Consider the following 563,202-nt stretch of genomic DNA (forward strand, 5'->3'; position numbering starts at 1 on the left):
CCTTAACCCCTCTGCATTTGAACTTACAACTCTCTACTGTAATATGTAATGCTTAAATTGTGCTTAAAAATCTAATTGAACATCTCATTTTAATTAGCAGGAGAGTTATTTGAACCCACAAGTACAATTTTCCATTGCATCTTAAGTTTTGTCTACTGTATCTTAAGTCCTTTGCATTAACCCCTCGGCCATCCTTTGTTGGTGAAGACTTTTCGCTACTGCAACAGATCCTAACATTTGAAGTTACTGCTCTACACTGTAATTCCAAATATTTAAATTGTGTTATTAGAAAAATAATAATTTAAATGAGGTAATTAAAATGAGGTTCAAATAACTTCGACTACTGAGTCTTAAGTCCAACGCCTTACCCTGTTTGGAACAAGACTTTTTTTTTTTACTGCGACAGTAAAAAAAGGGAAAGCCTAATTTTAATTATCAGGAGAGTTATTTGAAACCACAAGGACAATTTTCCGTTGGATCTTAAGTTTTGTCTACTGGATCTTAAGTCCAGTTGCAGGAGAGTGATTTGGAACCACAAGGATAATTTTCCATTGGATATTAAATTTCAACTAATGGATCTTAAAGGGTTAGTTCACCCAAAAATGAAAATTCTGTCATTAATTACTCACCCTCATGTCGTTGGACACCCGTAAGACCTCCGTTCATATTCGGAACACAAATGAAGATATTTTAGTTGAAAGCTGATGGCTGAGAAAGGCTTCACACAGGCCTCCATTGGCATTCAGTACATTGACACTTCCAAGATCCATGAAAGGCACTTAAAACGTCGTTACAAAGTCTATCTCACCACAGTGGCTCTACAATAATCATACAATGCGACGACAATAGTTTTTGTGCGCAAAAAAAAATCAAAAGAACACCTTTATCCAGCTTGTTATTGCCTTCCGCGTGTGTCTCCACGACGCATGCGCGAGAATATGACGTAGCGCCGGGGCTCGGGATTCCATGAACTGCACACTCTAACCCCATTTTGAGCACTACGCCGAGACCTAAAGCACGATCAATGTAGAATCCAACAGCTTAGACACGCGCGTCTTCCTCTGCTCGTAAACAAATCGCTTCTGGGTCATATGTCCGAACGCCGGATCTGCGTCATATTCTCGCGCATGCGTCGTGGAGGCATACACGGAAGTCGAGAACAAGTTGGATAAAGGTGTTATTTTAATTTTTTTTTGCGCACAAAAACTATTGTCGTCGCATTGTATGATTATTGTAGAGCCACTGTGGTGAGATAGACTTTGTAACGACGTTTTAAGTGCCTTTCATGGATCTTGGAAGTGTCAATGTACTGAATGCCAATGGAGGCCTGTGTGAAGCCTTTCTCAGCCATCAGCTTTCAACTAAAATATCTTCATTTGTGTTCCGAATATGAACGGAGGTCTTACGGGTGTCCAACGACATGAGGGTGAGTAATTAATGACAGAATTTTCATTTTTGGGTGAACTAACCCTTTAAGTCCATTGCCTTAACCTATCGGCCATACTTTGTGGGTGAAGACTTTTCGCTACTGCAACAGATCCTAACAATTGAAGTTACTGCTCTACACTGTAATTCCAAATATTTAATTTGTGCTTAAAAACCTCATTTTAATTACCAGGAGTGGGGTTTGAACCCACGAGGACATTTGTCCATTGGACCTTAAGTCCAACGCCTTATCCACTCGGCCATCCTGGTTGCGTCAGCACTTTTTGTTACCGCAACAGACCTTCACGTTTGAACTTACCACTCTCTACTGTAGTTTGTAATGCTTAATTTGTGCCTAAAAATCTAACTGAACATCCCATTTTAATTAGCAGGAGAGTTATTTGAACCCACAAGGACAATTTTCCATTGGATCTAAAATTTCGACTACTGGATTTTAATCCATTGCCTTAACCCCTCTGCATTTGAACTTACAACTCTCTACTGTAATATGTAATGCTTAAATTGTGCTTAAAAATCTAATTGAACATCTCATTTTAATTAGCAGGAGAGTTATTTGAACCCACAAGGACAATTTTCCATTGGATCTTAACTTTCGTTTACTGGATCTTAAGTCCAGTTGCAGGAGAGTGATTTGGAACCACAAGGATAATTTTCCATTGGATCTTAACTTTCGTCTACTGGATCTTAAGTCCAGTTGCAGGAGAGTGATTTGGAACCACAAGGATAATTTTCCATTGGATCTAAAATTCCGACTACTGGATTTTAAGTCCATTGCCTTAACCCCTCTGCCATGCTTTGTGGGTGAAGACTTTTCGCTACTGCAACAGATCCTAACGTTTGAAGTTACTGCTCTACACTGTAATTCCAAATATTTAAATTGTGCTTAAAAACCTCATTTTAATTACCAGGAGTGGGTTTTGAACCCACGAGGACATTTGTCCATTGGATCTTAAGTCCAACGCCTTAACCACTCGGCCATCCTGGTTGCATAAACATTTTTTGTCAATGCAACAGGCCTTCACATTTGAACTTACCACTCTCTACTGTAATATGTAATGCTTAATTTGTGCTTAAAAATCTAATTGAACATCTCATTTTAATTACCAGGAGAGTTATTTGGACCCAAAAGGACAATTTTGCATTGGATCTTAACTTCCGTCTACTGGATCTTAAGTCCAGGTACAGCAGAGTGATTTGGAACCACAAGGATAATTTTCCATTGGTTCTTAAATTTCGACTACTGAGTCTTAAGTCCAACTTCTTACCCTGTTTGGAACAAGACTTTTTTTTTTTTACTGCGACAGTAAAAAAAAAGGGAAAGCCTAATTTTAATTATCAGGAGAGTCATTTGAACCCACAAGGACAATTTTCCTTTGGATCTTAAGTTTTGTCTGCTGGATCTTAAGTCCAGTTGCAGGAGAGGGATTTGGAACCACAAGGATAATTTTCCATTGGATCTTAAATTTCAACTAATGGATCTTAAGTCCATTGCCTTAACCTATCGGCCATACTTTGTGGGTGAAGACTTCTCGCTACTACAACAGATGCTCACAATTGAAGTTACTGCTCTACACTGTAATTCGAAATATTTAATTTGAGCTTAAAAACATCATTTTAATTACCAGGAGTGGGGTTTGAACCCACGAGGACATTTTTCCATTGGATCTTAAGTCCAACGCCTTAACCACTCGGCCATCCTGGTTGCTTCAGCACTTTTCGTTACTGCAACAGACCTTCACATTTGAACTTACCACTCTCTACTGTAGTTTGTAATGCTTAATTTGTGCCTAAAAATCTAATTGAACATCCCATTTTAATTAGCAGAAGAGTTATTTGAATCCACAAGGACAATTTTCCATTGGATCTTAAGTTTCGTCTACTGGATCTTAAGTCCAGTTGCAGGAGAGTGATTTGGAACCACAAGGATAATTTTCCATTGGATCTAAAATTCCGACTACTGGATTTTAAGTCCATTGCCTTAACCCCTCTGCCATGCTTTGTGGGTGAAGACTTTTCGCTACTGCAACAGATCCTAACGTTTGAAGTTACTGCTCTACACTGTAATTCCAAATATTTAAATTGTGCTTAAAAACCTCATTTTAATTACCAGGAGTGGGGTTTGAACCCACGAGGACATTTGTCCATTGGATCTTAAGTCCAACGCCTTAACCACTCGGCCATCCTGGTTGCGTAAACATTTTTTGTCAATGCAACAGGCCTTCACATTTGAACTTACCACTCTCTACTGTAATATGTAATGCTTAATTTGTGCTTAAAAATCTAATTGAACATCTCATTTTAATTACCAGGAGAGTTATTTGGACCCAAAAGGACAATTTTGCATTGGATCTTAACTTCCGTCCACTGGATCTTAAGTCCAGGTACAGCAGAGTGATTTGGAACCACAAGGATAATTTTCCATTGGTTCTTAAATTTCGACTACTGAGTCTTAAGTCCAACGCCTTACCCTGTTTGTAACAAGACTTTTTTTTTTTTTTACTGCGACAGTAAAAAAAAAGGGAAAGCCTAATTTTAATTATCAGGAGAGTTATTTGAACCCACAAGGACAATTTTTCGTTGGATCTTAAGTTTTGTCTGCTGGATCTTAAGTCCAGTTGCAGGAGAGGGATTTGGAACCACAAGGATAATTTTCCATTGGATCTTAAATTTCAACTAATGGATCTTAAGTCCATTGCCTTAACCTATCGGCCATACTTTGTGGGTGAAGACTTCTCGCTACTACAACAGATGCTCACAATTGAAGTTACTGCTCTACACTGTAATTCGAAATATTTAATTTGAGCTTAAAAACGTCATTTTAATTACCAGGAGTGGGGTTTGAACCCACGAGGACATTTTTCCATTGGATCTTAAGTCCAACGCCTTAACCACTCGGCCATCCTGGTTGCTTCAGCACTTTTCGTTACTGCAACAGACCTTCACATTTGAACTTACCACTCTCTACTGTAGTTTGTAATGCTTAATTTGTGCCTAAAAATCTAATTGAACATCCCATTTTAATTAGCAGAAGAGTTATTTGAATCCACAAGGACAATTTTCCATTGGATCTTAAGTTTCGTCTACTGGATCTTAAGTCCAGTTGCAGGAGAGTGATTTGGAACCACAAGGATAATTTTCCATTGGATCTTAACTTTCGTCTACTGGATCTTAAGTCCATTGCCTTAACCCCTCTGCCATCCTTTGTGGGTGAAGACTTTTCGCTACTGCAACAGATCCTAACATTTGAAGTTACTGCTCTACACTGTAATTCCAAATATTTAAATTGTGTTATTTGAAAAATAATAATTTAAATGAGGTAATTAAAATGAGGTTCAAATAACTTCGACTACTGAGTCTTAAGTCCAACGCCTTACCCTGTTTGGAACAAGACTTTTTTTTTTTACTGCGACAGTAAAAAAAAGGGAAAGCCTAATTTTAATTATCAGGAGAGTTATTTGAAACTACAAGGACAATTTTCCGTTGGATCTTAAGTTTTGTCTACTGGATCTTAAGTCCAGTTGCAGGAGAGTGATTTGGAACCATAAGGATAATTTTCCATTGGATCTTAAATTTCAACTAATGGATCTTAAGTCCATTGCCTTAACCTATCGGCCATACTTTGTGGGTGAAGACTTCTCGCTACTACAACAGATGTTAACAATTGAAGTTACTGCTCTACACTGTAATTCGAAATATTTAATTTGAGCTTAAAAACCTCATTTTAATTACCAGGAGTGGGGTTTGAACCCACGAGGACATTTGTCCATTGGATCTTAAGTCCAACGCCTTAACCACTCGGCCATCCTGGTTGCTTCAGCACTTTGCGTTACTGCAACAGACCTTCACATTTGAACTTACCACTCTCTACTGTAGTTTGTAATGCTTAATTTGTGCCTAAAAATCTAATTGAACATCCCATTTTAATTAGCAGAAGAGTTATTTGAATCCACAAGGACAATTTTCCTATTGGATCTTAAGTTTCGTCTACTGGATCTTAAGTCCAGTTGTAGGAGAGTGATTTGGAACCACAAGGATAATTTTCCATTGGATCTTAACTTTCGTCTACTGGATTTTAAGTCCATTGCCTTAACCCCTCTGCATTTGAACTTACAACTCTCTACTGTAATATGTAATGCTTAAATTGTGCTTAAAAATCTAATTGAACATCTCATTTTAATTAGCAGGAGAGTTATTTGAACCCACAAGGACAGTTTTCCATTGCATCTTAAGTTTTGTCTACTGTATCTTAAGTCCATTGCCTTAACCCCTCGGCCATCCTTTGTTGGTGAAGACTTTTCGCTACTGCAACAGATCCTAACATTTGAAGTTACTGCTCTACACTGTAATTCCAAATATTTAAATTGTGCTTAAAAACCTAATTTTAATTACCAGGAGTGGGGTTTGAACTCACGAGGACATTTGTCCATTGGATCACTCGGCCATCCTGGTTGTTTCAGCACTTTTTGTTACCGCAACAGACCTTCACGTTTGAACTTACCACTCTCTACTGTAGTTTGTAATGCTTAATTTGTGCCTAAAAATCTAATTGAACATCCCATTTTAATTAGCAGGAGAGTTATTTGAACCCACAAGGACAATTTTCCATTGGATCTTAACTTTCGTCTACTGGATCTTAAGTCCAGTTGCAGGAGAGTGATTTGGAACCACAAGGATAATTTTCCATTGGATCTTAACTTTCGTCTACTGGATCTTAAGTCCAGTTGCAGGAGAGTGATTTGGAACCACAAGGATAATTTTCCATTGGATCTAAAATTCCGACTACTGGATTTTAAGTCCATTGCCTTAACCCCTCTGCCATGCTTTGTGGGTGAAGACTTTTCGCTACTGCAACAGATCCTAACGTTTGAAGTTACTGCTCTACACTGTAATTCCAAATATTTAAATTGTGCTTAAAAACCTCATTTTAATTACCAGGAGTGGGGTTTGAACCCACGAGGACATTTGTCCATTGGATCTTAAGTCCAACGCCTTAACCACTCGGCCATCCTGGTTGCGTAAACATTTTTTGTCAATGCAACAGGCCTTCACATTTGAACTTACCACTCTCTACTGTAATATGTAATGCTTAATTTGTGCTTAAAAATCTAATTGAACATCTCATTTTAATTACCAGGAGAGTTATTTGGACCCAAAAGGACAATTTTGCATTGGATCTTAACTTCCGTCTACTGGATCTTAAGTCCAGGTACAGCAGAGTGATTTGGAACCACAAGGATAATTTTCCATTGGTTCTTAAATTTCGACTACTGAGTCTTAAGTCCAACTTCTTACCCTGTTTGGAACAAGACTTTTTTTTTTTTACTGCGACAGTAAAAAAAAAGGGAAAGCCTAATTTTAATTATCAGGAGAGTTATTTGAACCCACAAGGACAATTTTCCTTTGGATCTTAAGTTTTGTCTGCTGGATCTTAAGTCCAGTTGCAGGAGAGGGATTTGGAACCACAAGGATAATTTTCCATTGGATCTTAAATTTCAACTAATGGATCTTAAGTCCATTGCCTTAACCTATCGGCCATACTTTGTGGGTGAAGACTTCTCGCTACTACAACAGATGTTAACAATTGAAGTTACTGCTCTACACTGTAATTCGAAATATTTAATTTGAGCTTAAAAACCTCATTTTAATTACCAGGAGTGGGGTTTGAACCCACGAGGACATTTGTCCATTGGATCTTAAGTCCAACGCCTTAACCACTCGGCCATCCTGGTTGCTTCAGCACTTTGCGTTACTGCAACAGACCTTCACATTTGAACTTACCACTCTCTACTGTAGTTTGTAATGCTTAATTTGTGTCTAAAAATCTAATTGAACATCCCATTTTAATTAGCAGAAGAGTTATTTGAATCCACAAGGACAATTTTCCATTGGATCTTAAGTTTCGTCTACTGGATCTTAAGTCCAGTTGTAGGAGAGTGATTTGGAACCACAAGGATAATTTTCCATTGGATCTTAACTTTCGTCTACTGGATTTTAAGTCCATTGCCTTAACCCCTCTGCATTTGAACTTACAACTCTCTACTGTAATATGTAATGCTTAAATTGTGCTTAAAAATCTAATTGAACATCTCATTTTAATTAGCAGAAGAGTTATTTGAATCCACAAGGACAATTTTCCATTGGATCTTAAGTTTCGTCTACTGGATCTTAAGTCCAGTTGCAGGAGAGTGATTTGGAACCACAAGGATAATTTTCCATTGGATCTAAAATTCCGACTACTGGATTTTAAGTCCATTGCCTTAACCCCTCTGCCATGCTTTGTGGGTGAAGACTTTTCGCTACTGCAACAGATCCTAACGTTTGAAGTTACTGCTCTACACTGTAATTCGAAATATTTAATTTGAGCTTAAAAACCTCATTTTAATTACCAGGAGTGGGGTTTGAACCCACGAAGACATTTGTCCATTGGATCTTAAGTCCAACGCCTTAACCACTCGGCCATCCTGGTTGCTTCAGCACTCTTCGTTACTGTACCAGACCTTCACATTTGAACTTACCACTCTCTACTGTAGTTTGTAATGCTTAATTTGTGCCTAAAAATCTAATTGAACATCCCATTTTAATTAGCAGAAGAGTTCTTTGAACCCACAAGGACAATTTTCCATTGCATCTTAAGTTTTGTCTACTGTATCTTAAGTCCATTGCCTTAACCCCTCGGCCATCCTTTGTTGGTGAAGACTTTTCGCTACTGCAACAGATCCTAACATTTGAAGTTACTGCTCTACACTGTAATTCCAAATATTTAAATTGTGCTTAAAAACCTCATTTTAATTACCAGTAGTGGGGTTTGAACTCACGAGGACATTTGTCCATTGGATCACTCGGCCATCCTGGTTGTTTCAGCACTTTTTGTTACCGCAACAGACCTTCACGTTTGAACTTACCACTCTCTACTGTAGTTTGTAATGCTTAATTTGTGCCTAAAAATCTAATTGAACATCCCATTTTAATTAGCAGGAGAGTTATTTGAACCCACAAGGACAATTTTCCATTGGATCTTAACTTTCGTCTACTGGATCTTAAGTCCAGTTGCAGGAGAGTGATTTGGAACCACAAGGATAAATTTCCATTGGATCTTAACTTTCGTCTACTGGATCTTAAGTCCAGTTGCAGGAGAGTGATTTGGAACCACAAGGATAATTTTCCATTGGATCTAAAATTCCGACTACTGGATTTTAAGTCCATTGCCTTAACCCCTCTGCCATGCTTTGTGGGTGAAGACTTTTCGCTACTGCAACAGATCCTAACGTTTGAAGTTACTGCTCTACACTGTAATTCCAAATATTTAAATTGTGCTTAAAAACCTCATTTTAATTACCAGGAGTGGGGTTTGAACCCACGAGGACATTTGTCCATTGGATCTTAAGTCCAACGCCTTAACCACTCGGCCATCCTGGTTGCGTAAACATTTTTTGTCAATGCAACAGGCCTTCACATTTGAACTTACCACTCTCTACTGTAATATGTAATGCTTAATTTGTGCTTAAAAATCTAATTGAACATCTCATTTTAATTACCAGGAGAGTTATTTGGACCCAAAAGGACAATTTTGCATTGGATCTTAACTTCTGTCCACTGGATCTTAAGTCCAGGTACAGCAGAGTGATTTGGAACCACAAGAATAATTTTCCATTGGTTCTTAAATTTCGACTACTGAGTCTTAAGTCCAACGCCTTACCCTGTTTGGAACAATACTTGGGGTTTGAACCAACGCTTTGCTTTGGAGTGAGATTTGGAACCACAAGGATAATTTTCCATTGGATCTTAACTTTCGTCCACTGGATCTTAAGTCCATTGCCTTAACCCCTCTGCCATCCTTTGTGGGTGAAGACTTTTCGCTACTGCAACAGATCCTAACATTTGAAGTTACTGCTCTACACTGTAATTCCAAATATTTAAATTGTGTTATTTGAAAAATAATAATTTAAATGAGGTAATTAAAATGAGGTTCAAATAACTTCGACTACTGAGTCTTAAGTCCAACGCCTTACCCTGTTTGGAACAAGACTTTTTTTTTTACTGCGACAGTAAAAAAAAGGGAAAGCCTAATTTTAATTATCAGGAGAGTTATTTGAAACCACAAGGACAATTTTCCGTTGGATCTTAAGTTTTGTCTACTGGATCTTAAGTCCAGTTGCAGGAGAGTGATTTGGAACCACAAGGATAATTTTCCATTGGATATTAAATTTCAACTAATGGATCTTAAGTCCATTGCCTTAACCTATCGGCCATACTTTGTGGGTGAAGACTTTTCGCTACTGCAACAGATCCTAACAATTGAAGTTACTGCTCTACACTGTAATTCCAAATATTTAATTTGTGCTTAAAAACCTCATTTTAATTACCAGGAGTGGGGTTTGAACCCACGAGGACATTTGTCCATTGGATCTTAAGTCCAACGCCTTAACCACTCGGCCATCCTGGTTGCGTCAGCACTTTTTGTTACCGCAACAGACCTTCACGTTTGAACTTACCACTCTCTACTGTAGTTTGTAATGCTTAATTTGTGCCTAAAAATCTAACTGAACATCCCATTTTAATTAGCAGGAGAGTTATTTGAACCCACAAGGACAATTTTCCATTGGATCTAAAATTTCGACTACTGGATTTTAAGTCCATTGCCTTAACCCCTCTGCATTTGAACTTACAACTCTCTACTGTAATATGTAATGCTTAAATTGTGCTTAAAAATCTAATTGAACATCTCATTTTAATTAGCAGGAGAGTTATTTGAACCCACAAGTACAATTTTCCATTGCATCTTAAGTTTTGTCTACTGTATCTTAAGTCCATTGCCTTAACCCCTCGGCCATCCTTTGTTGGTGAAGACTTTTCGCTACTGCAACAGATCCTAACATTTGAAGTTACTGCTCTACACTGTAATTCCAAATATTTAAATTGTGCTTAAAAACCTCATTTTAATTACCAGGAGTGGGGTTTGAACCCACAAGGACATTTGTCCATTGGATCACTCAGCCATCCTGGTTGTTTCAGCACTTTTTGTTACCGCAACAGACCTTCACGTTTGAACTTACCACTCTCTACTGTAGTTTGTAATGCTTAATTTGTGCCTAAAAATCTAATTGAACATCCCATTTTAATTAGCAGGAGAGTTATTTGAACCCACAAGGACAATTTTCCATTGGATCTTAACTTTCGTCTACTGGATCTTAAGTCCAGTTGCAGGAGAGTGATTTGGAACCACAAGGATAATTTTCCATTGGATCTTAACTTTCGTCTACTGGATCTTAAGTCCAGTTGCAGGAGAGTGATTTGGAACCACAAGGATAATTTTCCATTGGATCTAAAATTCCGACTACTGGATTTTAAGTCCATTGCCTTAACCCCTCTGCCATGCTTTGTGGGTGAAGACTTTTCGCTATTGCAACAGATCCTAACGTTTGAAGTTACTGCTCTACACTGTAATTCCAAATATTTAAATTGTGCTTAAAAACCTCATTTTAATTACCAGGAGTGGGGTTTGAACCCACGAGGACATTTGTCCATTGGATCTTAAGTCCAACGCCTTAACCACTCGGCCATCCTGGTTGCGTAAACATTTTTTGTCAATGCAACAGGCCTTCACATTTGAACTTACCACTCTCTACTGTAATATGTAATGCTTAATTTGTGCTTAAAAATCTAATTGAACATCGCATTTTAATTTCCAGGAGAGTTATTTGGACCCAAAAGGACAATTTTGCATTGGATCTTAACTTCCGTCTACTGGATCTTAAGTCCAGTTGCAGCAGAGTGATTTGGAACCACAAGGATAATTTTCCATTGGTTCTTAAATTTCGACTACTGGGTCTTAAGTCCAACGCCTTACCCTGTTTGGAACAAGACTTTTTTTTTTTTACTGCGACAGTAAAAAAAAAGGGAAAGCCTAATTTTAATTATCAGGAGAGTTATTTGAACCCACAAGGACAATTTTCCGTTGGATCTTAAATTTTGTCTGCTGGATCTTAAGTCCAGTTGCAGGAGAGTGATTTGGAACCACAAGGATAATTTTCCATTGGATCTTAAATTTCAACTAATGGATCTTAAGTCCATTGCCTTAACCTATCGGCCATACTTTGTGGGTGAAGACTTCTCGCTACTGCAACAGATCCTAACAATTGAAGTTACTGCTCTACACTGTAATTCGAAATATTTAATTTGAGCTTAAAAACATCATTTTAATTACCAGGAGTGGGGTTTGAACCCACGAAGACATTTGTCCATTGGATCTTAAGTCCAACGCCTTAACCACTCGGCCATCCTGGTTGCTTCAGCACTCTTCGTTACTGCAACAGACCTTCACATTTGAACTTACCACTCTCTACTGTAGTTTGTAATGCTTAATTTGTGCCTAAAAATCTAATTGAACATCCCATTTTAATTAGCAGAAGAGTTCTTTGAACCCACAAGGACAATTTTCCATTGCATCTTAAGTTTTGTCTACTGTATCTTAAGTCCATTGCCTTAACCCCTCGGCCATCCTTTGTTGGTGAAGACTTTTCGCTACTGCAACAGATCCTAACATTTGAAGTTACTGCTCTACACTGTAATTCCAAATATTTAAATTGTGCTTAAAAACCTCATTTTAATTACCAGTAGTGGGGTTTGAACTCACGAGGACATTTGTCCATTGGATCACTCGGCCATCCTGGTTGTTTCAGCACTTTTTGTTACCGCAACAGACCTTCACGTTTGAACTTACCACTCTCTACTGTAGTTTGTAATGCTTAATTTGTGCCTAAAAATCTAATTGAACATCCCATTTTAATTAGCAGGAGAGTTATTTGAACCCACAAGGACAATTTTCCATTGGATCTTAACTTTCGTCTACTGGATCTTAAGTCCAGTTGCAGGAGAGTGATTTGGAACCACAAGGATAAATTTCCATTGGATCTTAACTTTCGTCTACTGGATCTTAAGTCCAGTTGCAGGAGAGTGATTTGGAACCACAAGGATAATTTTCCATTGGATCTAAAATTCCGACTACTGGATTTTAAGTCCATTGCCTTAACCCCTCTGCCATGCTTTGTGGGTGAAGACTTTTCGCTACTGCAACAGATCCTAACGTTTGAAGTTACTGCTCTACACTGTAATTCCAAATATTTAAATTGTGCTTAAAAACCTCATTTTAATTACCAGGAGTGGGGTTTGAACCCACGAGGACATTTGTCCATTGGATCTTAAGTCCAACGCCTTAACCACTCGGCCATCCTGGTTGCGTAAACATTTTTTGTCAATGCAACAGGCCTTCACATTTGAACTTACCACTCTCTACTGTAATATGTAATGCTTAATTTGTGCTTAAAAATCTAATTGAACATCTCATTTTAATTACCAGGAGAGTTATTTGGACCCAAAAGGACAATTTTGCATTGGATCTTAACTTCTGTCCACTGGATCTTAAGTCCAGGTACAGCAGAGTGATTTGGAACCACAAGAATAATTTTCCATTGGTTCTTAAATTTCGACTACTGAGTCTTAAGTCCAACGCCTTACCCTGTTTGGAACAATACTTTTTTTTTTTTTACTGCGACAGTAAAAAAAAAGGGAAAGCCTAATTTTAATTATCAGGAGAGTTATTTGAACCCACAAGGACAATTTTCCTTTGGATCTTAAGTTTTGTCTGCTGGATCTTAAGTCCAGTTGCAGGAGAGTGATTTGGAACCACAAGGATAATTTTCCATTGGATCTAAAATTCCGACTACTGGATTTTAAGTCCATTGCCTTAACCCCTCTGCCATGCTTTGTGGGTGAAGACTTTTCGCTACTGCAACAGATCCTAACGTTTGAAGTTACTGCTCTACACTGTAATTCGAAATATTTAATTTGAGCTTAAAAACCTCATTTTAATTACCAGGAGTGGGGTTTGAACCCACGAGGACATTTGTCCATTGGATCTTAAGTCCAACGCCTTAACCACTCTGCCATCCTGGTTGCTTCAGCACTTTTCGTTACTGCAACAGACCTTCACATTTGAACTTACCACTCTCTACTGTAGTTTGTAATGCTTAATTTGTGCCTAAAAATCTAATTGAACATCCCATTTTAATTAGCAGAAGAGTTATTTGAATCCACAAGGACAATTTTCCATTGGATCTTTAGTTTCGTCTACTGGATCTTAAGTCCAGTTGCAGGAGAGTGATTTGGAACCACAAGGATAATTTTCCATTGGATCTTAACTTTCGTCCACTGGATCTTAAGTCCATTGCCTTAACCCCTCTGCCATCCTTTGTGGGTGAAGACTTTTCGCTACTGCAACAGATCCTAACATTTGAAGTTACTGCTCTACACTGTAATTCCAAATATTTAAATTGTGTTATTTGAAAAATAATAATTTAAATGAGGTAATTAAAATGAGGTTCAAATAACTTCGACTACTGAGTCTTAAGTCCAACGCCTTACCCTGTTTGGAACAAGACTTTTTTTTTTACTGCGACAGTAAAAAAAAGGGAAAGCCTAATTTTAATTATCAGGAGAGTTATTTGAAACCACAAGGACAATTTTCCGTTGGATCTTAAGTTTTGTCTACTGGATCTTAAGTCCAGTTGCAGGAGAGTGATTTGGAACCACAAGGATAATTTTCCATTGGATATTAAATTTCAACTAATGGATCTTAAGTCCATTGCCTTAACCTATCGGCCATACTTTGTGGGTGAAGACTTTTCGCTACTGCAACAGATCCTAACAATTGAAGTTACTGCTCTACACTGTAATTCCAAATATTTAATTTGTGCTTAAAAACCTCATTTTAATTACCAGGAGTGGGGTTTGAACCCACGAGGACATTTGTCCATTGGATCTTAAGTCCAACGCCTTAACCACTCGGCCATCCTGGTTGCGTCAGCACTTTTTGTTACCGCAACAGACCTTCACGTTTGAACTTACCACTCTCTACTGTAGTTTGTAATGCTTAATTTGTGCCTAAAAATCTAACTGAACATCCCATTTTAATTAGCAGGAGAGTTATTTGAACCCACAAGGACAATTTTCCATTGGATCTAAAATTTCGACTACTGGATTTTAAGTCCATTGCCTTAACCCCTCTGCATTTGAACTTACAACTCTCTACTGTAATATGTAATGCTTAAATTGTGCTTAAAAATCTAATTGAACATCTCATTTTAATTAGCAGGAGAGTTATTTGAACCCACAAGTACAATTTTCCATTGCATCTTAAGTTTTGTCTACTGTATCTTAAGTCCATTGCCTTAACCCCTCGGCCATCCTTTGTTGGTGAAGACTTTTCGCTACTGCAACAGATCCTAACATTTGAAGTTACTGCTCTACACTGTAATTCCAAATATTTAAATTGTGCTTAAAAACCTCATTTTAATTACCAGGAGTGGGGTTTGAACCCACAAGGACATTTGTCCATTGGATCACTCAGCCATCCTGGTTGTTTCAGCACTTTTTGTTACCGCAACAGACCTTCACGTTTGAACTTACCACTCTCTACTGTAGTTTGTAATGCTTAATTTGTGCCTAAAAATCTAATTGAACATCCCATTTTAATTAGCAGGAGAGTTATTTGAACCCACAAGGACAATTTTCCATTGGATCTTAACTTTCGTCTACTGGATCTTAAGTCCAGTTGCAGGAGAGTGATTTGGAACCACAAGGATAATTTTCCATTGGATCTTAACTTTCGTCTACTGGATCTTAAGTCCAGTTGCAGGAGAGTGATTTGGAACCACAAGGATAATTTTCCATTGGATCTAAAATTCCGACTACTGGATTTTAAGTCCATTGCCTTAACCCCTCTGCCATGCTTTGTGGGTGAAGACTTTTCGCTACTGCAACAGATCCTAACGTTTGAAGTTACTGCTCTACACTGTAATTCCAAATATTTAAATTGTGCTTAAAAACCTAATTTTAATTACCAGGAGTGGGGTTTGAACCCACGAGGACATTTGTCCATTGGATCTTAAGTCCAACGCCTTAACCACTCGGCCATCCTGGTTGCGTAAACATTTTTTGTCAATGCAACAGGCCTTCACATTTGAACTTACCACTCTCTACTGTAATATGTAATGCTTAATTTGTGCTTAAAAATCTAATTGAACATCGCATTTTAATTTCCAGGAGAGTTATTTGGACCCAAAAGGACAATTTTGCATTGGATCTTAACTTCCGTCTACTGGATCTTAAGTCCAGTTGCAGCAGAGTGATTTGGAACCACAAGGATAATTTTCCATTGGTTCTTAAATTTCGACTACTGGGTCTTAAGTCCAACGCCTTACCCTGTTTGGAACAAGACTTTTTTTTTTTTACTGCGACAGTAAAAAAAAAAGGGAAAGCCTAATTTTAATTATCAGGAGAGTTATTTGAATCCACAAGGACAATTTTCCGTTGGATCTTAAATTTTGTCTGCTGGATCTTAAGTCCAGTTGCAGGAGAGTGATTTGGAACCACAAGGATAATTTTCCATTGGATCTTAAATTTCAACTAATGGATCTTAAGTCCATTGCCTTAACCTATCGGCCATACTTTGTGGGTGAAGACTTCTCGCTACTGCAACAGATCCTAACAATTGAAGTTACTGCTCTACACTGTAATTCGAAATATTTAATTTGAGCTTAAAAACCTCGTTTTAAATACCAGGAGTGGGGTTTGAACCCACTAGGACATTTGTCCATTGGATCTTAAGTCCAACGCCTTAACCACTCGGCCATCCTGGTTGCTTCAGCACTTTTCGTTACTGCAACAGACCTTCACATTTGAACTTACCACTCTCTACTGTAGTTTGTAATGCTTAATTTGTGCCTAAAAATCTAATTGAACATCCCATTTTAATTAGCAGAAGAGTTATTTGAACCCACAAGGACAATTTTCCATTGGATCTTAAGTTTCGTCTACTGGATCTTAAGTCCAGTTGCAGGAGAGTGATTTGGAACCACAAGGATAATTTTCCATTGGATCTTAACTTTCGTCTACTAGATCTTAAGTCCATTGCCTTAACCCCTCTGCCATCCTTTGTGGGTGAAGACTTTTCGCTACTGCAACAGATCCTAACATTTGAAGTTACTGCTCTACACTGTAATTCCAAATATTTAAATTGTGTTATTTGAAAAATAATAATTTAAATGAGGTAATTAAAATGAGGTTCAAATAACTTCGACTACTGAGTCTTAAGTCCAACGCCTTACCCTGTTTGGAACAAGACTTTTTTTTATTACTGCGACAGTAAAAAAAAGGGAAAGCCTAATTTTAATTATCAGGAGAGTTATTTGAACCCACAAGGACAATTTTCTGTTGGATCTTAAGTTTTGTCTACTGGATCTTAAGTCCAGTTGCAGGAGAGTGATTTGGAACCACAAGGATAATTTTCCATTGGATCTTAAATTTCAACTAATGGATCTTAAGTCCATTGCCTTAACCTATCGGCCATACTTTGTGGGTGAAGACTTTTCGCTACTGCAACAGATCCTAACAATTGAAGTTACTGCTCTACACTGTAATTCCAAATATTTAATTTGTGCTTAAAAACCTCATTTTAATTACCAGGAGTGGGGTTTGAACCCACGAGGACATTTGTCCATTGGATCTTAAGTCCAACGCCTTAACCACTCGGCCATCCTGGTTGCATCAACACTTTTTGTTACCGCAACAGACCTTCACGTTTGAACTTACCACTCTCTACTGTAGTTTGTAATGCTTAATTTGTGCTTAAAAATCTAATTGAACATCCCATTTTAATTAGCAGGAGAGTTATTTGAACCCACAAGGACAATTTTCCACTGGATCTAAAATTTCGACTACTGGATTTTAAGTCCATTGCCTTAACCCTTCTGCATTTGAACTTACAACTCTCTACTGTAAAATGTAATGCTTAAATTGTGCTTAAAAATCTAACTGAACATCTCATTTTAATTAGCAGGAGAGTTATTTGAACCCACAAGTACAATTTTCCATTGCATCTTAAGTTTTGTCTACTGTATCTTAAGTCCATTGCCTTAACCCCTCGGCCATCCTTTGTGGGTGAAGACTTTTCGCTACTGCAACAGATCCTAACATTTGAAGTTACTGCTCTACACTGTAATTCCAAATATTTAAACTGTGCTTAAAAACCTCATTTTAATTACCAGGAGTGGGGTTTGAACCCACGAGGACATTTGTCCATTGGATCACTCGGCCATCCTGGTTGTTTCAGCACTTTTTGTTACCGCAACAGACCTTCACGTTTGAACTTACCACTCTCTACTGTAGTTTGTAATGCTTAATTTGTGCCTAAAAATCTAATTGAACATCCCATTTTAATTAGCAGGAGAGTTATTTGAACCCACAAGGACAATTTTCCATTGGATCTTAACTTTCGTCTACTGGATCTTAAGTCCAGTTGCAGGAGAGGGATTTGGAACCACAAGGATAATTTTCCATTGGATATTAACTTTCGTCTACTGGATCTTAAGTCCAGTTGCAGGAGAGTGATTTGGAACCACAAAGATAATTTTCCATTAGATCTAAAATTTCGACTACTGGATTTTAAGTCCATTGCCTTAACCCCTCTGCCATGCTTTGTGGGGGAAGACTTTGCTACTGCAACAGATCCTAACGTTTGAAGTTACTGCTCTACACTGTAATTCCAAATATTTACAGTTTTTTACAATCACTTAGTTACTATTTTCAGAACCTTGATGCCATTTTTCACAACTCTAGACACAAAACGGTTATCACTTGTAACACAGGCTATCTAATGTTCAAAACATTACATTGTGCATTCACATCTTTAAAGAAATCTTGCACTTGCACAATCATTGGTTCAAAAAACAAATTTACTGTGAAATACCATTGAAACATAACTATAGATCACCCACACAGAAGCAACTGATAGTTTCACTGTGTTATTGTTCGTACAATCATTAAATATTGTAGAACAAAATAAGTGATACAGGTTTCATTATGGTACTACATGTACAGTAAATCTCTGTAAAAGTACTGCAGTAGTAGAGAGAATACTACAGACACAGTGGAATCATTGAACAAAGTTTTTAATATATTGATGCAAAACTACAGTACAATCACAACATAGGTTTATTTATAAAACTAATCATCAAAAATAATTATCTATGAAATAGAAAAGAAAAGACCGTACTGTAAAACATCAAATGTAGTGTTCTTGCTTGCTTGTACTAGAAACAAAACATGAGTGATTACTGTACTTCTGTATTGTCATCAACTCTGTGTTGTGGATTTGGCCACAGGTTCTCATCTACATCACAATGGATGTTTTCATTAGCCAAACATCTTGGGATAAACCTTCGGGCATGGCGAATCCAGGCCTGACACTGGTCTGCTGTAATGTCATTGCAGGCTTCATCCATGGCCTGGAGAAAAGTGACTTGTTCATGAGGGTGCCTATCATGAACCTTCCATCTCCATGCGGAGAAAAATTCCTCAATCGGGTTAAGGAAGGGAGAGTATGGGGGTAAATACAGGGTGGTAAATTGTGCATGGGCCTGAAACCATGCTTGCACCACATGAGCATGATGGAACCTGACATTGTCCCACACAATGACATAGGTCACACCTTCAGCTCTACAAACCTGATCGAGCTCATCAAGAAAGGTGACAAGGAGAGCTGCATTATATGGTCCAATATGAGGTCTGCGTCCCACCACACCATCTTCTGATATAGCCGCACACATGGTGATGTTGGCCCCACGTTGTCCAGGTACTTGGATGGTTGCCCGCTGGCCAATGAAATTCCGACCTCTCCTCCTTGTCTTGGCCAGATTAAAACCTGCCTCATCCAAATATATGAATTTGTGATGGTCGTCATCAGCATCCAGCTCCATCACCCTCTAAAAATACATTTTGGAAAGAGATTTCGAGATACTGTACAATGTAGAATTTTGGGGAATGTTTTTACAACAGCCATCTTGAAACTGAACTCACCTGAACATACTCAGTCCTCATTTGCTTCACTCTGTCTGCATTTCTTTCGAAAGGCACATGATATAGTTGTTTTATAGATACCTGGTGCCTTTTCAGTATGCATGCAATAGTCGGCAAACTAATGGATCCCACATTGTTGAACATGTCTTCATTGTCCAAGATATGCTGGCGAATTTCTGTAAGGCGAATATCATTTCTGGCCCGAACCAAATCGACCACAGCCTGCTCCTGTTGGTCAGTTAGAATTTTGCCTCTGCCTCCACTATTTGGCCTGGTCTCAATTCTACAGGGAAAATTAGAGTAAGAAGACACTTGGTCACATCACCTATTCTGTGATACACGTTGGTATGCAGTCATTTGACAATTGAGAGTAGCATAATGTTTAGTGCATGCTGATAACTTACCGGTTCTCATTGCGGAATGTTCTGATTATTGAGGCCACGGTTGACCTTCTGAAGTTTGGTTGAATCATTGCAGCCGCCTCAGTCATTGTCATGCCATGATTTATGACATGGTCTACAACTATTGCCCGAATTTCATTGGACACTCTATGCTGTTGCTGCCGCTGTCTTGGTCCGTGGTCTTGTCCTCTACCACGTTCCCCCACACCTCTCAAACGAGGCCCACGACCACCTCTCAAAAGGGGTGCCTGTCCTCTACCACGTTCCCCCACACCTCTCAAACGAGGCCCACGACCACCTCTCAAAAGGGGTGCCTGTCCTCTACCACGTTCCCCCACACCTCTCAAACGAGGCCCACGACCACCTCTCAGAAGGGGTGCCTGTCCCCTGCCATTCCTTTGACCAACACGTCTTCCTCGTCTTCCTCCCACCACTGCTTGACCTCCATTGTGACCTGGATCACCTGCTGGCTCCATGTTACATATCACTACGCTCTTGCAATTGGATCCCAATCAACTCTTTATATACTCATTCCACGAAGTGCACTCAATCATTAGTAACGAGTTGGCAGAATTGGACAAGCAATTACAAGGGCCTGAATACAGTGCAGTGCTGTCAATACTGTAAACAGTCTGAAAAGGTGTAAGAGTATTTGGGACCATAGACACAGTGTCTGATGAAGCATTATGATACAGTAAAATATTACTGTAGGCTACATCCATGGGTATTGTAGTCTAATTGGTTCATGCTTCACACTTATTAGTGACAAGGAATCTCGTTATCTTGAAACTTTCATGATTGAACAAACATTGAACAAACTGTTCATGATTTACTGTAAACATGGAAGATTGTTTGTCTGTTTCCATACAACTATGCATTAAGAGTAATGCAACAGTTACTTATCATTTTGAGCAGTTGTATCAATTGATAGTTAGATCATTGTAAGGAAATTAATAGACTCTCATTTGAAATGTAATGTGTGAATTGCCTTTTGAAATAGTAGTAATTTGATGTTAAGTTGTGTCATATTGAACAGGTGATTTTTGTTGAATGAACAAATGATCTAAGTTTTATGTGTATTGTATCCAAGCAATTGAGAAAAGGGTTAGAGTTTTGAAAAATGTGCATTTTGATCATTGGTTGTGAGTTTTGTGTCTAGAGTTGTGAAAAATGGCATCAAGGTTCTGAAAATAGTAACTAAGTGAATGTAAAAAACTGTAAATTGTGCTTAAAAACCTCATTTTAATTACCAGGAGTGGGGTTTGAACCCACGAGGACATTTGTCCATTGGATCTTAAGTCCAACGCCTTAACCACTCGGCCATCCTGGTTGCATAATCATTTTTTGTCAATGCAACAGGCCTTCACATTTGAACTTACCACTCTCTACTGTAATATGTAATGCTTAATTTGTGCTTAAAAATCTAATTGAACATCGCATTTTAATTACCAGGAGAGTTATTTGGACCCAAAAGGACAATTTTGCATTGGATCTTAACTTCCGTCTACTGGATCTTAAGTCCAGTTGCAGCAGAGTGATTTGGAACCACAAGGATAATTTTCCATTGGTTCTTAAATTTCGACTACTGAGTCTTAAGTCCAACGCCTTACCCTGTTTGGAAGACTTTTTTTTTTTTTACTGCGACAGTAAAAAAAAAGGGAAAGCCTAATTTTAATTATCAGGAGAGTTATTTGAACCCACAAGGACAATTTTCCGTTGGATCTTAAGTTTTGTCTGCTGGATCTTAAGTCCAGTTGCAGGAGAGTGATTTGGAACCACAAGGATAATTTTCCATTGGATCTTAAGTCCAACGCCTTAACCACTCGGCCATCCTGTTTGCTTCAGCACTTTTCGTTACTGCAACAGACCTTCACATTTGAACTTACCACTCTCTACTGTAGTTTGTAATGCTTAATTTGTGCCTAAAAATCTAATTGAACATCCCATTTTAATTAGCAGAAGAGTTATTTGAACCCACAAGGACAATTTTCCATTGGATCTTAACTTTTGTCTACTGGATCTTAAGTCCAGTTGCAGGAGAGTGATTTGGAACCACAAGGATAATTTTCCATTGGATCTTAACTTTTGACTACTGGATCTTAAATCTATTGCCTTAACCCCTCGGCCATCCTTTGTTGGTGAAGACTTTTCGCTACTGCAACAGATCCTAACATTTGAAGTTACTGCTCTACACTGTAATTCCAAATATTTAATATGTGCTTAAAAAACTCATTTTTATTACCAGGAGTGGGGTTTGAACCCACGAGGACATTTGTCCATTGGATCTTAAGCCCAACGCCTTAACCACTCAGCCATCCTGGTTGCTTAAACACATTTTGTTACTGCAACTGCATCTCGCCCACAGCGGAGGCGGCATACACAGCGCAAGATTAAGCAGAAGGGGGGTAAGCACGGGTGTCCGGGCTAGGCTAGCCAGATATCCCCACAATAAACTGGTTTACATTTGATTACTGCGCTATTGTGTATTTGTTTGCGCTGTGTACTCAATGCGCGTCACTGACGCTTTTCATATGATAGGAAAATATCTAAAAATAATGCTATAATCAACACTTACTCATAACTTGTTCATCTCGACAGCTGTAATGGTACATTACATCTGTTACAAAGTTGGTAGAATTAGGAGGAAGACGGTCTCGGCGTGACTGGGACTCGTGTTTATTCAGATACAAACAAAGTAAACTCGTGCTGACAGCGCTCTCACAACTCAGTACAATATCACTTTGTTAGCAATCGCTCCGTCTCTGGTCCATAGATGTCCGGTTCGCGAACGAATTGTTCTTTTGAACCGGTTCTTTTTAGTGAACCGGTCGAACCAGTTCACCAAATCGGACTGAATCGTTCTAAACGGTTTGCATCTCAAGTCAGCGCTGATCCATAATTTACTAAAGTTACTAACTTTCTGACATGAGTGACAGTCCCTCCGACTGAATAAGACTAAATAAACTAATAACCTGAAGTATATGCTAGTAACTACAACAGTTCACTGAACTGAGACATGCTGAGAGAAAGGATGAGAAGTGAACTCAGGTCCATCCGTCTCTCTGGCAGTCTCGCGCCCCCTCCACTACAAGATCTGATACTCATTTCAAATGCAAAGATGTCAGCCAATCACAACAGTGGGCGTTTTTACTGAAGTCTCACAGCAGACACGCCCCTTGAAACAGGGCATTCAGCCAGAGGGCAAACATCAGTATAGAAAAAATGCCTTTTATTTCTAAATTATGACATTCTATGATGTAAAAATCATACTAACAATATAAGTACACCTCAGAATACATTATAAAATAAAATAAAATATCCATGCCATGGGACTTTTAAGTCCATCGCCTTAAACCCTTGGCCATTTTTTGTGGGTGAAGACTTTTCTTTACTGCAACAGATCCCTTACATTTGAAGTTATTGCTCTACAATGTAATTTCAAATGCTTATTTTGTGCTTAAAAATCTAATTGAACATCTCATTTTAATTACCAGGAGAGTGATTTGGACCCACAAGGACAATTTTCCATTGGATCTTAAGTTTCCTCAACTGGATCTTAAGTCCAGTAGCAGGAGAGTGATTTGGAACCACAAGGACAATTTTCCATTGGAAATTAAGTTTCGTCAATTGGATCTTAAGTCCAGTAGCAGGAGAGGGATTTGGAACCCCAAGGACATTTTTCCATCGGATCTTACGTTTTTTGAAGTTACTGCTTTGTGTTTGTTTATGCACAAATGTTTAATTTGTGCTTAATAACCAGGGGTGGGGTTTGAACCCACAAGGACATTTGTCCAATGGATCTTAAGTCCAACACCTTAACCACTTGGCCATCCTGGTTGGATGAGGAATTTGTGTTACTGCAACAGACATTCACATTTGAACTTACTGCTCTCTACTGTAATTTCTGATGCTTCATTTGTGCTTAAAAATCTAATTGAACATCTCATTTTAATTCCCAGGAGAGTGATTTGAACCCACAAGGACATTTTTCCATTGGATCTTAAGTCCAACGCCTTACCCTGGTTTTTTACTGTGACACTAAAAAAAATGGAAAGCCTAATTTTAATTACCAGAAAAGTGATTTGGACCCACAAGGACATTTTTTCATTGGATCGGAAGTTTTGTCTACTGGATCGTAAGTCCAACGCCTTGACCACTTGGCCACCCTGGTTGGATAAAGGCTTTTTGTTACTGCAACAGACCTAATTTCTAATGCTTCATTTGTGCTTAAAAATCGAATTGAAAACCTAATTTTAATTTCCAGGAGAGTGGGGCTTGAACCCACAAGAACATTTGTCCATTGGATCTTAAAGGGTTAGTTCACCCAAAAATGAAAATTCTGGCAGTAATTACTCACCCTCATGTTGTTCCAACCATGTAAGACCTTCGTTCATCTTCGGAACATAATTTAGTATATTTTTGATGAAATCTGAGAGCTGTCTCACTCCTCCATAGGCTTTCAGAGGGAATGAAACTTGATGGCCCAGAATAGTAAGTAAAAACGTCATTTAAAGGGTTAGTTCACCCAAAAATGAAAACTCTGTCAGTAATTACTCACCCTCATGTTGTTCCAACCATGTAAGACCTTCGTTCATCTTCGGAACATAATTTAGTATATTTTTGATGAAATCTGAGAGCTGTCTCACTCCTCCATAGGCTTTTAGAGGGACTGAAACTTGATGGCCCAGAATAGTAAGTAAAAACGTCATTTAAGGAGTCCAAATGACTACAGTGGCTCTGTATTAAGTCTATCATGCGACGAAAATACTTTTTGAGCGGAAAAACAACAAAAATAACGACTTTATCACACTATTATTGTTGTCCAATTTGAGCCTCTGACGAGAGTTCGCGGGAGTGCCATGACGCATGCGCGAGAACTGAGATTACGGCGTTCTTCTTCTACTACTACTTGACTGGCTGCTCACTCTTTCGGAGTAGGGTTAATCTCAGTTAGCCATGTTACATCTGAATTGCACTACTTCTGAGTTCTGAGTAGTTTATTTTACCATCTGTGTGTTGTAAAATGTATCGATGGGGGTGTTGTGTCTTAAGACGTATTGTTTGAGTGTTCTATGTGCTTTGTGGTGTTCTTTTGTTTTTATTGTTTCCCCATGTCTGCTGCTACCATGCCCATGGAGGTGATTGGGATCACCTGTTGCTGATTTGCTGCCCATTAGACAGACGCTAACCTGCCACATGGACTTCTTTTCACTTGCTCCAGATAGCTTAATTCTGGGCTGTTGTTGACACCTGCTAACCATTGGTGTGATTGTAGTTTAAGACTAATTGTTTTGTTTATAATTTTATATTTAATATAAAGCAGGAGAGTGATTTAGAACAAGCAAGACATTTTTCCATTGGATCTTAACCCTCTCGATTCGGCAGTCACGCCGGCGTGATCGGCTCTCTTTTTTTCTTATCAGTGCCGAAGAGACTCAAATAACTAGTTGTTGTTTTTTTATAATTCAGGCAAGTGTTATACATTATAATCTGTTCAGTTTCTATTTTTTGTTTTGTTTTGTGTGTTCAGTCACAATAAAAACAAAATGTTTTGCTTTTTGCAAAATAAAGAAAACAAACATGATGCGCGATCTGCAGCCTTTCTCTCAAAGACATTCATTCAGGCTTCAGAAAAGGAACTCTAGCTGAAAACTGGGTAAACACAGGATCGCTGATACATTTAGGCTTGGCCTTAGCGGATACACAACAGCTTCACATCACTATACAGGTATTTGCAGCAAGTTTTGGTAAACAGTACAGCATAGTTTGCATTGATTATTACATCAACCACATTTACAGTATAGTTTTATTATGGAGAGTGATGATAGATGCAACATTGTTGCATGGAGAGAATTTTCAAAGGGTGCCATGACTGAAAAAAGGTTGGGAAACACTAGTATAGGGCACATAAATGAAAGTTCATAAATGGTAAAACATGTAGGAGTATTCATTCGAACCATCAAAAATATGTAGCCAAAGAGGTTACCTTCGTTGAATTAACTTATTTCTAGAATAATTAGTGGAGGCCTGTAATACATATTTATTATGTGAATATTTAGGCTACTAGGGGTCTAACTGTTCAAATGACTCATGGTTCAGTCTGTATGTGCTATATTCAGGGAAAAATGAACTACTGTCAAATAAAAATATAGAAAATAAAAACAAATAATCTAACTATGCAAAAGCACAAATAAATACAATCAGAGCAAAGATACTTGTAAAATAAACAGTGTTTTTCAGGTTTTTCTGGTAGGTCTAACATTAGATCTCAGGTACATAAATTGAATATCAGTAATCAAATGTAAAATAGCATTGCATATTTGACTGTATAAATTAAATATTGTTATTAAAGTTACAAAAGCTAGAGAGTGATTTTCTTGTCTTTTGTTGTTTGATTAAAAACACAGACAGCAGGAATATTAGTTTGCTAGAATACTCAAGACGGTCATGTTGACATTTTTTGTGTTAATTTGTCTGTTTAAGCGCAAAACTCGAAAGAGAACTCAGGAGTCTTCTGGCTCCTGAATTGGCTTAGTTTTAGTTTATTTTTGTACGCAAATAATTTTTTATAAGCTTTAAAGCAGAGAAACCAACCGCACTTCGCCTTCCTTTTGCGCCCACCATTTACTCCGATAACAACACGTCATGGTACAGTGGTTCCTCCCCAGTCCGGAGGCGCTCCACAACCACAACAACAGCAGGGGGATGAGTGCAGTGGCCACTTGCATGCATAACATTAAATAAAAATAAATCAATGCACTGTAAAATATTAGTTTTAGTTAAGAAAACCGCTAGAACTACTAGTAAAGAATTAATACTGACAAGTCCAACAACATATTACCTTCCGACTCTGATGGGTGGGGGGGGCACTTGGGGTGGCCAATTACATTTTGGGGGTGGCCCGTGCCACCCCAGGCCCCCCCTCTGGCCCCGCCCCAGCTCCTAAGCATACAGAATGAGATCAAGCTTTCAAGAGGAGCGACAGCTGTGTATGTGCCCTATGAGTCCTCAAATGCTTTACTGACCTGTGGTCAAACCTGGAAGTAAGCAAACCACCCATGTGTCCATGACTCAGTGACGAGACAAACCGCTCTTGTTCCTCAGAGGACACTGAGGGCCAGTCAAACCCATGATCTTTACAGCTCTATGAGTTCACTACAAGACAAAGTGAGGAAACACAAAGTGACGTGTGAGACATCTGTCTTGACAAACAAAGACATAGACATGAATGCACACAGACCAATACTTGCGTGCACAGACCCACACTGGCCACAGATGGCTACTATCGTACCAGATGTGGGAGGTTGCCAAGACAGATGGACAGCAATTTGCAGTGAAGAGCATACTGGGACACAAAGGAGCCAGTCTTTTCTCATTTTTATAAAGCGGGGATAAGGGATTGTCTGCATACGGAGATCTCAGTCTGACGTGCTGTCTTTCCACCATCAGGTTGACTGATCTCAGGGGCTTAGCTCTATCTTGTAGCAGAGCTAAATATCAAGCACCGTTTGACGGAGCTGCTCTCCTCGACATCTCCACACAAGGAAACATAATTGATTCAGGCTCTTTTGCGACAGCAATTTTCATCTGGTTGTTAAGTTCATGAAAATTAAAGGCAGACTTTAATTTCAGTGCCTTTATACCATCGTGTACTCATCTGCTGAAGAAGAAAGCTTCATATAATGCTTTGATTAAACAGCTGATAAGCTGTCATTGGTTAACATTTGATATCCGCTATGGACTCCAGCTCGCTACTGTTTTTGGAACCAGGGTGAGAAAATTAGAATAGTTTAACATCTACTTAAACTTGTTGGATGTTCAAGTTAGAAGTTAGCAGACACTATAGCAATTTGGCCCAGATTATCTAAAATAAATTATTTGTTAAAAACACATCTTAGAAGAACTAAAAATGTAAAACTAGATTAAAAAAAAAGTTTGTCAAGACAAATTTTGATGTTAGCTTGATAAAGCCTGACCAGAAAGTTTGAAGTTTTAAAACCTGTATGTTTTGAAGGTTTTGTAGGCGATAGGGGAGTGCAGGGCACAACCTAACGCGGGGTTAGTTCTAACTCACATGGTTTAACACTTTCCACACATGCCAGGATGCCGAAACTATAGATAAAAAATTACGTCAAAATTCTAAAGTCTTTGGAAGATATCAATGAACATTTTTTTAACCATAGCAAGAGTAAATTTCTTACTTAAGCCATTTATTCATCTCTGTTCTTTGTGTTTATTTAAAATAAGGCAAATCTGATATTATTTTAATCTTATATCTGTTATTTAACTGTTGATATAGTTCTTTAATGCTGACCAGCAGAAGACACAAGCCGGGTTTAAATCCCAGTTGCGCAGGTGGGTCATGTATAACACTGCGTTACAATGTGCCCCCATTAGAACTATGATATTATATTCTATACTTTTATAAATTCTATTGAGAAACCATGAGAAAAAGGTGAATAAAGACCAAAGACTTAATGTTCAGAAATGATGAATTACTATGTTTAACTATGCTGTATAACTGTGTTTTGCGATGCGTTTGTTGCAAACTCAAAAATGTGTTTATTTTTAATGATAAAAAAATGCCATTATTTTATTTGAAAAAGTGAATAATTGTATTTTATTGACAAAATATTTTCGTTTGTCTTGGATATTTTTTTGATTATATCAAATAACATTTTAAGCTGTCATTTGGTCATGTTACATTGAGCCCCTCACATGTTACAGTGTACACCATGGGGCATGTATGCACTGTATTAATGAAACAAACCACATAATTGAACTAGACATGTGCGCAAATAATGTGGGAAAATATAAATACTATGAACCACAAGTGAATTTACACAAACTTAGAAAGTCAAAAAGCGTTAGGTTGTGCCCGCTCTCCCCTACTATAAAAAATAAATGTTGCTAGAATTAATTACCATGTTTTAACACATTGCTTGCATGTTTTAGCATGTTGATAGCATAAATTAGCACATTGCTAGGATGATTTAACATGTTGCTAACATGTTTTGGCACATTGCAAGCATGTTTTATCACATTGATAGCATGAATTAGCATGTTTCTAGCATGTTTTAACACATTACTAACATGAATTAGCATTTTTGATTGCGTATTGTAACAAATTAAAGCACTGAAGTGCTTTGAAATGTGCAGCATTATGCAATTTGTTTCCCCTGAAACGGCTCCAGCTGTTAGCAGCTCCACCCCTTTTTTGAAACAGCCAATAGCATTTTGTTAATACCACAGTTTGACTAGAGCCTTTCTGTTTGGTAAAGCCAGTTTCCTCCTAATCTCTAACCGTTTATCATCATATTCTCTTCCATATCGCTTTGAAATACATCATTCTATGCATTTAAATGGGTCCGATATGTTTTGTTGTCTGCGCTGACTCGCGCATATGATCCGTGCTGCGTTCTCGAGTATCTAACGTTAGTCTAACTTTAGACCAGAGCCGTTGGTGTGTGTATGTGTGCGGTGCGCGTGAAACTAACGTGAAACCAGACTTAATTTGCCTCAACTGAAAGCATTACATGTCTGAATCGTTTCCTATCGCATGTATAGTGCGCTATGTGCCATTCACCATGTAGAAATTAGTAAATGTGTGAACAACTGACCGATTTCAGATGCAGCTTCAGCATCTATTTATAAAGTAGGGGGCGGGACGCTTCAGATTCTAGAGAGCATTTGATTGGACAGAAGATGTGATGAGAAGATGAAGTCTGCGATGATGTCATCTAAATCTGTGATTCATTTTAACGGAAGTGAGAGACTGTAAGTTTTGAATGCTTATATCTCCTAAATGCGAATTGTGTCATTGTTTTGGAACACACCAGCTTATTCCTAACCTCAAGGCTAACATAGTCATACTAAAAGCAAAAAAAAAATCCGTTTCTGGTTGCGAAACCGCAGAGATATAAATTCCCGAATAAATGGGATAACCTTTCACAGGTGAGAATGTGTCGGTTTTAGGCCTGGCGCGATTGGTCGATACAATCGACTGCGTTGACGCTGATAATTAGTCGACGGGTTAAGTTGGGTACGATATGAAATTGTATTAGTACCGGTACTTTAAAAATGACAGCGCTCTAATAAGAGCAGTATTTCTTAATTTGCGTTGATGTGTGACAGCAGGAGCAGGGCCGGCGTTTGCTATAGGCGAGCAAGGCGGTTGCCTAGGGCGACAAATGTGTTGGGGGCGCGCGCAGGCGCCCTCTAGTGGCGCCCTTTAACTTACTTCCCATTAAGCATTGAATTAAAACAAGCGAAATAAAACATACTGTTTATTAAACATGATCATCCTTGGGCGCCCCCTCAGCCGCACGTTTAATTACTTAACCTGATTATTAGATTGAATTGATAGTGAGTATTGTCGAGCACAGGCGTTCAGGCGTTAGGTCAGGCAAGTGCTCGTTCTTCAAAAATGTGGTCTAAACCCTCGAGTGCACAGGGACGGAAAAAGAGAAAGGCACACAATCAAAAGAAAGCCCAGTATAGAGGTAAGTCTTCTCATCTCAGCCATAAAGCTGTCAAACTAAATAAATTTACTTCGTATTATCGATATTATCAACTAATATTGGACGGCATTGGACGTTTTATTGCTGTCACTAAGCTATCACTAGCTAGCTAGTTATCTACATATTACTACGCATTTCACTGACAATAAGGAAATCCAGACGAGCCAAATTTTAATGCTGCGTCAATTTTGAAGGTGAATAGAAATGCCAGAAACAACTGTTCATCTTTTATTATTTAAGAAAGGGATAGAGCTACAAGAACTTATATATTTTAATTTTTTTAGTGGTAAGTACAGTGTATCCATAATAGCACTTTTGTTTGTGGAGGGTATAGTTAATCCAGTTTATGGGTCATAATTTGTGTATCATTTAAGTCATAATTAGCTTTTTAAGTCTTGGAGTAACTATAGGAGCATTTTTGTTTATATAGTTTTTATAAATACTTAACCCATTTGTGCCCAATTTTTTTCTGAATGGCATGTTCTGCGTTTATTTTCCCCAGGTTTTTGTATTTTTTTTTTGAAAATCGTATTTGAATCTGTGGCAACTATAGTTGCTGGTGGGCAAATATGTTGTATGCACTCCTTCAATGTCAAATATGTATAAGAGGAGAACATTTAGCATCTAACTCAAAATAACTGCTTTCAACAGATCAATCTTTATTCATAATCAAATTTATTATGTTTGACTAAGTATACTAAAAACTATAGATCTGTTGTAAGATTTGTTTTGTTTGGATGATTCTAGAGACCTTCATGATTACGTTGATATATATATGTCAACTAAAAATACTTATTAGGAACATGAAAATATCCTTTCTTTGGGAGGGTTTGCCTTCGTTGTGCTCCCTGGAAGTAGGAGTAGGAAGTTGGCTGTCTCATGTGACAGGAAGTTAATACTTTTTTTTTTCTTGAATCCTTTATTTGGTTGTATGCTTGTGTGTCATTAAGATATAAAACATGGATAATATCTAGAAAAATACTTACAGAAGGAAAATGACACCTATACACTGGCAACTATTTGCCGGTGGGTTTTAACAATTAAGGGGGGGGGGGGGGGCGCAAAACTCAATCTTGCCTAGGGCAACCAAAGAGCTAGAGCTGGCCCTGAGCAGGAGTGAGGACATGTGTGTGAGCTCTGCTTCCACCGTTCACTAATCAATGGAAGCATAACAGTCAAATATATACGCGCAGCTCAGGAAAAAGTGAGGTGCGGCCGGGACCTTCTTCGCTGCTGGACTCTGAAGCGCGCGCAGCCGTGCACACGCCTTTCACTCAGACAGATCGCAATGTCAGTTTCGTGGATTATTGGGTTTGAATGGTCAGAAACATGTAAAAATGCACATCCTGGCGAGTATTCAGGTAAACATCGTTGGATATGTCTTTAGTGAACGTGTACAGAGTTGAGTGAGAAATCGGATGTTACAATGAATTTGGTCTGTGCAGGTCTTAAAGGGCCGGACCTAATATTCTGCGTGATTAATGTTAAGCAAACAACAAAGAAAATAGAAAATCACCCCATGCTGAATAACTTTAATATATTTATTAAGAATCAGTTTATAGTTAATTTAGAGAGTGACTATGCAGACTATGCAGTTTTGTTTTTACATTTGATTATTTAATTTCTTTATTTAATGCTAAGCACTGTTTTTGTCATATTGTTTGTAATTTACATTTTGGCTAATAAAAAAAACCGGATAAAATTTAATTAAATATCTATATTGTAATTATAAAATTACATGTAAAAAATATTAAATTCCTCGAATCATGAAATAAGATTTCGGTCATCCCAACCTGTTGGGATACAGAATAGTGGTTAGTGTTAACATGATTGATAATAATGTGATTGTTGCAAACATCTCGAAGTCATAATTTTTGTATCATGACAACACTATTCTATATAAAAAGTATTTGCTGATATTCTCTTTTTTTGTTATGTTGGTTTACAAATATGTACCTTTTTACATTTTTACTCTTTTAGTTTTACATTTTGTCAAGGTCTTGTTTTTTTTATAGTACACTACTGAATGCCAAAGTTGCAAGTTAAATTAAATGTTTTTAAGTAAAATTGTTGAAAATTATTGTGATAAATTAGTCGATATATTAATCGATTAATCAATAAATTAGTCTATAGATTAATCGATGTAAAAATAGTCGTTAGTGGCAGCCCTAGTTGGTTTGTGTTTTTATATATGTATTAACTCAATTTTATAGGTTTTTACTATTACTATAGTCACTTTTTAATGTTGTGTTAGCTGATGTCTTTGTCTTGTTGTATTGTGTTAGTTTAGCAAAATAATTTGCTGCTGATGTTCAAGTTTGTTAATTAATATAAATATTCATACATGCGTATAACAATAGTTGCAGACGCTCAGTCAACTTGCTCTCAAATGTTCATGGACCGGCTTTGACCGCTCCAATATGGGAGGACGGCTTACGTACAGCAGCCCATAGACAAATAAGCCCATATGTGTTCAGTTGAATTTGTGCACAAGAGATTTGGATGTTCAGTTGAATTTGTGCACATGGGCTTTGGATGCTCTTATCTTTCAAAGGCAATTGCTTTTGATGATTTCCATCATTATTGAAAGGGCCAGAAGTTATCAGCTGAAACCTTTCCTTTCATTTTAATAACATTTTTGACATAAATATAATAATCGGTGACAATCTATTCTGCCAGACACCAACATGACTGAAAATAAAAACAAATATGGATGTATTGAGTGACATATGGATTGTGCTGAAATAAAAACAAGACTGAAGTGTCATTGTCAATGAGTGTCAAGAGGAGCAGACAGGGTATAATATATATATATATTAAGGTTTATGATAGAAATCCTGTTGAATTCCGTTGACTGTGGTTGAATAACCACAGTGTAGCCTTATTCTGTCTTAAAAAGTATGCCTTGTTTTCTATCCTTTTATCAAGATAAACTTACATGAAAAGCAAAACTGCATACAATATTAAAGGAAAAGTTCACCCAAAAATAAAATCTCATCACTATTTACTAATCTTGATGTTTCAAACCTGAATGCTGTTTGTTCCGTGGAAAACAATGGGCAAATCTTCATCTGTGGCGTAGTATACGGCCGTTGGGGGGGCTCCGCAATAAAAGCCAATCTTTCCCCTACACAACTTTTTCCATCCATATTTTATGGTTGTCCATATTTATTTATTTTTCTCTGGTGATGTCCGATTTTGGAAAATAGGCTTCTTTGCACTTTATTCAAACTTTTTACTAAATATTTTTTAAATATTTTGTATGCGAGTTGTAAAGTTGTGCCTGTAATGTAAAACTAATATATCAATATGTATCATTTGACATACCAAAACTGAAACATACAAGGGCTGCAACTAATATTATTAACGATTATTTTTTCAATCGATTAATCTATCAATTATTTACTTTTTTTTGTTTTGTTTTTTTATTAATCTAACAATAATTTTCCCCCAGTTAATCTCTTGTTTATTTTCTGAATGGTCGATTAAACCTTTGGTTCATTTACCAATAAATAATAACCATTTTACCAATAAATAATTACTGTAATTAATCTATGAATTAACTTTTACCTGATGATATTATTTATCACAAAAGATAAGGTTTATGCAGGGTGGGCCTAATGGACTACTTGTACTGAGCTGTTTTTGAAATAGTACAACTAGTTTATTTCCGGTTATGTATATTTTCAATGTCCCGGGGTCACCTAGTTGACTAAATGCAACCTAAAATGAGTGTTCACAAGAATATTTAAAAATATGGACACTTTCAGAGACAGTGGAAGAGATATTCTGATGATTACTGTGTAACGAATTTTCCAAACTCATTGGTCATGAAGTTTTAATCCAACTCAAGCCGATATGAGAAAGCAAACACTCGCAATGATTTCACTACAGGGTGTCAGTGCACTCGTCTAAACTAGTGACCACGATGCTGAAGTGTGTGAGACCTAATGAATAAGATCAGTACGCACATTTATTTATTTGTATTAAATATTTTAATCATTATTCTGTGTAATTTCTCACTGTCAGTCATTTCACTGTATGTAATTTTCGACAACACTTTATTTTAGGGTTAAATTCTCACTATTAACTAGTTGCTTATTAGCTATGGAATGCCAAGTCTGCCATATATATATATGCAGCAATAATTTTTTTAATGTCTTCATTTAATAAGTAATCTTTATTCACTGAGCATAAGGATTATATAGTTTATTTGGTGCTAATTAATTGAATGCAGACCCATGTGTGAGATGACAATAAAATAAATAATAAATATATTTGAATTGAATTAACATTTAAACATTACCTTGTTATAATTTTTTATTCTAATTCTTTAGAATTATTATATAATATTGAATATGGGTTTGACTACTGGAATTTTGGTATTGTTACATCCCTACCCGGGAGCCAGCATCATTGGGGAATATAAATAGTGTGACTGATCGACACGTTTCACACAAATCGACATAATAATCAAGGTAATCAATTACATCGACACATCGTTCCAGCCCAAAAACATACCAAATTGTCAGGATCAGGATGTGACGAGACTTTCAGTTTCAACCAGCATAACAAAAAAAAGGTCTGGAACAAATCATCTACCATGTCTTTAATCACATTTAGTGTATTCTTCTTCCCAATATAATATATTCTTCATATCACACGTTTTTTTTAAATGACCCTACAAGTTTGCTTAAACCATCAAAATATGAGGACAATATTTTTATTCTTATATATTTAGAATATGAGGGAATAACAAAACACTAGACTTAGTGAAGGTACTTATCTGACAAATTTATTTGGCAAAAAAGGCAAACTACAGCTACATGTTTTAGAAAAACAAAAAAACTCACAGGAAAAAAATCATACATTGACTGCAACATAATATTTCATTGGTCCTCTCTTGTTTTTGCATGTGTTTACAATTTCTTTGTATGACAGCCTGGAAAATTATGTCCATACAATTTGGCCTCTTCCATTGTGCTATCACAAATAAAACAATTGACTCCAATCACAACTACGTAATTTGCTTACAAAATCCTTTATAATTAAATTTTTAATGATATTTGAATAAAGTATGAAGATGTAAATTTTCCTAGGCCGGGCATCACTTTTGACCACTATTGTATGGCAGTTCATTGACTTCCCAACTAACATTCAATCTTGTGTTCATGTCATTGCTCCAATGAGGAGACATACATCAATAGAAAAGGATCCCACAGCATCAATACTAATTAATGATAATTTTGCACAATGCAAAGCAATTTTTTTAAATAAAATTAAATATTAAAGTTTCAATGTCTTAATTCAATAATTTTATTATAAATACATTAAATGACTGGCGTCATGCTGCTGTGACTTCACCCTTGCAGCCACGCTTTTGGCTGATTCAGTGGTTCAGGACGGAAATAGACGTTAGTTTGCAACACTCAAGTGCCAGCTCCTCAGTCAGCACTTAAGAATCAGTCTTAGACTTTACTGAAAGTGGCTTTTAGCTTCTTTATAAAAGTCTCCTACTCTTTGAAAAGTCCTACTTTTTACTAAGAATTTTTTTGACACTTAGGTCAAAGCTTACGACTATTCTTAAGAGCATTTCTGAGAAGTTAATTGTTTTGTTATTTAAAGGGCGTGTTAGTAACATGTGCCTATAGGGTGGTCCACAACGCACGTATACGCTGCTTATTACACACACAGGGACAGGCAGCAGCAGACAAACATTTTTAAATATGAAAAATGTAAGGATTAAAGAGTAAAATATTATTAAAGCTACACTGTGTGATATTTTCCCCCATCTAGTGGTGAAAAGGTATATGACCATCCAGTGAATTTTAGTTTCTGTTCCTCTCAATTCCGATTTCGTTTCAACTCCTACGGTGGCCGATTTAGTCCAAGATTAACATGGCTTCCAGTTCGACCTCGTCCACATTCGACACGGTGCCTGTGGGATATTCTGTGCGCAGTGGGATGGTTGGAACTCAACTGGCCTAATTATTCGGCTAGAAAGAACTGCAGCTAATCCAGAGTGAACTTTGATGATAGTAATGTTTATTCAGTCATCCAATTGCAAGGCATAAACAGGTTTGCGTGGATATGTACATAAATGTGGTTTCTGTGAGAGAACAAATAAGGATGGTAAATATACATACACAGTTAAGAACTGTATATCTATACTTATAAGTTACATTTGTATAATGTAACCGTAAACCAGAGCTTATTGTACCATATATAGGCGCTAAATGCAGCTGCATTAAAAGGAGCGGAGCTGCCGCTGCTAACAATCAGTGTCCGGTTACAAAAGTGTGTGCGCCGCTTTAACGTTAGCACTGCAGTGCGCTCTGTATAACAATTGTTAATATGCCGATCAGACCTGATACATATTTCCATCAACATACATTACAAGCAAATATTTTCTATAAACGAATAAACATTGTTGATAACAAAATAACTGAATGATTATTCAAATAGGTGAGCATTACGCTATTGTATGTTGACAAAAAAATACTTCTGAGGTGACATCAACTGAATTACGCGATGACACACTCTGAAACACATCTACAATGACAATAACTATTATTACTTACGGAGTTATTAACGCACAGAAATACCACACAAGGAAAAACAGACTTTTGAGGAATAAACAAGCCAGGAAAACTCTGTATAACTCTGTTACTGGAGCTGCTGAGATGAAAACTCTCTGCACATGCACCAGACAAGTCTGAACAAGTTGACGCGCACATGCGCGGGGCAGAGAATTTTGTACAGTGCCATCGAGTATTAAAACCGGTTAAAACGCGAAAGGCGAAGCTTGAATTTACGGGTATGTCCCTCTTTGGCTAATGTACTTTCAAGATGGAGGGGCAACATGGCGACCACCGTTAGATCCCATTACCTTATGTATTTTCAATGGTATATTATAAACTTACGAGAATACTTTATTACTTGAAATAAGTAAATATACATTAATGAGCACATATCTTTTTGAAAGAACTAAGTGTTTTTAGCTAAGAATAGACTAAAAAAGTTACACAGTGTAGCTTTAATATTATGTACATAAATATAAAAATGCCGACATGTCAGAATGGATAGTCATTGCATGTATCAGAATTAACCTACCTATTTGCAGTAATGATATGGAAGCAGGTGTCATTGGTTGAGCAGATCCATTTCCTCCCAGGAGAAGCGTTCAGTTTTTCCACTTGCAAATCCCGCCCTGTTGCGAGCACAACTGGCTTTTATAGGGAATGGGAACTGAGACTCTGATTGGTTTATTGCATGTTACGCCTAAAACATGACTCAAGAGAATAGGGACAACCCTTTTAGACCCTGTGCCCAGGGGGGTCGTTAAACTAGAAAAAGTGGATTCGGACACGCCCTAAGTGCACTTGCGTTGTGCGCTTTAGACCATGCACTTAGATCGTTAAAATAGGGCCCGAAGTGTGCAAATACCACCTCCAGACATCCCTTTTGGCCACTACTGTATATATTCGACTGCGTTCTCTCTCCTCTCTGCCCTACATGAGTGTGTGCAAACAATTACTAAGGTACTCTCCACAGTACCAAATGCTAATAATCAGTCTCCTATGGAAGTCTCGCCTGTCATTCTAGTTGACTTTCCATGCTGCAATGGCGGAATTTCCTGCATCAAGTGCGCTAACCTGGAAAGTAGGAAGAGCATGTGGGTTTAATCGTCGTCTTCGGAGAACCGCTGGGTCAAAATGAATTGCAGAAAGTTGGTGAGACTGCAGTGGGTAATTATATCAAATGAATCTTTTCACTTGGTTAACAATCAGACACTTGTGGGAACTGCAGAAGCCGCCTGCTGCTCCCCAAGCATGACTGAAGTAAATAGGTTTCTACACTTTAAAAAATTGAAGTAGATTGAAATCTACTTGGTGCATCTGAAAAATATTAGTATGCTCCCGTCAACCTTGAAAGATATCCCCACCAGAAATGTTGGAGCGGAGTTAGTGTTTCTCGCCAGAAGATCTCTGTCATCAGAGATCGCCAAGAGGTTGGCTGGAGCTTCTGAGCCAGTCACCGGAGTCAAAGACTTCAGGTCTGGAATACTAATCTAAATGGGATTAGTGACCTTGAACTGGCCGCGGCTCAGCCGTAATGTCGCACACAGTGTCTTACCTATAAAACCACAGAGCAGGAGTGACACAGATAGTGGCTCCTTGTCAAGCATTAACACCCAGAAGCATCCACGAGGCCCACTTAGCATAGTCACAGGTGGCTGTCTAAAATCAGAACTCATGAGATTCCAGGCACGGACGTCTGGGGTTGCCAGAGCTACAGCTCTTTTTCTAAGCACTTAGCTGCCCAGACATCTGTGTCACAATTTAGCAGGTGAGCTACTCGGGGGAGGAAATTGGGCTGTTCCCAACACACCACTTCAGCATTTTACACCTGCTCAAAGTGATCATATTCAGGTTCTGTTGTTCTTATTAATTTTTTTCAAATTTCAAATCCTTTCAAAACAATTTACATTGACAACTTTGCACCCAATTTGTTTTTCAAATCTGTTTTTTTTTTTTTTTAAATGACTGGTCACACACTCTCACTGTTTTTGAATGTGTTTGTTTAGACAGTCAACATTAAATTTATTTACATTCATTAAGAAGGTGCTTTTATCCAACGCAACTAAATAAAATGCTATACATTTCATTGCTTCATATATTTCCTGGCAATCAAACCCATTATCTTGGTGGTGCTTGCGGCGTGCACTACTGTTTAAGCTACAGGAAATTACACTGGTTGCCACTGCAATGATGTAAGTGCCAAGCCAATTATATAAAGGTAGGTGCACTATAGGGCATACGCAGTGGTTAAAGTGGGATTTGGCAGGTGGGGGAACCCTCAAATTTTGTGTAGGTGCAACATGGAAAAATGACTCACCGTGGGACAACATATTGAGTATCGTGGTATAGCAATACTTTTTGGGACAAGAGTGTCACTGTGGCTCCAAGTATCACAAAACTTATTTACTTTATATTTCAATGGTTTTATTTTGGTCCATCTACATCTACACTGATATGATGATGATACTATGTTAAAATAATATGCAACACAACCTTGTTTTTCACAATGTCAATTCAAACATAAAAATGGGAAATATAAAAATTATTAAATCCCGAATTAAAGGGGTGGTAAACCATGATTTCCCTATTCTAACTTTAGCTAGCGTGTAATGTTGCTGCTTGAGCATAAAAAACATCTGCAAAGTTACAACGTTCAAAGTTTAAAGCAAATGGAGATATTTGTTTTTAAAGAAATCAATTTCTAAGGACTACAGCAAACGGCCGGTAGGGACTACAGACATTCCTCCAGGGTTGGTGACATCATCAGCCCCAATATTTATATAAACCCCTCCTCCGAGAATATTAAATAAGGGGGGGTGAGGCCATTTTGTATCGCTGCGTTGTTGTGGTATAGTTAGGCTGGAGTGGTGTTGCTGCAATGCCGACGAAACGCTGTTATTTTCATCCGGATTGCAGGTCTGGGTTACTTGCTTTGTTCAGCCTTCCTAGGGATGGGGGTGCGTTACAGAGCGTTTAACATACAGCATGTTATATGCATGTGTGTATGAGACAGAGGGGAACAGGTCGCATTTGCAGCAGATATATGCTGCCCATCATAAATCACGAGACAGACAGGGGTCGGAGGAGAAGACTGGAAAATGTGACATAATGGACAATATTCGTCTGTATTTGCAATTCATGAGCCGCGGTTCAGCTGCGCGAGACAAACACTGCCAGTGTGAATCATGCACGACGTGCGCGCAGCACATTTCACGGAGGAAAGCTACCACAATCTTCGCGAGTTCAATGCAGGATTTGCACAACGTCAGCTGCACGAGACAAACACTGCCAGTGTGTGGATGCACGACGCGCGCGCTGCACATTTCACGGAGGAAAACTTCTACAATCTTTGCGAGTTCAATGCAGGATTTGCACAACGGCTTGTCCTGAAAGATGGATTTACAAACAGAAGCTGTTTACGGGCCACAACCTGTAAGTCTGATTTATTTTTCATCGATGTGGTTTCCTGTAATAGGTTAATTGTACGTTGTAGCAAGGAAGTAAACAGATGACAACGCTGTTCTGCAAACCAATCTGTTAAATGCTCATTTATACTTAACGTTATCCGACGAACTACTAAAGTGACAAACAACTAACGTAAAAATCTCAACAGCGAACTTGGCATTAGTGTAAATTATTCTTTGATTAGAGCTTTTATGTATTGTTTATCTACAGGCATGCTAAACATGGTTCTGTGTGTGATTTGGCTACTAGTAAAGCCAATGTTTAGTGTTCGTTTTGGGTTAATAGTTCTTGCGACAGATATTTGGCTAAAATCGTTCTAAAAATACAAAAGTAACAGTGCCATTCAGTAGCGGTCACTATAGATCCGCAGTCTTTACTCTTGAGGACTGAACAGATTCTGCTCGATTTCACAAAAATTGTCTGGGTCTGATTCGGGCTCAAATTGGTATGGTTTTATTGACGCCATTGTTACTAATACTGACCAAAGCACAGCCTCCGGTAAAGGTAAGGGGCGGGACGTTTCCGGACGTTAGCGAATCACAACACACTGGGCCAGCTAACCAATCTGAGCCCACTGCGTATTTTTGAGGGACTGGCTTCATACAACCCGGAAACCATCAGACCGTTTTACAAGGAGGGAGAGAGCAGTGTAGAATAAAGGTCAAATATATGAAAAATAATGCAATTTTTTTTTTAAACGAAGCATGAACACATGTTACAGTGCACCCCACAAACACAATCAAGCCTTCAAAAGAATGTGTTTTACCACCCCTTTAAGAACACGTAAGGCCCTGGAGCTATAACAAACCCTTGTTTAGCCAAACCCACCAAATCTTGGTGCCACAACGTTTTCTACCACAGAAATAATTCAATTTTTTTTTTTATAAAAACAAAATCTTCAAAGCACAGAGATACAATGAGTATATACTCTCTGAATATTCCATTTTAATATTACGTAGGCCTATATATAAATATTCCAGGCTGCAACACATTAACAGTAGAAACGCATTAACTCCAGATACGAGGTTGAAGCAAACAGGTTTCCAGAAACAGAAACAACTTTTGAGTATACAACTGCCTTAAGGAGTTTTACAACCAGTGAGGTCCCAAATTTTAGCTATTTTGGGGGCTTGGTCCCCCAAGATTTTTTTTTTTTCTGATCTAACTATTTGCATTTTAAGATGTTTGAAGGCAAAAAAATTATAATAAATAGCTTTCAAAACACACCATGTTAGTGGTTTGTCATCTTGTCATAACTACTCTCTCCTCATTTCATCCCTCTCTCATTTCCATCTTTCCTCTTTATTTTTCTCTCAGTCTCCTTCTCTTGCCCTGTCTCTTCCCCTCCTAAAGCTGAACTCTGGCTATAGTCTTTTCATTTTTGTCTGTGTCAGTGAAGAAAGGGTTAACTGAAGTTAATTCACTGAAGGCTACGAACGCTATAAAGTTTAATAAATTAATTCACAATATGTACACACACACATTCATTCTATATACACACTCTGTTATTTTATGCCTGAAATTATTTTACAACATTTATTATAGATACACCTCGGTCAAATACAGAGGTCCGGATTCTCGGTGACCTCATAGCTGACTACGGCCACTATTACAGTCGTGTAGGCAGCCTATAGTTTACCTCAACACTTCACTTTACATGGTCGGAGCGGAGCTCTTCAATCTGGTTCAGCTAGTTTCGCCACAGAGCCTTTACTGTACACTTGATGTTGCGCTTTGTAAATGGATAAAGCGACTGCCTGACGCTTGTTATCACTTCAATAGAGCGGCGAAAGCGCCGAACAAGATTGTCAATGCTGTGCTTCAGACGATCCAGCTGCTCTCGCGCTGCGACTCCTGGATATATTTAGAGGGCCGGAGGGTGTCAGGTTTGGGGACCACACGGTTTCGTCTCTGCTCTTTGCGGATGACGTTGTCGTGTTGGCCCCTTCTAACCAGGACCTTCAGCATGCATTGGGACGGTTTGCAGCCGAGTGTGAAGCGGCTGGGATGGGGATCAGCACCTCCAAATCCGAGGCCATGGTCCTCAGTCGGAAAAGGGTGGCTTGCCCACTCCAGGTTGGTGGAGAGTTCCTGCCCCAAGTGAAGGAGTTTAAGTATCTAGGGGTCTTGTTCACGAGTGAGGGGAGGATGGAACGGGAGATTGACAGACGGATCGGTGCAGCTTCTGCAGTAATGCGGTCGATGTACCGGTCTGTCGTGGTGAAGAAAGAGCTAAGCCGTAAGGCGAAGCTCTCGATTTACCGGTCAATCTACGTTCCTACTCTCACCTATGGTCATGAGCTTTGGGTCATGACCGAAAGGACAAGATCCCGGATACAGGCGGCCGAACCCGAACCTGCCCAGGGACCACTGCCGTCCAGACCACCCCACTGAACTTCAGGGGAAGGTAACCGGACTGCAGTCTGTATGCCCCTTCCTACAGTCGCAGGCCCCAAGCTGATATATTCGGAGGCATAACCATGCGCCGAGATAATCTGCTAAGGGAACCAGCCTCTCGAGGCCGGTCTCGGATGTCAACCGAGCCTCCTCCCCGACCCCCTGAAGCGGCTAACCGGCAGGGCGAAATCGAGGAAGATTTTCGGTGTGCGTACGCGTTTGCTGGACCACCGCAAGTCTTGCTAGAGGCGGCTGATGCACCACGCGTGCGCGTGAAAACGATGTGGCCCGAAGCGTACTAGACGGCGGGAACACAGCATCGACTCCCGAAAAACTCCACAGGGGAGACGACCTCGATCGCTCCTACCCGGGAGAGGGGGCTGGCCAGCAGGGGCCTCATCTAAGGGAGCAGCTCAACAGGGCCACAACACTAGAGCGGACACTGCGATTAGCAATTGCCTGAAACTGATGTGTCCCGCAGGCCACAAGGCGGCGAGAACGACATCAACTTCAGGAGGGCTCCATCTTAGATGAATATCCAGTTCACAAGTTAAACACGCTTGGGTGACAGAATTAAAGTATCCAACTTATCAAAGTCGGATAACATGACACTCAATTCCTCGGAATTAAATGCCATCATAATCACCAAACCCGTGCAACCTGATCTGAATAATAGGCTGAATAAAAAATATATCTAACTCGGTCAGATAATATTTTAATTTAATTCCTCAGAATTAAATGCAGCCACAATTAAGGTGAAACATAGTCTGAATGATAGGCTAAATATCTAACTCCTCAAAGTCAGATTATATTTTATTTAATTCCTTAGAATTAAATGTAGCCGTAATTAATCAGACAACACTGTTTTATTTGTATTATACGGACTCATTGACCCCGCGTTGCCTCAGCAACGTGGTTCAAGCCGTCATAATACAATTGGTTTTCATCCCTCGAGAAAAAAGCCAAACAGTGTCACACAATACGGTGAAACATGGTCTGAATGACTGAATATCTAACTCCTCAGAGTCAGATCATATCTCATTTAAATCCTCAGACTTAAATTCCGCCATATCAGACAATACTGATTTAACGTACTATACGGACTTGCCGTTTAAGCCAACCAGTATCTCATGCACACCGATCGCGTGTGTTCACTTTAAATGCAGACCTATAACCTGCGCGCTGCCTTTTTTTCTGCAATCGCGAGATGGAATCTTGCATATTTAAGAAGTGCTTATAACTTTGATTGCCTCGATGCTGAGCACGTCTTATTCCTCAGAATCAGACCACTCACACATCGGGTCCTCCGCCCCGGGGGAAGAAGCCGCAGCGCAGGCTTCCACACGGGGAAGGAGAACATCTGAACTGTCAGATAAAGACTGGGAAGATGCCTCAGCAGTCCCAGTCCCGCTGACAGTCCATCCGTGAGCCCCATGACCAGCCTCGCCGCACCGCCTCGGCGGATGCGGGACCGATCCACGGAGCTCACGAGGCTGGCCGGCCTCATCGAGCACGGCCAGCCGAGAGCGGAGCACCCTGAGCGTCAGCTTCTTGTAATGCTTACATGCTGAACGCCCAGGTAATGCACACAAAGCAGGTGTGTATCCGAGCCCGACATGTAGCGAGGGCAAGGATGCACACACTGCTTAAACTCTCTCACACTCTCACATTTTCCATTTTTCAGTCACACACACTTTCACTGACAATACAACAGTAAATAGACAGACAGTTTGACAGATAGCGCTTGCTGAAGAGCAATAACTACCGCCATTACGTTCCAGCTCCCCTTTTATACTTCCGGGTATGCCGTCACGATGACGTCATCACGCACGCCAATCGGATTGGCCTAGTTGGCATTCTGGTTTCAGATTCGCTGATGCTAAGGGAGCATCCCCAAAGCGTCGTTCCGATGCAGTGCGAGTTCCCTCGAAAGGGAACTCTGAGTATGTTAACCCTGAAATGAGGGAAACTCTGGGTTTTCTGTTTCAGAATAGAAGGTCTGTTAAACCCGTGAAAGCAGGGCATGTCAAGCCTGTTTCCGAAAGAGAGGTAACTTATACTTAGAGTCAATTACCATGGCAACTTACTCTGTGAACCTAACCTGGTCTGGAGCAGGTTTTCTTTGGTAAACCCAGAATTTCTTTCGGTCTCCTTCCCATTTTATATCTGCTTAACTCAGAGTCAGTTAACTCAGATTCAGTCTACTCAGAGTTGATTGAACTACCTCAATTCAGCTGTTCTGAAACACAAAACTCAGAGTTTCCCATCTCAGGGCAAGTCAACTCCGAGTTCAAGTTTAAAGTTGAACCTCCTTTCTGAAACGGGCCCCAGAACTGCATATTGATGAAAATATTTATTTCTCTCCACATTTCATGCATCTCATGCATTTTCAAAGGTTTGTTTTTTATATCTGCTGAGGTTGGGCTGAACTCTCTGTCCAGCCTCTCTCAATGTCAACCCTTGGATACTCAGTACTCATGGTCAACCAAGGTTGCCCGAATCGCATCTGTTACAGTTTTTTTCCAACTACTTACACACGTTTTCAAAATAATCCTCATTTTCCTTTTTCTCCTCAGTCTCCTTTTTTCAAAACTCTATACACAATTCCCAAAACTGCACACACAAAATGCCTGACATCTCCTTCAACATGCAACACCGCATTCAAAATGCCATAAACGCATGTCAGAATGAAGCATTTGCATCAAATGGCAAACACTTGTGTAATGTGTACAGTGTTACAGTTTTTTACAATCGCTATGACAATTTTTTCAACACTTTTAACAAATTTCCTAAACTCTTAACGCACCACCACACCTACCACACACAATTGGCAAAACGGTTAATTTCATGTTCAAAATCACACATTGTAAACTAAACTCTAACACTTATTTTCTAAATAAAATAACACACTACAACAATACACTAACACATGTTCTCTTCCAACAGAAACATTTAGTCAATCATAGCACAATGTTATAAAAACACTAACACTAGATGGAATTACAGAAACTGCATTATTTTTTGTGTCAGGTCTGCCCTTATACAATAGACTGTATATTTTATTGATCATAGATTGTGTGTCGTTTGAAGACTCTCCACATTTGTGTTTTGTTGGGTTTAGTAAATGCATGCATTTGGTTCTTTTGCTGCAGAAATTCAATACAAAAAATGAATAAACCATCAGGGTAGTTTTATAGAATGCCCTTCAGTTTTATTTAATTATCAGCAATCACCATGTTGACAATAGCAAGCTCCTGTTCTTCATTTAGGAGCTTTCCTCTGCCCCCTGATGGAGGTAGATGTTGAATCCTTAGAGGGACAAAATACAGTTACATATTAGAGACCAGAGGCATACAGTCACTGAAATACATGGTAAAAGTATTTACACTTTGCAGAAGGTGAAGCCCTTATACAATATCATACCTGTTAGTTTCTGGAAAAAAATCTGGATAATGGATGCCACTGTGTCCCGGCTGAGATTTGGCTGTACTCGTTCACCAGCCCCTCTGATAGCCTGTGGTTTATGACATGGTATATGATAGTAGGTCTTATTTCATCAGTTACCCTAATTCTGGCCCTTCTTTGAATGTCACCATGCATTCACCCTCCTCAATCTCTACCTTGCTCTTGTCCAGGCATTCCTCTCCCTTGCTCTTGTCCCATTCATCTCCCTTGTCCTGGTACTCATCTTCCTCTCCCTCATAAAGGCATTTTCTTACTTTCTTTGTGTTGCTCTATATTCCTTTTCCACACAAGATCAGCCCAAAGATGTCCTCTTTTACTGTATACCATATGGTCATGAGATTGAAAGAACATCAACACCTGAACAATTCCTAGATGGGAATCAGCTGGGATTTATATATTTGCATAACTTCACTCAGCTGTTTCTCAGTAACTATGGAATAAAATACAGGGGATATATTTGTGTTTCAATTCTCAATATAAACAGCTGTTCACTTTTTTAGTCTATAAGGTTAGGGTTTAGAACATACAGTAGTGTTATTTGTTCTGACATACAGTGTTAAAGCATTGGTAAATTTGTCAGTGAAAATCCATTGTTTTGGTATTGGTTGAGCTTGTGTGTATAAGAAGTTCAAGCATTTTAAATTTGTGTTAACTGTATGCATTTTGTGTAAAAGCAACAATAAATGTGTTAATTGTATAGCCTACACAGACAGATGTTGTGCTAACTGTGTTAAGAGTTTAGGAAATGTGTTAAAAGTATTGAAAAAATAGTCATAGCGATTGTAAAAAACTGTAATAGTACATTTTTGGATATACCATGTAAACACTGTTGTTCTAAAGCTCTTTGGTCTTTCACAGGCTTATATCTCAATTTCAATACAATGTTCTACAGTGAAAGTAATCTGCTAAGAGGGGTAGTAACAAGTACACTCTAACACCAATGCAATGTAGAAACAGAAAATATTTATTAGGTCAAACATTACTGTTGTATTGCATACAACAAAACCATAAACATATGTAAACATGTGAGAAGTGTGTATGTGATCTGGGGCACGTTCAAAGCTCAAACCGGTGCGCAACGTTTTGCTACGGTTTCCGGCTGAACGTCATGTTTCCTGGAAACGGTGTGCAACGGTGTTCAACGGGTTTGAGATGCGTTTTCTCTCGTTTGGTGGGTGTGTCAAATATGTCAGGCCAATCAGCAGCAACAAGTATATAAACCACGCAGTATTAAAGAGACAGCTCACACAATGGGTCCAAGTAAAGTTGTTTACAAATGTGTCTGCTGCAGCTTGGTATACGCAACAATTGAAGATATTAGAAGACGTGATTGTCGCAAGAGTTTTATAGTACAAATATAGCATATCAACATGATGATGTAGTTGTTTATATTTTTAGCTTCATTGCAAGACAAGTTTATTTATTTAACAAATTTCATACACAATGGTAATTTAAGTGCTTTTCATAAAAATGAGAAAGAAAATACATCCATCCATCCATCCATCTTCTTCCGCTTATCCGGGGCCGGGTCGCGGGGGCAGCAGTCTAAGCAGAGATGCCCAGACTTCCCTCTCCCTAGACACTTCCTCTAGCTCTTCCGGGGGGACACCGAGGCGTTCCAAGGCCAGCCGGGAGACATAGTCCCTCCAGCGTGTCCTTGGTCTTCCCCGGGGCCTCCTCCCGGTTGGACATGCCCGAAACACCTTCCCGGGAAGGCGTTCAGGAGGCATCCGGAACAGATGCCCGAGCCACCTCAGCTGTCCCCTCTCGATGTGGAGGAGCAGCGGCTCTACTCCGAGTTCCTCCCGAGTGACTGAGCTTCTCACCCTATCTCTAAGGGAGCGCCCAGCCACCCTGCGGAGAAAGCTCATTTCGGCCGCCTGTATCCGGGATCTTGTCCTTTCGGTCATGACCCAAAGCTCATGACCATAGGTGAGAGTAGGAACGTAGATTGACCGGTAAATCGAGAGCTTCGCCTTACGGCTTAGCTCTTTCTTCACCACGACAGACCGGTACATCGACCGCATTACTGCAGAAGCTGCACCGATCCGTCTGTCAATCTCCCGTTCCATCCTCCCCTCACTCGTGAACAAGACCCCTAGATACTTAAACTCCTCCACTTGGGGCAGGAACTCTCCACCAACCTGGAGTGGGCAAGCCACCCTTTTCCGACTGAGGACCATGGCCTCGGATTTGGAGGTGCTGATCCCCATCCCAGCCGCTTCACACTCGGCTGCAAACCGCCCCAATGCATGCTGAAGGTCCTGGTTAGAAGGGGCCAACACGACAACGTCATCCGCAAAGAGCAGAGACGAAACCGTGTGGTCCCCAAACCTGACACCCTCCGGCCCTTGGCTGCGCCTAGAAATTCTGTCCATAAAAATTATGAACAGAACCGGCGACAAAGGGCAGCCCTGCCGGAGTCCAACATGCACCGGGAACAAGTCTGACTTACTGCCGGCAATGCGGACCAAACTCCTGCTTCGGTCATACAGGGACCGGACAGCCCTCAGTAAAGGACCCCGGACCCCATATTCCCCCAGCACCCTCCACAGGACGCCGCGAGGGACACAGTCGAATGCCTTCTCCAAATCCACAAAACAAATGTGGACTGGTTGGGCAAACTCCCATGAACCCTCCAGCACCCTGTAGAGGGTATAGAGCTGGTCCAGTGTTCCGCGACCAGGACGAAAACCACACTGTTCCTCCTGAATCCGAGGTTCCACTATCGGCCGGATTCTCCTCTCCAGTACCCTGGCATAGACTTTCCCGGGGAGGCTGAGAAGTGTGATCCCCCTATAGTTGGAACACACCCTCCGGTCCCCCTTCTTAAAAAGAGGGACCACCACCCCGGTCTGCCATCCCAGAGGCACTGTCCCCGACCGCCACGCGATGCTGCAGAGGCGTGTCAGCCAAGACAGCCCCACAACATCCAGAGACTTGAGGTACTCAGGGCGGATCTCATCCACCCCCGGTGCCTTGCCACCGAGGAGTTTCTTGACCACCTCGGTGACTTCAGCCCGGGTGATGGACGAGTCCTCCTCTGAGCCCCCAGCCTCTGCTTCCTCAATGGAAGACGTGATGGCGGGATTGAGGAGATCCTCGAAGTATTCCTTCCACCGTCCGACAACATCCCCAGTCGAGGTCAACAGCCGCCCATCGCCACTGTAAACAGCGTTGGTAGGGCACTGCTTCCCCCTCCTGAGGCGCCGGACGGTTTGCCAGAATCTCTTCGAGGCCAGCCGATAGTCTTTTTCCATGGCCTCACCGAACTCCTCCCAGGCCCGAGTTTTTGCCTCCACGACCACCCGGGCTGCAGTCCGTTTAGCCTGTCGGTACCTGTCAGCTGCCTCAGGAGTCCCACAAGCCAGCCAGGCCCGATAGGACTCCTTCTTCAGCTTGACGGCATCCCTTACTTCCGGTGTCCACCACCGGGTTCGGGGATTGCCGCCTCGACAGGCACCGGAGACCTTGCGTCCACAGCTCCGAGCAGCCGCTTTGACAATGGAGGTGGAGAACATGGTCCACTCGGACTCAATATCTCCAGCCTCCCTCGGGATCCGGTCGAAGCTCTGCCGGAGGCAGGAGTTGAAGATCTCTCTGACAGGAGACTCGGCCAAACGTTCCCAGCAGACCCTCACAGTACGTTTGGGTCTACCGAGTCTATCCAGCTTCCTCCCCCGCCATCGGATCCAACTCACCACCAGGTGGTGATCAGTTGACAGCTCCGCCCCTCTCTTCACCCGAGTGTCCAAGACATACGGCCGCAGATCAGATGAAACGACCACAAAGTCGATCATTGACCTACGACCTAGGGTGTCCTGGTGCCATGTGCACTGATGGACACCCTTATGCTTGAACATGGTGTTCGTTATGGACAAACTGTAACTAGCACAGAAGTCCAATAACTGAACACCACTCGGGTTCAGATCAGGGGGGCCGTTCCTCCCAATCACGCCCCTCCAGGTTTCACTGTCATTGCCCACGTGGGCGTTGAAGTCCCCCAGTAGAACGACGGAGTCCCCAGTCGGAGCACTCTCCAGCACCCCTCCCAGAGACCCCAAGAAGGTCGGGTACTCTGCACTGCCGTTCGGCCCGTAGGCACACACAACAGTGAGAGACCTATCCCCGAGCCGAAGCCGCAGGGAAACGACCCTCTCGTTCACCGGGGTAAACTCCAACACATGGCAGCAGAGCTGGGGGGCTATAAGCAAACCCACACCAGCCCTCCGCCTCTCACCATGGGCAACTCCAGAGTGGTAAAGAGTCCATCCCCTCTCGAGGAGTGTGGTTCCAGAGCCCAAGCCATGCGTGGAGGTGATTCCGACTATCTCTAGTCGGAACCTCTCAACCTCACGCACAAGCTCAGGCTCTTTCCCCGCCAGCGAGGTGACATTCCATGTCCCAAGAGCCAGTTTCCGTGTCCAGGGATCGGGTCGTCTAGGCCCCCGCCTTCGACTGCTGCCCGATTCGCTTTGCACCGGCCCCTTACGGTCCCTCCCGTGAGTGGTGGGCCCACGGGAAGGTGTCCCCACGTCGCTCCTTCGGGCTGAGCCCGGCCGGACCCCGTGGGGGAAGGCCCGGCCACCAGGCGCTCGCATACGAGCCCCAACCCCAGGCCTGGCTCCAGGGTGGGGCCCCGGCTGCGCCATACCGGGCGACGTCACGGTCCTCCGTCTTTTTGTCATCATGAGGGGTTTTTGAACTAAGACTAAGAGCAGTTCAAAAACCCCTCATGATGAAAATACAAGGTATTAAAAAAGTAAGAACTAGAAATAAAATGATTTAAATTAGAAGGAGATCAAGTTAATTAAATGGGATGGGGATGTTCTCTTTTATTCTGGACGGCAAGGGCAGTGACTGCATGTATTTTGCAGTAGCTATTAAACACGTATTTATGTCGATTTCATCAGGCTCCGAAAATTCTTCAAAAAAAACACAAAGATAGGCTCGTTTGAGATGAGCAAAATCTGCACAGAACCGATCACCAGAGATCACCGCGAGATGCATGCCGGTTAGAAATGTGTCCGAACGTGGTCCGACTTGCTCTGATGTCATGCTGACATGTGTCAAAAAACTCTTGCGATGGCAAAGCGGACGAGTCGGATTCTGAAAAAAAATGTTTGATTTTAAAACTCTGATATCATGTTTTTATGTGTGAATATTCCCAAACTCTCAGACAGTGCGATCTCTCTGTGGGTTATGTGATTGTTGTCATATTTATAAAAAAAATTAAAAAACATGTATGTAATTAAAGTAAAAATGATTGATAAACACGTCTTTCGAATGGAAATAAATAACAAAAACTTTGGGTGTCTTGTTCATAATGTTTATTTTCATATAAAAGTAACAGAACTGAAATTACATCCAGTTTACCAGCAACAAAGCACACAAGTGTGAATTCCACGATATCCGTCTTTGACATCGCAGGTGTCTGATCCACTACGAGAAGAGAGGACTGTTCGTCTTGCCTGCAGTTTTTTCACTCCTCCCCTCACTGCAGCCGCCTAGTCTAGGCTGAATTTCAGACGAGGCGAGGCGAGGCGAGGCGCATCTCAAACAGATTGGCCTTCTCAGCTGCCATAGTTGCAACTCTTGCGTCATCAGAACAGGGTGTTCAACACAGCACTGTTTCCGTTTAAAAACGTTTTGTCGGGGCTGAACGCAGCCCTGTCTGCAAAGTGCATCCTTCTACACTGACAGCCACTCAAAATTAGTAATTTACTGTGACTAAATAAATTCCTTTGCAAGGGACATAAATATTCTAACATTTGATTATATTATAGTGCATGTTTTACCAGTGCCAAATTTTGTTTTGAAAAGCTAGCTTTTAAACGCATTAAATGGATTTTTCCCTAAATTTTCAAGCTGTGTGTATCACAACATTTATTGCTCAGGTAATTAGCTCAAAAAGTTCTCATGCATATTTCAAAATTACATACTTCTGGGGACTCCTGCCATTGAGATGAATGGGAATGCTAACATATGCTAACAGATAACGTTCTCCAGGTATTATAGACCACCTTGGATCAGATTACAAAGTACTAAATGGATTCAAGTTGGATACACCTGCTAACAAACACTATATAACCTTTATCTAAACACTTATAGTACAAAGTCCATAGAGGCTCAATTACAGTGTTTTTAGCCTTGGGTCAGAAATGATTTTCTGTTGGGCAAGCACCTCTGCCAATAAATAGTCATAGTAAATTCTGAAAGATATAAAGGCTGGAAGGGCTAATTAACACAAATTGCACAGGCAGACCATCTCTGGCATGTTGCGTTTTCAATCAAGAGGATTAACTACTCAAAAATGCTCTTTAACAGAGGCAAAGTAGTGAAAGAGCAGCATACTAGCCGCCCTAATGAAGCTAGCACCCCTCCTCCTGCTCTATGGATTTTGATCTCATTCACAGAGTTTTGGGAAAATGCTAATATATTTTCTTATTAGTTTTCTTTGATGTTCATATTGCATATTTTCAGACCCTCATTTTGCTATTCTTTCGGATATGTTCTTGTAAATTGGTTTGGGAATTAAGGGCTAGGTATACCTTTGTAATAAGCCTTGTCTCATTGCTCATTCATACCTTTGTGTATAACATTTCTTCCATGGAAATTCCTAAGGAATTTGGAAGGTTCAGTCTGTGCAGCAAAGGTATGTTACCAATCAAAAACATATCATGGCTACAGTACATTATCTACAATGAGGCAGCCAAGTCTCATCTCATCCCTAAAAATAACATTTAAAGGTATAGTTCGCCCAAAAATGCTAATTTATTAGTTATTTATATCATTTGGATCTTTCCCATTAAATTTCAGTTCATAGTGACCATGTCGGTTTAAACTACAAAAAAGCACACACACAAAAAAAGTAGTCCATAGGACAAAGGGTAAGATTTTCAGTGAATACTTACATTATCTGTTTCTCACTCAAAGCTATCATGTAACTTCAAAGGACTTAAATTGAGACTTACACCCCTGGTTTCACAGACAAGGCTTAGTCCTAGACTAAAATGCATGTTTGAGCTATTTTAACTGTTTTAGCAGCTTGCACTGACATATCTTAAAACTTAAAAATGTCACTGCCATTGTTTTGTCTCAAGATTCACATCAGGAATATTTAATTAAAGCTACTTAAATGTCCTAACTGAACTAGGCCTAATCCTGGCTTAACTAAGCCTTGTCTGTGTAACCAGGCCTAAGTGTTCTGAGGCCTTTTGGGGAAAGTCTTCTCTTTATATATATATATATATATATATATATTGAAAAAAGCTGTGTAAAGATTGTGAAATTTCTCCTTATCAGAAAAAACGCATACAGATTTAGAGCCACATGAGGTTGAGTTATTAATGACAATGAGTTATTCTTTTTGGCTACTTCACTGTTTATTTAAACATGATGCAACATCAAAACGTATTATTCTTTGAAAAATAACTGGCAATAGCCAATGTTAGGTAGGCTAATGGATACATTGTTATTAGTTAAAGAGGGAAAAGTGAAAAAAAAAGAAAGGTTGAAAATTCATAATGTTTTCTCTGAAGAAATTAAAATTTATTTTTATTATTCAAGGATGCATTAAATTGGCAGTAAAGACATTTACAAAAGCTATTTCAAATCAATATTGTTCTTTTAAACTTTTCTATTCATAAAAAAATCCTGAAAAAGTATTAAGCAGTTTTCAACATTCTTAATAATAAGAAATGTTTTTTAATCAACAAACCAGCATGATTTCTGAAGGATCGTGTGTTTCTGAAGAGTAATGATGCTGAAAATTCAGCTTTGACATTACAGTAATAAATTATTTATTTTAAAATATGTTCATATAGGAAACAGTTAATATAATTTGTAATAATATTTCATAAACTGTTATACTGCACAAACCAGCCATACCAGTAGAACTATACAGTTTGTTATAGCACATGTCCCTGTGAGTTAAAACGGTTCGGGTTTCTTGACTGTAACCCTGTTCCCTATTAAAGCGGAACGAGATGCTGCGCTAGCTTTAGTCGAGAAAGGAACCTTAGGCAGGTAGTCAGGATGAGGATGCAAAATCACTTTCAGCAAACCTGGGGCAAAGTCTAAGCAGGATGGCGATATTGACAGAGCCTGCATATCCCCAATTCTTTTTAAGGAAGTTATAGCCATGAGAAAAACCATCTTTAGGGTCAGAAGTTTGTCAGACGCTGACTCTAGAGGTTCAAAGGCTCAACCAGACCCTCGAGGACTATAGCTAAGTCCCATGAAGGGATCTTGGTTCTTACAGGGGCCCACGAATGAAGTGAGCGAGCAGAGGATGTCTCCCGATTGGCACCCCATCAATCAAGGCGTGGCAAGTTATGTGCGGCCACCTAAACACTGAGAGTGGCGGGGCATGTGCCTGCTGACAACTTTTCCTGCAGAAAATCCAGAACTGAAGAAACCTGTCAATTGACTGGGTCTGCATTATGTGTCGTACACCACCTTTCATAGACACCCCATTTATTGGCATAAATGTTCCTAGTGGAGGGATCCCTATCACTTAGAATAGTCTCAATAACATCAGGCGAAAGCCCAGTGTCCCTCACTTGATGCCCATCAGGGGCCAAACATGAAGGTTCCACAGGTCGGGCCTGGGATGAAATATCGTACCCTTCCGTCTGAGACAGAAGGTCCCTCCTCTCTGGAATCGCCCAAGGCGAGCCGTTGAGGAGAGACACTATCTCCGAGAACCAAACTCTGTTTGGCCAACGCAGTGCTATCAATAAGAGGCAATACCCTTGTTGGCGAACCCTGGCTAGAATTTCTGGGAGCAGAGCAACTGGAGTGAAGGCATACAGGCGCATCTTGGGCCATGTATGAGCCATCGCATCCAGACCCAGCGGGGCTGGGTGACTGAGAGAGAAGTATAGGGGACATTGCGCTGTCTGATAAGAGGCGAAGAGGTCCACTTCCGCTCTGTAAAATCTGGTCCAGATCTGATTGACTACTTCTGGGTGGAGTTTCCATTCCCCCATCTGTAATTTCTGTCTGGACAGTAAATCTGCTCCCACATTCGACTGCCCCGGAATGTACACTGTCCTGAGTGACAGGAACTTGTCCTGGCCCAGAGAAAAATCTGCCTCGCTATTCTGTTCAGATTGTATGAGCGGAGACCTCCCTGGTGATTTATGTAAGAAACGTCTCTGGTTACGTATGTAACCTATGTTCCCTGAGAACAGGGAACGAGACGCTGCGTCAGCTGACGCTACGGGGGGAACGCCTCCAGCGTGACAGGTGCCTGAAATCACAAAACGTCAATCCTATTGACGTGCGACAGCCTATGACGTCATCAAGGTGCGACCAGGAAGTATATAAGGGCGCCTTGTCAACATGACAGTATCTAAACGTCTGAAGGGACTGTTTGGCAGGCAAGCCCTGAGGCATGGCAAAGCGACGCAGCGTCTCGTTCCCTGTTTTCAGGGAACATAGGTTACATACGTAACCAGAGACGTTCCCTTTCAAAAGGGAACTCGCGCTGCGTCAGCTGGCGCTACGGGGAACGATATACCAACGCCGCCATGCCGAAAGGAGTGCATGCCCACCGGCAGTGACAACTGTCAGGACAAGCAAATTCAACTGAAATGCCTGAACCACTCCCCCTCTGGTCACATTAGGCTGTCAGTGACAGCGCTCCCTATGGTCAAAGCCCAAGCTATAAACCTGAGAAGGAACCTTCGCATACCAAATTAAGTCCTACCCTGGCCGCTCGAAGGCCTGGAACCAGCCCATTCGACAGAAGGGGTTCCTTTAAGGGAACGTGGCAAGGGGACCCGAGGGAACCCGCTCCAGTCACTATTCGGGAAGAATTCACTGACTGCCACCAGGGAGGCCTGACCTAGCGACCTCTATGTGGGACACGTCAGTTCGGCCAATCCCTGTCTGTTTAAGTACATAGCCTCTGGTACTTGCCTCTGGAGAGACATCCTGCTAGGGTACTGCAAAAAGGCAGTGTCCTCCACCAGCCGGACCTCAGAGACGGGTTATCCTGGAGAGCAGCGCTCAGCGAAGTGCTTTCTAACCCTTGCTAGCGAGGGGAGTTTTAGCCGCTCGATCCTAGGATCTACCAAGCACTTATTTTAAAACGTGCTCAGGTGGCCGAACAGGCCTACAGGCTGATCCTAGCTGGGAGGCCTCGAGGGGCCTACAACCGACAGATCAGTGCCAAGCGGCTACAAGCTCACAGAAGACTCTCACTTGAAAGGAGCCTTCGTGGGGAGGCTTCGTGGGGAGGTAGGTCTCTTTAATGAATATGCAGGCCCAGGAGAGAGATAGCTTGTGAGGGTCTCTTCCACCTGGGGCACCTTCGCATACCCACGTGATCTCGCACCCATTTGAGTCAAAAATGTGACAGACTGATGTTGTGGTCCCTCCCCCCTGCCACGTGTGGATCTGGTGAACGAACAAGCAAAAGGGACGGACCCGTCTCTTGCTCGTCAACCAAATCCAAACGGGAGCCCTGCAACCCGGGTGTGGACTGAAAGTAACCAAGACGAGCACAAAACATTTTAACTGTAAAGAGCTCACAATGCTCGCACTCGCCTGACTCAATGCAGCGACCGCATGCTAGCTCTCCCCAAACACACAAAGCAGTAATCGTGTGTATCCAGTTCTGGCATTTGGAAGAGAACATTGAGGGACACTCTGCTGACTCATTTTCAACTGATTAGATTTCTTTCAACCTGAATTCTTTTCACTAATATTTGTAACAGAGATGAGAAAGAGAGAAATCTGCACACTGCCAGTTGAAAACGAACTCCTAACAAAGATGACATGGGTGCCTGTGTACGGTAGGCTGAAAGACATCAACATTGCTCCATTCCAAATTTGTACTCTGTCATCAGGACCCTTGGGGGTGATAATGAGAGAGAGAGAGAGAGAGAGAGAGAGAGAGAGAGAGAGAGAGAGAGAGAGAGAGAGAGAGAGAGAGAGTGTGAGAGAGAACAATAGCTCCATGCTGTCAGATGCAGAAGGTAAATAAGTGTTTAAGTGTGTGTGTGTGTGTGTGTGTGTGTGTGTGTGTGTGTGTGTGTGTGTGTGTGTGTGTGTGTGTGTGTGTGTGTGTGTGTGTGTGTGTGTGTGTGTGTGTGAGCATGCTCAGGGTGAGGGCCTATGCATTGATGGATGGTGCCGGTCCTTACAGAAAATACACCGCCTACGGTTCTTCTCTCTGTGTTTTCACCCCTTTTACTGGCACCTTTGCAAAGGATCATTGCACAGCCCACCTCTTACCATGATCTCAACAATTTTCGCTCAGCTCCTGTACCATAAGTCTCCTTGTGTTTGTCTCTTTGTCTCTGAGGAGGATGGTTCTGAATCTAATTACGAGGTTGTTTTGTAATTAATTTGCAGTAAACACCTCACTCAATTAGGCAGGGAGTCTAATTCTCCTCTCACACAGGAGGCGCCGCACTCTCACCGGCAGAGCCGCTCTATTTTCAGTGCTGTGCAAACGGTGCCAGATCACTCCCCTTGCCAGAGTGCTGTCGCTGTCTGGCTTTCTGAGCCCTCGAAACTTAATGCGCTGTGATTAAAAAAAGTGTTTTGCCCTGTTTAAATAAATGTTCACCAACCACTACAGAGCATTAGTCCACTTTACTGCAGTGCTGCTAATCTAGCCATTATAATTGTGTGATATAATAAAAATAATTCTTCTTATTTTTCTTATTCACCCAAAAAAAAATCACTAATATAATATAAACATATGAACATATAAAATAATATAAATTATACGGAAAATTCCTTCATATTAACACCATGAAAAAAGCAGTGCGCTAGTCTCCTTAGTCTCCTAATTGTTTTTGAGGCCACTGCAATTATAATACTTATTTGCAGCTGTATCATACAAATAAATAGTTAAAAAATCATACATTGGGATTTCTGGATTTTTCTGTCTCTCACAGTGGACATGCACCTACGATGACAATTTCAGACCCCTCCATGATTTCTAAGTGGGAGAACTTTCAAAATAGCAGGGTGTTGTTCAAATACTTATTTTCCTCACTGTATATATATATATATATACATATGGGCCATTCTACAGAATTGGTGCAAACTGCTGTCCCACATCCAAAAAACACATCTGAATAGCATTTAATTATTCTAATTTTAGATGTTTACTAAGATCATTCAATTATCTACTGAAACCCAGAATAATATTTAAAATATCAGTAAGCTTTATATTTATAAAATCATAATTTATTGGGTACTTTCAATTGGGAGGTGGCTGTCCCGAACCCTAACCCCTAAATTTCAACTTGTGAAAATGATATTGAAATATTTTTAGCAATTTTTTCCATTTTTGTTTTTAAATAAATATTTTTGATTTTTAAGAAAAGAAATTGTTTAAAAAAAAATGTATTTTATATTTTATTTTTAAATCATGAAACTTTAAGTAAAAAAAAATGTGTCCCGCATTTTCATGTCACTACCGAAACTACTGAATGTTTTAGTTCACTGGCTGAGACCAAAATATTCCTGTGTCCCTCTCTACCATATGCTATTTGATGAGTAGATTGATCCCATCATTTTGAGGTAAATGTGTTCTAAAGCCTGAAAATCTGTGTGTAACTTTAAGGAATGTTACGACCAAACTAATTTTTTCTGCGATTAAGAAAACTTTCTGTTCCATCAAATGTAGTTTTTATATGTGTACAACTGTTCTGACCAGTGATTGCTAACCATGTGCTGATTAGCATCTTTGAGCTATAGGCTCAAAATTACCTAAATTGTCACTACCAAAACAGTCACGACCGAAACATGTCTTGAAGTTTCGGTTGTGACATCATTGTTTTGGTAGTGACAAAAGGGAACAAATAATCCTTTATTTGGAGGAATAAACTACATTTTAGTACAGTTATGCAAATCATTAGTATTGTACTATGTTTGTTTTAGTATGCAAGTTACAATTCTGACCTCATCACATTACAATTACTTAAAGGTGCAGTCCATGACTAGCGAAGGGTTGTTAGGTTGTTTTCAGTAACTTCTATGATAAACTTGACAGGGAGAATGACATTAAACACCAACAAAGAAAAAAAAATAGAATAACTACAGCAGAGAGACTACAAACAAAGGTTCAGGGAAGAACCAAGGAAAAACTATTCTTAAATTAATGTTTTATGTACTTACTCACTCACTGCTAATCCAAACTTTATAATGGCAGTGAATTGTTGGGTCGTTTTTTAAGTCCCTAAAAGTGCATCCATCCATAATAAAAGTGCATCTATCCATCATAAAAGTGCATCTATCCATCATAAAAGTGCATCTATCCATCAATCTATCCATTATAAAAGTGCATCTATCCATCATAAAAGTGCATCTATTCATCATTGTAGACCAAATTTTACTAGTCAATGTTACTTTTCATTAATATTCATAATTAGTTACTGTTTTGTATCTGTATAATTATTATGATTATAATCATTTATAATCGTTGTATGTTATTACATGTATGTGAGAGAGCATGGGAGAGTTAACTTTGGACTGTGGGGTTCCATGTGTGCACACGGTGAAACAGCATGAATGTATGTGTGTAAGTTTCAATGCATATGTGTACATTCAGTTAATGGAAGCCAGATGTTTTGGGGGTGCATAAAAGCATAAGCTTTTGTCCAGGAGGGCAGAGAGAGAACTTTCGATGGACGACAGTGAAGCTGCGTTATAACATCTATCCAGAACTGTCTCTCTCACCCATGTCATCTGGTCCCGTGAATTAAACTACGGGGGAAAGAGGCAAATTCCAAGTCTACAATCATATAACTGCTCCACATGGCTCCGTGGGCTTTTTAATAAAGGCCTTCTGAAGCGAAGTGGCATGTATGTTTAATATATCCATATTTAAAACTTTATAGACTAAAAGAACTAACTTCCAGCAGAAAGCTGTACGCAATTCGACTTACGGCAAAAGAGTAACCCCTGACGTGATGTACAGGAGCATCGCATGCTTTGACCTGTCCCGTGGATAGGGCTGGACAACAAACTCAAGCCCCTCTTCTCTTATATCGAAATCCTCCGCTATTTCTCTTTAAAAATTCTCATCTTAGACTCTAATTGATGACCGGTGTTTTGTTTTGCTCTATCCTCTGCGCTCGTCAATACGCATGCGTCAAGGGTTCAAGTTTTACGCTTTTGCCGTACATCGATGCGTACGGCAGTTAGTTATTTTAGTTTATAAAGTTTTAAATATGGATATCATTCTTACACAAACACGCCACTTCACTTTATAAGGTCTTTATTAACCCCCCAGAGCCGTGTGGAAAAGTTATATGATGGATAGATGCACTTTTATGATGGAGGGATGCACTTTTATGGACTTCATAAACGAGACAAAAATTCACTACCATTATAATGCTTGTATTAGCTAGGATTTTTTTATTATAACTGATTGTATTGGTCTGAAAGAAGAATGTCATATACACCTAGGATGACTTGAGGGTGAGTAAATCATGGGCTAATTTACATTTTTGGGTGAACTATCCCTTTAAGTGAGACCATTTTGTACACTAAAATAATTTTGTTAATTTCTATTGCAATGGACATTTTGTGAAAATAAAATAAAGTGGTTCTGAAACAATCTACATTGTAAGATACTTTAGGTAGAAATATCTATGTGCATACCTCTTCTCACTTGCACCCCAAGACCCAAAGTATAAAATAGCTAGGTGTTCTTATCAGATACTTACTGTCAGATGTGTGTCTGCTATATGTGCTGACTGCATATGTGCAACATAGTTAGTTATTTGTATTAACATAAAATATTGATTCAGCCAGGGCAAACTAAGTATTGTGGGCACTACCAAAACATCATTGTCACTACCGAAAATGTGCAGTCACTACAGAAACATGGGATGTTTTGTCAAAAATAAAGTATATTGAATTATCAACTACGATGTGATGATAGTGTTTGGTTCAATGCATATTCAAACTAATGAATCCTCAACTTTGAAATCAGTATGATACACTTTATGCCTTTTACAAAGAAAAATTTGATTAAAAATACAACAAATCTCATAAATAACACTTAAATATTATTAAAATAGTAATTGTTATTGATTTAACCTGTAAAACATTATAGGCCTTCATAATATATATAATAATATATAAATTATATATTATTGGTTTTGGTAGTGACAAATTTGGGAAGAAGGAAAATATTCCAGCATTTTCTGAAAATACAACATGAGAATTAGTTTTTTACGATTGTTTACACACTAAAATTAAAATTTCCACACAATTAGCAAAACTTTACTCCAATGAGCAAAACACCTCCACAGATTTGCACAACATTACACACAATGTCTGCTTCACCCTTTTTGCAAAACATTACACACAGTGATTTGTAAAACTCTACACACATTTTCACACCTTAGACACAGATAAGGATTGTGAGGTTACTTCCTTGTAATTACAAAGCACCGGATTGTCAATTACCACACTAATGAACGAATTGGATAAACACATCTACCAGGTGTGGAAGCACACATGTGCTAATTTGAAAACGCAGCACTCGTGCTATAAAAGGCAGCAGGTGAGTTCACCTGTCTTCAACAAAAATGGAAGGAGTTAGAAGAAGAAGAAGAGTGAGAATGAGAGGGGGAGCTCAAAGAGGAGATGAAGGAGGTAGAGGTAGAGGTAGAGGTAGAGGAAGAGGAAGAGGAAGAGGAGAAGGAGTTAGAGGAAGAGGCATAGGTAGAGGAGAAGAAGGTAGAGGAAGAGGAAGAGGAGAAGGAGGTAGAGGAGGACACCTAGGTAGAGGAAGAGGTAGAGAAGGACTTGAAGAGGTGATAGAACCTGAACAAAGAAGACGAGGACCAAATTTGACTCGAGAAATCCGTGCAACACTTATTGACCATGTTATCAACCATGGACTGACACTGATGGAAGCTGGACAAAGAGTTCAACCAAATCTCAGCAGAAATACTGTTGCGTCAGTAATTCGGACATTTCATCGAGAAAACAGGTAAGCTAACCACACAGTATACATTGATACTGAAGCTTGTATAATCAATATTGTTTACTGTGACATTTGACAGTATATTTGATTATATATCTATATATATATATATATATATATATATATCTTTTTTTTTTTTTTACATAGGATTGAGGGTCGAGGACACCAAGGTGGAAGGGGCCCTATGTTTAGTCGTGCACAAGAGGCCGCCATTGTGAACATGGTTTTGGCCAATAATTGTATCAGGCTACGAGAAATCCAAGCCAATATCATCAATGATGGCAATATTTTCAATAACATCCAATGAGTCTCTCTGTCAACATTAGATCGAATCCTAAAGAAAAATCAAATAAACATGAAGCAACTGTATCGGGTACCATTTGACAGAAATTCAGAGAGAGTGAAACATCTGCGCAATGAGTGTGTGGAGGTATGCATTGTTCATCTGACTATGGTGTGGTATCATGCACTGCTCATAATGTTCTGTCACAAAAAAAATACTGTGCTATAGATATTGAATAGCATCCTATTTTCTTTAATGTGTTTCAGAGAGTCTTGCAAATGGATGCTGCTGAAATTCAACATGAATTTATATATGTGGATGAGGCTGGATTTAACCTTGCAAAAACAAGAAGAAGAGGGAGAAATGTAATTGGGCACAGGGCAATCACCAATGTGCCAGGGCAGCGAGGGGGTAACATCACCCTTTGCGCTGCTATCACACAAAATGGGGTCCTCCACCACCATGCAAATCTGGGACCCTATAATGCAAATCTGATACTTGCATTTCTTGACCGATTGCATGAGATTGTCACAGCATTACACCAAGTGGACCAGATGCGGTACATTGTTGTTTGGGATAATGTCTCATTTCATAGGGCTGCTCTGGTCCAGAACTGGTTCCATGATCACCCTGATTTTGAAGTTTTATACCTTTCCCCCATACTCCCCCTTCCTGAATCCTATAGAAGAATTTTTTTCAGCGTGGCGGTGGAAGGTATATGACCTGTGGCCTTCTGACCGTTTGCCCCTCATTCAGGCCATGGAACAGGCATGTGATCTTATTGAAGCAGCTTCAGTGCAGGGGTGGATTCGTCACACAAGGCGATTCTTCCAACGGTGCCTTGCCAATGAAGACATAGCCTGTGATGTTGATGAAATCTTATGGCCTGATCCAGCCAGACGGAGAGATGGATAGTTACAGTATTCTTGTTGCTTTGAGTTTTCTTTCATTTCTGTTTACTTTTACTTTACTTTTCTTCAGAGTCAAAGTGTATGTACTGTAATTCATGCAGTAATTTTTATTTGTCTATAGATTTTATTTGTTTACAGTAATTGATATCATTGTTGGTTGATTACTGTAACTTACAATACTGTAAGTATTGAAATAAACACTTGAAATATTCAGTCTGCAGCATCAAGTGTTGTGCAGTGCAGTAAGGTTATAGTAGGCCTACAGTATTTGTCTATATTTGTCTACATTCTCCTATCTCAAAACAAATCATGAATAATGTTGTGAGTTTCTCACTATTTTTTGTCACCTAAATTATCTCTTACATACAGTAAGAATGTCTGGCCAAAAATCTATTTTTTTTTTTTTTACAAATGTATTTTTATTTATCACAGCAGTGTGAAACTGGCTGCAATAGTGTATGATCATTGATGACTGTGTTGGTTAAATGAAAACAAATAGCATTTTCACAAATATGTGTATATGTTTTGACTGAAGTGTGTATGTTTTGACTGAAATGTGTCATTTTGCAAACAATCTAGGAATTTTGCTAATTGAGTGTGGTGTTTGGATAATTGTGATTATATTTTGACAAAAAGAACTCTGTTTTCAAAATTGCGTGTAAACAATTGAAAAAAAATGTAACTGCACAATTACTAGAAATGTGCACCTTGGATATTATACAATTTGCATACATGCAAAAATTGTGAAAAAAAGAAAAGAAAAAAGAGTTCAAGATGTTTCCACCTCTGACTTTGCACCAATTGTGTGTGTGTGTGTGTGTGTGTGTGTGTGTGTGTGTGTGTGTGTGTGTGTGTGTGTGTGTGTGTGTGTGTGTGTGTGTGTGTGTGTGTGTGTGTGTGTGTGTGTGTGTGTGTGTGTGTGTGTGTGTGTGTGTGTGTGTGTGTGTGTGTGTGTGTGTGTGTGTGTGTGTGTGTGTGTGTGTGTGTGTGTGTGTGTGTGTGTGTGTGTGTGTGTGTGTGTGTGTGTGTGTGTGTGTGTGTGTGTGTGTGTGTGTGTGTGTGTGTGTGTGTGTGTGTGTGTGTGTGTGTGTGTGTGTGTGTGTGTGTGTGTGTGTGTGTGTGTGTGTGTGTGTGTGTGTGTGTGTGTGTGTGTGTGTGTGTGTGTGTGTGTGTGTGTGTGTGTGTGTGTGTGTGTGTGTGTGTGTGTGTGTGTGTGTGTGTGTGTGTGTGTGTGTGTGTGTGTGTGTGTGTGTGTGTGTGTGTGTGTGTGTGTGTGTGTGTGTGTGTGTGTGTGTGTGTGTGTGTGTGTGTGTGTGTGTGTGTGTGTGTGTGTGTGTGTGTGTGTGTGTGTGTGTGTGTGTGTGTGTGTGTGTGTGTGTGTGTGTGTGTGTGTGTTCATTCACATTCATCAAGTCTACCCAAATTAGTTCAAAGATTCAGTTGTTGACTGACTACAGCATGTCTATTTGCATATAACAAAACTTCTTAGAACACAGCAAATGCAATGCGCTAGTCTCCTTATACTCCAAATTGTTTTTGATGCCACTGTACAATATGTATGTCAATATTCACATTCATCAAGTCAAGCCAATTTAGTTCCAAGATTCAGTTGTTGACTGACTACAGTCTATTTGCATATAACAAAACTTATTAGAACACAGCAAACGCAAAACAGAGAGTCTTCAGCTGTACCTCTCAAACTAAGCTTCCAGACACTGTTAAAAGAACAAAGCGTGCTCCTCCAAGTTTGGTTAACGCCATTTTTGCTTATGGATATTTTACTTGCTTTGGTGTTCTGTCTCCGAAAGCCGTTTTGGAAAGAGGGGCCCCACTGGGATAAATTATAGTTGAAGTAAATGAGGGTGTTTTCATTAGAAAGCAGTGCTGTCAGCAGTACACCAGACTATGTGCAATGAAACAAAAACACACAAGGGTGAAAGAAACTTTGACAGACCCAAGACTCAAATGATTCTTTACTGTGCCTATATCTCTTTGGCAAGGAAATAAAACTCCTTCACAGCATCCAAAATGCGATGTAATGCAAGAATGTATTGCACAATTCTCTTTCAATTGAGGCTTCTTAAATGTGTGAAGCTTCTAAAACCCTGCAATGGTTGTTTAAGTGCTTTCTGGCTCATTTGAGTTTTTGTTGTAAATATATAATGAACTACACCAAATTAACATGTTAAATTGACAGCCCAAATCATTAGCATTAGGATAAGGGACTGGACGCAGAGGGAATACAGAGGGTGAGCAAAAAGAGACCGGTGATGAGAGAGACTGTCACAGGCCTAAATGCATTAATCACAATGATAAATCTCTCGCTTCTCTGCATATGGCCCCTTCCATATTAAACAAAGGAGAAAAATCAGTTGACACATTCACCTGGAGGCCTTTTCATCAATCTGAAGAGCACAAGTGGATTTAGATGTGCTTCCAGCGCAGGGCTGTGAGGGTCAAGGCAGATTCTTCATCAAACATCCTGCCGGACAAAAGCTTTGTGGTTCAGTGGTTTTCACTGCTTATCGCTCTATTTGTGGAGCTTATGGATGTAGACTTTTGTTTACCGATTAAGAGTGATCCAGGCTGTTTGTGTGGCCCTGGTGGGAGTTAACGAACATTCTACAGCTATAAAAGCAGATAGACGCTCTTTACAGCATTTACTGTCATGCGAAATTAAACTCACTCAAACTTGGATTCTCATTTAGACAGTAAAGGATACCATTAGGATTTTTTTTCCAGTTTTGGAATGACATTCGGCACAATGCGATGTCAGGCAAAAAAGTGTTTTTGCTAGTTTCAGCCCGACGCATTTTCATTCTCATGTCCAGCGCCACATTGTTTAAATAGCAAATGCACTCACGCCCATCTGTTCGCCCACAGGCGTGCTGGTCTGAAAACGAGGTGTATTCAGGCGCATTGTTGGTGAGTCGCTATTTTGAGGCAACTGAAAACAACTGTGCCATTGACCAACAAATACCTGGGGTCCGTTCTTCATACCTCGCTTAATACATCTGAGATGATTTGACAGATCCCAGATCTTTTAATCGTGATAACTGATGTCTGGCTAATTTGGTTCTTCAAACGAATTTGCGGATTGGATTAAAATATCTGGATTACTGATAAATGAATCAAGACAGCAAGGAAATGACATTATATCATTAAAAAGCCACCTGGCAAAAAACTTGACAAATTGCACACAAAAAAACACCCATGAATTTCTGGACCTTTATAAGGAAACAGCTAAACGACCAAACCAAAATAAAAGTTATAATAGTTAAATTATAATTTATTTTTTAACATGATTACCAACTATTTATATTCACGATTTAATACAGTATTTGTACATCCTTTACATTTTTATTTCAATGTTGTAGTTAAATTTTTAATTCATTTTGAAGCAGATTTGTAACGTGACAGTATTAAAGTTTCTTAAAGGGGTGGTAAACCACGATTTCACTATTCTAACTTTAGCTAGCGTGTAATGTTGCTGCTTGAGTATAAACAACATCTGCAAAGTTACAACGTTCAAAGTTTAAAGCAAAGGGAGATATTTGCTTTTAAAGAAATCAGTTTCTAAGAACTACAGCAAACGGCCAGTAGGCGACTACAGACATTCCTCCAGGGTTGGTGACATCAACAGGCTCAATATTTACATAAACCCCTCCTCCGAGAATATTAAATAAGGGAGGGTGAGGCCATTTTGTATCGCGGCGCTGTTGTGGTATAAGTTAGTTAGGCTGGAGTGTTGTTGCCGCGATGCCGAGGAAACGCTGTTATTTTCATCCGGATTGCAGGTCTGGGGTACTTGCTCTGTTCAGCCTTCCTTGGGACGGGGGTGCGTTGCAGAGCGTTTAACATACAGCATGTTATATGCACGTGTGTTTGAGTCAGCGGGGAACAGGCGCGCGCAGGGCTTCCTGCAGCACATCTCACGGAGGAAAACATCCACCGTCTTCGCGATTTCAATGCCGGATTTGCACAACGTCAGCTGCGTGAAAAAAACACTGCCAGTGCGTGGATGCACGACGCGCGTGCTGCACATTTCACGGAGGACAACACAAACTTCCACAAACTTCGTGAGTTCAATACAGGATATGCACAACGGCTTGTCCTGAAAGCTGGATTTACAAACAGAAGCTGTTTACGGGCCACAACCTGTAAGTCTGATTTATATTTCATCGATGTGTTTTCCTGTAATATGTTGTAGCAAGGAAGTAAACAGATGACAGCGCTGTTCTGCAAACCAGTCTGTTAAATGCTCATTCACACTTAACGTTATCCGACGAACACCTAACATTACAAACACTAACGTTAAAATCTCAACAGCGAACCTGGCATTAGTGTAAATGATTCTTTGATTAGAGCTTTTATGTATTGTTTATCTAGAGGCATGCTAAACATGGTTCTGTGTGTGATTTGGCTAACTTACTAGTTAAAGCCAGTGCTTAGTGTTCGTTTTGGGTTAGTTCTTGCGACAGATATTTGGCTATAATCGTTCTAAAAATACAAAAGTTAAAGTGCCATTCAGTAGCGATCACTATAGACCTGCAGTCTTTACTCTTGAGGACTGAACAGTTTCTGCTCGATCATCTTCACTCAAATGATCTGGGTCTGACTCGGGCTCATATGGTTTTATTGACGCCGATCAAAGCACAGCCTCCAGGTAAGGGGCGTGACGTTTCCGACAACCGTGCACTGCGGTTAGCGAATCAGAACACACTAGGCCAGCTAACCAATCAGAGCCCACTGCGTATTTTTGAGGGACTGGCTTCATAAAACCCGGAAAGCATCAGACCGTTTTACAAGGAGGGACAGAGCAGTGTAGAATAAAGGTCAAATATATGAAAAATAAGGCAATTTTTTTTTTAAACGAAGCATGAACACATGTTACAGTGCACCCCACAAACACAGTCAAGCCTTCAAAAGAATGTGTTTTACCACCCCTTTAAGGGTCAAGATCAAATTATCTGCATCAAGCCACTCCCATAATATCCGTTATCACTTAAATTAATGCACGGCTCAGAGTAACTGTACAACATGTTTGTAAACTAAAATTATAAAGTAATTATTCCATCACAAATATATCGCTCAATCAAGTGGCTGTGTCTATAGTATTATACACAACATTATAATATTATATACATTCTCATATACATATACAATATAACATTTTTATATTATTATAACTTAAAATTATTATTATTGCCCCTGGTTCAGAAATGAACTCTTGTAATAAAGTAGCAGTGGCTGGGACAGATTTTAAGTATCACCTCAAGATGCAATCTAATCCTGTTTACATGAAATAAACCTGCTCCCGAGCAGAAACAATTTTTCCATAAATTGAACAGGGAAGGCGGTCGGTCGAATGTTTACTTGATAGAGTTTTAAATATGGATATTTTTCTTACACAAACGCATCGATTCGCTTCAGAAGGCCTTTATTAACACCCCAGAGCCGCGTGGAGCAGTTATTTGATGGGCAGATGCACTTTTTATGGACTTCAAAAACAGAGCAACTATGAATCCAATTCTAATGCTTGGATTAGCCTGGACTTTTGTAATATAACTCAGATTTTATTTGTCTGAAAGAAGAATGTCATATACACCTAGGATGACTTGAGGGTGGGTAAATTATGGGCTAATTTTCATTTTTGGGTGAAAACGCAGGGTTGCCAACTCTCACGCATTTGGCGTGATACTCACGCTTTTAGGCTCTGTCTCACGCTGCCCAACTTAATCTCACGCCAAATTGCCAAACCTGCTTTTGATATTAAACAAAGTCCAAGCTTTTAAATTTTTTTAAGTTTTAATGCGAAATTCAAACAATAAATAGCATTTTGGAGCTAATATGGCATAACAGTTAAAGCCAGAGTGTTGAAAAAAGGAGTTGCGATATGCTCTCTCATCTCCCGGTGGCGCGCGCGGTCACGTCACGTGCTTCACTGAGCTCTCAATACTTCTAGTGCTGTGTCAATACATTTGAATGGCTTGATACTCAACAGCTCCACTTTACAGGTGTTTGCAACAAGTTTTGGTAAACAGTACAGCATAGTGTGCATTGATTATTATGTCAACCATACAGGATCATTTTATAATGGAGAGTAGTGGAGATGCAACATTGTTAACATTAATGTTAATGTTTTTTATTGTATTTAGCCCTCAGGTATTCCTTACTAATTGGTCACACGCATACTCATTGATGGTCAAAAGTGACCATACACTTTAACTATTTTTCAATTGAATAAATGTTCTATATTTTAGTTCAATAATATTTATTGAATATTTTGAGATATTTTGGTACTAAATACTCTTTGTGCAATAATTATGGTCCATTAATGACCACTTAAAATATTTTTCTTCTAATATTTTTCTTATTTATATTACAATTAGTATAGTAATTAAGGTTAAATTAGAGAATTCTTATTCAAAGAGGCAAATTAGAGTAATTTTGACTCGAAAAATAATAATTTCCATTTGTAATGCCATTACCCACTGGTGCCTTTATGGCTCTTTAATTAATATACATGTATCTAGTTGCTCAAAAAAGTATTGCAGTTTTGCAATTTAATAAATATTTAGATATGATCAAACAGATTTCTTAAATGTGACATTTTTAAATGTTAATAACTTACATATCCTTATTTCCTTATATGTACAGTAGGCTATGAATTGATACTGAAATCGAAATCGATATACCGTCGTATACCGTCAGCCCCTCAACTGTATAATATATATAATAATAATAATGCTGTTCTGTGTTCCTGGTTGTGTGGCAATAAAATTCTAGATGCTACTCGAAAAACTTATGTCTTGAACTCTGGAAGATGTAAAATGCTACCTTAATTGGCAAAGACAGCTCTTAAGCTTCCCAAACAGGATAAAGATAGGTTTAAAGTTAATATGCTGACATATTGAACTTTCAACGAGGCATAATGCATAAAATATGGAGCCTATCCTCCATGTTGTTCTTTTATAGTGCACAACATTACATCTTTCTTTCTCATTTAACCATTAACTAAATCACCTTGAGCGGTCTTTAAAGTGAAGATTTTCTGTCTTCACTCTCATTTATCCCGTAGAGTGTTTGTTTGTCCTGCATGTTAACCAGTGTTCTTAGGGATACAATGAGAGGACAACTTCACCCAAGAGGATCTTGTGCCTTGGCATTTGCTAGCTCTTTTGTCTGCTAGTTTTTATTTACCCAAGTACCGTTCTAGCCCTGTGACAATACTCTAAACCAACACTGACCAACAATGTTCATATATTCTTATTAGCTACACAGCAGGAAGTGTGTTATCTTACCTGGCCAGACACACCATAAAATAATGCTGGGGGAAAATGCACAAATTGAGTTTAGGGCTGAATAAAAGTGCTTTTTCGGTTGGCTGCCAGGTCATTTTCTCATGCACACAAAATGTACTTGGTTTGTTTAAGTTTCTGTGTTTGATGAGCTGTTTCTTGGTGCAACTTCTCTAATAAAAACAGGCATGAAAAAAAAAAAACAGAGATAACAACAGGAAAAAGTATACAGTCTGTACAGTCAACAAATATTACTTTTAATATTTATGTTTTCTGATTGTTTTATTTCAACAATAGCTTAGATTAGATACATTTAAAAAAGTTTAATTAGTCAATCACGCCAACTAGTGGACTGATATTTAGTTACCTACTGTTATAACTTTTTGACTATTTTTCAAATAAAATATTTCCTGTATCACAAATCAATTAACTTTTGCTATAAAAAAAACGATGAAAACACCCCAATTCCTTCCCAAAAAAGGTCAAGGTAAAGTACCATGCTTTACCATGCCTAATAGCGATCTAGCTTACTGCAGTGTGAAACAAGTGTCCCATAATAGTCGCCGAGCAAAGTAGAATTATAGCATAACTTTCAACACACTCAAATGTATCGAATATGATAAAAACAGCGCTGCGTTACCCCACATACGCATGAGCGGAAGAAGTGGAAGGGAAGCTGTCACATGCGGCATTATAAAAGCTCCGCTAAATCAAGGCATCGTCAAGCTACCTCTTTTTTTTTAATAAGCAACCTCTAGAGGAAAAAAAATACATTGTGGCTTTAACAAACATTACTACTTAAAAATAACTCTTCCTAAAACTTCCTGGAATGGTTTAGAACTTTCTGGAAATTTCTAGGACTGTTGAGAACTTTCTGGAAGTTTTTCTAGAAATCCAAATATGGTATACATATATAATGTGGAGAGATGGAGCTTTATTAGCAAACAACTCAACTTGATACTGTTTGATATTTGTTTCAGTAGCAATATATAGTCACACAAGATAACTGATATACCTTACAGAAGAACAAGGCTATCTGGATCAATAATCTAGTGACATTTCAGCAATCACATTGAAGAAGAGGACGTGTGCCTTTAGAAGAAACTTCACTAGAAGAAAAGTGCAGAATGCCAATCCAAATGCTAACTATTGGACGGTACCAGTTTCTTGGAACAGAAATTAAAGGAAGAAAGGAGCAAATAGTGAACATTTCACAAAATTATGGAAGAATAAACTGAAGTGGAAATCTTGTGTCTCAGTTATCAAGTGTTATAAAAAAAAACGACCTTCACATTTACTTTCTATATCGCAGTGTTCGTCTTCATACTGTTCTGATTGTATTGTACATTACTGGACAAAATCTTTAAGATAATACTGGTGAGACGAACTCAAATCAATATTTCACGTCCATTTTTTTATTTAATTATTTATTTTAGTGAGAAGCTCCTCCGCCTTATCAATTATTTTATTAAAATTATTTTATTTAACCATATTTTTGACAAAAAATGGCAGATAAAATTCTTTGCAATATCACAATTCATTCAAGCCTGTGTAAAAATAATATCCAATAAACAGTTACAACTTTATGAGTACATTTTACTAAACATTGCACTGTTCATGGAAGTGACCAGTTTGGTAATCTTATAAGAGTTTGCAACAGTAACAATGGGAGGCGGAGCTTAGTGAAGTTAGTCAATTAGTACATTTTTTATTTTTAAATTTAACCTGCGCTCTCCATGACAACGGATGATGACGACGAGGAACTTTCAGCAAATGATAAATTAATTTACAGCATCGAAAAGCAGAACGCTCGTTATCTAAACTGGTGCTTGTCAAGAACAGGTCGATGTCAGAGCGATGTTAAACACTGTCAATCCGATGCCCATTGTTACCTGTAAATTTGATTGACAATGCTCAACACAATTGGTTCAGAGCCCTGTCAATGCTTTGGCAATGTAAAGACTTTTTACCAGTGTCAATCACTGATTGATTTGCTGAATTTTTCAAACAGGAGGAGAGACCACAGACCAGATCTCGCACTGACACTTAGAACAGGCACTTCAGTGTTGCTGACTATGGGAAGCGAGCACACGAGAAGCAACCGGTTCCACACGGAGGCTATAAAATCTAGCGAACGTGTTAGGTGTCGCCCAGCCCGCAGCTCTACAAATGTCTGTCAGCGAGGTGCCACGAGCCAGTGCCCAGGAAGAAGCTACACCCCTGGTGGAGTGAGCTCTAACCCCGAGCAGGCAGGGCACGTCTTGGGATTCATACGCCAAGACGATGGCATCCACTATCCAGTGGGCCATCCTCTGCTTGGAGACAGCCTTTCCCTTCTGCTGGCCTCATGACAGACGAAGAGCTGCTCTGAGGTCCTAAAGCTTTGCGTTCTGTCTACATAGATGTGCAGGGCACGAACTGGACAGAGAAAAGCCAGGGCTGGGTCTGCCTCCTCCGAGGGCAGCACTTGCAGGCTCACCACTTGGTCCCTAAAGGGAGTAATGGGAACCTTGGGCACATATCCGGGCCGGGGTCTCAGGGTTACCTGAGAGTTGCCTGGCCCGAATTCCGGCATGCAATCAGGAGTATCGTCTTTCGAGGCAGGATTTTCAGCTCAGCTGACTGCAAAGGCTCAAAGGGCGCTCTCTGCAGTGCGGGTCAGCACCAGAGTTAAGTCCCAAGAGGGTATAGAGGGAGGGCGAGGCGGATTTAGTCTCCTCGCCCCCCTCAGGAACCTGACGATCAGATCGTGCTTACCTAAGGATTCTCCATTAACCATATCGTGATTTGTGGCAATAGCCGCAACATACACCTTGAGGGTGGAGGGAGACAGCCTTCGCTCCAACCCATCTTGAAGGAAAGAGAGCACAGATCTGACCGAACACTTTCGGGGGTCTTCTCGGCGAGAAGAGCACCAATCTACGAATAGGTTCCACTTCAGCGCATACAGCCGTCTCGTAGAGGGGGCTCTGGCGGAAGTGATGGTGTCTACCACAGCCTGTGGCAAGTCACCTAGACCTCCATGTCCCATCCAGGGACCAGACATGGAGTTTCCAGAGGTCCGGACGCGGATGCCATAGGGTGCCCCGTTTCTGAGTCAGGAGATCCTTCCTCAGAGGAATGGGCCAAGGAGGTGCTGTTGCGAGGAGCACTAGTTCCGGGAACCAAGTCCTGTTGGGCCAATACGGAGCGACCAAGAGGAGCTGCTCCTCGTCCTCCCTGACCTTGCACAGTGTTGCACAGAAAGCACATATTTGCGTAGGCCCCGGGGCCAGCTGTGTGCCAGGGCATCCGTGCCGAGGGTCCCCTCGGTCAGGGAAAAAAACAACTGGCAGTGGGTCGTGTCCGGGGTGGCAAACAAATCGATCTGTGCGGCCCCAAAGTGACTCCAGATCAGCTAGACCAACTGGGGGTGGAGTCTCCACTCTCCGGGGAGCACCAGCAACTGTGACAGCTCGTCGGTCGCACGATTGAGCGGGCCCGGAATGTGAATGGCACGAAGGGACCTCAGATGCTTCTGACTCCACAGGAGGAGATGGCGGGCGAGTTGGGACATGAGGCGGGAGCGTAGACCACCCTGTTTGTTGATGTACGCAACGCCCGCAGTACTGTCTGTCCGGACCAGAACGTGCTTGTCTTTGAGCGGTGTTTTGAAGTGGCTGAGAGCCAGACGAACTGCCAGCAACTCCAGGCAATTGATGTGCCATTGCAGTTGGGGCCCCGTCCACAGACCCGAAACTGCAAGCCAGTTGTACGTGGCACCCCAGCCGGTGGATGAGGCATCCGTGGAGACAACAGAATGCCTGGACACTTGTTCTAGAGGCACTCCTGCCCGTATGAAGGGTCCGACCACGGGCTGAAGATTTGGCGACATCTCGGCGTCACTTGGACACGGAGGGACCCGCTTTGCCACGCCCATCTCGGGACTCGGTCGTGTAGCCAGCGTTGAAGTGGTCTCATATGAAGCAACCCTAGCGCCGTTACTGTGGCTGCGAATGCCATATGCCCCAGGAGCCTCTGAAAATATTTCAGTGGTACCGCTGTGTTGCATTTGAACGAATTCAAGCAGTTCAACACTGACTGGACACGCTCCTCTGTGAGGCGCGCTGTCATGGGGACCGAGTCGATCTCCATCCCGAGAAAAGAGATCCTCTGTGTGGGACAGAGTTTGCTCTTCTCCCAGTTGACCCGAAGACCCAACTGGCTGAGGTGCCGAAGCACCATGTCCCTGTGTTCGCACAACTGATCCCGTGACTGAGCAAGGATCAGCCAGTCATCAAGATAGTTGAGAAGGCGAACACCACGCTCTCTCATGGAAGCAATGGCCACCTCCGCGCCTTTCGTGAAGACACGGGGCGACAGGGACAGCCCGAAGGGCAGGACTTTGTACTGATATGCTCGTCCGTCTAATGCAAAGCGTAGAAACGGTCTGTGTTTCGAGACGGGCTGGGGAGCGCTAGCCAGGCTCCCAGAGACCATGCAAGCGGGACCAATGGCACCACAGACGTACCCGCAGCGGGGCAGCGCAGCGGAACACAGGGACCCGGAAGGGACGACATGGAAGTGGTCCGAGGAGGGGTCTGGGTGTGTGACACACAAACCTGCATCCGCTGAGGGGCGGGCGAGTGCAAGGAGGCACATTGTGTGCGTCCCGACAGCCAGCGCCCCCTGCTGGCGTAGGGAGAGGCGTCCGAGGGGGACGAGGCATGGTAGCATCGCATACCGCCAGACGCGCTCTCTTGGCACCCAGAGATGTCGGAAACTGCTATTTTATTGATAATTTGGGTACCGCTGGCAGCGGTGGAACAGAAATCAAAGAACAAAGGATTTTCCCCCGGCCCTCCTCCGGGGGAAGGAGTGGTGCTGCAGCCATCTCCTGAAGAGCAGTCTCCTCCATCTCTGGGTGGCCCGTCTCAGGGTTTCTTACGACGGCGCTTGCCACCTGGCTTGGCAGCGGCCTGAGCGGGCTGGACGTCCTTCCCGCGGCCAGCTCCACGCCTACGCCCGGGTGGAGGCTGCTGCTGGGCTGGGGCGGGAGCAGGGGTTGCGGCAGGTGGACGTCCTCGGTGACGGGCAGACGGAGGTGCTGCGGCCGGCGGTGGGGTGGAGGCAGCAGCGGACCACCGGGGCAGGATGTGTTTGATAGCCTCAGTCTGCTTCTGGGCGGCCGAGAACTGCTGGGCAAAGTTCTCGACCGCGTCGCCGAACAACCCGGCCGAGTAAACTGTGGAGTCCAGGAACCGGTTCTTATCGGTCTCCCTCTTGTCGCCAGGTTGAGCCAGAGATGCCGTTCCTGGACCACTAAGGTGGACATCGCCTGACCAACGGAACTTTCGTCGCCCGGAGGGCAAGGTCCTTCGCCGTCCGGAGCTCCTGGAGGAGCTCTGGGTCAGGCCTACCCTCGTGCATGTCCATGAGTGCCTGGGCCTGGTGCACCTGAAGCAACGCCATGGAATGCAAGGCAGACGCGGCCTGTCCGCAGGACCTGTAGGCCTTCACAGTCAGACTGGAAGAAAACCTACAGGCCTTGGACGGGAGACGAGGGTCACCGCGCCAGATAGAGGCGGTCGCCGGACACAGTTGCATCGCGACGGCCCGCTCAACTGGTGGGATCCCCTCGTAACCCTTGGCCTGTCCGCCGTCAAGGGTAGTGAGGAGGGAGGAGCCACCAGGTCTGTTTCTGGCACTGAAAGGTGTCGTCCACGACTTGGTAAGCTCCTTATGCACCTCCGGGAAGAATGGTACTGGGGCGGGACAGCGCGACCAATCATCCAACCTAGAAGGTTCGGGACGTGGTGGAGGGTTCCACACAAGCCCGACCTTTTTGGCGGCCCGGGAAAGCATAGCCGTCAACTCAGGGTCCGACTCGACCGTTGCCACTCTCCCAGAGGGAGGCAGTACAGCCAAATCTTCATCCTCTGAGGACTGGAACTCCCCCTCCGATGCAGCGATCGACATCTGTTCGTCCGCGGGTGCCCCGAAGGTCAAGCACCACCTCCGGAAGCACCACCGGCTGCGGTGCTTGTGAGGGATCATGGGTCCACGGAGGTACGCTCGGCGGTTTGCCCTGAACGTGATCCTCAGGTCACCCCGGCCATCCGTCGTAGGTCTATCTTGGGAGAAAACTCTAGATCGAAGTATGGGGAGGGGGACTCCACCTTCCCGGAGGTAGGCGAGTCTCGACCTAATCGCAGAGATAGTCATGTTCCCGCAGTGAGAACATGAGCTATCCACAAAAGCTGCCTCAGCGTGCTGAACGCCCAGGCACGTGAGACAGCGATTGTGACCGTCATCGGGCGACAGGGAAAGACCGCATCCAGAAACGCACGGGTGGAATGACATCTTGAAAAAGACGCAGTGTCACACTCGTGTTGCTCTTTTTGTGAGGAAACGCTCTTTTCAGAAGTGCTGAAGCACCCAGGGAAGAATGCGGCAACACACAGGAAATAGTGCAGCCTGTGTTTGCACTCAATAGGAAACGCCCACCGAACCAACAGATTTGCTGTGAGAACAGCAGTTGTTTCACAATGCAGCTGAGTCTCGCGGTCGCGCTGGATAAAGCCGTCACACCAGCACAGCGTCCCTCTCGTTCTCCGGTCTTTTCTCTCTCGAAATGAGTTGCTGAAATCAGGCAGTCTGTTCTTCATCAACGCTGTTCGGCTCCGAAGTGAATGACGTCAGTGCGTTGCTCTCGCTTCCTGTTTATACCCGCGGCGCGGGGCGGAGCGCGAGATGCAAATCTCGCATACCAATGGCCCATTGGCCCGTTCTCTATATCTCGAAGCTGATAGGGGCTCTCTGAAGTGATCCCGATTCGTCGGTACAACCGACGTACGTCGTACGTGACCGACTGAAAGGGAACAACAGACATGTAACAGATTTTATTGTTTAATATTATTTTCAGTATTATTATTCTTTATTAATATTCATAACCATTTGTATTAGTATAATTCAGTCAGAGTGTGCCTGAACACAGAAGTGTGAGGGTTACATGGAGAGACACGAAGAGGAGATCCTTTTGAAAACAGGAATATGTAGCATAAGTTTTCCAATTATGCACATGTGACTAAAGTTCTCTGTAAGGAAGAATTGTGTTGCATGAAGTTGTTTTCCTGCTAATGCATATGACACAAGTCACAAGTTCTCTATAAGACATCTATTTTGAACAATGAACACTTTTTTCTATGTTTTCCATTGATGCATATGTCCAAGGGTATATTGTGCTGTGTGCAAGCACGTGGTATAGCGTAAACAACCAGTTTCTCTGGTAATGTAATTAATTTCTCTGGTCAAGCAGCCTATAAAACCCAACTTTGTGTCCAGAGAGACAGAGAAAGCTGGAATAAAGACTTGCTGACATATAAAATAAATAAGAGATCTCTTGGCAAAAAAAACTGGTGTCTGGCCCTGTAAATTATACAACGATAGGGAAAACGCTTAATTTTTAAGTCTACAACCTTGGTATTACATTCACAGATGATAAACCATTTCATTATTAATTATTTAGAGGTAAATATTAGTACCGTAAAATAGAGCTGTAATTGGGCCTTAAAAGTTAGGCCCGACAAGGCTCGAGCCCAACAAGTACATTTTGATTGACAGCTTTTTAAAAGCCTGAACCCGCCCGACATTATTCAAATGTGCGCATGCATACAGCTCTTTTGCCTTTTGTCAAGAATGAGTCATTTATGATTTTTTTTTACATAATTTATTCATGACTAACGTAGGCTATAAACCACTTGGAAGTTGGAACAAAGAAATAAAATAAGTCCTCTGTAACATCGTAACATCTCAGCACTCTAAATAGGCCTAGGCATACACTTAACCTATAAATAGGCATATGGGCCTGTAAAAATGTGTCTTTTTTTCACAAATTAAATTAAGATAAATTCTAAATTAAGATGGGTATTTGGCAATAACGAAATTACGATAAAAGCTCCGCGGGATTTGCTTCGCCACTTCTCTCCACAATCTGGCCTCAACGGGACGGTGAACAGCAGCTGAAATTTAATAAAAGAATAATGCCAACATCAGCCTATATACTCTGTCTACATTATGCATTTAAGACTCATTCATATTTAGATATAATTTGAAAAACCTCTACTCACCAAGATTAGGCTACATGTTTTTGTGGAGGAAAATGATTGAATCCAATGTAGATGGCTTCAACGCGGTCCTGTGCACGGTGCGTCCAGCAGCACTGAACACCCTTTCACTGTTGCTGCTACTGGCCGGGATGCATAGTATTGATCTGGCTAATTTTGCACGTTTTGGGTAGGATGGTTTGTTTGTTTTCCACCAGCCAAGAACATCCCTTTCATTTTCCATGACAGTCATTTCAAAGTAGCGAGTGACCCCGTCATCTTCCCAGTCAGCTTTCCTTGCATTTTCCCGGAGGAGTGGGTTTGACTCCGGAGAGCTCTGGGTCTCGAATCTCCACATCTGGTGCACCTGCAGCCATGGAATGTATGATCATGTACGGCATTCATTCAGAGGAATGTTGCGATCTTGTGGAGGTCCTGGAGGATTATCACTTTACGTGCAAGCCAGTCTTCGTGCCGTTTACGCACAACAGCTTACCGAGGGGAGTCCAGGGCATTGGGCTGAAAGCGGTGTTTCAGTTTCTCACACCAGAGACATACACTATTAAGTGTTGGATACTTGTCTCCCTCAAGTTCCCGCTGTGCTTCATAGAATGGCTTCAGAAAGTCAATCAAAAAGCCAAGTGTGTCCAGTGCTACTTTTTCAATGCGCACGCTCTCCCCTCGTGCCTCCAGCTTTTCATGGAGCTCATGATAAATGGCCTGTATAGAAGTCAGTGTGAGGTACACCGTACTGAAATGAGTGTCTCCCATTTGCAGCAATGTTGTTGACAGTTGCGCAGCAAACCCCGACTCTTTAACATACCTCACTAATGATTAAGTAGCAGAAATGGTATCTCCTATGTCCGAGCACCGTCGGCTTTGGATAACTCGGCAATGTCGAGTCCATGGAGCAGTACCATATTAATTACATGGTCAATGCAGTCCAATCTCTGGTATGTCCACAGAGCTAATTTAATGTTTGCCCCCTCATCGGTCATCCATACAATTTTGCTGAGAGAGGAAGTGTCAAGGCCAAACTTTGTCACCAGTAGTTTTAGTATCTCCCGTCTGATATTTTCTCCCGTCTTTGCCTCTTCCAAAGGAAACATTGTAGTTGTCAGGGTTTTATTCACCAGTTCCATATCCTCACTTATGAAATGGCCTGTGATTGTCAAATAACTAATTTTCCGATAATCCTCTTTCCACATGTCTGTGGTCATTGTGACTGTGCCATCTTTCAACAAAGTCTTACGTTTCTGTACTAAAGCTTCCCTCTTTTCTTCTGCCATGTCAGTGCACCTCTTTGCAATTGTCACATGGCGGGGAATAACAAAGTTTATGGGAACCCTTGCATATGCAGCCCCGACATTAAAGGGTAACTTCCGTGATTTAGCATTAGACATTGTATCAGTATAAACCCCGTAGTATATTCAAATTATGGTATTTTCCCCCCATATATCCCCCTGAGACGAGAGAATTATGCATTTTATTTCTGGAAAAAATCCTCCAATGATGCAAATATCGTCATTTTGCGTCATCGGAGGATTTTTTTGGCCAGAGGGTAAAGACTACAGCCACTAGATGGAGCTGTTCCGCATGTTATCAACCCGCCCATAGGGGAGAGATCTCACGCACAGAATGTAAGACACAGACGGCCGCACAGACATTCATAACGGATCGATGCAGAGCAAAGTGAGTGTTTAAACTTTTCAATGAATTCTTGTGATAGTTTAGCTTCCATATGCGATCTGAAAACGTGCCAGACTGGCGCTTAACGTTACCTCAGCTCTGCTCAGCTCTTCGTGATGAATGAAATCTGACACTGCTGCGTGTGTGACGTGATTTTCGGCTCACTCATACTTTAGTGAAAAGACAAGTTCAGTTTTTAATTGTAGTGTTTATTAACTGAACGAAATGATTGTATTACTATGAAGATCAAAACGACGGTGTACGGAGTGGCTTAGTAGGGCAGCGAAGCAAGCGCATTCTGGGAGTTGTTGTCTTTCATCCACATGAGACAAAAATACATTTTCTGTCTTTTCTCAGTCTAGAAGGCACCAAATTCAAAAATAATTTCACATTTCTACTACATAAATGACCCAGTTTAAATACAAAGCTTAATGCTAAATCACTGAAGTAACCCTTTAATTAGTTCTTGCACCAGCTCTTCAAACCCCTCGCCATTTACAATATTAAAAGGCCTAATGTCTTTACAGAAAAAGCTGACACACTTCCCCGCCACCGTTTGTTTCACCTTTGCAAGGATGGGTTTTGATGCTGTAACAAACGTCGGTCCCATTGTTTGGCCAAAGATCTTCAGCTCTACCGTATAATCCCCTTGTATAGTTAGTCCTTATTTCTGTTTTCCTCTATTAAAAAACAGAAATTGAATCACCTTACTCAAATAGTCATTATCCTATTAGTGATATTTATAATATTTATGATGATTATTAGTGATACAACATACGAGTTATGCGCATGTGTTTGTATTGGGTGTGCATTAGCAGACACCCCACCCTGCAAAACACATTTCCGGGATACACAATACCCATCCTAATAAAATAAATGTTTATTATAGGCCACTATATGCATTTGTGTAAGCAACGACAGGTTTGTTCATTCAATAGCATTTGTGCGCTGAAAGTGATGTAGTTGAGTGTGACGAAAAAGTGTCTCCACAAAATCTGAACGCAAGTGGTGAAAGGCGTGATAATAATACCAGGTGTAACGGTAATGCGTCTTGGCTGACCAGTTAACAGGTGGAAACAGGCTCTCTCTTCACTCCATTTCCGGGATATTGTATATAATTTGGGGGGTGGGGGCCTCTACAAATCCCTCAGCCTAGGGGCCTGTGTAGACCTTAATCCGCCCCTGGGTACAAGTTGTCTGTCTCAGAAAAATATGAGTTACACATTGTTCTACAAACACGTGAAAGATTTTCACAGTTCAGAATCGTTACGGTAATTACAACATGGTGTGAATGCAGCAGTCACCCAGACAAATGAAAAATCACATGAATGTAATCCCCTGTCATGTTCGCATACGAGTTTGAGCATAACAACATTGACACATTCTGGAAAAACATAGTCAAAATGTATCTCTTCTACAAGGGAAGCAGTGCTAGACAAATGTGTAAATAAAGACAACAATGTCATGCTGCTGCAAGCTCCTTCCAGGGAAATGAAAAGTTGTCAGGGTTCAATGATAAGCTACAGGCCTGATCCCTGGAGAAGTGTTGCATTAAAGATATTAAAGAAGATGTTTTTTTCTGTCTCTCTTGCCTCCTGGCCAACAACATCTCTGCCAACAAACACTTTTAGTGCAAATTGCAGTGCAAGGCTGGCGCGAAGTAATTCGCACTTACAGATAAAACAAAAATAATTTAGCTATATCTTTAAAGTGGCACAAGAAACAAGAAGGATGTTTAAATGCCTTAATTTTCTCCAAATGCATCTGTAAGAATATACTGTCAAAGGATAAATGGATTACTTCCATATATGACTCTTATGAACACTATGAATCATTTTAAAGCTGAGACATCGTGCATCATACTGTATATGGATTGCTTATGGTAACTCTCATGCAATTATGTCATTACTGACAGCAGGAAATTGCTGAGGAAATGGCATACACCTGCATCAAATGCCCTCTCTGTATATGTCTGCAGCATACTTTCCAAAAGAAGCCTTTCTAAACAAAACAATGTTGATTTTAAATAACTGACATGATGAGCAGCAGGTGTTTGTGTAGTCTCTCAAATCAAGATAAATTTGAGATTAAATTTGAGATTAAGGTTATCTATTAGAGGATTGTTATAAAATGGATAGTGCTGGTCATGCATGCTGATTGGGGACACATGTTGTACAATTAACCTGTTAAATGTTCGGCCCCTTTTTTGAGCATGTATTTGGAATTAAATGGTTCCAATTCATGAATGCTTTGGAAAACAGACCTAAGGTTGCCTGCAAAATACTGCAGAACAAAAATTAAAGTATGAAGACGTTATAGAAGTTTAACTGTAAAGCAAATGTACACTCATGTCCCGGGCAAAAAAAAAGAAGAAAAAAAAAGGTAAAAAATGGCAAAATATTTAGTTGCCTATCATGGTGCGTTCACACCAGATGCCAATGAATCGTTCCGCGCTATTGATTTACATGTATGTTAAGTCAATGTAAAGACGCGAATAGACATTCTGCGGCGTGATTCGCGTGTTTGAGGTGGCGCGGCGAGAATTGAGCGTTTGACGCGTGATTTGCGCAAGTTGAAAAATCGGAACTTTGGCGGATATTTGCGCCGCGTTAACCAATCAGGAGCTTGCTCTAGTAGTAACAAAAATGAGGACAAGATCATATGTGGATACCCGGAGCTGTACATACTTTATAGAAACAGGAATAAAAAGGATCTTGCTTGGAAGAAAGTGAGTGAGGAGGTCGGACAATCTGGTTAATTGTAAAAAACGCTCTTTACTCAATTTGAGCTATACATAGGGTGATTTCAGGGTGATTGAGACACTTTTTGCCATTGAGATGACTTGGAAAAAGGGTCCCAATCACCCTGAATTCACCCTATTGAGACTAGAAGCTAGTTAAAGCCGGCAAATTGAGCTTATTCGCCGTATTTTAAAACAATCCATGTCAGCCATTTCGCAACGAGACGAGCCGGCTGGCAGAAGCCCCTGACATGACGCGAATTGGCGTCTGTTGTGTAGTGAATGTCACAGCGAATTAAGCGAATTTCACGTGTGAATGAAGCGAGTAAACTCAAAATGTTCAACCGTCCAACTACGTGAGGATAGCGCGATTTATTTGCTTCATTCGCGTCTGGTGTGAACGGGTCTGGTTCCATCACTGGAAATTGGCAAGAATTGCACAAATACTGTAAATAAAGTAACTTCACGCTGAATAGACTTCCCTTTGTTTTCTTTAAAGGGGACCTATTATGCCCATTTTTACAAGATGTAATATAAGTTTCAGGTGTCCCCATAATGTGTCTGTGAAGCTTCAGCTCAAAATATCTCACAGTTCATTTATTATACCATGTTGTAAATGTCTATTTTTGAGTGGAAGGAAAAAAATGCTGTTTTTGTGCATGTATCTTTAAATGCAAATGAGCTGCTGTCTTAACGGGATCTATGCTAATATGGCGGAGTCTGGAGCAGCAGTCGTGGGCGGGGCTTGTGCAATATGACGTCACAAAAGCTACTATCTGCAAACGGCTTGTTCTGAGACACTGCTTATGATTTATGGGGATTAAAAAAAGAAGGTGGATTCTTTTGTGTACACACACTGCCAACACACATTTATGTTCAGACACCATGTAAACGTGAATTTTGCATAATAGGTCCCCTTTAAATGTTTAAGCGTGTGGGTATACTTGCAGACAGCTTTTTACAGGAAGACGAATTAGTGTTGTTCCACTCAATGTTGATGGCTTCAAACTGTTCATGAGTAATTGAAAAATGTCTCCCAGTTCGTTTGAGTTTAATTTGAGACCAAATATTCACTATAGGGTTTTAAATCTGAACTTGATGAGCCTGATGGACTTATTCTCAAGCCACTTCTTGGCTGTCTTTGTAATTTGGGCAGGAGCACTGACTTATTGAAAAATAGCATCTGATCATTCCTCCTTAGATAACCACATTTTTTATTTGTGGGAAGCAAGTCATTCTGCAATATTCTCCTCTACTCTGAAGCATTAAATTACTTTTCACAGTGAAGTAGCTCACCAATACCTGCAGCTAAAAAGGCTTCCCACACAATGACAGCTCTTCCTCCATGCTTCCCTGAGGTAGAGATGCATTTATTATTATTTTAGCATATTTTTAAAGACACCGCTCTGGAGCATCACCATGCAACTCGTTTTTCATTGCGATTCATCACTCCACACACAACTTCCCATATTCTGCCAAAACCTAAGTTCTGTCTTTGAGGTTTTTTCTGAGACAGCAATGGATTTTTAAGTAGTGCATTTTTCTGACCAATAGTTTGTGGTTAAAACAAAAGCTTAGTGTTTAACCATGTTGGGCTTGGCCCAATGTTTTTGCACAGGATTGTACTGAACTAAACAGTTTTTATTTTATCCAAAATATCTATTTTACAAAATTATTTGGAGTCTAAAATTGCTAGAAAATCAAAGCCATATGTCTAACCAAGTTCTGTTCAAAATTTGATATCACAAAAATTAAGCCTGCTAAAAGTTTTTCAAATTACTTTTTCCAAAGTAAAGCCATTTCGATTATACCTAAATTATGATGCTTACTAAAATACAGGCAGTGTCCCAAGTGTCCTGCTACCGGGAAACTGAGATTTAACATGCTATACCCCATTAATCCATTAAACTATCACCATTGTGCCCTTGAGCACTTCCTTCAGGTAGACTGTCTTTGGACAAAACTTTGGATAAAAGTGCAAGTGAGTTTTCTGCTGTTAACTCTCTGTGTGGGTGCTGTTTGTTATGCTGCATGTGCAGTTCATACTGAGACCAGTGGGGGATAAAACACTTTTAAGAAATCCTTTTTTGGGGCAGTAAACAAAACAGTCCTGTATTAAATCAACTTAACATGAACTCTAAAAAGTGAAGTACAATAACACACTTATTTCCCAGCAGACTGGCTACATTAGTAAGCACTTACTGCCACATTTATATTGTAAGAAGAACAGGTGTTGTACCCACTTACTTTGTTTACATCACTTGCAAGGTCAAAGAATACAAGCAAGAAAAAGGAAATAAAAGAAAAACGTCTGAGGCTGAATTGTATCTACTTCTACCACCTTGGACTACCTTTTTAGAACTTTTGATTTGCATCCTTCAAAGCAATGTCGTGTAGTAATTACGCACTTGTCTTGTAATGTGACATGACTTGGTACAAGATAAATGGTGACAAACATCCATGTGCCCCCATCAACATGCACCTTAAAGGTGAGGTATGTAATTTCTGTCGCCAGTACCAAATAATGATTATGTTCAAACATGTTTCCATATATATATATATATATATATATATATATATATATATATATATATATATATATATATATATATATATATATATATATATATATATATATATATATATATGTGTGTGTGTGTGTGTGTGTGTGTGTGTGTGTAATTTTTCTTTCATACTTTACATTTAGGGGTGGGCGATTTGATGACCAAAATCTTATTTCATGATATGAGATTTTATTTCACGATAAAGATATCACAATATAGTTATTTTTGCCATCTTATTTTATTTTTGTTATTAAAAAATAAGAACAAAAAAAAAGCAAATGACAAACAATAGGACAAGTACAATAAAAAAAAAAAACATGAATTAAATACATTTTGATCATTTAAGGCGAGACACTACAGGTGAATAGGGATTTTTTTTTAATTACAACATATCACTGTGAAACTTCTCCAGTTTATTACTGGCATTAACATAAGAAAAAAATGTATTACAAGTTATGTGTAAATTAATGTTTTAATATGCAAATGAGGCCTTATATACTTAAATATATGCTCATTTGCATACTTTTCCAAAAACAAAATCTGGAAATTGGAAAGGACCATGTTTAAAATTCTTGGTTCTATTTGTTGACATGTTAGATGAGAGGGCTTTTACAGAGGGGATTCTGGATATCTTATTTTGTGCTTTAGTAAATTAGAGAATACTGACAATAGCCTTAAAAAATCAATTTTCGCCATGTTTTTTGGAGTTAAAGGACCTATAACTCAGGATAGGAATGATATATCAACAAATCCCTCTGTAAAAGCCTTCAGAATATAGTTCAATATAAGACTGCAAAAGTTGGTGCTCGTAGGTGCTACTGAAGTGGATATATCTGACTCTGAGTGTGAGAAAAAACTAATTTTGAGAAAACGGCCTTTAACGTTTTTTACTGTATAACTGCATACATTTCTATAAAACCCCCAACCTACAAACAAAATATATATTCAGTTAATTAATATCAGTAATGTATCATATTTAAAAGGTGGAAATTGATAAATGAATAAATTATTAATAGAAATAGCTATTAGAGAACTACCTTAAGAGAACTACCTTAACAAAGAACGTCTCGGTTACGGATGTAACCCTCGTTCCCTGAGGAGGGAACGGAGACGTAACGTTAGTGACTAACGAATGGGGGTTTCGCTTAGAAGCCTATCAACTTCGAGTTTTGAGAAAACGCCCAATGGCGTGCCAATGCCATGGGGCATGCGGAATTTGCATACGTAGCTCCGCCTCACTGCGTGAGTATATAAGGAAGTACGAGGCAATATCGCATTATGTTACCTGCTTGAGGAGCCAAGACTGAACTCCTGCGTTCCAGGCAACACAGCTGATGTGGCAAGGGGACGTTACGTCTCCGTTCCCTCCTCAGGGAACGAGGGTTACATCCGTAACCGAGACGTTCCCTTTCGTTCAGTCACTACGACGTAACGTTAGTGACTAACGAATGGGGGTCCCAATATAATCCCGCCACTCAGCCGTCTTCAAGCGCCCTGCGTAAGTGTGAGTTCCCTGTCGTAAGACTAGTACGGACGAAGGACTCCCACTTAACACAGGATTACCAAGGTACACTGGGAAGCATATCCCAGTGAGGGAATGCCAAGATGCCTACCCGTGGGGAGGACTTAAGAGACACATATGACCCGGAGAGGGTTGCATATGGAAGATCTCTAGGGTACCAGCCGAAGGTGGATTTTTAACCCTAGGGGTGGCGGGGACACGCCAAGGGAAGAAACCCGCTCACTGCGGAGACTTACGGTGAAATACACATGTGGGGGTCGCCAGAGGGAACCATGCACATGGGGCACCTGGCCGGACATGAGGGTCTGGGCTCGAGAGGGCAGACTGAACTGATGTCGGCGTCGACAGTGCTGGAGGAGCTCAGGGCTCTCGGGGAACTCACCTGAGGAAATATCGCACGTATCCAGTCCGTGGAGTGGAGTGGCGAGCAAGCGAAGACACCTGAACCTGGTCCTTACCGGCCCCTCGGGGGAGCGAGTACATAGTCGGACACTGGCTCCACTCGGAGATTATAGAATCTGGCGAATGTGTTGGGTGTCGCCCAGCCTGCAGCTCTGCAGATGTCTGCTAGCGAGGCGCCATGCGCTAGAGCCCAAGAGGAAGCCACACTCCGGGTGGAGTGTGCCCTCACACCAAGGGGACATGGTCGGCCTTGCTGCTGGTAAGCCAAAGCAATGGTGTCCACTATCCAGTGAGACAGCCTTTGCTTTGAGAGAGCACTTCCCTTCCGCTCTCCACCATAACAGACAAAGAGCTGGTCTGAGGTCCTGAAACACTGCGTCATGTCTACGTAGGCGCGGAGAGCGCGTACTGGACAGAGCAATGCCAAGGCTGGGTCTGCCTCCTCCAAAGGCAGCGCTTGCAGGTTCACCACCTGGTCCTTGAACGGAGTGGTGGGAACCTTGGGCACATATCCAGGCCGGGGTCTCAGGATCACGTGAGAGTTAGCCGGCCCGAACTCCAGGCACGCTTCGTCAACCGAAAATGCCTGCAGGTCCCCGACCCTCTTGACTGAGGCCAATGCGGTCAGCAGAGCCGTCTTCATAGACAGAAACTTAATATCGACCGACCGCAAAGGCTCAAAGGGAGGTCTCTGCAGAGCAGTTAACACTACTGCGAGGTCCCAAGAGGGTACGAGAGGAGAGCGAGGAGGATTCAGTCTCCTAGCTCCCCTCAGGAACCTGATGACCAGGTCGTGCTGACTTACCTTTTTGTTCTCCAAGAGATCGTGGTGGGCAGATATTGCGGCCACATATACCTTGAGGGTGGAGGGAGACAGCCTTCGCTCCAGCCCCTCTTGGAGAAACTGAAGCACGGACCCGATCGGACATTTCCAGGGGTCTTCTTGGCGGGAAGAGCACCAGGTGACGAAGAGGTTCCACTTCAACGCATAGGCATGCCGAGTGGACTCTGCCCTAGCGGAAGTGACGGTGGCGACCACCGTAGGTGGTAGGCCACTCAAACCTGCCGGGTCCCGTCTAGGAGCCACACGTGGAGGTTCCAAAGGTCGGGACGCGGGTGCCAATGGGTGCCCCGTCTCTGAGTAAGGAGGTCCGGTCTCAGAGGAATAGGCCAGGGAGGGGCTGTCGCAAGGAGAATGAGTTCGGGGAACCAGGTCCGGCCGTGCCAGTACGGGGCGACCAAAAGGACCTGCTCCTTGTCCTCCCTGATTTTGCACAGAAGCTGTGCGAGTAGGCTCACTGGGGGAAACGCATATTTGCGTAGGCCCCGCGGCCAGCTGTGCGCCAGTGCATCCTTGCCGAGCGTGCCCTCGGTCAGGGAATAATACAGGCTGCAGTGGGAAGAGTCGTGGGAGGCAAACAGGTCTACCTGTGCGTCGCCGAACTGTTCCCAAATCAGCTGAACCGTCCGGGGATGGAGTCTCCAATCTCCCGGGAGAGGCTGAAACCGCGAGAGCTCGTCGGCTGCGTGGTTCAGGACTCCCGGAATATGGACAGCACGAAGGGACCTCAGGCGCTTCTGACTCCATAAGACGAGATGGCGGGCGAGTTGAGACATGCGGCGGGAGCGTAGACCGCCCTGGTGGTTGATGTACGCTACTACGGCCGTGTTGTCTGTCCGGACAAGCACATGTTGACCCTTCAGCAACGCTCGGAAGCGGTGCAGGGCGAACCGTACTGCCAGCAACTCGAGGCAATTGACATGCAGGAGACGCTGGGGTCCTGTCCAGGAGCCCGCGGCTGCTTGTCCATTGCACATGGCACCCCAGCCCGTGGCAGAGGCATCCGTCGATACGACAACATGCCTGGAAACTCGTTCTAAGGGCACACCGGCCCGTAGAAAGCTGAGGTTCGACCACGGGGTGAGTGTCTGTAAGCAGGCCCGAGTCACTTGGACCCGGAGCGTGCCAGACTGCCATGCCCATCTCGGGACTCGATCGCGAAGCCAGTGCTGAAGCGGTCTCATATGAAGCAACCCGAGCGGCGTTACCGCGGCTGCAGATGCCATATGCCCCAGGAGCCTCTGAAAAAGTTTCAGTGGAACCGCATTCTTGCTCTCGATTTGTCGGAGGCAAGTCAGCAGAGACTGCGCGCGCTCGCTCGAAAGCTGCGCGTACATGGCGACCGAGTCGATCTCCATACCGAGAAAAGAGATCCTCTGCACGGGGCAAAGTTTGCTCTTCTCCCAGTTGACCCGAAGGCCCAGACGGGTTAAGTGGTGGAGAACCAGATCTCTGTGTCCGCAAACCTGCTCTCGAGAGTGGCCTAGTATGAGCCAGTCGTCGAGGTAGTTCAGGATGCGGACCCCGTGCTGCCAAAGGGGCGCAAGGGCTGCCTCGGCGATCTTCGTGAAGATGCGAGGGGACAGAGATAACCCGAATGGGAGAACTGCGTACTGGTATGCCCGCCCCTCGAAAGCAAACCGTAGGAACGGTCTGTGTCGAGGAAGGATGGAGACATGGAAGTAGGCGTCCTTCAGGTCAATCGCTGCAAACCAATCGTACGGACGAACGCATTCGAAAAGGCGTTTCGCAGTCAACATCTCGAACGGAAGCCGGTGAAGGGATCGGTTCAAGATGCGAAGGTCCAGGATTGGCCGTAACCCACCGGTTTTCTTGGGTACAATGAAGTAGGGGCTGTAGAACCCCGACCTCATTTCGGCTGGAGGGACAGGCTCGATCGCACCCTTCGCCAGTAGAGTGGCAATCTCCGCACGCATGACGGGGGCATGGGCCCCGGTCATGGTATAGCGGACTCCCCTGTAACGGGGAGGAGCCTGCGCGAACTGAATCGCGTAGCCGAGCCTGATGGTCCGGGCAGCCCAGCGGGACAGCCCCGGAAGCTGAAGCCAGGCTTCCAGAGACTGCACCAACGGGGTCATCCGGACGACAGACGTACCCTGGGTGGGGCAGCGAGGCAGCGTTACCGGCGTGCGGACAGGGGAGGCTGTTGGGCGTCCCCGGGTCGGAGCACGGTTAACGGCTGCGCCCTGACAGAGGAGACCAGGGAAGGACTCGCGTTCCACTGGGGTCTGCTCTGCCAGGGGGCTGGCGACAGAGAGGGATGCGAGTGGCGAGACCCGAGGGTGGCGCGCACTGTCATCACCGGTCTCTGGGTGCTCAGAGACAGGAACATGAGTTCTTCCCAAGCGCTGCTAGCCCGGGGGCCAGCAGCGGAAGGATTTTCCCCCGGCCCTCCACCGGGGGAAGGAGAGGCCCTGCTACCATCCCCTGGGAAGAACTGGAACCCATCTCTGAGTTGTCCACCTCCATCCTGGCGTTTAACCAGTCTGGGGAGCGGACTGGGCGACATCCTCAACCACCTCCACGGCGCGGCCCAGGTGAAGGCTGCTGCTGGGGCCGGGCGGGAAGAGGGAGGGCGCCCTCGGCGGCGAGCGGACTGAGGCGACTGGGCCGGCGGCTGGTGCAGCAGCTGGCCGCCGGGGCAGTACGTGTTGCAGCCTCAGTCTGCTCTGGGGCGGCCGAGAACTGTTGGGCGCAGTTCTCAGCCGCGCCGCCGAAGAGGCCAGCCTGGGATATGGGTGAGTCGAGGAGGCGGGCCCGCTCAACGTCCTCCACATCACCAGGTAAGGCCTGGTGTTCTCCCGGACCACAGCTGTGGACATCGCCCGACCCAGGGAGCGTGTGGCCACCTTCACCGCCCGGGGGCGGGGTCAGTTGCGGCACGCAGCTCAATGAAGAGCCCTGGGTCGGCTCCACCCTTGTGCATGTGCAAAGGGGCGGCGGCCTGCCCGTAGCACTGCGGGACCACGCCACCGAAGTAGACGAGCCCACAGGCTTTGGGGGGGGTGCTTAGGACAGCCACACCACGCCACGTCAAAGCCCTCTGTGGACACCGTAGTGCGCAACAGAGAGTTCAACAGTGGGGGGGGAGGGGGCCCCAGTGTACCCTAGGCCGCGGCCCCATCAAGGGCAGAGAAGGCGGAGGAGGCCACCAAACGGTCGCGAGAAGCACGGGGACTTCCGGGACCGCGTGATCTCCTCATGCACCCCGGGAGCGAAAGGCATTGGGGGCGGGGCCCAACAGCTGTCGGGTGCCGCCCCCAAAAACCAATCGCGCAACCACGAGCACCCGCGACTGGGCGGAGTTCCACACCAGCGCGAGACTCGCGGCTGCCCGAGATAACATGGCTGTCAACTTTAGGTCAGATCAGGCAGTGCTGACACACCCGGAGGCGGAGCACAACCTAATCGTCATCCCCAAAGGACTCCAGCCCACCTTGGGATGCGGCGATCGACATCTCACTGCTATCCGGAGCGTGAACTGAACGAACGGGGCGTCAGAGACGGGCCGTAGATTCAATCCAACACTCGCGGAAGCGATGTATGAGAGGGGGGTGTGGCCCGAGGAATGAACGTCGGGGTTCTTAATACCACAGCACCGCCCTCAGGTCACCCTGGCCACCAGCCAAAGTACCATCTCACTCGGGGACGGTAGATTGGGGTGTGGCAGAGGGGACTCTCTCTCCTCACGGAGATCATTGAGTCTCGACCGTGACATCGCGATGGTCACGCCCCCGCAATGGAAACGTGACACATCCGCAAACACTGCCCGTGCGCGCTGAAGCCCAAACACGCTCGAGCAGTGAATGCGTCCTCAGACAGCAGCGGAAAATCGATCGCACCCGGAAGTGCACGGGCGAGCCGTCTTGAAAAAGACGTGCCACGCGCAAGCTCTTTTTGTGAGAGGAAAACCTTGCAGTCGATGCCGAAGCGCCCAGGGAAACACACACCAGCTGTCAGGCGGACCACTGCACAGATCAGCAGGCAGGAAGTATGCGATCACTGGAACGCGCCATCACACCAACACCGACTGGAAAGCTGCTCGTCTCGAAGAAGCTGACAGAGTCTCAGAAGGCTGTAGGAGTGAAGAGGTAGGTACTCTTGGCTCCGAAAGCAGAAACATAATGCGATATTGCCTCGTACTTCCTTATATACTCACGCAGTGAGGCGGAGCTACGTATGCAAATTCCGCATGCCCCATGGCATTGGCACGCCATTGGGCGTTTTCTCAAAACTCGAAGTTGATAGGCTTCTAAGCGAAACCCCCATTCGTTAGTCACTAACGTTACGTCGTAGTGACTGAACGAAAGGGAACACCAGTTACAAAAACTGCAGATGAACTGTCCCTGTTTGTTGTATTGGTCCATCTATAACTATTTGAATCTAATTCTGACGGGGTTTCGTCGTCTAATCTGTTGTTGTTTACTTTCTTTTTACTAGCTCTTGCTACTTGGTCTTTTCTGTGAACGTTTATGAGCCGATTTCGGCGTTGTCTGCACTTTCTCTCAGGCGGAGAATACACAAGCAATCGGCAGCGCGTAGTGAGAATTCACATTGACCAATCAGATGTGGTTTTCGGCTGCAAACTTTCGCGGTTGGTTAGTTCTACAAAGGAAATGTCCATATTTGGATTGGACAGCGCTGTGTGTGAGACTGGAGTTTCTATGAATGGAGACGGCACGAGAGATCGCGCTAGAATACCTTTTGATGATTTCGGGTAGAAATGTAAAGGCGCACGGTGACAAAATATAATTAAAAAACCACCTTAATGTGTAATGTTGACATTTTTTTATTTTGACATGAAAGCTTACATGTTAAGGGAGCAAACTGGCCCAAAATCTCAAAATTGACCACTGCATGAAAAAACAATGTTTTCACCTGCCGTGTCTCGCCGTAATTTAGATTAATTTAATTTAGAAATGGAAGCCTACTGAAATTGGATAATCGAATGTAAAACTAAAATACTGCATAGTCCTTATTTTCTCTTTGTCTTTCGTTGATTAATATTAATGAAAGAGAGCTGCTGTTCCTTTAAGACTGAATGCACAGATCCATTATACCGATAAACACATGTCCAGTTTACACCTAAATGTTTACTATGATTTGAGCTCACTGTATTTAATCCTTAAACGCATACCTCAGATCTTTAGTGACCTGGGACGTCATTCACTACCCTCCTCCTCATTCACTTTTTATAGTTAATCTACATCAATCTTCTCAGTATTCCTTAATCAATTCATTCTAAACTATATAACAAGAAAAAAAATACAATTATAAAATAATGCCTGTTTTCCCATTAATTTTTTTTATTTTATAGGGTCACTAACGACCCAAGGTGTGTAACAGTGTGAGTATATATTTTTTTCTGCACAACAATTTAATCTTTGATGAATGAATAAGTGCAGTTCACCTTTATTCCACAAGGTGGCAATGTCTGATACACAATGATGAAGTGACGTTTCACTCATAGTTATCGCAGGCAGAAAACAAAAGAATAGGAAGACTCATCAGCAAAACTTGAAATTACTGCACAGCAAGTACTGAAAACAATAAAATATTAGTGTCACTGTCACTTGATGGTGGATCTGGTGAAGATCCTGTTAGCGATTAAAATATTGATTTTGAAGATGTTGAAAAGTATAATTTTGAGAATATGTTTGAGATGGCAAATATGAGCCAGATGCTGAATGTACTGGAAAATGAGCTCTGACGAAGACAGTGATGATGGTATAAAAAATCTTCCCAAACTGAACCCTTCCAAGCTCCAAACTTTAACAAAATATTCTTTATTTTATTCTTCTGTAGATGTTACTCTGAGAGTTTTATATTATCACGACAGGTAGAGATCCATCCGTGTTAGATATAGATGTGGGTCCAGAATATGTAATAATGATTGGTGAAACATTCATGCATTTAAGGGTTAAAGGAAATACTCGACACGGTGGGCATTTTTACATAATTGTGTGCGCATCCAACCATTCAAGTGCAAAAAGATGTGAAAGATGATTGCATTAGCAATCGCATGCTGAGAGAAGTGGCTTTATGTGTGCAGACTTCCGGTGTGTGTCGGTAAAAAAAGGTGTTTCAGTCAGCGAGAGCACCGCGTTGAGTTCTTTGTCACAGCTTATTGCACTTATTGCGCTCTTTTAAACATCAAGCACCCAAAATATGCAATTGCTGGCAGCTTTCCGTGCGCACACTTTGGCAGTCTACCAGACTTATCAAGCACGTCCCGCTCTTTTTGTCTTATTAATATGTTTCATCACTCTAAAATGTCAATAGTGCTACTATATATTTACATTTCGTGATATACACGATTAGCAACATCTCTAATGATAGACATTTTATACCGTCACCTTGATATATAGGCCTACCGTCAAACCGCACAGCCATTGTCGTGATACCATACATCCACTTGTAGTATTTAATTTTTTTTATTTAAAATAGAAACAGAATTTTAAATATCAGTGCATCTATAGCTGAGCCAGAAATTGACATCAGACATCTCAAACAGAGATCACAAAGCAACAGACTTTTCAACTTTTTTTTAAATTTTTTTAATCTCTTTATTGGAGGATCAAAGATGTAACATTTTACAGGAAATAATACAGTTCTCCAGTTTCATTTTATCTTAACAACATTAACAACTACAACACCCCCGAAAAAAATAATATAAAAAAATAAAATAAAATAAATAAAAAAATTAAATTAAATTCATCAATTAATTATAATTATATTTAACCACATTCTGGGAGAACAACTTTGTTACTCAGTTCTTCAAAAGAGTCAAGGATTTACACATAAAAAAAAACAAGCACAGACCTGCATACCCACATTTCGAAAGCAGTTGGTTAGCCAAGCTTTAAACTTACATTTTCACAGTTGTTGATCAGGCTACTCAGAAAAATAGAATATAAAATAAAAAGGTTTCTCATACTTCAGGCAATACTTTAAGATTCTCAAAATATGTCACAAAGGGCTGCCATTTTAGATAAAATTTCTGGACTGACCCTTTCAAAGTGAATTTAACTTTTTCTAGTTTAAGAAAAAATAAAACATCCCTTAACCATTCGGCCACTGCTGGTGGAGTAGCAGATGTCCAAACTAATAAGATTCTACGACGGGCAAGAAGTGATGTAAAAGCAATGATGTCTGATTGGTCCTGGGTTAAAGTTAAGCTCTCATTTGGAATACCAAATATTGCAATCCATAGACTTTTCAACTTTTAACATATTGAACCGAGATAAGAGATAGTATTTAAAAAAAACATACTTCAGCTTAACATACAAACAGCACTTAGAAAAAGACAGAAAACAAGTGACCTCTAACAAACCCCCAAAGCCAAAGCTTTCTATTCACCGTCTGTGGTTGTCTGACTAGTCTGCCCTCATTTTACACTTTTTCTGCCCAGCAGCACATTGCAACTGACCTTAACTACAAAATCATAAGAACTACTCATCTTTAACTCCCCATAGAGGCAGCATGGAGCCCGGCCATGGGTTGCAATGACACCATCACACCTGCTTCTACAGCGGGTAGCTGGCAGTTCAGTGACTCATAGTCAGATCACCAACAGTTACGATGAAAAAAAATACTAATCTACGCCAAAACGCAGATACAGGGGCACAAGAGCATCTCTGTGACGGTAAAGAGTGAATTATTTGATATTTTGTAGTAGAGATTGTAACTGTCAGGCTTTTAGGTTCTGCTGCAGTCATTTTGCGCTAATTTGAAGAGATTTCACACATCATATAGTAAGAAGTTTATGTGTACAAGAAGAGCTTGAGCGATGAGAAACATTACAATTTTCATGCCACAATAACTAGTAGATATCCACAAGTCTGATGTATAGTAATATCCACTTCAATGTGTCAGATGCTTTGAAAACCTTTCTTCTTTTATACTGCCAGATATACCCACCCGTACACTTCAGATGTCTCAAACTAAACCTCTTTCATGGAGTGAAGAGAGCATTTGTTGCAGTTCCAGTCTGAAAGGGAGGGATAAATTGTCAATACGATGTCTGAGGTATTTTCCTGCTGAAAGAGTTTAATGGGAGAGCTCGTGGGGAAGCTGATGGCTGTCCTCTATCTCTGATGCACAGCCATTTCCAAAATGATCAGCCTACATGTGTTCTAAAGTGCAGAAAAGACAGACCGTTACACAGATTGCTAAATGATCCCTCGGATAATCTCACGAGACTCCAAACGAGTGTATTTTTCTACAGTGTAACTCAAGCTTATAATTTCAAACGGATGTAGCGCAAATTACAGCATGACGGTGTCATTCTCGATTTTACGCAATTCAGCTTCCTTTGCACACAAGAGAACTGAAGGAACAGCTGGAGTTTGGGGCTCTGCCATTATTGGTGAAATGTGTTAGGAACAATTAAAAATATAATTATTACAATATACAAATGTTTTAAGAAAAGTGGTTTTAAGAAAAGACAGTATCTTCAAACATTGTCAGCAAAGGCTTGAAAACTCCCTGTCTTGTGACACATTGTTTGCGTGAATGCTTTCAAACCCTGAAACTGACTTGCTAATCTAACTAACTTGAAAAAGACACAACAGATTTGTCAATTGAAAACAGGAAAATGCAGATACAAATGTATTATTATCGGCATTTATCATGTATGCTTTATTTGACTGAAGTTCCGAGAAGTCTAAAGTAACCTGTCCTACTCAACCCGCTCCGAACAGGATTCAAACTGGGGTCTCCAGCATGGGAGGTGGGTGCACTAACAAGGACACAGCCCACGCCGGAGTCTCTGGTTTGAAATCTCGCAGGTCGAGTAGGGCCAGTTACATTTGGTGCTGTTGGCCCGGATGGGAGTGAGGTTTAGGGGGTGAGTGTAATTGACATAGGCCAGTAAGAGCTGTGTGTGTGTAAACTTCTCTCCCCTGGCCTTGAGAGACGCCCTAGCGACTGATGCTACAGGCTGCGGTCTTTAGCATCCTTGTTAGCATGCCCACCTCCCAAGCCAGAGACCGTCACCTGCTCAGAGTGGGTCGAGTAGGACCAGTTACCCTAACACAATACGAAATTAAATGCTAAATTTTGGAAAATTAATTGAAAAAAATTAATGTTCGCAACCATACCTTGTTAAAGTGAGAAATAATAAAATGCTCAAATAAATAGTCCTAAATGAACACTAGAACCGCCACGGGGTAAAATTTACCCATGGCTGTTTTTCAAATGTACATAACAGATTTCCAATAAAATATCCAAGTCTCCCAGTCACTGACTTTTACTAAAACTGTGTTATTTACAATCCCCTGTTGTTAAAAAATGTTTAGATAAAACCAGATTTAAAAACGGGGCATTTATACCTATAAGCGCCAGCGGGTCAAATGTACCCCTATATAATTCCTCTATTTTCGCGCTGTTTGAGCAACGCGTCGGCTTACTGTAAACAGTCACACAACGCACGGTCAAATGAAGATGTTTTAGCCTATTTATAAATGTTCAAACTTTACGGTGTTGCTATTTATTCAAGTCTGCCCGTTTCCTGAAAAAAAATAAAAAAATCCGATATGATGGAATGAATAAAACAATTTTCATGATTATCCCAAGTTTATTGGTGTTGTTCTCTTATTCAAATTATAAATGATATAACTATACAAATGAATAATTAATTAGGTCAAACTGTGCGCTTGAATTCGTATGTTATCCTTATCGTAAGTTGTCATACATCTTATGCAGTGCTGTGAATTATCATTGCTCTTCATTGTCTATTTATGGTATTTTAGTCATTTAAATAACATGGGTTATCTTAATATGGGATTAATATGGGATTTTATAATAATATTACACCACCCAAATATGTATTTATTTCCATCTAATTGTCGTCGTCATTGCAGGCTGGTTTAGCCTATAGTCACCAAAAAGTGATTAGTGTAGCTGCTTAAAATAGCATAAAACAAAAGGACAAAAACATAGTTGATGACTAAAAATAATCATTTCATGACTCTATACATTACTTTGTGAAGACAGTGGAACAATACAGTGACATATTACGTTTTTAAGCCATATCAATACAGTAATAATCTGCATGGGTAAATTTTACCCGCTGGCGGTATTAGGTATACAGTGACCCCTGGCGGTTCTAGTGTTAACTATAAATGATCATTATCAGATTATTTTGATTACTAAGGACTATGTTTTTGGTCATATTTACACCAGTTAGGCAATTATGACCATTATGTACTAATATTGTGTTGGCCCCCTTTTTTCTATCAAAAACAGCCCTGACCCGTCGAGGCATGGACTCCACTAGACCCCTGAAGGTTTGCTGTGGTATCTGGCACCAAGTTGTTAGCAGCAGATCCTTTAAGTCCTGTAAGTTGCAAGGTGGGGCCTCCATAGATCGGACTTGTTTGTTCAGCACATCCCACGGATACTCGATTGGATTGAGATCTGGGGAATTTGGAGGCCAAGTCAACACCTCAAACTCGTTGTTCTGCTCCTCAAACCATTCATGAAGCAGTTTTGCTTTGTGGCAGGCACATTATCCCGCTGAAAGAGGCCACAGCCACCAGGGAATACAGTTTCTTGAAAGGGTGTACATGGTCTGCAACAATGCTTAGGTAGGTGGTATGTGTCAAAGAAACATCCACATGGATGGCAGGACCCAAGGTTTCCCAGCAGGGTTTCTCAGCACAACATTGGCCAAAGCATCCCACTGCCTCCACCGGCCTGCCTTCTTCCCATAGTGCATCCTGGTGCCATGTGTTCCCAGGTAAGCGACGAACACACACCCGACCATCCACGTGATGTAAAAGAAAACATGATTTATCAGACCGGGCCTTCTTCCAATCCTCTGTGGTCCAGTTCTGATGCTCACATGCCCACTGTAGGCGCTTTTGGCTGTGGACAGCTGTGGACAGGGGTGACTGGTCAGACACCCTGACTGGTCTGCGGCTATGCAGCCCCTACGCAACAAAACTGTGACGCACTGTATATTCTGACACTTTTCTATCAGAACCAGCATTAACTTGTTGAGAAATTTGAGCTACAATAGCTCGTCTGTTTGATCGGACCACACAGGCCAGTCTTCAATCCCCATGTGCATCAATGAGCCTTGGCTGCCCCTGTCGCCAGTTCACCACTGTTCCTTCCTTGGTCCACTTTTGATTGATACTGACCACTGAAGACCGGGAACACCCCACAAGAGCTGCATTTTTTTTAGATGCTCTGACCCAGTCATTTAGCCATCACAATTTGGTCCTTGTCAAACTCGCTCAAATCCTTACGCTTGCCCATTTTTCCTGCTTCTAACACATCAACTTTGAGGACAAAATGTTCACTTGCTGCCTAATATATCCCACTAACGTGCCGTGATGAAGAGATAATCAGTGTTATTCACTTAACCTGTAAGAGGTCATAATGTTATGCCTGATCGTAATGTTATGGCTTTCGTTATTTATGAATTTTCTTGAAATTGCTTTCTTAATTTCACAGCCATTCAACACTTCAATTGTTCAAGTTGGGCAAGTGAATCAACAAGTGACAGATATATTAGACTGATTCACTGATTCTCACAAATGTGATAGTTTTGTAAATGCATTTATGCAGTCTTTAGGAATAATGCATATGTTGTTTCAATAAATGAATCCAGACTTGAAACCAACTTCTGGAGTAAATGCAAACAGAGTAAGACAAGCTAAAAGCTAATGTTTTTTTCCGAGGTAACCCAAAACTCCCAGAAAGTCCTGTGTTTGAGAGACACAGACTGTGATAAAAATCGTGACAGATAAAATCAGTGTGGCAAAATGTCATCTTTTTGTTTTAGATGCTTGTGTTGCCGCAGGGGTTACAGAATCAGATAAAGACACATCCTCTTATTAAAGATTCATCAGCCTCTGTCACCGAAAGAAACTTGCCGCAATGATTCATGTGGGGAAGAATGAAAAGAAAGAAAAAGTATTGTTATCTCAACCCAGGACTGACAAACTTGCCAGTTTTAACTCTGAACTCCCTCGAGGAAACAAACTCTCCCTCAAGATTGTATTTGCTGATTCTCAGTTCTCCTTGTTATTGAGAAAGAAAGGCAGGACAGGTCGGTGTGCAGCTACTGGAGTCTTTACTGTTAGCGTAGCCTTTGTGCCTTTTCTATATCTATTAAAAAACCTGGATTGTGTAAAACAGCTTTCATTAAAATTACAAAATTACTTTCTTTCTATAGTACTTTTGAAATGCATCTAATTGTCTGTCTTGGCTGAGAGTCAAATGCTTCATGCTCCTGAACACTAGATCAGCATGAGGAAAAACAGCATGAAGAGCAACAGTGACCCCTGGAGTTTGAAAGGATGCAGATGGGAATTCATCTATGTGCCATTACAATGAGAGCAGATTTCAATATACCAATGTACTGTTTTTTCAATGTACTGGTTAGCATCAGCGGTTAACTCCTGCTGGTAGGTGTATTATAGCCAAAAAGCATCTTTCTGCCTTGATGGCTATTCAAAAGTAGCCATGTATTTCAAATTAATGGCAAAAATTCATGTTTTATCATACATTTACCAACAGATGAGATATTCATAGCTTGTTCTTTACACAAAACCTGTGGCTCAGTGTGTGCAAAGGATGATTTGTTTACAGAGCCACGGTATAGCATTATACATGAGAGAATGCTAGTATGCAATCTAGGTCATAACTGAAATTTTGCTGATCTCAAAAGCTTGCTACGGACCTGTGTGGCATTACTATAATGCAGAATGCTACAAAACAATTGTTAAATGTATGACATCAAATATTAATGGTTGCCTTTAGCATTTATAAGCTCCAATTCACAGACTGCCTCTGACTCTCTAATTCACCATGAAACTAGATGCAAATTCATTCGTAGGTGTCTATAGCTGTATTCAGTAATTGATTTACATGGGGAAAGCGTTGTAATTTCAGCATTTAAAGGAGTAGTTCACTTCATACTTAAACTTTCCTGATAATTTACTCACCCCTCACGTCATCCAAGATGTTCATGTCTTTCTTTCTTCAGTTGGAAAGAATTTAAGGTTTTTGAGGAAAACATTGCAGGATTTTTCTCCATACAGTGGACTTCAATGGGGTACAACTAACCTGACAAGCCAGACCCACATCAAGATGTTGGGTCTGGGAACACACCATTGGCAGGGCTCAATCCGAGGGGCGGGATAAACGATTGTCTTTAAAATTCCCTCTGCACGCAATAGGATAGCGCTACAACCAACCAGAGCAACGAAAAAGGATTAAACTTTTGCCGTATCTGGTCGGCAAAACTCAGAACACATCTTCCTTTGACTTCAGTGCCGTTCTTTGTTCTTTTCTCAAAGAAAAGCTTCGTCTTCCAGAGTCGTGGCCAAAGCCGATTCAAAAGACCGCTGTTCGCCAGCTTCTTTTTTTACAAATAGCACACAGAACCGCCACAACTCTGCCGTCATTATGTTAAGCCCGCCCAACGACTCTATACACGATGTGATTGGCCTGATTAGAGTTTGTTTTTTCCAGTTCGCAAGCCAACGGAGAGTTGCTAGACGCCCTGGCTGCAAATTATATTTGCTGCCGCTAGGGTGCGTCTAGATTTCTATGCAAGGGTACAACAGTTTTACGGTCCAAATTCCAGTTTCAATGCAGCTTCAAAGGGCTCAACACGATCCCAGCCGAGGAATACAGGTCTTATCTAGTTAAATGATTGGTAAATTTCTAAAAAATATATTTTTTTAAATATACTTTTATATATGTTTGTCTTGCACTGCTCTGTGATGCGCCATGTATTACGTAATCACGTTGGAAAGGTCGCGCGCGATATAGGCGGAAGTACCACCTTTTTGTGAAGGCCGTTTGACTTAAGGCCTGTACACACCGGGACGAATATCGCGCACGCTTATCGGCCGCGTTTTTCGTGGCGTTTTACGGCGCGTCTTGAGTGTTCACACCCAAGCGATTTTCACTGGCGATGCGCCAAGTGAACGTGCACATTCAGTAGATGCACTCCCGATACACAAGGTGGTGCTGCGGCACTTTACGCTTCTGAGACTCGCTTGTCACAGAAGAAGAAGAGAGACAGTATTTACGTGCTTGCCAAAACCATAGACATATTATGTCTATGGCCAAAACTATTCACACACTTTTTACTAAATGGCAAGCAACATTAGCAGCTCATCTTCTTCTTTGTCTACTTACTACTACTTCTTCGTCATATCAATGTGTGCTCGGCAAGAGCGTTTTGTGCTTGAGCGCCACCAAGTCGTGTTTTAACGTCACTTCAGCAGCTCCAGGCACGTGAACAAAAGCGCCGATCTCATTGGTCGGCCAGTTTTTAACGTGCCGCGTCAAAATAAAAAAACGAACCCGAGGTGTTTTTTTTTTATTCCGCTTTTACGCCTGCTGTTTTGCACCTCAGTGTGCACACTCACATTGGCGCCCTTTGTGTAGTCACAAGGCGTTAAACGTCGGCGATAAACGCACGCGAAAATCATCCCGGTGTGAAAAGGCCTTTAGTCTTTGCACGTTTTCTTTGTAAACACTTGATCTGTACTTTCACATACGTCACATCGTGTGACTTTTCCAACGTGATGACATAATGAGCGGCGCATTGCAGAGCAGCACAAGACAAACATGTGTGGTTAAAAAGTATATACATTTTTATTTTTTAGAAAATGACCAATTGTTTCACTAGATAAGACTCTTGTTCCTCAGCTGAGATTGTGTCGAGCCCTTTGAAGCTGCATTGAAAGGAATTTGGACCTTCAACTCATTGTACCCCATTGAAGTCCACTGTATGGAGAAAAATCCTGGAATGTTTAAACAAGCTATAGGTGATTTTAGGGCTGCCCGAATTTGAATCTGTTCTTTCTTGCACTACCCACTACCCCAAAATTAAATTACCTTAAATTATTTTTAACAATAACAACAAATTCATGACAAATGATATAACCCTGTTGAAAAAAAGAAGGAAAAAAAACCCATCTTAAACCAGCCTAAACTGGTTTGCTGGTCTCCCATCTTAAACCAGCTAAGACCAACAAACCAACTGGTTTAAGCTGTTTTCTTTTCAACAGGGTGACAACTGGATAAACTTGGGTGGCAACTGTTCAACCCTTTGAAGATCAAAGTAATATGATTATCAAAAATACCCATTACAGATGTTTTGATTATGTTGTTTAAGCTACATGATTTTCAATATCATGCTCTCTCTGGACTGCAATGGAGGCAGGGTGTACTTGTCCAACAGTATATGAATACGAATAAAAAATTACAATGCAGCTCCATTGTTCTTGTAAATTAATTGCCATACGAGTGCAGTTTTATCACAGAGGAGCCATGCAAATTTTCTTTTATTGACAACACCCTGACAAACAATTACCATCTGAATGTGCTTGTGTCATAATTCTCATTCCCAGAGCCATTTTCAGTTCAGTCTGTGGGAAAAATTGTTGGGTGACATATATTTATATTGGCTATGTCAGCATAAACCACAAGACAGAAAAAAATGGCAGTTACAGACAGAGTGAGGGCACTACGCCTGACCTTTACATCCTGAAAAATCATATCAATGTACACCTGTCTAGATTTAATTTTATTGCTTGTTATATGAACTAAATACAATGAAATAGGTTAAAACAAAGCATAAAAGCCTGTTAGTATTCACATCAAGATAGACTCCACACAGCACATGGAGGAATAATTCTCATTATTTACAATAAAGAGAGCAATCTATACACTACCATTTGAAAAGTTTGGGGTTGTTAAGATTTTTTATGTATTTGATGCTCACCATGGTTGCAATTATTTGATCAAAAATACAGTAAAAACAGTAATATTGTGAAATCCATTATAATTTACCATTTGTTTTCTTTTTTTAAATGTAATTTATTTCTGTGATGGCAAAGCTGAATTACCAGCATCATTACTCATTACTCAGTCTTCAGTGTCACATGACCCTTCTGATATGCTGATTTGATACTCAACAAATATTTTATTATTATCAATGTTGAAAACAGGATGATTTTCAGGATTCTAAGATGAATAGAAAGTTCAAAAGAACAGAATTTATTTGAAACAGAAATATTCTGTAACATTATAAATGCCGTTACTGTCACTTGCTGAAAAAAGTATTCACTTCTATCTCACTGACTCCAAACTTTTAAACAATATATGATGCACATACATAAATCAGAACTCATGATGCCGCTTTTTTCCCAAAATTGCCCTGAAGAAACTTTCTATACATTTAAACTCTTAGAAGTCGACAAGACAGAAAAACAAGGCTATGTTTGGTAATAAAATATGCAAAAACAAAGTAAAATAGCTAAAATTCAGACTATACAAAATTTCTAGACGTTCCCATAACACATGCCGAAGATTAGCTAAACTGTTTTACCGCCATTCCAAGCTATATTTACATTTATGCTTTTTGCAGACACTTTTAACCAAAGTGATTTACAGTGCACTTATATCAGGGACAATCTCCCTGGAGCAACATGGATTGCCTTGCTCAAGGACACGCTGGTGGTTGTGACTGTTGGGATCGAACCAGCAACCTCCTCCATATCAGTTTAGTGGTTTAACCCACTAGACCACCATCTCCTATCTGTCAATGATGGAGTCATTTCAGATCTGAAACTGATTATTATAGCCTGCCCAGATGGATATTGCCTTTGATTGTTTTAAAGCCAGGAAAGGTTACACGCAATTCCCCCAGCCGGCCCCTTTATTCCCCTCTCTCTGGCACCCTTTGCTCCAGAGCTAGCGATAACCAGTGGAGGAGACCTTGACACATCTTTTCTAATATCCATCCCCCTGAGAGCTGTCCCCATTCGGAGTTCAGCCACACTGGGAATGAGAGATGATAGGCCTTATTGAAATCGTTACTGCTCTCTCCTCCGCAATATTTTCACTCGGCAGCCTTGACTGAGAGATTCTTATTGCCCGGCCCCTGGATGAGGGTGAAAAATAGCACTGATAGAAAAAAAAAACAATAACCCAAAATGAAAACAAGGTGAGCTATTCGTATATGGCTGCCAACACAAGTCTTTCTTTCTAGTTTGCTTCCAAATATAAAGACTAAAAACAAGGACCTACATAAATCTATAGGAGGATTTGATTTTACTTTTCTCCGAGACTCAACATAAGGTTTTACAACGCACAACAGAGGCTGCCATTCATATTTCGTACCCATTCTGCACCGTGAAGCTTTAGGAGGATGGGACAAGACAAAGGAACATCAGAGGAAGGGCTGGACTAGTGAACTCCCTCATTACAGCCACATCAGAGGACAGAAACCTGAATCTATCTCCCGCTGTTAGCTTAATTACCCCTCCTAATGAATGTACCCTTGTTTCGAAAGACATCTGTGGGAGTGACATTCTCCAGCCGCAGCTATTCTTGCAGCAAGACAATGAAATTAACTTTTTGTGTCAAGTGTGAAATAACAAGGGGTGACTATATGGTCATAAGTTCTGTCTTTATCTGCATAGTTCAACAAATCTGAGTTTCCCAAAAACATAGCATCGCAAAGTTGTGTGGTTGGAATGACAGCTCTCAACCTGCATAGTTTCTTTATGACTTGATATAATCCTTACAACTTAATAAATCCTTATCTTGAGCAAAATAAGCAAGCTGACATTCAGTACAATCTATATCTTTTATTTCGAATATATACAAATGTCGGTAACACTGGTCCATCATTAATATAGGTAACTATGCAGGAGGTAATGCAGGACTAATGAGTAGTACTACATTAACACTTCAGCTACTATTAACTAATATAGAAACAAGCTTAACTAATCAGTAAGTAATATCAAATTTAGGACTAAGATAGGTCCTTATTAGGTAATCAATAATTACTGAATGGGATTGGCATCACTAAGAACTAACTAAATTATAAAGAATTACTAATTAATTACTAATCACAACATTACGTGTCTGAGATGTGAGAAATTGTCTTTTTTTTACTCTCAATGTGGTCATAAAATGTATCACTAATTACTCAAGTGTTACCTATGCAGGAACTACTAGTGACCTGGACCATTATTTTAAAGCGAAAAAGTTTTTCACTTTAAAATAATGGTTCAGATCACTAGTAGTTCTTGAAGACTGTCCTTCTTTACTCTGAATAAAGTCATAAAATGCATCAATAAATACTCAATTACCTAGTCCAGATCACTAGCAGTTCCTGCATAGTGACTAGGTAACCCTTGAGTAATTAGCGATGCATTTTATGAATTTATTCAGAGTAAAAAAATATGACTGATTACGTCTCAGACACACAATACTGTTCTTTATAATTTGTCAGCTAGTTAATAGTTATTAATGAGGCTAAACTCATTCAGTAAGTATTGATTACTTAACAATGTACTATCTCCTAAATTTGATATTACTTACTGATTAGTTAAGCTTTTTTCTATATTAGTTAGTAGTAGTAGCTGAAGTGTTAATGTAGTACTACTCATTAGTCCTGCATTACTTTTTGCATAGTTACCTATTAATGATGGACCATTATCCTAAAGTGCAACCCAAATGTCATTTACGTCTTTTAGTTGGTCAAGAGATTTTAAACACCATTTTGAAAAGTGTGCATGTGCGTATGTGCTGTAAGAACACGCTTATGATTGAATCTGGATATATAGCAAAATAACTGAGAAAAAATTACAATTAGTCCTCAGATGCCATGTCCATTATTCAAAGCAAAAAAAAATCTGGCATTAAAAGAAGTTAGTACTCCATAAGCAACGTGGTTGAACAACAAATTTACGATAATATGGTTTCGGTATCTAAACTTTGTGACTAGCTAGATTTGTTCAACAATGCATCATAGTATGGTAGTTAAGTAACAAGTTGCGTTGTTGTATGGGAAACGCACACCTGATAATGGTCACTAATTTGTAGTTGTTCCTACATTGGTTCACCAAAGTGGAATGTAAGTAAAATCTCTAAATGTGCGTTGCAAGTTGGGGAATCTTTAACAAAACTGAAACAAGATACATAAGGAAAGTTATTAAAAGCATTGTGATCCACCCAGAATATAAGAGGCTTAGGAGGCTCAGATTCATACGCGTAAAATTTTTCTCAGATTGCTTAAATTCCTTTACGCTATATAGAAAGAATCAAATTAAACAATTGTTGACATACAGAACGAATATGGATAGCATTGGCATTGGAACAATCTGATAATAAATATTTTTCATTCACATTGAAATCATTTACTTTTTCACTAAGCACAGTTCTCAAGAAAGAGAAAAGAAGTAACGAAGAAGAAGAGACTGCGCGTCGCCATCCCCCCCACCAGTCACCATACAGGAATTACGCTTAGGGCACCAAGATGGCCAGCAACGGGACTGTGTTCAATACCCTTCATTTTAAGACAAAACAACATTATATGTATTACAGCAATTTTGTGACCTTGTGCTCTTGGAAACATATTCACCTGTGTGTGCTACACAGGAATCAAGCATTAGACAAATCAATGAATTGTCATTGGCTGCCGTGGTGCTTGCTCAGAAATGCTGCTCCTTCAGGACCTTTAACCTTAAAGATTCCTTTACTGAAACAACAGACAAACACCTACATGGGGAAAAAAACACCATATATGAACAGGCACATAACATATTATGGATTAAACCTCTGTAATTCTGATAGTAGAAGCAAGTTTGCACATACGGATTGTGAGCAGATTCAAATTCAAAGATAAAAAGTAAAGGACAAACGTTGCTCAGGTCACAATCTATTTGATCATCTCAAAACATCTTTTTAATAATGCACTCAAAAAATATAATTGACTCACCCTCATGTTGTTCCAGACCTGCATCACTTTTATTCATCATTTGAACATAAAATAAATAAGCTTTTTGAGCTTAAAGGGCCCTTAAAACAAAGTAAACTTTTTTTAAACAATTTATGAATTTACCCACACCTCCTTTATACTTGACATGACCAGTCCACTGAGAAGCAAAGCTGGCAAGGGGAGACATTTATAATAGATTATATCGCAATGAGATATTTTGGAGCTCTGAAAGCTGCTGTGGTAATTTGCCCATCACTCTGGACTTTATGCAAAACTTGGCATTTAAAAAGATGAAATGAGGAGGATGTGCGCATGGGATAGAGCCTGCGAGACGGCATTTGGACACTAAATCAAAGGTTGAACGGCCTCATGGACGCGCAACAAGGCCTGAAATCTAGGACACAAATGAGTCTCACTGCAAAGGGTTTGTCCACAGAAAGTTCATTAGAGATTGAGTTGTACAGACACTGTTTTAGCTTCTTCCATTAAATCTTTCCTTTTCAAATTACACAGCTGCTCAAATGTTTGCGGTCAGTAATTTTTTTTATATTTATATTCAGCAAGAATGCATTAAATCGAGTCACAGTAAAGACATTGTTACAAAGTATTTCTATAAAAAAAAAATACTGTTTATTTAAACTTTTTATTCATAAAAGAAAAAATATTAAGCAGCACATCAGTTTTTAACATTGAAAATAAGAAGAAATATTTCTTGAGCAGCATATTAGAATGATTTTTGAAGGATCATGTGACACTGAAGTATACACACACAGTAACGATGCTGAAAATTCAGCTTTACCATTACAGGAATGTATTGTATTTAAATATCTATTAAAATAGAAAACGGTTATTTTAAATAATTTGTAATAATATTTCACAATACTGTTTTTATTGTATCAATTAAATGCAGCCTTAGGGTACGTTTACACAACAACAATATAGTAAAAACAAACGTTTTCTTTAGCATTTTTTTATGTACAGATGACGCCATTTTCATAATGATCCCTAGCTGTTTACACGGATCTGCAATAACTGCTAAAAACACTGTATTCTGCATGCCAGGCCAGTAGATGGTGTAGAACACTACACGGCTATAGACTGAACACGTATCATGCATGTGCATGACGTCACCTTTTTCACAAATTCGCTTTTTTTTTTTTTTTTACACCGAGATGATAACGGTATCATTTTCAAAATAAAAAGTTTTCCATTTTTAGTTGAAAACAGTTTTGTGAGTGCGAAAGTGCGCAAAATACACTTTTTTCAAAACATCTCACCGACCCCAAACAGTTGAAAGAGAATGTGTTCTGGTTTTGTGTTTCTTGTGTTCTTCTTGTTCGGTTTAATGGTGGTTGACAATCCAACTTATTGTGTATTACCGCCGCCAACTGGACTGGAGTGTGAAGCATCAACAGGAAGGAAAAACAAAACAAGTGGTTCTTTTATTTTTGTTATGTGGTCTTTTAGTTTGCATTTTGCCCTGGTTCTGTTCCTGTTTCCTGAGTGCCATTTTTGTAGTTTTCTGGTTCGATTAGTTCCCTTACTGTCCCCAGGGGTGTCTTGTTAGTCTATTACTCTGTGTGTATATAAGCCCTTGTGTTCCTGTGTTTGTTGTCTGGCCTTTTCCGTTGGTGGATGTTGTAATGTTGGTCTCAGTCCTGCTCCCTGGTCTTCCTGATTTTCTTGTGTTTGGTTTATTTTGTTTGTGTGTTATCATTCTAATACATTTCTCTGCATTTGGATCCTGCCTTCACTCTTCTTGGAGAGCTTGGTGTATAATTGAATTGTCATTGTAAGATGCAACAAAATTCAAATTAGATGTCAAACAAAGTAGCAGGTAGAGCGGAACACTGACGATTTATTGATAAACTCAGAATGTCACAGAAAGGCTAATGCTCCATATAATCCGCAAGTGGGCGACATGACAAACCTCGAACGTTCCTGTTATAATAAAATCTGTATATGGCAAGTGCTAGACACCTCCATTGATTATGACAAGTTCTAGCTTTGACAAAACAAAAAGAGCTGAAACAGACATAAAGAGTGAACTGGTTTGCTGATATATTGTCCCGATTACTGAAAACAGTTCATCAGGTATAAGAACTAAGCACAAGATCTTTTAACTAATTAGCTCTGTTAAACTAGACTAGTTGTCTCTGCATGTTAAAGGGATGGTTTGCTCAAAATTGAACATCATTTACTCACCCTGATGTTGTTCCAAACACTTCCCAGCAAACATTGGTCCGAAGGTGTCCCTGGCCAAAAATAGTCGCGATAGGAAGGCATAAATTGGTAAAAAATGTCCTAAAAATGCATTCAGATACGTCCGTTCAACTTTCATTTTGGAACTATTTTTCAACCATGACGGGGATGTGTCGGAAGGACGTCTTTACAAAGGTCATTAAAAGTTCAAATGTTTGCTGGGTTGTGACTTTATTTCTTCTGCGGAAGATAAAATATATTTTAACAATAGGCCTATGTTTTTTATATGCAATTATACAATGAAAATCAATGGCATCCAGGGAGGTTTGGACTACAGCATTCTTCAAAATACCTTTTTTTTGTGTGTTCTGCAAAAGACAGAAAGTCACACAGGTTTAAAATGACATGATGCTTAAGACAGAATTTTCATTTTGGGGTCAAACTAGGAAAGGAGAAGTATTTTAACTTTGTTTTGCACATACAGCAAACTACAGAGAAAATGCTGATCTATTCAACTGGCACCTACAACTTTCAGGCAGCACCTGAAAACCTCAGGCCAGTTGGACTTAAATATCAGGCTTTTTGATCTGCCACAAATGGCAAGGTTTCAAACCATCAGCCACAAAGCCAGCCTTGGCAGATCTGCAGATGTCTGCCACCAGGTGCCTGAACAGCCTGAAACCGATGAGGATTATGGAGCAGACTCTTAAACAGAGACCCGATGCGTTTTCCCTCTCGGCTGGCGGAAAACTTTTGTTTGAACACGTGGATTCCCCTGCCATATCCCACATCTGCCGTCACGAATGAGATTGGCTTTGTTACGAGTGCTCCGTTAAACTCTTGGCAGCACTTTGTTTGTTTGCGAGGAGAAAATGAGTGGAATTTATCAATGGGTTCATCTGTGGTTTTAACTCTCTGACAAAAACTGTTTGTGTTGTGGATGTTCAAATGTGTCCAAACGCAGATAAAAACTGTGTTTCAGATTTAAATTTAGATTAGTTTTTTTTGGCTCCAACCTCTAAGAGTCTTCAGGGCTGTAAGATAAGATCAACTGATCAAAGGAATGTTTACATCTTTATAAAGGCGGAAGTTGGAGGACTGAGGAGGAGAGCGCTGGTTCAAGTGCTCTTAGAGTGTCTTATTTGAAGCTGTAGAATCTTGTCTGGGAGATGAAACTTGTTTCTGGATTGGCTGGTGCAGATCACATGACCTCTGGCCACCAAGATTAATAGAGCAGCAGAAATGGGGTCGATCAATACCCTGCTGCCTGAAGAAAAATAGCATGGTTTCAATCCACCATTAAATTTGCCCTTGTTGAACTGCTGTTGATCAGAGGGAACACAAACCGCTCTTCAGACTCCATACATGATTGTTAAAGCTTCATTCAGTGCACAGTTCTTCATTCTAGAGTAACTTAATCACGCTCCATGGAGAGATAGATAGATAGTCTGAGAGGTTTATATAGCCTCTCATCTCATGACTGGCATGTAATTTAGCATATGGAATCAAACTGAGTTGCATGTTGCCAGATCATCAGTTTTTCTTCAAGGCAGAAAAAGATATTTACAAGAAAAAGAGGTGAATGATTCTCCTCAGGCTTAAAGTCCCACTGGAGCATAACAGTCTGGATGCTTGGTATAGACGATGCTGGTGATAATACACAGACTTGTTACATATATTTCATCATTGGTATGTGAAAGCTACTACATCTATATGTATACTTACGAAACAAAAAACAAAGGAAACAACATGGATATCTAATTCACCCAAAAATGTACTCAACCTCAAGTGTTTCAAAATCTGTGTGAACTTTTGTGAAACTCAAAATGGAATATGCACAATATCCAAGCTGTTGTTTGCAAGAAAATGAAAGTGGAACGTGATTTGTACAGCTAAGCTCCGAAAAAGGAAAAGGTTACGACAAAATTATTTAAAAGTAGTTAACTAAAAAAAATAAAAAATCAGTAGTTATGTGTTTTGGTAAGTCATCCAGAGCAGCTCATGTTCCAGGGTTAGTTTTCTTAAGAGGTATTCAGATGTGTGTTATAATTAATATAGCTATATTAATATATAACCAAATGTGTTATATAGTTACAGTTATATAATATAGAATATTATAAATTAATTCTAAAGCACTATTAGGTTGAAATGTTTAATGTGTTAAAATATGTTTAAATGTTAATTCAATTCAAATATATTTATTATTTATTATATTGTCATCTCACACATGGATCTACATTCAATTAATTAGCATCAAACAAACAATATAATCCTTATTCTCAGTGAATAAAGATTACTTATTAAACGAAGAGATTGAAAAAATGATTGCACAACCAGTAAATAGAAGGCGATGTGCACTAAGTAGGTTATCTAAATCGCCATTCAACAAAAGAAGAAGGAGGAAGAAGAATGGCACACTCTTTCTTAGCATGCATGATCAATTAAATATACAATATCTACGATATATATTTGCAAAAACGACTGATGAATGTAAAAAAAAATTTGCCAATAATCAATATGGTCCTCATATATATATAATTTATAATTCAATACAATAGCTTTGTGTAAGGAACTGACTGAAATGTAACTCAATATTGGCTGTAAAACTGAAAAAAAAAGAAGGAAAACAGCACCTCCTTCCCTCTCCCTTTTGTGTTCCACAAATGAAAAAAGTCATACAGGTTTGGAGTGACATGAGGGTGAGTAAACTAACACAATTTTCATTTTTGGGAGAAAGTTAATTGACATGATGTTTAAAATGAATTGAGGAACTGGGTGATTGATCACCTGAAGATCTGAACGGTAAAAAAGAACGAAAAAAGAGGAAAAGGTGACGTACCCGAATTGACAGTAAGAATGAGAACAACGTTTCTCTTTAATCATCTTTCACCACTTACAGAGGAAGTAGTTTTGCACCTCATTATATAAAGCACACCAGGCCTTACTTTATATATTCCTGTCTCATGTGCCTGAACATGTGCTGATCCTTTACTCCAGAGAGAGTCAAAATTTGAGGAAGTCTCTTGTTTTACATTTTTTTACACTGATAGGCACCAGGGAACCATCAGAGCATGCAGTTCCCTTTTCCCTTAATAAGTTGTCATTTTTAAAGTTAATTGGATGAAACGTATGGGAAAGGAGAAAATTCATATTTGCGCAAGCGCACACATACACCCACATATACTCTGTTTCACTGTTTTTTTGGGAACCCTCCATAGGCGTAATGGTTAAAAAATGGTTTTTAAACTGCTTTTTTATCTCCTTACCCTGCCCCAACCTCTAAACACAACATTCACAGAAAACGTTCTGCATTTTTACAACAAAACATATGATCATGTTTTAATGATAATTTATGAGATTTTTTTCTCATGTTGGCCATTTTGTCCCCACAACTGTGGTTAATATTCAGAGTTTCCTCCAATTCTGAAATTTTTAATTTGCTAAGCATTTTAGAGATGGAAAAGAAAGAAGAAGATTATACATATATAGAAGAGAAAAAGGTCCTTCTATACTGCAGAACACAAATAAAAACTGCTGGTGGATGATTTCCAATCTCCCAAACATCTGTTTGCTGTATAGGCATGAGGAAGTCTGCCATATGGGCTTAAAGTCAACATAAAATCTAAACTATACAATCCTAAAACATGTCCCAAGTCTTATTCATTTTTCAGTGCCATTACAAATGTTTGTAGACTTTTATCAAATGTTTACTGAATCTGAAACAAGTTTCTTATTTATTTCATAATCAAGTATGTAACAGTGCAAAAATATACAGATTTTTGCTTTTTTTTTAGGTGAATTAATTAGCGTATATAAAAAAACAAGTTTTTTTCAATCTGCCCATTTAGATTAAGAATACTTAACTTAAAAAAAAATTAGTTGAAAATTGTTCTCTTTATTTTATTTACATGGGTTTTCATTGTCCAATAGAGCTCCGGAGGTTGACGTCACGCAATCTAAACTAAAGGCAATCAGGGGAGCGCCAGAGCGGCTGTAGCATTGATATCTAGTGAATAATTGAAAATCATACTGTTTAAACCTTACTATTTTAACATGGTGGACAGCTGCTGTGCGCCAGGATGCCAGAACAGGCGGAGGAAAGCAAATGGGAAATAATTTTATCGTAGCAAGTTGTTGAAATGCAGTAAATTTCAGTTTATTCTTCATTCGTAACCACTTTTGCCTCACGTAACTAATGATAAAAATAAGTTCCCATTAAATATGATACTTAATCATAAATAACATAATTGCTTTTATACAGTAGCCTATATAAATAACATTCATAAAACTGTAGGCTATTTGAAACGACAATAAGGATCAATAAATAAATGCTGAAACAAAAAAATAATAAATGACATTTATAGATTATGACTATAAATGTTTTATATGACATGCGCGCACACAACACGGACCAATGGGACAGATGCACACAGATGCACACAGCGGCGCGAGAAATGGGAGTGACGTATTCGGCGGCAAACGTTTCATCACCGCCAGCGGGACGCACCTATAGCCGTCAGCTTAGGGCCGGCGGCAAAAAGAAGCCGTGCCGATATTTTTTGCTATCTGGGATGTTACCTGCTAACATAGTAATCTATTCATATAATATTTTCTCTCTTAAAATGTAAGCCAGTGTATATGTCAGCATTAAAGTATTGAGGTTTGTCATGTAAAACAAGCTTATTGGTGCAATTCAGTCTGCCTGCTATTTTATTGTATCTGTTGTATTGTAGGTGTCCTGACAGGAAAGCTATCCGTTCCTTTATCGATACACGTTAAAAGCACCCCGGGGGAATTAAAGGGATCTGTTATGTTTCATCTATTAAGTTTTGTTATGTACAGGTCTATGTCTTTTGAATTAAAGTGTGCAGTAAACTCTGTTGCCTTGAAACTCATGCTGGCGTCATTCATTTAATTTTCGCTCCCTGTTCTTGCCTGCCAATATGGCGTTGTAAACAGAATGGGTCTCGTGACATCCGGAGATCTATACGTGCTTCTGCTCACGCTCACTACGACAAACATCTTGAAAAGCAACACGCTTGCTGTCTCAAACTATTAACTACATCACAAGAAACTTACAAGACTGATGAAATACCTTGAAACACAACAGAGACCTCAAGACTTAAAGCAAACTCTGATCCTTTTGAGTAGTGAAACAAACTCATCCCGACATCACAAGACAACGAGTTACTAAATATGACAACAACAACAATAGAAATAAATGTATCAAAAAGTCAAGTCAATTATTAAATATTCATGCCACAGTGCATGCTGCGAAGATGTTTTTTTTTTACTTACCTGCTATGTTTCTTTGATCAATATTATCTGTTTTTTTTTTGTATGCAAACATGCACTAGACAGCACTTATACTTGTGTCTCATTTGTTTTGCAGTGCTCACACATGACAGCATTCTAAAAATTCGGTGCTCAAGTAGTTCTTTAAAAAAAAAAGAAATCATTTAAAAAAGGCATCTTAGCTAGCCTGGGAAAACCCAGACAACTTCCGGCAAATTTAGATTTGCTCTGAAAGTAGTCTGGCAAAGACCCCATTCAAGCCCATTTCTAAACCCTAGAAATCGCGGCACCAATTAGAAACGTTGGGGCGGGCTTTACACGATGACGACAGCGCAGCGACGTTAGCAGATTTGCCGCTGTGGAGCATCACTCGTTCGAATCAGCTATCGTGTCTGTTTTAAGCGATTTAAACTTTTCCTTTTCGTTAAAACCCGAGCAAAGAACAACACTCGAAGCCTTCATATCTAAAAAAGATGTTATCGCTGTCTTACCGACTGGATTCGGCAAAAGTCTGATACCAGCTTGGCCCTTTGGTGGCTAAATGAATGGGTCTTAGCGAGAGCCCTCTGGTAGTGTTAATGTTTTACTAAATATAGTTTTATGTCCTTTTCAGGCGTGAATGTAGTTGTTTAAAGCTCAAATCTGAGGTTTATTTATAAAGAGAGCGCCTTTTTTAAAATTAGATCTGCCGTTTTCGGAGTTGTGAGCTCCAGTGGTTCAGCGGCGCTCAATCGATCATTGAGCCCGCCGAGAGGCGCCTTTCCTCGGCCAGTCCTTCTGCCGTCTGCCGCTGGCTCTGATGTCTCTGTAGTGGTTAAACCATCTCTCTTTTGTAGATCTAACGGCTGATCTTGTATCCAATTGCGCCGAGAGGCATTTGAGCGACGCCCGTTGGTGACGCCCCTTTGGAAATGATTTGTCTATGAAGCTTTGCCAGACCATAACTCAGTTACTACTGAGAATGGTCTGGTTTTAACCAGGCTACATCTTAGCAAAAAAAAAATTTAATTCACTGCCCTGCCCTGCGTCTTGCATGTTGCCTGTAAAAACGTGTTCTGTGTGAATGACCCTTAAGTTAATCTTTGGAATAATAATAATAATAATAAAATTATAATAATAATCAAGCGTTGGTTATTTAACATTCTTTTTTAAGCAATATATTATTATATAATTGTCACGAGTGCACCGGCCCTCCCTTAGCCTACAGCTGCACTCCCTGGGTGAATTCCAAACTGCGTTTTTGCACCCTTGAAGAGCACTTTGCTAAGGGGACGCCATTTGCATAGGTGTTCCAAATGAAAGTGAACAACTGAATCCCACCATGAAGGGCTCTTTCACAAGTCCGTTAGCAAAGGGAACAATGGTCACTTCAAGGAGGTAATTTAAAAATGTATGGTCATGTGACTGTATAAACAGAATAATTCAAGTTGTTTTGTTTTGTTGTGATATATATAGACACATTTTCGTCATGTATTTCATATTTAGTTATAAAAAGTTTCATAGGTAAGAAATGTGTTAAATGCTTTATGTGTAATGCTTGAAGTTAAAAGCAGATCAGGAACACACACATAAAGCATATTTCATAACTTCATTATAAATGTACATTTATTTGTATCATATTAACAGCAGTAATAAGATATTCCTGTTGTCACTGCCTAGCTTTGTCGTGGTAATGTTCCACATGAAGCTAATGAGGAAATGATGTGGTGTTTCCTTGCTTCCTTTGCCAAGTGTGTTCTAAGCGCCTTCATTATTATACACAAGTGCCCTGCCCTGCTACCTCTAAAGTCTCCACTTCGAGGGCTCTGCCCTACGGATTGAGTAAGGCATAGAGATGCTCACTTCCCATTTGAATTTGCCCCCTCACTAACGAGTGCTAATGAGAGACACCTGCTATTAATTAACTTGAACTTCCATATATAAGCACAGCACAACCAGTCAGTCTTTGGCTGCATCCGAAAACCTAGGCAGCTGACTCGTTGCCTCGCTTCCTTATCATACAATGGCTTGTAAGGCAGCGTTTGTGCATGAAGGTACCTCACAAAACTAATTTCAGAATGACTTCTTAGTGTAACTGTTTAATGATCTACAGCAGGGGTTTTCAAACTGGGGTCCTCCAGAAGGTCCTAAGGGGTCCCCAGAAAAAGCAAAAATGGATAAAGTCTACTCTAACTGTTTCATTTCTAAATGTTTCTCTCCTTTCTTGCCATATACACTGTCCTGAATTGTATATGTTTGCTTTGTATCTTTCGAGTGAGTTTTTCTCACTATAGTCCCCTTTATCTCTCTCACTGAGGTGGTAAGGCAGTATTCTTAACGCAGTATGTGAGCTGCTTGCTTGCATACATTTATTGTGAAAGTTGCTTATACAAATAATTTTAAATTGAAAATGTTCTTCTTCAGGTTGATACATCCAACATTAGGCTAAGTATAGCCAAATTAAGTTAGGTAACAATATGTTGTATTTATAATGTCACACTTCCTATTTATCTGACAGTTTAAACGTTTTTTTCATACATAAAAATAGATGGATTTTAGGAAGGGGGTCCCTCATAAAGGTTCATCATATTTGGGGGTCCTTGGCATCATAAAGTTTCAAAACCCCTGATCTACAGCAAAATAGAGAGAGCTTTGGGGAGAACTAAACAAATATTGAATTACTACATTAGTAATTTCTTGTCAGAAATGAAAGTGGAAAATGTTGGTTAAAAAAAACGTACATTTACACACAAACTTGACCAGCAAACGCAACTTTTTGACGCCATCTTTTCTCCCCAGCTCAACTGTTACAGAATGGAAAGCACAGGATTGTGGGATATCAAAGGCAGCGAAGGATACATAAATGCTGCCTTCGAAAATCGATCAGATGAAGGTACAGGAGACAGGAAGTGAAGCTAACATTAGACTCGGACGTGCCTTGATGCCTTCCTGCCTTGAAATGTGTCCTCCGAAGGCAGCATTTTCCAGGTTTCGGATGCAGCCCTTGTCTGATCTTAATGTATGCTATTATGTTCGTTTTTTGCGTTGATGCTTACCAGTCTTGTTCTTGTGTGCTCTGGGACCCTTTTGCTGGACAATTATATGGATCTTTACCTGTGGATTTAAGTTATATGGACGGATGTGAAATGGACATCAGTTTGGTTGCAAGTTCAGTTACTTCCCTCAGTTATCTTCTGTTTGAGACTGTTTATACCTTTTGATAAGCTGCCCATGTGGAAGAAAATCCTGTGTTTTAGTTTATTTCCCTGGAGATCTGTGTATCTGTTGTTGAGATACTCGACTGTTTTTATCCTACATCCAGTCTTCCAGACACTTGCCTGTGATACTCGACTGTTTTTATCCTACATCCAGTCTGTCAGATACTTACCCGTGTTACTCATCTGCTGTCATCCAGCCTACTCCGCTCCTGTATACTGTATACGCCCCTGAATATTTACCTGTCTGGTATCATTGCTGTTAATAAACTCCTGCACTTAGGCCCTAATATTATCTTCCCGTTTGGTGTGTTCATTACTGTAATAGAGGTCACACTTTAGTTTAGGGTCCAATTCTCACTATTAACTAAATATTAATTGACTTTTCCCTCAATAAACTCCTTACTGGACCAAAAACCTGTACACAGAATCTCTTAGCACTTAGAAGGATGTACTGTTCATCCACTACAGTTAAAGACCTGGGTGTTATATTAGACAGCAACTTGTCTTTCGAAAATCATATTTCAAATGTTACAAAAATGTCCACCGCAGAAACATTGCTAAGCTACAGAACATGTTATCTGTCTCTAATGCAGAAAAGTTAGTTCATGGATTCATGACCTCTAGACTAGATTACTGTTATGCATTACTAGCTGGCTGTCCTGCATCCTCAATAAACAATCTACAACCTTCCTAGGTCAAGAAAATATGATCATATAATACTGATTTTATCATCACATGATGCATCTCATAACCTTGTACTCCAGTTATATCAGTGCATACATGATTGTCTTTGCTTAAAGCTTTGAACAGCAGCAACGCTAATTATTTTCCTGTTCTGTTCTATCTCGGGACACCCATCCCGAGGTAACTAGAGAGTCCGTTAGCGCCAGTGTGGATCCAGCCTCTCATAAAGACTGCAGATGACCAACACCTGTGAAGAGACGACTCAACTCCTGCGAGGACTTCAGATGGCGCAGCTCTGCATCAACACGCACCCTTGCTCATTTTCTATATACCCTAATCAATGTTACAACATGTATTCCTATTTCACTTATTTCTGTGCCTTAATGTATTTTTTATATTGATTAATAATACATTGTTAGCTAATCTGTGTGTTTTGTATAGGCTATGTACATTTCTGAAATACAAATCGTGGACAAATCACTTTAAATTGTAATGTAGACGCATGCATTTTCTGTGAAGCTCCTTTGAAACGAAATGTATTGTGTAACGCGCTATACAAATAAATATGAATTTAATTAATTACTGCTTATTAATAGTTAGTAAGGTAGTAAGTTAAATTTAACTTACTTTAAGATAGTTTAAGATTAAGGGATGTAGAATAAGGTCATGCAGAATAAACCATTAATATGTGCTTTATAAGTACTAATAAACAGCCAATATCCTATACTCTAAAAAAAAAAAAGGTTCTATATGGCAACAAAAATGGTTCTTGGCTCGTAATCATAGGGGAACCTTTTTAAGTGCTATATAGCACCAATTTTGGTGCTTCAGTGGTTCTTCACCGGTTCTTTGACTAAGGTGCTATATAGCACCACTAACTAAGGTGCTATATAGCACTGCTACCATATACAGAACATGTTAAGATATGGTGCTAAATAGCACCAAAAGTGGTTCCTCTATGATTACGACGAAGAACCATTTTTGGTGCCATATAGAACCTTTTTTTTTTAGAGTGTAGTAATATGCATGCTAATAAGAAACTATAGTGAGAATTGGATCCTACCTAAACTAAAGTGTTACCATTTATAATATAATGAATATTGTTTTTCAATTTAGTTTTCTCATTGTATGTTTAGTTTTTCTACTTGGTTGGAACAACAAGCCACACCAGAACGTTTTGTGACTAAACCAGACATTCAATTTCAGCTCATTTAACAAAACTGCACTTAACACGCAGGGTCAGTTGGCAACTGCTTTGAGCACTATGGTCACATTACATATTCATTCCCCCAAATTGTACGGAAGAGTGAGCATCTTTGTCCCATATGAGGCAAATTCTTCTGCATATTGCAACTTTGTTCCCAAAATAAATATTTTGATTTACTAATTTACCTGAGACTTAGTTTAGTACCTAGTTTTATTTATTTTTTAAAAGGTAAACAACAGCAGAATTAAGGGTAACACTTTATTTTGATGGCTATAAGTAACTTTGCAACTACATGTCTACTAACCCTCATTATAGTATTTGTAGACTGTCTGCTTAATATCTGCTAACTGTTTATTGTGATAAACAGTCCCTCAACAGACATTCTACTGACTAGAAGTAATTTTGCAACTACGTCAACTTATTCTAACCTGTCTACTAATACTCTACTAACACTCTGAGAGTTAGTAGACATGTAGGTGCAACGTTACTTGTGGCTCGTTTCCAACGAGCGGTGTGGTACGGTTCAGTATAGTACAGTACGATTCGGGACCGCAAACCCTAATCCGGCTTGTGTTTCCACCGCCAACTGTGCGCTTATGATAGAAGTGGTATAACGATCACCGTCATTCTCACGCAAAGAAGAAAGCGACACAGTCAACAACAATAGAGGACATGCAGCAGATCTTGTTCTTGTTTCTCGGCATGTGGCTTTAGTCACAAGACGACACGCTTTGTTTGAGTCAAGGCTAGAGGCAGCAAGGAAAGACACAGCCAAAAAAGCACGCGCAAGTGACGATTCTCTGTCAACCAATCAACGTTCTGCAGTGAGTCTAGCTCCACCCTATGGTACTGGAATATTGTGCTTGGTACTCAACAGAAGGGTGCCATAAAAGTGGTACGGTTCAGAATTAGAGTACCGTTCACAACTTCCGACAATGGAAGCGGCAAAAATTGCGTACCGTACTGAACTGTACCGCTCGGTGGAAACAAGCCATTATAGTCAATAGAATGTGTTAAAGGGACCATTAAAATAAAGTAAAAAAAAACGAATTAAGCACTTAATTCGCAATAAAGAATGTGTGCAATAGCCTATGCACTTCCTCTTAAGCTCAGGGACCATTTTTGTGATTTCCACCTGGATTTGGCCTACCCAAATTGAAAAGCTTCTGTGTGCTCTAGCACCCTGCAGTAGCCTTAAATTATTTTATTACTGGCAAAGATCGTTTACACTCATCTTTTTCTTGTAACGTTACTTAATCCAGCGTGCGTGCAGACAGGGTTGCCAAGTGTTTTTGCAATGTCGCGCACAATTGCTACTCAAAACTATAGCCCAAAACAATAACTTTCCGGGGGGTTCTCCGGAAAAAAATGGCGTTTGGTTGGCAAAATATGTTATTTTGGCAAGGTTGCCTGCTAAAATTTGCATTCCTGGGTTTATATAATCACATAATTGGGGTCGCTTCAACCCGCGGACATGGAGAAAAACACGGACTTGGCAACACAGTGCAGTTGAGTTCTGTTGACATTTGACAACTAACGTTACGCGTCGCTCCGTTGCTCTGATTGGTTGTGGGTCTATCCAATTGAGGTCTTTCCTGGCTCGGTTGAAACACGCCCCATAATCAAAGCTCAATGGAGCTGTACCAGACTCATATTCTGACTAGAATTGAGTATGGCCACGCCAGGCTAACCCTGCAGAACGTTTTGGCTGTTTCCAGCATATGTCAGCAAACACTGGAAAAAAGAATGGGTATGGGAAGCTTTTCAATATGGGTAGGCCAAATCCAGACGGAAATGGTACCAGAGTAATTTAGTGTAAATAAGTTTCTTGGTGTAAAACGAATGGCAAAGGGATGCATATCTCCAGAAAGTAGAGACTCTAAGCTTTCGAATGGTACCACATCTGAGGTCATTTAAAATTGAAAGTATATACATGATGATGTCATTCCGGACCCTGTACCGGGTCCGCAGAGTTTAAGTGGTTAAGTTACAAAACATCAGGGACACTTGGTTTTTGACAGCAACACGAAAGAACCGAGAGTGACCGCACTCTGGTTGGAAACATGCAATGCACCAGTTAAAAGAAAACTGCCTCAACCACAAAGCACAGTGGCCACAGTGTGAGACAATCTCTCTTTTATGGAGAGAAGGGGAAGCATACTATACCCACTGATACAGCATTACGTCTCCAGTCCTACTGCCTACATCCAATGTGTAGATTTTTCACCTAGTGACAGGCAAGCAATTAAAGCCAACAGCCTTAGCCAGTGTCGGCCCCCTGGCAGTATCGGTAATGACAGCCCAGGAACAGCGGTGGCAAAGAATGGGAAGAGTAATGTGATTAGAGGACAGAATTGCAATCTTGTCACATAGAGCAAGCCCTGTGTCTTCGTCTCTCTCTGCGGCGAAGGAGAACCTGATTTATTGGGCCAGGAAACCTATGAACCAAGTGCAAACAGAAACCCAAAGCTAGTTTTGTTGAGTTATAACCACAGAAAACTGCAAACAAGCAAACATTTTTCTCCATGCAGGACCACAAAAGACTGCATGGAGCAGTTTAGAAAGTTTGTTTCGTAGTCACTATACCCAAAACATAGGTCTGCTGGGAGAGGCGTCATGAAGATAGCGCTTTTGTGAACCTGCACTCCACAAAGATACAAGTGTGAGTGTGTATACACGTGTCTGTGATTTATAACCTGAGTGGAGAGCGGGTTTCCATAGCAACTGGCGTTATCTCTTTGATAGGAGTTGGCTGACTGGAACCTCGTTGTGCAGGAATAAACCTCACCTGAGGCTCTGAGGCGTTTAAAAATAGAAACCATCGAATTAGCGTCCGTATGTGAAACCTGTCACAGCGCAGAAAACAAGAGCTGCAGAATCAGATCTTTAACGTGGGTGATGTTTCTGGATGAAAAATTGTGATTTCTGAGTTTGTTGTTAAGAATAATTGTCAGCGTGCGAATCTATCTTGAGGAAAGTCAAAAACTAAATGTCTGCTTAACTAATTAAGCTCTGGGACCATTTTTGGGATTTCCGCCTGGATTTGGCCTCCCCAAATTGAAAAGCTTCCCATGCCCACATACAGTGGTCTAAATACACAATTTTGGTGTCGTATTACAGGAAATCCTTTGAAATTTCATAAACCACTGCGTGATAAAAGTGATAAACATGTAAGTATATGTTGTCTGAGCTGTAATAGTTCGGTTTTTAAAGTGTGTAACAGGCCCTGTGGGCTCTAGCACTCTGCAGACTGTTTTGGCTGTTTCCACTAGATTCCAGAAAATACTGGAAAAGATAATTTTGTCTGTATCATCTTGTATGCCAGATTTATTCAAATGGGTCTGAAGGGAGGACCCCCCTTACCCCACTCCCCAATACCAATATACAGTGGTATAAATGCAATTTCCCAGTGTCATTTAATTATTTGTTCCAGTGTTTGCTGACATATGCTGGAAACAGCCAAAATGTACATTTTGGGTACATTTTAAAAGTCATTTAATTTTCCTAGTTAAATAAACATTAAAGAAAAAGAGAAAACAAATACAATTCCATTAATATAAATTTTCATTAAAACCAAGTATAAATTTAATCAAGTTAGTCAAGTTATTCAAGTTTTTTTTATAATTTTTTTTACACATTTTACATTTATTCCAAAATAATAACTAAAGGCAGTAACAATTTAAAAATATATATATTATACATAATCATGCCGCCAGTCGACCAATCAGTCTTGAATGTTGTGTGTATGGATGTAGGCCTATGTATGTATGCATAAATAAATAATAATAATAAAATAATATTAAAAACTTTAATGCAGTAGCTTCGGTGCAGTTCTCTTACGAGAGGTTCTCTCGTATTGCGTAAGTTCCTTACGCTACGGGAAAGTATTCTTTCTTCGAGATTTCTGAAAAACCCAAAATTATCCTTAATTTTGTAAAATTGTCAACGCAGTGCGGCAGCCTGGCAGACCATAGCAGGCTATTCCAGCGTGCTATTGGCTGCTCTGCTGGCAACTGCAGCAGCCTATCGGTGAGCCCGCGTGACGTGGCGACCAATGAGGGCGCTTCGCGCCCACCTGGCTTCATTTGCCTACAGGTGGGGCGTGGCCACGTGTATATAAGCGGGGCTCACGGGCTGCATATTTGATTTTCTTTTCTTCAGCGAAGCCCTTCGCATCGCTGGATCTGGAACCCGCCGCCGTTGAACGTGCAGACGAGCAAGCAGAGGACAGCGCCTGAAGAAGCCGGCAGCATCGCGCCACCTTCAGCCATCCGTGCCTGCTCTGCTATCCGGCAGCATTATATCCTTTCATTGCACGTGTTCTCGCCGTTGCGTCACACGTTTCATAAAAGAGCACGAGCGTTTTTATCAAAACGCCTCGTTCCACCTGCGGCTCGTGCCACGTGCAGCTCAGCACCAGAGACCGCCATGTGTCTGCGCTCTCTGTCTGGGCCGTGACCACGCCGCCGCCGCACTCCTCGCGGGCGATTGCCCCGAGTGCGAGGAACTCTCTATGTCGACCCTGCGGGCTCGACTCGAGCAGTTTTATGATGACATCACTCCGCTGTTCCCCCCCTCTGTTCAAGCCGCGCCACCGCGCCGCTTATAAGGGATGGTTGAAATGAACGGTCTCGGAGCGAGCCTCCTCCCCCTCTGTTCAAGCCGCGCCACCGCGCCGCTTGCGAGGGATGGTAGAAATGAACGGTCTCGGAGCGAGCCTCCTCCCCCTCTGTTCAAGCCGCGCCACCGCGCCGCTTGCAAGGGATGGTAGAAATGAACGGTCTCGGAGCGAGCCTCTTCCCCCTCTGTTCAAGCCGCGCCACCGCGCCGCTTGCAAGGGATGGTAGAAATGAACGGTCTCGGAGCGAGCCTCCTCCCCCCTCTGTTCATGCCGCGCTAATGCGCCGCTTACATACAAGGGATGGCAGAAACGGACGGTCCTGCAGCTCTCTTTACGTTACAAGAGAGCTGTTCCACCCTCGCGCACATTTCTCAGTCCCCTCATGAGTTCAGGCGACTGGAATTGTTCATATTGCTGTACACGAGCCTGTTAAGACACGCACGCCAGCGAACAAACGCCGTCATGAGACATAACGCTGACATATGCTCTCCAACGAACCCGCACTCCCCCCTGTTGGACCGCGCAGATTGCGCCGTTCGCAAGGAATGAGAGTGCGCACGGTCACGAGCATGTTCAGCGCGCGTGTGCGCGCCGCACTCACCGGAAAATTAACAGAGGGTGTTTTCGTCCCGCTGTGGCCGGACGAACCGCCTTTCTCTAGCATTTCTCAGCCCCCTCTCCAGTTCAGGCGGCTGGAAATATTACTATTGCAGTAACGAGCCTGTCTTTTATGCACGCACGACTGCCAATAAGCACGAGGACGTACTGCCGTATGCTCGCGCTAACTGAACGCTATTGTGTCCCTCCCGGTAGCACAGCGGCAAAATCAGCGGCTGAAACGCCGGAGACCCGAGTTCGAGCCCAGCTCTCGCGGCAGATAAAAATGTTTACTGTCCGCTTCCCCGGGCTCGCGGCCAGCTTTTCTTACATACAGAAAGCTAACTTGCACCACGTGGCGCTCGAGTATTTTTGGGCGTCTATACATAAGGAGAGAATAGACGGTTAAGTCCCGCTGCGGCCGGACCACCGTTAAAACTCTGTTTTCCTGTCAGTCCCCACTCCTGTGGCTACTGCAGATGTTTTCCACACAGCCTACGAGCCGGCGGACTCGCCCTCTCGCCTGTTTCCAACTGAAGCCCCTCCAAAGTCCTCCTAGCAGAAGGGGGAAGTGACGGTTAAGTCCCGCCGTGGCCGGACCACCGTCAAAACTCTTCTTCCTGTCAGCCCCCACTCCTGTGGCTGCTGCAGATGGCTCTCACGCAGCCAACGAGCCGGCAAAACTGCCCTCTCGCCTGTCTACAACCGCCGTTTTACGACGAACCAGAGAAATCACGAAGTTGCTTTTATTTCTGGTTGCACGGCTCACGCCGTATGTGTTTTCAAATGCAGTAAACGTGCCCACTTTTGTGTTCACCCCTGCACCCAAGCACCACAAATCCCGTGTCTCTCACTCACATAAAGCGGCCACCGGCCGCTCGAGTGCTAGAGTTAGGTCACGTGTCCGCTTATTTGCGCCCACGCCTAATCACCACACGCGCTGTCACACAGCCACTCTTAACCGGTCATGTTCCACGCGTAAGAGTTGTGCCCGCTCAAACGCGCTCACACATTTTCGCGAACATTCTACCCCCGGCGCCATGCGCCGCGCCACACACCATTTGTTCTCCGCCCAAGGTGGCCGGAACGACGAGTGTAGGGCCACACACAAGCCACTCCCCGCTCGAAGCGGCAGAGATACAGTGTGTAAGGCGGCCAGCCATCGAGAGCGATCGGCTGGCCCACAGCACAGAGAGCGCGCGCACTGCGCCCGCCCCTCCTATACAGGCCGTCAAACCCGCGAAGCGCGGCGTTTTGAGCCCGGAGGCCGTTCTATCCCGTGTGGCACACGCGAGAGCGTGGGAAGCCATTCCAGGTGTATCAGAATGGGTGCTGAAAACAGTGAAGCACGGCTACACTCTGCAGTTCGCTCGCCACCCTCCACGCTTCTGTGCGCGTACAGAGACGAGAGTGAGCGAGGAAGTAGCACATCTACTTCGAGCAGAAATAGCCACGCTGCTGTGCAAAGGGGCTATAGAACCGGTTCCCCATTCTATGAGCGAGTCAGGCTTTTACAGCCAGTATTTTCTCGTCCCAAAAAGGGATGGGTCGCTCAGACCGATTCTGGATCTGAGGCGTCTGAACAAAGCTCTTATGAGAAGATCGTTCAAGATGCTCACGACCAAGCAGATCCTCGCGCATACTCGCCCGAGAGACTGGCTAATTTCCCTAGATTTGAAAGATGCATATTTTCAAATCAAGATAACGCCACGTCACAGGCCATTCTTACGATTCGCCTTCGACGGCCAGGCTTATCAATACACCGTCCTTCCGTTCGGCCTGTCACTAGCACCCCGTACATTTACGAAGTGCATGGACGCGGCCCTCGCTCCTCTGAGAAAAAGAGGGATGCGAGTGTTGAACTATCTGGACGATTGGCTCATCCTGGTGCAGTCAGAGGCCGAGCTCCTCGCCCACAGGGCAATGCTGCTCAGCCATCTGGACAGCCTGGGACTCACGGTCAATTGGACCAAGAGCTCATTAGTGCCCACGCAATCAACCTCATTTCTGGGTTTGAATCTGGACACTGTGGCAATGTCAGCCCGCCTGTCACCCCAACGCGCGCGCCAAGTTCAGCGCATGGCTGAGTACTTCCGGCCGGGCAAAATCGCACCTCTCAAGCTCTTTCAGAGGATGCTGGAACGTGTGGCCTCAGCTGCAGCTGTGCTCCAGCTGGGCTTAATGCGCATGCGCCCGCTGCAATGCTGGTTAAACGCCCGAGTGCCTCACAGAGCCTGGGCGTCCGGAGGCTTCAGGATCAGAGTGACTCAGAGCTGTGTTTCAGCCTAGAGCCCTGGTTAGTAGCCGACTGGTACCAGAGGGGAGTGACGATGGGAGCCATCTCACACCGCAAGGTCATCTCGACGGACGCCTCCACCACGGGTTGGGGCGCCGTTTTCGAGGGCAGATCAGCCTCGGGCCTCTGGTCGAGCGAGGAAAAACTCCTACACATAAACTGTTTGGAGATGATAGCGGTAGAGAACGCGCTCAAGCAGTTTCTCCCGCTTATACGAGGACACCACGTGTTGGTCCGGTCGGACAATACCACAGTGGTGTCCTACGTGAACCGGCAGGGCGGTGTCAGGTCCAGGTGTCTGGGCAATCTGACAGAACGCCTGCTCGTGTGGGCAGACAGCTCGCTGCGCTCGCTGAGAGCTGCGCACATACCGGGCCACCTCAATGTGGGCCCGGACAAGCTGTCCAGGGGCCTCATTCTCTCAGGAGAATGGTCCCTACACCCCCAGACAGTCCAGCTGGTATGGCGCCTATTCGGCAGAGCGGAGCTCGACCTCTTTGCAACAAAAGAGAACGCCCGCTGCCCGACGTTTCTGTCCAAAAGCGAGGATGCGCTGTCCCAACCTTGGCCCAGCCTCCCGCTGTATGCTTTCCCGCCGATTTCCCTATTGCCCCAGGTCATAGCGAAAATCAGGGAGACGCGCCGCCCGGTGCTCCTTATAGCGCCGCGCTGGGAGAACCAGATTTGGTACCCAGAGCTGGTGAAGCTGTCGCACTCACCCCCCTGGCCAGTTCCGCTGAGAGCAGACCTCCTCTCTCAAGCAGGAGGGTCAGTTTGGCATCCCCATCCAGAGCGATGGTCTCTGCATGTATGGGTGACCAACGGATACCCGTTGACCTGCCCGAAGGGGTTATGAACACGATTTCACACTCTAGAGCCCCCTCGACGAGGCGGTTATATAGTTCTAAGTGGTCGGTGTTCACTGAGTGGTGTGTTTCCAAGGGATTGGACCCACAGCAATGTGGGGTCCAGCGGGTGCTCTCCTTCCTCCAAGAGCTTTTGGAACTGGGCAGGTCCCCTTCCACGCTCAAAGTGTATGTGGCGGCTATAGCAGCGTTCGCTCAGACGACGCTAGGTAGCACGCTAGGAAGGAACGAGCTCATCATCCGTTTCCTCAGAGGAGCCAGACGGATGAATCCCCCGCGGCCCCCTTTGGTTCCTATATGGGATCTGGCCTTGGTCCTAGAGGCCCTGAAGGCTCATCCCTTTGAACCGCTCGAGACTGTGGAACCAAGGTTCCTTTCGCTAAAAACCGCGTTCCTGATAGCTCTGGTTTCAGTGAAACGCGTGGGGGATCTACACGCGCTCTCAGTGAGCCCGACGTGTATGGAGTTCGGTCCTAATGACTCTAAGGTCATTCTCAGACCGAGGCATGGTTATGTCCCCAAAGCGATCGGCACTCCCTTCAGGGCGCAGATTATCTCCCTCTCGGCTCTGCCAGCATCCGACGAGGGGGACGGTGGCAATATCCTCTGCCCTGTCAGGGCATTGAGGGTTTATGTCACACGCTCCGCCGCCTTCAGGCGTTCTGAGCAGCTATTTGTTTCGTTTGGAGGGCGCGCTAAAGGTCTCGCCTCCTCGAAACAGACCCTATCCAGGTGGATAGTGGACGCGATTGCAACTGCATACGCTTCCAAACACCTGCAGTGCCCGCTAGGTGTCAGAGCACACTCCACCAGAGGCATAGCCTCTTCGTGGGCTTGGGCCAGAGGGATTTCCATCCACGATATCTGTATGGCGGCAGACTGGGCCTCCCCGTCTACGTTCGTGAGATTTTACAATCTGGAAGTTCCTGCCTTACAGGCGAAAGTGTTATCAGTTCAATAGGGCTGTTGGTTCTGCCCAGTGATTCTGCGCAGACATAGCTCACATACTGGTAGTAAGTTCGGTACTAGGCTCATGTGAATTTGAAGGAGACCGGCGGTGCCGTTCCCTCATTTACGAGACGAGCTGTTGTGAGTTTGAAGGTGACCGGCGGTGCCGTTACCTCACTCATATAACAAGATATTGTGAATTTGAAGGCGACTGGCGTTGCCGTTCCCTCATTCATGAGACAAGGTGTGGTGAATTTGAAGGAGACCGGCAGGTGCCGTTCCCTCATTCATGGGACAGGGTGTTGTAACCACCTGTTGTAACCACCCGTCAGTTCAAATGAAGTGTCCGTATATGTGGTGGCCCGTTTCCTTTACCGGCCACCCTGCCCGAGCAGTGTTTTTTCCCCGGTTCTCTGGGATACATATGCTGTATGCGAGGTGCGCACGGCGTTGACAATATGTTCCCGTAGCGTAAGGAACTTACGCAATACGAGAGAACCTCTCGTAAGAGAACGATACTCGGTTACTTAACGTAACCTCGGTTCTCTCTAGAAGAGGGAACGAGTATTGCGTTCCTTGCCGTGCGCCCCGCGGGCTTTTACGCTTCAGAACTACGAAAACCGAATAAGCAGCCCGTGAGCCCCGCTTATATACACGTGGCCACGCCCCACCTGTAGGCAAATGAAGCCAGGTGGGCGCGAAGCGCCCTCATTGGTCGCCACGTCACGCGGGCTCACCGATAGGCTGCTGCAGTTGCCAGCAGAGCAGCCAATAGCACGCTGGAATAGCCTGCTATGGTCTGCCAGGCTGCCGCACTGCGTTGACAATGTTACAAAATTAAGGATAATTTTGGGTTTTTCAGAAATCTCGAAGAAAGAATACTTTCCCGTAGCGTAAGGAACTTACGCAATACTCGTTCCCTCTTCTAGAGAGAACCGAGGTTACGTTAAGTAACCGAGTATCGTTTTTAACATACAGCAAACTGATTATTTATATATGGTTATACTTATATTATGATTACACTATATACTTTAAGTGAATGAAATTGCATGCATTCACAAAGAAATCAGCTGCCATATCTGTTAATAAAAAAGCTTAAAAATCACATTGCAAGGGGAAAGTATTGAAATCTGACTGTCCAGGTAGATAAAACTATTTTCAGTCCGTCACTGTCAGAGTGCTTCAATTGAAAAGCAGAGTGCTTTTCCTCCACCCAAAAAGATAAGCAGTACACTTGGAGTTTGCTCCCAGACTGAACAACTGCAAAACAATTGCTCCGGCCCTTCACAGAGATTACTGTACTTTAGAACAAATGATGGACTTGTCTGCTTTGCGGCTCAAGGGAATATGGAGGGTGGTAGGAGCAAGATCGGAGTGAAAGAAATGGCCTTTCAGTAGTCTCCTACGGGATGAGTGTCAGCGCACATGGTTCTGGAGACCCAACAACGACTGCGGCTACTTGAGCCAGTGGCTTTAGAGTTAAATCCAGAATCTAAGCCTTAGGCCAGCACGGAGAGGAGGCCAAAGCTTTGTAGTAGGATTTGTCAGAAGAACAATATAAGCATGAATTTGTCCTTTGCTCTACGGGCCCATGTGGGAGAGAACTAGAGTTTCAGGCCCACTTCAGGCTAAAAAGACTGTTATATTTAGGTCTCAATGTGTTGGATGTGCGTTCGCAGATATTATTCTCTTATTTTCTGTGTGGGAATTTGTGGACATCATGTGGGTGTGCACGGCTCTTGAGGTATATGTATATAAATAAATGGAATCACTTGTTTAGTATATACTCTGCTAGAATTATTTTCTAAATGTGAAAGTACTGCAAATCTTTTTAAACACAGTATTTAAAGTTTAAGCTGCATTTCATTTCATGCCCTTCTTGATGGCATTACAAATGCATTTTTGGAAAAGCGGGCACAAGGTAAAACCTCATTCAGAGGTTGTCATGCTCATGGTAGATAAAGTCTTAAATAATTTCCCTCACAGCTTTTGAAGTAAGGTCACCTAAAAAAAAAACGCAGGAAGTAATGAGAAACGACATTTGGTATTTTTGAAATTATGTGTATTTGCTCGGCTAAGTGCAACTTGCACTGCAGATTTGCTGTTGCCATGGCACTTCACATGACGTCTAAATCTGTGTACTGCCTTCCAAACTGGCTCAAGGATCTGGACTCGATAGTGGTGCAGGAACTCAACCAAGCCAGACAAAAAACTAAAAGAAATGTAAAGCATCAAAGGGAGCCCATCAGAACAGAAGTTAGGAGGAAATGTTTAATTTACAATTTAGGGTTGTCTATGAGGAAAACACACTGGATCTTTTGAGATCAGAAACCGCAAAGCTCTGCGGTGGTTCACACATGGTGTAGATTTCTGCTCTGTGCCTTAGGGCTTTCCACACTACATCAAAATGAAAGATTGAATGCCGTCTCCCACTGGAACACAGCAGCCGCAGCGCCACATTCAACACTCAAATGATTGCAAATACTAAGATCAACAATGTATCTCACATAAAAATGTCACTTGCACTAAATACCATGTGTTCTGGTCTCATTTAATGAATTTAGACTTGCATAATAGCATTTTCTCTTACCGTTTCTGCCATATCTTGGCATATCATTTATGGAAGACCTCAACTTCATGGAAATGAGCTACAACACAATGCAGCAACTATTGCAAGTACAGAAAGTTCTCCACCACCTAATAAAGTGTGGAGCACCCACTAGAAGAAACTGTTCAGTGAACTCCAGCAGTTCAACCACAGCCAGTGTGAATAGGTCTTTATTTCTAACCAGTTTCAATTTAAAACCTCAGAACTTTATTACCAGGAGTAGGGTTTGAACTGATGAGGACATTTGTCTACTGGTTCTTAAAGTGCCTAATTTAATTTTGGAATTTCCCAATTTAGTTTTGGAGGTCTCCAACAACAGGTTTACATGCATCAAAGGTCAAAAAAGGTTTCATTTTCTCATAATATACATTACACGTCACCACAATGTTCAATGATTCTCAAACGACTCGATTGATGAATCAGTCTCTAAAACCCTTCTTTCCATGAGCCTACTCTGCTCTGATTGGTCAGATGGCCCAGTCTGTGAATGACAGACAATGGTAATAGTGGCACACAGCTGATTAACAGCACTGTAAAAAATGGTTGTAAAATTACAACCAATTTCCAACAGTAAAATGCTGTTTTTTTTCTTTCAATAAACAGTTAAATGATGTAAATTTACAGCTAATGGTCCGTAAATTAAGCACTTGCAGTAAATTTACAGCATGTAACGGTAAACCTGTTTTGTCCCTGAGAAAAACGGCCTTGCGCTGTAAAAATTTAAAAAAAAAACAGCGCACGGGGCGGGTATACTTCTCACATGAGCATGCCAACATTCTTGCATTACACAGATTTTGTCTTTATACACAGCTTTTATACACCTAGTTTTGCTACATAAGGCAGTTGTGCACATCTGGGATAGCATCAGAGTAAATTAATGAACATTTATGTTTGAACAAATTCTTTAAAGAATTGGTGTTGGTTAAAGGAAGTGCTATTTTCATTTTCCTTAACTTACTGCTTGTTTTTATTAAGAGATTCAGTTTGGGTCAGTTTCAGCCAATTTGTCGATATCTTTTTTTTGCCAGTGTTTTAATAAATAGCAAATGATGTACCATAATCTAATTCTTCTTTATTTATTTTCTCTCCATCTAGTGAAAAATAGTTTGACATGTTTGTATACATTATATACTACTTATACTAAAATTTGTATGTATTATGTAATGTAGTCATTTTTTATATTGTAGAACTATAGCTGTAACCTTTGCTGTAAGTACAATGTAAAACATTGTATTGAAATGGTAGAATTACAGTAAATGGCTGGAACCACAGCTGCCAGTATTTTACTGTGAAATTACAGCTCAGCTGTAAATGGAAAAACAGTGTTGAAACCGTAAAATTATGGTAAATGGCTGGAACCATGGCTGACAGTATTTCACCGTAAAACGGAAAAACGGTGTTGAACCCATAAAATTACGGTAAATGGCTGGAACCAAAGCTGCCAGTATTTTACTGTATATTTACGGTGAAATTTCTTTACAGTAGTATTTCAGTAAGACAGTAATAATGAGAGTTAACTGGTTAGCCAGATACCTACACAATATGAAACACAAATATAAACACATTGTAGAGTATACAGCAACTTCTTGACATGATGCTATCCAGTATCCGCTGCAGTGTTCAAGTTTTTCCTGATGTCTGTGTGCGCAATAAGTGGACGGGTCAGGGAATATGCTAATGTTTTGTCGTGACGTCACAACGAAACTGCTTAAAAACTATTTGTTTTATTGATTCAGAGTCGACTCATACAATAACTTTATATATGCTTTTATTATATATTCTTTACAGATATGAGTTGTGTCGAGGAAATTTGAACTCTTTAGTGGTGAGATTGTAACCAAACCCAATTGTCTTTTATTCTTGCAAGACAGTTTCTGCAGAGGACAGCCTCACCTAGTGTGGGCTCCCTTATATACATCTTACCCCTCACCCTGCTGTGTTCCTGTTATGCAAAAGGAATTGATGATATGTACCATATAAGGAGGCAAAAACATCTCTCATCTCTAGGCGCCGAATAGAGGAGCCACTTCTAAGAAACAGCAGGATGTGATTTAGACTTTTAACACCTCTTGTAGCAAACACAATTTTAGTTCGTCTTGTTTGACACCTGAGATAGCACACAAGTAATTTTCCACTAAGATCAGTTGTCTGTTGTTATGCAAACACATACATAATATAAAGTAAATACATTCTGCATATAGCAAAATTAATTTCCACTACACTTGTTTCAATGATTCATGCAGTTAAAAATTGTATCCTGCGTTTGTTTTTACAGACATAAACCCAGGAGTGGGGTTTGAACCCACAAGGACACTGGATTTTAAGACCAATGCCTTAACCACTCACATTACTTACCACTCTATGCTGTAATTTTACAAAGTTTTCCTGTTCAAATTGAAAAGCCAAAGTTTTTATGACCAGCAGTGGGGTTTGAACCCAAGAGGACATTTGTTCATTAAATCTTCAGTCTAACACCTTAACCCTCTGGTGCTCTTCGGTCATTTATGACCGAAAATTTTCAGTTTTGAAATGCTGAAAATCACAGCTTCTTCGAAATATGAAACTTGGTGACTTTTCTAGCATTAGGTATGTAAACACACAAAAAAATTGGGGTCATGATTCGAGCATGCTAATTGGTCGTAAAAAGAAAAGTAGCGTTCATTGTCTTCGGTCATAAATGACCGACCATAGGAAATGAATGGTGTGGCTAGCAGCGAGGCTGAGGGACCGTGAGAACGGGCGAGGCCGCGGTCATTATGATGATGAGCGCCAGCTGCATGCCGCATTGGCCTCGTGTCTCACGGAGGAGTGACGGGAGTATAAAGGAGGAGCGACGACAGTGAAGGACGAGAGAGGACCAGGCCTGGACTATGATTTGTGTTTTGTTTACGTTTTGTTTATGTATGTGCGCGGCAGTCGTCCGTGAGGGGCTGCCGCTTTTACTTTAACTTTGTTTGTTTATTCGATTAAAGTTTATTGTTTATTGTTCGCCGGTTCCCGCCTCCTTCTTCCCCGAACCTACATACCTCGTTACAAATGGGAAATCGGCAAAAACACAAAAATTGACAGAATATTTGTGTGTACAATCTACAAATCGGCCACAATGCTGAAAAAAATAAATAAATACACAGCAGTAAAAGGGTGACAATCTAAAACATCAAGAGTGTGATATTGACACATCCACTCACACAAACACACACGCACACATGCACACTTATACACACACACACCTATGAAAAACTGAGCCTATGAACCACATTTTGAATTTTTTAAAATCACAACTTCATCTGAAAAATATGAAACTTGGTGACTTTTCTAGCATTAGGTATGTTAACTCAAAAAAAATTGAGGGCATGATTCGAGCATGCTAAGTGGTCATAAAAAAAAATACTCCCATAGGAAATTAATGGGAAATCTGCAAAAACACAAATTCACAGAAAAAAATCTATATTTCTAACAAAACAAAAATCTTAAACTTTATAATAAATAGTATTTGAGATTTTTTAAATATTTATTCAAATCCATCAAAAAAAATCATTAAATGTGTTCAAAACAGAACTAGGGAATTCTCAAGCCTCTCCATAGAGACCTCTAGTGATTACACCCATGGTTGCATGATTTCTTAAATAATTCCAAAAGAGGCCGCTTCAATATTTTGAAGGCCTAGTCTTTATTTTAACCTGAAATACTGCAATAACAATTTTTTTTTAATCATTTTCAATGGCAAAAATAGACCATAATTATTGCATAAATATAAAAAAATACCATCAACTCATCTCAAAATACAAAATTAAAAAGAGAAAATATTTTTGAAGAAAAATAAATTGCATTGGTTTTACTGCGGTGGAGGAAGTTTAATTTTTAGGTGTCCGGTCACTTATGACCGGGAAGACAACCAATGCAACCCCTAAACGAAGAGCACCAGAGGGTTAACCATTCAGCCATCATGACTGCGTTCAGTAGTTTGAGCCCTCAAATCGTATTCTGCTATTATTTTTGACAGCCATAAACTGATTTTAATCACTCGTGCAGTCAGAAATTATATTTTGCATTTATACAAAAATATGCAAAATCCAATAGGCATTTGTCCATTGGATCTTAGATCCACTCAGTAACACATGCACAATGTTTCTGTATTTATTTGTAACAGATAAAAAGCAGTTCTATGGCTTCTGCAGTCAGAAATAGCATTTTGAATTTATAAAATACTATTTTGCTAAGAGGACATTCGTCCATTAGATTTTAAGTCCAACACCTTAACCACTAAGCCACTAGTTGGTGTCAATGATTTGAGCAGTCAGAAATTATATTTCCATTTATGAATAAAAACAAATAACAATGGACATTTATCCATCGGATCTTAAGTCCAATGCCTTAACTACTCGGCCATCCTGGTAAACTCTCTGCAGTCAGTTTAATGTCTCATATATTACTACTTCATTGTTCAAAATGTGTCAGTTGGTTTGTTTTAAGAAGGACAGAAAACAGAGAGAACAGTATCCCCCGGTTTTACAGACAAGGCTTAAGCCTTGTCCCAGACTAAAAATGCATGTTTGAGCTGTTTAGCTGAAAGCAACTTGCACTGACATATCTTAAAAACTGTCAGTGCCATTGTTTTGTCTCAAGATGCACATCAGTAATGTTTTTTTTCCTATAGGGCACATTTATAAAAGCTACTTAAATGCCCTTATTAAACTAAGGCCCAATCCTGGTATAACCTAGCCCTGTCTGAAACAAGGCCTATATGATTTAAAGTGGATTCAAACTTATTTCCCCTACAAATAAGAAAAATTAAAAAGTATTTTTAGACTTTTTAAGAATGTAGAATTGATTTCAAATTTCTGGATGTTAACATGATTAGTGAAAAGCAGCCTTGATCAATGGAGCAGCAGACGTCTAGTTGAAACTCCCCAGTTGACTGAGCTCACCAAAGAAAACTTAACACCGATCAGGTCCGTTTAATTTCTCCATTACAAGGAGAGTCATGAACAGATGCACTCTTGAGACTAGAGTCTGTTCCGATCCCCTGCGAGCCACAGCTTTCGAAAGAACAAACTGTTAAACTAGCCTAAGTGACACACACTATAGTGTCAGTGAACAAGTCAGTTAAGCCATTTATAAGGGACTCCCATGCCCGCTTATTAAAAGACCCTGGTTTCATTGAGCTGTGCTCAATCATTCTGCCTTTGAAGCTTGGGGGAATGAATCTTGCTATTGATCTAAAAATCAAACTGTTCTCACATGACCGCTGAGAAAAAACACTGACCACTAACAGAACGCTAGCACTGCATGATCACCCACAAAGTGTGGAAGAAAATCATTCATTCATGTCCTAAGAGTAGCTACTATTCAACTACAATGACACTTTTAGTGAATAAAAACTGCATTACCCGCACAGCAGTTCACAATCCCATATTAAAGAGGTAACTAACCATTATATTATGTTGAATGAGAACATTTATTCTTTTATTAATGTGTTCTCATCGCTACTCTTGGCAGTAGTCCAACATCTGGTGCTATTATGATGCATTTCTTAAAAATAAAGGTTCAACAATTCAAACGTTTCAATAGTTCTGCAAAGATTCCTTTTCTTATAAGGAACCATTTTTTCTGTATAGGGTTTTTCACTTGACTATATGATTGTTTAAAACGTCTCGAACTTCATTAAAACTGGGGTCAGGGGACTCCTCTCGGCCATCCTTTTTTAACCGTCAGAAATTGTATTCTGCATTTATTTTTAACAGATATAAAGCAGTGTCGAAGAAAAGGGACACTAATATTTTACATATTAAAATATACACCTAACTTCATATTATTGGATGGGAAATCATAGCTAGAGATCAAGTTTAAAGCCCAACATAGATGCCCAAACATATTTTTTAAAAACGTTCTGCGGGGAACAAGTCATTGGGTTTCACACACCTTTGATTGCAATGACCTTTCATCACCTTTCCCAGTTGCTCGTGATAATTGGATGAAGACTTTTTTTTTTTTTTTAATGTTTAAAGATTACACTCGTAGTGAAATATCAGCTGATTTAAAGGATTAGTTCACTTTAAAATGATCCCATGATTTACTCACCCTCAAGCCATTCTAGGAGTATATGACTTTCTTCTTTCTGATGAACACAATCGGAGTTATATTAATAAATATCCTGATGTTTCCAAGCTTTATAAAGGCCAGACCGTATGACGTCGGACGTACTGTAAGCGTTTTTGAACTGCAAGAGGCGTTACACTTTCTGCGTAAATTGAATAGGCTGTCTGGCGGAAGCTAGATATTTTATGTTATAAAGCTTTTAATATATATATATTATTTATTACACAAATATTTATATGAAGTCCCCCAATGAAAATGTTTTGATTTACATGACTTAGGCCTGAAAGACATTTCCAAATATTTCCAGATTATCCGTGAGCGTGGAAACTCTGTAAAAACAGTTCACCATCAGACTATAGAGCCCTTTTTAAATATCAAATTGTGTACTTTGTACTTTCAAATTTAACCAAAAATATCTTTTGATTCTGTTGTCCTATAAACTGTAAAGGAAACAAGGATAATTGTTATTGCCGTCTCTTAGACATTTCACAGAAAACGACTGTACCACTTTCTAAAAACATGTAGCCTAGGTTAAAATGAGATGTAGACAGCATGATAAAGTTTTTGCTCTCTAACCTGCGTCACCTCTGCGAGCTTCGAGCCCACGCCGGTCCCCTCTGAGCTGTAACTCTGTCCTGTTTACCCAGCACTTTTTCCTCTGAGACGGATCAATAGAAAGGCTTCATCATCCCGCTCATCAGAGACAGACAGCCCTAACGAGGCTCAGAAAAGCTGACTGCTCACTTTTACACTGAGCGGAAAGGACCGTAGGGGGCACGGAGGGTTACATTGGAAAGAGGAACAGAGATCCAGTAAGTAATGAACACTCGCAACCCATTTTACATTCGTGAACTTGTGTATAGGCCTATATATTCATAAATGTATAACATTATCCAACTACCCCTTAAGGCCACAAATGTGCATTAATAAAGTAAATATGGTCAGTTTTGATTCCATGATGTCTTTTTAAGATGGAGACAGAATATTTAATACATTTCTACACACTTTAATTACATATCTTTAATACTTTATTTCTATCCTCCATGCCACCATTTTTGTGATGTGCAGTTCTCAGATGTAAATGCACATTTGTTTAATGGTTATACGAACATGTAATATATATATATATATATATATATATATATTATTTTATTTATTTTTTCAAATATGAAGAGTTTGGAAAATGAAACGTATATTATTAATCTTGTGATTATATACATTTATTATTCATCCGTGTAAATTTAGAAATCAGAAACAGGTTTTTATCTATGGTATTCAAAGAATTAGAAAATATGGTTTCCATTAAGGACAGTACAAACAAAAAAAACTGTTAAAACCATTCATGTATTGTAGGGATGCACGATATCAACGACACAACATCAGAATCGGGTGATAAACGCTGAAAATAGAAAAATCGTCCGATATGAAAAATTCTGCTGATATGATAACATGTTGATATGAGCTTGCAATAACTCACGTGTGCAAGGACTGCTATTGCGATAAGTTCATGTCAGCCGTGTGGTCATTCTTGAAGTGAAAACAAGCAAATACATTGCATGTATGGTGATTATATTGACAAGTTTTTAAACGCTGCCTTGAATTTGTGAATCAACGCAGGATTGCCAGGTTTTCCCAACAAAACTAGCCCAAAAAAAAACACAATCGCGTCCACTCTCTAGTTGAAAAACATCGGCATATCGGCAGAAATCCAATATCATGCATCCCTAATGTATTGAATACATTAAAGATTTTGTGAAATATCAAAGCCTTTTATCTATTATTTTGTTTTGTTTTTAATCTTATAAAAAGAATAAAAATATATTCTCTTATATTTTTGTATCCATAACCCTGGCATTTTTGTTTGTTTTTATTTGTTCCTGTTCTGTAATTGTTGTTCAAGCAATACAATTTTTTTTTTAAATATTCTTTTAATGGTGAGTAAGAGATTGTAATTTGAGAGTTAATTCTGAAAGGCCAAAGAAAGTATTCTTGCAAATGGCAGGCGAGAGTACATATTTATATATCCACTACAATATGGCCAAGTTTGAGGAGAGGGAATTTTATGCACAGTTGCATTGATGTGTGTAACTATGTGGAAACAACCAGATACTCATTCAGACGACAAAAACATGGCAGAAGACCTGGGGAAATACAGCATGTTCTTCTCATTGTACTTTGTAAAGCACTACTGCCACCATGAGGTGGGGAAAACAACATTACTATTGTATATTTCATTATGGCTGCATTTTACAATTTCACACCAGTAACTGTTTACCATGTCTTCTTGCCCAAAGAGATTTGTGTCTGCAAATATTAAACCAAGAATAAATGTGCATTTCCATTTAATTTAACCGTTTCAATTGAACGCAACAATACTTTTATATACCGGGGCTTTCTCTGTTAGGCTAAAGTTGTTAATTCCAAAAATCTTAATTCCAAGTATCACTGCTTATATATAATTGTGTATGATGCTATATAAACTATTAAGCTACTTATAAATAAACCATTTAAGAAAAAGCAAGAACAGAATCATGAAGAGAAACCGTCTTTAATGTTCTTCCCCCCATGTTAATAGTGATTCATACAAAAAATTAAAGACAATTGCTCCAACAAGAAAAAGAACCTCATCACTGTAAGACACCGTCAGAATGGATGCTTGATATTCACTGAATGTTAAAAATCCCATTAGTATGGCATCACATAACTGAAAACATCAGTGGCTACTGTTTAACAGAAACTGGCAAAACCGTGGTGGATCAGCACGAGAATCACATTTCAAGCAATACTTCTGTCAGATATTGTGGAAGGTCTGAAAGCATGAAACCAATAGATTTAGAGTGATGGCTCTTAAAAGCAGAGTTTATAAATCTTAAAAATCCCGAGATGCACTGAAATAACCAGTTGCCAGAAAAAACTAGAAGAAAAAAATTTGGGAGATGGAGACTTCACATGTAAAACAGACTCAAGAAAAACAGTAAGGCAACTGCACCTCAAAAAACTAGAGTAACCACACGTTGGCCTTGAAGAAATTATGCAAGACTGGAAGCATCTTCTCAACGTCGATCCTTTCGATCAGACTTACGATCTCTATCACTTCTGGAGGACCTTTTCCCTGACCTGCTTCCTTCTGAATTCGTCCTCTTCCTGTCAGGTTTGGAGCTTTTGTCTTTGGACCCCTTGCTTTCCCGTCCGCTGCCTTTGGAGGACTTGTGTCCCCTCTCGCTGCCACTCTTCCGACGCTCCCTGTCTGACGGTCTCCGGCGGCGTTTGTGGTCTCGGCCGTCTCTATCCCTCCCACGGCTGCGGGAGCGTGAACTGGAAGACGACGAGGAGGAGCCAGAGGAACTGCTGCTGGAGCCACTAGAAGAGGAGCTGGATCCACTGGAGGAGGAGCTTGAAGAGGAACTGGAAGAGGAGCTGCTGCTACTTCGGCTCTTGCTCTTCTTTTCCCGGACTTTGGCTCGTCCGCGAGCGTCATCAGCCTCCTCGCCAGCCTCCTTTGTGTCCGCTGTGGCTCCTTGCGGTTGGACTGATGGTTCCTGGCTCGGCTCTTGAGTAGGACCTTTGGGGTCAGGTTCAAGCTGTGGCTGTTGGGTCTCAGGCGCAGCGTCTTCTTGTGTGGCGTCATGTTCTGTCACATCAGGGGTTGGGACATCCAGAGGCTCTTTACACTCCTCAGGCTGTGTTTCCATGAGGCTTTCAGGGGTTTTCTGAGAGTCCATTACGACGTCCTGCTGAGTCTCATTCTCTTTCTCCTGCTCTTCCTCCCTTTTCACATTACCTACCTCTTCAACTATGGCTTCTGGACTCTCAACCTGCAGCTTACTCTGTGTCTGAGCCTCCCTCACAACTTCAGTGACTTCCATCTGCTCTTCCTCGTCTTCCTTAACCTCAACCGTTCCCACATCCTCCTCCTCGTCCTCCTCCTCATCTTCCTCCTCTGCCTTCCTCTCACTCTCCTCATGTTTATCCTTCTCCTCAGCCTGCTGCTGCTCCCCCTCCCTCTCCCTCTCTCTAATCTCTGAGCTCTCCTCTCCTTCCTCCTCCACCACTACTACTACATCTTCCTCCTCATCCTCAATCTCAACATCATGCCTGTTACCTGTCCGCCCTACTCCAGCCTTACCCTCCTCTGGATCTTCTTTCTTCGTCTCTTCAGCCCGACGGCTATCCTCCATTTCTCTGTCACCTGTCCTTTGGGACTGACGCCTTGGCCGAGCCTCCATTTTGTTGAGTTGCTCTGCAAAAGCTTCACGTCGCTCATCAAACACACCTGGAAAGTTGACAAAAATACATATGTGTATAAGCCTTGAAAGTTTAGGTAATGTTGCCAGTCTATATGGAGTCAGAAAGCTCTCAGATTTCATCAAAAATGGGCTTAATTTGTGTTCCGAAGATGAACAACGGCCTTACGGGTTTGGAACATCATAAGGATGAGTAATTAATGACAGAATTCATTTTTAGGTGAACTAACATTTTAAAGCTATGAGCAATGAACATTAGATAAAATGTATATACTAGGTGTAAACAGGGTCTAAATTATAACTTTAAAGCAAATAACAAGAAACACTTACCATTTAATTTTTTCTGAGACTCCTCCAGGAGCTTTTGAGTAGCGGAGCACATTCGCCCAGGCAGGTAGAAGATCGGGGGCTTGGTCTTAGTGCGAATGAACTTGATGAGCTTAGTATTGTGTGCATTCCACTCTTCTTGCTGAAAATACATGAGAACAGCACAACGCATGTATGGAAAAGTCAGACCAAGGACAGTCTATCCAACAAAAAAAAAGAATTACTGCAAGCATACAATAAAAAGCCCTGCAGCCGAGACATACCAGTTGAGCGAGCTCCACTTTGTGCTCCAGCAGACGCAGCTCCGTTTGTTTGGCACGTCTTTCTTCAAAGAGCTCTCTCCTTTCACTCTCCACTTTTTTACGCTCCTGTTCTGCCTGCACTTCCAATTTCTGCTCAATTTCTTGTCGTCGTTTTAACTGGAGGGGGGGGGGAGAGACACATGAAGTTTTAAAATTAGACCAGCACGTTTCAGATATATTCTGACTTGGTGTTGTGCGCAATTTAAGTATCAAGATGAACTGAATGCAAAAAATGGGTTGGAAATAATTAGGGATGAAACGGTATGGAAATTTAACATCACGATTATATTGACCCAAATTATCACGGTTATCAATATTATCACGGTTTTGTTCAAACGAGATGAAAGTATTAAAAAAGAACAGATGCACACACTTCAAATATAAAACTTGTTGAAATGTTTTAAAATCAACAAACAACAAATAAATTAAGCAGCTCTATGCACTTTTTTAAGCTAGATTCTGTGGGATTTCCTTCCTTAATGGCTGTCGTCAATAGCAACGCATAACGCATAAATAATAATAATTTGTCGTAAATACAATCTAATATTATCTCTGATGAGAATATTGCTTGAGAATATATTTACTGTGTTCAGCAATTCAGCAATGATGCATTTAAATCTAGCATGTTTTGTGTTAGAGCCCAAACAGTATCCTAGTGAAATGAAGCATATCCATATTTCCATATGATTTGACAGTTTATTTTATTAAATATCAAAATGTGTGCATCATACCTGACACCTAAATGATCACTTTACAGTCAGTTCTATGACTGTCATTCTCTTCAAATGCTATTGAAGTTTGAAACATGTATAATGTTACCAATGTTGTATGTAACTTTAGAGATGGTCCCTAAATTCATTTCAGATGCGCTGTGGTTCTGCTGTGTTTTTTTTTTACTATTTTCGCTGCTGAAATAGAACAAAAACAGTCAACCACGGTATGATGAGTGAATCTCCTGCGTACATCGCACGTTTAAATCTGCTCTGAGTGTAGATTACAGCAAGAGAGAGAGCGGTGCGCGCTCTGAACATAACTCCAGCTAATCTGAGAGCCTCTGATTATGAGACATTGCATTCAGAAACTCAATATAAACACGTGTGAGTGGTTATAATGCGCAACGCGATTATAACAGACAGCTTTTGAGAAGACTATAATAAGTTCAACAGCCATGTGACTAGTGTGCAGCCGAAATAACGTTACACCCGCAAATGGCGGTTGTTAATGTCAAGCCCTGATTATTATCCCTTAAATGTCACCCTAGTCTTGTCTGAATTTGTTCGTTCACTTCACATTATAATTTGCCAGACGTAGTTTTGGTATTGAGGTCAAAGTCCACTTGCCTTGCGTTCGTAGTTTTGAAGTGTTCCCCCTATTACAGTGACTTTCTTCTGGCATGTTCTGAAGACAGGGTGACCACATCTTCGATTAAGTTTCCCTCAGGACTTTTGTAAAAGCCAAAATATGACCACACCTCAGATTTGGTCCTTTTAGAGGCTGAACAATCCCCGAGTGCTGTCACTGCCTTTTTTCATTTCTTCTCATTCAAAAACAGCGCTGCGCCAGATTGACGCTGACTGGACAAGATTTACCGCAAGTTTTCACAATCGTGATAATCACACGCAGTTTTAATGATAATTACATTTTATATGATATTACTAACCGTCACTAAATTTTATCGTGGTTTATCGTGAAACCGGTAATCGTTTCATCCCTAGAAATAATTCAGCTTTGGAGGACCCGTTGAAAAAATTATTTAGTCTAGACTAGGGATGGGCAAATTTTGTCCTGGAGGGCCACTGTCCTGCAGAGTTCAGCTCCAATTAGGATTGGGGCCAATAGACGATGCCATCATCGATGGCTGACAGACATTGCGATGTTGAGCCGGCTTTGTGATATTGTTTCCATGGCGACGCGTCATGCTTGTCTCATGACTCACTTCAGCCAAAAAAAAGAGCTTTATGACAGATGTATCGCTTTTATTTCCTTTTTTGTTGTCAAAATTTACAAACTTGCTTAAAGGAACACGCCGACTTTTGGGGACTTTAGCTTCTTCACCGTATCCCCCAGAGTTAGATAAGTCCATACATACCATTCTCATGTCCGTGTGTGCCATAACTCTGTCTTAGCACAAAGACTGGAGGTAAACGGCTCCAGCTAGCCTACTGCTCAATAAGTGACAAAATAATGCCAACATTTTCCTATTTACATGTTGTTATGTGTAGTTACATCGTGTACTAAGACCGACGGAAAATGAAAAGTTGCGATTTTCTAGGCCGATATGGTTAGGAACTATACTCTCATTCCTGCGTAATAATCAAGGAACTTTGAGTCGTCCCAAGGGTGCAGCAGTGCAATGATACTATGCAGCAACTAAAATAGGCTAACTTCCGTCAACATAACCAACGTGACAACCTGCTTGCACAGAGCGTGCTGGGGAATATTTTCAGGCGCTGCGTGATATCATTGCTGCAGCAAAGTTCCTTGACCATTACGCAGGCACGAGAGAATAGTTCCTAACCATATCAGTCTAGAAAATCGCAACTTTTCATTTTTTAGTTACACAATGTAACTATACACATCAAAACATGTAAATAGGAAAATGTTGGTGTTATTTTGTCACTTATTGAGCAGTAGACTAGCTGGAGCCATTTACCTCCAGTCTTTGTGCTAAGCTAGGCTAGCGGTGCAGGGTTTTTCCTGGGCCAAAAATGGTCTTCGGTGGTGGCTGACAGACAAGGTCATCCATACACACACACAGTAAAAAAGTACCCTACCCACACGATCTGCAAGCGCAACACTGACAATAAATTTTAAATAAATTCGAAGAAAGTTTGTCATTTTTGCTTAGCTTATTTTGATACCTTGATGTTTGTTTTTGTTCCTCATTTTTTACACTATTTATAGATAATAGTTTTGGTATATAATCATATCAATATTAAAAAAAAAGCCAAATTTTCTGCCATATACAATTTCATAAAATGATCAGCTAGCTAAAAACAACTTTGTTCTGGGTTCACCTCACTCCAGTCTAAACAATGATTTTAGGCTCTTTATTTTACTACACATTGAGAACATATATAAGCTGAAAGACTGTGGATAATTAAAACTTATTCTTACTAGCCACTCTAGCTAAATTGGGTAAACACACTTGTGTTCCCATTTCTGATTCGAGTAACTGATTTGTGCGTTTCAGTCAATGTTGGACAGATCAGTTGTTCTAACCAGTCGTTAAAATGATTCGGTTCATAGGAGTCATTAGGTTGCGAATGGGACATTAGCAGACGCATTGTGTGCGAAACCCATCTGTTAGAACATCGCAAAAGATTTGTCAACAAGCAGGCAAGCAGCATTAGCAGCTCAACTTCTTTGTCTACTTACTACTTCTTCGTCGTATCAATGTGTGCTCGGCAAGACCGTTTTTTGCTTGAGCGCCACCAAGTCAGGTTTTACTGTCACTTCAGCAGCTCCAGACACGTGAACAAAAGCGCCGATCTCATTGGTCAGCCAGTTTTTAAAGAGCACCTATCATGGCATTTAAAATGTTCCAAATATTGTTTTAGAAGTCCCCAACAACAGTTTTGCATGCATGCAATGACAAAAAAGACTTTAGTTTTCTTATAATATGCATTTATTTTTACCTGTTTTGACAGCGATTCTCAAATGATTCCTTTAGTGATTCACTTTTCAAAACCCCGCCTTTACGTGACGCTAATCTGCGGTGATTGGTCCGATGACCCAGTCAGTTGTGATTCGTATAGTCTGTGCAGATATTCTCGGAAACGGAACGCCCATCAAAGTCTTCTAATGACAGTAATTTGTTAATATGTGTCAGGAGTTATGAATATGAAAACCGCGTCGGTACTGTTTGATTGTAATATGAGCCTCAGCTGATCTCATTCATAAAAAAACTCCTCACGAAGACTCGCGACAAATCAACATCCCTCAGGGCTTTTAGCTCAAAAGTGTGCAGATGAGGAGACATATTGATAGATTCTCATATGTCTGTGTCAAATTTCTAAACAGAGGAGTATTTTTTATTCAATACTTCCTCAAAATGGGCAGAAATAGCCTAATCATGAGCGATTGAGTCTCTTGTGTTGTTTTCAATTCATACTGGCAGCCGGAGGGCGCTCTGTGCACATGTAATCCATATATGGTACAGACAGACGAAGAAGATACCATGTGCCATAATAAAAGTCCATAATAAAAGCTTCCTGAGATCGCGAAACATACATTTGACGACTAATAATAAACACTCAATCGCGACGATGTATGGTTTGTCTTCAAGCCACTTAGTCTTCAAATGCTCATCCTTGGGCAGATGAAAAAAGTTTGCTTTTGAGTCGCACTTCAGAACACAGCGTCTCGTGGCCATGATGTTTTCTAGTTTTCACTGGCGTCTTGGAGCGCAATAAGTGGGCGTATCGTATTCAAATAACTTGACAAGTTGACGTCATCTAGTCAGAGAAAAAGCTTCGGTCTTCTAACGATTCTTAAAAATGACTCCGAGTCGACTCTTACTTTTGAAAGAAAATAACTATATATACGGTGCACTGTCATATTTCAAGCTATCACAGGATGTTTTTGTTCACTTAGATCTATGTTACACACTACATGAAAGGTAAATTTCAAAATTCCATGATAGGTGCTCTTTAACGTGCCGCGTCAAAATAAAACAAAAAACGAACCAGAGGCGTTTTTTTTTTTTAAATTGACGCTTTTACGCCTGGCGTTTTGCGCGTCGGTGCACACTCACATTGGCGCCCTTTGTTTAGTCACGAGGCATTAAACGTCAGCGATAAACGCACGCGAAAATCGTCCCGGTGTGAACAGGCCTTAAGACTGCTTATTTTGAAGAGTGCGAGTGGGGGAGGAGCTCTCTGATCGTTCGCTCTGTCACTCAGTTAACACCCCATCACAAGCACAGCAGTCATCTACTTCAATCATAAAATCACAATAACTGATCAAATAGGCTTTGGTGGGACAAATTTGTTTTGGTGGCCGGCAAAAAAATTCAATGTAGTAAAAACCCTGCGGTGGGTGCGTCAGACATACGCCACGCACAGATGAGAATGGTATGTATGGACTAGGGCTGTAACGATTTGACAAAATAAAAATCTCGATTAATTGAACATTTTACCTCGATTACGATTATTTTGCTCAGTTTTTTTTTTGCTTACCTTTTTTGCCCTCATAGTTCACTGATAAGGTTTGTACTGCAAGTATTTTCTACTATTAAAGGTGGGATATTTTTTTATATGAAAAAGTGCATTTCTTTGTGATTTAAAACACGGTTCACTTTCAGCAGTTATTGTCTGTGGGGCATATTTCTGTTTGTTGTACATCAGATACAGATAAATTAACATTACATTACATTTATTTGAATGCATTAATGAGAGCGATTGTGTGTGAATTAATCATACCGTCTCTATTAATTATGAAGCTGTGGTTTGTACTTACTTCAAAGGTATTAAAATCTATGCTATAATGGTTGAGTTTCTAAGCTACTTTAGTGATAAATCACAGGACAGCGTTGACAATAGCGGTGTCTCATTTCATTTAATTTTGAAGGCTGCATCCTCTGGAGGACACATCCTGTGAAGGATGGGGTATACGGAGTGTCCTTAATCAGAATTGAACGAGACGTCCTCCGTAGGACACACAGGCACAAAGAATCACGTTGCTATGCCAACATGTTCACAGTGGAGTTGCGCTCACACCAGTTATATGAATGAAAATTATTTATAACTTGAAAATGACTATGAAATGTTTCTTGCCTTGACAGCAAAGTACTGTTCTGAATGTTTAAAAATCACTAAACAGTTGTAATCCTGTTTACCACAACTATCTATTTGAGGTAATACAGCTTAAAAACAAAAACAAGCTTGAAACTACTTAAGTTTAAACACCACATCTTCGCTTGCATGTATATCTGCCAGCGGCGCCATTTTTTTCTAATAATATTTAAAAAACATGACGGTCGTTAATGGCGACACAAAGAATTGTGGGTTATCTGCAGCAGCGAAGGATACACCTCATGCACACTCCGAATTCCTGAAAAGGGAGCATTTGAAGGTCGCATTCGGAGTGCCCTACTTACTTTTCTGAAATGAGACAGCCTTGATGACGCATGCAGCCTTCAAATGCGACCTCTGGAGGACGCAACCTTGCAAAATGAGACACAGCTAATGAGTTTCTGCGCTCCTCTCTGCGCGCGATCTTCACGCGATGTGCGAGCTACTGTCTGTGAGTGTTCGTGTGTCACAATATATCAGGCATTAGTTCAACATAATACACATCTGATGGTCTCAAATCGCTTCAATGTTCAAACTGGCAGGCCTTAAAACACATACAAATGACAAAGCTTTGTGATGACGCAAGTGAAAGGGATCTGGCGCATGTTGTCAGAGGCACGACACGGCTCTCTGTGTCACAGAAAAAAAAGTTCATGAGCACTGAACGTTTTCCATAACGTTGTTCTTGAATAGTGCACAATCGCTTTAATGTTCAAACTGGCAAGCCTTTAAACGCATTTAATTGACAAACTTCATGAGGACGCAAGTGAAAGTGATCTGGCTTCGGGGCTTGTAATAGTAATTCTGAGCATCTATAAACACAGATAACTGCTCCTGCATCTTTGCGTGTGCCTGCAAACTGCACTTGATGTGACTGACAGGGCGGCGTCACGTGAAAACCGAAATAACCGACATGGGAAAATAACGTTGGTTAGAGGTTCTAAATTTCGGTTTCGATTAGTTTTCGGTTAATCATCCAGCCCTAGAATGGACTTATCTAACTCTGGGGGATACGATGAATAAGCTAAAGTCCCAAAAAGTTGGTGTGTTCCTTTAACATGTCTTATATTCCGATTCTCAAATATGTGCAAGGGAGTGCGTTTTGTCATTTAAAAACCTTTCTAAATTATCTTGATCTATAACGTGAGATGGGCGCCACCACGTTAGTTGGCGCAGCAGTTCAGAAAGTCCTGTCAGTTGGATTTACAACACATGTTGTGAATACATCAGTTTCTCCCAAAATACATGCAAGTCAGTCAAGTGGCCAGTAAACTGGGAGAAGAATAGAGTAAACTTTATAGTTACTTACATTACGTGTATCTGATATGAATAAAGAACGCAAGCAAATTATATTTGAATGGACTGTTATTGCTGCTTCCATTGACACGAGTGTGTATTTTAAAAACTATAAACATAATGTTTTGTTAGTACTTATGTGTATTTCAATGTCCGAAACCTAAAATAAACATTATGAGGTTGAAAACACTGAACTGATTTTAACTTGAGCGCTGCGTTTTTAGAACGCCCTGTCATGCGCAAGATGGTGCATGACGGGGAATCATGCCCACCTACCCCCAACCCCGATGTCATCGCCCATCATGATGTTTCACAGTAGACTCCGGCCAATGTCAATTTAGTAGGCATCGCCCAATCCTAGCGCTAACCCTAATCAAACACACCTGAACCAGTTAAGCAATGTCTTCAAGATTACTAGAAGGCTACAGGCAGGTGAGTTAAATCAGGGTTGGAGCTAAACTCAGTGGCCCTCTGGGACTGAGTTTGCACATCCCTGTTCTAGATGAATTTATCAGAAAATTCACTCAAAAAGGAACCAAAAAAAAAGGCAACATTAAAAAAAAAGGCAACATTAAAAACAAAAAAAAAACCTAGTACAAAACTCATAGCATATTTATACCCGATCTGTGGACACAGTAGACTCCTGTTTAAACTTCTGCAATGTTCCCATCAATAGGCCAAACATGCGCCGGTTTCTGAATGAGGAAACAAATTAATCATTTTTTTATTAATTCAAGAAAACAAGGAAATAAATGATTAAAAGCTTTGCAGACATTGCCCAAAACAAAAGAAGTACCTCTGTTTTCCTCTCTCGTCCATGGTCTGATCTTGAATAAGATCTCGGCGCGTACGTTCTTTGGAGGTAGCAACCACAGATGACTGCAACGCTGGCTATAGATAGAAAACAAAAGCAAGATTCAAACAATTAGGGGACAAATCTACATGGAGGGAGGAGGGGGGCAAATCTAGTTTGCATACTTTTTTGACGTCATCATCATCCTCAGCGTCGCTGTCATGGCGTGAATCTCTCCTGGCTCGCTGATCCCCGGCAAGCCTAGTTTGACAAGGTAAGTAGTAAATACATTTGAAAAAATGCAAACAAATATTATTTCTTAACATATCCAGAAATCAGGTACTTGGTGAGATATGCCTCACCTCAAGAGTGCCCCTTCGATGTCTCTCTGTTTGGCTGGGGGTCCTACACCGCTATCTGAGAGTCCACGCCTGAGAGGGGTTGAAAGAAATTAAGGAAAAATCCAACATGTACTTATTAGAAGCATTTACCTAGAAAAGAACAGATTGTTACCTCAGCAAATTGATTCCACGCCCCCTACCTCCACCTGGGCCTGTGATGGTCAGTCTCCTATTTTGACCCGGTCTGGAAAAGGCAAGTTACAAGATGCACCATTAATAAGCACAGATTTAAATAAAAGTACAGCAAATTTAACCAACTATAACCGTACAACTTCTTGCTCAGCAACATACATAAGCTTCACAATCACAATCTAGGTCAGTGAATGTTAACTGACAAGCAACGGACATAGACAACAATAAAAGCAATTATAAAATACTGATAGGAGGGATTATCAACATTTAAAAATGGAAGAGAAACCGCTTTGCTGCATTCTCTCATATTTTATAATACTTTGGCAAAAAATAATCTCATTCAGCACAGAATCCAAAAAAAAAAAAAATCAAACCACCCACAAAACATGAGCTAAAGTATTCAAGAATAAAAACAAAAACATAAAATAATTAAAATTAAGCCAACCACAATGCATTTTGCACATTTTAATTATCCTTATTTTAATTCAAGCCCGTTCATTTTCATCATAGGGAAAATGATTCAGTAAAATAACTTGTTAATCTTTAAACTAAAGACAGACCTACTGTGGTCTACTCAAATGAAGCACTGTGGATAATGTTGACTCAGTATCCCTACACACAAACCGTGTAAGCACTTTATTCAATTTCTGTAGATGTCCAACCTGTTGGATCAAATATTTAAAATATACAGTCTTTAGGTTGTTTCTACATTAATTTGGAGATTAAATGTAAAATTAAAATATACACATATATTAAAAACCTTAATGCTGGGTGCGGTTAATTACAGAAAATGTAGGATTAATTAGGTTTTTTTTTTAACGATTGACAGCAGCAAAAAAAAAAAAAAAAGACAAGCCCTACATTGTCCCGTCCAAACACAGTTTCAATAAAAAAAAATAAACATACGCCTCTAAAGTGTATCTAGAGACCATTTTTGTTTACTTTTATAGGACAACAAATTACATCTCCAAAGCTTTGAATGAAAAACCAGCATCACTTCCCATTCAGACAAATACAAAGCAGGAAGTTCCTGCAGGACTAATGTATAACCTTTACTATTTGGATGTAGATAAACCATAAAGACCAATCTTCAAAGAGAACCTTGTTTTTAATCAAATTAACATGTTACGGAGGCTAGATTTAAAACCAGTCTTCATTTTACCGAATGTATTTTATAATGCGTATGTGCTTTCAAACAGAGATAGGCTGCTAGCTCTCCAGTTTAGAAATGTATGGGTCCTAGGTGAATTAGATAGCTGTGAGATAGCTACATGAATAGCTATATTTAACACAGCATAAACATAAAGATTAATCAGTGTAATATGTCGATGATTTCATCGCTAAAATTAAACACATGTGATACTTTAGCTTGTGCGCTAGCTGCAGTCTTAGCTTGCTAACAGGCCCTGCTTTATTTTCCACCAAATAAAGGTTACTGATTCAAACGCTTTCGGCAAGTAATACCTCAATTCAGTCGGATCTCTGCCGGTTAGTTTTCGAATATTTTCGTCCACGCTCTTTAAGCTTTCCTTGGCTTTTTCCAGCTGGTCTTGCAAACTTCGCACGGCCACCGCCATCTTGCTCTTCGTTTTCCAGCAGTGCGTGCAACGTCGTGCGCGCGCTCGACTCAAGGCGAGTAGCACTGATCACATGGGCGGTCCTGCATATCTAAACCCACACACAGGTGGCGCGCAAGGACCGCCCATGTGATTGACAGGATCACCGTCAATAGTTACAGATGGTTATGAGAAGAAAAAACGATATATTTGTTATCTATCTCTCTTAACTGCATCTCTTTTTTTCTTCTGTATCTGTAATGCGTTGTTCTTAATAATAATAAAAGAAAAACTAATTAATATCAGTGTCAGACTTCACCGGCGGAAGCAAATATGTTTCCGTCACAAATGGATCTTTTACCCTTCATTGCAACATAATCTCAGATCTTCAAATATGGCTGATAACAGAGACTAACGTCCCTAGATTTTTCAATCATGAAAAATATTCCAAATACAAGAAACCCCATAAATGGATTAACTATATATTTTTTGGTGTTTTTTTTAATTATTCATTTTGAGCAAGCAGTTTTGTTGAAAAAATCTTTATCATGCATACCACTTCTATTTTGGTCTCATACACCACATTTAGTTATCGTTTTATTAATCGTCACTCCTTTTAAATAAATGCTAATAATTATGTGAGAAATTCAAAGCATCAACATTTTGCAAGTCAATAGTAACATCCAAAAATAATTTAAATTACACAACCATTCTTTATGTGTCTTGCACTTTTTGAAAGACAGATCCATTTTTATAAGATTTTAATTAGTTATTTAGCAATTTTGGCTTAAACTGCAATATTAAAAGTATATACAAATATAGACGGAAGCTTTCATTTTCCTTACATTTTCAATAAAAATGGGACGATTTTAAGTTCGTTTTTTAATAAATCTTTCATGGTTTTGGACAACACAATGACAATGAAATACCAAGAAGCCAAAGATGCATATGCGTTTTATGTCAAAAACTAACTTTTATTTGACAATACCAATGATTCAAAATGACAGTCATTTGTAGTTGTAACAGGTCTACTTTAATATTACATGGAACTCAAAGAAATTTGGCAAAATATTGTAGTCTATATTCTACAAAATCTCCTGAGTATCTCTCATAGTTCCTCCAACACACATGAACTTCCTCACAAAGGCTCTTCCATCTGTGTCTCAGTCTTTGTCAGCCAAGTCATTTTGCTCAAAATACCTTTAACAGAGAGAATTGTGATTATACGTCATAACAACACCAGTACATATTTCAGGGAACACTAAATCTGGTTAGAACAGCCGTTATAATGTCAGTTACCTGGCAACAATACAAATCATCAAGTTAAGAGCTGACAAACGATCATCATCTTTGCTCTCCTGGAAGAGAAAAATATCCAGTCTATTTTAGACAACCTATTTTAAGCTGCCAGCAAACAAGCCTTCACTTGCGCAACTGCAACGGAAGCAAGGGAGAAAATTGTGATAACCTAGCTTTTAATTCAGAGCAAACCAAAAGGTGTTTACCAGATTGGCACGCACTGTTGAGCAGCGTCTCGCCAACTCTCTGATAAGGGAATGTGCTTCAGGAAGCAGCGGCTTCTCAAGGCACGCTAGTAATGCATATAGCCATCTGCCCTGTGAAGATAAATGTTATAGTGTATGAAATGTACAGATACACTGAGCAATTACAGATTAATAATACCTTTACATTTTAAAGCCACAATATGTAATTTCTCACCACTAGAGGTTGCTTATTCAAAACTATACTAATATATTAAAGCATCTTTGGTGTTTCCATGGTTTCTACAAACTGATGTCATTGATAGGCAGCGCACGTACATGGTCTGTGTCCTGGTTACAATTGCTTATTTCTCTGGATTTAAACATTCTTGGAAACATTTGGGATAATGTAAGTACACAAGTCTACATAATTTGTGCACATCTTTATTATTTTTAAATTCATGTGCACTTATGATCTTTAATTAAAATAACTTCCCCTCCCTCTTGCAGCAGCATCTCTTCTCTGATGACGTGTTTACCGGTGCGAGGGCGGGGCAACCTGTCACTGACATGTGATCGACCAATAGAAAACCACAACTATCCAATCAATTTCTGATGGACAAAATCAAGTCCCGCTCTACATTTTTTCTTGTTAGAGAAGCCGTTTCACTCAGATATATGCAGTGGTGGATGAAGTACACAAATCAAGTACAGATACTTAAGTACTAATTAAGTACTCCTTTCCAATTTTACTTGAGTTTTTGATTTTTAATGTACTTAAAGTAAAAAGTACTGATCAATTAATGTTTATTTTGTAATTTTATGTACCTTTACATTAATTTTATATAATATATTTTATTTAATCCTTCTGCTCAAAATACCCAGAGGAGGAAGAATTGCTGGATGGAACATCAATATTAATTATTATATCAGTAGCCAGCACTAGTCAGTAAGGAAGATTAGTGGATGCAGATACATAATGGCCCGGTTTCACAGACAGGTCTTAGACTGAGCCAGGATTAGGCCTTAGTTTAATTAGGACATTTAAGTAGCTTTTATAAACATCCCTTAGAAAAAAAACATTACTGGTGTGCATATTGAGACAAAATGGCAGTGACATATTTTAAGATATGTTAGACCAAGCTGCTTTTAGTTAAAACAGCTCAAACATGCATTTTAGTCTTTTAGACTAGGGGAATTTACATTATTTTAATGTTATGTTGTTGTTTTTTAAATCTAAATCTTTGAGATTGTGATATGGACATGCCCACATTCAAGCATTACAGCTCACCCCTTTACAGCAGATTTAGTCCACAAACAATTAAAAGTGGTTACCTAAATATGATTTTCATTTACAATAATCAGGCTCTGAACAGATCATCAAGTTGCTGACTCGAGAACAGTACAAATTCGCAAATTAATCGTTTGGTACGATTTGCGAACCGTTTGAACAGGTTCACTGAAAAGAATCAGCTCGTTCACAAATCAGATACTGCTATTGCATCTCAGAGCATGTATGCCGATTTCTTCAGTTCAAAATAACGAGTAACAATGTGTTTTTATGAAATGTAGTGGAGTAAATACACTATTATGCTGTGGAATGTAGTGAAGTAAAAGTTTATCAAAATAAAAATACTCCAGTAAAGTACAGATACTTGAAAAATGTACTTAAGTACTAGACTGGGTAAACCCAGCCCGATCTGCCAGCAATTTGATTTTGCCCTGCAACTCAGGCTGGAAACCTGTACATATTTTTATCCTGCTTCAGTTACAAATTTGCAGGGACAAATCACAAACTGGCTTATCCATTATCCATTTCGTACAGAGTCATTTGGATCACACCTTTTGTGCAGTAGAAAATACAGAGAAGATTCCCCAGAATGTCCAATCTTGAAAAAATTGAGCTTGGTTTGGTGATAGCCCGACAACTTAAGTACAGTAACAAAGTAAAAATGCTTAGTTACTGAATAGGAAAGAAAAGACTAATCGCAACGTCTGTTTAAAGGTCCCATGGCATGAAATTTTCATTTTATGAGGTTTTTCAACATTAATATGAGTTCCCCTAGCCTGAATATTGTCCCCAAGTGGATAGAAATGTTGATCGGTGTAAAACCGAGTTGTGGCTGTCTTTCTCTGCCTTTGAGAAAATGACAGGCCAGACTAGCCAATCCTGAAGTCTCCTGCTTTGACGTCCAAGCAGGCACGGTTTCCTCCCTTTCCTCCGCCCAGAGAATCTGGCACGCCCATGCAAACGCTCGTCGAGAGATCATTGCATCATTGCTTGTGAACGAGTGAACGCTGGCAGTTTCTCAGTGTTTGGATGTACAAATGAAAACAGAAGTCTTTTTTCAGTTCCTTCTGATCTGTGATCAGTGATTTCTGATGTGTAGCTAATTATTTATTATTCGTGCACACAATGCGGCTTCTCTCTCTCCAGACAGAACGGTGTTTTCGTGTTTTATATCTTGTGAGTCAGTGTTTTTGTACGTCCTCGTCGCGTCTATCGGTTCTAAAATGTGCATACAGTCATGAGTTTCTGCTCAACATCAGCAGAGATAAACCTCACACACGCCGAAGCTCGGCCTTCAACATCCCCGACCCACAGTACTGCATCTGGCCCACAGCGGAGGCACCAAACGCGGCGTGAGATTAAGCAGAAGGGGGGTAAGCTTGAGCATATCCGGGCTAGCCAGCCTAGCCCCACAATAAACTGGATTACATCCGATTACTGCTGTTGTGTCTTTGTTTGCGCTGTGTACTCAACGCGCGTCACTGACGCTTTTATTTTATTTTAAAAATAATGCTATTATCAACACTTACTTTTAACTCGTTCATCTCGACAGCTGTAATGGTACTTTGCATGTGTTACAAAGTTGGTAGAATAATGATGAAGAGACGGACTCGGTGTGACTGTTTATTCAGAACTCTCAGATACAAACACAATAAACTCGCGCTGACTGACAGCGCTCTCATAACTCAGTAGTTACTATAAATAACTTTGTTAGCAATCGCTGAGCTCAGTCTCTGATACATTAGTGATGTCCGGTTCGCGAACGATCTTTCTTTTGAACCAGTTCTTTTTAGTGAACCGAATCAGTTCACCAAATTGGACTGAATCGTTCTAAACGGTTCGCGTCTCCAGTCAGCGCTGATCCATAATTTACTAAAGTTACTAACTTTCTGACATGAGTGACAGTCCCTCCGACTAGAAATAGACTAATAACCTAAAGTATATGCTGTAACTAAAACAGTTCAGACATGCTGAGAACTGATGTGAAGTGAACTCAGGTCCATCCGTCTCCCTGGCAGACTCGTGCCTGCTCGTGCCTCGATAAACCACGCCCCCTCCGCTCATATAAAATGCAAAGATGTCAGCCAATCACAACAGTGGGTGTTTTTACTGAAGTCTCACAGCAGACACGCCTCTTGAAGCAGGGCATTCAGCCACAGGGCAAACAGCAGTATAGAAAAAATGCCTTTTATTTCTAAATTATGACATTTTATGATGTAAAAGTCATACTAACAATATAAGTACAGCTCAGGAAACATTATAAAATAATAGAAAAATGCCATGCCATGGGACCTTTAATGGTGCCTTTAAAGACAAAAAAACTTTAAACTTATTAAACATATCTTAAAAGAATAATATCAAAGTCAGGTCCTGATGCATGGATATGGCAAAATGGAGCAATTGAACTCACCAACTGTGGTACAAAGTCTCTCTCCTCAAACCAATTGATTAAATACTCAAGCACCGCAGAGATGGTTGACTGAAGAGAGAATGCAATGAAAAGACAATTAAATATACAATTTGTATGTGATTTATATGTTAATAATCAAGTGACAGTTACCTGGTTTAGTTTGCTGACAATGCTCAGGAAAGGCGGGAAACCAGTCTGATAAAGAAATTCAAGAACATCAAACCATGACCGAATTCTCAGGGTGTGATAATAAATCTACTTGATGTAATCGATTCATGCTGACAACTACTACCACAATGCATGATAAAGGCGGAATTAGTACCTTGACATAATCAAGACCCGGGTTAACGTTGTCTTCTTTCAGCTGAATGTCAAGACAAACATTCTCACCCAAGCAGAACCTCCTCCATCCATCCTCATCCTCAGTTTTAGGCTAAAGGGGGAGAAGTATTTGCTTTTAAAACACCTTTTTTAATGTTGAAACTTCTGTCCACATATTAATTTTCTTACCATGACAACATTATCATCCAAAAACTGAGCATTCCAATGCTGACGATGCTTGTTAACACTCTGAAACAAGAAAGAGATATATTGACGATACTAAACAGACAAATGCTAGATGCTTGATTTTGTGATTGTAGAAGTAAACGTAACCAGTGCAGTTAAAATTGAACACCTGTCTGATTTCTGAGAATTTGCTGACTTGTTGTTGCTGCCATTTCAAGCTAGGAGAGAAACCCTGAGGGGCGGCCATACAACCTGTGATCTGTGAAACAAAATATGCAAAATTATTACACATATAACAAGATTTACAACTTACTAGTCAGTGTTCACTTGTCTCACTCACAGACACATTCACGGATTGTTTCTTCTTCAGCTTCTTTGGATCAATTTGTGCCACAACAACATCAGGGCATAGAGAAGCTTCCTTCCTGTAAAACATAATGCTCACTGTAAAAAAAAAAAAGAAAGAAATACAGCTGTATCTGACAAATAATAAGACAATAAGTATTTTATTACAAATATATAGCTACTTTTGCAATATTATTAAATATGAATGTGCCTAAATATACACAATTTAGATCATTAAACTTATATCAGAGACTTCTGTGTTTATTTGGTTTTGCATATTATTTTATTCTATTATTTTCTATTCTAATTATTATTTTTCTTATGTTATCATTGAGTGCATAGAGTACTTGATATGTATGTGCGTATGTAAAGCACTTTGTAAAACCTGGTGCTTATATAAGTAAAGTTCTACTTGCGACTACTTTGAAAAGACAATATATTGAAGACTGATGATGTAGAATGACTTACTGGACCTGTCTGAGATATTCTTGAGGGTTTCTGGGCGGTTCGTTAGAAATCTTTTCATCAGCGTCGCATGACTCCACGGGCAGAAGTCTGGGCATCAACTCCTCCACGTCTGACTTCATGTCTTTGCGTTATTTTCTATGCGCGATAATCAAAATAAATCAGCATTCATGAGTCGCTGTTGCACGTTCTCTGTGTGCTTGTCAACCTCTCCATTTTGAAAACACTGTGGGCACGATGACGCCCAATGGACGCGACGGTTACCGTGGTGACTCTTAATCACTCGCTATGATACAGATGGAAAGATGTGTAGTGACATCTGTTGTTTGGGAGAAATATGAAGGCGAAGGGACTATGAACATAAAATGGATAAGCATTCAGAATATAGAAGTAGAATATGAAGATTTTTCAATGCTTTGCATACTTTTTAAGTGGCAACATTTGCCCCTGGAAGTGAATTTCAGGGGCATTTTGATAACTTCATATGAGGGGATTTTTAATAAACCACATGAAAAGCCACAGTTTCACATGCAATATTATGTGAAATACTTAAATTGAATCCATTAAATGAAATTAGGCATGAAAATAATATCCTCTAGACTGATAAATGAAATAAGGTTTTGTTTTTCTGGCAGAACTTCAGACTCTGCAGACCTTTGCTCAGTCAGTCACTCCTATCAGTAATAGTTCCTCTAACAACACCGTAACTGAGTTGGCTGACATTTTACCCAGATGCACTATGAATAAGTTATTATTGTACTGGAAAGAGCACTCTCATCTATTATATTAAAAAAATATAATGAAAAGATTATGACCTGTATCTTTTAATCACTTCTATGGGTTGCTAATGAAAAGCATGTAGGCTAACCTTCCTCTCTGAATATTTTCTGTATTCATAATGTCTTTATTAATTCTAGACAACCTTACTTTTAGTCACACAGATCTTAAATGATTGAACTGATAATTAAATGAGGTTAGTAATATTTACTGTGCATGCTTTAAAGGGTTAGTTCACCCAAAAATGAAAATTCTGTCATTAATTACTCACCCTCATGTCGTTGGACACCCGTAAGACCTCCGTTCATATTCGGAACACAAATGAAGATATTTTAGTTGAAAGCTGATGGCTGAGAAAGGCTTCACACAGGCCTCCATTGGCATTCAGTACATTGACACTTCCAAGATCCATGAAAGGCACTTAAAACGTCGTTACAAAGTCTATCTCACCACAGTGGCTCTACAATAATCATACAATGCGACGACAATAGTTTTTGTGCGCAAAAAAAAATCAAAATAACACCTTTATCCAACTTGTTCTTGTCTTCCGTGTGCGCCTCCACAACGCATGCGCGAGAATATGACGTAGCGCCGGTGTTCGGGAATCGATGAAATACACACTTAAGCTCCATTTTGAGCACTACGCCGAGACCTAAAGCACGATCAATGTAGAATCCAACAGCTTAGACACGCGCGTCTTCCTCTGCTCGTAAACAAATCGCTTCTGGGTCATATGTCCGAACGCCGGATCTGCGTCATATTCTCGCGCATGCGTCGTGGAGGCATACACGGAAGTCGAGAACAAGTTGGATAAAGGTGTTATTTTGATTTTTTTTTGCGCACAAAAACTATTGTCGTCGCATTGTATGATTATTGTAGAGCCACTGTGGTGAGATAGACTTTGTAACGACGTTTTAAGTGCCTTTCATGGATCTTGGAAGTGTCAATGTACTGAATGCCAATGGAGGCCTGTGTGAAGCCTTTCTCAGCCATCAGCTTTCAACTAAAATATCTTCATTTGTGTTCCGAATATGAACGGAGGTCTTACGGGTGTCCAACGACATGAGGGTGAGTAATTAATGACAGAATTTTCATTTTTGGGTGAACTAACCCTTTAAGGCCTTAAAGGGGTAGTTCACCCAAAAATTTTAATTCTGTCATAATTTACTCACTCTCAAGTTGTTCCAAACCTGTATTAATTTCTTTGTTCTGCTGAACACAAAGGAATATATTTGGAAGAATGTTTGTAACCAAGCTGACCTAAGCAACCATTGACTAGTATTTTTTCCCCAACTATGGTAGTCGATGGTTGCTTGTATCTGCTTGGTTACAAACATTCTTCAGAATATCTTCTTTTGTGTTCAGCAGAACAAAGAAACTCAACTTGTTTGGAACAACTTGAGGGTGATTAAATGATGACAGAATTTTCATTTTTGTGTGAACTATCGCTTTAAGGCCTGTTCACATCAAAGATAACGATAACTACATTAGCATCTACACCAAAACACAATGGCTGAATCCGAAATCGCCCCTATACAGTCATTTGTAGTGGTGTCCGAAACCATAGTGGATGTTATTGAGTGCACTCATTCAATCCCACATTGCACCACAATAACGAGTGTACAGCCTATTGCAGGGGTTTTCAAACTTTATTATGCCAACGACCCCCAAATATAATGAACCTTTATGAGGGACCCCCTTCCTAAAATCCATCTATTTTTATGTACGAAAAAACATTTAAAATGTTAGATAAATAGTAAGTGTGACATTATAAATACAACATATTGTTTCCCAACTTAAATTGGCTTATTAATGTTGGATGTATAAACCCGAAGAAGAACATTTTCAATTAAAAAATATTTGTATAAGCAACTTTCACAATAAATGTATGCAAGCAACTTACGTCCTGCATTAAGAATACTGCCTTACAACCCCACTGAGTGAGATAAAGTGGACTATAGTGAGAAAAACTCACGAGAAAGATACAAAGCAAACATACATTTCTGGAATGTATATGGCAAGAAAGGAGAGAAACATTTAGAAATGAAACCGTTAGAATATTCGGTAGACTTTATCCATTTTTGCTTTGTCTTTTTATACTCTGAAATTTTCTCAGGACCCCTTAGAACCTTCTGGAGGACCCCTGGCCCTGGGGGTCCCCAGACCCCAGTTTGAAAACCCCTGGCCTATTGTACACTCAACGGCTGTCCGAATTCACTCACTCGTTTTCATTCACTCCTTCAAGTGAACTATATTAGTGGACTAACGTAGGGAATAGTGAATGATGGTTTAAGGGGCAATGTCGGATTCAGACAATATTTTATATCTGCAGTTTCTGATTGGCTGTTAATGTTTTTATCATTCATCAGCTGGAATTTTTTTTAAAGTGATCTCTGTGTTGTTATTTTTATAGTTGTGGACTATTATTTTAAATCTTGATCCTGTATACAGGCTGTGTACAGGCATTTAATCACTATAATATCTCAAGTAAAATCCAAACAAAGTGGTCTATGTAGTCTAACTAACATTGTGAAACCTTATCAGTTTGAATGTGGCTTTGGTCCAATGCGAGTTTGTGATGTGGCGTGTGGTGATGTTAATGATTTACTGGCAGTAACCTATAGGCTAATCCAATCTCTGCTTGTCAGAATGTGATCTCCATAGATTGGCTCATTCTCTGACAAGACAGAGGGAATGACATTTATCTGGGATTTAGCTTGGCTTTCCCTCTGACTATTGGATTTGGAAATGTACATGATCTACTGAGATGAAGGGAATAGCTGGATGAATCCAAACATGGCAGCACTACGTTCATTCATTTTGTTTCATATTGTCTTTGGCTTTTTACACCACGGTTTGGGTTTGATTTCAGACTACAAATTATGTGGAGACCCCGAATGTGAAAGTAAGTAGTTCATCATTTATATTCAGATACTGTAAAAGCAAAGATTGTGTGTTTACCTGTTCATCTTATAATTGTATGGCTTTGTGCAAAAGTTTTTAATTATGTGCATGTTATTGTCATACTTTCTTATCTTTGAGTTTTTGTCCGTTTCTTATTACTTCAGGCATGATAAGTCGTGTGCAGGCACAGAGAGACCATAGTGCTAAAGACTGCCGCTTTCTAAACTTCAAAAAAGGGGAAATGATCACTGTTTACTACAAACTCACTGGAAAAAGAAATGATCTCTGGGCAGGAAGTGTGAGTCTACTCTTTTCTGGTTCTGTTCTTGATTAATTCAATTATTGATGAATTAAAAATATGCATGCATGGGTTTAATGTTCTTAAGTTTACTGATAAATAAAATCATTATATTCATAATATTTTACATTTTGCAGATAGAAAAGCTGTCCGGACTGTTCCCAAAGGATGCCATCAAAGTTGATCAACTGTTTATTGATGAGAAAAAGGAAATCCAAGTGCCGGCCCAGGTAATGTACATAAAAAATAAAAATAAAAACGTTTTATGAGTAACCTAAAAAAAATATGCTTCATGTGATACATCTACATTAAGTGGTTTTAGGCTGAAAATATTATTTCATATAATCAAATCTACTTATACAATATATCAGTTACAGCAACAAAAACAATTCATGACATCATGAAATGGAAAGTCGCCCTGTTTTCTAAATGCATATTTAATGAATCATCCGTGCATATTACTTTTTACTTTTTTTTTTGACTTTCAAAATGCCATAACCATAAGTCTTCAGGTGAAATGAAATTAAATGAAAAAAAAGACATTTCTCCAATCATTTTGTCTGCATAAACCCTGCCCCTTCCGAATTATCTGATAGAATTAATTATTCTATGTATGCTGATTTGGTTAAAAAAAAAGAGTCTAACAAGAACATAAATATTAATCATAAATTCTCTCCTCAGGAATATGACTTCATCTGCTTTGATGAAAATGGCTTAGTCATTGAGCGCAGCACTGAAATTGATGATCTGGAAGATTTGACACAAGAAACACAAGAAACCGATATCAATGAAGTCCATGATAAACCTGCTGATAGAGAAGAAAGTGAACCCAGCAAGATTTCTGTTCAAGATGTTTCTGATCAAAACAGCCCCAAGACAACAGAAAAAGGTGGGTCTTCGTGGATAGGCTCTGCTGTTAGTGGATGGTTTGGCAGGAATGAACAAAGCAATGATGAACCACAGGATGAGAGCAGTGAAGAATCCTTCAAAAGCAGAAAAATAGTGATGGATATTGAGGAGAACCACTTGGAGGAGAAGACAAACTCTGGAACGTTTGGTTGGATCAGGGGTGAATTGACCAATGCTTTTGGATTTGGAAACAAGGATCTAAAGACTGATACTCAGGACAATATTGAGAACCCAACAAATGATAAAGACACCTCATCTCAGCAGTCTAGCTCCTGGATAAGTATGGGTAAAGATGTCTTGGGCTTTAGTGAAGACGATACTCCAGCTCCAACTAAACCTGAAACTGAGCTGGAAGATGAAAACACACACATGGAGGACCAAAGCATTCTTAACCCCAGTGAGAACATAGATGTGGATGACAAAATACAGAGAGATGAAAACAACCCAGATGACAGTGTGGAGAATAAGGATGGTCCTATGGAGAACATGAGATCAGACAATGAAAAAGTAGAAGAACCGACGGGGTGGTACGGCAACATGTACAACAGAATTACAAACCTTTACAAAGAAGAGGAAACTAAACAAGATGAGGATGATGGAGGCAAAGAAGGTTTGTCTGAGGAAAGAAGCCCTGGATTCGCTACAAATACTGAGAACATTGAAACCAAAGAGTTAGAATCAAGCTCACAGTCCATATTTTCAGACAGCGGCCTGCCATCAGTGCTTAAACTTCCATTTCAGACAGACACGGACGTAAAGAGAGATGAGGAAAACACAGCAAAGGAAGAAGATCCAGGTAAGGAAGACTTTGACGAGGAACAAAAAAATAGCGAGGATCAAGATGAAGAAGAAATGTTGACTGATATTGATGAGCAGGACTCAAACCCAATAGACAATGATGTACTTAGTGAAACTCAGTTGCTCTCTGATAAAGCAAAAGATAGCATTGCATTTGATATGACAGAAGACAGCACAGATTCACAAACCATTGAAAACAAGTCTGCAGATCATTTAAATGAAGAAGTTAAAACTGCAAACAATGCTGATGTTTTAGAGGGAGAGGTGGAGCAAGATATGAGAGATATGCGAAGTGATGAGGAAAAGTCAGCAAAGGAGGTAGATTCAGGTAAGGAGGACTTTCTTGAACAACAAAAGTTAAAAAAGGAAAAAATGTCTGATGTTGATGAACAAGAATCAACCCCAAAGGATGCTGATTTAATTAGTAAAACTCCGGCACTATCTGAGAAAACAATGGCTTTAAAAGACATTGTTGCATCTGATGACATTAGAGAAATAGATGGCTTTTCTCAAGAATCTAACATCCAAAATGACGGTGATGATAAGTCAGCAAATCATTTGATTGATGAAGTTATTCAGAGCAAAATCAACTTAACTAATTCATCTGATGACATTTCAGAGGACAAGCTGACACAAAGGCTGTCTGATCAAGGCAATTTAGACACCATCAAGCAGCAAGAAAGTGATTATGATAAAACTGTAACTGGTGCTGATACATCTGAACTGCCAGAGACAGATATTCATAATGAGTTACATTTTCAAAAAACACAAGAATCAAATGTTTCAGATTTGTACATAGACTCTCATATTGAAACTGTCACAGTTAGTCAAAGTGTAAATGCGGATGTGAATCTGGAACTGACTGTGGATGCATTATCAGAATATATTCATGAAAAAAAAATAGCTGAAGATGACCGAGGTACATCGAAAGAACAAGATGGTGAGTTTGTTATGGACAGAAATGACAAGTTAGTTATGGACAGAAATGACGAGTTAGTTAAGGACAGAAATGACGAGTTAGTTAAGGACAGAAATGACGAGTTAGTTATGGACAGAAATGACGAGTTAGTTATGGATAGAAATGACAAGCTAGTTATGGACAAAAATGACGAGTTAGTTACGGACAGAAATGACGAGTTAGTTAAGGACAGAAATGACGAGTTAGTTAAGGACAGAAATGACGAGTTAGTTACGGACAGAAATGACGAGTTAGTTATGGATAGAAATGACAAGCTAGTTATGGATAAAAATGACAAGCTAGTTATGGACAAAAATGACGAGTTAGTTAAGGACAGAAATGACGAGTTAGTTATGGACAGAAATGACGAGTTAGTTATGGATAGAAATGACAAGCTAGTTAAGGACAAAAATGACGAGTTAGTTACGGACAGAAATGACGAGTTAGTTAAGGACAGAAATGACGAGTTAGTTAAGGACAGAAATGACGAGTTAGTTACGGACAGAAATGACGAGTTAGTTACGGACAGAAATGACGAGTTAGTTATGGATAGAAATGACAAGCTAGTTATGGATAAAAATGACAAGCTAGTTATGGACAAAAATTACGAGTTAGTTAAGGACAGAAATGACGAGTTAGTTAAGGACAGAAATGACAAGTTAGTTAAGGACAGAAATGACAAGCTAGTTATGGACAAAAATGACGAGTTAGTTACGGACAGAAATGACGAGTTAGTTACGGACAGAAATGACAAGTTAGTTATGGACAAAAATGACGAGTTAGTTACGGACAGAAAAGACGAGTTAGTTATGGACAAAAATGACAAGTTAGTTATGGACAAAAATGACAAGTTAGTTATGGACAAAAATGACAAGTTAGTTACGGACAGAAAAGACGAGTTAGTTACGGACAGAAATGACGAGTTAGTTATGGACAAAAATGACAAGTTAGTTATGGACAAAAATGACGAGTTAGTTACGGACAGAAAAGACGAGTTAGTTATGGACAGAAAAGACGAGTTAGTTATGGACAAAAATGACGAGTTAGTTACGAACAGAAAAGACGAGTTAGTTATGGACAAAAATGACAAGTTAGTTATGGACAAAAATGACAAGTTAGTTATGGACAAAAATGACGAGTTAGTTACGGACAGAAAAGACGAGTTAGTTATGGACAGAAAAGACGAGTTAGTCATGGACAGAAAAGACGAGTTAGTTATGGACAAAAATGACGAGTTAGTTACGGACAGAAAAGACGAGTTAGTTATGGACAAAAATGACAAGTTAGTTATGGACAAAAATGACAAGTTAGTTATGGACAAAAATGACAAGTTAGTTATGGACAAAAATGAAGTATTATCAAAAGACATCACATTTCATGAGGAAAAGTTATCAGATTTAGAAGCTTTTGCAACGGAAATGAGCAATAAACATAAATTGGACACTTGTCCTCTTGATGAAGGAACTATTGATATTCCCACTCTTAGAACAGATGAATTAGCTGTTATTAGTGAAGAAAATCTACAAACAGACTATGAGTCAAATCCAGCCTTAAACACCACAGATGATGAGATGGATAATACCAGCGACTCGCGTGATGCCTTACTGGAGATACAAAAGTCAGGTATAAGTATTGTTAAGGATACTGATTCAGAAGGTGAATATGCAGATGAGGTTGTAGTGAATGGAGAGCAAAAGGAATTAGGTAGCATTTCTGAACCTACACAGAATTATTTTGAAACAAAAGAGCTAAAGGGTGACACACAAATCACAAATGAGATTCTGATAGAGGAAACCCATACAAAATGCCCATCACTAATCACGTCTGATGGATCTGCTGATTCAAAAGATGGTGGTCATGATCTCAGTTTACCAGAAAATACTGAAGCTCTTAGTACTGAAGACCCAGGTGACTATACCACTTCCAAAGAAACAAAATTAACAGATGATTTCTTGGAGAATGACCCAGTTCAGGATGGCAATATTAATAATATGCTTGATCAAAATCAGAGTGTTGAACACAAAGAGGAGACTGACACTGCAAATATGGAAGATCAAACCAATTCAGAAAGTGTCACGAAAATGGAGGAAAGTGACACAGGTGCCACTTGGGATCAAAGTGATGACAGTGACAAGGCGGTGCAGTCAGAAGATAAAGAGGAACCGGGTGATGAAGAACGGCCTGGAAAACCTGAAATTCAAGAAAAAAAGACCTTTAATCAATCCACAGAAACTTCTCAAGAATATACAAACTTGTATCCTCATCTGAGCGAACAGAATATTCAAGATCTTTTAGATTTATTCGGAGACTACAAGTTATCTTGGCTGGATTCGAAAATAGGAAACACTGATGCAGGTCAAGATAATAAAGATCTTGAAGAACTCCGTGCCTTTGAACAGCTGTTGGAATACCATATGAAGATGGACACAAAATTGGGACATATTCAACAAGATACCGGTTTTCCTGGCAAGAATAATATTAAAGAATATCCAGCACTTCAAACACTGTTTACCCTCTTATCTACTCTAAGAGAGAAATATCCATCAGTGATAACAGAAGTCAGTGTAGAAAGCCCAGGTACTGATGATTTGAAACTGATAATTTAAAAAAAAAAATCTTCTTAAAAGCATGGCAGATAAAAGATTACATAATTTTGGTGAATATTGCATGGAACAAAACAATGCATATATGTGATTGATGGGAAATCTAGGTTTTGTGATCTTACTTGAGTTATTTCTAATCTAAAAGCTGTCATGTTCTATAATGTTCCCTCTCTTTCATCACAGGGATCAGCGAAGATGGCTGTGTTCATGAAGAATGTCTAGATGTGAATAAGAATACACTAATCTCCTCAACAGAGCTTAAAAATAATCAAGTTACAGAAGACAGATCTGATAAAAATGACTTGAGCGATCCTCAAAATGAGCCAGTCACTGAGGAGAAGTACCTTTCTGCGAATATAGCTAATGTGGAGGGTGTTCAGACTGATGAGCAGGAAATAAGAAAGCCTGAGGATTGGTTATCTTCTGAAATCAAGAAAACTACTTCCCCAAACCATGACCTAATCTCTGAGGAGCATATTGAACCACAGAACGGTAACCCCTTTTGTATTTCATCCTAAAATGAAAATAATTAATTTTTTCTCATAATTTTATTCATCCTCCTGTTTATGAATAAACTAATTTCACCGTATTGAATAGAAAATGGTAAACACTTATGTTTTTGTTCTTTTGACAGGTGAATGGCAATTTGATCAAATGGCAGTTTTTGTTGAAGTCACAATTAATGAAATTGCATCTATTGTGGACAAGGTAGGCCTTCATGTGAAATACGTGTAGGAAAAGTATCCTGCTGGTACATTTTGGTGTTTTTTTTTTTTTAACATATTAACAAAATTAATTTATTGTTATTTTGTTGTGAGACAAAATTAGTCTTATGTGAAAGATATAGCTAGTGTTTTTAAGTGTTTAAAAAATATTTAACACATAAAATGTCTGTATTTGCCTTTTAAAATAATAATTTTGGCCAGTAAAGTCCCTTTTCTACTGTATAATTAAAAAATAAATGTAATTTAAATGATTAACTTTTTAATTATCATTGTTTATTGTTAGAAAATTACAGAATCACCTAAATCAAATCACCTCCTAAAGTGTTTTTAACTAGCCTATATAGCCTACAGTAAATGTACAGTACATATAATATGTATCTCCTAATTGTCCCATATAATATTAAAAGCAATAATCTGAAGCCACTATTTGTTCAAAACATATTTCTAAAGCGTTTCAAGCCATATTTTGTTCCTCGTGGAAACTGCCGACGTCTACAGTCTATTTTCTGTCTTGACATGTCGCCAAACAGTGTCATATTTTGCACTCAAGCCAAGTTAATGATATTTAACGGTACTTATTACTTTTGTATTATCAAATAACCCATAAAACCTGTGTAATAGAAATTAATGCAGACACAAAAGGTAAATTAAGTAGTAATTTTGAGATGAGCCGAATTCAGACAGACTTGAGCTGCTCAACCGGTCTGTGGTTTAGTGACTTTGTTTATCGAGGTACAGTATATTTAACTGACACACCCACTAGTGAAACATACTTACCCACATTTGAAACTATTGACGTTTCATAACCAGCCCATGACAAATATTTTTCGTGAATGCTTACTGACTAATTCCTCAGTGTCGGTCACTTTAAAACTCGAACTGGACGTTGTGGCATTCAGCAATTGGTGACGTGTGGAAGAAACCATGAACCTTATAGGGGTGTTCGTTTTTTTGTGGAATTTAATTTTGTCGCATAAAAGCAAAATACTGTTTATATAAACAAAATAAGTATTTTGTCTTTTAAAAACGATGAAACAAATACCTCTGGTGTCCTCTTTAAATTTTGGTGTCACAAACATTTATGCGTTAAGAACCCCGCCCCTAAAAAGGAAGAGTGCGCTCTTCCTCTATGCGCACTAGCAGTCAGAGTAGAGCAGCATCCGGCGGCACCATGGCGTAACAACAGATACATTAACAGATTACAAGATACAGAATAACTCAGTTTGAATATAATCATGGCAGACGAATTTAAGGCCGAGTCGGTCGTCACAGAAGCGACTGACATGAAAGGAGCAGCGACGATTTACTACACACTCGCGGTGGAGAAAATCAAAGATGTATGTGTGTCAGTGTGTGAATGATGAAACAGCGTTAGTGTGTATGTGTGGCAGCTGTCAGCAGGTGTCATATATATTTATTTCAAGTCAACTATCATAGTACACATTATTTACTCGAGTGCAGTGTTTACTAGATGTACACTGGCTTTTAAATGTGTAAACTGCTTTATATTCAGGCATATAACTTAGCTGGTTAGCATTGAAGCATCTGGTTCGTTTCTCATTTCAGTTTATATTATTATCATTGATTTATTAAACGTATTTATTTAACGATCAACAACAGCTGTCTTTATATACCAGTTTATAATGGTTTAAATTGTGTACTGTATATTGTTCTTTTTCATCTTACAGTGGCATTGGTTTTGGTCAGTTACTGCTGGTCAATGACAAATGAGGATGTCTGAGATTATAAACAATAGAAATATTTTAGTTTAAACGTGGTCGGTTGTTAGAGTCGGTCATATAATTTTTATTTTTATTTAATAATTTTGATTTAATGGCAGGTGGTATAACAGTAAAGTAAAAAGTGCTCAAATTTCTTTGTAAATAGGTCAATATGTGTGTGTTGTAAATTATTATATAAAAAACTTATAATATGAAACTACTAAACAAATGTCTCATCATGTAAAATTGGTTTTAGGTTATCTATAGGACATCCTGTTTAAAGCTTTTTCGTGTGTGTGTGTTTTGAGACTGATGGTGTGAAAGCTTGTACAATTTTATATTTTATACTTTCCTTTTTTGAGACTCAATATAACTGTTTAACCTCTGTTTAGGTTGTGTCTTCACTTCCTGATGATATCCGGCCTGGCCCTGACTTATATGGACTTCCATGGGAAGCTGTGGTTTTCACTGGATTGTTAGGTTTATGCACACTGCTTCTGTTCAGCTGCAGGTTTATTCATTCTGTAAGTCATGCGTTTCTGCTCAAGAACCACAAAAAAATGCGCACACTTTATGAATGTCATCATTCATTTCACCAAGTAATCACAAGCTTTTTCTGTTTTTTTCTGCAGATGAAAAGTCGACTATATGCAAGTGAGTGTTTTACCATCTCTTGATCTTATCGGCTCTCTGCTTTAAACCTGTCCTTATTATCTGTTTAAAGGGTTAGTTCACCCAAAAATGAAAATTCTGTCATTAAATACTCAGCCTTATGTAGTTCCAAAACTGTAAGACCTTCGTTCATCTTTGGAACACAAATGAAGATATGTTTGATGAAATCCGAGCTCTCTGACCCCTCCATAGACAGCAATGTAAATTTACACTTTCAAGGCCCAGAAAGTTACTAAAAACATTTTTAAACTCTGATTAAACCTTCATTTTATGAAGCGACGAGAATACTTTTTGTGCGCAAAAACAAACAAAAATAACGACTTTATTCAACAATTTTGTCTCGTCTGTGTCAGTCTCCTACGCAGTTTACACAACAGTGCAGCACTTTCGTGCTATGACAGCCGATGCTGTTCACGTAAGCACCGCGACACATGCGTGAGATGGTGATGCAGGAGTTGCACTGTATTCACAATGTGAGATGATGATGCAGGAGTTGCACTGTATTTACAATGTAAACTGCGTAGTCAGACGTGAAGAAATTGTTGAATAAAGTCGTTATTTTTGTTTGTTTTTGCGCACAAAAAGTATTCTCGTCGCTTCATAACATTAAAGTTGAACCACTGGAGTCACATGGACGATTTTAACAACCTTAACCTTTCTGGGCCTTGAAAATGTTAATTACGTTGCTGTCTATGGATGGAGGGGTCAAAGAGCTCTTGGATTTCATCAAAATATCTTAATTTTGTTACGAAGATGAACGAAGGTCTTGGTTTGGAATGACATGAGGGTGAGTAAATTATGACAGAATTTAAATTTTTGGGTGAACTAACCCTTTAACTCATCCTTACTGTCAGCTTTCAATTGATCCTGGATGTTGGCTTTTTTGCAGGTAAAGAGAAGCAAATGGCACATAAAGTGGCTGAACTGCTTGATGAAAAGTGCAAAGTGCTGGAGACATTCAGTGAGGTTAAACAGAAGGTGAGAACTGTCATGTTATACACTTAATACACATAGATACTTTCGTAAATGCACTCTTCTCCTGAATCAGTCTCTCTAAACCAGAGGTTTTCAAACTGGCATCCGAAGACCCCCAACAGGTCGCAGGGGAATGCTAGGGGGTTTGTGGAAACCTTTAGAGGAAAAACTTATAAAAAATAAAACAAATAAAAAATCGAATGATTAAATAATACGTTTAATAGTACAGTACGAGTAGGAAAAAAGTAATAATTTGACTTGAAAATGAAAATGTTGTCTTCATTTACTCACCCTCATGTTGTTCCAAACCTGTATGAATTTCTTTCTTCTGTTGAACACAAAAGAAGATATTTTAAAAAATGTTGGTAACCAAACAGTTGATGGTAGCCATTAACTTCCATAGTATTTTTTCTCTACTATGGAAGTAAATGGGTGCCGTCAACTGTCTGGTTACCAACATTCTTCATTTGTGTTCAACAGAAGTACAGATTTGGAAACAAATGAAAACTCATACAAGATTGAAACTCACGAGGGAGTTCTATCCCTTTAATAGTGACCTAACTAAATATTTTTTAGAATAATATTTTATACATAATGTTTTTTCTCAATATACATTGGGTTTTTGTACAAGAAACTATATGAGAATGATCATATTTGGGGGTCTGTAGCATCTAAAAGACTGAAAACTCCTAAACAATGCTGTTTGTCTGTCTCAACAGTTTGACAAACTAGAGTCCACACTGCAGAACAATGGCGTGTCTGCTCAAGCTGCAGAAAAAGACAGTTTAGAGGTAAAGATGATCATTATGTTTCTTTTTTTCCCCCTTCAAATGTTGGTTTCTCAATAAAGTTTGTCCTTTAGGAATTGTTACTTACTTTTGTACATTTTAATTGTGCTCATTGTAACTAATTAAGTCTTTGAATGTTTTTTTTTGTTTTAATAACCTGATAGTATTACACATATTTGCAACTCAAATCTTTTTGTAAAAAAGCATGCAGTTACTTAGCCACTAAAGTTTAAAGTGCTATTTTAAAGGGTTCTTTCACCCAAAAATGACTCGCCCTCAACCCGTAAGTCCTTTGTTCATCTTCGTATGAAATGAAGATATTTTTGATGAAATCTGAGAGCTCTCTGACCCCTCCATAGACAGCAACGTAATTCAAACTTTCAAGGCCCAGAAAGGTAGTAAAGACATTGCTAAAATCATCCATGTGACTCCAGTGGTTCAACTTTAATGTTATGAAGCGACGAGAATACTTTTTGTGCGCAAAAACAAACAAAAATAACGACTTTATTCAACAATTTCTTCTAGCCTGTGTCAGACTCTTACGTTGTTGACGCAGTGTAAACAGTGCAGCGCTCCCTAGTTCTCCGGCAGAAAGACTTGTGCGCATGTCGTTGTGCTCACCTGAACAGCGTCGGCCGACGCTGCACCATTTACACTACGCCAACAGCGTAAGAGTCTAGAAGAAATTGTTGAATTTTGTTTGTTTATTCCGCACAAAAAGTATTCTCGTCGCTTCATAAAATTAAGGTTGAACCACTGGAGTCACATGGACTATTTTAACAATGCCTTTACTACCTTTTTGGGCCTTTAAAAAGTCTTAATTATATTGCTGTCTATATGCAGAGGTCAGAGAGCTCCCGGATTTAATCAAAAAAGCCTTAATTTGTGTTCCGAAGATGAACGAAGGTCTTACGGGTTTGGAACGACATGAGGGTGAGTAATTAATGACGGAATTTTCATTTTTGGGTGAACTAACCCTTTAAAGGTTCTCTTACTAAATGTTTACATGCATCCAAGGTCAAAAAAACACTTTCATTTTCTCATAATACACATTGCGGCATCACCACTTTTCTCAGTGTCTAAAATGGCTTGATCAAGGATCCGCTCTCTCTAAACCCCTCCTTTCTGAGAGTCTACTCTGTTCTGATTGGTCAGTCTGTTGTGATTGGTCTACTGCTTACAGTGCGTTTCAAAAAGGAAATGTACATTACTGAATGACTTCCTCAGCACTTGTATACATATTAATACAAACAGTAACGATGGCGTCTTTTTTACTGTATCAGTTTGAGCCCGAGTCCTCATCAGTTGGAAGTTCATGCAAGTGGATTTGCTTTGCAGCGCAGAAAACAGTCTCGACATGTCGAGAACACGAATCAAACTTCTAGGCCTCAGCTACAACTACAGTGTTTGAGGGCGAGTCGAAGTAGACGTTGTTCGTGGGCAGCCAATGAAGACCAAATAGGCTGGCATTATGCAAGTTTGTTGAAACCTGGAGTTGGAGGTCCAGTGGGTTAAACCATTGAACTGCTGGTTTGATCCCAGCGGTTACCACCAGTGTGTCCTTGAGCAAGGCACTTTACTCCATGTTGCTCCAGGGGGATTGTCCCTATAATAAGGCCACTGTAAGTCGCTTCGCATAAAAGCGTCTGCCAAATGCATAAATGTAAAATGTAACCTATGTAGGTTCTTCAGAAAGAAAGACTGGAATTGCTGACGACTCATTTCGGCAGTTCAGAATGTATTCTTTTTTTAGGAGACAATAACTTTATTAGTCACGCACCTTTAAAACTTTGCAGACCTTTTACATTCACAAACAGCTTTATTACACACTACATAAAAGGTAATATTCGAAAAAGCATAATAGGGGCTCTTTAAAAAATGTGTCTTCCTGATCACTTTACTTCTTACCTGACCCTTGTCCAATTATATTGCCCTTAGGTTGCGTCAAAGAAGCTTGAACAATCAAATGCTCAGATGAAAAATGAAATTAAGAGGCTACAAGAAGAGCTGTCCCAACAAAACAAAGCAAGGAAACAGCAAGAGGATCAGGTAACGTTGTCATACACACAGTCCAACCCACACATAAACTCACTTTACAAATCCATACTACAATAGTCACCCTAAATAGACAAATTTTCATGCTTGATGCACATTATTTTGCCTGAATCTGTCTTAACAGCTTTTTATATCTGTTTTACAGCTTGCTGAACTTGAGCAGATTTTAAGTAATTTAGAAGAAGAAGCTAAAGATCGAAAGTCACAGTTAGAACAGGTATTGGCTATGTTTGAGATGCATATTTCAGTCATATTCCTCATTAATTGTCATTTGCTATTCTATACTGTTACCTGTGTTTTCATGTGCAGGACAACACAACACTGAAGATTCATGAGATCAACACAGAAAGACTAAAGAAAAACCTGCTGACGGCCAAAGAAGAGCATGCAATGCTGCTCGAGAGTAAAGCACAGGTGAGATTTGTGTTTGCATGTTTAGTTTGGAGAGGAAAAATGTATATATTTTCAAGCTTTAACATAACTGTAGTAAAATCACTGTAATGCATTGCTCACATTTACCATGAGTGCATATATGCCCATCACCACTACAGCTGGTGCAAGAAGCAGAGGGCTGGGGTGAACGTCTCGGTGAGCTGGAGGAGGAGATGAAAATGTGTGAAAGATCTCATTCTGGCATGCTGGAGGACTGCACTAATAAAGATGAACGCATCAAGGTAAAAACACATTGACTCCAGACTAGTAGTTGACTATTATGTGTAGTGCATGTGCCAGTGCCAGTGTATACACTACTGTTTAAAAGTTTGGAGTTGGTAAGATTTTTTGTGTTTTTGAAAGAAATCAGTTTGAAAGAAATACGCCCCAAGGCTGCTTATTTGACCAAAAATACAGTAAAATAGCAATATTGCGAAATATATTGTAAATATAAATATTTAAAGAACTGTTTTGTATTTTAATATATTTTACAATGTATTTTCTTCCTGTGATGGCAAAGCTACATTTTCAGTATCGTTACTCCAGTCTTCAGTGTCATGTGATCCTTCAGAAATCATTCTAATATGATGATTTGCTGCTGAAGATATATTTCTTATTAGGAATGCACCTAAATGAAAATTCTGGACCGAAACCGAAAATTCAGGATGCACTTGGCTGAAAACCAAAACTGAAAATAAATAATCAATTTTATTTGATCAAACTTATTTAATAATCAACACTCAAATAGCTAAAACTTAGTTGTACAAAGATTTAATTTGCACATACGGCAGTTTTTATATCAACTTTTTAATGAGTGAATTGTTTCTACCCCAGTTTGTTGGTGACATAAATATTTAAATGGCAATAAACTGTAATAACTTGTTTTCATGACATATTTATTCAATCATACATTAAATAATGAAAATATCACTAACAGGTTTAGTATAAATATAATTAATATTATTTAATACAGTGCATATATTAAGTAAAATGCTCTTTTCTAGAGTAATTTTTTCTAGTTAACTAATGAGTTGACATTGAATAGCTTTCTTAAAGATAATTAAAATTATCCAAAATAAATTTGAGCAAGTACACAACAAGCCAGTATTCAAACTATCTCCTTACCTTAAGCCCCATACACAACGGTAAGCTTGTAATAATGTGTTATAATTAGAGTGGTATGGTGGATTTCTGCGGGAAATTCTTTAGTCTTTATGTCATTACGTCACGTCTGTATACATAAAGAAAGAGTCCGGCTAGTAGTAGTCAGAGCCAACTCTGGTAGTAGTAACGCACATGAGGAGCATGTTCTTCAGGGGGTCATTTATAGCCTTTTCTCACAGCAGCTGGAGTAATTAAATTTTGTAAAATCATTTTGATGGCGGATTGTAAGCAAGAAAGGCCCAAATGACAATCATCAGTGACAACTGGAGATTCACCTGTAGTCAAAAGCAAAAGATTAGACTGTACGGAAAATGAAATCTACATGTAACGCTAATAAACACTAACACTCCAAGGCGTAGAATCTGTGATTCTGAAGTACAGAATTGACACAGGTGCGGTGAATGAATGACCGCCTCACAAACTCCTCAAAACATTAGATTCATCCACTCTGAGGAGCCGCGGCGACGCACAACTCGCGTACATAATAAATTGCAATTAGAGTTTCAAACAGAGATGCCGACACAGAGGTAAAACTTACGGACGGCAGCTTTAAGGTTAACATTAAATTACATTCTATAAGCTATTTTATTGACATCTTTCCCCAGTTGAAACACTAATTGTGTGATTACATGAAATCGGATTAATTTCAGTAACATACCTTCTGGTGTACACCCATGTTTATTTCGTGCTAACTAGTAGTAAAGAGGAAATTAGATGATCGGTTCACATGTGCTTGATCCGTGTTTCCGCTTGAAATGTGGAAGCTACAGGGATCTGTCAGGCCGTATTAAAGAGCGCCAAAACGACATTTTATTGTTTGAATTTCATATAAAAATCAAAGAATTTTAAAGTTGAGACTTCATAATAAAAGTAACAAAAGGCAAAGCTTTTTTGTTTTTTGTTCCTAAATGACAATGATACGCTGTTTCTATTAAACCTTTGACAAGTACGATCACAGTGAATCTTTGTTGGCGCTGCTGCTGTTCCAGAGCGAGCAGTGGTCATGTATAGGTATGAACATATCACAAACCGTTTTTTCAGCCACATAGTATCATATATATCAGTCTGTCCACCGATATATCAGTCTGTCCACACAGTCTTGTGCCCAAAACTGCATTTCAGTAACACTGCATTTCTAAAAATCTGTTTTTCTTTTCTTATATCAGTCACTGACAGAGTGCCTTTTGAAGATGCGAGATTGGGATTCTGAGGACGAGAGCAGCGTTGATGGCAGCACTAATACAGCTGGAACTGAGAATGGAGACAGTTCAGGTGAAACTCGTGTGGTTCACTTGGGAATATTGTTAGTCTGTTTTTAAGTCGGGTCTTGAAGGATCGTCTCATGAATTCTGTTCTTCTTGCAGAGTTTCATAAGAAGCAAAAAGTTCAGAAACTGATTGAAGCAGCCAAGGTATTTCTACTTGCATCCTGATTGTCTCAAACCTTGTGAACTAGATGGCACATACGACTGCCAAACATGGTGTCTATGATGGCAGCTCATTAGGTTTTGAAACACAGCCCTTATGTGTCAGATTAAATGAATAATGCCTGTCTACATCCAGAATACTAATAGTCCTTCTCTTTGACACAGATGAGTGCAGACTTAAAGTCTATGGAGGAGGACAAAAACAGGGTGTTCGCCAAACTCGCAGATGAAATGAAAGCCAAAGAAGATCTCCAAGGTAAACCATTTGGGTCCAAAACAGTTAAAATGGGTTTTAAGATGCATGAAACTTTTAATTTGATACATTATTTTGTTGATTTAAAAGAGTTTTGATTGTAAAAAGACAATGTGACACTTCAATACAGGGTAAGATTCTTTAGGCACCTTATGAATTTGTATTCTTATCTTGCATCAAAATGTATTTGCTTTCAAATTAAAATGTATTTATAAAGCACATTTAAGAAAACAGCTGGCGTTTTCCAAAATGCTGTACAACACAGGGTCACAATAAAACAAGTGAAACACATAAAACACAACATTTAACAGCTCTCAAAATAGGTTTTAAGTCTAGATTTTAAAAACAGACCATGTTTGGCCATGCCTAACATATAGAGGCAAATAATTCCAGTTTTGGTGTAGCAACCGCAAAAGCACGGCCTCCCCTGCTTTTCAGTCTTGCTCTCAGAACGACCAAAAGCAAATGGTCGGCAGACTTTTCTTTCAAGTTTTTCTATGAGTAATACAAGTGGAGCGGATTTGCTTTGGCCTGATTTTATCAAACACTAAACTCATTTAGACTCTAAATGAACATTAGACTTGTTTTCTTGTTTCTCGCTATTCTTAGATGGGATCAGACAACTTGAAGAGCAGAAGGAGGTGTTGGAGTCAGAGAGTGCCAACTATTCTAGTGAAAGCCAGAAACTCCAGCAGAAACTCCAGATCATGACGGAGATGTACCAGGAGAATGAACTCAAACTACACAGGTTTGGACCGCAGCACAGAAGCTACATCTCATAAAACACAAACTTCACCTTCCACTCATTGTCTTGGCACTTTGCAGTGTCATTTTTCATTGGAAATTAAAATACTAATTCCTATAATTGAATTATTCCCTAAACTCTGGTCAGGTTGTTGACGGTGGAGGAGAAGGAACGCTCACAGAAGGAGGAGAAGCTCAACAAGGCAGGCAAAAAGATCAGTCTCGCTGCAGAGGAGCTCATCACTTATAGGTGGGAGCAACTTGTTTAGCACATGTGGAAGTCGAGTTAAAAATGTTTGAGTATGTGATTAAAATCAAAGGAAATGTGCTCGGAGAAAGGCAGGAAACATGATGCAAGATGGACGTTCACCAAAAGAGGAAGTTTACATTATAGTCTCTTTCACTATGTTTACATAGACAACGAGCCAAAGACCTAGAGGAGGAACTGGACCGGACTTCACAGGCTTATAAGAATCAGGTGACACACGTGAAATGCCTTACAGAGTTACAGCCTCTCTACATGATTTATAGTGGTAAAAGTTCTTCAGTCGCCTGTGCTGATAATACCCATGGTCATACCCATGATAAAATGTGTATTATATATATATATATATATATATATCTCTTTACACAATATTTATTCAAAATACAGGTCTTTGGAACTTACATTAGGGGGAGACAACATCCTCATATTGATGTCATTATGATATAATGCTGGATGGATTGATGGATACATTTTCATGCCTTAAAATTGCTTGAATATAACGCTACACCCTTGGTTCATTTAGTATACGTGGAACTATGAATATGCAAAATAGCCCCGCCTCCACTCACTCGAGACAGAGCGCATTTAGGCCACGCCCACAACGGGGCTCCAACGCTCTCCATTGACTTTGTATTGCGTGAAGCGACCTCCTTGTCATTTTTGACTTCTAACAAAAAACAGAACAATGTCTAAAAGCTGCTGTGTGACAAGGTGTACAGCAAACACAGAACTAAGTTTTTATAAGCTACCGACCCAAAAAAACAAGCGTTTAAGTAGACAAAAGTGGATACAGGCAATAAGATGTGAAGCATCAGCAGGAAAAATGAGTCAATTTTGGGATCCTGACACTCAGTATGCCTACGTGTGCAGTAAACATTTTGTCACTGATAAGTCAAATATCCAAATGTCAGTTTTATATATTATATTTCCTGTCGCTGATTACGTTCCCCTCCAGTGGGTGTAGTTCTCAGTGTAATATAGCATGTCGCGCTCTGTCTCAATTTCCTGTATCCACTTTTGTGTCCTTAAACGCTTGTTTTTGGGTCAACAGCTTATAAAAACTTCTGTTTTCGGTTCTGTGTTTTTTAGCTTGTTTGCTGCTTTACCCCTTGTCACATATCAGCTTTTAGATATTGTTCTGTTTTTTGTTATAAATCAGAAAGGACAAAGAGGCATGTGTACAAGTCAATGTATCAGAATGGTAATGCATTTTATGTATTGCTCTCTACAACGTCGGACACAAAACGGTACTTAATATGATTAGCCTTTTGCTACGTTATCAAACAGCTAATAATGTGTTGCTAATGTTACACAAACCATGTTCCGGTTTACTATCTCAGCTGCCTTCTAACAATCAGCATCCTTAGAAACGCTTAGAACTTCAGTGGAGAAAGGCAAATAGTTCATCATAACATCGTAATATTCATCATATACATAATTCACCCGCTATATTACTAAATGTACCCGATTGTTCATATCAACTTAAAAATATACCGGGATAACCTGCTCTCTTGAGACTCCCCTGCTTCAGAGCATAGTTAATGATATGCTAAAGCCCGCCCACACGTTGACGTGATTGGTTACAAGGTACTTTGTGATGTAAGAAACACCAGCGATTTTAAACCCCGCTTTTATTCACTGCAGTTTATACAATACTCAGCAATGGTGTTGACTGATGAATTTGCACATGGTTTGTCTTAAAGCATATTAAAAACACCACATAGACATATAAACCACATTTAAAAACTTGATTTTCACCACAGGGGGTCTTTAAAGTGTTCAAAAACCTTAATATTTATTATATGCATTTCTCTTTTTTTCTACCAGATTACTTCTCATGAGAAAAAGGCTCATGATAACTGGGTGAGTTCTTTTCAGACCACTTAACATTGATCCATATCAGTTGTCAGTAGCTTACACAGGGTTCCTACGGGGTTTGGAAAAGTATGGAAAAGTATGGAATTTGATTTGAGTAATTTCCAGGTCTGGAAAAGTATGTAAAAAATAAATCAGAGTATGGAAAAATATTTTTATTTCCAGACTATTGTCCCTATTTCATATTCTAAATATAAAATTAATAATTTCTAAATATATATAATAAATATATACACAATCGTTTTTTTCAATGAATGAAAAACTTGTAGCCTAGCTATGGCAGTAAAGGTCAGACCTGTGTGTTCCTTCCTTTTCACAGTTCAACAGTGGTTAACACAGCACTTTGTAGTTTGAGAAAGCAAGTTGGGTTTGAGGATAAAACAAAGTCGATGGTGGAGTCCTTAAAGGAATAGTACACCCAAAATGAAAATGTGTCATTTATTCACCCCCATGTCTTTCAAAACCATTATATTTTAAATCTGAGAGATTTTAGTCCCTTTATTAAAGGACTAGTTCACCCCAAAATGAAAATGTCCTAATCATTTACTCACCTCAATGCCATCCAAGATATCCATGACTTACTTTCTTCGGTGAAAGATAAATTAAGTTTTTGAGCAACCAACTGAGTTGGTGGCCATTTTGGATGGCATTGGGGTGAGTAAATTATTAGGACATTTTCATTTTAAGGTGAACTAATCCTTTAAATATCTTCATGTGTCCAAGATTTCCAAGATTAACAAAAGTCTTATTAGTTTAGAATGACATGAGGGTTAGTAAATTATGATAGAAATTTCATTTTTGGGTAAATTAATAATCCTTTAAAAAAATTGTGACTGATTTAGCATTTTGATCGTTAAGGTCACAAAAGGCAATATTTTAATATAGGATTTCTAAATATTAGATAGCCTACATAGAGGTTTTGACTCCGAGTGTAACAGACTTGTCTGTGCCGAAAGCATTGTGGGTAAGTGCGTCGCCATGTAGTGCTGTTGTGCTTCGGGAGACCCGAGTTCGAGTCCTGCCTCATGGACTTTTCCCAATCCCGCCCCCCTCTCTCTCCCACCTTACTTCCTGTCTAGCTACTTTCCTATCCTAATAAAAGGCAAAAACGCCAATACTAAATCTTTATAATGTAACACTTGTTAGCAGTTGAATTTGAAAACAATTTATCAGAACAAGTTAAATATGGTCGGAAAAAGTCTGGAAATTCGAGTCTGGAAAAGTATGGAATTTTGAAATGAAAATTGTGTAGGAACCCTGCTTACAGATGTATTTTGTGTCTGATACTCTTTTTATCCTGAATTGTCTGCATTATAGCTAGCCGCAAGGGCAGCAGATCGAGACCTGGCTGATGTCAAGAGAGAAAACGCTCATCTCCGCCAAAGGTGAGATTGGCTAGAGAGTAATTTACTTTAGTATTTTCTGTACAAGAGAAGCAGCATTTATTCATACATCTGAATGTGTTTACAATTGCAGGCTGACTGATTCCCAATTTAAGGTCGATATTCTTGATAAGGATATACGAGAGGGCAGACCTTTATTTAGAGGTCAGATTCTCTGCATTTCCCTTGCATAGTACATGTCTCTCTATGTTTAAAATGGTATTAAACATGATATGCATTTTCCTGTCTCAAAGGTGAAAGATCTCCATATGGACCCTCTCCTCTTAGTCGACCATCCTCAGAAACACGGCCCTTCCTGTCCCCTCCTACACTAATGGACGGCCCCCCTCGACTCTCACCCCAGTTTGTTATGGGTCCAGGCAGAGGTGATAGACACAAATCCATTCCTTTTAAATTCTGGGAAAGTCTCTTAGCTAGCATGAAGAATATTTATTCTGTTATTATGCATTCTCAGTCTTTGGTTTAAGCATGGTTATCTAGCTATATTTTGTGTGTGTGTTTGTGTTTGTATCACCTGCATGTATCCTGTTCAGTTCCCATAAGATATAGTTGACATGTTTGACAGGTCTGATTTCCCACGGTTTGCTTGGTAAATACTTGGTACGTGGTTATTAAGGACTAAGTGCGATATTTTAACATTTACCTATACACTACAGTTGCATGAAACCTCTTAAGTGGTTGTATCCCTAAGGGGGGAAAATCCCTGAGGCAAGGGATTTCTTTAAGAGCGTTGCAACAAACGTCTTAACCGTCACCCTTACCTGTGTGTTTATACTTAGCTTTTCGCAATAGTTAATCTGGCAAAACACAGCAATGGAGAAGCGGTTGCTATAGTTACGAAACCCCACGCAATAAACAGAACCTAACGGACCACTGACTTTTAAACAAGTTTGACATTTACTGAACTATACAGAGTTAGTAATTGTGATATTTGAGTTATGGAGAATATTAAAGGCGGATGACACAGAACGTCCTCGAGCACATTGTTTTTATGAGTCCAGCTACGACACCTGACTGGAGGATGTTCAAAATCCTGCCACTCGCATCGTTTCCCATTAAATGACATTATATATGTCCAATTCGTTGTTATTGTATTGTACTCACGCATCAATGCCACTTTTTTCACAACGTCAGTTTGGTGATTATCCACTGAATAACATGTTCTGTGTCCTAGACACAACGTGTGCTAACCGGCTTTACAGTAATGAAAACAAAAAAATCTAAAACAAACTGGACCAAGGGCAAACAGCATTTTTTTTTTAAAAATAGGGGAAAAACACCCAAGCCTGCCACTATAATAAGTCACTCTTGCGCACAAGATGAAAACCTGCCATGAAATAATTAATTCAAGTGCGCAGTGGAAGTAATGAAAAAAATATGAAAACTTTGAATGTTTATTTAATCAATATACACCGTGTCACATCATACTTTCAACAGGCTTATTTTAATTGATTGGTAAAAATGCACATTGGTAATTCTTTCTCAATTAACATGAAATCATCCATCGCGTTTGAGTTCAGCAGATGACTTAAGGGACCCATTTTGATCCCTTAATTTTTTAAGGGCTAAATGGTTACTAAGGACTTTGTTGCAACGCATAACAGAACTTAAGGGAAAACTTAAGCATTTAAGGGAAATACTTAGTGACAGCCTTAAGATTCCTTAAGTGGACCCTTAGGGTTTTTTCTTGCAACCCATGTTTCATAAGGGTACCCTTATCCTTATAACTAAGGGCTTTCTTAACTTAAGGGCTTTCATGCAACCGGGCCCAGAACTTTGAGGTCAGTTTTTGTTTTTTTTAAGAAATTAATACTTTTATTCACGCATTAAATTGATCACAAGTGACAAAGACTATTTTATTGTTACAAAAGATTGCGGTTCTTTTCTATCATCCAAAAAAATCTGAAAATATTTATCATGGTTTCCATAAAAAGATGAATTAATTAAAATTTCAACTGATGATGATAATAAAAAATGTTTCTTGAGAACCAAATCAGCATATTACATGATTTCTGATGGCTTCTGTAAATTCAGCTTCATCATCAGCACCATCACAGGAATATGATAGATATATAATTATATACATTTTAATCAAATAAATGCATCCTCGATGAGCATAAGAGACTTCTTTCAAAAACAAATCTTACTGACCCCAAACTTTTGAACAGTTGTATAAAACACACCAGAGATTTTACAACTGCTCAAGTGAAAATTAGTATCAATGAGGTTTTGTATACTCTTTAGGTTGTTTATTGCTTATCACTAATGATTAAACACTTGAGATATACCCGTGTCATCTTTGCGGAACAAAATGCACTCTAAACCGTGGGCATCAAACCCTTCCTCAACTTTGAATATAGAAAAGTCCCTTTCTTTTGAATTACCTCGTTAATATTTTGTTGGTTGTCTCCCTTTCCTCCCTTTTCCATTCTTAACTTCCTCAAATATTTGTATGTGCTGTCTCTTTCCACTCCATTCATCTTCCTGCACTCTCACTGTCACATAATCAGCATCCCGAGGCGTGGTAGAGCCCCCTAGTGGTGGGCCAGACTTTGAACGGAGTGGCCCTCACTCTGATAGTGGCTCACTGTCTCCCTCCTGGGACAGGGAACGCAGGGGCCCTCCCGTCCATCCAGGTACAGTGATGTTCCCACTGCTGTGGCTGTCCTGTAGCAGGAAGAAATACTTCTCTAGCTCTCAAAAGTCAAGAATTATTGACGGAAGAACCATGTGCACGTTAACACAAGTGCCCATTTTTACATATTCAGCATTCAGTAGCTTTCTCCGCGCTGAAGCTAGCCAATCGTAACAGGTCATTTACATCGTCTTAAAGGCACAGGATAGCAAAAACTGTTTATTTATGACAGTCAGAGAGAGGAAGGAAATGGTTGTGTGAAACTAGATTATAATGCAATACATTTTTTAATGTTTAATTGTCAATTTGCCATTTATTTATGAATGAATACCATTACCAATCATCAGTTTGGTCTTGTGCCTGTAATTTAGCAAACTGTGCGAAGTGAGAGGCTCATATAAAGGTGTTTCTGTTACTGAAGCTCAAACTCTGTTATTCAGAGGTCGCTGAGAAGCGCTGACTCAGCCACACAGCTCATTGAAGAGTCGCAGAACTGGGCCTTCTTTGTTCTAGACATTTCTGCGTTTTTGGCCTGTGCATCAGGCTTTGTCCCTCTGCCCCCTGCTGCTCCTCACTGCTGGGCCTAATACTGTCGGTTCAGAGGCTGTCGACTAAATATTCAGCCCAGTGATTAGTTATTTCCTACTGCAGGCCTGAATAGCACAGGACATCACTGTATTTTTGAATGTCATTATCATCATGACCATACCAACAGTGGTTGTTTTATATTGTGTGTAGTGCATCATTACCATTGCATCCCTCTGTTCATCAGCCAGTTATTTGTAGACGTGTAATAACTTAAGTTTACTTTATTTTAGTTTCCTTGTTACACGTGTATTGTTATTATTACACAATAGTAATTTAATAAATGACATATACATAAATACATTAATTTGTAATGTTTATTATGTTTAGGTCACTCTCTCCCAGATCCAGGTTTGCCATATAGGAGGCCTCCTCCAGGTCCGTATCCTATGGGTCCTTTGCCTCCTAGACCTCCACTTCCTCCTGAGCCATACTTTGGTGACAAATCAGGTGAGCCTTTCCATGTGACCTCCTCTACAATGTTTGACTTCTCCTCTGCTTCTCTTAAAGGTCAACTGTAACCGTGGAATTATAAATAGCCCATACGACTCATTTATACAAGCCTAGTAATAAATAATAGGGAAAAACTGAGCTCCATATTCCCGTGGTAAATCAGAGTGCCATTATTAGTAGAAACTCCCTGCTGACTTGTTTTTATGTAGCTCATGTAATTGCATTATCAAAGCATGAATGAGCACTTTTTTTCAACAATCCTCAAGAATTACATTAAAATGAAAATGTAAGATTGGGACTTTGGGACTCACAGATCCTTAAAAGTATTAATTCTCTCTGCTTTTTTCAGATCCATCATTTCTAAGAAACAGCTCATCTATCAGTGACAATGAGAGCCGAGAAGTGAGTAAACCTCTCTGTTTTATATCACTTGATGTAGTTATTGTGCATAGCCATAACTCAAGTGTGTCTTCTCACAGGGTCACTCGATGCCTGGTGACATGAGATTGCCCCCTGATCCAGACTCAAGAATGGGACCTCCTCCTGGTCCCCCATTAATGGGAATACCCCGACCAATGGACCCTAGGGACCCACATTTCCCACACAGGGGCCCTTATGGACCTCCAGAGTTCTTTCCCTCTCGTGGGCCTGGAGGTCCCCCCATAGGCAGTAAGTTCACTGTTTCCCCTTGTGTAGGTTGGAATGTAGAAATGACAACATGAAAGTGCATTTTTGAATTTCTGAAATGTGCCTTTTTTTGCAATTAAAAAGCATATTTATTGGGAAATGATTTATATAAATGCTATTTGTAAATTGATTACATTTTATAAATTGATAAATGAGAAATAAATTGGAAAAATAACTGTTTTGATTGATAAAGTTGATCATTATTATTTATAATATAATTAAGTTATTTTTACACAATTTTTGCCATGTGTCATCTTCGGTCTGGTTATTTGACACTGTCCTAGTACAAATTGATATATATTAATATTCTAATATATTTATTTATTTATCTATCTATCAATTTGCACTAGGACACTAAATACACTTCAGAGTTTTGATTCGGTGTCCTAGGACTAATTGGATAATTATTATTAGACTTTAATTTTACCAATTGATTTATTACAAAATAAGACTCAGCTACTTAGATTTTTATATTTATAAATGTATTTCTTCATTAATTAATTAATAGATATTTGAATGGAAGTTTGAATTTGAAGTAGAATCATTTCAGAGTTTTGAGTCTATTTATTTGATACTGTGTCCCAGTACAAATTGATTTATTATTAATTATTATTATACTTTTCCATTAGATTTATTACATGATAGGACTCAGCTACTTGGATTGTTTTTACACATTTATTTAATTATTTAATCTATATACATAAATGGGAATTCGAGTTTTCAATCTGATTATTTGGCACTATTTTTATTACACTTAAATTTTTTTCCACTTGTTTTATTACAAGTTAGGATGCAGCTACTTTTATTATTTTTATTTTATTTTATTTTGACTTTGATTTTTATTTCATTTATATGACCGTGTCATTACAAACTGATAACCTTTAGTACCGTTTCCTCTAGTGCGAGGGCCACTTCCCCCCGGAATGTTTCCCAGAGCTCCAATGCCACTCCCGCAACATATGGGTTATCTGCCACCAAGACCTCTGTCTGACAATTTCCCCCCTGGTCAGCCTCCCAGACCCTCCCCACCAGGCAGCGAGCAGCCGCCAAACCAGTCGCCCTCTCCTCACGATGTCATCTGATCTTCCCATCTCACTCTCTCTTCCTCTCCTGCAGACTGTTTTCGACTTCCTGTTGTTGTGCTCAGGGGGGTGTTTCCTTTGGTATGTAACCGCAAGAGCCTTGTGGTTATCTCTTGTCTTAGTTGAAACTTGTTTGAAAGAGCAAGCATGGCAAAGGATGCAGCACATGCCACTGATTATTTTACGAAAAGGAAGTTGATGTCTGTATTTCAAGTACAGTGTAAGTGTGCAGCCTTTGTGAACCTGTAGGTAAAAAGTCAACAAGACTGCCTTATAGGATTATAGGTGCTCAGGATTGTAATGTTATGATGCTTTTTTTTAAATTGAAGGTAGTGGATGAAAGGTCCTCATATTTGTCAGACTGTATATATAGAACGTGTACTAAGTATATATTGTGAATAGGATGTTGTTGAAACAAGACTTTGGTAACCAACTTGACAAATCCAATAACTCAATCCAGAGAACCGTCCATGTAGCGTATATATATTTATAGTTTCCTCAAATAACAATTCATGCCTTAAAAATACATGGTCTGATGAAATCATGTACGTTAATAATAAAGACATCACTGAAAAATGCTGGATTAGTTTCAGTTTTGCGTGCTAAGACATAAAGCTTATGGTTCTCAATCGTAAAAAAACATGGAAATATCCAGGACATTTTAAAGTGTCATTTCCAGAAATATTAAAGTGCTGGTCAATACTGATAATAGTTTTTCGATTTCAAAATTGTATACTCTGCTAAAGATATTTAACAGTGTAAAGATTAATTACAAATGTGCAAAGGTAATATAAATGTAAATGGAAAATGAGCGTCTGCCATTGAACATCTAAATATGTAAATATTGTTTCATGCTTTCACTTTTACACGATTAACCCATAATTAAGAAATCATAAATGTTCATTATGAATAAACTAATGTGGTGCTTTGGGAAATACCTAACAAATACAAGTTTTTAATTTTGTTACAGCCACTCAGGAAGTACAATGTGATCAGAACATGTTTTACACATTAAGATGAATAAAAATATGAAACTGATAAATTCACATCTGGTAACCAATATCTGAATATACGGTTATCAATTGCTGTTACTTTAAAAATCTTTAACATTTCATTCAGTCTCCCATTGTGAAGAAAATTCAAATGCATTGTATCAGAACTGTATGAACACACCGAGACAAGATTGATTTTTTGTATGCTTTTATTTTACCGATTAAAAGAAAATGCATTCGTTCAACATTAATTCAAATCAACATTCGGCTGGTTTACCCAATATCTGTCAGTTAAGTTTTTCAAAGGTTTTCCTTCTTTATCGTGGAACCTCAAGATCACTTTCTCATTAAAATCTTCCCACCTGGCATGTTCACACCTGTGCCAGAGTACTTCCTGTTTGCAGATGTACATATAAAATCCAATGCTATGTGCTCACCGGAGACAAAAAAGTAGACAGAACACACCTGCCCAAATATTAAACATTTAAGATGGTAAAACCATTTTTGCAAAACAACGCTTATAAACTTTTTTTTTTTCAATGTTCATAAATAGAACCCGGACATGTGTTGCATAAAAGTATATACGTTGGTATATATACGCATATGCAGGTTTATGTTATCTTATTTAGCTCCCCGTTAAGTTTATAAGGTAGCAGTGTGGTCTTAGCACTGCTGGTGCCCCATGATGGCCACTTCTTTATTGCAAACTGTCCTGATTTTAAACAAATGCACAACATTCGTACCACTTATAACTGGGGCCTTCTGGCCAGTCTCATAGAGACCATGTCTGTAACCCACGGTCGCCTCTGAAACTGAGTTGGCTTCCGAAGAATCAAGATCTTAAAACAATAATAATAACAATAATAAGGCCAAGTATCATTGCAAGTTAGGTTATTTCCATTTGAGTGACAGAAGGAAGAAAAGAAAAGAAAAAAAAGCATAAAAGAAAAACAAGTTAAGAGCCATTGGATCGTATGCATTCCGTTTGCATAGTTTTTGACTTCGCCTTTAACGCAAGCCAACCAGAGAGAGAAAGAAAGAGAGGCCCGCGTCGATCTCGAGATCGGACCTGCAGTGGAAACATGGTAACGGTTTGTTTTTACCAAAGGCTGGCGTGAGGTTTATAATCGGCAAGGTAGCTATCGGAAAAAGCTGTAAAACACTGACCGTCTCAGATGGGGTCATAGCAGCCCTCTTTCTCCTTACTACGAGATTGTGAAATGCATAAAACGTTTCTGAAAATAAAAACGCGAAACCAAAAAAAAAAACGAAAAACACTGGGATCCAACTGAGTTGTAACAACCGACTGGTCCAAATCGATCAAGAATAAAAACCTACGTGCGCTCTCAAATGGCTCAAGAATGTCATCGTAGGACCAGTCGAACGCTGATTCTAGGATCCCGCCCCTGCCCAAACCAAAACAGAAAATAATAAAAAAATCATCATTTCATGCAGACATTTGGCCATTTTAGTTTGTTTTTAATCTTAACACGTCTCATAGCAGCTTATAGGTCTGATAGAACCAACCTTGATTTTCAATAGTTAAATTACATTCACTCTTCACAGTGAAACAGGTGCATTGAAAGAGAGATCTAACGTATGTTGACCAAAGCCACAGCACAGCTGTGGATCACCGCCCAAGTCCAACCACCCCTCCCTCCGTTAGTACATTTATCTAATAGTAGTTGTCGTAATACGATAGTAGTAGTACATCTCGGCCCATCAGCCATTGGCCCTGCCCTCTGCCAGCATGCGGGCACTTGGAAAGAAAAAAAAAAAGAAAAAAGTCGTATCACCGTTATCTTTGGCAGCTGACGCAGATGATGCGCTGACAGAAGTTAAATCCAGTGACTTTGTTGAGAATATTCTTCATTAAATGGAAACTTTCATGGTGAGAGGCCTGAGCTATTGGACTCTTGTTTGTTTCCTCCACACGTCTAACAGTAACCCTGAGAATGGCTGTTTCCTGTTCACTGCTGAGGAAGTGGTACGTTTTGTACTGAACACACACCTCCTTCTCTGATGTATGCACTTTTTGAACGTCTACACGACACATTTTCACTCGCACGCACACACACGCAAACAGAGAGAGATTGCAAAACGAGACGCAAACAAGAAAACACTGACGGTTTTAAATATGCCATGTCTTTGAAAAGTTTCGGAGACTTGGTTGACCAGGGACGCACGAATGACGGGTTTGAAATGAAAGCTATTCTGGGTTTTAGGCACGGTATGAATGCTTTAGCAGTTTGTAGCGCGTCACACGCCATCGTTCTCCGCCAACTCTAGTCCTGCGAAATCGATGTACAACAAACAAGCTCACACTTATTGAAATAGTTTTTTTTTTGGTGCTGTACTAAGTAAAAAAAAAAAAAACCTTGAATCCCACTACGAGCACACGTTTAAGAGCATTCCAACATAATCATTACAGAATGTTTGGCACCTATGTCAACGCACCTGAAAACAACATTTTTAATCCGTGGTTTATTCAAAAAGGGAGCGAATTCAACAGACTGTAATCCACAAATGACTTCTCACACAACCCTTTTTGCGTTCTGTGCCACCAACCACGGTAAGCTGCCGTTTTCACCAATGTTGACATGGGTACCACAAAAGGTTGTAAACTTGTCAACAATTAGTCAAGCTGGATCTCTTTACATCAACCCTACGAACAGGCCTTCATATGCCAAGAGTTGTTCGACCTCATTGGTTAATTGCTTCAAATCTTTTTTTTTGGACCACATATAATAAATCCTGACACGATATAAGTCACCCCTCACTTGATAAGCTTGCATATGAAGATCGTTTTCACGCTGCGAAGGTTTGCTTTGGCTGTTCGTTTCTTTTTGTAATAATAAGCGCGGATCTTCCAGGAAGATTGGGGCGATGGCTTCCATTTCAAACCTGGTTTGGCTTCGGGTAGTTGCTACAGCCAAATAACAAGAAGTTCTGAGGCCTGACAGAGTAACAGTTAGCGAGGCAACTTAACGGTTTTAAAACGCTCCACCCTTCGACAATTCGCTTCGTTGTTAGAGCATGAGAAAATAAAGATATGCTCAGGAAAGAGGGGGATTCTGCAGAGCAAAAACGCTACCGCTTTCAAGAAGGCTTTAGTTTGACATTCACTTATTTCAGCTATGCAAGCAACCATGACCTCCCTCGACTGACTTAAAAAAAACAAAAGCAAATAGACAATATATATGTAAAAGCAAAAAACACAGACCTTCAAATGCTAAACTAGGGAAATTAAACGGGTAGAAAAAATAAAAACCAGCAACTTATAAAGAGCATTCTTTCGGGAGAGCTCTCTTTCCTCCAAAAAACACTACAAAGTCTTGCCCATCGAGCACACCAACCATTTGAACGAAGCTTCAACAAAAGCTTTCTGGAAAAGTACCGCAAGTGCAGGAATCCTGAGATATGGAACAAGCAAACGTCTGTTTCCCGCCATTTAATGTTTTACAGATGAAATACCACGGCCTGGATTCAATCCGGTGTTCGCCCTCAATTACGATCCAATGAGGATTGCGCACTTCGGTTGGGAATTGCGGCGACGCTGAACAGACCGAGTCCGAAAACACATTGATTATGATGAAGAAGAAAGGGGGAGTTCAAGGCAACTGTGACTCGAGAAGAACAATTATCAACTGATTGTTATCACTCTTACCAAAATATCATTACCATCATCATCTTCATCTTCCTTGTCATATAATTTTTGCCTACCTGAGACAGACGGGAAGGACTTCTTACAACAAAAACACACATAAGAAAACAAACAAAAAGAGAACAAAACACCTATGGCTGGGCCCAGATATTGTGCTGCAGGGCGGTCAGCATGCAGGTGTCATACACCAGACTGAGAACCTCTACGATTGGTTTCACCAGCAGAGGCGCGTCTACTTCCAGGTTGAGAAAAACCAGCGGGATCTGCGTCCCGAACACGTCGTTTCCATCAATCCTCATTTCTAAATAACAATTACATACTGATGAACAAAGAGGAAGGTTCGTAATTGTGGATCAGCCCGGTCCCTTGGCTGGAAGACTAATCTCCCTATAAAAAGGTCAACGCGAACGTGGGATTTCATCATTGCAGAAGCCAAGAAGGATCAAACTGATAGTTTGAGGTAACTCCACACTTTCTAGGGGGAAACCAACAAACAAACAAAGCGAGAGAATGAACAACTCACTGTACAACTTTTAAGCTAGCTGTATAAAAGCCCCTCTCTACCATTCACTCAATTAGCTACTAAACCAATACCCAACTATACTTTCCTAGTAATAAGCAGGATATATAGATATAGATATAAATATAGAGCTAATACTGATTAAACACAGCACATATAAAGGATTAAATTCACACTACAAGAAGAAAAAAAACAAACAAATCAAAAAGCAATGAAAGAAATAAAACAATATGTAAAATGAGAAGGGCCCATTTAGTGAAAGATCACCAAGCACAGGGTTAGAGAGGGCGATTGGTAACGGGCCCCGGTGCGTCTACATGCCCACGCTGAAACTCTGCATCTCGCGGTGGAAGTGCTGAGTGGGCTCGTTCAGGACCACGCTGTTGTCCATGGAAGGATGCCAGACGCGGCCCAAGCCCAGGGACACCTCCTTGACTAGATTGTGGACGGGATCTCCCTCGATGTACACTGACTGGTCCGGGTCAAAATCGATGCTCTCTTCGGACACCTCCAGGACTTTCAGGTTGGACCCACGCAGGCGAGAGATGGCCACAAGGTTGTGGGACCACACGGTGTAGCCTGTGAACCATGAACAATGACTTAACCCAGAGGACACGCACAGTTAAACGGATACACTTTAAAAATGAGGCAAAAATTACAGGATTCAAAAGCGACATACCAAGGAGTTATTGGATTAATCTCTAAATTTTCTTAACATGGTTAAAAACTGTCACACTGAAATGAAATGGCTTTTTAAGGCAAGTGCTTACACAATTTATTAGTCTTCGTTTTAAACATACATTTTAGTTTAGCTACTTCAGTTCAAATATATTGAATAGATATATTCAACTATATCTATATCCAATATATTCAACTTAGTTTTTGATTTTGAGTGAATGGAAAAGACCTGTTTATATTTGACATTTAGTTATGTTGTACAATTAAACAAAAGTTACTTGTTACTGCACTGGCATTAGCAAAGCTTTTGCTCATTGAACGCAGCATCATGCATAATAGCTTTTGTACATGCAGCCATCTACATCCTAACCATAAGATCTCGCTCTGATCCAGCCATATGCAAAGCATGCTGGGAACTAAAACATTTTCCACCTAGTTTCAGTTAATGCACCAAAAAAACATTAATGTAATCCCAACACAAATTACTCAAGTAAACTTCAATTTTAAATATATTTAAGTTGACTGAACACAATGAAATTAAGTTAGGACAAAATGTATAGCAATGGTGTTGATTTAGCCCAATCAAGTCATTTGCATAAGCAGCAAAAAAAAAGAAAAGAAAATAAATTATTTTTAGCTGCATCTACTGAACCGTAACCACATTCAGACATAGTCGATAGCTTACAGTGTTGACAAAATAAATCCAGGAGCCATTTTGTTTTACTGCTGTTTGGCTACTAAGGTCACCCATTTAAGGATAAATAGGATAAATGAGCATAAATATATTTGGTGTAATTTTCTTGATATTGATATTCATTTGTAAATGCGTCTATGCATCTTAAATTCTATTTATTGTTTTTCTCTATTATTTTACTATTATTATGATTATAATGATGCTTTTATACTATGATTTTATTATTATATTTTACTTATTTAATTTGGTGTAAAGAGTTCATTTTGGGAAAATGTATAATATTGCAATTGTATTAGGCTTTTTGTTAAAACTTTGGATATGCTTTAAAAATAATACTTATATATTAAAATAATAAATGAAAGGCACAAGATAAACAACAACTTCCCATATATATTAGGGGTGTCAAAAGATTAATCGCGATGAATCGCATCCAAAATAAAAGTTTGGTGTTTACATAATATATGTGCGTGTACTCTGTTAATTATTATTTATTTATTTATATATATATATATATATATATATATATATATATATATATATATATATATATATATATATATATATATATATATATATATATATATATATATATATACACACACTCACAAGCATGTATATATTTAAGAAAAAAATATTTTTATATATAAACATTTATATTTATATATATTATAGATTATATAAATGTATATACAGAAAATACATGAAAATATTTCTTAAATATATACATGAATGTGTGTGCATTTATATATAAATAATAATTAACAGAGTACACACACATATATTATGTAAACACAAACTTTTATTTTGGATGCGATTAATCTTTTGACAGCCCTAATATTATATATATATATATATATAAATGAAAAGGTATTATGGGAAGTTGTCCCATATCAAGAATCAGTGGATTGTCAAAGGCAAGTGGATTTTGTTTTTTTAAATGTCCACTTACCATGGATGATTAAGACAGCGAGGTGCACACAGCGCCAGGCGAGGAGCACCAGCGGGTCCTCGTTGCGGTTGACGCTGAGGTCTGGGAATCCAGCATCATCTCTCATCAAGATGAAGTGGGTGAGGGTTTTGTGGTACTGCTGCGAGATGAGCTCTATGACACCATCCGTCACCAGAGTGCTGTAGCTGTCCAGGTGGATCCGCTCCAGGGGCACGCTGGGCTTCAGCACACGCAGAAGGTCCTGGCTGCACACATCCATCGCCATGATGTAGACGCGCAGGTTCGTGCTGCGACGGACCAGGGCTTTCCAATCGTCCTCGGCAGCAGTACCATCCAAAGGCTTGACATCCAAAGCAGCGCCGTTGAACAAGAGAGAGAGGCGGTGGAGGGGTGCTCGGTCGCCGCAGGCGAGGAGGCGGCACATGTCCGAGGTGAAGTCGCAGAAGTCAAGCGACAGAGACTGCAGGTGAGCGAGCCTTTCCAGTTCGACTGTGGAAATCAGGCTGGGCAGCTGGTTGTCGATCAGACTGAGGTGCTCGAGGGAGCTGGTGCTGGCGTTGGAGAGGGAGGCCAGAGAGCAGGGAGTCACCACACCGAGCATGAACGCGGATGACAGCCACTTCATCTGCCTGCTGTTGGACAGGATCTCTTCAAAGAGCTGCTGGATCCTAGAACAACAGGATGAAGACGTACACGCTATAAAATAGTTATAAATCATCATTTTAAAAGATAAATGCAAATGCAGCACAATTTGACAAAAACATTGACTACCATTCAGAAGTTTGAGAAAGGTCTGATTATTATAATTTTTTTAAAGAAATTAATATTTTCATTCAGCAATGATGCGTTAAATAGATCAGAAATGACTGATGATCAATAAATACATAAAAACATTTAAAATAAATGCGGTTCTTTTGAACCTTTTATTCAGCATAAAATATAGAGCCAAAAATATACAAGCAGCACAACTGTTTTCAACACTGATTATAATAAGAAATGTTTCTTGAGCATCATTAGAATGATTTCTGAAGAATCAAGATGAAGTGGGTGAAGGTTTTGTGGTACTGCTGCGAGATGAGCTCTATGACACCATCCGTCACCAGGTGGATCCGCTCCAGGGGCACGCTGGGCTTCAGCACACGCAGAAGGTCCTGGCTGTTAGTGGTCCTGGCACTATTTTTCTCAGTGGTAGTCAAATTAAAGGAGGAGAAGTTTACAATTTCTATACCACTAGTGTCAGAAACACTAAACCCTCTCTGAGACCCTTATCACACTTCAGTGCAGCAGTGTATCGCTACTTTCGGTACTAATCGCAACGCAATCAAAACTAATGTCTGAATCCTCTCACAGGTGGTACTGCAGCGATCCAGCTGCTTGAATTCTAAACAACGTCACCCTTACTTCAGTTTTCACGATTTCCCGACCCCAAAATAATTGAGGAAAGCGTGGGTGAGACTGATATGGCTGATATGATGAAGGTCCAACTTTTGAAATAATACGTGGGTAGTAGACCTAGGCATTTCAAAACAGAGGATGTTTACATCTCATATCTTCAGCCTGCTGAAATGTTCCCTTCCAACTAACCTGAAGCAGTCCAATGCTAGTCTTCTCATTAAGTGTTTTTCTCTTATAATATATTTCATACCTGTTGAATTTGTTCTGTTTGACTTTACGTAAATTAGCCATTTAAAAACATATTGCTTGAAAAATGCCGATATAACAAACCAATGGTTTATTAATGAACTGCGTGAAGGCACTGAGCTGTATAATCCAAGCTTATAATGTAATATTCCTGCTGCGCTGCTGTCTGCGTTTTAATGTTAATCAAACAACAAAACACCAAAAAAAAAAAAAACTTTTGTAGGCTAACTTTCATAAGGATTTATTTCCGCGATGCCAGTCATAAAAACGGAATTTACTGCATAGTGGAATGCCAAAAAATTTATTTTGATGAATAAATAAAATGTAGGTCAGTACACTTAAATCGAATACATCTCCATCTTCACGTGCTCTCAGAATTATTGTAATTGCGAGTTTCCTAGGAGAAAACTGCACATGAACGCCCTCCCATTTCGATGAGCTCGTAATCCCGACTTCAGAAGTGGGAATTATCAAATTTCCGATAGCACGTGAAATAAAGTTCCGATAGGCAGCAATAAACACACACAGGAACTCAAAGGTCTTCACGGCAACCCGTCAAAATAAAAATACAGTCTAACAAAGTAATTGTGACAGGATTAATGTTGTACAGTAGAATTTAGCTACGTCTCAATGCAATAATAATATATGTATTTAATGTATACAGTGAAGAATATGCAGTGTTATTTAACATTACTTAAAAATCTTGTGCATCGTATCTTCTGTTGTATATATGCATTTATGCTGGCCTGCTGAATGTTAAATGGATCCAGTCGATGTTCATTAGAAATTATTTGATAATGCAGCAATAAACTAGCTAGTAGGCTATAAGTTAATGTATGTTTTTTTTTTATTTTGTTGATTTAAAACATGATCAAAACACTATTTTAGTGACAAAATTTCAAATAAAAGGGCAAGTGACAAATATCGGTATCGGTCAATAATTGTTAATTAAAATCGGTATCAGCACCGAAAAATCCTATCGGTGCATCCCTAGTAGTAACCATGTTTTTTTTGTGGATTGATTACCATTTGTATTACCACAGTTACTACAAATACCATGGTTGAACTACAACTTGGTTTTATTTGTAGTAAAACTATAGTTCATTTTCGTGAGAGCAGTTTTAAAATAGAAGAATGAATGTAAGGTAACTGCCTTAAAGAAAATGAATGATGTTAAACATTTAATTGATCTTAAACCATGGGTCTCAAACTCGCGGCCTGTGTTGTTCTGAAAGCACCTTTTTGCGGAGTCATTGCGTCTGCCGCACTGTCTGTGTGTGTGTGTGTGTGTGTGTGTGTGTGTGTGTGTGTGTGTGTGTGTGTGTGTGTGTGTGTGTGTGTGTGTGTGTGTGTGTGTGTGTGTGTTGGCTCGCCCCTCCCTCATGCATTATAATTTGTTGACACCGCATGATTGACAGGAACAGAATGTGAGGCTGATCAAGCATTCGAAACGAATGTGGTCTAACAGCGCTCGTCAATGTCAAAATGATTGAGCTGGCCAATCAAATCAAAGTAGGCTGGGTTTACGTTCTCTTTTGGCTCGTGCACACTGCACAGTCTTCACACACAGACGAGCGCGTCAATGTATCGCTTAATGCCGTTGCGGAGAAAGACTATTCTTTCCAGTGAAATCACAAACCAAAATGCACAAACGTGTCCATGCTCTTAATATACAATCATTGATAAACATCTTTGATTTACTGTAAAATATGTTAATAATCTGTAAATGTTTATTCTGACTAAACGTAACTGACCTAATATTTTTTTAATGCTATTTTCATATTTTTATTCTTAGAATTTGTATTACTATTTTCTTGTTGTGTTTGTATTGTATATGTGCACTGGAAGCTTCAGCACCAAGAACAATTCCTTGTGTGTGCAAGTACACTTGGCAATAAAGCTCTTTTTGATTCTGATAAAAAAAAATAAAAACTATATGATGGGGGATTAGAACCCGGAACCTTTGACACGGTTTACAAAAATTCTCCCATCAGACCACTAGGGAATTCTAAAGTCAACAGCAGATCTATGTATTTATTCACTCATGCGAAGAATCTCGGGACTAATAATATATTTGATGCAAATTAATGCAAATATTGTTTGCAAATAGTCCCAAAATGATTATTTCCCAACTAGAATTAGACCTAGAATTTTGTTCACTGTTCTGTTTGACCTGGTTATGGCCTTGCTGTGAATTAGTCTCAACCTGGCTATGGTTCCTCCTTGTTTGACCTGCTGCTGCAGTGCAAGCTTGCACCTGGCTGTTGCTGCCACATTTTGCCTAACCCTGGTCGATACGTAGACCCAGATATGTTGTAATTTTAGACCACCCACAACTGCATTCTCTTAGGATCCTCTGCTCATTCGTAATTGTCGTGCCTATCGATAACGTGTTATCCGTCCTATTTGGTCCATCTTCCATACCGCCTCTTGATGGACCCCCGTGTTGTTTCCTCTTTGTTCAGCTTGTAGTTACTTTAGGGAGTCATTGAAGCTTGTTGCTCCACAGACATGTGGGTAGGGCAACTAGCCCCGCCACCCCTGGTGCAGTCTTTCCTGCTGCCAGCCAGTCTTCACCAGACTTTCCTGGTAGTCAACTGCACGGTTCACAGTAGTCACTGGTAATCCAGCCTAACTAGTTGTAAGCACAGGTAGGAATACCTGCAAGGCATTTCTGCCTGACACACCTCCGACGGTGCCATTTGGGCTGGCTGCAGAGTCATCAGCCGGGAGCCACCCTTCGTTGAGGTTTCGCTCCTTTAATCCCGGAACATCTCCGGGTGGCGGGGGCGTCTCCCTACCGCCCAGCCTTAGGATCCTTCTCTCCCCCACACCTTGCTCTACCATCTCTGCTAGCTCTTTTAGTGTCTTTGACAACCTGGCACCTCTGACACCTAGAGACTTCAGGAGCCGTTGCATGGAGGATCCAGTGAAGCCTCGACAGCCGACTTCCACTGGGTACGTGACAGCATGCCACCCTGCCTCTGCGCACGCAGCTGATAGGTCTGCGTACTTCTCCTTTTTCCCCATCTCAAAAGCAGACCATATTTAAAAAAAATTGAGTAGGCAAGAGAAGCCTATGTTCTAAAGAACCCGTTCATGTTCAGAAAGGAATGTTCAAATTTAAAGGAACAGTTCATGTTCAGAAGAAACATTCATGTTGAAGAACTGTTAATAATAAAGATTGAGATTTTTAATACTTGAAACACTTTTTTTGTTGAATACTTGATGCGGCCCAGCCTGGCCCAGAGAATAACCAGTGTCATTTTGAAATCATCCTCTGGACGTTTACAGCACATTGAAAATATACATAACCAGAAGAATCGATACATGGCTTCAACGCAAACTTCCGGTTTTCAATTCCGCTGTGATAAAGGTCTAACTAGAGTTATTTTAAACATTTGTTTCCATTCATACCATTTTAAAGGGGTCATGAATTGAGAAATCACATTTTCCTTGATCTTTTGACATACAAGAGGTCATTGTACTATAAAAATATCCTGAAATATCCTTTGAGTTTCAAAACTCAAAACTTCCTCATTAGTCCAAAAACAGCTTTTATTGGAACTAAGCTGCCCAAACAACTCGCTTTGGATTTTGTCACATTATTAAGCAACAGTGCGACGAAAGACCACCTCTGCAGAAGATGATGTAGCCTACTTCAACATCTCCCACTGATTCACGCATATCATGTACAAGTCAAAATGAGAGTGACGCAAACACAGGATTACTCCAGCAACAAAACCATAGAGAAGCCTCTGAGGATTACAAGACGTTTCGAAGTGCCAAGATGTGGAAAAACAAGTCTTTGCTGGCTTTCGGCACAGGCTTTTCAGAGAATGAAAATAAAAGATGATGCAGTGACGACTATATACCGGATCCGACAGTAATCTCGCAAACACACAAGTGTGAGTAACTGTTTTTATCATGCGTCAACTATTGCTTTGTCTATTATTCCAGATAGATTGCAGAGCTACAGTATAAATACTCAGTACATATCAGTCAAACTGTAATAGTTGTGGTTTGCTGTTCCTTTGCTGTGCCATTTATGGGGTTAATGCGTTGGATTATCGGATACGGAAGAAAGTATGTAGAGAACGCTGCTATCGTTATAGTTTTGATTTAAGACATTCGCTGTAATCCTGAATAAAAGCTTCAGTGAGCGACATCTGTTTTGTCATCAGGAAGACATTACAACACGACTCACTGCAAATGACAATGTATACGGTCTTCCGTTTATCGAAAAGGATGATCGATGAATAGCATTTAAGGAAGACAGTGCGACAAACTATGGTACATTTATTCATAATTAAATTTACTCAAATCACTGAGTTATCCTGCATTTTTCAACATTGGAAGTTTTCAACAACAAAAAAAATCCCAAACGTGGGACATTAATAATTATTTTAAAATGCAATACTGTTACCCAATCATAGTAGTGGGCGTTTAGTTCCAAGTCTTGAATGCAACACGCCCATCACAACTGAGTGTTTGAAAGAGAGGGTCAAAAACAGGTGAGAAAATAGCTTATTAATTCTAAATTAGGATGTTTTTGATGTAAAAATTGACCCTAGAGATTTTTTTTTTTTAAATGCAGTTCATGCCCCCTTTAAATAGCAGGCAGTATAAAGTATATACACTGTGCAGTATGCTAGTATTCAATTAGAAACACAGCCTAAGACTGACTACAATTAACCTACAAGTACCTACAGTTAACAAGATGGTCGGAATATTTGCAAGGCCAGCTTGCTATCAGTTTACATGAGTGAAAGGAAGCTATAAAACATACTCTTTCATTTTCTTGCCCCCTTGGTCAACCTGGCTGAGGTAAGAGCTGTCCAGAATCCCGTCATCCTGAAGAATGCATGTGTCACCATAGAGGCTCAGCTTCTGGAGGTTTCTAGAGGGTGAAAAAGAGGAATTTGTAGTTGTCTTGGCAATGTAAACTTGATGCAATGTATGAACATCATTCAAGTCACATATAACAGTGTATATGTAAAATTGACCACAAAAAATAAATCAATAAAAATAATCAACCAATTCATTTTGTATATAAATTGTCAAACTAATATTCAAACTCTCGCTACACCAAACCACCAATATTCAGCTCTTTTTCCCTGTTCTTTACACATTTCAAACTAAAGCCTATTGTTTACAAGATGGCAGGTGCTGGGCTACCCTTCTAGTGCTTTTCTATTGTACATAAACAGAATTGTAGGTTACGATCAGCATCAGGAAACATCTATGAAGAGCATGCAAAACAAAGCCAGTCTTGTTAAAACATTGTTTTGGAAGATTGTAAAGATTCTGTTAGAATGTTAACAATGCAGTAAAGGCTTGTGGGAGTTCGGCCAGCACTTTTACTCCTTAGAACCAGTATTTATTTTATGTTACCAGTGCTTAAGACAGTATAGATCGAATTAGAATGTTTTCAGGTACTTCTATTAGTTATATTATGGTTTTACTAATAACTATTCATTAAGTACTAATACTTACTAATATTATAGTTTACCAGCTTGGCAAGTGAACGGACATTAGTATCTATCTATCTATCTATCTATCTATCTATCTATCTATCTATCTATCTATCTATCTATCATTACTAGTAACATTTTAATCTAATTCGTTTTTAATCTTATTAGATGATGTATTTAACTATAAATTAGTCATTTTAACTAATTACATGTGAAAATGTAAGCAATTATAGCCAGTTAAAAAGACACTAGCAACAGGTGGAATAGATATTAATGTCTAAAAAATAGGTACAACTAAGATTATACATTATAAGAAGTTAAACAGTAATAGGTAACAGCAACCATGTGAATAACTGGTTGAAAGAGAAAATTTGACATCTGAAACCGAGATCCCCAAAGAACTCAATGGCAAAGAAAAAAAACCGCTATTTGTTACCAGTAACATTGGAATAGTCTACTAGCATCCAATGAATAGGTTCTAGTGACACCGAGGAAGATACGAGTCACTATTGGATTGCCTGCTTGTAAATAGTGTTATTAGTAATATAAATGTCTAGCAACAAAAATAGATAGTAGTCAGTAGGGCTTGTCATAAGAAGTGATCGCAGTTTGGTTGTGCACAAAGCAGGCAGCCATGCGATGCTTCAGCCATGAGCGTTACGTAATGCGCAGGGTTTGTTTATGGCTGCTGGTGCTGATCAAATGTAAGCAAAGCAGCCAGAAAGGATTTGTAATGCCAACGCATGAAAATCATGCCCAGATCCATATAACGTTACCTGTTATTTCGCAGGCTGCCGAGCACACACAACACCTGATCCAAATATGTCACCATCGCATCTTTCGCGAACTGCGGGTCACTCTCGACGGCTTCCATTCCGTGCTGCAGCGGGCGTAAGTAGCCGTCCACCGGGGAAAACTCCAGCTGCAGCTCCCGCACGAACGAGCCGAACTTGCGCATGAGGAACTCTAATCGCGGGGTTTGTTCTGACCCAGAGCCGCCGCCGTTGGTTCCGCCGCCGACGCGCAGCTTGAGCTCCGTCCACAGCGCAGGGTAGAAGAGACACTCCCTCCAGCGAGAGCATACGGCCGAGGCCCGGAGCTTGTCTCGGTCTGACAGGAAGGAAAATATGTGAACAATAAGCTCACTGGGTAGCGCCAAGGCTCCGACGGTACTGCACAGAGCCATGGCAGGAGGCTGGAAAGATGCAATGAAGATTAAAAACGTTGAAACCGTTACACAACTCCGTGCCTCTCTTCTCCGCTATGTTACTGCGCTGAGCGAAAACAAACAACTGCGCGATGATGAGCTTTGCTTTCAATACTAGTGGATCAGTCCACTTTCATTTTCCGAATAGGGCGGTTGTCTGAAGATAATGTGTGCGTACTGAGCGAAAATGAGATGGAAATATATCTTATTAAAGCACACATACTATTAGACAAAATATCTGTGCCTGCTAATACTAATTGACGGTGTATTTCGTGTATTTAACTTTTAGTCAATTAGGTGGATGCAGTGGTTTCTTCCGAGAATGCCTTATTTTTGCCATACAACGCGTGGCCGAAAGAGGGCGCAAGAATTGTGCTTTTACCACCCACTGATTTCTAATCCCTTTCATAGCCATGTGCACATGGTAATATGAGGAAATAACTTCTGGAGACCTGGAAAGGATCAAATTAAAAATGTTTTAATTAATGGAGACTTAAACAAAATACATGATATAATAAATGGGGTTAGTTATTTTAGGATTCCAGAAATAGCATTAAAAAAATCGATCTTTTTGATGCCAGGTATCCATAAATATGACAATCCTCTGCAAATTAAACCCTTCATAATAATAAAAAGACCTTTATTTCCATGTACAAAGACCTATTTACACTATGTGAATTAAAAAAAATGTTTTATATAAAGACAAAATGTTTGCGCATTTATAATGTCATTGTGTTAAAGTCAAAAGAAATTATAAAAATATTCTGATTCTAAAATAATCCATATTATTTCATATATTTTACAGACTAAAATATTGTATTAAATGTACTCTATAATGAAGGCAGAAATAAATATGAAGAAGGCCTGAGTTAGGTGGAGCTGGCTCTCAATTATTATAATAATTTAAAAAATGCCAATGACAAGTTTTACTGGGAGTGTATACAACAGAAAGCCATTCTTTTCCCTTTGAACTTGATCCGGGCGAGGAAAGGGAAATTAATCTTGATAATTATTTTGTGCAAAATTACAATCTTAGTCAAAGATTAATCACACTGAAGAAAATGTGTCTCATATTTTCACAATTAATCTGACTTTTAATTAGTTATCAATTCGGTTATCATTTATGTGTTGTTATTAGTAACACATTAATGATTGAAAGAAGAAAAGATTAAAGAAAATATTTATATTAAAGGGTGAAAGACGAAAAGAAGCAGTGGCATGTGATGATGCCTACAACTGAACATGAAATTACTATAGTGTGCTTGTGTAGTTGAAGTTTTGATGTAGCCTAAATACTTAAGTATACATTTTTATATGTTTATATAGAGCTAGATAAAGAATATTTTTTCATAATTATTGTACTACTAAAAGTTATGAAACCCATTTTGAAACAAAAATTCAAACAAATCTCTGAATCAAGATAGCTGGAGGTAGGGAATAAAACATATGTTAACGTAAATTTGTAACATGTTCATTAGTTTTTTTGTTTTTTATAACGTCTTTTGTAAACTTGCAAACGTATTTAAAAAAAAGTATATTCTGATCATCTAAAATAGATAGAAACTGTTTACATCTGACGTCACTTCCTGGTTGACGCTGCTGAGAAGGAAGAGCTCGAAGAAAGCAACAGAAAGAAAAGGCTGAAGAAGACATGGCTGAACTGTCACTGTACCTCGCAAACGTTAACGTGTCTCTGGGACAAACGATGGACACAGAGAAGGTAACGTCGGTTTTAAATATAATAAGTAGTTGCCTTACATACTTTATTTTGCTATAGACTACGGTCGACATATGTCATTCTATTTCCTTGTTCGTTACATCTTTGTCTAGGGAGGAAACTTGATATGTTGATAAACGTCATGGAAGCTATAATAATATATACTAATTTTATTTATATTATAACGATAATAACGATACATTTTATAATAATGTAATTTTCTAGTGAAGAGTACCCCGTAGGACTCAATGACCAAAATAAGCAATTTGTTAATGTAGTAACTGTTAATAGTTTACTGGCATCCAATGTACTAACTTAGTGACACTGAGAAAGATACGAGTCACTATGGGAATGCCTACTAGTAAATATAAAGTATTAGCAATAAAAATAGATACTAGGTAGTTGGGCTTGTCATAAGAAGTGAATAGTGTAATGTTCTTTGTCTGCTGGTTTAGAGTTCAACTGTGGTGAAAGAGTTTGAAAATGTGGAACTTGGAGATTTGGGCAAAAAGCAGCCAAAGATTCCTCGCAGAACAATCTACTTTGCAAGTGGTGAAACCATGGAGGAGTACAGTACCGATGAAGAGGAGGAAGAAGAAACGGAAAAAAAGAACACTTTAAGGACCGTGGATCCGGTGAGTTGCATCAAATCATTATGAATGTAGTTTCAGTGGTCATCTTAAACTTATAATCGCTTTGCGTCTCTGATTATAGTCAAAGTTGACCTGGGGTCCATACGTCTGGTTCCAAATGTGGAGAGTGGCTACCTCAACCATTTCAGGTATTGAAACTCTTTCCAGTCTGTGACATTTGATTCTACAAAAACGGTTCAAATGTAACATTTGAACCCAAATATTTCAGTTTGTGACTATCTTGGAGAGAGAATGGCCTCATTGCTGGGAATCACATCACCAAAATATCAGTATGCAATTGATGAGTACTACAGGATGAAGAAGGAGGTATTATTATCCTTCAGCCTTCACTAAAGGGATTTGAACAGCTCTCGCCTTGTGAGACCCTAATAATGTGTAATCCACAGGAGGAAGAAGAAGAGGAGGAGAACCATCTTTCTGAGGAGGCAGAACGGCGTTTTGATGAGCAGCACAATCAGGAGGGCCAGCAGGCAAAGACTGAGCAACCAGAAGCAACTGCTTCTTTTGTGAACGTGACCTTTGAACTGGAGCAGGAATCACATGCTACATCTGATGCAAATAAAGTGCCTGCACCCATTCCCTCCTAAAATATTGTTCAGTGGATTGAGAATATTAGATGGTTTCACCATATTTACCATAGGTGTGCTGTTTCCTTTTTGGGGGGAGTAAAGTTTATCATACGTGAAGGAGAACATGAAGGAAACATTGTTTTTGCATAGCTGACAATGGTTCTGCTTTGAACGCAGAACTATTATAATAATCATTTTATAAAGCCATACATAAAACCTCTTTTAGTCACTACAATTCATTGTACATTTTAACAATTGTAAACACCTAATACACCTGCTTTAAAAACTGCATGGATCACGAATCTCTTAAGATGCTGAGACTTTAGTTGTAATATTAGACATTTCTATGTTACTGATGAGTTGTTGAATGTAGTGTAAATTGTCAGATTTCACATGTCAAAGCTGACAATATTCGAGCTGAGAGAACAGTTATTTTTCTAACCAAATATTCTTTTTATGTGAAGTTTGTAAACACGTTTTTCTGTGTATGTAAATCTGTGCTTTACTCATGAGATTTGAGTTCAAATTCTCTACCCCCTTACACAAACAAATGCATTTCATTTTGAAGAGTGTATAATTTATTCGTGTACAATAATTTTGTATTATGTAGGTGAAAATACACCTACCTTTCTATAACGTAGGTGAAAAAAAATACAGTTTGTTTTGTACATAATATTACTTAATAAACAATTCCATATACAACTGAGCTATTCTGTGTATTCCTCTTGGCTGAAGGTTTTATCCTCCTTCTGAGTATAACACTTGGTCCCATAGCACAACTTGACTTGGCTATACAAAGGGACGTCATGTGTCGTCTAAATCAGCTGTATTGCTGTCAGTGTCGTTAGCCACGAGCACCTCTCTGTTCTCGTAAGTCCAGAAGCCATTGAGGTCGATGAGGATACTAGAGACGGTATCACCCTGACTGCTGTTCACCAGGTCTTGTAGTGTGATCTTATACAGATCTTTGGGCTTCACCATATCAAAGATTTCATCCTGTAGACAACAGACAAAAAAAGTCATTTAGAATACATTATTGTCGAATAGCAACATGATATTACTATTTCTCTACTTGGTAAAAAAATGGACTTTAAAGGGGACATATTATGCCCCTTTTCACAAGATGTAATATAAATCTCTGGTGTCTCCAGAATGTGTCTGAAGTTTCAGCTCAAAATACCCCCCCAAAATATAGCTTGTCAAATATGCCCCTATTTGGGTGTGAGCCAAAACGCGCCATTTTTGTGTGTGTCCCTTTAAATGCAAATGAGCTGCGGCTCCTTTACAGGCTTTGAATACAACGTCAACAATAAAACAAATCTCACTCAGCCAAAATGTCAGAAATAACCAGTTGTGGAGTGCAGCATTACATGTTTGTAGGGTTTCACTATAAGAGATAGATAATTACTAAAGGGGTACTTCACTGCTGGAAAGATGAATGTGTATTTAAATTAGGTCATTTATGTAGTAGAAATGTGAAATTATTTAAGAAGTTGGTGCCTGAGAAAAGCCAGAAAATATATTTTTGGCTCATATGGATGAAAGACAACAACTCCCAGAATGCACTTGCATCACTGCCCTACGAGGCCACTCCCAAGGCACGCCTACCGGTTACATCTCTTGCCCACCGCGGCACCACCCCACCGTCGTTTTGATTTTTTTATAGTAATAAAATAATTTAGTTCAGTTAGAGAACAGACAATGCAATTAAAAGCTCAATACAGCACAAGCCGAACGAGAGTCGCAGCCCAAACGCAGCAGGAGTCAGATCTCATTCATTTACATTTATGCATTTGGCAGACGCTTTTATCCAAAGCGACTTTTATCCAACTTTGGACTTTTATCCAAAGCGAAGTGGCCTTATTACAGGGACAATCCCCCTGGAGCAACATGGAGTAAAGTGCCTTGCTCAAGGACACACTGGTGGTGACCGCTGGGATCTAACCAGCAACCTTCTGCGTATCAGTTCCATGGTTTAACCCACTGGACCACCATCCTCACAGAGATCACTCATCAGAGAATGAGGAGATGACAGACCAGATGATCGTGGAAGATTTGGTTTCAAAGGGAAATGCGTCTATTTAAGCGAGTTTGTCATTGTACCGTTTTGTTGTTGTGTTTTCATGAACCCACAATTCATGCAACCCGCCCCCGAATTGGTGCTAATTTTAAACCAAAACTAAAATGAGCACAGCCGACCGGCATTCATTCACGGCCTCACAGTCATTCACGGTGGGTTCAGTTCATGCCTATGGAAGCTTAACTTTCATAGGAACTCATTGAGAACGCTCGCTTTGCTCCGCACCGCCCTGTTATGAATGTCCGTGCGGCCGTCTGTGTGTCTTACATTCTGTGAGTGAGATCCCACCCCTGTGGGCGGGTTGAAAACATGCGGAACTAGCTCGTACTACTGGCTGTAGTCTTTATACTCTGGCCAAAAAAGCCTCTGATGACGCAAAATGACGATATTTGCGTCATCGGAGGCACGATCATTCGAATATACTACCGGGTTTCTACTGATACAAAGCTTAATGCTAATCGCTGAAGTAACTCTTTAATGGGGATTATAAAAAAAAGTATTGGGTGGATTTTGACCATTATAGGCTGGTTATTTACACACACTGTGGACACATATCTGTCTTCAAACACCTTATAAAAGTGAATTTTGCATAATGTGTCCCCTTTAACTCTTATATAAAGAAGAGCTAAAGGCAGTTTACCTTAACATCTTGGAAGGAAACTGGCTCCTGCCCATGGATTTTCATTTGTTCCTGAATGGCCTGATATCACAGATGAATGGGTTAGTTTCTACTTCTTTAAAAATGATCAAAGAAGCTTACAAATGCATCTACTTACCCTGAAGAAGTAGTTGAGGGCAAATACGTTGAGATAGCCTTTGCTTTCCATGTCTAGCAGTTTGAAAATATACTGGAGGGCTGCAGGCTCTTTCCTGTTCTCTAGAGCCAGCACAAAGTCTAGATAGGTCTTATAGTCCTAAATTAAAACAACAGAAATGCGTGTTTATATTTTCAGATACTTTAAATGTTGATGTTGAATTGCATGCATATAGTAAAAATGTGCCTATTTTCTGGGCTTATTCCAGAGTAACAGTTCAAAAGTTTGGGGTCAGTAATTTTTAATTATCACAGTTTCCACAACAACAGCAGCACAACATTTTCAATTGTGATAATAATAATAAATGTTTGTTAACAACAAATCAGCATATTAGAATGATTTCTGAAGGATCATGTGACTCTGAAGACAGGAGTAATTATGCTGAAAATTCAGCTTATTTTTAATTGTAATATTCCACAATATTACTTTTTGTACTGTTTTTACATGCAGCCTTGGTGTACATAATTAAGAGACTTTTTTTTTTCAAAAACATTACAAAAAAAAGTGTACCAGTCTCCGAGTCCCAAAGGACTACTGTGCCACAAGCTATGACTGACAGCAGACATTTGTTTTTCTCCCATCTAACTCTTATTGTGATTCATATGATTAATTAAGTCAAAAGGTTATACCATTTCACCATCGTAGGTTAAGCATTCCTGGTAGACACGGTCTAGGAAAACACTAGTTAGAGTTCCTGTGCCATAGCGAGACAGCTCTTCCTTACTGAGCATCCCATTATGGTCCTTATCCAGATTTAGGTACTGTCCTGTAAACAGGAAATATGATGATTAACATATGAGATTTAACTTATAACTTGCATTATTATAACACTGATTAAGTGCATTTGGCAGGCATACCATAAACACGAAGAGCGGAAGGTGCAGAGAACCAGTTGGACTCCTGACTCTCCTTTGACAGCTCCTCGTCTCGAAGCTATACATTAATAAACCTGTTTAGTTTACTATTGCAAGTCACCTGCACAGGAATACTAGCTAACTAGATGATGGATGGATGGACATAGATACAGTTGTGGTCAGAATTATTGGCACCCCTGGTAAATATGATCAAAGATGGCTATAAAAATAAATCTGCATTGTTTATCCTTTTGATCTTTCATTAAAAAAAACTAAATTCTTCACTGATGTAAAAGAATTGAAAGTCGGGAGCAAATCACATTATGAAATAAATATTTTTCTGGAAAACACGTTGCCCAGAATTATTGTCACCCTTTTATTAAATACTTTTTGCAACCTCATTTTGCCAAGATAACAGCTCTGAGTCTTCTCCTATAATGCCTGATGAGTTTGGAGAACACTTAACAAGAGATCAGAGACCATTCCTCCATACAGAATCGCACCAGATCCTTCAGATTCCCAGATCCATGTTTGTGCTTCTTCTTTTCAGTTTACCCCACTCATTTTCTGTAGGGTTCAGGTCAGGGGACTGGGATGGTCATGGCAGAAGCTTCATTTTGTGTTCAGTGACACATTTGTGTGTTGATTTTGATGTTTGTTTTTGGATCGTTGTCCTGATGGAAGATCCAACCACGGCCCATTATAAGATTTCTAGCAGAAACCATGAGGTTTTGATTCTTTATCTGTTGTTATTTGTTAGAATCCATGATGCCATGAATCTGAACAAGATGTCCAGGACCTCCAGCTAAAAAATAGGCCCACAGCATTAAAGATATAGCGGTATATTTAACTGTGGGCATGGGGTACTTTTTATCCCTGTGTGCACCAAACCCATCTGGTGTTTTTTTTCTCGTTTCATCTGACCACAGAACCAGGTCCCTTTTGAAGTTCCAGCCGTGCCTGACAACTGAATATGCTGGAGTTTGTTTTTGGATGAGCGGGGAGGATTTTTCTTGAAACCCTCCCAAACAACATGTGGTGATGTAGGGGTTGTTTGATTTTTTTTTTTTTTAGGCTTTCTGAACCCAAGACTCTAATCTAACTAATCTCTGCAATTCTCCATCTGTGATCTTTGGAGAGTCCTTGGAGATCCTTGGCCATTCAGCCCCTCACCATGCATTAGGACAATATAGACACACATCCTCTTCCACGCAGATGTGTAACATCTTTATTTGATTGAAACTTCTTAATTATTTCTATTTTGTGAAGCTCAACAATCTTTTGCTGCACATCAGAACTATATTCTTTGGTTTTACTCATTGTGATGAATGATTAAGGGAATTTAGCCTTTGTGTTTCCTCATATTTAAACACCTGTGTAACAGGAAGTCATGGCTGGACAATTTCATGCTCCTAGTCACCCTGGTGTGCTACAAAAACATAACTATTAATGGGAATACACGTCAGAGATATTATACTCATAATAAATTCTAGGGGCGCCAATAATTGTGGCCAACATGCATTGGAGAAAAGCATTTATTTCATAATGTGATGTCAATGAAAGGTTAGATCTGTGCAAATTTTTGAATGAGCGATCAAAAGGATAAAAAAAATTAAGATTTATTTTTACAGCCATCTTTAATCATATTTACCAGGGGTGCCAAAAATTGTGACCAGAACTGTAGATAGAAATCAGCAAATCAGCTTGTTAGAATGATTTCTAAAGGATCATGTGACACTGAAGAAAAAATATAAATGTAATACTTTTATGATAATATTACTGTTTTTACTGTATTTACCAATATAGTATTATCCAACCCCGAACTTGTGAATACTTGAATGTAATAGATATTTGTATGTTGCTATATATTATAAGTTAACTTGAGCGAGAATCTGCACGCTACCTCAAGTAGGTCATCCAAGAAACTGCAAGCCAGGATGTCCTGAATTTTAATCTTCCCTGCAGAGCAAATACAAAACATTAGAATGATTTGTTTCATTCCAGTTTTTTTTCACAGGGTAAAATCTGAATGATGCCTGCAGGTGCTTTAAATCCAATTTAAAGGCAAATTTAGAACTGAACAAAAAAAACCCAGCACGGCCACAGGAGAATTACCAGTGTGTAGAGGATCAAGGAAGAAGAAGAACTTGCGAACGGCAGTGCAAACATAAAACGAGTAGAAGGATTTCTCCAGGCCATCTAGTTGGGGGAGTGTGGGAATTAACTCTAGGATGTAGTTCTCCAAATCCTGCAGAAAGAAACAGTCACACACTGAAGGCTTTTCTTTAAAGCTGCAGTCCGTAAGTTTTGCCTCTTTGTCGCCATCTCTGTTTGAAACCTGCAATTGCAGTTATTTGCAGAATTATCATCTTTACGTGGGCTGTGCATCGGCGCGGATGAATCTAATGTTTTGAGGAGTTTGTGTGGCTTGCTGTCAGTCATCGCACCGGTGTGGATACTGTACTTCGGAATCACAGATTCTACGTCTTGGAAGTACGACCAAAATTAAAAATGTCATCTGAACAAATAGGTAACATGTCTGCCACTTTTGTTCTGAGCAACTAAGAAAAAAAGCAATACAATAAATCGCACTACCAACGGTGATTGAATTTAACGATCTCTTAGCTCATATCACACCAAACCATGAAAATTATTATTTTTATACTTTGTTCTCAAATTGTTAATGTTAAAGGGATCCACTGGTGTTAAGACTTGTATGGCTTAATATAACATAAATTATGTCTCTTACTGAAATATGTAGTAGAAAACCCATGAAAGATGTACGTTATTTTAAAAATCCATTATATATTTGGACAATGGGCGGTGCCATTTTGTTTGCGTTCCAGGTCGATGACCAGGCCGGTTGCACTCGGCAATCAACTGGCGCTACCCCTAGCTATTTTTACCACAACACAACTCGAAAAATGTTTCAGAGTTAAACAAAACCAATCAATTGCTTTGTAATTGCATTTAAAACACACTCAAGCACACGTGCACACAAATTCACACACCAACAGATCGGCGCGCACACACACACAATCCACGCACTGTGCACACATACACACACACATCCACGCACTGTGCGTGCACACACACGCTCAATCAGCTGTAATGTTATGAGGGTTGACTTGCCTAATTTGTCACCTGGTTCCGATTCGGCAGGCCAGCACTCTCCCTGGCTGAATCCGAAAAAGCCCCCTAAACCCTCATTCACTATTCCTTACTTTAGTAAGACAGTTCACTTGAAGGAGGGGATGAAAACGAGTGCGTGAAGAAGTCGGACAGCCATTGTGTGTTCATCCCGGCTGTACACTCGTTATTGCGGTGCAATGTGGGATAGAATGAATGCACTCGAACTCGAACGAATGTCCACTATGGTTTCGGACACCACTACAAATGGCTGTCCCCTTAAATAGTGCCCTATTTAAGGGTATGGGGCCGATTTCGGATTCAGCCCCTGTCGTGGAGACTGACGAGGGCAGCCCATAACACATCTCGATTGAGACAGAGCAGTCTGTCAGATGTGTGTGCGCCGATCTGTTTGTGTGTGTGAGTTTGTGTGCACACGTGTGTTTTAAATGCAATTACAAAGCAATTGATTGGTTTTGTTTAAAGGTCCCATGGCATGGCATTTTTCTATTATTTTATAATGTTTCCTGAGCTGTACTTATATTGTTAGTATGACTTTTACATCATAAAATGTCATAATTTAGAAATAAAAGGCATTTTTTCTATACTGCTGTTTGCCCTGTGGCTGAATGCCCTGCTTCAAGAGGCGTGTCTGCTGTGAGACTTCAGTAAAAACACCCACTGTTGTGATTGGCTGACATCTTTGCATTTTATATGAGCGGAGGGGGCGTGGTTTATCGAGGCACGAGCAGGCACGAGTCTGCCAGGGAGACGGATGGACCTGAGTTCACTTCACATCAGTTCTCAGCATGTCTGAACTGTTTTAGTTACAGCATATACTTTAGGTTATTAGTCTATTTCTAGTCGGAGGGACTGTCACTCATGTCAGAAAGTTAGTAACTTTAGTAAATTATGGATCAGCGCTGACTGGAGACGCGAACCGTTTAGAACGATTCAGTCCGATTTGGTGAACTGATTCGGTTCACTAAAAAGAACTGGTTCAAAAGAAAGATCGTTCGCGAACCGGACATCACTAATGTATCAGAGACTGAGCTCAGCGATTGCTAACAAAGTTATTTATAGTAACTACTGAGTTATGAGAGCGCTGTCAGTCAGCGCGAGTTTATTGTGTTTGTATCTGAGAGTTCTGAATAAACAGTCACACCGAGTCCGTCTCTTCATCATTATTCTACCAACTTTGTAACACACACTGTTAAACCTTACCAGGTTTTTTATAAGTAAAATACTGGCAACACTGTTGCCAGCTAGTTACTGTAAAGAATCTGTTACAGTGACTAACTGGCAACAGTGTTGCCAGTATAATACTGTGTCTATACCAATACAGTGACTAACTGGCAACAGTGTTGCCAGTATAATACTGTGTCTATACCAATACAGTGACTAACTGGCAACAGTGTTGCCAGTATAATACTGTGTCTATACCAATACAGTGACTAACTGGCAACAGTGTTGCCAGTATAGTACTGTGTATATACCAATACAGTGACTAACCGGCAACACTGTTGCCAGTTTTATACCGTAAATCAGGCATTACAGTTGATAACTGGCAGCAGTGGTTTCAGTTATTTACTGTACAGTAACATACATATACATTTAAATAATTTATAATGCAGTACTCATTGTGGTACTCTTAAACTTACGAAGCATTCTTTCATGTTACTTCATTTAAAAAATAAAATAGAAAGAACTTTTAAATCTTTACACAAATTCACTTTATTACTTAGGTGTTTATCCCAACATAACAGAATTACAAAAACAGAAAGAAACAACCTGTTTGTTTTTGATACAACACCCAAAAATCTCTCTGTCACCAATGACCCTCATGTTATTTAAGTTAACATAAATTAAATGACCTTCTCATATTCTTACAAGTAAAACGTTAACAAAAATATTTTCACTTAGTTGCCTGTTTTCCACTCAAATTCGGTGAGCCTCTGCAAAAATGTATGTACATGTGGATTTATGTTTTGAATCTTTCTTTTAACAGATGACCCAGTTTTACGGCTGGTTCCAGCTTTGGAAGCACACTTTGTCCCCTCAGGATTAATCCTCACTAAAAACCTGTTGAGTAAATCAGACAACAACTATTTTAGAAATGGAGTAACAAATTAAACAGTTCAGAAAAACATCATACTAAAAAAAAAAAAAAAAAAAAATTATATAATATTATATATATATATATAAAAATAAAATGCACAACTGTGGCAAACTCATGTTACATTATTGAACAATTTTTTAACATGTACCTTTGAATGAGTTCTAATGTGGCACTGGCTGACTCTTGGTATTCAATGTTAAAAACATAGAACACGCTGAAAAACACAGAGAGTGCCGCAGAGAAATCTAACTGCTCATCAATGCAATGTGTCACTTTTCCCTCAATGCTGACCATCCACTTAGATGAAGTTAGAAGGCTGTCTCCTGAAACAGCCATAAAACTCACCATAAAAAAACTGCCAAACACATTTACTATTTCTCATTTATTTCATACTTACCAAGCATGATGAGCCTTGGTGTGACTGGAAGACGGAGCTCATTTTCCACTGACATTTGGGTTGAAGTTTTCTTAGAAAAAAAAAATTGCCAAACATTACAAAGCTGTTCAAATTCTTTTACAGCTAAGGTTGATTCTGATTTGTGAGCACACCCTTTAGAGTGAAATGTCCATAGAAGCACTTATGCTCTGTGTAGCATCATACAGGCCCATACTACAAAAATAATTGTCAAACAGACAAGGCCTAACAGACTGTACTATGTAGCACAGACAGACATCATACATCCAACTTTTTTTTTTTTCAAATCTTTGCCCATGTTTATACAGGTATGTCACATATGATCTGTGAAACCAAGCCTACAATTATTATTTCAAGGTATTTCTTTACTAGTCATGTAATGTTTTAATTACTTACGTCTACTAAAATGAAGAGAGAGTTTTCTTTCTCTTTGAAGTGTTTCATTGTCAGTAGGATGGCTGATATGGCAGTCTTATCAGTGCTTGCTGGTGTGGCTTCAATTTCTCTGAGGAGAGCCTGGACCTCGGCATTCCATTTTAACGTCTGTTTTTGAAAGTAGTTCACAATCCGTATGCATTTTCCGTTCTGGCATTCACTCAAGCAACTGCTTATATCAACACCTGTAAGTGTTTCAAAATGATTGCATAGGCCTCTTTTACTGAAAAGATATGGCCATTCCAGTGCTATGTCACTAATGGCAGGAGGGGGGCATGAATTAATCATTTTGCGCTGAGCAATATAAGTCTCTTTCATTAGCTTGTCCACATCAGACAATTCACAAGACCTTGGGCCTCCAGACTGAAACATTTCTAATAAAGTCTGTCTCTTAATTTCAAGAGATTCAGATGTCTCTCCATCTGGCATGGAGGTAGGTTGCCAATTAATGCATCCATAACTGTCAACTTTACATCGAACTTTTTTGACTATGTTGTCCTGTTCTTCATCAGCTTTGTTGGTTCTTTTTGGTTGACGAATCCGGTGTGCTACATTGTCTCTGTTGACATGTTCTACTCTGGTTCTCAGCTGTCTTTGAAGTGAACTATAGCCTTTCCCCAGTTGTTCCCCTTCCTCCGTAAAGTCTCCAAATGTTAAGGGAAATTTGGAAAAAATGTTTCTTGCCACTTCCCCACAGTCTGCCAAGCTTGGGTTTGGGCAAAATTCTCTTATGGCTGCTACAACAGCTCTTATAAACTCTCTTCTTGGTCCAAGAGGAGCCTTCTCCTTATTAGACGCTGCATGAAGAAGGGCTGCAGGCATGTGGTTCCAAGGAATCTGAAACATACTTAGCCAGTATGAATTTGAAGGAGTGTAAGAAGTGGATGGCTGTTCTAAGTCTGGTGATGGTAACGAGGTGAATGTTATTTCTAATGACGTCTCATCCACTTGGTCTCTCAATGCTTTGAAAAATACATACAGAAAAAGAAAGTGAGACATATAATGTACATAATATGCATATTATACAAGTATATATGTCTACATATATGGAATATGATGTTGAAAATAATGATCATAGACATGTAATCAGAATTGATTTGGCTTACCTATTTGTTTAAAAGCCATCATTAGTTTTCGACATTGTATTGGAAGTAAGATGTCTTGAAGGTCTGTCAGCTCTACTAGCGCAAGGTCCTGTGTCCTCTCAACGCCCACCACAAAACAGAGATGATTGACTACTACATTAAGTTTTGGAATATCCAATTCTGGAAGAATTTTTGTGATTTCTTGTTGAATCAGCTCAGTATCTAAAGTTAAAAAGAACATATGGAGTGATGTAATGACACCACAGAAAGGCCTGCCACTTCATACACCGGGAGGGGATAGTAATTCAAGAGATTGTCAGCATTAACACACACATACTTGAGATCAGTGTTGTGCAGAGAGTGAAGTCCAAGGTCAGATAATAGCACAGAGTCATACAGTTTGACAACAAAGTAGACATTGGTTGGAATAATAAGTATCAGTGATATTTTCCCAAAGACAAACCCACAGCTGCTCTGGGCTACAACAACTACAAGGCCATTGGTATATTTGGTTCCTTTATAAACAACCCCTGACACCTCTGAAGTACTCTGACTGACACAGTTAGCTGTCCTTATTGCATGTTGTATTTCTGTATTGTATAACTGGTCATTGTGTTCACGTGCTTCACTGACAGACTGAATTTTAGGAGGGAATAAATTGCCACAAGCTAGATAGGACTGAAGCAACTGGTGCCTTTCCGCCAAAGTTTTACAAAGATGAACAAAATTATGCAGTTTCCTTGCACAGTTTTTAAAATATGAATGTTTACTCTCAAACCTGAGCGTCCACGAGCGAATCAATGGGCCAAAATGTAGTATAAGATCTGCATAGTGCAACAAGTAATGATGTTTTGCTTTCAGATTTTTACCAGGAAACAAGGTACTTCTTAAAGAAACATATTCTTGTGTTAAAAACTTGAGGTAGCCTATCTCATTATGACTAATTTTGGGCGCACAAATCACCTCAACCATTTCCTTTAGTTTAAGGCACAACTGCCAAACCTCACTGTCCATTGCGTTTTGCATTTTATGTCCTATATAAATTGGTAAGAGCCTCAAGAGACACCAGTTCTGTGCAGCAGAACCACCAAGTCGTCTTGCATCAGCTTTAATCACACATGGGGCATTGTTACAATCACTTCCTAAATGTCTGAATTGTGCAATGGCTCTATTCAACTCATTGTAGGTAAAGTGCTTTTCAACTGAAACCAAATGTTTAATGTAAAGTGCCAAGTCATCAGCCACAATACCTTCAAATAAATCATGCCCTAAGCATGGAGGCAATCCACCACAGACGTGAAAATAAGTAAGGGAATTGAAAACTGAATTGAATTTGATGCCCTCTATTATACACTGATCAGTAGTTGTGAGCTGTTCAACACTATGTTCATAATTTTGGTTTGTTCTTTTTAGGCCAATATGTAAAGGCTGCTGATTAAATGTGTCTCTGTCAATTAAACAGTAGCGACAGAAATGCTTGTTGGTACTGAAATTCTCAGAAAAGCCCCCAATACAATGAGACCCAAGATTATCTCCACAAATGGCAATAAGCCCTCCTCTAAGAGTAGTGCCGTCAGTAGACTCAAATCCAGACTCCTCTAAGTCTTTCAGATCAGCAACAAGACAGGCAAAGACCTTCTGCTGACCAAACTGTTTAAAGTCTTCCTCTCTACACAGCAAGACAAGTTGCATTGGGTCAACTAAGGAGCGGTTGTGTGGCAAAATTTCACCTAGTGTCATGTACACTGCCAAGATTTTATGTTTCTTTCTACCCGAGCCAAGTGGATTTACAACTTCAAATGCATCCTGGTATAAGATAATTGATAATGATGAAGGATGCTCTTGAAAGATGGAATTTTTCGTAATGCATGTGCCATCCTTTATATCCTCTAGTACTTTGTTAACAGAACCAAGCATTTTTGTCTGTTTGTACTGTTCTCTAATTGATGTCTGCCTAAACAGAGATGCCAGCGTTTCTTTAAGTGGCACATATTGACAAAAGCGTTCTTTACCAGCTGTGTCAGTGCCTAGATAGATCTGTTTTGGCTCAACAAAGTTAAACTTCTGTTTGAAGAAGTTCTTTCTGGTTCGGTCAGACCTCAACTGACCTTCATTGTACAAAGTTAACAAATCTTGTGACACTAGTTCATCGAGAAGTTTGTCTACATCACTTGAAGGTATGTCTGTTGATGACAACAACTTTTCCTTTAGTCTAACAAGCATGTCCTGCATTCTATCAACATGAAGTGCTTGAAATTCCTCAATAATACATTGAATAGAACTAGCAGGCAACAACATTTTGGCCTGCATCTTCAAGTAAAACAGAGACAAGTTATGTAAAAAAGGCTCTTCATCTATGGCATTTCTTTGACTTTCAATTGATGTTGATGGTACATCACTAAGACACTGATCTGTAGCAGTTAGGTCATTCTCAAGACACAAATCTGTTGTTGGTGCAGTCTCACACTGTCTGTGGAAGGCTGTGCTGGACAGCTGTGCTGAACCAGACTGCTTATGCTTCCGTGACAAATGAGTGGTGAAAGATGTTCTCACTCTAAAATAACTAAAGCAGCCATCAACTGGACAGCAAATTTTTCTGCCATCTCTAATGTGAATACGCAGGTGGACACACAGCTCTGAAAAAGTATTAGCCACAAATACACATCCAGGAACCTGACAGTGAAGGTTCACCTGTGGATGCCTATGTGTATTCTGTGTTTGTGGCTGCCTGTGATTTCGGTGCATATGTGATCGTAATGATGAAAATTTTTTAAAAGTACAATGGCACTGCTGCATTCCACACACAAACTGAAAATTTGCTCTATGTTGGTGTTGTTTTATATGTGTATAAAAAGCAGTTAGTTGGCGAAAAGGCAAATTGCAAAATTTGCATCTGTACATTGTGGCAAATCCAGACTAACCAAGAAAACTGAAAGCAATGATAAAACAAGCTGAGATATTACTTAGTGAGGAGTTGAAAACTTGCTAATCAGGAAGCTACTTCAAACCATGCATATAAACTATCTAACTTAACATTTTAAATAAAACATTTAAAAAAAAATATATATATATATATTTGAATCGTTTACTTACTTGTAGTTGTGCTATTCATGTTTAGACTGAAAACATACAAATCTGCTATAGGAGTTCTCAACACAGCATGCACAGTAGCAAACAAACTCCAAGATAATCAAGGCAAAGGAGTGACACCTGCTCGTTAAGGCTCAAACGTTCCGCCTGTGTGAATGTATTTGTGTGCTCACATGCATGCTTGCATGCGTATGTGTGTGTTAATGCATTAATCTTTGTTTTCTGACTGAAGATGTAAACAGTTTGAAAGAAACAGTGCCGTAATGCATCATGGTAATGTAGACCAGTAATTTACCAGTTAATATTACAGTTATTTGCCTTCATGGGCACTGAAAGTAATGTACTGTAGTTTATAATTAGTGCAGCATAACCTCACCTCATATTACAGTAAAATACCTTCCAATGATGTTAAAGCTAAATACTGGCGATTTTACAGTTATTTACCCAGAAATCTACAGCAAGGTTTAACAGTGCATGCAAAGTACCATTACAGCTGTCGAGATGAACGAGTTAAAAGTAAGTGTTGATAATAGCATTATTTTTAAAATAAAATAAAAGCGTCAGTGACGCGCGTTGAGTACACAGCGCAAACAAAGACACAACAGCAGTAATCGGATGTAATCCAGTTTATTGTGGGGCTAGGCTGGCTAGCCCGGATATGCTCAAGCTTACCCCCCTTCTGCTTAATCTCACGCCGCGTTTGGTGCCTCCGCTGTGGGCCAGATGCAGTACTGTGGGTCGGGGATGTTGAAGGCCGAGCTTCGGCGTGTGTGAGGTTTATCTCTGCTGATGTTGAGCAGAAACTCATGACTGTATGCACATTTTAGAACCGATAGACGCGACGAGGACGTACAAAAACACTGACTCACAAGATATAAAACACGAAAACACCGTTCTGTCTGGAGAGAGAGAAGCCGCATTGTGTGCACGAATAATAAATAATTAGCTACACATCAGAAATCACTGATCACAGAAGGAACTGAAAAAAGACTTCTGTTTTCATTTGTACATCCAAACACTGAGAAACTGCCAGCGTTCACTCGTTCACAAGCAATGATGCAATGATCTCTCGACGAGCGTTTGCATGGGCGTGCCAGATTCTCTGGGCGGAGGAAAGGGAGGAAACCGTGCCTGCTTGGACGTCAAACCAGGAGACTTCAGGATTGGCTAGTCTGGCCTGTCATTTTCTCAAAGGCAGAGAAAGACAGCCACAACTCGGTTTTACACCGATCAACATTTCTATCCACTTGGGGACAATATTCAGGCTAGGGGAACTCATATTAATGTTGAAAAACCTCATAAAATGAAAATTTCATGCCATGGGACCTTTAACTCTGAAACATTTTTCGAGTTGTGTTGTGGTAAAAATAGCTAGGGGTAGCGCCAGTTGATTGCCGAGTGCAACCATTCTACGTCATCAACTCAAACAAAACGGCGCCGCCCATTGTCCAAATTTATTATGGATTTTTTAAATAACGTAGATCTTTCATGGGTTTTCTACTACATATTTCAGTAAGAGACATCATTTATGTTATATTAAGCAATACAAGTCTTAACACCAGAGGATCCCTTTAACAACATCAGCATTGTGTGACTATGTGTATTTGGTGTGTATTAGTCTGATCTTTTGCTTCTGCTTTCATTTTTTAACCAAAAAAAGTTACGGACTGCAACTTTAAGCAATACAGCTTTACTCAGATATTGTGAGTACTGTGATTTTACTGTGTTTCAGAGGTTAAAATGGGTTTACTTACAGACTCACGGAGATAACCCTGACCTGCTACATCATAGAGACTCAAACCAATCCTGGTTTGGTGCAGCCACACTGCCAGAGAAGAAATGCAGATCAAACCGTGATACATCTACACATCTGTATTACAGACTCATAATTAATTGCCTTCATAAGATGGGAATGCAATGAGAGCACACATCACAACATTTAAAACTACCTTTTCTCATGACATAGTTGAAGAACTGCATAATTGATATCCTCCCATACGGATCATTATGAAGCAGCTTGGCGTAGACTCTAGCAGTGAAGAAAAGCCTGATGGGGTGTAATGATTGTGAAACAAACATCTCAGTGAGTCATAAGCATTGTCCACCTATGAATTATATTGACTTAGAATACAGTTATCAGCCCATCACACTCATGGTTTCGAGTGATACTTTTCAATGATGCACTTACTTGCATTTGGCGCCTGCTTGTTCTCCAACCTTTAGGAAACTCTCATAACTGATCATGGCCTCATCACCGGTCGTGGGCGGTACTTGATGCTTATCGAGAAGAAACCAAAGGTTCTGTAGGAAAGAAAGACATAGTACATATAGAAGAGGAAATAGAAAACACATTTAATATCTAAACTAAAGCTAGTAAAGAACGTTTGGGACACAGACCCAATACAATGCTCTCTTACTTGTAACTCTTCATTGTCCAATAGTTCCCGACTTTTCCTCTGGAGAAACACTGCCCTCGATTCTTCTCTGAGTTTCTGCAGCAAGACTTCATCTTCTGCAGGAAGCTGAGAAGAAATATTGTGAAGATTGTTTTAAAGAAATTGATACTTATGCATTAAATTGATCAAAAGTGACAGTAAAGACATTCAAAATGTTTCAAAAGATTTCTATTTCAAATATATGCTGTTCTTTTGATCTTTCTATTCATCAAAGAATCCCTTCCACAAACATATATCAAGCAGCACAACTCTTTCAAGACTGATAATAACACTAATAAATATTTCTTGAGCAGCAAATCAACATCTCGGAATGATTTCTGAAGGATCATGTGAAGACTGGAGTAATGATGCTGGAAAGTCAGGTTTGCCATCACAGGAATAAATTACATTTTAAAATATATTCAAATAAAAACATTGTAATAATATTTCTGTTTTTATTGTATTATTGATTAAATACATGCAGCTTTGGTGAGCATAAGAGACTTCTTTCAAAAACATTTAAAAATCTTTACCGACCCAAACTTTTGAACGGTAGTATAAGCTGATGAACAACATGAAAAAGTGGAGCACTTTATTCCAGCTTCAGTCAGTGGTGGCTCTCAAATGAATATCTTCAAGACTAGATATTTATCATTGTTATGATAGGTCAGACTATGATAAATGGATTTAACTAACATTTTAATATGATAAAATATACCACAACCACTGACAACACTGTATTACAGAACAACTCACCCTGTAGTAGAAGCGTGGGATGTGTTTCAATGAGTCATCTTCTCCTTTCTCGCCTCCTTTCCATTCAGTGTAATACTTGGTGAACAGTTCAGTTTCCTCTGCTTTATTCACCTCCTCTGTTTTGTCATCTGTTCAATACAATTAACCCATGCATTAAAATTATTTACACTGTACAAACCTCATCCGTATTTAGTTAGATATTAAGCATAAATATTTCTGTCCTTCTTAGTTTCATAGTAAAACCATAGTAACCATGAGCAAAATCACGGATGGCTCCTCATTACCAGTGTTGGGTGTAATTCATTAATACGTAATCTAATTACTTTTTCCTTGAAAAAGTAAAGTAAGGGATTACTCTTATTTTTCTGTAATTTCTGTAAGTTACTTCTGATGTAGTTGCATTAAATACTGTAGAGACTACAACAATTCTATATAAACAATAGTGGACTTAACATAAAAAAAAATTATGTTAAAATGTATGTTTCTCCCTTTACGCACTTTGGTCAGTTCAAGAATAATTTATGCCATTTGTATACTGTTTAGTTTATTACTGTCGTGTCTATCCTTGTATTGTCCAACTTGTTGAGGTTGATACGGAATTTATGAAATAATTAGCAATAAGTAATCCAATACTTTTTAGAGAGAGTAATTAATACAGTAATCTAATTACACTGTTAAATATGAAATTAGTAGCAAAAATAACTTACCCAACACTGCTCATTACCAGGGTGATTGATTCCTACTTTGCAATACATTTTAATGTCAACATAATTCATGTTTTAATATATTGGATGAAATACTACACTTTTGAGTAACACAAAGGCTTTTACAACATTTTTATTACATATGGAAATCATAGTAACGAATTGGGTCACTATGGTTTCTATACAACAAACTATAGTACTTGTTTTAACTAATGGCCGAGTACATTAAGTCAGTCCCCTAAAATAATATTTAGTACAGTCTAAATCTACAAAAATGTCATCAAAAATAATGATTTTACCACAGTTAGCGTTATTAAAGTACCACGGTAAGTTACATTTTCGCAAGCGACTATTAATCCTTGCAGATGGTTATACCCATTAATTGGGAGATTTCTATATAAATATTATATTATTTATATACATTGTCTCTCTTTGAACTCACTATAAATCTCTATAATTAGTTATTGATTATAAAGTCATCATCTCACCTTGTTTCGCAGAGGCGAGTCTTTTTCGCAGTAAATCTTTCCAGTGTGCGGTTTTGTCGTTTGCCATTCGTAACTTTATTCTGTCATAATATGTTTTAACTAACAAGCTTAAAACTGATTATTAATCAAACTGTAATATATCCGAGTAGCCTGGGCGGTTGATCAACTGTTTACATCTCTGACCAAAAGGCGCACGAGTGACGTAATTGAAGTGCGACTACACGGGAGAGTGAATGGCTGCGCGCACTGGCGTGTACTTGCTTTCTGGTTAGACTTCAATAACCTTTGACTAGATTCTGTAAGTTAGATGTTCTTGTTTACCGATTTGCTCGGCCAAAATTGCGTTTAAAAGAAAATAATATGATATCTTATGTGTGTATCGATCTGAGGATCTCAATATTGTATGCTTTAAGTACAGAAGGACATTTCTTTAGCAGATAAGTTTCTGAATATTATATCTATTACGTTTAGGTATATATATTATTAAGTATAACTTTATAAAGTGAATGCTTTTTGTATGTGTTGATCAGTAAAACTGAATTCACAAAGCAATGAGATTTGGGACATTTACATAAGTCACCCTTAAAGTAGTGCATAGTCTGAAAAATATAGTAGACTTGTAACGAAATGTCAAATTCAAGGACTTGCATGAAGCACCTGTGCACATGGGTTGCCAACCCTCTGTATTTCAGGCCTTCATTGGCAGGTTTACCACAACATAACATTATGCTTGCTGTCAGGTTTATCATAAATCCACACACACAATTTTACAGCACAAAAGGAGACAAACAAGCGCAATTATACAGCCGAGTTACCAAAGAAAAAGGATTCACTCCTAGAACAAGGCCTGAATTCCCAAAGTCAGTATTCGCAGCTGGAACGGCCAAAAAAACTGCTGAATATATGAAAAAGCGAGCTGGGATGGATACAGAAGAGCTGTCAAATAATACACCTGCGAGAGGCAGAGGATCTCTAAAAGTTGCCCTTCCTGATCATCCGCTGACCACATCAGAATGGGAAAAATTCAAAGAGGGTTCCTCCAAACCTGAGCGCTTCGAGATGCAAACGATGGAAGGACTGTTGGCGACTAACGCAGATGTCAACATCGCCAAATCTCTCTTGGCGTATGTGGTTCAAGACAAAGGCACCCTTTCTTACGAACTCCTTTTGAGGTACCTCACACTGTGTGTCACAGCTGGACAACACTCTGAGGTATTTGACACTTACGACATCATGAGAGCTTGCTTTAAGACCCTTGACACTGGAGCCTCGTCCCTGTTTATTAAAGGTTTCAGTCAAACTGAACGCTGGAGAGAGGCTCTTGTCGTGTTGGAAGGCATGAAAAAAGCCCTCCTGCCATCTCCTCGTAACTATGGTGATGCCATCGCTGGGGCGGTACTTCACGGTGACACTGAGACGAGCTGGAAGCTGTACGAGGAGCTCCTAGAACAGGGTCTCATACCTAATCAGGACACCTGGCAGTGCCTGTTTCAGAGCGGCATAACTCAGTGTGGACAGGAGGACAAACTCTTTTCTGTCCTTTCATATATGAGAGATAATCAGATATACCCAGAGGAACCGCTGATTAAAACTACCAAAGCTTGGTTTGAGAGGTAACTGTTTTATATATATATAATATATACCCAGCCAAAAAAAAGTAGCTGTTTGGATTTAAATCGGCAAATGCTTACGAGTCTACAGGGAGTGCAGAATTATTAGGCACGTTGATTTTTTGATCAAATTTTTTTTCCAGGCACATTTGACCAATTCCAAACCACAGTAATCCTAATAACTACTATTGATTTAGTATTTAATAATGTATAAGTGATATATAATTGTTCATGAAGGCTGGAAATGAAAATCACCTTATATTCAGGTGTGCAGAATTATTAGGCATGTTTTCTTTTACAGATAAATTGAGCCAAAAAAGAGATTTAACTCAGACTGAAAAGTCAAAAAGTATTAAATGCCCATGAGAAGGATGCAATACTAGACATTGCAGTTAAGGCGTGACCATTGGACAGTGAAATGCTCGTTGGGTCAGCAGGATCTGACAAAAACATGTGGCGGAGAAAAGACACCTATTAACCGCAAAAGAATTAAGAATTAAGGTGAAGAATTAAGGGTGAAACCATCAGGAACCCTTTAGTCTCCAGCGCCACCATTTTCCAAAGCTGCAACCTACCTGGAGTCTCCAGAAGTGCAAGGTGTCAGGATCTCAGAGACTTCAGTTAGGTAAAGAATCCTAAAAAATGACCCCCACTAGATAAGAATCACAAGCTGAAGTGTTGTAAAATACATGAAGAAGGTTTTTTTATAGGCTTTATGGACAGATAGGTTGAGAGTGACTCTTGAAGGACCAGCACCACATCCTCTAGTACCACTGTTTGAAGAATTCATCTTCCAGAATCTGGCAATACGTTTTGGGAGTTCATTTTTAGTCCATCTCTGCAAAACGGACTTCAGGATGGACTAAAATGAACTCCCAAAACGTACTGCCAGATTCTGGAAGATGAATTCTTCAAACAGTGGTACTAGAGGATGTGGTGCTGGTCCTTCAAGAGTCATTCTCAACCTATAAAACCTATAAAGCCTATAAAAAAACCTTCATGTATTTTACAACACTTCAGCTTATGATTCTTATTTAGTGGGGGTCATTTTTTAGGATTCTTTACCTAACTGAAGTCTCTGAGATCCTGACACCTTGCACTTCTGGAGACTCCAGGTAGGTTGCAGCTTTGGAAAATGGTGGCGCTGGAGACTAAAGGGTTCCTGATGGTTTCACCCTTAATTCTTCACCTTAATTCTTAATTCTTTTGCGGTTAATAGGTGTCTTTTCTCCGCCACATGTTTTTGTCTGACCCTGCTGACCCAACGAGCATTTCACTGTCCAATGGTCATGCCTTAACTGCAATGTCTAGTATTGCATTAGTATTGCATCCTTCTCATGGGCATTTAATCATTTTTGACTTTTCAGTCTGAGTTAAATCTCTTTTTTGGCTCAATTTATCTGTAAAAGAAAACATGCCTAATAATTCTGCACACCTGAATATAAGGTGATTTTAATTTCCAGCCTTCATGAACAATTATATATCACTTATACATTATTAAATACTAAATTAATAGTAGTTATTAGGATTACTGTGGTTTGGAATTGGTCAAATGTGCCTGGAAAAAAAATATGATCAGAAAATCAACGTGCCTAATAATTCTGCACTCCCTGTATGACTGGATCATTATTGCAGCAGTTATTAAGTTCCTAGCATGTTATATGTTTGGCAACCGTTCTTCTAACCCTCATTGATGGAGTGTGTAGCTTTTCATTTCTTAAACAACCATGTTGGAAGACACATCATGATCATATTCCAGTATTACAATGTCAAGATTTATCAGGCTCAAATTCTGATAGAATGGTTGGGAGGGAGCATGAAGAATCATTTTCACCTCTGCGTCCAGACCTTAAATTCATTTAAAGTCTTTGGGATGTGCTGGAGGAGACTTTACAGAGTGCTAGACTCTTGCATTGTCAGTACATGATCTTGACCAAAAATGAATGCTTGATGGAAATAAATGTTGTGATGATATTTCCATCAAGAGGTGCATACATTTTTGGTCAAGATCTTGTATTGACAAATAACATGCTAGAAACATAATAATCACTGCATTAATGATCCAATCACAGATTCTTAAGCATTTGCCTATTTTATTTTTCAGTGTTATCATTTATATATAATAAAAAGTCGGTAATACTTTAAAATAAGGTTCATTAGTTAACATGAACTAATAATGAACATTAGTTAAAGGGTTAGTTCACCCAAAAATGAAAATAATGTAATTTATTACTCACCCTCATGCCATTCCACACCCATAAGACCTCCGTTCATCTTCGGAACATAAATTAAGATATTTTTGTTGAAATCTGAAGGCTCAGTGAGGCCTCCATAGGGAGCAAAGCAATTTACACTCTCAAGATCCATTAATGTACTAAAAACATATTTAAATCTGTCCATGTGAGTACAGTGTTTCAATATTAATTTTATAAAGCGACAATAATAATTTTGGTGGGCCAAAAAAAAACGAATAACGACTTCTATAGTGATAACCGATTTCAAAACACTGATTCATGAAGATTCGAACCGTTATGAATGAGCGAGTCGAATCATGACTCGGATAGTGTCTAACTCTGGTCAAACTGCTGAAATCACATGACTTTGGTGCTCCGAACCGCTGATTCGATACACTCCGAAGCAGTGCTTTGAAATCGGTTATCACTATATAAGTCGTTATTTAGGGTTTTTTTTGGCGCACCAAAATTATTATCGTCGCTTTATAATATTGATATTGAACCACTGTACTCACATGGACTGATTTAAATATGTTTTTAGTACATTAATGGATCTTGAGAGTGTACATTGCTTTACTCCCTATTGAGGGCTCACTGAGCCTTCAGATTTCAACAAAAATATCTTAATTTATGTTCCGAAGATGAATGGGGGTCTTACGCGTGTGGAACGGCATGAGGGTGAGTAATTAATGACATTATTTTAATTTTTGGGTGAACTAACCCTTTAACATTAGTTAACTATATTAGTTTACATGAACTAATAATGAACTTCACTTATAAAGCATTTATTTATCTTTGTTAATGTTAAAGCTGCAGTCCGTAACTTTTTGCGCTCTAGCGGTTAATAAACAGAACTGCATGCGTCTTGCGGAAGAACATTGCAGCCGGAGCTACTTCTCTCTGTTTATGTCTACGGCGAGTCACGCAGGGACTGTGTTCCTCCGCAGTGGCTCCTACCAGAAATAGTCCCAATATAAACACTTATTATAAGTGTACCATAATGATTCAGGGTAAGACAAAAACACAGTTTGGAAAATAGATTTATGTTGTACATTCTCAGTATATAAGTTTTGTAAATCTTGAACACAAAAAAAGTTTCGGACAGCAGCTTTAATTTCAACATTTACTAATGCATTATAAAAATCTTGTTAAAATTAGTGCACCGTGGCGTTTACCAACACAAACAAACCATGAGCAAATGTATTTTTATTAACTAACGTTAACAAAGATTAACAAATACAGTAACAAATGTACTGCTCATGGTTAGTTCATGTTAGTTAATATATTAACTGTTAACTAATGAGACCTTATTGTAACGTGTTACCAAAAAGTCAATATGCATTTGTTTTTTTCTTTCCATTATTGTAATTCTTTTTTCTATCTGCACAGTTTACCAGATCAGAAATGGAGTGGGAAGTTTTCATTCGTCGCCCCCAGGTACTAATTAAAAAAAAATCTGTTTTAATTAAATACAATGTTCACAAAGACTATTTTTAATAGATTATTGGTGTGAATATAAACTTGTGTTTTAGTGGAGAGTGCAAAAATTGCAAGGCATCACTGGAATCCATTCAACTGACCGAGGAAGAGTATGCTCAGCTGAAAGATGAAGTGATGAAAAAAGTGATAGAGGGAAGTGACATCTTCAACAAAACCACCCCAGAGGTCTGTGTCCTATTTTATATCCTTCTTTTACTTGAGCTAATTAATCAATGTCAATTTAATCTAGATATATAGATAAAATTGATAGATAAAATCAATATTTAAGCCAGTGTTGTCATTGATCATTAAAACTAAACTAAAACTATTACAAATAATTTCCTAGAATATTAAATGAAAAATAAAATTGAAAAACTTAAACAAAATTTAAAAATGTTGTTTTGGCAATTAGCTGAAATAAAAATTAAAGCTACATAAAAGTATTTAAAAAATAATACAATTAAATATTTTGGTGGGGGTTTTTTTACCTTTGTAAAAGCAAAAATTCGAAATATTAATAAATACCGTTGTTGTGCATAAATAATACAAATACAACACTGAATTAACCCCCCTTCCCATGCAAAGGTTTCATTCTCATAAATACTGCAAAAAAACTCAGTTTCAATTTAAATTATGAAATATGTGTCAATATATATTTTAATAAATATTCCTATAGCAGAATTTATTAGTTTATTAAAAAATATTTCGTCAGAACTTTGAGGGGAAATGTGCTTAATTCATTACAATCATGCCACGAATAATTTTAATAGCCTTAAAACTAGTTTAATTTTTTTATAAGTGGTTTTGTTTCTTTTTTGCTTTTGATTTTGCAGTGAAATGTGACCTTTGTTTTTATGAAATTCCCCTTATGTAAAGGAAGTGTGGTTTGAAGTTCTTATTTGGTGCTGTTTGACTCCACTAGATGGCGATAGCGTCCTTTATATCTTGTATTCAGTTTTCCACATGACTGATTAAACATGTAATACATGTTACATGTTAAACATCAGCTGATTTTGAATGCTAATTAGATAGTTTTCCCCTTGGAAATGATCAAATAATAATAAAAAAAACACATACACCAAAAACTAAAGAAGCCTTTTTGTGTGGCACTAAATAGGCTGCAACTACGTGATAGACAAATTGGGTAGTCGTCCAGAATTAGAAGATGTTCCATGCAGTTTTGAGCTCCGTCTTAAATGAAGTCTGCCCCCTGAATTAGATGATGTTGTTGTCCGGACGGCTGCTTTTTTCAGGCAGTGGGGTCTATAGATGTCAAAAGCATGTGATCCTGTCTAGTTCCACATTTAGACATGATGTAGGGGCTTTCCAACACATGTTCCTTCATGTGTCTGTCGGGTCCCCAGTTTAGCAAGCTCGTGAAAACAGTCCAACTGAAGACACAAGGTCACAAGGCAAGCGACTCCTCTGAAATTCCATTTGCCGGAGAGAACAGTCACGTTTGTTTGCAAACGCCGTTCTCACGCATAGGAAAAGCTTTACATTTCCAAGCACCGTCTCAGAAAGGGACATTTTTATACAGGACATCTTGGAAAAACAAAGTACTCAGTATAGCCATAAACAATCTCTAATTTGGTTGTGCACGTGATTGATGCTGAGGAATGGGTATTGCTTGTGTGCTTTTTGCTCTCATAAAGGGCAACACAATGGGCTTTCACATTTCAGCCCTCAAAAGCCTCTCACATGAGTGACCCTGGAAAGTCCCTGCCCGCCTGTCTGCAGCGCTGCATGGACTCCAGCCCCCCGCCATCACTGCAGCAGCGCTTTATGAAGTGAAACCAGTGCAAGGCAGTTAAAACACCCCCAGTCAAAACTCTCCAGAAGCATTTAACAACCCCCAAACAATAATTTTGCCTTTAAAGGACAAAAATTGTGCTATTGGGTGGTTGATGAGACATGACAATCGTGTCCTGCTGTGACATGCAATACTTTTAAATGTTTTAAACAACAGCTTTTAAATATCACTTTGTTATTATTGTGACCTTATTTTAAATGTGAGATTACAAGGAATATTTGTAAATATATATATTTTTTTTTTCTCCACACCATATACATGCGTTCAAAAGTTTGGGATGGGTATGAACGTTTTTGGAGAAGTCTCTTATTCTCACCAAGGCTGCATTTATTTGATCAAAAATACAGTAAAACCATTAAAAATGACTGTTTTTTTTTATTTAATATAATGATGTTTAGTCCTGTGATGACTAAGCATAATTTTCAGCAGCCATTACTTTAGTCTTCAGTGTCACATGATCCTTCAGAAATCAATTCGCACTTTTTACAGTATATCACTTCTCACCAGTTCAGCATGTTCAAGCTCGGACAGACGGTAACACTTTAGACTGAGGATTCATTTGTTAACATTAGATAATGTATTAACTAAGCATTGTCACGGAAAAAACCTACTTTAATAAATGGGGAGGCTGGAATTGACAGAAACAAACAAAGTGTCTTGGAAAGTTTTTATTCTTGTCGATAAGGTCAATTCGGGTTGCAGGTTGTGCAGTCAGAAATGACAAAAACCAAAGCCCCTCACTCGTTCTTTTATATTCTCACTTCAGTGAGTGAGGGCCAAGAACACAATAATACAAAAACACAATAACGAACTGCCTAGTTGGTGTTATCTGCAGCTGTCGCACCTTGAAGTTTCCGAGAACTTGTTCAAGGCTACAGAAAACGAACACACTGTTCTATTAAGAAAAGTGTCAAAGGTTATCAACCAAAAATTTTTACTTCAGAAAACTAGAATTCCCCTTAGTTAACCAAAACATATTATAAAAGCTTGATATAATAAAAAACGCTTTAAATGGTTTGATATAGTTTGTGTTCAAAATTTCCATTACACTATGAGCTATACATTTGCTACTGTATTTTGTTCATCTTTGTTAACGTTAGTTAATAATAACCCAGCTGTTCATTATTTGTTCATGTTAGTTCACAGTGCATTAACTTATGTTAACAAATACAACTTTTGATTTTAATATGTATGTTATAAATATTGTAATATGAATGCAACAAATATTAATAAATGCTGTAGAAGTGCAGTTCATTATTAGTTCATGTAAACTAATGTAGTTAAAGGGATAGTTGACCCAAAAATGAAAATTAGCCTATGATTTACTCACCCTCAAGTCATCCGAGGTGTATATGACATTCTTCTTTCAGACGAATAAAATCTGAGTTATATTAAAAATGTTCTGGCTAATCCAAGCATTATAATATCAGTAATAGTTGCTCTGTTTTTGAAGTCCATAAAAAATACATCTGTCCGTCAAATAACGTGCTCCACGCGGCTCCGGGGTGTTAATAAAGGCCTTCTGAAGCGAATCGATGCGTTTGTGTAAGAAAAATATCCATATTCAAAAATGTATTTCATTTTTTTCTAGGCCTCTGCATCAGCCGTCCCCGCGCCATCACTTCCGGCGAATAAGGTCAAAATACATGCAAAATACCGGCGTGATCATAGATATACATAGATTCCTCATTAGTGCCTGTGCGGATGGGTCAAATAAGGCATCTACGTGTATATATATCTTTGATCACGGCAGTTTTTGACCTTATTCACCGGAAGTTATGCCGCTGGGAATACTAGATGACATTCGTCTGATAAGAGGTAAAAAAATAACATAAATACTGTTCGGTTTCTTGCAGAAATTGATCGTTTCGTGTCTTAAGACATCAATGTATTGCCACAAGCCGCATGGTTTAATATGGTTTCTTATGTCTATGTGTTTTTACTCTCATTGCTCTCATATTCTAAAATATCCTAAAATAATGCAACTGTCAGTCAGCGACATTCTGTTCTTGCATGGATTTAAAAAAAGATTTCAGTAGCTATAGCTAGTCAGCCGACAGTTTTCACTGTGTCGACAGTATCATGATAAGACAAAACTAACAAATAAAATGATTGTATAGCCAACATTTTCTATTTGTTATCCCAGTCACTCTTTCGTTAGGGGAAATTTAAATCTGGAAACGAGGTCTAAATTTTGCGGGATCAGTCAGGTCGGGAGGAAAATCATTTTAAGCGGTAAGAGGGTGAACACAGAGTGAATTTTAAGCAGGACGAAAAAAACTGTCCCGTGCAGACCTCTACCGCAGACTCTTCTCTGTTCAGTTTTTTTTTGGCATTCCCTGGAGATTCGATATTTATGTCATGTCAACCTTTCTCGTTCATTGTGACAACTATAACCTATGCCACTCCCACACCAGTACACACATCAAAGTAGGTTTTAATATGTATTATCCTATATTTCAACCTATATTAACCTTAGTATTTTTTTTAAATGTAATTGTCAGGGATTGTCAAGTGTTAACACATAAAAAAAAATCCAAGTGAAATATTCAGATTAGCATATCAACCATTTTTATTGTTGATTGTTAAAAAGCCCCTTTTTAGTTTCCTTACATTCAGTGGCCTGCAGCTTTCAGGTCACGCGTGAGCTTTGTGGAGCCTGTTTTTCCCGTTTCAAAAAAAGCAAGCCTGTAATAAAGAAAAGTACAGGACTTGCAGATGCCTTTTCATTAATGTCTGCTGTGGGGCACGGTGAAGTTTCCACATACTTGAATTTCTTTGTTCTCTTTCTATTTTTGTGTGGCTGCCTTTTCATTTTATTGGAAATTCATGCATGCTCGGAACAAAACAGAGGAGATACTTTAGAGAATTAAAGAAATGATAAAAGTTTGCAATTGTACATTGTGTGTTAATCACTCCAAGACTGAATGAGGGTGCTTAGATTGTCATGGGCTATTGTGTATATTCCAAGTAGAAAAAAGCAGTCTGATCACTATCAAATCTGGATTAAAGTTATGAACGTGCGAAAACCAAACACACCCATTACAAAAGTACAAAAAGTTCTGCACAGCAAGCTGGTACCACATACACGTGACCTCTCGACAGCATTGGGGAATCCCCAGTGTTCCTGTTCCCATTCAACCTAACCTCTCCAAGACCACTAAAGGATGCGGAGCGAAACAAAAGCACAATAAAGTCACTTACGATGCAGGGCCTTCATCATCAAAATCTTATTGAATGTGCATAGTTAAAACCAGGTGAAATTCCATGTTTGGATTTCGTCCCATGCTGAGGGTCCTAACCCTACTCAATGCTGCAAGAGTTTTAGAGAGTTGAACAACTGATCACCAACCACTAACCCCCACCAAAACCAAAGAGGAATTCCCCAAATATCCAGCACCCCTTCCCCCCTCTTGCTGACTCTCAACCCTCCCCCTCCCCCTCTCACCCGCTAGCACAGACGCTGCTACTTAATACTCTCTTAACAAGATTTTTAGCTTGCAAAGTAGCTGCACTTATTTTTGCTTTGATGTCTCACTTTTAAATGTGGGTCACAATATTCAGTTTTTGCATATAGGTGCTTTGGAGGGGTGGGAATTGGAATTTTTGAAGGAAAAATTCTCACGCTCCAGGCAGAACTGAAAGTGCTGGTTTCCAGCCACCTGACGGTCCAGGAATACTTGTGGTTTTGACAAACATGGCTCTGTGTGCATTAGACAGAGGCTTGTGTATTAAGCTGTTGGACTTAACTTTACCACATTGTTGTTTCCTCAAGAAAGAACGTGCAGGGTTTGCAGTTCCCTCAAAGCAATGAGCTCCGATGCAAGGATTTTCACTCAATAACTAAACTTCAGTTCGTTGTTCAAAATATCTGTTCTTGTATTTTAGTTTTGGGATGCATAACTTTCTTTTTACTCCACTGCATTTCAGATAAAAAAACATACTATACATTATTTTAAGGTCTTTATATTAACTGGCTTTCTATTAAAGGGATAGTTCACCCAAAAATGAAAATTAGCCCATGATTTACTCACCCTCAAGTCATCCGTGTATATGACATTCTTCTTTCAGACGAATAAAATCTGAGTTATATTAAAAATGTTCTGGCTAATCCAAGCATTATAAAAGCAGTAATAGTTGCTCTGTTTTTGCTGACCATAAAAAATGTATCTGTCCGTCAAATAACGTGCTCCACGCGGCTCCGGGGTGTTAATAAAGGCCTTCTGAAGCGAATCGATGCGTTTGTGTAAGAAAAATATCCATATTTAAAAATGTATTTCAATTTTTTCTATGGCTTTGCATCAGCCGTCCCCGCGCCATCACTTCCGGCGAATAAGGTCAAAATACATGCAAAATACCGGCGTGATCATAGATATATACATAGTTCCTCATTAGTGCCTGCACGGATCGGTCGAATGAGGCATCTACGTGTATATATCTTTGATCGCGTTTTTGACCTTATTCGGTGGAAGGTATGGCGTTGGGAATACTAGATGACATTCGTCTGATAAGAGGTAAAAAAAAAACATAAAAACTGTTTGGTTTCTCGCAGAAACCGATCGTTTTGTGTCTTAAGACATCAATATGTCGCCACGAGCCGCATGGTTTAATAAGGATTTGTATGTCTATGTGTTTTTACTCTCATTGCTCTCATATTCTAAAATATCCCCATTGACATGCATTATACGACTATCACACTGCAACGGTTGGAGTTAAAAATCTTACCCCGTTTAGGTGGTTGGTCGAAAGTTTACTTGATAAAGTTTTAAATATGGATATTTTTCTTACACAAACGCATCGATTAGCTTCAGAAGGCCTTTATTAACACCCCAGAGCCACGTGGAGCAGTTATTTGATGGGCAGATGCACTTTTTATGGACTTCAAAAACAGAGCAACTATGAATCCAATTCTAATGCTCGGATTAGCCTGGACTTTTGTAATATAACTCAGATTTTATTCGTCTAAAAAAAGAATGTCATACACCTAGGATGACTTGAGGGTGAGTAAATTATGGGCTAATTTTCATTTTTGGGTGAACTATCCCTTTAAAATGCCGTTTTAAAACAAAAACGCACTAGTGTAAACAGGGCCTCAGACAAGCTCAGTGCCGAATTGTATTCCGTCAGTTCTTTTTCATAACATGGAATGTGTGCAAAGGATTGTGGGTGATTGAAGGATGCTAAGGATACACTTGATGCGTCCTTCGAAATAAGCTGAATGAAGAACGCAAAACGAAGGCTGCCATCCAAGGATCCTTCAGATTGAGACGGCCTTCGATGGCTCTTGATGAGATGGTAGCTAGGGGTGTCGAAATTAATCGTTTCTACGATGCATCGCAATTGCAGACGAGGATGATTCAGTATCGGTTCAGTAATAGATCATAACTGATTATAATGTACTGTCTGATGACAGCACTGGTAAGATCATTCAGTTTCTTTACTTTTAATGAATATGATTGTATGTTGAGCACCTACAACTTTACTTTAGTTTGTGCGCTGGCTTGATGAAGAGATACACAGCTGTCATAAATGGCTATGTCAGATAGCCCATAACACGTTCACATGTTCATTTTTTTAGCATTGTTGCGAGGAGTAAAATTTACACATGTGGTTTAAAATGCAACAACCAGATGCATTTAGACTATAGCTTTCAATGTAATGTGGCCCAGACCACCTCCTGAAGTGGCTTTTAGTATTTTGTGTATTTGTTCTAAATGCTCCTGTTGTCTTCTGTGCCCAGACTTGAGTTTTGTTTCATAACTTCAAGAAGTGTGTTTTCTTTGAGCAGGTCAAATTAAAGGTTCCGTTCGTATAACTGACTGACAAAATTGTATACATGAGGATGCAGTGCATCGTCAGTGCATTGTGATGCATCGTGATATCGAATTGAACCGAATCGATGGCATGATATTCGTAATCGAACCGAACCGTGAGACCAGTGAAGGTTCACACCCTTAATGGTAGCCGAGATGTGCAGCCTGACCTTCCGTTTGAGAAGCGCCTGTGTTATTTTATTATCATTTATATACTATTATAGTATTTATTGATATTTTGATTTATCTGTATATTAGTATACATTTTAGTTTGAGTTTTAGCAATTTTGTTTGTGCCATATTTATTAGTCTTATTTGATTTGAAATATTTGCCTTATTTTTATTTTAGTTTTAGTACTTTTACTACTTGAACTTAAAAAAATGTCAACAAGAATGTTGAAATGTTGCCTTGGCAACTAACTGAAAAAATATTGAAGTTAAATGCATCATCTAATATTTATATTTTGTTGTATGTCAGCTTTATTAAAATTAACAAAATACATTTTAAAAGTTTTAGTTTTATTTAGCAATACAACAATGATCTGATTTCTACAGTTCTTGAGCTAAAACATTTTACAGCTTGAGCTGATACTGAAAGTTTAGTATTTTAATTAATATTATTGATTTGTTTGCCTAATTGTTGATCATACATATATATATATATAAAGGGATAGTAATTTTAATTCTATCATAATTTACTCAAGTTGTTCCAAACCGGTATGAATTTCTTCTGTTGAACACAAAAGAAGATATTTTGAAGAATATTTGTAACCAAACAGTGGATGACCTATTGACTTCTTTTCCCCATAAGTCAATGGGACACGTCAACTGCCTGGTTACTGACATTCTTCAAAATATCTTCTTTTGTGTTCACGCTTTGGAACAGCTTGAGGGTGAGAAAATTATGACAGAATTTTCATTTTAGAGTTCCTAAAAACTATCCCTTCTTATTTATATTGACTAATGCTAGCTAGTTGATGTCTCACTAGTACTACTTTTAGTTGTGTAATATTTCATCAAGGTATTTGTATTTTAACTCCGCATTTGTGTACTTTGACCACCACTGATGAGCTAGGTGTAAGCACACAGTACATGGCTGTGCAAATGTTAGGCAAATCAAAAGCCCATCTGCAGTTCTGAGTACAGGTGAGGGAGTGACTTGGCCCTAATCCAGCTGGAAATTCCCTCAGATGTTTACATGTTGTGTCAAGGACAATTGTGGAGGTATTTCAGGCTCTGCAACAACAACAAAGGAGAAGGAAGTCCCCCCCCCCCCCTCCCCCCAAGGGGCCCTTATGCTCTTCGGTTATTCAACTAAACACAACCTGATCACGCTTTTGAAGGTGAGGCAGGTGTGGTCAAATTCTGTTTGAAATTCTATTGTTTGACTGTAACAAATGCTTAGATATCCCATAGGAAAAGTCACGCATTCTTTAACGTTCCTGGGATGAAATGGATTAATGGAATTCACAATAGAGTTGTTTGTTGTTTTTTATGTTTTTTTTATTTTGCAATGCTCTGACAGAAATAACTTGCTATGTTCAGTTCGTGCCAGACTATCTGTAAACACACTCCTTTATCTCATGGTTCCATTCTTCGCTCTTATACTTCCTGTACATTCATGAATGCACATATCTCAGTTCCTCACTTAATCTGATAATATATGTTTCATGAGTTTCAGGCAGGATCACTTACAATTATATGTCTGTCTGCAATAAATGTCACCCGCCTGGCCTCGTGATTTTTCCAGAAACAATCTTTAGTTGAAAAGTGAAACGTGTAATATCCGTACCACTAGCATCACAAAACAGAATGTTTCTCAAGCAAAAGCTTTCTCAGCTTTTATAGAAGGCCAACATCTTCATTTGGTTTATTGTAGTCCTTTTCTTGGGTTAATAGCTTTATTTTTAGTGTTGTTTATATAATATGTATAGTAATTGTTTTCATTAGCATTTATTTATTTATTTATTTTATTTAATTTTAGTTTAAGTTTGTCATTTTTATTCATTTTTTATATTTCTAATTTAGTTTTTTTTTTTATTTCATTTAGATTGCCTTATTTTACTATTATTTATGTACTATTGTCACATTTATTTGCATTAAGGATCTTTTATTTTTATAGTTGTATTTTAATTTAATTAGTTTGAATTAGTTAATTTTAGGTATTTTGTTGTTTTTTTATTACCGGTATTTTTATTATTTTTTATATTTCTATTTAGATTTCATTTAGTCATTTTAACTTCTTTCATTTCAGTTATCAAGTTCAATTCTGTTTTATATATATATATATATATATATATATATATATATATATATATATTCTATATATCCTTCGGATGAGACCACAAACCGAGGTCCTGTCTCTCTGTGGTCATTAAAAATTCAGGATGTCCTTCGGAAAAAGAGTAGGGGTCTAACCCCGGAATCCTAGCCAAATTTCCCCATTGGCCTCTGTTCATCATAGCCTCCTTACCACCCCAATAAACTGGCTTCATCCCTCTGTCTCCTCTCCACCTATCAGCTGGTGTGTGGTGGGTGTTCTGGCCCAATATGGCTGCCGTCGCATCATCCTGGTGGATGCTGCACATTGGTGGTGGTTGACTCTTAGGAGATTCCCTAGACTGGATAAACCCAGCCTGATCTGCCAGCGATTTGATTTCACCCTGCAGCTCAGTCTGGAAACCTATACATTCATTTCTACTGCTTCTGTCACACTTTTGTGGGAACCAATCACAGACTGGCTTATCCACTTGGCACGCTATTGACGGGTTTAACACGATGATGGATAGAGAAGGGATGGGTCGATGTCCGTTGATCACGCCTCTTGTGGTCTGATTGGTTGAAGGACCATCCAATTGCGTACAGAGTCATTTGAATGATGCTCGTTTATCATGCCTCGTGTGCAGTAGAAAATACATAGCAGACTCCACAGATCAATGTTCAATCTTAAATTGAGCTTGGTCTAGTGATAGCCAGACAAGAGATCCCCCCCTTCTAAATGTAAAGCGCTTTGTGTACCCAGAAAAGAGCTATATAAATGTAACAAATTATTATATAAATAAAATAAAATAAATTTCAATTAGCAAATAAAATGTTTAATAGCTATAGTTAACAATAACAACACTGGCTTGAAAGCTGTAATGTAATTCAGCATAAAGGTTTGTAGCTGTCCTCCTTGTCTTGTGCAACACCGGTTGCATTTCTCTTGTGCAATGCGCTGCACAACACCAAAGTGAGGTAATATACATATAGGCCCATAAGATTTTGTCTTTCAAAGTGTGGCTAGATTTAGCATCAGAATAAACAACATGGAAATATTGCAATGTATGACGCATCAACAGATATTATCTAAACTGCAAAATTGTGACTTTTTCAGAACTATGCGTATTGTCTGCACCAATCTATACAATATATTTGACAGTAGCATATATTCACTGTATATGGTCATGATTCTGAGAATAACCACTTGTTTGTGTTCTGTGCAGGAGCTTAAAAGCTTCAAGAGTTTCGTGAAGCAGAAGCCTCCCTTTGATATTGTCATTGACGGTCTTAATGTGGCTAACACTACACCCAAGGCCACCCACTCCGAGACGGTGAGTTGGGTCACTTTAACAGTTTGGATGTTCCAATACAGGGCTGGTTTTTCTGTGAGTTATAGGTGACCTTTTAAATCACTTATCTGGCTAGACAGTCTACCTACTCTGATTTAAAGCACTTGAGGTTGAAAAAATAGCTGGCAGTTTACCTTTATGTTTGAGTATTCAACTGATCAGTCTGCATTCTAAAGTCAAGAAAACAGAGAAGAGTGCTAGAGGATGCACCAGGGCGGACAATGCTGAGCACGTCTTACTTTTAATGCAATAGAACAGCCCCAATTTCTCATAGTTTCCAACCAGAAAGACCCTAAACCCACAAAACCCACCACAGTTACTCAAACGAAAAATAGGGAAATTTCAATGTCCATGTAAAGTCACGCAGAAGGTGTTACACATCAGCCCTCCTACGAAGTGGTATCAGTCCCATTAGTGGCTTTACATTTGGTTATGCTCCTTTATAATAGTACCTAAAAGATTTTTTTGCCTACAAACAGGCTATAATTTTTTTTTAGATAAGTACCCTCACCCACCCATCACATCCTAAAATACTTCACTGAAAACCAATGACTTGATAAGACATTTATTTAGAAGGTTGATACAATGCTGATTGATGCAGTAGAGTCGTGTGTGTGTGTGTGTGTGTGTGTGTGTGTGTGTGTGTGTGGGTGTTGCATAAAACTATTACATGTACTTTGTTTGTTTTAGATTAAACTTTGCAACTTTTATTGGGCTTTAAATTAGAAAAACGCAAATGTTTAATATGTGTGTGTATATACTGTAAATATAAAAAATCTAATATATCCTAAATATATACATTCATGTGTGTGCATATGTATATACATAATAATTATATACAGTACACACATATATATATATATTAGTGATGTCAAATCCATTAAATCGCAATCAAAATAAAAGTTTGTGTTTACATAATATATGTGTGTGTACTGTGTATAATTATTATGTATATATTATTAAATCAATATATATTTACACGGCACAGTCATGGTTTCAGAAAAGATACTTCCCGTTGATAAATGAAAGTACATTGTATTAGAAGCTTTGTGAAATGTTATGTTTAAATATGCAATCTATCTATCTAATTAAATGTGCATATACTAAATAAAATGTAAATTACAAATTAGATATATGAACAATCCCCTCCAGTAAAAACATTCAGATTATACATTTGGTGTGCAACTGCTATTGGACCAGAGATATCTGGCTCAGTGCAGGAGAAAAAAACTAATTCTGATTTAGATATGTATTTTAATTGATATCTGCAGTTGCAAATAGATTGAGTGAAATGAAATAAGACATGTTATGGAAGCATAATAGCCCAAAATCAAAAACATTGACCAGTGCATGAAAAACAATGGTCTTTCAAATTTCAATGCAACGCAAACTTCCTTGACCTTTCTGTATCCTTTTGCTTTCTGGACACTCATCCATGGCTTCCAGCTGCACTTTTTGTTTTTTATTCACTGCAGACGTGCGTCACACAGTCACACATTATTAACACAGATATACCCCATAGCCATTTTAACACGAAGGCAGGGGATTTTACACTCATTTTGATATGACTAACCCTGTATTTTAAGTCAGACATGTGCCTTTTGTGGTCAAGTTTATTTTTGGTGGTAACATTTACCCCACTTCCTTGCTAACTGGCACATTCAATGATATGCTTGTATTAACCGGTTTTCTCTGCACACAGTCTGAGCAGGGCCTGCTTGGGGTGTGAAAATGAGGGCTTCAGTTAACTTGTGGCCAAAGTAGAGATATATATATATATATGTTTTTGTTTACAATCTAAGTAACCGGACTGTATGCATAGGGAAATGGAGTGCAAATTTGCACGACTAACATGCTGGAAGGATGAGCGTCTCTTTATCTTAGGCAAAGGTGATTACAGGCAAAGTTGGTTAAAGTTGGATTGTGAAACAGGGCACTATCATGCATAAGGTGCTTTCCAGAGTAACCCAGCCCATCTGTGGCTCACTGTCCACTTCCTTATCATGAATTAGCAGAAAATGATCACACCTGCAATTCCCAAATCAGCACTTCCTCATGACTAAAATAACAAAACAAGGGATACAAGACAGACTGGAATTCATCGGAACTTACTTTGCATGTTCAAACTGTAGATGATATTACTGTAATCTAAATTTAAGTATTAAATATATTTAGATGGTTAATGCAATGCAACTTGTTGATGCATGAGTCATGTATTAATGGGTCATTGACAAATAAAGCTTCAAAGCTTTTTTAAATCTTTTCAAAACTGATGTAATGCATATTTTGCTAATGCAAACTAAGTTTCAGTTGTTAAATAACATTTCGAAGTGTTTAAATTCATTTTTGATTTTTGGCCTGCAAACCTTCTCACTCTGCCACAATGAACAGTTGGGCTCCTCTGGATGACGCATTATCATGTTTACTGTTCCTTGTTAGTTCATAAAAGAGCCATTTTTGCAGTTGACATTTGAGAATATACAAATTGCTGGATAAAAGTTTCTCAATGATCTTTAAAACTAGCTTTAAATAGTTTTATAGTCTGTTCATTTGTCCGGACAGTTGTACCACCTGACATTTTGGAGGTTTAAGATAATAAAATATAAAATAATATGTATTATTTAAACGTACTAAAAATGAATTCAAACAAATTAAGTTTTATAGAATAAAGTGATAAATGTCACACATTTATAAAATTATTTTAAATGGAAATAATGTACTTGGACACAAAAATATGCATGTCATGTCATTGACCTGTGTGTGTGTGTGTGTGTGTGTGTGTGTGTGTGTGTGTGTGTGTGTGTGTGTGTGTGTGTGTGTGTGTGTGTGTGTGTGTGTGTGTGTGTGTGTGTGTGTGTGTGTGTGTGTGTGTGTGTGTGTGTGTGTGTGTGTGTGTGTGTGTGTGTGTGTGTGTGTGTGTGTGTGTGTGTGTGTGTGTGTGTGTGTGTGTGTGTGTGTGTGTGTGTGTGTGTGTGTGTGTGTGTGTGTGTGTGTGTGTGTGTGTGTGTGTGTGTTTCAATTTGAAACACACATACTGTATATATAAAATGCATAGGCCTACATGTATATAATGTATGTATGCATTTTTAATATTAATTTTTATGCTAGATTTTTTCAAAGCTAACTCTTCTTAATTGCATTGTCTTTTAACCAACTGGTTCCAAGGTGAATGTTAATCAATGTATGGAGTATTTTAGTATTAAAGTATTTTAATTATTAATTTTATTTTTTGTGAATCATTTTGTTTGAAAATGTATCACAATTTCCCCATTAAGTAATGTTTGTTTAAAAAAAAACAATAATATATTAGTTTTTATTTAATTTCATATTTATAATTCACTTCTGTTCTAGTGTTCTAATCTTGTGTACTAATTTAGTTCCTACTTGGTATTGTGTACTAATTGTGGTGTGTGCGTGTGTTTGTGTGTGTGTGTATATACATGTATATATATACATATACATATATACTGTATATAGCACATTTATGGTTTCAGAAAGTTCCATATAAAACAAATCTGAATTAGTCACTTCCTGCATAAAATATCATATAGTATAGATTCATATATCAAAAGTAATGATAAAATAATCTCATGAATAGGGGTCTTAAATCTGAACCGCTACATACAAACCGTGGATATTTTTAGCACGCAGTTATAACCTTTACTGACCGCACTCTTTGTAAGGGGGTATTGGACAAACAACTTCCTGTGTAATCAGGAAACTCCCCCCTCATGGTGTGTGCATGAGTGGGTGGCACTAAAGTAGGCTAAAACAATGTGAGCAAGAATAATTTTCCCACAGATGACCTGCTAAAGGTCCCAAATTCATCTGTAATGCAAGGGAAATTCCTCCAAAAAAGTAAGCTCACTTCATAGAGAAAGTGATGAATGAACTGAGGTCTCTCATTCATCAAAAAAAAATCATGAATGACGTTTATATATTAACATCTGAATGGAAATGGTAAAAGGTCACAGAGTGTGAATTATCTCCGCAGTTGCTGACAGTCGTTTCGGAGCTGGAACAGCAGGGTCTGAACATCCTGGTCCTCGGCAGGAAGCACATGCTACAACCTTCCCGGAACTGGGACAGACAAAACATGAACAAGATCAAGCAGAAAGCCCACTGCTTCTTCACTGAGAACATGTTAGTATGACCTCCATTTCCTCAATCTCACTGTACATCCGAAACCTAGTGAGCTGCCCACGTAAGCAGCAATTTAAAGGGTTAGTTCATCCTAAAGTGAAAATTATCCCATGATTTACTCACCCTCAAGCCATCCTAGGTGTATATGACTTTCTTCTTTCAGCAAAACACAATCGGATATATATATAAAAAAAAATCCTTGCTCTTTATAATGGGAGTAAATGGGACCTGAGATTTTGAAGTCCAAAAAAGAGGATCCATCTATCATAAAAGTAATCCATACGGCTTCAGGGGGTTAATAAAGGCCTTCTGAAGCGAAGCGATGCGATGTGTTTTTGTAAGTAAAACATCCATATTTATTTGTGGCTGAAAGAAGAAAGTAATATGATGAACCCAAAAATTTGAATTCTGTCATTAATTACTTACCATCATGTCGTTCGACACCCGTCAGACCTCCGTTCATCTTCGGAACACAAATGAAGATATTTTAGTTGAAATCCGATGGCTCAGAAAGGCCTCCATTGGCACAATGCACTGTACACTCTCAAGACCCTTAAAAGGTACTAAAGACGTCGTTACAAAGTCCATCTCACTACAGTGGTTCTACAATAATTTTATGAAGCGACAAGAAGTTTTTGTCAGCAAAAAAAAATATACGACAAAATAACGACTTTATTCAACAAGTTCCGTCTTCCGCCTAGGCCTTTGACGTGAACTCGCGAAGCACCACGACGCATGCGCAAGAATATGCCAGTAGCTTGTGGCTGTGTTGCAGCCGCTTCCATCTCTTGTAGTTCACTTTCTGTATATTCAGGTTCGAATAAGTATGGTTGGGCAAAAAAATGCAAGTCTTCGTCGAAATCTGCTGACATATTTTCGAATGATGTTTGATGTACAGAACGATCAATGTAGAATTCAACAGCTTGGATACGCGACGTGTCTTCCTCTGCTTGTAAACAAAGCTCCTCGCTTCCAGGTCATGTGTCGGAACGCCGGCTCTACGTCATATTCTCGCGCATGTCGTGGTACTTCGTGAGTTCACGAGTTCAGACGGAATAAAGTCGTTATTTAGATTTTTTTTGCACACAAAACTATTCTTGTCGCTTCATAAAATTATTGTAGAACCACTGTAGTGAGATGGACTTTGTAACGACGTCTTTAGTAGCTTTTATGGGTCTTGTGAGTGTAAATTTCGTTGCTGCCAATGGAGGCCTTTCTGAGCCATCTTTTCAACTAAAATATCTTCATTTGTGTTCCGAAGATGAACAAAGGTCTTACAGGTGTCGAACGACATGAGGGTAAGTAATTAATGACAGAATTTTCATTTTTGGGTGAACTAACCCTTTAAGGGATCACAGGCACGTCAGTAAGAAATTAATACTTTTATTCAGCAAGGAAGCATTAAATTGATCAAAAGTGACAGTAAAGACATTTATAATGTTGTAAAGATTTGCATCTCAAATAAATGCTGTTCTTTGATAAGTTCCATCTAAAAAATATATTTTTTGGAGACTGCATTGTGAAAAGCTCAATTCCTCCAAGGCGCTATTGATGTAAATAGTTCTGGAATATACACCGACGAGCCCAAACATTATGACATTATATGTGAAGCAAATTTCTTCTGAATATCTCCTAATAAGGCCATGTGTCAATGCCTGGGTAAATTAGATACAAGCGAACAATAATTTCTTGTAAAACAAACAAAACAAAAAAAACATGTTGGATGCTTGAGAAGTAGGCAGGAGTAAACACCTGAGCAACTTAGACAAGGGCCAAATATTTATGGTCAGACGACGGGGTCATAGCATCTCTGAAACCGCATAGCTTGTGGGTTGCTCTGCTATATATGAGAATACACATACTGTATATATGACGTACTGACAATGCTGCCTATATAGAACACTCAAAATCCTTCACCTAGGTTCTGTTCAGTTATGCTATCTAGAAGACCTCACTATGTTTTGTAACAGTTTCAGTCAAATGTGTTGCACGTGTACCGATCACTTCCCTTCTCTGCGTAAGTCACTATAAACGCACAATGATTTCATTCTCTAAGCATGAAAGGTATTTTTGATACAGTTTTTTTGGATGACTGCCACAGGTCTGAAGACGACCCGTTTCTGCTGTATGCTGCTTTGCACTCTGGCGTTCACTGTAACTTTCTTAGTCGTGATCTGATGAGGGATCACAAAGCCTGCTTGCCAGACAGAGCAACCAGACGCCTCTTCTTCAAGTGGCAACGTGGACATCAGTTGGTAATCAGTCATTATGCCCCAGGAAAAAGGGTTCGATTTCAGGTAGGTTTGTTTAGATGGAGAGAACCTTACATAATTACCAGTATTTAAAGCACTAAAATCCTCATTAGGATGACTTGACTGTGTTTTTCAGAGGATCTCTGCTTATGACACAATCGTTCAGACCTCCGGCAGCTCCTGGCACATTCCGTATGATGAGAATGGAAGAGATAGAGCCACATATGAAGTTCCTCAGAAATGGCTCTGCCTTACTCAAGAACTTTGAGGCTTGAGTCATTGCTAGTGTTGATTTCAAAAATTGAAATTAAAATCAATTAAAAAAATACTTTGCAAAATGTCCAGTTGTGTTTCTTCTACTGCTTATCTACTTCTATTTTATATACATACATAAACTCAAAATTGTTCAACCCCACATAGACAACTTACAAATGTAAGCTTTTCTAAATACATATACATTCCACTAATTCATGATATGGAAGTGGACGGTGAGCCACAGATAGGCTGGATTACTCTGGAAATGTCGATATATAATATAATATTTTGGGATTTCATCATTGCTTTGTTTAAATCACGTACTAGTATGGTAGGTGCAAAATTTTTAAAACACAATTAAGCCTTTGGGACCTCAATAAAAACACTTAATTAGATTTAGATTTGACTCGTTTACATTTAGCCCACGCTGAAGTTGAGTAAATGTGGCCAAGACAAAAGAGCTCTCACAAAAGCTTAGAGATGAAAGCTGTGGCTACTAGAACATTTCCTAGACACTAAAAGTTCTCTCAGTTGGTAGTATTGTTTGTAAGTTTAAAACGTATGGTACCATAACAAACCTTCCAGGGCTTGGAAGAAAAAGCACAATTTCATCAAGGGGAATAAGAAAATCCCTAGATTTACTGCCAAAGACTTGCTAGATGACCCGATGAACAGAGGAAACTAAATAGAACACCAAACAAGCATTGACTTTTAAGCCCGGACACCTTGACAAACGCCACCCTTGACAAAGAGAACATAAAAGGCTAAAGGATTTTGGAAAGGCCTGCAGAACTTTTTGGACCTATGGATATGTCTGCCACAAAAAAACTCATGGCTTATATGACTAAGAACACTATCCCTAGGGTTGCATGTGGACGTGGGCCAGTCTTGTTATGGGGTGCTTTTCTGCTGCAGAAAGCAAGTTTGGGTGTCAGCATGTTGGAAAACTGCCTGTTAGGGTGTGGGGTAGGGTAATTTGTTTCTGTGGTAGCATTGTGTACCTTTCAGCACGCCCTACCTTACCTTTGTGTGTGTTCATGTTTTTCTATCCTGGTGGGGACTTTAACCTGAATGCACACTGACTTATTAAGATAGCATACAGTTTGTACAGTATAAAAACCATTACGTCTATGGAGAGTACCCACAAATATTGTGAACCAGACGTGTATGTGTGTGTGTTTAATTGCATAAATGCTTAATTTCAATATATCATATGGTTATCCATGTAGCTTTCTAGTTACATCAGGCTATAGCAAGGTTCAGCTATATTAAGGTAAATTTTAGTACAAGGGTGTGTTTTTTTATATATATAACTGTCAGGTGGTGATAAATTCTAAACACATAGTAGCCTAAACATATATTCTCAATGTGATTAATTAGATTGAGAATGTATTAATTAAATCAAATAGGCCTATCTGTGTTAAAATGGATGAAAACGTTTTACAATTTCTTAAAACCCCATTTAAATGACCCTGGTTGTACTAAAGTAACACCGACTATATTAAATATGGCAGTTGATGTTTCTAAATGTGTGGCTTCTGATTATCAGAACAAATACCATAGTTGGTTTTATTTAAACTAACGTGATATTGACCATGTTTATCTGGTGATTAACCCATTTAATCCCAAATTTTTCCCAGACACAAAAATATCCAAATCATGTGTCATTAGTATCCCTTTGAAACAATCAATCATCATTTTTTGAAATTTTCATGGAAAAGTATGTGAAAAAGTGTGTTTTATGATCGGTCACAATTGTGACCGGTGGGATACTGTGTTGTATCAACCATTGTATTGATTTAATATAGGACTATTTGACCTGTGCAGTGTGTTTGTGTGTGTATGTTTTTTTTTTGTTTTTTTGTTTTTGTGTGTCTGTGTGTGTGTGGGTGGGTGTGTGTGTGGAGATCAGACATCAGAGGAGACGTGACCGTGTGTGTGTGTGTGTGTGTGTGTGTGTGTGTGTGTGTGTGTGTGTGTGTGTGTGTGTGTGTGTGTGTGTGTGTGTGTGTGTGTGTGTGTGTGTGTGTGTGTGTGTGTGTGTGTGTGTGTGTGTGTGTGTGTGTGTGTGTGTGTGTGTATTTGTGTATGTGTGTTTGTATGTGTTTCTGTGTGTGGAGATCAGACATAAGAGAAGACGTGACCGTGTGTGTGTGTGTGTGTGTGTGTGTGTGTGTGTGTGTGTGTGTGTGTGTAGATCAGACATCAGAGGAGACGTGACCATGTGTGTGTGTGTAAGTTTCTGTGTGTGTGTGTGTGTGTGTGTGTGTGTGTGTGTGTGTGTGTGTGTGTGTGTGTGTGTGTGTGTGTGTGTGTGTGTGTGTGTGTGTGTGTGTGTGTGTAAACATTACAGTAAGTAAACATGCGACACTGCACATATTTCATTGAGACCCTTTATTATTTCAATATCTGCTGGAAATGCATTGATAGATCATTCAGTAACATTTTTATAGCCTTAGAAATGAAACATTTTTTTACGGTCACTATTGTGACCGGTGGGATTAAATGGGTTAAATGTTGTTCACTATGTCAGAACTACAGGTATTCATAACCTTGCTCATGTAAGTTAACCCCTAATAAAATTGTACTAGAACGCAATGTAATGAAATTACATTATTTTTTTTAATTTATTTTAACTACACGCTATCCAAATAAAACTGCGCCTATCAAGTGCTTTTTACACAAGGGCCTGTGCAGCGCGTCATGGCGTGTCACCCGGATATGAATGCTGGAGCCGGTGGTATCATTTCCGTTGTACAACAGAGCTGTGTGTTTAGGTCTGTTTACAAACTTCAATATTAAACAGTAAATATCTCGCATCATGTCCCGAGGCTCGAGCGCGGGGTTTGATCGACACATCACCATCTTTTCTCCAGAGGGGAGACTCTATCAAGTCGGTGCGTATTGGTGAAATGGTGTCTTTATTAAGTCGAGAGAATAAATGCCCAGTCATTTTGCACCATGTTCACTCTGCACTTTCTTTAGCTCATACTATTGTATTTATAGCCGCATTAAACATCCATTAGATTAAAACGAGTGCAAAAAAGTGGAATATGTTGTTAAAATGAATTCGCTTTTTGACACGTTTATTAAAAACACTCGTTTTAGCTTTCACTCACACACAAATCCATCTGCACTCGTTGTTTTTACCAATATAGATAAATGCACTTTCGGTTTCATAATGTTAACACTTGTATGTATATGCAGAGATTTATTTAATATTGTTTAAACCTCATCACTGCTCATTGTAAAAGCCAGGTTCTGTCTTGCATGCAATATCGCTAGGCTTCTGAATTATTTGCCACTATATATTGTACATATAACTGTATACATATTAGAAATAAATACAATATTTTATGATTATTGTTAAAATGTTTATATTATTCTCCACAGAATATGCATTCAAGGCCATTAATCAGGGCGGCCTTACATCATTAGCTGTTCGAGGGAAAGACTGTGCGGTTGTTATAACTCAAAAGAAAGTTCCAGTAAGTCTGCGTCACCCAAATGGCTAAATATTTGTATTTAAAATGCGTTTCTATCTCAATGTACTAATGTATGCTCTTTTAATCACCCAGGATAAGCTTCTCGATGAGTCCACTGTCACTCATCTATTCAGAATAACAGAAAACATTGGCTGTGTGATGTCTGGCATGACAGGTAAACCTATATCTGTACACAGCGATTGTCCAGCTCACGTTAAGTTTGGAAAATCTCCTTTTGTATGGTGAAAAGTAAGACCATGTATTAATTTACACCACATGTGATGTCTTATGTTTCTCTCTGAAGCTGACAGCAGGTCGCAGGTGCAGAGGGCACGATATGAAGCTGCTAACTGGAAGTATAAATACGGCTATGAGATCCCAGTCGACATGCTGTGCAAGCGCATTGCAGACATCTCACAGGTGTACACACAGAACGCTGAGATGAGGCCACTGGGCTGCTGTAAGTGTACATTCTGCATATGTTCCAATTGAGGGAGCTCTTCTGAATAGAATCAAGCCACATTAATTTGTATTGCGCTTTATACAATACAGTTGGTTTAAAGTGCCCCTATTATGCTATTTTATTGTATCCTATTTTTGTTTTGGAGGTTTCCTACAATAGGTTTACTTGGTAAGGTAATAAAACACTTTAATTTTCTCATAATACACATTGCAGCATCACCTCTGCAAGTTCTGGTCTCTCTAAGCCCCACCTTTCTGAGGACCTACTCGGAAACACACATTACCATATCTGAATTTCACATCTAGAGGCTTCCTCAGCACTTGTATACACAGTGAAATGAACAGTAACGATGGCATCGGTTTTACTGTATCAATTTGAGCGTGAGTCCTCATCTTTTGGAAGTGCATGCAAAGTGGATTTGCTTTCGCAGTGCAGTAAACAGCTTTTTTTTTGACATGTTGACAACACAAACTCTTCTAGGCCTCGGCTACATCTATACAGTGTTTAAGGGCATGTCAAAGTAGACATTGTTTGCAGGCAGCCAATAGCTATGTTTCCATCCACCTATTTTTATGTACATTTTGGGATATGGTATAAAGAAGCTGCTGGATGGAAACGGCAAGATGTAGCCTGACGTTGTCATACTCAATTCTAGTCAGAATATGAGTCTGATACTGCTCCGTTGGGTTGTGATTATGGGGCGTGTTTCAACCGAACCAGGAAAGACCTCAATTGGATAGACCTACAACCAATCAGCAACGGAGCGACGCAAAACGTCAGTTGTGAAATGTCAACAGAACTCAACTGCACACTGTTGCCAATTCCGCTGCTGTTTTTCCATGTCCGCGGGTTGAAGCGACCCCAATTGATTGATTGATGCACTTATGTAATCTCGTTGTACTAACAATGACAAATAAATTATGTTACAATTATGTGATATTTAGACCCAGGAATGTGAATTTGTGGGTTCACAAACCCCCCCCGTTGGCCTGTGATTATGGGGCGCGTTTCAACCGAACCAGGAAAGACCTCAATTGGATAGACCTACAACCAATCAGAGCAACGGAGCAACGCATGGTTGTCAACAGAACTCAACTGCACGCACACTGGAAGACGTAGAAGAAAATGAGTGTAAACGATCTTTGCCGGTGTTGTAAAGAAAAGAATTTAAGGATACAAAGAATTTAAGGAGTACTTACCAACACAATCACCATTTCTGGGAGAAAGAGTAAAGGTGAATGCATATACGGACAAGTTCTCAGTTTAGGATCAGAACGAATTCAACCCAAGCGCTCTTTGGAGACTTGAATGCTTGCGTTACTGTTTATCATCTGTCCATCATTGTATAAAGCCCGCCCGGACAATTTCATTGGTCCGAACTGCTCCTGTTCCGGCATAGTTGCTCCACAACGGATATAGTCCAGGCCGAATTTCCCAAACTCAAATGTTGTGGGTGGGGCTAAAGTCGGCTGGCATCCAGGCTAATAGAAACACATTTACCGAATCAATTCCTTGATGCGCATCAAAAAAAATCATGTGATTTTGTGCATAACTGGACTAACCAGTGGCCCAATCTCTTTGCACAGGATCTGAAATGCTGTTTTGGTTGTTCTGAAAGTCTGTCATCAAAGTCATTCAGTATCATTAGCTTCCAGAACTGTCTTACACAACTACATTCCCAAAAAGCAGGCCTCTGGTCCGAAAGCAAGATAACGTGTTTATTGAATTTCGTCTGCACGCTCTGAGATGCAAGTAATTTGTTATATGCGAAAAAATGATTATATACAGTGACTTCTACTTTTCTTACTGATATTTGGTGCCAGTTTATCAGGAAGTGATGATTTTGTTCTCTTCGACTCACTGGATGGAAACTCTGCTTTATTCACAAATGTTTTATGCGATATTCCAATTTTGAGCATAAGTTAAATTCGCAACTTTGGATGGAAACATATGTTGCGTCCCAATTCACCAACTTGTACTACGACCTAAAAGTATGTACTCTCTTTGTGAAGAAAAAGTACATACTTTTGAGTGTAGCAAAAGAGTATGCAAGCTTTGGGACATACTACTTTGACATCTTTAACGGACTCTGTCACTTAGTTACGTGCATCCCGTCACCGTTTAAACTACCCTGCCAATCATCATCACAGTTCAAATCCTCCACATTCAATTTAATTTCCTACCGTATTGGAGAGAAATGTAGTAGAATGTTGATCTGCCATTCGTGGGTCTTTAATGCAGAGACTCTCCTCATGTGTTTGCAGTTTAAATATAATGATGCATTTAAAAGTTAATGGCCAAACGTATCATTACAAAAGTTCACAATGCTGCTGCAGGTGAAATATAATGTGGATAACATTGAATAAATATCTTTCCGTCAGGTTAAATACTGATAATTGATCACTCGAGCCCTTTAATCTAAACCTCTCTACTTGATCGTCTGACTCGCACATCCATCATGTTTGTTGTTTTTTTAACACTTTTTTTTATCCGCGTTTTATAGTTATAATCGAATCCTCGTCAAACTTGCAATGGGTTGTGGGCAATATCAGCCGTTAGAGTGTGCGTCAATCTGCACTTTGAATTCTGACCGGAAATAGTGGACCATCCGGGTATCTTTGGAATACTCTTTTCAACATACTATGATTTGGGACATACTAATTCTATTTTCGAATACTATTTAGGACGGATAGTATGAGAATTGGGATGCAGCAATACACTATGAACATGAACTTTAATGACATACCATTCTTAATCCGAAGGGTTTAATATGGCGTTGACCCACCCTTTGCAGATATAACCGCTTCAACTCTTCTGGGAAGGCTTTCCACAAGGTTTAGGACTGTGTTTATGGGAATTTTTGACCATTCTTCTAGAAGCGTATTTGTGAAGTCAGGTACTGATGTTGGACGAGAAGGCCTGGCTTGCAGTCTCCGCTTTAATTCATCTTAAAGGTGTTGAGTTCAGGACTCTGTGCAGGCTAGTCAAGTTCCTCCACACCAAACTCGCTCATCCATGTCTTTATGGACCTTGCTTTGTGCACTAGTGCGCAGTTATGTCGAACAGGAAGGGGCCATCCCCAAACTGTTCCCACAAAGTTGGGAGCATTAAATTGTCTATAATGCTTTGGTATGCTGAAGCATTGAGTTCCTTTCTCTGGAACTAAGAGGCCAAGCCCAACCCCTAAAAAACAACCCCACACCATAATCCCCCCTCCACCAAATTTTACACTTGGCACAACGCAGTCAGGCAAGTACCGTTCTCCTGGCAACCGCCAAATCCATACTCGTCCATCGGATTGCCAGACAGAGAAGCGTGATTGGGCACACCAGAGAACACGTCTCCACTGCTCTAGAGTCCAGTGCTGGTGTGCTTTACACCACTGCATCCCACGCTTTGCATTGCACTTGGTGATGTAAGGCTTGGATGCAGCTACTCAGCCCTGGAAACCCATTCCATGAAGCTCTCTACTCACTGTTCTTGAGCCAATCTGAATGCCACACGAAGTTTGGAGGTCTATAGCTATTTACTCTGCAGAAAGTTGGCGACTTCTGTGCACTGTGCGGCTCAGCATGCGCTGACCCAGCTCTGTGAGTGTACGTGGCCTACCACTTTGTGGCTGAGTTGCTGTTGTTCCCAATTGCTTCCACTTTATAATACCACTAACAGTTGACCATGGAATATTTATTAGTGAGGAAATTTCACGAATGGACTTATTGCACAAGTGGCAACCTATCACTGTACCACGCTTGAATTCACTGAGCTCCTGAGAGTGACCCATTCTTTCACAAGTGTTTGTAGAAGCGTCTGTATGCCTAGGTGCTTGATTTTATACAGCTGGGGCCATGGAAGTGATTGGAACGGCTGAATTCATTGATCTGGAGGGGTGCCCCAATACTTTTGGCAGTATAGTGTAGCCAATGAAGACCATATAGGCTGGCAGTATGCAAATTTGTTATTGCTATGTATGTTCATGCAGAAAGTAAGACCGGAATTACTGTCTACTTGTTTCAGGCAGTTCAGAACTTTTCTTTAGGAGACAATAACTTTATTTATCACTTTGCTCTTTAAAACTTTACAGACTTTTTACATTCACAAACAGCTGTATTACACACTACAGGAAAGTTATAATATTCGAAAAAACGCAATAGGGGCACTTTAAAAGCTGCTTCACAGAAATTAACTGGAAAATAACAATGTTGCGAAATTCATCAGTTATGAAATGACTTCGCAGTAAAGTCCAAAACAACAGTAAAACAGCTCTGCATTATTCAGCTAAGTTTAGTTCAATAATGGTGTCAAAGTTGCCAAGTTCATCAATTATTAAATTAAATTCAGTTATAAGGCAGCTCTACAGAAGACAAATATTTTCAGTATTCAGCTCAAGTCTGTTTAATGTTGATTCAGTTCAGCTCAATGACAGTGTTGATGTTTCAAACGTATATAATGCATTTTTTTTTTAAATTTAAGACAAGTCTCATTATTCAGCTCAATTTAGTTCAGTGTTGAATGAGTTCATTTTAATAACTGTCAATGTTGCAAAGTTAAAAATCTCAAATGCAGCTCTACCGAAAGCAATAGTGGCTTTTATTGGCATGAACAAAATTAGTGTCTAGAATCTTGGCATACCGCATACTACATATTATCCAGCAGAGTAGAGTGTGAAACAATCTGTAGTATAAAACAATATATATTGTGGTATGTTAAAATTTTATCACATGACTTCATCAGCAAGAGGTGTGCAGTCATCTCAAATATCAAATATGGCCATTTTTGCTGTTTAATCCAATATGTGTGGGTAAAATGCACTAAAGTAGTCCAATAAACTCATGAGCCTAGTATTAGGTAATATCTAACACATTATATTGTGTGATATAACATTTACATATCACTAAATAGAATTTGCATAGGTCCTGTATATCCACCACCAAACCATAAACTCCGAAAAATTCCCTCTAGGTACTACCAGTTACTGGTACTAGTGATTATTTTAAGCATGCAAAAAATATGCAAGTATACATACAGCATGTCTACTCAGAAGAGTATTGTAGAAGGCCTTTCAGGACATATCAGAATTCCATATTATAAATCCAAAGTTATGGAAACTTTTTTCTTTTAACATTGTCTATTAATATTGTTTGTACCTGTCAGGTATGATTGTGGTTGGCGTTGATGAGGAGCTGGGGCCGCAGGTCTATAAATGTGATCCTGCAGGCTACTACTGCGGTTTCAAGGCCACTGCTGCGGGCGTCAAGCAAACAGAGGCCACAAGCTTCCTGGAGAAAAAGGTGAAGAAGAAATTGGATTGGACCTTTGACCAAACAGTGGAGGTATAAGTTCATCCTTCTGCATCACTGGTGGAATCAGTACCCTTTATCATGTTGCGTCCTCTTATTTTGAGTTATTTTATGCACGTTTTATCCTTACAGACTGCAATAAGTTGCTTGTCTACTGTTCTGTCCATCGACTTCAAGCCTTCAGAGCTGGAGATCGGGGTTGTTACCACAGAGGAGCCCAAGTTCAGGTGGGTTTGTACGTTGCAAGTGATACAGGATGTAACATTTACATATTTACACATAACCTGCATGTCAACAACCAAACCATGCTCTTTAAATGGTGAAAAATCCCCGCTAGGTACTGCCAGTTACTATTAATACGCTTGTATTTTCATACTATCTACATACAGTACCATTAAAAAAATAATTTGCGTATGTATTAATCAAGTGACAAGACATTTATTTTAAAATAAATTGTTCTTTTGAACTTTTCATCATATATTTGTCAAAGGATAAAAATAAAAAAAATGCATTATGGCTTCCGCAAAAATATTAAGCTGCACAAGAAATGTTCCTTGAGCAGCAAATCAGCATATTAGAATGATTTCTGAAGGATCATGTGACACTGAAGACTGGAGTAATGATGCTGAAAGTTTAGCTTTGCATCACAGGAATAAATTAGAAAATAAATTTTTTTTAAGTTATAATTGCTGGTTTGATGAGGATAAAGGATTACTTTCAAAAACAAAAAAATCATACTGAGCCCAATTTTTTTTTTTTAATCAAAGCACTAGGTCATTTAAACTTTTGTTGTCGCGTTGTGTAAAAATGTTTGAATACACTTATTAAAATTGTGAAAGTTCATTTTGTAGTAATGTATATTTCTATATATTAAAATTGTGAAAGTTCATTTTGTAGTAATGTATATTTCTATATATTTCAGGATTTTGTCAGAGTCCGAGATCGACACCCACCTCATGGCTCTTACTGAACGGGATTGAGAATATCCGCACGAGTCCTTGCCCTGTCACAAAAAGAATTACAATCATGTCATCAATATTCAGGTCAACTGATGTGTTTTGCTGTTTATGTAGCTTTTTTCTTGCAACAATACAATAAAAATAATTTTTTTGGAAAACTCTCTTTTTATTTTCTATTCAGTGGGATTCAAGTCTAGTGAAAGTGTTACTCTTTTATATATATATATATATATATATATATATATATATTACACACACACACACACACACACACACACACACACATACACATTATATATAAATAAATAAATTCTAAAATATATATACATTTATAAATATATTTTTTATATATATTTTTTTTTATATTACATATATTGTTTATATACACACACAGTGAGGAAAATAAGTATTTGAACACCCTGCTATTTTGCAAGTTAAAAATGACTGAACGCACCTACGATGACTGAAATTGTCCACTGTGAGAGACATAATCTTAAAAAAAAAATCCAGAAATCACAATGTATGATTTTTTAACTATTTATTTGTATGATACAGCTGCAAATAAGTATTTGAACACCTGTCTATCAGCTAGAATTCTGACCCTCAAAGACCTGTTAGTCTGCCTTTAAATCCAACTATTAACATGGCCAAAACCAAAGAGCTGTCCAAAGACACTAGAGACAAAATTGTACACCTCCACAAGGCTGGAAAGGGCTACGGGGAAATTGCCAAGCAGCTTGGTGAAAAAAGGTCCACTGTTGGAGCAATCATTAGAAAATGGAAGAAGCTAAACATGACTGTCAATCTCCCTCGGACTGGGGCTCCATGCAAGATCTCACCTCGTGGGGTCTCAATAATCCTAAGAAAGGTGAGAAATCAGCCCAGAACTACACGGGAGGAGCTGGTCAATGACCTGAAAAGAGCTGGGACCACCGTTTCCAAGGTTACTGTTGGTAATACACTAAGACGTCATGGTTTGAAATCATGCATGGCACGGAAGGTTCCCCTGCTTAAACCAGCACATGTCCAGGCCCGTCTTAAGTTTGCCAATGACCATTTGGATGATCCAGAGGAGTCATGGGAGAAAGTCATGTGGTCAGATGAGACCAAAATAGAACTTTTTGGTCATAATTCCACTAAACGTGTTTGGAGGAAGAAGAATGATGAGCACCATCCCAAGAACACCATCCCTACTGTGAAGCATGGGGGTGGTAGCATCATGCTTTGGGGGTGTTTTTCTGCACATGGGACAGGGCGACTGCACTGTATTAAGGAGAGGATGACCGGGGCCATGTATTGCGAGATTTTGGGGAACAACCTCCTTCCCTCAGTTAGAACATTGAAGATGGGTCGAGGGTGGGTCTTCCAAAATGACAATGACCCGAAGCACACAGCCAGGATAACCAAGGAGTGGCTCTGTAAGAAGCATATCAAGGTTCTGGCGCGGCCTAGCCAGTCTCCAGACCTAAACCCAATAGAGAATCTTTGGAGGGAGCTCAAACTCTGTGTTTCTCAGCGACAGGCCAGAAACCTGACTGATCTAGAGAAGATCTGTGTGGAGGAGTGGGCCAAAATCCCTCCTGCAGTGTGTGCAAACCTGGTGAAAAACTACAGGAAACGTTTGACCTCTGTAATTGCATACAAAGGCTACTGGACCGAATATTAACATTGATTTTCTCAGTTGTTCAAATACTTATTTGCAGTTGTATCATACAAATAAATAGTTAAAAAATCATACATTGTGATTTCTGGATTGTTTTTTTTTAGATTATGTCTCTCACTGTGGACATGCACCTACGATGACAATTTCAGACCCCTCCATGATTTCTAAGTGGGAGAACTTGCAAAATAGCAGGGTGTTCAAATACTTATTTTCCTCACTGTATAAATGTATTATTATTATCTTATATATATATATTATATATTAGGGCTGTCAAATTATTAATCACATCCAAAATAAAAGTTTGTTTACTATGTATAATTATGAATACACACACATATATCTATATAAGAAATATTTGCATGGATATTTATATATAGCTATATATATATAGCTTATTAAATATATACATGCATGTGTGAATTTATATATACATAATTATACACAGTATATATAATATACACACATATATTATATATTAAACTTATTTTGGATGTGATAAATTTTTTGATAGCCCTAATATACATCTACATATACGTGTAAATAAATATATATATATATATATACACACACACACACACGTGTGTGTATATACAGGTGCTGGTCATATAATTAGAATTTCATCAAAAAGTTGATTTATTTCACTAATTCCATTCAAAAAGTGAAACTTGTATATTATATTCATTCATTACACACAGACTGATATATTTTAAATGTTTCTTTCTTTTAATTTTGATGATTATTATAACAGATAACTAAGGAAAATCCCAAATTCAGTATCTAAGAAAATTAGAATATTACTTATAAGACCAATACAAAGAAAGGATTTTTAGAAAATCTTGGCCAACTGAAAAATATGAACATGAAAAGTATGAGCATGTGCAGCACTCAATACTTAGTTGGGTCTCCTTTTGCCTGAATTACTGCAGCAATGCGGCGTGGCATGGAGTCGATCAGTCTGCGGCACTGCTCAGGTGTTATGAGAGCCCAGGTTGCTCTGATAGTAGCCTTCAGCTCTTTTGCATTTGGGTCTGGCATATCACATCTTCCTCTTCACAATACCCCATAGATTTTCTATGGAGTTAAGGTCAGGTGAGTTTGCTGGCCAATTAAGAACAGGGATGCCATGGTCCTTAAACCAGGTACTGGTTGCTTTGGCACTGTGTGCAGGTGCCAAGTCCTGTTGGAAAAGGAAATCTGCCTCTCCATAAAGTTGGTCAGCAGCAGGAAGCATGAAGTGCTCTAAAACTTCCTGGTATACGGCTGCGTTGACCTTGGACCTCAGAAAACACAGTGGACCAACACCAGCAGATGACATGGCACCCCAAACCATCACTGACTGTGGAAACTTTACAGTGGACCTCATGCAGCGTGGATTGTGTGCCTCTCCTCTCTTCCTCCAGACTCTGGGACCCTGATTTCCAAAGGAAATGCTAAATTTACTTTCATCAGAGAACATAACTTTGGACCACTTTTTTTTCCTTTTTGTCTTTAGCACAGGCGAGACGCTTCTGACGCTGTCTGTTGTTCAAGAGTGGCTTGACACAAGGAATGCGACAGCTGAAACCCATGTCTTGCATATGTCTGTGCGTAGTGGTTCTTGAAGCTCTGACTCCAGCTCCAGTCCACTCTTTGTGAATCTCCCCCACATTTTTGAATGGGGTTTGTTTCACAATCCTCTCGAGGGTGCGGTTATCCCTATTGCTTGTACACTTTTTTCTACCACATCTTTTCCTTCCCTTCGACTCTCTATTAATGTGCTTGGACACAGAGCTCTGTGAACAGCCAGCCTCTTTTGCAATGACCTTTTGTGTCTTGCCCTCCTTGTGCAAGGTGTCAATGGTCGTCTTTTGGACAACTATGAAGTCAGCAGTCTTCCCCATGATTGTGTAGCCTACAGAACTAGACTGAGAGACCATTTAAAGGCCTTTGCAGGTGTTTTGAGTTAATCAGCTGGTTAGAGTGTGGCACCAGGTGTCTTCAATATTGAACCTTTTCACAATATTCAAATTTTCTGAGATACTGAATTTGGGATTTTCCTTAGTTGTCAGTTATAATCATCAAAATTAAAAGAAATAAACGTTTGAAATATATCAGTCTGTGTGTAATGAATGAATATAATATACAAGTTACACTTTTTGAATGGAATTAGTGACATAAATCAACTTTTTGATGATATTCTAATTATATGACCAGCACCTGTATATATGTGTGTATGCCATTTAATATGCAATTAATTATAAATCTTTAACTTGAACTTATGCTCACCATATTATATTGCAAACAGTCACCTTTGAGGAAATGTGCTGCTGCCTCAATTAATTTCCTGCTTTTTAGAATGCATTTTATTTGAAGCCAGTAGTGAATTTACTGTTCAAAATCACTAGGAAGTCTCCTGGGGTCTCACAGTCCCCTTCATTTATGGTAAGCGCTGCGAGTTTGCACCTGTCTGGTTTTCTCACACTCTCTTTAAGATGCAAATAACATTTCCTAAACTCTCACTACAGAATCCCCTCCAGACATGGTATTTGCATAGATGTAGCGCTGCTCGCTTGAAAAAGACACGGCAAACAAGAGCCGGATTTTCCAAGTGCCTGCCTGCTGTCATTTCTCGGATCCGGCTGAATCATACGAGTATTCTCCTGCAGTTACAGGAGCCGTCTCCTAACCAGACTCCACAGGGCTCTGAAATCGAGCAGTATGACTAAATCATTTGCATGGAACTCTTCAAGAGGTGTCTTAGGGACTGAAGAGACTCAACGGTATCTCGAAATCAAAAAGGCGTGCGGATTCACGTTCGGAAATAAGCAGGGTTAAGCTGAAGGGTGGATTCCCTTTAAAGATCTCAGGTTTGTATTCAAATCAAGAAAACCACACACACTTCTTGACTCTCCTTTACTGTAAAACGCAAGACGAAAAGCAAAGTGTGACTGTGAGTTGAACTGCATGACTGGCTGTGAATATGAAAGTTTGAGGAAATTTTCAAGGAGTTTCACTTCTCACTGTCGGCTAAAGTTTGATTGTAAATTGAAATTGCAAACGCAAGGAATAATTAAACGATGAATATAAGACCAGAGGGATGAACAATGTTGCCAAAAGAACACTACACTCTTTTCCAAGAATGTCAACAGGGAGGAACTTTCTAGTAATACATCAAACTAAAATGCTCCCTGTAGGTGAATTGTTGACTAATTTCGTACCCTAAAAACTATTGTTGCATAAAGCAGCATTGTGCAATTCCTTATTTTGGGAATTCAGGAAGTCGGGGGAACTCAGCCAATTTTGTCTGAACGGCCCTTCCTGCTCAGGAAATTCCAGTGAACTCAGCTGACGGAAAACAGAGCACAAGTTCTTCAGTTTACAAGCACTTCTCCTCTGTGACACAAAAGGATATTTAAACTTCCTCATTTCTCTTGTTGAACCGCTCTCACGTGTTTCCAAGGAACGACACAAAGTTGAAGTTTAAAGTTTTAATTTAAGATGCGTTACGTCTTTCCACAAAAAAAACAAAACAAAAAGTTTCAATCTTCTATATACACATTTACATGTAAATATAAAAATAAATCTGTCTGTATACACAATATTTTACATCACAGTACAACAGAAACAGCCGTTGATTTCGGCTGACAGTACAGTCCATCATAGAGAGCCGACGGGACGGTTTTGCCGGCCTCTCTCCAGTGTTGCTCTAATACACCCTTTGTTTCCAGGCCTACATCGGTCTTGTACTTGCGCCGCCAATGAGCCGTGTGCCGCCCGGGACCCATGCGAGATCCACGGCGTACTCGTTCCAGGGCACCTCGAGTGAGAACATCTCTATCTTTCTCCATTCAACAGAAGTCCTGCTACTCCTCTGTTCCTACTGCCCCATCATTTTAATATCATCATATATCTGTGAAAGGAGCAAATTAGGAAAACATAAGCATGTTTACTATCTGTACCAAATCAAAACATGAACATCGGATAAGTAGCACTTACATCTTCATCATCAGATGTACATTGATCTTCATAATCCTCGTCACTATCTTCTGACTCACTCTCTGGTAGTTCCCTTAGGTGTGGCGCCGTGAGCTCATACAGGACTTTTTGGATGTCTGCGTTCGCCCGGCCATAGGTCAGGTGATAAGGCGTGTGCCCGCCGTACGTGAAGCTGTGGACATCAGCGCCTTTGCTGATTAGAAGCTTAACCAGCTCAAAGTTCTGAAGGTCCACCGCTAAGTGTAGAGCGGTCCGGCCATTACACTGCTCCTAAAGACAAACGCACGTTTTTTTTAGCCATTGCAATGCGGTTATTCAAGACACAAACAGATTTGTGTCGATAGAGAAAATCTCATTTTTACCTGTGCGTTGATGTCTGCGCCAAGCTGGATGAGGTTTTCCAACAACGACAGGTAGCCCTGGATGGCGGCCACGTGTATGCATTTCTGACCTGAAGAGTAATACGAGATCGAGATCAGAAATGTCCAAAATTAAGGTTAGAGAAGCAAAACGTGCGTAGAAAACACCCTCTTACCGTTATAGTTTGGTGTCTGGAGGATAGCTGGGAGGTGTTGCGGGCAGCCCTGCGTTAGGAGGCCAAAACAGGCCATAGACCCTTTCCTGCAGGCGATATGGAGCGCGGTGTTCCCACAGTCATCCACCAGAGACGCATCACAGCCGGCCCTCAGTAACTGCTCCACTATACGAGGCTGCTCTGTGATGGCGGCCAAATGCAAGGCAGTCTGAAATGAGAAGAGAGTGGTTTAGTGTGGACTAAAAGTAGAGCTTTAGTAATAAATAGAGCTAAAGTTGGATATTATACACACATAATAATATTCGTAAAATTTAAATCCTGAAGTACCTGTCTCTGGTTGTTCTGTATGTTGAGGAAGGGGTCACCATAGGACAAATCAATCATTTTTAATGCAGCATCGTTGGCCTCGTGAATAATGGCAAGATGTAAATACCTTTTAAAAAAAAAAAGATAAACATTGTTATGCAACCGTGAGAACGTTTTTATTTATAAAACATCAACTCGTTTTGGTGTGCAGAGAACTGTATTTTTCCAATTAGGGACATGCGCAGCACGCGCGAGTCTGACTGTCTGGCACGCTGCCCGGGACTTTCCGAGTTCGCGCAGCCCCGCCCTCATTGACGCCAGGCCAGAAGCCCCGCCCACAGCGACGCAGTGCCAGAGAACAGTCCGTACTGATCTGTACAGTCTATGCAGCGTTTCTGTTTACATAAAGCCCATTATGACTGCAGGGCGCCTGCGCATGCGCACTACGGTTTGTGAATGGAATGAGAAGGACTTTAACTGTGCTTAAGAACAATCAATTCAAACATTGAACTCAGAATATTTTTTTGTTGTTTTTTTTGCATTACAATAAGTACTGTGAAACAATTACATATATAAATATAATTATAATTCAGTTCTTTGCAAACTAAAAGTTATTATTTTAGTCATTTTATGATTGAAATTGCTTTAACTGTGCTCAAAATCCATCATAAGCTTTAAAGACTTTTTGTGTTATGCTGATAACTAGCTAAAAAACAATGGGGTCTTAAGAAATAAATAAATAAATAAATAAATAAACATTTCTCTGCAACCCAAAAGTTGTCTTTTCCATGCGTCATGCATTATGTTTACCATTTCTAAAAAACAGATGCACATAATTGCTTTTGCATGAGCTGCATGAGATTGTTTTAAAGCACTTACGTGTCTCCGTCTTCGGTGAGCTCTTTCCTCCAGGGCTCGTCCTGCCGCTCGGCCACATTCATCCGCCTGAAATCAGACACCACGTCCGGGTATTCATCCTCTTTTAGCGAATCCAAACCGCTGTCTAAACGGTCGTCGTTGCTCGCAAGCAATTTCCCGGATTTGGGTCCGCGGCCATCGTCATTATAATCCATTTGGTTGGTGTTGCTGCCTCGGTAAAGCTCCATGTTTGTGTCGGAAGTCTGTGTAGCTCTTCTGGACTGTGAGAGTTTCAGGAGCGTTAAAAGAGACGAAGAAAGGGGAGGGGCTTAGCGGAGGGTGGGGGATTTCCAAAGTGTGATTGACGTCTGAATTGTCTCAGGAGTTTGGGGAAATTTTCTCTGCTTCGTTAAACACACACTATCAGATCAGTACTGAAAACTCGACTTTTCCAGTTGCAAAATATTCCAGAATCCAGTTGGGGCTGGCTAAAATGAACAAAAAAAAAACCTAAACATTTTATGTCAGAAAATAAAATATTTTTTAGTGCACAACACTACAAAGTGTACTTTGGTGGTTTGCAAAAAGTCCCATTTTCAAACATCTCAAATTTTTTGCAGAAAGATATTGAATCATGCATATGTTTCAGATGGGTCCTATAATTCTGACATTGCGTGTGAACAAAACAAAATAATACATACATTTTTTTTTTTTTTTTAATAAATTGTAAAATAAAATTATATAGTAATATTCATAATTTTATACTAAATAATAATTGTTTAAATAAATTAGGCATATAGATTTGAAATGGGTTAAATTATTTTGACATTGCAACATGAACAGACAATGGTACATATAGTGTATAATGTTAAAAATATGTAGAATATTTTTTTATATATAAAATATAAATATACAGAGGGGTCAAAAAGTGGAATTACATTGTTTTAATTATAAATGAACAGCTTTAGCATACATAGTTTACATATATAGTATACTATATATAATGACAGCAGCAGTCAAAAGGATGCATAGACAGACAAACAAAAACTAGAAGTGCTTTAGTGGAAATAAAATCTATATATAATAGAAGAAGTTCTTATACATTAATGTACAGTCAAGGAAGTAGACTGTATGGTGCCAACATCTTAGCACTTCCTCATAATCTGAAGAATGGGAAACTCCTCTATGTGTAGCTCTGTCGTGAGAGTTTGCCCACAACGGCATTTACTCAAAGGAAGCAAAGAATGTGTCTTTTTTGCTCGAGCCGCATGTTTTAACTACAAGACAGCCTGTTCTCAAACACCACTACCATAGTAACAGTAACTATGTGTGGTAAAACCCTGAGGGCATAGGGTGTTCCACTAAAACGCAACTGAATTTGCGATCCACATTGTGCACATGCACAACAGAAAGCTATACCTCCCATGAGGGAACGCTTTTACTATTGTAAACTTATATCAGTGACCTATAAAGAGGCTCAGTAACTTGCTGAAGTGTTTTGTCTCTGATACAATCTAATTAATTCAAGGAAGACAAGATGACAAGTGGATAATTACAAAGTGACCTACAAATCACAACAATGCGTTTGCTTTGCAGTGCTGTATAAGGAAGTCGAACTCATTTCATCTGATCAGATTCTGGAAAGTCTGAAAATGTTCCATTCCGGTGTCATGTGATCAGTGTGGATAGGACGTCCTGTCCAGCTCCCGACACATAGCTCTTAGATAGGTGACGAGAGCTCCCATCAGCATGTTTATGAGCGGGAATAACAGAGAGCGGGTAGAACAGTGGGCTGACCATTACTAAACTCTTTTGCTGAGGTAGATCTTACACCAGCATAAACAGACACTTCCTCAAGTGAGGGCACAGGCCAAACATGACAAGATCACATTTAACAATGACTCATCGTTTACCGTATGCCACATAGGGTGAGCTCAGCTAAAATGGGCCACGTTTTGGTAAATGACTTATAATGCCGTCAAATAAGCTATGCAGCTCTAATAATATTTGTATAAATTAGCATGGGTCTCTTAAATACTTATTTACGTTTTAAATGTGAAAAAGTATAATTGCTTTAAAATGATGAGAGTTAGACTATTAGCAGGTAGCTTCTCGAGCCATAGCATAACATTCAGTTCAAATGGGCCTATATAAAAAGAATATTTTTAACAGTAAAGTGACACTATAGTCTTTGGTGTGCCACAACAACACCATAAATGTATTTCATTAAACAGAAAATTGAACGAATATTTTATTACAAAAATCCAATTAAAAATGATTTGATCATGTTGTATAGGTTTGTGTTTCTGTGCATTGGTGTCTTTTGTGTGCATGTATGCTTGTCAAATATTTGTCAAACATTTTGATAAAGATTAGAACATCTTTGACAAAAATGTGTGTGTGTGTGTGTGTGTTTGTGTGTGTGTGTGTGTGTGTGTGTGTGTGTGTGGGTGTGGCTGTGTGTGGCTGTGTGTGTGTGTGTGTGTGTGTGTGTGTGTGTGTGTGTGTGTGTGTGTGTGTGTGTGTGTGTGTGTGTGTGTGTGTGTGTGTGTGTGTGTGTGTGTGTGTGTGTGTGTGTGTGTGTGTGTGTGTGTGTGTGTGTGTGTGTGTGTGTGTGTGTGTGTGTGTGTGTGTGTGTGTGTGTGTGTGTGTGTGTGTGTGTGTGCCTTTGTTTATATTACATTGTGGGGACCAAATGTCCCCACAAGGATAGTAAAATCTGAGATCACTTACATTGTGGGGACATTTGGCTAGTCCCACGAGGAAAACATCTTATAAATCAGACTAAATTATGTTTTTTGAAACTGCAAAAATGCAAAATGTCTCCTGTGATGGGTAGGTTTAGGGGCAGGGGCAGTGTAGGGGGATAGAATGTACAGTATGTATGGTATAAAAACCATTACGTCTATGGAAAACCCAAACAAAGATAGTGAACCAGACGTGTGTGTGTGTGTGTGTGTGTGTGTGTGTATGCAGCCATTTTAGCTGAAAACTGTGGCCCATTTTAGCTTAACCAGCCATTTAAAAATGACCCTTTTCACAAAAATCGAAGTTTCTTTTTTAAATTAAACTTTTTTCATTTGAAAGAGCATGTCAAACATTGTTCATAAACCTTTGCTTTGTTGGTACACTCTAAAAAAAAAAGGTTCTATATGGCACTAAAAGTGGTTCTTTGTCGTAATCATAGGGGAACCACTTTTGGTGCTACATTGCACCATATCTTAACATGTTCTGTATAGCGGTGCTATATAGCACCTTAGCAAAATAACCGGTGAAGAACCGCTGAAGAACCACTGAAGCACAAAGATTGGTGCTATACAGCACCTAAAAAGCCAAGATCCACTTTTAGTGCCACATAGAACCTTTTTTTTTAGAGTGTAAGCTTACTTATAATTGCTTTAGTACACTCTAAAAAAAAAGGTGCTATATGGCACTAAAAGTGCTTCTTCGCTCGTAATCATATGGGGAACCACTTTAAGTGCTGTATAGCATCAAATCTTGGTGATTCAGTGGTTCTTCAGTCAAGGTGATGATACATGGGGCAACTTTTTTGAGCAATATTGCTGGGCAATGTTACAAAGCAATGTTGCTTGGCCACTTTCCCATTGGGAATGGGCAAAATTTTTTATATCTGGATACTTTAGATCGGTCATGGGCCCTGTGTCTTACCTGGTTGCCCGTTGACGGCAACATTGCCTAGTAACATTGCTCAAAAAGTTGCCCAGTGTATCATCACCATCACAGTGGTTCTTCAGCAGTTCTTTGGCTGAGGTGCTAGCACCGCTATCATATACGGAACATGTTAAGAAATGGTTAAATCCATCATTAATAAGGGTACACTCCAAAAAAAAAAATTGGTGCTATATACGGCACTAAAAGTGGTTCTTGCCTCGTAATCATAGGGGCATCACTTTTAGTGCCGTATAGCACCTTTTTTTTTTTGGAGTGTACCCTTATTAATGATGGATGAAATTTACTATGTCAGGCTCACTTACCTTACTATTTCTCTGACAAGCTTCATGTGACACTGCCCTGCCCACCTTAAAAAACTCTCCACCCAATCAAAACTATTGTCACATGTCAACAAGTGTTGACGCAACAATGCAAGATCAGTTAATGTGATTGGCTGTAAAAAAAAAAAAATTACGAGATATGCTACAACCTTATTTGGACCATTTTACCTGATAGCCCATTTTAGCTGACTTCGCCCTACTTCATATTGTTCATATAGAAAATATAAAGTTGATATATGGATGTGATGTGAAGGAATAGACATTAGTCAGGTCAAGTTAGATGACATATTGATTTTTAACACAGATGAAAAACGAAGCTGTGAGGGATAGACTTAGTCTTTACAGTGGTGCGCACTGAATAAATGTCCTAAATCACGTCATTTTCATAACTCACAACTTTCAAAAGTATTTTATGGAGTTTTTGTCAACGGAATTGTTGGGGGAATGGGGAAAGTGACGTAATTTCGAACAAAATCAAGTCAAAATGAACTTCGTTTGGAGTTCGTTTTGGGAGTGCGATACAGCTTGCAAAAGCGAAATTTCTGGAAAAGTTTGCTCCATCTGGTAAACACCTTTGTACAACCATTGGTCTGTGGGGATTGTGTAATAGGTGTGCACGGAGGCTCCGCCTTCTTTCAAGGGGAAATCTTTTCCAGTTCATTTCTCCTGTTGAGTCCGTCGAGGTCAGACGTCCATGAGTGAAAACATGAACACACTGGAGAGAACTGCTTTATAGTAGAAAATGAAGTTGTACTTCTGATGAAATGAGACACTGAAACTGTTTTTCAGGTTTAATACGGTAAAGCTGCTTGATTTTAAACAATCTATTGCATAAAGTGCTATACAAGTGACTTATTTTAGAGTGCCGAAATTGCCAAACTCATGCAAACATTTATTTTGTTATTGAGAAGAAAGTGCACAGCGCATATTTACATATTCATCTAACCGTTGCTCTAAGAAGCGTGGACAGCGCCAGATATATATATATATATATATATATATATATATATATATATATATATATATATATATATATATATATATATATATATATATATATATATATATATATATATATATATCGCTGTTCATGTATTTCGAACTTCGTTTTGCCCCTAAACAAAGAATGAAAAATAACTTTGGTGTGAGTAGACTTAAAGGATTAGTCACTAAAGGATTAGTCACTATCACTTCAAAATGAAAATGTCCTGATATTTTACTCACCCCCATCTCATCTAAGATATTCATGTCTTTCTTTCTTCAGTGGAAAATAAATTTTTTGAGGAAAACATTCCAGGATTTTTTTCATATAATGGTTTTCAATTGCAACCAAAATGTTGAAGGTCCAAATCAAAGCAGTTTCGAAGGCCTTCAGAGGCTCTGCACGATCCCAGACGAGGAATAGGGTCTTATCTAGCAAAACGATCTGTCATGTTAAAACAAAATCCCTTTTTGGCTCTTCCTGGCACCTTTATTTTTAAGAGTGTAGGGTCGAGCTGGCCGTTGCCATCTTGTCAGCGTGTCACTCCCGGATAACTGAAAATGGGCAAAGAGGCGGGACGTGGGTGGAGCTGAGGTGACGTGATGACTAACAGACAGCAGACAAATGGCTATCCACCTGTCACTCAAAGTGGCCACGCCCTTAATTATGCAGAACTTTAAGGCTTTATATAATGTAAAAAAATTATAAAAAAATTCACCCCCCTCACAGTTGTCATGAAGGGCAAAATTAGCTGTATAGACCAAAACCAATTTGTACCAGGCTGTATGCATGTTTTTATCTGCTGTAAAATTGGGCATTTTAACATGGGGCTCAATGAGATTCTGCTCCCTTCTGGAGCCTGTCCCTAGCGGCCAGTCGAGGAATTGCAGTTTAAGTCACTTCCGTATTGACTTCAAGAGAAACTGCGGTAGGTTGCCGCTTGATCTAGTGTGATGTTTTCGACGTGGCTGCGCAATCACTAGCACGTCGCAGAGCAGCGCATGATGAGCAATTTAGGTTAAAAAGTATATTTATTTTTAGTAAATATTCATTTAGTTAGATAAGACCCTATTCCTATTATGTAAAGAACAATCCTGGAATGTTTTCGTCAAAAAACTTAATTGCTTTTTGACTGAAGAAAGAATGGCATGAACATCTTGGATGAGATGGGGATGAGTAAAATATCAGGGAATTTTCATTTTGAAGTGAACTACTCCTTTAATGAGGGACTGACATTAAAACCTCAAAGGGAGAAGAAGATGATAAACAAGCATGCAGCCATCTTCAGAATTTTGTGTTTGAGCTTTTGCGTAGCTCTGTATATTTCTATGGCATCGCTGTCGTATAGCTATTATCTGGTGAAGTGGATTTACTTATTGTAGTGTTAACCAAAGTTATCAGGAGCACTGTAATGTTTGAAGCTGATGTCATAACAAATGGCAGTAGACCGGGAAGATTTTAAAATGAGCGGTTCATTCATTAATCCAGCGCTGAAAGGGGGCGGGGCTACATGAAGTCTAGAGCTCCTGATTCGTGGCTGGTCTGTGTGTGCGATTCCATAAAACTAGAAGACTTTCTGAACGTATATAATCGATAGGCTTTTAGAATGGAAAATATAATAGATGAAAATGAAGAATATGGATACATGGATAGTTCACCCAAAACATGGATAGTTCAACCTAAACTAAAAATTCTGTCTTGATTTTCTCCCCCTTTGTCCAAACCTGTATACACTCTAAAAAAATGCTGGGTTAAAAACAACCCAAGTTGGGTTGAAAATGGACAAACCCAGCAATTGGGTTGTTTAAACCCAGTGAATGGGTTATTTTAACCCAGCGGTTGGGTTAAATGTTTGCTTAAAACAACCCAATTGCTGGGTTTGTCCATTTTCAACCCAACTTGGGTTGTTTTTAACCCAGCATTTTTTAGAGTGTATGAGTTGTATGGATCTCATTGAAAAAAATACTATGGAAGTCAAGGGCTCAACTGTCTGGTTACCGACATTCTTCAAAATATCTTCTTTTGTGTTCAGCAGAACAAAGAAACTCATACAGGTTTGGAACAACTTGAGGGTGAGTAAATGATGACAGAATTTCATTTTTGGGTGAACTATCCCTTTAAATTGATTAAAAGTGACTATAAATACTATAAATAAATGTGGTTATTTTGGATAACGGTTCAAAAGAAATGTTAACTGTTTTCAACATTGATAATAATAAGTAATGTTTCTTGAGAAGCAAATCAGAATATTAGACTGATTTCTGAAGGATCATGTGACACAGTAAGTTCACATTTTGTTATTTTTAAATGCAGCCAACCCCAAACTTGTCCGAGGTGGCTAATTCGTACGAATCTGTACGACCTCAGTCGTACGAATTCATACGATTTTTGCTAAATCGTACGTATTTGACGAGTTGCCAAATTCGTACGAATTTGTACGAATGACTTACCTCAAACCCCGCCCCTAAACCTAACCGTCACTGGGGATTAGACAAAACGTACAAATTCGTACGAGTGAGGTCGTACAAATTTGTACGAATTAGCCACATCGTACAAATACATACGAATTGGTTGTGAGATAGCGTTGGTATATAAATTTAAGTCAGTCATTTGAGATACCAATCTCTGAAACTGGTTAAACATGGCACGTGGTGTATTATGATAGTGACTTTCCCAATAGCTTGTCAGGCTAAAAAAATGCGTTATTTCACTCATGTGTAAGCATAGTGTCATTTTATATGAAACTTGCTCACATGAAACGGCATGTTCTGAGACACCATCTGCTGACTCACAGTGAATGACACTGAATGTTTAGATACAGGGAGGCATGTGTGACCCACCCTCTCCACACGCCACTGGAATTTCCATTTTCTTCCAGACTCCTCTAGAGTCACTTATATGTCTTGTACACACTGGAGATACAGGCTATGACTTTTCAAAACTGAAAACAAGGGTAAATCACAAACCTCTTTAGGTTTCCCAATCTTTCCCTCTACAGGCACACTGTTTAAAGTCCCAGGGGTCTCGGGGGATTCTGCAGTGTGTGTCACTGGCTGCACAGGACTTTTAAACAAGTCATCACAGTTTTTCCAGTTTAAAGCACCGGGCATTCCATGCAGTGGGGAATCCTGGCGCTCGGTCCATGAATCACACAGGTAAATCCGTATGAATGGAATGTGACTCCACACCATTCTCACCTGAAAGGGTGCAGTAGTCCTGTGTGTTATGTAATGATTATGAGTAGTTTAACCTTTAAGCAGGAGAGTATGGACTGTATTGGTTTTAAAGGGCCAGTGCATTCCCTGCATATTTACCAAACATTCTCTCGTTGCCCAGACAAAACATATGCATAGTGTAGGTGGTGTGTTTCCCTTTTTTGTCTAAAGAGACAATTCAGCTCTAGACACAATGAAGAGATCGCTCTCTCTCTCTCTCTCTCTCCATCCATCCATCCATCTACAGGGTTGCCAACTTTTAAGTTCAGGTTGGAGTGAGATTTTCGATATCGATTTCGATCTTGATTCAGTATCAATTCATATGTATATAGCCTACTGTACATATAAAGAAACATATTTGCCTTAGCACTATATTAAATGTCTCTTGGGTTAAATTATATGTGCTAGCATTCATTAATATTCACTTGTGTGTGCTTATATATAAGTATCATTAACAGGGGCGTAGCACAACAGCCCAGGCCCTATGCATAGGCAGTCCTGATGGGCCCCCATGTTCCATGTTAAAATATATTCCAGACTTTTCAAGGGCCCTCTCTGCCCTTGGGGTAATCAGTACTGGTTTTACCCCCAGTCCGACGCCCCTAATCATTAAAAATATTAGGATGTAAGTTATTAACGTTTAAAAATGTCACATTTAAAGAAATCTAGTGTTTGATCACATCTAAATATTTATTAAAATGCAAAACTGCAATATTTTTTTGAGCAACTAGATTAGATACATGTATATTTATTAAAGAGCCATACAGGCACCTGGTGGATAATGGCTTTACAAATGAAAATTATTATTTTCCCAGCCACAAAATGACTCTATTTGCCCCTTTGAATTGGAATTCTCTATTTTAACCTGAATTACTACACTAATTGTAATATAAATAAGAAAAATATTAGAAGAAAAATATTTTAAGTGGTCATTAATTGACAATAATTATTGCACAAATAGTATTTAGTACCAAAAGATCTCCTCAAAATATTCAATACATATTATTGAGCTAAAATATCGAACATTTATTTAATTGAAAAATAGTTAAGGTGTATGGCCACAGTTGACCACCAATGAGTATGAGTGTGACCAATTAGTAAGGAATACCTGAGGGCTAAATACAAGTAAAACATTAACATTAATGTTAACAATGTTGCATCTCCATCACTATCCATTATAAAACGATCCTGTAAATATGGTTGACGTAATAATCAATGCACACGATGCTGTACTGTTTACCAAAAATTGCTGCAAACAACTGTAGAGTGAAGCTGTCGTCTATCCATTCAAATGTATTGACACAGCACTAGAAGTATTGAGAGCTCCATGAACCTCACATTAGCGCCAAAACGCTATTTATTGTTTGAATTTCGCATTAAAACTTTAAAAAATGTAAAAGCTTAGACTTTGTTTAATATCAAAAGCAGGTTTGGCAATTTGGCGTGAGATTAAGTCGGGCAGAGTGAGACGGTGAGACTGAAAGCGTGTCTCACGCCAAATGCGTGAGAGTTGGCAACCCTCCACGCATCCATCCATCCCTATCTATCTATCTATCTATCTATCTATCTATCTATCTATCTATCTATCTATCTATCTATCTATCTATCTATCTATCTATCTATCTATCTATCTATCTATCTATCTATCTATCTATCTATCTATCTATCTATCTATCTATCTATCTATCTATCTATCTATCTATGACAGTGGTTCTCAAACTTTTTATACCAAGTACCACCTCAGAAAATATTTGGGTCTCCAAGTACCACCATAATGACCAACTTTATACAGTAGCGTAGTAGGCCTAGCTATACAGCTACAGCTCTGCACAGTTCAAAAACTAGGCAGTTTATTCCTAATAAGAATATGTATTGTTGTCAGGCACTTTAACATTGTAAATAAACAATTTGTGCATTAACACTGCACTGTGCTTACATACAGGTAAATAAAATAATTAAATAATGATTCAATTAAAATGTGTTGTACAGTTAAATTAAAACTGTACTGTAATTACATGTACAACAAAAGCTTTACCAAAATAAAGATTACATTAAAATGTATGTGTTTTAACATGAATTTGTTTAGTGATTCCTCTGCGTACCACTAGAGGGTAATCGTACCACACTTTGAGAACCACTGATCTATCATATTTAGAAACGGGTTTAATTGAATGAACTATTTGTGCAGCGTAATCGAGCGTTACCTATGAGCGTTAAAGCCTAACCTATGAAGGATTTCACACACACTCGCGCCCATAGCGCCCTCTAACGGATACATATTCCTTTGATACTTTTGGATAGAAATCATCTGACAGACCGAGATTTGTTTATTCTTCTCGAAAACGACACACTTTTGTTGACTCAATTATCATATAGCCTTAAATAAAAGTGTATATTACTTGAAGCAGGTCAGCAATGTTTTGTAATGTTTGCTGTTGTTGATGTCGTTCCATGTTCTCTAAATGTCTAGGTTGATTTTTTTTTAAATCTTATTTATCAAATATTTGTATTAGCTATTATATATTATATATGTGTATATATATATATATATATATATATATATATATATATATATATATATATATATATATATATATATATATATATATATATATTATATTATATTATATTATATTATATTATTTATATATATATATATATATATATATATATATATATATATATATATATATATATATATATATATATATATATATATATATATATATATATATATATATATATATATATATATATATATATATATATATATATATATATATATATATATATATATATATATATATATATATATGTTTTTTTAAATGGCTGTTTATATAAAAACCGGGCTGTTTTGCAACATTCTTTGTTTTAGAAAGCGCCATTACTCGAATATTCCAGGAGATGGCGACAGACGGTAATAAACAGTATTCATGGCGCGCGAGACACTCGTACAGTTTCCTGCCGCGGAATCTAATCTACTCATTCAATGATATAATCGTCAATATTTACTAATGTTTTCAGTACAATTTAATATTTAAGATAATCTAAATATTAGTCCAAAAGTTCCAGATTTATAGCCAACTGGTTAAACGCACTATTTTCTAAAACCATATTGTACAAAATGCTTTGTTTTTGTGATTGTAAAGTGATTGTTACTCTCCGTGAAGCCAGCTATGTCAATTTATTAATTATTTTAAAGAAAGTAATTCAATTAAAATGTAAAGTTTTCGTATCCAATGCACATTATTAAATAATACAATTGCTTAAATAAATAGATAAAAAGGTGCAAATGCTTATTTCAACACTGAATTATGTAAATATTTCTAATGATGTAATGATGTCTATTAATTGATGTCCATGTGATAATTCTGAGCTAATGGACCAAAACTGTGTGATAAATACAACACGGGCCCTAATTAGAGATGATGAAACATGAATTATTCAACAGTCTGTGCATATGAGTAGAGCTGCCAGAGTCTCGATGCTGACGCTGTCCACCTCCTGCAGAGACCCATCATCAGGAGCCAACCTGTGTGAAAACATCGTTCCACACGGAACAGCTTCATTATCCCGAAATCTATCCGGAATATATCGAACTACACTCAAAAGGAAATGGAAGCCTTTTTCAAGATTTACGCATTTCAATTAATAGTAAAATTCCATCAAATTGAATCTATCTCTCTATCTTTAGTAATTGGTTATTACAGGTACCACGATCTTCTTAAATTAAAACCTACTAGCATGTAAATGATCATCACCTCAACACCTCACCTCAAACTGGCTAAGCGTCTCCACTAGAGGTTTCTCACGCTCATTTGCCGTACAGAATAGATGAATGTCCTGGGAGGAGAATCCCAGCTGAACATAATGGGATCCTAACAGGTTTGTGGCTTCAGCATCCACCCCCTCCACAGGAGAAAGAGACGCGTCTCTTATCAGCGTCTGCAGCTTCTGCAGGTTATCAGCAGCCTGTCCGACCCCCAAACACACTCGCATGGGAAAAACAGCGGAACGCGTTCCCATCGTTCACTGCACAGATGTGTTCATCACTGACTGGCACATGTGCTCGGACACCAATCACAAATTAGACCTAACCTATAATGTAGGCCTATTGCGCTGATGAATTTTAATAGTACGGTCTTGTACACGAAAATACATCTATTTCTGTAGGCCTGTATGGACATTTCAATTAAAAGTGTTTTAGAAAAATTACTCATTTATATTTTCTGGGAATTATTACTGTTTATCAATTTGAAAAGTTTTCCTGTCCACCGAGACAAAATATTACTTGAAATGTAATCATAAAAAAAAATCAGATTTTAGAATTGCTAAACGCAATAAGCTGAATCCAAAAAAATAAATGTATCTAAAAATAAATATATATCCTATTAATTTTGTATAGGTATAAATGGACATTCATAATAATAAAAATAATAATTAAGTTCAGTGCGTGTATAGCCTATGGACTGATCTGACATTACCGACCAGGAAACTGGAAAACATGGGAAGGTTAAAGAGTCCATCGACCCCTTGAGACCTTTGAGATAATAATCTACTGCCCATTAGAAATGAATCTGTAACTGGATCAGCTCATTTATGCTCGTCCCGCCCCTTCGTTTGAATGCCAGCGCTGATTGGGCACAACTGCGGCATTGACAGTGACCTCACACCGAACCTGAAGGCGACCCAAAGGATAAAACGCGAGCGGGACGCATCACGGCGACAGTGTCCAGCCCGCATCCTCTCTTTAAAGTAGTTTCATCTGGACTTTGGGTGAATCCGACGAGAAGATGCCACGAGGATTTTTAGTGAAAAGGAGTAAACGTGCCTCATCAGCATCCTACAAGGTGCGTGCGCAAGAAGAAAAAGAGCCGCGCAAAGAGGACCTGCCCAGCCAAACTCCCAATGCAAGTGTCCTGGACGTTCTGGAACCTATTAGAGAACCGTGGGCAAGTGGTATAAGCTCTACAAATGAGCGGACGCGTCTTCTGGAGGACTCTGTGGTTGTTGGAGAGAGCGTCGATTACGCACAGAGCTACTTCAGCCACCCGGAACAGAGCGCGTCGTCTCCGCGCAACAGCACCGACTCCTTCAGCCCGATCAAACCCATCAGCACGGAGCTTTTGGACAGGTGTCTGAGCTCACCAGCCATGGCAGAGTCCTTTCCCCTGGCCACCCCTGTGTCTTCAATCGAGCGTCTGCTAATGAACCACTCTGACATGAAGTTTGGCACACCGGTGCCCTCTTCTGTGCCCACCTACCCCGCGTTTCATCAGTGCGTAAAACGCGCGTTCATGGACACAGAGCGCAAAAGCAAAGCCCCCAAAAAGCCCAAAGTCATCAGAAAACTCAACTTTGAGGACGAAGTCACCACCTCACCCGTCCTCGGGCTTAAAATAAAAAAGGAAAGTCCCGAGTCAAAACTGGCACCGCAAAGTGGCAGAAAAAAGCCGCTGGGTGAGTTCATCTGCCAGCTTTGCAAGGAAGAATACCCTGATCCCTTTTCTCTGGCCCAGCACAAGTGCTCCAGAATCGTGCGGGTTGAATACCGCTGCCCGGAGTGCGACAAAGTTTTCAGCTGTCCTGCTAACCTCGCGTCTCACCGCAGATGGCACAAACCTCGCGGCCTGAGCACCGCGGACGCGAAGAAGTCACAGGTGGAGGCGCGGAACCACGAGAAGACCTCGGTGGAGGGGAAGGAGAACGCCAGCAAGATGAGTGGAAACAATCAGCACCAGCTGAGTCCGGACAGCTCCCAGCTTCACAGATCAGCACCGGACAGCAACATGATGCACAGAGTATCCCAAGACCCTCCTCTGGACCAAAGGTACCCATCCTCCGAGAAATGCTTCGAGATGCACATCGGCTCCGCGGACAGCTCCAGGTTGTTCGATCACTGCCCCGATGAGCCCGACAGGTCCGCCACCCCCTACATGCCCTCGCCCGGCCCGGAAGAAGTGTACGAATGCCACTACTGCAGCAAGAAGTTTCGCAGGCAAGCCTACCTGAGGAAACACCTGGCCGCGCACGAGACGATCAAAGCATCCTCGTACGGTCACATCGAGAGCGGACAGATCACTTTCCCGTGCCACCTGTGCGGAGCGCACTTCCCGTCCGCGGAGATCAGGGACAAACACAGACTCTGGCACGCGGTCAGAGAAGACTTGCTACTCAGACCCGATCTGGGCCCCGGGGAACAGCAGATATTCTCATGCAAGCACTGTCCCTCCACGTTCTTCAGCTCTCCGGGGTTGACCAGGCACATCAACAAGACCCATCCCACAGAAAACAGACAGGTGATGCTCTTACAGATGGCCGTCAGGCCGGGATGCTGATCTCACTTCAGAAACATTTATGATCATGTTAATATTATCGCTCAATAGGCGACATCCAGTGACTTTATATGGGAATATCGAACTTTGCAGGTTTTCTTGTTTGACAACACAGCTAGTTCATGTACTCTTTGATAATCTTGGGTAACACTGTATAACTTTTATTAGTACAGCAATTTATTAACAGACATAGGGTTCCCACACTTTTGATATTATATATATATATATATATATATATATATATATATATATATATATATATATATATATATATATATATATATAGTTAATTTATTGTTATAAATTATTATTTTAAATTGCTTTTATTAATGTCTGTGACTTTTCCAAGCCTGTACATCTCAGCGGGAACTCTGTATATAATTCTTTACATATTAGTTCATACACATTGAAATGTGAATATTATGCTCACTTAAATGTTTAATTCACTACATTTGAAACTCATTACTGATAATATTATTTTTGATAAAGTTATAAAGTGTTACCCATTAAAGGTACTTCATGTTGCCAATTTAATTGAACTCATGAGAGTGTTTATATGGGGAAAGACATCAAATCTATCGGACTTGAGACTCTCTGACACTCACATATATCATTATAATATGGGAAAAAAGTGAATTAATATATTTTGTGTCTCATTGTAAAAGTAGCTCCCATGGAAAGCTTGTTAAGTCTTAGAAGGTGCTTTGATTTCTAGGTGATGAATTAAAGTACTGTACGTTTCATTATATTTGAATGAAAAGAATGAAACGGTAGCTGCAAAAAAGAAATGTATTTATATCATAATTCACTGCCGAGCAATGCCATAGCATACGTCAAGACTATTAGAGGCCTACATGTAATAATAAACCATAAGTGTCATTTCTATTTTCATATGTAGTCATTTTCAGCTGGTCAATAAATCGAATTGTCATCGAATACCCGAACAAACGTAGCTTATTTGTACAAATCCACAGGAGAAGCTGCTATTAAAACAGGAAACAAGAAAAAAATCAAAGCCAAACAGGTTTGCTATGTTGTAAGAATACTTTTATTCTTAAGTGTAGTTGCACATCCACTCTCCTTCGACATCCGATACAAATGTATAGATACACTCCCATATGACAACAATCTGTGCGTGTGCTTGCGTGTTGTGCAGCTGTTATATCAACACATGCAGTTAGTACTGGAATCATGCAGCATTTGGTCAGTAGTAACACACAAAATGTCAACCATTTTTTTGCCTCTTGAAATGACGCACCGGTTTCAGTTGCTTGTGTGCAGGCCTTTAATATACACGTTATAATTTCAATCCAGAAGGGTGCTGCATGATTTCAACTCCACACACACACACACACACACACACATATATATATATATATATATATATTTTGTGATAAATTTCTAAATGATTTCAAATTAAAAAGAAAAATAATAAAAATCTGACCCTCGTGAAGTCTCGCATAGCTCTCAAGAAAATATACAAACTTGACTTTGTCTTAAACATGGCAACAGTTATAACTTGCATCCGTATATGGGTCAGTGTACCCTTTAATCCCTTAAACGCGGAACGAAGAAATGTCGACCGAAACTAGTGCACACTTCCACGTCTGCACGTTTAGAAAAAAAGAAGAAGAACAGAACGAGATTAGCTCAAAATGTCCTGAAGCGGGTTGTTCGGTTCAATTTGGCAACGTCGCCGTCTCCCTGCAAGACCTGTTAATGTGGCAACTCATTCACACTTTCCTTAAAAATCCCATCCGAGGTGGGACGAATCAAAAAGAGCGCTGCGGTCAAATGATTTCCTGCTGTGAATGAGCTGATGAACCTGCGTGGGTTCGTCTCTAAGGCTGCTGTGCAACGAAACAAAATGACAGGACAGAGTCCAGCGGGAAACCTAGCCAGCCATACAGACAGACAGACATTCAAGCTGAAGACTTGATCTAAGTGGCCTTTTGATTTTAGTTTTTTTTTTGGTTGATTTAAATACTGTCAAATATGTACACAGATCAGATACTGTTCATACACTATACACATACATTAAATATGTATATCTTTTTATATTTATAGATATATACATACACAAATAACAGTTGACAAAGGGGCGGTTCAGTATAACATAAAAAAAAAAAATTCAGTAACGTTCTAATGAAATCGCAGCAAACCGTGATCCATAAAGAAAACCAGCAAATAAACCAACAAATGTGAGTGTCAATGTTATATAAAAACCGAAATAAACGTAACAGCAAGAAGCTTCTCCGGCCGTGAACGCTGCCGTTGAATAGTCGAAAACCTCAGCGCGTCTTCTGTACAAATATAAAAAAAGTTGTGGTTGATACGATGGCAATCGAAAAAGAAACGATCGCTGGCACTCTTCAGTGCGCACCAGCTACGACGACGAAGTAAAACGCAATGCGATATCCATCGGGCCGCAGACAAAAATAAACATTTCGGTTGTCTTTGATCTTTCTGGCTCTGGGTGGGAGGAGTCAGACAGCTATCGCAGGCAGGAGGGCGTGGTTCGTCGCTGACAGTGCAGTGGGCGGAGTTCTGGAGTGTCCCGCAGGAAGTCGTCGCGTGTGTTTGCTCACTTAAGTCAAGTCTTGTTGGCGGAACCCGAGGAACGGCGAAGCTTCATGGACATCCGGCTCTTGCTAGCACGAGGTGACATTGGCGAGGCTAAGTCGCTCCCGTCTACCTGCATTGCTGGACTTTCGGCCAGCTGACTCTCGGGACATGAGCCTGTTGGGGAGGGAAGGGAGGAGGAGGAGGAAGAAGAAAAGACAAGAGATCAGAACGTCACGACGCACACGTTAAACACTGTTCTCAAACATCTACTCGAATGAGGCATCTCATTAAAGGGTTGCATTTAGCTTGGGTTTGTGAAATAGAATATCAAATACACAAGAAAGGAGGGAAATAAATGTCTATACTAAAAAAAACGTGACTTTTTTTTGTCCTCTCAAATCAGTCTCATTGTGAATTTCACTCAGAATTTCCTCTCTGGTACTTTGGTTAAAGCCATTTTGGCAAATTGTACAATAAATGTAACCAATTGAGAGCCAAATAAGTGCGAAAGCCCCTTCCCGGGGGGCGTGAGAGGTTAATGCACCTGTGCATTGTGGGTGAATTTCACAGAGCGAATCACAAGGGATGCTGGGACTAATCAACGCTGAACTCTGACGCCTCGTCCCTTGGATGAGACCAACGGGGGTGCAGTTATGATATCGCAACACAAGCTACATTGTAAAAGATGGAGAACGGGGAGGAAAAAGGTACTTTGCCATTTTTTCGGTTCCAGCATACCATTCACAGCTAGCGTGAAAGACCTTCCGTTTCAAGCCTTTTCCCTTTACCTTGATGAGCCCAAAGTTTTCTAGTGGAGGTTTGGGAAGGAGCAGAAAAATCACAGCATTTCTTTCTTGGGGTGCGAGAATGGACAGAAGTGACAGACAGACAGGACGACAGGGTGCGGGTGAGGATGAGGAAAAGGACAAGAGAGAGGGGCAGGAAAGATGCAAAGTGATGGGCATTGATGTGGGATGTAAGAGGAAGTAGAGAAGGAATATAAAAAGACAGGAGGAAGAAAAACAGAAGAAGAGATATAAGATAAAGGTATGAGCAGGCTGGGAAGGGAAAACAGTAGCAGGTGCACATAAAATACAAAGACAATAAATGCAAAAGTTGATCTTACACAAACACTAAACTAGGAAAAAACGTCAGATTTACCACACACACTAAAACGACTGACCGATAAGATGCTGCAAAACCACAATTAATACTCAGAATTGATTTCATCTGTAAAACTGTACCTGAATGCCTCCTGTAAATCAAGCGCACTCAGCAGTAGGGCTCCGGAAGTAAAATGCCATTCACATAATCATATAATGCAAGATTATTCATCAAAATATTTGAAAACAGGATCTACACATGAGCGCTGAGGTTTTTGATACACTTCCATTCAGAAGCTTTTACGCTTATGCATTTATTTGGTCAGGAATACAATAAAAAACAGTAACATTGTGAAATATTACAATTTTTAAAAAACGTTTTCTATTTCTAATAGATTTCAAAATGAGATTTATTCCTGTGATTTCAAAGCTGCATTTTCAGCATCATTACTCCAGTCTTCAGTGTCACATGATCCTTCAGAAATTATACTAATATGCTGATTTGCTGCTAAAAAAAAAACACATTTATCATTAATATCGATAATTTATGGAAACCGTGATACATTTTATTCAAGATTCTTTGATGAATAGAACATTCAAAAGAACAGCATTTATTTGAAATAGAAATCTCTTGTAACAATGTCTTTTCTGTGACTTTTGATCAAATTAATGCACCCGTTCTGAATAAAATTATTGATTTCCAGTTGATTTCCAATCAAAAGATGATTTTGTAATTTATTTTTGCAAGGCTAACAGAAGCTTAAAGCTGCAGTCCGTAACTTTTTTGGGTTAAAAATTATCCAAAATAAATTTTTGAGCAAGTACATAACCAAGCCAGTGTTCAAAACTGCTTACCTTAGGTCGATTTACAATGGTAAGCTTGTAATAATGTTTTTAATTCCAGTGGTACTGGTGGATTTCCACTGGAAATTCGAGCATGTCTTTGCGTCATTACTTCACATCTGTACACATAAAGAAGGTGTCCCGGCTAGTAGGGAGGATGTTGGAAGTGCGTGTGAGGATGTTGGAGGTGGAGATTTATAGCCTTTTCTCACAGCACTTGATATAATTAAACGTATCAATTTGATAGCGGATCCAGAAAGGTTCAAACGACAATCACCAGTGACAATTGGAGATTCACCCGTTGTAAAATGCAAAAGACTTCGGACTTTCGGAGTGGCTACAGGAAAAAAAGGGACTTCAAACGGGCCCATGCGAAAACAAGGATAAAAATGGCTTCTGAAAGGTGGTGAGGACTCCGCGTTTTGAAGGGGTTCGAAACAGACAAAGGGACGGCTTTTTTTCTGCTGGACCGTTAAGACATTTCAATGGTTACATTATGTAAAAGTAGCACACTTGTACGCTTAATTCATACAGTTAGAGTTTTCTTTGTTGAGCCATTCTCGTTTTGCTGTGTGCATTATGGTAAATATCAATTATTTTGTGCTAGCTATGAGAGGGAGCGATTCACCTCTACTCCACATTCATTTGTTGTAATATGACGATTAGACTGCACAGAAATGGAAAGTAAACCACAGGTAGCTCTAATACAAATTACATGTAGTCACGCTATGCTGATGTTGTTAACATAAACAATTTGAAAACAAAGTATAATTTTCACGGTTTGACGTGATATGATAAGCGATCGTTAGATTTAATCATTTATTGCCATGCGTTTTTCCCCTTAGTTGGACAGAACAAAAGTGGATGTTAGCTAATAACTTGTTCAGATAAAATTTTCCGGTGAAAATTCTTATGTTGGTCATGCTTTCAAAAAGTAGAATCTGTGATTCCGAATGTCAGTATCCACACCGGCGCGGTGACTGACAGCCGCACATTCTCCTCATAACATTGGATTCATCAATTCACGTAAAGTTGATAATTCCGCGAATAACTGGAATTGCAGATTTTGAACAGAGATGGCGACAAAGAGGAAAAACTACAGACTGCAGCTTTAAGAAACTTTACATTAACATTAATTAAAATAGGGTGAAAGCAAGCATTACAGCACAGTAGTAGTAGTGTTCACTGACAAGAAAACTGTAAAAGTGTGTAAAAAAAGGCACAAAAATCTCAGATTCGATTATGATCTGCAGTGATTTAGGGGCGAGTAGTTTATTCCAGACATAAAAGACATTAGCAATGAATTGTTATAATGTTGTGATTTAGGCCAGAGTTGATTAAAGGACTCTTTATTCTGAAATGCTTATGGAACAGGACAAATACTTCCGGTACAAAGGCTGCGTAAAAAGTACGCAGCCGCCGTTGTGCTCTATTAACCGTATGAGAGATGTTACACGGCACCTGGTGCTTCCATTCAGCATTTACACAAACAGACAGACAGATGTGTGATATAAAGAACAGAAGATGAGGTGAGTGAAGCTGTAAGATCATGCCAGACACAGACATGACTTAGGGTGTGTTCACACTTGGCAGGTTTGGTTCTATTAAAACGGACTCTGGTGCGATTGCTGTTAGTACGGTTCAAGTGTGAAGGTGGCCAAAGAAGCGGTGTGTCTCGGTACACTTCCAAACGGACTCTGGTGCTGTTTGACTGAAATATGAACGCAACACGGAACAAAGACATCTAAACGAAACAAAATCACAAGATGCGACCCTAAAAAGGCCATAATGCTCAAGCACACCTGTTTTTTCTCATCATAGTCACGATATTGCCCATCACAGATCGGTACAGGCGTCAGATCCACGTCTCCTCACAGCAGATCTTTGTTTGTGTGTGTGATGGAGGGGTTCCTACTGCTGTTTTGACTCCTTTACACATTTTATAAGCTCTTCGTGAGTTCTCAACCGGTAAAAAAAGTCACCAAATGTATGCACATACAACGAGCGCATTTATCAGAGCCATAAAAGCCGTACTTAATGTTTTGTATTATGTGGCTCGGTGTTAAAAATGACAGTAAACGCTAAACAAACCAGGACTAAATGTATAATTTTCGTATTTGATCCGGACCAAAAGAACCAAGAGAACACAGCCTTAGAGGAACCTAGAGGAGTGGCATCTGAGAGTGTTAAAGAGTGTAAATGTTGGTCAATGTTAGGGATCTGGTGTGAACATGCCATGCAATGAATGTCGCAGACTTCCCACTGAACAAAACATAGAGGACATGGAAAAAGAAGGGAACATATGTCAGTCTATAAAGGAATCAAACAAACAAGATAAAGCAAAAAGAGAAGGAGCTCATAACGTCGATACAAGCCAAACAAACGTATAAGACAATCAGGCAGTCTCAGTGTACGGCATCTTCAGGAATCTTACCTTTAGATATACACAAGTGATAGATTATGATCTGAAGGGGAAACATAAGATAAACAAAATAAAAATAAAATGGGAATGAAAAAAAAATTAAATAAAGAAAAGGAAAAGAAAATGATCATTTGTGTTTAGAAAGGTACCAGGAGCCCAACACAAATGCCAGAATAAAAGCGTTGGGTTTGAAAAACGACTTCATTTGCATAAAATACCAGACAAAAGATTTTTTGCACAGGCATGCATGTGTCATTAAATTAAAGGCTTAATGACTCATCTGGAAAATGTCAATGAACTCTCTTGAAAGGAATTTATCCTCAATTATTTTCCCAGAAACTTCTCCCAAAATAATGGCTTAATGCTATTTCTGGACTACCTTTGATTCAAGTTCTGTTGTTATGTTCATTGTAAGGTTAGCATCAAATAGCAGAGAGCATGGCACTAGAAACGGCAAGGCCTTGGGTTTGATTCCCAGAGAACGCAAGAACTTCTTAAAATGCTCCAACATTCAAAAGTTTGAGGTCAGTAAGATTTTTGTTTTGAAGGAAATTAACAAATATGCATTAAATTGATAAAAAGTGACAGCAAAATATTTACAAAGCTACAAAAGTTTGAATTTCTATTTAAAAAAAAGAGCTGTTCTTTCTATTAAAATGTATAATAGTTTCCTCAAAAACAACAGTTGGTGTTTACATTGTAATAATATTTCACAATATTACTGTTTTGACTATGTGTGATCTAATAAATGCAGCCTTGTTGAGCATAAGAGACTTCTTTCAAAAACAAACATCTATCTTACCGACCCCAACTTTTGAATGGTAGTGTGTATATATATATATTTTAGTGCTGTCGATAAATTTTTTTATTTTTATTTTTTATATTGTAATCATTTCACAGTTACTCTCCAAATGAATGTAGAAACAACTTAAAGACAGTTTATTTTAAATATTTGTAGCAATAGCATCTTTTTATGAGTGAAGGCCAGTATCACTGATATTAATACAGCTACTGATTTCTTTATGAAATTGATTCTTTTTAAATATTAATGATAGACATTCAACATTACAGTCTAACTGAAAGCTATCAATTTCAACATGTATTAGGTTAACTTTTAATCTTTGTTAAAAGTGAACTCAAAACAATCTTCACATAAACCCATTATAATAAATGTTATATTTATCTGTGGCCTTCCTACCATCTAACAGGTAGGAAATATACAGAAATTTAATAAAGTTATCAAACCCTTTAAAGTGACAGCAGCCTAATAAATCAGTTGCATAAATTAAATATATATTAATCATTATTAAAGCTACAATTTTCTCTGTTACCTTTGTTCTTTGATTAACATTAATGATTCAGATATCACAGCAACTGGTTTATTAGGCTGCTGTCACTTTAAAGGGTTAGTTCACTCAAAAGTGAAAATTTGCCCATGATTTATATGAGATTCTTCTTTCATACGGATACAATCAGAGTTAAATCAAAAATGTCCTGGCTCTTCTAAGAATTATAATGGCAGTGAATGGCAGCCCAAAAAAGTGCACAAATGCCTCGCTTCGCTTCAGAAGCCCTTTATTAACCCACTGGAGCCGTATGGATTACTTTTATATTGGATGGATGCACTTTTGTGGGCTTAAATTTTTGGGCTGCCATTCACTGCCATTAGAAAGCTTGGAACACCCAGGACATTTTTAATATAACTCTGATTGTATTGGTCTGAAAGAAGTAAGTCATATACACCTAGGATGGCTTAAGGGTGAGTAAATCATGGAATCATTTTCTTTTTGGGTGAACTATCCCTTTAACGCGAATTGAGCGTCTGGAGCAAGTGATTTCCATGTTAAGTCAATGTAAAGACGCGCTAACTGTGTGTGTGTGTGTGTGTGTGTGTGTGTGTGTGTGTGTGTGTGTGTGTGTGTGTGTATATATATATATATATATATATATATATATATATATATATATATATATATATATATATATATATATATATATATATATAAATATTAGTCAAACCAAAATTTATTCAGACACCCTCAACATTTCTCACATTACAGTTTATTCGCTATAGTTTAGAAAATATGACAAGAACAAATTAATCTTGATAATGTCAGATAACTTTGATAGAAAGGTATGCAATGGATTACAATCAACCAATCAGCTGTTAAATTTAAGTACACAATTATATAAAACCAATTACCAAGCAATGCTTAATTTTGTTCAGTCTGTGGTGTAAAAGGTCACATTAGCAATTAAAGAAAAAACACTTAAGCAAAAAATTGTCAGGTCAAAGTGTCTGAATAATTTTGGTCCCAATTTTTTTTATTAATTTTACTGGTAGTCCATTGTATGAAGAATTTTTGTGTATAATATGTCCCGGTTTACTTTATTTTGCCAGCCTCACTTACATAAATGAACTATAGTGTCCTGACCTGCACCCACTAGTATATAAAATTATATCTGGTGCCTGAATAATTTTTGGTTTGACTGTATATATATATATATATAATATATATATATATATATATATATATATATATATATATATATATATATATATATATATATATATATATATATATATATATATATATATATATATATATATATATATATATATATATATATATATATATATATATATATATATATATATATATATATATATATATATATATATATATATATATATATATATATATATATATATATATATATATATATATATATTGAATGCAATGTAAGTCGTTTTGGATAAAAGAGTAAGCCCAATGCATAAACATGTTAATGTAAAAATAAGTAAGTGTGATTCTACAGTCTCAACTGATGGGGCTATGACATGCAACAAAAGGCCAGAGAGTCTAACTGGATGGAATTGTGAAGGTGAATGGTGAGCGGTGTAAGGTGACAGAATTAAGCATCAATTCATTAAGTCAATGACGCCCACCTGCTTCAGATGGGAGATGGTGGAAAGGTGCAGGGCAGAAAACCCGAGCCGCATAGTCCTCGAACGTTGTCGGCTCCAAGTGGTGCTGGACTATCGTCTCCAGATATCTCGCTCTCTCTTCGTAGCTGATAAACGTATGAGTTAAGGTCAAACAAGGTTGGTGAATCGATTTCAAAAGCAACAAAAACACACACATCAATAGGGGTCAAACAGTTAACCAGGATGCCATGGGTTAATAATTCTCCCATCATACTGTAAACTGTATTACAAAGCTGTCATTGCTTTACGCATGGTGACATTGGGTATCAATGGACATCTTACTGTCGGTGTTATTCGGTTAAGAAAAATGATGGTATTGAGTAAATGGAAGGGATTGGATTACGCCGCTGTGTATGGGTTTAAAAGGAGGGATTCTGTTAATGGGGACGATTTGATTAAATAGTCCGGTAGCATATGGTCTTTGCTGCATTCATAACTTCGTAAACCAAGAACAACGCGGTTCGGATAACGACGGATGCTGCGTCACTGGAGAAACTCGAAGTAGCGGTGAGAAATGGAGTGTGCGAGATACACGGAGGGCCTGCTGGGACGAGGCAGGGGGAGGATATTCTCGGCTGTTTTTGGGGTGTTTCTGCGGGTGAAGAGGCACACGGAGCATCTCCACCAGGAAACGCAACACTCACGCAGATCTGTCGTTTGCCTTTTCCTGTCTCCAGCAGACCCGTTTCCTGCCGACGGGTCCTGCTGTTTGAGAGCAAACCCTGGAGTGAACGGGTGAGAAGTTCCCACAGAGGAGAAGAGAAAGCAGCTAGCGAAAGTGTCGGTGGGTGTGACGTAATTAGACACACGCCATGACAGAGCCGTGATGGTCTTGACAGCCGTGTTAACAGCTCAGAATAGCACTCATACAGTCTTACTGACTAAAACATTCAGTCAGGGCTGATACAAATGAATTCAAAGCTTCTGATTGCAGACTTCAACTGTGTCCTCCCTGTTCTGCACTTCCATATGATTGAGAGTAAGGCCAGAACTACCTCATGAACCATTAACAGGTAATACACCAACCGTCAAATGCTAAATTGCCAGCTAAAATACATATACAGAAGATTCATCTGATATATACACAACATAAATATAATATTGATCTATTGTTCAAAAGTGTGGGGTAAGTTTTTTTTGGTAACGCTATAGTTTAGGGTCTGATTCTCACTATCGCTAAGGTGCTGTATGTAAGTTTTTGACTGTACTAAAGCATAAAAATACCACAATATGTTTGCAGATATTTAGGAAACATTGTTCACACACTCATTTCCCTGAGAAACTATGCTACAGCCAGTTACTCTACTTTGAAATTTGCGTTACGTGTTGGAATGCCATTTTACCCAATAGTATTTCGCCACCACAGGTTGCCAGTTGGTGGAAAACAACGCGTATTGCTGCCATGGAAGCCAGTAAACAAACTGGGTGAGAGATCGCAGATTCTACCCGACCTAAAAAGCCTCTGCATCCATCTAAAAATCTCTCGGAACTGAAGCATATTAAAATGCAGATAAATCAGTTCATCAAGTTGCAGTGTGTAAGTATCCAATTGTCAATTGCACTCGAATCTGAAACTCAAACTGGCAACCCGTGTGAGCATCGAGTCTGAGGAGGGGCGGGGCAAACAATAGTTTAAATTTGGACTGCAGTACCACTTCAACCACGAGCTGTCATTCTTACATACAGCACCTTAAACTAGTAGCTTATTAGCATGCATATTACTAGGATATTGGCTGTTTATGAATACTGATAAAGCACATATTAATGCCTTATTTTGCATAACCATAATCTATATCCCTTAATCCTACCCAATACCTAAACTTCACCACTACTACATTACTATTACTATTAATTAAATAAGCAGTAATTTGTAGTTTATGGAGGCAAAAGTCATAGTTAATAGTTTTTTTATGGAATTAATACCTTTATTCAGCAAGGATGCTTTAAAATAATCAAATGTGACGGTAAAGACACTTATAATGTTACGTAAGATTTTTTTTTTTTTTCAATAAATGGTTTTATCTGAACTCTCTGTTAAAAACTAAATCCTGAAAAAATGCGTCATGTTTCCCACAAAGGAATTGAGCAGCACAACTGTTTTCATAATTGAAAATAATAAGAAATGTTTCATAAGCACCAAAGCTCTGAAGGATCACACAACGCATCACAGGAATAAATTACATTTTAAAATATATTAAAATAGAAAACAGTTATTTTGGGCCCTATTTTAACGATCTGAAACGCAAGTGTCAAAGCGTGAAGCGCAAGTAACTTTGTGGGCGGGTCTCGGCGCTGTTGCTATTTTCCCGGCGGGATAAATGGCTCTTGCGCCCGGCGCAAATCTAAAATGGGTTGGTCTGAAGTAGCTTCATTATTCATAGGTGTGGTTTGGGCGTAACGTGAATAAACCAATCCGAGCGTCATCCAACATTCCCTTTAAAAGCAGGTGCGCAAGTTCCATTATGGATTGCTATTATTATGGCGTATTTACATAGGCGTCGATTTCGGGGGGGACGCGTACCCACCAGATTTCGTCATGAGTCCTTTTGTGCCCACCACTTTTTTTTTTTTTTTTTAAACCTCGAGTTCAATTTTGCGGTGAAGCATTGCTGACACACACATATTATTTTTTCCACTCAATTGTGTCGTAATAACGATATCTTATGTCGTTTTAACTACATCTTTTCTCATAATAACGAGATCTTATGTCGTTTTAACGACATCTTTTGTTGTAAAAACGTTTGAAAAGCAGATGCAAGCTCCGTAAAATAGGCTCTTCCGCTGCCTGTATCAGTGGCAGTGCCCATAACACGAAATTGTTGTAATGGATTGATGTAGCCTATACAGTTCTTAACAGCCATGGGTAGCAGGTGCCATGGACCGCTCATGATTTAGCGTAATGACGGACCCCGGTGCAGCCACAAATATCATAATTATCTATGCAACACGCATCGCCGCAAATGAGTAAAGCAAGCCAACACGCAAACTGCCACAAGTGAAACTGAAAATAAGCTAAGTTTTAGATGCTCAAAAGCACAATCATCTTCATTAAAATTAATGAGACTAAAGGCTCTTACCAGTGTTTAGGTCGCTCGTTCTCATAATGCGGTCTTTGATGTTGAAAAGAGCTGATGAATAAAATACTCATATCGGTTGATTTCGTTGACATGAACTCCGTTAAATGTGCATATAGCGCGGGAATTGAAGATCGGATATATATTCATTTCGCGGAGAGGTGTAGCCTAAGGTAAGACAACCAGCATGTTTTTTATTTTTAATTATTTGTTTAGATTGTGTAGCCCGTTTTGTTTGCGCGCGCCGTTGCGATCTGCCTGCCTCATCTAGTCAAAAATGCCTTTTTACTGTGATGGTGGTGATAATAGGCTAAACGTTTAAACGATGCTTTAAGTGTTTATATGGATTTTATAAGCAAGACAAGTCAAGTGTTGATTTCAGAGGCTAAAGTGTTGGGTTAACTCACTGTCGGCCGCTGGCCGCTTGGTCGTCACTTTAAAAAGCAAAAACTTTAGTTTAACAAACATTAAATGCTTTAAACATTTTTCTAAATTAACTTAATAAAGAAACAAAACGAAATATATCTACTTTGACATTAAAAACAAAACTGAACTATTTTAATGGCTGTAACTAATGTGTAATAGGGAGGATTAAAAAAAACACGGGCTCCAGTGGGACTCTGATAATGAAGTGGTAAAAAAAATTGCAAAAATGAAAAATATTAAAGAATTCGCGGGGCGCTTTCGTCGGCATGAGTAAGATAGGCTATAAGACCCGCAATATGTCTCTCATCTGACATTTTTATTTATTTACATTAGTAAGCTGCAGGACATAGTCTTTCAAAACATGACCTGCGCGAAAGAGAAAAAAAAATGTACCCAGCACTTCTGAAAATGCACTTCTGAATGCGTCTCTGTCCCCAGCACATTTCAAACCAAACTGACGCCCATGCGTATTTACCAGGCGCATGCCAGGAGCGGTTCACAGCCGAGGAGACTGATGTTCTTGTAAGAGCAGTGAAAGACAGAGAAGTGAAGTTGTAATGTTGTACATTATGGTAAAGGTGATTTCACAGTCTTTTTTTTTCAGTCTTTCAGTCGATTTTTTTTCCTGGTTCTTGACGGACAAACCAATTTGTCAGATGTCCTTATATACATATATGTCTTGCCACTATTGGGCAAACAGGTCTTATCCTTAATTATTACAATTAGCCTGAATCATTTGTAAGCTAGATTTATGCCTATTTTTTTCACATCTTTTTTTCACATCTTCGTGGCACACCACAATGATTTCCGTCATCTCATGTGTTAATATTTTTTTAGTGTAACAATTTATGATTTGCAAAAATAACTGTTGCATCTGTGTAGATTACATGAGCAAAGTGTATGCGCGTTGTGCACGCTATACATTATGGTCAAGCATGCGCCCTTAAAATAGCATAATGAACAACGCGCCACTGACTTTAGACTAGGTTTTTTCTGGTCAGTGGCGCAATTGTTTAATGGAACAGCAAAATAGCACCAGGGATTGTTTGCGCCGGAACACGCCTCCTTTTTTGCGCTGAACCGCCCAGGGAGCGCAAGTTCATTCACTAGTTTAGCGACGTGCTTCTGTGGAGGGAAAAGCGCGCTTTGCGCGGGTGCAAAATAGGAATGACACATGCGTCGGTGTACAAAGTCAATTGCGCTGGGTGCAAGATAGGGCCCATAAAATTGTCATAATATTTCACAATATTACGTTTTTTACTATGTTTCTGATCAAATAAATGCAGCTTTAGTGTAGGCCTCAAACTTTTGAACGGTGGTGCAAATTATATACCATTTTATTCAGAGTAGAATTTACTAAAAATTATATTTACAAATTTGTACTTTTATCAAAAAAATTAACACAGACCACTGTATAAATAAACAAAAAGTGTTTGAAGCTGCAATTAAATAATCCTTTTCTCCATTTCAGGTCACCAAAATGGAAAACCTGGTTCTTGGACTGAAAGGTCAGGGTCTTGAAGGGTCTAGTCTTGGTCAGGTATTAGTCAGGATCTGGTTCTTGGGAATTTGATTACAACTCTGCTACGTAGATGGTTCATGGCCAGAATAAACTGCAAAGTGGGCCATATTTTATGCCGATGGTCCGGCTACAAGGGGCAACCACTCCAAACAGCGAGAGCAAAGCATGAGCAGCACCGCTGTGCGTCTTAATAGCCCTCTCAGAGCCGCCCAACATGTGGCCACCATCCTGAACCTGAGATGAGCCTCTAATGCCACCCTGTCACCAAGACAACAAATCCTCTCCGCTGTTGACTTCAGATGCTCTTTGTGTGTCACAAAGAGAGAGGTAAAGGGAAAAACAGTTCTTCTTTTTCCTTCTCATACATGGTGCTTCTTTTTTTTTTTTGCACCGTGTATTCACCCAAATAACCCGGGCCTTGCATCCACTGTAATTGAATTTTTGATGGGTGGTGTTTTTTTTATGACGGCTTGTTAAAAAGGAGAAAGTCCTTTTAAGAGAGTGCGTGCCGGGTTTTCGCGCCCTCTCTAGCATCACATGCTAGTAGAGAAGAGGAGGATAAAAAAGAGCCTTTTGTGCATTACCAGAAACTCATTTTCCCTGCGGATGAAAGGCAGAAGGGGGGAAAAATACTCCTGGCCTCTTCCCCCCCTCCTACAGAGCTTTTCATTGTCACCGCGCTGAACTCCTGGGCTCTGGAAGGAAAGAGAGAAATTGCCACTGAAGAGACAGCAAAAGTGAGCTTGTTAGCACATTAGGAGTGAAGGGCTCGTGGTGGGCTCCAGGAACAGTCCCTGGTGGTGTGTTAATTCAGCACTCCGAACATGCTGGTGCTGATAGCTTCCAAATTGATCACTCCTGCTACCCCCGACTTCATTCCCTCCCCCTCTTGAAGCTGGTGGCAGTGGAGGAGAACACAAGCGCACCTCTAGAAAGGAGGAGAAGCCTTTTATAATGTCAAAGTCTTGACAGCCACCTTGACACACTGACAGCTCCTCTCTGATGGCATGGTGTCTGTCTGGTGAGCACTTCTAGGTAGATGTCAATGACCTCTGTGTTCTTATGCCAGCAGTTCTGATGTCTCTCTATCACCATAGTGAAAATTTGAACAATTGGCTCCCTTTCAATTCTTGAGGGTTAAGTTGAATTGAATTGGCCAAACCCCACAGGAAGTTGGAATATAAATCTGAATGCGAATGACAGGAAGGGGAATTTACTGACTGTAATTTAAAATAAATCAACACAGTTAATGCATTCTAGGAAATTAAGTTCTCTTCCACAATATTTTAATTTATTCAATATGATGCTATCTATCTATCTATCTATCTATCTATCTATCTATCTATCTATCTATCTATCTATCTATCTATCTATCTATCTATCTATCTATCTATCTATCTATCTATCTATCTATCTATCTATCTATCTATCTATCCATCCATCCATCCATCCATCCATCCATCCATCCATCCATCCATCCATCCATCCATCCATCCATCCATCCATCCATCCATCCATCCATCCATCCATCCATCCATCCATCCATCCATCCATCCATCCATCCATCCATCCATCCAACCACCCACCCACCCACCCATCCATCCATCCATCCATCCATCCATCCATCTATAATCCATCATCCATCCACCATCCATCCATCCATCCATCCATCCATCCATAATCCATCATCCATCCATCCATCCATCCATCCATCCATCCATCTATAATCCATCCATCCATCCATCCATCCATCCATCCATCCATCCATCCATCCATCTATAATCCATCATCCATCCATCCATAATCCATCCATCATCCATCCATCCATCTATAATCCATCATCCACCTATATTCCACCATCCATCCATCCATCCATCCATCCATAATCCATCATTCATAATCCATCATCCATCCATCTATAATCCATCATCCATCCATCATACATCCATCCATCATCTATAATCCATCATCCATCCATCTATCTATAATACATCATCCATCCATCTATAATCCATCCACCTATAAACCATCATTCATCCATCTATAATCCATCATCCATCTATAATCCAATATCCATCCATCTATAATCCATCATCCATCCATCATCTATACATCTATAATCCATCATCCATCCATCTATAATCCATCATCCATCCATCTATAATCCATCATCCATCTATAATCCATCATCCATCCATCATCTATACATCTATAATCCATCATCCATCCATCTATAATCCATCATCCATCTATAATCCATCATCCAGCCATCCATCCATCTATAATACATCATCCATCCATCTATAATCCATCATCCATCCAACCATCTATAATCCATCATCCATCCACCATCCATCCATCCATAATCAATCATCCATCCATCCATCTATAATCCATCCATCCATCCATCCATCCACCATCCATCCATCCATCTATAATCCATCATCCATCCATCCATCCGTCCATCTATCTATAATACATCACCCATCCATCTATAATCAATCCACCTAAAATCCATCATCCATCCATCTATAAAACATCATCCATCCATCCATCTATAATCCATCATCCATCCATCATCTATACATCTATAATCCATCATCCATCCATCTATAATCCATCATCCATCTATAATCCATCATCCAGCCATCCATCCATCTATAATACATCATCCTTCCATCTATAATCCATCGATCCATCCATCCATCTATAATCCATCATCCATCCAACCATCTATAATCCATCATCCATCCACCATCCATCCATCCATAATCAATCATCCATCCATCCATCTATAATCCATCCATCCATCCATCTATAATCCATCATCCATCCATCCATCCGTCCATCTATCTATAATACATCACCCATCCATCTATAATCAATCCACCTAAAATCCATCATCCATCCATCTATAAAACATCATCCATCCATCCATCTATAATCCATCATCCATCCATCCATCTATTATCCAATATCCATCCATCTATAATCAATCATCCATTTATAATCCATCATCCAGCCATCCATCCATCTATAATACATCATCCTTCCATCTATAATCCATAATCCATCATCCAGCCATCCATCTATAATACATCATCCATCCATCCATCCATCCATAATCCATCATCCAGCCATCCATCCATCCATCTATAATCCATTATCCATCTATAATCCATCATCCATCCATCTATAATCCATCATCCATCCATCCATCTATAATCCATCGATCCATCCATCCATCTATAATCCATCATCCATCCATCCATCTATAATCCATCATCCATCCAACCATCTATAATCCATCATCCATCCACCATCCATCCATCCATAATCAATCATCCATCCATCTATAATCCATCCATCCATCCATCCACCATCCATCCATCCATCTATAATCCATCATCCATCCATCCATCTATAATCCATCATCCATCGATATATCATCCATCCTTCTATCCATCCATCCAATCTATCTTTCAAATTTCAAAAGGCTTTAACTCAAAGTTTTCAAAAAAGACTGCCATCATTCAAAGTTTGTGTTAAAAAAACATACTTTTATATAAATTTCTTGTTTGATTAATTTTAATTCTACTTCTAGATTCATTGTACTTCTAATTCTACTTCTACTTTAATTCTACTTCTTTTCAGTTCAACTCTGCATCCTGTTTGCTACCTCGATTGAAATTTAATTCAAATCAAAGCAATGAAATGGCAGTTTCAATTCAGTTCTGCCTAGAGCATGAGTCCGGCTACAACGTGTTCATTATACTGAAGTGATGTCCGAATTAATCATAAAATACAGTGAGAACACAAACAAAAACAGGGCATCTCAAAGGACACTTGTGCTTGGAAACATCAGTGCAGCCAAGAGTTCTGGGACAATCGGATGTGTGACAGCAGCACAAGGATGGGCAATATCTCCACTCTCTGAGAGCACAGCTATTCCCTGCTCTCGCCTTGCAAATTAACACAGCACAGTAGCTGACGAGCGTGGTGAGACCACGGTCCCAAATCGCACACACACACACAGCTCATTTTAATTACACACATGATCAGTCATTTTCTCCACATGGTGTGGTTGTTATTATCTGTGCTGAGAATTCCTCAGTAGGACATCATTGGCACCTTTCAAAAGAAACCCAGAGAAGGATCCGCAGCCCCACAGAGAGAGCCACTGTCCGGCTGTCGAACGGCTCTCGTATCCTCACACACAACCCGGTGGGATGCGCACAGAGGAGTCCGCTCACTCAAACCACAAACCACAAGGTCTCCACAGGTGCTTTTGTCAGGACACGTCTGTCAAACCCTATGAGAAATCACTTAGCTGATATACAGTTTTCAGTCACACCACTTTAATGGAGCGTCAAACTAGCTCTTGCTATTAAAGACACCATGAAATAAAAACGGACAATTCTTGTTTTATGGAATATTTAAAATGATTCTCTTCTCTAATGACGTGTTTAATGGCGTGAGGGCAGGGGACAACACAGACACAGATCACAGACAGCAATGGGAAGGGACAATGATCCAACCATCCAATCAATTCCTGATGGAAAAAAATCAAGTCCCGTCCTACATTTTTACCTCATTTGAGAAGCTGTTTCACTCAACGTCACAATAGGGAATAAAAGACGATTGCAATTTCCATTTCAGGACGACTTTAAGATCTCCCATCGACTAAGCAATCTAACCAGATCTACCCAATTATGCATGCTGAAAAAATATGAATCAAATATCAAGTGTCAATCAAAACAATTTGGAAGATAAACCTTAAAAACAACAGTTATCAAGATCTAGGAAGCCAAATAAAACTACATATGCACTGATGCTTGAGAGAGAAAGAGAACGAGATCAGAAAAGTGACAGAGAAAAACATCACACAAATAATCAAATTTGAGGAGTTTTACAGAGTATAATTACAGAAATCTATGTGTGCCCTGAAGTGCAGGCTAATCGGTTTATTTTTTCCATCTGATGCCTGCTGATATCGTGGCCCTAACAGTGATTTTATTAGCGAGGCACGGTGCTGCGGCTGGCTGCCATAGCCCCGTCATTACGGCCAATGTCTCCGTGTGGCACAAGCAGATGAGAGGAGAGATAGCCCAAGCTAATGCACCGTTGCCTGGGGCTCCGAGACACTGATCTGGGCCCGGGCTCCAGCATCACAGCCTCTCCTATTAATCTCTGCTGAAACCAAATTGGAGGGATCGTGAAATACAGCCCCAAGAGCGTCCGGCCCGATTTATCGCCCTGTGTCCTGTCCCCGCGCCCCAGGGGGAAAGTGATGTGCGTGCTGCCGTTGCAAATGCAACATTTATTTAACATTCACGACGCACAAGTCAGCGCTAATGCTATCAGAGAGAAGCGTGTGTGCGGCGAGCTACACGTACATGGAGGTCCTGATTAGTATGAATGAGTAAAGGTGGCCTCGCCATCTGCCTCCCATGCATGTCTTTTTTAAACGGTAACCTGATTTTGTGGTTCTACGGGGAGTGGAGATTTTTCACCACGGCTTTCAAATGCCATGGCTATTAATTCTTTAAATCGCATTGAGTTTTGCAGAATTTGCACAAGGAGTGTTTATCTTCTAACATGTTTCAGCAGGTTTTGATGCACAGATGGACAAGCTTGCAACATTTAAAAAAATAAATGATTATTATCAAGTTCTGTGGATCATTTTCACAGCTCCACCAGTCAAAACTATATAAAATATGAAGATCATTTTCTCTCATCATTTAGCATTTCTAGTTTTAACAAAGATGGCCTCTATTCACCATAGACAATTTTAGACCCTAGAATCCACTAGAATGAAGATATTGTGTGATTTATTTTTGAGAACAGAGGCTGCAAATATGTTTTAGGGGTAATTTACTCTGAATTCATCCCTTACAAGTAATTACATTTTTTATAAATTGTGTTACATTATCATCCATAACTTGGGTCCTGGCAGACCAGGATCACAAGTTATTGATCATTAAATTGAGAATGTCTCCATAAAATTTCCTCAATTTGAATTGAGGTATCAAAATCAAACAGAATGCAGAATTGCAATTCAAATTTGAACGCAAGGAGGCAAAAATTCAATAGATGGAAATTCATAACTACAAAAGCAAAACAAACTTTCAAACAAGGTTTTGTCAAGAAAAGATTCAAAATTATTTTTCTTGAAAAAGTCTTGAAATTACAGAGAAAATGATGGAAGGATGGAAATTGTAGATAGATAGATGATAGATAGATAGCTAGATGATAGATAGATAGATAGATAGATAGATAGATAGATAGATAGATAGATAGATAGATAGATAGATAGATAGATAGATAGATAGATAGATGGACGGATAGATAGATAGATGGATGGATAGATGTATAGATGGATGGATAGACGGATAGACAGATAGACAGACAGACAGACAGACAGACAGACAGATAGATAGATAGATAGATAGATAGATAGATAGATAGATAGATAGATAGATAGATAGATAGATAGATAGATAGATAGATAGATAGATAGATAGATAGATAGATAGATAGATAGATAGATAGACAGACAGACAGATAAATAGACAGACAGATGCATGGATGGATGGAGACAGGATGACAGACAGATAGAATGAGACGAAACAATAGAAGACAGACAGACAGAGACAGAATGACACAGATAAAATGACAGACAGACAGACAGAACAATAGAAGACAGACAGACAGACAAGACAAACAGAAAGAGGCAGAATGACAGTCAGACAGACAGACAGACCGACAGACAGATATCTGCTACACTAACCACAAACTCCATGTCAGGAGCCTGCAGCGCATCCTAAACACCTTGTAAGAGTCAGACCCACAATCCCCATCGCCACGCACCCCCAGGGAGCTTGTTGTTTACCAATCTATCCCGAGACGGAGGGGGCCACACAACAACATTTTTTTTTTGTTAACACACCCTGCACCTCACTCATTCACACACGGCCTGTGCTTGACTGACTGGAAAGTCTGAGGATGAAGCTGTCGGTGATAACAGGTCAAAACAGGGGAGAAGTTAGGAGGAGTGGCCCAGTGATTGATCGACATATTAATGCCATCGCAGGCCACTGAGGTGAACTGTGCTGGAAAAAAAACACAGACATGAACAGTGACGGGGGTCGCTTGTGCAGTTACAATGATTACTAATGCACAAAATAAAGAGAAAGAAAATGGCAAAAGCAATTAAGGACTGACCCCACCAATACACCCCCCCCCCCATCTGTTCCAACCCCTTTTCAGCACTGACAGGACAATTAGTGAATAGCGCAACCTTCCATCCCCCTTCACACACACACACCAACAAACCACGTTGTTACTGGAACACAATGGGGCCCATTGTGAGAGCTGGCAGTGTGTGGCAGCGCTGCCCGTTAGGCGTTTGGCTGTGGATATGTTGAGTGTGTGTGTGTGCAGGCCGCTCAAGCATGGGGACAAAAGGGGAAGCGCTGGCCTGCTGCTTCCATCAGCTCGGTTGCCTTTGGAAAAGCCAGAGTCAGAAGGAAGGAGGCTATGACCCAAAGCTCTTCCACTCTCTCCGCTATCACGCCCTGCCATATGCTGACCCCAGCAGCCCGGCACTTATCGCTGCCAATCAGCAGCCAGCGGGCCTGCCCCCACTGTCATGCCGGAGCTGGCGCGGTCCCACACACACCACTGGACTGGCACGGCCAATGGGGAAGCCGCTTAGCACGTCCCCTCCTCTCCCCCTGCGTCCCAATCGACCACTGACAGATGGAAGATGGCCGTGACTCTTAGACTTGCGTGTTTTTTTACATTTTTTTTTATCAAGTCCAAGCCAACAACACCCAATCTCCCCCCGGCCAACTCGCAGCCGCGAGCCAGACGGATCAGATAATGTGGGTTTCTCGCAGCACAATCGGGGGTTGAAGGACAAGATCTAGATCCACTTAATTCCAGGATGTGTTACAAGGAACCGAGTAGCTGTAACAATCCGGTAGCCTGGGGGAGAGACAGGTCAACTAGCTCTAATCAAAATGGGGTGTTTAAAACGCACACACACTTCCACATATGGCAGCCCAGACTGTAGCAGAACATTTTATCACTCAGGCCCAACATGGTGCCCTCAGAGACTGAGGCTGGCTGGAAGGCCCCGAGCTCGGGCTCTTTTTTTCCACACATGGCCCTTTGGATTACTCCTGTGCTATCTGCGGTTTAACCCTGTTATTTTGTCTGCCCAGCATTCATAACATTGACCCACGCCAGCTACCTGCTATCTTCTGTTTTTTTTCTTTCCCTCCAACAGACATTAAGACCAAAGAGGCCCCTTTCTATCCATTCCAGGCCCTAATTTCACAGTCATGCCGAATGAGGGATCAGTGCACGGGGAGGCAGATGGACGCAGCCCCGGGCCAAGAGAAAGAACTGGAACTTAGAGTCAGGCACAAGAGAGGTTGAGGCGTGTTGGCTTACAAAACGAGAAAAAGGAAGAGATGAATGAAAAAAGTGAGAGCAGCAGTCTGAGTTTATAGAGTTTAATGGAAAAAATTAGGCTGTTTTGAAGTGGCTTGACTGTGGACTCTTTAGAAAAGAAAAATGCTGGTCTGTCTTTCTTAAATCGAAATCATTTACTCACAACACATGTCTCTGCAGAGCTAAAAAGGGGATTTTGATGACCATGTGTCAGTTGATTGTTACGAAAGCGGCTGGTGCACCATTTAAACATTTCTAAATGAGGAGCTCTACAGTAAGAACAGCACCTGATGTGTATCCACAGCAAATCTAATTGTCAGTTTTTGTGTGAAACTAAAGTAGGTAACCTGAGGCTCAGTGTATGACGCATTTCAGATGGAAGAAAATGAGCTTGATTTTACAGAAAAAGAGACGCAATGGAAGCCTCGAAAGTTACTTTAACTACTTCCACTTCTTTCCAATTACACAAATCAACCCAAACACCAACTGACTGTTAGACTGACTAACAATGCAACCAGTATAGTCCAATTAACCTAACGATTGACAGCTATGAGTCACTTCTTTTAGTGAATTATATGAGACACTGATATGGTGCAATCAATGTACCAGAATTTATGAACAAATGATTCTTAGAAGTCAGTTCAAAAACGTACAGCATAAACAGTGTAGCTTGATTCCTAAAACAAATTAATCTTATTAGCCGGTTCTTTAAGTGAATCAAAAACACAGTATGACCAATGTAGCCCAATCCATGAATAAATTACTCTTTATGGGCTAGTTCTTTTAGTGAATCAAAAACGTACAGCACAAACAGTGTAGCTTGAATCCTAAAACAAATTACTCTTATAAGCCGGTTCTTTTAGTGAATCAAAAACACATAGGCTGAATCCGAAATCACCCCCTAAACCACCATTCACTATTCCCTATGTTAGACCACTAATATAGTTCACTTGAAGGAGTGAATGAAAACAAGTGAGTGAATTCAGACAGCCATTGTGTGTACATCAGCTGTACACTCATTGCGGTGTAATGTGGGATTGAATAAGTGCACTCGGACACAACTACAAATTGCTGTCCCCTCAAATAATGCCCTATTTGAGGGTATAGGGGGTGATTTCGGATTCAGCCACAGTATGACCAATATAGCCCAATCCATGGCAAATGACTCTTATGAGCCGGTTCTTTTAGTGAATCAAAAACATACAGCACAATCAGCTTAGCTTGAATCTAAAAACAAATTCATCTTGAGAGCGGTTCCTTTAGTGAATCAAAAACACATTGTGTAACAAATGTAGTCCAATCCATGAACAAATGACTCTTATGAGCTGGTTCTTTTAGTGAATAAAGAAAATACAGCACAATTGGCTTAGTTTGAATCCTAAAACAAATGACTCTTATGAGCCGGTTCGTTTAGTGAATCAAAAACATACAGCACAATAAGTGTAGCTTGAATCCCAAAACAAATTACTCTTATGAGCTGGATATTTTAGTAAATCAAAAACACATAGTGCGACCAATGTTGCCCAATCCATGAACAAATGACTCTTGTGAGCCGGTTCTCTTAGTGAATCAAAAACATACAGCACAATAAGTGTAGCTTACAACCCCAGACAAATGGCTCTTTTAGTGAATAAAAAACAAATAGCATGACCAATGCAGCCCAATTCATGAAGAAATTTATCTTATGAGCCAGTTTTTTTTTTGTACAACCCCAAATCAGAAAAAGTTGTGACAGTATGGAAAACGCAAAAAAAAAAAAAAAAAAGAAGTGATTTCTAAATTTACTTTGACTTGTATTTCATTGCAGACAATATGAACACAAAATATTTCATGTTTTGTCTGGTCAACTTCATGTCATTTGTAAATATGCATCCTTTCCTGTCATTCAGACCAGCAACACATTTCAAAAAAAGTTGGGACAGGATCAATTTAGGGCTAGTAATGAGGTAAAATGGTTAAATAATGATGTGATTTTAAACAGGTGATGTCAACAGGTGATTGTAATTATGATTTGGTACAAAAGCAGCATCCAAGAAAGGTCTAATCCTTTAGGAGCAAAGATGGGCAGAGGATCGCCAGTTTGCCAACAAATACGTGAGAAAATTATTGAAATGTTTAAAAACAATGTTCCTCAAAGAAAGACAGGAAGAGATTTGGATATTTCACATTCAACAGTGCATAACATAATTAAAAGATTCAAGGAATCTGGAGGAATTTCAGTGCGTAAAGGACAAGGGCGCAAGCCTAAGCTGAACAACCGTGATCTCCGATCCCTCAGGCGCACTGCATCAAGAATCGTCATTCATCTATAAGCGATATCACCACATGGGCTCAGGACTACTTTGGCAAACTTTTGTCAAGTACCACAATACGTAGTTACATCCACAAATGCCAGTTAAAACTGTACTGTGCCAAAAGGAAGCCCTATGTTAACAGTGTCCAGAAGCGCCATCGACTTCTCTGGGCTCGGAGGCATCTGGGATGGACCATCACACAGTGGAAACGTGTACTGTGGTCAGATGAATCAGTATTTCAGGTATTTTTTGGGAGGAATGGACGCCGTGTGCTCCGGACCAAAGAAGAAAAGGATCATCCAGACTGTTACCAGCAACAAGTCCAAAAGCCAGGGTCTGTCATGGTATGGGGTTGTGTCAGTGCCCTTGGCAAAGGTAACTTGCACTTCTGTGAAGGCACCATTAATGCTGAAAAGTACATAGAGATTTTGGAGCATAATATGCTGCCTTCAAGAAGAAATCTTTTCCAGGGACGTCCATGCATATTTCAACAAGACAATGCAAAACCACATTCTGCACACATTACAAAGTCCTGGCTGCGGAGGAAGAGGGTACGGGTTGAAGTGAAGTGCAAAATGCGACAACGAAGACCCCATACTGTTGCCCACCTTAAGACTTTTTTTTTTTTTTTGCGTTTTCCATACTGTCCCAACTTTTTAACGATTTGGGGTTGTAAAACAAAAACAAAGACACAATCAGTGTGTCCTAAATCCCGAAACAAATGACTCCCGTGAGCTGTTTTTAAATGAATCAACAACATATAGTGCAGCCAGCGCACTCCCGTTCTCAAAACAAGCTAAATTAATAATTAATAATGAATGTAATTTATAATGTGTTGTATAATTTACAGCAGAGATTTTACGTAAGCAATTATAAATAAAATATCAATAACTGAATTGATAAACTAAATAAAATCGAACTGATCTGAAATGTAATCTAGATTTCAAATCATGACGTTGCCACAGAACAATGTCATGAATTGATTACATTGATGATGGCTCATGGCTAGCTCCTTATGAGGGCTGAACCAGCAACTTCACCCGCTCTGCACTTTAACAACTACACCACCCCACCCGCTAGTGATTGATTTAGAGATACTAGGATGTTAAGGGGACAATTAGGTTACATCCCTTTCTCTCTCTCTCTCTGCAATGACTTCATGTGGCTACACCATCAACAGGTAAGCAGGATATACAGTGACTTCCTTTCTCGCATCCCTGGGGTCCTCTTAGTCCCACAGGCCGTTTTCCGCGTAGGAGAGCAGCCGTTTTGGCACATAGATCTTCTAATCACTACTAGCCTGCCATCCATCCCTCCCTCACAGTCATCAATTATTCGCACAGGACAGAAAGAAAATAAGGTGCGAGGGTGCTCAAAGAAAGAGAGAAAAAAGAGGGAAGGATAGTTTCAAAATAAAGGGAATCAGGCTGAAAGAAAAACAGACAGAGAGAGAGAAAAGGTTTGGAGAGACATCCGTCGATAATGACAGATTACTGTAATTCAGGCTGTCAGGAGCATCGACCTGTGCGGCTCACGCCAATCAATAGCTCAGTCCACTATCGAGCTCCGCGCAGGCACACAGATGGGCGAGATTGCTGCGAGCGAAAGACTCAAGCTGAGCCAAACAATCTCTCTGGCTTGGAGGACATGGCAGATGAGAATCGCTTTCCCCCCCTTTTCTCTCTCATTTTCTCCCCTCCTCTCCATCTTTGCTTTGTTTTCTGGAAGTAGCATCTCTTCGATAAGAAAAGAGTGCTCTTAAAGAAAGGTTAAAGGTCTTCGGTACCAACGAGCCAGAGAGGCTGGGTTTGGACTGGGAAAAGCTTAGATATTTAACATTATCTAAAGCATATAGTGGATGTAATTGTGGTTGTAAACGGTTTGAAGACAAAAAACTATTTTATAGTGGCAACTTGACCATGCACAAGTTCAAATCCAGCCTGTGTGGTTCGTTCAGACTGAAGGACATCAACATTTCTTTAAAAGTGCTCTTTTCTTATTATATATGATTATACTTTGAGGGTCAAAAGAGCTGACTGCCAGTGATATTGCGGTGTGATATGGCTCAGGTTCGCCCTTCGTGTAAATCTATGGGATTTTTCTCACTCGCCACTTCGGAAAGGAAGAGCACACCGGTCCTCAACCACAAGTCACATGATTTGAGATATGCAGCAGGATGTGTACAGGTCCAAATCCCTAACCATAAAACATGAGCAATATAAATACACTTTGCAAGCACCACTAATTATTAGGGCTGTCAATCAATTTTAATATATAAATTGTAATTAATCTCATAATTTAATGCAGTGTTAAAAAAGGTATTGGATCGATATTATAAAGAAAAAAAACAGATTCTCAAAAATGCATCAAAACGTATGGGATCAAGTAAATGAAAATGCAATAATAATATATGTAATAATAATATATACACAACCCTTCAAAAGTTTTTTTTTTTTTTTTCAAATCAAGCAAGGATGCAATACAGTGACAGTAAAGACATTTATAATGTTACAAAAGATTTTGATTTCAAACTAATTCTGCTCCTCAATCCTGAAGAATTCTGAAAAAAATGCATCATGGTTTAGCCAAAAAATATTACGCAGATTAGAATTATTAGAATGTGACACCGTGACTGCTGAAAATTCAGCTTTGACATCATAGGAACAAAATTACATTTTAAAATATATAAAAGTTTTAAATTGTTATAATGTTTCACAATATTACTCAACTAAATGCAGCCCTGGTAAGCATAAAATACTTCTTTCAAAAACACATCTAACAAGCCCAAAGCTTTGAATGGTAGTTTAAATAACGCTACTTTTATTCCATAAATCGATTTCCATTAGATTTTTACATTAGTTTGACAGCCCTAATAATTATGTAAAGGTAAACGACAAACACAAGTACTTATATACGTTTTTTTAAAGAGATATTGTATGTTGTACATGTATAATAATAACTGAAAAGTGGTCAAAAAGACCCACATGTGTGATCGCGAAAAAGAGAGAGAGAGAAAAAAGCTAATTGCCAGAGAAGGATTTCAAAAGCAAATGGCTGTGCATCACGGTTAGTAGGCATTGAGGGATGATCAGAATGATTCCATCACCCGCCTGACTGGGTGTGTAGAGAGCGGTGCTCTACATGTGAGAAATAAGATGTCAATAATTATTGAGCGGCTCTACCTGAGAGAGACCAACCTGACCGCTTGCAAGTCAATCCGTACACATGTGAGCCAGGTCTGTACGGCAGGAGGACAGAGCAGAAAACGAACCAAGCAGGCGGTAACAATGATAATAGGTTTCTGCCACCTTAAACATGACAAAATGTGCACTCATTAGTCTGGGAAAAGGATACAAATTTTGGTAAAGAGGAATGAGGGATTTCAGAGCTCTACTGGCGTTGATGGCTGTGGCTCGCACCACTGTGGGTAAGATATTTCCATCCACTATGGCTCCATCAAACAAGGGACCGAAGAATGGCACCTGTGGAAAATGAGATGACATGATATATGAACAGTTAGTGGACTGTTAAGAGCAAAATGTGACACGCTCCAAGCAGGAACAAAGCACACATTTCAATCAGTATTAAGGCCTATTCACAGTCACACACACACACACACACGAAAAATGTGCATGACAAGATTGTAAAACAAAATAATGAATCTCTACAAACTCCTTCACATTGAGTCTAAAATATCATATAGGGAATGGTATATTTTTAGTCACTCTTCAGTGATCCTTCAGAAATCATTCTAATATGCTGATTTTCTGCTCAAGACACATTTCTTACTATTATCAATGTTGAAAACAATGTTATGCTGAATAATATTTTTGTGGAAACGGTGATACTTTTTTCCAGGATTCTTATGGAGAGTTCAAAAGAACAACATTTATTTGAAACAGAAATATTTTGCAGCATTATGAATGTCTTGGCCGTGATTTTTGATCAATTTAATGTGTCCTCTTTGCTGAATAAAAGTATTAATTTCTTTTAAAAACAAATCTTACTGACCCCAAACTTTTTAACAGTAGTGTATGTTATTTGTTTTCACATACCAAACATTTATTCAGTTTATTCAGGTTTCTAAACCTTTTTTTTCAGTCAGAGGGAATAGTTTTGGTATAAAGTTGTTTGCAAACACATAGTCGCAATAAGATTTCCTGTGAACAAGCCTTCACACAGCATATACGCTAGTAGCTTTATCCTTCAAATAAAAGGAGTCATGGAAATGTCAAAACCTTCGACGTATTTCAGCCTGTTACAGAAAACCCCCTGACATTAAGCAGAAAAGACACAGTGAATAGCCCTTATGCACTGAAATGGGGTCTAAATGGACTTTCATAAAAGCCAGGCCTCGTCTTTCTTTATCTCTCCATCTTTCTACATTTCCTCAGACTGCATGAAAGACTGAGCCTCTCGTCTCGGATCCATCTCCACAGCGGAATTCGATTCTGAGAATCCCATTCATTCAATTAGCCCTGACATAACTGAGCAGGAAGCAATGGCTGGTAGTGCCCAAAGACAGATTTGCTTCCACTGTCTCCTGTTCAAAGCATTTGGCTCATTTACAGAAAAATAAATGGGTGATGCAGAAACAAATATAAACACAATAACCAAATATCTCTATTTTACTTTATATCAATCTCTTTCTTTGACATTCATTAAAATCCTTTTTCCCCCCTCAAAGTGTGGACGAGGGTTTCAAAAAGAGTCAAAGGTGTCAAATGTCCTTTTTTTGTAGTAAAATAAATATTTAGTCATCTAACACTATTCATTATTAGGTTTTCAAGGTTTACGCACTACCAGTCAAAAGTTTAGGGTTGGTAAGATTTTTTTAAATGTTTTTAAAAGAAATCCTTTATGCATGTTTGAACAAAAATACAGTTAAACAAGTGTATTGTGAAATATAATTACAATTTAAAATAACTATTTATATTTTAATATATTTTAAAGTGTCATTTATTACTGTGATGGCAATGCTGAATTTTCAGCATAATTTCTCCAGTCTTCAGTGCCACATTATTCTTTAGAAATCATTCCAAAATGCTGATTTGGTAGAGTTATTATTATTATTATTATTATTATTATTATTATTAATCAATCACAGTTAAACTTTTAAAAACTGACCCCAAACTTATAAACAGTAGAGCAGGGATCTTCAATAATTTTCAGGGCAAGGATCCCTTAACAGAGACATGGAGCAGGGACCCCCCCCAATACAAAATTTGTCAAATAGAGCTATTAAGCATATACACTTCAATATCAATAGAAACTAATCATATTATGATTACGAATAAGTTATATTATGATCAGTAAATCAGAACTATGAACATTGCTGTTGTTGCACATGCATCACTGTCTGTATATTGCTTGCCATAAAATGGACAATTATGCATCATAACAAACAACATGTTTATTAGTTAGTAATAAAAACACAATTTATTAGTTAGTAATTGTAAATAATTTTAATGGATTTTCAGAGTCATACATTTTAATTTTACTAATCAGATGGATAAATAAACATTTACCTTAACTTTAGCTACAAGTTTATTAAAAAAAATCAGTTTAATTTTACTGTCAGTTGGACAAATCAACATTTACTTGAACTTTAGCTTCAAATTTACTAAAACTCACTTATTTCGAGTATTTTGTTTCGAATAATCTACGAGTCTGCATTTACATTGCACGTATTTATTTTGAGACGCCATATTTTTTGCCCTGGGCTAGTTATCATGACTATGTAAATTGCAATTTTGAGAGTGAATCACGCATTTATATGTAGACGACGTCACTTCCAAAACTTTGCAGCGCATAATTGGTCAGTGATAGCAGCATGAAAAACAATATTTTATTCAATGGATTATAGCTATAAAGCATTAAAATCTGTAAAGTTGTCTACACTGAATAATGAATACATCGTGTCTTTCTTTGTTAATGAGGGGATTCACGAGTGTGAGTAGAACTCAACACTGAACAAAAACCACTGCGTATTTCTCACTGCTCTCCAGAGCGCAAACTCAAAAATGCAACGGAGCGATGGCCAAATCTGTTTCGCCAATAATTTTATATTATTACAGTATCAACCGAGGATGCTATTGCTTTAGATTCAGGGTGCAGATATAAAATTTGACTGTGATGTTTTAATTTTTAAACAAAATTATTTGTGATCCAACACTAATTTGTGGACCCCCTGCAGATGATATCATCCATCGGCACAACCCTAGTAGCATCCATGCAAAAATCCTTTAAAACTAATTATTTAATAAATATTTCAAGAAAATATAAGTATAAGTTCATTTTTTTTATTTAAAATTAAGTTAATGATTATCATTTAAAATGTTCTAAATAGTTTTTTTTTTTTTTCAAATGTTTGAATTTTGTATGTGTTTATCTGATCCAAAGTTTAATAAATCAGACACTGATGGCACAGTGCTCTGTTTTAAGTCTTTTTTCAACCAAAAATGCTTTGCGCTGGTTAGGGGGTACTTGGCTAAAAAAATATTTCACAGGGGGCACATCACTGAAAAAAGGTTGAGAACCACTGCACTAGAGTATATTCCAGCATGTCAGGCCATCCCTCAGTTTTTTTCCAAAAAAAAAAGTTTTCTAATGGAGTCAAGTGATCTAAATATATTTTACAAATCTATTTGAATAAAGAAGAAAACAAAACTGTTTATGTCATCTCAAGTTACATGCAGGAATCAAAATTAATCAAATGATGGTTTTGTTCTAACAGTTCCATCATCAGTGTTGAGCTCACCTCTGGTTTTTTGATGATCTGGATGCTGTACATGTGATTCTTCATAGGGTAGATGATGATGAGCACGTCTCCAAACTCAGTAGGAATGATGCCTCTCCGGTAGTCCCGCGAATGCTCGGACCACACGATGTGCACTTCATCATTACCCAGGTGTCTTAACTGTATGGAGAGAGCGGATACATAGGAGATGCCATTTAGATTATACTTTTGTCCAAAAACATACTTATTAAAGATTTGGTTTTTCAATAGTAACCTCAGGAAGAATGGTGATACCTCACTTTGTTTGTGGAGTTTACATCAATAATACAACTGTATGCATTGTTTACACTAAAACAGTACAAGAGGCCTTGTGTGCCATGCATACTTTATTACCATCATGTTCTAGAAAAACAAAAGTAACTGGTCTGAATTGAATCTCAACTGTGCGTCGTCTGAGCCGTGGAGCAGCGCTCTCCACTACAGCATTTATTAACCTTGCGCTGTGACAGTTGAGAGAACGGCCACTCAGTCTCTCTCATCTCTTCTCATCTATCTTAGCCCGATCACTCCATCTTCCTCAATCACTGCCACGGCCATGGGCGCAGTGACCCGTCAACTGTCCCGAGCGATGGCCGCAACCTTTATGCAACTAATGACAAACTCTGTCCTTTTGATTCAGCAATGGACATCATTCATTTCTTTAACTGCAGCTGTGGCTGAAGATATTTAAAACAGTGAGGGTCATAGGAAGGCTGTCAGCTCTGTAACTCATAAGTTGAACAGGACAAAATGGAATTAATTAATCAAAACTAATTTAATAAAATATTTAATCATTTATTTTCATGTATTATGTGGCAAAAAGTGAATATTGGATCCTTTAGAGTGCATGTTAGGCAATAAACAGTGCATAAAAATGCAGCTGTAAAGAAGGGGGAAAAAAACCCCCAGAAAAATAAATGTGTGCGCGCTGTGGCACCGGCGGCCGCGCTGACACGCTTTAGTGTCTAGTTAACATGGTTTAGAGTTGCTATCGGAAGATCGTGCTCTGGATAGCCTCTCCAGCAGCCCTTGCAAATCCAATTTGCCTCTGAGGAGTCATGATAGGCGATGCAGCACAGGGACGGACCCAATCTAATTTGGGCGGAATATAGCCATGCGTGGCGTGGAGGTCCCCTCAGCTCCCCTGCAGGGCAGGGACGGCAGTCCAAAACCTCTCCACCGGGCCCAGCAACCCCACACATCACTTCACCCCACGCCTCGTGCTCAAATTACAGCCATGAATTACATCCAGCCTTCAGCTGCACTGCCACAGACCGGGGGCTGCCATTTCGTTCCAGGGTGTGTGTCCGTGTGACAAAATGATTGGAGTTTTATTGGACGATAAGGTGGTCTGGACTGAGAGATTTTCTTTCATCTCGGCCATCTTTGTTTAATCATGTAATATCATTCTGAGAAATGCCACATTTGCTTGGCGGCCCCATGGTGCAGATTGTGGCAACGTTGCAGGAGAAATACAAACGGCCTGTCCTCAATGTGATAAGAAGATATAGATCTGTATTAGATTTATTATCGTATGAGTGCTCTGTCACCTCCATGACACAAAATAATACAGGAAGGAAATGTCTAAATTTTAAAAAAGGTGATCGGCCTAATCTGAGCATAAATACGGGGTTTAAAATGAGTTACTTTAAATATCTCCCGATCGGAACTATGTTTGTCTGCTCACGTTCAGAACGACAGTTGACGGATGTAAATATGATAACTTTTTGGTTGGTTGTATTGCATGTAACATTTTTAATAATCTTTTTATTTTTATTTTATTTTAGGGTGAACCAACCCTTGAAGACTTCTGCATGAAAATGACCTCTTATGAGTGTTAAGCATTTAACAGCCATTGATGTATAAATGATGGCCTAGTTTCTTAAAACACCCATTTTTCATGATCCAATCAATCCATAATATACATAAATATTACGTACAAAAGATCCGATTTCACTTAGAAAAGTGTAACAAAGATGGTTGCAAACAACATTTCAGTTTGCATTGATGTTAAAAAAGAATTACAACATGTCACCTTTCCATCTCCTTGCAGGCATCAAACAAAAGAGGCTTCCTTTTAAAAACAGAGGGCCGTGAAAATGAACCTTACATCTTTTCATCCTTCTACTTAAAGCCACAATATCCCACAACCCCCCTTTCAGCATACCTGCTCAGCTCATAAAAACAGAGAAGACACAATAAGCTGTAGGCGAGACCATTTAGATTAAACGTGGTAATCTAATTAGAGCCACCCTACCTAACGCCCCATGAAACGTCCCTCTTATGGTCCACTGTAGCCCTCCCTTCCTTCTCCATTGTGTCACTCGCCGCAATATCACATTTCTATCAGCGTTCATTAATAAGTCTTTGGGGCGCATTAGCACCTTATCGCCTCGTCTCTGCCCCAGAAGATGTATGAGTGAGGAAGTGAGGGGACAGCTTTAATGACAAGTGATTGGTCATTCGGCATGGGGCTGGCCGCTCCACAAACAACCCCATATCACAGCCTTCCAGCCAAGCTCATTAAGGATAATGCTGCACATTATTAGATTTGTGCAGCCCATGTGAACAGAAAAAAATACCCATGCAGACAGACATTTGTGGGTGTTTCTTCGACTACGGACACTTTAATGCCCCATGGGTTGTTTTTTATTAAAACTAACAGCTTTCAACATTGTTCTTTTTGTTATATCAAGGTCACATTAAAACAGACTTGGTAACTTTTAACCATGCCTTAAATGTTTTGCTTTTGTACTAAATTTTAATTGTTTACCTTTGTCCTACACCCAGAATTTCAATCGTAAAAGGGATAGTTCACCCTCAAGCCATCCTAGGTGTATATTACATTCTTCTTTCAGACGAATACAAGCTTTATAAAGTCAGTAAATGGCTGTTTCTGTTTTGAAGTCCATAAAAGTGCATCTATCCATCATAAAAGTGCTCCAAACGGCTCCAGGGGGTTAATAAAAGCCTTGTGAAGTGATGCGTTTGTGTAAGAAAAATATCCATATTTAAAACTTTTACAAACTGTAATCTCTAACTCGCATTCACAAGAGACTGGCTTTCCAGCATATGACGTAGGAGGCAGGCGTAGTAAGTTCTGGTGACGAACGCAGAAGCGAAGAGGATATAGCAAAACAAAACTTGGTTGTCGCGAGAACCAGGCACGTGCAGAGGGGGGGGCTTTGGGTGCTCGAGCCCCTGCCCTTTTTCAAAATGAATCAAAAGTGCCCCTTCTCAGACAAATATCAATGATAATATCGTGGTCAATAAAACTAAATAAATGTGATTATTATAACATGACAATGTATACAATAGTAACGAACGGCTCAAAAGTCGGACAATTTCTGTTGAGGCGTTGCTATAACGCGTTGCTATGGGTCGCGTGCGTTTTGATTGACAGCTGATTTTCCTCTGTTCGGAAGCGGCTCTCGAGCCAAATATGGTCCTTTCAGAGAGTGTGTGGCCTTACGGGAAAAAAAGTAAACCAATATTTTTTTTTTCATCCATAATCAGAGCTAATGTGTTGATTTAATTACAAATCTATATATTATATATTTTAAAGTATTACACAATTCACCAATGCCCGTTTGTCATGTATACACCAACCAATCGTGATCTGGCAAAGCAAGTTCAAATTCCATTGGGCGATGTGAAGTGGATCGGTAATTTTCTGTTCTTATTCATAAATCGGTTGAAAATTACATGGACAGACGATCTAACATTTGTGGAACGATTTCCTGCGGTTTGTCTCATTTTATAAATTGCATCACTGACAAAATGGATTTTAACAAACAAATCCCTGCACAAAACCACAGCTGCAGCAGCAAAAGTCGCATTAATGGTAAGTGTTAAATTCACTTGTATTTATGTATATTGATACACCGTTTACTATTTCATGAAACTATCAAAGTTAACAAAAACCAAGTGCCACCGGCACCTACAGGCCTATTATGTGAAGTGTAGGCTGGTGAAATGGTTACGTGAAAGGACTTTATTATATTACCATTTTTGAATATTATGCAGCATTATGAAAGTCTCTTATGTTCATCAAGCCTGCATTTATTTGATAAAAAACAGCAATATTGTGAAATATAATTAAAATAATGGTTTTCTATTTTAAAATAAAATTTATTCCTGTGATCACAGCTGGATTTTCAGCATCATTACTTTACTCTTCAGTGTCACATGATCATTCAGAAATCATTCTAATATGAGGATTTAATGTCAATGATGGAAACTGTGATACTCTTTTCAAGATTCTTTGATTAATAAAAAGTTAAAAAGAACAATGTAATAAAATTTCACAATATTAGACTACTGTTTTTTCTGTATTTTTGATTAAATAAATGCAGGCTTGATGAGCATAAGGATATATATTTATATATATATATATATATATATATATAGTATATATATATAGTATATATATATATATATATATATATATATATATATATATATATATATATATATATATATATATATATATATATACTATATATATATATATATATATATATACTATATATATATACTATATATATATATATATATATATATATATATATATATATATATATATATATATATATATATATATATATATATATATATATATATATATATATATATATATATATATATATATATATATATATATATATATATATATATATATATATATATATATATATATATACTATATATATATATATATATATATATATATATATATATATATATATCCTTATGCTCATCAAGCCTGCATTTATTTAATCAAAAATACAGAAAAAACAGTAGTCTAATATTGTGAAATTTTATTACATATATATATATATATATATATATATATATATATATATATATATATATATATATATATATATATATATATATATATATATATATATATATATATATATATATATATATATATATATATATATATATATATATATTTACATATTGCCCCTTTTTTACATATGAGCCCCTGCCCCTGAAGAACTCTCTGGACGGCCCTGGCGAGAACTAACATATTCTAACCGGAGCATCCTACGTCATACGCTGGAACGCCAGCCTCTGAATGCACGTATGACAGTTATAGATTACAGTTTGTAAAAGTTTTAAATATGAATATTTTTCTTACACAAATGCATCGCTTTGCTTCAGAAGGCCTTTATTAATCCCCCGGAGCTGTGTGGATTACTTTTATGATGGATAGATGCACTTTTATGGACTTCAAAACATAAACAGCCATTCACTGCCATTATAAAGCTTGGAAGAGCCAGGACATTTTTTAATATAACTCCGTTTGTATTCGTCTGAAAGATACATATACACCTAGGATGTCTTGAGGGTGGGTAAATCATGGGCTAATTTTCATTTTTGGGTGAACTATACCTTTTAAAACATGAAAATCCATCTTAAAAATATTATTTATTTATTTGTAAACTATGATACTCTTAAAGAAATAATCATAGCACATTTAAAACTTTATTATGTGAAAAAAAAGTTACATTTTGATCAAATGCACAGTTTTAGTGGTGGTGTCATTCCCATAACAACCAACAATTTTGCCAATAATAATAACTTTTTTCAAAAGCTAGCATACTTGAGATGAAATATAAGACTTAAATATAATACTTGATGTGAAGTAAAAAGGTAAACATCATTTGAAAATATTCTAAATTACATCATTTTCAAATTGTAATTTTGTCAGTTTATGCAAGAAAATATTAAATTAGTATATTTGGGATTTAATTTAAAAATTGAAATTAGCCTTAGCAAGGAAAAGAGCATTTGTAACAAAAATAATTTCCACCATATAATGCTATTAATCAATATATTATTTACGATGTGTAAACACTGTCGGATTTTAGTAAACAAAAAATAAACTAGTCAAAATGTGAAAAGTTTTAAGAGCGTTTAATTTATAAAAGCCTGCAGGCCAAAAAAGTGACCATAGTTGAAGAAACACCATAGTAGAAAAAGAAAAATGCACCAATGTTTCTCTGAGGTCACATCGACTGCGAGGAATAGAGAGAAAAAGAAAGGGTGTGACATCCCTCTTTAAATAAAAGAGAGACAGAGATAAAAGCCAGTGGGTGAGGCAGAATGAGAGTATAAAGTACGGCTGTTAGGAGTCATTACTCTCTCTTTTTCTCTGTTCTGATAGCAGAGGGGATCTTTTCTCTCTATGGGGAACCCAGAAACACAAAAGTGCCGCTCTCGGCAGGTATAAGTGACCCACCCCTCAGATTAGCCTGGGTTAGGTTTAATGATGAGGTGTGAACGCACAGGTCAGCGAGGTTCTGTATCCCACTTCACCCACAGCATAGGAAGAGCAGAGCTGCACTGCAGGAGAGAACTCAAGACAGAAGAGCTATGAAAGAAAAGAAAACCACACAGACTACAATCTAAAACGCCATCCACAGGTGAGCAGGCAGGGGGAAAGTTTAACTCTGTAGAGAATCAACAGTTTTTGAGTGATGGAAAACAGGATTTTTTTTTGTTCCTTTGAGATTAGTGTACTATGTAGATGTATGTTTACGACGCAAAGCTCCCGTCCCAGTTGGTGAAGCTGCAAAAACAAGTAATTTAGACGTTGTTTTGTACCTCACTGACTTTCACTGTATAGATTGAAACTTTTTTCAAAATATGCATCTTTTCATTTTAAGCCCTGAGATGTGGTGGAAATCAGTGTTGTTTTTGTTAAATAAAACTGTTAAAATTGTTTGTTAATTGAAAGCTGAAAATAAAAATAAAATAGAAATTTTAAAAAATAAACATAAATATGAGAAATGTACTAAAAGTACTTCAATTACAATAAAAATAAAATCTATATGGAAATATAAAAAAACCTAATAAAAACAAAACAAAATAAAACAAAAATGAAAATATAAAAAGCTCATTCAAAATATGAATAAATACCATAATAGTACCTAAACAGAAATTGCTCATGTAACCCAAATAAAATCATAATTTTACTTCAAAATGGCATCCTTTACAAGTTCACCTTTTTAGTCAGCGAGTCGTCGGAGTCCGGAGGCATGCGTGTGGAGACATGGAACATCACTTCAACTGTAGAGGTGGCAAAGTAGGGCATGGTCAAACCCGTGCTCTTGTTCCGCTGCAGGCCGCCCATGAAACCACAATGAGTTGTTAGGTTCACCTGAACACAGAGGAAAGAGTTTGTTGGGGCCCATGCATTAATATCCGATAAAACACTGCATGTAATACTTAAATATACAGAACAGAACACTATCACATAATATATTGCCTCCCAGCAATATTAATTATCAAGATTTTACCTCCCAGCCCAGGCCTGACACAAAGTCTTCATACGCCTGACTCCCAGCTGTGTTGGACAGAATTGAGTGCTTGTCTTCCTGCCCTTCTGCCACATAAAACACAGCAATCTTATGTGTTTCACGACTGCAGAAAGTAAATGGAGAAGAAAGTACATTTAGGAGCCAAACAGGAGTACTCTTTCATGAGGTGGTTTCTTAGACTATACAAACAACAGCTACAGTAAACGCTATAATTTTGTCCATTTGCCCTTACAACAACATTCCTAATGGCTTTAGAGAAACAACACTAGATAAAAAGCGGCAAAACATACCACTGCCTTGAATCCAGATTCTTCAGCTCTCTCAGTAGTTTTTCATTCTTCTTCAGCAGGTGGAAACTGTTCCTAGAGACGAGACATTTTAACATAAATGAAGATAAATATTCTACCAAATTACTCATTTTTGATCCAGTCAGATTAATTAGCAATCAACGACATCTATATATTGAAAAATAAAGAAGGTAGATAGAAAGATAAACAGATAAATAGATAAAGAACAATAGATAAAGAGACAGACAGACTGATAGAACAACGATAGATAGATAGATAGATAGATAGATAGATAGATAGATAGATAGATAGATAGATAGATAGATAGATAGATAGATAGATAGATAGATAGATAGATAGATAGATAGATAGATAGATAGAGACAAAACAATAGAAGACAGACAGAGACAGAATGACAGACAGAATGACATACAGCTGGATGGATGGATGGATGACTGGCAGATAGAACGAGAGACAAAACCATAGTAGACAGACAGACAGAGACAGAATGACAGATAGATGGATGGATGGATGGATAAATAAGACAATAGACAGAAAGAGAGAGATGGATAGAATGAAAGCTATAAGAACAGGTAGACAGAGAGAAGGAGAGAGAGAGAGAGAGAGAGAGACCGACAAAGAGAGCGAGACACAGACAGACAGAGGCAGATAGACGGATAGATAAAATGATAGATTGATAAATAGAACGATAGATAGACAGGCAGTTGATAGATCAACAGACTGAATAACAGAAGCGTTTGAGAGAACAGAGACAGACAGACTATAGATTCTTGATAGATAGATAGATTGTTTTGATGCCCTAGCTATGTTCCACGGACCCCATTTAGAGAAAAGCTGCTCTAGACTGTGTGTTAGATCTCTTTCATTAAGTGCCCGCCTGCTTAATTACCGTCTTCCTTGTTTTTCTCACATACTCCTGGAAAATCTGACCCCGCAACAGAAACGCAATTGAAAACAAAAACAATGGGAGATCTTATGTGGAAAAACTTCTCCTGACACAATAAACCATAAAACAAAAACCTGCATGTGATGTCATGAAAAGAAAAGAAAAAAAAAAACTATAAATCTATAAGATAATGCAAGTTTTTTACCCCCCGTCTGCAGTTTTTATAGTCCAGAGTTCAGTTACTTTCTCCCTCTCCCCCTCTTTATCATTCCCTCCCTCCAAGCGGCTGCGTGAGTCATGTGGAAAAGCCACACGATGCTCTCTAAAAGGACTTTTTGTTTTGTTCTCCTTTTCTTTGAGCAGGGGTCTCTTTATTAGCTTGTTGCAATGTAATGGTCTTCATTTTCTCCATTGAAAGTGAGCCATTTCAGGAGGCGAACGCGTGAATGGCATAAAAGGCCGACATTAGGTGCACGCTCACACACACAATGGGCCGGCGGATTGCAATGTCTTAGTCTCTGACCACGGATAAATGATACATGAATGCCTGGAGAGCGGCAGCAGGACAATTCCTCATTAAACAGCCCCTATGCATTTTCTCCCAGCTCTCCAACTCATAATAACCCTCCAGCCACATTCGAAAGGTAGAAGCCTTTTATTTTCACCCGGCGTATCAGGCAAGAATGAAAAGTACCGCGGCTGCTCGGCAGATAACAGACCCCTCAAGAATTAATCCCCCCATAAAAGCCGCATGCGTGCACACACACACACCGCACCCGGAGCTGTTGAAGAAAAGCTTCCCCCCACCCTTACAACTCTCTGAGCAAATGGTGAAAAAAACTATTTTCCTGCATTAATCTCATAACACAGAGTATGTATATCATGAAAATTAATGCCATTACATTCAAGGTGAAAAATAACCCTAATTTTCCAATTATTTGTCATCTGGAAATATTTAACCATTCTCTGTAATGCCACAAAATGGAAAGGGATTGAATCTTTACAGTGAAATGCAATGCGGGGAACCATTATGAATGAGGGAAGGGGATGGACACTGAGATTGAGAAGTAAGTGAGCAGCACTGTAGTGTCTGTTGGTGGATAAGCTAATCAAAAAGATGTTGACTGTTTAAAGCAGATTAACACGGATCTGCACAATCAGGGAGAGGTGCGAGCAAACAGGATGTTTACATGCATTATCTGCCTTCAACAACATTACCCAGATTGGGCTAACAAACTCTAGCAAAAAATTCAGTCCAAAGGATTAAACTTTCTGACAAGGCAGTTAAACAAAGCTCCGATAAAGACATAACAGAATCGGCAGAATCGTGGTTGGTGGAATTTGCTTCTGTGATTTGTAATAAACTGCCCAAAATCTCAATGTTAACCAAAAAGAGGACTGTATTTGGTCAACAAAAAAAATCAATTTCAACAAATCTTAATTACACTGATTGAAGACTCGCGTGGTGAAATGACAATTAATAAAACTCTGTTCTCTGTTCTAGGTAGACATGATGAAAGTAATGACTTGGGGTTCAGTTTGTGAAGAACTGCGATGACTGATTCTTGAGACAGGCTTTTTTTTTTTCAAAATACATCTTTAAAATACACGGCACATTAAAAAATGCGACTCTGAGTGCTGAACTCCCGCCAATTATTGTAATCTGCAGGCAGTGCAAAGCATGTTTTTCATCGAGTACATTTTTGGGTTTTCTGCAAAAATCATCAAGTGCCTGCCATTTTCTTCTTAAGATGTTCTTAAAAATTGGTTCTTAAGCTCTTTTCATAAGTATTGCACATGGGAACATTCTTACAAACGACTGGTCTTTGAACAAAAACTTCTAAATTCTCAATTAGCAACTCTAGTCTGGGGAAACTTGCCCACCATGATGTCTGGTGTTTTGCTAGTTTTTTTTTTTTTTTTTTTTGAAGGATCGCTCCTATAGATTTATATCCCTTCTAGCAATTTTTTAGCTACAACCCCATACCTGTAACCAGTAGGGTACACCGCTGTTTCCCAACCCTTTTCCTGGAAGCACCCCAATTCTAGATATTTTTTAACTCTTCCTAATCAAACACACCAGAATAATCTCTATCAAGACTCCAAGAAATCTCAAAAAAGAGACATCCAAAATATGTATTGTTGGGGTGCCTCCAGTGACATGGTTGGGAAACACTAGGGGGTACACAAACATTTGTACAGATAGGATTTGTACCTGTGGATACCCTATTGTATTTCAATGTGTGTCCTCATGGTCTTACCTCTTCTCCCAGGAGTTCATGCCCAGTATGTTGAGGAGGAGTTTGCAGTAGTAGAAGGCTGACTGGGGTCTCTGCGGGCTTGGCTCTTCCTGCACTACGGCCCTCATGTTCAGCTCATTTCCACGATGCAGTGTGAAGTCCTGCTCCTCGGCACACTGCTTCAGGATGCCGTTGATGACGTCGTTCTCCTGCTTCTCAGACACGCAGGTGGGTGGCGGGGCTGGAATGTTGAGCGGTGCGCCAGTACATTGTAGGCACTCTGGGCTGGAGTATCCCAGGTACTGCAGCATCTCGTCCAGAGCATCCTCCCCATCCTGCAGGGAGTCCCAGCTCGGGATCACCTCTCTGCACAGCCGTTTGGCCTGTGGGGCCATCAGTTCCAGACCAGCCTCTTCCTCATCGTCCTTTTCCTCAAGTTCTTCCTCCTGCATGTCTTCTTTCATCTCCTCCTCACGCTCATCCAGGTCCTCGTCATTCTCCTGAAAAGCTTCATCCTCTGGTTCTTCTTGACTGCCTCTCTCTAGACTGTCCTCTCGGCCATGCTCTCTACCACCCCCTGCTTGATTGGAGGATGTGTAGAGGTGCAAAGTTTGACTAGGTGGACCATACAGTACAGCCGAGTCCCAGGAGTGTTTGCCGGAAATGTCTCTTACAATCACCCGAACGCAGGCACTGGTGGTGGTGAGGCCAGCTGACATCCCGCCACCAGGCAGGCCGTCCTCCGCCCGGATTTGTAGGTAGGACAGCAGGGTGGTGCCATTAAGCACGAAGAACTGCAAGTTGGGCGCGTCAAAGAGTTCGGGAGTCAGGTCTGCGCTCTCGCTGTACGGGTTATCCTGGTTCTCGCACACCTGGCTGGTCAAAGTGGCCGGACCACCACTCATCGGATAGTGACCCAGGTGGTTGACCAGGTGAGATATGACCGTACGTGCTGCAATTGAAATCAGGCCTTGCTGAATGCGGCTCCTCACTACAGACAGAAACAGAAAGATCTATTTGTAAGTATGAGCAGAAACTTCCATAGATTTTCAAAGACAATTAGAGTGCTCATTATTCATAAAGTTTTACACATCCCCCACTCCTTGAGCAAGAGTTTTTTGATCATGTTTTCAAATCAATGAAGATGACTATGAAGAGTGAAGTGCCCTAAGTGAAGTTTAATTCCATTTGGAAACTACACAATTTACACAGACATTAAAAATCAGTCTGTATAAGAGTGAGAGATATGAAGAGACTGCAGTGATGAGGACAAGGTGTAAGAAATAAGTAAAGGAAAAGTGTTTAGGCACTCGTTTCATCAGGGATGTAGTGATTTTCAGATCTATCAGTGTTAAACTCCTGCAGAGCCGGGAATGGTGAAGGTGCAGACAGCTCGTGTGAATACGGGGACATTAGGGTGTGATGAAGAATGCAGGATGCCTGGGGAGAGGTGCAGATGCCTCGATACTGGTAAGGAGCTCCCGACGGAGACACTCACTCTTCGCACACTACCAGAACTCACAAAGAAACCATGCAGAGAGCAGCCCAATACCAGTACACTCGACGTGCCAGACGCCGACTCCCCCCAATCAACACACAACACCAATCCCATTCAGAGACACTCTCCATCGCCTTAATGAGCCAAAACATTCTTAGACTGGAGCTCTCGGGAGGAGGGATTTTATCCTGATGAAGCCGTCTTCTGTTCGGACCACCTCAGCTGCAGAGTGCCCTCCGATCCAGCAAGAATTCAGTGCTAAGAGTCATTTCAAGAGTAATGGAGGTAGGAAAGTGGTGGACACATGTCTCACTCAGGGTGTAATGATTAGTTATTTTCGTCTGATGGAGAGACACACAGCACCATCCAGCAGCACAGGAAACCAGCCCCCCTGCTGTCAACTAGACTGAAACTAGTGTGAGGGAGCTCATTCCTGCTTTTAATTTGTTCTACTACTGTACTTGTTTTAAGAGAGGTTTACAGAAGGTAATAAAGATAAGAGAAACATGGAAGAGTGGTGGTTAGCCAAGCTCCATTCGCCCATGTTAATACATGTTTGATCAATTCAGTTCTATGTTAATCCAAGTAAAAAGCTATGTAATGAAAAGTTAGACAAGCATTTCGTTAGCTCCACCCCAATGACATCTCATTGGTCCAAAAGGGTGTTTTTAGTAGCTGCATATTAAACTGTTAATCGTTCTGATTGGCTGTCTTGTGATTTTGCTTTTCTGTAAGGACAGAATGACTTAATGCTCAAAACTTGTCATGTCGCAGCTTGTTAGAACAAGATGTAAAAAATAGAAAAGGAGAAAGACAAGAGTGAGAGAAGAACTTGACTGAAATATCAGTTGCATAAACAAAGAACAAGATGAAAAGAAGGTCAAAACAAGTACGAGAGAGGCAGAAGACATGCGCTCACCTTCAGTGACGGGCTGCAGTTTGGAGGAGCGTTCAGAGTCGGGTGAATGGAGCGGCTCTGGCTCCTTCAGGTTCTCCAGTAGTAGAAAGGGGTCATAGTCTGGGCTGCTTAGGTCTGACAGGTGAATGGGGAAGTAATTGGGGTTATTGAAGCTCTGAGCCCCATACACACAGCCATGGAGGACCTGCGAGATGAACAAAGGGGTTAGAAATACAAAGAATAAAACACAATGCACAGGTCTTTAGTTGTTTCACAGGGTCTTAATTTACAGACCAAAATGATGTTTAATAGATGATGTGAGCATTGGTCTCGTACTTTATAGATGCAGCTTAGGACAGATTTGTCAGTCTTCTCCTTGTCTGAGGCACCTTGGACTGGCTGGAGGAGAGTCTTCGGAGGTAGAGCCATCACCCAGTCCAGCAAACACAGCAGCAGAGACACAACCAGCTGGAAAAAGGTATATATACATGTCCATACACATACACAATAAAAAAACAGTAATACTGTGAAATTATTAAAATGTAAAATAAATGCTTTCTTTTTCAATTTATTTTACAATGTAATTTATTCCTGTGATGGCAAAAGTCAATCTGGCGACCAATTTTAAAGTACACCCAATTCAGCATCCCCCTCATGTCTCCCAAAACCAGTATGGCAATTTCTGCCTATTCTTCACACAAAGCTATCAAACTGCTTAGACTTAGAACGTAGCATGCAAGTTGTTAAGTTGCTTTACACAGCATTTCTTTTTTTAGTAAGAACAGGAAAATTACTTGATTTGTTGTATCTATCTAGGACAAATTGTTAACCCGCTTCACTTTTTATTTAGACACAGAAGAGGAAAAGATGTAGAGTGAGAGGGTATGGGAGAACCAGTTAAATTCAAACAACTTCCTTTGGATTGAAATGAGCACCCAGGACTTTAAAATAACACTTTTTGTGTGTTCAATAGATGGAAGAACCAATATTCAGATTTTGAAAGATGTGAAGTAAGCAGAATTTCCTTTTCTAGGTATACTTTCCTTTTAATAAAAATCACGGTTGGCTGAACAAAAAAGCATTTTATTTCACATTTATATGAGTGTGTTCTTTCATTGTTTTCGGGTGCACTTGTTAATGAGACATACCCTTTTGTCCAGCTCATGAGGGGAGGACTCTGTGACAGGAAGAAGGTAAGTGATGGTTGCAATAAGGACCTAAAAAAGCAGGAAATGAATGTTACTTTCTATTAAACAAATCAAAATCAGCCTTAACTTAAAATTCAGCTCACTTGCAGTATGACGGACTTTACCTCCACTATTTTCTTTGGAGTGTTAGGTGGGAATTTCTGCAGTTCGTCGACGTAGTTTATGAGCAGGTGCAAAATGTCTGAAGCCACCAGGGCAACGGTTTTATTTGAGAACTGCAAGGAACATATTAATGGTTAAAATAGAAGCAATCAGCAACTTTAATGTGCTCAGACATGTGTGGAGCAAAACAGCAAAATTGCGTTGTGGGCCTCATCTGAGCTGATTAAGACGGGATGAGTCTTTTCCTAATTCTGCTTCATGGAACACACCCAAAGGAGAGAGAGCCTCATGTCTAACCCTCCACCGACAACAGATTCTCAGAAAAGCCAATAAAATCGACCCGATCACAAACAGGCTTTTCTGATTGGACCAGAGTTTGAGTTTGAGTATGTGTGTGTCTGTTGGCCCTAGCCTTCATTTCAGACAGAAATGTAATAATTCCTCGAACTCTCTGAAGCGTACATTCTTCAGTGGATTAGCCTTCTGTCTGTGAGAAGCAGAGGAGCCAAACATGTTGACGGTCCAGATTTAGGAAGGCTGGTAGGGGTGGGTGCAGGGAGTATGGAATAATCTTCTTCTGGATGAACAGAACACACTTGTGCCAGTGCAGTGAGCCCAGGCATCAGGAACGGCTTCAGAAGACTCAGGCCAAGGGCAATGCCATCATTTCTCTGCTGTGCTCACTTACATTGCCAGTGAAGGTTCTTTTACAACACAGATGCTTCTATTCCGTTTATAATCAATCTTTAACAGCAGAATACATGCATATTTTATTGTGTAACCAAGCATACGTTACCTTGAGAGTAACACAGATGACATTAAGCGCTTCTTTGATCTGCGGATGCTGAGTGCCATGAACCAGCTCTTCACAGAGCCAAATACCCAGACTACAGAGTGCCACACACCTGGAAAAAGAAACAGAGATAACTTTTAGATCTTATATAAAATAAAGGGATAAATAATTACACATCCAAAATAATACAAAGCACAATATATATACACAATGAATGTATGTGCATTGATTTTTGTAACATTATACATTTCTTTACTGTCACTTTTGATTCATTTAATGTGTCCTTGCTAAATAAAAGTAATAATTACTTAGCAATAGAAGATTGGACGTTTTTTTGCCTGGTCTGATCTGAGTCTCAATTTCTCCTGCGACATTCAGATAGGGTCAGAATTTCATGTAAGCAACATGATCGCATGGATCCATCAGTTCAGGCTGGTGGTGGTGGTGCTGTAATGGTGTCAGGGATATTTTCTTGGCACACTTTGGGCCCCTTAGTGCCAATTGAGGAACGTTTAAACGTCACAGCCTACCCGAGTATGGTTGAAGACAATGTGCATCCCTATATGTCCATAGTGTACCCATCTTTTTATGGCTACTTCCAGCAGGATAATGCGCCATGTAACAAAGCTCAAAACATCTCAAACTAATTTCTTGAACATGACAAGTCATCACGAGTTCAAACTCAAATGGCCTCCACAGTCACCAGATCTCAATCAACCTTTGTGGTTGAATTGGAGATTGGTATCATGGATGTGCAGCTGACAAACCTGCAGCAACCTCGTTATGCTATCATGGTAATATGGACCAAAATCTGAAGAATGTTTCCAGGATCTAGTTCAAATCTATGACATGAAGAATTAAGGCAGTTTTGAAGGCAAAAGGAGGTCCAACCTGGTCCTAGCAAGGTGTACCTAAAAAAGTGACCAGGGAGTGGGTCGGTTGGTTGGTCATTCAACAGACAGACAGAACGATAGAACGATAGAATGATAGAATGATAGAACGATAGATAGATAGAACGATAGAACGATAGAACGATAGAACGATAGAACGATAGAACGATAGATAGATAGATAGATAGATAGATAGATAGATAGATAGATAGATAGATAGATAGATAGATAGATAGATCGATAGATAGAGAATGGGTTTTATATTATACATTGAAACTTATTACAAAAAATCAAATATGACTTAAAATTGCATTGCCTGAATAAGGTCCCCAGCTCAGTGTGTTGGGGCTCGTGCCCTAACCGCTAGGCCATAGATATTTAATCCTGCCTCCTGTCTGCTCCTTCTATGATCTAAGGCTTTCCTCAGCTTTTCTCTGAAAAAACACCCAAACTTTTTCCACAGGGAGTTAAAGGGGCTTCTAATGACTTGAGCCCCATCAGGATCCACTCTAATCCTACTGAGTTCTAGATTACTTTAAATGACACTGCTCCTAATCTGTCTAGATATGACCAGACACTTAGCCCCACACTGGTTTAACACAGACCTTAAATGTACAGAGTTATTAATCTGTCTGGCATGGGGCTTGCTTGCTTCCTTTTCAAAACTAAATCTAACAAGGAGTATGCACTGACCTGGAAACATTCCAATATTAAAACACGAAGCAGGACTATAATAACAGATTCCTGAGTAAAGCCCTATTCGGACGGGATTAGTTTTACATGGGGAGGTGGGGGTGAAGTAATTTTACCTCAGGACGTCTAATATTAATGGCCAATTCGCACGGGATAAGACATCTCAGTAAAACTAGCAAGAAGTGGGAGGGGTAACTCGCTTTACGCACCACTGTAACCTCCTTGTCGTCATGTGTGTATCACGTTGCTTCCTGTTCTAACGTGAACAAACACACAACATGGCGCCAACAAGAAAAACGCGAAACTTGAGCAGGGAGGAAACTCTGTGTTTAATCTCGGTTTGGGGAGAACGTCGGTTTCAGAGGCAGTTTGAGACCATGGTGCATAATCACACTATTTGGGAACAGATTTATTGTAAGAACGAGAAGTTGTAAGTAAATGTCACAAAGTTGAGGAAGATGTGCCTGTAATAAGTGCTTTAGATCTTTTTTTTGCTTTAAATGGTATGCGGAAAATACTGGAGGTTTGCCACAGAGTTGTCCCACCACCTACGATGCAACCGAGTGCTTCTTCAAGCGCCTCCATGCTTTCAAAACGCGCCAAAAACTGCTTTTAAACAGGAAATGACGGAATTTTACCGTACATTTTTACAGCGGGTCTATTCGAACGGGATTAGTATTACCCAAGGTCATTTTTCCGGACCTTTTTACAGAAGGTAAAAGTCTCCGTAATATTTACTGACATTGTCCGTAATGATTACCGAGATGGCACATTCGGACGGGACTCAAATCACAGAGAACCTCTGGTAATAATTACTTTACCCCCACCTCCCCATGTAAAACGAATCCCGTCCGAATAGGGTTTAAGGCTGCTAAACCCAACAAAATGGGATGATTAATGAATTAATGATACAATCATCTGTTAAAATAAAACGTATGTTTAAAATAAAGTGTCTACCTTCCATATTCAACTTACGCAGAAAGTGTAGCGCCTCTCGCCGTTCAAAGCGCTTGTGCTACATCCGATGTCATCGTTGAGCCAGTTACGCATTCTTTTGTAAGTTGAAAACGAATGGCGGTCTGGCAAAAGCTAGATATTTTATAATGTGTTAAATATGGATATTTTTCTTACAAAAATGCATCGCTTCGCTTCGGAAGGCCTTTATTAAACCCTCAGAGCCGTGTTGGAGTACGTTTATGATGGATGGATGCACTTTTTTGGGCTTCAAATTTTGGGCTGCCATTCACTGCCATTATAATGCTTGGATTAGCCAGGACATTTTTTTTTATATAACTCAGCCTGCGTTCGTCAGAAAGAAGAAAGTCATATACACCTAGGATGACTTGAAGGTGAGTAAATCATGGGGTAATTTTCATGTGTGGGTGAACTATTCCCTTTAATGCACCTAGCTGAGACAACATGTTTTTATATGATGAGGATATGATGTAGAATGTGAGGAAAAAAAATGGCCAAATTCAAACTTGGTGTCGTTTATATGTCGTTTATCGTGTCATTTATATGAGCACAACAGCAGTCTGTGTCAGAGTAAATGCCAAAGCACAGCTATGACTAGGACAAGGTGTTAGCGTTCAGGGTATGTACCTTGCTGGTGCAGAAGGCTCATCTCTGGCAGACGTCAGGATGTGCTTGATTATATGCTCCTGTAACACAAAAACAAAATAATTACTATTAAAGAGGTCACATCATACATATTTGTATTATTTATTTGTATTATTTCTATTTTTTTCCCTCTGAAGGTTAAAGTGCATTTTAAACCTTTAAGAGCCCCAAAAAATTTAAGATAATTAAAATAATTAAATCAGTTGCTAGTAATACATACAATGTAATTAAATACAAGCGATACACTAGCCCATTTCAAAAGTTTGGTAAGATTTTTTCAAGTTTTTGAAAGAAGTCTCACCAAAGCTGCATTTATTTGATCAAAACGCAATAAAAGACAAAAATTGTGAAATATTATTACAATTTAAAAGAACTACTTTCTATTTTAATATATTTTAAAATATAATGTATTCCTGTGATGGCAGAGCTGAATTTTCAGCATCATTACTCTCAGTCTCAGTGTCACATGATCCTTCAGAAATCATTCTAATGTGCTGATTTGCTGCTCAAGAAACATTTTTTATTATTACCAATGCTGAAAACAGTTGTGCAGCACAATATTTTTGTGGGGGGGGGGGGGGGGGGGGGGGGGGGGGGGGGGTCTTACCGACCCCAAACTTTTGAAAGGTATTGTATACACACGTCAAAAATGATTTCCTCAGAACGCATGAACAATTCGGAATGGGTGTCAATAAAAATATAGGATAAAGAAATCCTGTTCAAGGACCTGGTGACATCCTGATACCGATCCATTTCATTCCATCTAGGGAGAATCAGATTATACGCCACCCATTTCTTAGCCACACAGACTTTCACACGGCGCATTTGCAAACAGAAACATACACAATACCACACACTCCCACCAGAGACACAGATGCACAGAGTGAGATAATGCAGACAGACAAACAGATAATGATCAGAACCGCTCACAACAGACATAAAATCTGACATAAAACCAGCAATCTGGCAACTCGGAACATGACATATCCAACCATCTGGAAAAGAAGCATCTGTGCACGCGCACACACACACACAGAAAAAAGATCGCCTTAACCACAGTCTTGTCATTCATGGCCTGCTCCTGGTTATCAGATGCCATCGTGTGAATTTCTGCATGCGAGTAGCGGACGCCTCCCCGCATGGTATTAGCTCCTTACTGTCGCCCGGAACAACACGGCAACACAATAACAACAGCCTTGTGGAGCTCGGCTCAATGCAGCCTGCATTGCTGATCGCACATTAGCACATTAGTGCCAGCAGGAACAATTACAGCAGATTTCCCTGCACTCTAAACAACCGTTGGAGTGGCATACATTCAGCCACTTGGAATCGCATTAGGGCAGGCATTGGATCAGAGGTTAAACGGAGACTATAGATACGAGCACATAAGGGAAGTCCTGATTGAAAGTCGGTGGTCGAATGTAGCTACATGAAATGTCAGAGATTATGTGTAGATTAGACTGATTAGTAGATGTGTTGTCTAAACAACTAGTCAGTATTAAATTGTGTAACTTTGTTCAAATACTTTCCCCTATGCCATTTTATATAATAAAAACTGAATTATTAAATTACTATATTATTGGTTGAAATTGGTCAATTTACAAAAAAATCATGGGGGATGGTCTGGTCATTGTTGTGCTCTTGTAGCTAACTTCAATACATTTTTCTAATGTTTTATTTTATTTATTGGATTAAAGAGTAGAATAAAAATATTGGCATTATTCATTAAATAATTTATATCATTTGCACATAGTTCAGTAGTTATATACTACTGAAGTGAAGTGCACTGAAGTGTTTAATCATTATCAACATATATTTTTTAAATAAAAAGAACTCTATAAGTGAGATCCAAATGACTATGATTTATAAAGTGCACTTGTCAGGGCTCCAAAGCTCTAACATTGGATGGTAAAGAGTAAAGATGAAAAGAATATAATTTCTGAATGTAAAGCACTCTCTCTCTCTGGCCCTGTCCCAAATGACACCCTAAACCCTCACAGTCTTCCTATGAGTCAGCACTTTCATGACGAAATGCCGCTTTGACAGTCGGGAAGAAGTCCGCTGCGGAACCCGCACCAGTGCGGGCTCGGCAGAAGTGCGCATCGAGGGCGCATATCGACTGCGAGCATCCTTGAGACCTAAAATGACAAATGGGACACCCTACGGTCTCGTGGATTTAATGGACATGCACACACGGCAGCCGTTGCAAGTCCGCAAGTCCACAAGACCGAAAGTGCATATGAAGTGTGCCATTTGTGACAGGGTCTCTCTCTCTCTCAGTCACAAGTAGGCTACAGCACACATTCTTTCTATTCTGAATAAATGAATAGAAACAGCCAGAAACTCCATCAAAAGTGCTACTTTTGCGCTATTAGCAGCCAGTGGCTTGAGTGACAAGTAATCAAACAATTAGCGACACAGTCATTGTTAGCTTTGGCTTGAATGGATGGTTTCTGCAGATTTAAACAGTGTTTGAACATAACTCAGCTTTTTTTTTAAATAAATAAATAAACATGTACATTTATCTAACATATACGCATGTGTGCATTATCATCTCAGTGATTACACTCACTTTCAATTATACACTACAGCTTTGACAATGATCCCGTACGGAATCAACGCATTTTTAGCGATGTTCATTATTCTTTCTAATGTCTTTTCTAATGTCTTCTTTTTAAATAACATCAAAAGATGTGCTTGAACCGTTCTCCTGGCCATTTTGAAAAAGCTTGAAAAATGACGAAAGCTTGCTTGCCTGTGCGCAGTGAGTTCTGATGGGCCAATCACTGTTATTTATAGTTTCGTTATCCATCATATAGAGAAATTTAAAATGTAATTTACATGATAAGTTTTACATAATACACAACACTGTTAATATAATGGACAAGGGGGATGGGGGGACCTTTTGACGAAGGAACAAATTAATGAAACGTGGACGGTGGCTACAAATTAATAAGACAGTAGAACAAATTATTAATATATATTTTTTATTTTTATATTTATTTAGCATGTCACTCCATAGTAGGAGTATTTCACACAAGCCAGTATTCAGTTTAGCCTTTCCCCGGCAGCGCAACATCATGTCTTGCCCGTGCGGAAGATAATTTGCTTTTCTGACCATTTACAAATGGTCTCAGGTGCTTTGGAATTATTGGGAGAAAACATGAAGATATGAGACAAGAGATGGGCTCTGCCCCAAAGCGCACAGCCTAATCTTTGTAGGGAAATATAATTAAACTGGAGTTAGTTACTACATTTCTATTGCTTTCCAGATTCAAGGACTTTGTATTGTTTCTAATTGAATTAACTTTAAAAGTTTGAATCACAATAAAAGCACAATTTGTACATTGTGAATTATATGTGCAAAGATCCAGTCCTGCCACATCACATCCCAAACATAGCACTCGTATTTTTTCCTTTGTGTGTCTGTTGCACGTGCTTTTGCAAACTCTGAATCAACATGCACCAATGCTCAATCTTTCTACATATCCTAATCATTTGTTGACAACATGAATTCTTTACTTCAATGAGCTCATTGTTTCTGACTTAAATTAATACATTGTTATGATTTGTATATGTACATTTCTGGCCCATAACTTGAACACAGTCACCTCTGATAACAGATCACTCTAAATTGTACTGTAGACGCACGCATTTTCTGTAAATCCGCTTTGAAACAATATGTATATAAATATACAAATAAATCTGAATTGAACTGAATTTTTGTGCATGAGCCACACGCACCCAAAAATTCTGCACCTTGCTTAATCAACCATCGACAAGTTTTATCGAATAAATTATTATCGACAATGAATCGATTGTCTATAAATTGTTAGCATCCCAAGTATATCATTTCTTTAAATATTATAAAATTATAGAAAGGACAAAGAGTAGATAAATAGCTGAACTCAACTGCATCCATGCGACCTGACCCAAGCATTTTTCTTTTATTTTATTATATTTATTCAAAAAATACCTTGACATCCGTGAATTTCGTCATGATGATGTCGGCTGTTGTAGGGTGCAGTGCGGGAAGTTCGTTGTACAAGTTTGGGAGGCACACCAGGGAGCCCAACAAGATCTGAGCCTCTACCCGTGGAGCCTAGGAAAAAGATGGAGAAGAGAGAAAAGACAAAAGCCATTAACAAAAGCTACAAAGTTAAAGACAATAGATGTGACATTTGTGAACACATCTGCATGGACGTTGTCGTGTGTAGGGGCCGTGATGTCTGGAAGCAATCTGGTGGTTTCTCACATTGAGGGATGAGCAGGCAGTTACACGGCTCGCTGCCACGATGAAGTCCAGGATGAGCATAGTGGCTCCCGGAAGTCCAATAGAGAAGAAACGTGGAGAGCAGTGCTTAATGATTGTGTTCACAATGTCCTGTGAGACAAAGAGAAGGTTAACACAAAAGTTTTGTACAAAGTTGTCAATCCACATGGTCACCAGATACACGCAAACACACCTGGTCTTGGTGAAGCAGGCCACAGTGCATGATGTTGTAGAAGTGCGTGAGGAAGTCAGAGTTGGGTGAAACATCCTGTCTCCTTTTCATGATCCTACAGATGAGCTTGTAAGCGTGGAGTTTCCCCTGCTTATATCGTTCGCCCAACATAGTGGCCTGCAGGTGGACAGCAAAAAAACCTTTATGATCGGATCCTGGATCACAGAGAACTACTTCTATGAAATGTCGTGACACAGCAATGAAGCACCAGATAGACAGAAAAACATATATATTTTATTGAAAAATGAGTAAAGTTGCAAAGTAATTAAATAGACAAAAATAGAATGAACAATAGAATGAAAAATAGGTTGAATAGATGGAACAACAGATCGATAGAATGATAAAAAGATTGAACGAACGATAGACAGATCGAACAAGCAAAAAAACGAACAACAGATAGATAGACAGAACAATAAACAGAACAAAATATATGATAAACAGACAGATAACCAGAACTAACGATAGAACGAATGATAGACAGAATGATAGACAAAAAGACAGAGCCATAGATAGAACAAACAAACAAAAACAATTGACAGAACGATAGATAGAACAAACAAACACACAAACAGCAGACAGATAAATAGACAGAAAGATAGAACAAATGATAGATAGACAGAACGACAGAAAGAGAACGAATGATTGATAGAACAATCGATAGATAGATAGATAGAACAATCGATAGAACGATAGATAGATAGAACGATAGATAGAACGATAGATAGATAGATAGATAGAACGATAGATAGAACGATAGATAGAACGATAGATAGAACGATAGATAGAACGATAGATAGAACGATAGATAGATAGATAGAACGATAGATAGAACGATAGATAGATAGATAGATAGATAGATAGATAGATAGATAGATAGATAGATAGATAGATAGATAGATAGATAGATAGATAGATAGATAGATAGATAGATAGAACGATAGATAGAACGATAGATAGATAGATAGATAGATAGATAGATAGATAGATAGATAGATAGATAGATAGATAGATAGATAGATAGATAGATAGATAGATAGATAGATAGATAGATAGATAGATAGATAGATAGATAGATAGATAGATAGATAGATAGATAGATAGATAGATGTGTAATAGTCAATGTTATCTTCGCCATTCAGATAAACAGCAAAGTAGATTTGGTTAAAAAGATAAAATATTGATGAACTCACTTTGAAAAGCCAGGGAGTCAGAATCCGCAGAGGTGGAATCAGATCTGGCGGGGGTGGAGACGACTGGTTGTCAAGGGAGATCCCGAGATTGTCTCTGATCTACAGAGACAGAAAAAACAGAGACACAAGGACGTTTCTTCAACTGGAATTTGATTAGTAACTGCACTGTAAATCATCCTTTCAGAGCACTCTGAAGGACTCCGCATGAGTGTGCGTGTTCACCTTGGCCAGGTTCTGCCAGAGTTCGCAGAGGTAGTCAAAGACCTGTGCATGGATCTCAGGGTCCTTGATGGAGTTGACGTCTCCCAGAATGCCTAGCATTCTCCTCCACATCACTGTGGCGACGTCAGCGTGCCAGCCGGTCAGAGTGCCGCCAGCCATCACACTGCAGTCCTCGGTCGGAAACTCACTGGTTTCTTTACAGTGCAATACAGCAGGGTCATTACAAAGAAGTCAAAGATGCAACAGATAGTGTACTACATTGCACAATGTATGTCTGAATAAGGGAAGATCTTGTCTCTATGTACATTACCGAGGTCATCCGGGGTCTGTAGCACAGAGTGGTGCATTTTCTCATCCAGCTGCAGGTCTTTATGCTGAACATGTTCAGCGGTCAGCGTGGCGGGGGACGGCGTCTGTGATCGGGAACCTCCCAGAGAGTGCATTGGAGATGCGCTCTCAGAACCTGAAGAAATATTAAGCGCATCAGCTCTCAGATCTCAAAACATGACATGGCAATATGTTGTAATGCATCACTAACAGTAAAACAGCATATGGAAAGAGTGTGACTGATATCAGAGTTTGTTTTTGACTGGGTTTTGTAGCAAGGAATCAAGTAGCAGATGCTTTTTTCCAAAGAAACTTTCAGAATTCTTATGGGGAATGATTGTTGATTAGGCTAGTTTGGATAGTTTTGGGTTTACCAAAGAACACCCAAGTGTGCTTGAAAATAAGGCTCAGAGATGCGGTTCATGTGAAGTGAAAGTATGGTATGCAATCAAAATGAAAGCAATCTGGGTTAGTTGCCTGAGGGAACCACTACTGATGTTGATTTATTTGCCTATTACAGTATAACGCATTTTTGATTACTGCTCGTCTTCACTGAGCAGTTAACATTCTTTGTGTTACTTGCAATGCAACCACAACTGACATGTCGTTCAGTGTATGTTATGCACTCTGAAAAATGCTGGGTTGTTTTAGATCAAATTTGGGTCAAATATATACAAACCTAGCTGTTGGGTTACATTTTTAAATTACATTTTTTACCCAATGGTTGGGTTTGTCCATATTTGACATAAATTTGGCTTAAAACAACGCAGCATTTTTAGAGTGTGATTTTAAACCAAAAGAGCAACAACTTGAATTAAAAAGTGATTGGTTTGGAGTCAAATAATAGCATTTTCAAATTTGGATTCAGACCAAGTGTTAAAATAATGTGCCATTTTTACAGGAGATATATATATATATATATATATATATATATATATATATATATATAGATATATATATATATATATATATATATATATATATATATAAACCTTCTGCACAAGTCCTGCACTAGTAAAATTAATACTACATGTCCATACAGAACATACTCATAAATCTCAAATAACCAATGCATCTCAGATCCTTAAATTAAACAGGCTGGGCAACAAAAAAATTCAACTGCAAAATGGAGTAACTTCAAGTTGAAAATACTAAGGACATGTTTTTTTGAATATACATCATCGAAATTGGTTTATGTGATAATATATCAATACTTACAAATTCGTCAATCGCTATTGGATGTTGCTGATACGATAATAATGTATTTAAAGAAACAAAATCTATATACTGAATGTGTTTAATAATATTCTTACTCTTTCCTTCCTGTGACGGAACAGCCAAGAGTTTACATGGATTAAATACCAGATACAGTTTACTGCATAACCAAAATACCAGTAATATACAATGCTCATATTTATCCCTCCCTCACACTTTGTAAAAAAACCTTCCCTTGCGGGTTAAAACGACCCGAAGCCCTAAAATTATACTTCATTTTTTTGGTCGAGAAAGCTTATTACATTACATTTTGATAATATTATTTCCTATTTTTTTGGGGAGATTTAAAAAAAAAAAAGTCCCTTTAAATGACCAGATTTGATCAATAAATAATAAATAAATAAGAATTTAAGCACATTCTTTCAACTTAAATTCAAAATTACTCATAATTTCATGCATAACCCTTTTAATTCAGCTCAAAATATCTTACATTGGGTGTCTTTGCCAACCTTTTGTGGGGAAAAAAAATAATATAAAATATTTTCATCAGCCACTCTGGATCTGCCATAACCAATCGCAAACGTTTGGTTGTGAGACTCTTGACGCATGTCATCTCAAACTAGCGCACAACATCAACGTCATCGTTCTTAGCCACTCCCTCTGTTCGCTGATTGGACCGGATAAAATTTGACCAGAGAAAACCAGAGAATATACTGCAATCCCAGACGGAGTACTGAAGGAAAATAAAAATTGAGCGGAATTACGTAGGAGGGTGGAGCCAGGCTAGTCTTTGCCGACCTCTTGTGAAAAAAAATTGCCACTAGATGGCCTTATAGCACTATGGAGCAAATGAGCTGTTCTGCTGGGTCTTAAATTCAGTTGTCTTCAGTATGCATTCAGATACACATGTAGACATTATAAAAAAAATTTTTTTTTGTAAAGTTTTAGCATTTTAAGCTTGAATTTTCAGCATTTTTTTTAGGTTTTCTATGTGTACTGAAGCATTCCATTCATTCCTATCAAAGGGTCATATTGACCTGCGAGGGAAGGATTTGTTACTCTTAAATTTCAACAACAAAACTCCTTGAATCCAGTAAAAAAAAAGGTGTATTCGTGGTTTAAGTACGACAAAAGTTGTAGGGTCTTGGACCAGTCTAATGAACACTAAAATTGTTTTAAAAATGAGTTTCGGGTCAAAATGCCCAGAGGGAAGGATGAGGGTTAAGTTGTAGCCTTCATAATCAAATAAGGCTGTATCGTATAAAATGGTAATTAAGACGTTTGTTACACATTTAGATAGTTTCTTACAGTTATGCCAGGAGTTCAAACCCACAACCTTTCAGTTACCATTCTACGACACCCTTTTGTACGCAAGTGTGAGAGAGTGTACCAGTAATGGTGACCGTGTCAGCAGACAGGCCATGCTGACTGAGGCTGCTGGTCTCGGAGTCAATGTGGAGTGTTGTGAGACTGGAAAGCTCCTGTTCCTCTGCGGTCTGGCCAGCTCCACCCAAACTATCCTGATCCACAGAGGCCAGAGCGCACGTCTCGGGGGGGAAGCTGAAATCTGCACACAAACAAATACATATATATCCTCTCTTAAAAGACAGTCAATACTGGCTTGCCTCTTTCAACTCGAGCTAAACTACTCTGATCCACTTACTTTCAAACTTGCTGTCATATTGGAAAGCATTGAAGGAATCTGATTGGCTGTCGGAGCTTATGAGGTCACTTCCACTGGCGCTGGCTGGGGAGGTCCACTCAGAGGGCACACCGGGGTCGTCTGCAGGGCGTGTGGCGTTCTGGCGGTTCAGGAGCTCTGGTAGATCTTTGGGGATCTCCAGACTTCCCGGGCTACTGCCACGCCTCGTCATGACCTAAAAAGAACATAAGAAAATCATATCATAAATTCAAAAATTGGACCATTTACACAGTGGTTGAAATTATTGCAATATTTAATCAGCTGAATACTGCACTATGTTTGTAGAGCCAAACACTATTATAACCAGCATATTTTCATTTGTTTATAATGATTATCAGGGCTGCCAATTTGATGTAATCATTTAGTGAGATCAATTACAAAGAAATGAATGCAATCGAAATAATTAAGCATGCCCTCTGACATGTATTTGAATAAATTATTTTAAGTTATATTTATTTAATACTAGTGCTGTCAAACGATTAATCATGATTAATCGCATCCAAAATAAAAGTTTGTGTTTACATAATAAATGTGTGTGTGCTGTGTATAATTATTATGTATATAATATTAATACACACACATGCATGTATATATATATATACACTGTATATGGGTCAATGACAAATAAGGTTAAGATAAAAATTATCATTTTTAAATGCATTTTTATGTCCAAAAAATGTATGATGTTGATTCATATTGGTTTTTACAGCTTTTAAGACAGCATTAATTCATTATTAAACAAGATTTCTGATTTTACCACCCAGAAAATGTCAGGTGATGCGACCATATATTCATTTAAAATAATATACATTTAATGTACTTAGCACTACTGAAAACTTGTAGATATGAATCATTGTGGTGTCTAAAATGCATATCCCATGGTCAAATCCCTTTCAATTTCTTTATGTATTGCCCTTTTAGTCCAATTCATATACATTTTCAAATACACATTTTCAGAGTTTTCCAGGGGTCAAACCACCTGGCATAATAAGTTGAATCAACCTCATCTTTACTCAAAAATGTCAAATTATCTAATATTTATGGGAGGCTGATTAACATGGTTACTGCATCAAAGGGGTCCTCTGGGGTCTTCTGTTAGATAGCATATGCGGTCACATGTTTGTCTTAAAGTAACATTGCATAAAATGGCATTGTCGCTCTCCCTGACATTTGGAGAAGTAAATGTTTCGGACAAAAGTTTTTTAAGCAATAGAATAGTTTTGAAATAGGACTGATACACTATTTTCCCTCATTAATAAGGAATTTAACATAAAATCATGCCAAACTATTTGATTAAGAATTTTCCTGAGAAAATTATTTATTGCAGTTTTGTTTTCTGCTTGTATGTTCGGACAGTCGCACCACCTGACATTTTTGGTCTTTCAAACACCACAACTCAAAAAGTCAATTGAATTTCCAAAAAATTAAAAGGGTTTCTTATAAAGGAAATATTGTAGATCAATTTGATATGACATGTATTTATCAAAATTCCTTTTAGGAAAATAATGAATTCGGACACAAAAAAAATACATTTCATGTCATTGACCCATATATAAAGTATTTCTTAAATACATATGTATATGTGTGTATTCAAATATACATCATAATTATACACACACATATATTATGTAAACACAAACTTTTATTTTGGATGCGATTAATCGTGATTAATAATTTGACAGCAGTATTTAATACATATATTCAAATTCTTGTTTATATAATTAGCAGAACCTGTGTGTCAAACTACATTTTCAAGATCAGAGTAAAAAAAAATTGATAATACAGTTAATCCAGAAATGAGACACTTTTGGTAAACCATGCTGTATCAAACAGCCCTGATAATATTTATATATAAATATGCTGCCAAAATAATGGCATCATTTAGTGTAATTAATTACATAGAAAACAATGCAAACAAAATAATTACTCATACCCTCTGACATATGCAAATTTTGTAATTTTCCTACCATCTGAGCAGACCAAGCTTGAAGCACGTACATCAACTACCCCATAACTAGATGTATTTTTAGACACTATGCATACTGAATGTGTGTATGTACATACAGAAGTGCCTCTGGCCCTCAGCCTCTCCTGGATGAACTCGTCCATGAGGTCACTGACATTAGGGTTGCTGCTGCCAGCATCGTTGGACATGGGCCTCATCTTCGGCGTCAGCTCATCTTTATTGGCTAAGACAACAGGCACAGAACGACACATCAGTAATTTTACAGAGACCTCACAAAAAAGTGTGAGTGTAAACACAGATGACCCAGTAGAGTGGCTTATACTGACTAACTTCCCTTTTGTAGTGGTGTCTGCCTCTTATAATAAGATCTACAGATACAATACATCTCTATAATTATGAATTAGTTTATACGAGTTTGGGGACACAATTTTCTTAAAGGACAACAGTGCCGTTAAGTTTTTTGCTCATGCTTGACATTAGCCTCTTTGACTTAATTTACTTTTTTGAAAAAGTCAACCAAATAAAATATATCTTCTAAATCACTTTGGGAGGAAAGCATGTGTGTACGTACACTACTGGTCAAAGGTTTGAGGTTGGTAAGATTTATTTTGCAATGTAAAAGTCTCTTACCAATGCTGACACATTTGTTTGATCAAAAATACAGTAAAACCATAATATAGTGAATTATTAACATTTAGAAATAACAGTATTTAATAATGCATTTCAAAAAGTTGTTTATTCCTGATGAAAAAGCTGAATTTTCAGCATCCTTACTCCATCTTCAGTGTCACATGATCCTTCAGAAATCATTCTAATGTGCTGATTTAGTACTCAAGAAACATTTCTTATTATTATCAATGTTAAAAATAATTTTAGTGGCAACCATATTTTTTCAGGATTCGTTGATGAACAGGAAGTTCAAAAGAACAGCATTTACATGAAATAGAAATCTTTTGTAACATAATCAATGGCTTTACTGTCACTTTTAATCAATATGTCCTTGCCAAATAAAAGTATGATTTGAAAAAATGATTTAAAAAATCTTACTGAACCCAAGCTTTTGAATGGAAGTGAATGTTTTTCATATCCCGCTACAAATGGAATCTTGTTTCACAAACACAGTAACAGGATGCTTGAACCTGCATTTAGCATCAACAAGACCACAAAATTGTTTGTGGTGATAAACTGAGCGAATGAAACTCGACACTATTGCCCTTTAAACACAAACAAAAACCTTTGACATTAAACTCATAAGATGCTAAACCAGAACACAAAAATAGAAAACAAAATCTTTAATGGAAGCCAACCACAAAACTGATTCCATCCAGTGAAGCAATGCAGTTACTCACAGTCCATGCAGTCCCCAAACAGAGACAGACAGAGAGAGAGACAGAGCAAACCCTTGAAGTCCGAACCTAGGAGTTAGTGAGCCTTTATATTGACTGAGGTTAAAGTGAGACAGCAGTGAGTATGTTAGAGGAGCCACCCACAGCGTCCCAAAGCAAAGGGTTAGGGAGCCACTGGTTAAAAACATATCATACGAACACGACAGCTCTCTTGGTACGATGCATGGTGGGGCAGTGACATTGGGCATTTGATAATCATAGAAGTCTTGTTAGTTTAGACTACAAGCTGTGTTTAAGTCATGAAGGCCCTGATTAACTAATAGCTTGTAGGAGGCGTTCTAAGAGGTGACGCCTGCTACTACACTACAGACAAGCCGGCAAGCTTTTAAAACAGTAACACAAACTATAGCCTTTAGTTAGGAAAACAGCCCACTTTCAGAGGGATAGTGCTGCCCTCTACTGGCCATACAAAACACTGCCACTATGGCAACTACAACTGTGTACCGTTAAAGGGTTTGATCAATCTTAAATGAAAATTCTGTCATCATATACGCACCTTTATGTTCCAAACCCTATATAACTCAATACATGATGTATTGCATAGAGTGCTTTTTTCCATAATGGGAAACTGTTGAACTTGAGCTTCAAAAATGACAAAAAAAAAAAGTATCATAAGTATGGGTGTGCAATATATATCATCATAATTGTTGTTGTGCAAGCTGAAATGATTGAGTACGCATATAGAAGTTATTCAATGAAGTATGGTTTTAATGATTCATTCATAACGACAGTCACTTGCTTCATTTATGAAGGAATTAGCTGTTTTGAAAAATTGTTTAAATGAATGACTCAATGCCTGTCATTCAATTACTCGTTTTAGTCTATATTTACAGTGTCATTACTCATCCTATATGCATGTGTGCGTTTTATATATATACATATATATTTACACAGTGTCGTTACTCATCCTATATGCGTGTGTGCGGTTTATATATAAAACGCACACAGGCATATAGGATGAGTAACGACACTGTAAATATAGACTAAAAACGAGTAATTGAATGACTGAGGCATTGAGTCATTCATTTATAAATTTTTTCAAAAAGGCTGATTCCTTCATAAATGAAGCAAGTGACTTTCGTTATGAATGAAACATTTATGAATGAATCATTAAAACCATACTTCATTGAACAACTTCTATGTGCATGCATCATTTCAGCTTGCACATCATACAGTATATATATATATATATTAAATATATTATATTATATTATATATGTATATTAAAGATGACACTTTAAATATGAACTAAGAGGTGGCATGAATACATTTACACGCATTATATATATATGTATATGTATAAATATATGTATTCATGCCACCTTAGTTCATATTTAAAGTGTAATTTCACTTTTTAAATTATTTAATATTGCAATATTCATATTTGATAGAAAACAGCTATATAGTGCATTATTAGAATTTAATTTATTGATCACATGTAAGAAATGTATATAAAAGATAATATACAGAAAAAAAAACCACCCTTATAAAAGTAAAAAATCAAAAAAGGGGGCAAATAATCACAGCTGGAAAAGATCATTTCTGTAACTTCTGCAAATTAACAACCGCACAGAATATGAAGTATGAAATATGAAAGCATGACAGGCCTAAACCAGCCAAAGTAACAGCACATTATCATCAAAATCGGTGAATATCGCGCAGCCCTATTGTATGGATAAAAAAAGACTACTTTTAAGGTAATTTTTGTCATTTTTGAAGCCCCAGTTCATTACGGAAAAGAACACTCAGAAAACAACATGAGGATATAAAAGATGACAGAATTATCAATTTTGGTGCGCTACTCCTTTTAAAATGACATTATTTACAATTATATGGAATAAAACACATACCATTAGGTTGTATTAAAGATCATGGTGTTTCTATGAATGTGTCAGTGAGCATGTGTATGTGTGTCTGCGTGTACGTGTACGTGTGTGAGAGATTGACAGAGGGCGGGGAGGTAGGCATGAGGTCGCATGCAGCATCCAGGGAAGAGGGGCAGCAGAGATTAGGTCCCAGAAGCTTGAGGAGGAGGGGAAGCCATCCCACAGGTGGGAGGGCCGTTGGTCTTTTGGGAGTCTTTTTTTTTTTTTTTTGGAATTGAGCTACTTTGAAAGAAAATACAAAAAGAGGCTTCAATTCAATCCACATTCAGCAAAAATCAAACAGTCACAAGAAAAGATAGAAAAAAGGGAAAATGCACAGGCGCTTTGGTCACATTTTTCATGTCTTCCATGTTGACATCGAGCCGATCAAGTCCTCACCTGATGTTTTTCTTCCAAAATAGCCCATTACGTGAGAGTACAGGTCCTTCAGGTGAGCCTCAGTGGCGGGCGCTTTGCCTTGACGCTGGGGCGACGCCACCTGGGCCTTGGGTTTGGAGAGAGCGTGGACCATAGACTTATACACACCGCCCAACAGCGCCTGCTGCTGCCGTGAGGGGCTGCAACCTGACTCCTGAGACCTAGAGCGGGATCCCCGCGGGCGGAGAGTCGGACGGCTGAGTCGGCCACGTCTAGCCCCGCTGATGGAGCCTCTATCGCGGTCAACTGCTTCGCAACAGGTGACCCCCTCCCCCACGCCCTTTGCTGCTGCCCCGCTCGCCCCAACCGAGTGGCTGCTGAAGTGGCCAAGACGTCGAAGTCGGGTCTTCCAGTGTGCCTCTTTGGGGTCCAGAGGGTTGTGAAACTGCACAGACTCTGTGGATGGGCGGAAGCTGACATGGACCCCACCGCTGTGGCATTTTTTGGGGTCAAGATGGGACAGCTTGGGCCTCGGTGCAAATTGGGACGCCTGCGGACTAAGCTCACTCTCACTAACCCTGTCTGTGGCGTTCTGTCGGTGTAGCTGTGTGACTTTGCTGCACTCTGCTGGCTGCGTACTATCACTCAAATCCCAGTCGCACTCCTCTAAGCACTTATAAAAACTCTTCTCGCTTTGCTCCATCTCTTTATCCCATTCTAGCGCCCAATCCCCACTTCCCTCAAACTGCACCTGCTTGTTATTTGCACCTGCTTCCACTTTCATTTGCTCCTTGCTACAAAACTCCCTAAAAGCGCTGAAGACGTCCTCCTCCCCTTCCACCTCGGTTTGATTGGTCAAGGCCGCGGCCGGACAGGACCAATCAGGGATAAAGGGGGGCTGCTGCCCTGGCATCTGGCAGAGATGGTCATAGATGCTTTCGCTCACCTCCAGGGATGCCTGGCTGTCGGGGGGTTGTTGTGCGTCAGTAAGCAGGTGTGGGGTCAGGGAACTGTGGGGGGACTCAGAAGTGGTGGTGGTAAAGTGGGGGGAGTGAGAGGGACTGTCAGAGACAGGAAGTGCACCTTTGACCCGTTCTGCGATGAAAGGCTCCATGATGTCAGAGGCACTGCTGCTGCGGGGGAGAGGGGGCTGCTCCAGCTCACCGGAGACGGAAAACACCTCGGACGACGGGGTCTCCTCGCTCTGAGAGCAGTGCCGGATCCGTGGCCCGCGCTGGGCCATGGGAGGTTCCTCCAGGTCTGAACACCAACAGATATGCAACAATCAGCAGGGATGCAAATGTGTTTATACATTATAATGGTCAGTACTATTATCTTAATGACACAAGTTAATCAACAGTCTTAACAATTCAGATACCTAAAGGTGATAAAATGACCTAGAAAGTATTATAATTTTAACTGATCCACTGTGGCCACATTTTACATGCAAAAAAAATACATGCATATGTAAAACACAATGAAATCCAGATGAAGAATAGCAGATCACAAGCAAAAAGACAGCTAATCACTCTTTAAAACACATAAATGAATGATTACATTTGCATTACATTCTCCTAAATAATTCAGATAAACAGGATGATGAAGAAATGCAGACAAAGGTCCTGTAGAGGGTATTTTTCTCAAAAGTTCTGGGTGTGAAGAGGGATTATATAAAAGATAATACTGTACATTCACAAAGACAAGGACATTTGTTTAAGATAAACACACATGCAGGACTGTTGGACTGTTAGCTTACAAAGAAATATGTCTGGGTCATATTTCAAACCAAAATCAAATGAAAGATTTTTTTTAAATAGTCAAATTTATCAAGTTATCTATAATCATCTACATGATATCAGTCTAATGTACTATGAATGAACAAATGAACAATTAACCATGTTATATTTATTACTTAACATTTAGCTAGATTAATAAATGCTGTAAAATGACTGTTCATTGTTAGTTCAAGATACGTACTGAATTAACTAATGTTAGCAAACTTAATCTTATTGTAAAGTGTTACCTATAATTTTAACAATGAGCATTTATAGCCCAAAAAACACTATCCAAAAACAGTTTGAGAAAATAAATGGTATAGAAATGCTTCAATGATATTTGATTAATTTAAATAATAAAATGTTAAGCTTGAAAAACATACACTTTTGGAATTCCCTAAATGTCCAGGTTGAAAAAAATAGGTTTCTTTTTTATTATCTTTAAGCAAAATATATTCAACTTTTTATTCTTGTTAATTTGGGGATAAATGTGATCAAATCCTTTCTTAATACTTGTCTTGAGATTCATCCTATCAGAAAGCAACTGCACAAGTGCATGAGACTTTAAAGCAATGATGAAGGGAATCTTCCACATTAAACATGAAAAACATTCAAAAGTGGCTGGATGGTGCTGCTAACTACACACATTCGTATCCATGCACATCAATAGGTCAGGACGCAGTCAGAGGCAAGAGTGCCGATACGGGCGTAGAGGGCTCTACCTGACAGCTCGTCAGCTAGGGGAGTGAGGACAGAATCAGGCAGGAGAGGGTGTACGGGGTGGATCAGGACAGGTGCGCTTTTAGCACTGCGGATAAAGGCTGAGGACAGCAGACTGTCCCCCGTAGAGCAACTACGCAGAGCTATAGACCACGCACACACACCCAGAGGGAAAAAGAGAAGAATGACAACAACACGGAGAGAGAAGGGAAATGGGGCAGAGAGAGATAAGGAGTGATGGAGGAACACAGGAGATGTTAGGGAAGAGAAAGACATGATGGCGAGAGAAAGAGAGAGAGAAAAAGAGAAAGTGATGGCAGAAAGCAGTGAGCATTTCAAAGAAGAGGTAAAGAAATGACCCTTAAATCAGCACTGACTGGTGAACACATGAACATCATGTCTCTGGAAAAACTTTAAAAGAGAAACATGGTGTGTTAAAGATGTTCCATCATGTTCTGGTTTAGTCACATGGCTGTTTTTTTAACCTAAGGCTGCGTTCATTTACTATACTATGCACACTATGGAGTCTGCTATATTAGGTGTTATTCATTGTCCTATATGAGGTATTAATATTAGGTAATATGAATTTACATGATCATAAAAAGTCAAAAATAGTTTGTGAAAGCACCCAGAAGCAATGCTACTTACGGTATACACTATTGTTCAAAAGTTTGGGGTCCGTAAGACTTTTCTTTTTTGAACGAAGGAAAATAATGCTTTTATTCAGCAAGGATGAATTAAAGTGATAAAAACAAAAGATTTTTTTAATGTTACAAAAGATTTATATTTTTAAAAATTCTTTCTATTTATCAAAGTATCCTGAAAGCAAAAGTGTCACGATTTCCACAAAAACATTAAGCAGCACAACTGTTTTTAACTTTAATAATAATAATAATAATAATAATAATAATAATAATAATAATAAGTGTTCATTGTTGACCACATCTCATATTGCAATGTTTTTTGAAGGATGACTGGAGTAATGTTGCTGAAAATGCAGCTTCAAATATATTCAGATAGAAAACAGTTATTTTATTAAATGACTATTGATTAATGCGGCCTTGGTGAGAATGAGACTTCTTTCAAAAACATTTGTAAAAAAAAAAACATACATTTGAGATTCAATGTAAAAAATCATTGTAGAAAAGCAGCGAGAAATACGGACCTCACATTGTTAAGCATGAACATGTTAGCAGTATTAATAATGAATTTTACATTAATTAATTTAAACTAGAAGCTAGTTCTACCGCCTATGCGATAAACGAGTATGTGGTATCAAAACGCAGTGTTATGTTTATTTTAGGTTATTATTTTTATATGTATAAAAAATGTACTACTGACAAAAAAATACATACTAAGTATGCAAATTGTGATGCAGTCTAATGGTGCGGTAAAATTAACCACAGTTCACCGAATTTCTGCAGCTGAAATCTAGTCATTTCAACAGGAATCCATGTGATCTGGAATTTCCTGTGAGGGTGAAAGATTTCCCCACGCAGATTTTGCAACAGTTCAAGCCGGTCACGCCAATTCGCCACATTGACCAACAGAAATCGTCTTGGTTTGAAAGTGATTTCTGTGCGAGTTGTGTTTCATTCATCTCTACATCTTTTACAACAGACCTTTTTGCCTGAAGTGTGACCGCACCTTATGAAAGGACATCATTTAACGCAATCTTGTTCTCTTCTTGTAAATATCTTCATCTTTGCTCATCTTTGTCTTTCTGAACAATGGTAACAGGGTAATGCAGATAAACACATAAGCAGAGGTTGTACGATTTAAAAGGACCTAAAATAGATTTAAACTGACAGAAAGAGAGGACAGGAAGGGTTTGAAACACACTCACCCACAGTCTTCTGTCTGACGATGCTTCTGGCCTTCTCGATGCCTGGTGAGCCAGCCGTGGTAGCGCTGCGCTGTCTCATGGCAATAGCTTGGCCTGGTGGGTCTCGACTCCAGCCTTTGGAGAATGACCGATCCACAGTGATTTTCTGGCCCTCGTGGGCGCCACCTAGTAGTAGTGAGGACAAATATATGATTTATAAACATATGGGGCCTTATCATAGACCAGGCACAATGCGATATCAGGCGTGATGTAAGTGTTTCAGCCTGCCTCTGCTTGTTACACACACAGGGATGCACAGCAGCACACAAATATGCCAAATATTAAAAATTAAAGGATTACAATGTAAAAGATTTGTATTGTGTACATAAACAGGCCTACATGTCATAATGGATAGTCATTGTATGTATCAGAATTCCCTATCTGCAGTAATGACTAATTAAATTGGCAAATTATTTGACCAATCGTGGCAATACACACATATTTAAACTAACTAGTCAGGTTGAGGGTGTCTATATTCCGCCATGTAAATACAGAATCTGCCAAGGATGTAAGCGCACATGGCTTTTAAAACTAATGGGAGATGGCCCTCGGATTTGTTTATTGCATGATACGCACAAAACACACGCCCATGACTCATTAAGAGACTAGGTACAACCTTTTTAGACCATTGTTAAACTAGCAAAAGTGGATTCGGACAAGCCCTAAGTGCTGCTGCACCATGCGCTAAGATTGTTATGCAACTACCTTAATCTATGTGCAAGCATGAAAGTATTGACTTTGTATTTTTAAATAAACTCACCTTTGCCTTTGTGTTTCTTCTGCTTCTGCTCACTGAGTTTGTCCAGGGGCAGCTCGTTCAGGTCAAGGCTGTAAAGGTTGCGTGCTAGAACCTTGGTAAGTGTCTCCATGGTGAGGGACCACTCGGTGACCAGCTCCTCCCAGCAGGTGAGAGAGGAGAGTACAGACAGCAGGTCGTCCCACAGCTCCCGAGAGATGTACACGTTCAGATTCCCTTTGATCCAGGCCACAATCAGAGTCTAAACAGGAAGACAGACCACACAGTATGGACTACATCACACCCTTTAACAAATTAACTATTAATAATTATTTAAGTATAATTTATATATTATATTAAAATAATATTTTGAATTAGCTTCTTTTTTTTTTTTTTTTTTTCATTGAAAATAAAATTTTAGAAAAATGTTAATTTTTTTTAATATTCAGCATTCATTTTATTTTATTTTTATTTCAGTTTTAGTTAATTGTAAGACTTCTACTTAAATGTAGTATTTCAGATTTTCATCTAATATTTATATTTTATTTTAACTATTTAGAAACAACAATGAAAACAAACCTTTAATAGTTTTAGTTAACAAAGGCACATTTACATCAAAAACAATAACTATAGTGATAACTATACTAGTGTCAGTCGTCTGTTTATTCTAAGCACTGCAGTTTTATCATCTTCTACTTTAAATGCTCAAGCACTTTAAAGCAGGATGAATTCTGATAGGCTATTATTGTTTTTATTGTTCATCAGTTGGAAAAATTAGTTCTGAAAGTGATCCAATGATATCGTTCTTCTGTGCAGTTACTGTTGTAGTTGTGGTGTGGGTTTCCCAATTCTTTTATATTTAGAATGATTTTTAGAACTATATATTTATCGTTATACAGGGAGTGTAGAATTATTAGGCACGTTGATTTTCTGATCATATTTTTTTTCCAGGCACATTTGACCAATTTCAAACCACAGTAATCCTAATAACTACTATTGATTTAGTATTTAATAATGTATAAGTGATATATAATTGTTCATGAAGGCTGGAAATGAAAATCACCTTATATTCAGGTGTGCAGAATTATTAGGCATGTTTTCTTTTACAGATAAATTGAGCCAAAAAAGAGATTTAACTCAGACTGAAAAGTCAAAAAGTATTAAATGGGATTTTTATGGGATTCATTTTTAGTCCATCTCTGCAAAACGGACTTCAGGATGGACTAAAATGAACTCCCAAAAAGGTACTGCCAGATTCTGGAAGATGAATTCTTCAAGCAGTGGTACTAGAGGATGTGGTGCTGGTCCTTCAAGAGTCACTCTCAACCTATCTGTCCATAAAGCCTATAAAAAAACCTTCTTCATGTATTTTACAACACTTCAGCTTGTGATTCTTATCTAGTGGGGGTCATTTTTTAGGATTCTTTACCTAACTGAAGTCTCTGAGATCCTGACACCTTGCACTTCTGGAGACTCCAGGTAGGTTGCAGCTTTGGAAAATGGTGGCGCTGGAGACTAAAGGGTTCCTGATGGTTTCACCCTTAATTCTTCACCTTAATTCTTAATTCTTTTGCAGTTAACAGGTGTCTTTTCTCCGCCACATGTTTTTGTCAGATCCTGCTGACCCAACGAGCATTTCACTGTCCAATGGTCACGCCTTAACTGCAATGTCTAGTATTGCATTAGTATTGCATCCTGCTCATGGGCATTTAATACTTTTTGACTTTTCAGTCTGAGTTAAATCTCTTTTTTGGCTCAATTTATCTGTAAAAGAAAACATGCCTAATAATTCTGCACACCTGAATATAAGGTGATTTTCATTTCCAGCCTTCATGAACAATTATATATCACTTATACATTATTAAATACTAAATCAATAGTAGTTATTAGGATTACTGTGGTTTGGAATTGGTCAAATGTGCCTGGAAAAAAATATGATCAGAAAATCAACGTGCCTAATAATTCTGCACTCCCTGTATTTATAAATAGTATATATATATCGTCCTTGGTGTGAACGGGCCTTTTTCTGTCCAACTGAAAGAGAAATACTGTGCAAAAAAACAAAACCACAGCCAATTCAGAACATATTATGCATATATGTTTGTATAATATGATGCAACAGAAAAACCCGGATCTGTTTTGGCTGCCTGAAGGTGAAATTATGTTTTGGTTATTTGAAAATTAAATTTTTTGTATGGCAACCTTTGTTGAGAAGGCATGGACATTAAGACAAAAGACTTTGTACCCTGAGATGAGGTGATGTGGTTGTGATTATGTCAGGATGTTGTGGCTTATTATATTGTTTGATTGTATGTATATAATACAATTTTGATGGACATCTTTCCTAATGACCGATAGTGTCATATAAGCCCATGTGGGCTGGGCACCCTGAGTGCATGACACTTAAATAAAAAATATTCATTCATTCATTATATGCTGTGTACTATGTGGTGCGTGATTTTGGACCAATAAGAATTTACTATGGGCCATCCAGCACAACGCAACAAAAACATTGTTTTTTTCACAGTTGTGGCTGCTTACCACAAAGACTCTTGCTTAAAAAAAAGCTGACTGTAGTGGTAAGTTGGTGGGTGGTACCTGAAAAATGGCCCCAGCCAAACGGCCTGATAAAGTGTTACTCTTCTTCCCATGAGGCATAATGGATGGAGGCCTCTTCATCACACACTCAGTTACCCTTAGCAACACCAGCAGGATCTGTTCCCTGTGACGGACACAAACACACTCCGGATGAGCTGGACAAGAGCTCGAGCAGATTTTCTAAGCAGACACCTGAGACCAGAGTAATGAAGTTTAATGTGCATGGACATACCAAGTCTTCTGGTTCATGGTTTCATGCATAACCAGACTGCGGTATATGTTGAGCACACGCTTGCACATGTCAACATGCTCTTCCAGCAGTGACTTCAGCTCATTGGCTGCCTCTAAAAGGAAGACGTTAGATGAGTTGGTGATGAAAACCTGCAAGGAGAAGGAGATTGTGGGAGAAATGAGATTAGATGAAAAACGCCTGTTTTGCACAAATTTCTTTGTAAGGTTTGAACCCACAACCTTTCAGTTACCACTCTAGATCTTGAACCAATAGTTACCTGTACACCAACACCTGGACCCACCTGTAGTGTGGCCTGGGCACCAGCGTGGACGTTGTACTCTAAAACCTCAGAATCAGAGGATTTATTCACAGAACTCCTGCACCAATTAGGGTTTTGATTGTGAACAGACACTGTGAGCCCAACATCCTGCACAAACAAGACACACATTGATTGGTTAATAATAACAGTACAGTGCTATTGCTTTTGTTATGCTAGACCATTAGGATGTTCAATACTAAAAATGTATGCTGATTTGCCACAACAAACATAAAAAATAAATATATTAACAGATATAATTTTATAATAAATAAATAAATAACGTCCAATATAATATAATTAATATAATATAATAAATAAAGTGCTGTCAATCGATTAAAAAAAATGTACTAATTAATCACACCTTTTTTCTGTTATCACATAAATGTTTTAAAATATTTTTAAGACATTTAAAATCTGCCGCTCCCAAACATGACACGGATTTGCCGCGCTGCCGTGCATCATTTTCTCACAACTCTTTAAGTTCATCTAAGATGTTATTTAACTCATTTAAGACTGCTCTTACAATACTCAACAAAATGGTCAGTTGGGCATAATTCTGTGTTATTGTTAGTTCAAGCGCAAAAAATAACCTGTGTTGTGTGTATGTCAGGACATTCACAGACAGTGCGTTCTCTTTTGTCTTGTCGTGCTTGAATGGTTTAAAAGTATTTGCATGAATAAGATCGAGATCATATAATATAACGCTAGTCAAAGGATGACAGAAAAAAAGGATGCTGCATTAATTGTGTTAAATATTTTTAACACGTTAAACTGAAAAAATTAATTGCATGCATTAACGCACTAATTTTGACAGCACTATAATGCAATGTAATGTAATATAATAAATTTAACAGTAGAAAAGTGTGTGTAGAAAATTAATACTTGGCTTAGAAAAAGTAAACACATGAATTGGAAAAAAATAAGCCCTGATATAAGCTCATTACATCAACCTAGCCAGACTGATGCCAATAATTAAAAAATGGATATTAGCCAATACCACCAGAAATATATCTGGTACAAAGAAACTAGGGACCAAGCTGTTGTGCAGGCTGACTCAGCATGCAATAACTGCCTTAGCATTCCTCTGTTGTCAACTCCAGAGACACCTACCTCCTCCTCTTTATCAGTTCTCTGCCCGTGGGCAGAGTCCAGCTGGCCTGCGAATCGGTCTTCCTCTGGCTCTCTCATAAACACAGGCTTATCCTGCTGAGAGATCCACTCTTGATACACCCGCACCACCTTACGCATGGCTGCAGCCTCACACATGGGTAACAGAAATGCCTGCAGAATATAATACACTCACTTATAAATCACAGACAGAATCGGTGTACAGATATTATATTCTTTGAGGAATCAGTGACTAAAGAGATTCATTAGCTGGCCATCTTTCCACTTCATGGGTGCAAACTTGAAAGTTATCGCAAGTCCCCAAGACCACAAGTAAACACTGAGTGCACCATTTTGAACAGAGTTTTTGAGATCTTCAAAATATGGGTTGTAACAATCCTTATTCAGGTTCCTCTTTGTGAACTCTAATCAACTTGTCTATCACTAGGACACAGAAGTCCCCGAAAAAAGAACAATCAACCTCTCATAACCACTTCTTCAAAATGATCAAGACTTCTTCCTCTTTCATTGATATTTAGATTTAGTGAAGCCCTTCTGTTCTACGTGGGAGAGTTACCTGTCGAAAGATCTCAGTGATAAAGTTGACATTGGTTCTAGAGGAGCACAGGACCCGGCGCACCACCTCAATGTCAGTGAGGTGCTCTTCGTCCATGCTGCAGAGACTAGAGGAGCTAGGCTCTCTCTCTGTCAGGGTGCTGGTGTTTGAGTGCGACTGCTCTGGCTCGCCAGTCCCACACCCATCCAGACCATCTGGTCTTAGGCCGCCATCCTCCCCTCGAGCAGCCAGGCCCACCGCCGCTCTCTGAAACAGGAGCAACATTACAAAAATGTACGTTCACAGCTTGTTCAATGGTGCTGAGACAAATGTGTTTAATCCAAGTCTTGTGAAAAGACACAATCGTTTTATATGAACAGATTTTATTTAGGCTTTTATTCACATATAAACACACAAGCATCACATTTGTTAAACATAATTTGTGCGTCACAAGCTTAAACAAAGCTTGTTGGATTGCATGTTTGAGTTTCTGTGTTTACTATATGTATGCATAGTGTCAATATACATAGTGTCAATATATTTCCTCTGAGAACTTCAACACTAATGTTATCCCGTGCCTTCTGCAACTGAAGCCAAAGGCTTTCTTTGAATGTACAATAGATCTGTCTAGTTTATTTTCCAACTCGCCCCAGACATCAGACTTTGAGGGGGCCAGTCCATCATTTTCAATTTTCCAGCAGATTCCTTCCACAGTTACTCACCCTTGTGTCATTTCAAACCCATAAGACTTGGCTAGTCTTCGAAACACAAATAAAGACATTTTTTAATTAAACCTGAGAGGTTTCTGTCTCTCCATTGAAAGTCCAAGTTATAATTTTTTGGTTTTTAAGGTCATAAAGGTGTCATAAAATGAAGCCATATGAATTGAGCAGTTAACTCCAAGACTTGTGAAGAGATATGATTGCTTTATATGATGAACAGATTTAATGCAGGCTTTTATTTACATCTAACCAATGATCGACACATACAGTGGTGGCCAAAAGGATTGCACCTGACAGATCTGAAAATATTGACCTTTTTTGCCTTCAAAACACGATTTTATTTCATTATGTTCATGAAACTGGCAGATGGCTGCTCTGGGCTTGGATTTATTTTCCAAGAGGATAATGACACAAAACATTCTTCAAACTATTGCCGGAACTACCAGCGATGGAAGGAATCTGCTGGAAAATTGAAAATGATGGACTGGCCCCCTCAAAGTCTGATGTCTGGGGCGAGTTGGAAAATAAACTAGACAGATCTATTGTACATTCAAAGAAAGCCTTTGGCTTCAGTTGCAGAAGGCACGGGATAACATTAGTGTTGAAGTTCTCAGAGGAAATATATTGACACTTAGCCAGAGAGATGTGCTGCTGTAATTGCTGCAAAAGTTTGACATACCAATTATTAAAGTTAAAGGAGGATAAAAACAGTACGACTCACTTCATCTGATATTTGATGGTCAGAGCAGCCATCTGCCAGTTTCATGAACATAATGAAATAAAATCGTGTTTTGAAGGCAAAAAAGGTCAATATTTTCAGATCTGTCAGGTGCAATCCTTTTGGCCACCACTGTATGTGTCGATCATTGGTTAGATGTAAATAAAAGCCTGCATTAAATCTGTTCATCATATAAAGCAATCATATCTCTTCACAAGTCTTGGAGTTAACTGCTCAATTCATATGGCTTCATTTTATGACACCTTTATGACCTTAAAAACCAAAAAATTATAACTTGGACTTTCAATGGAGAGACAGAAACCTCTCAGGTTTAATTAAAAAATGTCTTTATTTGTGTTTCGAAGACTAGCCAAGTCTTATGGGTTTGAAATGACACAAGGGTGAGTAACTGTTTTTGAGTGAAATATCCCTTTAAAAGTCCAAGTCACACCAACCCTAATAGTGCTTTACAACCTTTACTGCGTCATACATGTGAAGATCTGTGTTGATACCTGGATATTCTTTGGCACGTTTTCTCCTTCTATGCCAGGGATGTTTGTTCCTGTGTTTGACCGTGGCTCCAGCCAGAAGGAGACCAGCCAGCGAATAAATATGACTCTGGCATTGAGGAAGTTCTCTTTAGTGCAGTACAGGGCTTCATTGGTCTCTGGGTCTCTTTTAACAACTATGTAGTAAGGCTTTGGTCTCATGGGTGGAACCTCTATTATAAAACAGGACACAATCCAAATTAGACATCTTATCATCCTGAGCAATTATAACTAGTTTTGTCACAGCAAAAAATCGCTTATCAAAAACTATGAGAAATAAAAATAGTTTACTTTGATATGAAGGATTATGATTAACTCTTACCCAGAATAGGATTGTATAAACTGGTCTCCTTGGAGAAGTTGGGGAAGATATGGGGCAGGTAATACTTTTTGAAATTGGCGAACAGGAAGGCAAACCCTTTCTCGTGGTTCTCCTTGCACTTCCACTCCAGACTTTTGGCCTGTAGGGGCACAGAACACAAATGGCAAGCTGAGCACAAACACAGCAGCTGGGACATAACAGCCTGTTTGTGTTTTGTGGAGGACAGTGGGGTTGGTGGAGGCAGGCAGTGCGTGGTGCAGTTGTTTATGTTGGGGAGGGTGTGAAGCAGAGCAGCCGTTGCAGCGCCAGGGAAACACACTGCTGCAGCAGGGGTATCTGGCATCAACTGCATGCAGATCTGGGGTCAGTGGCATGTATGTTCGGTTTCCGCAGCTTTAGCGTTGGGTCTGCGCCAGCCGTGTTAGCATCAGCAGTGTTAGTAGGAAGAGGGGAGTACCTGGTTTACCATGTATTTTAGTAGAGCCTCCAGGAAGTAGCCAGTGAGATCTTCCTGGGATTTATCGCCTGACTGAGGTGGCACCAGAGGGGTGATCTCCTCTGGAGTCACTTGAGCTGCAGAAATTGACAAAAAGATGCGTTTTAAAGGGGTATTAGCAACAAAAACATTTTAGACCACCTCCTACAGGTTAGTCTCGGGTTCGGTAGCCCGGCGCATTCCCGGGTCCACATGACAGCATTCACATTACCGATTTTTCATGCAAACCTTGCCCTGTTACGGACTAAACTGGCAGTGTGAAAGCACCATATGACATCTTAACCATGAGCCAGTCTTGTTATTTATAAACTAAAACTATTTAAAATCATTTTCATTAATTGAAATCGAGCTAAAAATTAGATGAAAAACATAGACGTAAAAAAAAAAAACTAAAATTAGAAATGTTGCCTTGGCAAATCAATGAAATAAAACAATTTGTAGTACTAAAATTACTAAAAAATAAAGTAAACATAAATTAAAGCTAAATAGAAGTATAAATAAGACAAAAGCATATAACAAACATACTAAAATTTAAAATAAATAAAATAAAAATAAAAACTAATTAAAGATATTAATAAACACAATAACTTTCATTCTAAAGTTTGGAAAGGGGATGGAAAATGGTAATGCAAATAAAATTATGACTATTTTGGTGAGAGAAACCTTGATTAACATTAAACATAACCTTAAGAGACAATATTTTAAAATAAAAGTGTAAAAAAGCTTTGTGATTTGTGATGAGACAGAAGGTGTGAGAGACAGCAAACAAAGACTCACTCTCCTGGAGGTTAAGGGGAGGGCTGATCAGATTATCCAGGGTTCGAGGGCCCAGCTCGGACTGTGGTGCAGGGAATCCTGGGATCAGACAGGCAAAGATCCAGAGCTGCTCTCTCAGAGCATTGTGCTGCAGAGCCTGCATCCACAGAAGGAACAGACGCACTCCTTCCCTCCGGATCTATCCGCCACACAGACAACCACATTATCGATTACAATTTCCAGCTGCCCTCACAGCCTTGGTTATGTCAGCAGAAAAAAGAGGCTATATTTTATACACGTCATAAATAAAAATTAAGGATAGAAAAATATTTCTTCGTTAAGATTCTTAAAAAAAGAAAAATAATAAACAATAATAATAATCATACAATGATTAATGAGAATTATGATTATTGTAAACCATTTATTGACATTTAATACCTTTAGGGAGTTTCCAGTGTGTAGCAGTTTCTTGAGAACGAGACCTATGATGCAACACAGTTGTTTAGTCTGAGGAACAAATTCATAACTTCCAAATGAGCTGGCTTACTGGGCTAACTGGATAATTCTGGAAAACTTGTTTGTTCTGGTCTCTGCTTATAAGCGGTCAGTGATGTTTATTTGTTTGTATGCAATTTAGGTTTTATTGAGAAAAGAGAAAAAATTTAAATAAAAGGTATTTATCCTTCATGTTAAAGGCAAAGGCAGTCTAAGCACTGTTTATCTCATTAAATCAGTGATGAAGGAATGTAATGTCAGAGTTCTCGGTCAGATCTGGGTGTTTCTGGGCCCCAGGTCCTTGGCATTCTCTGTGTTTATCTTGGTGGTCTGTGTATCCTTCTGCCAAATGACTTCAAAGCAGAGGAAAAGGAGAGACCACCGGCCAATACAAGATGTTAAGCCACTAAAACCGGGTGCAAAACATCACAAGATACATTACATCTCCATGGTAATTAAGCTTGCTCCAGCAGTCATTGTCGTTTTGCTTTTTTATTGAGATAAAAACCATTTTGTTCAGTTGGACAAGGGACGCTACAAATATAAATTGAAAGCGTCTGCTCTGCTCCATATACAGCAGTCGCAGCACAGTGCAACCGGAGTCAGGAGAGATGACTGACAGGACGAGGGCGGAGGATTTGGTGTGCAACAGACCCTAAGCATCATTGACAAATATGTTACCTTGTAAAATGTGTGGCCAGTACCGTTGCTCACTACAGAGTACATGTGAATGTGAAAGCGAGCATGCATTCAGAATCGATTTCACTACCCTGCACATTTATAGTGGCTTTCTGACGTCTGCAAATGATAGGTCTATACACGTGATTGGGAATTAACAAGCAAAAGTGAAAAGCGAGCGTGCATTAAAAAGTGATTTTCCCCGCATATGGATGATAACGGCTACCTGATGCTCGCAAATTATATAAAATATCTCCCACTCTGCCTTATCGTATTTACCTTATCGTATTAGCGTAATTATCACCGTGACATCCATAATGGTAATCTCGAATAAGACTTTTTTTAAAAATAAATCAATATATTAAAGGCACAACATGTAAGATTTTTGGATTAGAATATCCCAAAACCGCTAGAACAATGTTATATTTTTTTATGTTGACTTGTGTATTTACATTATCCCAAATGTTTCCAAGAATGTTTAATTCCAGAGAAATAAGTTATTTTAACCAGGACATGGACCGTGTCCATGCGTCGCCTATCAATGACATCATCCTCTCATCATACCCCCGTTAGCCTCGATTTCTGGTTTTATTTTGTAGAAAACATGGAAACACCAAAGACACTTTCATCTATTATGTGTTTTATTAGACAGGTGAGCAAATGTTTGGACACATTCATCGACAGGAAACGAATCATTGTTATATAGCTCAACACAGTTAGTCTTATTGTTTAAATCTCGTTTTCTCGATTTACCACGAGTACCATGTTTTACCATGCCTAATATCGATCTAGCTTACTGCAGTGTGAAACAAGTGTCTCATAGTAGCCACAGAGCAAACACACAGAGTAGCATCATGACATAACTTTCAACACACTCAAATGTATCTAATGTGATAAAACAGCGCTGCGTTACCCCACATACGCATGACTGGAAAAAGCGGAAGCGGTCGTCTGCGGCATAATAAAAGCGCCGCAAAATCAAGGTGTCATCAAGCTACGCCTTTGTTTTGAATAAGCAACCTCTAGTGGTGAAAAATTACATAGTGTGGCTTTAATAATAAATAAAATTTACATTAGCAAGGATGCATAAAATTGATCAAAAGTGACAAATACATGTATAATGTTAAAAAGGATTTCTATTTTTTTAAATGCTGATCTTTTAGACTACACAAAATTGTAAAATTGTCAATTTCCACACAATTGTATAATTGTAAAATGTTTTCAACATTGTTAATAATAAGAAATGTTTCTTGAATACCAAATCAGCACATTAGAATGAGTAGAAATGTTCACCTATGCTGTGGAACTGCCATCTTCCTTGTATTCGCTCTGGTAACAGCTGTAGGATTTTCTGCAACATAAGCACATGGATTTGACTGCAGACATGTATATATATATATATATATATATATATATATATATATATATATATATATATATATATATATATATATATATATATATATATATATATATATATATATATATATATATATATATATATATATTAGTACTTAAACATCTCAAACAATATTAACGAGAGAACAAAATATGAGTGCAGCACATATTTACATTTCAAAACAGATGAGCAGATTTGTGCAAACACACATTACTGGGCTTCCTTGCGATATTAAAACAGGCTGGAATGTTGAAATAGCTCTCCTACACACAGACATCATGCCTGTCTCGTCATGATGGAGCATTTGAAGTGTCTCTAGCCTTCACTATTACAAACAGCCCATAGGGGCATACCAGGTGAGCAAAAGCTAAAGCGTGACTCATAAGAAGCGTTTTTGGGTGCGGCAAAGAACAACTGTTCTCTGCTTGAGAGACACATCGGTTATCTGTCAGGTGCACGTCAATCACTCTCTTATCAATGATACCCTTACTGATGACAATGTCTCAGCAAATACTTAGTTGATCATACATATAACAATGTGGACATCTTGGACCAGAGAGGAGTATTTGAATGAGAGCTGACACAATAGCCGCGATTCCACCGCAGGAACTTTCCCCAGGAACTAGGGACTTTGGGGTGGTACTTGGTGTGTTTCGACCGCAGGAACCGGGGTCTAAATAAAGTTACGGGTTTATCAAAACAGCCCTGCTTGCGAGGAAGTACTTTTTCAAAGTTCAAGAACTTTCGGGGGTGGGACGCTGAACATGCTGATTGGTTGAGTTCACGCAGCATTTTATTTCAACCTAAAAGTCGTGCGTGCAATAGGAGTTGTTTTCTATTCGAATCAACAATGGAGTTTAAAAAATACGACTGATTATCCTATGACTAGATTCAGGCTTTATTAAACTTTTATGTGGAGGACGATATCCAGAGGGAACTGGAAAGTCCAACGTCACCGGATTAATCTTCACGGTACTTTAGACCGCGATGGAAATGCAGACAGCAGCAGGTCTGGAGGAAAAAGTCTGCCTGGGAAAAAAGTTCCTGGGACAAATTGTTCCATGTAATTTCGGTGGAAACGGGGCTAATGAAACCAAACCTGATGAGGTTGAGCTAATGTGTTTAAATAGCCATCAAGTGGTTATCTACCTTTCTTACCTCAAATATAAAAAGAATAGAATCAAGCTCCTCTCGTTGTGATTTGTGACCTACAGGAAGGAGAAAACAAACACAAAACATGTTGAACGTCACCGAGGGATCACAGAAACCCACAGGGCTGGTATTAATAGCTCAACAAACAAGGATTACCTATCTGCTATGGTAACATGGGGCACTCAACATGTGGCATCAAGACTAGCTCAAAGCAATATTTTTAAATAATTTTAATGATGATTAAGATGTACAAGTATTAAGAAAGGTAAAGCAAAGGTAAAGTCTAATACAGGCATATTATAGATGATCTAGATCTTATTGTAAATTATTCATCCACGCATACATTTCATTTTCAAGATGTTTTGTTGACCTTGTAATTTTTAATCCAAAAGTAATAACTCAATCTTCCAGTTAAAAAGACAAACTTTTCTCTGGTAATGCATCCCGGGCTTCTCCAATCATTTTGTCTACTTAAAGGGTTAGTTCACCCAAAAATGATCCCATAATTTACTCACCCTCAAGTCATTCTAGGTGTATATGACTTTCTTCTTTCAGCCAAACACAAACTGAGTTATATTAAAAAAATATCCTGGCTCTTCCAAGCTTTATAATGGGAGTGAATGATACCTGAGATTTTGAAGGCCAGAAAAAGTGCATTCATCCATCATAAAAGTAATCCAGGGAGTTAATAAAGGCCTACTGCGTTTTTGTAAGAACAATATCCATATTTATAACTTTCTAAACTATAAATCACTGGCTTCCGGTAACGGCTATACGTGAGTCTAGTTCTGGCGGAAGAGTGACCTCTGACCGCTTCCAATACATCGGCCAAACAGAAAAACGTATTGGCCCAATATTAAAGGTCCCATGGCATGAAATTTTCATTTTATGAGGTTTTTTAACATTAATACGAGTTCCCCTAGCCTGTATACTGTATGGTCCCCAAGTGGCTAGAAATTTCGATAGGTGTAAACCGAGTTCTGGGTGTCCTGCTCTGCTCTGCCAATGCTCATCACTGCAGCCTTCATTGTGATGGGAAAAGACCTAAAAATAATACTTTAATCAACACTTTACCGATTTGTTAATCTCGACAGCTGTAATGGTTAAAAAAAAAAAAGTAAAATTATTCGAGAGGGGTTCCACATGTTACAAAGTCCGTAGAATAAGGAGGAAGAAGACTGGGACTCATGTTTATTCAGAACTCTCAGATACAAACAAAATAAACTCGCGCTCACAGCGCTCTCAACAACTCAGTACAATATAACTTTCTCAGCAATCTTTCTCCAGCTATCCATCTCTCTGGTCCACATGCAGTCCGTCTCTCTCTCTGGCAGTGCTTGCATGCAGACCTCGCTAAACCACGCGCCCTCCGCCACATTATCTAATACTCATTTCAAATGCAAAGATGTCAGCCAATCACAACAGTGGGCGTTTACACTGCAAAAAAATCCCTTTCCAGAACATTTTCATTCAACGTTCCCAGCTGGTGGAACGATCTTCCCACCGCCATCCGAAACGCTGATTCGCTGACAACATTCAAAAGTCAACTAAAAACTCATCTCTTCCGTGAGCACTTCACCTCTTAAAAAAAAAAAATTCCTCTTTCTTCCCTTTTCCCTCCCTACTCTAGCCTGTGCTACACTGAGAAATGTACACGGACTCAGTATTTCAGGCACTTGTTGCGCTCACTCGACTCTTCATGACCAATCGCTTATTGTACCCCCAAGTTGTAAGTCGCTTTGGATAAAAGCTTCTGCTAAAAGCATAAATGTAAATATACACTGAAGTCTCACAGCAGACAATTAATTTTTTTCTAAATTATTACATTTTGTGATGTAAAAATCATACTAACAATATAAGTACACCTCAGGAAATTATAAAATAATAATAAAATCCACGCAATGGGACCTTTAAACAAACCTGCTGATATATCGGTCAACCACTATGAATTACACTGATGTAGAAGCGCCTAACACCGTTTGGAAGCCTAAACTTAACATAAACTGCAAACTTGATCAAATCTGATTGATTGGGTTGAATGAAACGTTGTTCCAGAATAAACAATGTTAATCCAGGAACAAGTTGCACTTGTGAAATCCGGTTCTGCGAGCAATGTAATGGGGGCACATTAACGTATTATATAACTCTTTTTTTTTATTTTTTCTTCTTCTTCTTCTTCTTCTTCTTTCAGGTCAACATGGTGGTACAACAGTCTGAAAAAAGTTCTGCTGAACAAGTTAGTTAAAGTAACTTAAAAGGCGCAACATGTAAGATTTTTTAATTAAAATATCCAAAAACCATTAGAAAAATGTTATATATTTTGTTGACTTGTGTACCTTATCCCAAATTTTTTCCAAGAATGGAACCATGGAAACACCAAAAGAAGCTTTAATATATTATGTGTTTTATTAGACATGCGAGCAACTGTTTGAATAAACATATCATTGTTGTATAGCTCAACACAGTCTTTTTATTTAAATCTTGTTTTCTTGATTTACCGCGAGTACCATGTTTTACCATGCCTAATATTGATCTAGCTTACTGCAGTGTGCAACAAGTGTCTCATAGTAGCCGCAGAGCGAGCACACAGATTAGAATCATAACATAACTTTCAACGCACTCAAATGTATCTAACATGATAACCCCAAATACGCATGACTGGGAACGGTCGTCTGTGGCATAATAAAAGCTCCGCAAAATCAAGGCTTCATCAAGCTACGCCTTTGTTTTGAATAAGCAACCTCTAGCGGCAATTTTTAAAGCTACACTGTGTGATATTTCCCCCCATCTAGCGGTTAAAAGGTATATGACCATCCAGTGAATATTAGATTCTCTTCCTCTCAATTCCGATTTTGTTTGAACTCCTACGGTGGCCGATTTAGCCCAAGATTAATATGGCTTCCAGTTCGACCTCGTCCACATTCGACACGGTGCCATCGAGTGTTAAAACGCGAAAGGCGAAGCTTGAATTCATGGATATGTGCCTCTTTGGCTGATGTACTTTCAAGATGGAGGGGCAACATGGCGACCGGCATTCGAACCCATTACCGTATGTATTTTCAATGGCATATTATAAACTTACGAGAATACTTTATTACTTGAAAGAAGTAAAAATACATTAATGAGCACATATTTTTGAAAGAACTAAGTGTTTTTAGCTAAGAATAAACTAAAAAAGTTACACAGTGTAGCTTTAAGCCCAGGACCATTTAACTATAAAATGTTCCAATCTTTGTTAATATGATTTCATTCAGTTGGAAAGGCGTCAACATTTTTAAAAATGTTTATTTTAAATGACCAAAAATATATAATTATAAAGAAAGGGTGTGTGTGTGTGTAAGGGTGTGTGTGTGTGTGTGTGTGTGTGTGTGGGGGGGGGGTTGTTAGGACAATTGCTTGTTGCAAGGATAACAATCTGAACCATGTACTGTGCATGAGGAAATGTTAAGATGTCAAATGAGAGGTCAAAAGGCAGTGAGCAGCTCTCTGAATACTCAATGAGCAACTGTGCAATGTTCCGAGACACTGGCTGGGCTCTCTGTGCACTATAATGAGCCCGTGTGACCGGACATGGCTAACTGAGGGCTGGCTAATTTTCGGCATAAGCAATTTCATGGAAACTTGCTCATTAACACTGTGACTTTTGACTGTGAGTCTGCAGAGAGCACACAAGTAGGCCAGCTGAAAAACAATGCAATCGAACCTTGAAAAACTATCAAACAGTACAGAAAAAAATTATCATCATAAGACAAAACAAAAACAGTGTGTGAGATAGAAAATAAAGCGTTTTAGGTCTTACCTTTCTGTTTCAGGTTAACCTCAATGGTGACAAAGTTTTCAAAGAACACATAGTAGATGTAGGAGTAATTCTGCTCGAAGAGGTGTTTGAGTTCAGCAGGCTCTGCATTTTCTACAAAGAAAACAAAACAAGAACTTGTAAATTGTTTGAGAAAATGATTGACTTCCGGGAGAGCATTTTGTGCTAATAATAATAATCCCATTGCAATGGACCCAATTCCACATCATTTCATGCTTAACGATCCATTTACACTGTGTAAGAAAAATATTAAGTGAGATATTATAAAGTCAGCATGTTATTTAAAAATAACCGGTTTTAATACAGTCAATGTGCTAAAAGCAAATTAATAAAATATTATCTGGACATTATTTAATATTTTGTTTAGGTATATTGTTTAGACTGCATATTGTTTGATGCATAAATATGGACATAAAGTGGGAATAATCTCTGTACAACCATTCAAAAAAACTTTTCCTTCACTATCTGACCCAAATATTGAGGTTAATTTGTTATGCAAATTTTCTGTTAATTTACTTTTGTATTATTGCATTTGTATTGGATTTTAGTGCAACACTGGTAGATAGAGGAGAGCTTTGGTTTTTGCCATACCTTGTGTATTCTAAAATCAAACATGTCAAAATTTCAAACAAGTTTTGATATCCTCCAACGGTATTAGGGCTAAGTATCGAGCAGATGTTCCAATTCGATTTGAAAAGTCTCAAATCGATTCGATTTCGATTCAACTCAATGAATATAGATTTTATACAAACACTATATTTATAAAAACGAACAGTGAACATAAGTTTACAAGTGGGTAATTAAAAAGAAAGTAAGAGCCACAAAACTGTATATTAAACTCTTTTTATTTTAGATACACTTGGGTACATTAAAACAGAACCCATCTCTATATTTCAAATGCATACAATTATGTTAAAGGGATAGTTCACCCAAAAATGAAAATTCTGTCATCATTTACTCACCCTCAAGATGTTCCAAACCTGCATGAGTTTCTTTGTTCTGCTGAACGTGAACACAAAAGAAGATATTCTGAAGAATGTTTTTAACAAAGCAGAGAGAGCAACCATTGACTACCATAGTATTTTTTCTCCTACCATGGTAGTCGATGGTTGCTTGGATCTGCTTGGTTGCTTGGGAACTATCCCTTTATATACAATACATTGTTGATGCTACTTTTAAAAAATGTATCTAAGAAGTATTTTATACAATTTTGTTTTGGATATTTTTATATATTTATTCTAAAACATAAAAAGGATATTGGATTATTTTCAGCAATTTTCAGTAACTAACTTTTATTTTAGGAAATCTGTTTATAATAAAAGCTATTCGGTTTGAATTATTGGTCCTGCGCTGTCTATTGAATATGTCTATAATGGCTAATGTATGTGCTTAAGTGAGGGCTCAAGTTTAATACAATGATCATAATGCAAAGCAAGCATTCGCATGTATGTGATCTATTTTTAGCGGTTGTGTGCTCGGCTGTCTGGGTGATGTCTCATACAAATGGTTACGCAGATTTGTAGCATTTCATCTCAGCATTACAAACGTCGACAACGTCTGTAATGCTGGAAGCCACCATTTAAGTACTGAATGAATGAATGACAGGAGCGCCTCTCGTTCCTTTGTAACATCGCGCAAAGCAAATAAGAGGGTGACATCTAGTGGAGAAGACTAGTAATTAGATTTACGTTAATCTTATGTTCAATGTTTGCGGAAATAAATATGGGGAAAAAATTGTTTTGTGGACTTTGAGAATCGATTTTGAATCAACCACATTTTAAAAATCGATTAATCGAAGAAAAAAAATTGCCCATTCTTAAACGGTATGCAATCATGATCTGAAGCCAAAGAAAAAGTCTGAGCCCATTATACACTACGCGATTTTCTGTAAAATCTGTCAACTCCAACTGCCCAAAATCTGAGGACTGGTGCAGACTTTCAACAACAACTCATAAACGTTATACAATTATAAATCTGCAAAAAATATGAGCAAAAGTCATCAGGTATTTATGTATAAACCTTTAGATCAAAAGATCTTTAGGATCATGACAAACAAACATTACTTCATTGTGTAATATGCCCCTTTATGCTTGGTCTCTCTTTCATGCACACAATCCATCCAGATTATTATTTGTCTCTTTCAGCATGCAGGATGTGAGCGGGTCTCTTTACTGGTGCTGAAGCCTATTGTAACCTGCAGCCCAGCAACACAAGTCAATATTTGTGCTTTAAAGCTCCTCCACACAGTCCAGCTCCACTCATCATCCTAATGCAGCCGGACCTGGTCACAGGCACGTTCCCGCAGTGTCCAGCAACCTCAGTCAAGTGCACACTTCATTCTGTTTATAGAGCTGTGAGCCAGCATGAACCAACACAGTCCTGGGGTAGCAAGTATCTGTGGGCATACTAGATTAAAAATAAAAGTCTTGTATACTGTCACTATGGCTGTACGATTAATCGAAAAATAACCGAAACCGACATTCAGAACCTCTAACCGACGTATTTTTCCCATGTCGGTTATTTCGGTTTTCACGTGACTCCGCCCCGTCAGTCACATCAAGTGCAGTTTTGCAGGCACACAGAGATGCAGGAGCGGTTATCGGTGTTTATAGATGCCCAGAATCACTATAGTAACTGCATGTTTTACACAGTTTATACAGGTCAGTTAATTGCCGTTCTTCATATAGCCTACCGCTGACGCGCGCGCACACATACACACACACAGACGGCGCGCGCAAGCCCTGAAGCCAGATCGCTTTCACTTTCGTGCTCATAAAGTTTGTCAAGTACATGCGTTTAAAGACTTGCCAGTTTCAACATTTATAGCGATTGTGCACTTTTCAAAAACAACAATACGGAAAACGTATCCGTTCAGTACTCAGCTTTTTTTCTGTGACACAGCCGAGCCGATCGCATCTCTGACAACACGCGCGCCCTGAAGGCAGACCTCTATCACCTGTCCTCACGAAGCTTTGATTTGTATTGTGGTTTAAGCCCTGCCAGTTTGAACATTAAAGCGAGTTTCGGCCATCAGATGTGTATTATGTTGAACTAATGCCTTCTATATTGTGACAAACGAACACTCAGACAGAAGCTCGCACATCACGTGAAGATCGCGCGCTGAAACGCAGTCTCAACGCTGTCCTGTGACTAAAGTAAAGTCACTAAAGGAGCTAAGAAACTCAACCGTTATAGTCATACATTTTAATACCTTTGAAGTACAAACCACAGCTTCATAATGAATAGAGACAGTATGAGTAATTCACACACACAATCTCTCTCTCATTAATGCATTCAGATAAATGTAATGTAGGTCTAATCCTGTGCTAATTTATCTGTATCTGATGTACAACAAGCAGAAATCTGCCCCATAGACAACAACTGCTGAAAGTGAACCGTTTCCTTCAAGTATTTTAAAATCACAAAGAAATGCACTTTTTCATTAGAAAAAAAAATCCACCTGTTCTATAAATAAATATGTAGAACATATTTACAGTACAAACCTTATCAGTGAACTTACTCAACCTTGTGAGGGCAAAAAAAGAAGAGCAAAATAATCGTTCATTAATCGTAATCGAGGTAAAATGTTCAATTAATCGAGGTTTTTATATTTGGGCAAATCGTTACAGCCCTAACTCTCACCAAGGCCGCATTTACTTAATCGAAACTACTGTAAAACAGTTTTATTGTGAAATATTATTAACATTCAATTAAAATAACAGTTTTCTATTTTAATATATTTTAAAATGAAATGTATTCCTGTGATGGCAAAGCTGAATTTTCAGAATCATTACTCTAGTCTTCAGTGTCATATGATCATTCAGAAATGATTCTGATGCTGATTTGCTGTGAAGTGAAGTGAAGTGAAGTGACGTGTGGCCAACTATGGTGACCCATACTTGGAATTTGTGCTCTGAATTTAACCCATCCAAGTGCACGTGAACACACACACACACACCATGAACACACACCCAGAGCAGTGGGCAGGCATATTGCTGTGGCGCCCGGGGAGAAGGGTCCCTTGTTCAAGGGTCTCACCTCAGTCGTAGTATTGAGGGTGGAGGAGAGCACTGGTTATTTACTCCCCCCACCGACAATTCCTGCCGGACCTGAGACTCGAACCCGCAATCTTGGGGTTACAATTCCGACTCTCTAACCATTAGGCCAGCGCCACGGCCATGGGCGTGCTGGTCTGAAAATGAGGTGTGTTCAGGCGCATTGTTGGCGCATTGCTATTTTGAGGCAACTGAAAACCTGGTCTTTTTGTGTTATTTAAAGGGCGCATTAGTAATATGAGCCTATAGGCAGGTGCACATTAATGTGCGAACACTCTGCTTATTACACACACAACACAAGGACGTGCAGCAGCACACAAACATTTTTAAATAATAAAAATAAAGAGATTCCTCTCTGGAGAAGCGTTCAGTCTTTCCACTCGCAAATTTCGACACGTTAATAGCAAATCCCCCAAGGTGCAAGCCCAACTGGCTTTTAAAGGGAATGGGAGATGATTGGTTTATTGCATGTTACGTCCAAAACACAGCCATGACTCATTAAGAGACTAGGTATAACCCTTTTGGACCACAGGCCTGGCACGCAGACCATTTTTTCCATCGTTAAACTAGCAAAAGTGGAATCGGACACGCCTAGGGCTGGACGATGAATAGAAAAGCAATCGAAACAGAAATTTAGAACCTCTAACCGACGTAATTTTCCCCATGTCGGTTATTCACGTGACTCCACCCCGTCAGTCACATATCAAGTGCAGTTTACAAGCACATGGAAAGATGCAGGCATGCAGCAGCAGTTTTCTTTGTTTATAGATGCTCAGAATTACTATGGTAATTGCATGATTTACACAGTTTACAGGTAAGTTAATCGCCATTCTTATATGCGCTGATACACACAAAGAGACGGCGTGCGCAAGCCCCGAAGCCAGATCACTTTCACTTGCGTCCTCATGAAGTTTGTCAATTAAATGCGTTTAAAGGCTTGCCAGTTTGAACATTAAAAGCGATTGTGCACTATTCAAGAACAACATGGAAAACTTCTCCGTTCGGTGCTCATTAAATTTTTTCTGTAAAACAGAGAGCCAAGCCACGTCGTGTCTCTGAAACCAGATCACTTTCACTTGCGTCCTCACAAAGCTTTGTAATTTGTATGTTTTAAGGCCTGCCAGTTTGAACATTGAAGCGATTTTAGACCATCATATGTGTATTTGTTCGTGTGTCACAATATATCAGGCATTAGTTCAACATAAATTATGTTGAATTAATGCCTGATATATTGAGACACACAAACACTCAGACAGTAGCTCGCACATGACGTAAAGATCACGCGCAGAGAGGAGGGCAGAAACTCATTGTCAACGCTGCCCTGTGATTTATCACTAAAGTGGCTTATATATATAATAAATAAAAACATTTAGCTGTGGTACCGAAATTGGTATCGAGTATATAAAATTTTTATGGTATTGGTACCGACTACTGGAATTTTGGTACTGTGACATCCCTAGCTGGCAACATTTATTACCCAAATTACTGAACTATTTGGAGGAGTATTGTACACTTCAGGTTTGTTCATTCATAGGATCTTTTGTACTTTAGTAAAAAAAGAGAAAAAGGTCAATTTATAATGTTTTGTTTCATAAAGCAACTGATTTTCAGTTATTTGTTATTTCTATTTCTTTCCAGGCAGAGAACACTTATTTTTTGAGAGTTGTTTAAGTGAGAGAAGATCCTGTTGTAATGTTTAATAATTTATTTTAGAATTAAAAATATGTTGCTTTGAAGAAAAAGTGGATTTTTGTTTGTATATGCTGTCAATTATAGTTCTTAGAAAGAAAATCGGAATCGACAAAACAGTTCAAAAGATATTTTGAGGAAAAAAAATTTTATTTGAAAGACCTATATAAACTGAACACCAAATAACAATATTAACTGTAAATTATTAACAAAATACCTAAGTAAATTAAACTATATAGCCAAAGCTATAACACTTCTGTTTTCTTTGTAATAAAATACTGTTGAAAAACAAACAGAACTCTGCCTCTTTAAGTATCTCCGATAAATGGTCACTTGTATGGCTCTCATACACAGCGCGTGTTTGGAGGACGGGGTTTGCTATTAGCCAATCGGCCGTAATATAGTGTGCGGTTATGGTCATATAGCTGTCTGTGGCACGGGACGTCCATCCATCGGTGGTGATTGCGATGGATTCAGCAGTACTCAACCCTTCCTCCACCTTAGCCTTTGTTTTCTCCAGAAGTTTTGGTAGAAATGTGCCCGGCTCGAGCACACTAAGTAAATACTTGAATCCCTCTTTTTCAACAACCGAAAAAGGGCGCATATCCAGTGACATAAAAATTCCATTTGCATCTGTAATTTTTTGTGCTCGATCTGAATTGGCTGGAAACTTTGCTTGGAATAAACTAGGCAGTGTAGGCTGCTGCTGTTGGGTTGTTTTCTGTGCACAAGCTAAACTGATGTCGGGATGGTGTCTTAAGATATGCATCTGCATGTTGGTTGTGTTGCCGGCCGGTTGGGGAAGCTTCTTGAAACACTTACGGCAAATTGTGTGGGTCTTGTCAACTACACGATTGCCATCCTTGTTCTCCACCGGGTAGCCGAAATGTTGCCATACTGCTGACTTAAAAGTATTAGGAGGGTCTGCGATCTCTCGGGTTGGTTGCCATGTTTCGTCACATGATTGGAAAGCTTAAGGTATCACACGTAATTGGAGGACGCTTACAGATAAAATTAAAGAATTTATCCTCAACTAGTTTTGTGGTGTAGGTCTACGTATTTTATAATGTTAACTTCAAATAATACTTATAGTAATTTCAAAATGTGGTTGCATTGGATCTGGACAGGAAGGACAATTCTGGGAGTTGGAAGGGGTGTGTCGCGATTCTGCCTTCTCACATACAGGTTCGTGGACCTGCGTATTGCGATTTCGAATCGCATATCGTTACAGCCCTACTAATAAGTACATATTATATACATGGGGAACAGCAAAATCAAAGAACAAATTAATGTGACATCATTTCGAACAAAATCAGGGCAAGGAGTTCAAAACAGCTTGTCTTGTCCGAATTTTTTTTTTGCTATGGCTGGTAAACACTTTTGTACTACCATTGGTTTGTGGCGATTATGTAATAGGTAGGTGTGCACGGAGGCTTCGCCTCTTTCTCTAGTTCATTTCTCGGTCAGACGTCGTTGACTGAAAACATGAACACACTGGAGAGAACTGCTTTATAGTAGAAAATTAAGTTGTACTTCTGATGTTTTTCATGTTTAATACAGTAAAGCTGCTTGATTTTAAGCAATCTATTGTATAAAGTGCTATATAAATAAACATGAAGTGACTTATTTTAGAGTGCCGAACTCGTGCAAACATATCCACGTTGCTATAATCAGATGTTTTTCTTATGCTTTATTAAAATGTTTGCTGTTTTCTCAATTTTGTTGCGTGTTTATGTTGTTATCGAGAAGAAAGCGTGCAGAACATATTTGCATATAAACGCCACTCTCAGCAGAGTGGATAGTCAGATGTTCGCTAACAGAATAATCGCTGGTCACGTATTTGAAACTTTGTTTTACCCCTAAGAGAAGAACAAAAAAGAACTTCGCTATGAGTATGTCGGGGCCTTTAGTGTACTCAACCACAAAATTCCTCAAAATGTCTACCCCGAATTCAAACTGACAATGACTAGCGGTGCAACAGTGAGCCAAAGCCCTGTGAATTTTACAGATTGTGGTGTATATCAAAAAGCTTTGAGAAAGACAGAAGGGAATTTTGGCTGAAACTCCAGTGCATGAGAGACAACAGACCAACGGATGGTGCTACACTGGCTGTTGGAAATATTTGCGATCTAAAATAGAACACAGCAGAGAGCACAAGTGCCTGACGGTGTTTTAGAATCACTCAAAGATAATGGCCCTCATCTTTGATGATGAACTGAACACCATGGAAAGAACGACAGCACTGACACTCCCAAACTGTCAATCTCAAGGAATGCACAATGTATAAAGATGCATCTTGAACCAGAACTAGCTAAGATTTTGAAGCTTTTGATATTGTGGGTGGTTGCCAGTATGTTGCTACGTGTTTGCTAAGGTATTATGAGTGGTTGCTGCTAGTGTTGTCAAAAGTACCAACTGCGATATCACAGACATATTTGATGAGCGAGTGAGCACAATGGGCAATCAGATCGGTTTACGATTCCGCCCAACAGCGCTCAAAGCGTCACATTTTTTACATTTCAGTACCGACTTGGTATCGCAATCGGTACTTTTGACAATACTAGTTGTTGCTAGATGGCCACTTTCTGGCCAAAGTCAAAAGAATGTCTATATGCCAAAAGAAAGTCTATTGAATCTTTAAATCATCCACATCCAAATCCACATGCAAAATCATAATAATTTCAATCGCTTAGAAAAGATACCATTCATATCCATAGTACAAATGGTGCAGGACAACTTACATGTCAAAGTTTTTAATGTTGTTTATATGTCTCATGCTGCGTTCACAACAAACGTGAATAGAGCGTCTGGCACGAGTGATTTCAATGTTAAGTCAATGGAAAGGCGTGTTGACGCACGTCTGGAGGTCCCGCGGCGCGGAAGGCGCGTTTCATGCGGCGCGAAGGAAGCGAATTCGCGTCTGACACCAGAGTTGAAAAATTTGAACTTTGGCGTCAATTCGCGCCGCGTTAACCAATCAGGAGCCTGCTCGCTGCTGTCACGTGGTAAAGTGACGTGATGAGAAACCCTGCAAAATCTAAAATACTACTAGTGTGTCACAAAATGTAGTTTTAAGACTTTTTCAGGTGAGAATGTAGTTGTTTAAAGCTCAAATCTGTGTTTATTTATAAAGGGAGCGCCTATTTAAAAAAAATAATCTTGTGTTTTTGGAGTTGTGAGATCCAGGCAATCACCGGGCAGTCACCGCTCATAACCCAGGCGAGGGCAGCCTTTCCTCGGCCAGTCCTTCTGACGTTTGCCGCTGGCTCTGATGTCCTGTAGTGGTGCATCTTGTGTAGATCTAACGGCCGATCTTTGCTCTCATGAATCTATAATTGGTTGTCTGCCAAATCGTTTTGACTGAGGGCAAAGAGAAGTTTCATAACTTTATATTGTAAGGATATTTAAATATACATGCAGTAAAGATAATGTAGGAGTTGCCTGGACCACATTTGTGTGGCTATTAATGCTTAATATATATTTTTAATGAAAATGAAAAGAGGCAGAGTGGTGTTTTATGACATATTTCTCCTGGAGTGCCTTGAACGCGCATCAATTTCGCTTCCAGCGCTCGATTTCTACGCACGTCCAACTCGCTGCGAATGCATTCAAAATGTTCGCACGTGAAACTAGACGCGATTTTGACGCTCTATTCGCGTTTGGTGTGAACGCAGCATAAGTGGTGTTTTTAATATACTTTAAGACAAACCATGTGCAAATTAATAAGTCAACACCATTGTTGAGTATTTTGTCTTTAAAACTGCAGTGAACCAAAAACACGGTTTGAAATTGCCGGTGTGTCTGACTTCACAAACTACCTTGTAACCCATGTAATCTTTGAAGCAGTGGATGGAGTCTCAAGAGAAGCCAGTTTATCCCAGTATATTTTTCTGTTGATATGAGAAAATCGAGTAGATTTAGCACTATAGCGGGTGAATTATGTATATGATGTATATTACAGTGTTATGATGAACTATATGCCTTTCTCCACTGACGTACTTGAAGCTGTTCAAAGCGTTTCTAAGGATGCTGACTGATACTGAAGGCAGACTGAGATGGTAAACAGGAACATGGTTTGTGTAACATTATCAACATATCATTAGCTATTTGATAACGTAGTCAAGCAAAAGGATAATCATATTAATTACCATTATGTGTCCAACGTTGTAAAGAGTGCCATTGTGCAGCGTTTATCTCAGTGAGTTGGCCAACTGTATTTCTGAGCTTGTGCGAGTGAGTGGAGGCGGGGCTTATTCGCATATTCATGAATCCACATATACTAAATGAAGCAAGGGTGTAGAGTTACATTCAAGCTATTTTAAGACAAATACATTTTTTCACAGGATTTTTTTGTAAATATGCAATTTTGGTGATCAAAGATGTGATACAATTATTGACTACATGGGGACTTGAACACTTTGGTATTAAAGGGTTCATTTGTTCAAATCTCTAACCCTATGTGTGCAATAGTAATAGTGGTCATTTCAATATTGGCAACCAATCAATCTTAAGATCTCGGGCAGTTCACAAGGAACTGCGTGATCAGCGATTTGTTGAGAGCCCATTTAATGATTGACTTCATATAAAATATGACCGTTGTTGATCACATCAGCAATTCTCAAGCTCAGCATGCTAAAGATGGCCATTGAGCTAGTGCAGAGAAAGGCTAATGTAGTAATGCAGGACTTCAGCGTGGAACTAAATACATCTTCACATCAGAAGTTCATTTTCACATAGTCGCAGATGCATTCGAACAACAGTTCTTGTGTGCTTCCTATCAGAGCAGCTTCTCAGCAAACACACCCATCCGTTTATTTAGGCTACTTCACTTCCTTAGGTCCACAAATGCACAAAAGCTGCTGTGCACAGGGTCTGATCTAGGCAATGATAAGTGGATGTGTGAATAATGTTTAATATGTGAATGTTCATTATATCAATATATCAATTCAATCTGATATGCCTTCATATGCAACACCACCATCCAAAAGTTTTGAATCAGTTCAGTAAGAATAAAAAATTTATTTAAAATAGAAAACAATTATTTTAAATTGTAATTATATTTCACAGTATTACTGCTATTAATGCATTTTGACCAATTAAACGCAGCCTCTGTGAAAATAAGAGACTTTCAAAATCAAAAGCCCAAAGTATACTTCGGACGTCATTTTCACGGAGTCCATGGAGACGGTGCGTGTACAACGAGTGACTTGAGCACTTGAAAACAAAGTCCACTAAATAGTGTGCACGCGCCGGACGTGTCTTTCTGCGCTCGCGGCCAAAGGAGTATACTTTGCAGGGCTCCAGAGTGCGACTAAATGGTCGCATTTTGCGACTAAAATTTGAGAGTGTGCGACTGAATTTTACATCCAGTCGCACATGTGCGACCAGTAAATTTGCCTGCTGTCGGTACTGGAGAAATTAAGAAAATACACTTACTAATTATAATTGATAGACGTTATGTCTGGCAAATTCTATCTTTGCCAGCCATTTCTATATGAGATAATATTAAATAATTTGTCCGTGATGCATTTTTGCCATTCGCAATCCAGAAGAGAGAGAAAGAGAAAGCGAGCGAGAGCTCTCTCACGTGGAGCTCGAGCGCACACAACACGTCAGTCAGCTTAATGAGTGACGATGGCCAAGAGAACTACACAGAAGTTTAGTCTGCTTAAACTTTAGGGATGTGCTGTGATATTAATCTAATTTTATTTTCGATTTTGGCTTCCAAGAATTATAACAAGATGATATGTGGTAAAACTGTTCCGTCGAGCTCATCCTTCCCTTCACAGCCGCTGTCATTTCTCCTTAAACCTAAACTAAACGTCAGATTCAGTGATTGTTGTAAACTGCAGTCTCTCTACTGTTGCTAAACTGCGGGATGTGTTTGATAATAAAGAGTTATTAAATGCACAATAATCCGCGCAAGAGACGCTGTTTCCAACTTCATGGCGGCTTATGTGTGTGTGCTGCGAAATGGACCGACTTGCACTTAATATTTTAGGCTCCGTGTGCGCGTCTAAACCATCTAATAAACAACAAATAAATACAAAAAATTGATCGGATTGGAGAGTAGTTATTTTAACAGTTTATATCTTAAATGGGCGTAAATAGGAGAATATGATATTATTAGTTCTACATTCGATCGGTCTTAAAGGGGCAGCGTCTAATAAACCTGCTGACGATTGAGCCATTAATTCGAATCGAACAAAAGGCAAATAGAAAATATTCATATCTCTTGAATTAATAACTTTAGCTTTTATAAGCATTAATCTATCAATTTATACAGTGAAAACTATGCAGTGTTATTTTACATTTCATTACTTTATTAGATTTCTTTGTAGGTTTGTTCTCTACTGTAATATTAATGTTAAGACCTTCCGAATGCCTGCACACTGGTCCATTTACAAATAGATGTTTTATATTTTTGTTCAAACTTTGCGGTTTCTTTTGCTATAGATATTTTATTTTTCAGATTATAAAGCCATGTTAATTATGTTCTTAATTATGTTTTTTTTTTAATAAAAAAAATTAAATAAAGTATAATAAAAAGAACCGATAAGAATACTGTTAAAGTACCGGATCGATAAGCAGTATTGGTAAGAGTAGTAATACCATTAAAACCTTAACGATACCGATCCCTATTAGTAATACAGTGGAAATTAGTAGATTTGGCTAGCATGTTGATTTACGGTGTGCGCCCCTAAAATTTCTGGTTGTGCCCCTAAAATGTTCAGTTGGGGGCCACTGAGCTCCTAGTGAAAAAAGTTAGTCTGGAGCCCTGACTTTGGGCTTGCGCGCTCAACTGTGCGTGAGACGGAGCGGAACACGATAAATGAAGTACACCTGGCCTTTACCAGCCCCAAACTTTTGAACTGTAGTGTATATTTCTAGTTTGTTTGTTTTGGGCACTTTTTCTGTGGTAAACTGTGTGGAAAATCTGCTTTTCCCTGAAAATATGAATGTGAAAAGTGCAAAAACTAAAAATAAGTTTTCTGCCATGCAAACACAAACAGTACAATGAGGCAAAATGTTAATTCTTTGAAATACACAATTTTTTTTACCCACCTCTACTTACAATTGCACTTTCTTTTAAAATAGACCTTAACACTGTCACATCTAATTAGTTAGACTTACTTAAAAAAAAAACATACAAACCGATTGCCTTTAAAAAAATAAGTAAAGTGAAATAGGAATAGTATGTTGTATTGACAATTGCTTAGTTAGTATAGTTCACTTAGACAAGATTTCTAGTAACTAAAAAGAGAATAATTGATCCTTCATTTACTTTAGATTTCCTCTTGACTTAGGATAGCTACCATTGTTGTGCTTTGCATGCTGAATGTTGAAGTCTGTGTGTGTGACTCAAGCATGGTCAATTGCGAAATATTGTCACAGTTATAGAGGGATTATATCAACCCAATTAAAAGTTTCACAAGGTGTTTATGACATACGTGTTAACAAAAACACAATTTTAAAAGATCATTATTTGACATATAATAGCCTGGTTAATTATTTAGTTAGAAGTTAGATCACCTTTAAAAACAACCTTTGTATTACTTCCCTTCCTTTGAAACCAAATAACTGTGATTTCTTGTTGCATCCCTGCATCAATAGGAAGAGAATTACAGTAAATGAAGTTCCAAGTGCCCACCCAAAAGGAAACACTGATCACCATAATGGCGAGTTCAAACAAGAACATTTTAGGAAAATCAACATCAATTTATGAAGTCGGCTTATGTGATGTTCTCTCAATTTTCAATTCAATATTCAAGATGACTTGAGGAAATGAGAGAATGCAACTAGAGAAATATAACTGCAGAAGTGGAAGAAATGAGTGAAAAGTCTATTAAGAATTGCCCCGCCTCAAAAACTTTTTTTTCCCCAGACAAAAATGGCACTCAAACCAATCAATTAGTCTTAACGTGGGTTTTCTGAGTAACCAAGGCTTAGGCCTAGTATGTGAATAGTACAGATTACTAGATTTTTACAATTAAATTAAGACATTAAGTAAAGTTAACTAATAAGTGTTAACACCCGTTGGATTGTACAGTGAAAATATCCAGTACAAAATCAAAGCAGAATTTGGTGTTACTATGAAACAATCTCAGGCACAATTTCAACAATCCTTTTTAAATGTAATGGAGGCAGTTTCCTTGCCATACATAGCAACATCATGTTTTCAGTTTCAAAACAATCCTCAGCATAACACAATGGCACCAGGAAGCCAGATAACGCCACACAGAGCAATTCAGGAAACGGGGTCGTGATTGGACAGGCAGTAACTACTCCACGGCAGGCCGACATCTCTAACAGGACTCTTTAACCACAGACACTGCACCTTCACTCAAAAATCTGTGATGTTACATAAACCATCCACATGTCTAACATTCAGGAAGTCAGTGCAGCTAAACTACTCGGGAATCTGAGGGAACTGGCCTGAGACGGATTCCTTCTCTGACTTCCTTGACTTTTCCCAAAGGAAGTGCAGGTTTATTTCTGTTACTCCAGTACTAAAGAACCAAATCTTTGCTGTCCCACACCCAAAACATGAACTAATCTCCACTGGCCAAGAGGCATTGTTTTCCTTCTATTGCATTATGCATGACAGGCATGAATTTGCCAGTGAGATTTTATCATCATGTCGCTCTCTCTCTCTCTCGCTCTCAGGGTTACACTTTATTTTAACATGACATAGTTACATTGTACTTACTCAAAAAAGCACAGAGAATATTAATTAACTACATGTACTTACTATAGAGTTACAGTTAGGGTTTGGTTTAGGGTTAGTTACTTGTAATTATGCATAATTTACTGTTATTACCATAGTAAGTACATGTAGTAACGTGCAACCACGTCACCTTAAAGTGTCACCAAGTTCCGATCTCTGAACAATTAGTTTCTTGTTCACACAAGATTTTAAAGTCTTACTTCATTGAAGCACAAACTGCAAGTTTTGGCACGTGTTCAAAAGAGAATATAATTGAGTTTATGAGTATGATTCTCAGTAAAACTCTCATACTCCTCGACTTCTAACCCTAATGTTAATCATTTAATCACTTGCAGACAGAATAACAAATTGAAATCAATAGCAAAACAGTCAACATTTGCAAAAACAACATCAATTCAACCTCAAGATTCACTGACATCTAAAGAGGTTACAGTGAAACCAATGCATGTGTCACATCAAAACCAAACCCACTGCAAAGACACATAAACACTCAGCCATGCAAGAGAAAGACCCTATCAATCATTGCATATCAGACCACACTTCTAAATGCAAACTTGTCATTTACTGTCAAAGGTTTCAAAGCAGAGAAATGCAGGTAAACAAACACCATATGACTGCGGATGGTGCCTTCAATCTCCTCTCTATAGCATGTTAGCTCCATGCAAGGCAGCATTAGGTTCATAAAATGAATACAGACAGAGTTATTTCTCACCAATAACGATTCGAAGATGTTTCAATCTTGTCAGCACGTCTTTCTTGGGGTCCAGGACTTTCTGTGTCGATTTCCTGACATCTCCATGAGGTTTTTTAGAGAACATTCCGAGATGTTTCGAAGAGCTAATGATAATCTTCCGTTAATTCCTTCATACATGGAAGGGGTTGTCAAATTTACGGCTCGAAAGCAGTTATGGGTTGTAAGGAAACGTGAGGAATTAGTGCTGGGGTGTGCATTTTTGCAGAGGAGGTCAGACAAAAGAAAAGAGAGCAGCCAGCCCTCCTCTGTGTGTGTGTGTCTTGTGAACTACACACCTCTCTGAAGATCTGAAAACATGGCGGAGCCCCTGGACGCGACATGAAAAACACGATGCCAGAGTCATTCAACGCCCAGACGTCATCCGAGGCTAAATATTTTACATTCATAAACAGGGGTAATTTATGTGAAAATAGATCCTTGCACTTCATATTTGATGATAAAACGTGTAAGACATTTCTAAACTGTTATATCAAGGACTGTTTATATATTTTTGATTTCTTGTTTCCTCTATTGAAAGGTTTTAAATGTCTATATTTTTATGTACACTATTCTAATTGATTTTTTTTCTTTTCTATTTTTCATTATTTTTCTTGACTCAATGAAGGGTAAATTTCTATTTACTAAAATTAATTATATAAAACGTAACAAATGTAAAAATGTTTCAAAGCACAGAAATACAGGTAAACAAACACCATATGATTGTGGACTGTTTATATATTTTTGTAATCTTGTTTTCTTTATTAAAAGGTTTTATATGTCTATATTTTATGTACACTATTCTAATTGATATTTCTATTTTTCATTTTATTTCTTGCTTTTGTGACTCAATGAAGGGTCATTTTCTATTTGCTCAAATTAAATTATATCAATTGCGTTTGCGCAATTAAAAAATTGACAAATAGCCTGACTGCAACAACAAACAACAAACATTTAAAATTCAAATCAGTAACATCATATAATCATGTATTTATCATTGTGAATATAAATTATATTTTGCAATGAAAGACAATATATTATGAAATAATGATATCAAAATCTTTGTTTGTTTGTGTTGATTCATGAGCAGAAGTCTAAATTCCATATTTTTGAAATATGTTTTTAGACCATTCACTTCAATAAGTAAATAAATGTAAGGTAGTACAGTAGTATATTTCTTGTTTATCCACAAACTTGTTCTGCAGGCCTATTTGTTTGTATGTCCAAGCAAACAAGTAAAAACAAGTAAACTAGTTTTAATTTAAAAAAAATCTAAAATAATGTTTTCTCCTCATTTCATACCTTTTATTTTTGTGCCATATTCCTTTGGGAATAAATTAATAAAAACAAAAAAAAGAAAAAAATATAAGAAAGAGGATTATTTAATAATGTTTGGTTTCAGTGTTGTAGTTTTTTATTGTAATGTCAAATGAAATTGGATGAACTGTAACTCTATTTCAAAATAAATCAAATAATAATAGACGAGAATTTAGAAGTTGACTTACTACAATTAAAATAACACAATCATTTCATCCATTCGTCCATTGATTTATATAGTCTGTTTTTACAGTGGTAAACACGCTCTCCACAGGACGAGTGACGGTGGGGAACTGTAGTTCTTTAGTCCACTATGAACCACGTTACAGGAGGGACTCGCGTCAACATAAAAACTACAATTCCCAGAGCACTGCAACAGCGCACATTCCGCGCCACTGTCCCAGCTTTTCACTGGGTAGCATGGCTTAATGAAGCAAAAAGAGATTTTTTTGTGCTTTACAAAAATATTAAAACAGCTAAGGCGACTTAATAATCTAAAGCTCCCCGTTTTGACTCCATCAAATCCAGACTAAACGACAGCTACTAGTCACTTGCAGGATTTAAACGTTTGTTAGCATGATACATAAAATGTTTATGTCTTTTGTTTTTAGCAATAACATCAAGCTAACAAACACATCTGCTCACAAAAAGGACTGATTTAAAGGTGAGAAGCAGTTTACAGAATTTACGAGAATCTTAATAAAAGACAGGATGCCAGTGCACTCGAGAGAAAAGAAGGAGAGCAACCATGAAGAGATGGAGGTGGATTTCGCAGAGCAAGAGGGGAGCACTTCAGAAGATGAGGATACAGAAAGCTCTTCTGTCTCCGAGGATGGAGAAAGTTCAGGTGAATCAATCTATCTATCTGTAACTTATATCTGTCCGTCTATCTATCGTTCTATCTATATGTCTATCTATCTATATATCTATTTATCTGTATGTCTGTCTGTCTATCTATATCGTTCTGTCTATCATCTATCTATCGACCTGTCTGTCTGTCTATTTGTCTAACTATCAACCTGTCTGTCTATCTATCTATATTGTTCTATCTATCTGGGTCTGTCTATCTATATCGTTCTGTCTATCTATCATCTATCTATCGACCTGTCTGTCTGTCTAACTATCAACCTGTCTGTATATCTATCTATATTGTTCTGTCTATCTATATCGATCTGTCTATCATCTATCTGTCTATCATCTATCTATCGACCTGTCTGTCTATCTGTCTAAGTATCAACCTGTCTGTATATCTATCTATATTGTTCTATCTATCTGTCTGTCTATCTATATCGATCTGTCTATCATCTATCTATCGACCTGTCTGTCTGTCAATCTGTCTAACTATCAACCTGTCTGTCTATCTATATTGTTCAATCTATCTGTGTCTGTCTATCTATATCGATCTGTCTATCTATCTATCTGATCTATCGACCTGTCTATCTGTCTAACTATCAACCTGTCTGTCTATCTATCTATATTGTTCTATCTATCTGTGTCTGTCTATCTATATCGTTCTGTCTATCTATCATCTATCTATCGACCTGTCTGTCTGTCTAACTATCAACCTGTCTGTATATCTATCTATATTGTTCTGTCTATCTATATCGATCTGTCTATCATCTATCTGTCTATCATCTATCTATCGACCTGTCTGTCTATCTGTCTAAGTATCAACCTGTCTGTATATCTATCTATATTGTTCTATCTATCTGTCTGTCTATCTATATCGATCTGTCTATCTATCTGTCTATCATCTATCTATCGACCTGTCTGTCTGTCAATCTGTCTAACTATCAACCTGTCTGTCTATCTATATTGTTCAATCTATCTGTGTCTGTCTATCTATATCGATCTGTCTATCTATCTATCTGATCTATCGACCTGTCTATCTGTCTAACTATCAACCTGTCTGTCTATCTATCTATATTGTTCTATCTATCTGTGTCTGTCTATCTATATCGTTCTGTCTATCTATCATCTATCTATCGACCTGTCTGTCTGTCTAACTATCAACCTGTCTGTATATCTATCTATATTGTTCTGTCTATCTATATCGATCTGTCTATCATCTATCTGTCTATCATCTATCTATCGACCTGTCTGTCTATCTGTCTAAGTATCAACCTGTCTGTATATCTATCTATATTGTTCTATCTATCTGTCTGTCTATCTATATCGATCTGTCTATCTATCTGTCTATCATCTATCTATCGACCTGTCTGTCTGTCAATCTGTCTAACTATCAACCTGTCTGTCTATCTATATTGTTCAATCTATCTGTGTCTGTCTATCTATATCGATCTGTCTATCTATCTATCTGATCTATCGACCTGTCTATCTGTCTAACTATCAACCTGTCTGTCTATCTATATTGTTCAATCTATCTGTGTCTGTCTATCTATATCGATCTGTCTATCTATCTGTCTATCATCTATTTATCTATCTGTGTCTGTCTATCTATATCGATCTGTCTATCTATCTATCTGATCTATCGACCTGTCTATCTGTCTAACTATCAACCTGTCTGTCTATATATCTATATTGTTTCTATCTATCTGTGTCTGTCTATCTATATCAATCTGTCTATCTATTGGCTATATCGTTTTATCTATGCTTAATTACAGAAATGGACGATGAGGACTGTGAAAGGCGAAGGATGGAATGCCTCGATGAAATGACCAATCTAGAAAAACAATTTACTGACCTCAAAGACCAGTATGAACAATCATCTTGTTTGAATTTAATCTGTGCTTGCACATGTGCAATTTACATGTGGATTTTCCACATTGGTCACTAAGATTGTATGCTTTTATTAGGTTATATAAAGAGAGACTAAATCAAGTTGATGCCAAACTCCAGGAAGTGATGTCAGGAAAGGCCCCCGAGTACCTGGAACCTCTTGCGACCCTTCAGGAGAATATGCAAGTTAGAACTAAAGTTGCAGGTCAGTCTGATGTCCAAACCGAACAGGGGATTATTGCTCTTTATTTGGTAAGCGAGTGCGTCATCTCATTGCTTAAATAATACATTTATGCATAGGTATCTACAGAGAGTTGTGCTTGGAGTCAGTGAAGAATAAATACGACTGTGAAACCCAAGCAGCACTCCAGCACTGGGAGGTGAGATGTAATCCACTATTACCTAAACAGAAGTGTTTATATTGCGTAAGGCTGTTGTAATATCTCTATTAGTCAGTTGCCACATTTGAAGCCACATCTATTTAAATGCACTTTCAGAATTAATGGCAGCATGAAATGGAAGTTGCGATAGTCTTTTCTACCCTGTTGTGACGTATATCAAAGTGAAACAGCTTCTCAGTCAATAAATAAAATTGGGCGGGACTTGATTTTGTCCACGGGATTGATTGTGGTTTGCTATTTGTCGATCTCATGTGAGTGACAGGTTGCCCCGCCCCCGAAACGCATCATCAGAGAAGAACGATGGAGGGGAAGTTATTTTGATTAAAGATTATGAGGGCACATACCTCTTCAAAGAAATAATGTTGTGCACGGATAAATCATTTATAAGAAATACTGCAATATTCTGCAACACTGCAATTTCATTGTGACTAAATGTTATGTAACTCTAATTTGGTTCAATTTATTTCTTCTAGAGTGAGAAACTCTTATTATTTGATACGGTTCAGAGTGAACTGGAGGAGAAGATCAGACGTTTGGAGGAAGACCGCCATAGTATAGATATTACCTCAGGTACTGGAATTGTTAATACGGTCACACATAATTTGTGCGCTTTTGTGTTATCTATGCAATCTTTTGCAATCATATTTCCCCTACAGAGCTCTGGAATGATGAGTTACAGTCGAGAAAAAACAAGAAGAAAGATCCCTTCAGTCCAGACAAAAAGAAAAAGCCTGTCGTTGTGTCCGATATCCTTTACCACAGCCTGCTGTATATATCCACAATCTGTCTATCGGGATTTTGCTTGAATAACCGTATGATTTGTGAGTTTCTTAACACGTAACACGCCCATATATAGTTTACATGCTGCAAGATCTGGATATATTGGAAGACTGGACTGCTATTCGGAAGGTTAGACCGTCAAAAACTCTACTCTTTTTATGTGAAGACATTTTTATTATATTGTAAGTGATGTATCGTGTTACTATCTTGTAGGCCATGGCAACATTAGGACCTCACAGAGTAAAGACAGATGGTAATATCATATTTCTTACTATATGTAATATTCATAACTATAGTAAACTATATTATTCATTTATATATATTTACATTATTAGTTTTTGAATAAATGGAATAATTATACACTACTGTTCAGATGGTTGGGGTTGGTATTATTACAATTTAAAATAACCGTTTTCTATTTTAAAATGTAATTTATTCCTGTGATGCAAAGCTGAATTTTTCAGCATCAGTCTTCAGTGTCACATGATCCTTTAGAAAATCCTTTTAATGATGCTCAAGAAACATTTGTTATTATAATCAATGTTGAAAACAGTTGTGGTGCTTAATATTTTTGTGGAAACAGGATTCTTTGATTATTGATCAATTTAATATGTCCTTTCTGAATAAAAGTATTAATTTATTTAGAAAAAATCTTACTGACCCCAAAGTTTTAAAGATTAGTGTATGTAATTATGTATCACATCTTGAGTGATTATAACTTTTCAGTTACCAGATCTTTAACCCCTGCTGTAATGGTTATACATTTGGCAAAAATGTTACAGATTTAATCCAAATCAGGGTAAACTCAGGAATTATTGTAGAATTTCCCATTTACTGAAGTGACCTTGAACAATGTACTTAGTCCCTTTTGCTCTGGGCAACTTCCTGGAGTTTTGGTGCATAATAATCTCATCAAATTCCGAAGTAGTAAATTTTTAACAAATGCCAGTTAAATATAGACACAGCATGAATGTGTGGTTAGTGCATTTGTTTTGGTTTGTACTACAGCAGGGTTTCCACAGGTCTTAAAAAGTCTTAATTTAACCTACCACAATTTAAGGCTTTAAAAATCTCTTAAAATCAATATCATGGCATTAAATTAGGGCCCTATGATTTCTGCAGTGCAGAAAATGTGGATGGAATTGCAGAATCCATTCATAAAAATGGAATTTACTGTATAATACACAGTCACAGAATTTGTCAAATTTCGGATGAATAAATCAAAAGTAGGTCAGTACACTTAAAGGGAAAGTTCATCCAAAAATGAAAATTCTGTCATCATTTATTCACCCTCATGTCGCTCCAAACCCAGAAGACTTTCGTTCATCATATTAAGCGATCAGGTCTCTTCAGAATATTTGGAATAAACTGTTTAAATCATATGGATTCGTTTTACAATCTCTTTATGAACTTTTTAAAGCGTCGAAGTGGTAGTTGTCAATGGAGGGACAGAAATCTTTCCCATTTCATTCAAATCATCTTCATTTGTGTTCCAAAGATGGATGAAAGTCTGTAAAATTTTCAGGACCATTTTTGGGGATTTGGCCTACCCAAATTTAATTCCCACATACAGTGGTCTAAATACAAAATGTTGGTGTCATTTTACAGGAAACCCTTTGAAGTTTCATAAACCACTGCTAAAAGTGATAAACATGTAATATGTTGTCTGAGCTGTAATAAACCCACCCCAAAAAGGGGGGGTTTATTACATATACAGTGGTAAATGCAATATCCCAGTGTCATTAAATTGTTTTTTCCAGTGTTTGCTGACGTATGCTGGAAACAACCAAAACTGTCTGCAGGGTGCTAGAACACACAGGGCCTGAGATTAACACTTTCAAAAATGAATTTATAACCAATAATATACAAAAGGCGCCTATTTTGTCTTTTTTTATATTTTATATACATTTGTTTATTATATCACACACAACATATAATATAATATTTATCACTTTCCGCAGTCTTTTAGTGTTTTATGTAATGTATGCATTGTGTACATACATTATGTAATGTATATACTTACATGTTTCTCACTTTTAGCAGTGTTTTTTGTAACTTAAAAAGGGTTTCCAGTAAAATGATTCCAACATTTTGTAATTAGACTGTATGTGGGTATGGGAATCTTTTCAATTGGCCAAATCCAGGTGGAGATGGTCGCAGAGTAATTTAGTGTAAATAAGTTACTTTATGTAAAACAAATGCCAAAGTGATGCATGTCTCCAGAAAGTAGACATTCTAAGCTTTCAAATGGTCAGGGTCCATAAATGAAAACAGAATAAACTATAAAAAAAAAAAAACAGATTTCATAGGGCCCTAAATTTAATGCATTTTTCTGCATTGCAAAAAAAAAAAAGGATTTTTTTTTTCCACTACTAATTCAAAACATCCTTAGGTCAAGATACATTTAACGGCATGCAAAATGAAGAAATGAAGTCTTGTTTTCTGAGAAATTGAACAAAATGAATTGATTTATTCTTAAAACAAGAACAAATATATCATTGGGTATGAAAATGACTTTCATTTGAATTGAGTTGATTTTTATGAACCCATTGGCAGATATTTGTTCTTGTTTTAATCATAAAATCACTTTCACAAGATTTCCCAAGGACTTATTGAGATTTGTTGGAAATTGTATTGTTTTTTCAAACTTTGAAGTGTCAATAATACAACTCATTGTGTGCGTAGACATTTACATTTAGAGAACATATTGACGTGTTATGTTCCCTTCAATTTATTCCTTACATTTAGGTGAATACATAAAACCTGCAGAAACCTTGTACAGTTGCTTTAAGGTGATTTTTGTTCATACTTTGTTGTAGTCTCTTCAAAGAGTGACAAACACCAGCACAATGCCCGCTCGGAGGACGGACGCTTGTTTTACGACGGGGAATGGTACAGCCGTGGACAAGCCATATGTATTGACAAGAAAGACGAGTATCCTACAAGGTGAGGGTTCCTCACCCAGACGCGCTGAATTGCCAAGCTCATATCGATTATTCTGCAGCACTTTTGCGAGTCATTTTTCTCCTGTCTTTTCTTTCAAACAGTGCTATAATAACTACAATCAATCACGATGAAGTCTGGTTTAAACGAGTCGATGGGAGCAAGTCAAAACTCTACATCTCACAGCTTCAGAAAGGCAAATACACCATAAAACATGCCTGATCTTCCTGAGATCTGATCAGATGTTTAATAGTGCCATTTTATGTACAGTATATCATTAAATACCTTTTTTGATGTTTGAAAACAGATATGTTAGTGTATTGTCTGTCATTTGAAATGTGGGGAAAGCTGGTGTTATTTTATTGTATAGTCAATGCAACACCATTTGTAAGATTATCACGCCGGACAAGGTCGACAATGTAATTTAATTACAGACGAAGTTACTACGAGGCGTGGTACTTTTGTATTTTGACGACTGGGCTCAAATTTTCCATTTGCATTATGCTTTGTTAATTGCATTAGAACCCAGTTCTGATGTGTAGTCATTGGTAATGCCGTGTCAAGCTACCAAATGGTGTCCTACTTTTTTACATTTCTGCCTCATCACTGTGTTCAGATACAAATGACATATGCCATCCTTGGTGGCTTTTCAGTGCAACGAAACGCTCTTGCTTGTGCAACATCTTATATGAAATACAGATATATGAAGTATTTTTTAGGAGTGAATAAACAAGACGTTATCACAGCTTCTCAGAGTCTCTGGCCTTTAAACAGCTGTTTACTGCCCATTGTGTTTAAGATGTGATCTGATGCTGCTCTATTTACAGTCTTATCAAGTCATGAATACTTTATATCGTACATTGTAATGTACATTTTAGTTCTGGTGATTGGTTCAGTGTTTTTTTTTTTTTTTCATGTGGGGTTATAACACTACCCTTTGGTTTTGTTCTTGTACTGTGCCTGTTGTATTTCTTGTTTTATCCATATTTTTATATCCAAATTCTGTGCTGAATGCATTTTTTTCAGTTTCTTATTCACATTGAACAAACTTTCAAATACAGCATTTCAGTATCATAAAGCTTTGTTGTCCTTTATGAATGACAAAATTCAGTCTAGATTCTAGAATAGAAATGTCATGGGTTAAAAAAAGACAATGGGGAGTCATTCTGTTATGGGAAGTTGTATAATCATTGCACAACTAATGTAGTGAGTGGAGTCAGAACTGTCCTTTACTCATGTTTTTAATGACCCGACAAGTTGATACGAGGAACATATTTTACTTTTGTACTTTTAATTTAGTACTTTTTTACTATGCAAAACAAAAACATACCTTGACTACAATATCATTGTAAAAAAAAAAGTTGCTGCCTTAAATTAAGTACATTCAATGTGGATGTTTAAGTCATATCAACTGAAATTACATTAACCCTCTGGTGCTCTTTGGTCATTTCTGACCGGAAAATTTTCTGTTTTGAAATGTTAAAAATCACTGCTTTATCGGAATGATATGAAACATGGTGACTTTTCTAGCATTAGGTATATAAACACAAAAAATTGGGGTCATGATTCGATCATGCTAATTGGTCTTAAAAAAAAAAAATAGGAAATTAACGGGAAATCGGCAAAAACACAAAAATTCTCCGAATATTTGTCTGTACAATCTACAAATCGGCCATGATGCTGAAAAAAAGTACACAGCAGTAAAGGGGTGACACTCTCAAACATCAAGAGTGTGATATTGACACATCCACTCACACACACGCCATACACACACACATACACCTATGAAAAACTGAACCTATGAACCACATTTAGAATTTTTTTAAATCACAGCTTCATCAGAATGATATGAAACTTGGTGGCATTTATATCATTAGGTATGTAAATACACACAAAAAATTGAGGCCATGATTCGAGCATGCTAAGTGGTCGTAAAAAAAAATACTCCCACTTGTGCTCTTCGGTCAAAAATGACCATAGGAAATTAGTAAAAACACAAATTCACAGAAAAAAATCTATATTTCTAACAAAACAAAAAAAAAAAACCATCTAAAACTTTATAATAAATAGTCTTTGAGAGATCAAAACAGAACTAGGGAATTCTCAAGCCTCTCCATAGAGACCTCTAGTGATTACACTCATGGTTGCAGGATTTCTTAAATAATTCCAAAAGAGGGCGCTAATCTGCCTTCAAAAAAATTATTTTGAAGGCCTAGTCTGTATCTTGACCTGAAATACTGCAATAATAATAAAACAAAAAAAATTTAAAAATAAATTTTTGTATAATTTTCAATGGCAAAAATAGATCATAATTATTGCATAAATATTGACTGTGGGGTGGAGGAAGTTTCATTTTTAGGTGTCCGGTCACTTATGACCGGGAAGATAACCAATGCAACCCCTAAACGAAGAGCACCAGAGTGGTTAAACTGACTTTAAAAAAATAAGTTGAATCTTGTACAGCTTAAAAAATTTAAAACTGCTTAACTTATTTTGATGAGTTAAAGCAATGTAAAAACATATGTTGTCATAACTTATTGTTACTCTCTTGTTTTTGCATGTATGAGTGGGCAAAGATTATGTCGGCACAATTTGATATGTTTAAACCAATTGAGACCAAGCACAACTATGCTTAAAAATGTAACACATCTTAAATAATAATTGAATAAAGGGTGAATATGTCAAAGGGCTTTTGCATGTCTTAACTCGGTGCGAAAAATTCTTAAATTCATTAAGCTATTCTTAAAGATGCAAACGTAAAATTAAATCTTGAAAAATGAAACCAAATTAAGTGAATGTATGCTTAAAACAAGAACAAATATCTGTCAATGAGTTATGAAATCTTCCATTTTAATTAAGTAGATTTTTTTTAGCACATTGGCAGATATTCAGATATTCTTGTTTTAATCACAAACTCACATAATTTTAAACAATTTCACAGAACACAAGACTTCATATTTTATGTCATTTTGCACCTCAAGTAAATATATTTTGATTTAAGAATCGTTAGACAATTCCACTGGAAAACAAGACAAAAATACTGATTAAGAACAACGTTTCTGCAGTGTGATCAGAAGGTAGTAAAAGTTATTTCAATATTTTAGTCTATTGGCTGGGAGAAGAGTGATTTATTCAAATTATAGTCAAATTAATTAATAACTAATGCATATCAGTTGGAAGTTGTATTTTAAAACTCTGAAGTGTTGCTAATAAAACAGTGTTTCTCCCTATAGACATTTACATTTAGAGAACTTACTGACGTATTGGATTCCCATCGATTTATTCTTTACATTTTCATTACTTGGTCTTATATTTATAGATCAATATTCCTAGGCTGGACATCACTTTTGGCCACTATTGTACAAGCTTTAGAGGGCATTTGTTAAAATTAAGAACTATTTGAAAGAAGCCGTTTATTCCCTTCAACAGCTGTCTGCTTTGCAAATGGACCAATGCAATAACATCATTAGTCTCAAAGCAAATCATTTGAATCAATGATACATTCCCAAAACTTTTGGCAATATAGTTTAGGAGTGTGTTAATGGGAATTTTTTTACCATTCTTCTAGAAGCGCATTTGTGAGGTCAAGCACTGATGTTGGACGAGAAGGCCTGGCTTGCAGTCTCCACTCTAATTCATCCCAAAGGTGTTCTATCGGGTTGAGGTCAAGACTGAGGTCAGGCCATTCAAATTCCTCCACACCAAACTCGCTCATCCGTGTCTTTATGGACCTTGCTTTGAGCACTGGTGGGTAGTCATGTTGGAACAGGAAGGGGCCATCCCCAAACTGTTCCCACAAAGTTGGGAGCATGAAATTGTCCAGAATGTCTTGGTATGCTGATGCACTGAGAGTTCCTTTCACTGGAACTAAGGGCCCAAGCCCAACCCCTGAAAAACAACCCACACCATAATCCCCCCCTCCACCAAACTTTACACTTGGCATGCAGGCAAGTACCGTTCTCCTGGCAACCGCCAAACCCAGACTTGTTCATCGGATTGCCAGACAGAGAAGTGCGATTCGTCACTCCAGAGAACACGTCTCCACTGCTCTAGTGTCCAGTGGCGGTGTGCTTTACACCACTGCATCGGACGCTTTGCATTGCACTTGGTGATGTAAGGCTTGGATGCAGCTGCTCAGCCATGGAAACCCATTCCATGAAGCTCTCTATGCACTGTTCTTGAGCTAATCTGTAGGGCTGTAATCTCCCAGTCGATTAGTCGATTATTGGTCGATACGTTCTGGCTCGACCAAAATTTTGATTGGTCGATTTTTTTCAGCGTTCATTTCATTAGTTTTTGCCGCGTTCATTTCATCAGTTTTCCTGCGCCGCGTTCATTTAATCAGGTGGAAAGCACTAATTGCTAATGGGGGTGTTTTCAGAGCACCCCTGTTTCACAGGTATCAGTCTGCCTTCAGAACACCCCCATTGTTTTCACTTCTTTTGGATTGGCCCAACCAACTGACGAAGAGAAGTCTCTCGCCGGTCCTTTCTTTGTTTTTCATTCCCGCTGGCTCAAACGCACACCCATAGCGGTAAACTTGAGGAACGCCCATCAACATACACATGAGGGGAAGCGTCACAACACCACGCTTCAGTCGTGCCGCAAAAGTGGATCTGTACTGTCCGTTTTGCCGCGTTCATTTAATCAGTTTTGCCGCGCCGCGTTCATTTCAACAGGTGGAAAACACTAATTGCTAATGGGGGTGTTTTCAGAGCACCCCTGTTTCACAGGTAACAGTCTGCCTTCAGAACACCCCCATTGTTTTCACTTTTGGATTAGCCCAACCCACTGGAGAAGAGAGACAGATTGAAGAAGGCTAGTTTTCTGTAACTTATATTATTTATTTAATTGTGAGAGCGTTTTTTCTGCTCTTGATCTGGCTTGTTTAATAAATATTCATTTTTTATTAAAGTGGACGTGCCTTTTGTGTTTAAGAGTAAAAACTTTAAGTTAATAGTCTATTCGTGTCTCAGCCGCGAAGCTGAGCTCAGCTGAGCTCCTAACGTTCGAGCTGCACAGAGCGGCTGAAATTATACTGTCTGTCAGTTATTATAATACATATGACAAAAACAAATTATGTTGCATATTCCTCAAAAGTTCTTGTGATGATATCTAGTTGACAATAGTACTATATTTTGGGAAGTCATAGGCTATGATATTGCGCAGGTGCACTTGATGCGACGCTGTCAGAGCTGACAGACTCGTGTGTCAGACTCATTTCAGTGCAAAATAATCAGCTCAAAAACGATTTAATATACTGCAAATAGCCTACTAGTTTTTTATGTTTATTTATAATTAATTTATGCAGACAACAAGGCTACCAAGTACTGCGCACAGTCCGCAGCTAATTAATTTAACTTTTTTTTTTCTAACGTCATTTTTAGTCGATTTTTAGTCGAAAATTTCAGGACTTCAGTCGACCAAGATTTTCTTTGGTTGATTACAGCCCTACTAATCTGAAGGCCACACAAAGTTTGGAGGTCTGTAGCTATTGACCCCGCTCTGCGATTGTATGTGGCCTACCAGTTTGTGGCTGAGTTGCTGTTGTTCCCAATTGCTTCCACTATGTTATAATACCACTAACAGATGACTGTGGAATATTTAGTGGTGAGGAAATTTCACGAATGGACTTATTGGACAGGTGGCAACCTACCACAGTACCACGCTTGAATTCACTGAATTCCTGAGCACGACCCATTCTTTCTCAAATGTTTGTAGAAGCGTCTGCATGCCTAGGTGCTTGATTTTATACACCTTTTGGGCATGGAAGTGATCGGAACGCCTGAATTCAATGATTTGGAGGGGTGTCCCAATACTTTTGGCAATATAGTCATGAGTTGTGTTGTATACGCACTATATACAAAACTGCAAGTTAGTAGTCATGGTGTATCAGTAATCATGAGTATAAATACTATACAGGTAGATAGATAGATGCACTTTATTAATCCTGAGGAGAACATTCAGGTGTAATTTGCTTGACAATTGCATGACATTGTAATTTTAATACAATGCGAGCTTTATATTGTGGCTAAATGCTGTAGCGTCAAAATAATTTAGGTGACAGGACATTGAGAAGACATGAACGTAAAAGCTACCCATAACTGCTTTTGTTATAATTCCGATTGCGTAATGACATCTTTAGATCTTTAGAGGACAACAGTTGACATTCAAGTGTGTAAGTAATAGATGTAGACATGAATAGAATTAGATTTGCAATCTCAAAAACAGCTTGAAAATACTTCACCAAAATGCTCTTCGGGTTATGCAATTTTAAGAAAAGCAAACATGCAGCATGTATAAATGTGTAAAAGCAAATTCAAAATGAACATTGTGTTGTCTTAACAAAAATATAAATATCCACCGGCATTCATTTCATTGACTGTAATCGACATTAAGACTCGTATGCAGCCTTTGATTTCAGAAAAAATGGCTACTTCATAAATATCACAGCAAATCATTTTTTAACGGAAGTTTCGAGATCACAGTTCAATTGAAATACTGTTAACAGATTACATAATAATGCTTAAATAAATGTGTTTAATCAAATAATGACACAAATATAAGATGGGAACAAAATCCTATAAGAGAAAGAAAAGTCTATTGAACTGTTAGGAATACTTGCTAACTCTAAAGCATTATAATAAATGCATTGCAAAAGGGTACAGGACATTACGTGGCATTAGTGCGCTCAAATATACAATGAACCATTCTCCAGTGTAAATGTCCTCATAAAGCAGAGTCAGCACTATATTTGAGTTCATAAAATCTTTGCAAAAGAAAGAGTGATGCACGGTTCATAGAGTAATTCATACATGTGCTCTCTGTACTGTAACGGTGATGAGCAGCAGGCCGTCGCTGTGAAGCAGTCCTGACCTTTTTTCCATTCCCCTCTCGCCATTTACACGTGCGGTCACAGCTGAAACCTCTCTACGCCAATCCCAGCGCAGAGGACAGGTGCAGGAAGCCTCTCCCTGATCACGCAAATTTCTTCTTGGTTGCAGTGAACCGTTCCATGTACTGGGCAAAGCAAAGACAAAAGCAAGTCATCGTTATATAACTTTGTAAGAAAAGAAAAAAATGTAAATCTTAATCTAGATCGTTATTAGGCTGCTAAATCACATGCTTCATATTGTCTAAAAAGAAACGCTGTTGAAAGTGGATCGGACCGAGCAGCATGACACACTTGCAGCCAATCTAGGGGGCGTATACACTCATGATGGGGGAGGAGAGAGAGTGAGCAAGAGGGAGATTTGAAGAAAGAGAGATGGCTGAGAGACATTACAAAAGAGAAAAGGTCAGAAGGGTTATGATCAGGCAAGAGCTTTAGGACCCTGAAAATGGATGCAGGCTCAGAGGTTGCATTGTTTTTGCTCCATCCGCGAGTAACATTAGTTTTGCTATGTTTCACAGAAGATATGCAGTTGTAATCTTAGCTCTAGTCACGGGTGTATTCCAGAAAACAGCCCCATGCTTGACTGAATAACTTTAATATATTTATTAAGAATCAGTGTATAGTTAATAATTTACAGAGTGACTATGCAGACTATGCATTTTTGTTTTTACATTTGATTATTTTATTTCTTTATTGAATGCTACTGTTATTTAGACCTACTGTAGCTGAAAATAAAGCACTGTTTTTGTCATATTGTTTGTAATTTACATTTTGGCAAAAAAACAGATACAATTTAATTAAATATCTATATTGTAATTATAAAATTACATTTGAAAAATATTAAATTCCTTGTATCATGAAATAAGATTTCGGTCAATCCAAAATTCAGAATAGAGGTTAGTGTTTACATGATTGATAATAATGTGATTGTTGCAAACATCTCAAAGTCATAATTTTGGTATAGTGACAACACTAATCTATATAAAAAAGTATTTGCTGATATTCTCTTTTTTTTGTTATGTTGGTTTACAAATTTGTACCTTTTTACATTTTTACTCTTTAAGTTTTACATTTTGTCAAGGTCTTGTTAACATTTATACCTTTTTATAGTACTACTGAATGCCAAAGTTGCAAGTTAAATTAAATGTTTTTAAATAAAATTGTTGAAAATTATTGTGATAAATTAGTCGATAGATTAATCGATATAAAAATAGTCGTTAGTGGCAGCCCTAGATCGCGCAGAGCCTCTGAAGCCCTTCGAAGCGCTTTGAAACCGCATTGATTTGGACCTTCAACATTTTGGTTGTCATGGAAGTCAATGGTATGGATAAAAATCCTGGAATGTTTTCCTCAAAAAAATTATTTTCTTTTCGACTAAAGAAAGAAAGACATGAACATCTAGGATGAGATGGGGGTGAGTATAATTTTCTTTTTTGAAGTGAACTAATCCTTTAAACTGGGTCCTAAATGCTTTGAGATTTAATGCACATAACCACATTAATGTTCTGAAATTAACTGAAAATGTCCTAAGAAAAATTACTGGTGTGCGTCTTGAGACAAAACAATGGCACTGACATATTTTAAGTTAAGTTGCTTTTAGTTCAAACATTTCAAACATGCATTCTAGTCAAGGAATAGGCTTAAACCTTGTCTGTGAAACCGGGGGTAAATTGCCCTTGGATTAATTCTGAATTATATTTGGAGGAAATTAGATCCAAAGGTTTTTCCCAGGTAACTTAGGGGCAAGTTGTATTGTGTCAGCTGTATAATATAAACAAATCTGAATTTAAATTAACTGAATGGTTCAAGTCATAGCTAGGTTTCTTCTTGGAATTTCTTATTACACCATGCTGAAATGACGGGTTAGATTGTGTGGGATTTGACTTTGTTTAAAAAACAAATACTTAAGACGAGTTTTGTTTTACATTGAAACTTAAACTGCGGTATTTTCCATATTGGAAAAAACTTGACAAAACTAAGCTGACAGATAACATTGGACCTGGAATATAACCTGAAAACAATTAATTTGTATTATGCCTTCTAGCCTGACGTTGTCATACTCAACTCTAGTCAGAATATGATGTCAAATGTGGGCGGGGCTAAGTTCGACTGGCATTCTTATAAAAGACATAAGATCTAAATCTATAAAAATAAAGGTTCTAAAAGGGGGTTTACGCAACAAGAACATTTTCGGTTGCCCAAAGAACCTTTCAGTGAATAGTACTTTGCATTTTTCTTAGTGGAATGGAAAGGTTCCATTGATGCTAAAGGTTCTTAATGGAAACAGAGATTACTTGTCATGACTTACTTTGTCATATCCTTCTAGGTCACGCATTTGTTTCACTTCAAACAGGTTCCCCTCCACAGACAGCAGGGACACCTGGGACTCTGTGAGGATGGAGATGGGGATAGAGGAGAGCTCCAGACAGTTCTCCTCCAGCCGTAAGACCTTCAGTCTGGGAGCACGAGACACCTCTGGAGTCAGGGTTGAAATCTGAAACAGAACAAACACAGTGCAAAACGTCACCTTGACACCCCTATACCATGATGACATGACATTTCCTGAACGCAATCAACTAAAAACTCACCTGGTTCTGATTGAGGTTGATTTCAATGGCTTGCAGTTCGGCCACCTCTGCAGGAACCACATGGATCCGATTCTTGGACAGATCCAGAACATCGAGCTGGCGAAGGCTGCCGAGTCCACTGGGAAACTCCTTGAAGTGATTCCCAGACAGGTTTAGGGTGCGCAAGGACTTCAGTTGACCCAACGACGCAGGAAGCTGATTTAACTGGTTTCCATTTAAAATAAGAGTCTCCAGCTTCTTGAGTTTCCCGATTTCATTTGGTAAACTGGCTGTACACATAAAAAAATAAAAAATAAAAATTCACACATTAATGGAGTGCTTAAGGGTTCATATAATAGAAAACAGGTTGTTGCAATAATATAAAGAGTTTAATCTACTGTGTACACAATAGAGGAAACTAAGCAGCAAAAATCAAATACTAATATACTTACTGTGTATTTATACATTGATCAGGCATTTTATATAATATATATATATATATAGTATATAACGCTTATCCCTTTGGCTGCGCTACATGATAACGCAATCATTAATTGAAGTGCTATTTAACCATTCAAGCACGATAAGATGCAAACAGAACTCAAATCTTTACAGTTACGTGTCTGTCAAGTGGCTCTCTGTGACCAAACACCCGAATCGCGCACAGAATACCACTTGAGACAGCCCCGCACTGAGCTCTCTTTCGCGCTTGAACAGACAAAAACACACAAAATGGTCAAAATTCCCATTTTGTTGAGTATCCTTGTAAGTATCCATTCACAATGAATGCAGAGATTTGTGAGAAAACAGAATGTGTGTCAGCTCTTAAAGTGACAGCAACCTAATAAACCCGCTGCTGTCTATCATTAATTTTAATTATGTCCGCACAATTCGGCATTACCTTATCACAAATAAAATAGACAGTGGCTCAGTGGTTCGGATGCTGAGAGTTTATGGAGACTGGTACACACATCTGTCGTCAAACTTTGCATTTTGAAATTTTACATAATAGGTCACTTTAAGAATTTGCAATACAAGTTTATTCAATATATTAATTAAAAAAGTCTATAGACATGGTAGGTGTCAACTACCCCAAAATGAGCCTACTTAATTCTAATAGTCAACAGAGTGAAAATAACTTATGTTTTCATTGCAACTTTAAAATATATATAGAATGGTAATTTTATCTTTATGTAGCTATTTGTCATTACTTACTCAGTTTATTGCTGCTTATGGTAAGACTCTTGAGGTGCTGGAAGCCTCCTATGAATTCTGGAAGCACCTCGATTTTGTTGTTGGACAGATCAACTGTCCGCAGGTTTGCGGTGAGTTTCTGCAGCTCCTCCGGGAACTATATAAACAAAAAAACACATGAGCTGTCAATAATCCAAGAGGATGTCGCTGCTGCTAAGTGCATCGGAGTGGGGAATGTGATTACCACAAGCCTATTAGTACCTCTGTCAAACTCTTTCCGGTCAGCTGAAAGACTCCAGTCTTCTGAGATGTTTCCAAATGAGCTTTGAGCGCACTGTTCCCCATTTACAGGATATGGATGTTGCAGATGCCGTTGAATTCTATATCAGGAAATCCACTGGGAGACTAAAATAAAGCAATAAATAGCATTTGCACGTTAAATGAAGTCTAGTTAGCCCCTAAATGAACCATGGTTCTTGCATAGTAAAGCATAATTTAACTATTAGCATGGTAAGATCAATACAATTATGGTTTCAATAAAATACAACAGAACGTGTTATGAAAAATAAACCTATAGATACAAACACCAAAGATTGTATTAATGTATACTATTAGATTTATTCACTGACGTTTACTGATTTATTTTCAACATTTCAGCTAAAATCTCACTGTCATAGTAGTTGTTACCACTGTAAAAGCGTGGCACATATAAATGCAGATACCATTTACGTAATCTCTTGAGCTAAACAAACACATGGTACACTGAACAAAATATAATATTTCAGAACTTTAGCGTAAAGTCTAATTAACAACGAGCAGTCAAAAATATGAACATGCACTATTGAAAACCGCAGTTGACAGCTGTAAAACATTCGACCTAATACTATTACTTCACAGTAATACTTGCTTTAGCCTGCTGCTAGCTCGACTGTAACGTTAAATCCAGTTTGACAATGTGTACAGCAGGAAAAGTTTACAGAATCCAGTTGGCTAGAGCTAAAGAACCTTCATTAAGCGCTAAATAAATGTGTTAAAAAAAAGTAATAAAATATAGTTGGATGGTGATCTACGGTGGTAATCAAATGGTTATCCAGGCAACTTTGTCCATCCCCAGATTGATGTTTGTTTATGTATGAAGCTGCTGCACCTCCCTCCCGCTGGATGGCAGTAATAGACAACGTGTCTTCCATTTCATACTCTGTATATCGCCACTTAGTGGCTTGGCTGTGAAACGACCTCAAAAAAACTTCTACTATCACAACCTAAATGTCTAAAAGAAAATTATATTTTTATGTTAATCCCAAAATGTGCTCAGATATTGACAGGGCCTTATTTGAGTTCTTTTGGGGCGGAATATGTAAAAAGAAAAAATAGAACTTTTTCAGAGGTGTGCTTAAAGGGGCTATATGCGTTTTTCTGAAATTTAAACTCGCAACTGACACCTGTGGCCAAAAAACAGAACTGCTCTCATTTTCTGCTCGCTCTCGCAGCGGTGGTGACGTCACATCCGCAGACAGCGCGGGAAAAGACGACCCGCCAGAAAATAGGAAAAATAGGATACAGGCTTATAGGTGCACCCACTGTGAGCGGACAAGGTGTCAGTATGCTCATCAGGAGATGTTTGAGTCATAAATGGTAAAATAAAAAGGCTATTTTTACGTTTATTTTGGGGAAAAAGTTGCATATAGCCCCTTTAAAGGCACAAATATGTAAGATTTTTGGATAAAAAATATCCCAAAACAGGTAGAACTATATTTTGTTGACTTGTGTAGGCTACTTGCATTATCACAAATGTTCCCTAGAATGTTTAAATCCGGACAAATAAGCAATTGTATCCTCAATTTCAGGTTTTATCTAGTAGAAACCATGGAAACACCAAAGGCACTTTAATATATTATATGTTTTATTAGACAAGGGAACAACTGTTTGGAGACATTTATAGACAGAAAACTAATTATTGTGCTGTATTATAGCACAATAATTAGTTTTCTGTCTATAAATAGGCTATATTTAATTATGTCTTGGCTCTTCCAAGCTTTTCTAATGGCAGTGAATGGCTGTTTTTTGTTTGGAAGTCCATAAAAGTGCATCTATCCATTATAAAAGTAATCCACACAGCTCCGGGGGGTTAATAAAGGTCTTCTGAAACGAAGCGATGCGTTTGTGTAAGAAAAATATCCATATTCAAAACTTTGCAAACTGTAATCTCTAACTTCCGCTAACTGTCGTACGCGCGTTCTCGAGAGACTGGCGTTCCAGCGTATGACGTAGGAGGCAGGTGTAGTGTAAGTTCTGGTGATGAACGCGGAAGCGCAGAGGATAGAGCAAAACAAAACATTGGCTGAATCCGAAATCGCCCCCTATACCCTCAAATAGGGCACTTTTTGAGGGAACAGCCATTTGTAGTGGTGTCCGAAACCTTGGATGTTATTGAGTGCACAAATTCAATCCCACATTGCACCGCAATAACGAGTGTACAGCCGATGTACACACAACGGCTGTCCGAATTTACTCATTCGTTTTCATTCACTCCTTCAAGTGAACTGTATTAGTGGACTAAGGGAATAGTGAATGAGGGTTTAATGGGCAATTTCGGATTCAGCCTTGCTTATCATGAGAGCATATTCTCACCAGAGCGTCCGTCATAAGCTGCAAACGCATCACTTCGCTTCAGAAGGCCTTTATTAACCCCCTGGAGCCATGTGGATTACATTTATTATGGATGGATTCACTTTTTTGGGCTTTAAATTTTTTTGGCTGCCATTCACTGCCATTATAAAGCTTGGATTAGCCAGGACAAATTTTTAATATATCTCCGAATGTATTCGTCTGAAAGAAGAATGTCATATACCTAGGATGACTTGAGGGTGAGTAAATCATGGGATAATTTTCATTTTTGGGTGAACTATCCCTTTAAACATAATTTCTCTCTTCACACTACAACATGTGTTATATAAATACAAAAAAGAATGGTTTGATAAGGGAATTTTCTTTATTTCATACATACTAAATTGTAATGGTTTATTTTAAATTGTTTATTTATTATAAATTGTAATAGTTACCATTTGGTTGTGAAAAGCATCTCCACTATATTGCTTCACCTTATAAAAACGCATCTCAGTTACAACTCAGTGTTCCGGCAGATTACAAAACTTGTTTTTGGTGGTGTTAATATTTTGGATATGAAGTGTAATAACTCTTATATCAGAAAGTGTCTTACTCTAGCATTGGTTGTTACCCTAAAGCACTTCTGAAACTGAGACAATTTTTCTCTACCTTCAAATTAGAAAGTTTGATCAGCAAGTAATATGTTTTTATACTGCCAAATAAGGTCAAGGAAATTCATTTTAAAATACTGCACAGGTATTATCTTTGTAACGATTTTTTTTTAACAATTTTAATTCTCACCACAATGTTCTTTTTTTGTAATCTTGAATGTGAAACTTCACACATTTATTTTGTAATAACTATTCATTCAGAAGACTTTTGGAAGCAGGTTGGCCCTATGCTGTTTTTTGATACATTCTACAAAATAATCAAAATAGATGAGTATGATCCTCTTCTTGGACTGTAATACTGACACCAATATAATTGATAGCACATTGAAATTAATAATTCTTCTTGGGAAGTTTCATATGGGGTAAATTCAGGGTGAGTTACATAAACAGTTATTGTTACAACAACAAATCATCAGACACTATGGTTACCATGGTGAATGTTTGTAAGGGCCATGCATTGTAGAGTGGCAGAGACCACATCCACGTCCTGACCTGCAAAAGATGCAATTGTTGCTATTTAATTTCCTTATTATATAATGACCATCTTTTTTTCTTCTTATTAAATGCTTCCAAACATGGAAATCAGTACATTCTCAGATTTTTTGGATTGGATTATGTAATCAGATTCCAAAAAATAAGTAATTGTAATTAGATTAGACTACATTAAAATGTAATCAGACTGCAGTTACTTTTTTATTTATTACATTTTATTATTCATACAATGGCACCTTGTTTTTCATGTTATATTTTCAATGTCCTTTCTAAAAAAGCAGCTTATACATTCAGAAAGTCTAGTTTATCAGCCACTTATTAGGTTGCTATAATTAACTGGATTTACAGATATCATTTCACTTTTAAAAAGTGTTTTCTCCAACATTGCAACATTAATCAACTCCTGATGAACACATTGAATTAGCAAGTCATTTAAACATGAATTATGTGTTTTGAAGACTTTTTTAAATTTATTTTTATTTGAATTAAAGTTAGTTAATTATTAGCTTTTCATTAAACCCACAAACCCCCCGCTGTTCCTTCACAAACCCCTGTCCGGGAACCCCTGATATAATATAATGTTTAATGAACATCATGTTGTTGACAAAGAATGGAATATGTATTTTTATATCAATATATTTTTATGTCGATATGATGTAATATTACCCTATTCCATTCAACGTGATTAACTACACTGTAAAATCCAACAGTTGTTCTTACTAAGACTTTTTTAGTAAACTTTACTTAATGTCCAATAATTTGTTGACCTTACTTAAAACAAGTAAGTAATCTGAACTATTTGCATGCTATGCCTTCGTTACTTAGAAAACTCAAGTAAACATTACTTGACTGGTTTGAGTACCATTTTGCCAAAGCAAAAAACAAGCGGGTGGACGGGCGGACGGGCAAAGTGTTTTTGAGGCGGGGCAATTTTTTCTAGACTTATCACTCATTTCCTCCACTTCTTCTCACCATAATTGTGATTAGTGTTCCCTTTGGTTGGACACTTGGAACTTCATTCATATTATAGTAATTAACTTCCTATTAATGCAGCAATGCAACAAGAAATTGATTTCAAAACAAGGGAAGTAATATATATATATTACTTCCCTTGTATATATATTCCCTTGTATATATATATATTACTTCCCTTATATATATATATATATATATATATGTATGTATGTATATGTATATATATATATTTGTCCATTAATGATATAGAACATAACTAGTTTTCATGTCAAATAATGACTTTTTAACTTTTTTTTTGCTAATATTTATGGCATAACCTTTTAATTGAGTTGATATAATCCCTCTATGTTTGTCACAATATCATTTGACCATGCTCGAGTGTGTCACACACACACTTCAACATTCAGCATGCAAAACACAACAATGGTAACAAGGATTTTTTAAATTTATTTTTTATGTTTTTATTATTAATACGACCTTTACTATTTTACTTGCTGTCATTATTGGGGTTTTACTGACAAAAGACAAATTTGTAAAATAAAGGCAAACATAGTAAAACGAAGCAATTAATTTATTCATGCCACAATGCACTCTGGGAGTACACTTCCTCAGATCCCAGATAGAATTAAGTTGACAAAACTTAAACGGTTTAAGTAAGAACAACGCTTACTTAATTGAATTAAGGCAACAAGTTTGCACAATTTAATTAAGTAAACTGAACTAATTCGTTTTTACAGTGTAGTTAAAGTAATCTAAAAGCAATCAAAATGTAGTTTTATATTATATTAATGTATAATGTAATGGATTACGCTACTAAATACAATTTTTGTCATGTAATTTGGAATCAGTAACCGATTTGTACAATTTGTAATCTTCCCAGCACTGACCTCTAAGAGATTCATAGTACACTGAAAAAACAGGAAAACACATGTTGTCCAATTTACTAATCGTATTATTTGTGATCTACGCAACAAATTTGTGTTTCTCTTCTAAACATGATTTCATTGCTTTCGATTAATGTAATTCTCTAAAATGTGCAATCTACTAGATTAAATTATTTGGGGTGAATGTGAACCAATTAAGTACTCGAAAATGATTTTTGCTGAAACTGTAGTTCCCAGCATGCTTTGCTTGGGACTTGACAACTAGAGTAAAATTGTTTAAATTAAGTGTTATTTTATATGTTTTTGGGCAAAATGAGAAAAAGGGGAGACTTTATATTGTTTATTAGTGTTTAATGTTTAATTATGTTGGAATTATTCGAACCATTTAAATTACACTGGGTTACCATAGTGGAGAAGAGCGGAGCGATTGCTTAGGCTGTGGACTGACTCAGCACATGTCATTAAAGAGCTTTTCACACTTAGCACATATATGATCTGCTATTGCTGGTAAATATAATGAAAGCTACTGAGTACTGTGTTATAGATCAGTCAAGTGACAACAAAAATATACAAAAATAAACAAGTGTTTTGATTAAAGAGGCAGGATCTCAAGCCCCTGTGTGCACCACTGTTGTTAAGGAGCCATACTACAATCATTGTGAGACTACTCAATTCGGTTACTTAAAAATTACTTAATTCCATTATGTTGAAATTATGTGAACAAATTATGTTTTTTTAACTTAATTGAATCATGTGGAACCGATGTACATGATTAAATCATGTAAATCCAACACACCATTTTTTTCAGTGTAGTAAGAAGTTCATAGTTCATAGTAGTATATGGTATATACACAGAAAAAATTGTGTGTTGGATTTACATGATTTTATCATGTACATCGGTTCCACATGAATCAATTAAGTAAAACAAACATAATTTGTTCACATAATTTCAACATAATGGAATGAAGTAATTTTTAAGTAACCTAATTGAGTAGTCTCACAATGATTTTAATATGGCTCCCTAACAACAGTGGTGCACACAGGGTCTTGAGATCCTGCTCTTTATTCAAAATACACAAGTTTATTTTTGTATATTTTTGTTGTCACTTGACTGATCTATAATGCTGTACTCCATAGCTTTCATCATATTTGCCAACTTTAGCACATTATATACATGCTAAGTGTGAAATGCTTTTAAATGACATGTGCTGAGTCAGTCCACAGCCTAAGCAAACGCTCCGCTCTTCTCCACTATGGTAACCCAGCGTAATTTAAATGGTTCTAAAAATTCCAACATAATTAAACATTAAACACTGATAAACAATATAAAGTCTCCCCCTTTTCTCATTTTGCCCAAAAACACATAAAATAACACTTCATTTCAAAAATGTTACTCTAGTCGTCAAGTCCCAAGCAAAGCATTCTGGGAACTACAGTTTCAGCAAAAATCATTTTCGAGTACTTAATTGGTTCACATTCACCCCAAATAATTTAATCTAGTAGATTGCACATTTTAGAGAATTACATTAATCGAAAGCAATGAAATCATGTTTAGTAAGAGAAACACAATTTTTTTGCGTAGATCACAAATAATATGATTAAGTAAATTGGACAACATGTGTTTTCCTGTTTTTTCAGTGTACTTTGTTATTACTTTTTATTAGAGTGGAAATCCATAATGTTAACAGTAACACTTTACAATAAGGTCTCACTCGTTAACATTAGTTAGTGTATTAACTAACATGAACTAACCATGAGCAGTACATTTGTAACTGTATTTGTTCATCGTTGTTAACGTTAGTTAATAAAATCCAGCTGTTCATGGTTTGTTCATGTTAGTTCACAGTGCATTAACTTATGTTAACAAGATTTATTAGTAAATGTTGAAATTAACAGTAACAAAGATAAATAAATGCTCTATAAGTGCAGTTTATTGTTCATGTTAACTAATGCTGTTATCTAATGAACCTTATTGTAAAGTGTGTTAACTTGACTGACTTCTTCATGTCCACTTTAAGGGTACATATTCCTACTCAAAGATACTAAAATGCACCTTTTAGGGGTAGATAAGAAGGGAAAAAAGGCTTTTAAAGGCATTGCCCTACAGTGACAAACTGTGGTAGGCTACACCTGAAGGTATTGGTGAATCGCAGTAACCTAACGTTTTGGTCCGTACGCACATAGACCACTATAACTCTCACAAAAGTCACCCTGAAGAGCTTTCTGTCTTCCTATTTCAGCACCAGGGTGTCTTAATATATGGGCAAAGAGTTGAGAGACAGTAATGGTGTATTGCAGTCTGAGTATTATTTGCAATCCAGAAACGTTGGGACGTTTTGTAAAATGCAATAAAATCAAGAATCTGTGATTTGTTCATTCTCTTTCAACTTTATTTCCACTGTTTTCACTGAACAACTTTTTGATTTTGATGGCTGCAACACTCCTAAGACAATACTAATGTTTTTTTAACCATGTTTTTTAAGTAATGTTAAAAGCTTTTACAACAATGAAAATATGGCATGTTTTTGAAATTATGATATCAAGATTTTATTACATTTTGAGGAAATGATTACATTATTACATATTACATTATGAGTTGCTACAATACTAATAAAATAATAAAAAAAGATTTCTACATAAGTGTCAGTCTGTTAAATTAATAAATGTAATATTTTATTTTAAAAAAATCAGGAACTATTTCATCTACAAAATAAATTAAAATCTGTTAAAATGCACAAGTCTCAGTTTCATTGGAACAAATAAATAAATTCATTCTAACATAAACATGCAAGTCATTTTAGGAAGTTTTGGCCCATACACATGTACAGCCCACTATTACTCTCTCAAAAGTTGCCCTGAAGCACTTCTTGTCCTTTGAATCCTGTTTCAGCACCAGGATGTCCTGATATATGGGTAGAGAGTTCAGTCTCTCATCCACACCAGTAGGAAGGGTGCAATATTCTGAATTGCACTGGGCTTCAAAGATGACCTGTGGTATTCTGTCGTGTGAAATCTTTGGTCTAAAAACAGAGAAAACAAGTGGTAATTTCACTGAGACAAAACCCACAGACCTAACCAAGACCTGCTTTGCATTGATGTCACATGGCCTTCTGTACCTTAAAATGCTTTCACTTTATATTACATAGTTGCTATGAGAGCTTAATGTTAAGATCCCAAACATGGAAATAAATTCTTGATACATTATCAAACTTTGTGTGTCTCATGAACTGCAAATCGTTCTCATTAAACGTTACCTCTCTGAAAAAAATATCAGCCTTGCAACTCATTCTCTCTCCCAAGGCGTCAAAATCTGAAGCATGGTCAAGTACCTTCCGCGTCACAATGGAGACGCTAAAGGTACCCTTTATTGATTTCAATGAGAAACCTTTGGCATCATACACAGACGAGTTGACCATGGGATCGTTATCTTCATGATGAAATTATGATTTTGCCATTATGACATGTTGGAGTGTGATTCTCAATTTAATCAGCCAGCGTCATTTTATTTACATTAATTTACTCTATTTAGACACTTTTGAACATGTAACCCAACCCCATCTCTAAACCTACCCATTTGTGTATTATATGATATAAAATACAGGATATAACAGGCAGATACGACTGCAGGGACAATTTATTCAAAAAGTACAAATATTTGTAATGTTCCAAGGAAATCCCCAAAAGCGATCAGAGTCTCAATCCGCCGAAGATCATGAACACATTCAAATTTCAAAAATTGCCATCCGAAGAAACGCTACGTCAGATTTCATTGTGAAATTGCATTGGCTCTCGTATGTCTCGTGACCAATTGCGTCATTACATCAGCATTGATTGTAAAATGTAATTGGCTCTTGTGTGTCTTGTGACGATTGCGTCATGCTAAAGAGTCGTGTGTGTCATTTGAATGAGATATGAATGAGTGTGTTCATAATCATCATTTCAGCGATTAAAACATTAAGATCAACTCTGTTCTTTACATGAAGATATCGTATAACTTCAGAAGACTTGGAATGCAACGAGTTAATACTTTTATACTGTTTTTGGTCAGTTTTTACAAGAAATACCAGTGACTGTACTTTTATTTGCTTGTTATGTGTTTTATATTGTTTTAGAAGTGGGTAGGTTGAGGGTAGGAGTGGGGTTAGTTGCTCCAAAATATAAAAGTAGCCAATAAATATTCATAAAATCATGTCTACTTTTACAAGTGCAAATAATTAAAGGCGTCTTGATCAGACGCATTGGGTAAACAACTGAAATCTATGGAGTACCCTTCGCATCGATATGGTGACGCCTAGGGGTACCTTTAGCGTCTTTAATGTGACACGAAAGGCACTTGACCACACTTGGAATTTTGACGCCTTGGGAGTGAGAATGGGTTGAGCCTAAGCTGGTCTAGCTGGTGTTTCAGCCTGGTCATAGCTGGTTTTGACCACTTCTTTAGATGGTAAGGCTGGGAGCTCAGTTGACCAACCAGCTAAAACCAATTGAACTCCAGCTAGGCCAGGCTGGAAGACCAGCTTGAGCATCTTAAACCCAGCTACATCCGGCCTAAACCAGCTAAGACCAGTCAAACAGCTTAGGCTGATTTTAGCTGTTTTATCAACAGGGTTAACGGAGATCTACATCATTCTGTAACTATAAATCATTTCGGTGAAAGTATCATTTGACTTACATCCAGGTCCATGCAGATAGTGAGCGGTTGTGGGTGTTGCCATTTCCCACCATGTCCTCTGAAGGAGAGCCATAGAAGTCATCGGAAATCGTCAAACCAGTGTCACACATTCGTTTCTGCTTTTGTTTGGCAAACGTGAGGCTCACCAGTGCACAGAGTAAAACCTGAGAGAAAGATCATTATCTGTTATTATATTTCATTCAAATTCATCCATGAAGACAATTTGCCGATAAAAGCAAAGGCTCAAACATTTAAATTTCTGAGTTTAGGCCTCTTTGTTGTCACAACATATTACATTTAACTTAATCTAAAAAAATTTAGGATAAATCTTTAGTGAAGCAATTGTTGTAAACAAACCAATAGGGTTAGCATTAGGCTAGCTAATAGAATTGCGCTAAAAACGATGCTCGTTTCGGTTGTCTCACCATGTGTTTAGCGTTGAAGAAGCTCAGAAACATCTTTAATGCCCTCTTCTTATTCTCTTTCACAGTGAAAATGTTTCTCGTTCACCCCATCTATTTATGCAATGCTCGCTCATGATTGCATAGATAATAAGGCCTACCTCTGACCTGGATTACTTCATCAGATCAATTGATAGATGAGGGGTGCTTTGTTTAGACCTACATTTTGCCACTCATTGCCAGTAATCTGACTTAAGGACTAAAGATCGGCCTGTGTTGGCAAGGTTGCTGATCAATTTCACCGAATTTCGATTGGAAAAAAATTATGAATCATAAAAATCAGGCTTTTGGGGTGAGTTATCAAGATTTTGGATTCGGTTTAAGTCATGTTTCGGAAACTCTATTTGGGCGTATCTGGTCTGTTTACGTTTTATGCATGGATAAATATTGGGAAACTTTTATTGAACACCTTGCAGGGTTCATGGGGGAAATTTTTATACCAGTTTAATACTCTTGAATGAACAATGAATATCTTTATCAGTGAGGTTTTTCATTCATCGTGGCACTAGAAGAAAAGGTTCTATTTAGAATCTTAAAGGGTTCTGTCAGATGCTTATATAATCTTCATGGGATCATTTTATGGATTTAATTAATTAATTTAGTTTTAAGCCATTTTTAACTTTAATTTAATCTTATGACTTAAACATAGCTCTGAAAATACTTTATGGCTAGAAAAAAGTAACCCATTTAACATGAAAGTATTATGCAATCATTTAAGACATTTCTTCCTATATACAGTAGAACCTTTTTTACATAAAGCGTTCTATAAAACTGAGTCAAGAACCCTAGGGTTCTAAATAGAACTCCATTGAACTTGTCTAAGTGAATAATAATAAAAAGCAACTCATCTTCATCATTGTGATGAAGGCTTTCTATAGTCATCTTAATGTGCCAAATGGATAAATGACCATTTTTCTTGACGGGTATATTATGAAATGTCCAATTTCTGTCAAATAAACTTCTACCAGACAGAATTTTGACTGATAATGAACATGAATTTCCTGCTTTCTAATGTATTGACAAAGCATACAGTTGCTTAGAAGACCAGCAATACCTTTTGAATGCTTGTATCCCGCAAGACAGCTTAAAGGACAACTCCGGTGAAAAATGAACCTAGGGGTAATTAACACATGGTTACAGAGTAGATCGTTCTCTGGGATGCGTTTTCATGAAAATCGAATGTAAAGAGTTTTATCTCTAAAAACAGATTAGCTTATAACGCTAGTATATAGGGCATATAATAAGTCAAATTAAATCGCTAGTTAATACCACCAACAAGGCTCAAAATAGCCTCACACCAACACGGTAGCATAATGAGGGTCCCTACATGCAAACCGAAGCATTGAGAACTTTGTAAGTGTACAAACAGTTTAATAAGAAGATACTGTATAAAGACAGTACATTACGTGTATACAGACAGGAGCCATCTTGGAAAACAGTCTCGACAAGTCAAGCCACGAACGCTGTGCTAAATGATGAACTGTTACTTGGAATCTCATATTGTCCGTTGTTTCCGGAAGAAAGCAATGAACGCAACAGAGAAAATAAATAAATAAAAATAATTGTAAAAAAAACTGAACGCAACAGAGACTAGTGCTTTCAAAGGATACACACTAAAGAGATGGCGGATTATTCAACCGTGGCTCGACTTGTCGAAACTGTTTTCCAAGATGGCTCCTGTCTGTATACACGTAATGTACTGTCTTTATAAAGTGTCTTCTTATTAAACTGTTTGTACAGTTACAAAGTTCTCAATGCTTCGGTTTGCATGTAGGGACCCTCATCATGCTACCGTGTTAGTGTGAGGCTATTTTGAGCCTTGTTAGTGGTATTAACTAGCGATTTAATTTTACTTATTCTATGCCCCATATACTAGTGTTATAAGCAAATCTGTTTTTAGAGATAAAACTCTTTACATTCGATTTTCATGAAAACGCATCCCAGAGAACGATCTACTCTGTAACCATGTGTTAATTACCCCTAGGTTCATTTTTCACCGGAGTTGTCCTTTAACCGAAAGCGTTCTTTTAAGACAGCTAGAACACTTTGGGGACCACCTCCACTAGAAAGACCTTGTCGGTCGACATCTAAGTTTTACTGACCTGTCTATGCTGGTTTGTGCTCTTGACAAAATTAAACCTTTTATATGGGGAAAAGCAGAATATAACTGCAGGCTGTAAACTGAATGTTACATAATTACTTTTACTCACTTTACGCTACTCTCATTTGATTCAGATTCATGAATGAATGTGCCAATGTATCTGTACATTCTTTGTAACTGAATTATTTGTAATTGCAAATAAGCAGAAAAAAATGAAGCAGTGCACTCTTTATCAATTTCATGTCAAATATCAATAACGAAAGTTGGTTATCTATGGTGATGGACCATTATCAAGCCATTTGCCGTCTTTCGGGAAATTCCGTCGAGCCGAAACCATTACAAAATCACGCTTATTTCTTACATATGCTGTGGTAGGCTGGTATACTGATGCATGCTAGATTAACCAAAGTGAGAAGTGTTCTTGATAGATTGCTTTCACTGATACAGTGTCCGTGCGGTGAGAGCAACAGCATCTACAGTGCAAACTACGGCCTATTTTCACCACCCACATAACCGTTCACATTTAGTTGCAAAGACAGCTCTTTTTTTTGGTCAGTATTCTGAATTTGGTTAATTCTTGCTTTTTCTCTTATTATCTGTCATTTTATTACGTATAATACAAGTTTGTTTGGAAAAGTATGTCTTAAAACCAAAATTTATAGGAAAACATTATAATTTTAGAATAATTAAGCAACCAATCAAAAATTATAAAGCAACAATTTGCAAAGTTTCCAACTAGTCGGTATGTTTTGTCCATTAATGGACAGTATTATTATCATGTGTGCCCTGTGTCTAAACCCAGAGTTATGTCACAGTTATGGCTTCTTATTTGATGTGGCTGAACCCAGAGCGGGAATCCTCTCATGTGTAGGTTTTTTTTTTTTTTTTTTTTTTTTTTTTTACCTACTTTCAAACTGACTGATGACATACCATTCGCACAGCGAGCGGAAGCTACTCAGCAAATCACTGACCTCATTTTGCCATTCTGTTTTAGATGAAAGGAAATAATAGCATCCTGTAATGAAGATCCTTTGTGACAGTATCAGTTGGCCCATGAATGTGTAATTTCACCACAATTCAATATATTATTTGATTTCCGCTTACTGAGTGGGCAAAATAAAACCATGAGCATGACCACCGTGACGACAAATGAGGATATAACCATTTTAGACAATTTAACAATTACAATTTAGAATCACCATTCAAGTCAAAGCAATATGAAACTTTAAGTGCACACCAAGTGTAATATATAATTAATTCAAACTTTTTCTGATTAATCATTTGATTACTTATTTGAAATGTGAGTGTATGATTAAAATAAGAAAAATACCTGCCAGTGTGCACTGTAAACCCTAACGCTCAAAATAATTCATTGGTTTGAGTAGGACAAACTTAAATTAAACTAATTAGTTCAGTCAAATTAACTTTTATGAGTATTTAGCACTTTCTTTTTTTTCAAGTTCACAGAACTGATATATTTTAAGTAAACTGAACTGAGTTTCATGAAATTATTTATTTTAATTTAGATGAACTTAAGATTAACTAATATTGGGCTGGGATTTCTATTTCCCAGCATGCTTCCCCCATGGCACTCGAAAGGGAGAGTAAATGCTAAAATAAAGTGTAATAATGTTGTTGGGGTTTTTTTTGTGTGCAAGATTAATGGTAAAGGAGATTTAGTGATTACTGTTTTGTTATGCTAATGTGAACAAGTTTCTGTAAATGTGGGTTTTTGCAGAGTTACCATCATTGTGACAAGTGGTGCATGCGGCTAGGTTTGAGAGCAAGAATGTTAAATGCTTTTATAATGCTGCACTCATTCAGCAAGTGCTATACCATACTATTGTTAACATGTTAGTAAACTGGCAAGTTAGTACTTCCTGAATTAGCTTGTTATAGATAGCTAAGTTTCTAGGCCTACTAATAAAAATGTTCACATTGAGGTTACATTCAAATTTTAAGTTAAATGTATGAATTAGTGAACTCAAACATTTCAAGTTAAGAACAATCGAAATAAGTAAGGGGTTACAGTGTGGTTTTATCTTGTTTTAAACACAAACATACTTAATTTTGACCAATCTTTCAGTAATAAAGACTTAATATCTGAAGTTGTTTTGCCTCTCAAGTAAATGTATCTTGATTTAAAGGGAAAGTTCACCCCAAAATTAAGTTAAGTTGTTCCAAACCTGTATGTTTTTCTTTCTTCTGCTAAACACAAAAGAAGCTATTTTAAATAATAACATGGGTAACCAAACATTTGACATATGGTAGCCATTGACTTCCATAGTATGGAAAAAAAGTAGCGTACTTAGTTTTTGGTATACTTAGTATACGTTTACGAAAAAGCGTTAACTGTAAAAAGTGATCAGTTGACTTAACTTAAAAAGTGAGGTAATCAGTTGTCTTAAAATTATCAATACCCTTCATGACAATTCCACATAACTTAATTTGACCAATTACACATTAAGTTTATTAACTTTTAAAGCAACGGGTTTCCTCACTTTTTAAGTTAAGTCAACTGATCACTTGTTACAGTGAAGTCGACATGAACTTGCAAAGTACTTATAGTTAGTAGAATTTATGCTGGGGGAGCATCAAAATAAAAGTGTTAGCAGATATTAAGCAGATAACAATGCTCTAATGACAATTAGTTGACATAGTTGCAATATTACTAAGTTAGTCAACAGAATGACAAAAGGGAACCATTAAAATATGTTACCTAGAAAAAAATACAGGTTTGGAACAACGTGAGAGTGAGTAAATGATGACAGAATTTACATTTTTGGGTGAACTATCCCTTTATTAATCTTTCAATATTTGTACTGGAAAATTAGACAAAATCATTTTTTGCAGTGTAGTATTCATCATAACTAATGGCAACGCTAACTCAAAAATGTAAAAGATTATTGAAAATAGGAACACTAATAGAAATCTTCACATTATAATCCAGAGTAGGAATGTTGAAATAATCATGAAAATCATGTAACCAATACGTTGCGTGTAAACTGGAGTTAATGATTCAGCTCTTTTAAAGAGTCTCCAAATTTGTGGTCTTATATGGGTCACTACGAAAGCCCCCGTTCCTGGACGTTGAGTAACTGAAATCCTTTTCATGAGTATGAAAGTAGGAGAAACAAGAAGTAGGTCAGAGGCCTGCGTCACATTTCCAACGGTTCAATGGCTTATGATGAACATACAGAGGGAATTCATATTTTGTCATATCGTTTCAAACCTGTATGACCTTTTTTTCTTTAGTGGAATGTAAAAGAAGATTTGATCCCACTTTATATTAAGTGTCCTTAACTTCAGAGATAATTACACCGTTGACCCTTTCCTTACACCTCAACCCACCCTTAAACCTACCCATACCACCAAACATGTCCCTAACTTTTATTGTATTACTGTCAACTGCATCAATTCTGAGTCACATAAAAATGCGGCCCTCTTTCCCCCACAATCCTTAGAAATTTCAGAGTAGGAAAGGGTCAGACCACAATTGCACCGCATCTGACGCAGTCGTAAACCAGCACCGGTGGGAAATTGTGCATAGGTGAGATGCAAGCCATTACAGACACTGGAGCGGAAGTCTCCGTTTGCAAGCTATGTCAATTGAGGTCACTGGCATTAAAAAAAGACAGCCTGGGGGCTGACAAATAGTGGTCAAAATCATATTCAGCAAGAGATTAATTCGGCATACTAATATATGCCTTCTGGTTTGAATAAAAGTGAGATGTCTGTCAAAGAAAGTAGGTTATGTTAGTAACTTGGTTGCTAAGGTGCACTAAACACAATGTATTCAGACACTTCAGCCATAAAACAAATGACAAATTCAATTGCATTATACAACAAAATTCCAAACCAAATGACATTCATTTGAAATAAAAAGATGAGTTCAAAATTTTGGACTCTAGGAACAAAAATTCCCCAGTTGGTTTAAATTAATTGGAAAAAATGGCTCAGAAAAGTGACGTTAGCTATGAGAAAATCTCTTGAAGCATTTGTTTGCAGGTACATTATTATCTTATGTAATGTAGGAAAACTGTATTTTTTTTCGGGGGGGAAAATGTGTCACTAAGTACATCATGTTTCATATTTTTTCTTTTGAGGAACATAAAAGATCTTACAATGAATGTCAATAGGGTCCAAACGTTAGTAGAACATATCAATAGTTCTGCTATGACATCAATGACTTCATACATCTACTAAAATTCACTTTGGGGGTCCAGTTAGTTTAAATTAAGAGCAAATTTGTTTGCAAGTGCTTGTATTGTATCTCATGTAATCAAACAAATACAGTATGCTTTTGGATGAGTGGATCATATTGTTTAAATGCATTGTTCAAAACTCATTTGTCAAAAGAAAAGCATTGTGATATTCGATTGCAGTGTCACAATACTCAAAGTGAATTATGCTGACACATTGAATATGACAACATGAAGTACCATCAAAGGGGAGAATTCATCACAGGAAATGCTCCTACACTGCTGCGAATGCACGAACGGCCTCTCTATATAAACTGCACTTACCACTGCAAATGTAGAACAGCTAGACTTAAGACTGACAGAAGACATCTGAAAAGAAAGGGTCAAAATCTTCAGACAAAAATGAATGCGTTAAACATCCAGTTCTTCATGGTGAGTATTGCTGAAAAGTTCGAAGATGACCTTCTAACTATTACTGACACAATTATTTGTTGCTAAAGTAACACAAAATGAGTGTAACAGTGTCTGTGTTTCTCAGGTGGCTTGTATGATGGGGATCGTTTTGATGTCGTTTGGAGCTGAGGGGGCACCTTCAAAACATCCTCAGAAGAAAGGAAATCCCAGGTCTTCAGAAGAATCGGATCCATCGGCATCATACCGGTTGATATTGGATTCTGAGTTCAAAGTGCCCAAACCGATCCATCCGATAAACAATGACTCCATCTCTCCGTGGACCTACACGTAAGACCTTACTCTATAAACCCTTAAAAAATAGAGGTTCTTAATTGGAATCTATGGTTCCAAGAAGAACCTTCAACATCCGTTCTTTATATAGTAAAAAAGGTTCTTTTACAGTATAGTCCGTCTAAAATGCAGGTTTGAGCTGAAAGAAACTTGCACTGACATATCTTCAAAAATGTCAGTGCCATTGTTTTGCCTCAAGGCATGTTTATAAAAGCTACTTAAATGTCCTAATTGAACTAAAGCCTAATCCTGGCCTAAGTCTGTGAAACTGGGCCTTAGAATATTAAAAGCATGGTTCTTAAAAAGAACTCTTCGCTGAAAGCTTCATTGGGGAAGCCAAAATGCTCTTCTATGGCATGGCTGCAACCCTCATCCCCTTTTGGGACCTTTATTTTCAAGAGCTTCTTTCTTTTTATCATTAGAATGTGACTGTTGCAACCCGCTATCCTCAAATTTCACATGATTCATTTTGTTTCATAGGTTTACGCACGACGAGAACCTGTACCCTTCTAGCATCGCAGAGGCAAAGTGTTCGCTGACTGGATGTTTGATCAATGTCGATGGAAGTGGCGTTGCTGAGGACCAGGATTTGCATTCCAAACCTGTTTACACCCAAATCATGGTCTTGAGGAGAATTCGAGGAGAAAAGCACAACTATTTCTTTAGACTCGAGTACAAAACCATCGCAGTGGGATGCACCTGCGTTCGATCATATGTAGAACGCGTTTAAAATGAGGAATCTAATGGCGTTACAGTATCCTAGATGCTTTCTACCGATGTTACAGTATTACTATTCTAAAACTTAAGGCTTACGACTTAAGACTTTATAATTTATTTATGTTATCACATGTGTACGTGTTCTCAAATGTAGGATATTTATTTATTTCCACTGGATTTTTTTTTTGTTGCTTTATCTTGATATTAAAACAATTCTGAAGAATCAGATTCATCATCATCATCATACTGATTTTGGATGTGAGTTGAAACCCTCATCCGACTTGATCTGTCTAATAATGTAATTTATTAATGTCATTATATATGTGTTTGCAAATGTGGGTTATTTATTTATTTTTACTGGATTTTTTTTTGTTGTCAAATAATTATTTATTTATTGCAATAAATGAGAAAAAAAATTCTACAATGATTGTTGTTCTGATGGTTTTTTTTAAGCATCTAAAAATGAGGAAGTCACAAGGACAACACTATACCAGCAGTCCTTTAATTCCCTCTGCCTCTAAAATATATCACAATTTCTGTACAGAATTATATATAGCCAAATCAGACACCAGCTGATCATGAGGCAAGTGAACATATGTACAGCGGCAAAAGCTTGAGCAGTTTACCAAAAATAGAGCCTTAAAGACAGGACAGAAGACAAACTGACTGCATCCACATGGGCAAAGTACATGAAATCGTCCAGACGTCAGCCAAATATTCATAAACACACAAAGTTACCACTCACATTCACTCATTTTTTTTGGCACTATTGGCATACAAGCTCGTCACAGAGACGGACACGTCTCTGCGTTTCTCAGATTAAGGTAGTAATGATTCCGTCGCAATCTTTGCTGGCCGGCCAGTTCCGTTCGTCTGACAACATGGCCATCGTGCCTTACAATGATATAACGATATCATATAATCGGGTTTCAGAGTCATAATCTCATATGATCCAAGCTAATAATCTCAGCGTGATAGTGAGTCCTTTGGTGAATGTTCTCCCATATGATCAGCGTGTGTTGTGGGAAGATCTCAAGGCACCTGGAACATAAAGTTCAGAGATATAGCAATTAATATCAGGACAAAAACCACACATCCACACAGCAAATGGCTTTTCACAAGTTTTATAAAGCGCATCACGGCATGCGAGCATTAAAACTTTGATTTCGGCCACATTTGATACACTACACGTCAGGTTTTTTTGGGGGGGATTTTTCTACTATGAGAAACCAACACTAAGACATAAATACAATGCAGAACTACAGCGCTAAAAGTACACATCACCTCTTTGAATACACAAACAATGTTACAAACATCTAATTCACAGCATTACAACACAAGTACACATTTTGGTTACTCTGTAGTTTCCATCTGCCTCTTTGTTCATTATATTTATCCTGTCAGTGCATGCAAAGCTACTACTAAAGACTAAAGGGATAGATGACGAATCGTGCATTTTACACAGTTTGGCGGCTAACAAATCGACGAAACAAAACAAAGCGACTTTTTTGCAGTTTCCAATTGATTTCACATCCAGCAAACACAAGAATATAGTATATTTTGCTGCAAATATCGCAAGATAGGCCTTTAAATCATTGCCAATTCCAAAGCACAGCCTTTCTTAGCACGACTAGAGCATGCTAGGCCTTATTTTGATGTTTTCTTTTAAAAACATCTGGACAAGAAATGCTCTTGGTTCTACTGCCAGTCCAGTTATATGTGTTCCTTGTTTTTCCTCACCTCCTCAGCGTGCTTGTCCTGGAAAAATACAAGACAAAAGGAAGAAAAACGATTAAATAATAGCTCAATCTCAACCATGAAGTGTCTAAGCTTTGAAAAGATCTTTCTAGTGGCACCAAACAGAATTGCAAAAATAATGCCTATTAAGTCCAAAACACTCAGATACTGTAGTCATAGTTAAAGGTGCACTATGTAACTTTTCCATCCACTAGAGGTCGCCTGTTCAAAACAAAGGCGTAGTTTGATGTCGCCACGTTGGAGCTGAGCAAGGCCGCTGGAGCGATTGTTAATGAGAAGAGCGGCGGGACTTTTATTATGACACAGTCGCAACTTCCGGTTTTCCGGTCATGAGTATAAGGGTGTTTATCATATTAGATACATCTGAGTGTGTTGAAAATTATATTATTACGTTACGTAATAGGCGGCTGCTATGACACTTGTTCACACTGCAGTGAGAGTAAAGCGTTTCTGCAAAATAAAACCGGAAACCGAGGGTAATGCAGATATGACGCAATCGACAGGCGACTCCCTCACACGTCCCGGTTCCTTGGTTAAAATAGCAATTTCTCACGATTTACAAATAGTTGGAAACATTTGGGATATTGTAAGTACTCAACTGAACAAAATGTATAACACTGGCCTAGTGTTTTTTGGAATTTTTTACTCAAAAAATGTTACACAGTGCACCTTTAACTGTGAGAGCATCATGCTAAGGTTCTAAATCTGTCAGAAAATGTTCGCAGGCTATCGTTGTTTGCAAGACCGTGACAGCGGCCATCTTTGAACCTTTCTCTCTGTACGACGCAGGACCACCGTTTAGGAGAAAATCGACACAATTGGTCATGTTTCGTCTGGGACAGCCCAAAATCGTACAATGTGTACTGGGCATTAGGCCTACTACCTGTATATTAAAGGGATAGTTCACCCAAAAATGAAAATTCTATAATTTACTCACCCTCAAATTGTTCCAAACCTGTATGAGTTTCTTTCTTCTGCTGAGCACAAAGGAAGATATTTTGAAGAATGTTTGTAACCAAGCAGATCTCGGAAGCCATTGACTTCCATAGTATTTTTTCCCCACTATGGTAGTCAATGGCTGCCGAGATCTGCTTGGTTACAAACATTGTTCCAAATCTTCCTTTGTGTTCAACAGAACAACAAAATTATACAGGTTTGGAACAACTCGAGGGCGAGTAAATGATGACGTAAATTTCATTTTTTGGGTGAACTATCCCTTTAAGCCACTCAAACAAACCGATTGCAATTCCCTTTTGTGCCACTAGTGGTGAACCTTTAAAAACTGGGTTACAATGTTGAGAATCGCCGTACCTTCTCCTGAAGACGTTCCAGCATGGCAGCGATGTGGGCCTCCCGGTTCTCTTTGTTAATCTCCATTCTTTGCTCCAGTTTTTCTTTGGCCATCTTGATGAAGTTGTTGTGTTCCTCTATGGCTTTCTGGGCCACTTCTCGTTCATGTTCTCTCTTCTCAGCCAAGTGCTTCAGAAGTTCAGCTTCCTGACACTGTGGAGATAATGCATACGATTATATGAGACTCAACTATAAACATATCTAGTGTTGTTATCGTTTACTAAAACGAAAATGATTCAAAATCATTTTCGGTATTTAAAACAAACTTGCAATCAAATCAAATACAAATGTTATATGACAAACTGACCTTGGCAACAAACTGAAATGAATAAATTGAAGTTGAAGTACTAAAACTACTAAACTGAAACATTAACATTATAGATATAAATATTAAAAAAAATATTAACAAAAGTAGTCAAAATTTCTTAAAATAGACTAAAACTAAAATAAAAAACTAAAATAAAGTAAAGCTAATTCTAAATATTAATAAAAACTATAATAGTATATAAATAATACTAAAACACTGAGCATATCCAGCTTTGAAACATCTATCTGAAGTTGTCTAATGTAAAGTTAGATATGCAAGTGAAAGCGATAATTGCACGTAATCTTATATTAGTCACCTTTCTTCTCTCCTCAGCAGCATCCAGTTTCTTCTGGATCTCTTCCAGAGAAGGGTCCCTGCGAGGTGGGAAAGTGGGATGAAATTCCCTCTGTCCGTCAAAAGACGGTGGTCTGAGGATGACCTCAAAGGCCTGGCCCGATGAGCGCTTGTTTAGCTCGATCACCTCCATGTCTTTAATGATGCACAGGTTGAGGTCCACAACATCTAAAACAAAAGATCAACAATGCTTCATGCAACTCATTTTGAAACCAAACAACATCATTGAGAACAGTCATAAATATAATGTTCCATTTAGGTGCACTTTCTAACATGTACAAATGCATATATATGACTGTAATTATACAAGAGTTGAGATATGAGGCCTTTTAAGGTACCTTGTGTTTTCTTGGTGGGCTTTTCCCGAGGCTCTGGCAGGATGCAGGAGCAGAAGAAAGACACTAGAGGGAGCTCCTTCATCTTCTCTCGGTATGCTGCAACAGAGAAAGAGACTGGGTTATTTTGAGATCATGCCGCTGATGCCATGTGCTCGCACATCATTCCTTCTGCTCGGTCAAACACTCACAAGTTCACACGTGAACGAGCCTCGGTGGACGTACACGTACCTGCAAGAGTCATCTTTCCTTCTTCTGAGTCCTCTAAGGCGTTTCAAACTCAGCTGGTCCTATAGGAGAGAGAAGCGATGATGTAATCAGAAAGCAGTCAATCCATTCTTATGGATATGTCTTTGTCCTCATATACAAGTCCAACAAGGTTTCACATGGAAATGTAGATTAAGAATAATAACTCAAAATAAATCAATCATAACGCATTCATTTAAAAATAAAGGCAAATTAAGTCAGATTAAATGCTTAAAACGATTTAAAATAATAATATGTTGTTTTAAATCCTTACACAATTTTGCTTCTCAAGTTGCTTTAGATATTGGTTAGATATACAAAAAGGGTATCACCCAGCTACATCTAATCACACACGAAATATAAATCTATTCAAATCCGCAAAACAAAGCAAGCAATGTTCTTGATGGCAATCTTTCGCAAAAGAGAGCGTGAATGAATCTGGTTTGTTCAGGGTTGATGATCGTCTCTCAGCCTACGCTTCTTCTCTATCATTCTCTCTCGTTCGTCCTGCCTCTGCCCTCGCCGTGCCCCCTCATTTCCCACGCTCACGATCGCTGCACCCGCTTTGAAACTTTGTGACATTTGCAACGCATGGGCTCAGTCTATAAAACATCTCAACTCTTTTTCCATTCCTAGCGTGAAAGCCAAAAATGTTGATTCTTTGAGAATGTGGAATCGTTTCCCCAGTCGCGTGCATGCACACAAAGCCAAAATCAACTCCTGTTTTATTGATGTAATAAATAATACATGCTTTGGAACACAACCCAAACAGCATTTAACTAAGAGAAATAGCCTACACATGTATCATGCAATTGTTTGCAGCTCATGATGCAAGTCATTTTCGTAACCTCCCACTGCTTTCTGAACGCTAGGTGTTTTGAAAGCAGAGGTTGTGTCACTCTATGAAGGGGCCGTGGCCTTTTGCACACCACCCACAGCGCAGACTAGCACGCTCACTGCAGGTCCTCCAAGACCAATACACTTTTTTTTTTTTTTTTAAATAAGCTTTTTCCACTCCTCTCCCATTTTTTACATTGCACTATGCATCAGACCAACATGATTTCAAGCAAAACTGCTTTCTAAACTGATTATTAAGACTCAAAACCCAACAATTCACGCTTATACACTGTATGCATTTACATATAATTCTAATAAGCATGAAGCATCTCAAATCTAAATCTCGCAAGCATGCAAATCTGCAGTGCAACATAGATTTCTGCACTACTAAATAAAGAACAAATCAGCATTAACGGAACTTTCCATAGTTAAAAATAACTTCAATCGCATTAGTCCAACTGTCTCCTTTTGTCCTGCAAACGCATAATACAGTAAATAACAGGTTATGACATGCAAATTCACCGTAACTCACCGACGGTGTGCTGTGATCTTCTGTCGGAGTCTTTCCCTCGCGTTCAGTCTGACAGTCTGCTGCTGTTTGGATGCTCAACCTGGCAGCATCAGCACCACCTCTGCTAGATAAAGCATGACATCACCTCCCAGCGCTGTGATTGGTCGAGAGGGATGCAGGCTCCTCATGGGCTGGAATGGCTGGGAGTGCAGATAGGGGGTGGTTAACTCTTTGTTGAAAACTGGTTATGATTTAAGAGAAGGAAAGGGCATATTATGCAGCTTCATGCAGAAGAAGCACTATTGAGTAATATTAGTATTAGATACTAGATACTAGTTTGTTGTCATGGAAAATTGACTATTGGAGCTATAAAACATTAAATATTATATATAAAAAATGTGCTTTCCTACACGTGTGAGCGAATATCAAGGCTTGACATCTTTTTTTAATAGTTCATTTGAGTTTAGAATTGAATTACGTGCAGCATCGTGCGCTTAACCAGTTCTGTCTGGTTTTGGAAGCTGCTCGAAATGCCATGTCTAAAAACGGAGGAGGACTGGGATTTATGTGTCATCTTCTCGCTCACAGAGTCTTGTGGATGACTATGACACAATAACCTTGCCAACATGCCCGTCTGGATGCGGGCCTGTTTGAACAGTCTGTCAATGGCCCATCTGTTGCTTTGGTCCTGTGCCAAATCAATTACAGGAGTTTTCACAAATTTCAGAGACGTTTGCATTCATTTTGTAGCACAAACCCGATTTAACTACCAACTTGTAATCGATACACGCACGTCACATCTCTAATGTCACAAACCAATGGTTTCTAGATAGATTTAACGATCCTGAAATAGGATTTGCAGGATGAACGGATGGTTTCAGCATCCATATAAGGTGCTTATTTAAACCTGTTTGCAATTCCGAGGTCTCTCGGGTGAGGTGGAAACACTCCCAGCTGTCCTGATATGGATGTTGAACACACTGTACCTACTTTATTTCCCAGTGGCACTGCAACTCTCCGAGAACACAGACGTCATAAACGAAACCTGTCACACCTTCAAACAATATCATCTTAAGAACAAAGGAACTCAATGCGCATGGGTTCATGCGAAACAAAATATCGCATTTTGGTAGTTGATAACAGAAGTAAATGATATATAAGCACATAAAGTGTGCAGGGAAGGATCACCCACCCATACAAACTGGAGGGGAGCGTTGGGTTTGGTACAGTATTATGCTGGATGTGATCACTGGAGGAGGCCGCGGGGGGGAGGGGAGACGGCAGCGCTCGCACTCAAACGATGATGTCATCCAGCTGTCCGCTATAGGTGGAGAGACGTGTGCCCGCATGCAGGGTTTTTCACATGGCAACAGAGGAAAAAATGCAGCAAATGGGGGAAACTGAAAAAGAAGGACAGAGGAAAAAAGGACATGAGATGCATAATGGGAATTGTTCACAAAAGGTGCACTGAAATCCTTTGCAAAGCGGTAACGAGAGACTGAAAAGAGAAAGGTGGGGGATGTAGTGAAGGAAAACAATGCGTCTGCAAGGAAAGCCTGATCATCACATGGTAACCCTGCTATGATGTAATTTCCAGCCAATCAGGAGCGGTGCGCTGGATTCTCTAGTCAGGATGATGCAGTTTCCAGTCCACATCTGACCTGACAGGCAATGATGATGATGATGATGATGAAGCTGATCATGCATACAAGTACAAAGCGTACTGATGGTTTCCATATTTTTTATTAGGTTTTTTATTTTAAAAAATGTGAAGAAAATGTGTTCTAAACATTTTTCATTATTAGGGTAAGTATAACATGTTTCTTGAGCATCAAATCAGCATATTAGAAGGATTTCTGAAGGATCATGTGACACTGAAGACATTCAGCTTTGCCATCACAGGAATAAATTACATTTTAAAATATACATGCAACAGTTATATTTAATTGTAACATTACTGTAATAATATTTCACAATATTACAGATTTTTTTCTGTATTTTTGTCTTGGAGCACATAAGAGACTTCATTCAAAAACATCAGCAAACTTTTGACCAATAGCGTATATATACACCGATCAGGCATAACATTATGACCACCATCCTAATATTCTGTTGGTTCCCATTTTGCTGCCACGTCAAGGCATGGACTCCACTAGACCCCTGAAGGTGTGCTGTGGTATCTGGCACCAAGAAAACGAGGAAAATACTTGTACAAACAACATTTTTAACAATGCTGGATTATGGTGATATTTTATTCATGCATGCAAATCAATCTTCTTTGAAAATGCTGGATTCAGTATATCATGCAGCACTAAGATTTGTAACTAATTCTAATTTGCGTACTCATCACTGTAGCTTGTATGAAAGTGTTGGTTGGCCATCTTTGCACAATCGCAGACTGGAGCACTGGTATATTTTTCTTTTTAAGGCCATACTTTGGAAACTGCCTCCTTACGTATGTTCTCTTCTGACTCCAAAAGTCACTACCAGGAAATGTAATCTTATGGGCAAATCATGTATGATATCCCACAAACTGTTTTCGAGAGAAAGTGCCTTTAAAATTTTTGCACCTTTTCCTGGTGTAAATTGCAGAAACAGCTCAAATTTGAGTATCTACCAACAATAATACAGTTTTTATAACTAGGATAAAGGACTATTTGAGTAATAAATGCATATGTGATGTTATTGAGCGCTGCTGATGATTATGTTGAGATGATGTTAAATTGCTAAATGTCTTCTTCGGTTAATTGTGTGTATACCGGAATGTTTTTTTTTGTTTTTTCTGCGGTCTTGGCCAGGACTCCCTTGAAAAAGAGATTTTGAATCTCAGTGGGGTTATTTCCTGGTAAAATAAAGGATAATGAAATGAAAAAAATGAAAAGCAGATCCTTTAAGTCCTGTAAGTTGCGAGTTGGGGCCTCCATGGATCAGACTTGTTTGTTCAGCACATCCCACAGATGCTCGATTGGATTGAGATCTGGGGAATTTGGAGGCCAAGTCAACACCTCAAACTCGTTGTGCTCTTCAAACCATTCCTGAACCATTTTTGCTTTGTGGCAGGGCGCATTATCCTGCTGAAAGAGGCCACAGCCACCAGGGAATACCGTTTCCATGAAAGGGTGTACATGGTTTGCAACAATGCTTAGGTAGGTGGTACGTGTCAAAGTAACATCCACATGGATGGCAGGACCCAAGGTTTCCCAGCAGAACATTGCCCAAAGCATCACACTGCCTCTTCCCATAGTGCATCCTGGTGCCATGTGTTCCCCAGGTAAGCGACGCACACAAACCGCCCATGACCCTGTCGCTGGTTCACCACTATTCATTCCTTGGAGCACTTTTGATAGATACTGACCACTGCAGACCGGGAACATCCCACAAGAGCTGCAGTTTTGGAGATGCTCTGACTCAGTCGTCTAGCCATCACAATCTGGCCCTTGTCAAACTCGTTCAAATCCTTACACTTGCCCATTTTTCCTGCTTCTAACACATCAACTTTGAGGACAAAATGTTCACTTGCTGCCTATTATACACTCTAAAAAAAAAGGCTCGTAATCATAGGGGAACCTTTTTTAGTGCTATATAGCACCAATTTTGGTGCTTCAGTGGTTCTTCAGCGGTTCTTCAGAGGTGCTATATAGCACCTTAGTCAAAGAACCGGTGAAGAACCTCTGAAGAACCGCTGAAGAACCTCTGAAGAACCGCTGAAGAACCACTGAAGCACCAAAATTGGTGCTATATAGCACTAAAAAAGGTTCCCCTATGATTACGAGCCAAGAACCATTTTTGGTGCAATATAGAACCTTTTTTTTTTAGAGTGTATCCCACCCACGAACAGGTGCCGTGATGAAGAGATAATCAGTGTTATTTCATTTCACCATAATGTTATGCCTGATCGGTGTACATATTTTTTTATTGATTATTATTGATAATGATTTCAAATTCTTTTCTACTACATTAAGCCTTTTCCTTTTAATAAGGTACAATGTGTTGTCCTTTTACAAAGTACATATTGTATACCTTATACAACATACACAGTAAAGCACAGCTGCAGTTCAGTGGGAGATATTCTGACATCAGTAACACATCAGTCTAATGGCTTGTGATACTCATGGCAGGATGACTGATGGGCTCACTTTCCTTAGGTGCACTACGGTATGCCAGTTGATTTATATTAGAAGTTAGAACATATTGTGATGAGCTCATTCTGACACACCCGCCCTGAATAATACAGTGTGAAACAGTGAATAATTCATAGTCATGCTTTGTTTTGAGTCAAACATGCACAAAATGCTTGTTTGCGTCCTGGCAGTGATCTTGTGTTTTGGTTTCAAAACCGTCCACAATGACTTACATTAAGGTCAACAATATAAATGTTGTTGAACATTGCCATTTTTTTTCCTTTTCATTTTTGATGTTTCGTGAATTCTGTGTTTTGAAAATTGTTTTAATGTTAAGATTTACATAAGACTACATAAATGTAACATACACTAAATGTATAATACTACAATACATTTGAGATAGTAAATAATACAAATAAAATAAGAAAAAACAAAAACATCTTGAAATATATTCAATGAAATTAGAAGTGTGACAACTACAATTTATTTTTGAGGCACTGAAATGCAACATTTCATTGAAAGTTCCGACATTCAATGCACGTCCAAACATTACAATCCATTAGGCATCATTTGCAGGAGTAAAGCATTTCGCATTTAAACTAGCGAGCCAAAGCTTTAAGTGATCTGATTGTGTATTCTAGGTGTGAAGCGCTCAGGAGAGTGTGATGTGGGAGAGTAGGTCACTGTATCTGCAGGCTCTAAACTCAGGACATGACATCACTCTAATGGTTGTGTGCTGCATGACTCATAGCTTTTAACTCTGGTCGTCAGTATCTCTATGACCTGGACTTACGGTCAAACCGATCTACATGCTAAAGCATGCTGTTTACTAGAAATAAACAGAGAACAAAAGATGACATCACATAAAAAGACAACGACAACAGCAATGTTCAGAATGAAATACTAGGGTGCTGCTTATTGGATGCTGCATTGTTTATGCAGTACAGCGTCTACTATTTCAGTATGCGAAGCAGCATGCAAGTACACAATGAGTGTTATAATAAATATGATAATGTAATGCTAGTTAGCATTAGAATGCTACTTATTTTGCCACATGATCTCACTACATTGCATGTTTGATGTCCAGTTACCATATTGGAAGTAAATAAGGTTATTCTGCATTTTTAAAGTCCGCATTAAACTGAAGTTGCAAGAGTCTTTTCTTCCCTGTTGTCACGTATATCCAAGTGAAACAGCTTCTCTGATGAAAAAAAAGTAGGGCAGGACTTGATTTTGTCCATGGGGAATGAATTGGATTGTTGGGTGGTTGTGTTTTTTTTCTATTGGTCGATCTCATGTGAGGGACAGGTGGCCCCGCCCTCGTGCCAGTAAACACATCATCAAAGAAGAGATGAGGGGGAGGGGAAGTTATTTTGATTAAAGATTATGAGGGCCATGAACTTAAAAAATAATGATGTGCACGGATAAATAGTTGATAAAAAAAATACTGAAATGTCATTAAAATGTCAATTTTGATTTCATTGTGACTTTAATTCAATCAGATCAAATAAGAGCTAAGTTTGGAATAGCAGACTACTAACTTGAACGGATAGTTCAACCAAAAATGAAAATGACCCCATGATTTACTCACCCTCACGCCATCCTAGGTGTATATGACATTCTTCTTTCAGACGAATAAAATCAGAGTTATATTAAAAAATGTCCTGGGTCTTCCAAACTTTATAATGGCAGCCCAAAATTTGAAGCCCAAAAAGTGCATCCATTATAAAAGTAATCCACACGGCTCCGGGAGGTTAATAAAGGCCTTCTGAAGCAAATCGATGGGTTTGTATAAGAAAAATATCCATATTTAAAACTTTATAAAGTAAAATATCTCACTTCCGGCGGGACCACCTTCAGTATTCAACTTACGGAGAAAGTGTAATGGCTCTCACTGTTCAAACGCTTACGCTATACGTCTGACGCCATCCAACGGCGGTCCACTTTATAACATGTTAAATATGTATATTTTTCGTACACAAATGCATCGCTTTGCTTCAGAAGGCCTTTATTAACCCCGTATGGATTACTTTCATAATGGATGGATGCACTTTTTTGGGCTTCAAATTTTGGGCTGCCATTCACTGCCATTATAAAGCTCGGAAGACCAGGGACATTTTTTATTTAAAGGTCCCCTTCTTCACGATTCCATTGTTCAAACTTTAGTTAGTGTGTAATGTTGCTGTTAGAGCATAAATAATACCTGTAAAATTATAAAGCTCAAAGTTCAATGCCAAGCGAGATATTTTATTTAACAGAAGTTCCCTTTCAAAGCCTACAGCGAACGGCTGGCTTGGACTACATCCTGGTACTTCCTTCTTTAATTACGTCAGTAGAGCAGTAGAACAGACCAACCTCCGCCCACAAAGAAACGCGAAAAAGGGGGCGCGGTCTTGTTGCTGTCCCACGTGGAGAAGCGGACGTGTCGCGTGGAGAAAAGGAACTGTTGCGTTGAGTGTGTTTATGGCCATGTCATCGAGAGACGCTGTTATTTTCATCCAGGAGTCAAATCACCTTTGTTTGGCTTTCCCAGGGACGCTGTAGAGATTATTGAACGCATACATCGCTCCGTTAAGAGGCGTGACCTTTCCAACGTGCGCTAAACTGCTGTCAAATTACAACACAGGAACCGCTTTCACGTGCGCCAAGCTGTGGTCGAATCACAGCACAGGAACCGCTTGCACAATCAGAACTCGTTACGTGTTTCTGAAGGAGGGACTTCATAGCACAAGGAAATCACCAGCCGTTTTTAGGACAGTGGAAACAGCGGTACACAGATAAGTAAATTGTGTGAAAAATACTGTGTTTTTTTACACGCGAAACATGAACACATGTTATATTGCACACTGTAAACACAATCAAAGCTTCAAAAAAACACGAAGAACGGGACCTTTAATAGTACACTGTAAAAAAAGTCCATAAAATAGGGCACAATGTACTGTATAAATATGAAGGAATTTTCCGTATTGGTTTTTTACAGGTGTTTTACCTATATTTTGAATTACATATTGCATTAGTTTGTGTTTTAAGGGTTTACGGAAATTTTCGTAAAACTACTGGATAATGTCCTGGCAGAAAATTACCAGTACATTTTCCGTTTTTATTTTTTACAGTGTAAGTATGCACATAACATAATGAGGTCATGCGACAATGTTGGACACAATTGCTGCATAGTGTGTATTACTTCACATTCTATTTTCTAAAATATTAGGGACACTTTATCCAAGTCATCTCAATGGCAAAGGTGTCCCAATCACCATGAATTCACCCTATTTATTCTATACCAGACAGTATGCAGTAAACATCTGCACGCTGTACACCATATACATACAGCATACTGATAAAATAGTATGGTAATATGCCACTCAAACAGATTTGATTCTTATCTAGCTGGGAAAGCATCATTTGTTGGCCATAAAGTGAATACAATTAAAATACTGGCATTCAAGCAATGCAGTGGTTACCTAGTATGAACAAACAGCTCTTTGATGCTTAACATTGATAAAACAGTATAACAACCGTAGACCGGTAAAAACCAGTTATGACTGACTTTTGGATCTTGCCAGGCAATGTTCTTCCTCCCAGACATGCAATTATAGTAGGCGTTCTGACACTTCCCGCTTCCATTCAACTCATCCTTTCTCCCTTTATGTTCAGCAAAAGAGCATTTGTGTGTGTGTGTGGCAGCATGGAAGGGTGTTAAGATGGAGCTCTCGTAAATATAACCACATAGTGACTCACGCTCTGTGAAAATCCAAAGGCATCTGCCGTTGCTTAAGTTTGCCACACAACCTACACGCTTCAGAATGTGATGAGTCACCCATACAGGAAAAGTGTGCATGCATCTGTTCACGACTACTCTATTCTAGAAAAACTTACAGACTAAAGTCTGCAGGACTTGGATGTAAAGAAAATGTCAATAAAAAAAATCCACCAATTTTGGATTTGGATCCGTGTGCATACTTTGTCCAAACATCTATATATCAATCCGTCCATCCTCAAAGTATATTTATTTTAGGCCTAAATGTGAAATATATGTATACAGTATTGCACATAAACTTGCATGTAATGATGAAAATGTAAACCAATGTGAGCCAACGTCAATTTTGGATTTGCTGTATACAGTGTCTGTATAGTGATCGATCGAACCATCCTCCCAACTACCCATCCAGCAAAAAATGTAAGGCCCAAATTTATGATATATGTATTTGAATTTCACATAAAACATCAATTTGGAACAATGATGTTCAACAAACAAACTAATAAGCTTAATTGCTGCATATTTGTCAGTCGTATATAAACAAAACTGGTAAGAACATGTAAGATTTCTGTAAACAAAAAAAAATTTGCAAACAAATTTATGCTGATTAAGCTATTTGAATAAATGCATTTTAAAAATGATTATTTACATAAAATCAAATAGATGCAAATATTTAAACTGAACCATGATTTTTTTTTTAGTTTATGCATGACTGACACATGCATCAGTTTATGTTAAAACTGTGTAATCCAAACAGATGGAAATTGTATATGCAATTCAAATATTCATTGCCCGGCTAAAAAAAAAGAAGTCGCTGTTTGTATTTAAATTGGCAAATGCTTAAGAGTCAATGATTGGATCATTATTGCAGTGATTATTAAGTTTCTAGCATGTTATATGTTTGGCAACTGTTCTTCTAACCCTAAAAGATGGAGTGTGAAGCTTTTCAACCATGTAGGGAGACACATCATAGCCATATTCAAGGATGACAATTTCAAGATTCATCAGGCTCATATTCTGATGGAACGGTTGGGAATAATTTTTGGCACCTCTGAGTCCAGACCTTAAATTCATTGAAAGTCTTTGGGATGTGCTGGAGGAGACTTGACAGAGTGCTGGACTCTTGCATTGCATCTTGACCAAAAATTGATGCACCTCTTGATGGAAATATCATCACAACATTTATTTTCATCAAGCGCATTAATGTTTGGTCAAGATCATGTATTGACAATGCAAGAGTCCAGCACTCTGTCAAGTGCTTGTGTGACAATTCATATGTGAAAATTATTCTTCATGCTCCCTCACAACCATTCTTTCAGTTTGAGCCTGATGAATCTTGACATTGTCATCCTGTAATATGGCCACAATGGGCCCTATTTTAACGATCTGAAACGCAAGTGTCAAAACGCGAAGCGCAAGTAACTTTGTGGGCGGGTCTCGGCGCTGTTGCTATTTTCCCGGCGGGATAAATGGCTCTTGCGCCCGGCGCAAATCTAAAATGGGTTGGTCTGAAGTAGCTTCATTATTCATAGGTGTGGTTTGGGCGTAACGTGAATAAACCAATCCGAGCGTCATCCAACATTCCCTTTAAAAGCAGGTGCGCAAGTTCCATTATGGATTGCTATTATTATGGCGTATTTACCAGGCGCACGCCAGGAGCGGTTCACAGCCGAGGAGACTGATGTTCTTGTAAGAGCAGTGAAAGACAGAGAAGTGAAGTTGTAATGTTGTACATTATGGTAAAGGTGATTTCACAGTCTTTTTTTTTTTTTCAGTCTTTCAGTTTTTTCAGTTTTTCAGTCGATTTTTGTTCCTGGTTCTTGACGGACAAACCAATTTGTCAGATGTCCTTATATACATATATGTCTTGCCACTATTGGACAAACAGGTCTTATCCTTAATTATTACAATTAGCCTGAATCATTTGTAAGCTAGATTTATGCCTATTTTTTCACATCTTCGTGGCACACCACAATGATTTCCGTCATCTCATGTGTTAATATTTTTTTAGTGTAACAATTTATGATTTGCAAAAATAACTGTTGCATCTGTGTAGATTACATGAGCAAAGTTTATGCGCGTTGTGCACGCTATACATTATGGTCAAGCATGCGCCCTTAAAATAGCATAATGAACAACGCGCAACGCGCCACTGACTTTAGACTAGGTTTTTTCTGGTCAGTGGCGCAATTGTTTAATGGAACAGCAAAATAGCACCAGGGATTGTTTGCGCCGGAACACGCCTCCTTTTTTGCGCTGACCCGCCCAGGGAGCGCAAGTGCATTCACTAGTTTAGCGACGTGCTTCTGTGGAGGGAAAAGCGCGCTTTGCGCGGGTGCAAAATAGGAATGACACATGCGTCGGTGTACAAAGTCAATTGCGCTGGGTGCAAGATAGGGCCCAAAGTGTCTTCCTACATGGCTGTTTAAGAAATGAAAAGCTACACACTGGAAGAATTGTTGCCAAACATACAACATGCTAGAAACACAGAAACACACACCCACAAAAGCAAGTGCCTAGCAAATTCTACAGTTGCATGCAATTTCAGTATGAAATTAATGAAGACTTAAATTAAAACACCTATACTGTAAATGAAGGACAGGAAATAAATGTTTCGCTTCCTCCAAAAGGTGAATCTCTATTACCACTCTAATACTCACATTCAAAGGGATTGAAAGCTGAAAGTCTTGTAGAGTGGTATTCCACACATGTGAAGGTCTACAAGAAACATAATTCGTGAAACAGCGTGATTTTGTGTCCCACAGTCTCACTACACCCACTGGATCCCTCTGCCATATGGCAGCAAAACCACTACTGCCCACCTTCCATCTCAGCTCACGCTTGGCTCTATTCAATACGATCATGCTGAACGCTTCATAAAACAGCATTATAATAAGACAAAGTAAGAAAGTTTCCAGCAAGGCCGATTTTGTATACTGTATGTATAAAAATATTTTATTTACCATAATAGAAACACAAACATTATAGGTATGGGAGTTCATTCCGAAAAGCTTCAGGTTTTGTCTTCTGTTCCAGGTTGTTAAGAAAACAGAGCTTTTATTAACAGACAAATAAAATTGTAGAATGTACATAAATATATTATGCAAAAGAATAACCACACATTATTTTCTGTGTGCAATAACATGCTCAGTGGAGACAAGATAGCCAACTCCAAAATATGCTGCTGTTTGGTTTTGAACTAATGCAGTTCTTGACCTGTGCGTGATGCAACTGTTTTTACGTTCTAATACAAAATTACTAATTTGCAATTCTGAAATCTCAGTGCAGGCTTGCTGATATTTTCAATGAATGAAAATTCATCGGCATCAGGACTTGCAGGCAACTACAGCTGTAGCAGAATTATTGAAAACGGTCCAAAATCTATTTTGGAGTCTTCCAAAGTTAAGACAGCGAACACGTCAAAGTTCAGGGGTCAAACTCAAATGTGTGACCGAACAGTATACATACATTCCCTGCCTTCACTTTGACTTCCTGTTGCGCACCTGCACCACTTCTCTTCTTTCCTTCAGAAAGGTCCCGAAAGCGCCGGCCTCTTTACTTTCTTCTGTGACTGTTAAAAGAATCAAGGGGGAAAAAGTGACACCATAAACAAGGGTGTTACAGAGTGTGATGGCGATTATGGATCTTTAAGGGCCATTTGAAGTATCCTTCTCACCTGTGTGATCGATATCATCAGTATCGCTGTCTTCGTCTTCCTCCGCTTCATCTGGGTTGCCACGGTTAAAGATGAGGTCACTCGGCCCACCACCGAGATCTGGGGCTGTTAAAGAATAAAATAACCAGATGTACAAAAGGCACATCGATTATTTTATTAAACAAAGCTAATGAAGGATCACCCTCAAAGACCAGCTGAATGCAGACAAATGATACACTGTCATTCAAAAGTTTTGAAGTCAGTAAGATATGTTTAGAGATATTAAAGGTACACTATGTAACTTCTCCGTCTACTAGAGGTCACCTGTTCAAAACAAGGGCGTAGTTTGATGACGCCACGTTTGAGCACAGAATCTTGGGACATGTGGTCTTCACCTCACAGCCGGTGGAAAAGAATCGGGATAGGACTCGGGCAGAAATCATGTTCATGGATGGGATTATTAACGTTACTTTAGTATGAAGCAGAGCAGGACCGAGTGTTGTGGGAGCTGAGCAAGGCCGCTGGAGCGATTGTTAATGTGATGAACGCAACACACGCCTCGCGAGCAGCTGGACTTTTGATTATGACACAGTCGCCGGCGCCACTTCCGCTTTTCCGGTCATGAGTATGAGGTAACGCAGCTCTTTTTATCATATTAGATACGCCTGAGTGTGTTGAAAATGAAGTTATGACGTTACTCTGTGCGTTTGATCTGCGGCTGCTATGACACTTGTTCACACTGCAGTGAGAGTAAAGCGTTTCTGCAAAAATAAAAAAACCGAGGGTAACGCAGATATGACGCAATCGACAGGCGACTCCCTCACACGTCCCGGTTCCTTGGTTAAAATAGCAATTTCTCACGATTTACACTGGCCTACTGGTTTTTGGATATTTTACTGAAAAATTTTTACATAGTATACTTTTACAGGGTTCCCACTCTTTCATGAACACCAGATTCAAGGACTTTCAAGAACTTTTTCAAGCACCATTTATTTTATTTCAAGCACCTATCAGATTCATAACCCAGCATATGTAGCATCACGAAATACCTCTTAAAGTAGGCTACTTAAAGGAACACGCTGACTTTTTGGGACTTTAGCTTATTTACTGTATTCCCCAGAGTTAGATAAGTCCATACATTCTCATCTCCGAGCCTGGTTGTGTCTCAACTCTGTTTAACGCACCCACCACTAGCCTAGTTTAGCACAAAGACTGGAGGTAAATGGCTCGAGCTAGCCTACTGCTCAATAAGTCGTCCCCTTGGAATTATAAGGTTCTATCTGACGTTTTTGTCAAAATTGAGTTATTCACATATTCTTATTCTGTGACAACTTATTTACATTATGTGATGTTTTTTTTTAAAGTTGTGTACATTTTGGGAATTTTTATTGAAAAACAAAAAGGTTCTATCTACAAAGTCGAACTCTGACTTGGCTCTATAAGGTTCTATCTGCGTGAGCCAATCAGCACTTCGAATGCACAGAAGAGGACCAATCAGGATCAACTTTATAGGTTGTGTCGCCGGCTTTTTCCTTGACAGGAAAGATCGCAGACACACAATATCTGTGAGGATTATGGCACACAATGCAAAGTTTTTAAGAAACCTCAAGATCGACAATTTTATTGACGATCTTGTCAAGGACAGCAGCCCGAATTCCAGGCATCACATATAGTCAGTGAATCATTTTTCAATGATTATTAAACTTTATGAATTAATTTGCTGAAGCATGTCTGTTTTCTTGCAGTTTTTAAAGTCTTAAAATGTCTTAATTTTTACAATATTAAGCCTTAAAGGTCAAATAGTAAAAATTTTAATTGATGGGGCTTAATTACAACAATAAACGTTAGCATGTTATTTCAGCCATACTGATATCTAGAGAGAAAGACATTTTACCTGGCCCATTTTAGGTGGAATAAAATCCTGCTCAGATGTATTACAGTAGCTGCTTTCTGTCTAAACAAAAGAAAGATGAACAATTTCTGCAATAATGTGTTTAATTACCCACCAAATTGGTACCAAAAATTTACATCTGCACTGGACAAAATATTTAGACCTGCCTAGCTTAATTTGAAATGTCCTAAATACATGGAAGTGCTAAAAATATGAAATAAATGTCATAAGAAAGGATACAATTTTACAATCCAACACATGTTGAGACATTGTTACAACATTATTTTTTATATTTAATGTTCAAATAATGGTTTGGCAGATATAACCTTATAATTCTAAGCGAAAAGTGTTTTTTTAGAATTAGAAGGTTCTATCTGCATTTGACCCATTCCAAAAATCCCCATTTACAATTTTGAGAGGATTTTGATATTGTATATTTAGAATACATTTAGGGTCCCTGTTATTTTCATGTTTGAAAGAAACTTGTTCCCCATATACATTTTCCTATATGTAATGCAAAAACTTTGAAGCTCAATATCTCAAAACTGCTCAGAACGCAGATAGAACCTTATAATTCCAAGGGGACGAAGTGACAAAATAATGCCAACATTTTCCTATTTACATGTTGTGATGTGTATAGTTACATTGTGTACTAAGGCCAACGGCAAATGAAAAGTTGTGATTTTCTAGACCGATATGGCTAGGAACTATACTCTCATTCCTGCGTAATAATCAAGGAACTTTGAGTCGTACCATGAGTGCAGAGCGCAATGATATTACGCAGCACCTGAAAATAGTCCCCAGCACGCTCTCTGTGCAAGCAGGTTGTCACTGTGGTTATGTTGACGGAAGTTAGCCTACTTTCAGGCACTGCGTAACATCATTGCTCCGCTGCACCAATGGTACGGCAGCAAAGTTCTTTGATTATTACGTAGGAATAAGAGTATAGTTCCTAGCATATCGGTCTAGAAAATCACAACTTTTCATTTTCAACAAGTGTATGTACTGCTCTCCATCGGTTCAAGTTTTATTTCCCCGCTACCCCTCCACCCCCCGAACATAAGCAACGTTTCGATCTGTCTTTGATAGCGCATATACTGTAGGACAATTTTTGAAATAAATGCACTAAACAATTTTTTTTTCAAATTTAATTCAAGCACTTTCAAGGACCTATATTTGTTTTCACTGACACTGAAGACTGGAGTAATGATGCTGAAAATTCAGCTTTGACATCACAGGAATAAATTACATTTAAAAGAAAAAAATTAAATAGAAAATGATTTTGAATTGTAATAATATTTCACAATATTACTGTTTTTACACGTCCTTTTGAGCAAATAAATGCATCCTTGGTGAGCAGAAGAGACTTATCTTACTGACTCCAAAGTTTTGAACAGTAGTGTTTACCACACATCTCACCTCACACTCTTTTCGAAACAAATTTAAAAAACATATTTCACAGATTACTATTCAGGGCACAGTCGTTGTTTTGTTCTCATCTAAAGACCGGACCTTTCATTATATTTGAAGAGTTTATAGTTGATTATTGGCTTCCATATATCTTTTTTTTTTTTTTTTGAATGAACAGAGACGTGACTGTTCTTAATGAATGTACCGGCAGAAGCTGCAGTTTCCATGGGAACTGCTCCCATGTCTTTCTGAAGGCGTTCCAACTGCTCCTGTTGCTTCTGACTCTGAGCTTCAGCCTGAGTACGAGATGAAAGAATTAATAACAGTCAGACTTGACCTTTTCTCGTGGAACCAAAGGGGGACATGCCAGTGCAATTTTTATTTGCCTTTCAAATAGAAAAAACACGCATAAATTTGTAGTTTAATCAGAGATGGAAGGATCTTTGCAAGACATTGCCAGTTGGTTCATGACTAGTACATCAGCCCACACCAGCGATTACTCACCAGTTGTCTGTGCAGACGTTCATATTCGGGGCGATATTCGCTGTAAAGACAGTAAAACACATCAACTGTTTGCAGAAAAGTATTCATTCATCTTTCAATGTATGTCTATTTTGTCCTTAAACATATTATAATTCACATTAAAACGAGATCACTGATGGACTCCCTTCTAATTCTGATAAGCTGCACAGCTACTTCAGTCAATTTTTTCCCCTCATCTCTTTGGAATAATACAGGGTTTTTTTTGTTATTAAAATATGTCTTTTACTTTTGACCATTACATCCAATCCAGCTGAAGATGTTTCTGCGCTTGGGCATTCTATGTTTCTAACCATATACAGTTGTAAAAAGAATTCAATATTCTAAACAAATGATTTGCAAAAGATTTTAATGAGTGCTTTCACATAAAATGCACACAGTGCATGTAACATAAAAGTTTGTAAATATATATATATATATATATATATATATATGTGTGTGTGTGTGTGTGTGTGTGTGTGTACGTATACTGCCCGACCAAAAAAAAAAGTAGCTGTTTGGATTTAAATAGGCAAAGGCTTAGAGTCTATGACTGGATCACTATTGCAGTGGTTATTAAGTTTCTAGCATGTTATATGTTTAGCAACAGTTCTCCTAACCCTCATTGATGGAGTTTCTTAAACAACCATGTAGGAACACACATCATGGTCATATTCCAGGATGACGATATCAAGATTCATCAGGCTCAAATTGTGAAAGAACGGTCGCGAGGGAGCATGAAGAATCATTTACAGTCCAAAGTCTTTGGGATGTGCTGGAGGAGACTTTACAGAGTGCTGGACTCTTGTGCTTTTGTAATTTTATATTTAATGTAATGTAAGTTTATATTTAAAGGCACAGTATACAAGTTTCATTGCTAGAGGTCGCTCAAAACAATAACAAAGATGTAGCTGGATGATGCAGTGATGGAGCTTGGAATAATGGGAGTAGTCGTGTTCAAAACAAACAACTGTGGCTTGCTAGACACGAGCAGAGGTCGTATGCTTTGACGCTACAACAACTACTTCTATTTCAGGAAGCGCATTGTTTCCATGGTTTCTACAGACAGCTGATTAATAGGCGACAATAGCCAGGTTTCTATCCTAGGATTTTTTTTGCGAAAAAAGGTTTAGTGCATCAAAAATGTTTACTGATATAGCTGATGGAAATGCCAATTATCGTTCATTTTTTTGCAAATGTCGACACAATTTTTCCGTTTAACTTTAGCGCATAAATTCTAAGTCGATACTTCAAATGTCGTGAAAACTAGTTTGGAAACACTTTTTGTTGAGAAAAAGGGCTTTAATGCAAATAAATGTGGTATCACATGACAGAATTAGCCTATTATATACAGCATCCGCACGTGGCATTGCTCCTTTTAAAGCATATTTTCTCTGTAGTTCAAAGGCGCACTAAATCTATAGTCATATTATTAAATTGTATATTAAATTATTTTATTACTATTGCTAAGAATAAGATGCGTTACCTCTCAAACATCATTCATCCTTATTTTTGTAATTTAATCTTTTTTTACAATCTAATAAAACTTCAGAATAATCAGAAAAACTTCAGAAAAAGAAGTTTCTGCTTGATCAAGTATTGATCTAAACAGAGTTTATAATGAAGTAAAAAAAACAATGACACTTGCTAATAAAACATATTTTATGTATAGGGCCTACAATTTAATAATATATAATAAAGTTTTGTTTGAAAATGGATGAGCAAAATATAGCACTTTGAAAAGGAAGGCTTTTAGAGTTTCTAATGCCGACAAAAAGAAAGATAAAATATACAACATATTGCGTCTGTATCTGAATAAATACAATTTCATGGGCAGGATCTGGCTACTTGACAAATGAAAATCACAAACATTCACTTGTTAATAAAATAATTTTATAAATACAATTTATTAATATGTAAAATTATTTTATCTAAAAATATATATAAAAAAACGGTTGAATCCAAAAATTTTACAATTGTTAAGACTAAACTAAAGACTAGACAGTTAAGCTAGACTTTAAAAAATAATAATTAAATATAGGTTACACAAATAAAAAGTTTAGGTTAAGGCTGCATCTGTCTCAGAGAAAAAAAAAAGATCAGCGATAATTCCCATGAGAATTTGTCAAAGACAGTTATAATGTAGTCCTGTCAGACCATGATCTTGTGATTAATTTTTCATCATTTAGTAATAGGCCTATTATTCTGAAAATAGGAAGTAAATTTCAATCTTCTTATTACTCTTTGCATTTTACAAATATTAGGGACACGAAAGATACGATATAATTTGCGATAAATGCGAAATAATGTATGGAAACGACTTGAGGACAACTTTTTTTGTATTTTTTTTGCAATACAACAAAAGTTATGCGACAATGCGTTTTTTTTAATGGATGACGTCATTACACACACCATTTTATCGGTAAAAGGACGATTGGATGGAAACAGGCTGGAGACAGCAAATTGCGCAATATTTTTAACATATTCACTTATGTGGAAAATGTTGATGGAAACTTGGCTAATTACACAGGCTGTGTAACTGGTTAAAATGGTTAAAATTGTCATTTGGGATAATGTAAGAAGACAAGTCAACAAAATATATAACATTGTTCTTAGTGGTTAGTGGACATTTTAATGCAAAAATCTAACATATTGCATCATTAAATAATTCTGTTTAGCATTTTTAGTTACTTTAGTACTTCAACCTTTCCATATTTTTTTTCATATAGAACTTACATTTTATTTTGGCTTTATTTTAATAGATTTAAACTATTTTTAGTTTGTGTTTACAATAACAACACTGGTAAACAAACTAAAGCCACTGAGGTTCTATATATAGTATAGTGAGCTTAAGTTTGAATTTCACAATTATACAGTGTTGGGATACGTACGTTTCATACTCTTTAGCAGCATCTGCAACCTGTACGAACAGTTCATCAAGCCCAGAACCTGTGACTGCAGACACACCAACAACCTACAGGACACAAAGAAAGGCTCTAACGTTCCTGCATAAGCACTGGACTGAGAGGAAAAAACTAAAGGTCACAAAAGTGTGATTGCAATTGTCACCTTAAAGCCCAACAATACATTTCAGACAGTGAGAGAGCCAGTGTCTTTGGCTTTGCCAGGACACTGTATTCGTCTGAAAGAAGAATGTCATATACACCTAGGATGGCTTGAGAGTGAGTAAATCATGGGGAAATTTTCATTTTTGCATGAACTATCCCTTTAAAGCTATTATAAGCTATTATGTTTGCGGCGAAATATTTGACTGGAAGGTGCTTCAATGAAAACAGCACATTAATATAGAACAGTGATTCAACTGACTTGGAACTACCTGTGCATTAAACGGTTTTACTGCACACCTTCCAACCAGTCAGAATTGAGTATTCAGAGTCAGACAGACCATGGTACAACGTAAATTATAAGATGACTTTTTTTTTTTTTTTTTTTCAAATCTAATTTTCCAAGCATTTCTGGAAATCCGTTGCAGTCTGAACTGCTCTGATAGGACTGTGTGTGGTGTATGTGACTTTCTAGTGCCACGTAAACCTCAGACATTTTTTTTGGAATCATGCTAAAGTCATTGCAGAAACAAGGTGGTGTGACAATTTCCAAACAAGGAAAAAGACAATACAACAGAGGCATGCTTTGAAACCGGCGGAGACGACAGCGCGGAATAAAGCCAGTCATACCAGCCTCCTACGTTTCTGCCACTGTAGAATATTCAGTGTGCGGTGGCTACACATTGTCATATTTTAAATAAGACAACATCTGTATCTCAAACCTCTCCATGTTGCAGTTGCTGTTGTTTTTGGCGTTTGCCTAGTGCCTACCAACATTTGCCATTGCCATAAAAAAACCCATGTGGATATTCCAGAAAATGAAAGAGTGGCATGAGACACAGGGCTCTATGCTAACATTTTTCTTGAGGAGCACTTGTACTGATCAATAAGACGCATTCCAATGATCACTTTCCCATAACAGGACGATATTTGTCCCTTTAAATTAATGTCCAGGGGCATTTTTACCATTATAAGAGCAATGTTTTCTAATCTTACTAAATGTATGCCTCATCTTTTGTCAATTTCTTCAATTAAAATAGAAAAGTTGTTTTTAAAATGTTAATTTAAACAATAAATTCAATTAGATCTAATTAAATCAGCAGCAAAAGATCAATCTTTGCACTGTAGAAGTGGCACAGCAGCTCTATCCGAAGTGGCATTTAGACACATTTACATAGACTGTTTAATGCAACTGTGCGACCCGAACTGGAATAAAATAGTCAGAATATAAACACTTAATATACGTGTACCGTAGTGATTCAGGGTAAGATAAAAACACGGTTTGGCAAATGGATTCATGATGTACTCACTCATATATGCATCTAGTAATTTTTAACCACACGAAAAGTTATGGACTGCAGCTGATAAAGATTAAATCAAGAACTCATACAGGGGCTTTTTTTTAATTATTATTTATTAATACATTTTTGGTGGCATTTTTGCCCCAAGCCCCCGTTAATTTCCGACCTTGTTTATGATAATCCAAATGTGTTATTTCTAGTTAATTTGGATTTGGCTGCTAAGAAACATCAGTGCGAGGTGTCTGGTAAGTGCGCATGGCTGTGTCACACCCGTTTCACCTTGTAAACAATCTTTGAAGTTTAGTCTGTCGCACAACGCTTGCACTTGCTCTGCTGACAGAAGGCATGAAAAGCAGTCGATTGCAGCACGAAACGTAACAGTTGCTCAGTCAGCGTTGATGCACTTTGGCAGTTGTAGTTTTTATTCCAATTGTACTATAAATCTATTCATGACAATCGATCGGGTCACTCGCACTGGTGTGCCTAAATATTTTTTCACAGTCGCACACAGTAATTTTCAGGCGCAAATGCGCCCGAACTGGTCGCTATGTAGAGCCCTGGGACACATAAATCGGATCTGAACAGTTGCGATACACAATGTGGACAGTTAATCATTTTAGATCAGATTCCAAACGGATACACATCAGAAATGGACTGACAGTGGGAACATAGCCCTAGTGCTATCTTTACAGTCCTTTACAGTTCAAATTACAATCACTTTTTGAAACCTAACCATTAATTTTTTCCCTAAGCAATCAGATTTACTTAATTCCAGAATATCATGGAAAATTAAGGGTGGACTATTTTGGCCTGGTTCATTAAGAAACCCTCCATCCAGACGTTATAGTAATGCGGTTTAACTGGACCAGAGTTTTAAACTCACCCTCAGGTTGGTGTAGAACTCATCCAGGACGAGACTCATAGAGCGGGTCAGGTTACTAACATAAGACGTCTCCTGATTCAAAGCGTCCTGGAACACCTCAAAGTCCTGCATCCACTCCACCGCAAAACTGTGATCAATGATGTCAGTCTGACAAAGAAAAGAAAAACAATTAAAATTATAGATGAGATTGTGTTATCCACCAATAATCATTTTTTGAACAGTGATTTTATTAATATTAAATGTATTCATTAATATAAATAGTACAATTATTATTAACAAATATATTTAAATGTAAATAACAAACATGGATAAATCTGTCAATATTTATTTACATATTAAACATATTTGTTAATATTTATACATTTATAATTGTATTAATTAATATGAATAAAATAATTTTCTTTAAGAAATAAGGCATGTATCGAATTTGCTTGCATGCATTATACAATGTATATAATGTGGTCCTGCTATATATATATATATATATATCAATATTTGTCATTGAAAAATCCCTATTGATTGACAACTAAAGATTAGGATGACAGAATTTTCTTACCTTGTTCATGGCGACTATGAATGGTAGCTTGGTCTTATAGAGAATGCTGGAAAAAAAACAAGACATTTCAGTAAGATCTATTGTACTGTATAATACAGTGTGAATATAACACGAGAACCCAGTAAGCAGTACACTGCACTCTGAAGTATTCTGCTTTACATTATATTAATTTTTTGCAGTTTAAAATGTCAGAGATATTTATGGAAGCTTGTTTCTGCCAAAACATTTTTAAAAGGTAATTATCTCACAATTTTTGACTATTTATTCACAAATTGGAAGTTTATATTTAGCAAATCCGGTTTATTTCTCGCAATTGGAAGTTTATATCTCACAATTCCGACTTAAGATATGAACTCTGAATTGCGAGATATAAACTCACTATTTTTTTTTAATTCGGTGGTGGAAACAAGCTTCCATAGATATTGCATAACCAAGATATATCAAATGAGTCTGAGCTGCTGACCTGCAGGCGTACAACATGTTGGACATGAAGGTGACGGGATTCACACTTCGAGACGTGTCCATCACATAAACAACCACACAGGGAAAAGAAGAGGCCTAGGGAAAAAAAAAACTGTGTTTATACTCAAAATATCCAAATACTGTATGGAAGAAATCAACAGTAGCAACATCATGAGTGACTAAGCGTGAAAGACAGTGAAGTACCAGTGCTTCAGTTATAATAGTTCCAGATGCCGACCATGTGAACACCTCTATTTGTCCAGGAGTGTCAATCAAAACATACCTACATACACAGAAGAAAAAATCATACACAAGATAGTAGCACTGAGAAAAAGACAGATATCGTCACATCTAGAGTACTGAGCACCAACTTACTGGTGATTGCTTTGCTTTTTCTCAATAAACTTCATGACCTAAAAGAGGGCACACAGAAATGGTGAATTAGAACCGAAGTATGGGGAAGGGAAAGTGTAAAACAGTGACATCTGTTGGATCCTTCAAATGCAGCTCTTACCTGATCAAATCGTGTGGCAAAAAGATTCAGAGACGTGACAATTCCTCCATTTGGACCTAAACCATATCTGTATTAGAGTCAAAGACAACCCACTCAGATGAAATTAAATTAAACCATGGTTACTACTACACTTTTTGACATTGGAATTAGGTATCTGGATTTTTCCAGTCATTTGTGAATCAGAGAATGCACTGATTAAAGCGACAGTTCACCCAAAAATGAAAAGTCTGTCATCATTTACTCACTCTCAAGTTGTTCCAAAGAAGAATTTCTTATGTTGAACACAAAAGAAGATAATTTGAAGAATATGGCTAACCAAACAGTTGATGGACCCCATTGACGTCCATAGTATGGAGAGTATTAGCTACCGTCAACTGTTTTGGCCTATTCTTCAAATTATCTTCTTTTGTGTTTAACATAACTAGAGGGTGGGTAAAAAAAAAACCCCAAACAAATAGATTTTTCATTTTTGGGTGAACTATCACTTTAAGAGCAACGTATAACTGCATTATATACTAGAGAAAATCACTATGAAAATGTCCATGATTTTTAATATACTTAACTATTCCAGGCCTGGAAATCAAAACCTTACAATTCTCTGATATTTCAAGTTTTCCATGATTATGGATTGTGTGAACCGTTGTAAGAATCTTTCGTGAGGTTTAAAGGTTTTGTAAAACAATCCAAATAACAGTCCATGCATGGTGAAAATATGCACGATAATGATGGTACACATAATTTCTCACTGAAAGGATACTGTTTCATGACTTCCTTGTAATTGACAGTGTCTCTGATATCTGTAAGGAAAAACACAATCAGACTTCATCTTTGACATTAATGTAATTAATAAGATGCTAACCAACCACGAATATTTATTCATAACAAAAGCGTCCAGTGTTTTAATCAGCAAAATAACCACGAGTGAAATTTCACTGCTTCACACGGTGCTGGTTCCAGTGCCCGATCTGGAATTCTGTGTGCAAATCTGGAAGTAAATGCTGTATAAATTTGAATAACTTCTTAAATGAGTAGTTCACTTTAAAATGAAAATTAGCCCATGGTTTACTACTCTCTAGCCATCTTAGGTGTATATGACTTTCTTCTTTCTGTTGAACACAATAGGAGTTATATTAATAAAAATCCTGATGCTTCCAAGCTTTATAATGGCAGTGACGGGGTCCATTGAGTTTGAAGCTCAATGTAAATATCTAAATATCCATATTGCTTCCGCCAGACCGCCATATTCAACTTACAAAAAAAGCTTGACTGGCTAGTATCACTAGAACGTAGCGTAAGCGTTTTGAACTGTGAGAGGCCGTTACACTTTCTGCGCAAGTTGAATACGGAAGGCGGTCTGGCAGTAGCCAGAAGTTTTAAATATGAATATTTTTCTTATAAATCCCCATCGCTTCGATTCAGAAGGCCTTTATTAACCCCCTGGAGCCGTGTGGATTACTTTTATAATGGATGGATGCACTTTTTGAGCTTCAAACTTGATGGACCTCGTCACTGCCATTACAAAGCTTGGAAGCGTCAGGATATTTATTAATATAACTCCGATTGGGTCAATCAGAAAGAAGAAAGTCACCTATATACACCTAGGATGGCTTGAGGGTGAGTAAATCATGGGCTAATTTTCATTTCAAAGTGAACTACTCCTTTAAAGTTACATCAAAAGCAGCTTGTGCTGGCATAACAGCCTTTGGATGTTAAATAAAGACTCATAAACTCCAATCACATTGTTTTGCTCAAAATGTGATTCACTAATATCATACATTAAAGTAACGTTTCATTTATATTGTAAATTTGTTGTATTATTTTAGTAAATAGTGCTACATTAACACACATATTACATGTAAACTGGCAAAAGCAAGTGGTAAGATCATTAAAATGACTAAAATAAGTAGTTTGGATTTTTACGTTTGCTTTTAAACTCGTAAACAACGTCCGCCATGCGCTTTTTATTTATAGTCAGGTTGTGTACGGTTACGACATCGTTCGGTTCTCAAGGCGGTGGAACGCGGGTCGGTTCTGAGATACGTTTCCGCGGCACCTGCTCCGGTACGAGAACCAGCACCGTTTAACTGGAATAGGGATAACAGCGGGTAACAGTCAGTGACACACCAATGTTGGCTGGAAAAGGGACCTCATGAACTGCAGGATCGAGATTGATGACATATGGAGGACTTTTCTTGGAGTGCAGGTAAGCTGTGAGTCTCTGATAAAACAAGATATAATATAAATAGATATTAGTATTCATTAATTACGTTAATATGAACATCCATCTTAAATTGATTCAATTAATGTTTACCGGATGTATTTAGTTTCCTTATCAGAATTGACATACAAAACACTGCAATAATCTTAATACAACTAAGTAAATATCACATAATTAGATAATTTAGTTATAATTTCACTGATGTGTAACGGTCAGTCAGTCTTACCTGCACAAAAGTTGTTTTTCCTGACCCTGCCATGCCTAGAACTATGAGACACACCGGTTTTGATTCTGTATTCTGTTCGTTAGATGAGCCCTGGCTCTGTGCCGGTTTATCATCTCGAGCATCTTTACATTTATCATCACTTTCATATGAAGCTCCATCTCCGCTGTCTGTTGCTGCAGTCGCCATGCTGCTACTACTGGACACTTGCCGTAAAGTAATGTCTACTGGCGTAAAATGACGAAAAACATCCTCTCGTTATTACTTATGGCCACTAGATGGCAGCAGAATCCATATGATTTTATAAAATGCGACTGACTGACTGACTGACTTAAAATAGTAATTTACAAATCTTTTTATGAGTGAATCATAAAAATGTCTGGATCATAGTTCATTCTAAAATACAAAAGTCGTAAACAAGAGGAATTATGTTTACGATATATATTGGGGGTGTAATATGAGCCCAAATATTTCTTTGCAAGATTCACCTACGATGTATTATTTCCATACGTGTTTTGCATCTTCACTGCTTTTGTCATTAGCTGAGAGACTTGAGTCAGATCAAAAGCATTTGCTGGCACTGTTTGTATATGCCAAAAATAGCCTTTATATACAGTCTCTTGTCTATATCAACACAAACATTGGGCCTTTGAGTTTTTTCCATACGGCTCTGCTCTTCCTCATGTCAGTTCTGCATTACAACACTGAGTCTTCTGAGGGCAAACAGCTAGTGCTAGCTAGTGTTCAGGGCCTTCTGATGGTTTATACTAGACATTCCTCAATAAGAACAGAGCTGTAGGGAGCCAGGTTAACACTGTATATGTGTATCTACGTGAGCAGTGTCAGGGCTGGTGGTTCTGTGTAAGCTTGCCTCATATTCACGGTTCATGCTCGCAGATGTTACAGTTTTAGAACAACTAACTAATAGCCAACCAATCGGAAGTAGCCTACTGTCAATGAGAGAAAAATATTCCAGTGTTTAAAACGGTTGACATTCTATTTAACAACCATTGATGGACAAACATTGCTCACATTTCAGCTGCTTCCTTAGTAGTCTTTCCATGGTGATTCTGATGACAGATTTATTATTGTTTACTGATCTCACCTTTCAATGTCGGCTCATAATCGTTGTTACTGGGTCGACTCTGATTCATGCTGAGAACTCTGATGTCCCTTTTGGCCAACATTCAATATTCAAGTTAAATGTCAAGAACATGACCTGCCATTATCTACTGTGGGATTGTTTTCTCTCCCTATAAATAACCATGTTTTTGCACAATATCTACAGATATCTTTTTTTAAAATAAAATGCATTGTTCATGGGGGAAAGTAAAGATAAAGGACATTGTCCAAACAATATAATGTTACCTTGAACTACATTTAAAAAAAAAAAAAAATCTTGTTTTCCAGTAAAATATCTAAATAATGCTAAAAAATTTGCAAACCTGTTACCCATTCTAGTGTATTATTTAGTTAGTAACATTTTACAATAAAGTCCTTAACGATTGTTAAAGCATTAACTAACATTAATTAGCAATGAGCTACAGTGTATTATTCTTGGTTAACATTAATTATTAAAAGTACAGCTATTCATTGTTAGTCCGTGTTAGCTCAAATCCATTAAATAATATTAAAAGATAAACTACTGATTTTAACAATACAATAGTAAATGATGAATTTAATATTAACTAATATTAATGAATGCTTTATTTTCATTGTTAATTCATGTTAACTAATGCACTTAACTAATATTAACAAATAGAACCTTACTATAAAGTGTTACCATTTATTTATTTCACTTTTTATATACATATATTTGCACTATATAGTTTATGTAACATTTAGTTTGTCTTCCCGAGGTGGACGATTAACCTTTTCTTGCGGTAAAGCACTGACCATTTACTAGAGAAAAAAAAAAAAATATATATATATATATTATTTATATATATGAAGTAGGGGTGTAACGGTACACAAAACTGACGGTTCGGTACGTACCTCGGTTTTGAAGTCACGGTTCAGTACGGATTCGGTACAGCAGTTTTACAAAATTGCTTTTTATTCATTTTTATTCAACAGTGGTTTAATGAAAAAAATGTTTGTCAGTCCTTAAATTAATTCAGTTATAACTAAAAGTTTCTTAAAGATAATGCTGTAAACTATATAGGGAGCCCTTACTTACATATTGCTATTAAAGATTAACAACAGAGCCCAAACTATTAGCCTAAATTAAGTTGCTATTTATTTTTAGATATAAAAATCAGCACTCATAAGCCTCACATAAGGCAGTTTTTGCATTAACTTCTAAATCTAATTATTATTTTTTTCTCCAATTTGTTGTTGAAATATAATCATTTAGTGGCTGTAATTTTCATGACAGATTTATTTAAACATAGGCCTACATTAAATAAACAAGACATCACTAACAGGCTAAGTAGTATGAATATATATAGGCTAATATAATGAATATATAGGCTAATATTGTGCATGTATTCAGTGAAAGAGTTCTCTCTAGTAAACTAACAGCTGTGGACACTTCTAGGTAAACGTGATTCTACACGACCTTGTTTACAAAATGTTTTATTGTCTTTCCGCGGTTGAAACACTGATGGAGTGATTACACAACATATGATACGTTTCAGTAAGTTGTAATGTATCCTCAACATACCTTAATATATTCATTTATATTTATTCCTTCTCAAGCGGCAGCGCGAGGCGCGCCAGTGAACGCAATCATCTCTTCCTGATCGCGTTCACTCGCGCGCCGCACGCTGCCGCTTGAAGTTGAACTGATATGCGTCTATCAGTCATGTCACATTAAAGAGCGTTAAAACGGCATTTATCGTTTGAATTTTGTGATAAAATGGACTGAATACTCAATATGTTCGTGTGGGAACTAGGATTGAAGTGTGTTCCGCGCTTTAAACAAGCGGATTGTATTCATATATTGCATTCATAACCGTTCGGTACACGCGCGCACCGAACCGAGAGCCCTGTACCGAAACAGTTCAATACGAATACGTGTACCGTTACACCCCTAATATGAAGTGAATAACACTGATTATCTCTTCATCACAGCACCTGTTAGTGGGTGGGATATGTTAGGCAGCAAGTGAACATTTTGTCCTCAAAGTTGATGTGTTAGAAGCAAGAAAAATGGGCAAACGTAAGGATTTGAGCGAGTTTGACAAGGGCCAAATACTGATGGCTAGACAACTGGGTCAGAGCATCTCCAAAACTGCGGCTCTTGTGGGATGTTCCTGGTCTGCAGTGTTCAGTATCAAAAGTGCTCCAAGAAAGGAACAGTGGTCAACCGGCGACAGGGTCATAGGCGGCCAAGGCTCATTGATGCACGTGGGGAGCAAAGGCTGGCCCGTGTGGTCCGATCAAACAGACGAGCTACTGTAGCTCAAATTGCTCAAAAAGTTAATGCTGGTTCTGACAGAAAGGTGTCAGAATACACAGTGCATGGCAGTTTGTTGTGCATGGGTTTGTATAGCCACAGACCAGTCAGGGTGCCCATGCTGACCCCTGACCACCGCCAAAAGCACCAACAGTGGGCACGTGAGCATCAGAACTGGACCACGGAGCAATGGAAGAAGGTGGCTTGGTCTGATAAATCACAGTCTCATGGTCACCTGGTCTCATGAACACATGACACCAGGATGCACTGTAGGAAGAAGGCAAGCCGGCGGAGGCAGTGTGATGCTTTGGGCAATGTTCTGCTGGGAAACCTTGGGTTACTTTGACACCTACCACATACCTAAGCATTGTTGCAGACCATGTACACCCTTTCATGGAAACGGTATTCCCTGGTGGCTGTGGCCTCTTTCAGCAGGATAATGCGCCCTGCCACAAAGCAAAAATGGTTCAGGAATGGTTCGAGGAGCACAACAAGTGTTGACTTGGCCTCTAAATTCCTATATATATATATATATATATAGTATATATATATATATATATCACCGTAAGGGGGGAATTATTATCACGCAATATTGATGGAACGACAGAGAATCAAAATTATTGTTCTATATCTGAATGAAGGAGGTAACGTGTGGATAAACATTTCTTCAAATGTGCGCACTTTTGGACTAAAAGTACGTATGTTGTATATCGAAGCACAGGTTTGTGTCTCGTTATTCTATTCAGAATATCAATAACTAACTACTGATTGATTTTGCATTTAAGAATTATTAGTGTCATTGTAAATAGTGGTCAAATAATATCTCTATTTAATACTTCAAAGCAAAAGGTTAAACTTAAATCAGAATATTTATTGTAAAAAAAACTGTCACAACTGTAGTAACTGTCAAAAAATAATCTATATAGCTATATCTATAGAAAGAAAGAAAAAGGTCACAAAACATCCCCCTCGATTCACAAATCAAACCCTATATTTATATATACATTTTGTACTATTTCTTGAATGAAGTTAATTTTTCGTAGCAAATTGGTGAGTTGTTTTCTTCTTGTTTTAAGCATAAACATCCCAAAGTTTTGTTTTGTTAATAGCAAATTTGGTTTGTTTTCTTAGAAAGTGCATCTTTAACTTGTTTAACACACTGAAATCAATTTCCTTTCTCTTGCACACAAACCTGATCCACATTGCATCCAGTATTGATAGTTTTGGAATATCCTCTCTAAACACACCGACAATTAAATTGATGATTTATTTTGTAGTTAATGCATCAGTGGCTTTGTTTAAAAGATAATTTGCACTCCAAATGTGCTTTGCAGATGCGCACGATTACAGACTGACAGATACTGATGGCTCCGTTCAGAGACCCCCCTGGTCTCTGGCCTCTTCCGTAAAGCTCTGAGTAATGGAAAATGAAATTGGGCATGTGGTTTAGATTCATTATGAGCAATCTGGAGTGGGAAGAAGATCCCTCTCGAGTGAATCTGATACTGAATGTTTTATTCCTTTGTTGCTTATCAGTCTATTTCATTCGAGTCTGCTGCATGTAGATATGGAAAATGTTATGTGACCTGATCATGGCGGAAACTGCTTTTGCAAATGTCCTTATTATTTGAAATGTGGTTTGAAAAAACCCTGTAACCCTAAGCATAAGCAATAAATCTTGTGTTAGATGCCAATACTGGTTTGTGGCTGGCATGGCACTCGTGCAGGGTTAACATTGTGGTTACAGGTCGTGAACTTCAACCCTGTTGTGGTTATGTCCATGTCCGTTTGATCTTAGAATTATGGCCTCTAAGGGCTTCTTCTCAGTGCTCAAAGGTCTTGTCGGTTTAATCAGATTTTGGAGAGTGAAAGCAAGCATGTTGTCTAGCGAAGAATCTAAGGGAAAATTCAATGCTTCTGCCGGTGACCTTTAAACTGTGATCAAAGACCCTCAAAAGACAACAGACATATATCAACACGAGTCCGCTAAATGTAAAAAAATGTGTCACAGACTCAAGCATATTGTAATATGGTTTTCATAATATATATTTTGTTCTTGTTTGCCAATAAAAATATTTAAACATCCTTAAAGTGCCCCATTATACTTTTTTCCTGATATTTCCTTTCATGTAGTGTGTAATACAGCTGTTTGTGAATGTTAAAGGTCTGTAAAGTCAAGTGCAGGATAAATAAAGTTATTGTCTCTCAAAAGAAAGAACCTATTCTGTAGTAATCCCAGTCTTACTTTCTGCATGTAACAATGTTCCATGTAACAAAATTGCATAATGCTGAAAGTTATTCTGTTATGTGTTTTTTGTTTTCATAGACTTTTAGTTTGCATTCGTCAGTTTTCCTTTGCTCAGTTTTCCCGCTACTCCTTTGTTGTCATGCGCTGTGTTCAAAATCTCCACCCTACATTGCTCCACTAATATAGTCCACTTGAAGAAATTGAAGAAAAAAACGTTTTTAAATTGATCTTGATCTCTGTCATGTAAACTACCACGTATAAACCTTAATTAAACAATTTAATAATCAATTCAAAATGATTTTCTGTATTTCTGTATTCTGTATGATATCGTGGATCAGCGCGGTTTGGAAAATGGATGGATTCAGCAGTGGGCGCCATCTTCTTGCAAGATGCAGGAATTTGGGTTTCAAAGTGCATGTTTTTAATGTAAACAACAAAAACGTGAATTTGTGAAAACGGTGAAATCACGCGCATGCATATTATGTGTTTGTGGGGCTCCAACTACTGGCCTGGCATGTATAATACAGCATTTTTAGTCATCTTTGAAGATCTGTGTGAACGAGGATTGTTTTGACAACTTTGTCGACGGTTTTTAGTAAATCATTGTCATGTAAACATAGCCTAAGTCCACCGTGGGCACTTCGTGGACCTGCCGCGAGCCACTTCCTTGTGGGCGTCATGAGCCTGTGGCTCCGCCTACTGCCTCGGAGTGTGCGGGTCCACCTCAACCGGTTGTCCTGACTGCGAACCACGTCTACTTTGACCCGCCCTCAAACACTGTAGTTGTACCTGAGGCCTGAAAGAGTTTGGTTTGTGATGTCGTCATGACGAGAAGACACTGTGTTCTGCGCTGCGAAAGCAAATCCACTTTGCATGAACTTCCAAAGTATGAGGATTCTGGCTTGAATTGATATGGTACAACCAGCGCCATTGTTGCCATTCATTTCACTGTGTATACAAGCACTGAGGAAGCCTTCATATGTGAAATTCAGATATGGTAATGGCCGTTTTCGACATGCACTGTAAGCAGTAGACCAATCACAACAGACTGAGCCATCTGACCAATCAGAGCAGAGTAGACTCTCAGAAAGGTGGGGTTTAGCAAGACAGAATCCTTTATCAAACCATTTCAAACACAAAAAAGGTTGTTGAGAAAATTAAAGTGTTTTATGACCTTGGATACAAGTAAACTGACTGTAGGAGGAGATCTCCAAAACTTTAAAATAGCATAATAGGGGCACTTTAAAACAAGATAAATTGGCATTGACAGTACATTTTGGTGTCCCATGACTTAAAGAGTATTAGAAGCACAAATCCCATATTTTTGTTCTGAGAACTACAGTGAGAGAACTACATGAGACGCGTTAGACAAAATTGTCTGGTGGTGAGAAAACGCCTAATTATTTATACTGAAAGAAGAGTCATATCAAGAAACCCAGAAAATCGTTAAGAAATGAGGGTGGATTCGTTTGACTCTAGAGTCTAGACATTAAGAAAACGCTTAAAAGCTACCTAGACAACACCTTACTAAATTTGTTAGGTGTTGGGTGGTTTTTAGGTGGTTTCTTACTATTAGTTCACCATATGAGTACATTCAGGAACATCAATATATTCAAATCTGCGTTGTGATTTGTGAATTGTTCCCCCACTGGGTATTGTTCAATAATGATGTCAGAGGGGCGATACCAAAAGAAGGTACAAAAAACACCCATTATTATAACCTCAAATATGCTGTATTGAAACAAGTTCATACTTATGTCTGAGGCAGGGGTTTCCAAAATTTCCCAGATATGATGGAAGCACTGAAGTCATTGTCGGCAAACCGCCAAATGCAACTGTAATAGAACTGCACTGAAAAGAAATATGCGATCATTGCATATAGTTAGGCCCTTGCACCGTATATAATGCATCTGTCTTCATAACAACCCTTGTTTTGTGTATAGTGTGCAGTGCACTCATTTTGTTTAACCTTGAGCGTTTTTTTGAGAAATCAAAGCATAAAATATGTCTAATTGCTTCCTTAAGAGGTGCCATTTGATACTGGACTCCCCTATGGATGCATATCCTTACATGTAAACATGTAATTTCCTCTTGATGGCGGGAGGCACTCGTCCATGGAACAGTAGGTGTCAGATTCATGAGGAACCTGCTCCATTTGTTTTTCTAAAATGTTGTTTTTACATTTCAGAGCAGCTGTTACATTTTTGTCGTTCCACTAATGGATCTTGGCACATTACAAGTCTTTGTCTTAATTCAGAGGATGATATTACGAGGTGCTCCAAGGAAAATATTACAAAAATGCATGTTATAAGTCTGACACTGCATGTTGCAAAGCTCAATAATTATTTGATAACTGTTGCTTCCATTTGAACCTATTTAACCCATCTAAACCTATGTTACGATGTGGCGATTTCGTATGAATTCATACGATGTGAATTGCACAAAAACATAAGATTATTGGAATGAAGGTCCACTCCTAACCCCACCCCTAAACATTCCCATCACTGGGGTGTAAGCTGGGGCCAGTTGCATAAACTTAGCTGTGTCTTAAGAACTAATTTTACACACTAGCAATTAGTCAAGAGGTAATCAGTCTTACTTTTCTGATTCAAATTAGACCAATCTAACTTTTTATGTAACTGACTTTAAAAAGTTAAGAACAGTCTTGAAGAAAAAAATAGACGACTAACTTTTAAGACTAGTCTAAGCAGTTTATGCAACCGGCCCCAGATTGTACCAAAAATCATAATTCATACGATCTCACTCGTTTGAATTAGCCACCATTTCCCCAAAACGTAAAGTAGTTAATTGGCATGAGATTGTGTTGTGCATACTGTCTGCTTTCCCTTCACCGAAGCTCTGAAATCACAGCTCTGTCGCTTAGTTAGGTGCATCCTGTCACCGTTTAAACTGCCTTGTCATCATCTTGTCACAGTTAAAACCCTCCACATTCTATTTAATTTAATTTCCTACCGTATCGGAGAGAATTGTAGTCGCACGTTGATCTGCCGATCGAGGGTATTTCATGCGGAGACTCTCCTCATGTAGCCTAGAAATCTAGACGCACCCTAGCGGCAGCAAATCTAATTTGCAGCCAGGGTAGTCTAGCAACTCTCCGTTGGCTTGCGAGCAGGAAAAACCAAACTCTGGTCAGGCCAATCACATCGTGTATAGAGTCGGTGGGCGGGCTTAACGTAATGACGGCAGAGTTGCCGCGGTTCCGCATGCTACTCGTAAACAAAGAAGCTGGCGAACAGCGGTCTTTCGAATCGGCTTTGGCAGCGACTCTGGAAGAATTGGAGTTAAGCTTTTCTTTGAGAAAAGAACAAAGATTGGGCACTGAAGTCATGTGAAGGAAGATGTGTTCTGAGTTTTGCCGACCGGATACAGCAAAAGTTTAATCTATCAACTAGCTCCGCTTCACCTTCTTCATTGCTCTGGTTGGTTGTAGCGCTATCCTATTGCGTGCAGAGGGAATTTGAAAGACAACCGTTTATCCCGCCCCTCGGATTGAGCCCTGCCAATGGTGAGTTTCCAGACCCAACATCTTGATGTTGGTGGTTCGATCCCCGGTTGTCCATGTCCATGAGCAAGACACCTAACCTCAGCTGCTCCCGACGAGCTGGATGGCGCCTTGCATGGCTGACACCGCTGTCGGTGTGTGAATGAGTGTATGAATGGGTGAATGTGAGGCAAATGTAAAGCGCTTTGGAAGATGGCCGTAGGTCTGTTAAAAGCGCTATATAAATGCAGTCCATTTACCATATATGCGAAACAGAGGGAACTCTCTACATCGAGAAATAGCACAAGCAACATGAAGAAATACCTGGACCGGTGCCACGCTAACACTAAGCTAACAGAGAGATTTGCGGGGTCAGAGAAGAGACAGAATGCGGTGGACGAGAGCACGGGCAACAGAACAGAACAGAACAAAACAGAAGTTCCTCTCAGTTTAGCTTGGTCCTACCAGACTCTCATACATTTCATTTGTACAGAGAGTCTGGCCACTCTCCATCGACAAGCGTTTACTTCCTTGAAGGCGGGTTCTCTGTTGATCCACTCTGGATCTGTCATAACCAATCGCTAACGTTTGGTTGTGATGTATGTCATGCACCGTTCGCCTCTGTTTCTCACATGGAAGTCCGTAAAAATAAATGTGCAGCCACCTCAGTGATAAAACCTAAAACTCGTGCATTCGGATGGTGATTTATTCACAGTGGAGGGGAGAGTTTTGTGATCGGGAACGCGCTGCTCACGTGGTCAGTAACATGATTGTATACTGTAAATAAAATATCATATGCTAAGTATGATAAGAATAAATGCTGCCGTAAATAACGGCCCAATTCAAATGTTTACATGCTTTTCTTCCTTTTATTTTTTGAGCGTGATGAAATATATTGCTCTTAAAGAAATACAAGTCTAGAAATGCATCCAAATTACAGCGAAGCGCAACCGTACGGTGCTCTGCAGTGGTCAAAAAGGATATAAACAGTGAATTTTGAAGTGATATATTCTTGAAAACTCAGAGATGTGGATTTGGACAGCAATTAAATTACCACAGGACCTTGGTGTTTGTCTAAAACAGTAGGTAATTTGGCCGGGGATTTTTATGCGGGTGGTGGGAGACGGACGACAATAAAACACTGACTAGCCCCTGTAAATGATGACAATGCCTTCCGACCCCACGAGAAACAATTACCGTCCGAATAGGGCTTCAGCCAACTCCTTCACCACTAACGGAGCGAGCTGGAGAATCAAACTTTTCCCGGGACACAACATCATGGCCACCAAAAAAACTGTATCTGGATTGAAGTTAAATCCAACTTCTGGATCGAACAACGGACCGAATGGCTTCCCTCGCATCTTTTCTCCGCCGCCATTACTGAACTACAACTCAAACTAGCGCACGACATCATCGTCATCGTTCTCAGCCACTCCCTCTGTTCGCTGATTGGACCGGTAAAAATTTGTTCGGAGAAAACCTAAGACTATACCGCAGTCCCAGATGGAGTACTGAAGGAAAATGAAAATTGAGCGGATGTACGTAGGAGGGAGGAGCCAGGCTACTCTCGGTCTGCCATGCTGCTTGAACCCTGAGAAGTGAAGAGACTCGTGTCCACATTTTAGCATTCTAGAATGCCTAGTCATACTTCTGTGGTTATTTTAGTGAAAGTAACACAAAAGTAGCGCATTACAATTCAGAGACAGTAATATTGTAATGTAATTAATTACTTTCAAATGACAGTAACTAGTAATATATAATGTATTACATTTTGGAAGTAACTTGCCCAACTCTGATTGTTGCTGTTCATATAACTGTGTATCAGGGGCTGAGAAAATCTCAGGAGCTTAAATTCATACATGGTAATTGGCGTTTTGACCAATCACAACAGACTGGGCCGTCTGACCAATCAGAGCAGAGTAGGCTCTCAGAAAGGAGGGGAGCTTCGAACAAACCTTTTTAGACTCTTTGAGAAATGAGGTGACGTGCAATGTATGTTATGAGAAAAGTATTTATTTATATTTATATGAGAAAAGTATAGATTTATAATATATTAAGGAACCTTTAAAATAGCATAATTGGGGCACTTAACCCCCCCCCCCCCCCCAAAAAAAAAAGAAAACCGTTAACACTAAAAGGCATTGGTTGTCATATGTGTCATAGCTAAATATGATGAGTGAGGATGGATATGCAGCTAGGCTTGTGTGCTTACAACATCCCCTTGTATGAAAGAACCACAGCCAGTTCGCATGTGCCAGATCTCTTTCTGGCTGACTCAGAGCTTTTGTTTAACAGTAAGCATTTTCATCGGAAACAGCTACAAGAAAAAAAGACTGTAATGATGACACATTTATTGCTGCTCTTGTATTCTCACTGTAGCGCTTATCAATTTCACCATGTAGCGTGATTTTTTAAAATCCTGCACAGGATACGAAACCATAATTCCTTCACTTCACGCAGTTAACCTTTGATCAAACAGGATTTTTACAAGTGTTTTTTTTTAATGAAACTATTGCCCTCAGATAGGAAAGGCATTTTATAGAGAAGCTACATGCTTTTCTCTCTCTTCCTCTATGATTGCACCTTCACTACCACATCACATTTTGCACAATGACAGAGAGGAAGCACTCAAGCTATCCAAACAGATGGTGAGGCAGAGCTGTGGAGTAATGATGCAAACTTCATACACGAGGGCCTTTTGTTAGTACCAGGGAATTTCCTCACAGCTGCTAGAGAGGGACTTTCTCCACAGCGTAGCAAAAGAAAAACAAGACACTCACCTCATTTTGTTTAGTGTTAAATAGAAATGTTTTGACTGAGATTTCTCTCGTTTTCTGTCTCAGGGGTTTCTCAGAAGGACGGGAAAATATGACTATAACCTTTCCAAAGCTTTTCTCACTTTTACATCAGACCCTGATGCATAAAATTTAATTATGTTAGCCCAGAACACATCTGACTTCCATGGAACTTCCTTAAGGGTGGTTCAGATTCAATCATGTTTTTTTAATCTACCATCAGATATGGCGAAAAGACTTTGTGTTTAGATATTTAAGACTTTCTAATGGCTCTTAAAGGCATAGGTCATCCAAAAAGTAAAAATTCAACAGTTGAGATGATAGTTCCCCAGGTTATTATATTATGGGGGCATGAACTGCGTGGCTTTATTGTTTTATAATGTTTCCTGGGGTGCACGTATAATGTTTGTAGGATTTTTACATCAAAAATTGTCATAATTTAGAAATAAAAAGCATTTTTCCTATCCTGATTGTAGCCCTGCTGTGAGACTTCAGTGTAAACGTCCACTGCTATGATTGGCTGACATCTTTACATATGAAATGGCTAAATACATGTGTAACTCTTCCGAAAACCTTTAGCACGTTTTTATTATTACAGCTCTCATGGATTATAGCATTATATTTGATGTCATTGCAACTCAACATGTTGAGCACATGAATGCAGTGATGATCTCGTCATTGCAACTCGATTTCTGCACACTAACAAATGCTTTCATCATATCTAACAGTGCAGACACAATGTAAATAAGAGATTTGTTGATTATTACGTGAGTTTTGGCGTAGTCCAGAACTCAGTCACTGATAAACACACGCTGTTTGATTGACAGCTCCTGTGATTGAATGGATTGTTCTTTGATCGCTTTCTATATATAATTTAATTACAGTTTAAATAATAGATTATTTTCACCCTACTAAAAGAAACAATGTGAAGTTGACCGTTTAGTCACTCACTGGTTTGATTTGCTGACACTTAGGCCTAGTCCACACGTACACGGGTATTTTTATAACCTGAGTTTTTCAGGTTATAAACAATCACGTCCACACAAGCACGGTTTAAAAAAAATCTCTGTCCACATGAAAACGCAAAACCACGCTATCATTGGCTGCCTGATTTCCACATGGGTCCCATCCTCAGCACCGATGCACTGAGGGATGCCATGGGCTCAGTGAAACCCTTCTACAAGTTTACTTTGGACTCAGTGACAGGTAACTGTACACAGGGGCAGGGCCCAAGTGGACTGAAGACTTTTAAAAGGTACTAAAGACATCTTTACATAGTCCATCTCACTACAGTGGTTCTAAAATAACTTTATAAATCGGCGAGAATAGTTTTTGTGCGCAAAAAAACCCTAAATAACGACTTACATAGTGATGACGATTTCAAAACACGGCATCATGAATCTTCGAAGCGTTATGAATCAATGAGCCGAATCATGATTCGGATCGCGTGTCAAACCGCCAAACTGCTGAAATTGGGCGATTCAAACCACAGAATCGACTCACTGATTCATAACGCTTCGAAGCTTCATGAGGCCGTGTTTTGAAATCGTCATCACTATGTAAGTCGTTATTTAGGCGCACAAAAACTATTCTCGCCGATTTATAAAGTTATTTTAGAACCACTGTAGTGAGATGGACTTTGTAACGACGTCTTTAGTACCTTTTAAGGGTCTTGAGAGTGAACCGTGCCATTGTGCCAATGGAGGCCTTTCAGAGCCATCAGATTTCAACTAAAATATCTTAATTTCTGTTCCGAAGATGAACGGAGGTCTTACGGGTGTCGAACGACATGAGGGTAAGTAATTAATGACAGAATTTTCCTTTTTGGGTGAACTAACCCTTTAAGCCCTCATTGTTCTGTGTCATTTCCATTCTATGTGGTTTGCGTTTTCTCCTGTGTTTCATTGGATTTGTCCTGAATGTTTATTATAAAAACTTTGTTTGCTGAACTCTATCGTTGTGTGCGTGCTGCAGACCCATATCAGGAGTTTTTTGTTTTTGTTTACTTTTTATTGTAACCATTTTTAAAGCATTGAAATATTTTCCCCTTAATTAGAGAAAAAGAAAGAAGACAAATAGACACAGAACTCTCTGTGAACTGAGAACCAGTGATTCAAATTCCCATATCAAGTCAACAGGTTGGGGGAAGTGATATGTGTGTATATGGAAGTGAGAGAGGGATGGCTGCCAGGAGGAATACGAGAACAATAGTTGCTGAAATGTAAGACATCCTCTTCTGCAAAAAAGACCACACCTCTGGTGGGAAAGATGCTCAGGTCAGCAGTGCTCAAACACATTCACCAGTCAAACCAAGTGAGGATCCAGTGTGTCCTTGGATAAAAATACTTAAGTCACAGAGGTTGTGGAACACGTCAACGGATGTCCTCATGCAAACCAGAGATCTTGGGAGTTGCTTCCACTGTGAAACAGGCTCTGATAACAAAATACAAGGCAATTAACTTCCATCTGGTGTTTTGTTGTGTTTTATTGCATAGGACTTCCTGTTGTTCTGGAAGTAATCGTTCTTGACGCATGACCCCAAATTGACCTCATATGACTCTTTTCATTGACAATTTAGTGAGTCCCATTCATGTTTTTTATTCAAAGTCATTATGGGCATGTAGTGTCATATATTTCTCTGCCTTACTATATACCTGTGTTTGAGAGTAGTTCTGGTAGTTATGAAACGTGGCTCTGTCATATTAAAGGGATAGTTCATCCAAATAATGTCTCTCACCATCATAAGACTTTCTGTCTTCAGATGGACACAAAGGGACATGTTGTAGACAAGCAGAATATTCAAAGTTCCAGAAAGGACTATAAAGCATAATAAAAAAACATAAAAGTAATCCATATGACCATTATTATATTGCAGGTATTCTGAAGCCATACAATAGTTGAGAAACAACACATTTTAAGTTTTTAATATATCAAAATATATAGAAAGAAATACATTTCCAATTCCAAAATACATTTTGGGTTAATGCAAAATGTTCTTTTTTAATATATTTTGAACAATATAAATGTATTTAGATTTTATTTATTAAATATATTATGAAATATTAGTAAATAAAACGAATTGAAAATATTTTTTTTGCAAATCCATTTTAAAATTATATATTAGAAATATTTGCCATATTTGCCTCTTTTTTTGTATATTTAAAAATATATCAGAATTTTTTCTTTTTTCTTAAGTTCATGTAATATTCGTAACATCTCCTTTTGTGTTTCATGACAGAATGAAAGAATGCTTTTGAAATGAGGGAGAGTAAATGGTGACAGAAATTCATTTTCATGTGAACTTCCTTCAATCCTGATCTTTCAGTTTTTAGTAAAAAATTCCAAAACTTACACCAAGTAGTAGCTATAAGATGAATAGCTTAGTGGTTAAAAATGTGGGTTGGTGACCCAAAGGTTGTAGGTTCAAACTCCAAAAGCAGTAATTCATTGGCTGCCATGTTGTACCCTTAAGCAAAGTAGGCTACTTAATTTTGGGTCAACCATTCCAGAGGGATGTAGTAAAAATGAACTGAATATACTGAAAACGTAAGTAACCACAATAGCAATAATCAGTGTGGCAACACTTTTACACTGTATTTCTATTCAATAACATCATTGTAGTTGCTCCTCTTAACTGCACATCATCGATTTTCCCTAGACTTCCTTTCTCGAGCAATGATGTCAGCAGACCTCCCTGGTTGTCTCATTGTTTATGAGCGGTGGAAATCCTATGTTGCCCATTGACGAAGGTCAAATAAAGGACAGGGTTTGTTTATTTTCCTTCCAACCAGCCTCTCCACATCATCTCAAGAAGAGTGGAAGGCACAGCGGTGCCCTCTGGGATAGTTGAGAGTGATGTCTTGTCTCTCAGCAGCCATATGTGAAAAAGGCATTTCAGGCATTTGATAAATTAATAGTTGGCTGTAGTAATTTTTAACAAATCCATTTCTACACAAAACTAACAGTAAATTACCAATGCACTGGACAAACCAGAATTGTCCAGAAAATGGTGTTGCTTATCACTTCCATGGACTGTGTGTGTGTGCATGCAACAAATTGTGGTCTGTGCATAGTGTCAGAATCATGATGAATGGAAGGTTTAGCACATTGCCCACTGCAGCCTTAATCAAAAGCAGCTTTGGCCACAAGTGGCTACATATGAAAGCAGGAGGAGTTTTATGAGTGTCTTTGTTTAAAGGGATAGTCCACCCAAAAAAAAAAAAAAACTTTTCGAGTTCCCATTGACTTCCAAAGTATGGATAAACAAATACCATGGAAGTCAATGGGAACTTGAAACTGTTTGGTTACCAACATTCTTCAAGATATCTTAATTTGTGTTCGGCACAAGTCCTACAGGTTTGAAACAATATGAGGGGGAGTAAATGACAGAGTTTTCTTTTTTGGGTCAATGATCCCTTCAAGGATGCCTACACACTAGAGAAAGCTCTGACGCAGTGTTTGACGTATAGGGATTTATGTGTTTAGAGAGTGCAGAAAGAGAAAGACAATCTTTCTCACTATGCTTTGAAAGTCCACTAAAGTAAAACTTAAACTGAGCCGACTATTTCCTAAGATATGCTTTTGTTCTTTTTGGTCGCATAGCTTTATTGGGGTATTTTTTTGTATCCAGCTCTCATCACATCAGTTGTGTAAGTGGTGTAATGATATACCTGAGATGTTAAGGCCTTCACCAGAAACGGGTTGGAGAGTCACATCTGGAGAATAACTCTCTACAGCAGACACTGGATTTGCACTCAGGTCTAGTATGGAGTATGTGTATGAGGCACTGCTCTGTCAAAATTGTAGGAAAAAACAAGACTCAGACGTCAAGAGATCTATTTCGACAACAGCAGCCGCTTCTCAACTCCCTGTCTGTGTTTGACATACTGCAAAAGACTTAATATAACCACCCGCCATTCCATGAGGCATTTTTTGCCACAAAATATGCTTAAATACATTTTGACATACACACACGCACACGCACACACACACATATACACTTGGGGTGTTTCTCAAACGGAAGGCTGCATCATACTGAGACTGCGTCCTTCCTAGTCCAGTCCTTCAGAGGCTTGTAGGCTAGTGTCGTCCTCAGCAATTAAACACTAGAATGAGACAGTCTAGTAAGTACGCATGGCTACATCATCACACATGTTCCCGCCCCCGCAGACACAAAGTGAAAATACTATTAAAACTTAATTTTGGAAAAATATATTACAAGTCTTTATATGAACTTGTTTTCTATTAATGCAATACAGTGAATGACAGCTATTTGCAATTTCCCAGTAGCTTAAGAAGTACTTATGAATACTATGAATTCGGACATACTACTTGGATCACATACTGATTTTCGCCTACTATGGAAGTATAACTGGCACCATCTAGTTTAAAGGCAGTAGTTAAAAAAAAAACTACCTGATTTTTTTCATGGTTTAAAGAAACATATATATGTATGCCTTCATGAATAGTTCAATCTAGGCTAGGGGCTCATAGTAACAATGATTTCCTTGGAGGAAAATAAAAAGAAATGTTTTCCTTTAGTTTGACTGTGTAAAGAGTGAAGTCATCGCTCATAGTGGTCCCTGGTGAGAACTGCCTATTTATCCAGAGGAGATGAAGCACGTGGATACAGAAGCAGAGAGAGAGAGAGCAAGGGTCAAAGAGTTCATATTCAGGGAATAACACACAGTGTTAACCCCTTCTAAGATCATGTAAAGAAGCAGGAGGCATTGTGGGTTAGAGAGTTGGAAAGGTGGTGAAGAGGGCGAATGGAGGCAGCAGGGTTTAAATTTCCTCACCAGAAAAGGAGATTAACACTGGCGGAGTCTCGCCGAGAAAAGAAAGAGTTTCCCCCTTTTGGCTGAACTTCATTTCATTGTGTGGTTTCAGATTTTCTCAGAGCATATTTCAACAAGGGATAAGGACTGACAGGGCAGTCCAGGGATTTGTACAACTGAAATGTTTCATGTATTATGTGTGTTTGCCGTGTAAAGATGATCCCTTTAGAGTAGCTATATATATATATATATATATATATATATATATTCATTCAAAAGTCTGCTCACAAAGGCTGCATTTATTTGATAAAAACAGTAATATCATAAATTACTTATCATAAAATGACTTCTTTCTATTTTAATATATTTTTTAAGTATTTTATTCCTGAATTTTCAGCATCTTTACTCCAGTCTTCAGTGTCACATGATCCTTCAGAAATCATTCTAATTTGATGATTTGCTGCTCAAGAAAAATGTCTGATTATTTTCATTATCAATGTAAAAACTGTTATGCTAATTAATTTTTTTTGTGATACCAGTGATACTTTTTTTTAAAGGATTCTTTGATGAATAACATTTCAAAAGAACAACATTTATTTAAAATATGATTTACTAATTTTACTGACCCCAAACTTTTGAAATGTGTGTATATGTTTATGTAATCCAAAATGGTCATAGAGCTACTTCTTGTTGCAATTAAAGGCCTGGTTTCACAGACAGGGCTTAGATTAAAGGTTTATTCACCCGAAAATGAAAATTCTGTCATTAATTAATCACCTTCATGTCGTTCGTAAGTCCTTCGTTCATCTTCAGAACACAAATGAAGATATTTTTGATGAAATCCGACCCCTCCATAGACAGCAACACAACGACCACTTTCAAGGTCCAGAAAGGTGGTAAAGACATCGTTAAAATAATCCATGTGACTCCAGTGGTTCAACATTAATTTTATGAAGCGACGAGAATAATTTTTGTGCGCAAAACCAGACAAAAATAATGACTTTATTCAACAATGTCTTCTCTTCCCTGTCACTCGCTACGCTATTCATGCTGTTGGGCTATTCACACAATGCAACACTTCCGAGTTCTACGGCAGAATGGCGGCTCACTATTGGCTGAGCCAATTAAGGTTGAACCATTGGAGTTTCACGAGTTCACATCAAATTAAATAGAGTAAAGATTATGCGCATTTGGCGTCCGGGGGAGGGCTCAGGGGCTCTGAAATTTGAAATTTAAAGGGCTTGTGTTTAATTAGGTTTAATTATCTGAACATGCTCCTCCCGAAATGTGTTAATAAAACATCACTACATGGACTATTTTAGCATTCTAATGTCTGTACTACCTTTCTGGGCCTTGAAAGTGTTAAAGGGGTGATGAATTGAGAAATCAACTTTCCCTTAAGCTTTTGATATATAAAAGGTCATGGTAATATAAGAATATCCTGTAAGTTTCAAAGCTGAAAACTTCCTTGTTAGTCAAAGAAAAGCTTTTATTGACACCAGGCCCAGCAAACGATCGATTTCAGAATGTGCCCGGCTATGACGTTAGAGTGTAGTGAAGCACCACCTCAACAGAAGAAGAACAACGCCTGATTCTGTAGCCCCGCCCACCGACTCGTGCCACTAACATGACAGCTAAGAGCAACATAGAGCTAAACAGCATAGAATTTCTAAGCAGTAAACATACCACATAAGCTTCATTCGGATTCCAATATTATGAATGCATGGATGAAGTTTATTTTGAATGAATATCCAGCTCACGTGGGGAAGACATTGCACGTATGTTAATTTAACCACAGAGTCGTTTGTTAACAAGAGACTGGATTTGCAGACAGGATGAGATTACATGAACGAATTAAGCAACACACTAATGTGAGTAAAACATGTTTTTTATATGTTACCGATCGTTTGATATCTATGGATTATGTGTACGTGTCTAACAGAACATACCTTAGCACACCGTCACAGGCTGAAGAATACTTTATTTATGGTGTTCTTGGTTCACTACTGTCTTGATGTGCGTTGTTCACTCTCTTGACTCGATATTTTTAAGGGCGCACGCGCGGGTGTGTGTGTGTACGGTTGCAGGTTATATTCTTCGATCGAACAGGCCAAGTAACGTTAATAAAAAAATAACATTCCAATCAATCGTGGATGGATGAGAGATGAATCATTGTGTTTGTTTGATAAAGACATTTTGCGAGCCCTGGCTGTGGGCTGGGCGATTCATTCCGGTTGCCGTTTACCACACGCTTTCACTGACAGGGGGAGCAGAAGCTCATTAAATATGCAAATCTTATCCAATCCTAGCCGTGGGCGTTTACTTCCAAGTCTTCAGTGCGGTACGCCCATCAAAACTGAGCGTGTCTTGAGAGAGCCTCAAAACCAGGGCAGAAAATAGCCTATTACTTATTCATTATGATGTTTTTGAATGTAAAAACCACGCGAACACAACAAGTTGACCTCTTTAATTACGTTGTTGTCTATGGAGGGGTCAGAGAGCTCTTGGATTTCATCAAAAACATCTTAATTTGTGTTCTGAAGATGAACGAAGGTCTTACAGGTTTGGAACGAGGGTGAGTAATTAATGACAGAAATACAATTTTTGGATGAACTAACCTTCCTTAGTTTAGGCCTTAGTTTACTTTTTTAAACATGCCCTAGAAACAAACATTACTGGTGTGCATCTTGATCCAAAACAATGGCACTGATATATTTTAAGATATACCAGTGCAAGCTGCTTTCAGTTAAAACTGCTCAAACATGCATTTTAAGTGGGGGGTGTTTTATGGTCTTGACACAATGAGATCATGAAGTGACTCAGAAAACTTCTATGAAAACAAAGTCATATCTGCAAATCTGATACAGGAAAGCTCTGGCATTGTGTTCCTCATTTTCATACTGAATGGATGGAAATCAGCGCCCTCAGCAGAGACAATTCACAATGCAAAATGCATGGGTGCAGACCAATGTTTAATTGGATTTATTGTTATCCTTATCAAATATGATCATATGTTTTTTTGTGTAATTTTTTGTATTATGATTTCATTCACTTCTACTACAGTTTCACAATGTTCTGTACATCATCCCCTTCGAAAAGAAAGAAGCTTGAGCTTACATGTAAAAAGCTAATTTATTAAATTTATGAGCAGATTAACTTTATGGCCAAAGATTTCAAATCTGTCTACTAAAGCTATTTACTGCTCAGTTTTTTGCCAAATAATCCTTTTCGTCAGCACTTATGTACAGTTTTGTCAACTTCCATAATAAGAAGTGTACCGGACATCTGGAGGATGATCTGCCTCTTTATGAGACAGTGTCTTTCATGTTTTATACACATCTGCGTAAAGCTTACATCAGAGTGTGAAGTGTTGTGAGTGTTTCCTCCTGCATTGGTTTATAAACGGCAAACTGTGCTATGACAGTCAAAACACTACGAAGCTCCTTTTGCTAATATTTAGTGAAGCTGCCAAATTTAGATCCTCACTGTATAGAAAAGGTCTGTTTACATGTTGTGCTCAACAAATTGTCAGACTTGTTGTCTTGAAATTCAACTTGTGGATGAAAATGAGTACATAAGCAGACATTACTCCAGTCTTCAGTGTCACACCATCCTGCAGAAATTATTCTAGAATGCTGATTTGCTGCTCAAGAAACATTTCTTATTATCATCTTGTGACATGTATATTTTTTCATGGAAACTGTGATACATTTGTTTCAGGATTCTTCAATGAATAGAAAGTTAAGAAGAACAGCATTTGTTTAAAATATAATTAACACAATGTAACACAATGTCTTTACAGTCAGTTTTGATCAAATTATTGCATCCATGCTGAATAAAGGTATTCATGTCTTTAAAAAGAAAAGTTTGAATGATTTTGTTTGCATATGTGAACATTTGAGATTTTCTAGAAGTCTAAAATTAATCTATGGGCCCTATCATACATCAGGCACAATGCAACGCCAGGCTAGTTTCACCCCGGCGCAGTTATCATTTTCACGTCTAGCAACATGTTGTTTAAATAGCAAATGTGCCCATCTGTTCGCTGGTCTGAAAACGAGGTGTGTTCAAGCGCATTGTAGGCATGCACGTTGCTATTTTGAGGCAACTGAAACGACTGCGCCATTGACCAACAAAATCCTGGTTTGAAGTCAGTATATTTGGTGTTATTTAAAGGGCGCAGTAGTAATATGTGCCTATAGGCGGGAACACAATGTGTGTACACTCTGCTTATTACACACACAGGGACGCGCAGCAACACACAAACATTTTTAAATATTAAAAATAAAAGGATTCCTCTTTGGAGAAGCAAATCCGCCATGGTGCTAGCCCAATGGCATTTAAAGGGAAAGGGAGATGAGACTTTGATTGGTTTATTGCACGTTACGCCCAAAACACACCCATGACTCACTAAGAGACTAAGTACAACCCTTTTGGGCCATGCGCCTGGCATGCTGACAGTATTTTTCCGTCATTAAACTAGCAAAAGTGGATTCAGATATGCCCTACGTGCACCTGTGCCATGCGCTTCACACCATGCGCTCAGATCGTTCAAATAGGGCCCTGAATCAGAAATGCACGATAAAAGCTAATCTACACTAATATTATATACAGTATAATCAAAATATACTGTATAAAATGTTTAGCCAAAACAATTATTCTGCATAACATAGGTAATCCCATAATCCAAAACGCAACAAGCTCAGTGAAAGATATAGTGAATTTTTGATCATAAATACTAACATTTTATTTTGTACTAAAGATTTTTGATCAATTTAAAATTATGTATTTAAAATACTTTTATATGCTTAGGTATCGAGTCATTAGCTTAGCAACATACTAACATCAGACAGGAACTAAGCTATAGTCTTAGCTATAGCTATTTCCAATCTGTAAATATATCACATAGTTTAGGACAACACATCATGCCAAACTAAGCATAAGCTACATCAATTTATAGAGATGCTTATCATTCTTAACTAGTGTCAACGTGCAGCATTGGAATCCGAAATTACGAAGTTACGACAGAGAACGATATACTTTTTAGGAGTGGGAAAAAGTTTGTGCTAAGTGGGAAACTCTACATCCGGGATCTAAAACAGCCAGCTGATGTTGTTAGTTTGCAGCTGCTCTGTCTGGAGAGGCACTAAAGTAGCTATAAACATGGACTAAAAGAGCTTAAAGAGGACAGCAGTTAAGCTGGGTTTATTGAGGTTGTAAGACAGAGCCCTCATGTCCATTAGCAACAGTATAAGTGACTCTTAACAAAGACAATAATGGAGTAATCCAGTAATGGAGGTGTATTTCCTTTACGGAGGTTTTAAACTATGGGTGGAAGTCACTGATGCATTGCCCACTCTACTATGTAAAAGGCCATTTTAAAACAAAACATGTATAATTTCCTGCATGCACTCAGTAGAGAATGTGGTAACACTTTACAATAAGGTTGTATTAGTTAACATTAGTTAATGTATTAGTTAACAGCAGATTTAATTAGTTCATTGGTTAATAACAATCCAGCTGTTCATGGTTTGTTTTGCTTGTAGTTCACAGTGCATTAACTAATGTTGACAAGATTGTAATAATGCAGTAGTAAATGTTGAAATGAACATTAACAAAGATAAATAAATGCTTTATAAGTGCAGTTAATTATTAGTTCATGTTAACTAATGTAGTTAACTAATGTTAGCTAACGAACCTTATTGTAAAGTGTTACCGAGAATGTTTTTGTAGCATGAAGCTATAGATGGAATTATTGTATAGCCTGTCTAAGGTTTGCTTTTTTGAGTATGGATGTAGGCCTATATGAGCTTTTATGTGAAGTGACGTGAAGGCCAAGTATGTCAACCTACTCAGAATTTGTCCTCTACATTTAACCCATCCACACAAACACACTGCAATCCATGGACACACACCCGGAGAGCGCCCGGGGAGCAGTTGGGGGTTAGGTGTCTTGCCTTGCCACCTCAGTCGTTTCCTGCCGGCAAATAACCCACGACCTTTGGGTTACAAGGCCACAACTGCCCCTCATGTGTAGACTTCTTCAAAACTGTCATGTAAGGACACACTAGCTATTTCCAAAAGTTTCTCATCCACACTGAAACCTCGGTAAACATTAAATTCAACTTACAGCGCATACGTAAAACCTCATAAAAGCTGAAGAGATGATACAGACGGAACAGATAAAGTTCTCATGATATTCTTCTGGCAGGATCATTTTATTTAGCAGAATATCTCACCATTTACTGATGCGTTTTATTTTTTCAAAATGTTGTGGTATACATAGTGTCTTTTGTGTGAAAATGTTAATGTATACACTGAGGCATTTAGTTGAAACACCCAAACTCATATTTTTTCACAAGCTTTGAAGAATGTATGGGTTTTCCCTGTGGCTGAGTGTCGTTTGCCAATGTGTATGAGTATACTTGCATATTTCCGCTGTTATTTAAACACAAGCGCTGGTGTGTATGTCAGTGTCATGATCTTAACCGTGTGGGGAATGTAGCCAAGGATATTGTGGGGAGGAAGAGAGCTGAAAATGACAAAAACACGGGTAGAGGCAAACCAACATAGAGTCAAAACAGCTGAGAGGTTGGTGTGGCTGATTGAGATGGGCTTGTCTGAACCACAGATTGACGGCAATAGTCATATCCTCAGTCGACCGATCAGAACTGGGCTTTTTTTGGAATGATTTAACGCGAGTCTCAGGCCTCGTGGTCATCTTGCACGGTGAGATTTGTAAGGTCACTTCCTTTAGCAAAGCCAGAGGAGTCACTGTCTGACCAAACGCCGCCATAAATTTTCGGCTTCTGCGCGTGTATGTGCGGTAAAAGTGCATAACCTTGGGAAGAGTGGCTGATGTCATGGAGTGCAATCTTGAAATGCTCAGCAGTTGATGGGATTAGAATTTACAGCAAGTTGACTCGTCTAAACATGTTTCTAATAAACCACGACCTGCCACAATTGCTGTCGTAAAATTTGTCATGTCACGTTGCCCCTCTTTCGAATTTGAAAAGGTTAGTGGTCCTCTATAAAACTTGTTAGTGGTCATGTCAGTCTCTTGTCCATTAGTAACCATAGTGAAACCTAAGACTAAAGAATGTCACTTTATTACCTTGATAAATGATTTTATAAATAAAGGGTAAAACTGGAGACTCCCACCCACAAGCTGAACAAAATGACGGTTTTAGTGGTTCTCTTAGGAGGTAAGATCATACGACCATAATTTACAGGTTTTTGATGAATGGTTTTAATCATGAATTCTTTGGTGGGTCCTTTGGAGTTTAGTCTTCAGTTACGTACTCTACCATTCAAAAGTGTAGGGTCAGCAAGATTTTGTTTGTTTTTGAAAGAAGTCTCACAAAGGAAGCATTTAAAAACTGTAATATTGTGTGAAATAGTATTACAATTAAAAAGACCTGCTATCTAAAATGTAATTTATTCCAGTGATTGTAACCCTTATGAAAAATAAGTTTATTCATGTGTTCTATTAGTATACTTTTTTTAAACTAAAAATAAGAAAGTATACTTTCAGTCTACTTTTTATATACTTCTCAGAAATATACTTTATATACTTCCTGAAAATATACTTTATATACTTGACAGACATGTCTAAATATATTTGGCCTACTCAATCTTTTGATCGAGATATATTTAAAAGTATAATTAAGTATTCAAAGTATACTTGGCTTGTAATTGTGTTTAATCTTTTGATTGAGTAGCCTATTAAATATACTTTTTCATAGATTTACATACTTATTTAACTTAAAATGTTTGAAAATATTGATTAAAATATTCATATAAAACATATATGTTCCTAATTCTGCGTATCTGAATTTTAGTGTAGGCTAGTCAACTGGCAGTGTACATAGGAATTTACTTAAAATCCCTTTTACTCTTTCATTAACTGAATTGTCTGGCTATCCATATTTTCTGTTATACTGTAGGGGGCGCTATGACACATCTTCTAGTACAGAATCTCCGGATCAAAACACAGGATAAGAAGAAGAAGCAGAAACAAGTGATAGAAGATTGTTCACGCAAATGTACAACAACGCGTTCATCAAACATTAAACAGCATGTAAATCAAAACTGTCTAATGTTACTGAATGAAATGTCAAAACCATGAAGAGCAAACGACTGCGAAGCTTTGGGGGTGTGAATCACAGATATACATAATAAAGGCTAGATGTCTTACGGTGGAGTCTCTAACGTCATCACCGGCGGCCATCTTGTCACAGGCAAGCTTTCTGGCGGGCTCTGTGGTACCTGATGTAAGGTGAGTGATCTGAGCACAAATACTCTTATCTCGCTGAAATTTTGACGGATTTACAAATGGTTTGGTTTCTTACAAACGTTATTAACGTGGCTATAATTCTGGATGCTTGAACAAATTATGAATAATTATTCATAAGTATGCAGTGTCATAACTACATCTCTGACGTTCATAACAAACCAAACAGTTTGAAAATCGGTAGAAATTTGAGCAAGTTATGGTTATTTAAAAAGTACATGCACCATTAAAACACAATGTTACGAGTGAGCGAGCTGACTGTGACAAGATGGCCGACAGGTGCGGACGTCGACCTCCATTGGCCAGCAGCGCGGACGAGAAATCTAGCCTTTATTATGTATATCTATGGTGTGAACTGGATCTGGTCCATCTATGTTTTGATCATCGTTCAGAATCTGATCAAGGCATCTTTGACAAAAATGCGATTTTCTCAACTTTTTGTTTAAAATGTTGCCTTTCTTTATGAAACTTACCTACATTCTAGTGTTGTTAAAAAGGATGCATGAAGAATAAGATGTTTTTAAAATGATTTAAAGTACAGTTAAAGGTATATTTCAAGGATAAAAAATACCTACATTTGAACATAGTAGTATACTGAAAGTACAAAAATAATATATAAATAGTAAACTATAAGTATACTTACAAATATACGGGCAGTATAAACTACGAAACTAGTTTACTGAGTGTATTTCAAAGTGTACTTTCATAAACAAAAAAATGTACTACTTGTGTTAAAACAGTAAACTACTAGTATACTTATAAGTTCACTTGTACAGATGCAGTACAAATGAGAAACCTGGTAGTGCACTTAAAGTTTACTACTGTTACACTTATAGTACACTTAAACATTCTTTCATATACTAAAATTGGGCCAATTCAGTCCCAAGCAGTATTGAAATAGTACACTTCAGAAATAGTACAAGTTTACTACTAGTACACATTGATATTAGTATATTTACTACATAAAGTATACTTAAAATATACTTGAACATTACTTAAGTATACTACATAAAATTAACTCGTAGGGTAAAGCTGAATTTTCAGTATTTCCCCAGTCTTCAGTATAACACATGATCCTTCAAAAATCATTCTAATATGCAGATTTGCTGCTCAACAAACATTTATTATTGTTCTCAATGTTGCTGCTTAATATTTTTGTCGAAACCGATTTTTTTCAAAACACAGAATTTATCTAAAAATATATTTTTTTTGTTACATTGTGTAAAGTGTTACTGTCCCTTTTGATAAATTGAATGCATACTTGCTGAATAAAACTATTCATTTCTTTAAAAAATATCTTACTAACCCCTACCTTTTTAGCAGTAGTTTGCGCAAATGCATATTCATTTAGTAATACATGGCACATCTAAAAACTCTAATTCTAAATTAATCAAGGATGTTTGTTTTATACATAAAGTACAAGCACTTAAAAATAAAATGAAATGCTCACCTTGTCCTTTTGTGGCCAAGTTTGCATGTAATCTTGCAAACTTTAATATTCAATAATATTATTGAACTGACTGTACTGACGCTGCTGTATGAGAAGACTGTACAGAGCTGGACGATGACATCATTTTTTGCAGAACCGCTTTATAGATAAAATGAACTTTGATTATCTTTACAACGGAACTGAATAATTTTCCTGTTTTCACTGTAAAGCTGCTTTGAAACAATCTGCATTGTATAAAGCGCTATATAAATAAAGGTGACTTGACAAACTGCTACTCCATAATGTTGCTCTGTTCCAGAACTCAGTTAGCTGCTTTATATTTCATCAAGTACTGAAAAGTACTTATTGAGTGTTCTTGCGCAAGCATTGTGACCTGGGATTTGACCCTGCTATTTATGAGCTGGTTCATTTCTAAGCTAAAACTGCACTGCATTCAGCATTCCTTTAGCTCTTAACAGCAAGCTCTATCAGGAGAAACAAGAGGTGCTGCCTTCCGAATAATTGTTCCCTTGACCTTCCTTGCTCTTGGTCTTTAATGAGACTGATGGCATTGTGAAAGCAGGGAGGTTGTGATTGCTCTACCTAAGACAGCGGGCCACATTCCATATGGCTTGATTCTCCATATGACAAACAGATGCATGAGATGCCGTTTAGAAATAATCTGCTTCTTCAATGCTTGTAGGCAGAATTACACACACATGCACGCACTCACTCACTCACTCACTCACTCACTCAATAGTGATGCTAATGGAGTGCAGAGCATAAAGTCTACTTTTTTTCTGTCCTATTTGAAGTGTGAAAAAACAGCTGTCTTCCAGCTGAGAACACTTGGAATAAATAAACACAAACGATTTGTCAGCCTGAAAGAGAATTTACTGGCTGAATTTACTTCGGCATGTTTTTCTGCACTGTACAAAAATGGCTGTAAGAAAATAGGAATTAATTGGTTAAGATATGTATGGGCGAGGAAATCTGGCAATGCAACAAGACTAAATAAGATAGCCTAAGACATGTCCTAATGAATGAAAGGTTTTGTCCTCACCATTTTATAAAGAAATTAGTGTTCGTTTATTGAATTTAAATGTTATAGGGCAGATTAAAATCCGGAACCATTTGCACAAGTCATTAGTGGGACTGATTGATTGACTTATTTGATTGATTGATTTGGATGGATGGATGGATGGATGGATGGATGCTGGTGTTGATCCATGTATTTATCAACTGAGGTTCAGAATCCCAAGACTGATAGTGAGTATGTTTACATACAATACTCCGATATTAACCTGATTAAGATAATATTCTGATTAAGAAGCTACCGTAAACAGCAATTTCTAATTACCATAATCCGGTTAAAGTCATACTCGAAGTAAATGCAAATCGAATTAAAGGGATAGTTCACCCAAAAACGAAAATTTGATGTTTTTCTGCTTACCCCTAAGGCATTCAAGATGTAGGTGTCTTCGTTTCTTCAGTAGAATACAAATTAAGATTTTTAACTCCAACCGTTGCTGTGTGTCACTCATATAATGCTTGTCAATGGGGTCTAATTCTATTAGAGTAAAAAAAACATGGACAGACAACTTCAAATTAAACCCCGCGGCTCGCTGAGGCAACAAGTCATCAATCATTACAATACAAGTCTAACCTGGCAGCGATAGAAAGAACATATAATACAACATTTTTTATTAAATTATTCATTTTCTCTTTATTCATTAAAATGCATAATATCAGCGTCATTTGCATACATGCAGTTTTAATAGTCATTACAATTCAAGTCTTACCATAACTGGTAAAATCTAAAAAGCCAAAGAAAGAAAACATCAGTATTTTTTTATTTTCTTTAGACAATATACAACATCACTCAATATTAAATACTATGGTAATGCCGTAAATGAGTCATACCTGTCGTGACATTCCCATCTCTGCCTTCTCTTATAAAATAACCTTTTTATTATGGCAAAATCTCGTTCCCAACAAAAATATTGTTTAGTGTGCAACATGTTGAAGATTAGTGGACAGGTAGTCGATTCATTAAACTCCATTGACATCCATTATAAAAAAAAAAACAGTCTCTGGTCTCCTTCCCTACGTACTGCCACAGCCACAGTATTAGCATTAGATGCTACACTTTTTTTGGCTAAAGGTTGCAGGCTTGCCTTTTAGTGGCTTTGGGATCTTATTTCAAATCTAGCTTGCTATTGCTAGCCTCTCCGAAAATACCCTGCCTTTAAGCTATCAATGAGCTAGGCCTCTTTGTGACTTCACAAAAGTTCTCTGACAGGATTTTTTTAATAACAAATACTCACAGTGTAGGAAAAGTCTTCAAGGGAGGTTCTGAGGGTTCTCAAGGGTTTCAAGGACTATCTGAACAACCCAGAGGTTCCACCTCTAAACACATTGATTGTGAAATTGACATTTTTGAAAAACATCTGCCAACGTTTAGCTTGTCCCTCTCCTCTCTGTAGCATACTTTGAAAATGATCTTATTTTCTCTTTTCTCTTGCTAACTATTTTACTAATTGCTTTTGCATCCCTATAGCAAAACCACACAAACCACTCATTTTGGTTGCAAAGTGATGTTTATATATTAAGAGAGAGAGAGAAAGTCAAAGAGACTGTGCCTCTGTACTTTCTGACACGTGTGTGCTGATGTTTTCGTGTGTTAGCGGCGTGTGCTCTGTGTGGTGGGGGGCGGCTGCTGCTCAGCATCTTGTTTGTCAGGCGTGGCTGGGGAATAAAGTGGGCAGAGCTTTAGCATTCCCCGCTGTAGAGGCAATGCTTAAAGCAGCCAGGAGTGACGCACATCGTCCACACTGGGGAGAGACTATCAAACTCACCGCACACAAGATGCTTGAACAAAAAAAAACAAAGAATGTCAAACAGCAAATATCAAATCATGTTTGGATTAGTACTTCGATTTTAAAAGTAAAAAATATACTGTTTGATTTGTATTTCAAAGACTAACACAAAAGGGATCTTTGGTGGCAACACCAAAAACGATTTATTTGTTTGTTTGTATATGTATTTATTTATTTATTGTCTGTTTTTATTTATTTGTTGTATGTATGTGTGTGTTTGTTTGTTTGTCTATACTGTATTTATTTATTGTCTCTATTTATTTGTTTGTCATATGCATGTATGTGTTTGTTTGTTTGTCTATGTATGTATGTATGTGTTTGTTTGTCATATGTACACCGATCAGGCATAACATTATGACAGGTGAAGTGAATAACACTGATTATCTCTTCATCACGGCACCTGTTAGTGGATGGGATATATTAGGCAGCAAGTCCACCTGTCCACCGCCGAAAGCGCCAACAGTGGGCACTTAAGGATCAGAACTGGACCACGGAGCAATGGAAGAAGGTGGCCTGTTCTGATGAATCATGTTTTCTTTTACATCACGTGGATGGCTGGGTGTGTGTGCGTCGCTTACCTGGGGAACACATGACACCAGGATGCACTATGGGAAGAAGGCAAGCCGGCGGAGGCAGTGTGATGCTTTGGACAATGTTCTGCTGGGAAACCTTGGGTCCTGCCGTCCATATGGATGTTACTTTGACACGTCCCACCTACCTAAGCATTGTTGCAGACCATGTACACACTTCTGGCAGCAAAAGAGGGACCAACACAATATTAGGAAGGTGGTCATAATGTTATTTCTGATCAGTGTATGTGTGTGAATTTATTGTCTGTCTTTGTTTGTTTGTAATTTGTTTGTTTTTGTAATTATTTTTCTATGTATGAATGTATAGTTCATTTATTTGCCATTTATACTTACTGATTTATCTATTTATTGATTTACTATTAATGTTACTATACAATTTTTTGGGTGAAGTAATTGGACAAAATTCATCAACACGATCATTGTTTTTAAACAGGTTTCAAAAACTCCCCAGCTGTCATTCATCTCTCTAACAAATATTTTGTGTTTGAGCTAGAATTTGCTGTTGAACCACTCAAACAATAATATTATTCTAAAACTTCACAGTTTTTGCACTTTTTCAAATACTAAGAAGTATTTTAGCACACTTCAAGGTCTCAAATCTCAGAGAGCATTATGGATAAAAGTAATAGTTTTGGGCTAAATAATATTTAAAATTAGTTACCACCTGTTAAATAGGTAAACGTTTCATGAACAGCTGCACATTTTTAAAGCCCTGCATTTTTTTTAATCTGCACAAAGCTGCTACTGTTCTCATGTAGTGCTTTTACTCTGAGCTCTGAAACTCAAGTCTCATGTGGCTATTTTTAGCGTGGAAAACATCTCTAAAGTGTACTTCAATTTTACGATTTTTCATTCATCTTCAGCCTGTCAGCTTAAAGTGACCAACGGTTCCCATGACGTCACCTATGAAGGGCCAACGGGTAGTGTGTGTGTGTGTGTGTCTGTAATGCCACCAGTCTGCCAAGGAGTGTTGAACTCTTGAAATGCGTCTCATCACATTGTTCCAGCCAGTTCTACGGATGTCCACATGTTGTTCCTCAGACAACTGCTTACTTTGCGTATAATGTCTGTGAAACATCCCTAAAGTTAGCAAAACACCCTGGCATTGTGGTGGTAACTTGTGCACAAGCAAACACCCCTCACATTTTCATTAGATAATGTAAGAATCTAGATAGTGATCTTTTATTAAAAGGGTGCACATGTGCTTCTTTTGGTCTTCTTAATTCCTCAAGACCGTATGAGTCAGCTTCATATTTAGTGGCCATATGTTCTGTATTTTTGCAATTTAAGGGTATAGACTTCGACACTTGGCGTCTATACTTGAGATGATCATAAACCGACCTTATAAATCAAAAGCTGTTGTGGAATCCATTTCTCTAGTTTTATCCCACGATGAGTTATTTTAATCCACCAGCATTTTGATACAGTATATCATTACCAACTCTTAGGATCAAAAGAGATTTGAAAAATAAATATATATATAACTTTTTTAAACATAAGAAAGGAACCATAAAAAGTACTACGCTACCACAACAGTCAAAAGTCCATTATTATTTTTTTAGGCTTTATTGCCATAAAGTTTGTCAAATAACAGTCTGTTTAAAATTGACTTTGTCTTGTCCAGTGTATCATTTTCCTTCAGTCCAGTGTTTTATCTTTAAACTAGTTAACTATATATTTTACCGCCTCTCCATGGTTGAAAAGTAAGGATTGGAGAGGGAAGAGATGGTTGAGATGTTTGTAGTGTGATTTAAGGTAGCTCTGAAATGACCTCAGATCAGTTTCTGTTTATTCTGGATTGTCTCATGGTGAGGGCTGGCGGCCACCCACATGTGTGACAGATTTAGTTTGAGCCTGTAGGAATCTCGAATATGAGGCGAGAAATGCCATTGCAAAAGGTCCAGTTCTCATCCTTGGCCAGATTTTCAATTAGACTTTAACATTATTGACTCCGACTGGACACTTTTCAGCTTTACTGGTAGAATATGCTAAAAAAAAAAATGTACCTTGAAAACTCTGATCTCCAAAAAGCTTTATTTTAATAGACTTTAGTCAAGGTAGACACCATAATATTTTTGCGAATGAAAACAAGAATATGAAAGATAGATGCACAGTCTGTTCAGTGGGTTATACTGTCTTGAGGTCCTACACTCTCATGTCGATTCGCAACTATTTTACAATTTGGTGAATTGGTAGCTAATTCTTATGAATTTGTTTATTGTTGTTTGTACAATCTGCTTACACCTCACTGACAGTTAGGTCTAGGTGGACCTTCATGCTTACTTTTGAGAAGAAAAAAAATCACGCTTTCGTAAAAATAACATCGTACAAATTCAAATAAAATCGGCACCAAATGTATGTTTTCTTATGGGTTGTATGCCATATCCAATTTTCAAAACACATGGTTTTTAAAGAGTTAGTTCACCCAAAAATGAAAATTACCCCATGATTTACTCACCCTCAAGTCATCCTAGGTGTATATGACTTTCTTCTTTCAGCCAAACACAGATTTATATTAAATATCCTGGCTCTTTCAAGCTTCATAATGGGAGTGAATAGAGCCTGAGTATCAATCCATCAAGAAAGTAATTCATACTAAGGGGGTTAATAAGGCCATCTGAAGCAAAGCAAAAAAAAAATGTATATCCATATTCATAACTTTCTGAACTATAATCATTGGCTTCCGGTAATGGCTGTAAGTGAGTCAAGTTCCGGCGGAAGAGTGACCTCTGAAAGGATGGATGCTCTTTTTTGGGTACTATTCACTCCATTATAAAGTTTGGAAGAGCCAGGATATTTTTTTAATATAACTCCTATTGTGTTTGACTGAAAGAAGAAAGTCATATACATAGGATGGCTTGAGGGTGAGTAAATTGTGGGCTAATTTTCATTTTTGGGTGAACTATCCCTTTAAAGGGGTCGTTGATTATGATTTAACTTTTTTTAACTTAGTGTGTAATGTTGCTGTTTGAGCATAAACAACAAGGGATATATTTTCTTTTAAAGAAATTGCTTTTTAAAGGATTAGTTCACTTTTAAATAAACTTTTGCCGATAATTTACTCACCCCGCATGTCATCCAAGATGTCCATGTCTTTCTTTCTGCAGTCGAAAAGAAATGAAGGTTTTTGATGAAAACATTCCAGGATTTTTCTCCACATAATGGACTTCAATGGGCTCCAAACGGTTCAAGGTCCAAATGATGTTTCAGTACAGCTTCAAAGGGCTTTAAACGATACCAAACGATACCCGACGATGAATAAGTGTCTTATCTAGCGAAAGATCAGTTTTTGCGAGAAACCGAGCAGTATTTATGCTATTATTTTACCTCTTATCAGACGAACGTGATCATCTCTGAGCTCAGCCATAACTTCCGCTAAGTGAGGTCAAAATACGAGCGTGGTCATAGATGTATGCGTAGATGCCTCATTAGCGCTTGCACGGATCATTAAAATGAGGCATCTACGATCGATATATCTATGATCACGCTCGTATATCTATGTGCACCCCATAAACACAATCAAGCCCTCAAGTTTTTGGTCACCAAGAATTGTTTTGGAAAGGCATATTTTCAGTGTCATTTCAAGACTGTCTGCAGTATTTTTCACTTTTATTTGCAATTTTTCACTTTTATTTGCCCTAACTAGGTCCTTAGTCACGGAAACTCTTATTGAAGTCTTTAGGGAATACAAGTGGGATATTTTTGATATCTACACAATGTGCTTCATTAAAGTCTGGCTTTAGAGTTGCGTACTATCCCTAATCATTAACAGACCGGAGGATGCCACACTGAGAACGGCCTTTTGGAGTGTGAAAAACTGACTAATGGACTGAAGAGTTTCCTGGACGTAGTGCAGTGAAATGGACCACACTGTAAAAAAGGAAAGCTGGCCTGACCCCCAGAGTCACATTTAGGCTCTCAGTGAATTATTTTCTGGAGTCCAGTTCCAAATTCCCACATTGGCTCCTAATATTTTACCATTGTTTATCAGAACTGAACTATAGCTGATCCCTTTTGAAGGGCATTCTAAATAAAGTCTTGGAAATGAATTTAGAAAAACTTTACTATTTGGCAGTGAGGTTTGGCAGAGATGCTGGGATATTTTAGCTTTGTACTGGAACAAATCCATTAGAAAAGCTAGAAAAATAAGACGTTATGGTCTTAAAGGTGAATTTGTTCCTTTGCAGATTCCTTGACACATTCATTATGATGATTTTTACTCAAAATATATAAAAAAAGTGATGGCTCAAAAAGCTATTTTTTCTGTCCTGTGTTGACACATTTTCTGTGTGATTTAGGAGTATGCTAGCATATAGGTGACCTCAGCGCCAACAGACATCGACTGTGCGATTGAGGGTTTTAAAAGTATCAAACCTTTATGCTTTTCACATTTAAACCTCTTCATTCTTTTTCTCTCAGAGAAATTGTGCCTTGGCACAAACCTGCTTGGCAAATCTACAGCCCATTTGACTTAAACTGAATTTCTTTATACTCTTCCTGCACAGTAGGTCCGTACATCAATTCTCCCTGGATTTAGCAGCTGAGTAAGTTCAGAATTATGGAAGCATATGGGTAACAATATTCAGTTTGAAATGTAGTATGCAAAATGGCAATGTATTTCTGTATTTAAATGACATTTTTCTTAATTGCATTTACACTCACTGCAATGGCTTCTTTTGCTCTTTAGCCATTTCCTTGAGGGAAAGTATCTTTGACGCTACGAACCATGTTTAAGCTTGACTTGTAAATTTTATTGTAACAGAAGGTGAAAACTTAATGACGTGATTCCCATGTAAACGGTGTAGTAAAATGTAGTTAAAAAACTGTCTCCCTTCCCCCTCGCATTGCCACATCACTTCCTGTTTAAGATGGCTACCTACAGGAAATCCTCAAAATGGGTGCAATTCATCTCTTTACCACAGGGGGAGTACAGAAATATAATAGTAACATAGCAATGACATTGAGTAACAACATTAATAGCCTTATGGCTCCTGTATACACTCACAGTTAAGACACGATTACATTTTCATTAAATGTCCCGCAATGAATGTAGAAAAAAATTCAATGTGGAATTGAAAATGCAACTAGCGTAGGACATAGCAAATTTAAATAATATTATAGAATTTGAATTAGCATTTTGCTCCAAACGTTGCACATTTGGTATGGAAAATGTAAATTTAAATACAGAAATACATTTCCATTTTGCATATTACATTTTAAATTGAATATTGCTACCCATATGCTTCCATAGAATGGCCAACTGCTTCTCATAATGCAATGCTTTAACCTTCCGTTTCAACTTTGACAAATGCCAAAAAAAAGTGTTGTCAGTCGCTATTTTTGACTTCTTTTTTATTTCTGAGAATTTCTATCTCTATTTCAATTTTTTCAGTTAAAAAAAAAAGTACACTGTGTAGTATGTACTAAGAAGCATGCTAGTGTTCCATTTTCAATATTCAACTCTTATTCTGAGAATGGCCAACTGCTTCCCATAATGCAACATGCTTGACTGTGGCAAATGCAACAGAAATAATCTGCATTCTTAAATGTCCCATGGCATGAAATGTTCATTTTATGAGGTATTTCAACATTAATATGAGTTCCCCTAGCCTGAATATTGTCCCCAAGTGGATAGAAATGTTGATCGGTGTAAAACCGAGTTCTGGCTGTCTTTCTCTGCCTTTGAGAAAATGACAGGCCAGACGAGCCAATCCTGAAGTTTCCTGGTTTGATGTCCACACAGGAACGGTTACCTCCCTTTCCTCCACCCAGAGAATCTGGCACGCCCATGCAAACGCTATATTTGTCCTGGAGAGATCATGGCTTGTGAACGAGTGAATGCTGGCAGTTTCTCAGTGTTTGGATGTACAAATGAAAACAGAAGTCTTTTTTCAGTTCCTTCTTATCTGTGATCAGTGATTTCTTATGTGTAGCTAATTATTTATTATTCGTGCACACACTGCGGCTTCTCTCTCTCCCGACAGAACGGTGTTTTTGTGTTTTCTATCTTGTGAGTCAGGGCCCTATCTTGCACCCAGCGCAATTGACTTTGTACACCGACGCATGTGTCATTCCTATTTTGCACCCGCGCAAAGCGCGCTTTTCCCTCCACAGAAGCACGTCGCTAAACTAGTGAATGAACTTGCGCTACCTGGGCGGTTCAGCGCAAAAAAGGAGGCGTGTTCCGGCGCAAACAATCCCTGGTGCTATTTTGCTGTTCCATTAAACAATTGCGCCACTGACCAGAAAAAACCTAGTCTAAAGTCAGTGGCGCGTTGCGCGTTGTTCATTATGCTATTTTAAGGGCGCATGCTTGACCATAATGTATAGCGTGCACAACGCGCATACACTTTGCTCATGTAATCTACACAGATGCAACAGTTATTTTTGCAAATCATAAATTGTTACACTAAAAAAATATTAACACATGAGATGACGGAAATCATTGTGGTGTGCCACGAAGATGTGAAAAAATAGGCATAAATCTAGCTTACAAATGATTCAGGCTAATTGTAATAATTAAGGATAAGACCTGTTTGCCCAATAGTGGCAAGACATATATGTATATAAGGACATCTGACTAATTGGTTTGTCCGTCAAGAACCAGGAAAAAAAATCGACTGAAAAACTGAAAAAACTGAAATACTGAAAAAAAAAAAGACTGTGAAATCACCTTTACCATAATGTACAACATTACAACTTCACTTCTCTGTCTTTCACTGCTCTTACTAGCACATCAGTCTCCTCGGCTGTGAACCGCTCCTGGCGTGCGCCTGGTAAATACGCCATAATAATAGCAATCCATAATGGAACTTGCGCACCTGCTTTTAAAGGGAATGTTGGATGACGCTCGGATTGGTTTATTCACGTTACGCCCAAACCACACCTATAAATAATGAAGCTACTTCAGACCAACCCATTTTAGATTTGCGCCGGGCGCAAGAGCCATTTATCCCGCCGGGAAAATAGCAACAGCGCCGAGACCCGCCCACAAAGTTACTTGCGCTTCACGCTTTGACACTTGCGTTTCAGATCGTTAAAATAGGGCCCTCAGTGTTTTTGTACATCCTCGTCGCGTCTATCTGTTCTAAAATGTGCATACAGTCGTGAGTTTCTGCTCAACATCGGCAGACTCACATCTCTTTAGAGATAAACCTCACGCACGCCGAGGCTCGGGCTGCACTGACCGGTCGGCCTTCAACATCCCCGACCCCCAGTACTGCATCTGGCCCACAGCGGAGGCGCCATACGCGGCGCGAGATTAAGCGGAAGGGGGGTAAGCGTGAGGGTATCCGGCTAGGCTAGCCAGCTTTCCCCACAATAAACTGGATTACATTCGATTACTGCTGTTGTGTCTTTGTTTGCGCTATGTACTCAATGTGCGTCACTGACGCTTTTCATATGATTGGAACATATCTAAAAATAATGCTATAATCAACACTTACTAACTCGTTCATCTCGCTGTAATGGTACTTTGCATGTGTTACAAAGTTGGTAGAATAATGATGAAGACGGACTCGGCGTGAGTGGGACTCGTGTTTATTCAGAACTCTCAGATACAAACACAATAAACTCGCACTGACAGACAGCGCTCTCACAACTCAGTAGTTACTATAAATAACTTTGTTAACAATCGCTCCGTCTCCGTGATGTCCGGTTCACGAACGAATAATTCTTTTGAATCGGTTCTTTTTAGTGAACCGAACCAGTTCACCAAATCGGACTGAATCGTTCTAAACGGTTCGCGTCTCGAGTCAGCGCTGATCCATAATTTACTAAAGTTACTAACTTTCTGACATGAGTGACAGCCCCTCCGACTAGAAATAAACTAATAACCTGAAGTATATTCTAGTAACTACAACAGTTCACTGAACTGAGACATGCTGAGAACTGATGTGAAGTGAACTCAGGTCCACCCGTCTCTCTGGCAGCAGCTCGTGCGTCATAGACCTCGTTAAACCACGCCCCTCCGCTCATTTCAAAAGCAAAGATGTCAGCCAATCACAACAGTGGGCGTTTTCACTGAAGTCTCACAGCAGACACGCCCCTTGAAACAGGGCATTCAGCCACAGGGCAAACAGCAGTATAGAAAAAATGCCTTTTATTTCTAAGTTATGACATTTTATGATGTAAAAATCATACTAACAATATAAGTACACCTCAGGAAACATTATAAAATAATAGAAAAATGCCATGCCATGGGACCTTTAACATTATTTGATTACCAAAAGTTTTTGGCAAGTTGAATTAATTTATTTCTAAGATGATAATAGTCTAAACAACTGCATACTGTTTCACATTCTGATTTTTGTTAAAAAAAATATATATTGGAGGGAAATGGTAGTACAGTACACTGTGCAGTATGCACTAAGAAGCATGCTAGTGTTGCATTTCCAATATAACCCTCATTTTGAGCTGTCCGGTTGATAGAGGTGTCGTAGACATATGTGAATGTGGATGTCATTTTTATGGGTCGTATGTTTCTCGTTTGTCTCTGTCTGCCCATATCTGTTACTAGAGGACATCATAAGACACAGTCATCAGGGGAGGTGCACAATATCCAGTTGTGCTGCCATGTTTCTGGCAAATCACTCAAGTAAATGTTGTGAAACTTTGTTCCAGGCTAGCTGCCCATCCTTGGGTTTTTACTGGGGGGTTATGTTGGATTAAGTCAAAAACTGTGGTTTTGCATTTGGACGGGCAGCCGGTGGGGCAGTTTAGTGATGAGTCGCGGCGGAGGGATCATTTTTAAAGAGACTGGGATGAAATAGGGTCTGAATCGAGCTAACCCTCCCATGGCGACTTATGAAACGGATCAAAGCGATGAGTCATTCATTTCCTCTCTGGATGATTTTTCACTCCCTCAGTCCCAGGAGTGTGTTCTAGGAGTTTCGATATATTAAAAGGCTGTTTGCTGGACCCGCTCAGTTGAAGAAGTATTATGAATGCAATATGCTGTACTTAAGGTGTTCAGCATAACAATGCATGCCAATGTGCTTTGCCTGTATAATTGCCGTGCTACAGACATGCATGATGCATCAAGTCATGCCTGTTCATGAGAATGTTGGGTAAAGCTTGACAGACTGAGTATGTTTAATATCTGAAGCTCTGAGGGCAGGCATAAATCTTTTTCTGTAAATCTGTGAGCATTTGTGCCAACAGAAACATTCTGAAGTCTCCTGCCAGCAGTACAGTTTTATAGGCCTCTTCTCTAGGTTAAATTCTGTTGCTTGAGAGGACGTGAGAATTCACACCTATGTTTTTTTTTTCGGGTTTGTTTTGTATAGTTGAAATCTAACCATAATGGGATGTATTATCACATTGACATGACAACATTGTGAATAGGTTAGATCAGTAGTTCTCTGTTGGTTTGGTCTCAGAACCCAGATTTTAAATTGGGAAGTGGCACAAAACAAAACCAATATTTTTTAATATTTTGAACTGCATAGGCCCAACAATATGCAAAGTCATTAACATGGCATAGGCTAAGTAAGAAATATTGGTTACTAAATGCCTTTTGAAAGTATTTTACTCAAGAAAGTCAATAATTCACTTCACAAAACGTATTGTGGTCGGCGCAAACCATGTTTATCCTGGCTGATGTAAACCCCTATTTAATGTAGCCTGGGTTATATTTTCTTTTATTTTGAGTAGTTTTGTTCATGGTTTTTGAGGATAAGGGCATGTCAGATGAATTTGCACAAATGTAGAGATTGATTGGACTTTGACGTCAACGACAAATATAAGATATGGGAAGTGTTTTCTCATCTTTGATCTCCACAATGACATATTTAAATGTTTTTAGCTTGAATGTAACTCTACACCCTTGGTTCATTTAGTATACGTGGAACCGTGAATATGCAAATTAGTTCCACTTCCAATCACTCACATGAGCTCAGAGATCCACTCGCTCAACTTTACTCAATTTACTGTAGTAAACACTATATATATATATATATATATATATATATATATATATATATATATATATATATATATATATATATATATATATATATATATATATATATATATATATATATATATATATATATATATATATATATATATATACAGCTCTGGAAAAAATTAAGAGACCACTTAACATTGAGAAAAATAAGAAACACTGCCAATTTGGTCTTTGGTTCACTGGACTTTTAAGGAGAAAATACTCAGCAATGGTGTTAACCTCATGAATTTGCACATGGTTTGTCTTAAAACATATTAAAAACACCACACAGACATATAAACAACATTAAAAACTTGATTTTCACCACAGGGGGTCTTTAAAATCAAATACTGAAATGTTTTCACTTGGTCCTGTATGAACTGCTTATCCCTGACAATGTGCAAAATTACATAGGTGGCTGTGTAAGTATTTCAGTTTCTAAATGTCTATTTAAAAACTAAACTCAAACGTTTTAATGTTCTCAGCAGTCAATAATTCAAAATACTGTGGTCGGCCCAAACCATGCTTATCCTTTCTGAAGTGAACCCATATTATTTGGTGTACTCTAGGTCATATTTTATTTTAGTTTGCTTAGACTAAGTTTTTGAGGATGAGGGCATGTCATGCAACCTGTCCATGTTGACATCCAATTTTCTATTTATTTTTTGCCTTTTATGCATGATTATATGGCTGTTGTATGTAGTTATTCACATTTATAACCCATTTAAAGGGATAGTTCAACCAAAAATGAAAATTAGCCCATGATTTAGGGTGTGTTCACACTTGTAGTTTGGCCCGGACCAAAAACAAAAACAAAACATATAGTCCTGGTCCGCTTAGCGTTCACACTGGATTTTTTAACTGCGAACCTAAAGTTACCGAACCAAAGGCATAGGGATACGTCACAACCTGATTGGTCGGCTTTTATGGCTTATATTTCGCGACGGAGCTTGCTTACCGAACATTCAAAACAATGCTGTGTGCTGGATTAAACACAATCATTTTATGCGTGTACATATGGTTTTATTTTTAACAGCTGAGAACTCACGAAGAGCTCATAAAATGTTCAAAACGTTCAAAACAGCAGCAGGATTTCCTCCGTTGTATGCAGAAACGAAGATCTGCATTTATTGATGAGGCACTTTACCTCCTCGTTGCTCCACGTTTGCCCTCTACTCATTTTGGATATACCGATCTATCCGCGACGTCAAATCAGCTGACTTGTAGGGGCATCTTGTGACAGCACGTCCTGTTTTTGCTTCGTTTACATGTCTTTGGTCCGTGTTGCATTCATATATCAATCGAACCGCACCAGAGTGCGTTTGGAAGCGGACCGAGACCCATCTTTTTAGCGGCCTCGGTCCGCTTGTTTGGTGCGCACCAGGGTTCGGATGGCAGCGTTCATATACTGTATGTTCAAATGAACCGCACTAACCAAGCAATCGCACCAGGGTTCGTTTTAATCGAACCAAACATGACAAGTGTGAACGCACCCTTACTCACCCTCAAGTCATCCTAGGTGTATATGACATTCTTCTTTCAGACAAATACAATCAATATATAAGATCGCCTTCTGTGGAAAAGTGTTGAATGTTGAAAGTGAAACTCAAGATGCGTACGTGACGTCATGACGAGCGTATCTGGTCGCGTTAGTCTTTCGATCGGCAGGGGACCTTTCAACACTTTTTCCATAAATTGAACACGGAAGGCGGTCGGCCGAAACTTTACTTGATAAAGTTTTAAATATGGATATTTTTCTTACACAAACGCATCGATTCGCTTCAGAAGGCCTTTATTAACAACCCGGAGCCTTTTTGATGGGCAGATGCATTTTTATGGACTTCAAAAACAGGGCAACTATTACTGCTATTATAATGCTTGGATTAGCCAGAACATTTTTAATATAACTCAGATTTTATTCGTCTGAAAGAAGAATGTCATATACACCTCGGATGACTTGAGGGTGAGTAAATCATGGGCTAATTTTCATTTTTGGGTGAACTAACCCTTTAAGTTGAGAATTTTCAATCAAACTTTTTTCAAAATAGCATTATGTATTATTTAATGATTAGATTTCTAGTAATAGTCAGTCTAAGGTGTAATGAAAGACGTAATATGCAATATTGTTATTTTACTATCAAGATTATCAATTCTAAGTAATTTTCTTTACCATGCTCTCAATCTGAATATCATATAATTGCTCTGGCCTTACATAGTCCCTGTAAAAAAGAACAATATTCAGTGTGTAGTGAAGCAGTGCATGGGAGCAGTGTTTGCCATTTAAACATTAGCACTGGCACTGTTTGAAAGGAATCCAATATTTGTTTAATCTGTTATGTTTTCACAGTTGCCTATCACTCTAGGTACACTTATTAGAACAGTTTATTTTATCTAGATGTGGCCCTTGTTTTACATTTAGAACGAGTGCTTGCTGAACAGAGCTGTAAAAATATGAAAAATATTTAAAAAAAAATGATAATGTATTTTCTGTTGTCTGAAGAAATGAAATGCATCCACTGTTGCTCGACAGATTTAAAGTAACAACATTCCAGGCACTTCTTGGCAACAAAGTCACATTCATTGCATAAATGTAATGTTTTTTCGACAGTCCCCTTGAGGCAAAATTGTCTGATTAAGATAGTGATGATATATTTTCTGTCTTTTAAAGCTTTCTCACTCTAGGTTAGGTGTTTCTTTTCTATTTCTGTGCTCTAAAGCAAGCATCTACCCGAGGTTTCGCCCTCATCACGACATGCTTTGAGAGAAGATCAGATGAGATCGTCATGAGCAAGCGATTTTCCCAGGAGATCCTATTCCAGACTTTGGTGTCCTTAAATGTTCTGAGCGCCAGCAACTATAAATCCACATTCAAAAACTTTTGAAAAAAGCAGAACGAAAGAAACCAGAAAAATGGCGCTCTCTTGCCAGAGGAGAAACCACACACAAGTTCTGCTTCATGCTGGAATTTAAACATACCTTGGCAGGACAGTTGCTAATAGAGCCTGCGCCCCCCCCCCCCCCCCCCCCTCGACACATAGCGGCCCCCTCTGTTCTGGCTTTGCACTCTTCACCGTGCTTGGGAGACGCCAGTGTAAGCGCACATAAATACGACAGCCCTCTGATTGCGGCTTGGGCCCACCGTTGAGCTGAAACATGTTGTGTAGCTAATCCTCCTCTCTGAGTTATAGCGCTGGCATGCTTGTGCTATTAGCTAGGCCTGATGACAGCTGGGAATGTGACAGGATTTCAGGTTAATGTTCCAGGCGCCCATGTCCCGTCGCTGGGATGTGAGCGTCGTTGAATGATAAAGGGCAGGGAGATGAGACTTAGCGAGTCGTCACTGGCTGTTTTTGGCACATATTTGTCAGCTTTCATGTTGCTGCCGCTCGCTGATACAGTTGTAGCGGAGAACAGGAGAGAAATTTGCTGATTTGTGTGGAAGCATATGAGATTAATTTTTGGCACTCGTCTATCATCTATCACTTTGTGAAAGTGAAAAAAAGAAGAATGGTCACACAGTGGGAAAATGTGTGTAATTTTTACAGAAAAATATTAGCATATAAAACCTGTAAAATATTTAACATTGGATTATTTGGTATTTTACTGAAAAATACGGTCAAATTTATGGTTTTTGGAAGTAAAAAGTATGAATTACTATATAATGTACAGTGAAAAATATTTACACTGCAAAACATGATTTTCTCACTTTTTTTGTCTTTTTCTGCAAATATCTAAAACATTCATAAATTAAGATACATTTACTTGAAGCAAAATGGCTTACTATTAAGTCTTGTTTACTGAAAAAAAAAATATTAAAAAAAGGTTACACTTTTTTAAGGTGTCATTGTTACAGTGTAACTATATATTTAAGTACTGTTTAATAATAATTCAAAACATGTACTTATACTATAGGGTTAGGGTAGGATTAGAGTTTGGTTGAGGGTTAGTTGCATGTAATTATGTATGATTTACTGTTATTACTATGGTAAGTACATGTAACATATGTAACAAAGACACTTTAAAATAAAGTGTAACCAAAACACATAAAATATGATTATATTTTATATCAATACATTTTATTCTAATTTTTTGTTATCGAGAAAGTACATTAGGGTGATTTTGGTTGTTCAGTTAACTTATACAGTATTAACTTTACATTGCATAAGTTATATCATATAAATTATATCATATAAGTTATATCATATAAAATATACAGGCACCAGTATGCTATCCTGTAATCCCAAAAGAATTGACACAGAAATGGAATTGTTGTGGTGAATTTCTGACAACCACAGCTGATAATTAATTGTAATTAAAAGTAATTAAAGGTAAAACTATAGATATTTTAACTATAGTGTTTTTTCAAGAATATTGTGTACTCATACTAAATTTATTAACTTTATTTATTTTATTTTAACTGTCAAGTCAAATGACAAGTCAGGTCACCTTTAGCATTTAATACATGTCACAGCAAGACTTGGACCCAGTGACGATATCAAATTGGTAAGTTTATTAAATGAAGCAGCAGGAACAAAATCCAACGCAGGTAAGAACTGAAGAGATGGATAATTAACAATGGAGTCTTTAAAGATGTTAACTGGTTGTCTTGCAGCCAGGTAATCCATGTGTACACACACACACACACACACACACACACACACACACACACACACACACACACACACACACACACACACACACACACACACACACACACACACACACACACACACACACACACACACACACACACACACACACACACACACACACACACACACACACACACACACACATGTTTGTTTTTGTGAAATGTGAGGACATTCCATAGGCGTAATGGTTTTTATACTGTACAAACCGTATTTTCTATCCCCTTACACTGCCCCTGCCCCTAAACCTACCCATCACACACACACACACATGTTTGTTTTTGTGAAATGTGAGGACATTCCATTGGCGTAATGGTTTTTATACTGTACAAACCGTATTTTCTATCCCCTTACACTGCCTCTGCCCCTAAACCTACCCATCACACACACACACACACACACACACACACACACACACACACACACACACACACACACACACACACACACACACACACACACACACACACACACACACACACACACAAGGAAGCAGACGATGAGATGACTTGGAACGATGTAACAGGATTGTACAAGATAACTGTAGCTTGCGTTAGGATATTCCTTAAGAGAGTCTGCGTTTTCTAGACGAGGCCAGACAACTTGTGATGGCGTGTAAGTGTGTGTGTGTGTGTGTGTGTGTGTGCTTTATGGTGCTAGTGATGATGCCTGGCAGGGGTGCATAGTTAGTAGTGAGAGCCTGGCGTGATCAATACAATGCATATTGTTTTAAAGCAGCTTTACAGTGATAATCAGGAAATAATGAGCAACTATGGCAGCCATTATAGTTTCTAAATGTGTTTAGGTGTTGTGTTTATACTTTTCATGGCAAATACCATAGTGTGTTTTTAAAGAAACTAAATATTGATTGTGTGCATTATATAATGATCATGGCATCAGTTATTAATAAAATGGAGTAAAGCATCATTTTTGTTTTTACTAATAGCGTTTAAGGATGGTTGAGATGGCTTTGAAGCAGACATCAAGGTCAAGGTAAGAAAATGTGTAACACAGAAGATGCATTAGACTAACACATTAGATCACAATCTGCTTCATTTAGCTAGCTAGCAGCCTATAGCATAAATAGGCTAGTCAACTAGGCTACCAAACTGATCTACATAATAAAACTATTGTAAATCATCCAAAATAAATGCCATGATCACTTTTATACTGGTCTGGTCTTACAATAATGATTTTGTAAATGGTGATCAGCAACCAAATATTGATAATATGGAAGTTACTGCCATTTGTGTGACTTCTCACTTTTTGCTGACAATACAAAGGCAGAGTACAGTAACTCCAAAATAGGGGTCAAAGGTCAAGTTTGAGATCAAGACTTTTTTTATGTAGATAATTTTCATTACTAAAACATCTAATTGACAGATTTCCATTGTCCTACCTATAATTAATTTGGCTGGACAACTAAGTCATTTTTCTCAGTTCCACACTCTATTGAGTTAGGGTCTTTTGCCTTTGTATGGACAGAGTAGTGGAGTGATGTTACACAATCTCAGTTAAGCAGATTGCAAGATGATGAGTTGTGCTGTGAAAATGGCATGTTTTTGTTTATCTCATTTGCATGACTTGTGTAGTGAATTGGGTGCTAAAACAGCGCAGCCAGTAGGCCTACCGATTAAATGACCATCGGAGGCGCAATTCATTCTTGGTGTTACTGTAAATCTTTAAATCACATGTATGTAACAGAACCCTTGTTTTAATGTAAAGTTCTTTGAGTCATCTTTATCTGAACGTTCAGAAAAATAAATTCTGTCTGTCAGTGAAAAGAAAGTGAATTCATCCAGTCTAAACATCTGTCTTGGTGTGAGTGATAAATTCAGAGCGGTGTAACTGCCCCTCAGTTAAATAACTGACGTGGGCCAACTTTTCCAGACAAAAACACTCCGAGCAACTGTGGATATGGAATAAAGATAGTAGCCATCTGGACAGTGTTCAGAAATTATAATGTGTAACCAGCAAAACTTCCCAAACCAAACACAAATCTTTAGGAGTGTTGGACACGAGTCAGTTCATTATCTCAGCTCTTGAGTTCATAGTTATCTACTGGTCTTCCACAGACAGAGCTTAATGAAGCATTTTTAAATGAATATATTTAAATCTGGTACACATTTAGGCACGTTTACACCACTGTCTGACCTAAAACTCATTTTGTCCAAAGAGAAGCTCCAGCGTTTAAGGTCTCAGTCGTTCTAACACCAATGGGCGTCCTTGTGATGGATGCCAAACATTTGGAGTGGTTTAACCATCCCAGCTATAATAACTAATGCTATGCCTATCCGATTCCTTTCCGAGTGTTTTGGATAGGCTTTATTCCAGATAAGCAGCCAAGATAATGGAACATGTTGTTCAGCTCCAGTAAGGGCAGGATTGACCTGAGAGACTCAATGAGATTATCATAAAAAGATTTAACATACTGTATACATACTTTATCTGATCTTGTAAAAAGGAACTGCAATATACATAAAATATAATGAAAAACATTTTTTGTGTGTAATAATTATTAATGTTCCTGATCGATTGCTCCTGATCGATTGCTCCTGTCTGCCTGCTGTGTCTGTTGCTCTGTAGCTCAAGTCTGTAGCTCTGTAGAGCCTTGCTTACGTTTGAATCTTTATTTTGATATTTCCTCTTTCTTCTACTGCTAAATATAACTTACTCATCACCATACATTGTTTAAAAATTGCCTATCACGTTAAATTTGACATCGCTAGCTTTTAATCTAAATCACCATCACACGTTAGCATTTTGCTAGCCTGTTAGCTTGTTATCTCTGCACCCGGGCCTCCCTTTTTCTGAGTTCATAACTTGGATTAGTAAATTGTGTCCAGCAAACGATTGTGGTAAGTGGTAAATTGGATTAATCAACAAACACGGTAAGTCATGTCTTCTCCTGTCATTATCACCTGCAGTGCATGCCACATGTTCAGTATAGGCTTCTCCGCTGGCGAAAAGGGCTTCACATGTGATAAATGTAAGGAGATAGTTAGGCTGACGGAGAAGATTTCAGAATTAGAAACACGCATCCATACTTTATCTGAGAGTAGTGAGGATGTAACAGCTTTAGACACTGATTTGGATGCGAATAGCTTAGTGAACTCTGTACATTCTTCGGTTCCGGCTGCAGGGCCCTCGCAGCAGGGAAACTGGGTAACAGTGAGGCAGCATAGTCGCAGACCAAAGAACCGCTTTTCCGTTCCGGTTAGAACATCAAACAGGTTCTCCCCTCTCAGTGAAGCACCCACTGAGTATCCTGTTGAAAGTGCCCTAGTCATTGGCGATTCTATTACACGGAACGTGAAGATAGAGACACCAGCTACCATAGTCACTTGTTTACCGGGAGCCAGAGCACCTGACATCAAAGCAAATTTAAAAGTGCTGGCTAAAGCTAATCGTAAATTCTCTAAGATTATTATTCACGTCGGCACTAATGATGTTCGACTTCGCCAGTCGGAGATCACCAAAATTAACATTAAAGAGGTGTGTGAACTCGCTAGTACGATGTCTGAGGCTGTTTTTTGTTCTGGACCGCTCCCGGTAAAAAGGAGTGATGAGATAGTTAGCAGACTATCATCACTCAATGGCTGGTTGTCTAAGTGGTGTCTGCAAAATAACATAGGGTTCATAGACAATTGGAAAAGTTTTTGGGGCAGACCTGACCTGTTGAAGAAGGATGGCATCCATCCCTCTTGGGGTGGTGCCGCTCTTCTCTCTAGTAATCTGGCACATAGTCTTAGAGCTAAACCTTGACTCACTAGGGCCCAGGTCAGGAAGCAGACAAACTGGCTAAACCGACCGTCTGCTAGCTGTCTCACGTTACCGGAGTCAGATAAATCCCAGCACATAGAGACTCTTTCACCTAGATATTATCATATAGAGACTGTGTCTGTTCCCCGAATTAGTAAATACAAAAAAACATCAAAACCATTCAACAGTAAAAATTTAATTGACGTCCAACAAATAAACAAAATATATAATACAGATGAACAATTGATAAAGCTTGGGTTGCTGAATATTAGATCCCTTTCCCCAAAAGCGCTTATTGTTAATGATATTATTACAGATAATAATCTAGATGTGCTCTGTTTGACAGAAACCTGGCTAAAACCTGACGACTACATTACCTTAAATGAGTCCACCCCCCAAGATTATTGTTATAAACATGAGCCGCGTCTGAAAGGTAAAGGGGGAGGGGTTGCTGTAATTTATAATAATATCTTCAGTATTACTCAGAAGTCTAGTTTCAAATATAATTCCTTCGAAGTTTTGGTGCTTTATGTAACGCTATGTAGTGTACATGATAAAACCCGTTCAACATTTGTGTTAGCTACTGTATACAGGCCACCTGGGCATAATACAGACTTTATCAAAGAATTTGCTGATTTTCTATCAGAGTTAGTACTGGCCGTAGATAAAGTACTAATTGTTGGTGATTTTAATATCCATGTTGACAACGGAAAAGACGTATTGGGATTAGCATTTAAAGACACACTAAACTCTATTGGAGTTAGGCAACACGTGTCAGGAGCCACTCATCGCCATAATCATACTTTAGACCTAATATTGTCACATGGAATAAATGTTGATACCGTTGAAATTCTGCAGCAGAGCGATGACATCTCAGATCATTACTTAGTATCATGTATACTTAATTTAGCTAAGGTTGCAAAGCCGCCCCCTCGCTTTAAAAATGGCAGGACAATCACTGCCGCTACTAAAGATTGCTTTTTAAATAATCTCCCTCATCAGTATCATCTGCTCAGCATCCCAGATAGTATAGAAGAACTCGATGTTGCAACAGAAACTATTGACTCTCTCTTTTGCAGTACTTTAGACACAGTTGCTCCTCTGCGCTTAAAGAAGATTAAAGAAAATAGTCCAACGCCGTGGTACAACGAGCACACCCGGGCCCTTAAAACAGCAGCCAGAAAAATGGAGCGCAGCTGGAAGAAAACAAAATTAGAGGTATTTCGTAATTCGTGGAAAGAGCACATGATCACATACAGAAAGGCTGTAAAAACTGCTAGATCTGCTTATTTCTCAACTCTCTTGGAAGAAAACAAACACAACCCAAGGTATTTATTCGATACAGTGGCTAAATTAACCAAAAATAAAGCTTCAACTTCTGATGATTGTAAACAGCACAGCAGTAATGACTTTATGAACTTCTTCACATGTAAGATTGATAATATTAGGAAAATTTTTTTAACCATGCAGCCGTCTAATACAGCATCACATCAGACAGAGCATTTTAGTGTCACTGAGGAAAAATTACACTCATTCACTGCTATAGGAGAAGAAGAATTGGCTAAACTCGTTAAATCATCAAAATCGACAACATGTATGCTCGACCCTATACCAACTAGGCTATTAAAAGAGATGCTACCAGAGGTCATAGATCCTCTTCTTAATATCATTAATTCATCTTTGTCATTAGGATATGTACCGAAAACTTTTAAGTTGGCAATTATTAAACCACTTATTAAAAAACCGCAACTTGATCCTACAGATTTAGTCAATTATAGACCAATCTCAAATCTACCCTTTCTGTCAAAAATACTTGAAAAGGCAGTGTCTTCACAATTATGTTCCTTTTTAGAAAGAAATGGTATCTGTGAGGATTTCCAGTCAGGATTTAGACCGTATCATAGCACTGAGACTGCTCTCGTGAGAGTTACAAATGATTTGCTCTTATCATCCGATCGTGGCTGTATCTCTCTATTAGTGTTACTCGATCTTAGCGCTGCATTTGATACTATCGACCACAACATTCTTTTGAATAGACTCGAAAATTATGTAGGTATTAGTGGAATTGCATTATCATGGTTTAAATCATACCTATGCGACCGTTATCAGTTTGTAGTAGTAAATGAAGATATGTCACACCGATCGCAAGTTCAGTATGGAGTACCGCAAGGCTCAGTGCTAGGACCGCTACTCTTCACCCTGTACATGCTACCACTGGGAGATATCATTAGGAAGCATGGCGTTAGTTTTCATTGTTATGCTGACGATACTCAGCTCTATATTTCTTCACGCCCTAAAGAAACTTACCAATTCACAAGATTAACGGAATGCATAGCTGATATAAAACATTGGATGACTGGTAATTTCCTGCAACTCAATTCAGAAAAAACTGAATTTTTAATTATTGGACAAAAAAGCTCCACAAGTAGTAACCTAGAATACTGTCTAACACTTGATGGCTGTTCTGTCAAGTCCTCGTCGTCAGTGAGGAACCTGGGTGTGCTCTTTGATACCAATCTTTCGTTTGAAAGCCACGTTTCTAGCATCTGTAAAACTGCTTTCTACCATCTTAAAAATATATCTAAATTACGGCACATGCTCTCAATGCAAAATGCTGAACAGTTAGTTCATGCGTTCATGACCTCAAGGTTAGATTATTGTAATGCTCTACTGGGTGGTTGCCCTGCTCGCTTAATAAATAAACTCCAGCTGGTCCAAAACGCAGCAGCTCGAGTTCTTACTAGAACCAGGAAGTATGACCATATTAGCCCAGTTCTGTCAACACTGCACTGGCTGCCTATTAAACATCGCATAAATTTTAAAATCTTACTTATTACTTACAAAGCACTAAATGGTTTAGCTCCCCAATACTTGAGCGAGCTCTTAACATATTATACTCCATCACGTCTACTGCGGTCTCAAAATTCTGGCCAGTTGATCATACCGAGAATATCCAAATCAACTGCAGGCGGTCGATCGTTTTCCTATTTAGCACCTAAACTCTGGAACAGTCTTCCTAACATTGTTCGGGAAGCAGACACACTCTGTCAGTTTAAATCTAGACTAAAAACACATCTCTTTACTGTGGCATACACATAAAACACTTTTTCAATGAAATGATTGTTAGGCTGCATTAACTAGGTCAGCCGGAACCGGGAACACTTCCCATAACACCTGATGTACTCGTTACATCATCAGAAGAATGGCATCTACGCTAATGTTAGTCTCTCTGTTTTATCCCGAGGTTTACTGCAGTCAGCTGGATCCGGGCCGTATCCAGATCAGATGGTGGACCTGCGCCCAGAGAAGACCAACACAGGACCCCGAAGTGTCTGGGAGACCGTGATTAGACTCCCCCTGCAACTGCCTCATCGACACGGCATCTCAATAAACCCGTCTCCTGCGTGTTGCCTCCGATCATTCGAATATTGCACTTTAATAATTATTTAATCAACATCATCCTCAATAAACCCGTCTCCAGCATGTTGCCCCCGGTCCCTCGAATATTCTGATCTATTATGACCTCCGAGCTGTAAAACTGCCAGAATAATAATAATAATACGCTGTTTGTTAATTGGCCAGAGGAGAACTGGCACCCCGACTGAGCCTGGTTTCTCCCAAGGTTTATTTTTCTCCATTAGGTCACCTAATGGGGTTTTGGTTTCCTTGCCACTGTTGCCTCTGGCTTGGCGTGCTCAGTTGGGGACACTAAATTTTTCAACTAAACATCGAAATACATCTAAATAATAAACTAAATTAACCATTTAAACTAAATTACTGATCAAATTATTGATCTAAAGCCCACACTGTCACTGTATGATACTTGAAATTTTTCCAGAATGGCTATACAGCTGAATAAAATTATGCTGCATTATTTTCCTGTTTAACACTGTAAAGCTGCTTTGAAACAATCTACATTGTTAAAAGCGCTATATAAATAAAGTTGACTTGACTTGACTTGACTAATGTTAGGTATGCTTTTTATGATTGTAATAAAAACATTTTATACAATATATATTTATACAGTATTATACTCTCTATATACAGTATACATTTAAATATGTATCATTCTTTTGCTATGAACAAAATCTAATATATAACCTAACAAAATATATACCATATATATTATACTCCCTATATATACACACATGATGTGTATATTATATGCAATATATTACATATATGTAATTTAATGTTTGAAAATGTGTTTAGCTGTTATCAAAAAGATAAGCTATTATATTATATTAATCATATTAGTGCAGTCAAACGATTAACAACATCAGAGTTTGTAATATTTTTATATTGTAATTTTTCACAGTTACTCTCCAAATGAATGTAGAAATCTTAATAGAGTTAAATAGAGTATATTTTAAATATTTGTTGCAATGGCATTTTTTTACGAATCAAGGCCAGTCTCTATGAAATAGATTTTTTTTTTACATTAATGATAGACATTCAACATTACATAATACAATCTTCTATAAAACCATCTTCACATAAACCCATTATAATAAGTGTCATATTTACCTGTGGCCTTCCTACCTGTGTCTGTTAGGAAATATACAGAAATTGAATAAAGTTACAAATAGTCTGCACTGCATAAATAATAAATTAAATATAGATTAATCCTTATTAAATCTACAATTTTCTTTTGTAGTTTTGTTCTTTGATTAACATTAAAGACAGACATCACAGCAACTGGTTTATTAGGCTGCTGTCACTTTAAGATCTGCCGCTGCTGAACATGACGCAGATCTGACGCACTGTCACGCAACTCTTTAAGTTCATTAAATAAATTATTTCACTCATTTAGGACTGCTCTTATGAGAATACGGCATTTTGCCACAGTTCTGTGTGTTTTTGTTCGTTCAAGTGCGAAAGAGAACTTGATACTGGCGCGTGTCTTTCTGTGTGTCTGGTGTGTGTCAGGACATTTACAGACAGTGTTTATGTTTTATATCATTTTAATATAATTACTATTCCTTATAAAACATAATTATGTGGTTTATAATTAGAAAATAATATATACATTACAAAATATAATACAAAATATATAATTTTTCATTCTATTTGCTAAATTATCTTGACAAATAGTTGCTTCCCATTACATTTTTGAAAAAACACATTGTTCATTTACAATTTTTTTTGTCTCTCTGGTGTAATGAATGAGGTGTGGACAGTTTTAAATGTGAGAATGTTTTCCGGAGGGTCTTGGGTAGGTGAGTGTGCTCATGGAGTGCAGGTGCAGTCCTGGGGAAGGTTTTCTGTGGTGATTGATGCTGTGCTGGTGTGCGTGTGTGAAGTGTCAGTCGAGGGGTTCGCTGGGGGTTGTCAAGTGGTGTTGTCGAGGTTCTAGCCTGCCAGTCTAGTATGGAGGAAATGAAATCACATATAAGTGCCGCAGGGGAGCAGTCACCCAACTGAAGTGCTGGTTCTGCTGTGGTCAATAAGGAGCAGCTGCTGCCTGATGGATATGTGCCTGTGTTTTGGTGGTTACCCAGGGTGAAGTTAATGCATGCTCTGAGGACTGCCTCATGGTCTCTTTAGATTAAATCAGAGTTGGGCTATATAGGAAAGGAAAGTTCTGGTACCTTTGCTGATCTATGAATATTATTCTACACTCTAAAAAAATGGTGCTACATGGCACCAAACGTGGTTTTTGGTTGTAATCATAGGGGAACCACTTTTGGTGCTATATAGCACCATATCTTTTAACATGTTCATATGATAGCTATTTAGCACCTCAGCCAAAGAATCGCTGAAGCACCAATATTGGTGCTATACAGCACTTAAAGAGGTTCCTCTATGATTACGAGCCAAGAACCACTTTTAGTGCCATATTTTTTTAGAGTGTACTACATATTTTAATGTGCCCCCTAGTGTTGTCAAAAATATTGATATTTCGATATGTATCGATACTGAAATATCTGAAACGATACGATACTCCTTTTCTACAGTATCGATACCAGCTGCGCTCTCCTCTCCGACCGACAGCGAGTTGAAACGCACCTGTCTCCTCTCATTCAGTCCGGTTAACCCTCTGAACACGGCGAACATGTGTTCTGCTGGATTTTTCCTCATGACAGCCTGTTAGTGTTGGTGTGACCGGTCTGAATCTCACGCGGTTAATTCTACACTGTAAAAAAAATTTGGGGGGGGGGGGGGGGGATTGTGACAATTGATCATTACATATTGGCCCAATAAATGACTTCCAAATAATTATCCCCATGCAAAAAGATGCATTGTACTAATCATAGCTTAAGGTCTTAACTCAAAATTAAAATTGTATATTCACCGAACATATTTAATTGTGCTCAGTCAATCTATGAAGTTGAAGTAAAAAATCCATGTTGGCTGAACAAGTCCTACGTCCGAAAAATGGTATACGCATGCGCAAAATGCGCTTGAAAAAAAAACGTTCATGTGGAGATTTCAAATGCGGAGCGCGGCAGTGCGAGCGGAGCCGAACCAGCAGGTGCTGAAGACTGAAACAGACATTCCCAAGAGAATAGAGATATTCATCTCACAAAGACGTTGGTGAGTATTTAGCACTGATATTATTCTCCAGAGTTTTGCTTTATGACCCGGTATGAAGTTTAAAAGACATTTTGTAGAATCACGAGTTCATGCATTCATTGGTTTCATACGTGTGTGTTCTCGTTTACCTCGTTTACTCTAATGGTAGCCAATAGTTTTATTTTCCTCATGTATTATATGAGCTGTCTCTGTAATACCGTGTGGTTTATATATATGTTGCTGCTGATTGGGCTGACATTTTTGACACACCCACCAAACAAGGTTCCTCATCATTACAGTTCTGTACAGGCGTCAGAACCGCCATCTATACTTGCAGCAGATCTTCATTTGAGTTCCTTCTGCTGTTTTGACTCATTTACACATTTTATTAACTGTTTGTGAGTTTTGTACGCAAATACAGTGTATGTTTAGGTTCAGTGTTATGAAAGACTGCAATGAAAGACTAAATGTATCATTGTCTTTTTGGTCCGGATCAAGAGAACCGAACTATAAATGTGATCAAACCCTTAGTTTTAGTATGCGCCTTTTGACACCAAATTGTACAATGTAGTATCAGCTGTTTGTAATTATGTGAACAACAAAAGTGTTTTCTTGCCAAACTCTCACAGCGTCTGCAATCACGTACATTGTGAATTTCGGAAGAAATGTTTTGCAAGAATGAATCACTCATCCTGTTCCATTTGTACAACTGGTCATTATATAAAACATCTGATGAACTAATTATTCCTAGTTTAGTCATTAAGTTCCATTCTATTCCTTTCTTTTAACTGAATAATTCCTGGTATGGTGACTATTGTCATAATGAAAATGTCAGAGAAGCAACTTTGGCTTAGGAGTCATGGCAGAGCTTCCAGTTTCACATATTGATACATTTATGAGTCACCATTTGATTGGAATTGTATAAATAGACTAGACACACTTCCTCGGTGGCTTCAACAACAGCTATAGAAAACTGTCCCACAATTATCTACTTTATTTCACTGGCCTATAGCACCCTTTCATTCTACTGTGCTCCTGAACAACTCAAGCATCAGCAGAAAAAGAAAACATCCATTGAGTCAGTAAATGTCTTTTAAGGGGTGCTGGTTCCTTTGAATGTCAATATGGGTGTCAGGTTTCCTTGTAAAGTCCTTCCTGTGAACCTCTTCACCTCTGAAAGGAGTTTAGTGGATTGTGCATCTCAGTTTGAGCAATAGAACACAATCCCAAAGTTATTACATGGCTCTCTGGAATACTGGATTCTGAGTGATCAATATTGGAAAACTACAGTCAAATACACTATATTGCCAAAAGTTTTGGGACGCCTGCCTTTACATGCACATGAACTTTAATGACATCCCATTCTTAATCCGTAGGGTTTAATATGGAGTTGGCCCACCCTCTGCAGCTATAACAGCTTCAACTCTTCAGGGAAGGCTTTCCACAAGGTTTAGGGGCATGTTTATGGGAATTTTTGACCATTCTTCTAGAGGCGCATTTGTGAGCTCAGGCACTGATGTTGGACGAGAAGGCCTGGCTCGCAGTCTCCGCTCTAATTCATCCCAAAGGTGTTCTATCGGGTTGAGGTCAGGACTATGTGCATGCCATTCAAGTTCCTCCACACCAAACTCACTCATCCATGTCTTTATGGACCTTGCTTTGTGCACTGGTGGACAGTCATGTTGGAACAGGAAGGGGCCATCCCCAAACTGTTCCGATAAAGTTGGGAGCATGAAATTGTCCAGAATGTCTTGTTATGCTGAAGCATTAAGAGTTCCTTTCATTGGAACTAAGAGGCTAAGCCCAACCCCTGAAATACAACTCCACACCATAATCCCCCCTCCAACGAATTTTACACTTGGCACAAGGCAGTCAGGCAAGTACCGTTCTGACAACCGCCAAACCCAGACTCGTCCATCGGATTGCCAGACAGAGAAGCGTGATTGGTCACTCAAGAGAACACTCTCTGCACACTGTTCTTGAGCTAATCTGAAGGCCACATGAAGTTTGGAGGCCTGTAGCTATTGACTCTGCAGAAAGTTAACGACTTCTGTGCACTGTGCGCCTCAGCATGCGCTGACCCCACTCTGTGATTTTGCACAATATAGTGTATGTTTGTATAATGAAACCATATTGTTGGTCCATATTGACCACCTTATTGTCTCTCTTCTCAAAATAAAACAACTTAAGCTAAAAATGTATATTTGATGACCAATTAATTATTTATTTTTTGCAAGTAGTCATGCAAGAAATGGGAGTCAGTGACCATTATCACAAAATAAACCCATTCAGGGTGACTCAAAACCCACTGAATGTATATTGACCTTTACTTGACAACTAAACAGTGCCGTTTCAAATACTAACCATGTCTTTCCAATTCATAACTAATAAGCTCTCTGTTTATTCAATATTTCTTTCATAAGTACAGCCTGTATGATCTCGCTTGTGGACAGAAGTGAAAAACCTCTAAAGGTAATCATCAGCCAACATCCTGAGTCAATTAGCTGTGACAGGACAGAATAATAGGAGATTACATTAGAGCGGTGAAACACGACTCCACCTTCAGGATTCATGAGCCCCAGGTTTTTTTATGGGCATCTCAATTCAAGGATGTAGTAGTTTGCATGCATGGATTCACGTTTGTTTAACTGGCGGATATACTTTATAAGCAGGGGAGGAATTCCATACAAGCTTACAATACATCATCATTTCAGGGTGGCGTGCAAATCTATGGCTTTTCAGTTTAATATTAGCATTTCTCGTACTTAGAGTTAGGGATTTGTTTAACTCCTAGTATAAAATTCAGTGCCCATCTGTGATATTTTAGTATCACAGAGATACTATTATAGTTTTTGTTAATAGTTTGAATTAGTTTTTATTTTAATATTTTCCATTTCATTTTAATTTTAGTTTTAATTTATATATATATATATATATATATATATATATATATATATATATATATATATATATATATATATATATATATATATATATATATATATATATATATATATATTTTTTTTTTTTAAATACTGTTTGTCTTTATTGTTTTTATTAATTTTTATTTCAGTTTTAGTTATTTCAGTGCATCAAGTTAAACTACATGAAATTAGAAGTTTCCTTGTCACACAGAAAACCCTAACAACTACCTCAAACACTCTAGCAAACAAATAGCAACGCCTTGGCAAGTACCCAGAACACCCAAACAACCACATAGCAACACCCTGGTAACCACACAGAAAACCCTAACAACTACCCAGAACACCCTAGCAAACATATAGCAACTCCTTGGCAACTACCCAGAAAACCCTGGTAACCACATAGCAACACTCTGGCAACCACACAGAACACCCTAGCAACTACCCTGAACACCCAAGCAACCACATAGCAACGCCTTGGCAACTACCGAGAACACCCAAACAACCACATAGCAGCACCCTGGTAGCCACACAGAAAACCCTAACAACTACCCAGAACACTCTAGCAAACATATCGCAACTCCTTGGCAACTACACAGAACACCCAAGCAACCATATAATAACACCCTGGCAACCACACACAACACCCCAGCAACTACCCAGAACACCCAAGCAACCACATAGCAACCACCCAGAACACCCTAGTAAACAAATAGTAATGCCCTGGCAACCACACAGAACACCCTAGCAACTACCCAGAACACCCTAGCAACTACCCGGAACACCCTAGCAAACAAATAGCAATGCCCTGGCAACTACCCAGAACACCCAACAACCACATCGCAATGCCCTGGCAACTACCCACAACACCCAAGCATCCACATAGCAACTCCCTAGCAACCGCATAGAATCGCCTGGGTAAAGAGTATAAAAAGTATTTAAATGCATTCACAATTTGATATTTTCTTACAAGTTGTTTTGGTTTAAACATGTAAAGTAATCATGTAAAGGAATAAATGTAAACGTTCTCTGTTTCATTCTGCTTTTGTTGCGATGGCACTGTATGGCTTCAGTGTATCTTCTCAGGACACGACAGACTATTTGCTGATGGTAGTTGGAGGATCAAGGCCAACGTCGGCCAACTTGTTTTCACAAGGCAGCAGAAACTCCATCTGGATCCAATCGTAGCCCCGAGGTGCCTCTAATGCAAAGCCTTCTGGAGGTGTGTGCCGGCCGGGTTTTGGCGTGAAGCCCAAACTAGCTGATAAAGCCAGATAAGGTTTTGTTCAAGATTAGGACCAGAGCTCTTATTTTAGCCTAAATGGAAAATAGCTCTTGGAGACGGCATGCATTTTAGCTGTGGTTTGAGAAAGAAGGCAAAATGATAGCTTGATTTAAAGGTAGTTTTCAGAAAACAAGTTTTGATGCTGCTAACATTAACTGTTTTGGAGGACGTGCTAACAAATTTTGTTTCTGGTATATCTATGTTAACCACTTTAACTTTTTGTGTTTACATATTATACAGTGATTCTCATTCTTGCCTCAGTTTTCCCACTGTACGACTTTGCCACTCTGGTCCAAACCCAAGCCAAACATCTGCTTTAATGCTGGAGGAAGTCGACAAAGCCTCTTTTCAGGTCTGTAGATCACATGACTCGATGTGAAACAGTCTTGGACGCCAGATCTCTTCCACCCTTTTCCTCCACGGAGAAGAGGGAAAGAAAAGGAAGAGGCATGATTTGTTTTAAATATACAGTAATTAGTTTACGATCACCTGCCAACCACCCAACATGGTTATAGGCTGAAAGGTGATGTCGCTGATGCCGCTCTCCTGTGTTTCTAATTAAGGTGGAGAATTGGCTCCCCTTGAGCAAAGCTTTTTGTCAGCTTTAATCCCATGCTTGGATCAAACGAACGACTGCATTATTAACTTTGAGTGTGACTGAGGGCCGGAAGCAATGGGGGTCTGGTTTCCAGACCTGTGCACGTGGAAACTGTTTGGCGCGGTCCCTGCTGGTTTACTGAAGGTCTTCTTAGGAGCAGTTCTTCTTCTCTAATGAGCGAAGTTTAGGAATCTCTCACCAAATATTGGAAACCTTGCAAATTTCAGTACAGATACTGTTACGCTCTTTAAAAAAATAAAGGTTCCAAAAGGCGTTTTTTAAAGTGAAGCCATAGACGAACCATTTTGGGTCAGTGGTGTACCTTAAAACTTGAGTAAAAGTACAGCAAAATGACTCCATTCCAAGTTGCAAGTCACCAATTCCAATACAACTAGTAAAAGTCTAAGACTAGTAAAAGTCTTAGAATCTCTAATTTTGACAGTATTTAAGTATTTTACTTGTACTGAATGTAGGCTCAAAGATGCACTAGACCTCAAAACCTTACAAGAAACTGTTGATTTATGAGGATATAGATAGATTTTCTAAAATCAAAATAAAACTGAACACCACAACATTGCAATAAAACAAGGTCAACACAACAGTCTCTTAAACAGACAAACTCTCAAATCTCATTTAAGCTCAAGTGCACAAAAAGGGCATAAGCCAATAAGGTATCATCAATATATAGTCAAAGCCTACTTGCACTGGATCCACTGGTTTCGGCCTCACCTGTGATTCAGCAACTACCTGGTCATGCACATTTGCATAAAGTATCCTTGTTGACAAGTTGGGGTGAGTATGTGCGAAACGCACAAGATATAGTACCTTAAAAAAAATTTGGTACCTACAGAAAAAGTTAGGTGCCATGCAAAATGTAACTAGTAATTGCATTACTCGTCACAAATATATTGGTGTAAAGACTACACACTCAACCTAAAGGTTTATTTGATACACAATACTAAAACTGTGTTTGACCCCCTTTCGGCCTTCAGAACTGCCTTAATTCTACGTGGCATTGATTCAACAAGGTGCTGAAAGCATTCTTTAGAAATGTTGGCCCATATTGATAAGATAGCATCTTGCAGTTGATGGAGATTTGTGGGATGCACATCCAGGGCACGAAGCCCCCGTTCCACCACATCCCAAAGATGCTCTATTGGGTTGAGATCTGGTGACTGTGGGGGCCATTTTTGTACAGTGAACTCATTGTCATGTTCAAGAAACCATTGTCATGTTTTCGCCCACAGGACTGCTGCATACTGGATGTTTTTCCCTTTTCACACCATTCTTTGTAAACCCTAGAAATGGTTGTGCGTGAAAATCCCAGTAACTGAGCAGATTGTGAAATACTCAGACCGGCCCGTCTGGCACCAACAACCATGCCACGCTCAAAATTGCTTAAATCACCTTTCTTTCCCATTCTGACATTCAGTTTGGAGTTCAGGAGATTGTCTTGACCAGGACCACATCCCTAAATGTATTGAAGCAACCAGTGATTGGTTGATTAGATAATTGCATTAATGAGAAATTGAACAGATGTTCCTAATAATCCTTTAGGTGAGTGTAATTATCAAAAATGTTGTCAAGTAGAGAGTAAAAGTTGCTAATATCTTTGATACTGTAACTACAAAGTAGCTGAAACGATACTTAAATACAGTAACTAATTCCACCAAATGCTTTACAAGTTCCCCAAAGAACCCTTTAGTAAACAATTCTTAAACTCGTAGCCGCATTACCACCTAGGGTGTGCATTATCTTCCAATAATTAAACAGATCATCGTCAATTATCCCTTACGTTCTTCACGCTAAGAAACACATTTATTGAATTGTTTACTTAAAGATTCTTTGGGAAAACCTAAAAATGGTTATTTTATAGTAACTGCTTATACTTGGTTACCACACTTCAAGACAATTCAGATATTGTATTTCAAGACGTTTCAGGTTGTCCTTAAAACGCTCTTGTGTGTAGGACAATTTTTAACGCATCTCATCCCATGCCTCTGTTGCTAATTCCAAAACGTCATTTTAGAGCTAGTAACGGAGGCTTGAGCCATTGATAGCTGACAACACGTTTCTGTGCGAGTGTGTGTCCTTACTGTATGTGTGTGTTTGAGTGAGAGAGAGCGGGAGAAAGAGAGTATGTGATTTCCATAAATAATAAAATGTAATTTTGTGGCTAAAAAAGGAAATAAATAGTTGTTTTTATCCTATTGTTTACAATATTTGCTTGGTTGGTGCCGTTGTGGGTTTTGGTTCTTTGCTGTTGTTGTTGAAATCATTTGGCGAAGTAATATGGACATGTAATGCGGTCAAGACTTGCCTGGAACTACTTTAGCCATGTGTTGATTTCCCTGAAAATAATTGCACACCTTACAGCATTCGTCAACTAATCAGATTTGTTTGAGAATCTTTGAAAAATGTGGTGATGTGTAATGTATATTATGATAAAATTTAAGTTTTTTATTTATTTATTTATTTACCATTGATGCATGTAAACCTCTTGTAGACCTCCAAAACAAAATTAGGAACTGCAAAATTCATGGAAGCGCAGATGCTAATAAAGAGCTTTTATTTTTAAGAGCGGCTGAAGTCCTTTAACATATTATTTTCTGTTTGGTTTGTATGCATTTAATGTAACTAAAGCAAGAGTTTGTGATCAGTTATGTTTGCCACTCAATAATAAAATAGTGCCGACAGATTGCTCATCCTTTTTATATTTGAGCATTTTGGCCAAGATTCTTGAACCGTTGGCAGCGTGGCCTACTATTTGTACTACAGTTTTTCAAACACATTTGAAACTTTGAGATGGGACTGTATATTTTTTCCCCTTCAATGTTTAGTCTTAGACCTACTTTTCACCTCAAGGTGAGCAGACCTAACTATTCACAGATGGTTTTTCTTTTTAGCTTCAAGAGTTGTAGACGAGAAGTCTATACATAGGTGGAGAAGAGCCGCCTGTAATCTTTTTGTTATCCTCACTATGAAAATAAGGAATGAGTAGTTTGATTCACAAATGACTTGTTTTTAGCTGGTACTTATTCATGATTCATTCTAAAACTCATGAGTTAAAGTACTGAAAGAATTGTTAATGGACACAGAACTGTTAAATGGAGTCAAAATGGTTTGATTTCCATCCCTAGATAAAATCAGTGAAACTAAAATGAGAAGACTTTAAGATAATTATTGTATTGAAAGTCTCATTAAAGATTGTATTAGTTGAGTAGTAGCTGTAAAGTACAATGGCAACATCTTAAGGCATTGCTTTATCTCTTAAACACTATGATTTGGACAAATGGGAGAGTAATGCTCGAGTCTTAGTGTGTGTCTGGACGTTTTTAAGCATCAGAACCTCTGCCCTGTTTACATTCAACTGGGTCCACAGTGGTGACTGAGGGACTGGGATAGAAAACCTCCTGATAGAAACAAATGCTGAACCTAGCTATCAGTTACATTTTCCAACCACGTCATGGCCCCTTTAACACAATGTTTGCATTATTTAATTTTAGGAGACAATTGTAAGCATGTGCATTTTAGACAGGAAAACTACGTAGTTTCATATTAAATATGAAAAAAACAATGACATGCATGTGCCACATTGGACAGTATTTAAAAATTATTTTTTATTTACATTTTAGAAGTCTATTTTAAAATCAAACATACCAATTCTTGAGGGTGCTTTTTGGAGAGGTCATGATTTGTTCCTTATGGTGCTTGATTATAAGCTGATTACCAAGTTAAACAGTTGAGCAATACTGTTTTCTTCACTGTTGCTGTTGAATACCAATGCACAATTCTCTGTTAGCTTATTCCTGTTACTTATTAACTTGTTGACAGCAATGTAACTCAGCCGTAAACTCCCACAGGTGTATGTTTAGTGGCCAGTTTACTTTATTCAGGTTAGTTTACTCAGGATTGGCATCAATACTGTTTTTTTGGATCTGGATGTGTATTGCCGTATTTGTCCAGGAGGATTTTTTTCTTACCATCAAACATCAACATTTACAAGCTTTATATTCGACGTATATGAGCTGCAAGGTTTTATTTATTTTTTTTTGGCTTGCAAAGTTACAAAGATTTCCTGATAAAATAGTGTTTTTTGAAATGATAAAGCAGAAGCATCATTTAGAACATTTATTTTTTAATATGCATTTTATGAAACAATTGGTAACACTTTACAATAAAGTTGTATTAGTTAACATGAACTAATCATGAACAACACCTCTGTTCAGCATTAGTTAATCTTTGTTAGCGTTGGTTAATAAAAATCCAGCTGTTCGTGGTTTGTTCATGTTAGTTCACAGTGCATTAACTAATGTTAGCAAGATTGTAATAATGCATTAGTAAATGTTGAAATGAACATTAACACAGATAAATAAATGCTTTATAAGTGCAGTTCATTATTATTTCATGTTAACTAATGTAGTTAACTTATGTAAACTAATGAACCTTATTGTGAAGTGTTACCAAACAATTTAAAATGCAATACATGATGGATGGATGGATGGATGGATGGATGGATGGGTATATAGGTGGATGGATGGATGGATGGATGGATGGGTGGCTGGATAGATGGATGGATGGATGGGTAGGTAGGTGGATGGATGGATGGATGATGGGTATGTAGGTGGATGGAAGGATGGATGGATGATGGGTAGGTGGGTGGATGGATGGGTTGGTAGGTAAGTGGCTGGATGAATGGATGGATGTGTAGGTGTATAGATGGATGGTAGGTGGATGGATGGATGGATGGATGGATGGATGGATGGATGGATGGATGGATGGATGGGTGGCTGGATAGATGGATGGATGGGTAGGTATGTGGATGGATGGATGGATGGATGATGGTTATGTAGGTGGATGGATGGATGGATGGATGGATGATGGGTAGGTGGGTGGATGGATGGGTTGGTAGGTAAGTGGATGGATGAATGGATGGATGTGTAGGTGTATAGATGGATGGTAGGTGGGTAGCTGGCTGGATGGTAGGTAGGTGGATGGATGGATGGATGGATGGATAGATGGAAAGATAAAAGATGGGTAGGTTGGTGGATGGATGGATGGATGGATGGATGGGTAGGTGGATGGATGCCTAGATGAGTGGATGGATGGATGGGTAGGTGGATGGACGAATGGATGTAGGTAGGTGGATGGATGGATGGATGGGTATGTAGATGGATGGATGTAATTATAAATGTAAATGGATGGATGTAGTTACATTTGTATAGCACTTTTCTGAGTACCCAAAGCGCTTTACAAATGGAAGGGCAGAATATCCTCAACCACCACCAATGTGCAGCATCCACCAGGATGATGTGACTGTAGCCATATTGGGCCAGAACACCCACCACACACCAGTTTATTGGTGGAGAGGAGACAGAGTAATGAAGCCAATCAGTTTATGGGGATGATAAGGAGGCTATGACAAACAGAGGCCAATGGGAAATATGACCAGGATGCCGGGGTTAAACCCCTACTCTTTTACGAAAGACATCCTGAGATTTTTAATGACCACAGAGAGTAAGAACCTCGGTTTAACGTCTCATCCAAAGGACGATGGATGGATGATAGACAGACTTGTTGGTCAAATAGTCAAGACAATAAGCTTGACTTTTCAGCTCCAAAGAAAGTGCATTGTAGTATTATTTAAAATATATCATGAACAATTTTGAATCAATTTCCCTTAGTTGTATAGAGAGCAATACATTTCTGATATGTAAAAATTCTAAATTGGTGTTCATTTGAGCAAACAGGCATCATGTTTCTTATAGTCTGTCTGTGTATCTTGGCTTGTGATCCACCTACTTTTTCTTTTCATTTTCATGTGGATGCCAAAGAAAAGATATGCCAGAAGGGTCTGGAATCTGTTGTAATCAGTCATGATCCAGTGCCAGATAGCAGAGTTCATTAATCAATGTATGGAGATCAAATGCTGCTTATAGTGGACTTATGTATACAATTTCAAGATTGTGGTTGGTTGCCATATGGTTGCTTAGGAGTGGTTTTAGCTTATAGCACATTGCTATGTGTTTGATAGGTTGTTATGGGCATTTGCTGGGATGTTGCTAAGGGGTTTCCAGGGTGCTCTTGGTATTTTCTAGGTGGTTGCCTAAATCTCTACATAATGTCTCAGGTCTCTCCTTCAATGTTAGACTATGGGTTTTTTTCACCAGCTTTTTAGTCTGCCAAGTCTGATTACTTAAAAAATAATAGCACACCTAACAAGCGACACAAATTATAGTATTTTAGATGAAACCTCTACTGAATGCACATACAAATATAAAACACTATGGGTTGGAATACAACACGTGCAGCAACAAACTCTTAACTGTTGAGTAAAGGCATAAACAATCAAAGTTTATTTACACAGTGAAACTGAGTTTTGGCCTGGTTAGTGAGCAGTATAATGGTTTCAGACCTCCTTGTACCCATTCTGTCAGAACTTTGGTATGTGGACCAGTAATTAACTGGATGCTTACTGCAAATGATTGATTTTCTGTGGACAGTTTTTTGTTGTGAGTGACACAGGTTCTCTGAATTTTGGCAGTGGGCTTCTATGGGCCCCCCTGCATTGCTCATTGACCAATGGACCAATCCTGCCAAGAAAATGCTTGGGTCACAATCTTAAAAATGTGTTGGCTAAAAAATAAATAAAAAAAAAGTCAGCTAAATAATAATAAAAAAAAAGTTATGACCACTTCGAATGAAATTGTTCAACCAAAAAACTATATTGAGCTAGAAGAACTTGATAATTTGTAACATAAAGACACATTTTTAAGTTGATTTCTAATTTAAGTGGCTACTTGATTCCTGCATGGAACTAATATCTTATCTATTTCAGTTGAAATCCACAGCCATTACAGCACATGCTTAATGTAACTTATTTGGCATGTTTATTTAATAGACAAGAAGGAAATTTCATTGCTTTTTGTATCAATGTATTGTTTACCTTAATTCAGCATAATGGTAACCACAAAAACTTACAGCAACTATTTTAAATGTCAAACATAACAGTGATAAACATTAACAGGTCTTTCCCTTGACTAAATAACAAATAGCTGTGTAAATACATCTATTGATGCTACTGGACACATCTTCAGTGATGTTCCTGAAATCATTGGGTGTTTCGGGTCTTTCAACATCATACACCCTCATCCAGGCGACCCAGCTGTGGTTGATCAGACCCCAGCTTGTGTCCAGTTGGCGAATCTAGCTACTTTTCCCCCATGGATCTCCTCTCTTGAGCCATATCCATCTTCATGCTTTCTCTGCTGCTTCGGTGGTGTTGTAGATGGCTCTTCTTCTTCTCCCTCCATCGATACCTATCAGATTGAAGGCTCTGAATAGGGATCGGGCCGCAAAGCCCCTGCTTCCGACCTCGATTGGGAGACACCTTGCTCTCCATCCTGCATGTTGACACTCGCTGACCAGTCCCTCATACTTGGCGAGCTTCCTTTCAAAGGCCTCTTCCAGGCGATCTTCCCAAGGGACTGTTAGCTCCAACAGAACCACTTGTTTGGTGGACTCAGACAAGAGAACAACGTCTGGTCTTAAGGTGGTGGTAACAATGTGGTTGGGGAACTTGAGTTGATGCTCCAGGTCCACCAACAGCTGCCAGTCCCTCGCAGTGGCCAAGATGCCTGCAGATGTTTTTGCAGCTGGTCTTGGCTGCTCTCCAGCTCTGATGAAGGTGATGGCTGTCTTGGAGAGGCAGGAGCGCTTGGCCCACTCGACTCCTGCAGCAATGGCTTCAGCAATGGCCTTCAGCACCTGGTAATGTCTCCACCTGTACCTCCCCTCTCCCAGTGCCTTTAGGCAGCAACTCAGAATGTGCTCTAGTGTTCCACGCCTGGAGCTCAGTAGACAAGCTGCTGAATCCACTTTGCCCCATATGTGAAGGTTTGATGGGCTGGGAAGCACATCATATACCGCCTGGATGAGAAACTTGATCCGCTGAGGCTCTGCCTTCCACAGCTCCGCCCATGTCACCTTCCTCTCGACCGTGTTCTACCATCTTATCCAGGCACCCTGTTGCCTCATTCCCACTGTCCTGCAGGTTCTCTCCTCCTCAACCACTGCTCTCACCTCCTCCTGGACTAGGCGACGCTTTTCCTTCCCTTTGGTGGTGTAAATATATTGGAAGTTGAAAAGGAACCCAGTCCAGCCCTGCCTCTTGTTACCACTCCCACCAGCCTGTTGTGATGTACTCTTGTCTCTGCTTGTCGAACAGCCCCCTCTGCCTTCCACTTCCGGCCAGTCATAACTTCAATCCCAGCCTTTGCCACCTTTGGATCGCTTGAGTCTCTATATTGCAACACTTCCCTGGCTCTCGTTACCTTGAACGCCCTTCCAAGGACTTGAGTGGTAGTTGCAGTTTGTTGCGGTGGCCATAGAGTGTGATGCTGCTTAGACTTTTTGGAAGCCCCAGCCATTTTCTGAGGTGGCTGCTGACCTTCTCTAAAGTCGTTTCCACAGTCGAGATTGGCTCTTCATAGACGAGGAGTGGCCACAGGATCTTGGGAAGAATGCCATGCTGGTGTTGCCAAGCTTTGAACTTCCCTGGCAATCCAGACCGATCCACTGACTTCAGCCATCTGTCCAGCTCAGTGCAGGTTGCCTGGATGGATGCTATATCCCTCAGGGTGCTGTCAAAATCCTTGCCTAAGCTCTTGACAGGCTTCTAAAGCCCGGGGTATACTTCACTTTCCGCGCCCGGACGCGTCACGTGCGCAGCCCTGTCCAAAAAGTAAACTACACCACGGATGCGCGCGGATGATTGCGTTCGACACATGCGCAGTAAAAAAAAGTCTATGCTCTACCAGACATCGGAGGGCAGCACTGAGTCCTGTCATCAACGGGACATTCGCTGGGCATGATCGGAGAAGAACTGTAGTGCATTCTCCATTGCAACATAGTTTGGAAGAAACACTGAAGAATCAAAAATTCTCTTTTTTTTTCAAGCGTGTTGTTTTTAAACTGGTCTTTGCCAGTTCTTCGACGGCTGAACACTGTGCTCAATACTGTGCGTATTGCCACCTAGTGGACTCTTCTGTACTGCTGGCGCATGCGCTGTTGCACGCGAACCGTCCGCGCGGTCTTGAAATTTGGGCTGCATGCGGACGGGGTGTGCGGCCGGCCGCGAGCCCTCCGAATGACGAAAATTACGTCGTGCGGACGGTGCACGAACGCGGACTGCCGAAGTATACCCGGGCCTTTAGTGACGCTCAGGATTGTTTCCCCTGCAACACTGAACCGGAACTTGTCATCTACCTTTCCTCCTTTCAGCACCATTGATCTCGACTTCGCTGGTTTAAAACGCATCCGTGCCCACTCCCTTAGCTTTTCGAGACCATTTAGAATCCACCGGCAGCCTGGGACTGACTCTGTGGTGACTGTGAGGTTGTCCATAAATGCTCTTATTGGTGGCTGACGTTGAGCTGACTTTGTCTTTAACCCCCTGCACTCTGTTTCAGCAGACTTTATGAGCATGTTCATGGCCAGGGAGAACAGAATTACGGAGATGGTACAGCCTGTGATGATACCGATCTCGATTTTGTGCCAGCCTGATGTGAAATTGTTGTAATAATCAGCAATGAGGTCTCTGACCCTAGTGGGGACGTGATGTTTTGTCAGAGTGTGCTGCACAAGCTTGTGTGGTATTGAGCCATATGCATTTGCCAGATCAAGCCACAGCACTGACAGATTGTCCTGGTTCTCTCTGGCCTCTCTGATGAGCTGCGTCACTACCCCTGTATGTTACAAACATCCAGACATTCCTGCGATTTTCCCCCCTTCTGAACTGATGTGTCGATAAACCTATTCTTTGAGAGGAAGGTGCACAGCCTGTTGGAGACAGCACTGAAGAAGATCTTGGCTTCCACACACAACAGGGAGATAATGCGGAACTGGTCTATCTTCTTAGAGTTCTCCTCCTTTGAATCCAGACCCCTTCTGCAACTCTCCACTGATCAGGAATCCTGCCCCTCATCCAGATGACACGCATGGTCATCCACAGGTGCAGCAGGAGTTTAGGATGGTTCTTGTACACTTTGTGTGAAGTTCCGCTTGGTCCTGGAGCAGAGCTTGCTCGCGCTTGCCCGACAACCTCTCGAACATCCTTCAGCTGCAGCTCTGCCATATGGAACTGCACACTTGGCCCTGCAGGACCTATCAGCGTGCAGCACTCTCCTAACTCCTGTTCTCTCGCTGGGTCGCTGTATGTTTCCTTCAGGTGGTGATCAATCTCCTCCTTAGAGCAAACCAGCTGGCCGCTACGCCTCTGTCCTAGCAACTCCTTAGTGAACTTAAAGGGGTTGGCAATGAATGCAGCTCGCTTTCAGGCTCTTTCATGGCGGCGCCTCCGGTGCCACTCTGCCCAGGGGAGAATCCTGATCTTTTTTCGTAGGATGCACATCAGCTGTGCCAGGCCAGTGCGCTCCTCCTCCCCTGCTTGCTTGTATTGTCGCTTTAGGTTCTTCATCTCCTGCCTGATGTTGTGGATTCTCTCCTCACGTTGGTTCTTTGAGTGAGATCCTTTGGAGCCTCCTTCCTTCGCCTCTTCACCGAACCGTTTGGATGCGATGCTGACGATAATTGTTGTCATGACTTGCAGTTTCCTGTCAACATTTCCCCTTATCGTGGCCTCCAGAATCTGGTCAACATCGATGTCAAACTGGTTCCACAGTGAGGTCATGTTTGCTGCTGGCCACTTGATCCGCCTTCTCTCAGACTTGATGCTGGAGGGAGTCATTTGCAACACTTGGAGGTTCCAGGCACTGTGGGGTGACTCCGGGCCTGGCTCCTCCTACGTCTCACCAGGTTGAACACCTGTGGGTTGTGTTGGTCCTGTCCCCACCAGACACTTCATCTTCCCTTGGTGGATCTTTAGGCCTCGCTCGTTCTTAGAGCGAATAGAGTAACACTTAATTTCAACATTTATTTTCTTTATCCAGTCCTATGTAAAGCTAGAAATCTACTACCCAATTTCCAAAGTTATCAGGACAATTTCATTAAGTTTAAGTTTCATTGAGTTACTACACATTTTTTGTTTTTTTGAAAATTCTGCATTTATTGCATTTAAGTTGTGGTAACAGATCCATTGAATTACTTTTTAGAGTGCATATAAGCACAACTAAGTATATTCCCCCAAATAAGGATGGATGGATGGATGCATGGATGGGTAGGTGGATGAATGGATAAGTGAATGGATGGATGCATGGATGGATGGGTAGGTGGATGAATGGATAAGTGAATGGATGGATGCATGGATGGATGGATGGGTAGGTGGATGAATGGATAAGTGAATGGATGGATGGGTAGGTGGATGAATGGATAAGTGAATGGATGGATGCATGGATGGATGGATGGATGGATGGATGGACAGATAAATGCATGGTTGGGTAGGTGGATGGATGGATGCATGCATGGATGGATGGGTAGGTGGATGAATGGATAGATGGATAGGTGGATGGATGCATGGATGGATGGGTGGATTTCCCCCCTCCAATTTGTCCCCCCATTGATGCAAAACAATATCAACAAAAAATAACACATTTATATATGTTAATGTACTGTGTGTGTGTGTGTGTGTGTGTGTGTGTGTGTGTGTGTGTGTGTGTGTGTGTGTGTGTGTGTGTGTGTGTGTGTGTGTGTGTGTGTGTGTGTGTGTGTGTGTGGATCATGTGACAGTCAAGACTGGAATAATGGTGGCTGAAAAGCTTTGCCATCACAGCAATACATTTCATCTTAAAATATATTAAAATAGAAAACCGTTATTTTCAATTGTAATATTTCACAATATTTCTATACATAATTATTCCAAGTTTTTGATAATATAATTTATATAATATAAAATATAATATTCTCAGTACTGTTTTAAATATTATGTATATATATATATATATATATATATATATTGACATTTATGTTGAGAAAACTGCTCTGGTTTTTTTTTAGATAGGGAACGAGCACTGCGTCGGAACGACGATTTGGGGACACTCCCTAAGCAACAGCGTATCTGAAGTCTGAATGAAACTACCCCAATCCTGATTGGTGTTGCGTCATGACGTAGCTATGACAGCATACCCGGAAGATACATAAGGGGAGCCGGCGCATAGTAATGGCAATTATCGCGATGAAGCATGCGCTCCAGGCGTGCCGAGGTGTGGCGACGAGACGCAGTGCTCGTTCCCTATCTCAGGGAACAAGGGTTAACCTATACATAACCCGAGCTGTTCCCTTTCAAGGGAACTCACACTGCGTCGGAATGACGATTTGGGGAACGAGTACCCACTAGGCCACACCGAGGGTAGCGCCTGCCCTAGTGTGAAGCTGGAGACACAGCTAGGACTGGAGCACCCTAGCGCCAGGCATCGCAGGGAGGTGCAAACTATAAAACCTTATAAAGGTGTGTGGGGTAGCCCACCCAGCTGCCTCGCAGAGGTACTCCAGAAAGGAGGGCCACCGAGGAGGCCATGCCCCTGGTGGAATGCGCCCTCACGGCCATCGGTGAAGGCAGATTGCGCACCTGATAGGCCGTGGCTATTGCCTGGACAATCCAGTTACTGATTGTCTGTGTAGATGCAGGCAGCCCCTTCTTGGGTGAACCGAAGCACACTAGTAGCTGCTCAGATTTCCTCCACTGTGCAGACTTCTCCAGATATATTTTAAGGGCTCTGACCGGGCAGAGCAGGTGAAGTCTCCCTTCTTCCGCCGTCGCGTGAGGCGGAGGATGGAATGCCTGAAGAACCAAAGGCCTGACCACACTAGATGGTACCTTGGGCACATTGCCGGCCCTAGGATGTAAGATGGCCTTTACTCCGCCAGGGGCAAACTCCAGGCAAGTCGGCGTAAGCGCCAAGGCCTGAAGGTCCCCCACTCTCCTCAGAGAAGTGATAGCTAAGAGAAAGGCCAACTTAAGGGTCAGGCTCTTTGGGTCAGCTGACTCTAGTGGCTCGAAGGGGGCCTCAGCCAATCCTTCAAGTACCACTGCCAGATCCCAGGTTGGGACTCTGGAACGAGCCGCAGGCCTCATCCTCCGAGCCCCACGGTGCCTACCCAAAGGCCCATCACCCAAAGGCATGTGGAAAGCCCCAATGGCAGCCACGTACACCTTGAGTGTGGACGGGGTAAGCCCTGCAGAGAAGCGATTTTGGAGGAACTCCTGCACTGAAGCCACTGGGCAGTTAACTGGGTCCACCTCACGCTCCCTGCACCAAGTGGAAAATACATTCCACTTGAGGCTGTACAGTCTCCTCGTAGACGGAGCCCTGGAACTGAGCAAGGTCTCAACCACATCTGCCGGCAGGCCGGCTTCTAGGTACCTGACCCCCTCAGGGGCCAGACCCAAAGGTTTCACATCTCCTCAGAGGGATCTGCCATGGAAGACCTGCCAGCAGAACTATGATGTCTGAGAACCAAACTCGAGTCAGCCAACGCGGCGCCACCAGAAGCAGGCTGGCGCTTTGTCGACGAACCCTCTCCAGGAATCCCGGGAGCAGAGTGATCGGGGGAAATGCCTCGGCCACGTCTGAACCACTTTACCGTGAGAGAAAACCACAGTGGACAGTGGATCGTCTCTCGAGACGCAAATAGATCCACTTCCACTGGGCCGAACCTCTCGCACATGGCCTCAGCCCCTGCCTCGACAGGATGTCTGCTCCCTGATTTTGGACCCCCGGGACATACATTGCCCTGATGGACAACAGTTTCCCTTGGGACCACAGGAGGATCTGATGCGCCAGTCTGTATAGAGGGCGCGACTTCAGACCCCCCTACCCGATTGAGGTACGATACGACAGCAGTGTTGTCTGTTCGTACCAGGACATGGTGACCGCGGAGGTCCGGGAAAAAGCTCCTGAGAGCCTTGTAGACCGCCATCATCTCCTGGCAGTTTATGTGCCAGGAGGAATGACGGCCCTCCCACGGGCCCCTCGCAAAGCGGCCGTCCATGGAGCGTTACCATGATCATACGGAACGGATTCACTCTGGGGGAAAACCCCTTGGTTTTCAGCCACCACTGTAGGGGTCGCATGTGCAGCAGGCCAAAAGTTATTACATTGGACGCTGCTGCCATGTGCCCCAGCATCTTCTGAAAGTGCTTTACAGTGATGCTGTGGCCTAGCCTTATTCCTGAGACCATCGGCAGCATGGTCTCGACTTGCGCGGGAGACATTTGTGCCCGCCTTGAAGCCGAGTCCCATACAATCCCCAGGAACGTAGTTCTCTGGGATGGCGTCAACACACTCTTCTTCGTGTTGAGTCTCAGCCCCAAGCACTTTATGTTGGCCAGAACGACATCTCGATGCCGAACCGCCATCTCGTACGACTGGGCCAGTATGAGCCAGTCGTCGATATAATTCAGTACACGGATGCCCTGGAGTCTCAACGGAGCCAGAGCTGCATCCATGCACTTCGTGAATGTGCGTGGGGAAAGAGCTAGGCCGAAGGGAAGCACTCGAAATTGGTACGCCTCGCCCCCGAAAGCGAACCTCAAGAACTTCCTGTGACACGGAAGGATGGACATATGGAAGTACGCATCCTTTAGATCTATCGTGACGAACCAGTCCTCGAACTGGATCTGAATCACGATGATGGGAATGGTGAGCATTTTGAACCTGAACCTCCTCAGAGACCGATTCAAATACCTCAGATCTAGATTAGGACGCAACCCTCCATCTTTTTTGGGAACTATAAAGTACCGTCTGTAGAACCCGGACTCCCTCTCTGGTGGAGGAACACGCTCTATGGCCTCCTTCACCAGCAAGGATTTTACTTCTTGTTCCATTACCCGAATCCGCTCTGGTACCACTACAGTCCAAGTCACCCCGATGAATTTTGGAGGAGGGTGACCGAACTGCAGTCTGTAACCTGTCTCTACAGTACGCAGGACCCATGTAGAAATATTCGGAAGGCATTTCCATGCGCCGAGATAATCTACTAAGGGAACCAGCCTCTCGAGGCTGGCCTCGGGTGTTATACGAGCCTCGTCCTCAACCACCTGAAGCAGCTGACCGGCAGGAGGTAGTTGGGAACGATTTTCGGTGTGCGTACGCGTGAGCTGCCCAGCTGCAGGTCTTTCCAGAGGCGGCTGGAGCAGCGCGCGTTCGCGGGAAATCGATGTGGCCCGAAGCGGCAGTGACGGTTTCCACATCGATTTCCCCAGAGCGCCGCGGAGGAAACAACCTCGGTTGCTCCTGCGTGGGGGGGACCGCTCTTTGAAGCCCAGCCGAAGCTAGGACTTCTTCCCAGCAGCCTTCCTAGCCTGAAGGACGTTCCTTAGATCGCCCTTGGGCGCGGAAGACTGCTGGTGAGAACGCCGCCTCTGTTGCCAAGCTCCCGGAGGAGGGGCTCTATAGGCGACGCTCTCTTTCTGCACCTGTGGAAACACGCGCTGAGTATGGCTGTTTCCAAGACATGCACAACTCATTGTGCAAAAAAAGGCAAGCCCCGGCGAGGTGTTTGAGCCCGGTGTGTCAGAAAGCAGTCATCCAGCCTGCTTGGCGGCTGGACTTCCTGACTTTCTTGTGGCCAATCGATGTTAAGCTTGGCCACCACACGGGTTAACACCTCAACCAGCTTCTCTTGGGCGGGTGGGTGAAGTGGCGACACACTTGGTGCTTCACCACCCGCCTCGATGTCCACCTCATTCCTCGGAACCGGAGAGAATGAACATCTGATCCTCCACCCCGAGGGAAGAAGCCGCAGCGTGGGCTTCCACACGGGGAGGGAGGATCTCGGAACTGTCAGATGAGGAGTGGGAAAGTGCCTCGGCAGTCCCAAACCTATCTGACAAGTCCCTTTGTGAGCCCCATGACCTGTGACGCCAAGCCGCCTCAGCGGCTGCGGGTCCAGAACCACGGGGCTCACGGGGCTCACGAGGCTGGCCGGCCTCATCGAACACGGCCAGCCGAGAGCACAAGAGTCTGAGTGTCAGCTTCTCACAATGCTCACAGGAGGCTCCCTCGAGAGCCGCCCTAGCATGCTGAACACCCAGACACTGCACACAAAGCGAGTGTATGTCCGAGCCTGACATGTAATGGGGACACGGATGCACACACTGCTTCAACTCATTTTGGGTCGCCATTCTCACACACACTGTCTTTTTCTTTGACAGACAACAATAAATAGACAGACAGTTTCACAGAGAGCGCTATGCTGAAGAGCGATAACTGCCGTTACTATGCGCCAGCTCCCCTTATGTATTTTCCAGGTATGCCGTCATAGCTACTTCATGACGCAACACCAATCAGGATTGGGATAGTTTCATTCAGACTTCAGATACGCTGTTGCTTAGGGAGTGTCCCCAAATCGTCGTTCCGACGCAGTGCGAGTTCCCTCGAAAGGGAACCTTAAAGAACATCAGCATGAACATCAGCCCACATTAGAGTAATGAGATTTTTGAAGAAAATGTGCTTAATTGGCATAAAAATTATATCACTGCAAAATGATTCTGAAATGGGCCTCCTGGGTTTTTTTTTCCTTCTTCCTTTTTTTAATGCAAATGGTAGTTTGCATAGATGGAATATTTTTTTTACTTTTTCTCAGAAAATAATTTGTCATACCACAAGAACATTTCAAATGAACTAGATGTGATTAAAATGGTATAACTGTGAGGGGAAAAAAGAGCTTATGGACATACCCAAATAAACAATTTCTTTACATTTTGGGGTGAAATGTGACCTGGACAAGTTCTTGACAGGTTTTCATGAGATTCAGCCGATAACTCGCCCCCATCACTCTTAAATGAATAACATCTTTGCTGACACGGTTTCAAGAACGCCCCCCCTGCAGTGAATTACAAATGAACCACTGAAAAGATACAAACACGGATGGCCGAGACTGGTGCCCCCTTTTCACTTATACTGAGAGAGATGCTTGTCAAACAAAGCCTTTTTCACGGGGGAGGGGTGCTTTTACCTTTGCCTCAAAATGGAAACAGAAGTTGAGCATGTTTGACTTGTATGGAATTACAGTGCTGGTGTCCCGGTGGACCCTGTGGTCAGGAGCTGAGTTGTAGAGGAGGCAGAGGGGAGGAGGTGGATGGGGAATCATTGAGGCCAAACTCTCTCTTAAACACAAAGAAAAGCTTTCTTCCAAGCCCCTTGCTTTCTTTACTCTTTCACCTATTAAACTGGCTCTCTCCTCCACGGCACAAATCAACGAGGACCCTTGGAGTCGGTCAGGAGGCGAAGCTACTGCAGAGGGAGTTTGGCGCACACTTGTAAGGTCAATCTGACATAAACGAGTGCTGTGTCAGCAACATCTACAGATGACAGACTTATAACAGTGGTGGAGCATAATCAATCACAAGCTATAGATGTATTTATCATTCTGTTTTAGTCAAGATCCACATGCACGTTTCAAAAAAAGCAATAAATTAGATTTTTATATAAACACTCTGCCTTGTTTCTGCATAAAAGCTTCAGTCGTGCTGTATTTTATGTGGTAACTCTGCACCTTGCTGCTATTTATGGACATTGCGATGCTTTTCTGTAAACTTTTCCACGGTTGGCAAAGCATGAGCTCTCTCAAACATGTAGTTTATACCTGTCTTTATTTCTGTTTCTGCCCAGTCAGACCTCTCGACTGCCTTGTGCTGGGTCATTAAAGATGTCAGACCAATTCTGAAGATTAGAGTTTTCAGCATGCTGTGATGGTAGAGAACAGGAACAGGTATTCAAACAATCCCCTAAACCTTAGTATTACAGCTCCATTTTCTATACGACATGAATGATACCTTTAATTTTGCCTGGTTGATTATAAAACAGTTCTATTTAAGGACCAGGGATTGATTGATTTATATTTATGTATTTATTTATTTGTCTGTCTGTCTATTATTATTGTATGTATGTATTTATAATTTTTTATTAATTTGTATTTATTTATTTGCTTATTCATTCATTAATTTGTGTTTATTTATTTGTATTTATTATTTTTTTAATATTTTTTTATTCATTTAGATTTTGCTTTACTTATGTTTTATTTGTTATTATTATTTTTTATTCATTCTTTTTAATTAACTTATTTGTTCATTCATTCTTTTGTATTTATTTTTTTATTAATTTTTTATTCATTATTTTTTAAATGTATGTATTTGTTCATTCATTCATTCATTCTTTTGTATTTATTTATTTTATTAATTCTTTATTTATTATTTGTATTATTATATTTAATTTTTTATTCATTTAGATTTTGCTTTGCTTACTTATATTGAACTTTATTAATCTGTTCCTTAATGTTTGTGCTATTTATTTATTCTTATTTTGTCTTATTCTTTTTATTCATTTTCTCATTTTTTCTTATTCTTTTTATTCATTTTGCTTAATTTACTAATGTTTTACTTTATTTATTTATTCATGCATTCATTTTTGTGCTTTTTATTTACTTATGTATTGATTTGTATTTATTTAAGTTCACAGGTCAGAAGTAAAATCAAAGAATAAGAAAATATGTACAGTACAGTATATCTTGACAGCATACATAATTCATTTAAAAGCATGACAAAATATACTTTTTTGTTATTTCTTTAAAATACCATTGAAATTAGTAAAATGTACCATTTATCATCCTTTAACATAAAAAAAACACTTTTGTTTTGAACTATAGACCATGTTTCTCAATGTCTTTGTTCAGTATCCCACAGGACCACAACTCAAACCAGAGTTAAAACCACCAGGCCAACCAACATGGCCATTACGCTTTCCTGCTCCACGGAGAGACTCCAGCAGAACACAGCTGGGAAACATTACACTGCAATATGGTCATACAACAAATTAGATAAGCATGCGTTGTGTTTTTCCATGTTAAAACCTCATTAATTTGTTCATATACCATGTGGGTATGAATATAGCACATTAAAACCAATCTAATGGCATTTGCAGTAACCGAAAGAGCAGAACAGGCATCAGTGACTGACTGCTTGGACTCAATATCCCAGGAGTTTTAGTGAGTGAGAGTCACCATAAACCCCCAGAAAACTTCAAGTGGAACTTCTCATGGTAGCTATATTTTAGTTTAATTGAGGTGCAATCCATTGGGAGCACTTGTTTGCCTGCTGCTTTCAAATACCATGGGAAATTCTGTGATAGTCTAGAAAATCATAATTCACTCTGCTTGCAAACCAGGTGGTTGCAATAGAAACTGAGATTGACGGACAGCAGTTCACAGACAAGACAGAGGCAACTCAAATAGAAGCAGTTCTATGGAGCTTTTTTGCTTCATCTGAAATTGCAATAACACCAGAGCGTTACATGTTCCTGTTGCAGCAGATCAGAGCTGAATAGCAGAGCGGTCAACATGGAAAGTTCCCTGGAGGACACAGTGAGGGTCTGCTACTCTCATTTTCACAACAGTTTGTTGTAACACTTACAGTAAGGACATGGACCCCCTCTGGGGTAGAGGCAACCAAGAGGAACTACATGTTTGTGGGTATTCTGGGTAGTGAAAAACCAGAGAACACGATTGTTTTGTTTATTCCGTATCCATGTCAGGGCAGGGGTAAGATACTCCTCTCATCTTTGTCAGATCCGCTGAGTCAGGCCAAAAAACATGCTCTGATTCTGCCCTGGTCGCAAGCCACGGCCGCCGTGTTTGCTTGTTTGCTCTAGATATCAATTACCTTGGAAATACATCCTGTAATTAATCAGAGGATTGAAGGAGCAGTTTGTAGGTCATCTCTCACCCAAATACAATTATTTAATAATATATTTATTCAGCTGACACAAGGCAGATGCATGTGGCAAGAAAAAGTATGTGAACCGCTTGCAGAATCTGTGAAAATGTGAATAATTTTAACTAAATAAGCGATCATACAAAATGCATGATATTTTTCATTTAGTACTGTCCTGAATAAGATATTTTACATAAAAAATGTTTACATATAGTCCACAAGACAAAAAAATACCTGAATTTATTAAAATAACCCATTTTAAAAGTTTATGAACCATTGATTCTCAGTGATGTGTGTCGTTTCCTGGATGATCCACGGCTCTTTTCTTTTGTTTTGTGATGGTTTTTCATGAGTCCCTTGTTTGTCTTGAGCAGTTAAACTGCCCAATGTTCTTCAAAAAGAACATTCTTCAGTTTTCCAGCATCTTTTGCATATTTGAACCCTCTCCAGCAGGGACTGTATGATTTTGAAATCCATCTTTTCACACTGAGGACAATTGAGGGACTACCAAAAGGTTGAAACATTCCCTGATGCTCCAGAAGGAAACACGATGCATTAAGAGCTGGGGGTGAAAAGTTATTGAATTTGAAGATCAAGGTAAATTGTACTCAATTTGTCTTCTGGGAAACATGCATGTATCTTCTGTTGCTTCTGAAGAGCAGTACTAAATGAAAAAGCTCTTAATGCACCGTGTTTCCTTCTGGAACATCTAGACAAAGGTTTTGTTGAATTAGGACAGTTTTTTGTTTTTTACACTGTCACACCTGAATCTGTGGAAAGTTCACAAGAAGAGAATCACAGGATAACCTCAGGAGTACCCTCTGCAGAAGAGGATATTCATGCTGAAAATGATAACCTCAAACAACAAAACAACAACAGCTAAGAAGAAAACTTACAAGAAAAGAGAGCGATGGCCAGTGCATCACCCTGGCCCCGCCCCTTCATCTACCCTCAGAAGAGTTCTGAACACTCAAGGCAGCTGCTCAGACACAAGCAGGTGAAGGAAAGGCCTGAAACACTTGTTTGCTGAACAAGATCACAGTGTCATGACCAACCTGCTCTTCTACACTGAACACAGCCCTTTATGGCACACTGCCTTCTGTCAACCTTTCACCTTTACCAAGAAAAGAGGCATCTGTAAAGGAATACAGATTTTAGCATTTGAAGATGCTGAAAAAAATAATGAAACAGGATTTTTAACCCTAAACTTGTATCAGAATGGCACTGTCATGGTCCATGGATCAGAATCTGCTCTCAAAGTCTTCATTGAGGATTTTGATCAAATACGAACACTGGCACTGTCTGATGAATATGACAACAAGGATATGAACACCGATGCCTCTCCTGGAAGATCAGTCCAAAAGATGACAGAAGTAGTGGAGCTATAAGAATTGATACTGTCCCACCTGAAAGACAACGACATGGAACAGCTGACAAACGACATAAATAATTTAAGACAAGAGGTTGAATATATGCAGAGACAGAGAAGGGACGTCAAAGGAACTTCAGCAAACTAAAGATGAACTGAGTGAAGTTAAATCAACTCTAGGAAGACAACTAACAGAATCGAAATGCAGGAGGAGCTCTCTGCCTTGAAGTCAGTACTCCGCACCCAAGATGAACTGATCAACAATCTAAAAGAAAAACTCTGCGTCAGCACCCAAAGAGTCTTCTGCTAAACCCTTGATGCATCCAGAGATGCTCATGGAAAAATCCTCAACCTGAACAGCTCCCAGAGAAGAAGAGTGTCACTCCTCGATTGATCCAGCAGCCCAGATGTGGACCTGAGAGAAACACATGCTCTCATCCTGACTGACTCAAATGGGAAATGCGTCAATGAGAATCTTCTACTCCCAAATATGACAGTACAGAAAATCTGGTGCCGAAACACAAGAAGCGCTTTTCAGATCCTGTCAGAGAAATCCATAATTGTTTTTATAACACACTTTTAGAAGATTGCTGTGCGGTAGGTGGCCCTCATACCTTTCTGGGTTTGTAGAGGCACAGTGGCACATCATTATCCACACTGGGACAAACGATCTAAGGGCCACGAAGGGCCGTGTGGCTCCTGTGATCAGAGAGGTGGCAATCAGAGCCACACAACGCTTCCCAGAGGCTAAAATAACCCTGTCCACACTGCTGCCACACTCGGATGTGCCATTCCATGTGATCCATGGAAATAATGTGGAACTCTCCAGAAGCTGCGCACTTATTCCTAATGTTCATCTCGCCCATTACAAAGACATACAGTCTCATCATATGTATGACCATGTACATCTTAACAAGCAAGGAGAGAAAGTCTTCGCTAGAGTGCTGAAAAGCACAGCCGTTGGAAACACACCAAGAAACAGCAGAAACATCAATGGCAAGAGAATCTCTCAGCCACCAAGAACCCTCCGTCCTCCAGCAGAGCCCAGACCGGCCACAGGACCTCCAGCACAACACCAGAACTACACAACGGCAAGAACCCTCCGTCCTCCAGCAGAGCCCAGACCGGCCACAGGACCTCCAGCACAACACCAGAACTACACAACGGCAAGAACCCTCCGTCCTCCAGCAGAGCCCAGACTGGCCACATGACCTCAAATCACAACACCAGTACTACAAAATGGCAAGAACTCTCCATCTTCCAGACCGGCCACAGGACCTCCATCACAACCAGCGGCAGTTCAACAACCACAAAACCCTGCAGCTGCTGAACTCAACCAGATAAGACATCTGCTGAACATCATCTGCTCCAAACTGAGGACATAACCTACACACACACACACACATTACAGAAAAACCTATCCATGAAATCTTTTAAAAGCAGTTGTTGGAACATACAGGGTCTGCACTCTTCTACTTTTGGGAACAAGGCAGCAGACCAAGACTTGCTCAGCAGTGTCGCAGAAATGGACATCTGTATCTTTCATGAGACATGGTGTTGTAGTAATGAGACTTTACATTGTCCAATTGGATACAAGGAAATTGTTATTCCTTTGAAAAAAAAAACACACCTAAAATTAAATGACACCACATTTCATTCCTCATCTAATATCACTCCTAGAAACAGCAATGATAGTTCAGTCAACATGAATGGAAAACAAATGTTAAAGCTCTGTAAAGGTTTAGGGCTGTACGTCATTAATGGCAGAACTAGAGGAGATAAATTAGGCAGATTCACTTACTGCTCCAGATTAGGAACCAGTGTGGTTGAATATTCAATGACAGATATTGATCCAAACTTTATTATTGTATTCGCAGTCAGACTTCAGCTCCCGATTTCCGATCACTGCCAAACTGTGCTTTATCTGAAACCACCACGTGGAAGGACCAAAACGTCTCCCCTCCAATCTGAAAAACTGTTCCCTTTAAAACCTAAACTCAAGTGACCTCAATCCAGCTCCGAACAATTCAAAGAAAACATGAACAGTCCTACTATATTAAAAATTCTGGATGGCTTTTAATTCCACTAAGTTTACTTTAGATGGTAATGGGATAAATTTAGCAACAAAAAACTTAAATTATATATTCAAAACATTGGCAACTCTATCTAACATTAAACAGCAAAGCAAACATAAAACAAATCAGCAGAAAATAAGAAAGGATGTTTGGTTTGATGATGAATGTGCAGGTCTCAGAAAAGAACTAAGGAGACATTCTAACAAAAAGCCAGACATTACAACTTTCTTATTCAGACTGAAAAATTGCAAAACACTATTTGTGGAATAAAAGAGAAAAATATTTTGAACACCAAAATTGATGAAATTGATACCGCAGTAGATCAAAACACTTTCTGGAACCTATATAAAAAACTTGATTACTTGTTGGTCACGGTAACCCCGCCCCCAGCTCCTGACGCAAGCGTTTCTTACTTCTAGACCGGCAATCTTACTTCTAGACCGGCAACACTTTTCCTGGTTCAGAGCTGGTGCTTTGGTTCCCCTTTTCCACCAGAATGAACCGGGTGCTAGTTCAGAGCCAGTGCTAGTCCCAGTTCATAGTTGGTTCGACTGAGGAGCCTTCTAAGAACCGTTTGCTTTTCCACATGCTGGGAGCCACAACAGAGCCAGGTATTACGTCACTGTATACGTCTCATCTTTCTCAGCAACGCTAGCGAGGCAGCGGAAAACACAAACACACCAGGCTTGTTCGAGATGCATCGGCGCTGCGCAGACCGATCCACGTATGTTGGGCTGAACCGATTCATCGAGTTACTCGATTAACTCGATTACAAAAATTCCTCGAGTCAAAAATTCTGCCTCGAAGTCTCGTTAAATTCCTATGACGCGCACTATACGCGCAGGGATCTGATTCACACGGACCGCTGTTCAATGTTCAGGAAGCACACCATAGCGCGTGATACATTTTGAATTTAGTTTAGATTCTAGATGCCCAGAATCACTATAGTAACTGCATGTTTTACGCAGTTTATGTAAGTTGATTACCGTTCTTATAGCTGCCACACACACACACACACACGGCGCGCGCAAGCCCCGAAGCCAGATCGCTTTCACTTTCGTCCTCATAAAGTTTGTCAAGTAAATGCTTTTAAAGCCTTGCCAGTTTGAACATTGAAGCGATTGTGCACTATTCAAAAACAACAATACGGAAAACTTATCCGTTCAGTGCTCAGCTTTTTTCTGTTACACAGAGAGCCGAGCGCGCGCCCTGAAGGCAGACCTCTTTTCGCGTGAAGATCCCGCGGAGAGCAGCGCAGAAACGCAGTGTCAACGCCGTCCTGTGACTAAAGTAAAGTCACTAAAGTAGCTTAGAAACTCAACCGTTAAAGGCATATATTTGAATACCTTTGAAGTAATTACAAATCACAGCTTCATAATGAATAGAGACGGAATGAGTAATTCACACACACAATCACTCTCTCATTAATGCATTCAAATAAATGTAATGTAGGTCTACTACTGTGTTAATGTATCTGTATCTGATGTACAACAAACATAAATCTGCCCCACAGACATCAATAACTGCTGAAAGTGAACCGTTTCCTTCAAGTGTTTTAAAATCACAAAGAAATGCACTTTTTGCATTTGTTGGAAAAATTCCAACTTTAATAGTAGAAAATCAGTAACACACACACACGCACCCTCCTCTCTCTCGCGCTAGTCAGACTATCGTGGCAATGCATCACATATGCTTAAACTTGTATGTAGCCATGCAACAATAATTTCAGCATGCGTTCGTGTCACAGGTCGGAGCGGACCACCACTACCGTGAGTCTCGCTCCTCCCTAAGTTTCCACCCCGAGGAGGTCCCAAAAACACCCCAACGACCAAACAGACAAGAACAGGTACGTTAAAACAATATTTATTTATTTAAAAAGGTATGGGAAGGGGGAAAGGGATACTTTAAAAAGAAAGGCCTAGCTCTCTGAGACTGGAGAACTTTGCTTCCGAGCCGCTTCTGACCCTCTCACAGGAATGTGCAGATAGATCTCCCCGACTTCCTCCTCTTCTCCACACGCAAAGAATATCCAGAGCAGTCCACTGGCTCTCAGCTTTGGGCGTACAGGTGAGTATGCAGGAAGGTACACTGGACTCTTGGCTTTGGCGTACAGGTGAGTATACAGGAAGGTACACTGGGCTCTTGGCTTTAGGCGTACAGGTGAGTATACAGGGAAGTACACTGGCTCTTGGCTTTGGGCGTACAGGTGAGTATACAGGGCGGTACACTGGACTCTTGGCTTTGGGCGTACAAGTGAGTATACAGGGCGGTACACTGGGCTCTTAGCTTCGGGCGTGCAGGTGAGTATACAGGGCGGTACACTGGCTCTTAGCTTTGGGTGTACAGGTGAGTATACAGGGCGGTACACTGGGCTCTTAACTTTGGGTGTGTAGGTGAATACACAGGGAAGTACACTGGATTCTTGGCTTTGGCGTACAGGTGAGTATACAGGGCGGTACACTGGACTCTTAACTTTGGGTGTACGAGTAAGTATACAGGGCGGTACACTGGGCTCTTGGCTTTGGCGTGTAGGTGAGTATACAGGGCGGTACACTGGGCTCTTAGCTTCGGGCGTACAGGTGAGTACACAGGGAAGTACACTGGGCTCTTAGCTTCGGGCGTACAGGTGAGTACACAGGGAAGTACACTGGGCTCTTGGCTTTAGGCGTACAGGTGAGTATACAGGAAGTTACACTGGGCTCTTGGCTTTGGGCGTACAGGTGAGTATACAGGGCGGTACACTGGGCTCTTAGCTTCGGGCGTACAGGTGAGTATACAGGGCGGTATACTGGGCTCTTAGCTTCGGGCGTACAGGTGAGTATACAGGGCGGTACACTGGGCTCTTAGCTTCGGGCGTACAGGTGAGTATTCAGGGCGGTACACTGGGCTCTTTGCTTTGGGTGTACAGGTGAGTATACAGGGCGGTACACTGGGCTCTTAGCTTTGGGTGTACAGGTGAGTATACAGGGCGGTACACTGGGCTCTTAGCTTTGGGTGTACAGGTGAGTATACAGGGCGGTACACTGGACTCTTGGCTTTGGGCGTGTAGGTGAGTATACAGGTGAGTATGCTACGTTTATAGCTGGAATGGATGCAACTCACAGACCCGTGGATAGGCGGACGTCAGGCCTTAGCGCGTCAAGGCTTAGGTGGCTGGGGAGGGCGTATTTGCACAAAGCAGACTTCTAGCCTTCCTCACTAGGACAGACTTCTAAGGAACACGTTGACGTTGACTTCCCACACGTAGTAGAACAGTCCCACGACGACACAGAGCCCTTGGCTCAATCCTGCGGACTGGCGGCAGATAAACACACAGAGTTCCTTTAACAGTATACTACTTCAATGAACATTTAGGGAGAGATACAACACCTCTTCGCTTCTGACAAGCAGGGCAGATGTAAGTACAGGTCGAGGCTGCTACACGCTGGGCCTAGCAAGCCCACAGATAGTATTACCAAGGTGGGTAGATCGAGGTAGAGTGCCACACCATGTGATGTGCTGCTCGAGTGGGCCAATCGCTTCCTTCTCCCCTCTTCCAACAGCAGGACAAGAGATCTAGACAAGGGCGGACACCTGAAAGCACTCAACAGACGTATAAGCATACACAGAGACAGCACATAAGCTCCTTCTACGCAGCAGCCAATTCCAACTTCCCCTCCTTCGATACTCCACACAATATTCACAGCAAGCTCTTACTTCATACAGTTGCCACGCCACCACCAGGTGGGGGAAGGGGTTAATGAGTCACAGTCGGGTGTGTGTATATATAACAGTCGCCCACCGTCACCAATTCACTTCCTCTAATGCAGGGCTTTCTCTTCAGTCTGGTGTGTGATCGCTGACAATATTGGCACAGCACAACACTTCAATTCTTCAGGTGTACACACATCAAAACGACTCACCCACTGCACGCCACACACTCACGGTGAATTAGTGTCAGGATCACCACGTTGGGCTGGGAAATAGGGCCTGGATAGTGGAAAGGGTCGGTGCGGAGGATGACCATATGGAAACGTCGAAACCACGACCTTTCAGCACACTTTCCTCTTCTCAACACGTTTCCGGTGACTTCTCAGTGTAAACAATCTCTTCAAGGTAATAATACACATCAACACAATCACTTCAAAAGGAATGTTTCAACCGACTTAACTCCGTGTTTTCTTCAGCCCAGTACTCTGTTTTAACTTCGCCCAGTCTGTAATATCCGCATCAATACGTCCCTCCAACACACTGATCGCCCCGTCTCACCCACAGCGTTTGCCGGAATAAACCTCCCCCTTGCTGTTCTCCGGATGCCTTATTTTTACACCTCCTCTTCTCTGAATTGCCCAATCACCAATCGCCATGTTCGTTCGCACACCTGTTCTTAATAAGCCCAAATTTTGGTTGCCTGGAGTTACCGGAACTGGCTGCGTGTTTCATGGACAACGGTCCAGGCGGAACTATTTCCGCCATTTTATGTTCCGCTACATTAAGTCACTCCGTGACATTCGTATACACCGGGACGTGATGTTGTAACGCAATTTTTCGAACGGATGCTTCACCTAAAATACACCGCTATGCAAGTGATGCAAGCCAAATGCAGCGCTCTATTGAAAATGAATGTATGTATGCAGTGCCACATTTCGACGAAGCCTCACGCGCACACGCGCACACACACACACACACACACACACACACACACACACACACACACACATGTTTGTTTTTGTGAAATGTGAGGACATTCCATAGGCGTAATGGTTTTTATACTGTACAAACCGTATTTTCTATCCCCTTACACTGCCCCTGCCCCTAAACCTAACCCTCACAGGAGACTGTGCAGTTCACTTTCTGTGAAAAAAAACTTGTTCTGTGTGATTTATAAGCATTTTGAAAAGTGAGGACATGGGGAACGTCCTCATATTTCACCCTCTTTTTGTAATACCTATGTCATACCCATGTCATTATACACATTTGTGTCCTGATATTTCACGAAAACATGCCACACACACACACACACACACACACACACACACACACACACACACACACACACACACACACACACACACAGGTTGCTAGGTTACCATAGCAAATAGGCTCACCCCAGAAATTATATATTATTTGTTAGTAGCCTAATGGTAAATGCTGCAGGTGTAGAAATCTACATAAAAGATATTTACTTTGATGTCAGGGTTAGATTACAGCATGAAACCTGTTGTGCATATTAATAAATTAAATTGCTTTTCCTCTTCAGTTTCGTTATGCATTATTTGTTTTGGTTGTTTAAAAACACAGATTTTTTTTATCAGATTAATCGATCGATTAAGTGCTAGATTAATCGATTACAAAAATAATCGATAGCTGCAGCCCTACACGTATGATATAAAAAAAATACATGATTGAATCAAAAGCATAAGGAGTCATATGCTCTTGGCTCGACTCATTGTCATACGGCGATCGGTCTGCACAGCACCGCTGCGAACAAGCCTTCCATCAATAATGCAAACGTTGCGTTACTATTGATTCACATGGCTTTACGATCCTACATCGGCATCAAAACGCAACAAAAACACAGCGAATCCAACGCATTCATTCAGTTCACCGTAATTTGTATAGACGGAGATTACAAACGAGCAGCAGCTGTTAGCTCCATTAGCTGCTATTTCAAAAATGGCGGATCTCAAGTTTGTGTTCGTCTTGTTGACCCCGCCCCCAGCACCTGACGTAATCGGTTCTTACTTCTAGCACAGCAATGTTTTGGTGTTACTTAAGAACTACTTTTCCTGGCTTGGAGCTGGTGCTTTGGATGTGGAAACACAAAGAACCGATTTGAAACTAGGCTCTGGCTACGAACTAGCACCAGCACTGCCTTGGTGGAAAAGGGGTATGGGTGGCAAAAGACAAAGAACTGATTTGAAACTGCTCTGGCTCCAAACCAGCCCTCAAACTGCCTTGGTGGAAAAGGGGAATGTCTGATCTGTAGACACTGTGATCTATAGCAAATAGAGGAAGAGCAACACTTTTTACTCATCAGTGAGTGAGTGAGTGATTGGGTAGTGCGTTCCAGTTCGTTTTTATTATGCACTTAACTCGCTACCTTCCCTCCGTCTCATTCATTTATAATAATAAAGTTATTATTATTATAAGTTATTATTCACTCGGATGTCCATCATTGCTTACGTTGCATGAGTGCCCACCACTGGCGGAACCTTAGCAATGGCTGAACTGGAACGTCATAAGCCCTAGATCACTTGGAATCCACTATGGAGTTGATTTATTATAATTTTTTCCCCTTATGAAATTGTTTAATGCAGCATTCTATATGTGCATATATGTGTTTGGGTTGATTTAAAAAATTATAAAAATATCAAAGAGTTGTTTGTGGTGGGGTAAATTAAATGCGATATCAGGTGACGTCACAATCGTGTTAGCAGCATTGTGGTTGAAGCTGCCTGTAGTGTACATATGAAGTAGACTCGCTCTCTTGGTCAAAATCGAGGGAGCGAGGGTCTGTCCATATAAAACATCCTAAGTCCACTTCACGAAGTGGAACGCACTTTAAAATGGTGGCGGGGATTCCGAAGGGGAAGTGCTTAGGGAAGTTTGCAAATGCGTGTCTAAAAGTGGAGTGGAACCAGTGAGTGAGTGAGTGGTTTGGCAGCTTGATTTTGAAATGCAGTACACTGACATGGCAAAAAACGTTGGTGTGTTTCACTTTGAAGTTAAACATCTAGGGCTGCTCTGCTAGTTCCAGTTTTGAGGGTTATTAATCTGTGTTTTCATTTACTTTTCCTCATACTGTGCCTCTACAAACCCAGAAAGGTATGAGGGCCACCTACCGCACAGCAATCTTCTTAAAGTGTGTCATAAAAACAAGCCACACAGCAGATTGCTGGTATAATGCACTGCAGAAAATTGTCCTGTTGAATGAGACCAGCGTCGTTTTAGAGAACTGCAGCATGTTGAAGCAGGGCTGCTGAGTTGAAACATGCTTAGAGATGTCCAATAAAACGGCACTGCCTCCAGAACTCCAGCTGTGGTCCTCTGTAATGGGCATATAAAGAAAGCCTTTATTAAAACGTGCCACGGTATGCGCTGTCAGTCATGAAAGGCCAGGCTCTTGTGCCCTTGTATATTTATCTTGATCTAGGTCACATCGTCATGATGTTATCCTGATATTGGTAAAACAAACAGATGAGGTCGATGAGTTTGTTTATGGAAATTAATGCTGTTGTGGAGTGTTTGAATCCCATCGAATTAGGTGGATAATGAATGATAATGCCTTTGTTTAATTCACCTTTGTTGGAACATCAGCTCATAATACCTCAAAGTTCTTGAATTATGAATCTACATAATTATTGATATTATTATTGCCAATAAACAGTCTCAGCTTTTATCACAGACCACCCACAGTCCATTCACTGACTGTTTAATGCATATTACACACAAAAAGAAAAGTGCTGGCTGAAATATGATCAGAGCATATTTCTGAATATCTGGTTTACTCTTTGGGTATGTTAACATGAAAATGATGTACTAAAAACTGAAAGATTTTTTTGAACAGCTTCAAAATGATCCCCGTTCACAAGGATCCGCAAAAACAACTAAAAATGCTGTATTCTGCTGCCAGGCCAGTAGTTGGCAATGTAATTGTGTTAAGAAACGTTACTCGCCTACACTAAAAAAAAAATGGTGCTATATAGCACTAAAAGTGGTTCTTTGGCTTGTAATCATAGGGGAACCACTTTAAGTGCTGTATAGCACCAAATCTTGGTGCTTCAGTGGTTCTTCAGCGGTTCTTTAAAGGGGTGATGAATTGAGAAATCAACTTTCCTTTGAGCCTTTGGTATGTAAAATTTCATTGTGATATAAGAATATCCTGCAAGTTCCAGAGCTGAAAACATCCTTGTTAGTCAAAGAAAAGCTTTCATAGACACCAGGCCCAGAAAACGAGAGATCTCAGAATATGTCGACCACTGACGTAGTAGGACGCAGAAGCACCGCCTCAAGCCTGCCCACCGACTCGTGGAGATAAACGATGCGGAATCGATTGTAAACAAGATAGCGGTCGAGACTAGATTTGCAGACATATTGAGATTAAAACACAATGCTGTGCCTTCTGGATCCGACAGGAACGGTGCAACACACTTATGTGAGTAAAACATGTTTTTTATACGTGTTAGTATTGCATTGTTACAGATCGTTTGATATCTATTGATTACATACCTTAGTACGCTGTCACAGGTGTTCATTCGTGATCAGACTCGGACTTGTAACGCCAGCTCGCAAAGCCCAAAGTCCAGGGTCTATGTGCTTTTCAGTGTGTGTGTGTGTGTGTGTGTGTGTGTGTGTACGGTTCGCGGTAATATTCACTGATGATTGAGCGAAATGATACAGAAATAACATTCCAATCAATCGCGGGTGGATGAGAGATGAATCATTGTGTTTGTTTGATAAAGACATTTTGCGAGCCCTGGCTGTGGGCTGGGCGATTCATTCCGGTTGCCGTTTGCCACACGCTGTCACTGACAGGGGGAGCAGAAGCTCATTAAATATGCAAATCTTATCCAATCCTAGCCGTGGGCGTTTACTTCCAAGTCTTCAGTGCGGCACGCCCATCAAAACCGATCGTTTTTCAGAGAGCCTCAAAACCAAGGCAGAAAATAGCCTTTTACTTATTCATTATGATGTTTTTGAATGTAAAAAACAAGCAAACGTCATAATTTGAGCTCAGACAACAGTATGAAAAATTAAAAAAGCCAGTTCATGACTCCTTTAAATGACTAAGGTGCTATATAGCACCGCTACCATATACAGAACCTGTTAAGATATGGGGCTATATAGCACCAAAAGTGGTTACCCTATGATTACGAGCCAAGAACCACTTTTAGTGCCATAAAGCACAATTTTTTTTAAAGTGATAGACTAAACACATAATATGCTTGTGCATGATGTCACCACTCTAACAAATTCATGTTTTTGTTGTTTACATGGAAACAGTAATGGTATCGTTTTCAAAACTTGCACTTTGAAACCCATTTTCAAAATTGCCGTGAAGATATATTGGATATGAGCCTCCTCAGACAATATAGGGGAGAGCGGGGCACAACCTAACGTTTTTTGTTTATATAAATCCACCGTCTCAGTTTGTATAAATCCACTTTTTGTTCAGAGTATTTATTTTTTTCCCCACATTAATTGCACACGTCTAGTACAATTATGTGGGTTGGTTTCATTAATACAGTGTATACTTTTTTCTTGATTTAACCCGAAAGAATGGAAGTGAAGTGTGACAACATGCCCCATAGGTGGTGGGGTACATTGTAACATGACCAACTGACAGCTTAAATGTTACCTGATATAATTACCTGAAAAAAGACAAACTAAAATATTTTGTCAATAAAATACAATTATTAACTTTTTCAAATAAAATAATGGCATTTTTTAATCATCAAAAATAAACTCATTTTTAAATTCAACAACAAACACACCTCAAAACACAGCTATACAGCATAGTTCAAAAGAATCATAATAATTAAGCATTTCTGAACATTGACTCTGTCATTATTCACATTGTTCACATGGTTTCTCAATAGAATTTATAAAAGTATAGAATATAATAGCATAGTTCTAATATAGGGGCTCATTGTAACGCAGTGTTACAACATGCCCCACCTGCGCAACTGGGATATAAACCGCGGCTCATGTCTTCTGCTGGTCAGCATCAAAAATATCTCAACTCTTAAATAACAGATAGAATATTCAAATAATATCAGATGTCTTATTTTTTCTCTAAATAATGTTGATATGGCAACTAGTAAATACACCAAGTTTCGTCATCCTGGCATGTGTGGAAAGTGTTAAACCATGTGTGTTACAACTAACCCCGCGTTAGGTTGTGCCCCGCTCTCCTCTACAACTCAAATCAGCACCTATGACTTTCTATTTCATTCTCTTACTGCCCATTCCAGGGATCCAGCACAAAGGAAGGTGAGCCAACGTTACAGAAAGTTTTACCTTCGAATTCAACATGTAAGCAGAAAAAGAGGCTCATTCCTCATCCTTCACAACCGCTCTGACTGGCTGAATCCACTGGGCAGACCATCAGAGACAGGAAAATAAACATCCAGAGAGCTGAAACATTCAGCTATCAGAAGACATGGTGACTTTCTAGCTTTTTGCTTAATTTATCTTTGTTTCTTTGATGTATTGTAATGGCAGTTGAAATTAACAACGCATTTAGCCTTTCCACAGATGAATTTGTGAAATCAGTGTCATTTAAGGCGTTGGCTATCTTGTTCCATGTCAGATTTGAAGATGTAGATAGTCGACACAATCAATGAGGAAATTAGAGGATGACACTGATCTGTTTAGTATAAAGTGACTCTAAAGGGGAAATGAGGACCTTCCCCTCTATTTAACGGGACGTTTCAGCCTTTTTTTCCATAAGTCCATTGGGAGTAACTTGTTGAAGAATGTAATGAATTTCCTTTCCCTGCCTCTGCATTGTTAACCTACCTCCATATCCCTGAAGGCTTGTGACAGGGAGCAGGTGAGAGACCTATAAATCACAGCTCCATAAATCCACTGCCCTCTCTGGTTGCAAGTTTTCCACTGATAACTTACAATGCGCCACTGAATATGACACGCAAGTTTAATTTCAATCATTTAAGCCCGGCAAGCCGCTCCACTGAAATTCATATGTGCTGTCAGCAAGCCTAAAACAACAATGGGTTAACCCTAATATGGGATGGACTTCAAGAAATGTTGAATAATAAGACAGGGTAATATTTTGCATCAGGTCTAGCTTGTCACATTGGATTGATTAACTATATTTGTTTTAGGTTTCTGGAACGTGCAACAGAGGTCCCATTACTCTTCGGTTACACGGTTGACATAGTAGAGGTAACGTCACTGGGAATTCATAAAAATGGAGACTAGAAAATGAGGATTGCAGCACCAACATCAAAGGATATACGTAGTTGTGGATGTCTGTGTTTTTAAATATGATTTGTGAAGTTAGCATGTGGTTTTATTATAACTTAACTCGTGCGTTATAACAATTGACCATATTTTAAACCTACTTTCAATAAAGAAAAAAATATTTTTTTGGTCATCATATACTGTACTCATAATACCCAACACCTCTGCTGGCAAAATAGTATTGATGAAACATTCAACTAACTTTATAAGTGCTTCCATTTTCCATACTGTCGACCAACACATTCCATTATAATTTAAGACATCTGTTGGTCATCAAGAGTATGATATTTACACCTACATGATAGTTACTGGAACATAACACACACTTCTGAATAATCGCCACACAAATCATGCATCTTCCAGTCCTGTGATCGTGTTACACACACCAAATTGCTCTCAGAGCTTCTACTGAGGGAAATGCAGTTTGTGAGCGATTAATTATAGTGAAGATTATTGTGAGTTTTGAGGAATGTGGGAAACAAAAGGAGCAAATTCCAGTGATCATGTTTAATAGATTTATAGGTGGGATTCAAAAAATGAAAATGAAACATTTCAAGCATAATTTCTTTGGCATCAGGTGAACGTGTATCATATAGCGTTAATAAAGTCGAGAATTTAGACGAATTGTCAGCAGTTTTGTAGGTGCTCATGAGGAACATATAAACTTGAGCTGTTCACCCTTAGTCTGAGACACACGTGACCTGTGACCGTGAGGTCACGGTGTCCAGTCCTACATGGATTGTATCACAGAGCCCTCAGGGTAAAAACACTTCCCTGTAATTGGAGTAAGGAAGTCTTTGGGAAAATCACAGGTCAGAGTACTGAGTGTGGCATAAACCTGTATTTGGAAGTCGTAAAATTCTTGGCAACTCAAGCTGATTGTTAGATTTCATCACAGACCAAATTGTATTAGACAGAAGATGAAATGGCATGAAAAACAACACAATAACAATAAGTTAAAAGGGGAGGTTGACTATGATTTCACTTTTTTAACTTTAGTTAGTGTGTAATGTTGCTGTTTGAGTGTTAACAACATCTGCAAAGTTACATATCAAGTTCAATGCAAAGGGAGATCTTTTAAACGGCTGGTAGGGACTACAATGAGCTATATCATTAACCCTAAAATGTAAATAAACCCTGCCCCCAAGAACACGCAACAAAGGCCATTTTGAAAATTTGAATAGTTGTAGTCGAACACATTTAAGAGGCTGTTCAAGCTGTCACATCCGTCTTTTCACATTTATTGCAATACAGTACGTAACACAAATGCAATAGCATGTCTGTACTGGCTTCGTATCCAGCAAGCTAAACACTTTACTCAATAACCAGTCTTGACACAGAAGTCGTCGTTCAGATTTACTGAATAAATGTGTAAAACTGTAAAACAACACAAAACAAAAAGAATACATAAATAAACTGTTACATGGTAAGTGTTGAGTCCAACAATATTAATCAGGAGACGATCATACAAAATGTTTACACAATACAAATGTACAACTATGAATTTCCCAATTCTGCATTATGAAACAATTACTTTTACATGCAGTCCCTCATAAGCTTACAAATAACATAATTAAGAATAATTAACCGCCACTTACAGACAGTGCCTCGTTTAAGAGTTGTAAATGCGATGGACGGCAAATTCAGCATGCACTTCCATGTGTTGAGCACGTTCTTTTTAACCCAACCCTGGAAACTGAATAAAATAAATTCAAGCAGCAGAATATAAATTTACCAGCAGGGGGAGCAAAAACGCTAAAATAAATGCTAAAATAGGCAAAGTCACAACACTCCCCGTCTGGTATCCCAAAGATACCATTTATCCTAGCGATTACTGGACTAAACAGCCTGATCTGAAGACAGGAGGTATACTAATTCAGAAATAGGTCTGAGATAGATTCTTGTTGTTCCATGTTGAACCGTTTTCACCTCCACTTTCCTTACCATACCGTCTGTACTGGGAATAGCCTTCACAATTATCCCCATTGGCCACTCATTCCTCTTGACTTGTTTGTCTTTGAGAAGTACAATGTCACCTTCCTTGATGTTCGGATGTTTGTGAAGCCATTTGCGACGGCTCTGAAGAGTTCCAAGATACTCCTTCCTCCACCTATTCCAGAATGTTTCTGCTAAGGTTTGAACCCGTTTCCATTGACATTGGAGCATGTCTTTCTTGCTGAAATCTTCTTGTGGAGTTGGGAGACTACCAGCTTTTTGTGTCAGAAGCATAGATGGTGTTAGGATGAAGGGGAATTCAGGATCTGTGGAGACTGGGACCAGAGGCCGTGCATTAATGATGGCTGTGACCTCAGACATGAATGTCACTAAGACTTCATGAGTCAGCTGTGTGTACCTGTTTTCCAGGAGCATAGAATCCAGGATACGCCTTGTTATACCAATCATGCGTTCCCAGACACCACCCATATGAGAAGAGTGTGGTGGATTAAAGACCCAGGAACATCTTTGCTCAAGCAGGTATTCTCTCACCTTTGTTTGTTCATTCTCACTCATTTTAAGCTCTCTAGAGGCACCAACGAAATTCGTCCCACAGTCGGAACGCAGCTGCTTGGCAGGACCTCTAATAGAGAAGAATCTTCTGAGAGCATTAATGAGACTTGAGGAAGTCATTGACTCAATCACCTCTATGTGAATTCCTCTGGTACACATGCAAGTGAACAACACTGCCCACCTCTTGCTATTCGCTTGGCCACCCCTTGTGCGTCGTGAGATCACTTCCCATGGCCCAAACACATCTAAGCCGACAAAAGAAAAGGGTGGATCCATCTGCAGCCTTTCCGCTGGCAGGTCAGCCATCTGTTGTTCCTCCATCTTGCCTCTTAATTTACGGCAAATAACACACCTCTGGATAATACTGCTAATGCATCGTTTAGCCCCAATTATCCAAAAGCCATTAGATCTTATGGTGCCCTCTGTAAGATGTCTGCCCTGATGCCGCACACGTTCATGAAAATGTCTGACCAGTAGGACTGTGATGTGGTGGTGAGCCGGTATGATGAGGGGATTTGTTTCTTTATCTCCTAGCTCCGCTTGTCTGATACGTCCACCAACTCTTAGCAAACCATTGCTGTCGATGATTGGATTCAACTTTAAAAGTGGACTATGTGAGGGAATATCACCCATGGAAGTGATACATTTCAGCTCATCTGAATACACCTCATGTTGTACACTCTTGATGATGATCTCTTCTGCTTTCAGGAGGTCGCTTACAGATAAGCCCTTTGGGCACAAATGCCAACCAGTGCACTGACTATCGTCATCTGTTCCAGTGAAACAATGAGCTATGTGCTGCAGCCGAGCTACGGCTCTGACGACTGTTCTCCAGTCTGAGAATTGCTCAAATCTTTTGGTACCTAACTGATTCAGGTTGACATGGGTAGACAAGACTTTAACCTCTGGGTGCACTTCAACATCTTCATCGGGGTCAATAAGGTTAAATGAGCTTGGGCTATCAGAGAGCCGCTCTGGTGGATAGTGCAAAAATGAAGGTCCTGTGAGCCAGGTTGTGGCCTCAAGCTTGGCAGATGAAACAGAACGAGAGCCATGATCGGCAGGATTTTGCTCAGAGGAAACATACCTCCATTGTTCAGGCTGAGTAGAATGTCTGATGCGCTGCACTCTGTTGCTCACATAAACATGGAACCGTCTTGACTCATTATAGATGTATCCTAACACCACTCTACTATCCGTGTAGAACCTTATTCTATCTGGCTTTAGATGAATCTCTTCTGTAATGAGTTCAGTTAGTTCAACAGCTAGGACTGCAGCACAAAGTTCCAGCCTAGGCACAGATAGATCAGGTTTTGGAGCCAACCTTGCCTTGCCAAGAATAAAGCCTACCTCTGTGTTGCCATTCTGATCTGAGGCTCTCAAGTAGGCAACAGCTGAGATAGCCTTCATGGAGGCATCAGAGAAGACGCATATTTCAGTGTATTCGGCTTCAGAAAGAGGAATGGATACATACATGCGTGGAATGGTCAGACTTCTCAAATCTTGCAGCGAATGACACCACCGTGTCCACTCTTCATGCCTGTTCTCAGGGAGTGGTGTGTCCCACTCATGTGTCTGTGATGAGAGTTCTCGTAAGAGTAGACGTCCCTGAATTGTGATTGGTGTCAGGAATCCAAGGGGATCGAATAAGCTGTTCACTGTTGAAAGCACTCCTCTGCGTGTGTATGGCTTTTCAGTGTCAGGCACTTGGAAGGTGAACGTATCCGACGTTAGATTCCACTGCACTCCCAAGCTTCGCTGATCAGGTAAGTCATCTGTGGAGAGGTCAAGGGATTTGATGTCCTTAGCCAAATCTTCGTTAGGAAAGGCATCCATTACTTTGGCTCTGTTTGCAGCGATTTTATGAAGTCTGAGGTTTGAAGCAGCTAGTGCCTCTTGTGTCCTTTTTAGTACATCGATTGCCTCTTCCTCTGTAGGAAATGACTTCAAGGCATCATCTACATAGAAATCTTGTTCAACGAATTTCCTCACATCCCTGCCATACTCTTTCTCTTCTTCTTTGGCAGCTCTGCGAATTCCATAAATGGCCACTGCTGGTGAAGGGCTATTCCCGAACACGTGAACTCGCATCCTGTAGTCCACAACCTCCTTAGTCAGATCATTGTCGCGATGCCATAGAAAGCGCAAAACATCACGACAGTCCTCCCGGACCAAGAAGCAGTGAAACATCTGCTGTATATCTGCCGTGATGGCAACAGGATTCTTTCTAAATCTTATGAGGACTCCTAACAGGCTATTGTTAAGGTCAGGGCCAGACAGCAGTACATCGTTAAGAGATACTCCATCAAACTGTGCACTAGAGTCAAATACAACTCGTATTTGATCTGTTTTTTTGGGATGGTACACCCCAAAGGATGGTAGATACCAGCTCTCTTGGCCATCTTGTAAAGGAGGTGCCAGCTCGGCATGGTTATTGTCGAGTATTCTTTGCATGAACTCTGTGAAGTCATCTCTCATCTTTGGTCGTTTGTCAAGATTGCGACGGAGAGACATGAGACGTCTTTTAGCATATTCTCTGTTGTTTGGTAAGCGTCTCCTTGGCTTACGAAATGGCAATGGCGCTACCCAGCTGTTACTCGAGTCCTTGAAGAATTCCTTTTCCATGATGTCCAGAAATAACTGATCCTCAACAGAAGGTGCAGATTTATTGTCATCTTTGGTCTGCTGAAAGACTGACTGGCCAAGTCTGCAGCTTGATAGGCTTCCTTGACAGTGTGGCAAGTGAGATGGCTTTTGGAACTGGGTTTTCTCATCAAACGACTCCTTCAGTACAATGTGATTATTGCATGGACTGAAGTAGCTTGGTCTGCCATTCTCTAAGATGTGTGTTCTCATGCAATTCACCGGAAAGGGCTTGTGACACTTCCCTAGACACACATTTCCCACAATGACCCAACCAAGGTCCAATTTTTGGGCATATGGAGCATCATGGGGACCGTTAAGTTGCTTGCGGACTTTATGTGCTCTTATTATGTCTCTTCCCAACAGGAGCAGTATTTCAGCATTAGGGTCAATAGGTGGTATCTTGTCTACTATCACTTTTAGGTGACTATGGTGCAAGGCAGCAACAGCGGTTGGTATTTCATCTCTGTTATCTGGCATACTATTGCATTCGATAAGAGTAGGAAGTGGAAAATTGATCTCACCATCTGCAGACTCAATGATGAACCCATGAGCTCTTCTTCCAGTTGCTTGAACTACTCCAGCACATGTCTTTAATGTGTATGATGAAGAGGTTCCTTGCACATTGAACATGTCGAAAAATTCTGATCTGGCCAAAGATCTATTACTCTGCTCATCTATTATGGCATAGATCCGCTTGCCTTGGTTGGGACCGCCAGCAGGAAAAACATTCACAAGGCATATTTTGGAGCATGACTTTTCACTAAATCCTTTGCCACAAACCTTGGTGCATTTTGATGACACTTCTCCACCACAAGACTCCTCTTCCTCCCCGCCATGCAGTGTGGGAGGTGTAGAACCAGAACGCCACGGCGCTGGGCCCGGGTGAAGAGCAGCCAGATGTTTGACACTGTCACATTCAGAGCATTTGATTGACACATCACAATTCTTAGCCACGTGTTTGTTCGATGAACAGCATCTAAAACAGATGGACAGCTCCCTTAAAATCCCTTTCCGTTCCTCTAATGGCTTTTCTCTGAAGCCTCTGCATTTTTTGAGAGGATGAGGTTTATGATGTATTGGACATTGCTTATCGAACTCCTTGGTCGCTCTCTGAAGATTGTTTGCATGAGAGAGATTAAAGGAGGGCATCACATCTGTTTTATGGACAGAGACAGGTTTATGAACATGGGTGTGGCTTTCACTGTACCTGTTCTTTTCACCAGGGTTTATGGAGGGTGAGGAAAAATTGAAGCTTGGATCATTGCGGGCTCTTGCTTCTGCACACACAAACTCAACAAAGAATGAGAATGGTGGGAAAGAAACTCCATAAGTGTACTTGTAGTGTGAACCCTGCATCATCCACTTTTCTTGTAGTCCAAAGGGCAGCTTTTGCACAATAGGATTAACCCCTCTGGCTGTATCAAGATAAGTAAGCCCAGGTAGATCACCCCCACTCTTAGCAGCTTCTATCTCTAAAAGCAAGTCTCCTAGTTCACGAAGCTTATGATGGTCTTTAGCCGATAACTTTGGAAAAGTCTCCAATTTTGTGAAGAGAGCCTTTTCGATAGCTTCTGGAGATCCATAGGTCACATCCAGTCTCTCCCAGATCAGTTCAAGACCAGCAGGTAAATTTCTCACATTCACAGACTTTATGCGACGGGCATGATCTGCTGAATCTCTCCCCAGCCACGTAATCAATAAATCAAATTCCTCACCTGCTGTAAGATCAAGGTTCTTGATGGCGTTGAGAAATGATGATTTCCAGGCCAGATAGTTTTCAGGACGATCATCAAATTTGTTAAGCCCTGATGTCACTAGCTGGTTTCGTGCTAAAAACTTAGCTAGGTCATACGTGGCTGCATCATGTCTAAAGTGATGAGTAGAATGATTCGTGTTTCGAACGGGATGGTGAATGGGAGCAGCTGGACTCTTAGAATGGTGAGGGAAGCTATGTGAAGACCGAGGAAAAGGCGGATTAGACTGATCTGCAGTCTCACTGCCATGGTAGTGACCGGCGTTCCAAGAGGACAGTACACGATACCCCTGTGGAGAAGGCTTTTTCTCTCTGTCATCCTCCACATTTTTGGATAATTCAGTCTTTGCGTTCTCTTTGGTTGGTACAGTGTCACTAGGTTCACTGTGTTGTTTTACATACTCTTCAGTACGTTGCCTAGGACTTTGCTGTGGAAGGTGGATAGATGAACCATGATGTGATCTTTTTACCTCTAGTTCAGCGACAGCAGCTTCCATTACTGCTGCTTCTGCCATAGCAGCTTCCGCTTCTCTCTCTTTTTCCATTGCGTCTAATGTTGCTTCAAGGCGAGCTTTCTCTATTTTAATTTCCATTTCCTTTTTTGCAAATGAGGCTCTTGCCTGTGCAGCTTCTGCCTTCGCTCTTGCTTTAGCTGCTGCCATGCTGACCGTGGACATGCCGGAAGTCACGGAACGTCGAGATGAAGCTGACTGACTTTTTTCATCTTCCATGACTGATTCGAGCTTGATAACCGTGTGGAGAGTCTGCAGTCGTCGTGTTAGCCCCTATGCTGTGTATGACAATAGCAGGTGAAGTCCAGCTTCCATGATAAACAGCTCTTGTATGAAGCTTGTCTTTTTACTGTACTGGCTTCGTATCCAGCAAGCTAAACACTTTACTCAATAACCAGTCTTGACACAGAAGTCGTCGTTCAGATTTACTGAATAAATGTGTAAAACTGTAAAACAACACAAAACAAAAAGAATACATAAATAAACTGTTACATGGTAAGTGTTGAGTCCAACAATATTAATCAGGAGACGATCATACAAAATGTTTACACAATACAAATGTACAACTATGAATTTCCCAATTCTGCATTATGAAACAATTACTTTTACATGCAGTCCCTCATAAGCTTACAAATAACATAATTAAGAATAATTAACCGCCACTTACAGACAGTGCCTCGTTTAAGAGTTGTAAATGCGATGGACGGCAAATTCAGCATGCACTTCCATGTGTTGAGCACGTTCTTTTTAACCCAACCCTGGAAACTGAATAAAATAAATTCAAGCAGCAGAATATAAATTTACCAGCAGGGGGAGCAAAAACGCTAAAATAAATGCTAAAATAGGCAAAGTCACAACAATGTCATAAAAGAGATGACAACATAAGTTATAACTGTAATTAAACTAAACTATACTTCTCTGGCTCTGAAGGCATCTTACAACAGTTCCCACACCAGCGATTTAAAGATTATCATGACAGAATATGCTACCAATGACTTGAAGATAGTTATCAGCTATAAATTCATCAACTAACCATTCAGAAACGTCCTGTTGCATTCTACATGTTGTCACGTCTTCTTGAGTCTCTTCATCATTGTTCGACTAAAGGCTGGATAGTTTCTGCATGTAATCGGAGCTGCTAACACTAGCTCTTGAAGCTCCACCCTCTTCTAGAAAGGAGGAACAGCAGCTCATTTGCATTTAAAAGGACACACACAAAAACGGCACATTTTTGTTCACCCTCAAAAGGTGACAATTTTAACATGCTATTTAAAAAAAACATTCTCTGGGTATTTTAAGTTAAAACTTCACATACACACTCTGAGGGACATTACAGACTTATTTTACATCTTGTCAAAAGGGGCATTATCTGACCCCTTTAAGGCTATGTTCAGCCTGTCAGCGATTGTTTGCATATCCAGATTAGCCAGAAGTATTAATACAGTATTCAAAGGGATTTGGCCAGGACTACTACAGCACAGAACATCATAATATATACCAGAGCGTATATACAGTATATTCTGATGTTGGTGTATATTGTGATGTTGTTCTGGTCCTCCACGTGCTGCCAAAACAGCGCTGACCCGCCAGGGCATGGACTCTTCAAGACCCCTGAAGGTGTGCTGTGGGATCTGGTACCAAGATGTTAGCAAAAGATCCTTCAAGTCCTGTAGGTTGCGAGCTGGAGCCGAACTTGAACTTGTTGGTCCAGCACATCCCACAGATGCTCAATTGGATTGGCATTTGAGGAAGGCCAGAGGTCAGAGGAACGCCTTGAACTCTTCATCATACTCCCTTAAAATATTCCTGAACAATGTGAGCAGTGTGGCAGATGGCATTATCCTGCTGAAAGAGGTCACTTCCACCAGGGAACACCATTTTCATGAAGGGGTGTACATGGTCTGCAGGTAGGTGGAACATGTCAAATTTACATCCACATGAATGGCCCAACCAGTGTCGTAGGCAGAAAGTTGATGATGGGTGGGCCTCCAATAGTGTGGGTGGGCCGGAATAATTCGCATTACCCCCTTAATTTGGAAGAAAAATCCGACTGAAACATAGCTAAAAGTATTCCGTAGCCAATATGTTGGACCTTTTATTGTCTATTGTCTTTTAATATAGTCAATTTCTACATGTTGATGCCTTCTCAAGCCCCCGTAGGAGCTGTGTTTGTAATGTTTGAGCACGACGCGCAGATGGACTGTTTGCAAGGTTGCTTTAAAATTCATTTTTTGGCACACTTACAAGGCCATCCACGTGATGTAAAAGAAAATGTGAGTCATCGGACAAGACAACTTTCTTCAACTGCCCCAACTTCCAGTTCTGACATTATAGGCACTTCCGATGGTGGACAGGGGTCATCATAGGCACTCTGATTGGGACACTGGCCCATACGCAGCAGAGTGCGATTCACTGACACATTCCTCCCATAAACATCCTTAAAAATGTGTGTGACTTGTGCCACAGGAGACCTTCTGTTTGCTCAGAGCCTATATTCTGTATATATATATATATATATATATATATATATATATATATATATATATATATAAGCAGATATTAAGCAGACATTAGGCAGGGACCATCAAAATATCATTACCATATATATATACAAAAACATGTCCAAGTCATAGTTCACCACAAAATCAAAAGGAATTAAAAGTCAAACCTTTTAATATAAACCAATAAAATAAAATAAAATGTGGACTATGTTATCCACTTTACCATTGTAGCTCTATAATCTTACTGTATGTCAACAATTGCCTCTTTTGTATCTATATTTATGTCTCCATTTTAGGAGCTACATCTGAGACTGTTGATGCTTGATCCATTTCCTTATGGGATCCACAGTATGTCTTGGCTACTGCAGTGCTGCTTATTGTCTGTAATTTGTGCTCTATAATCAGTTTCCAAGCATTTAGTCTTTTATTTACCTGGGCACAGCCCATGTGGAAGTGACACACACCGTTAAATGTGTGGCCCGATCCTAGAGGCGCAGCTATAAAACAATGGTTAGCTTTAATTGCAATGCATGGGTGGGCCTTCATTATACTTTCACAAATGCACAAGCTGAATTACAGAGAGTTTTGAGAGAGCAAGCGAGCACACGGCTAACTGATTGCAAATCTGCTTTCTGTATACTAAAAACACAGCCTAAATCTGAACCTTCTGTAGCATTCCCAGCTGCTCTGGATTTTTCTGTGGCTCTAATTTCTAAAAGTCCTCACTGAATGTGACTTGTTGACGCTGCTGTTTTAGGGTCTTTCATCCCGTGTTTTGCTGTTGTAGGAATTTGGTAGGAAGTATCTGATCAAAGTGTTATTCAAAAGGATGCAAAAAATATGTAGCTTGTAAATGACAAGCGAATGAACAGATCATAAAGGTATTTGGGCACGTAAAGGTAAAGTATGTCATTTCGAAAATGTTAAAATACTGTCTCCTTTTCCAACTGAATGTGCAGAGACGACTATAAGTAATCTAGGTTGATATTTGATCAGGAAACCTGTTTAGAACCAGTCATTATTTAGCATTTCTACTTGGTGATGTTATGGCAGAAATTACACACTGAATGGAAGCAAATCTCCGCAGACATGTTCCAACATCTAGAGGAAAACCTAGATGGGTGGAAACTGTTAGGGAGGGCTGACTGCCTATTAATGATCACACTCTTTAACAAGCAACAATGTTCAACAATGGGTGTGATATTGGGACATCTTATCTTTTAACGCTAAACTCCAAAGAATTAATGAATAACGTATTTAAACACCGCTGGCGCTTTAAAAAGGGGAGGAGACAGAAAGAAACTCTGGGTTTACCAAAGAAAACCTGCTCCTGACCAGGTTAGGTTCACAGAGTAAGTTACCATGGTAACTGACTCTGAGTATAAGTTACCTCTCTTTCAGAAACGGGCTTGACTTACCCTGCTTTCTCGGGTTTGAAATACCTCCCATTCTGAAACAGAAAACTTAAGTTTCCCTCAGTTCAGGGTTAACATACTCAGAGTTTTCGCTTAACCTCCTTTCTGAAACGGGCCCAGGCCTGGACTTTACGTTGTTTTGTTTACGTTTTGGTATGGGTGTGTGTGTGCGGCAGTCGTCCGTGAGGGGCTGCCGCTTTTACTTTAATTTTGTTTATTTATTTTATTAAAGTCTTTTAAATGTTCGCCGGTTCCCACCTCCTTCTTCCCTGAACATATGAACTGCGTTACATTGGTGCCGAAGCCCGGGAGGAAGGAGAGATATGCTGTCGCAGAGCCCTCGCAGGAGAAAAAAAAAGCTCATTGGCATTATTTTGCACTAATGATCTGTTTTGTATTTTCTTCTTGCGAGTTGTTGCTGTGGTGATTTTGTGGTGTGGCAACCCCACATACACAGGATACAGTTTCCATACACACTTCTGCATATTAAAATTCTTGGAAATCACTCTGTAATATTACTTTTCAGGGTGATGGATGATTCACAAGGGGGGGAAAGCAACTCAGTGTTCGTGACATACTGTAGTTTATTGTAATTTTACACCATAACCGTTTTACAGCATTTTATTCTGATAAATAAAATTGATGGATTATCTTGGGCTAGATTAAATTAATTTTGAGAACTTTCACCAATATTTGAGCCATTATAATGTAGAGGAACAGACTCAATGCAAATCCAACAAATCTCAAATCCTTTGCAAATATAGTTTAAGAAGAGGCGGCTGTATTTTTTAGCTTTTTTGAAATGTAAAATATGTAGAGATAACCGGAAATCATACACAAAGAAAAAGGGCCCACTGAAAAGTCACAAATAAGGTCTCTTTAATATATCTATTGTTTCTTTTAGGCAGAAACAAGATTGAATGGGGAGCGAAATTAGACTTGGTGTTTTTTCTATAGTTCCAGAAGATCTGTCAACGATGTCTCAAATGTGGTCACATTTGTCTCAGTTCTAAAGTTTGGTGTCAGGAAGTTTTTTTTATTCTGCAGTGATGCATTAAATTGAGACGGTAAAGACTTTTACATTCTTACAAATTATTTATTTTTCAGTAATGTTCTTCTTTTTAACTTATTATTAATCAAAGAGTCTTGCTAATAATGCATCACAGTTTCTACAAAAATATTAAGCAGCACAACTTGTTTAAACTGTGATAAGTAAATAATAATAATTAATGTTCCTTGATCAGCAAATCAGCATATTGAATGATTTCTGAAGGATCATGTGGCACTGAAGACAACCTTGACATTTCAGCTTTGCCATCACAGGAATAAATGACATTATAAATTATATTAAAATAGAAAACAGTTATTTTATTGTGTAATAATATGTCACAATATTACTGTGTTTTACTGTATTTTTGATCAAGCAAATGCTTCCTTGGTGAAAATAAGAAAAAAAAAATTCTTACAGAGCTCGCCTCCAACATCTGAACGGTAGTCTATGTCAACAACAGTTTAATTTGAGTCTATTTATATTTCTATTACGAAAATGCATGAGAAACATCAGAAAAGTGACAGATCTCTTTTAGGCCCTCCATGACCCCTCTTTTGGGACCCAGAGATGCAGTGGACCCAAAAATGTAGAGCTGTACACACTATTAGGTAGCCATGCGCTTCTGTTTTCTTCTGCATTTCTTTGTCGTGTGTAAGAGCCTTTGCTCACTGTTCAATATCTCAGCAGTGCAGAGGCCATTGCTCCAACAGTAGCCAGTTATTTTCTGATTTAAATAGCAGAACTGAGAATCATATGTGATAGTGATTACAGTACAGCAGGCACTCGCCCCCATCTGTGGTTTAGCATATCAACCGATGCTGGGTTGTGCGGTGACTGGCTGTGGAGGAGACCAGAGGCATCAGCCAGATGAATAGCCCACAGTGGTTAAGGACTGGGGGAAACAGAGGGAATGGTGGGGTGCAGGGGATGATGGTGGAGGGGAGACCCCCTAATTACACTGTAAACACAGCTGTTGATGTGAATGTAAGTGTAGGGCAGCGATCGTTTTCCACATGTGCCTGGTTGTCAAGAACAGCTGGTTGCGCTCAGAAATGTTTTGGTCAAGTGTTTTGGTGTGATGCAGTTTGGTCATTACACCATGGACGTAGTTGCATGAATTCTTGCCAGTTATGGGCATACTTGAGGTTTTTGGTGGCATTTAATTTAAAGTGCAATCAGTAACTGGTGTAACTGACAGCTTGTTATAGTTAACTTGTGTATAGATTTTAGCCAGGGTTGATGCCATATTGCCACATGCACTGTATCAAGTTCCTAAAGCACATCGAATGAAAGTTTTTTTGTCTACTGAAAGTTTTTGGAAAGGTGTTTCGTCAGCTGAACAATTGGCAGGTTGTTAGACAACAGTACAATCTATTAAAAAAAAAATATATTAATTTTAATAATGATACCCTGACTAATGTATACAGCATATGGTTTTATGCTAAACTTCTGGTTTAACTTCAACTATTGTATTTATCACAATTTTAGAAATCAAATGTTGTTTAAGCGTTTGACATATGAGAGGTCATCATAAGAATATCCTGCAAGTTTCAGAACTGAAAACTTCCTTGTTTGTCCAAAACAGCTTTTATTGAAACCAAGCCCAGAGAACGACTTATTGTGGAATGTGCTTATCCGTCTCTGCAGAAGAAAACCAACACCTACTTAATCAATGCAGCTTTGGCCCCGCCCACTGGCATGTTAGTGAGATGACGAGGAGATAAGAGCGATACAGGACCCCTGGACTAAAAATAACATTACCTTCCAAAGGATAATGCTGAGAATGTGGTTATTTATTTATATGTCACAGTTGAGCATTATTTATTTTTATTCAGTATATTTCACTGTGGATTCTTTGGTAAATCAGTCACAATATCTACGCAGGCTTTGCGATATGGACTTGACAGTAATGCAACAACATGTAAGTAACCGTGTTAATTCTAATGCCTGATCTGTGACCAGTAATTTCTAATATGTAATGATTCATGTACAGTCCGATGTTCTTTGTCTATGTGTTAGTAAATCAAACCAGTGACTAAACGGTCAACTTCACATTGTTTTGATCATAGAACGCTCCCTTTATAATCACTAGAGCTGTCAATCAAACAGCATGAGTTTATCGGTGACTGAGTTCTGTGTTCTCGCCAAAACTCCCGTAATAATCAACAAATCTCTTACATTGTTTTTGCACTGTTAGTTATAATGAAAGCATTCATGAGTGTGCAGAAATCGAGATGCAATGATGAGTTCACCGCATTCATGCGCTCAACATGTGATCGGCTATACAATGCTCATCACTGCAACCATTCATGCCACAATCTAAATATAATGCAATAAATCTAAATATAACACTTTTCACGATTAGTTAACCTTGAGTGCTGTGACAGTTTTCGAGAGTTACACACATGTTACACATGTAATAATTAGCTATTTCATATGCAAAGATGTCAGCCAATCACAGCAGTGGCCGTTTACTGAAGTCTCACGGCAGACACGCCCCTTCAAACCGAGTGTTCAGAGCAGAGGGCTAAAATCAGAATAAAAAAATGCCTTTTATTTCTAAATTATTTACACTTTTTATGTAAAAATCAAATTAATATTATAAATGGACCACATGAAACATCATAAAATGATAAAACAATCATCACCCCTTTAAATTTGATATATATATACATTATATAATAGGCCTACATAAGACTGATCATTTTAATATTATTATTATATTATATTATTCATATTATGTATTTTAATATTATTATTATATTATATTATTCATATTATGTATAATAATATTAAAATTATATATATATATATATATATATATATATATATATAAATATATATATATATATCAGTATATATATATATTCTTTTATTTGCATACAAAACATTTTCATTGCCATAATAAACTTCAGTACTGCTGCTGGAGGTGGTGATCTTTTGGAGCAAGGTATTTATTTATTTTTTGAACAGCCGTGCAATTGTATACTTTCATTGGGAAAATAAAATAGCTCAGCAAGTATATTTTTGCTCTTTAAGAAACATGTGTTTCTGTTTAATGATAACAGTCTTTAACCGTGAGCTGCCACCACACAGCATCTCTCGCTCACCAGAGCTCCCTGACTAAGATTAACCGGCTGTATCATCAGCTGACCCTTTCCTTATTGACACTTCAATGACCCTCTGCCACGCTGCCACTACCCAGCCTGAGGCAGGGCTCTCTTTTTTTATTGGTGAGAAGCATTTCTAATTGCTCTGACAGATGAGCACAAAAGACTGACTGTGGATTCATGCCGAAGCGGATGTAACGCTGGAACAAAGATCAGGATTTCCCAAATGCATTTTAAACTTTATTTATCTAATAAGACTAGATCTATCAGCTCTGCATGCCTGAACGTGCATGATAGATATCTGGGAGGCGGTAAATTAGGCGAGTTGGGGGTCTGTTTGGTGCCTGAGGTCAAGTCAGGGCACTGATACAGGTGGTTGTGGTGGAACAGAGAGCATTACTGAAATGCTTCAAATCTCCGCCTTATACTGTCTGCACGATCTGTGAGTGACAGCTGAAAAGCTCTGCTGCGCTGCCCCTTACCTCTGTCTGTGTGTCTTTTTCTTTCACACATATGGTTACAGACGTTATGGTTCACTCCTCTGTATTCAGTTTCCTCATTTTTAATGCAGTTTACCGTTGTCTACAAAACCACAGATGTTTGGTTTACATTCCTCTATTGAAGAACAGCAGGCTGCTTTGCTATTTTCTCTCAGGTTTTTTTTTTCGCCCCAAAGCCATCCCACTTTTGGAAAGTGTAACAAATAGTTTATTCACAGCTGTAGGGCTTCAAAGGAGTGGAAAGGATAGATCTTTCAGAGATAAACCAGTGAGAAACTTTCTTTAAACATTCATCTGAGATCTGTTTTAAAATAGAGGCCATTAACATTTTTTAAAATAGCACACAGTTGGCTGACATTTACGGAAAATGAGAACTATTTTTAATTTGTCTATGCAAATCCTCTAATCAGCATAAACATTACAGATAAGTCAGAAAAAGGGGGTAAAATAGGTTAAAAAAACCTACATGTGTGATACTAATTTCTTGTTAATATTTCACATTATTAAAAAAACATTTTCGTTTAAGAAATTTTAGTTGTTTTTTGTAGCAATGTTGTAATATATATTTTCATGACTATTAAGCAAAATTTTGCACCAATTACCATTGTTTAATATTCATTCCTGATTAGTGTAATTCAATATATATATATTTTTTGTAAAATACATCATAAATTACTGTACAATACCAACTTGATGCTTGATGTAAAAATAGTTCAATTGCTTAATTGTCATGCAAATAATGTTATTGAAAAAAAGATCTTAGTGATGTTATATTAACAAATTTCGGGAGGAGCACGTTCAGATAATTAAACCTAATTAAAGCTACACTATGTAACTTTTCCGTCCACTAGAGGTCGCCTGTTCAAAACAAAGGCGTAGTTTGATGACGCCACGTTTGAGTGCATAATCTTGGGACATGTGGTCTTCACCTCACAGCCGGTGGAAAACAGTCAGGATAGGACTCAGGCAGAAATCATGTTCATGGATGCGATTATTAACATTACTGTAGTCTGAAGCAGAGCAGGACCGAGTGTTGTGGAGCTGAGCAAG

The 563,202-nt window shown here is 38.9% G+C and overlaps 16 protein-coding genes across 28 annotated transcripts; 6 read left to right on the forward strand and 10 right to left on the reverse strand.

Annotated features, from left to right (window-relative positions):
- Positions 1-141,430: 141,430 nt before the first annotated feature.
- pnn (pinin, desmosome associated protein) lies at positions 141,431-153,829 on the reverse strand. The gene is made up of 9 exons (XM_079833753.1): positions 153,656-153,829; positions 152,172-152,243; positions 152,021-152,089; positions 151,844-151,919; positions 151,662-151,756; positions 151,485-151,560; positions 143,736-143,891; positions 143,476-143,614; positions 141,431-143,174 (listed from the first exon to the last, which is right to left on the reverse strand). The coding sequence occupies exons 1-9, from the start codon at positions 153,766-153,768 to the stop codon at positions 141,955-141,957; spliced, it is 2,016 nt and encodes a 671-aa protein (XP_079689879.1). The 5' UTR covers positions 153,769-153,829; the 3' UTR covers positions 141,431-141,954.
- Positions 153,830-154,618: 789 nt separating this feature from the next.
- On the reverse strand, positions 154,619-171,094 carry gemin2 (gem (nuclear organelle) associated protein 2). Of its 2 annotated transcripts, XM_079832999.1 has the most exons (11): positions 170,996-171,094; positions 160,250-160,384; positions 159,777-159,861; positions 159,606-159,695; positions 159,440-159,499; positions 159,252-159,362; positions 159,080-159,124; positions 158,930-158,998; positions 155,253-155,363; positions 155,047-155,105; positions 154,692-154,947 (listed from the first exon to the last, which is right to left on the reverse strand). In XM_079832999.1, exons 2-11 carry the CDS (start codon positions 160,366-160,368, stop codon positions 154,911-154,913), a joined length of 786 nt encoding a protein of 261 aa, XP_079689125.1. In that variant the 5' UTR covers positions 160,369-160,384; positions 170,996-171,094; the 3' UTR covers positions 154,692-154,910. The 2 variants fall into 2 exon arrangements, with proteins under 2 accessions (XP_079689124.1, XP_079689125.1); XM_079832998.1 differs by lacking the exon at positions 170,996-171,094 and having other exon boundaries at positions 154,619-154,947; positions 160,250-160,501.
- mia2 (MIA SH3 domain ER export factor 2) lies at positions 163,663-190,674 on the forward strand. Of its 2 annotated transcripts, none has more exons than XM_079832996.1 (29): positions 163,663-163,928; positions 164,092-164,225; positions 164,363-164,455; positions 164,907-165,114; positions 169,677-169,985; positions 170,128-170,201; positions 172,332-172,463; positions 172,572-172,593; positions 173,501-173,589; positions 174,306-174,377; positions 176,313-176,423; positions 176,575-176,646; positions 176,739-176,843; positions 176,981-177,103; positions 179,192-179,297; positions 179,390-179,436; positions 179,617-179,707; positions 180,314-180,452; positions 180,597-180,698; positions 180,866-180,926; positions 182,541-182,576; positions 183,906-183,973; positions 184,065-184,135; positions 184,225-184,356; positions 186,502-186,627; positions 187,542-187,661; positions 188,014-188,066; positions 188,144-188,333; positions 189,252-190,674. In XM_079832996.1, the coding sequence occupies exons 1-29, from the start codon at positions 163,808-163,810 to the stop codon at positions 189,431-189,433; spliced, it is 3,189 nt and encodes a 1,062-aa protein (XP_079689122.1). In that variant the 5' UTR covers positions 163,663-163,807; the 3' UTR covers positions 189,434-190,674. The 2 variants fall into 2 exon arrangements, with proteins under 2 accessions (XP_079689122.1, XP_079689121.1); XM_079832995.1 differs by having other exon boundaries at positions 163,670-163,928; positions 164,907-169,467.
- fbxo33 (F-box protein 33) lies at positions 190,642-205,341 on the reverse strand. Its single transcript, XM_079832997.1, has 4 exons — positions 204,822-205,341; positions 203,361-203,471; positions 196,931-197,598; positions 190,642-195,188 (listed from the first exon to the last, which is right to left on the reverse strand). Exons 1-4 carry the CDS (start codon positions 205,229-205,231, stop codon positions 194,923-194,925), a joined length of 1,455 nt encoding a protein of 484 aa, XP_079689123.1. The 5' UTR covers positions 205,232-205,341; the 3' UTR covers positions 190,642-194,922.
- Positions 205,342-206,827: 1,486 nt separating this feature from the next.
- Positions 206,828-208,896, forward strand: fam177a1 (family with sequence similarity 177 member A1). Its single transcript, XM_079833794.1, has 5 exons — positions 206,828-206,972; positions 207,425-207,604; positions 207,684-207,750; positions 207,831-207,928; positions 208,009-208,896. Exons 1-5 carry the CDS (start codon positions 206,904-206,906, stop codon positions 208,207-208,209), a joined length of 615 nt encoding a protein of 204 aa, XP_079689920.1. The 5' UTR covers positions 206,828-206,903; the 3' UTR covers positions 208,210-208,896.
- ppp2r3c (protein phosphatase 2, regulatory subunit B'', gamma) lies at positions 208,756-226,800 on the reverse strand. Of its 2 annotated transcripts, XR_013817808.1 has the most exons (14): positions 226,597-226,800; positions 225,405-225,532; positions 224,631-224,735; positions 224,402-224,514; positions 224,163-224,260; positions 223,968-224,038; positions 214,056-214,188; positions 213,844-213,899; positions 211,944-212,019; positions 211,716-211,852; positions 211,048-211,185; positions 210,912-210,971; positions 208,847-209,187; positions 208,756-208,813 (listed from the first exon to the last, which is right to left on the reverse strand). XR_013817808.1 is itself a non-coding variant. In XM_079833793.1 (13 exons), exons 1-13 carry the CDS (start codon positions 226,661-226,663, stop codon positions 208,996-208,998), a joined length of 1,374 nt encoding a protein of 457 aa, XP_079689919.1. In that variant the 5' UTR covers positions 226,664-226,800; the 3' UTR covers positions 208,756-208,995. The 2 variants fall into 2 exon arrangements, 1 of the variants encoding a protein (XP_079689919.1); XM_079833793.1 differs by having other exon boundaries at positions 208,756-209,187.
- Positions 216,782-221,479, reverse strand: LOC307136604 (uncharacterized protein). The gene is made up of 5 exons (XM_079833792.1): positions 219,145-221,479; positions 218,000-219,000; positions 217,586-217,655; positions 217,337-217,511; positions 216,782-217,151 (listed from the first exon to the last, which is right to left on the reverse strand). Exons 1-5 carry the CDS (start codon positions 219,362-219,364, stop codon positions 216,989-216,991), a joined length of 1,629 nt encoding a protein of 542 aa, XP_079689918.1. The 5' UTR covers positions 219,365-221,479; the 3' UTR covers positions 216,782-216,988.
- A 9-nt stretch (positions 226,801-226,809) lies between the features above and the next one.
- prorp (protein only RNase P catalytic subunit) lies at positions 226,810-249,885 on the forward strand. The gene is made up of 7 exons (XM_079833795.1): positions 226,810-228,209; positions 231,830-231,877; positions 231,973-232,105; positions 243,031-243,138; positions 247,151-247,299; positions 249,401-249,596; positions 249,688-249,885. The coding sequence occupies exons 1-7, from the start codon at positions 227,224-227,226 to the stop codon at positions 249,817-249,819; spliced, it is 1,752 nt and encodes a 583-aa protein (XP_079689921.1). The 5' UTR covers positions 226,810-227,223; the 3' UTR covers positions 249,820-249,885.
- A 2,651-nt stretch (positions 249,886-252,536) lies between these two features.
- On the forward strand, positions 252,537-260,164 carry psma6a (proteasome 20S subunit alpha 6a). Its single transcript, XM_079833723.1, has 7 exons — positions 252,537-252,703; positions 253,200-253,294; positions 253,385-253,466; positions 253,596-253,751; positions 258,906-259,084; positions 259,184-259,278; positions 259,974-260,164. The coding sequence occupies exons 1-7, from the start codon at positions 252,628-252,630 to the stop codon at positions 260,029-260,031; spliced, it is 741 nt and encodes a 246-aa protein (XP_079689849.1). The 5' UTR covers positions 252,537-252,627; the 3' UTR covers positions 260,032-260,164.
- A 4,961-nt stretch (positions 260,165-265,125) lies between these two features.
- nfkbiab (nuclear factor of kappa light polypeptide gene enhancer in B-cells inhibitor, alpha b) lies at positions 265,126-267,631 on the reverse strand. Its single transcript, XM_079832887.1, has 6 exons — positions 267,369-267,631; positions 266,511-266,616; positions 266,184-266,391; positions 266,011-266,099; positions 265,649-265,918; positions 265,126-265,562 (listed from the first exon to the last, which is right to left on the reverse strand). Exons 1-6 carry the CDS (start codon positions 267,593-267,595, stop codon positions 265,530-265,532), a joined length of 933 nt encoding a protein of 310 aa, XP_079689013.1. The 5' UTR covers positions 267,596-267,631; the 3' UTR covers positions 265,126-265,529.
- Positions 267,632-280,350: 12,719 nt separating this feature from the next.
- On the forward strand, positions 280,351-281,895 carry insm2 (insulinoma-associated 2; the record flags this gene model as incomplete). The annotated part of the gene is made up of 1 exon (XM_079832584.1): positions 280,351-281,895. One exon carries the CDS (start codon positions 280,351-280,353, stop codon positions 281,893-281,895), a length of 1,545 nt encoding a protein of 514 aa, XP_079688710.1.
- A 1,969-nt stretch (positions 281,896-283,864) lies between these two features.
- On the reverse strand, positions 283,865-384,160 carry ralgapa1 (Ral GTPase activating protein catalytic subunit alpha 1). Of its 5 annotated transcripts, XM_079832437.1 has the most exons (42): positions 383,830-384,160; positions 368,628-368,738; positions 364,835-364,884; positions 363,571-363,628; positions 361,543-361,586; positions 361,126-361,303; positions 360,319-360,425; positions 359,853-359,991; positions 359,495-359,703; positions 357,564-357,809; positions 356,990-357,160; positions 355,862-355,987; positions 355,561-355,709; positions 355,329-355,452; positions 352,755-352,992; positions 351,956-352,120; positions 350,112-350,252; positions 347,636-348,874; positions 344,064-344,188; positions 341,961-342,174; positions 341,688-341,864; positions 339,066-339,218; positions 338,756-338,949; positions 338,534-338,632; positions 337,305-337,460; positions 337,094-337,222; positions 336,815-336,940; positions 332,821-332,879; positions 329,639-329,747; positions 328,845-328,955; positions 328,681-328,749; positions 327,869-328,000; positions 327,554-327,737; positions 325,158-326,127; positions 321,993-322,064; positions 321,682-321,805; positions 321,387-321,542; positions 314,351-314,509; positions 310,945-311,072; positions 291,776-291,900; positions 285,196-285,310; positions 284,394-284,631 (listed from the first exon to the last, which is right to left on the reverse strand). In XM_079832437.1, exons 1-42 carry the CDS (start codon positions 383,933-383,935, stop codon positions 284,544-284,546), a joined length of 7,575 nt encoding a protein of 2,524 aa, XP_079688563.1. In that variant the 5' UTR covers positions 383,936-384,160; the 3' UTR covers positions 284,394-284,543. The 5 variants fall into 5 exon arrangements, with proteins under 5 accessions (XP_079688562.1, XP_079688560.1, XP_079688559.1 ...); XM_079832436.1 differs by lacking the exons at positions 285,196-285,310; positions 350,112-350,252 and adding an exon at positions 288,838-288,868 and having other exon boundaries at positions 283,865-284,631; positions 348,698-348,874; positions 355,838-355,987; XM_079832435.1 differs by lacking the exons at positions 284,394-284,631; positions 285,196-285,310; positions 350,112-350,252 and adding exons at positions 285,838-288,665; positions 288,838-288,868 and having other exon boundaries at positions 348,698-348,874; positions 355,838-355,987.
- A 1,368-nt stretch (positions 384,161-385,528) lies between these two features.
- brms1la (BRMS1 like transcriptional repressor a) lies at positions 385,529-393,102 on the forward strand. Of its 2 annotated transcripts, XM_079832287.1 has the most exons (10): positions 385,529-386,011; positions 387,789-387,879; positions 387,981-388,108; positions 388,204-388,283; positions 388,778-388,874; positions 388,961-389,050; positions 389,149-389,213; positions 389,298-389,337; positions 391,904-392,030; positions 392,132-393,102. In XM_079832287.1, exons 1-10 carry the CDS (start codon positions 385,876-385,878, stop codon positions 392,247-392,249), a joined length of 972 nt encoding a protein of 323 aa, XP_079688413.1. In that variant the 5' UTR covers positions 385,529-385,875; the 3' UTR covers positions 392,250-393,102. The 2 variants fall into 2 exon arrangements, with proteins under 2 accessions (XP_079688413.1, XP_079688414.1); XM_079832288.1 differs by lacking the exon at positions 389,298-389,337.
- A 4,362-nt stretch (positions 393,103-397,464) lies between these two features.
- On the reverse strand, positions 397,465-403,835 carry lrrc57 (leucine rich repeat containing 57). 2 transcript variants are annotated; one of them, XM_079832293.1, is made up of 6 exons: positions 403,591-403,835; positions 402,945-403,088; positions 402,705-402,840; positions 401,511-401,779; positions 401,231-401,416; positions 397,471-399,047 (listed from the first exon to the last, which is right to left on the reverse strand). In XM_079832293.1, exons 2-6 carry the CDS (start codon positions 403,026-403,028, stop codon positions 399,006-399,008), a joined length of 717 nt encoding a protein of 238 aa, XP_079688419.1. In that variant the 5' UTR covers positions 403,029-403,088; positions 403,591-403,835; the 3' UTR covers positions 397,471-399,005. The 2 variants fall into 2 exon arrangements, with proteins under 2 accessions (XP_079688420.1, XP_079688419.1); XM_079832294.1 differs by having other exon boundaries at positions 397,465-399,047; positions 402,945-403,833.
- Positions 403,836-421,583: 17,748 nt separating this feature from the next.
- stmn4l (stathmin-like 4, like) lies at positions 421,584-428,307 on the reverse strand. 4 transcript variants are annotated; one of them, XM_079832298.1, is made up of 7 exons: positions 426,929-428,307; positions 425,545-425,603; positions 425,317-425,412; positions 424,941-425,146; positions 424,279-424,470; positions 422,950-422,967; positions 421,584-422,250 (listed from the first exon to the last, which is right to left on the reverse strand). In XM_079832298.1, exons 2-7 carry the CDS (start codon positions 425,555-425,557, stop codon positions 422,242-422,244), a joined length of 534 nt encoding a protein of 177 aa, XP_079688424.1. In that variant the 5' UTR covers positions 425,558-425,603; positions 426,929-428,307; the 3' UTR covers positions 421,584-422,241. The 4 variants fall into 4 exon arrangements, with proteins under 4 accessions (XP_079688424.1, XP_079688423.1, XP_079688421.1 ...); XM_079832297.1 differs by lacking the exon at positions 426,929-428,307 and adding an exon at positions 425,834-426,391; XM_079832295.1 differs by lacking the exon at positions 421,584-422,250 and having other exon boundaries at positions 422,319-422,967; positions 426,929-427,010.
- A 9,418-nt stretch (positions 428,308-437,725) lies between these two features.
- On the reverse strand, positions 437,726-451,698 carry gpn1 (GPN-loop GTPase 1). Its single transcript, XM_079832286.1, has 14 exons — positions 451,489-451,698; positions 451,169-451,262; positions 449,802-449,841; positions 449,045-449,111; positions 448,906-448,943; positions 448,735-448,813; positions 448,532-448,626; positions 448,069-448,114; positions 447,513-447,659; positions 445,155-445,237; positions 442,249-442,288; positions 441,950-442,040; positions 438,465-438,569; positions 437,726-438,359 (listed from the first exon to the last, which is right to left on the reverse strand). The coding sequence occupies exons 1-14, from the start codon at positions 451,672-451,674 to the stop codon at positions 438,268-438,270; spliced, it is 1,203 nt and encodes a 400-aa protein (XP_079688412.1). The 5' UTR covers positions 451,675-451,698; the 3' UTR covers positions 437,726-438,267.
- Between the last annotated feature and the right edge of the window lie 111,504 nt (positions 451,699-563,202).

This window comes from Gobio gobio, assembly GCF_949357685.1.
Source record: "Gobio gobio genome assembly, chromosome: 13".
NCBI lineage: Eukaryota > Metazoa > Chordata > Actinopteri > Cypriniformes > Gobionidae > Gobio > Gobio gobio.

Excerpts from the sequence above, each read along its gene's own strand:
- prorp (XM_079833795.1), top strand. The coding sequence starts at position 227,224 with ATGTCAAATTCAAGGACTTGCATGAAGCACCTGTGCACATGGGTTGCC. Across the intron at positions 243,139-247,150 it reads AGGCCACCCACTCCGAGACG|TTGCTGACAGTCGTTTCGGA; the intron begins GTGAGTTGGGTC and ends TTATCTCCGCAG. Across the intron at positions 247,300-249,400 it reads TGCTTCTTCACTGAGAACAT|GTCTGAAGACGACCCGTTTC; the intron begins GTTAGTATGACC and ends TGACTGCCACAG.
- gemin2 (XM_079832998.1), bottom strand. The coding sequence starts at position 160,368 with ATGAAGTCAGACGTGGAGGAGTTGATGCCCAGACTTCTGCCCGTGGAG. Across the intron at positions 159,125-159,251 it reads CGGGTCTTGATTATGTCAAG|ACTGGTTTCCCGCCTTTCCT; the intron begins GTACTAATTCCG and ends TTTCTTTATCAG. Across the intron at positions 154,948-155,046 it reads ATGATTTGTATTGTTGCCAG|GTATTTTGAGCAAAATGACT; the intron begins GTAACTGACATT and ends TCTCTGTTAAAG.
- ralgapa1 (XM_079832437.1), bottom strand. The coding sequence starts at position 383,935 with ATGTTCTCTAAAAAACCTCATGGAGATGTCAGGAAATCGACACAGAAA. Across the intron at positions 341,865-341,960 it reads ATATGACAGCAAGTTTGAAA|ATTTCAGCTTCCCCCCCGAG; the intron begins GTAAGTGGATCA and ends GTTTGTGTGCAG. Across the intron at positions 332,880-336,814 it reads CGAAATTCACGGATGTCAAG|GAGCATATAATCAAGCACAT; the intron begins GTATTTTTTGAA and ends TTTGTGTTACAG.
- stmn4l (XM_079832295.1), bottom strand. Across the intron at positions 425,147-425,316 it reads GCCCACCAAGAAAACACAAG|ATGTTGTGGACCTCAACCTG; the intron begins GTACCTTAAAAG and ends CTTTTGTTTTAG. Across the intron at positions 422,968-424,278 it reads TGGAACGTCTTCAGGAGAAG|GACAAGCACGCTGAGGAGGT; the intron begins GTACGGCGATTC and ends GTATTTTTCCAG.
- ppp2r3c (XM_079833793.1), bottom strand. The coding sequence starts at position 226,663 with ATGGCAAACGACAAAACCGCACACTGGAAAGATTTACTGCGAAAAAGA. Across the intron at positions 224,261-224,401 it reads CAAGCAGGCGCCAAATGCAA|GCTTTTCTTCACTGCTAGAG; the intron begins GTAAGTGCATCA and ends ACACCCCATCAG. Across the intron at positions 224,039-224,162 it reads CAACTATGTCATGAGAAAAG|TGTGGCTGCACCAAACCAGG; the intron begins GTAGTTTTAAAT and ends CTTCTCTGGCAG.
- mia2 (XM_079832995.1), top strand. The coding sequence starts at position 163,808 with ATGAATCCAAACATGGCAGCACTACGTTCATTCATTTTGTTTCATATT. Across the intron at positions 172,594-173,500 it reads GAAAAGTCGACTATATGCAA|GTAAAGAGAAGCAAATGGCA; the intron begins GTGAGTGTTTTA and ends GCTTTTTTGCAG. Across the intron at positions 174,378-176,312 it reads CAGAAAAAGACAGTTTAGAG|GTTGCGTCAAAGAAGCTTGA; the intron begins GTAAAGATGATC and ends TATTGCCCTTAG.
- brms1la (XM_079832287.1), top strand. The coding sequence starts at position 385,876 with ATGCCAGTGCACTCGAGAGAAAAGAAGGAGAGCAACCATGAAGAGATG. Across the intron at positions 388,875-388,960 it reads TAGTATAGATATTACCTCAG|AGCTCTGGAATGATGAGTTA; the intron begins GTACTGGAATTG and ends TTTCCCCTACAG. Across the intron at positions 389,214-389,297 it reads ACTGGACTGCTATTCGGAAG|GCCATGGCAACATTAGGACC; the intron begins GTTAGACCGTCA and ends ACTATCTTGTAG.
- LOC307136604 (XM_079833792.1), bottom strand. The coding sequence starts at position 219,364 with ATGTTCTTTTTAACTTTAGATACTGAGCTGATTCAACAAGAAATCACA. Across the intron at positions 217,656-217,999 it reads CTCTCTTCATTTTAGTAGAC|AAAACTTCAACCCAAATGTC; the intron begins GTAAGTAATTAA and ends TTTTTTTCTAAG. Across the intron at positions 217,512-217,585 it reads ACCAAGGCTCATCATGCTTG|GAGACAGCCTTCTAACTTCA; the intron begins GTAAGTATGAAA and ends TGGCTGTTTCAG.
- psma6a (XM_079833723.1), top strand. The coding sequence starts at position 252,628 with ATGTCCCGAGGCTCGAGCGCGGGGTTTGATCGACACATCACCATCTTT. Across the intron at positions 253,752-258,905 it reads GATGAGGCCACTGGGCTGCT|GTATGATTGTGGTTGGCGTT; the intron begins GTAAGTGTACAT and ends TGTACCTGTCAG. Across the intron at positions 259,085-259,183 it reads CCTTTGACCAAACAGTGGAG|ACTGCAATAAGTTGCTTGTC; the intron begins GTATAAGTTCAT and ends TTATCCTTACAG.
- nfkbiab (XM_079832887.1), bottom strand. The coding sequence starts at position 267,595 with ATGGAGCTTTACCGAGGCAGCAACACCAACCAAATGGATTATAATGAC. Across the intron at positions 266,617-267,368 it reads CTCACCGAAGACGGAGACAC|GTATTTACATCTTGCCATTA; the intron begins GTAAGTGCTTTA and ends TTTTTTTAAAAG. Across the intron at positions 266,100-266,183 it reads CCAGACACCAAACTATAACG|GTCAGAAATGCATACACGTG; the intron begins GTAAGAGGGTGT and ends ATTACTCTTCAG.
- pnn (XM_079833753.1), bottom strand. The coding sequence starts at position 153,768 with ATGGCGGTGGCCGTGCGAAGTTTGCAAGACCAGCTGGAAAAAGCCAAG. Across the intron at positions 151,920-152,020 it reads ATCGAAGGGGCACTCTTGAG|GCTTGCCGGGGATCAGCGAG; the intron begins GTGAGGCATATC and ends TTGTCAAACTAG. Across the intron at positions 143,175-143,475 it reads GTCTCAGAAAAAATTAAATG|GTGTGTTTGATGAGCGACGT; the intron begins GTAAGTGTTTCT and ends TCAACTTTCCAG.
- fam177a1 (XM_079833794.1), top strand. The coding sequence starts at position 206,904 with ATGGCTGAACTGTCACTGTACCTCGCAAACGTTAACGTGTCTCTGGGA. Across the intron at positions 206,973-207,424 it reads AAACGATGGACACAGAGAAG|AGTTCAACTGTGGTGAAAGA; the intron begins GTAACGTCGGTT and ends CTGCTGGTTTAG. Across the intron at positions 207,929-208,008 it reads ACTACAGGATGAAGAAGGAG|GAGGAAGAAGAAGAGGAGGA; the intron begins GTATTATTATCC and ends TGTAATCCACAG.
- lrrc57 (XM_079832294.1), bottom strand. The coding sequence starts at position 403,028 with ATGGGGAACAGTGCGCTCAAAGCTCATTTGGAAACATCTCAGAAGACT. Across the intron at positions 402,841-402,944 it reads CCGGAAAGAGTTTGACAGAG|TTCCCGGAGGAGCTGCAGAA; the intron begins GTACTAATAGGC and ends TTGTTTATATAG. Across the intron at positions 399,048-401,230 it reads ACCTAGAAGGATATGACAAA|TACATGGAACGGTTCACTGC; the intron begins GTAAGTCATGAC and ends TGCTTTGCCCAG.
- gpn1 (XM_079832286.1), bottom strand. The coding sequence starts at position 451,674 with ATGGCGACTGCAGCAACAGACAGCGGAGATGGAGCTTCATATGAAAGT. Across the intron at positions 438,570-441,949 it reads GGAAACTGCAGCTTCTGCCG|CCCCAGATCTCGGTGGTGGG; the intron begins GTACATTCATTA and ends ATTCTTTAACAG. Across the intron at positions 438,360-438,464 it reads TGATGATATCGATCACACAG|TCACAGAAGAAAGTAAAGAG; the intron begins GTGAGAAGGATA and ends TTCTTTTAACAG.
- fbxo33 (XM_079832997.1), bottom strand. The coding sequence starts at position 205,231 with ATGGCTCTGTGCAGTACCGTCGGAGCCTTGGCGCTACCCAGTGAGCTT. Across the intron at positions 203,472-204,821 it reads GGCAGCCTGCGAAATAACAG|AAACCTCCAGAAGCTGAGCC; the intron begins GTAACGTTATAT and ends TTCACCCTCTAG. Across the intron at positions 197,599-203,360 it reads GGGGGCAAGAAAATGAAAGA|GATCCAGCAGCTCTTTGAAG; the intron begins GTATGTTTTATA and ends CTGTTGTTCTAG.